The 536,012-nt window shown below is 40.4% G+C and overlaps 1 protein-coding gene and 4 pseudogenes across 4 annotated transcripts; 3 read left to right on the top strand and 2 right to left on the bottom strand.

The window, feature by feature from the left end:
• The first annotated feature begins 52,976 nt into the window (after positions 1-52,976).
• On the top strand, positions 52,977-313,760 carry CHM (CHM Rab escort protein). 4 transcript variants are annotated; one of them, XM_059680346.1, is made up of 15 exons: positions 52,977-53,059; positions 92,857-92,923; positions 139,059-139,131; positions 145,339-145,463; positions 164,666-165,038; positions 177,902-178,018; positions 180,405-180,525; positions 185,297-185,522; positions 239,294-239,371; positions 256,350-256,454; positions 256,859-256,922; positions 262,401-262,497; positions 289,521-289,619; positions 300,059-300,216; positions 309,693-313,760. In XM_059680346.1, exons 1-15 carry the CDS (start codon positions 52,996-52,998, stop codon positions 309,882-309,884), a joined length of 1,959 nt encoding a protein of 652 aa, XP_059536329.1. In that variant the 5' UTR covers positions 52,977-52,995; the 3' UTR covers positions 309,885-313,760. The 4 variants fall into 4 exon arrangements, with proteins under 4 accessions (XP_059536329.1, XP_059536332.1, XP_059536331.1 ...); XM_059680349.1 differs by lacking the exon at positions 139,059-139,131; XM_059680348.1 differs by lacking the exon at positions 145,339-145,463.
• Positions 171,976-173,385, top strand: LOC132224046 (V-type proton ATPase subunit D-like; annotated as a pseudogene).
• On the bottom strand, positions 178,930-179,917 carry LOC132224647 (histidine--tRNA ligase, cytoplasmic-like; annotated as a pseudogene).
• On the bottom strand, positions 306,388-308,226 carry LOC132224018 (KATNB1-like protein 1; annotated as a pseudogene).
• Positions 313,761-524,312: 210,552 nt separating the features above from the next.
• On the top strand, positions 524,313-525,253 carry LOC132224010 (ribose-phosphate pyrophosphokinase 1-like; annotated as a pseudogene).
• Positions 525,254-536,012: the final 10,759 nt, after the last annotated feature.

Raw genomic sequence — 536,012 nt, 5'->3', positions numbered from 1 at the left:
CAAACAGACATGTTGATCAAATGCGGTTATGGATATGATTTGGACCTTAATCCAAAAACACTTTTAAACAATCAAGAACATATGTTTATGAACTAAATATTAAATAATAAAAATATTATTAATATTTGGTGCATAATGGCATGTGGTTATGTAAGAGAGTATCCATGGTTCTTAGATATGCATACAGAAATATATAAAGGTGAAATAGAGCCCTGCTGTTTGGCTCACTGGATGAGCGTTGCCTGCGGACTGAAGGGTCCCAGGTTCAATTCTGGTCAAGGGCATGTACCTTGGTTTCGGGCACATCCCCAGTAGGGGGTGTGTGGGAGGCAGCTGATCAATGCTTCTCTCTCATCAATGTTTCTAACTCTCTATCCCTCTCCCTTCCTCTCTGTAAAAAAGCAATAAAATATATTTAAAAAAAATAAATAAAAAATTAAAAAAGGTGAAATAGAAAAGAATAGAGAAAACAATTTTAATGCAGAAATATTTTTAAAAGTTAACCCTTATTCTATTTTTTTATTTACTTGTTTTTGTTAATCTTCACCCAAGGCTATTTTTCCATTGATTTTTAGAGAGAGTGAAGGAAGGGAAGGAGAAAGAGAGAGAGAGAGAGAGAGAGAGAGAGAGATGCGAAAGAGACACAATGATCGATTGCCTCCCACCCAGGCCCAACCGGACCAGGGATCAAACCTGCAACCTTTCTGTGTGCAGGCCAACGCTCTAATCACTGAGCAACACGGGCCAGGGCAACCTCTTACTTTATATCCAGCTAAAATGTTCTTCATAAATGAAGGGGAAATAAAGACATTTTCAGTAAAATAAAGCTAAGGTAATTCCATCACTAGTATATTTGCATTACAATGTGAACTTTACATTGAAGGGAAATAATACAAGATAGAAAAATGAGACCATTACAGAAAGATAAAGAGCATCAGAAATGACAAGTATCTGGGTAAATGTAAGGTCTACTTTTTTGGCCTTTTTCTTCTCAATTGCTTTATAAACCATGTAATTATTTAATGCAAAAATTATATCATTGTCTTGAGGGTCTCTGAATGTATAGATATAATACATGTACCAACTTGGCAGAAAGGACATTATTAACTGTAAATGAACTGTAGAATTTAAGGATTTAATAATGTAAACACTAAGGAAATCATGAAGAAAACAGTGCAAAGAATTATAGGTAAGCATTTATCAGGAAATAATAATTTAATTCTAAAAATTAAATTAAAGGCCAGAAAGGAGGGGGAAAGAAATGAAAAACAAAGAAGGAAAGTTGAAAATAAAACAAAAAACAATGGTAAAATCAAACACATGTCAATAGTTACATTAAAAATTACTGAATTAAATACTCTAAGTAAAGGTGGAAATGGTAAAAATGGACAAAAAAAATAACAAGACCCAACTATATTTTCTCTAAAAGAGATATACTTTCAATAAATAGACATAGGTTGAAAGTAAATGGATGTAAAAAGATATATTTTACAAATAGTAAACCTAAGAAGATCAGAATGGCCACATTGATCAGATGAAATAGATTTCAGGATGAAATATATTATGAGAGATAAAGAAGGACATTTCATAGTGTTAAAAGGTCAGTTCATCAGAAAGCTGTAACAATTATAAATGCATGTGTCCCATGAGAGAACTTCATGAGGCAATAAGTGACAAAAGTAAATGGCAAAATAGATCATTCCACAACCCTAGTTGGAAATTTAATAGTCTGTATTAGTTATCTATTGCTATGTAACAAATTACCTCAAAACTTATTGGCTTAAAGCAACAAACATCTATTTCACAGTTTCTGTGGGTTAAGAATACCTTCTGTGGGACTCTCACAAGGTTGGAGTCAAGGTGTTAGTTGAGACTGCAGGCATCTCAAAGCTTCACTGGGGTGGACGCACTTCTAAACTCACTCTCATGATGGCTAGCAGGCCTCAGAAGATCTACTTCAAAGTTCACTCATGTGGCTGTTGGCAGGTGTTTGGTCCTCACTGGCTGTTGGTCAGAGACATTGGTTCCTTGCCACATGAGCCCCTCTGTGAGATACTCATAATATGTTAGTCTGCTTACTCAAGAGCAAGGGCAGAGAAGGGCATTGGGAGGGTCTCTGGGCACTTCTCCATATGCTGTACTGTGAACAAATTCTTCCATTTGACTGTATTTAAACTTTCCAAATTTCTGTCTTTCCATATTGTAAATTCCTCAATAGAAACCATGCATTTTCCTTTATGACACCTATCCCCTGTTCTACCCTCCAGTGTTAATGTTTCTATAGTGTCAAACAAATTTATAGTAGAGTCAACATATTAATGTTACTCATGGCCTCAGGAACGGCACACAGGCATGCGTAAAGCTGTCTAAATAGAACAAACAAAGTAAAGTTAAAAACTGTAACCTGCATCTAAACTATCAATTATAGGATCAATTTATGAAATTAGAATTTGGGTGGTGACAGCCTAACTATCTTAGGATATATTTCTCAGTATAACAAAGTAAGTGGTACTTGAAGTAATTGCCCCAGGTATTTTGACTTCTTATTGCTGTATAATTGTGCTATGAATGGGAGCTAATGATACCTAGCAATGAAAAAGGAGATAATGAATTCTCATACAGATCTACTCATTGGAAGTTACAGGATAGCAACACAAGAACCAATTGCTCAGGGAAAATGAAAATACAATCTCTGTAGCAAATGTTCATACCTTAATGGGTTCTCAGTAACAGTTTTCAACCTGTAACTATTTTCAACCAGATAATTTTTATTGGGGAGTGTAGGACCCCTAATCAGAGCATGCCAGATGTTCAAAGCCAATATGAGCAAGGACACAGCAATCTTACTGTATACACTGTGCAGGTATATCTTTCTATAATCCAAATATTGATGTCACTATTTGGCAAGAAGCCTCTTTTGTCTAAGTTGGTGTAAAGATGTGTTGTTTAGCAGCTGATGCACAGCTATTTGGTCGGGCTACTTTGTTAGCAATGGCTGCAATGTTTGCAAGGGCTCCTGTGTCTACTACTGTATTAGCAAGGGCTTCTATGTTAGCAGCTGCCTTTGTAATGCTACTTTGAAGAACTGTTTTGTCTGATGGCTCTTTGTTAGCAATGGCTACTTGGTCTACAACAAAGACTCTCTTATATGCCTGCAACTTCTCCTGTCTTCTCCATCTAATACTCGGCATCCATGAAGGTCCATTTCCTAGCAGAGGAGGATCTGTGCTCCAACAGAGAGGAAGACCAGAGACGTCCCTGTGCTCTGTAGGAGGTTTAACAACATCTGTGGACTCTACCCACTAATGCTTATAGCTACCAGCCCCCCAATTGTGAGAACCAAGTGTTTCCAGACATTGTCAAATGTCCCCTTGGGGAGCCGGGGGAGAGACAAAATCACTGGCCTTTGAGAACCACTTCCCTAAAGAGTACTTTTCAAACTGAGAGGTACATCCTTTACTGAGTATTGAAATCAAATTTTCGAGTACCAAGCAGCATGTTTTTAATGAAATCAAGTTGAATAGAAAATATCAGAGCACTTAGACCATAGTACACATATCACATCATGCATGTATTGTGCCGCTATGTAAAATCTATTTCTTTTTTTCTCAACCTTAATCTCTTTCTACAAAAATACAAATCTGCTTATATGCCTAATTAATATGAAGTGCATAAATTGTTTCATTTTATTATTCAGAAATAAAAGTAGTAATTTGGGTTTGAAAGCTCTGAAAGATTGTAGAAACTCTTAGATGTTAGATAGGACATCAATACCCAGACTGACTCTGACTGGTTTTCTCTCATTATTTCAGAATTAAAGAATTCCTCCAGACCCTGGTCATTATACTATTCTTGCTCCTCTCCTACTGGTCCCTTCTCTTCCTGATGATGCTCCTTAGCTTTTCTATATAGTTTGAGTAGAAACCTACGGTGTATTGCTGCCAAAAAAATGTTTGAAGGCAGCTGTGCCCAAAGAACAGCTGAGAGCATTCAACTTGAATGGCTGTTTTAAGGTCATAGACTTTATCTTAGCTTATCTAATAGTCTATGAACCTTCACCCAAGTTTGACCAGATCTCACTGTGACCTCCATAAATATGCTCACACTTTCCTGTCTTTATGCCTTTTATCCTTCAGTTCTTCTTGAACTCATATATTTATTGATACTATCCATCTTTCAAGATTTCTCCAAGTTCTCTGTAATGTAATACCTCACATTCCAGTACAAATAATTCCTCCCTTCTCTGAACATCTTTTGTGCTTTTTGTTCATACTATAGAAGCCCTCTTAAATGATGTGATTGCCAACTATACTTTGGAGTTTACTACTTAAAAAATTAGTGAACATATCCTAAACATTTGGTTGAAACATAAATAATGCAAATTTACATTAATTTGACAATCTTTTCACATAGACATCATGGCTTTTTCTTTGAGAACATGTCTGTATGCTCAGTTGCTATTTCAATCTGTTTACTTAAAATAAAAAGAAAATAAAGGCTTTTGGAAATAAATCTAAGTGCAGAATTCTTGAGGTTTTTCTCATTCTGTGGCCGTTTTCCCCCAATTCAACCAATGTTTTAAAGCAACTAAACTTTATTCAGTCCGTCTGAAGCATTTGACTTGGTTTTTCATAAACTGACTCTTGCCAAGTGTACAACAAGTAGAGCATCAGTCAGTAGGTAGTGGGAATCATGGCATGAGAATGACAAGCATTTGTAGTGATTACTATTCTCACCTTTTCTAGACTAACCATCCTACTATTGCTCCAAAGGAGAAGTAGCTAGAGAAGAAGCACAGTAAGTGGTTGCTCATGATTGAGATCTGTCTCCCAAAGTAGCATCTTATCAACATTTTAAAGGTAATAACTGCATATTCCCTAAAAATTTCTTAAACCAGTGACTTTCAAAGCAGCTGTTGTGAAGTAACTTAAAAAATTTCAATCAATTGCAGACCAATGACTTGTAAAATACAATTAGAGCGATTACTAGAATAAATAAAAAGAAAAAAGAAAGTATAAACACTACCTATTATTATATTGATTATATAAAAAATTACTCTGTTCATTTACTATGAAAGTTTCTAAATGTTTACTTTCAATTACTGTACTTACCTGAGGCCAGTAACAGTTCAGGGACAGCTACTGATGGGTCAAAGGACCTCCCTTTGAGGTGTCTTAGCATATAATGACAGGACCTTAGACGAGGAACTAATGTGAATCATACAATTGAAAAATTAGTAGTGAGATCCTGAAATGAGTATTTTTTAATGTCCTTACTCACCCACCAACCAACAAGTGTAGGCTCGTACTTATTCCCACACCCTTGTTGGGACCTGGCAAGTTCTAGGGACCTGGCAAGTTCTAGAAGTTCAAAGCATAGAGATAGAGAGGTGCCTTGGGTATAGCCTGGAGGCAACATTGATGTTCAGGTCAGGGCTTCCTTAAAAATCCCATTCCTATCCTCTTCTTCATTACCTACTTCATAAATTGCTCTATTATGCCTGATGTCTTAAATAATTACTTCTTTAAAATTAGCCACTCTATGTACGAGAAACCAGGAGAATTGATAAAACTAAGCCATGTTAAATTTTTTAAAAAACCTTTCTCCTGGAAATTAACATGTATTTACTTTTTGAACAACAATGCATACATTTTAAGCACCTTTAAGCCTTTTTCCTTCAACTCTGTTTTCTCCCAGACGGCACAAGTTTTTTTTTTTTTTCTTTTTAAAAAAATATTCACACACAGAGAGAAGCCAATGAACTCTTTGTCTAGAAATGAGGGGACATTTACCTAAGAAGCAGAAAGTACCCACACAGTTTCTAAATTTGAACATATTTGGTATTAGAGAGAGCCAGATAGACAATTATTATATCTACACTAAATACTTTCAGTAAACATATTAAATAAGTAGAAACATCATCAGATATAAATAATTTCATAATTATAATATTCCACCATGCTCCAGGGCTTGTCAAGATAATTATTAGGAATTTTCTTCATTATTTAGATTTATATCAACAGTTCATGCTCTTTCCTGCTAATATACTTTCAGCAGTTCTTAAAAAAAGAATTAAGTTAAATCACTCATATTACCATTATTTCTTTTTTTAACACATTTTATTGATTTCAGAGAGGAAGGGAGAGAGAGATAGAAGCATCAATGATGAAAGAATCATTGATCGGCTGCCTCCTGCACGCCCCCTACTGGGGATCGAGCCTGCAACCCGGGCATGTGCCCTTGACTGGAATCGAACCTGAGACCCTTCAGTCCACAGGCCGACGCTCTATCCTATCCACTGAGCCAAACCAGCTAGGGCCCATCATTTCTTTTTTTAAAATTTTGTAAGCTCCAGGATAGTAAGAACTGTGTTTTTCTGGTTAATTGCTATAGCCCCAGCATCTGTCACAGTTCTTTACACATAACAAGTGTTCAATAAATGCTTGTTGAATAAATGATACCACACAATTTTAATGGGACAACTATAATTGTTTATTTGTATTGAGAAGATAAGTCCTTAAAAGCACAGTTTGTGGGTTTTAAGGTCTGTAAATTAACCTTATGCACATGGCAACTTTCGGTATAATTTGTAGATAGCGGTATGATTTTAAATACAGCACCCCTGCCCAGGAGATGTCAGTCCCAGCTTATTCTGCCTGGTCAAGCTTTAGGTACTGAGAACTTCAAACTATAGATTTAATATCCTCCCTTCCTAAAACAATCCTCACCAAGCCTGGCATTTTACCAGGAACTCTACTTTCATCAGAAGGTGGGCGTCTATAATTAGTCTTGTTACCATAATCCAGTAGTTTTCAAAATGAAGGCCCAAGGGCGGCAGCATCAGTATTACATGGGAACTTTCTACAAAATTCTTAAGCAAATGATTAGTCCCTACTCCAGATTTATCTATCCAATCAGGAACTCTGGGAATGAGTGAAGGAATAGGTGTTTTAAGGCCTCCAGGTGATTCTGATATTTAACACTAGTAAGACTGAAACTTAGTATATACCTATATTGCCCAAAAGCAGTCAAAATGACTGCATTGGGAAAGAATAATATCGGAGCACTCTTCACTTATGTTCCTTAGTTTTTCCAATAACTCACTTCTATTCGACATTTCTTTCATGAATTTAGGGCGCAAAAGAAATAAAATAAACAACTTATTAGAACAAGTATCACTGCATAAAGATTCGAATAACAAGTACTAGTTTAGCTTATTGAGCAACTGCAACTTATCAAGTATCGACAATTTATCATGTACTTGTATGTTATCATGTGACGGTAATCGAAAAAAAATGAAAACTGTTATTTCAACACAGAGCCGAACTGGTCATATAAGAAATTTACTCAATTCAATAATAAGAGTCATTTGATTATTTAAAATTTCCCCAAGCAGTCAAAATGACTGCTTTTGGGCAATATAGGTATAACACATATATATATACCGGAAATGAAGGAGGGGGAGGTAACTACAATTATTAATAAACGCATTTATATGTTGTACAAAAAGTCACAAAATTCTAAGACATTGTGTCCTTATATACATAATTGTTTTTCTTTTTTTTTATTATTTTTTTTTTTTGCTTAAAGTATTACAAAGGGTATTACATATGTATCCATTTTATCCCCCCGCCCTAGACAGTCCCCTAGCCTCCCCTATCACCCAGTGTCTTATGTCCATTGGTTATGCTTATATGCATGCATACAAGTCCTTTAGTTGATCTCTTACCCCCCTACCTCCTGCCCCCCAACCCTCCCCGGCCTTCCCGCTGCAGCTCGACAATCTGTTTGAGGCAGCTCTGCCTCTGTATCTATTATTGTTCAAAAGTTTATAATGGTCTCTATTGTCCACGAATGAGTGAGATCATGTGGTATTTTTCCTTTATTGACTGGTTTATTTCACTTAGCATAATGCTCTCCAGTTCCATCCATGACGTTGCAAATGGTAAGAGTTCCTTCCTTTTTACAGCAGCATAGTATTCCATCGTGTAGATGTACCACAGTTTTCTAATCCATTCATCTACTGATGGGCACTTAGGCTGTTTCCAGATCTTAGCTATGGTGAATTGTGCTGCTATGAACATAGGGGTGCATATATCCTTTCTGATTGGTGTTTCTGGTTTCTTGGGATATATTCCTAGAAGTGGGATCACAGGGTCAAATGGGAGTTCCATTTTCAGTTTTTTAAGGAAACTCCATACTGTCTTCCATAGTGGCTGCACCAGTCTGCATTCCCACCAGCAGTGCACAAGTGTTCCTTTTTCTCCACATCCTCTCCAGCACTTGTCGTTTGTTGATTTGTTGATGATAGCCAGTCTGACAGGTGTGAGATGGTACCTCATTGCTGTTTTGATTTGCATCTCTCGGATGATTAGTGACTTTGAGCATGTTTTCATATGTCTCTTGGCTTTCTGAATGTCCTCTTTTGAAAGGTGTCTATTTAGGTCCTTTGCCCATTTTTTGATTGGATTGTTTATCTTTCTTTTGTTAAGTTGTATGAGTTCCCTAGAAATTTTGGAGATTAGGCCCTTATCAGATATGTCATTGGCAAATATGTTTTCCCACACAGTGGGTTTTCTCGTTGTTTTGTTGATGGTTTCTTTTGCTGTGCAGAAGCTTTTTATTTTGATGTAGTCCCATTTGTTCATTTTTTCTTTAGTTTCAAGTGCCCTAGGAGCTGTATCAGTGAAGAAATTGCTTCGGCATATGTCTGAGATTTTCTTGCCTTTGGATTCTTCTAGAATTTTTATGGTATCCTGTCGTACATTTAAGTCCTTTATCCATTTTGAGTTTATTTTTGTGTATGGTGTAAGTTGGTGGTCTAGTTTCATTTTCTTGCATATATCTGTCCAATTTTCCCAACACCATTTATTGAAGAGACTATCTTGGCTCCATTGTATGTTCTTGCCTCCTTTGTCAAATATTAATTGAGCATATTGGTTCGGGCCGATTTCTGGGCTCTCTATTCTATTCCATTGATCTATATGCCTATTCTTGTGCCAGTACCAGGCAGTTTTGAGAACAGTGGCTTTGTAATACAACTTGATATCTGGTATTGAGATCCCACCTACTTTGTTCTTTTTCAGGATTGCTGCAGCTATTCGGGGTCTTTTTTTATTCCAGATGAATTTTTGGAAAGTTCGTTCTAGATCTCTGAAGTATGCTGTTGGTACTTTAATGGGAAGTGCGTTGAATTTATAGATTGTTTTGGGTAGTATGGACATTTTGATGATGTTGATTCTACCAATCCATGAACACGGTATGTTCTTCCATCTGTTTATGTCTTCCTCTATGTCTTTTTTCAACGTCCTGTAGTTTTCTGAGTAGAGGTCTTTTACCTCTTTAGTTAAGTTTATTCCTAGGTAGCTTAGTTTTTTCGGTGCAATGGTAAACGGGATTGTTTTTATAATCTCTCTTTCTGAAAGTTCACTATTGGTGTATAGAAATGCCTCAGATTTCTTGGGGTTAATTTTGTATCCTGCTACATTGCCAAATTCATGTATTAAGTCTAGTAGCTTTTTGATGGAATCTCTAGGGTTTTGTATGTATAATATCATGTCGTCTGCAAATAAGGACAGTTTTACTTCCTCTTTTCCAATTTGGATGCCTTTTATTTCTTCTTCTTGCCGAATTGCAATGGCTAACACTTCCAGTACTATGTTGAACGGGAGTGGTGAGAGGGGGCATCCCTGTCTTGTTCCTGTTCTTAGGGGAAATGGTGTTAGTTTTTGTCCGTTGAGTATGATGTTGGCTGTGGGCCTGTCATATATGGCTTTTATTATGTTGAGGTATGATCCTTCTACTCCCACCTTGCTGAGAGTTTTTATCAAAAATGGGTGTTGAATTTTGTCAAATGCTTTTTCTGCATCAATTGATATGACCATGTGGTTTTTTTCTTTCAATTTGTTTATGTGATGTATCACGTTTATTGATTTGCGGATATTGTACCATCCTTGCATCCCTGGGATAAATCCTACTTGGTCATGGTGTATGATCTTTCTGATGTACTGCTGGATCCGATTTGCTAAGATTTTGTTGAGGATTTTGGCATCTATGTTCATGAGGGATATTGGCCTGTAATTCTCTTTCATTGTATTGTCTTTACCTGGTTTTGGTATTAGGGTGATGCTGGCTTCATAGAATGAGCTTGGAAGTGTTCCTTCCTCTTGAATTTTTTGTAGTAGTCTGAGGAGGATAGGTTTTAGTTCTTCCTTGAATGTTTGGTAAAACGCCCCTGTGAAGCCGTCTGGTCCTGGGCTTTTGTTTGATGGAAGCTTTTTGATGACTGCTTCAATTTCTTCCATAGTTATTGGCCTGTTGAGATTTTTAGATTCTTCCTGATTGAGTTTTGGAATCCTGTATTTTTCTAGGAATTTGTCCATTTCCTCCAGGTTGTCTAGTTTGTTGGAGTAAAGCTGTCCATAGTATTTTTTAACAATCATTTGTATTTCTGTGGGGTCTGTTGTTATTTTGCCTCTATCGTTTCTGATTTTATTTATTTGGTTCCTCTCTCTCTGCTTCTTGGTGAGTCTGGCTAGAGGTTTATCAATCTTGTTTATCCTTTCAAAGAACCAGCTCTTGGTTTCATTGATTTTCTGTATTGTTTTTTTGGTCTCTATGTCATTTATTTCTGCTCTAATCTTTATTATCTCCTTCCTTCTGCTCACTCTGGGGTTTTCTTGTTGCTCTCTTTCTAATTCTTTGAGTTGTAGAGTTAGATGATTTACTACCATTTTTTCTTGTTTTTTGAGATAGGCCTGTAGAGCTATAAACTTCCCTCTCAGGACTGCTTTCAATGTGTCCCATAGGTTTTGGATTGTTGTGTTTTCATTGTCATTTGTTTCCAGGATGTTTTTAATTTCTTCTTTGATCTCATTGGTAACCCAATCAATATTTAATAGCATGCTATTCAGCTTCCAGGTGTTTGAGTATTTTGGGTTGTTTTTATTGTAGTTTATTTCTAATATTATGCCATCGTGGTCTGCGAAGACGCTTTTTATGATTTCAATCTTCTTGAATTTGGGGATACTTTGCTTGTGACCCAATATGTGGTCTATTTTTGAATATGTCCCATGAGCACCTGAGAAGAACGTATATTCTCTGGCTTTGGGGTGAAGTGTTCTGAAGATGTCTATTAAGTCCATCTGATCTAGTGAGTCATTTAGGATTGCTGTATCTTTGCTGATTGTTTGTCTATAGGACTTATCCAGTGCTGTCAATGGTGTATTAAAGTCCCCTACTATGATTGTATTGTTGTCGATCTCTCCTTTGATATTTTCCAGGAGTTTTTTTATGAATTTGGGTGCTCCTACATTGGGTGCATATATGTTTACCAGGGTTATATCTTCTTGTTGTATTGATCCCTTTAGTATTATGAAGTGGCCTTCCTTATCTCTTGTTAAGGCCTTCACTTTGAGGTCTATTTTGTCCGATATAAGTATTGCTACCCCAGCTTTCTTTTCCTTCCCATTTGCCTGAAAGATATTTTTCCATCCTTTCACTTTCAGTCTGTGTGAGTCCCTTCTAATGAGGTGGGTTTCTTGTAGACAGCAGATGTATGGGTCATGTTTTTTTATCCATTCAGCCACTCGATGTCTTTTGGTTGGAGCATTTAGTCCGTTTACGTTTAAAGTTATTATTGAAAGGTACTTGTTTGTAGCCATTTCTTTTTGTGTGTGTGTGTGGCTGTTTTCTTTCTGAGCTTTTTATTTCTTCTTTTTATACCAGTCCCTTTAGCATTCCTTGCATTGCTGGCTTGGTGGTGACAAACTCCCTTAGTCTTTTTTTGTCTGTGAAGCTTCTTATTTCCCCTTCAAGTTTGAATGATAGCCTTGCTGGATAGAGTATTCTTGGATTCAGTCCTTTGCTTTGCATCACTTTGTAAATTTCAGTCCATTCTTTTCTGGCCTGATGTGTTTCTGTTGAGAAGTCATTTGACAATCTAATGGGAGATCCCTTGTATGTAACTTTCCGTCTCTCTCTTGCAGCCTGTAAGATTCTCTCTTTGTCCTGAACATTTGCCATGGTGATTATGATGTGTCTTGGTGTGGGTCTTTTTGGGTTCACCTTGTTTGGGACTCTCTGGGCTTGTGTGACTTTTTTCTTCCCCACCTCAGGAAAGTTTTCTGATATTATTTCTTCGAGTAGGTTTTCTAATCCTTGTTCATCTTTCTGTTGTTCTGGTACTCCTATTATTCGTATGTTGTTTCGTTTCATGTTGTCCAAAAGCTCCCTTAGGCTCTCCTCCTGTCTTTTAATTTTTTTCTCCAATTGCAGTACATTTTGGGTGTGTTTTGCTTCCTTGACTTCTAATTCACTTATTCGGTCCTCCGCTTCTCCTAGTCTACTGTTGATACTTTCAATGGAGTTTTTCATTGCAGCTATATCACTCTTCATTTCTTCTTGGGTCTTACTTAGGTTGTTGATTTTTTCATCTGTTTCTTCTAGCTTCTTCCATATGTTATCGATTTTTTCATCTGTTTCTTCTAGCTTCTTCCATATGTTATCGATTTTTTCATCTGTTTCTTCTTGCTTCTTGCAGAGGTTGTCGATTTTTTCCTCCATCCGGTTTATGCACTCTAGGATCCTTATTCTGAATTCTTTATCTGTCATGTTGCATGCCTCTGTATTACTTAGCTGCTTTTCTGGAGAGTCCTCCTTCTCTTTCCTTTGGGGGTTTCTTTGTCTACCCATGTTTGATCTCACTGACATATCTAGACGTTGAGTTGTTCGGTGGTTGCTCCCTTGGTGGCAGTGACTCCTTGGTCTGTGGTTGCTCCTCGGGCGGTTGTGGTAGCAGCTGCTCTTCAGTTGGCAGCAGCTCCTCTGGTGGGTGCTGTTCACAGCTGTGGTGGCTCTTCCGGCTGGTGGGGCGAGGTTTCACGTACAGCTGCTGTTCCTCAGCAGAGGATGAGGTGCTCAGGAGGTTGCTGTTGCTTGGATCTGCTGCGTTGATTTAAAGGCACAAAATACAACACAACAAGGCACCACGTACCAGGCACTATACACAAATGTATTCACGATATTAATAACCCCAATTAAAGGTGACCACCTGAATTAAGAGAATTAGGGGATAAGGAAGAAGGAAGAGAAAAAGATAAAAGAGAAAAAGGAAAAGAAAAGTAGGGACCAAAAAAAGGGAGTGCAAAAATGAAATTGGGAAAAAGGAAGGGGGAAAATAAAAGCGAGAAAAGAAAAGAAAAAAAAAAAGAGCGAAAAGAGAGAATGAAGTGGAAGAGGGAAGAGACTTTTTATATGAGGAGAATACTCCTATAGAACAGCCATTAATCCCAACAAATTCCAGCAACAGCTCCCTGGATATGAATGCAAACTAGAAACAACCAATAATATAACAATGAAAATAGAATGGTGAACACTAATCCCAAAATAAAATAAAGAAAAAATAAAATGGCACTTTAAAAAATGGTAAAATGGTAGCAGTAATAATACTGGTTAAAAATAAGAAGGTAGTAATTAAAAGGGTAAAATCAGGTGATGGAAAAAGAAGAAAAGAAAGAAAGAAAAAAAAAAAGAACAGAAAAAAAAAGAATGAAAAAAAAATTGGTTTCTTAGTTAAAAAGTGAAAAAAGAAAAAAAAATTGCAGTAGTGAAGGTCCTTCGTTTCTTCTATTCTTCAGTGTGGCTCGCCTTAGACCTTCCAGGTATTCAGGAGAGTGTTGAGTTTCCCTGCGATATACTGTTCCTCTGTGTTGTAAACCACAGTCCTTATTTTAAAGCATGCCGCATTTATTTCCCAGACTGCCTTATTTTGTGTTTAGCAAAGAGTCAGTTTGTGGGTCAGCCTCTGGGTGGCAGTGTTCTGGGGTTGGCCTCTGAGGCTACAGGGCCTCTCTGTCCAGTGGAAGTTCACTGCCCAGAGCTGACTGCGTAATAGTTAGTTACCGGCGCTATGTTGTTGCTGGGATTGAAAATCCCCCTATAGGCCAGACCCTGTTAACTCCCAGGGACTGATCAGGTTATCTTAATCCTTGATCTCGTACAGGGTGGAATCTGGGCGTGGCTGTGCTCCTTGCCTGGGGGCTGGGGGGAGGAGACTCCCTCTCAGGAGCGGGTGGCTGCCCCAGTCCCGGGCTCTGGGGTGTCTCAGCACTCAATTCACTACCACCTCTCCCGGCTCCCCCTCTTTCCCCAGTCTCTCCCCAGATTCCACTCCCCAGCACACTCTCCCTCTCTTCAGCACAGGTGAGTGACTGTATCCGAAATGTCCCATGAACAGGATTCAGTGAAAACAAACAAACAAATGCCCGCCGCGGAAACGGGGAAGGCTTGGTTTCTGTAAGCTTCTTCTCTTACCGGGACTGCATGGTCAGGTCAGCTCTTCAGGCTGCCCCGTTTAGGCTCAGTCCTCCGTGATCACAGAACCCAGCTCTCAATTTCCCTGGCGGCGCCAGGAATCCCACGGTTCTCCTTTCCCCCGTCAGGGGCTGTGCCTGTCCCAAGGGACGCGGCTGTCTGCCACGCGGTCTCCCTCCGAATCTCTGGGCTCAGAGGTCTGGCAAACTTTCCTGCCCAAATCCCTGGTTTTTTTTTACCTTACCAGGGGAGTTCTGCTCTTCCCGGCTGTAAACCCTCTCACCAGCTGAGCAATTTCGCCAATTCGGTGTGAGTGTTACTAGCTTCAGCTGCTCGTTCCATTTGCTCCGGGACACGACCTGGGACACGTCTGCCTATATCGCCGCCATCTTGGTTCTCCCCCATAATTGTTTTTCTAATTGAAATTAAAAAGCAGTCAAAATGACTTCCTTGGGCAATCTAGTGTTAAGTTTGAGAATCACTGCCCTAATCCAATATTCAGTAGGCTCAAGGCAATATCCACAGGCATCTGCATTTCCACTCGGCAGCAATCTTTCTCTCTGTAATTTCCAAATGCAAATTTAGTCAGTTTGACTCACTTTCTCCCCTTTTAATGAGTCTTAGTATGTTTCTGAAGGGCCTAAACTACAAATAGAACCCTTGAAAATTTGATACAGATGTGATCTCAAATGGAACCAGTTACCAATACCCAAGAAAACAATGTTAGTCTTCCTAGCCCAGTTGCAACTTTCTCCAGTAGCCTTCTAGTAAGCTTCCATCCTAGACTTCACAGATTTTGGCTCTAGGCTTAAATATCTGGAAAACTTAAGTGACAAACATGATAGTATTTTGTTGTTGTTGTCTACCTTTTCCTACAAACACTCTAAAAAAGATGATTGAAGTATGATTTTAGCTTTGAGAGCCTCTAAAACACAATGTATGCCTAAAAAGTATGCCCTAAGGCAGCTGTAGAAAGATTAAAAGATAATTAAGCCATATTTCCAATGATGACTTATTAGTTGTCATATTATTTAATCACTAATTCCTGGAACTTCTTCCTAGAAAAGGCAGTTCTCAGGGGCTTCTTCCTTTATTCTGTCCATGTCTATCACAGGAGTATAGGATATATACTAACAGGATGTATGAATATAAAGGACTAAGAAAAATAGAAAGTAAATGTTATATTTTAAATCACAAGAAACTACAAACAATAATCTATGTACTAGTATATGAAAGCCTAAACGACCAAATGACCGAATGACTGGTTGACTGGTCACTATGATGTAAACTGACCAGTAGGGGCCAGACGCTCAATGCAGGAGCTGCCCCCTGGTACTCAGTGCGCTCCAACAGCAGAAGTGCAGCTCAGCTGATGGATCTGACCCGGTGGTCCACCAGCCTAGCATCAGCCACTTACTCCCTCAGAAGTCCTGCAGGCCCAATCTCCGGAGAACGGGCCAGGCACCAATGGACAGGCGCTGTCAGCACGATCCTAACAGCACTACCTGCCTCCTGGAAGTTGGCCTCAGGCACTGCAGCCACTTCTTCTCCCTCTCCACAAGGAAGAAATGATATAAAAGCAGCCGTCAGGTGGCTCCCAACAACTGGCACGAATGTCAGCAGGACGGATCCGGATCCTGGGCCAGCAAGGGAATCCTACTGCCCACCCAGAGGGCTGATCACATCTTGGCCACCCTCAGCCCCCTTGGGACCGGTGCCAGACACAGGGTTTATGGCTGGCAAGCACTGCTATGGTGGCATGAACCTCTCCTGATCAGGACTGACTGGACATGAGCCCGCAGCAGGCACAGCAGAGCCAGGATGAGTGAGAGCAGCAGGCAGGAATAGTAGGTGTTGGACTGCCGGTTTCAGCCCAATCCCTGCAGGCCACACCGAGGGACCCCACCCATGCACATATTCGTGCACCGGGCCTCTAGTATAAATGAGTAAAAGCCTTGAATTTTGAGATGTAAGAGACATTATCAGGTCTTAAAAAAACTGAATTGTATATAAGTTTAAAATGTCAATACAAATACATAGAAAATGTAATCCACTATTAAGATGCAGTAGTGGACATCTATTACTTTTGCTTTAGATGAATCATTTACTACTTGGTTAGTGACAAAATGTACCATAATTTTCCTTGGGGAGCTGTCTCTCTTCTACTTTGCTTTTGTGCTTAGGGTGGAGTTGAGTTCATCCCAAGCTCTATGGGAAGCCACTCACGTCACTTAATCCTTGCCATTGAGAACTTCACATTTCCAGTTACTGGTTCAGAGATGGGTACATGGCCTAATTGGAGCTAGTGGGACTTTCACTAGGTTGATTGAAAGAAAAGCAAATGATCTTCCCTATTGCAAATGTTTATTTAAGAGGATCAAGTTGTAGTCATCTTGCCACTGGAAGGGGTGAGTCTAGAGCAGTGGTTCTCAACCTTCCTAATGCCATGACCCTTTAATACAGTTCCTCATGTTGTGGTAACCCCCAACCATAAAATTATTTTCGTTGCTACTTCATAACTGTAATTTTGCTATTGTTATGAATCATAATGTAAATATCTGATATGCAGGATGTATTTTCATTGTTACAAATTGAACATAATTAAAGCATAGTGATTAATCACAAAAACAATAGGTAATTATATATGTGTTTTCCAATGGTCTTAGGCAACCCCTGTGAAAGGGTCATTCGACCCCCAAAGGGGTTGTGACCCACAGGTTGAGAACCGCTGGTCTAGAGTCACTGGAGAACACCATAGTCTGAAAAAGAAGTGGCACACAGCAGAAGATTGACCTAAAAATGGAGTGAAGTGGACCTTTAGTGACATTGTATGAACCATACTCCTTGATATTTAGTTATACAAGTCAATAATTTCTTTAAATTTCAGGCAGTTTGAATTATATTTTGTATCTGATAGATGTATACCATCATGAAGTCAGTGAGGAGTAGTAAACTGTGAGCTTACCTTTCCCCTTTCACATAATGTTCTGCAGGAAGAGTTCAGAAAACTTCAAGGGCACTCAATAAAATATGTAGAGCAACATAAGATGCCTCCACAGAACAAGCTGAACAAATAAAGCTGACAGATTTAGGAGCTGGAAGAAAATGGGAGCAGGTAAAAAACAACTCTTCAGAGGAAAATTGTGGGGGGAGGGATGAGTGCACATTCTGTTCTCTTTCTTGAAGAATTTAGAAAGCTAACAAATTGGGGAAGGAATCAAATGATTAAGAAGTCCCTCTGGTAAATAATGGAAAATAATTTTGCGAATTTTTAAAACCTTACGTAGGAAGCTTATTTTTACTTTTTTGAAAATAAGTTTTATACCTCAAAAATTTTTAAATAATAAATAAAAAAATAGATAAAATGTACATTTCCTGATGGGTCACTTGTTTCATTTTGTTATATAGTAAATGACTCAACATAAATTTAGTGTGTGTGCACACTTGCATGCATATGTGTGTTAAATGAATTAATAAATTTAAGAAAGGATCACAAACTCAAATATCTACAGAGATTCAGCAGATAATATAATGAGTATTTGAGACAAAGGATCAGTGGGAACTGTGGTGAACTGGAAGGAAAACAGGGTATTCAATTCAGTTGCCCTGTGGGAACATGGATCCAGTATTTCCATATCCTCCGAGTTTTCAAGTAAGCCTCAAAATCTGTATTTTCATATGAAATTCTCCAATTTTTATATATTGAAAACTATTATGTTGTTGTTGCCAATGCTGTGAGTGCCAAACAAAATAAAATCCAGATTATTAGCTAGCAAGTTCAATTCCAGCATTCATTCATGCAAGAAATATTTATTGAGTTACTACTGTTATATTCCAGACCATATTCTAATCACCAAGGAAAAAAACAGTGAACAAAACAGACAACATATCTGCCCTCATGGAGCTTACTGTCTTAGAAGCACCCAGAGGGAAACACAATTTATGGTAGTGCTTCTCATGTATTTGTTCATAAAAGTTGACAAAAACAGAGGGTTTCAAAGGGACACCTATAGAAGTATACATATTTCCACATATGCAAGTTTTCTTCCTCTTCTCCAGTAAATGAGTATTAACTCAATTATGTCTCAATATTATTGTTATATTTAACAATAAAGATAAATTAATATATATGTATTATTGTTATGTTATTATGTAACAGGGATAATTATTATTTTTTCAAATTTTCCACTGTTTTCTAGGGAGTGTATACACTAGTAAATTAAGGGACTTTTATTTGTTGAGCTCCTGCAAGTATGTATGTGAAATATTGTGAGCTCATATTTTTTATATATATAATTTTTTTCTTTATTGATTAAGATATTGCATATGTGTCCTTAACCCCCATTGCCCTGCCACTCTTGCCCTTAACCCCCGGGTGTCTGTGTACATTGGTTATGCTTATATGCATGCATACAAGTCCTTTGGTTGATCTCTCCCCCTCACTCCCACCTTCCCCTACATTCCCTCTGAGGTTTGATGGTCTGATCATTGCTTCTCTGTCTCTGGATCTGTTTTTTTTTTAATCAGTTTATGATGTTAATTATATTCCATTAATTAATAAGATCATGTGATATTTATCTTTCTCTGACTGGCTTGTTTTGCTTAGCATAATGCTCTCCAGTTCCATCCATGCTGTTGCAAATGGTAGGTAAGAATTCCTTCTTTTTACCACAGCGTAGTATTCCATTGTGTAGATGTACCACAGTTTTTTAATCCACTCATTTGCTGATGGGCACTTAGGCTGTTTTCAAATCTTACCTATGGTAAATTGTGCTTCTATGAACTTAGGGGTGCATATATCCTTTCTGATTGGTGTTTCTTTTTTCTTGGAATATATTCCTAGAAGTGGGATCACTGGGTCAAATGGGAGTTCCATTTTTAGTTTTTTGAGGAAACTCCATACTGTTCTCCACAGTGGCTGCACCAGTCTGCAATCCCACCAGCAGTGCAGGAGGGTTCCTCTTTCTCCGCATCCTCACCAGCACTTGTTTTTGTTGATTTGTTGCTGATAGCCATTCTGACAGGTGTGAGATGGTACCTCATTGTCGTTTTGATCTGCATCTCTCAGATGATTAGTGACTTTGAGCATGTTTTCATATGTCTCTTGGCCTTCCTTATGTCTTCTTTCAAAAAGTATCTATTTAGGTCCGTTGCCCATTTATTGATTGGGTTGTTTATCTTCCTTTTGTTAAGTTGTATGAGTTCCCTGTAAATGTTGGAGACTAAATCCTTATCAGAGATAACATTGGCAAATATGTTCTGCCATGCAGTGGGCTTTCTTGTTGTTTTGTTGATGGTTTCTTTTGCTGTGTAGAAGCATTTTATTTTGATGTAGTCCCATCTGTTTATTTTCTCTTTAGTTTCCATTGCCCTAGGAGCTGTATTGGTAAAGAAATTGCTTCGGCATATGTCTGAGATTTTGCTGCCTGTGGATTCCTCTAGTATTTTTATGGTTTCCAGTCTTATGTTTAAGTCCTTCATCAATTTTGAGTTTATTTTTGTGTATGGTGTAAGTTGGTCATCTAGTTTCATTTTTTTTTGCATATATCTGTCCAATTTTCCCAACACCATTTATTGAAGAGACTGTCTTGACTCCATTTTATGTTCTTGCCTCCTTTGTCAAATATTAATTGAGCATAGTGGTTTGGGTCAATTTCTGGCTTCTCTATTCTATTCCATTGATCTATATGTCTGTTCTTGTGCCAGTACCAGGCAGTTTTGAGAACAGTGGTTTTGTAATACAGCTTGATAGCTGGTATTGAGATCCCTCCTACTTGTTCTTCTTTCTTAGGATTGCTACAGCTATTCAGGGTCTTTTTTATTTCAGATGAAGTTTTGGAGAGTTTGTTCTATATGCCGTTGGTATTTTAATGGTGAGTGGATTGAATCTATAGATTGCTTTGAGTAGTATGGACATTTTAATGATGTTGGTTCTAACAATCCATGAGCATGTTATGTTCTTCCATCTGTTTATGTCTTCCTCTATCTCTTTTTTCAGTGTCCTGTAGTTTTCTGAGTACAGGTCTTTTACCTCCTTAGTTAAGTTTATTCCTAGGTATCTTAATTTTTTTGCTGTGATGGTAAATGGGATTGTTTTTTTTTAGTCTCTGTTTCTGTAAGTTCACTATTGGTGTATAGAAATTCCATAGAGATTTCTCTTTTTTATTTTATTGATTTTTTACAGAGCGGAAGGGAGAGGGAGGGATAGAGAGTTAAAAACATTGATGAGAAAGAAACATCGATCAGCTGCCTCCTGCACACTCCCTACTGGGTATGTGCCCACAACCAAGGTACATGCCCTTGATCGGAATCGAACCTGGGACCTTTCAGTCTGCAGTCCGATGCTCTATCCACTGAGCCAAACCAGTTAGGGCCATAGAGATTTCTTGACGTTAATTTTGTATCCTGCTTCATTGCCGAATTCATTTATTAATTCTAATAATTTTTTGATGGAGTCTTTAGAGTTTTCTATGTACACTATCATGTCATCTGCAAATAAGGACAGTTTTTCATCTTCTTTTCCAATTTCGATGCCTTTTATTTGTTCTTGTCTAATTGCTATGGCTAGCACTTCCAGACCTATGTCTAACAGGAGTGGTGAAAGTAGGCATCCCTGTCTTGTTCTTGTTCTTAGGTGAAATGGTTTTAGTTTTTTCTCATTGAGTATGATGTTGGCTGTAGGTTTGTCATATAAGGCTTTTATTATGTTGAGATATGATCCCTCTATTCCCATTTTTCTGAGGGTTTTTACCAAGAAACGGTGTTGGGTTTTCTCTAATGCTTTTTGTATATTAATTGATATGACTGTGTGACTTTTATCTCTCAACTTGTTCATGTGATGTATCATGTTTATTGATTTGTGGATATTGTACTATCCTTACATCCCTGGGATAAATCCTACTTGGTCATGGTGTATGATCTTTCTCATGTAATGCTGGATCTGATTTACTAAAATTTTGTTGAAGATTTTGGCATCTATGTTCATGAGGGATATTGGCCTGTAATTCTCTTTCATTATGTTGTCTTTATCTGGTTTTGGTATTAGGGTAATGCTGGCTTCATAGAATGAGCTTGGAAGTGCTTCTTCCTCTTGAATTTTTTGTAATAGTCTGAGGGGGATAACTTTTAGTTCTTCCTTGAATGTTTGGTAAAACTCCCCTGTGAAGCCATCTGGCACCAGGCTTTTGTTTGCTGGAAGCTTTTTGATGACGTCTTCAATTTTTTCAATAGTTATCGGCCTATTGAGGTTTTTAGATTCTTCCTGACTGAGTTTTGGAATGTTGTACTTTTCTAGGAATATGTCTATTTCCTCCAGGTCGTCTAGTTTGTTGGAATAGAGTTGTTTATAGTATTTTTTAACAATACTTTTTATTTCTGTGGGGTCTGTTCTTATTTCACCTCTTTCATTTCTGATTTTATTTATTTGGGCCCTCTCTCTTTGCTTCTTGGTGAGCCTGGCTAGAGGTTCATCAATCTTGTTTATCCTTTCAAAGAACCAGCTCTTGGTTTCATTGATCTTTTGTATTGTTGTTGTTTTGTTTTGTTTTGTTTTGTTTTGTTTTGTCTCTATGTCATTTATTTATCTCCTCTCTTCTGCTCTCTCTGGGCTTTTCTTTTCGCTCTCTTTCTAATTCTTTAAGTTGTAGAGTTAGATGATTTACTACCATTTTTTCTTGTTTTTTGAGGTAGGCCCGTAGACCTATAAATTTCCCTCTCAGGGCTGCTTTCATTGTGTCCCATAGATTTTGGATTGTTGTGTTTTCATTTTTATTCACTTTCAGGATGTTTTTTAATTTCTTCTTTGATCTCTTTGGTAACCCAATCATTGTTTAATAACATGCTATTCAGCTTCCAAGTGTTTGAATTTTGGGGGTTGTTTTTATTGTCATCTATTTCTCATATTATGCCATTGTGTTCTGAGAAGATGCTTAATATGATTTCAATCTTCTTGAATTTGGAGAGACTTTGCCTGTGCTCCAATATGTGGTCTATCTTTGAAAATGTCTCATGTGCACTTGAGAATAATGTATATTCCGTGGCTTTGGGGTGAAATGTTCTGAAGATGTCAATTAAGTCCATCTGATCTAGTGATTTATTTAGGATTGCTGTTTCTTTGCTGATTTTTTGTCTAGAGGATTTATCCAGTGATGTCAGTGGGGTATTAAAGTCCCCTACTATGATGGTATTGTTTTTGATCTCTCCCTTGATATCTTCCAGGAGTTTTTATGTATTTGGGTGCTCCTGCATTGGGTGCATATGTGAGCTCATATTTTGAGATGTTTCATCTCCACTGCTTCTGTTCCTTGTATCTGTTGTCCTTTTTCACTAATCGGCAACAAAGATAGCTTTGTCTTTCCCTTGCTTGAAGGACGGAGCTGTCTTAGAACAACTATAATTGTGTATTTGTACTCAGAAGATAAGTTCTTAAAAAGCAGAGTTTGTGGCTTTTAAGGCCTGTAGATTTACCTTATGCACATGGCAGCTTTCAATATAACTTTACTATAATTCAAATTAGTTCATGAGTCCCATTTCACAACTGGCAGAAAAACAAAATCTGCCAAATCAATGTAACTTAGTCACCTCTAGTTTAAATGTGTAGGATTTGAATTTATCACCTCCTCCTCCTTTTTTCTTCATTTACATACTCAAATAAATGGTACAAATATGTTGTTAAACATTGATCTCAAGGTTTTAAAATAATCTTTGCTTTTTCCTAAATGGAAGAATATTAATTTGAAGCACTGCTATTAGCCCTGAACAATTAGGGAAATCTAAATACAAACTATAATGAGATGCTATTTCACATCCACTAGGATGGCTAGCATAAAAAGTCATATAATAAGTACTGGTGAAGATGTGAAGAAATCAGAACCCTGATACAATGCTAGTAGGAATATTGAATGGTGGAGGCACTTTGGAAAAAAGTATGACAGTTACTCAAACCATTAATTCCATTCTTAGGTATATACCCAAGAGAAAAGAAAACATATATCTATTCAATAACTTATACATGAGTATTTATGGCAGCATTATTTATAATTGCCAAAAGGTGGAAACAATCCAAATGTCCATCAACTGATGTGTGGATAAACAAACTATCATATATATTCAAAATGGAATATTATTCAGATATAAAATGGAATGACATACTGATACATGCTATGACATGGATGAACTTCAAAAACATATTACTAAGTGGAAGAAGCCAGTCACAAAAGACCACATATTATATGATACCATTCATATGAATTGTCCAGAACAGGAAAATCTATAGAGATCGAAAGCGGATTAGTGGAAGCCAGGGGCTGGGGAGTGGGATGGGGTGTGACACCAAAAGGATAAAGGGAATGATAGCTAAAAGATATGGTATTTCTTTTTGGGGTGATGAAAATGTTCTAAAATTGACTGTGTTGATTTTTGTACAGCTCTGTGAATAAACTAAAAACCCATTGAATTGTACACTTTAAAATGGTGGAATTATATGATCTATATATATATGAGGCTAATATGCAAAGTGTCCCCTCAGGAGTTCGACTAGGAGACTGGGGTTTGATTGCTCGCTATGATGTGTGCTGACCACCAGGGTGCAGCACGGAACAAAGGAAGGCCCCAGCCAGCAGCCAGAAGACCCCTATTGACCCTGATCACCAGCCAGGCCTAGGAACCCTACCCATGCATGAATTTCATGCACCGAGCCTCTAGTATAAGAAATATCTATCAATAAAGTTGTTAAAACAAACCCTAAGAACACTAGTCCCAAACAATTGCCTCTTGTACCAAGGCAAATAAAACAGCATAGTAATCTAATACATGCATAACCTTTAAACACACAACCCTAAGTCACTTTGCAGGATTTATTATTCAACTTTACTTGTTTCCTTGCCAGTCCCTACATTTTATGCTTTTGCTTTTTTCTATTATATAGGCTACCTATCATCTTCTAAATCATTGTCATTAAAATTTCTATTGGTCAATAATAGGAAATGGCACTTTCTTAATACATGAAGAAAACAAGCCAGGATTCTTGCTTATAGCTGTGCAGGCTGTCCAAGCTCTGCATATACCCCTCCAGAGGATGCTATGTACATAGAACACAATGTAAATAGTGCCTCCTAGAACTGGACAACGTGTAGCCTTGACAAAGTCCTCTTTTGTTTCATTATCATTCTGTAATTACCTAGGGTCAACTATGACTTCTCACTTCTCATACCCACTCCAAAATATGTTGACTGATCTGTCATTTCTACTGTTAAGTCTCCTAAATTCAGTCTTATTCCATTCTTGCTGCCAATTTTCTAGTTTCACCACTCATTTTCCTATTGTAATAGCCTCCTAACTTATCTTTCTACATCCCATTTTCTTTCTACTATATCTTTCATACCACAAGCAGAATTTTCTTCTAAAGATATAATTATACTGTTCCCTGTTCAAAAGATCTCAGTGCTTCTAGTTAACTATAACACCCATAATTTTAGGATGCCATTCAAAGTCCTTCACAATATCACTGCAACCTACTGTACAAATCTCATTTTTAACCAGTGTTCTATACTATATCCACATAGGCCTATTCTCTATTTCTTAAACCCATAATGCACTTTGCTGCCTCCAAACTTCAGATCATGTTGTGTCTCTTGTTTACAATGTCCTTTTATTCATTTCCAGCTGCTTAAATTCTACACTTTTCCTTAAGGACTTGCTGAAGTGCTACCATCTTCAGGTTGCCTTCACCCATTCTTCTTATCAGAATGAATGGATCTTTATTCTTAAGGTTCATACTATTTTATTTATACTTATTGCTGGTATTATAAAATATCCATGTGCATCTCCATCCTATCCATCATGATCCTTCATCTCTCTTATTCATCATCATTTTTTTAAAATCCTCACCTCAGGATATGTTTATTGATTTTTAGAGAGAAAGGAAGAGAGAGAGAGCAAGAGAAAGAGAGAAGAGAAATGTCAATCAGTTGCCTCCTGCACAAGCCACAACCAGGGATCAAACCCGCAACCTAGGTATGTGCCCTGACTGGGAATCAAAACTGAAACTTATTGGTGTATGGAATTATACTCCAACCATCTGAGCCATCCAGCCAGGGTTCTCTTATTCATCTTTGAATATAATAGGTACTTAAAAAACCTTCAGGCCCTGGCCGGTGTGGCTCAGTTGGCTGGGTGTGGTCCTGTGCATCAATAGGTTGCTGGTTGATTCCTGGTCAGGGCATATGCCTGTGTTTCAGGCTCAGTCCCTGGTGTGGGGCATGAAGGAGGCAGTTAATCAATGTTTCCCTCTCACATCAATGTTTCTCTCTCCCCTTTCTCTCTAAAAAGTCAATAAAAAATCTTCAGCAAATAGAAGAAAAAAGAAATGCACCATATAGGATTTGGGAAAGACAAAATGAGAGGCAGATGAAAAGAAAGAATTATATAGAAACACTATAAAGTAAAATGATATGGAAGAAGAAACTGAAGGCCTAATATAGGTGAGAACCTTTAAATGAGAACTCAAGAAATCTATGAGCTCATATCATAGGATATATACAATTGATGACTGATGATTCATAGTAAAATATTCTTTGTAGAAATTATTTGACAGTTTCTTAAAATAAAATAAAAAGCTTACATCAGAAAATGTAACAGAGGAGTACATGAATATCTGAAATTGAGGATAAATAAGAAAAAATAACTTTGATAGCATTTCTAAATTAAGGCATTTCTTTTTTATTTTTTATTAATAAATCTTTATTGCTCAGATTATTACAGTTGTTTCTCTTTTTCCCCCCATAGCTCCCTTCCACCCTTTTCACACCCCACCCCATGCCCTTAATCCCCCACTGTCCTCATCCATAGGTGTACAATTGTTGTCCAGTCCTTTCCCTCACTCCCACACCCACTTTCCCCCTGAGAATTGTCAGTCCATTCCCTTTCTATGCCCCTGATTCTATTCTATTCACCAGTTTATTCTGTTAATCAGATTTTTTATTCACTTGATTTTTAGATTCACTTGTTGATAGATATGTATTTGTTGTCACTTTGTTGTTCATAATTTTTATCTTTACCTTTTTTCTTCTTCTTCCTATTCTTAAAGAATACCCTTCAGTATTTCATATAATACTTGTTTGGTGGTGATGAACTCCTTTAGCTTTTTCTTATCTTTGAAGCTCTTTATCTGACCTTCAATTCTAAATGATAGTTTTAGTGGGTAATCTTGGGTGTAGGTTCTTGCTATTCATCACTTTGAATATTTCTTGCCACTCTCTTTTGGCCTGCATGGTTTCTGTTGAGAAATCAGCTGACAGTCGTATGGGTACTCCCTTGTAGGTAACTAACTGTTTTTCTCTTGCTGCTTTTAAGATTCTCTCTTTGTCTTTTACCCTTGGCATTTTAATTATGATGTGTCTTGGTGTGGTCCTCTTTGGATTCCTTTTTTTTTGGGGGGGGGGGTTCTCTGCACTTCCTGGACTTATAAGTCTATTTCTTTCAGCAGGTAGGGGAAGTTTTCTGTCATTATTTCTTCAAATAGGTTTTCAACTTCTTGCTCTCTCTCTTCTTCTGGCACCCCCATAATTCGGATGTTGGTACGCTTGAAGTTGTCCCAGAGGCTCCTTACACTATCTTCATATTTTTGGATTTTTTTTTCTTTTTGCTTTTCCATTTGGGTGTCTTTTGTTTCTTCATATTTCAAATATTTGACTTGATTCTTGGGTTCCTCTAGTCTGCTGTTAGATCTCTGTATATTATTCTTTATTTCAGTAAGTGTATGCTTAATTTCTAATTGGTCCTTTTTCATATCCTTGAGGGTCTCACTATATTTCTCTGAGGTTTCTAGAAGATTCTTGAGTAACGTTATGACCGTGGTTTTGAACTCTATATCCAGTAGTTTGCTTTCCTCCATTTCTGTCATTTGTGACCCATTTCTTTGTCTCCACATTTTGGCTGTTTCCCTGTGTTGATAGAGTGGCTTTGTGTGTTAGGTGTGCTATAGGGCCCAGTGGCTCAGCCTGCCTAATTACCTGAGGTGGACACTCTTGGTGCACCCCTTTGTGGACTTTGTGTACAGTTTTGTTGTAGTTAAGTCTTGATTGCTGTTTTTATCACTGGGAGGAATTGACCTCCAAGCCAATTGGCTGTGAGGACCAGCTATGTCTACAATGGGAAAATTGCTGTGCTGGAGACACCCTTATGGAGCAGGACTTGCTTCACTGGGGCCTTGGTGCTCACTGAGTCTGTCCCTTGAGTGTGTCGCTTATGGATGTGAAGAGTTGTACTCTGGTATGGTGTCAGTCTGATCACTGGGTACACTGGCTCTTGGATCTCAAAGGAGGTACAAAGTCAGCCACTACCTGAGGCCACCCAGCAGGAGCTACAGAGAGATCTGCAGATTCCTCCTCTTTGTTTGGGGTTTGGAAGTGCCCAGATGAGGCCCAGCTGTGAAGCAATGCAGGCTGCTATCTAGGCCTCCTTTTGGGAGCTTTGGAACTCTTCGACTCAGCTATAGTTTGTTAGGTTTTAGATTGCAAAAGAACAGGCCATTCATATGCAAAAGCCTCTGCTCACAGCTTGGGTGGGGTTGTAAATTGGGGCGGGGTCTCAGGGAATTATCAGGGTGAAGCAAACTGCAATGGCTGCCAGTCTGCTCTGCCTGGGAGAGGTTCCAGGGTCTCTGTGTCCCACGGCCCCATGCAGGAACAATGATCGCTGCAAGCACCTCTGTGAGAAAGCTGCCCTCAAGTTCTGGCCCGATGCCAGACAATCCAGTTTCTCCCCATATGAGTCTGTCTCCCCAGAGTCTTGCCTGGAACTGGAGTTCAGAGCAATTGGGAGCTTGTATCTCCCTCCCCATTGAAAAAGACAACAGCGTACCCAGTTGCCAGCCCGTTTCCGCACACGCCTCTGTACCTCCACACTTCCGCACCTCTGCACCTCCTACCAGATTCAATGTGCTTTTCTCTTTCCTTCTAGTTGTAGAATTTCCACTCAGCCAGCCTTCCTGTGGTTCTGGATGATATCCGTTTTGTCTTTTAGTTCTGATTTTGATGTTGTTTTGCTAGGCAGCAAGTACAAGTGTGTACCTATGCCACCATCTTGGTTCCTCCTTTTTTTTTTCTTTTAAGAGTATCAAATTCAAAGTTAGGATCATTTAATATCTGTGTTTGTACATCTTCTCACAATTGTAATTCATGTGATTGTGATCACAAACATTTCCCACATTATTCATACCTCAACTGCCATGACACTATTTCTTTTACTAAGAATAGGTCTAATGGAGCATGCGGTTTACAAAAGCAAAGCAAAGACAAAAATCATTTTAATTACAAAGATTGAGGTCCTCTTTTGGTTATTTTAAACTAATGTTTGTTAGGTTATATGCAAAATTCTTCCAATGTTACATTTTGGAAAGTCAAACAATGATACTTCTATGAAATTTGTACAAATCAATATTTTATTAAAATGAAAGTGTGCCTCCAGGATAATTAACACAATTAGTTATTATTCTAGTTGACTAATAAATACTTTTTTTGTACACAAGTGTCTGTAACGTAAACATTTCAGAGTTCTATCAGTAGAAATAACACTGATACATGGAACATTTCTTTTTTAAAATACTTCTATTAAATGTACTGGGGTTATATTGGTTAATAAAATTATATAAGTTTCAGGTGTACGATTCTATAATACATCATCTGTATATTTTTTTGTGTGTTCGCTGCTCAAAGTCTTGTCTCCTCTTGTCACCATCCAGTCCAGAACTTTTGTTAGCTGGGAGTTTTTAATTTTATTAGTTGTAAAGAGTTTATTCAGATTTTATCACCCTTTTACCTTTTTTTACTTTCCGCCATACCGCTTTCCTTCTGGTAATCACTGTAATGATGTCTGTCTATGGGGGTTGTTTTTGTTTTTGTTTTTTACTTAATTCCTTCACCTATTTCACCCAGCCACTAACCCCCACAATACTTGTCAGTATTTCTTTGTATCTATAAGTCTGTTTCTATTTTGTTCTTTTGTTTTGTTCATTAGATTCCACATATAAGTGAAATCATTTACTATTTGTTTTTCTCTGACAGACTTATTCTGTTTAGTATAATACGCTCTAGGTCCATCCATGCTGTTGCAAAAAGTAAGATTTCGTTCTTTTTATGGCCGTGTAGTATTCCATTGTGTAAATGTATCACAGCTGTTTTTCTTTTTAATCCTCACCTGAGGATATGTTTTCATTGATATATATATATATATATATATATATATATATATATATATATATATATACATATATATATATATATATATATATATAGAGAGAGAGAGAGAGAGAGAGAGAGAGAGAGAGAGAGAGAGAGAAATATGAGAGAGAAACATTAATCGGTTACCTGCCATACACACACCATGACCAGGGGTCAAACCTGAAAGCTGGGTATGTGCCCTGACCGGGAATCAAACACACAACCTTTTAGTGTATGGAATGATGCTCCAACCAACAGAGTAAACCTGGCCAGGTCCACTACAGCTTTTTTATCCATTCAACTACTGATGGGCATTTGGGCTGTTTCTAGATCTTGGCTATTGTAAATAATGTTGCAATGAACATAGGGCTGCATATATATTTTGAATTATCATTTTGGATTTCTTGGGATAAATTCCCAGAAGTGGAATCGCTGTCATAAGACAGTACCATTTTTAATTTTTTGAGACAACTCTATAATTAGAATAATGCTGGCCTCATAAAATGATCTTAGGAGTCTTCCCTCCTACTGAATTTTTTTGAATAGTTTGAGAAGGAAAGGTGGTCTTTAAATGTTTCATAAAATTCACCTGTGAAGCCATCCAGTCCAGAACTTTTGTTAGCTGGGAGTTTTTAATTTTATTAGTTGTAAAGAGTTTATTCAGATTTTTTATTCTTCCTGATTTAGTTTTGGGAGATTCTATGATCCAGGAATTTATCCATTTTGCCTAGTTTGTCTAGTCTGTTAGCACATGTTTGTAGCATTTTCTTACAATCATTTGTATTTTTGTGGTGTCAATTGTTACTTCTTGTCTTTATTTCTAATTTTATTTCTTTGGATACTCTCCCTTTTTTTCTTTATGAGTCTGGTTAGAGCCTTGTCAGTCTTGTTTATCTTACAGATTTTGGTTTCATTGACTTATTGTATTGTTTTTTCTAGTCTCACTATCATTTATATTTCTACTCTAATATTTATTATTTACTTCTTTCTACTTTGCATTTTGTTTGATGTTCTTTTTCTAGTTCCTTTAGTTGTGAAGTTAGATTGTTTATTTGATATTATTCTTGCCTCTTGAGGTAGGGCAATATTGATATGAATATCCCTCTTGAGACTTCTTTCACTGTGTCACATATATTTTGGGTTGTTGTGTGTTCATTTTCATTTGTCTCAAGTTAACTTTTGATTTCTTTCTTGATCTCATTGTTGACTCCTTTATTATTTAATGACATGTCATTTAGCCACCATGTGTTTGTGTGTTTTTCAGTTCTTTTCTTGTAATTGATTTCTAGTTTCAAACCACTGTGGTCAGAGAAGATGCTTGATATGATTTCCAACTTTTTGAATTGATTAAGACTTGTTTTCAAGATGTGTCTTAACATATGGCTCCATCCTAGAGAATGTTTCATGTGCACTTGCAAAGAATGTATATTCTGCTGCTTTGGGATGAAATGCTTTGAAAATAACAATTAAATCCATCTGATCTAGTGTGGACTTTAAGACTGCTGTTTCCTTGTTTATTTTCTCTATGGAAGGTCTATTCATTGATATCAATGGGGAGTAAAAAAAACCCTACTACCACTGTATTACTCTCGATCTCTCTCTTTGTAATGATCAAGATTTTAAAAATAAATTTGCGTGTTCAAATGTTGGATGCATATATGTTTACAAGGCTTATATCCTCTTGTTGGATTGATCTATTTAACATTGTGTAATGTCCTTTTTTTTCCCTCTTATTGTGGCCTTTATTTTTAAGTCTATTGTGTCTGTATAGCCCAGCATTTGTTTTTATTAAATTTCGTTTGTTGGAATATCATTTTTTATCCCTTTACTTTCAGTTACGTGTGCCTTTTGTTCTGAGATGTATAACTTGTAGACAGTATATATATATATATATATATATATATAAAATCTTATTTTCTTATCCACTCAAGCTACCTTATGTCTTAATTGGAGCATTTAATCCATTTACATTAAATTATTGATAGTTACTTATTCATTGCCATTTTATCATTTATTCTTTATATATATATATTTTTTTTTATTGATTTTTTACAGAGAGGAAGGGAGAGGGATAGAGAGTTAGAAACATCGATGAGAGAGAAACATTGACCAGCTGCCTCCTGCACACCTCCCACTGGGGATGTGCCCACAACCAAGGTACATGCCCCTGACTGGAATCGAACCCGGGACCCTTCAGTCCGCAGGCCGATGCTCTATCCACTGAGCCAAACTGGCTTTGGCCATTTATTCTTTATACCTATGTATTTCTCTCTCTTTTTTCTTTATTTTTCTTAAAGAAGGCCCTTTAACTATTCTTGTAATAATGGTTTGGTGGTAATTAGCCCCATTAGTTGTTGCTGTTGTTATTTTTGTTGGTCAAGCTCTTATTTTGCCTTCAATTTTAGAGGAGAGTCTTTCTGGGTAGAGGACTCTTGGTTATAGATCCTTGCTTTTCATCACTTTGAATATTTTATGCCAGTACCTTCTGGCCAGAAGTGTTTCTGTTGAGAAATCAACTGATAGCCTTGTGGGAGCTCCCTTTAACTGTCATTCTTTATCTTCAACTATTGCCATTTTAATTATGATGTATTGTTGTGTGGACCTCTTTTGGTTCGTTTTCTTTGTGACTCTGTGCTTCTTAAACATGTGTGGCTATTTCTATCACCACGTTAGGGAAGTTTTCTATCATTATTTTTAAAAATAGGATTTCAATTCCTTACTCTCTGTCTTCTCCTTCTGGCATTCCTTGAAGGTGTTCCAGATGATCCTTATGCTATCTTAATTTTCTAAATTCGTTTTTCTTTTGCTGTTCTGATTGTTTTCTGCTTGTGTATCTTCCTAATCACTGACTTCATTCTCTGCTTTATGGACTCTACTGTTGCTTTGCTGTAGTGTATTCTTCATTTATTTCTGGGTTGCTTCTTGCTGTTGTTGTTATCTATCTACATTTTTACATTTCCTATATCTTTGTTGAAGTTGTCACTAAGTTTATGTACTCTTCCTTTAAATTCGTTGATCATCTTTATAACCATTCTTTTGAACTCTGCATATAGTAGAATTCTTGTCTTCAATTTATTTTGTTCTGTTTCTGGAGTTTTGTTCTATTCTTTCATTTGGGACATGCTTCTTTGTCTCCTCATTTTGGCTGCTTCCCTGTGTTTATTTCTATGTATTAGGTAGAGCTTCTTTGTCTCTCAATCTTGGTAGAGTGGCTGTATGTAGTAGGTATCCTATAGGGCCCAGTGTCACTGCCTCCCCAGTCACCTGTGCTGGACATTCCTGGTGGGCCCCCTATTAAACTGTGTATACCTCCTGTTGTAGTTGAGCCTTGGTTGATATTGGCATATCAATGGGAGGGATTTATGCCCAGGCCAATCAATTGGGAGGACTGGTCATGACCACCTTGGAGGATATGCTGTTCAGGGATCGACTCTATGGAGCAGAACTCACTTCAGAGGGGCTCAGGTACCCATCAAGTCCACCCCTTGAATATGTTTCTTATGGAGGTGTTTGGGTGGTGCTTCAACATGGTCTGAAGCTGTCCACTAGGTTTGCTGGCTCTGTGGCCTTCTGGGAGGTGCAGGTCAAGGTCAGCCATCACCTGTGGCCTGCTGGGGCCACCTGGAATACCCTATAAATTGATATGCAGAAGGGTGCTACTTTTGCTGGGCTTGGAAGTGACTGGGAGTGGCTAACTTGTGAACCAAGCTCAGTTGCTGCTAGTGTCAGGCATGGGGCTACTCAGTAAGGGTTACTGGGTACTCAGAGGCCAGATGCTACTTACTTGAGAGATTTAAGAAAGTCATCAGTGTTAACAGACAAGCATTCAAACCTGTAAAGAATTTTTGTGAGTTTATTTGAGTCAAACTATCAACAAATGCCGGGAAGCAGAACCCCAACCAATTGAAATAATGCTCTGGAGAATGGTGGGTTACATCTATATTTATACATTGCAATCAAAGGAAGGAACATAGGTGGGTTACATGAAGTCAATTGGGATAGACTAGAGAGGCTGGAGAAAGCAAAGCAAGGAAACCCCTGGGATTGGATAAAAAGTAAAATGATAAACACATACTTAGGTGGTTGCAGGAACAATTGACATGATAACAATGAAGGAATTTGTGGTATTTGTCCTGGCACCCAGGAACATTTGGTTGTGCCCCAAGGGGTCCAGAAAAGTAGAAGTTACTAGTTACTCAGACATTTCAAGGGTATGTTATTATAGATGCAAAAAAGACAGATAGGCTCAGTTAAGGTAAAGGTTGACCATGTCAGTGACGATACCAGCCTAGGCTGTAACTACCCACCATAACTGCTTTTAGTTAAAGTTTAATTTCAGACCATCCTTTGTGGTTACTTTAGGTCTCTGAGTTTGCAAGACTGCCATGCAGACCTTCCCTGAGCTTGTTAGTTTAGCATGTGGCCCCTTTCGTCCACAGTAGCATGAGTTAAGGCAGGCTGGCCATTTATATGGAAAAGACACTGGAGAGGTTCAAGTGGGCCTGCAAGTTGGGTGGGTCAGACTCTCAGGTAATCACCAGGACAGGGCTAACAGCCTTAACCAGGTTGATGGAGCTAGTCAGCTGGCTCTGTGGGGGAAGGGCTCAATAAAGGAACAGTGGTCTCTGCCAGCAAAGTAGCCCCCACCTTAAATCCTGATGCCAAACAATTCCGTTCCTCTCAATATGTCCCCAGAGCCTGTTGAGCTGCTATCTGAGTAAGTCCATGAGGACCCTCTAGTCCAGCAACCCTCTATCTCACTCAGCCACAATCCCAGTGGTTTTAAAGCCAGAAGTCATGGGGAATTCTTTTCCTGGCTTTGAAACCCTGGGTTGAGGAACCTGTTATGGGGTTGGGATGACTTTGCTTCTCAAGAGAGATCTCCGTAGCTGAGAAATTTCTCTGTAATTTTGGCTGCCACATGTGGATATGGGATCAGCCTCGTCTTCATCTCACCCCACAGCCCCCCATAAGCAGCAAAATCTCAGACATCTCCTAGCAATATGTTTACATCTTACATGTAGCAATAAGGATGTATCTGCTAGGGCAAAGGAAACTAAGGAGAAAATAAAGAAATGGGACTACATCAAACTAAAAAGTTTCTACACAGCAAACAAAACCATCAACAAAATGAAAAAAGAGCCCACTGTATGGGAGAACATATTTGGTAATGATATATCTAATAAAGAAAGGGTTAATATCCAAAATATATAAGGAATTCGCACAACTTATCCAATTAGAAAATGGGCAAAGGACCTAAATAAACACTTCTCTAAAGTGTATGTACAGATAGCCAAGAGACATATAAAAAAATTCTCAAAGTCAGTGAACATCAGAGAGGTGCAAATTAAAATGACAACAAGATATCACCTTACACCTGTCAGAATGGCTACCATCAGCAAATCAACAAATGACAAGTGTTGGTGAGGATATGGAGAAAATGGAACCCTAGTACACTGCTGGTGGGAATGCAGACTGGGAAAGTGGGGGAGTGAGGGTGGGTGGGAGTTAATCAACAAAGACCTTGTATGTATATATGCATAACCCATGGACATAGACAGTGGGGTGGTGCGGGCCTGGGTTGGGGGCGTGGGGGCGGGCTGGAGGAGGTTGGTTGAGGAAAAAGGGGGATATATGTAATACCTTCAACAATAAAGATTTAAAAATCAATAAATAATAGAAAACAGCATTGCAATTGTAGGATTTCCTAACAGTGAAGAAATGGGCAAAAAATAATAAAATACACTTCTGCAGAGGTATTCAAAATAGAATAGCCTTTTCCAGCTGCCTGGAATAATTTTGGTATGAACTGGGCTACAGGCAAAGGATAGAAAGATCATCTCTTAAGATCTGTTCTTATCCTAAGATTTCTTGATCACTACTTAGATTTGAATTAATATTTCTAGTATTTGAAGAGGGATAATAAAAATCACAGCTGTAATTTTTAGGTGTAAAAATAGTTTGCAGAGACCCATCTGTTATTGTCTCTAATTTTGTAGAATGTGTTTGGGAATTTATTCTTGGCTACATGAATGTTTTAAATTCTTTAATCAAAACTTTTTGGTCCCAGTACTCACACAGGCTACCTGAAGAAAAAGGACATATTATTGTAAGGATACAGGGATTCAGGAATTCCCAGGTTGAGGATAAAAAGCAAAACACAGTAAATCTTATTTGTATAAAGATCACTCTTCTCTCATAAAGCAGGAACTTGCTTCTGCTCTCATGACATCTGTACTTCTCTCTAAAGGTCTCCTCTACTCTCCTTTCTCTCTACCAGTTGACTTATTCAGCTAATTGATTATGGTCATACTAGTGGTCCGGTGCATGGATTCGCACACATTGAAAGGAAATTAATTAGAAGAAATATTTTAATATCGCTATTCACCCGTTCTCTATAACAGAAGTGTCAGAGATTACAGAAAATTGGTAAAATGTATATGAAAATAATATATACATTTATTAATAAATAAAAAATAACATGATTTAACAACAAACACATGATATAAAAATAACAGAAACATGATATAAAAACAACAGAAACATGATATAAAAACAACATTGATAAAAACAATGACTAATAAATTGATTAAAATTATTCTAATATCTCCTTGTATACCATATTAAGAGTAAAAATACTTTCAGAGTGCTTGACTAATTTCCCTTGTGATGAAGTATTTACAACTTTAACTCCACACGCTCTTCAAACTCGAGAGAAAGCAACATAGAACTGAACATGTCTGAAAATGGATTCAGGTAGGAATATGCCTACTCTGTCTAGAGTTTGTCCTTGTGATTTATTAATAGTCATCACAAATGCTGGCATCACAGGAAACTGTCTTTGAATTAATTTAAATGGGAGTCCAGTGTCAGACAGGGACAAATCAGTTCTTGGAATCAGAACAACCTCTCCTTCTGCAGATCCTGTTAATATTTCAGCTTCAATTATGTTAGGTCGCAATGTTTTGATGATAAATCTAGTACCATTACAAAGACCCCATTTACTATTAAGATTTCTCAGTAGCTTGATGATTGCACCTACTTTCAATTTTAATTTATGGCATGACATTCCTGAAGGAGTAATACTATTAAGAAATTCGATGGGAAAATTTTCCTTTTTGGCATATCTGTTGAATCAATGGAATCATCACCCAAATAGGTGTGAAAATTTCCATCTAGTATATCCAAAATGTCTTCATTTAATTTATGAATGTGCTCATTTTTTTGGACAAAGAATCGCACTTTTAGATATATTTTAATATATCTATAGATATACTATTTCCAAAGGTAGCTTCAATAACAGATCCATTACAAATCATTTCACAGGAGATTTCAATAATATCTATTCTTAAATGAAAACTATTATCAAGTTTGCCATCTCCAGGTTTTACTAACCATTCACTATAAGCAGAATCCTTTGATATCATATTTGTTTTAAGAGACAACTGTCTGAAACATCCCCAGACACTACAGTACTTTAAAATCATTTGTACTATGACTGATCACATAGCATGCAGCACAACATGGAGACATTGTTGAAAATCCCCTCTGAGAAGGAGAACTTTCCCACCAAATGAAACATTCAAATTCATAATTTCTCTTAGTAATCTATCTATGGCATTTATAGCATGACTGGATGCCATGGTGCATTCATCAACAATGAGAAGTTGGGCCTTTCTAATGGTTTGAACAACTTCATTCTTTATGTCGAATATAGAAATTGAAGTTTTATTTAATGGAATTGGTAATTTATATTGGGAATGAAAGGTTTTTCCACTGAGAAGTAAATTTGTAGCAATTCCTGTAGACACTGTGGATGAAACAGGACCTTTAATATAATGTATTAAAACTTTATAAAAATATGTTTTTCCTTGTCCTGACTGGTTTGGCTCAGTGGATAGAGTGTTGGCCTGCGGACTCAAGGGTCACAGGTTCAATTCTGGTCAAGGGCATGTACCTTGGTTGTGGGCACATCCCCAGTAGGGAGTGTGCAGGAGGCAGCTGATTGATATTTCTCTTATCGATGTTTATAACTCTCTGTCCCTCTCCCTTTCTCTCTGTAAAAAATCAATAAAATATATTTTAAAAATATGTTTTTCCACCTGGACCATCCAAGAAAAAGCATTTGGGGTGTACAGTTTGATCTTCAATGACTGACGTTATAGTCTGAAAGGCTGCCAACTGTTCATCATTCAGAGAATTGATCAAAACCTCTTCCTGTTGTTGCTCATATGATTCATCACATGTATTTGTATTCGTTAATAAAGGATAGTCCGGAAGTTTGAAATCGGAACATTTCATTCCATGCAATGTGAATACTTCTTGAATTTTGTTAAGGGCATGCATTTCACAGTTCACACAGGCACCTTCTCTGCGGTGTAATTTCCAACAAAAATCTTCAATAAAATGAGATTTATTCTCATCCCATAAGTTGTCTGCATCAGAAAGACATCCAAACACACATATATATGCAAAAAGTTGTCGTAGTTGTTTGGGCATATTCTGTCGACAACGCCGCTTTCTTTCAGCTTCAGAATGTCAACAAAAACAACCAAATTGATGATTGACAATGACAGATTGAAACACACATATGCGATTTGCACCAGCGAGAGCTTCATATGTAGCGCACATGCGTGAGTCAACATTTATTTTTAAATTGCCAGTGCGCATCATATGTACTGGCCAGTTAGTTGGTTGGATGGTCAGATGGACGGACAGCTGATCACTTAGCCTTTTATATATAGATACAAGATTAACGCCTCACTTAATGGCTGCTCCAGTCCACTTTACGTCAAGACAATTTTCAATACTTTCTTTCATCTTCTGTTATAATGTATCTTCTATTTTCTACCATATTCAGAGTTCAAAACAATGGTTATAAGGGTACTTAATCTTCTGTCATTTTTACTTTTCTTTTAATTAAATCTTTATTGTTCAGATCATTACAGTTGTTTCCCTTTTTTCCCCCCATAGCTCCCCTCCACCCGGTTCCCACCCTACCCTCTGCCATTACCACCCCCCCCCACTGTCCTCATCCATAGGTGTACGATTTTTGTCCAGTCTCTTCCTGCACCCCCACACCCCTTTCCCCCCAAGAATTGTCAGTCCACTCCCTTTCTATGCCCCTGATTCTATTCTATTCACCAGTTTATTCTGTTCATCAGATTTTTTATTTACTTGATTTATAGATTCACTTGTTGATAGATATGTACTTGTTGTTCATAATTTTTATCTTTACCTTTTTCTTCTTCTTCCTCCTCTTAAAGGATACCTTTCAGTATTTCATATAATACTGGTTTGGTGGTGATGAACTCCTTTAGCTTTTTCTTATCTGTGAAGCTGTTTATCTGACCTTCAATTCTGAATGATAGCTTTGCTGGGTAAAGCAATCTTGGTTGTAGGTTCTTGCTATTCATCACTTTGAATATTTCTTGCCACTCCCTTCTGGCCTGCATAGTTTCTATTGAGAAATCAGCTGACAATCTTATGGGTACTCCCTTGTAGGTAACTAACTGTTTTTCTTTTGCTGCTTTTAAGATTCTCTCTTTGTCTTTTGCTATTGGCATTTTAATTATGATGTGCCTTGGTGTGGTCCTCTTTGGATTCATTTTGTTTGGGGTTCTCTGCACTTCCTGGACTTGTAAGTCTATTTCTTTCACCAGGTAGAGGAAGTTTTCTGTCATTATTTCTTCAAATAGGTTTTCAATATCTTGCTCTCTCTCTTCTTCTGGGACCCCCATAATTCAGGTGTTGGTATGTTTGAAGTTGTCCCAGAGGCTCCTTACACTATCTTCATATTTTTGGATTCTTTTTTCTTTTTGTTTTTCTGGTTGGGTGTTTTTTGCTTCTTCATATTTCAAATCTTTGACTTGATTCTTGCGATCCTCTAGTCTGCTGTTGGATCTCTGTATAATATTCTTTATTTCAGTCAGTGTATGCTTAATTTCTAGTTGGTCCTTTTTCATTCCCTCGAGGGTCTCACTAGATTTATCGAGGGTCTCACAAAATTTATCAGCAGTTTCTAGAAAATTCTTGAAAAACCTTATAGCCGTGGTTTTGAAGTCTGTATCCAGTAGTTTGCTTTCCTGTATTTTTGTCATTTGTGACCTGTTTCTTTGTCTCCAAATTTTTGCTGCTTCCTTGTGCTGAAAGAGTGGCTTTCTGTGCTAGGTGTCCTATAGGGCCCAGTGGCTCAGCCTCCCTAATTACCTGAGGTGGACACTCTGTGTGCACAGTCTTGTTGCAGTTAAGCCTTGATTGTTGTAGGTATCACTGGGCGGAATTGACCTTTAGGCCAATTGGCTGTGAGAATCAGCTGTGTCTACGGTGGGAGAACTTCTGTGCTGGAGACACCCTTATGGGACAAGGTTTGCTTCAGTGGGGCTTTGGTGCTCACTGAGTCTGCCCCCTGAGTGTGTCCCTTATGGATCTGAGGAGTTGTAATCTGGATGGTCCCACTCTGACCACTGGGTACACTGGCTCTTGGATCTCTAAGGAGGTACTAATTTAGCCTCTCCCTGAGGCCACTCAGCAGGAGCTACAGAGAGATCTGCAGATTCCTCTTCTTTGTTTGGGGTTTGGAGGTGCCCAAATGAGGCCCAGCTGTGAAGCAATGCAAGCTGCTGTGGGGTCTTGGGCCTTCTTTTGGATGTTCTGGGTCTCTCTGACCCAGCTGCAGTTTGTTAGGTAATTTTAGATTGCAAAGGGCCAGGCCATTCATATGCAAAAACCTCTGCGCACAACTTGGTTGGGGCGGGGGTCTCAGAGAATCAACAGGGTGGAGCAAACAGCTATGGCTGATCTTCAGCCCTGCCCTAAGAGGCCCCGGGTCTCAGTGTCCTGCAGTAATTGCTGCAAGCACCTCTGAAAGAAAGCCACTCTCGAGTTCCGCCCAATGCCAGACAGTTTAGTTTCTCCCCATATGAGTCTGGGTCCCCAGAGTCTCGCCTGGAACTGGAGTTCAGAGCAGTCGGGAGCTTCTGTCTCCCTCCTGATTAAAAAAGATAACCGCTTCCTCAGTTGTCAGCTCTTTGGGCGCACGCCTCCGTACCTCTGCACTTTACTTCTGCACCTCCTCTGAGTTTCAGTGTGCTTTTCTCTTTCCTACTTCTAGTTGTAAATTTCCACTCAGCCAGCCTTCCTGTGGTTCTGGATGATGTCCATTTTGTCTTTTTGTTGTATTTTTGAAGTGGTTGTGCGAGGCAGCAATTTCAGGTGTTTACCTATGCCACCATGGTTTCTCCTCTCTTCTGTCATTTTTAAAGAATTTCCCGTAAAGGGAATCTGATTGGCCCAGGTAATCTTTTTAAAACAGGGCTCAAGAAGAAGAACCAAGATGGTGGCATAGGTAAACACAGTAATCGCCGCCTGCCACAACCACATCATAATTGCAACTAAAATACAGAATAACCATCAATCAGAATCACCTGAAATCTTGCTGAATGGAAGTCCTGCAAACAGAGAATTAAAGAGGAAAGCACATTGAGACTGGCAGGAGGGACAGAGATGGAGAAAGGGCTGGTCCAACACCCAAATGTGGCATTTTTTTTTAAATTGGGAGGAATATCTTGGCTGTAGAGGCCTCCCATGAGGAGCAAAGGGTCCCAGCCTCACACCAGACCCCTAGCCTAGGGTTTCTGAGCTGTGAAGAGAAGCCCAGTAACTTTGGGCTATAAAACCAGTGGGGATTGTGGCTGAGTGTCCTGGAGGCTGCTGGAGTCCCAGGCAGTTCCTCTTAAAGGACCGGCACTCAGACTTACTGGGACTTGCTACCACTGAGATCCAGTGCTGGGGCAGTGGCTTGAGGGAATCTTTGGGCATATAGGGAGGAATTGGATTGTCTGTCATCAGAGCAAGAACTCGAGGACAGCATTCTCTCAGACAAGGGTGCTCACAGCAGTCATTGCTTCTATGCTGATGCCCTGGTGTTTCCCTGAGATCCCACTGAGTTTGCAACCCCACCCAAGCTGTTTGCAGCAGCTTTTCCATATGAATGGCCAGTCTTAGCTCAGGCTTCAGACTTTCTTAACATCTCTCAAACAAGCAGTAGCTGGTGTCATTGTGCCCCACACCACTCAATAAGAGGCCCCAGGCCCGCACTAGCAGTAGCCTGCCTTGCTTCATAGCTTAGTCTCTCCTGGGCACTTCCAAGCCCAACACAAGCAGTATCCATCTGCAGATCCCTTTGTACCTCCTGATGGGTGGCCCTAGGCAGGGCACAAGCAGTAGCTGACTTTGATTTCTAGGGGGTGCCTAGAGCCAGTTTACCCAGTGAACAGCTTCAGATCACACTAGATTACAACCCCACACATCCATGAGTGACACACTCAAGGGTCAGACTCAGTGAGCACCAAAGTTCAATTGAAGCAAGTACTGATCCATAAGGGTGTCTCCTGCACAACAGCCCTTCTGCTGTAGTTGCAGCTGGTCCTCACTGTCAATTGGCCTGGAGTTCAAGTGCTCCCAGTGACACCAACAGCACTCAAGGCTCAACTACAACAAGAGTACACACAGATTACATGGGGGCACACTATAGTGCCGAGCTCAGGTGACTGAGGAGGCTGAGCCACTGGGCTATACAGGACAACTACTACACAAGGCCACTCTACCAATTCCAGGAGACATAGCAGCTCTACCTAATACATAGAAACACACACAGGGAAGCAGCCAACATGTGGAGATAAAGAAACATGTTTCAAATGAAAGAACAGAAGAAATCTCCAGAAAAAGGACTAAATGAAATGGAAGCAAGCAAACTATTAGATACAGAGTTCAAAAAAGAGGTTATAAGGATATTTGAGGATCTTAATGAGGGTTTCAAGGGACTTAGTGAGACTTTCAAGGACTTTAATTGAGAATTTCAGAGACATGAAAAAGGACCAGTCAGAAATTAAGCATAAACTAACTGAAATAAAGAATAATTTACAGGATTCAACAATAAAGGATTCTGATAATTAAATCAGCAATTTGGAATATGAGGAAGTAAAAACATCTAAATCAGAATAGATTTACAAGTCCAGAAAGCACAGAGAGGCCCAAACAACAGGAACCTAAAGAGGCACACATCAAGACACTACATAATTAAAATGCCAATGGTTAAAGACAAAGAGAGAATCTTGCAAACAGAAAGAATAAAGTAGTTAGTTACCTAAACAGGAGCACCTATATGGCTATTAGCTGTTTTCTCAACAGAAAATTTGCAGTCCAGGAGTGGCAAGAAATATTCAAAGTGATGAATAGCATGGACCTTCAACCAAGATTACTCTATCCAGCGAGGCTATCACTTAGAATGGAAGGTCAGATAAAGAGCTTCATAGATAAGAAAAAGCTAAAGGAGTTCATCACCACCAAACCAGTATTACATGAAATGTTGAAGGTTATTCTTTTTTTTAAATGTTTTTATTGATTTTAGAGAGAGAGAAAGGGAAGGGAAAAAGAGAGAGATAGAAACATCAATAAGAGAGAAACATGAATCAGCTGCCTCCTCTCCCCACCCCCACTACTGGGGATCAAGCCCAGAACCTAGGCATGTGCCCTGGCTGGGAATTGAACCAGTGACCACTTGGTTCAGGGATCAATGCTCAGCCACTGAGCAACACCAGCCAGGCTTGGAGGGTATTCCAGAAGAAGAAGAAGAAGAAACATATGAACAATAAAATGACAATAAATATATATCTATCAACAATTTAATCTAACAATCAAAATAAACAAACAAAGTATCTAATGAGCAAAATAAATGGATGAATATAATAGAACCACAGGCATGGAAATGTGGAACAGACAGAAGAATTTCAAAGACAAGTGGGGAGGGGTTAGGAAGGGATTAAGCAAAGAACTTATATACATATATGCATTACCTATGGACACAAACAGTAGGGTGTTGAAGACCTGGGGCAGTGCAGGAGCCGGGAGGAGGAGGGCAAAGGGGGTGGGGGTGGGTAAATGGGATATCTGTAATACTCTCAACAATAAAGATTTTAAAAAATATTTGAGCAACTACAAAAAAACATCAACAACAAAAAACAAAACAAAAACGAAGAACAAAAACAGTGATCAAGTCTAGGCATAAATATTTGCAAGCCAAGATTTCTCATTTTTCAAAAAGCTTGTTTTTCATTATAGTTGACATACATTATTATATTAGTTTTAGTTGTACAACCAGGATTGTCTTGGGTCAGCTTTTTTTTTGTCCTCCAATCTACTGTGGTTAGAAACTTGAAGTAATGTGGTATTTAAAACATAACTGATTCCTTTTGGTAGGGGTGCAGGACGGGTAGCTTCCACGTGAAAGTACAGGAGTAATGGTAGGCATTGGTAATATATAAATACAGAGACAATTCCTGCTTTCTAGTAAGCATGTCATGTATTTATCTCCAAACCTTTATTGTATACCTGTATAGAAAATATAATATAGTTCAAATGACCTCCTTATATACAAACTTGTCACAAAGTTAGTCCAAACATGAAATGATTTTCTATTCTTAAAAATTTGAGTCACACATAGACTTAATAAACCATTATTCTTGAGGATTAGAGATGATAGAAAGCTCTAAATTTCAGGTTATTCAATAATTTCCTGATTATAACTAATTAAATATGCTTTTGCATTGAAATAAAACACAAATATACTATAGCAAAAACAAACTGTACTAATAAAACACAAATCCAAGGAGAGACTACCAGTACAAACTATAGAACATTTAAATTTTTTATGAATTTCCCTGTTATAAATTCTGATGTAAGGTTTTGTCAGCAAATTGGAGGGAAATAGTGCACCCTTTGAAATTAAATATTTTATTTTGCTTTAAAAATATTTTTTAATTTTTTAATTACAACTGACATACAATATCATATTAGTTTCAAGTGTACAACACTAGTATTAGACATTTCTATAACTTAAAAATTGATAACTCCATTAAATCTAGTAACCAGCTGACACCATACATAGTTATTACAATATCATTGACTATATTCCCGATGCTATATTTTACATCCCTGTGACTACTCTGCAACCTGCAATCTGTACCTCTTAATACCGTCCCCCTTTCCACCCATTCCCCCAAGTCCTCTTCCCATACAGCTGTCATCAAAATTTTCTCTGTGTCTATAAGTTTGTCTCTTTTTTTGTTTGTTCATTTATTTTGTTTTTTAGATTCCACATATAAGTATAATCATATGGTATTTGTCTTTGGCTTATTTCACTTAGCATAAATATCTCTTTAAGATTTTTTTTCTTATCAAAAATTAAAAATAAAATCCATTAAATGTAAAAACATCCCATATTGCATATTTCCAAGTGTTTGTCTGAACTTTTTATGTTATGCAACCATACAGAAAATTTACTGCATTCAAACTTTGGGAAAATTAAAACAGAAGAAAAAGTATTGAATGATAAAATGCAAATGAATAGTGTTTATACTTATTTTTTTTCAATCTGTGTGCTTGAATATCTTTAGACAATTATAATTAGCTGGATGTTAGTTTGATAAAATATAGGGAAGTTTTGCAATCAGGCCACTGAATATTCAGTTTAATTATGTTGGTATGCACTTCTTTTGCTTCTAATGCCAAGGATCCATTGGTAAAATGAAAGCATATTTTGTGGTCTGTTATGCAGAAAATGTTTAATCCAGTGTCTGATTTACTTTGTTAAATCTTCCTTATTTAATGTGCTTATGCATCCATGCAGAATTGGGTATGCTGCTTTCTGTTACTATGACATTACAATTAAACAGCTGAAACAAGAACAGCAAGACTTTCTATAAAGGTTCATGAAATTCCCACAAAATTGTTCACGGTATATTGTTTTGTTTTGCAAGGATTATGAAAAATACAAATTTGTTCTAAATATTTCTGTATTGAAGAAGCTGACAAATACAATAGCTAGTACAAATAGTCATTTTGTTTCTAAAACTAGCACTTAAAACAGATTTCTCATGTAGTGGAAATGATTGCTGTCATAACACTGATTATCTTTTAGAGATGGAAATGAACATGAATTCAAAGAACCTGAATTTTATACAACAGAAAATGGTATGATAGAGTAATATTTGTACATATTTGAAATGTAAGTCTACATTGACTTCATCTGGGTATATTTTAAAATTCTTAAACATACATTATGCTCATAAATGTACTACTTCAAGTAATTCTAGGTTATTCTTCAACAGACTGGACTTTCTCCATTTTTAACTATGTTTTACTGTCCAGAGTACTTGTGCTTATAATTTTTATTTCCACTATGAGCATAGGCTTAGTGATAGAAAAATATTTTAATTCAAAGCAAGCTCTAACACCAGTTCTACATTTAAAAAATTTCCTTTGTAAGTTTGGAATTTGTAATAAGGTGTTACTAATCTACTCCCTGAACAACTTGCTTTTCATGATGTTAAGATATATACATTCACACAGACATTATTATTTTCTAAGAAGATCTCTTAACCTTAAAGAACTCAGAGTATCCATAGTTTATCTGTCACTCTTTAGTTTATGCTAAAAAGTCAGTGTCTGGTTAGTTTGGTTGTTTACAATATGGTAAGATGAGATCCCAAGGTAGTAGATTCAATTTGTGTGTGTGTGTGTGTGTCTGAGAGAGAGAGAGAGAGAGAGAGAGAGAGAGAGAGAGAGAGAGAGAGAGGTGTAAAATTATGTGACTGCTGGATCATAAACAATAATAATAACACTGGCATCTGGGAAGAGTATATAATAGTTCTGATCCATACGGCCCATTACCACTTCTAGAAAATTTTTGCTGTGTCCTACTGATAAGATAATATAAGAAATATAATTCTGTGTCAGATCAATAGTCCAGCCTACTGTTTCCCAAAGTATGAAATCCTTATAGTTCAGATGTATATTTATTATAAAAGATTTGAATAGTCCTCCAGTAAAGAAACCATCTAACTAATTGCCCCCTGAATGTATTTTATTATGAACCTCTTATTACTATCCTACAGAATTACTCTTTCCCAGAACATACTGGGGAAAAGGGTTGAACATGGCATTGAAATGGGTGTCACAGGTGAATATTACAGATCACACCTCTTCAGCATTCAATAAATATTTTATTAGGTTCCTATTAAATTATAGGAATTTCTCTAGATGCTTGGGATAGTTCAGTGAACAAAGATTTCTATCCTCCCACCACTAACTTTTATGATCCTTGAATTTATATAAGCTTTTCCTAACTATGTTTATATGAGGAAAAGTATTTATATTTTATTTAAGAACAGATTATCTATGCTATGTTACTGCATAGCAGTACCATTAAGTCAAAATAACTATTTATTACCATAAAAAGTTACTTTTTGGTGACATGAATTTAGAACCCAGACATCAGATCCTGGCTGGGTAGCTCAGTTGGTTAGAGTGTCATCCTGATATACCAAGATTGTGGGTTTGATCCCCAGTCAGAGCATATACAGGAGGCAACCAATGAATGCATAAATAAATGGAGCAGCCAATCTCTCTCTCTCTCTCTCTCTCTCTCTCTCTCTCTCTCTCTCTCTCTCTCAACAAATAAAAAATAAAACCCAATAGTCAGAAAAAATATTGAAATTATCATTATGGTGTTATATCATTGCAAATAAGAATTTAAACATTCACCAGTCTGTAAGATAAATTCCAAGTGAGAAAATGCTAAAGCATCAAATATATGCATTTAAATCACTGACATGCCCTAGCTGGTTTGGCTCAGTGGGTAGAGCGTCGGCCTGAGGACTGAAGGGCCCTGGGTTTGATTCTGCTCAAGGGCACATGCCTGGGTTGTGGCCCGATCCCCAGTAGGGGGTGTGCAGGAGGCAGCCGATTAATGATTATCAACATTGACGTTTCCATCTCTCTCTCCCTCTCCCTTCCTCTCTGAAATCAATAAAAATATATTTAAAAAATAAATCACTGACAGATATTGACAAACCACCTTCCAAATGAATTGTATCAATTCCCACTTCCATTAACAATGTACACATATGCCTGCTTCCTCATACATTTACCAATACTGTGTGTTAGCAAATATTTTTATTTTTGCCAATCAGATTGGTGAAAGTTGGTATCTCCCATATCCTCACAATGATTACTACTGTTGCTGCTGCTGCTACTACTACTACTACCAAAAGAATATGTTGACTGCTTACTATCAGTCAAATGTAGTCTAAGTACTTTATTTTCCCCTTATAACCACCTTGGGAGTTAAGTAACATCATTGTTGCCATTTTACAGACGAGGAACCAGAGGTTCTGAAAGGTTAAATAACTTACCTAAGACCATTCATTTGGTAAATGATGGAACTGGGACTCAAACCTAGGAAGTCTGGTCAAGAGTCTGAATTCATAACCATTATCCATTTGTAGTAGCAAAGACTAGGAAAAAACCACAACCAAATATCCATTAATAGAGGAATATTAATTTTTTTAAAATATATTTTTATTGACTTTTTACAGAGAAGAAGGGAGAGGGATAGAGAGTTAGAAACATCGATGAGAGAGATGGATCAGCTGCCTCCTTCACGCCCCCCACTGGGGATGTGCCCGCAACCAAGGTACATGGCCTTGACTGGAATCGAACCCGGGACCCCTCAGTCCGCAGGCCAATGCTCTATCCACTGAGCCAAACTGGTTCGGCAATTAATAGAGGAATATTAAATAAATCATGGCATATCCATAAGATGGAATTATAGGAAACCATTAAATATGAGGCATCCATATATGTACTGAGAACACAGGATCTCCAAAATATATTAAGTGATAAATAAAGATGTAAGGTGAAGAATAATGTTTACAGCATGCTGCCTTTTGTGTCTAAAAAGAGTGGGATTGCCCTAGCCGGTTTGGCTCAGTGGATAGAGCGTCAGCCTGCGGACTCAAGGGTCCCGGGTTCGATTCTGGTCAAGGGCATGTACCTTGCTTGCGGGCACATCCCCAGTAGGGGGTGTGCAGGAGGTAGCTGATCGATGTTTCTCTCTCATCAATGTTTCTAACTCTCTATCCCTCTCCCTTCCTCTCTGTAAAAAATCAATAAAATATAGTTTTTAAAAAGAGTGGGATTACTGCTACATACACATACACACAACACACACAACACACACACACAGTTTCTGCCAGGATTCACAAGAAATGAAAAACAGTGCTTATCTCTGGAGAGGACAGCTGCGGGACAGGGAGAGCATAGAGACTTATTAGTCGTAATAGTCTTTGTATGACCTTTTGGGCTGATTAGAGTTTTTAATTAACCACATGTGCATTACTTGTACAATTGCAAACACAAAACCAGCTGATTAAAGAAGTTTACTGAGTAATCAATTATTTTATTCCCATTTAAAACAGCACTCATGTTGTATCTTAAAGACTTCCTATACTTTATTATTCAATTCAGCAGATTTGAAATTTTATTTATTTTTGACAAATTAACATTTTATAAATTTAAGGTATACAACACAATGTTTTGATATATTTATACAGTGTAAAGTGATTACCACAATCTAATTAATATATCCACCACCTCCCATAGTTACCCTTTTATATGTGTGTGGTTAGAACACTTGATATCTACAATCTTAGTAAATTTCAAGTATGTAATATTATTGACCATAGTCACCATGCTGTCTATTAGGTCCCCAGATCTTATTCATCTTATAATTTAATTTTGTCCTCTTTGATTAATATCTTCCCTTTCCCATACCCCAGCCTCTGGTAAGTGCCATTAAACACTCTGTTATTATGAATTAAATTTAATATTATTTTAGATTCCATGTGAAAGTTACATCATGTGATATTTGTATTTCTGTGCCTGGCTTATTTCACTTAGCATAACGTTCTCCAGATTCATCCATGTTGTTGCAAATCACAGGGTTCACTTATTTTTTAGGCTGAATAATATTCCATTATATGTATATGCTACATTTTCTTTATTCATTCATCTGTCAATGAACACTGTGAATAAGACTGCAATGAATATAGGAGTGCAGCTATCTCTTCAAGATAGTGATTTTATTTGCTTTGGATATAATCCCAGAGTGAGAGTTTAGCAGATATTTTTGAGTGCCTATTATATGCTAGGCAGGCACTGAATTATGTATTGGGAATATAATGATAGATAATATAGGCACAGTCCTTGCCTTTGTGGAACTTACCGTCTATGAAAATAGCAGATATGAAACAATATTTGATATTTCTAATCATGAAAAGTTCAACAAAGGAGGGGGATAGGAGGATAGCAGACCTAAGCTAGACTGTGGACTCAATGAAGACTTGCCAGAGTATGTGAAGTTTTGAATGAACTGCAAAATGAGAAAGGGACAAGGATAAAAATGCACCTCAGGCACATGGAACAGCATGTGTGAAGGCCCTGAAGAAGAAAGGAGCATGGGGTATTAGAGGAAATGAAGGCAAGCCAATGTAACTGGAGCTTAGAGAGAAAAGGATAAAAGGTATGAGACTGGAGAGTTTAGCAAGGCCTTTTATACAATGTTTAAAAGTTGTGAATGTATTTTAAGAGCAATGGGAAATCATGAAAGATTTAGGTAAAGGAAGACATGATCACGTATACATTTTTTAAAGTTTACCTGCAGTGTGGAGAGTGGACTGGAGAGAAGCAAGTGCAAATAAGGGGTCTAGCTGGGATCTATAGTAATTGTCTAGGCAAGAGATTATGGGGGAAGTCCATAATGAGAGGTGTATATATTTACAATATATCTTTGAGATAAACCTGCCAAGAGTTGCTGATGCATTGGTTTAGGGGTAAAAGAGATTTATATCAGGTGTGATTCTTAAGTTTTTCACTTGAGTAATTGATTAGAAAGTGGTTCCATTTCTAAGGGAGGGAACACTGGGCAATTGGATTTTGAAATGTGGTTGAAATGTTCAGGACTTAAGTACTCAACATGTTTAGAAGAGATGTTGAGTAAGGGGTTGGATATATTGATCTGGAGCTCAAAGGAAAGACCAGAAATAGGGACTATTAAATTACTGGTTTGTAAAAAGATGGTACATCACATCTCACAGTTGAAGAAACTTCTGAATAAAGGTAAATGTTCAGATAATCATGGTTTTTCAACTCATAGAAACCTCTCAGTACAAAATCAGTGTTGCAGTGATTTAATAGGGTAATCAATGCATAGGTATCCATCACCTCATTTTATTATCACTTTAGCCACCTAAAATATTTCAGTTCTCAAAAATAGATGTCCTTAAAAAAATAGAAGGGATGGCAATTAAATGGCTTTACTTTATGCTATTTACTGAAATTGTCAGCTCTTATATTCATCTTTACTTTGCAAAAAATTTACATAAATACATTTGAAAGAAAAGGTATTTTGAAATTTTTCTCCATGCAGAAGCTTTACATTTTTCTAATTTTTTCCATGCCCAGAGAGGGTGTGATAGCTTCAGAAAAACAACAGATAAATATATGCTGGCAATTATATATTTCTGAGGATCATGCTTTCTAGTCTCTGTAAAAAAAGGGATTTGAAATTTGAGGCAAAACATATTGGAAAATCAGCACTACAGAGTATTTGTTTATTTTGCTTTATCCCATTAGATATAAATTTCATGATGTCAGGCTTTTTTGTTGTCTGTTTTGTTTATTGCTGTAATTGTAGCATATTAATTAGTGACTTGCACATAATAAGTACTGAATGAATATTTAAGGAAAACTGAAAATTAGTTATATTCATAGTGAAAAGGATATATATGTATATATATATACTAGTATATCCAAAGTAAGATAGAATACTTTTATTTATCATGTTTTTAACCACCCATCTGTAGTTTATCACTGTTAGAAGAGATTTTGGAAAGTTTCCTGTGTTTACCCTGGGAAAACTATTAATTTCCTTTTCCATTGGTGGTATCAAGAGTCTTATAGATCACACAGATAAGGTCTATTTCACTTCTGATAATACTCATGTACAATGCTGCTAATGATTAGGGAAAAATACAAGTTTAGAGATTTTCCATGGAACCTTAGCAAAGTAACAAAGGTATTGAGCATCTTCAAAAAATAAAGCATCATAGTGGTTGCAAATATAAAGGTGAAGACAGTCCCTGTCTCCGTAGTACCTACCATATATTAGGGGAGTCAGAACTAAGCTCAGTTCAGCAAACATTTATTAAATTCCTATGGTGCCAGGCTTATGAAAGATACAGGAACAACAAGATAAATAAAGCATGGTCCTTGTCTTACAGGGGCTTATAATTTTGGCTGTTGCATATGCGGGTGTGTATTTTTGTGAGTATGTATGGGGATATGTGTACTGTATACTGATAAATGCAAATACTTTCAGTGCAATATGAGAGGTTATGACAGAGTGGTAGCACTATACAGGAAAATTTAATCCAATATAGGGAGGAAGTGAAAGGAGGAGATGGTAAAAGCCAAGCTGAATCTTGGGGATCAATGTTAGCTAGAGGATGTGAATATCATTCCATGCTGAAGGAACAACAGGGTGACTGGGGAACCACAAACAACTCCAGGACAGGTGATGTAGGGAACGGTCCACTACTGCACTTTCTCTGAATTATTTTGGAACTCTTGTAATGTAACTACAATTTTATATTTATAAGGCAGATATAAAATGTACCTTTCTTCACTCCCATGAACACCCTCTTCTTTGGTTTGATGGGGCTAGGGTGGGAGGAAGCTGACCTTGAAAATACTTGAGAGCTATATTAGCTGCTTGGCATAGACTACTCAAACCCCACCATCAAATACATTTACTTTAATCACTTTACTGTAAAGGCTATTTTACCTTGATCATTTGTGCAGTAGTTTATGGGGAGAATCTTGTCTATGTATAGAATACCAGATTCTGAATCAATAAACGCTTATCAAGCAACTAACATGCTTTCATCTTTCTTCCCCCCTGTTAAGCAAGGCTAATTTTGCAAATACATATTGTCAGGGTGGTTGTTTGGACTAACTAGAACAAGTAAAGACGCGATAAGGGTTCCATTCTGGCGAAACTAGAGCCAGAGGTTTTTCGTGGGCTTTCATTGAAAAGACATAGAGGCGAAAAAGATACAGCATATAGTTTGAAAGTATTGGTGTAAAAAATCATGCTTCGGGGGTCAAAACGAAAGTACAGACACACACACCAGGCTGGAATGAAAATGTCCTTTGTTCACAAAGCAATCCCTTTTCAATTTCTCTCTGTCCTCGGTGTCTCCTAACAATTCTTGATTCATCATTGTCAAGGAGTACACAGGTCTCCCCACATTCATCCTAGCCATCGTAGTAAAATAGACATCTCTTTTCTGTTCCAAACCTCCCAGGCTAAACACGCTATTGCACTCGGCCTGGAAAATGAATTGAGCTTTTAACATTCGCGCAAACACTTCAAATAGAATGCTTAGCTACTCGGATCCGCCACTCAAGAACTACAATACCCAGAATGCACTGTTTTCTCTTCCTCTTTCTACCAAGGCAATGCCTAACTTGATCTCATTTTCACAAGCAATAGTCACATGACATGTTTCCTGTCAAGATGGCGGATGATCTCCCTTCGGAGTTTGATGTGATCGTAATAGGGACGGGTATGTTGTGGCTCTGGTACTTCCCTGACAAAGTATAGGAAGTCTGTTCCTATCAACTCTCTCAGTGGCGAGGGTTGGTGAGAAATGCCAGGTGTTGAGCATGGGAGGGAGGACGGAAAGGAAGTGAGGTAGTCGGGATACAGCGCGGGACTTGCAGCTCCAGGGAGGGGCTTGGGACCCCTGGTGCTTAACGACATTTGAGTAGGGGTCGATCCGGTCGATGCCGAATGCTGAGGTTGGTTGCTGTGGGTGATTCCTGTAATTTCCTTGGAGGTGGGTTTGCAGTGTCATGAGAATGGAGGGTCGGGATTTTATCAATGGAGACACCTTTGGCATGACTTGATTCCTTGTTGATTTCAAGGTGATATTTCCCATCATTTTGTCTCCCCATTTCATAGGAATTTTTCATAATCCTAGGGTTCAGTGCAGCTTGGATATAGCTGAAACCTCAGTTTTTCGAAAAAGATGCTCAGTTGTTACCCGTGTGCGTTTTAATTTACCAGGGCTAGGAAACGGATTCTTTTCTATTGTGTTGAGAAGTGTAGGTAATTGTGTTTTTTGAGGTAGCCATTATTTCTGCTTTATGATGCAGAAAAAAATAATTTTGTTTTCTCAACCCACCTACCTGCCCACAACTAAATGAGCTGAGAACAAGCTTCTGCGAGTTCCAGTTCAGATGTATGATCATATCTTCCCCTTGTTGTCCCACCATTTTATTTTCCATGTTTTGGGTGGAGCTAGAAACCCCTCTGCAATTTCTAGTTAACAAATTATATGTACAACACATGGCAGAAGACATTTGGCAGCAGTTAGTATTTTGTTTTTCTTAACAGTGTAAAGGATGGGTTTTAGATGGGGTGAAATAGATTGTTGGGTGGGGTTTTCTCCTGTCTGCAGAATGTGTTAGGATGGAGAAGCTCTGGTGGATGAGACCTTGTCCATTGTGTTATTGAATTCAATTTCTTGTCTTCTCAAACAGTAGGAGCAGCCATGTTTCCAGATCAGGAGTAATAATAGCTACCTGTTTTCCAATGCTTATTATTTGCTAATTGAGGTGCTAAGCACTTCACAAGCTGTATGAAATCCTTACAACAGCCTTATTAGAGTATGTATTTTCTACACTTAAAAGAAGAGGGAAGGGGCTTTGGAGAGGTTGCAGTTTTCTCAAGATCACACAGCTGTTAAATTTCCAAAGGCCCATCTTATCCCAGAAGGAGAATCAATGGTTCTGACTCTCAGCGTTAACTCATATTAATAGAAATAATTGGGAAAACTTGGTTCAAGACCTTCCTTAGCTATTAACTGTCTGTGTGAATTGCGAGGGCTAGGTACTTAATTTCTCTGAGCCTCAGTTTCCTTGTTTTTGACTACAGGGAGGGTAAACTAGATAGTCTTTTAGGTGCTGCCTAACCAAAAATTCTCTTATTCTAGTTGCACCTGGGTAATTATTCTCAGCACAGTAAAGATATGTTGACTCCCATCCTGAAAACTGCATGACTGCAAATAACTAGTCTGTAATTGCTATGAATAGATATTGGAAGAAGCCAATAGACTATTCAGTTATTCTCTCCAGTCTATCCTAAAACTGAGAACAACATCCATTTTAGAGTATTTGTTGTACCACACTTGAGTTCTATATAATTGCCTTTCTTTTTTGTTACCTAGGAACTTGAGGTGTTTAAAAAATTTTTAAGAATCATTGATTTTTTTTCCTTATCTGGATTAAAAATTGATTGTTGATTGCTAATTCTCATTATTAAATGCCATTAATTCTTATAATTAACTAGAGGCCTGGTGCATTAAAGTCGTGCACGGGTGCGGTCCCTAGGCCTGGCTGGCTATTGAAGCAGGAGCATCTGGTGTAGAAGGGCAGGTCCCAGCTGACCTCTGGGCCCTGGGCAGCACCTGGACCCCCAGGCCCCCGCATGCCCCACTCCTCCTGAGTAACATCACCTGAGTCCCACATGGAGATGCAGTGAGCACAGCCGGATGTCACGGGCTGAGGTACAGCGTGGACCTCTGGGCTGTCCAGTAGTGCTGCATGGAAGCCACGGCTGGGGGCGAGGGTGGGGGGGCAGCATGCTCTCTCCCGGCCAGCCTCGTGGACCAGCTCCTGCGCTAACCCACGGGGAGCCTGACAGGTCCCTGTGGTCCTGGCAGCAGCGTCCCTGTTCACCCGGAAGAGGCTGCATGGGTGCGGGGTGGGCTCCTTGTGGAGCCCGGCACCTGAGCCCGGGGGCTTCCTCAGCACGCAAGCCCTGGTGTCCCAGGGGAGGGTAGCAGGAGGAGTGAGAGCGAGCTCAGTGGACACCCTGCATTCTCACTGCACCTTTGTCCCCATCACCCCCACCCCCAGGTAGCTGGCGAGAGGTCTCAGTGTGTCGCTGATGCCCACCATGTTCTGCACTTCCCCCTAGTGGTCAGCACACATCATAGTGAGCAAACTCCTAATGGAATGACTGTCCGAGGGGACAATTTGCATATTAGGCTTTTATTATATAGGATATTCTGCCATGTGATTCAGTTTATAATATGGACTATATCCATTGTGTTGGAGTATGTTAAGATATAGGTAGGAAGATACTGTGAGTGATCCAGAAAATTGCATCATGAGGCATCTGGTATCTGGGAAAAGATTCATGTTAGACTTATTTTAGTGAGAGTAATGCTATTACTCTTAGTATGGGAAGAACTTTTTTAAAAATATATTTTATTGATTTTTTTTACAGAGAGGAAGGGAGAGAAATAGAGAGTTAGAAACATCGATGAGAGAGAAACATTGATCAGCTGCCTCCTGCACACCTCCTACTGGGGATGTGCCCACAACCAAGGTACATGCCCTTGACTGGAATTGAACCTGGGACCCTTCAGTCCGCAGGCTGACATTCTATCCACTGAGCCAAACCAGTTAGGGCAGGACGAACTTATTTGAAGTTAATATTAAAAAATTATGTTTTTATGGTCACTTAATGGTGAACATATTCTGAGCTTATCAAGCACATTGCTTGAATTTATGATATGAAGTATTATTTAGATATGTTAAAGTGAAAAAAAATGGATAAAAGTTATTTCCCCAATAAATGATTCTAATAAACTCAATCATTAGTTAATTGGAATTATTTTTAATATATTTGGAATATTTTATTTCTGAAATAGTTTGCTGAAAGTAGCCTTTAAACTCTGTTTGCTTTACTAAATGTACTAGCTTGAGTAAATCAGGAAAAGCAGTGTTTCATAGCTTCAGTTTTACTGACAAAAGCAGAATTAATCATGCATGTATCAGAGACATGAATGCTCTTTGAAATATAATTTTTCTCTTTTTAAATATATTTTTATTTATTTCAGAGAAGTAGGGAGAGGGAGAGAGAGAGACAGAAACATCAATGATGAGAGAGAATCATTGATCAGCTGCCTCCTGCACACCTCCTACTGGGGATCGAGCCCACAACCTGGGCATGTGCCCTGACTTCTGGTTCACAGGTCTACACTCAACCACTGAGCCACTCCAGCTGGGCTGTAATTTTTCTTTTATCAGATTTAGTTCTAGTTAAAAAATCATTAACTGCTAATTGATTCATCAAGTAAAATCTCTGGAAAATATTTTAAGTTAATGACCTTGATTTTTTTTTTTACCCATTTTTCATAGTACAAAAGTTTTTCTTAAGATCATGTTTTGAAGAGATTTTGGGAAAATAAGGTTTTGTATGTATTTTCTTAGTTAAATCCATTTCCTTTTGATTACAAAATGCAGGAAACATCTCCGAAACACCTAAAGACAGAGAAATAAGATAAAGTACTTGAACCATGGAAAATATAGACAAAATGGAATAAGGAAGGAGAACCAACTGAAGTCTTAAGGAAGAGGACAAAAATAGATATGTGATAAGTGTCTAGACTAGAAAGTGGCCTTTACCAGTAGTTTGGGTACACAATTGTCATTTTCAAGACATTTTGCAATTTAAAAAGACATTTGAATGTTAATTTTATGGGTTGTAGAGAAGTATCATTGGTTTCAGGTTAAAAATAGTCCCAGTAACATAACACCTAACTAGAGGTGACTTATCTGGCAACCTCTGTAACCTTCAATCTGCAGCAGAGTCAACGACTCAACGGTAGAGCAGGCAAAATGGAAGTTGCAAGAGCTATGTGGTAATATGACATTCTTCTTATATAGGGGAATCCCTTAGGCTCTCACTTAGGGCATTTTAATTCTTTATTTAGAAATGGTTCTAGTGCCCTGACCGGTTTGGCTCAGTGGATAGAGGTTCGGCCTGCGGATTGAAAGGTCCCGGGTTCAATTCCAGACAAGGGCATGTACCTTGGTTGCAGGCACATCCCCAGTCGGAGGTGTGCAGGAGGCAGCTGATTGATGTTTCTCTCTCATCGATGCTTCTACCTCTCTATCCCTCTCCCTTCCTCTCTGTGAAAAATCAATAAAATATATTTAAAAAAAAGAAATGGTTCTAGCATTCTCAGAGTATATTAGAAGCATCCTATTAGAAGATAGAGGGAGTGTTATCAGCTTTTATAAAAGCTGTGTTTGGGGGTGTGGTGCCATTAGACATAAGCAACAGTTCATATCTTTATGTCAAAGGTAAGTGTCTAATACCTAAAACGCAAACCTACATCAAACAGTACGATGACCTGGGACCATTTAGTGTAGCGACAAACATTCATTTGTCAGTGTTTTCAATCCACATTTTTTAAAAACATAGCCCCTGCCCTTGTGCAGTTTACTTATTCTAAGGAACTATTTGTGGTTCCTGATGGTTACATCCTCAGAGCTCTTCATAAGCCAATGTGAGCTTATCATTGCATACTTCTTGCTTTCTGAAGGCCACATAGTGATTCAATCTGCATCCCTTTCCTTTCTCAAGTACACTACACAAGTAATATTTTGGCCTTCTTCCCATAAGATGGGTTGTGGAATAGGCTAGCTTAATAATGTTTTGTGGAGAATAAACACATACATCCTTTTTAAAAGTCTTATTGCTAAAGATTATAAGGAACGCGATGAGGTAACCAAAATAACACACATGGAAATTACAAGTGGCATTTCTCCTAAATCCTGACTACCTTGCTAGATAGAACTCAGCATCTATCTTCTATCTATCTATCTATATAAAAGGCTAATATGCAAAGTGTCCCCTCTGGAGTTTGACTGGGAGACCGGGAATTTGATCGCTTGCTATGATGTGTGCTGACCACCAGGGAGTGGCACAGAATGAAGGAAGGCCCCGGCTGGCAGCTGGCAGCTGGGCAAGGAAGGCCCTGGCCAGCAGCCGGAAGGCCCCGATCAGCCCTGATCACCAGCCAGGCCTAGGGACCCTACCTGTGCACGAATTTTGTGAACTGGGCCTCTAGTAGTACAATAATAGATATGGCATAATGGGAATCACTTGACCTTCCTACTGAGTGACTTTTGGCAAATTGCAAAATATCTTGGGACATCATTTTGTTCATCTGCAAAGTGAGAGATATGATTAGGTGACCTCTAAGGTAGGCATCTACTAGCTCTAAAATTTACCATTATGTGTACATAATTATGACTCTGGGTCCTTGAGAAAAGGCTAGATTCTGTATAGTCCTTGTAAGAAGTCAAGTCAGTGTTTAATATACTTTACAAAGTTTTCTATCCAAATGGCTCATAAAAAACATTTTCTTGAAAATGATAAGCTGCTTTTATCATGTAGGCAGCACAGCTCCATTCCTTGATGTTAGTGGAAAATCAAAAATATTAAGGTAGTTAGCCTTTGGCTGGCAACCCATTGACTATAATGCTTATGTTGGTTGTAGGTACCTACACTTCTTGAAACATTGGGGGATAGCAATACTGCAGGAGGTATCATAGAAACTGATATTTATCAAATACCTATTTGTGCCAGATTCTGCCAAGTGATTTCCCTTATATGTATCTCGTTTAATCTTCTTCCAGGAAGTCTATATGTGGTTTGTTCTAACATCACAGGATGTCTATACTTCTTCTGCTTGTATTTCCAAACATCCATGGGCCCCAGAGCAGAGTTTTTTTTTTCCTCTTTAAAAAATATTTATTTTTTAATCCTCACCTGAGGATATTTTTCCATTAATTTTTAGAGAGAGTGGAAGAGAGAGGGAAAGTCAGAGAGAAATATCGATGTGAGAGAAACACATTGATTGGTTGCCTCCTGCACAAGCCCAAACCAGGGTCCGGGCTGGGGGAGGAGCCCAGGGAAGAGCCTGCAGCCCAGGTACATGCCCTTGACTGGAATTGAACCCGGAACCCTTCGGTCCCCAGGCCTATGCTCTTATCCACTGAGCCAAGCTGGCTAGGGTGTTTTTTTTTCTTTTTAATTGAAAGATGCCACCTATTTTCGGGTCATGAAATCAATGTCAGTATTTTAAAAAGATGTAGAATAGATCAGAATATATTGCATGTAGTAAGCATGTGTATAGTTTTATGAAACATTTCATATATGTGTAGTAGATCACTGTGTAAAATACACATATTTATACATACAGGGCGGGGCAAAAAGTAGGTTTACAGTTGTGAGTATGTGAAACAGTTCTCCTATTATTATTTATTAATTATATTATTTTCCATAGGAACAACTGTATACCTACTTTTGCCCCACCCTGTATATACATATATTTACATATACCTGTATATATTTAGAATACAGATAAAATAACGAAAGTGGTAACAAGTGTTACCTTGGGAATGTATTGAACAGGGCAAGATAGGGGTCTTTCACTTTTTCTTATTAAGCCTCACCTGAAGATATATTTTCCCCCATTGATTCTTAGAGAGAGTGGAAGGGAGGGGGAACAACAGAGAGAAAAACATGTTAGAGAGACACATGGATTGGTTGCCTCCTGCACATGCCCCAACTAGGGCTGGGGATCCAGCCTGCAACTGAGGTATGTGCCTCTGACTGGAATCGAACACGCATCCCTTCAGTCTCCAGGCTGATGCTCTGACCACTGAGCAAACTGGCTAGGGTAGGGTCTTTCACTTTTTACATAATTTTATTCTGTCCAGCTTGATTTTTTTAAAACAAGCATTTGTTACATTCATTTTTAAAAGCACAGATATTAAAAATGAAAGGAGCCCTTAGAGATCACCCAGTGTATCTAGAGACCATGATCACATAATAAGAGAGTCCATAATAGATTTAGGACTCCTGACTCTCAGTATGTTTTCTATTAGACCCTGCTGCCAGGATAAGTAACTGCCATTAATTAATAAGGCTCTACCTACTGCCCTTGAATATTTATCATTTCTAACCTTCATAACTACCTTACAGGATTATACTGATAAGGTAAAAACTTTCTCTGAACTACCCACCACACCATGCTGCCGGAGTGCAGCACAAACTCATACAAAGGATGGGAGGCAGATTCCCAGCCTTCTGTGGGATGATCTGGGTAGTTTTAAACTTTGGGTAAACCTCCTTGAATTGCAAATGTTTAGATTGCCTTAGTATGGTTTCTAAGAAGGAGAGATTATGGGAAGAGAAAGAAACAGAGCAGAGGAGTGCAAGGCTCCTGCTCCTTAGGCTTTCAACCAGCATTCTGAAAGCTGTGAGTTTGCCTGAGTGATGCACCAGGTCTTAGGAGTTTGGCTGTGAAAAAATGGTGGACAGAACACTGAACCAGGTGTTAGACACAGACTTGAGTTCTGGCTTTGCCACTTTCTATTCTGTAAACTTGGGCACCTTATTATTTCACCTTACCAAGTTTCCTCAAATGTAAAACAGAGATAAGAATAGCAAAGAGAAAAGAGATGAGTCACATGGCTGTGGTTAAGATTTAAAGACACATATGTAATAACTTAATAAAGAAATTAAAAAAAGATTTAATGAGATATCTGAGGATTGGAATCTGCATGTAGGTCATAGGACAGGAATTTTCCTCTGTAGCATACAACCCCTCTTCCTATATGTATGTATATCTATCATCAATTATCTATCTATCTATCTATCTATCTATCTATCTATCTATCTAATCCAGTGATGGCGAACCTATTACACGCGTGTCAGAGGTGACACACAAACTCATTTTTTTGGTTGATTTTTCTTTGTTAAGTGGCATTTAAATATATAAAATAAATATCAAAAATATAAGTCTTTGTTTTACTATGGTTACAAATATCAAAAAATTTCTATATGTGACACGGCACCAGAGTTAAGTTAGGGTTTTTCTTTTTTCTTTTTTTTTTCTTTTTTAAGTATATTTTATTGATTTTTTACAGAGAGGAAGGGAGAGAGATACAGAGTTAGAAACATCGATGAGAGAGAAGCACCGATCAGCTGCCTCCTGCACATCTCCCATCGGGGATGTGCCCGCAACCCAGGTACATGCCCTTGACCGGAATCGAACCCGGGACCCTTCAGTCCGCAGGCCGATGCTCCATCCACTGAGCCAAACCGGTTTTGGCAAGTTAGGGTTTTTCAAAATGCTGACATGCCGAGCTCAAAAGGTTCGCCATCACTGTTAATCTGTCTATCTACACATTTTGGGGGAGGAGGGGTTGCCAGGGGCAAAATGTCTTAAAGTCTGGGAATGAAAATGGTATTTCAAAAGTCCTTTAGTTTTACAAATGCTATACCATCCATATATTTTGTTCATTTTGATATGTATGCATCTCATTTCAGCAATATATGTAGTGATTGATATGGCTCCAACATCGTACAACCTGGGATTGAATGAGCAATGCCTCTTGTGTTCTTTAATGTCCAAGTTTCATTTTTTTTTAAATTTGTAAATAATGATTCAATGAAATAATTCCTGTAAAATGCTTAGTGGGTGCTCAGAAAATGTAGTTGATTTTTATAGCCCATAATACTATATAGAAGTACTTTGCAGAAAGAGCTCATGCTTTCCATGGAGAGCCCTGGGAAGATTCAGGTGTTTGAGTCATCTTCTTCCTCTTCCCTTTGGCCGCTTAGTGGAAAGACTTTTGTGTGTCTATTACCATTATTTCTATTTTTTTTTTTTTGTTTGATGGTTTACAGGTTTTCTATTTTTTCTTTTATTCTGTTTTGTTCACCAGCTTGCGTCATTTGTTTTGCCTGAAGGTTTTGAACAAATTTGTCTTATTTGGAGTATAGCATGAAACTCTTCTTTGTTAATGTGAGAATGCAGAAGGAGCTAATGAAATCCTACAGACTTTGGTGTTATGAAAAAATTCTTTGCAATTCCTCAGGTATTTATTGATGGAGGAATATTTTTTTTTTCTGCTGTCAATACCTAGAAAAATAAAGGGAGTTATCTGACTCTGGACAAGAATCGGTGGGAGAGGCTTTCCCTTCCCTGTAAATCATAAGTTTGAACCAATTCCCCAGATACAGCCGCATCTGTTATCAGAGTTCCCTCTGCAGCATCATTTTCATTTACATGCCTCATGTCATTTTCTCCAGTGTTCTCATGATGTTTTGGATAACTCAGGCTATAGCAATTAAAATATGGCTGCTCACCATCACATTCTCATGTTTAACATAAAATCCCAATGCACAGACACAATTATAATTTCATATGATTGACCTGTTACTCATTCTAAATTATCTCCTATTCAGTTTCAGTGCAGTCTTTTAACTGAAAAGTTAAGCTGTGTTTACTTTGTATGTAAATGTTTTTAGAAGTAAAATAGACTAAAAGTCACCATCAGTTCCCACTTTATATTTATGTATATATTACAAAACTATATATATACTAGAGGCCCGGTGCACAAAAATTTGTGCACTCGGGGGGGGGGGGTCCCTCAGCCTGGCCTGTGCCCTCTCGCAGTCTGGGACCCCTCGGGAGATAATGACCTGCTGGCTTAGGCCTGCTCCCGGGTGGCAGAGGGCAGGCCCAATCCCTAGGTGCAGCCCCTGGTCGGGCTCAGGGTAGGGCTGATTGGGGAGTTGGGGCGCCGCCCCCTGTCACACTCAAGGCAGGGTCGATGGGGAGGTTGTGGAGCAACCCCCTGTCACATACAGAGCAGGGCCAATACGGGGGTTGGGGCGCTGCCCCCTGTCACACACAGAGCAGGGCCCATCAGGGGGGTTGGGGCTCTGTACCCTGTCACGCACAGAGCAGGGCCCATCAGGGGGTTGGGGTGCTGCCCTCTATCACCCACAGAGCAGGGCGGATCAGGGGGTTGGGGCGCCGCCACTCTCACACTCAGGGCAGGGCTGATGGGGAGGTTATGGCTCTACCCCGTCACACACAGAGCAGGGCCTGTGGGGGGGGGGGGAGCTCCCCCCTATCAGGCACAGAGCAGGGTGGATAGGGAGGTTGTGGCCCCGCCCCCTGTCACACACAGAGCCGCAGGGCCATCAGGGGGTTTGGGTGCTGCCCCCTGTCATGCTGATTCCAGTGCCGGGAGGCCTCACGGCTCCGCTGATCCGGGTGCTGGGAGGCATATTACCCTTTTACTATATAGCATAGAGGCCTGGTGCACGGGAGGGGGCCGGCTGGTTTGCCCTGAAGGGTGTCCTGGATCAGGGTGGGGGTCCCCACTGGGGTGCCTGGCCAGTCTGGGTGAGGGGCTGAGGGCTGTTTTCAGGCTGGGGGTGACTGAACTCCCAAACGCTCCTTTTTTCCTTTTTTTTTTTTTTTTATTCTGGGCCAGCTTTAGCTTGAGGCTTGGCTCCAGCTCTTAGGCCTCCGGCTGAAAGTAGGTTTCTGGCCTTTGCTTACAATGTTGCGAATCTGCTGGCTGAAGTTGGGCGTATTTGTTACAGAGTTTCTTAAACTGCCGGCTCAGAGGCAGCAGCAGGTGGGGAAGGTTGGTTTCCTCCGTCACTGAGGCAACCAAGCCTCATGTTAGTTTCAAGCTGCCTGGCTGCCGGCAGCCATCTTGGCTGACAGTTAATTTGCATATCTCGCTGATTAGCCAATGAAAAGGGTATCGGTCGTACGCCAATTACTATGTTTCTCTTTTATTAGATAGGATATTTGATATATATTTATGGCCAAGAAAGTAGAGATACTTTGAAAGATTCATTTATTGTCTTTTTGCTTTTCTAATCTTACTAAAGGGCAATGTAAAAAGAGATAATTTATCACACATATTGATTTCTCAAAGCATCATGATTATGAGAACTCTCATGTTTTCATATTGAGACTATTTAAAAAATAGTTTGAAAATAGACAGGGGAAGGGACCAGGGACAACTTGGCCAGTTTGGTGCTTAGCGTAAGTGTTTCATACTGGATTTTACCAAGAGCTTAAGTGGGTAATGCCATACTACTTGACTGGCTTGTTTTATATCACATTTAGAAAAGTACCAACATCTGCCTTTTTCTTCTGAGTAATGTTCTTACATATCTTTATTTGTCCATCCCAAAGTTCATGTTGTTAGGATGGCCTTAGTTATTAGCATTTTTCATCATTTTATATTGTTTTGGATCATATATTTGTCATTGAAATTTGCACATTTGTTAAAACTACTTTTATATATAGGATTTAAAATAATTATCATGGAGAAGTTTACACAAGCTAAAATATAGAGAAATAAGATCTTATATATAGGTATCAGGCATATCAGGAAGTTGTGAGTTGTGAGTTCTAATCCTCATTTTTCTAGGAATGGTGTTACTTTGGCATGAGCTATCTAAGCCAAATACATGACACTTATTAATTTCAGTACCTATAATTCACTGTTAAACATATGAAAAATATTTCCTAGCGCTTATTATATGCCAAATACTGTGTTAATCTCTTTAAATGCATTATCACATCTGATTGTCAAGATAACCTTGTTTGTGGTAGGTCTGATTATCCCCATTTTACAAATGTGGAATCCAAGGCTTAGTTAAGTTTGACCTAGGTCAAACTATTAAGACTGGAGTTCCTTTGACTAAAGCTGAGGCATTAGATTGAGCTTGTTGGATTCTTCCAAGTTAAAAAAAAATACCGTATACTATCAATATTAGATTAGTGTGCCCTAGCTTAGGAGTTGGCAGTTGCTTTATTTTTGGGAGTTACCTTTGTTGACATCAAAGCCTGATGCCAACGAAGTCTTGTGGTATTAACTCCTTATTGATAACATCATGACATCTGTGTCAGCTTAGAAACCTTTTGATGAAGGTGAACAGAATGACCTGGTTGTGTATCCTTCAAAACTGGAAAACAGCCCTAACCAGTTTGGCTCAGTGAATAGAGCGTCAGCCTGCAGACTCAAGGGTCCCAGGTTTGATTCTGGTCAAGGGCATGTTCCTTGGTTGTGGGCACATCCCCAGTAGGGAGTGTGAAGGAGGCAGCTGATCGATGTTTCTCTCTCATCGATGTTTCTAACTCTCTATCCCTCTCCCTTCCTCTCTGAAAAAAATCAATAAAAAATAAAAAAAAACTGGAAAACAACAACAACAAAATACAGCCACTAAAATATATCAAGTGATAATCTGTTTCCCTAGAAATTATTCATTGATTCCAACATACATAATTTCCCACTGAAATAAAATCATTCTTAAAAATGACCTATAGTCTGTCTGTGTATGGTAGGGTTTGCCAACTTATGTGTTTTTAATTTTCTTGTACATTAAAATTTCAAGATCAAGTATGGAACTCATCCTGTTTATGAAGCTTTTTTTTTTTTTGGTTGACTATTATTTTGGTTCCTACAATTTTCAACAATTGTCAGCACTTACAATGGATGCATCTTAATTGACAGAGTGGGTATGGTAATATCTTTTTCCTTAAAGCGTCCTGTCATTAACAAATAATAACTATAAAACTTTTATGTATATATTTCCAGACCCTTTCTCATTTTATGTGTATAGATGTATGTATACTTTTCTATATTTATAAAAATGTAGCATATTATAGGTGCTGTTTTGAAACTTTCCATTTTTCACTTCATACTATGTCATGAATATTATTCCATGTAAAATGAATATTATTCATCAGTGTTTCTTTTAAAGACTTTTTTATTTGGAGATAACTGTAGACTCACATTCAGTTGTAAGAAATAATATAGGAAGATCCTTTATATGCTTCACCCAGTTTCCCCCATTGTTAAGTAATATCTTGCATAACTATAGCATAACCAGGAAATTTACCTTACCCAATGACCTTATTCAGAATTTCAGTTTTACATTGACTGTGTTGTGTGTAGTTCTGTGCAATTTTATCAGATAATGTAGATTGATGTGAACACCACCACATTCAGATACAGAAAAGTTTCATTATAGGAATCTCTCATGGTACCTTTTCATAGTCACAGACACCTTCCTCCTTCCCTATCTCTAAGCCCTGGCAACCTCTAATCCAGGGGTGGGCCACAATGGGTTCTTAAACTGGACAGGAGGGCCAGAACAAAAGCATGGATGGAGTGTTTGTGTGAACTAATATAAATTCAAAGTAAACATCATTACATAAAAGGGTATGGTCTTTTTTTTTTTTTAGTTTTATTCATTTCAAACGGGCAGGATCCGGCCCGCGGGCCGTAGTTTGCCCATGGCTGCAATCTGTTCTCTATCTCTACGATTATGTAATTTAAAAACATTATTAAGTGCCATTTTAAATAGATGCTTAGAAAGTATTTTCTATAAATGTCCTGACATTTATTTTAACAAACAACTTTTTTTTTTACATTTAAGGTTTTCAGTTTTTCACTTTTATAAGCTAATGCTTTGATGAACATGTTGTATCTAAATCTTTTGTACATATTTAATTATTTCCTCAGGATAAATACTAGAACTGTAATTGTGGCTTTGAATTTTTAGAGGATGGTTCAGTAACACTTCTGATTTTTATAGATGAATTGCCATAAGGAAAGTTTGCCAATCTATATTCTCACCAGCAGAGTATGAAAATGCTTATTTCCCCATAGTCCTTCAACATTGGCTATGAATGTCTTATTCTTAATTACTGTCAACTTGATAGCCAAAAAAAATATTTCCTTGTTTGAACTTGTATTTTCAGATCATAAATGAGATTGACTAGATAACTTTCCCTGTTGAAATCTCAAGCAAAAGGTAATATATAAAAAAGTTATAGCACCTACTGTGAAAAATAGCAAACTGGGGAAAAAAAGGAAAATGGAGTGGGAGTATTTGCAACTCATAACACGACTAATTACATAAAAAGAGTACTTTTAAATTTTATATGAATAATATCAGTATCTCTGTAGATAACTAGGTAGATAATTTAAACAGGCAAGTGAAGATTCAAATAGTCAACAAACTGTTGGGAAAATATATTTTCTTATGAAGAATCACATGCAAAATTAATAATTAAAAATCATTAAATTAAAAGAGCAATAGCTAATTGTTGATGAAATTGTATTCAGTCGATATGTATAAACAACACTTTGGCAACATAATATGACAGTTTGTACAGTACTCAGAATTGTAAATATGTTCATTCCCTTAGACTATAGATCTGAGAATTTATTCTGAGAAAATCTTTCAACACAGGTGAAAAGCTACAAGGGTGACATCTATTTTAAAGTTGCTTGCCATAGTAAAATTTGAAAATAATATAAGTGCTATATATTAAAGAACACCAACATCTCAAAGAAGGCTGGATAACTGGTGAAGTAGGCAGTCTTACAGTGTGGCCCCAGGATCTCGTCCACAGATTGCTTTTTTATTGTACATATCTTACATGCAAATGAAGTATATGTGTGTGTACATATGTGTTTTTATTTATTTCAGTGAACAATAATAAAGTGAATGGCTTGTATGTATGACTCAGCTAAAGAAAAAGAATATTACCAGTACCTTAAGAAGCTCCCCTTCTTTTCCCACAGATGTAACCATTATGGTAAATTGTATTAATTGTTCTCTTGTTGTTGTTTTTTTTAAATACATTTTATTGATTTTTTACAGAGAGGAAAGGAGAGGGATAGAGAGTTAGAAACATCGATGAGAGAGAAACATCGATCAGCTGCCTCCTCCTGCACACTCCCTACTGGGGATGTGCCCACAACCAAGGTACATGCCTTTGACTGGAATCGAACCTGGGACCCTTCAGTCTGCAGGCCGACGCTCTATCCACTGAGCCAAACCAGCCAGGGCTCCCTTGTTGTTTTTTAATATATTTTTATTGATTTCAGGGAGAGGAAGGGAGAGGGAGAGAGAGAGATTTAAACATCAATATTTATAGAATAAAGCTTTCATTAAGACAATTGAATTGATAGTTTTCTCGATCTAGGTAAAAACTAGAATAATAAATCTCTGCTTTCCAAGGGATTTTATTTGGTAGGTCCAATCTTTCATTAGCTATCTAAAATTTGGTATTACATTTCATTTTTTAAACTTTTTGTTATGGGAAATTTCAAACATTTCAAAATGGAGAGATTAATAATAACCCCTCATGTACTGGTATCCCAGTTATCAATTTATGGCTTATCATGTTTTCTTTATACCCTCTACTTTCTCATTTCACATCTAACCCTGTATTTTTTAAGCAAATCCCAGATATATCATTCCTTCCTGTTTTAATCTTAATTTTTTCACATTTCTATGCTACTTCAATTTATTTATTTTTCAGTTTATTTTTATTGAAATATAATTGACATATTCTATCCTCTTCATTTCAGGTTTATATCATAGTGGTTCAATATTTATATTGATAGAGAAATGATCCCCATGATTAGTATCATTACCATGTCACCATACGAAGTTCTTACAATATCATTGACTATATTCCTTATGCTGTACTTTATATCCGCATGACGTACGTCTTTTATACTGGGAGATTGTATGTCTTAATCCCCTTCACCTATTTTACAAGCCTCCCTAACTGCTTTCCTGTCTAGTAACCACCAGTTTGTTTCCTGTATCTATGAGTCAGTTTTGCAATTTTGTTTGTTCTGTATTTTAAACTCCACGTGTAAGTGAAATCACATGGTATTTCTTTTTCTCTGACTTAATTTCACTTAGCATAATATTCTGCATGTCCATCCATGTTGTTGAAAATGGCAAGATTTTATTGTTTTATGGCTACTATTCCATTGTATATACTCTATGCTACATCTTCATTATCGATTCATCTATTGATAGATACTTAGGTTGCTTCTATAGTTTGATTATCTACATATGTAAAAGGCTAATATGCTAAGTGTCCCTCTGCCTATCGGACCGGTTGCTATGATGTGCACTGACTACCAGGGGGCAGATGCTCAGCGCAGGAGCTGCCCAGCTGCAGTGACTTGGCAGTGGCGGTTCTCACATGATGCACCCTAAAACCAGAGAGGACGGAGCTCGATTCCTGGTGGGGCCGCATGATTCCACCTTCGATCGTGGGTTATGTTGTTGCTGGGGCACTATCAGCCATGGATCCAGTTTACTGCACACTTGCGTTTGCATTCCACACCCTGTACGACAGCAACTTTGCAGAGCGCCCTCTTGCACTCTGGGACCCCTTGGGGGATGTCGAAGAGCTGGTTTCGGCTCGATCCCTACAGGCCAAGCCAAGGGACCCCACATGCTGGAGGGACCCCGCTCACTCCACAGATGACGGGGAGGGACCGAGGGTGTGTCTGGCCTATCTCTCCAGTCCCGCCTTGCCGGCCACCTTCTAATTAATTTCCTTTCAATGTGAACGAATCTGTGCACCAGGTCACTAGTTATAAATAATGGTGCAATGTACATAGGGGTGCATATATCTCTTCAGATTAATGTTTTTGTTTTCTTTGTATAAATACCCCAAAGTAGAATTGATAAATCATATAGTAGTTCTATTTTTAATTTTTGAGGAACCTCCATAGTTGCTGCATTAATATACATTTCCACCAACAGTGCATGAGGGTTCCCTTTTCTCTCCATCTTCACCAACACTTTTTTTTTTTTGTCTTTTTGAGGTGATGTCTCAGTATGATGTTGATTTGCATTTCTCTGATGATTAGTGATGTTGAGACTATTTTTTAATTGTTTTTTAATATATATTTTGGATATTAAACTCTTATTGGATGTATGATTTACAAATACCTTTTCCAATTTAGTAGGTTGCCTTTTCATTTTGTTGATAGTTTCCTTCACTGTGCACAAGTTTTTTAGTTTGATGTAGTTCAATTTATTTTTGCTTTTATTGCCCTTGTCTGAGCAGACTTTCAAAAAATATCTAAGACCAATATTAAAGAGCTTACAGCTTATGTTTTCTTGTAAAAGGTTTATGGTTTTAGGTCTTACATTAAAGTCTGTAATCCACTTTGAGTTTAGTTATGTATATGGTATAATACAGTGGTCCAGTTTCATTATTTTGTTTGTAGTTCTCCAGTTTTCTCAACACCATTTATTGAAGAATCTGTTTTTTCCCCACTGTATAATCATGTCTCCTTTGACATACATTACTTTTCTGTGTATCTGTGGGTTTATTGCTGCGCTCTATTTCATTGATATATCTGTCTCTTTTTGTACCAGTACCATACTGTTTTGATTACTATTGCTTTGTAATATAGTTTTAAATCCAGGAGTTTGATACCTCCCGCTTTGTTCTTCCTATATATTTCTTTGGTTATTTGACGTCTTTAGTGGTTCCACACAAATGTAGGATTCTTTGTTCTAGTTCTTTAAAAAATGCCATTGGTATTTTGATGGGAATTGCATTGAATCTGAAGATTGCTTTGGGTAGTGTGGATATATAGCAATATTAATTTTTCCAGTCCCTGAGTTTGGTAGGTATATCTTTCCATTTATTTGTGTTGTCTTCAGTTTTTATCATCAGTGCCTTATTCGGAGTACAGGTCTTCCACCTCCTCGATTAAATTTATTCTTAGGTATTTTATTCTTTCTGATGCAATTGTAAATAGGATTGTTTTCTTAGTTTCACTTTCTGGTAGCTTGTTATTAATGTATAGAAACACACTAATTTCTGTTTGTTAATTTTGTATCTTGTGACTTTACTGAATTCATTTATTCTAATAGTTTTGTGGGGGTTTTCTTGAGTCCTTGGGGTTTTCTAACATCATCTATTATTAGTGACAGTTTTACTTATTCCTTTCTAATTTACATGCCTTTTATTTCTTTTTCTTGCTTCCATGGCTTTAGTGGGCATCGCAAGGAGGTTCCGTGGTGTCATGCTGCGCTGGAGTTGAGACAGGCACAGCCCAGGGTTTCATGTGCAGGTCTCCCTTGGACTGACTTGGCAGGCCAGCTGGAGTTGGTGCAGATGTGGTGGTGGTGGTGGTGGTGGTGGGGTGATATTCAGCATGCACTGAGCAGGAATCATGTTGGTGGGTTTGCTGGGGCAGGAGCAGGCATGTGTTGGGGTATCTCAGAGCTGCCTTGGCCAAAATGCTGGAGCAAGAGCAAACATGGGCCAGGGTGCTCCAGTGTATGCTAAACCAGGCCGCCTTTGTGCAAAGGCTGAATCTGGTGCAGACTGAGGGGTCTGGAGCTAGGGGTCATGTGGTGTGGGGGCTGCCTTAGCAGGATGCCTGGGCCACTTTGGTGGGTGGCTGGTGTTAGAAGTAAGGTGAGCCCCAAAACCAGGGATCCTGGTAAAACACATAGGATACTTGGGAGCCAGACAGCAAGGCAAAGATCTTTACTTCTGCAGAAAGGTTCATACCAATGCAGGGTCTGGCAGCATGTACATTGAGCAGGTGGTCCACTCAGGGTTTTATGCCTTTTGCATGTCATCTGTCCCTCACTCTTGATTGGTCAGAGCTTAGGCTCACAGTCTTGCAGGATTGGCTAATTTAAAGGAAAAAGAGAGGGGTTGACCTTTGCCATTTCAAAATGGCAGCCTGCAGGGGAGCTGCAAGTCATGCTAGCAGAAATGGCTGCTGCCAAGTCATGCTAGCCAAAATGGTGGCTGCCAGGTCACATGGGTAAAAATGGCAGCTGCCTAAATTCCCTTCTTTAATAGAAAAGATTACTTATTTACTCTCACAATTCCCCCCTTTTCTTATTTAACTCTTCAAACTCAGCTAACAATAGTTGACTTTCATGTTCTGCAGTGTCTAGGAGAAGGAGATTACTCCTTTCTTCAAACTCGGTCAGCATTAGCTGACTTTCATATTCTGCAGTGTCTCGGAGAAGATTATTTTGCTGTTTGGTCAATGTGGTTTCAATTAACCTTTGGATAAGACCTTTCATACATGGGATGATATAACATCCCATTACTTAACTCCTAACTCGATTATCAAAGAGGTGAATATAGATACCATCATTCCCTTCCATTTTCTGAACCATTGCTCTAGTAAATCAGAAAAAGGCTCTTCAATTTCAGGATTCTCAGCTAACTCATTAGCTAGAGTTGTTTATCCCTGTAGGGCCTTAGTAATGGTTCCATCTGGAGCTGTGTTGTCAGGGATGAATGTACAACATTGGCCCCCACAACATTACACAAACTCTTACTTTTTCTGCCAGAATCATATCCAAGGCCAACCTCTTCTCCCAGGTCATCCTGCTGCTGGCATCTAGCTGTTCACTATACCTCTAACTGCGTCTCAAGTGTAGTTAACAAGCCTTTGCTGGTTCTAGAAAATGTAATTAATCCACCACATTCTTGTTCACAGTGGGCCATCAGCACAGGACAGACTCAAACCCTGCGGCAATCTGATTTCTAGCTTTAAACTCCTTGGCACCCCTCCTGAAACCCCAATGGGATCTGTGTGTATACGGGGATCAAAGGAACCACCTGGACTCTCTCTCCTCTTCCCAGTCTGTCTATTGAAAAAGGTTTACGATATGCCAAAGAAAAGGGATAGCCAATTGTATCAAAACACAAGTTCCACTCCATTTGCTGGGCAAGTTCACAAGTCAGGGTCCCCCATGACACCACCAGACATCAGCATGGGGTATCGACAGTGCAGCATGATTGGCTTCTGAGGATACTCCCCCATTTACTCATCCGGATAAATTTCTCATAAACTCCAAGCACTGTCCCCCCACCACCCCACCTTGAGAGGCAGGAGGTATAGTTTACGTCGGAGGACTGGGCCGGATCGTTTTGGGGGTCCTTGCAAGAGTCTTACAGGAAGCGTTTCCCCAGGCTGTTTCCTCCTGGTACAAGGCAAGCACATATTCCATCCCGTTACTGTCCGAGGTCCATCTAAATGGGAATGGGACCACTTGGGCCTCTAGCCTTCCTGCCGTGCAAGCATTAACAGTCGCTTTTATTTAGGGCGCATACAGAATATTTAATCCATTACACCCAGGCATCCGTTCCTTTATATCCTACTTCTATTTGCATGGTAGTGGCAGTGGCCTAGGGCCGTGGTTGGCAAACTGGCTCACGAGCCACATGCGGCTCTTTGGCCCCTTGAGTGTGGCTCTTCCTAAGCCTTAGGAGTACCCTAATTAAGTTAATAACAATATACCTACCTATATAGTTTAAGTTTAAAAAATTTGGCTCTCAAAAGAAATTTCAATTGTTGTACTGTTGATATTTGGCTCTGTTGACTAATGAGTTTGCTGACCACTGGAGGGGATCTTGTCCTGTGGCATCGACTCCTAAATCTAGTCCTAGCCAATCTTTTGACCTAAAGGCTGAAATATCCAAGTCATTCAAGTTATCTATAATCAATAACCTATCTGGATAAGCATGATCCACATTTCTCCAGTCCACATTGTAACCCCCTGCAATTTTCCAGATCCCTAAAGCAAATAGAGCCCAGTACATGCTGGTTATTAAGACAGCTCACAGTTTTTAGCATCATTTTCAAGGGGATAGATATGTCCTGGTATGGCTGTTCAAGTTGAGGTGTGTCCGCCCGCCCTTAACCTGTGTGTGATGGGTCCAACCTCACTCTGCAGTCCGAACAGCAGTCTCTGTGGTAAGCAAGACAGGTAAGGTCCTTCCCAGGAAAGTTCCAACTTGCTTCCCTTCCAAGTCTTCATTAGAACAAATGTAGTTGATGGTGATGAACCAGAAACTCAAGAAGGCCTTGGGTCAGGGGGCCTTCTAACCTGAGAGAGTTAAAGTAAAAAGAGATACCCAGTACATAGTTCTTAAGAAATTGGTCCCTAGTTTCCATTGTAGGTAGATCCTGAGGCATCCAGGGCCTATTGCAATCACCTACAGCCAACTCTAGGTAAAAAACAAACAAACAACAAACACAAACTTTTATTAAAATTCAAACCCTAGGAAGGTGTCAAACTTGATTTTACCAAAAGATTATATATAACTAATTGGATTTCTGCTATCAGTCTCCTTGAGTACTTTGACATAAGCTGTTTACCCTCTGTTTAGGAAGGCAAAATACAAATCATTTACTCTTAAGAGTCCTGGTTTAGGGAAGATAGAGTTTTCTAGATGGTTGCAAACTGCTGTTTACATATTTCAGTTTCCCTGTTCTGCTTGTCCTAGCTTACTGGCCTGTATCATTTAATTAATTTCCTTTTAACATTTCTCTTTTCCTTCTTATCACATACACAACCTTCACAAATTTCACACTTCCAAATTAGCTTTCAAACCTTCTTTCTATGTCCTTCAAAAATGTATAACCATGTCTTAGACCTTCCATTAAGTATAATTCTTCACTTTTAGAAACCTTAATTTTTCAAAACAGCATTTCTTAGATTAACATTTATGAACATACTTTAAGTGCACTTTTACTTTCAAGAAAATATACCTTCAACAAAGTACAAGAGACCTTCTGTAATAAAAACTAAGAGCAGGCAAATTAAAACTTGTGTAGCAGTTAATGTTTCAGTTTTTTTTTTTTAATATTTAGGTGTTTACCATTTAACCCAGCAATGCTCCAAGTTAATTAAGAAAATTATTATAGGAGCAGGCTTGGATTTAAACTGCTACATTCTTCCTTAGAGATAACATCTAAGGTTACTGCTGCAGCTTCTGTTTCTGACCCTCCAGGCCAGCCCTAGGTTGCTTGTTCTACAATTGTGAACATCATGTTAGTTTTCTGTTTTTGCCTTCCTTACTTATATGTACATAGATTTTCTGAGCATCTTTTAACAGCTTTTCTGCGCTTCTATTCTTCCAGTTCTCTACCTTTGCAGTTTTCTTGAAATTTCAGGCCAACTAGTGGCAACAAATGTAATTTTGAATATTTCTTGGCCCAACAGGTCCTCAGGGTCTGGTCCAGAGTACTTTCTCATTTGATCTTTTAGTCTTGGTAAAATTCGTAAGGCCCTTCATTGCTTTGCTGAATATTGAAGGCCTTATTTAGGTTCTGAGCCTCACTGGGGCTCCTGGGTTTGGAAATCTTACATCTGCTGGAAGCACACTAGGGCCAGCCAGGTGCTCCCTTTCCCAGATAGCCATAGCTGACTTTCAAATCACTCCCCCTTCTTTGAGTCTAGCTGGTCAGCTGAGTCTTCCAACAGAGGTTTTAACTCTCTCTCTCTTTTTTTTTTTTCACTGCTCCAACTCCTTTCACAGCCTAGAAAAGCTGGTTTCTGATGGCACAATGGCCTCATGGCGGTTGGAGCCTTATCAAGATAGCTCTCCTGAGGGGGAGGCTGGGATTGTAAATCGTCATCTTGGCTGTTCCATCAGATCGTCCCTGGGTTGCATAGGGAGGGGAAGGCAGGACAAGGGTCTCATTCCTGTCTGCCCTTGTTCTCTTTTAGGCTTCTCTGCCTTTATAGGGAGAAAGAGGACTGACCCCTTCCTCCAACAGAGAGCACAGTCAGTCTCCTCTTGAGTGACTGGACATTCATTATTAACATATTTATAATTATTACTGAAAAGGTTTATCTAAATTCTTCATTTTAGTTACATCTATTTATTATATCTTAACAACTTTGAGATTTTTAAAGCCAGTTATTACCTAAAGCATTTTCTTGACTAATTTTGTAACAGGGATAACTCAATGTGAAAGTACCATTTTATTTGAATTATGCTGTTAACTATGATTGCTCTTTCTGTTCAAAGAAAGGACACACTAATCTGGCTGGGAGTTGTATGCCTCCAGGACCAGCCTTGGAATGTGGTCCATCCTCATTCAATAACCCCCTATTCTCTTGCTGCCATGCCCCCAAGGCCAGTCTTAGTTCTGCCTCAGCTGGCCTCCACGGGTTTGTGACGTCACAAGCAGGCACAGGCCTCCCCCTTCCATCCCGATCCTGTTCCGATCCCATTCTGGTCCTGTCCTGGTCCCATTCTGGTCCTGTCCCGGTTAATACCAATGCTGACAACTGGATGTATAATGGACATGATGCCAGGTGGGGTTTTGCAAATTTCTCTACCCTGCCAAGTTTGGCCAATACCCAAGTACTGCTTCCCATTCTGCCGCTTGGAAATCTTGGGCTTTTTTCCTTTTCCCTCCCGCCTTGCCTCAGGTGGCGAAGATAATGGTTTGTTAGGCTTGGAATTAGCTGGCCTTTATTTTAAACTTCCCTGGGTTGTAACCTTTACAAATTTTACACTTTTAAGAAATCTTAGAATCTTAAAATTTTAACCCAGCACAGAAAATCATAAATTAGGGAAGAGCAAATTAAAGTCGCTACTTTACAGACATAAAGACAGAAATCTTACTAGCTAAGCGTTTTTGGAGATCCAATACCCTGCCAGGGAGAGCAGGATGAATCCCCAAGAATAAGGATTCTTGGCAGCTGCTTGGACTTTCTTGCAATCTCTGTCACAGGTTCAGCATCACCACACACAACTGGGCTTCCCCCAAAGTGGGATTTGCCCCATCTTTAAACAAATTAAACAAAAAACAAAGGGACATAAAACATCAACAAATACTCTCATACAGGTGCACACAACACTAAAAGTTTACACCTAGAGCAATGTCTCTGTCCCTGGCTCAGGAACTTGCCTCCCCAGAACCTCAGCACTCTCCCAATGGACTATTTCGGGGCAATGTATTCCCTAGGCCTAGAATTTCTGTTTCCCATTCTCAGGAGGTCCTTTGTGACCATGTACTCAACCCTCCATGTTGGAGATTTCTCGTACTCCCCAAGATCTGCTTCATCCCTCTCTGACTGCTTCCCTTGCAGGAGAATGGAACCGCAGATCAGAACTCTGCACTCGCTTTATGTCCAAGACACATCCCAGTCACATATAACATCTGAGGATACCCAATCACCAATGTAGTACCCAGTCCAATTTCCCACCTTGGCTCATGCATGAGGTTACCTGATTGCCGTGGGTCTTGCTTGGGCCCTTCCTGCATTGCTGACTGACTCTTGATCCCGAGCTCATAGTTGGCCGAGGGGTAATGGCTGTCCCTCCTCACTAAGGCTGCCACAACTTATCAGCAGGGCGCACCTCCTCAGATGAAGAGTCCAATTTCTCTGTGGTGACAAACGGTATCCCAGACGTGCCACCAAATTGTTAGAAACAAGGTGAGCCCCCCAAGTCAGGGGTCCTGGTAGAACGCAAAACATACTTGGGAGCCAGGCAGCAAGGCAGATATCTTTACTACTACATAGAAGGCTGCACACACATGGTCTGGAAGCATGCGCACAACGAACAGGCAGTCTGCTCGACCTTATAATCCCTGATGCATGTGACCTGTCCCTTGCTCTTGATTGGAGCTCAGGTGCACAGTCTTTTGCAATTGGCTAATTCAAAGGAAGGGATTGGCTTTTGCTGTTTTAAGATGGCGTCCCCCAGGAGAACTGCAAGCCATGCAGCCAACATGGCAGCTGCCAAGTCACGTAGTCCAAAATGGAGGCTGTCTAAACTGTTCTTTGACAGAAAAGATGATTTATTTATTCTCATAGTTCTTCCCTTTTCTTTATTTAAATTCTTTTCTTCAGACTCAGCCGACATTCATTGACTTTCATGCTCTACGGTGTCTAGGAGAAGACCAACTTGCTGTTTGGTCAATGCAGTTTCAATTAGCCCTGGAATAAGATGACCCCCCCGTCCCCAGACATGGGATGATGTGACATCCCATTACTGTAGCTCCTAATCAAAGGGGTGAATGTGGACACCATTGCTCTAGTGCATCAGAGAAAGGACCCTTGATCCCAGCTTCCAGCTCACTTATCACTAAAGCTGCCAATGCCTTAGGGCAGTGGTTCTCAACGTTCCTAATGCCGTGACCCTTTAATACATTTCCTCATGTTGTGGTGACCCCCAATTTCATTGTTACAAATTGAACATAATTAAAGCATAGTGATTAATCACAAAAACAATATGTAATTACATATGTGTTTTCTGATGGCCTTAGGCGACCCCTGTGAAAGCATTGTTCGATCCCCAAAGGGGTCGCGACCCACAGGTTGAGAACCTCTGCGTTAGGGCCTCCTTAATGGTCCGTGTGCTGTTTTGTCAGGGATGAATGTACAGCACTGGCCCCCAACATTACACATATTCCTCCTTTTCCTGCCAGAATCATATCCAAGGCCAACCTGTTCTCCCAGGTCATCGTGCTGCTGGCATCTAGCTGTTTAGCTATCCCTTTAACTACATCTTGAGTATAGTTAACAAACCTTTGATGGTTGTAGTAAATATGATTAATCCAGTCTCCTCCTCTCCCACTGCTGTTCACAGTGGGCTACCGGAACAGGACAGATTCAAATCATGCAGCAATCTGATTTCTAGCCTTAAACTCCTTGGCAGCCCTCCTGGAACCCCATTGGGATCTGTGTATATATGGGGATCAAAGGAACCACCTGGACTCTCTCTCCTCTTTCCAGTCTGTCCATTGAAAAAGGTTTACGATATGCCAAAGAAAAAGGGATAGCCAATTGTATCAGAGCACAAGTTGCACTCGATTTGCTGGGCAAGGCCACAAGTCAGGGTCCCCCATGACACCAGACATTAGCATGGGGTATCAACAGTGCAGCATGACGAGCTTCTGAGGATACTCCGCTATTTATGCATCCAGAAAAATTTCTCATAAACTCTGAGTACTATCCCCCCCCCCCCAATTTGAGAGGCAGAAGGTATAGTTTACATCAGAAGACTGGGGCCAGATAGTTTTGGGGGATCCTTGCTCTTTACCTTTGTTGGATGGGAACAATAGGGAGAGAGTCTCACAGGAAGTGTTTCCCTAGGTGGTTTCCTTCTGATACAGGGCAAGCACATATTCCATCCTGTTACTATCTGAGGTCCATACAAATGGAAATGGTAGCACTTGAGCCTCTAGCCTTCTTGCCATGCAAGCATAACAGTCGCTTTTATTTAGGGTGAGTACAGAATATTTAATCCATTCCACCCAGGCATCTGTTTCCTTATATTCTACTTCTATTTGCATGGTGGTGGCAGTGGCAATGTCTTTGGGTGGGGCTGTCAGTCTCAGAGCAAACCTTCCTAGGGGATCTTGTCCTGTGACATCTACTCCTAAACCTAATCCTAGCCAATCTTTTGGCCTAAATGCTGAAATATCCAAGTCATTCAAGTTATCTATAATCAATAACTTAACTGGGTAAGCATGACCTGGATTGTACACATTGTAAGCCTCTGCAATTTGCCAGAGTCCTAAAGCAAATAGAGAGCTTCCAGTTTCTTTAGTGTTAATTTCAAGGGTAAATGTCCTAGTATGGCATTGCAAGTTGAGGTTTCTCTACCTGGAGAAGCTGGTGGTCTACCCTAACACAGGCATGATGGGTCCAACCTCATTCCACAGTCTGAACAGTGGTCTTAGTGGTAACCAAGACAAGGTAGGGCCCTTCCCAAGAGGTTCCAACTTGTTTTTCCTAAAAGTCTTGATTAGAATGTACCTAGTCTCCCGGTCGATGGTGATGGGACAGAAGGTCTTCTAATCTGAAAGACATTAAAGTAGAAGAGATACCCAGTACATACTTTTTAAGAAATTGGTCCCTAGTCGCCGTTATAAGACGATTCCAAGGCCTATTGGAATCACTTAAAGCCAATTTAGTTAAAGAAAAAGTTTAACTCCATTTATCCTTGGGTGTGGTCAATAAATGACACTAATTGGATTTCTGATATCTGTCTCCCTGAGTACTTGCCCTCTGGTTGGGGAGGCAAAATGCAAATCATTTACCCTTAAGTATCCTTGGTTTAGGGAAGATAGGATTTACTAGTTAGCTTCAGATTGCTGTTTAACCATCTCAGTTTCCCTGTTCTACTTATCCAATTAATTAGAATTAACATTCCTCAGTTTAGCAATACATTGACATATTTAAGAGATATCCTATATAATAAAGAGGTAATATGCAAATTGACCATCACTCTAACACACATGATGGCCACCCACTGTGGACACAAGATGGCTGCCACAAGATGGCCGGCAGGGGAGGGCAGTTGGGAAGGACTAGGCCTGAAAGGTAAGGCAGTTGGGGACGATCAGGCCTGCAGGGGAGGGCAGTTGGGGGGACCCAGGCCTGCAGGGGAGGGCAGTTAGGAGGGACAAGGCCTGCAGGGGAGGGCAGTTGGGGGGAACCTGGCCTGCAGGGGAGGGTAGTGGCGAGGGACCAGGCCTACAGGGGAGGGCAGTTGGGAGGGACCAGGCCTGCAGGGGAGGGTTGTTGAGGGGAACCAGGCCTGCAGGAGAAGGCAGTTGGGAGGACCAGGCCAGCAGGGGAGGGCAGTTGGGAGGGACCAGGCCTGAAAGGTAAGGCAGTTGGGGGCAATGAGGCCTGCAGGGGAGGGCAGTTGGGGGGAACCTGGCCTGCAGGGGAGGGTAGTGGCGAGGGACCAGGCCTACAGGGGAGGGCAGTTGGGAGGGACCAGACCTGCAGGGGAGGGTGGTTGGGAGGGACCAGGCCAGCAGGGGAGGGCAGTTGGGAGGGACCAGGCCTACCGGGGAGGGTAGTTGGGGGACCAGGCCTGCAGGGTAGGGCAGTTGGGGGGACCAGGCCTGCAGGGGAGGGCAGTAGGGAGGGACCAGGCCTGCAGGGGAGGGGAGTAGGGAGGGACCAGGCCAGCAGGGGAGGGCAGTTGGGGGGAATCAGGCCTGCAGGAGAAAGCAGTTGGGAGGACCAGGCCTGAAGGGCAGGGCAGTAGGGAGGGACCAGGCCTGCAGGGGAGGGTAGTGGGGAGGGACCAGGCCTGCAGGGGAGGGTAGTGGGGAGGGACCAGGCCTGCAGGGGAGGGTAGTGGTGAGGGACCAGGCCTGCAGGGGAGGGCAGTTGGGAGGGACCAGGCCTGAAAGGTAAGGCAGTTGGGGGCAATGAGGCCTGCAGGGGAGGGCAGTTGGGGGGAACCAGGCCTGCAGGGGAGGGCAGTTGGGGGAAACCAGGCCGGCAGGGGAGGGCAGTTGGGGGGACCAAGCCTGCAGGGTGGGCAGTTAGAGGCAATTGGGCTGGTTAGAGAGAGCAGTTAGGGGTGACCAGGCTGGCAAGGTAGGGAAGTTAGGTGGGACTGGACCAGCAGGGGAGAGGTAAGTTGGGGCAACCAGGCCTACAGGGGAGGACAATTGCGGGCAACTAGGATGGCAAGTGAGGTCAGTTAGGGGCGACCAGCCTGGCAGGGGAGGGCAGTTCGGGGCTATCGGGCCAGCAGTGGAGCAGTTAGGGGTCGATCAGGCTGGCAGGCAGAGTGGTTAGGGGGTGATTAGGCTGGCAGGCAGGCGAGCAGTTGGGAGCCAGCAGTCCTGGATTGTGAGAGGGATTGGGCTTAAATGGGCAGTTGGACATCCCTCGAGGGGTCCCTAATTGAAGAGGGTGCAGGCTGGGTTGAGGGACACCTGCCCCCATGCATGAATTTCGTGCACCAGGCCTCTAGTTTTAAATAAAATACAAGACTTATCCATGAACAGGTTCAAATCCATCCTCTATATTCTCCATAGGAGGCAAACTCAGATTAATATTTAAGTATTCTGTTATTTCAAAATACCAAAATATTTAATAATTTTTACCATTTAACCCAGCAAACTCAAAGTTTTAAGTTATAAAAACTTTGAGATTTTAAAGCTAATCATTATTACCAAAGGAATTTTATTAGTAATTTTGTAACAGAGATAACTCACCTCTCTTAAATGGCTTTAATGTGAATGTACTGTTTTCTTTTTCTTTATAAAAACAAGAGTGGCCTCCCCTCCCCTGCCCCCACAACTGCTATTTCTGCAACTTACTAGAGGGTATGTCTGCAAATCTGCTCCTCCCAGTGCTAGGGGCAAAAATCTGGGAATTGTATGCCCCCAGAACCTGGGAGTCAACCTTGGATTCTAATTTAAGAACTGCCCACAGTCATGGAAACATTAACATTGTTGCCTAAACAATGGAGTCCTACCCCAGCCTGCACTGCCCACTTCCCCATGCCTGTAATTGCTACTTCCCCATATCAAACTAAGGCCCCACAATATAAAAAGCAAGCAAAGTAAATCAGTAACCAAAATTACGTTACAGACACACAGACAAGAAATTTCATTAGCTACGTTTCTGGTGGCTGATGCCTTGAGAGGGAAAGCAGGAAGAGTCCCCAAGATTATGAATTCTCAGCGGCTGCTTTGAAGTTCCTGCAGTCTCTGCCATGTATTTAGCCTTGCCACAAATAGTTATGCTCCCCCAAAGCAGGACGTGCCCCATCAATTAAACCAAACAACAAAGAGATACCAAACATCAGCAGAAACACTCATACATACAATATTTACAGGAGCGCACACCCAAAACACCACAGAATTCCTGGCATAGAAAAAACAACACACTGAAGCAGACTAATGTCTCCTCTCCCTGGTTCAGGGACAGTCTCTCTCCCCACCCCCCCCTCACCCCCACCCAAACCTTAGCATTCTCCCTAATGGACTATCCGGGAGGATGTATTCCTTTGGCCTAGAATTTTTGTTTCCCATCCTTGGAAAGTCCCTTGTGACTATGTGCTCAATCCCTCATATTGGATATTTCTTGCACTCACCAAGATCTGCTTTGTCCCTCTGTGGCCACTTCCCTCACGGGAGAATGGAACTGCAGATCAGAACTCCATACTCGCTTTATGTCCAAGGCACATCCTAGTCACATGTACCTGACCTCCGAGGATACCCAACCACTAAGGTAGTACTTAGTACAATTTCCTAGCTTGGCTCAAGCATGAGGTTACCTGATTTCCACGGTTCTTGCTTGCTTGGGCCTTTCCTGCGTTGTTGGCTGACTCTGGATTCTGAGCTTGTAGTCAGCCAGGGAGGGGAGTAATGGTTGTCCCTTCTCACTGAGGCCACTGTAACTTGGCAGCAGGATGCGCCTACTCAGGAGAGGGTCCAGTGGCCCACTGTAGCAACCAATGGAATATCGGATGAGCCCCCAAAATTGACAGCAATAAGGCATGCCCCCAAACCAGGGATCCTGGTAGAACACAAAGCATACTCGGGAGCCAGACAGCAAGGCAAATAACTTTACTTCTGCAGAAGGTTGCATACCAATGCAGGGTCTGGCAGCACACACACTGAGCTGGCGGTCGGCTCAGGGTTTTATGCCTAATGCATGTCATCTGTCCCTAACAACTGGTCAGACCTTAGGCTCACAGTCATGCACGATTGGCTAATTTAAAGGAAAAAGGGAAGGTTCACCTTTGCCATTTCAAAATGGCAGCCTACAGGGGAGCTGCAAGTCACATGAGCCAAAATGGAGACAGTCAAGTTATGTGGGCCAAAATAGCAGTTGCCTAAACTCCCTTCTTCGACTGAAAAGGTTACTTATTTATTCTCATATTGGATTAGGCAAAAGCCAAAGGGATCCTGGTGTATGCCGCTCTGGGGCCTCTGGCATGATGTCTGATACTGGAGTGGGAGAGGGTCAGTATTCTTTGTTGGGTTGGCTGATGCTGGAGGTGGTGTAGGCCAGGGAGGTCTTGAGGTGTGTTGTGCCAGAGCTGAAGTGGTGGGGTGGCTGTACTGGACTCAGGCTGCTGCTTTCCCAGAGGTCTGTGTTGGGTTTGGCTTGACATTATGGCTGGAGCTGGCAAGAGCAATGGGGGAGAGGCCTTGGATACTCTGCATTAGAGCTACTTTGGGGTGATGGCTAGAGTTGGTGTGGGCCAACGGCCTTGGGACCATGCTCCAGTGTCCTTTGCAGGCCTGCTAAATTGCCTGGACCCTGCTCCCACCTACGCCCTTAAGGTGGAGGGAAAATGTAAAAAAAATTGGCACTTGCAGGCACCTCCAATATCAGAGAGAGATCCGGTAGTCCCCAGCCGTTTGGCAGACCCTTGGGGTTAGTAAATGGATTTCTTTCGCATACTAATATAGTCTAGTTGCCATTTATACTGCTGTTACTTTACTGTGTCTCAGAGTGGAGGAATTTGTGCTTGGGCCCCACAAGGCTATCCCTTCTTACTGCAGGTTGCTGCCTGGAGCGGGCCTAAGCTGGCAGATGGACATCCCACGAGGGGTCCTGGACTGTGAGAGGGCACAGGACAGGCCAGGCTGAGGGACCCCGTCCCCCCCCACCCCCGGCTGAGAGCACGCTTTTTCATGCACCGGGCCTCTAGTATAAACAAGAATCTAGTTTTCCTGACAGTTTAGTACCCTGAATATTAAAACAGTGTTCTTGTTATTAGACACTCCTAAAAGCCAACACTATATATATATATATATATATATATATATATATATATATATATATTTGTGGCTTGGCTTTTTATTTTTTATTTTATTTTTATTATTTTTTTTAAATTTCTTATTACACATGTCTCCTTTTTCCCCCCCCCTTGACATTCCCCTGGCTTCCCCCACCCCCTAGTGTCTTGTGTCCATTAGTTATTCTCATATGCATGCATATAAGTCCTTCGGTTGATCTCCTACCCCCCCCCCTCCCCAGGGTTCCCACTGTAGTTTGACAGTCTGCTCAATGCTGCCCTGCCTCTGTATCCATTTTTGTTCATCAGTCTATAATGGTCCTTATTTTCCATAAATGAGTGAGTTCATGTGGTACTTTTCTCAGCTTCCCAGGGGCCGTCTCAGTCTCAAAGGGGCCATCTCAGCCTCACAGGGGCCGTCCCAGCCTCACAGGGGCCGTCCCAGCCTCACAGGGGCTGCCTCAACCTCACAGGGGCCGTTTCAAGCTCACTGGGGCCGTTTCAAGCTCACCGGGGCCGTCTCAACCTCACTATATAATTTTTTAAAAATTAACATGAATTTTGCAAGTGAATATTTTAATGGTAGTATATTTTTCTAATGTTCTAAAAGTTATATAGATATTAATAACTATTTTCTATGAGGAAGAAATCCATAGATATTAAAGTACTACATTTATTAATATGTTTGGTATTTTTGTTGGTTAAAGTGAATTAAAATAATTGTGAATTAAAAAGCAATATTTTTATCTGTATGTCTTGGTAACCCTAGGCTGCTCCACTGGCAGTCTTTTTTTTCTTTTTAAGGTAATCACTAAAAAGTATATATAAGATCTAAACCAGGGTTCCTCAACTTTTTAAACAGGGGGCCAGTTCACTGTCCCTCAGACTGTTGGAGGGCCGGACTATAGTTTAAAAAAAAACTATGAACAAATTCCTATGCACACTGCACATATCTTATTTTGAAGTAAAAAAACAAAACGGGAACAAATACAATATTTGTTTTTGCATGTGGCCCGTGGGCCGTAGTTTGAGGACCCCTGATCTAAACTTTTGCCTGGCTGGTGAGACAGCCGATGGATGTGTCTCTCTCATCGATTTTTCTTTCTCTCTATTCCTCTCCCTTCCTCTCTCTCTTTAAAATCAATAAAAACATACTTAAAAAAGAGATTTAAACTTTTAATTTAGAGTTTAATAGGAATAAATAAAATACTTGAATCTGGGTTGAAATTAAGTTTCTGCCTAATTTTCTGATTTGATTTTTTTTAATAGCTGTGACGTGAGCTAAATGTGCAGTTTTACCATTGCATTGCTAATTCTAGTCAGTTCTTCACCTAATATTTTTCATCGTTTAGAATAGTGCTGAAGATCTGTACATAGGTTAAGTAGTAAAGGGTGTGGCTCTCTAAGAGCTTGTTGTACTCAGAAGTTTTTCCTTTTCAGTAATTCTATTTTTTTTCCTAAAGAAATAAGTTATTCTTTATAAAATAAACCAGTCACAGTAAATTTTCTGGTTCTCTGTAATTTTCTTTCCATTCTAGTCTTCACTAGTTATAAATAACACATGAAATGACTTTCAAGGTAGAAAGCAGGAATCCATTTTGAAATGTTCTATAAAATAAAGAATGATTTATGGCTTCATATGATTTGGGCTGAAAGCACTCGGGCTTTGCCAGGTCATCAAAGTCCTGTCAGGGGAATCTATTATTTATTGTTCGATATGCTGGGAGTGGTGTAAATACTTTATTTTATGTTTATCTTATGTAAGTATAGTGTTGGAAAAATCAATTCCAGATACTTATACAGTTTTAAGAATATACCATAGAGAACTGTCCTGAAAGGTATAGTTATATATAATGAGGTTTAACATTAAAATTTAGGATTAAAATGGGATTTTGAAAAAAAATGAATGTTTTCATTCTTATAAAATGTTTTAGATAACATTCTTGAAAATGTTAATTTTATACATTTTTGTTCCTCATTTTACATCTCTGTTTTATTTAGACAGATTTTGGAAAATTGCAGAAAGTTGGGACTATATGTGTTTGTTTGTTATATGATCATATAACATTCTGTAAGCTTCTAATATATTTTTTTTAGCTGCCAAGTTTATAGCAGAATCTCATGTGAGAAGGGCAGGATGTAACACCTCAATTTCCACCAGTACAAACTGTTATGAAATGCTAATTTAAAACTGTATTTGATAAAAATGACTTGCCAGTAAAAGTTACTGGTCATGCATTAGAATTCTACATTTTTTCTATAGTCCTTTGGCATTCTTATTTGATACAGCCTCACTTATGAATTTAATAATTGCCGGGGTCCAACCCCAGCAGGTCCAGGGGTCCCCAAAGGTGTGGACGGAGTCGGCGAAGAAAGAATGACACGGAGACAGCATTCAGTTGATCAGCAGCCTAGCCAGGATCTCCAGCCAAGTTCTGGTCTGGATCTCCAGAGAGGTTCTGCTTAGGATCTCCAGCCAGGTTCTGTCCAGGTTCTCCAGGCAGGTCCAGTCACCAGGTTCTAGTCAGGCTCTCCTGCCAATCTCCGCAGTCAGGTTCAGTCCAGGATCCCCTGCCATGCTCTCTCGTCAGGCTCCGCCTCCAGGCTCCGAGGCCAGTCCCTGTCCAGGATCCTCCGGCATGCTCTCGCCAGCGAAGTTCTTCTGTCCCTAGAGAACGTTCTGTGTAGGTTCTGTGCCTAGGCTCTGTCTCCAAGCCCTGTGTCTGAAGTTCTGTCTTATAAGTTCTGTGTTCTGAGTTCTGTGTCTTGCTGTCTTGTTACATCTGTATTTATACCAGTTCATTTTAATCCTGTCAATCTCTATTACAAAGGTTAGGGCGTTTCTTATCTCCATTCCAGGGAGTAAAGATTATGTAGCTTAAGCATGATTGTTCGTAGTTAAAGTGATTAATTACCCGCCTGGCACTTAGTTGAGGGGTTTTATTCCCTCCCTAACTTCAGGGGAAAATCCCTACTTGGGGATTCAACCTTTCTCGGAGAGGTGACCTTGGTTAAAACACAGCGCCAAGAAGGTGAGCAAACATATTAAGAACCGTATGCCATATATGCCAGGTCCCCCGAAACAGCAAGGATGGACCGGCTCCAGGCAAATAATCATTTAATAATGTGAAGTATGTAAATGATACTAAGTTTTTGATGAACTTCTATAGTGTACATATAGAAAAGGCCTCTAGTATACATATAAGAAGGTTATTGGACTTCTTTTAAAACAAAACTTTTATGTTGTTAGATCTTTAAAGATAACTTAATAGTAAACAAATGATCGTTTTTTTTCCCCTTCAAATCACTAATCTTATTGGAGTAGGAAGCGAACCAATATTTATTGAATGTCAGTGACATGCTAGGAGGCACTGTGTAAGGTGTTTTATGTCATTTTGTACCGATTCCTCCCTATACCCTTATGAGATTATTAGCTCCATATTTCAGCTGAAACATTGTACTTGTTTATCTTTACTGACGTATTTTACAGTGTGTTTTCATTATAATACTGTGTAATTTGACCCTGATCTAGGTTATCTGCCTCTAACTCATATATGGCTTTTCCTAGTGGGAGAGGTTGTATAATTCATTATAAGCCTATATATATTTCATATACATACCCTCACAAGAATTGTGTGTGAATTTACATAATGATTTGGAAGTTGTTCACTTATTATGGTGTCAAATGTTAAAAATAGTTTTATTGAAATCAGTCAAATGATATTAAATTATTAAAAACTAATTTGCAATCAGTTTAAATGCTATTATATTGTCTTATCAATACCAATTTAAACAAAACAGTTATTTCACTTATTTTCCTAACTTCTACATAAGAGCACAAATTTTAAAGTTAACTTTATTCATAAACAAAAATTTAAAAATACCCTGATACTTCAAGTTCAAATTTAATACAAGTTCATCCTTCATCCTGTGAATAGAATTGTTTTTGCTGAAATACCAATTTGACCATGCTGTTCTGGCTAAAATCCTTTCAAGACTCATTGTTGCTTACAGGGTCAAAGTCAGACTCCACAGTTGGGCTCCAACCACTCTTTTTGAGCATCACCTTTTGGTTCTCTCTTCCTTCACCCTTTACCAGAACTATTCCCTTCCACTTTCCTTTTTCCCTTCACATTTTTTCTTCTTTTATACTCTTCAGTTGAGCTGTTACAGATCTTGAAACACCCCAGTAGTGTCTACTGCTCTTTGGAGCTTTCCATGACTTCCTTGTACAGACGGAATATTTCTTTCCAATGTGTTCATATAACAGTTTTAATTCCTTTTAATCCATTTAAATTTGTATTCTTTATGCTCTGACTATTTTAGGCTAGGAATTGCCTTAATCTTAGCGCCCCCCTCCTTCCCCCCCCCCCCCCCGCACACACACACTACCTATAACAATCTACTCCATCCCTCTCTCCCTCTCCCCTTTTCCCATTTTCTTCTTTTCTTTTCTTCAAAAAAGTATTTACTGAGAAACTACCATGTTCCTCCTCTGTTCAAGAACTTGGGATTTATTAAATGGATGGGAAGAAAGTTGAAATCCTGGCTATTAAGATAATACTAACTGTATTATTAGACTTATTTTATTCATTCTAAGCATGAAGTTGATAGGCCCATTTAACATAGGAACAGCCTGTCAATCTCACAAACTTGTGGGATGCCTGGATCGAAGTATTAAGGGAAAACACAAATGATAGTAATTTTGGTCTTATGTAATTTGGACTCACATCATGTTCATATTGAAATCCGATCTTGGCTTGGCTTTGTCAGCAGAGACATGACTTCTGACAGTGTTGATCACAGCTGTGGAAATAACCACATGCTAGCCACATGTGTATTTGCCTATACAAAGTAACAGCTAATTTGAGCCAAATAGAGGAGTGTCATTTTATTATTATTTTTCATTGGAGTGGGCATCTGGTACAAATAGGTGTATGTTTGGAGTAGTATCTTGATGAAAATGTAGTATTTTTAAACTATCTTTCTGAAGAATAATAAAAGTAGACAGTGTTTATAGAGCAAGTACCCTCTGCTAATAACTGAGTCATTCTATGAGATAAATGGTAGTATTCCTACTGATGAAGAAACAAAGGCTCAGAGAAGTCAAGTGACTTGTCTGAAATCACACAGCTAGTTAAGCAGCAAAGCTAAGATTCAAGTCCAGGTGTGTCTGACTGAGACCATTCCCATTTCATTGCCTTGCTGTCCTGCACTTACATCCTTATCCTTAAACTCATATCTGAGTTGGAGGGAGTGAATTTACCATGGCAATTTGAATTCGAGATAATGAATTACTTGATCTTTGGCAAGTTATTTAACCTTTCTCATCCCAATTCTCACATGGATAATACTGCTTGCCTCCCAGGATTATAATGAGGAATAAATGAGATGATGTGCAAAAATACATTGTGAACAATAAAAGCCCTATGCTAATGAATATTTAGTAATGTATTATTAATGCTGTCATTATTACATACTTTAACATACTAATTCTGCTTCCTGAATATTTCTTTGCTGGTGTCATTTTTACTAAGCTGCATAGCATCTTTTAAACTACTATAATGACTGTACTTCATTAATAAAAATAGTTATTTCTTTAGGTGTAAAAAGTTGAGATAGTCAAGATAAAAAACATTAGAACCATACAATTTTAACTGTTTGAAGAAGTATGCTTAACTATTTAAAACTCTCCTTCCTTTCTCCCACTTCCTTGTGTACCACAAATTCTCCCTCTTTTTTTTCTTTGAATAACATCTGAAGTTGAAAATTTATGATGACTTATTTCTAATAGTTGATGTTTAATGGCTGTATACAATGCATTTGATCAGAACTTCTTTTTTGAACCAAGTCTTATATAGCCCAAAGTGTTCACCACTGAAAAACTAGTTTTTTGGTGAATGCCGCTGGAGCTTGTCTTTAACGTGGTTTTTATCTAGAGATTAACTATGTCAATTGCTTACATATGCATATTGTTTTTACATAAAGAAGATAACTATTCCAGTTTCTTGAAATTCTTGATGCATAGTGTGTAGGCTAAATACTTGCCAAAAGGATGGTGACAGTCAGGGTGTTCTCACTGTTGTGACAGTCAGTAGTAGCACTATAGAATTGCACTAAACTTTCAGAATATGCTTTGTTGTTCTGGCAGAAATGATTTAATATCCCCTGTTGAAATGGTAGATCTTATGATAAAAAGTTATGGAAGAGTCTTGAACTTCTAACATAGGGTATTAACCAGTCATTGTAGCTGAACATCTGATTTTTTTAATTATAAAATCACTAGTGGCCCAGTGCACAAAATTCGTGCACATTAAAAGGGGATTAATTAGGGGATATATTTTAATATTGCTATTTGCCCTTTCTCTGTAATAGAAGTACCAGGGATGAAAGAAAATTAGTTAAATGTATATGAAAATCTTCCTCTTGTCAGAGTCTGGGGCTCGCTGTGGGACCCAGAGTCAAGTATTTGCCCACCTGTGGTGCCTCAAAATTGTGCAAGACCTAGACCCAGCTGGCCCCACTCCCATTGGGCGAGATCCAGACCCGGCTGGCCCCACCCTTGTCAAGCCCTGTCAGGCAGAGGGCGCAGCCTCAGGTCCCCTGTCAAGCCCCGCCGGGTGAGGGGGCACACAGCATCAGGGCCTCCATCAAGCCCCGCAGGTTGAGGGGCGCAGCCTCAGGTCCTCTGTCAAGCCCCACCAGGCAGGGGGCACAGCCTCAACTCCCCCAGTGCACAATGGGCGGGGGTACAGCCTCAGGCCCCCCAGTACACTCTCATGTACCCTGGCCCAGCGCCGGGGTGAGGGGTGCGACCTGAGGTCACCTAACCCAGTGCCAGGGCAGGGGGCACAACCTGAGGTCTGCTGTCAAGCCCTGCTGGGTGGGGGACGCGTCCTGAGATCTCCCGTCAAGTCCCACTTGGCGGGGGTTGCAGCCTGAGGTCCCCCGTCAATCCCCACCAGGCAGGGGTTGCAGTCTGAGATCCCCCATCAAGCCCTGCTGGGCAGGGGGCACAGCCTCAGGGCCCCTGGCCCAACACCGGGCAGGGGGCGCAGCCTCAGGTCCCCCGTCAAGCCCCTCTGGGTGGGGTGGTGTGCAGCCTCAGGTCCCCCGGCACACAGGTCGAGGGTGTGGCCTGAGGTCCCCCGGCCCAACACCAGGGCCGGGATGCACGTTGAAATCCATCCTCTAGCCCTGCTGGGCGGGGGGCACACCTTGAGGTCCCCTGTCAAGCTCCGCCCGGCGAGGGACATAGCCTGAGATCCCCCATCAAGTCCCACCTGGCAGAGGGTGCAGCCTTAAGTCCCCCGGCCTGGCAGTGGGAGGGGCGTGCAGCCTCATGTCCCCTGTCAAGTCCCACTGGGCAGGGAGCACGGCCTCAGGTCCCCTGGCCTGGTGTTGGGGTGGAGGGTGTGGCCTCAGGTGCCCCGTCAAGCCCTGCTGGGTGGGGTGCGTGGCCTGAGGTTCCCCGGCCCAGCGCCAGGGAGAGGGGCATGGCCTGAGGTCCCCCAGCCTGGCGCTGGGGCGCGGGGCACGGCCTGAGGTCCCCTGTCAAGCCCCACAGGGCGGGGGGGCGGGGCACAGCCTCAGGTTCCCTTCCCCAGCCCAGTGCCGCACAGCCTCAGTCAGGTCCCTGCTGATTGCTCCTTAAGGCTCATTACGGGAACTTGCACTTTGCTGTGTGTGCAGCCATCTTGTTTTATGGAAACCCCACCTATGCTGTGTGTGCAGCCATCTTGTATTATGGAAACCCCGCCTCTGCTGTGGGCGCCACCAGTGACAGCGTGACAGTCAATTTGCATAGTCCCTCTTTATTAGATAGGATTATCTTTGGTAATTTTTTTATTTTTATTTTTGTTTGTATGGAGAATAGTAATATATATTTCCTTTTATGATAACCAATTTTATGGTGTGGCTTAATATGATTCCAAAACGGTAATGTTCTTTTTTAATTGTTGTATTAACTGAAAAGTAAAATACTATATCTTGTAAATGGTCTCTTTTTAAACTAGATAACCTTTTGCTTAGACGAATGTATCTCATTCCCTATCACACGCACTCTGGCTTTGGAGTTAGATTTTGGTTCAAATTTCAACTCTAGAACATTTTTATTTTCTTAAAGCATTGGGCAACAAGTTAACATATTTGCACTCCAGTATGCAGATACTTCGCTCTCAGTCCATTTGGGATAATCAAATAAACTAGAGTGTGAACATAGTTCCTAAATAATAAAGTTCTACATGAATGAACAGTTTATGATAGTTGCTCATTTATGGTAATTTGCTGATAAAAATAATTTAAGTACTTGGTTTTTAAAAATATCTCTTCCACATAATAAAATTTTCGGCATTAGTAGTCTGTTTAAGAAACATCTAATGGTATAATAATATACATGTTATAGTTTAGAATACAAAGCTGAGCTTATTTTGTTAAACTTTTGTACAGCTATGGCATGAATCAAATATTTTGCACTATATATATATATATATATATATATATTTCTACATTCTAAATGATGTAAGTGTGTGTTTTTATAGGTTTGCCTGAATCCATCATTGCGGCTGCCTGTTCAAGAAGTGGCCAGAGGGTTCTGCATGTTGATTCGTAAGTTTATCAATGATAGTATTTAATACTTCCTAAATATCTCTATACAAAATTTAAAAATTAAATATACATGTGTGTACATATATACATATACATCATATATAAACTTTTCAAGTTAGAAATATGATTAGAATTAATTTCCACAAAAAGTATGTGAAATATATAATGAACAAGTTTTACTATTATACTCTGTGAAATAGTGTATTTCCTTTAAGAATAAACCAAATGTACCATGATTTTATTTTTCACTTGAGTGATTTTGGTTTTTAAGTGATGAATAATTCTCCAAGAGGCTTGGATACCTCACATGTACCCTTTTTCTTGTACATGTGTGTGAGCATATGCGACCTGTACATTTGATGGTTGAAAAACACAGCTAATAGATTTAGAGTATGTAGTTTTAATACAAATTTAAAGTATTAGAAAATCTTAACTAATAAAAATATCTACAGTTTTTTTCTTTTTCCCTTAAATGTCATTATAAAAAGGAAGTTAATGACAAATTTAAGTTTAAGATAAAGCATAGTTTAAATCTCTTCTTCTTTCCTGCTTCCTCCTAAAACAAATCCGTAACAGTCCACCTGCCCATTTAGTGCTTTTGAACATTATATCTTGATATTTTGATTGTTCATTAAATGGGAATGAAAAAGAAATAGAAGGTTATGATTTCTGTTAATATTAACTATAATGTTTTTCATAATGCCAGAATACTAAGGATAGCTAGATTTGTTATAATTTATAGTGCTTTCTCATATATTACCCCATTGTAAATATGTAGGAATTTAAAAAAGGGTATTATTTCATTTACATTTAACCCTTTATAAATTTATTTTGAAAGCCTATTAACTCTTCAGTTATTGGATGAAATTTCTAAATGAAATTACGTTCAATTTTCAAATAAGTCTTGCCCTTGGAATTCTCTTTTCACTATTGTACGTGTAACTGCTTGTGTTAATGTTTCAATTTAGTCTTTTTTGAAATCTGCCACCATTAAAGCCCAGGTACTGAGCCAATGTGCTTTACAGGGCTTAATAAAAATCTAAATTCAGTTTTTTTTTCTGTTAATGTTAATTAACCTAAAATTGAAAATAAAAATCTTAAATTTTCTTAAACTGTCATTTACTGTGCTCATACTCTATACTACTCACCATATCAGAGTCTTCACATATGCTATGTAATTAATTCCCATCACAGCCAAGTGAGGTTGGTGGTGTTATCTCAATTTAACAAGTGGGGAAGTGTGAAGCATAGAGAGGTAAGAGGTTATGTAATTTTTCTAACTATCTAGCTAGTGCTTATCTTACTTTACATTCAAATTTAATTAATTAATTATTTTTTAAAATAAATCTATATAGTTCAGATTATTACAGTTGTTGTTCTTTTCCCCCCATAGCTTCCCTCCACCCGGTTCCCACCCCACCCCCTGCCCTTACCTCCCCCCCCCCCACTGTCCTCATCCATAGATGTACGATTTTTGTCCAGTCATCAGGTTTTTTATTCACTTGATTTTTAGATTCACTTGTTGATAGATATGCATTTGTTGTCACTTTGTTGTTCATAATTTTTATCTTTACCTTTTTCTTCTTCTTCCTCTTCTTAAAGAATGCCCTTCAGCATTTCATATAATACTGGTTTGGTGGTGATGAACTCCTTTAGGTATTTCTTGTCTGTGAAGCTCTTTATCTGATCTTCAATTCTAAATGATAGCTTTGTTGGGTAGAGTAATCTTGGTAGTAGGTTCTTTCTATTCATCACTTTGAATATTTCTTGCCACTCCCTTCTGGCCTGCATGGTTTCTGTTGAGAAATCAGCTGACAGTCGTATGGGTACTCCCTTGTAGGTAACTGACTGTTTTTCTCTTGCTGCTTTTAAGATTCTCTCTTTGTCTTTTGCTCTTGGCATTTTAATTATGATGTGTCTTGGTGTGGTCCTCTTTGGATTCCTTTTGTTTGGGGTTCTCTGCACTTCCTGGACTTGTAAGTCTATTTCTTTCACCAGGAAGGGGAAGTTTTTTGTCATTATTTCTTCAAATAGGTTTTCAGTATCTTGCTCTCTCTCTTCTTGTGGCTCCCCTATAATTCGTATGTTGGTATGCTTGAAGTTTTCCCAGATGTTCCTTGCACTAACTTCATATTTTTGTATTCTTTTTTTCTTTTTGCTTTTCTGGTTGGGTGTTTTTTCCTTCTTCATATTTCAAATCTTTGACTTGATTCTTGGGATCCTCTAGTCTGCTGTTGGATCTCTGTATATTATTCTTTATTTCTGACAGTGTATACTTAATTTCTAGTTGGTCCTTTTTCATATCCTTGAGGGTCTCACTATATTTCTCAGAGGTTTCTAGAAGATTCTTGAGTAACCTTATAACTGTGGTTTTGAACTTTATATCCAGTAGTTTGCTTTCCTCCATTTTTTTCATTTGTGACCTGTTTCTTTGTCTCCAAATTTTGGCTGTTTCCCTGTGTTGATAGAGTGGCTTTGTGTGCTAGGTGTCCTATAGGGCTTAGTGGCTCAGCCTCCCTAATTACCTGAGGTGGGCACTCTTGGTGCACCCCTTTGGGGGCTGTGTGCACAGTCTTATTGTATTTAAGCCTTGATTGCTGTTGATATCACTGGGAGGAATTGACCTCCAGGCCAATTGGATGTGAGGACCAGCTGTGTCTACAATGGAAGAGCTACTGTGCCGGAGACACCCTTATGGGGCAGGACTTGCTTCAGTGGGGCTTTGGCGTTCACTGAGTCTGCCCCATAAGTGTGTCTCTTATGGATGGGAAGAGTTGTAATTAGGATGGTTTCACTCTGACCACTGGGTAGACTGGCTCTTAGATCTCCAAGGAGGTGCAAAGTCAGCCACTGCCTGAGGCCACCGAGCAGGAGCTACAGGGAAATCTGCAGATTCCTCCTCTTTGTTCCGGGTTTGGAGATGCCCAGATGAAGTGCAGCTGTGAAGTAATGCATGCTGCTGGTGAGCCTTAGGCCTTCCTTTGGAAGCTCTGGGGTTCTCTGACTCAGCTACATTTTGACAGGCTTTTAAGGCAGAGAAAGGCCAGGCCATTCTTATGTAGGCCATTCTTATGCAAAAGCCTCTGCACACAGCTTGGGTGGGGTTGTAAATTGGCTGGGGCGGGGTCTCAGGGAATTACCAGGGCAGAGAAAACCACAATGGCTGCCAGTCTTCTGTGCCTTGGAGTGGTCCCGGGGTCTGTGTCACATGGCCCCCTGCAGGAACAACAAACACTGCATGCACCTCTGTGGGAAAGCCGCCCTCACGTTCTGGCCCGATGCCAGATAGTCCAGTTTCTCTCTGTATGAGTCTGGGTCCCCAAATTCTCACCTGGAACTGGAGTTCGAAGCAGTGGGGAGCTTTTTTCTCCCACCTGATTGAAAAAGACAACAGCGTACCCAGCTGCCAGTCCCTTTCACGTGCGCCTCTGTACCTCCACACTTCCACACCTCTGCACCTCCTACCGGACTCAATGCGCTTTTCTCTTTCCTTCTAGTTGTAGAATTTCCACTCAGCCAGCCTTCCTGTGGTCCTGGATGATATTCGTTTTGTCTTTTAGTTGTAGTTTTAATGTGGTTGTGCGCAGCAGCAAGTTTAGGTGTTTACCTTATGCCGCCATCTGGGTTATCCCTGAGCTAAATTCAAATTTATTTTATGTTTTTTATTCCAAAACCCGACGGCTTCCCAGAATGATGAATATTTTAGAAATTTCATAGGGTTTAGTGATATTCAGAAATAAAATCTTGCATAGCAATTTAAGAGGCTATATCTTATTTTGTTAAACAGAATGTCATTTGGAAAGGCTTTATAATATGGTTGCCTTAAGAACTTATAGCTTAATAAAAGTAGTATTTCAAAATGAGAAAATTTTTTCCTCCACATTAGATCCTTAGGCTTGGTGGCTTTTGAGAGTTTAGATCCATCTAGGTATTGATTTATAGGGTGTATTTCTGCTGTGGGCCAGGTTTAAATATCTTCTCATTTTTATTCATTTTAGCATTTAAGGCTCTTCATAGTCAGATTGTCTTCCCCAAGTGCCTTTCATTTCTAATGTACATTATACAGTAGCACCATATATCTCTTTCATAGACATACCTTCCTATTTTTTTTTTTAAAAAATATTTAAATCGTGGTAAGAAACATAACATAAAATTTGCCATTTTAACCATTTTAAGTGTACAGCTCAGTAGTGTTAAGTATGTTCATATTGTTGTGCAACAGATCTCCAGAATTCTCTTGATCTTACCAAACTGAAACTATACCCATTAAAAATAACTTCCCATTCTTCCTCCCCTTAGCCCCTAGCAACCACCATTCTACTTTCTGTCTCCATGAATTTGACTATTTCAGATACCTCATATAATGGGAATAATACAATATTTGCCTTTTTGTGCTGCCTTATTTCACTCAGCATAATGCCCTCAAGGTTCATCCATTTTTTATCATGTGTCAGAATCTCTTTCCATTTTAAGATTGAATAATATTACATTGTGTGTATATACCATACCCATTCATAAACATTCGGGTTACTTCCACCCCTTGACTATAGTGAATAATGCTGCTATGAACATAGATGTGCAACTACATCTTTGAGATCCTGCTTTCAGTTCTTTTGTATATATACCCAGAATTGGGATTGCTAGATGAGGTGGTAATTCTATTTTTAATTTTGTGAAGAATTGCCATATATTTTCCATATAGCAACTGTACCATTTTACATTCCCACTAACTTCTCAAGCTTTGGCTCCACTGGGAAGTTGTGTATGAGTTTTTGAGCCAGAGTGCCCTGGTTCAAATCATTTTTTCAGCAACCACAAGGTGTGTAACCTTTGACAATTTATCTAATCTTTTTATATTCCTGTTTCTTGATATAAAGGGCATAATAACAATGCTTACTTTATAAGATTCTTTATAGGATTAAATAATATAATCCATGTAATCCTAATAATAACATCTACAATGACCAAAGGCTCGACAGAGTGGAAGTTAGTGCTGGGTTGCCATGACTGTGGGCGTCCCAACCCAGCACTGACTGCCGAGGGGGCTGTGGATCAGTTCCGAAGAGAGTCCTGGAGAGAAAAGTAGGGTTGGATCTGTAGGCTCCGTGGCAGCTGTTGATCAGCACTTGCCACTTTCTTTCACTCGGGGCCTAAACCGGTGGTTGGACATCCCCCAAGGCGTCCCCAATTAGAGAGGGTGCAGGCAGGGCTGAGGGAACCCTGCTTCCTTTGCACGAATTTCTTGCACCAGACCACTAGTCCTATCTAATAAAAGAGAAAAATGGTAATTGGCGTACGACGATACCCTTTTCATTGGCTAATCAGGGCTATATGCAAATTAACTGCCAACTATGATTGGCAGTTAACTGCCAACTATGATTGGCAGTTAACTGCCAACTATGATTGGCAGTTAACTGCCAACTATGATTGACAGTTAACTGCCAACTAAGATTGGCAGTTAACTGCCAACAAGATGGCGGTTAATTTGCATATGTAGGCACAATGCAGGGAGGCGAAAGGGAAAGCAGGAAGAAGCCCCCTGCCACTGACAGTGATCGGAAACCCAGGGGGGAGCTAAGAGCTGGGGGGCAGGGCAAAGGCGGCCCTGGGGCCGCCTTTGCCCTGCCCCCCAGCCATGATCAGAGAATCAGGTGCCTTTGCCGCCCTGGCCAGTGATAGCAGGAAGTAGGGGTGGAGCCAGCGATGGGAGCTGGGCACTGTCGAAGCTGGCAGTCCCGGGAGCTAGGGGTCCCTTGCCTGGGCCTAAAGCGGAGCCCACGATCGCGGGGCCGCTGCAGCTGCGGGTCCCCGCTGCCCGGGCCGGACACCTAGGCCAGAGGCCTCAGGCCTGGTCAAGGGGCCGATCCGGTGATTGGTGATCGGAGGGTGATGAGGCTCAACTCCTCTGGCCGAGGCATCAGGCCTGGGTGGGGTGCGGAGCCGGGGATTGGGGGGATATGATGGTCCCCTTGCCCAGGCCTGAAGCCTGGGTCAGAGGCGTCAGGCTTGGGCGGGGGGTGGAGCAAGCGATCAGAGGGAGATGGGGGTCCCCTGCCCAGGCATGATTCCTGGGCCAGAGGCCTCAGGCCTGGGCGGGGGCGAGAGCCAGTGATCAGGGGGAGATGGGGGTCCCCTGTCCAAGCCTGACACCTCTGGCGGAGGCATCAGGCCAGGGCAAGGGGCCGATCAGGCGATCGGAGGGTGATGGGGGTCTACGCCTGAGGGCTCCCAGTATGTGAGAGGGGGCAGGCTGGGCTGAGGGACACTCCCCCCCACACACACCCAGTGCACGAATTTTGTGCACCGGGCCCCTAGTTTATATATATAAAAGCCTAAACGACCCTTACGACTGGTCAACCAAAAGACTAGTCTGGTAGCTATGATGCACACTGACCACCAGGGGGCAGATGCTCAACAAGGAGCTGCACCCTGGTGGTCAGTGCACTGCCACAGCCAACCTCCTTTGCCCAGCCAATCTCCTGCCATCCCTCCCCACGGCCAGACTGCCCTGATTGGCCCTGATCAGCTCTGGGTGAGATGGCCCCAATTGCTGGACAGGCTGAGGGACCCCACCATGCACGAATTCATGCATCGGGCCTCTAGTAGTTTTATAACAGCACCTGAATCATAGTAAATCCTAAGTAAATGTTAACATCTGTTACTCTAACATTACTGTCACTGCTGTTGCTGCTAGATATAAACAGTGAAGCTAGAGACAGGAGTGATTAATCATGCCTGGAAGATTAGTGAAAAGTGTCATACAGATAAGTCTTGAAAGATGAGTAAGACTTCAATGAAGAATTAGAGCATTCCAAAAAGAAGCAACAGATTGAAAGGGTATGGCATAGTAGGTGAATGGTGAGAATTTTAGTTTGACTGAAAGATTAGCTAAGCCCTGACAGGTTTGGCTCAGTGAATAGAGCGTCGGCCTGCGGACTGAAAGGTCCCAGGTTCGATTCTGGTCTGAAGGTCCCAGGTTCAATTCTGGCCAATGGCATGTACCTTGGTTGCGGGCACATCCTCAGTAGGAGGTGTGCAGGAGGCAGCTGATCGATGTTTCCTTCTCATCGATGTTTCTAACTCTCTATCCCTCTCCCTTCCTCTCTGTAAAAAATCAATAAAATATATTAAAAAAAAAAAAGATTAGCTAAGTGAGTTGGATTAATGAGAGTTGAAGCTAGAAGTATACTGGAGCCATATTGTTTAGGTCTGTATGCTGAAGTGTAGGGATTTTGTTTATTAGTTTTAACCTTAATAATTATATTTAATACCCGCAGGTCTTTCCCTCAAACCCATAATCAGTCCTTCAGCATCTCCTGTCAGCTCTTCTTCCAAAACATATCCCAAATATAAGGAGTTTTCTGACTCCAATCTTCCTTCCAGTTCATTACACTATTACTTACTATTGAACTTCTCCCCAAACCTTCTAATTAGTCCATTTTCACTACTTCCCCCAGCATTTGGCTCCTTCCTCCTTTCTAGCTGCATTATGTGTGCCTCTTTCCCCTGTTCACTGTGCTTTGCTAGTGCTCTAACTATGCACTTAAAAAATTCTTAATATTACTTGTGCCTTTTTTTTTGGTATCTTTTCACCTTGATCTCTCTCTTGCCAGAGATTTGTCTATATTACTAGTCTTTTCAAAGAACCAGCTTTTGCTTTGTTTTTTCCTTCTGTGGAATCTTTGTTTTCTAATTAATGTCCTTTCCTCTACTTTCTTTGAAATCACTCTTGTTCTTTTTCTAACTTCTTGATTTAAATTCATAATTTTTTATATTTAACTATTCTTTTTTTGTTTAATGTAACTACTTATGATTGTGGTTCCCTTTTAGAATCACGTTAGTTACCTTCCATGAATTTTAAATATTTTTCTAATAGCCATTGTGATTTCATCTTTGATCCATTAGTTATTTAGAGGTATGTTTTTAAATTTCTCCATACATTTTCATTCCAGTATCTTATTGAATTGATAATTTCGAACACTTGTGAAAAAAAACATCTAAATGAGAGCATTAAAAAGTTCTAGTGTATATTTGCTATCTCTGTGCCTGTATCCCACTCTCTCTTTCTACCCGCAGTCCCATTTTCTGGAAGCAGCTACTGTTTTCTTTTATACGTCCTACAATATGCTGTCTAGAGAAAGAAGTTGCAGAAAAATATGTAAGTTTTTGTTATGTGTATATTAGATTCAGTGTAGAAAAAATTATAAGATACTAAGCAGTTCCAACACCAAGAATCCCTAATGCTGCCTTTTTATTCCACATATACCTCCCTCCATGCTTCCACTTTTTCTATTCCCAGCAATCAGTAATTTGTTTTAGTTCTATAATTTTGTAATTTTGAAAATGGAACTGTACAGTAGGTAGCTTTTTGGCATTGAAAGTTTTCACTCACAACAGTTCCCTTTGAGATTTATCAAGGTTGTTCCTTTTTTTTGCAGAAGTAGTCTATGTTATATATCTTTGTTTAACCATTCACCTGTTGAAGGGCATTTGTGCTGATTTCAGTTTCTGGCTATCCTAATATATAAAAACCCATGGTCCATAACATCCGAAATGACCGAAGGCTTGACGGAATGCCAGGCTGTGCGGCGCAGAGGCTCCGATGGGCGGGGACTGGCATGTGGGCTGAACTGCTGATCTCGGGAGAGAGAGAGGCAGGGCTGATTAGACCCTGCTTCTCTCTCTCTCTGAGCCTCTAGCACTCACACCTCTCACTCTGAGAAAACAGTAGTTCAACCCGCCCACCAGCAGCTTGGGGTGGCTGTTGATCAGTCCTGCCTCTCTGATCAGGCCCGAAGATAGGCCTGGAGATGCTGACTGGGATGGGAACTGACCAATCAGGACCAAATCTGGGTGAACTGTGAGGAGCCAATGGCTGCCTAGGAGGTGGAACTTTTGACACTGACTGGCATAGAAACTGACCAATCAGAACCAAATCTGGGTGAACTGAGAGGAGACAATGGCTGTCCAGGAGGCAGAGCTTCTGACTCTGACTGGCATAGAAACCAACCAATCAGAACCTAATCTGGCTGAACTGTGGAGGCGGGATCAAGCCGGCAGGGGAGGGCAGTTGGCGGTATGATCAGGACAACAGAGGAAGGCAGTTAGGGATGATCAGGCAGGCAGAGGCAGTTAGAGGTGATCAGGCAGGCACACAGAGAGTTTAGGGGTGATCAGGCAGGCAGAGGCAGTTAGGGACAATCAGGTAGATAGAGAGGTTAGGGGTTATCAGGCAGGCAGGCAGAGGGATTAGGGGCAATCAGGTAGGCAAGTAGGCAGAGTGGTTAGGGGCAATCAGGCAGGAGCCAGTGGTCCCAGATTGTGAGAGGGATGTCTGACTGCTGGTAAGATCAGGCCTAAATTGGCAGTCGGACATCCCCCAAGGGGTCCCCGATTGGAGAGGGTGCAGGCTGGGCTGACGGAATCCCCCACCCCTGTGCACGAATTTCGTGCACCAGGCCACTAGTTACAAATAAAATTGCTTTGGGAACATTCATCTATAGGTTTATTTGTGGTGAACTTAAATTTTTAGTTTGCTGGGATAAATGCTGGGTCATATGATTATGGCATGTTTAGTTTTTTAAGAAAATACACACTATATTCTAGACTGCCTAAATAATTTTATATCCCCACTAGTAGCCTGGTGCATGAATTTTATTCTGGTCAAGGGCATGTACCTTGGTTGTGGACACATCCCCAGTGGGGAGTGTGCAGGAGGCAGTTGATCGATGTTTCTCTCTCATTGATGTTTTTAATCTCTATCCCTTTCCCTTCCTCTCTGTAAAAAATCAATAAAATATATATTTTTTAAAACAGGGAATTAATTAGCAGAGATATTTTAATATTGCTATTTGCTCTATAATAGAAGTGTGAGAGATGAAAGGAAATTAGTAAAGTGTATATGAAAATAATATATAAATCCTATCTAATAAAGAGGGAGTATGCTAATTGACCCTCACACTGTTACAAAGATGGCGGCACACACAGCCAATAAGGAGGGAATATGCGAATTGACTGCTCCACCCTCAAAGAGGCAGCACCCACAGCCAATAAGGAGGGAATATGCTAATTGACTGCCCCGCCCTCAAAAATGGTGGTGCCCACAGCCACAAGATGGCGGCGCCCAGTCCCCTCAGCCCCACCAGGGCGGCAGGCACAGGGCAAGGCTGGGCCTTCCCCCAGGGGCCCAGCCTTGCCTCACACCTGCCTCTGAGTCCCCCAGTCCCATCATTCCCTCAGCCACCCAGTGCTGGCCCGAAGCGCAGGTAACCAGGGCCGGCTGAGGCTTGCGCTGCTGGCAGTGGCAGCAGCAGAGGTGTGATGGAGGTGTTGCCTTCCCCTGAGCACCAGGTTGCCTCCTGCCCCTGAGGGCTCCCGGACTGTGAGAAGGGGCAGGCCGGGCTGAGGGAACCCCCCCTCCAGTGCATGAATTTTCATGCACTGGGCCTCTAGTTTATTAATAAATAAACAGTAACAAAAGGATATAACAACAACAGAGGCATGATATAAAAACAACAAAAACATGATATAAAAACAACAGTGATGCAAACAATGACTAATAAAGTGATTAAACTTATTCTAATATATCCCTGTACACCACATTAAGAGTGAAAGCACTTTTAGAGTGCTTGACTAATTTCCCTTGTGATGAAGTACTTAGAACTTTAACTGTAACATCACATGCTCTTCAAACTCAAGAGAAAGCAACATATAACTGACCATGTGCAAAAATGGGTTCAGGTACGAATATGCCTACTTTGTCTAGAATGTCTCCTTGTGATTTATCAATAGTCATCACAAATGTTGGCATCACGGGAAACCGTCATCGAATCAATTTAAATGGGAGGCCAGTGTCAGATGGGGACAAATTAATTCTTGGAATCAGAACAGCCTCTCCCTCTGCAGATCCTGTCAATACTTCAGCTTTGATAATGTTAGATCGTAATCTTTTGATAATACATCTGATACCATTACAAAGACCCCATTTACTATTGAGATTTCTCAATAGCATGATGATTACACCCACTTTCAATTTTAATTTATGACATGGCATTTCTGAAGGAGTAATACTATTAAGAAATTCGATGGGAAAATTTTCCTTTTCAGCATCATCTGTGGAATCAATGGAATCATCACTCAAATATGTGTGAAAATCTCCATCAAGTATATCCAAAATTTCTTCATTTAATTTTTGAACATGCTCATTTTTTGGACAAACTATTGCACGTTTAGATATATGTTTAATATTATCTATAGCAGTGGTTCTCAACCTTGGGTGCACATTAGAATCACCTGGGAATCTTTTTAAAATCCTGATTCCTGGGCCTCATCCTCTGGAAATTGTTTCTTTGTTATGGGGTGGGGGCACATTACTAACAAAGAAACAGAATTAAAACTTTATTGTGGGGAGCTGCTATAGTGTTTGGACAGGTTCAAGCCTTGGACTGATGAGAGGGCACAGTCCTCTCATTGCCACGTGCAAGTCCCAGCTTGGAGGGCAGGGCCCTCCCAGCACAATTATAGCCAATGGCTGTAGTTGTAAGCTTGAACCTATGGTCCAAACTCGTGGCCCCATGTGCCTGAGTGATGTAGGCTTGATAGAGTTCAGGTGCATGTAGTTGAGTCGGATTGAAACCCAGGAGAATGTTGTAAACATCTTGGTTACGCCCTTACTTTGTCTCATAGCATCTGCTATAAAATAAAGGCATGGCTGTGGGCATGGTCGCTGTCTCTCAGAGAAGCAGCGTCCCACCGAGACCCGGCTTTCATTCTCTTGTCTGTCTTTTCTAAGCCTTTCAGCCGCCCCCACTCAGGTTCACCCCTGGCCGTGCTGGTGCGCAGCAGACTTTAGAAAGATCTGCCTCAAACCCCACCCCAGCTCAGGGAAACAGCTTGGGGGAGGGCACAGCCGTTGCCAAGACAACCCCTGAAGGACTGACTTCCTTCCGCTTGGTCCTGGCGGTTCTTCTGGACATGATGAACACCCACGTTTTTTATATAAGTGGACTAGCAGTGTACAAGTGATAAGTTTTTCTTCATCTTTTCCAGCATTCAGTTTTGTCACTATTTGGGTGGGTGGGTGGGATTCTGATTGGTGTGTAGGGATGTCTCATTGTGATTTTAATTCATACTTCCCTAATGTCTAATGATGAACATTTTTCATGTGCTTATTTGCTATCTTTATATTCACTTTGCTAAAATGTCATGTCTTTAGTCTATTTTCTAATTGAATTGTTTGTTTTCCTATTGAGTTTTGAAAGTTTATTGTACATTCTAACCAAATATATTTACAAACTTTATCTTTTTTGGTAATTGGTTGCAAATTTAATTACATTATTTTCAAATAATGACCTCTGCATATCATTTGGCATTTTTGAGAATTTTTGGTATTTTATAGTTCATATGACTCCATGTGGATTAAAAATGTGTTCTTTCTAAATTGTTGGATATGGAGTTCCATATATGTCATTAGATCAAACTTGTTAATTTTGTTGTTCAGAATTTCTGTTGTCTGATCTATTAATTATGGAGTTGTATATTAAAATCTCCTTTACTGATTGTGGAATTCTTATTTTTATTTTATAACTAGAGACCTGGTGCACGGATTCATGCACTGGCGGAGTCCCTCGGCCTGGCCTATGGGAATCAGGCCGAAACTAGCTCTCTGTCATCACCCGGGGGGTCCCAGATTGTGAGAGGGCAGTTCTTGGGTGATGCACCTTGGAATTGGGTTCTCTCCTCTCTGATTCCGGGTGCGTCACCCGAGAATCTCAGCTGCTAAGTCACCTCAGCTTGGCAGCTCCTTCATTGAGTTTCTGGCCCCTGTTGGTCAGTGCGCATCATAGCTACCAGTCGGAGCGTCTGCCCCCTCGTGGTCATTGCATGTCATAGCTACTGGTTGGATGGTCGCTTAGGTTTTTATGTGTATAGATTTTTTCAATTTCTGCTTTATTTATTCTGCATGTATATCCATAAGGGCATATAAATTTAGAATTATGATATCTTTATGTAGTTATGTTTTTTCCCTGATGATGCTTGTTACCTCTGTTTTGTATGATACTGTATACTGACATCAGGTTTTTCTGCCCTCTCCCCCAACATATCTCTTTTGCCCTTTTATTTTCCATCTTTCTGTGCCTTTGTGTTTTAGGTATGCCTCTGGCAGATAGCATGTAACTAGATTTCATTGTCTTAATTCAATCTGGCAATCTGTCTTTTACCCATTAACTGGTGTACCGGTTAATAATGCGGATTTTTTTTAATAGATGGAGTTACACATATGTTGATATATATGCTATTTTGTTGTATTGGCAACAAGCTTTAAAACTTCATATATCAAATTTTCTGAAGGTGTTAACATCATAGATATTTTTACAATTAAAAATGTCGAATTTCGTGCCAAAAAAAGAGCATTTGTGGGAAGTTTTAATTCATTATTTTGAAGAAAAGTGCCACTGAATACTTCAGGAAGCTTATGGTGAACATCCTCCATCTCCAGATACTTGTGAAGGCTGATTTAAATGCTTTAAAAGTGATGATTTCAATGTGAAAGACAAAGAACGTCCAGGTCAACCAACAATTACAAGCGTTATTGGGTGAAGATGCGTGTCAAACTCAAAAACAACTTGCAGAAAGATTAAATGTTGCTCAGAAAATAATTTCTGATCATTTACAAGCAATGGGAAAGATTTTAAAGGAAGGAAAATGGGTGCCACATGAACTGAACGAAAGACAAATGGAAAACTGAAAAGTCATGAATAAAATGTTGCTTCAACAGCATGAAAGTCTTTTTTGCATCGAATTGTGACTGGCGATGAAAAGTGGATTTATTTTGAGAATCCCAAATGCACAGAATAATGGGTTGATCCAGGTCAACCATCAACATCGACTGCAAGGCCAAATCACTTTGGAAAGAAGACAATGCTCTGTGTTTGGTGGGATCAGGAAGGTGTGTATTATGATCTTCTAAAACCAGGTGAAACCATTAATACTGATTGTTACTGACAACAAATAATTAATTTGAACCATGCTTTGATCGTGGAACAACCAGAATGTTCCAGAAGACACAGCAAAATAATACTGCTTCATGATGATGCATCATCACACACTTCAAAACAGTTAAAGACATATTCAAAGATCTTGCCTGGTAAATATTAACCCACCAGCTGTATTCACCAGACCTTGCTCCTTCAGATTACCACTTGTTCTGATCGATCGCACATGTACTTCTGAGCAGCACTTCAAAACATATGAAGAAGTGGAAAATTGGGTCTCTGAATGGTTTGCCTCAAAATAAGAAAAGTTCTATTGGGACGGTATCCACAAATTACCTGAAAGATATTGGCAATGTGTAGCTAGCAATGGACATTACTTTGAATAAAGCACTTTTCATGTTTCTCTTGAAATTATTGTGTTTTCTTCTATTACAAAATCCACATTATTAATCAGTACACCTAGTAACTGAGTTTTGTCCATTTACTTTTATTCTGCTTCAGTATTATTTGGACATATTTCTATCATCTTAATCATTTTTTTCCTTTACCTTGCCTTTTCTTTGCCTTTCTTCTCTCATCTTTCTGCTTTTTATTGAATAGAGGTATGTTTATAACATTTTTCCCTCCTTATAACTGGTTTGGATTTATAGATGAAATTTCTATTTATTAGGAATAAAATATCTATAAATTTTTACATATTTATTCAAATGAAGTTCTTTCAAGCAGAGTCTCTTAGTGGTGAAGTCTGCTTTAAGTGGTAAGGTCTGTTTTTATTAATGCTTTTATTTCACTCTCAATCTTAAATTATAGTTTAACTAGAGGCCCAGTGCACAAAAATTTGTGCACTCGGGGGGGAGAGGGGGTCCCTCAGCCCGGCCTGTGCCCTCTTGCAGTCTGGGACCCCTTGGGAGATAACGACCTGCGGGCTTAGGCCTGCTCCCAGGTGGCAGAGGGCAGGCCCAATCCCTAGGTGCAGCCCCTCGTCGGGCTCAGAGCAGGGCCGATTGGGGAGTTGGAGCGCCGTCCCCTGTCATGCACAGAGCAGGGCGGATTGGGAGGTTGCGATGCCACCCTCAGTCACGCTCAGGGTAGGGCTGACTGGGGGGTTGGGGCACCGTCCCCTGTCACACTCAAGGCAGGGTCGATGGGGAGGTTGCGGTGCCACCCCCTGTCACGCACAGAGCAGGGCCAATCAGGGGGGTTGGGGCACTTCCCCCTGTCACTCACAGAGCAGGGCCCATCAGGGGGGTTGGGGCTCTGTACCCTGTCACGCACAGAGCAGCGCGGATCAGGGGCTTGGGGTGCCGCCCTCTATCACCCACAGAGCAGGGCCGATCAGGGGGTTGGGGTGCTGCCACTCTCACACTCAGGGCAGGGCCGATGGGGAGGTTATGGCTCTACCCCGTCACACACAGAGCAGGGCCCATAGGGGTGGGTGGAGGTTGGGGTGCCACACCCTGTCACACAGAGCCGCAGGGCGATCAGGGGCTTGGGGAGCTCCCCCCATCAGGCACAGAGCAGGACTGATCAGGGGGTTGGGGTGCCTTCCCCTGTCACGAACAGAGCAGGGTGGATAGGGAGGTTGTGGCCCCGCCCCCTGTCACACACAGAGCCGCAGGGTGATCAGGGGGTTTGGGCGCTGCCCCCTGTCACTCAGATCCCGGTGCCGGGAGGCCTCGTGGCTCCGCTGATCCCGGTGCTGGGAGGCATATTACCCTTTTACTACATAGGATAGAGGCCTGGTGCACGGGTGGGGGCCAGCTGGTTTGCCCTGAAGGGTGTCCTGGATCAGGGTGGGGATCCCCACTGGGGTGCCTGGCCAGCCTGGGTGAGGGGATGATGGCTGTTTGCAGCTGGTCACACACCCTTCAGGGCGGGGGTCCCCACTGGGGTGCCTGGCCAGTCTGGGTGAGGGGCTGAGGGCTGTTTTTAGGCTGGGAGTGACTGAAGCTCCCAACCTCTCCTTTTTTTCTTTCTTTTTTTTTTTTATTCTGGGCCAGCTTTAGGTTTGAGGCTTGGCTCCAGCTCTTAGGCCTCCACTGCTGAAAGTAGGTTTCTGGCCTTTGCTTACAATGTTGCGACTAAAGCAGGTTTCTGGGGTTTTGTTTAGCTTCTATATTTGTTACATAGTTGCTTAGAGTTGCAGCTCAGAGGCCTGCAGCGGCAGTCAGGGAACGTTGGAGTCCTCCGTCACTGAAGCAAGCAAGCCTCATGTTAGTTTCAAGCTGCCTGGTTGCCGGCCGCCATCTTGGCTGGCAGTTAATTTGCATATTGCCCTGATTAGCCAATGGGAAGGGTAGTGGTCGTATGCCAATTACCATGTTTCTCTTTTATTAGATAGGAGGATTGTTTCTGAAATTACACTTTGGGGGGTGATTTTTTTTCTATGCACTTTGTCCTCTGGCATCTTTTGTTGCTGTTGCTGTTGAGAAATGTCATTATTTTGTAAATGAATATTCTTTTCTTTCTTCTGTTTGTTTTTATGGCTATATATCTTTACTCTTATCTGTCTAGGTGTTGATTTTGATTCTATTTATCCTGTTCAGAACTTGCTTTACTTCTTGAAATCAGATAGTAATTTATGTCTTTTGTTGGTGAGGAAATTCTCAACTGTTTTTTCAAACATGACCTTTCTTATTTTTTCTTCTGGAAATTCTCTTATGTAGTGGACATTCTCTTTTTATTTTTTTATGCTTCTCAATATCTTTTATATTTTTCATCTTTTTTTTACCATTGATACTTCATTCTGGGTAGTTTCCTTATATTTATTTAGTTATGGTGTTACAAACTGTGGCCCCACAGGTTAGCTACATGTTTTTGTAAGTAAAGTCTTATTGGAACACAACCATATTTATGTATTTATATATATACTGTTCACATATTGACTGTGGCTGCTTTCATACTGCAAAGGTAGAGTTTTTGCAACAAAAACTGTATGCCTGCAAAGCTTAAAAATTTACTATTGGCCCTTTGTAGAAAATGTTTTCAGGCCTCTTTTCTAGTTCATTAATTCTGTCTTCAGATGTGTCTAATTTTCTATTTGACCTAGCTATTATTATTTTTTTCAATGACTTGCATTTCTGGAAGTTCAGCTTAGTTATTTTTTTTAAAGCTGTCATGTTCTTTTCTTGTGTTTCAATTCATTCTTGTATTTTTCTGAACATGTGAAGTATTTATCACATTTTCTATTATGTGAAGTAATTGGAGATTTGATACTACTGTTCTTTTCTCTATAGCTTCAGGCTCAGTGTTTTTCCTTTTTTCTCCTTTAAAATATTAAATTTCAAATGTTTTATGGGGATTTACTTATGGGAATTCTGTGTAACCTGGTTAAGGGGGTATGTTCCTTCTAAATGTTTTTATTTTTTTTATTTTTGACTCTATTACAGGTGCTCCCCACCCCTCCTTTGCCTCCTTCTACCCTGCTTCCGCTCCCACCCTGGCCTTCACCACATGTGTCTGTGTCCATGAATTTTGCATTTATGCATATATTTTCTTTGCTTTACCTCTTACTCCCTCTGTTTCCCTCCTTTTGCCTGGTCATCCAGTGCTATTATTGACTGTTACTTTCCCATTGCTGCTGTAACAAATTACTACAAATATAATAATTTTTATAAAAACACAAATTCATTTCTTTACAATTCTGCAGGTCAAAATTACAAAATGAATCTTATGGGACTGAATCATGGTGTAGGCCAGGCAATGCTGCTTTCCTTGAGGAGGTTTCTGGGAAGACTCAATTTCCTTGTCTTTTCTAGCTTCTAGAGGCCACCTGCATTCCTTGGCTCATGGACCTTCATCCATCTTTAAGTGCATGACTTCAACATTTGTCATGCCACCTAATTTTTCTGCCTTGGACCTTCTTGCCTCCCTGTTATAAGGAACCTTGGTTTTATATGGGGGCTCACCTGGAAAATCCACATCTAGGATATTCTTCCTATTGTAGGATCCTTAACTTATTCACATTAGTAAAGTCTCTTTTGCATGGAAGATATCATATTCACAGCTTCTGGGGATTATTTAGGACATGGCATCTTTGGAGAACCGTTATTCTATCTACAGTCCTGGACCAAAGCAATTTTATGTTAATTTCTCAGCTTATTCCTGATTTATGCACATATTATATACATGAGAGCACCATAATCACCTATGGTTCAGCTATGCAATTATAAATTATCAGATAAATTTCCCCTCCTACCTGCCTACTCTTGTTTCAGCCGCATACCACCATAACCCTCTCTGAATATACAACATGCTCATTTCTTTATGCTTTTTTTTCATGCTGGCCTCTATTCTATGTGAACAATTCTTACTCCTCCTTTGGGACATGGCTAAAATATTGCTTTTTAGTGAAATCTTCCTGGATAATTCCAGTACTATTTATTTTTCATTTTGTCTGTACTTTGAAGTATTCTGAACATAACATTTTCACACAGTTTTTTTTATTGTTTATAGATCTATAGGCCCTGTTAGACTCTTATAATCAGGAATCATGTCTTAGTCATCTTTATATCCCTAGTATCTAAGGGTTCCTGGCATACAGCAGTCCCTAAATAAATACTTGATAAATATATAAATGCTAGGAATCTTTATATATGCCAATCCACTGTTTTGGTGATCAAAATGTCGAATTGCCTCACACATACTCAAGGCAGCATTGGTTCTTGCCAATCTGCAGATGGTAAATTCATGGTAGTTTAGAAGGGAGTCGCCTGTTGATGAGAAAATTGAGGTTTGCCCAGGCTCAAACAAGCAGATGACTGGGGCCAAAAGTCAAAAAATTTTATGCATATTCCACAAATTCTTTGAAATATACCTCACTTGTTGTATATGATGATTTGAGCTACTCCACTAATTATAATTTGTAGACACAGTACAAAATCATTACCTTATATTTTTTCTTATTTCTCAATTAAGTTCTATTGTCGATGATGTTAGAACTGTGCTTCTCCAACTGTAGTGGTGTTCTGGCACTTGGTGGGGTGGTGGCGGAATAGGAAGCCAAAGGATAAAGAGTGATATGTAAATTTTATAAACATTATAATGCATTAAATGCACTAAAACATTAAAAATATTTTAACAAATTTTAGACTTACATTAGAGTTATAAAATTAGTACAGAGAATTTCTGTATATAATTTTTTTTATTAAATCTTTATTGCTCAGATTATTACATTTGTTCCTCTTTTTTCCCCCCATAACTCCCCTCCTTCCAGTTCCCACCCCACCCTCCGCCCTCACTCCCCACCCACTGTCCTCATCCATAGGTGCACTATTTTTGTCCAGTCTCTTCACGCATCTCCCACACCCCTTTCCCCACCAAGAATAGTCAGTCCATTCCCTTTTTATGTCCCTGATTCTATTATAATCAACAGTTCATTCTATTCATGAGATTATTTATTCACTTGATTCTTAGATTCACTTGTTGATAGATGCATATTTCTTGTTCATAATTTGTATCTTTACCTTTTTCTTCCTCTTCCTCTTCTTAAAGGATACCTTTCAGCATTTCATATAATACTGGTTTGGTGGTGATGAACTCCTTTAGCTTTTCTTATCTGTGAAGCTCTTTATCTGGCCTTCAGTTCTGAATGATAGCTTTGCTGGATAAAGTAATCTTGGTTGTAGGTTCTTGGTATTCATCACTTTGAATATTTCTTGTCACTCCCTTCTGGCCTGCAAAGTTTCTGTTGAGAAACCAGCTGACAGTCGTACGGGTATTCCCTTGTAGGTAACTGAGTTTCTTTCTCTTGCTGCTTTTAAGATTCTCTCTTTGTCTTTTGCTCTTGGCATTTTAATTCGACCGACCGATGCCAGACAGTCCCGCTTCTCCCATTTGAGTCTGGGTCCCCAGAGACTCGCCCGGAACTGGAGCTCAGGGCCTGAGCCTCCCTCCCGATTGAAAACGACAACCGCGTCCTCAGCCACCAGCCCGCTCTGCGCGCACCTCCGCACCTTTGTATTTTCCGCACTGCGCCTCCTCTGAGTCTCGGTATGCTGTTCTCTTTCCTTCTAGTTGAAGAATTTCCCCTCAGCCAGCCTTCCTGTGGTTCTGGGTGATGTCCACTCCGTCTTTTAGTTGTATTTTTGAAGTGGTTGTTCGAGGCAGCAGACTCCGGTGTTTACCTATGCCGCCATCTTGGTTTCTCCTGAATCCGAGAGTTTCTGTATATAATTTATTGAGCTTTCCCTAATGCTGATATCTTATGTAGACATAGTACAATGATCAAAACTCAGAAATGAGTATTGGTGGAATAATGACCACTACACTACCGACCTTTTTGAATTTTACTAAATGTGTTTTTTTTTATTATTACTTAGCAGAGGACATGCTTAGAGAGAGGAAGGGAAAGAGAGAGAGGGAGGGAGAAAGGGAGAGAGGGAAGGAGAAAGGGAGGGAGGGAGGGAAGGAAGGAGGGAAGGAGGGAGAGAAAGAGAAAGGGGCAGAAAGGGAGAAAGAGAAACATCTATGTGAGAAAGAAACATTGATTGGTTGCCTCCACTACACCCCCGCACCAGGGATCGAACCTGCAATCCATGTATGTGCCCTGACTGGGAATGAAACCGGCAGCCTTTCTGTGCATAAGGCGATATTCAACCAAATAAGCCACTCCAGCCGGGCAATAATGTTCTTTATTTGTTCCAGGATCTGGTTCAGGATCCCACATTGCATTTAGTTCTTAATAGTCTCAAATTATCCCTTGTGAAATACACTGATGTTTGCCTAATGGTGATTTTTTATTTTCCTCTTTCCATCTTCATTTATTTATTGCAAATTTTTGTAAAGAGCTGTTTCTTCTCTCCTATTTATGAACTTATGCAATTATGTATATCAGTATGGGTTCTTGGATATTTATTTTATTTTGTGGGTTGTAATCTAGTACTACCATTTAAAAAAATTCTTTAATTGTTCCAACTTTGGTGATTTTGTGTTCCTTCCATTATGTTCTTACTAGTGGCCTGGTGCACAAATTGGTGCATATTGAAAGAAAATTAATTAGAAGAAATATTTTATTTTTTTATTTTTATTTTTTTTTTTTTGGGCATACAGAAAGAAGAGAAGAAGGAAATACAGATTGGTATAGGAACATCCCAAAAGGAAAGACAGAAAGGAATGTTTAAGTTCAAGGATGAGTTTAATTTCAGATGTTTTAAAAAACTATATTTGAGAATAGTTGCTGCTATAAAACCTAAATGACAGTACCAAAAAATGAAAATAATCCCAAACCAATAGATAACTTGGTTAGAATTTCAGAGACTATTTTGTAGGATGTACAGAGCAAAACACAGTGGAAGTAGATCTTGAGCTGAGTAAACTAGATGGGCTTCCCAATTACACTTTTCTTTTTTTTTTTTTAATTAAATCTTTATTGTTCAGATTATTACATTTGTTCCTCTTTTTTTTTCCCCCCATAACTCCCCTCCTCCCAGTTCCCGCCCCACCCTCCGCCCTCACTCCCCACCCACTGTCCTCATCCATAGGTGCACGATTTTTGTCCAGTCTCTTCCCACATCTCCCACACCCCTTTCCCCCCCAAGAATAGTCAGTCCATTCCCTTTCTATGTCCCTGATTCTATTATAATCAACAGTTCATTCTGTTCATCAGATTATTAATTCACTTGATTCTTAGATTCACTTGTTGATAGATGCATATTTGTTGTTCATAATGTGTATCTTTACCTTTTTCTTCCTCTTCCTCTTCTTAAAGGATACCTTTCAGCATTTCATATAATCCTGGTTTGGTGGTGATGAACTCCTTTAGCTTTTCCTTATCTGTGAAGCTCTTTATCTGACCTTCAATTCTGAATGATAGCTTTGCTCGATAAAGTAATCTTGGTTGTAGGTTCTTGGTATTCATCACTTTGAATATTTCTTGCCACTCCCTTCTGGCCTGCAAAGTTTCTGTTGAGAAATCAGCTGACAGTCGTATGGGTATTCCCTTGTAGGTAACTGAGTTTCTTTCTCTTGCTGTTTTTAAGATTCTCTCTTTATCTTTTGCTCTTGGCATTTTAATTATGATGTGTCTTGGTGTGGTCCTCTTTGGATTCCTTTTGTTTGGGGTTCTCCGCGCTTCTTGGACCTGTAAGTCCATTTCTTTCACCAGGTGGGGGAAGTTTTCTGTCATTATTTCTTCAAATAGGTTTTCAATATCTTGGTCTCTCTCATCTTCTGGCACCCCTATAATTCTGATGTTGGTACGCTTGAAGCTGTCCCAGAGGCTCCTTACACTATCCTCGCATTTTTGGATTCTTTTTTCATTTTGCTTTTCCGGTTGGATGTTTTTTGCTTCCTCGCATTTCAAATCATTGACTTGATTCTTGCGCTCCTCTGGTCTGCTGTCGGGCGTCTGTATAATATTCGTTATTTCAGTCCGTGTATGCTTAATTTCTCGTTGGTTCCCCAATATAAGATCGAGGGTCTTATTAGTTTTCGTGTAGATCTCATTAAGTTTACCGACAGCTTCTAAACAGTTCTTGAGGGACCTTAAAAGTGTGGTTCTGAATTCTATATCTTCCATTGACAATTTTGTCCTGTTTCTTTGTCTCCGCATTTTGTTATGCTTCCTTGGTGTACCCCCTAGTGGTCTTTGTTCGAAGTCTTATAGTTAAATCTTGATTGTTGTAGCTAATTCCAGGGAGGGTTTGACCTCCAGGCCAAGTGGCTATGAGAATCAGCTGTGTCAGCAGTGAGAGAACTTCTGTCCTCTAGGGAGGTGCTAATCTAGCCTTTGCCTGAGGCTATCCGGCAAATGCCTCTGTGCAGGGCTTGGGCGGGGCGGGTCGCACAGGATCAACAGGGTGGGCCAGAGAGAGCAGTTATGGCGGCTCTCAGTCCTGTCCCCAGGGGCTCTGCCTCTCTGAGTCCCAGCACCCGCTGCAAAGCTCGGAGAGAAAGCTGCACTCGCTCTGACCGAAGCCAGACAGTCCCGCTTCTCCCGTTTGAGTCTGGGTCCCTAAAGACTCGCCCGGATCTGGTGCTCGGAGTCTGCGACTCCCTCCCGATTGAAAACAACAACCGCGCCCTCCGCCGCCAGCCCGCTCCGCGCACTCCGCACCTCAGAATTTGACTTCACCACTGCGCCTCCTCTGAGTGTCCGTGTGCGTTTCTCTTTCCTCCTAGTTGTAGGACTTCCACTCAGCCAGCGTTCCTGTGGTTCTGGGTGATGTCCGTTCCGTGTTTTAGTTTCACTTTTGAAGTAGTTGTTCAAAGCAGCAAACTCCGGCGTTAACCTATGCCGCCATCTTGGTTCTCCAATTACACTTTTCTACCACTCAAATCTATACTGAGGCCTCAGAGGAACAGATCCTATAAAATAGGATGATCTCACTAATAAACCTTTTGGCTGCTGTTCTAATTCACAAGTGAGTAGAAGAAATATTTTAATATCGCTGTTAGCCCTTTCTCGAGTGTCAACCAAATTCACAATCGACAATGACAGATTGAAACACACGTGTGCAATTGACACCAGCGATAGCTTTATATGTATCATGCATGCGTCAGTCAACTTTGCCTTTTATAGATATAGAATAAACTTGCTTAATTAGACCTTTTTTCTGATTAAGCTACACTCTTTCCAGCCCAGTGAAGCACCCCAGCTTCTCTTTCAGGTAATTGTCAGCAACACAACAGTAAATATCAATATGAAGCAGATTATTATTGTAGATCACACAGGGAGTACAAAATGTAAAATATTGAACTGCAGCAGTGTTTGACTTTATTCTGCGCAGTGAGAAAACCTGAAGTCATTTTCAAGGTCCACTATTTCTTACTTCTTTTCAATGGGTCAAGCTTCTAAGCTTTCTAATTCTCCGTTTCCCAGCTAATGAAAAGAAAATAGGATTCCACCGTGTCTCCTACCTACCTACTTCAGGACTTATGTGAGGATCAAATGAGATGAGGCATGGGGAAAAAAGCTTCACAGACATTTGGTAAAGGTGTATTATGTTTCCACCTGGCTTTAAAGCAAGTCCTATTCCTGGGCTGAAGAAACTGCAAAGAGGCTAGTCGCTAGGGAGAGGAAGCTGGGCATTGCTATGTGACATTACCCAGGTGGACACTTAGCATATTAGCCTTTTATATATATACTAGAGGCCCGGTGCACAAAAATTTGTGCACTGATGGGGGGGTGTCCCTCAGCCTCACTTGTGCCCTCTCACAGTCTGGGACCCCCTCGGGAGATAACGACCTGCTGGCTTAGGCCTGCTCCCGGGTGGCAGAGGGCAGGCCCAATCCCTAGGTGCAGCCCCTGGTCGGGCTCAGAGCAGGGCCGATTGGGGAGTTGAGGCTCTGCCCCCTGTCATGCACAAAGCAGGGTGGATCGCGAGGTTGCGATGCCACACCAGTCACGCTCAGGGTAGGGCCGATTGGGAGGTTGGGGCACCGCCCCCTGTCACACTCAAGGCAGGGTCGATGGGAAGGTTGCGGCACCACCCCCTGTCACGCACAGAGCAGGGCCCATCCGGGGGGTTGGGACTCTGTACCCTGTCATATTCAGAGCCGGCCGATCAGGGGGTTGGGGCGCTGCCCCCCTGTCACGCTCAGAGCAGGGCTCATCAGGGTGGTTGGGGCTCCGTACCCTGTCACACACAGAGCAGGGCCGATCAGGGGGTTGGGGAGCTCCACCCTGTCACACACAGAGCTTTGCCGATCAGGGATTTGGGGCGCCTTCCCCTGTCACGAACAGAGCAGGGCGGATAGGGAGGTTGTGGCCCCGCGCCCTGTCACACACAGAGCTGCAGGGCGATCAGGGGGCTTGGGCGTTGCCCCCTGTCACGCTGCTCCAGGGGCCAGGAGGCCTCATGGCTCCACTGATCCCAGTGCTGGGAGGCCTCGCGGCTCCGCTTGACACCGGAGCAGTGAGGCCTTGCTGCTCCACTGATCCCGGTGCTGGGAGGCCTCGCTGCTCCTCTGATCCCAATGCCAGGAGGCCTCGCGGTTCCGCTGATCCCGGTGCTGGGAGGCATATTACCCTTTTACTACATAGGATAGAGGCCTGGTGCACGGTTGGGGGCTGGCTGGTTTTCCCTGGAGGCTGTCCCGGATCAAGGTGGGGGTCCCGCTTGGGTGCCTGACCATCCTGGATGAGGGGATGATGGCTGTTTGCAGCTGGTCACACATCCTTCAGGGTGGGGGTCCCCACTGGGGTGCCTGGCCAGTCTGGGTGAGGGGCTGAGAGCCGTTTTCAGGCTGGCAGGTGACTGAAGCTCCCAACCTCTCCTTTTTTTCTTTTTTTTTTTTTTATTCTGGGATTTATTTACCTTCTGTGGCTGTCACTGGAGCTGAGAGCCAGCTTTAGCTCTGAGGCTCAGCTCCAGCTCTGAGACCTCGGCTGCTGAAAGCAGGTATCTGAGCTTTTTTTAGCTTCTATAATTGAAACACTGTTGCAACTCTAGCTCTGAGGCCTGGCTGGCTGAAAGAAGGTTACTGGGTATTGTTTAGTTTCTTTAATTGCAACATTGTTGCTTAGAGTGCAGCTCAGAGGCCGGCAGGGACAGGCAGGGAACCTTGGCTTCCTCCATCACTGGAGCAAGCAAGCCTCCTGTTTGCTTCAGCTGCCTGGCTGCCGGCCGCCATCTTTGTTGGCAGTTAATTTGCATATTGCCCTGATTAGCCAATGGAAGCTTGTCGGAGGTACGGTTAATTACCATGTTTGTCTATTATTAGATAGGATAGATGTCCTTGTAAAATGTCCCATCCTTTTTTGTGTACTTCCTTACTTTATGACACTACAAGAAGTTCCAGACTCTTATTATATTTTCCCCTCTCTAGCCCTAAAATCAACCACTTATATAGGAGACCTCTCTTCATGTATTTGAGAATGGTATTTAGAAACTAAGTTCTAAGCACTATATGTGCTTATTCCTACTGAAGTGTTATTGCTTCTAGGCCTTCTCAGTGTAGAGAAGTAGTTAATATATTCAGTATATTAAGTTACTCATACATACACATCTATAAGGGTGCCCCAAAATTGTGTACAGATTTTAACAGGTGATAACTCACTTAATTTTGAAAATTAACTGTATGTTAATAAACACTGACCTTATTATCATTCAGAGTGTGTGTAAATTTTTGGGGGACAGCCTGTATTTCTTTGATTTCTGTGTGTGTTTGTGTGTGTGTGTGTATCCATGAATACATACTGATACCTCCAATTAAACTGCGAATATTTAAAAATGGATATATAATGGAGTATGATGAAAAATTTGCCACTTTTTAAAAAGATAAAACATGAAATTTTTATAATCTTTTGTGTTAAAGTAAGACTACTGTAAGCTATCTCCTGACATAAGCTTTCTCTTAAGCTATGAAAGCTGCTCTGAAGGAAATACTAAGAAGTATCATGTAGTGATAACTTTGTCTGTTTTGAGATGCTTGGTACATAGGTGCTCAGTAAAAACTTTTTGGATAAATGACTTAGTGTAAGAATCTATGACTATGAAGTGGCCAGCAACTTATGTCATTCTTTGATTATGGTCAGAATTTGCCAAATTGACCATTTAAAGCATTAGAGATAAAGTAAATTAGCTCTTGCAATTCACCACAGCTGGAACAATACAGCACATATCCTAGCATCATCTTGAAACATGAAGAACCTTGTCTTTGTCACCTAGCAGGACACTATCTGTGGGTAGACACTTCATAAATGCTACTTGCTGGTAGTATCGGCTTCAGGAGAGCTTACTTTTCCTTTCTTAAATGAATAGGATAAGAAAGTTTCCATACATATTTGGTTTGTTTTTCAGTTTTTAGATGATCCAGTTTTGAAAAGATTTTTCCAGTCATGGAGAATGAAAACTGCTCACTGTTTTCTTTAATGTTTTAAAACAATCTATGGTACAGTGAGGATTATACTCTAGACAAGGGATTGGCAAACTGGTCCACAGACCAGGTGCCTGTTTTTGTGAATAAAGTATTTGAAACACAACTATGTGCATTCATGTATGTATTGTCTGGTTTTGTTATATAGTGGCAGAGTTGAATAGTTATGACAAAGACCATATAGCCTGCAAAACCTAAAATATTTGTCAGGCCCCTTACAAAAAAAGTTTGCTGACTCCTGCTCTAGAAAATACTTTTAGTCCATATACATATATACTTCTATAATGATTCTGTACAATAGCTGTCTTCTGTATTTATTAAGAGATAATGCCAAACATAGGATCAGAGAAGAAACAATGATTTAAATTCTAAAATTCATTAAAATATTCTTAGGTGATTTTTTTTTTATTGTAACAGTAATATATCTGCACTATGTCATGAGGAGAAAAATAAGAAAGCATACTGCTGTTACTTGTTACTATTTATATATGCAGTGAGCATTAGTTAATGACTTTGTTCTTTGCCATGCTACATTAGTTAGAATGAAAGAATGAAGGGCTGTAATAAAGAGACCCAAAATACAGTGGCTTGAAGAACAGTTACTAAAATAGTCTGTGACTAAAACAAATATAAAGCGTGGACCACTAATAGGAGGACAGTTCTGCTCCATGGGGACTCAGACTTCCTCCCTCTCATTTCCTTACTACCTGGTAAGGTATTTATGTATTGTTTGCATGGTCTAAAGTGGGTCATAGGTTTGCACAGATTCAGCTTTGAGGAAGGAAAGAAGCCTTTTTCTTTTTAAGGCCTAGGCCTGGAAAGGCATATGTCACTTATGCTCATATTCCCTGGACAAAGACTTAGTCATGTATCCACAAACCCTAATATATAAAAACCCTGGGTCTGACACAACTGGAGGCTCAACCAACTGGAAGTCAGTCCTGCAGTCAGTCCTCCAGGCCTCCACCAGGGCTGCTAATCAGCCTCGCCTTTCTGATCAGGCCCCGTTGATAGGCCCACAGATGCTTACTGACATAGAAACCAACCAATCAGAACCAAATCTGGGTGAAGTGTGAGGAGCCAATGGCTGCCTAGGAGGCGGAGCTTTTGACGCTGACTGGCATAGAAACTGACCAATCAGAACCAAATTGGCCAGGGTAGGAGGGCAATTGGGGGTGAGATCAGGCTGGCAGGGGAGGGCAGTTAGGGGTGATCAGGCAGGCAGAGGCAGTTAGGGGTGATCAGACTGGCAGGGCAGGGTAGTTGGGGGCGAGATCAAGCCGGCAGAGAAGGGAAGTTGGGGGCAATCAGGTTGTCAGGGGCGGGGAGTTGGGGGCAAGATCAGGCCGGCAGGGGAGGGCAGTCGGGGGCAACCAGGCCGACAGGGAAGGGCTGTTGGGGGCGAGATCAGGCCAGCAGGCAATGGCAGTTGGGGGAACCAGGCTGGCAGGGGAGGGCAGTTGAGGGCAAGATCAGGCTGGCAGGGGAGGGCAATTGTGGGTGAGATCAGGTCGGCAGGGGAGGGCCATTAGGGGCTAGACCAGGCCAGCAGGGGAGGGCAGTTGAGAGCATCCAGGCTGGCAGGGGAGGGAAGTTGGGGGCGAGATCAGGCCGGCAGGGGAGGGCAGTTGGGGGCAACCAGGCCAGCAGGGGAGGGCAGTCAGATGTGATCATGCAGGCAGAGGCAGTTGGGGGTGAGATCAGGCCAGCAGGGGAGAGCAGTTGGGGGACGAGATCAGGCTTGCAGGGTAGGGTAGTTAGGAGCGATCAGGCAGGCAGGTAGAGGCAGTTAGGGCCGATTAGGTAAGCAGGAAGAGGGGTTAGGGGCAATCAGGCAGGCAGGCAGAGGCAGTTAGGGGTGATCAGGCAGGCAGTTAGGTAAGCGGTTAGGAGCCTGCAGTCCCAGATTGCAAGAGCGATGTCCAACTGCCAGTTTAAGCCCGATACCACAGGCAGTCAGACATCCCCCAAGGGGTCCCCAATTGGAGCGGGTGCAGAGTGGGCTGAGGGAACGTCATCCCTCCGTACACGAATTTCGTGCACCGGGCCACTAATAGTCATATAGTTATACTAGAGGCTCAGTGCACGAAATTTGTGCACTTGGGGGCGGGGGGTCCTTCAGCCCAGCCTGTTCCCTCTTGCTGTCTGAGAGCCCCGCGATTGATTGCCCCACAAAGGGAGGCCCCCCACTGCAGCCAGGTGGATAGCCTTGGCCTCTCTCTTTGGGGCGATCGCAGAGCTCCCTAGCCAATGGCCTGGGCCTCCCTCTGCGGGGCGATGGGGGGGGGGCTCCCGACCAATCGCATCGCGCCCGCCTTGGCAGTGGCAGGCAGTTCTGGGTTGCCGCAGCACCTGCGACCCAGGAGGGACCGAGAGGTCAGCAGTTCAGCCTGCTAGCCACTCCCCACCCACCCAAGCCTGCTGTGTGTGCAGCCTAGTGTTCGGTCATATTGGATGTTACAGACCCTGGCTCTTTATATATTAGGATGGAGGCATGACACCCATTCCTACCTTGATGGCTAGTTGATGGAGAAGGGGAGATTTTGGTAGACAGGTAGTAATTTCTGCTGTAGTTACATAAACTTTCTTACATAAGATCTTTTTTTTTTCTTAAACATTTTAACATGTAAAAATATGATTTTTAAATTGTAATTGTGTTTTTTTTTTATCTGAATACACTACAATTTATGTAACCAGTTATCTACTGCTGTATTTAAAGGTGTTTCCAATTTCCTTTTGTAAACAAAATGTGGACTCCCATATGCATACGGCTTTTATTTACTAATATTTTGGTAAAAAAAAGTTATTGTCTCAAATTTTTACCATTTTTGTATATTTGTAAAATGGTCTTAAGATCTTCTCTCTAATTTAAATTTTCACAAATACAGCTTGACTTATTGAGCTTGTATAACTTATTTGCCTCAATAAACCTAAATGTAATGGTAAGGAACTAGGTAAAATTCATTTCTTTTGTAGGACAATTTATGTCCTTAGCTAGTAGAATAGTGACCTGAACTTAACATTTCATCCTGACAAACTGTTGTGTAGTGTTATTTTTCTTACTTTGATTAAAGTATGTCTTATATTAAAACATTAAATATTAAATGAGACAAAAGCTGTAAGACTAACAGCAGGCAAAAATGCACTTTTAGTATTGTATGTATATGTGTTGCATTCATGACTTTGTGAAAATAACTTAGTACCTTAATTTTCTGCCACTGTTTACATTTCTATACCATTTAAATGTTGATGGTAAATGGTTCTGAAGTGGCCCATTATAAAATACTAAATACAGTCTCTCTTGATTTATAAACACTATCCAAGCACCATCACTACCAACAGCAGCTAATCTTATTTAAAATAGTAACTTCATTGCTTTGATGTCATAAATTTCTTTAGACAGATTTTAAACTAAAGTTAACTTCTGCCATATTGTAATTGAAAGAACTCTATTTTTGTGTGCCAGCATTCTGTCTCAATAGATGTAAAATCTGTGGTTCTTTTCAGAGAACTACATTTACTGTAGATATTAATGAGCTGTTGACATGTGAAATTTCAAGAATAGATGTTGTGATTTAGAAAAGCAATTCGCAATTCAAAATATAGCAATTGACATTTATTTTAAACTTGAGTTGCTAAAGCGGCAAGCACAAGAATAAAAGTTTACAATTGAACAGAATCTCTTTCTATCAATAATTGTTTGTCTACATAGCCTGAGTTAATCTTTTATCTTAGTCATATAAATTATTGCTTTGTTTCATTGTTTTTCCTAACAGTCTTCACTTTCTATAACTGCTTCACATACAAATAGAAATTAAACTAAATAAATTGGAAACAATGCTGTTGCGTCACTGAATTGATTTAAATTCATTTTTTAGAGTCCTTTTAAAACAGAGAGTACTCAATGATTGAGGTTTTTAATTCTAATAAGTATTTTGTGGATTTATGATGGCACAAGTGAATATCATAAAAATAGCTGTTGATCTTTACAATACAATACAATCTTAAAGAATAACCATATCATTATTTCTAAAGTTGGAAACATTTGCCAAACTTTAATAACTTGACCAAAGAAGCATGTTATTCCAAACTAGAGGCCCGGTGCACAAAAATTTGTGCACTGGGGGGGGGGGTTCCCTCAGCCCGGCCTGTGCCCTCTCGCAGTCTGGGACCCCTTGAGGGATGTCCACCTGCCGGCTTAGGCCCGATCCCCGGGGGATCGGGCCTAAGCTGGCAGTCAGACATCCCTCTGGCTGCCCGGGAGCCCTCAGGGGATGTTCACTTGCCAGAGGGGAGCAGGCCTAAGCTGCAGTCGGACATCCTTAGCGCTGCTGAGGAGGCGGGAGAGGCTCCCGCCACCACCTCTGTGCTGGCAACCATCAGTCTGGCTTGTGGCTGAGCAGAGCTCCACCTGTGTTTTTTATAATAACAAAGTCCAAATTCTCAGGTTCACAGAAACTAATATATCTTATGGTCACCTTATTAAGGAAGCATTTTTTTAACTCTACTTTGAAGAAGGTGGTTTTATTTGATTTCACAAAATGAAAATGTTCCCTCCACCTCAAAAATATAAAATGTACTACAATTTTTCTTCTACCAAATTTAACAAACACGAATATTTAACAAATATGAATTTTGAAGCAATAATGTATAGAGCTTCACAAATGATTCTATAAAAACATTAAATGCATTGATAATAGTACAGAAGTGGCATAAAAATGAAATACACTTTTGACCCTATTCCTATATAATAAAAGGCTAATATGCAAATCGACCAAAGGGCAGAATGACTGGTCGCTATGATGCGCACTTATCACCAGGGGGCAGACACTCAATTCAGGAGCTGCCCCCACTGGTCAGTGTGCTCCCACAGGGGGAGCGCCGCTCAGCTAGAAGTCGGGCTCACTGCTGGCGCGCACAGCGGTGGTATGGGAGTCTCTCCCGCCTCTGCGGCAGTGCTAAGGATGTCCAACTGAAGGAGAGCGTGCCTAAGCCGTCAGTTGGACATCCCCCAAGGGCTCCCAGACTGCTGAGGGACACCCCCCAAGTGCATGGATTTTGTGCAATGGGCCTCTAGTTACACTACCATTTTACAGGCAGGTCCAAGATACACTACAAACACAGGGTACATGTTTTTATAAACAAAAGGTCTCAAAAGAACATTTTAAGCAATTCAAATATCTTAGGATATTTAGCCTTAAGGAAAAATTCAAGCTGAGGATGCATACATCTTCATATATGCATTAAACTCTGATGATGCCATTCAAAATAATGGTTTGATGTATTTTTATTAATACCCAATAAATGCACTTCTAATACTCAAGACTAAAAACCTTCACATCTCCATTTAATTAATTAATTAATTTTTAAAATATTTATTGAAACTACTAAAGGCCTGGTGCACAAAAATTTGTGCACATGGGGGGGGGGTCCCTCAGCCCAGCCTATGCCCTCTAGCAGTCTGGGATCCCTTGGGGGATGTCCCCAGGGGAGCGGGCCTAAGCTGGCAGTCAGACACATCCCTCTGGCAGCCTGGGAGCCTCCTGGGGATGTCCACTTGCCAGTGGGGAGCAGGCCTAAGCTGCAGTCGGACATCCTTAGCACTACTGAGGAGGCGGGAGAGGCTCCCACCACCACCGCTGCGCTGGCAGCCGTCAGCCTGGCTCATGGCTGAGCAGAGCTCCCCCTGTGGGAGTGCACTGACCACCAGGGGGCAGCTCCTGCATTGAGCATCTGCCCCCTGGTGGTCAGTGTGTGTCATAGTGACCAGTCATTCCCTATCATTCTGCTGTTAGGTCAATTTTCATATTACCATTTTATTATACAGCATAGAGTCCAGGTGCACGGGTGGGGGCCAGCTGGTTTGCCTTGAAGGGTGTCCCGGATCAGGGTGGGGGTCCTGCTGGGGTGCCTGGCCAGCCTGGGTGAGGGGCTGATGGCCGTTTTCAGGCTGGTCATGCCCACCGGCGAGCCAAGCTCCCAGCCTCTCCTTTTTTTCTTTTTTTCCAGCCCCTCCTTGAGCAGAGGCCATGGCTGGCTGGAAGCAGGTATCTGGGATTTATTTATCTTCTATGATTGAAACTTTGTAGACTTGAGCGGAGCCCACGGCCAGCCAGGGCAGGTGGGACACTTGGCTTCCTCCATCGCCGGGGGCAACCCGAGCCTCCTGCTTGCTCCAGCTCCGTGGCCACAGCCATCTTAGTTGGGTTAATTTGCATACTTGCTCCTTATTGGCTGGTGGGCGTGGCTTGTGGTTGTAGTGGAGTGGCAGAGTGATGGTTAATTTGCCTGTTTCTCTTTTATTAGTGTAGATGGTATTATCTTGTAAGGTTATGAACTGATGTCACTATTACCAGTCTGTAGTTTCTGGGCTAGATTTCTTTTTGGTCTGACAAATAATTTTTTTTTCTAGTTAGGAATTGTGCCTTGTTGATAATTGTCTGCTCAGCTGTGCCTAATTTGTTAATTCCAAGTGGATCTTCTCCAATTTACTTGCATTTCTAGTTTGGCCCCATGACAAGGTGCAGGACACCTTTGCCTATTTGACCACCATTTTCTTCTTGATTTCTTATTAGAGGCAAATGTTTTGTGGCTTAATAAAGCTCTACCTCATTGAGTCATCTCAGAAATTGCATTTGTAGTAGTCTGTCAAATCAATTTTATGATATTTTTCTGCACTGAAAATTAACTCTACATACTAGTATATAGAGTGAAATGAAAATTTAGGTCTAATGCCTTGTTTCTATAATAAAAGGACTAAAATACTCGGTCTTGATGTTCTATGATTATTAGCTTCTGAAAAAAGGAAAGAGTATTGACTCGACAGCTACTCCTACTGTGAAGTTATTTTTAGTAGCTTTTACTTTGTGGAAATTGAGGTCTGTTTACATTTTCTTTAAGGCAAAAATAAAATAGCATGGATCTTTCTCTTTTACTGAAATACTTGAACATATGCAACTAAGAGAACTCAGATAAGTATTCGAAAGATTTTAGATTTAAGCTATTACAAAAAATAGGAAATTAAAAAAAAATCTCACATAGAATAAAATTTTTATTTTTATTTTTTATTTTTTTATAAATTAAATCTTTATTGTTCAGATTATTACATTTGTTCCTCTTTTTCCCCCCCATAACTCCCCTCCTTCCAGTTCCCACCCCACCCTCCGCCCTCACTCCCTATCCACTGTCCTCATCCATAGGTGCACGATTTTTGTCCAGTCTCTTCCCGCATCGCCCTCACCCCTTTCCCCCCCAAGAATAGCCAGTCCATTCCCTTTCTATGCCCCTGATTCTATTATAATCACCAGTTCATTCTGTTCATCAGATTATTCACTTGATTTTCAGATTCACTTGTTGATAGATGTGTATTTGTTGTTCATAATTTGTATCTTTACCTTTTTCTTCTTCCTCTCCTTAAAGGATACCTTTCAGCATTTCTTATAATACTGGTTTGGTGGTGATGAACTCCTTTAGCTTTTTCTTATCTGTGAAGCTCTTTATCTGACCTTCAATTCTGAATGATGGCTTTGCTGGATAAAGTAATCTTGGTTGTAGGTTCTTGGCATTCATCACTTTGAATATTTCTTGCCACTCCCTTCTGGTCTGCAAAGTTTCTGTTGAGAAATCAGCTGACGTTCCTATGGGTATTCCCTTTTTGGTAACTGACTTTCTTTTTCTTGCTGCTTTTAAATTTCTCTCTTTGTCTTTTGCTCTTGGCATTTTAATTATGATGTGTCTTGGTGTGGTCCTCTTTGGATTCCTTTTGTTTGGGTTTCTCTGCGCTTCCTGGACTTGTAAGTCTATTTCTTTCACTAGGAAGGGGAAGTTTTCTGTCATTATTTCTTCAAATAGGTTTTCAATATCTTGCTCTCTCTCATCTTCTGGCACCCCTGTAATTCTGATGTTGGTACGCTTGAAGCTGTCCCAGAGGCTCCTTACGCTATCTTCATATTTTTGGATTCTTTTTTCATTTTGCTTTTCTGGTTGGGTGTTTTTTGCTTCTTCGTATTTCAAATCGTTGACTTGATTCTTGCAATCCTCTAGTCTGCTGTTGGGAGTCTGTATAATATTCTTTATTTCAGTCAGTGTATGCTTAATTTTTAGTTGGTCCTTTATCACAACCTCGAGGGTCTCATTAGATTTCTTGTAGATATCATTAAGTTTATCGGCAGTTTCTAGAAAATTCTTGAAAAACCTTAAAAGTGTGGTTTTGAACTCTATATCCAGTAGTTTGCTTTCCTCCATTTCTGTCATTTGTGTCCTTTTTATTTGTCTCCGCATTTTTTATGCTTCCCTGTGTTGATAAAGTGGTTTTCTGTGCTGAGTGTCCTCTAGGGCCCAGTGTTTCAGCCTCCCCAATTACCTGAGGAGGACACTCTTGGTGCACCCCCCTTGTGGGCTTTGTGCACAGTCTTGTTGTAGTTAAGCCTTGATTGTTGTAGGTATCACTGGGAGGAATTGACCTCCAGGCCAATTGGCTGTGAGAATATGCTGTGTCTTCAGTGGGAGAACTTCTGTGCTGGAGACACCCCTCTGGGGCAAGACTTGCTACAATGGGGCTTTGGTGCTCACTGAGTCTGCCCCCTGAGTGTGTCCTTTATGTTTCCATGGAGGTGCAAACTGGATGTTCCCACTCTGACCTCTGGGTTTCCTGGCTCCTGGGTCTCTAGGGAGGTGCTAATCTAGCCTTTGCCTGAGGCTATCCAGCAAAAGCCTCCCTGCAGGGCTTGGGTGGGGCGGGTCCCAGGGGATCATCAGGGCGGGCGGAGCGAGCAGTTATGGCTGCTCTCAGTCTTGCCCTCAGAGGCTCTGCTTCTCAGTGTCCCGGTAATCGCTGTAAGCCCCTTGGGGAGAATGCTGCCCTCGAGTTCCGACCGATGCCAGACAGTCCTGCTTCTCCCGTATGAGTCTGGGTCCCTAGAGACTCAACCTGAACTGGAGCTCAGAGCCTGAGATTCCCTCCTGATTGAAAAAGGCAACCGCGCCCTCAGCTGCCAGCCCGCTCCACATGCACCTCCGCACCTTTGTATTTTACTTCCGTACTGCTTCCTCTGAGTCTCTGTATGCTTTTCTCTTTCCTTCTAGTTGTAGAATTTCCACTCAGCCAGCCTTCCTGTGGTTCTGGATGATGTCTGTTCCATCTTTTAGTTGTATTTTTGAAGTGGTTGTTCCAGTCAGCAAACTCCGGTGTTTACCTAGGCCGCCATCTTGGTTTCTCTCAACATTTTTATTTTTATCTTTTATTATTTAGATAAAAGAAAACAGTACTGGCCTGTAAGGGTGAGACAAATATATATGAAGTATCAAAGAATCAAGTGTTTCCCCATTTTCTTCTTTCAGTTTCCCCCCATGTTAAAAACATATTTCATGATTTCTGTGGTACTAATTTATGAGTGTAAGTAATTTTCATTTGCTTAACCAGTTAACTACCACACGTCCAAAATGGAAACCCTCTCCACACACCACGATATTTTGAATTTAATTTAAAAAAATCATTTTGCAATGAATATTACAAAAATAAATATATTACAATTTGGGAGTTCTTGAATATTTTTAGCTGAAAATTCTCATGAAAAATGATTTTAAAGTTGGTCAGGGCTGCCACTAAGGGAAAACATTTTTTATTTATAGACGCTTCTGGCATGTGGGGAAGGTCTACCGCTTGCATCTACAGATGCTTATGGTGTATAATGGGTTAACCTATTTTAGTATTTAAGATGCCATATGTTATTACATACATTGTGATATAATAATAATAATAGTTACTGTTTACTGAGTATTTGCTCTGTACTGTATTAGGTACTTTACAAATATTAAGTTACTAGAGGCCCAGTGCATGAAAATTCATGCACTGGAGGAGGGGACCCTCAGCCTGACCTGCCCCCTCTCACAGTCTGGGAGCCCTCATGGGCAAGAGGCGACCCAGTGATCAGGGGAAGGCAATGCCCCCATCACACCTCTGCTGCTGCCACTGCTGGCAGCGCAAGCCTTGGCTGGCCCTGGGCGGCTGGGCAGCCGACATCCGAGGTTTGCCTGTGACTCGGGCCAGCCCTGGGTGGCTGGGAAGCTGACATTCGAGGCTTGCCTGTGCCTCAGGACAGCCCTGGGTGGCTGGGGTCCTGGGTGGCTGGGGGCCTGAGGGCACTTGCCATACATTTATTAAGGGGAAGAACCAGGATTTTAAACTCAGGTCCATCTTACTGCAAAGCCTGTGCTCTTTTAATAAGATAAGCCTGTAGGGTTAGAAAACAAACAAACAAATACTGGGCTTGATAGTCAAAGATACCTAATTCAAGTTGTTACTCTGTCACTGATCAGTTATATGACTTACGTTTTCTTCAAATGTAAAGAGGATATAGTGTACAACCTACCTTGAAGCATCACTGTGAGGGTCCAGTGGGATGCATGTAAAAAGTTGAGGTGCTCCCAGCACATCTGACAAAATGTAGCAGGTTCACTAAAAGGCTTTTACTTTAAAATCATCGGGAATATGGTTAGCCTTTATTTTGGAGGGCATTGTGTGTGTGTGTTGGGGGGAACTACCTGGAAACCATTTGCAAATTTTTATGGTTTTGAAATAGAAATATCATTTTATATTTAGGTCACTGAAATCTGTATGACAGGAGCTTCATTTACAAATGACAGTTCTTGCATAAGGAGGATTTTCCCCCTAGAGCTCAAAGGCTATATTGATTGAGATAGCTCTTTGCAGAAATCATGGTACTTCAGCTTCTCTCTTGATATTACCAACTTTGACTAGCTTTATTCAGTGGGTTTGTGCCGGGGTCGAACCCCAGCAGGTCCAGGGGTCCCCAAAGGTGTGGACGGAGTCGGCGAAGAAGGAATGACATGGAGACAGCGTTCAGTTGATCAGTAGCCTAGCCAGGATCTCTAGCCAGGATCTCCAGCCAAGTTCTGGTCTGGATCTCCAGAGAGGTTCTGCTTCAGATCTCCAGCCAGGTTCAGTCACCAGGTTCTAGTCAGGTTCTCTTGCCATGTTCTATAGTCAGGTTCAGTCCAGGATCTATTGCCATGTTCTCTCCAGCGAAGTTCTTCTGTCTCCAGGCTCCGTGTAGGTTCTGTCTTCTGAATTCTGTCTGTTGTTGTCTTGTTGCATCTGTATTTATACCAGTTGATTCCAATCCTATCAATCTCTATTCCAAAGGTGAGGGAGGGCGTTTCTTATCTCCATTCCAGGGAGTAAAGATTATGTAGCTTAAGCATGATTGTTCGTAGTTAAAGTGATTAATTACCCGCCTGGCACTTAGTTGAGGGGTTTTATTCCCTCCCTAACTTCAGGGGAAAATCCCTACCTGGGGATTCAACCTTTCTCGGAGAGGTGACCTTGGTTAAAACACAGCGCCAAGAAGGTGAGCAAACATATTAAGAACCGTATGCCATATATGCCAGGTCCCTTGAAACAGCAAGGATGGACCCGCTCCCGGCAGGTTTGAAATAGGATAGCATTCCCACAACATAGAAAACTACATTCAAGGTAATTGAATGCATATATGTATTTTTTTCGCCACATCTCCCTCCCTCTATCCCCCTGCCTTGAGCAACTAATTGATCATTCATTGTCTTTTGAAAAGAAAATGAAGGTAAATCTTTTTCCTTTTTATTCTCTTATTTTTCTTTCCTCTTGTTTTGTTTGTTTGTCTTTTTTTGTTTTTTACTTTGAAATGGTAACTGTCTTTACCAGCTCCTTGGGGGTTTGAAGGATATTAATTAGCTTCACAGCTGGAAGCAGAGTGATCTACTGTAGTAAAGCTTAAAGCTTTATCCTGTCAGTGTAATTTTCTTTTTTATTCTATTAATGTAAATGGAGTTTGATTTCTCTTTTCATGACAAAGGAAGGATTAAATTTTAGGAATTGTGACTACTCTGAAGTAGAGGGTAGGGGAAGAGAGGAAATCAACAGTCCTCAATCCTTTGATCTGTCAGTTCTGTCCCTCTCTCAGTAGTTTCCCCATTCTTGTCTCTCACTGTCTCTCTATCTATCTCTAGCTCTCTCTCTCTCTCTCTCTCTCTCTCTCTCTCTCTCTCTCTCTATCTCTATCTCTGTCATCTGTCTTCCTTCTTAGGGTTGTCAGTGAACCTATTTGTGCCTGGCTAGCCCTGGACCTTGGTAATTGCTGGTGAAAGGGAACTGGAGACATTGAGCATGTTCTCCTGTGTCCATAATTTACGAGAATGATTATGATAATAATTTACTATGTGCTGAGCACTACTTTGAATGCTTTTATTCTTATTTTACAGAAAAAGTAACTGAGGCTTTAAAAAGTAACCTCTGTGAGGTTTTTGGCTGAGGTCATGCAGGTAATAAGAGGCACAACTGGGGGATTTGCACCCAGGTCCATTTAATCCTAAAGCCTTAATTAATAGCAATGCATTAATTGTCTTAGTTAATAATTATTACTGTGCATTAAGGGTTCCAAAATGACCAAACTACTTCCTTGCCCTTAAGTTGCTCCTAGTCAAATCAGAGGAAACATTCATGCAGTCTAATTATAAGACAGTATGACAGAGCTCTTACGGAAGTATATGCAGAATTATGGAAGTAGAAATCAATTCTTCTGATTATATATAGGACAGCTGAAGTCCTCACAGAGAAGAAGCTATTGGATTTAAATAGTTATGACTGGTTTGACTAGTTCCATCATTAGTTTTGTGATGGAATAACATTTTGGGTATAGGGAAATCCTATATAATAAAAGCCCAATATGCAAATTGTCCCCTGTACCAGGAGTTCGACCACTCGCTATGACGTGCCCTGACCACCAGGGGGCTGCGCGGAACATGGTGGGTGTCAGCGATGCGCTGTGACCTCTTACCGGCTACCTGGGGCTGGGGTGATGGGGAAAGAGGTGCAGTGAGAATGTGGGGTGTCTACTGAGCTCACTCTCACTCTTCCTGCTACCCTTCCCTGGGAAGCCAGGGCTTGTGCACTGGGGAAGTCCCCATGCTCAGGTGCTGGGTGCCCGCGAGGAGCCTGACCCGGACCTGCGCGACCTCTTCTAGGTGAGCCGATCTGCAGCCACTGGGACCACAGGGGCCTGTTGGGCTCCCTGTGGGTTCGTGCAGGAACCGGTCTGAGAGGCTGGCCAGGAGAGAGTACGCTGCCTGCCTGGCTTCCACACGGCACCGCTGGGTGGCCCAGAGGCCCACACTGCATCCCAACCTGTGGTGTCCAGCCACACTCACTGCATCTCTGTGTGGGGATGCCGTGACTCAGGCAGAGGGGGGTGTGTGGGGACTTGGGGGCCCAGGTGCTGCCTAGGGCTCGGAGGCCAGCTGGGACCTGCCCTTCCACGCCAGATGCTCACGCTTCGATTACTGGCCAGGCCTAGGGACCACACCCGTGCTTACATTTCATTACCGGACCTCTAGTAATGTTAATAAAAGCAGTGAGAATTGCAGGCACTTGGCTCACTCAGGCAACATTGAGTTTGTGGTTTTGGCTGATGCATTTGATGCATTGCAGAGAAGGGTGATGTCCAGAGATAAGACTGGAGAGTTAAGTTGGAACTAATTTTTAAAGGGTCTTATAGTGATGCTAAGGATTTTTGACTGTTCTCTAGAGGCATTAATGAGCCATTAAACATCTTTAAGCCAGGGAATGGTATAATATTGCCTGCGAAGACCTGATCACAGTGGCAGTCATGTGGAAGTTAGGTTGGAAATGGAAGGAACTAGAAACCTTTGAGGAGGCTAATGAATAAACATGATAAGAGATAGGTAGTGGTGGCAGGTTTGGCAAAGATAGAATGGGTTTGAGAAATTAGTGTTGACACGTGAGCAATGAATGATGAGTGAGTTCAAGCATTTCCAGCATCGGAAGCAGTAAGAGTGGTGCTACTATTTATTGAAATAGGGAAACCAAGAGGAAAACCAAGTTGGATCTGGGGGACATATAACAAATTAGCCTTTTGGACATGTAGAGATTAAAGTTAATCTGGGATATTTATTGAAGGTAGGTGTCAAATAAGTTGATGACTCATGATATGTATTTTCAGCCCAGAAATAGCTATGAGTCTGGAGCTCACCAGCGGGGCCAGATTCGAGATACCAAGTTGTGAGTCATCAGCAGGAAGTGATAATTGAGTCAGTAGGAATAGATGAGATCACAGGAAAACAAGAATTGAGGGCAACCATTGCACATTACATGGCTTGGTGTCTTACAATGGATTTGAATGTGTGGACTAGTGTCCAATGACTAATAACTTTTAAACACAGGATAGTTTTTCTCCAGCCCCAATGACTGGGAACACACCATGGTATTTCATTCTGGCACACTGATCTGATTGCCAAAGAAACTTCCTGTAGTTGCTGGGGAGTCTTTTAAAACCAAGTAAGGGCCTGGTCTTCCTCTTAGTATTAGAATTGCATCTGCATACTCCACCATGGAGTCCCACCCTCCTTTCATCTTGGAATAAGGGGATGATGAAAGGAGCTCAGCTTTCTCCTGTATCAGGTATGTGGAGCTTTTACTAAATGGGAATTTGTGAAGAAAGTTAAATCCAATATGTCCCCGAGCCTGTTTTGTTAATTTGTGAACCTGGAGATTGAAACGTGTCATGATTCTTTGTAGTACTGTACTCCAACCAAATTTAAATAAAATGGTGACTCTTTTAATGTGCATACTATATCATACTCAATAATAGCTGGCAAATCAATATTAGTAGACATGCCACTTATTTTTCTACTCCTGCTATATACAGAAAGATATTTGTGCACATTAAATATGAGATATACAATAAAATTGGTTGTAGTTAGGTCCTAGAAATGACTAGTCCCTCCAGCTCTGTCTTTAGAGTAGATGTAGTCATGAAGTTATTATCCCATTTTCATTATCTAGATGAATTGCTGAAGCAAAACGAAAATTCAAAGTTCATTCCATTGCCTAGAATCCAGATGTCAGGATTTGTATTATATACTTATGCCTAAATTTTAAATATTCTAATCTTATAGATTATAGGAGACAGTGTTATGTAATGAAAGAGCATAGGCTTTGGGGTCTGATATACCCTGGGCTTAAATCCGGGCTTTGCCATTTCCTAGCTGAGTGAGTTAAATAAGATACTCAATATCACGGTTGATTTTAGTTTTTTTCTAATTTTAAAATGGGGATAATTATAGCATCAATCTCTCAGGATTCTTGTGAAGATTAAGTGAGATAATGAATGGAAAATGACAAGCTCAATACACGTAGTATTCTGTTTTTCTCCTTCCCTTAACATGAGTTAAGCAAGCATTTCTCAAAATATATTCTGTTGAACTCTATTCCCTCCAAATGCATTTTCAAAAAATGCTTATTGCTCAACTGAATTTGTTCAGTCTTGGAGAGAACAGACATTAACATATTTAATGGTGCTGAGAAGCTCGATCATGAACAATTTTTTGATAGTGGTTTAACTTTTTAAATCTAGCATTTTCCAAATTTATTTTGTCATTGTACCTTTTTTTTTTTTAAATTGAGAACACCTATTAATAGCCCATGCTATTGATGGGATACATTTTGGAAAAGATGAGTTTGGTAATCAGGTCCAGGTGATATTCGATATTTGTTTGGCCTCATTGAGCATTATATCATGTGGACTAAATGATGCTAGCCCACTTAGAAGTTTTGGGTTGTTTATCTCACAATAGGATTAGGGTTCGGGAGAATTGAGTTTCCATTTCAGTTCTGCCATTCTTCCATTGTCATTAAAAAACCCATGTGAAAATAGTAAAATAATTTTGAAAATTTAAAATGCTGTCAGTGGAAAGTGGTATAACAACTCTACTAGGAAATTGTAGGAGCAGTAATACTAGAATGGGGGTGTCTACAGGTTGAGCTGTGTTGCCTCTCTTTTTCACTGAGCATACTTGGACCCCATCCATCAGCTATCTGCCTGAAAGCATTTTCAACTCCTGGGTTTCTTAATAATTAAAAATGATTCCCAGATGCATGTGCCTGAATGTCAGTAGCTCTGTCTTTTGTCAGTGTTTTTGTACTTGCCTACCGAAGCCATTTCCCAGTACATCATGTAGCTATGGCTGTTGCTGAGTATTAAATACTGAATTGTAATTAAGATGCACAATGGAAAAAAAGATTGTTAGGATTTATGTAGCAGATTTACTTAATAGATTTAATGTTTAGCCTTCTGATATTGTATAACTTTATGCCCATCTGTAATGTATTTATTTTCTATTAGTACACATTAAGCAAAGTGAAGTTGCTTTAACATTAATCTCTTGGGCAAAGGATGAGAAATCTCTTATTACTGTTGTAATACTAGTTTTTTCTGTGTTTTTTTTTATTGGTTAGTGTTAATGGAGATGTTATATAATTCATTTCCTTCCTGTGTCTGGAAAAATTTAGGTGGTACTCTGAGTAAGCTTTGTAAAACTTTAGAAAGATTAAAATCATGTTTTCTCTAGTTTTAAGGTCAACATTTCACACAACAGGGAGTTATACCTCAGTATTATGATTATGGGATCTTCTAGCTTTGAAAATAAAAATGTCCATTTGTGATTTTTTATTACTTTAGCTGGAAATTTTAGGTCATTTTCCAATCCTGAAACTTAAAGGGCTTTAGACACTTTTTATGGTTTGCTCTTTAAATACTGTGAATACTCATTTTCTAGTTCCACAAAGAGATTCTAGTTTTACGGGAGACTTTTTTCATCATATAAAATAGCATTCCTGGCAACAGAGATAAACATCATCCTTCATCATAAACTGCTTTTTCTTTTACTTGATGTACAGAGGCAGTTTTGATACAAAATTGGCAGAAAATGTTGCATTTCTCTCTCTCTCTCTCTCTCTCTCTCTCTCTCTCTCTCTCTCTCTCTCGGTCAGAAACTTCTCACTTTATCCTTAAAATGTAACTATGGGATTTTAGAAACAAAATTACTAACCTAGTGTTGTTATTCTCTACAGAAACAGTAAATTGAATTTGAATGTCAGAGTTCTGAAGCTATATCATTAAAGATAAAATGTAAGAAAATATTGGTGGTCTTTAATTTTTACTATTTCTATTGCATAATGTTATAGAGAGCATATTAGAATGTTACATTGATTTTTTTTGTCCTACTGATTCTGATATCCAACATCTTTGGCTTTCTCCTTAAGGGATATTATAAGCCATATTTAGAACCACATAAATACCAGCATGAGTTTAATCAAATCTGTTGATTTTATAGTGAGTTTATTAATAATTATGTTACCATCTTTTGTCATAAAGACCACAGTAATGAAAACCATGTTTCACCTTTTACATACATAATTGGATGAGATCACCAGATGCTGATGTTAAGAGCACATCAACAGGAAAAGTTGAAAATGGGAGCTGCATGGAAAAATACTAGAACCAATTAGCTCTGTCAAAGACCATATGACCAAGTATAGGAGAGAAAAATAGATTTTGACCATGAACAAACCTCAGGTCATTTAATAATGGAAAGGTGCCCTTCTTAGATTATTTTTTAGACTTTTGATATTAGTAGAAAATAACGTGGAAATTGGTACTTCATGGTCAATGTTTGAAAGCTCATTAGATTAATTTTTGTTTTCTTATATTTTATTGTAAATTTCAGACATACAGAAAAGTTGAAAAAAATTGTACTTTGAGCACCTATATATCTACCACCTAGATTCTACCATTAACATTTTGCTGCATTTGCTTTATTACAAAGCTATCCATGTATTCATTTTTCTGTCCATCCATTTTTCTATCTTACTGCTTTATGCATTTCAAAGTAAGTTGTACACATCCCAGTACCTTCAATTTGAAACACTTTATCATGCATATAATTAACTGGAGCTCAGAATTTATTTATGGGTCTTTTTTCAAGATAAAATTACTTGCAGTGAAATGCACAGATCTTAAGTTTTGACAAATGCATACACTTGTGTAACTAAGAACTTTATCAAGATAAAGAACATTGCAATCACTCCAGAACGTTCCCTCATCCCTCTTCAAAGTCAAGTCCTGCTCTTACTCCCAACTCTAAGGGCAGCTACTCTTGGGATATTTTTCATCATATATTAATTAACTTAGCTTGTTTTGGACTTTATATGAATGGAATCTTGCAGAATGTACTCTTTTGGGGTAAAGCTTCTTTCATTTAGGATAATATTTTTGAGATTCATCTATGTTGTTACATGTGTCAGTAGTTTATTCCCTTTCATTGGTGAATAGTGTCCATCCTATGTATATACCACAGCTTAGGGTCTACTATTGATGGATACTTGAATTGTTACCAGTTTGGAGCTATTAATGAATAAAACTGCTATGCTTTTCTTGTGTGCAAAAACCTAGGAATGGAATTACTGGGCCATAGTATAGGTATATGTTTAGTTTTGTAAGAAACTGCCAAACATTTTCCAAAGGTGCACCATTTTACACTCCAACAAAAATGTATGAGCATTCTGGCCATTCATACCAACACCTGCTATTGTCAGTCTTTTTAAATTTAACTATTCTTGTGGATGTGTAGCAGTATCTCATTGTGCTCATTTTTATTTCTTATTTTAATATGTGCTTACCTAATGACTAAAGATGTTGAGCCCCTATTCATGTGCTCATTATTCATTGGGAAGCCTAGTATCTAGTGCAGAATTAGAGACTTCTGGTTGCCAAAAATATCTTGCTTAAGGAAGTTAATCAGAAGTCCAATGTCTATAAGGTTTTGATCCTAGTTAGGAGATCTGTAGATTTGCTAAAACAGACTGATCATCACAGGACTATGGAATGGAGAATAATAGTGTAACCAGTGATAAGTGGGAGTATTATTCTTGTTATACTTGCCACAAGTTTTACTATGAAAAACAGTAGCCAGTTATGAATGTGTGTGTGTGCATGCGCTGTGTGTGTATACATATACACACACTTTTTGCGTGTGTGGGAGAGGGTTTGGTGGTGGTGGTGGTAGTAGATATTTAACTGTTTATGGGAAATGTAGCAGTTTCTCTGGTGAATTTCTTGGAGATCTACCACGTTTCCTTCCCAGCCATTTTTGTTAACCCAGGAGTCAGATGTGTTCATGTTTATCTGCTCGGTGCCCATATCAAGCTGTTACCAGTCACATGAACAATGGAGAAATCTCTAAGAAGGCCAAAGAGATTTTTTAACTTCTTAGAAAATGAAAAGTTACCTTTGGGATCTAAGAGGCCCACTTCTACTTATTTGAGCCCACTGTTTCCTCTAATCTGAATATCCCAATTATGTGTGCTTTTGAGCTTTGAGGTAGCAATATTGAAAATGGAATGAGTTTGTTGATGAAGATGGTGACTAGATTTATATATTTTTTACTTTAATCTTTTTTTATTGTTACAGAAGAAGCTACTATGGAGGAAACTGGGCCAGTTTTAGCTTTTCAGGACTCTTGTCCTGGATAATGGAATACCAGGTAAACTTCTTATGTAAGTTTTTAATTTACTAGGTTTTATATGAGTCACATAATTGAAGAAAACCCTTAGCTTCATTTGTAATATAGGATCAATACCTCATTTTTATTTACTTAACAAAAATTATGCAGTCACAATTTCAGCCAATATTTTTCAAATGCCTTAAAAATACAGATATCAGTTTTTAAATATAAGTAGATATGTTAGCTGAAGAATAAATTATGTAAATGTGTTACCATGTTGTAATTACTTTATATGTCCCAATATAAGGCAAGCATTTTCTTTAAGAGTTTTTCAGAAAAAAATATTTCAATTCTTATAAAATCTCACCTATAGTAGTTCTTTCAGTCATTATATTTGGAAAACAGCAACAACCCTATATGGGGAAAATACATTCATTTGAAATGATCTCGGTCATTCATGGTTTGCATAATTATAGAAGTCACCTGACAGAATTAGTAAAAACAAAAAGCAAGAAAAAATTTAATATAAATTTAGTGTTTTCTTCCCCAAGGGTAGGGTCTCACTACTCTAACTGTTCTATATCATTGTAAGAAATTTTTTTAGAGCTTATTTAAAGTATAGTAATTGGGACAGTTGGGTATGTCATGGAGTTTACCAATTTTTATGAGTTGGATTTATAAAAAAAATTGTCCTAATTTTAGATAAATGGTATATGTGTCTTGAAATGAAATCCCTATTGAGAGCATCATATCATGTAATGATGGAATCAGAAACTGCTATATCTCAAAAGATTTTAGGTTGTTCAGAAAGGAAGATGCTACGTCCTAGAAAATTGTATTTAGTTAGAATAATATAGCTAGGACTTATTAAGCACTTACCATGTGCTAAACACCGCACTAAGCATTGTAGTTGTACTGATTAATTTTATGGTGTGCATGACTCAAAAAGTGCTTCTAGTGATGACAAAGACATTGATGTTGAAGATTCAATTAATCTTCAGTTTGAATAATATTGTTGCATAGAAATGAGAGTGTGGAGAAACAAGCAATGTTTGTAAAGTAGCATTTCATGTAATTCAAACTGTAAAAGTCAAGGAAATAAATGTTATAAGTAGACATTATATTCCTACTTATCTGTATGCATTAAATAGTCATATATTTATGTTTATCAGAAACCCTTTTTTGAAGCTTATTCTTGAGAAGTATATGTGAGGGTCTCCTGATATTGAGGTATATTTAGTACTTCCATAGTTCCATGAAAAATGTAATCTAGCTTCTCAGAACAAAAACAAAGTACTCCACTTGTCTGAATGGAAAACTTTTGGTGAGTAAAGGGGTATAAAAAATAAATTTTGGTAATGGATTATATTTATTAAAATAAAAATATTTTTCTAGACATTTATTTTACACTTGGTTCACTTTAGCATCTTGACTCAGTCACTGTATCCTTTTCCCCTTCACTCTCTGTCACTGGTACACAGTTCTTTTTTCAGGCTGGTAACCACATGTCTGCACATTCAAAGTTCCTGTAACTCCTCTTCGACCAAATAATTACATTTGATTATAAGAGCTCTCTGCCTCTGCTTTTCTTCATTTAAAAATGTTAAATTAAAGATAATGAGGCTTTTTAAAAATTAAATTTGTTGGGATGACATTTATGAATGTCATATAGGTTTCAAGTATACATTTTTGTGATACATGACATATATATTGCATTGTGTGCCTACCACCCAAAGTCAAATCATCTTCCATCACCATATATTTGACCCCCTTTACCCTTTACTACTTCCCCATACCTCCCTCCCTTTGGTAACTACCATACTGTAAGACAATGAAACTTTAAAAAAATAACTATTGCCCTACTTTAGAAAATCTCTTAAGTTTAGAAATTTTCTGAGGTGATTTTACTTGAAACAAAGGATATTGTAGTTATATTTCACTACTAGTTCTCTGGGTATATATAATATATTCTTAAACTTTTTTCTCTGAGAGATTTGTATCAAATAGATTAAAATTTTAAACAGATTAAAAATTGATCTTTGACATTTGGGAAAGGTATGTCTTGACATCTTCAAAAATCCCTTGTATTCAAATATTGCTGTATCATAATTTTTTCCATAAAACATAAGTAGGAATTATTGGAAAATTTAAAGGATCACTTTCAATTTTTAGTGATAGTTTATGTACTTTATTATACTTTCTTATTTTTATTATACTTTTTATTGATATCCTATCTAATAAAAGAGAAACATGGAAATTGGCGTACGACCGCTACCCTTCCCATTGGCTAATCAGCGAGATATGCAAATTAACTGCCAGCCAAGATGGCGGCCGGCAGCCAGGCAGCTTGACACTAACATGAGGCTTGCTTGCTTCAGTGACGGAGGACTCCAACGTTTCCCGCCTGCCTTGCCGGCCTCTGAGCCTGCAGTTTAAGAAACATTGTAACAAATGTAGAAGCTAAACAAAACCCCAGAAACCAGCTTTCAGCCCGCCGGGATCTCAGAGCTGGAGTTATACATTGTTTCGATTATAGAACCCAAACAAACCAGATACCTGCTTTCAGCAGCAGAGGCCTCAGAGCTGGAGCCAGAGCTAAAGCTGGCCCAGAATAAAAAAAAAAGAAAAAAAAGAGCGGTTGGGAGCTTCAGTCCAAGCCTGAAAACAGCCCTCAGCCCCTCACCCAGACTGGCCAGGCACCCCAGTAGGGACCCCCACCCTGAAGGGTGTGTGACCAGCTGCAAACAGCCATCATCCCCAAATCCAGGCTGGCCAGGCACCCCAGTGGGGACCCCCACCGTGAAGGGTGTGTGACCAGCTGCAAACAGCCATCATCCCCTCACCCAGGCTGGCCAGGCATCCCAGTGGGGACCCCCACCCTGATCCAGGACACCCTTCAGGGCAAACCAACGGGCCCCTACCCATGCACCAGGCCTCTGTCCTATATAGTAAAAGGGTAATATGCCTCCCAGCACCGGGATCAGCGTGACAGGGGGCAGCACCCAAACGCCCTGATCGCCCTATGGCTCTGTGTGTGACAGGAGGCGGGGCCACAACCCCCCTATCGGCCCTGCTCTGTTCCTGACAGGGGAAGGCGCCCCAGCCCCCTGATCGGTCCTGCCCTGAGTGTGAGAGTGGCGGCACTCCCCAACCCCCTGATCACCCTGCGGCTCTGTGTGTGACAGGGTGCAGCGCCCCAACCCCCCCACCCCACGGGCCCTGCTCTGTGTGTGACGGGGTAGAGCCATAACCTCCCCATCGGCCCTGCCCTGAGTGTGACAGTGGCGGCGCCCCAACCCCCTGATTGGCCCTGCTCTGTGGGTGATAGAGGGCAGCGTCCCAACCCCCTGATTGGCCCTGCTCTGTGTGTGACAGGGGGCGGTGCCCCAACTCTCCTATCAGCCCTACTCTGTGAGTGACAGGGGGGACCTCCTCAACCACCTGATGTGCCCAGCTCTGTGAGTGACAGGGGGAAGCTCCCCAACCCCCTTATCGACCCTGCTCTGTGCTTGACAGGCGGGAGCTCCCCAACTCCCTGATTGACCCTGCTCTGTGCGTGAAAGGGGGGAGCTCCCCAACCCCCTGATCGGCCCTGCTCTGTGCATGACAGGGGGTGGCGCCCCAACGTCCCCATCAACCCTGCCTTGAGTGTGACAGGGGGCGGTGTCCCAACCCCCTAATCGGCCCTACCCTTAGTGTGACTGAGGGTGGCATCACAACCTCCCCATCCACCCTGCTCTGTGCATGACAGGGGCGGCGCCCCAACTCCCCAATCGGCCCTGCTCTGAGCCCGACCAGGGGCTGCACCTAGGGATTGGGCCTGCCCTCTGCCACCCGGGAGCAGGCGTAAGCCAGCAGGTCATTATCTCCCGAGGGGTCCCAGACTGCAAGAGGGCACAGGCCGGGCTGAGGAACCCCCCCTCCTCCTGAGTGCACAAATTTTTGTGCACCGGGCCTCTAGTCTACACTAATAAAGAGAAACATGGTAATTGGCATCCGACCGCTACCCTTTTCATTGGCTAATCAGCGAGATATGCAAATTAACTGTCAGCCAAGATGGCAGCCGGCAGCCAGGCACCTTGAAACTAACATGAAGCTTGCTTGCCTCAGTGACGGAGGAAACCAACGTTCCCCGCCTGCGGCTGCAGGCCTCTGAGCGGGCAGTTTAAGAAACATTGTAGCAAATACAGCCGGACTTCAGCCAGCAGATTGGCAACATTGTATGCAAAGGCCAGAAACCTACTTTCAGCCGGAGGCCTAAGAGCTGGAGCCAAGCCTCAAGCTAAAGCTGGCCCAGAATAAAAGAAAAAAAAGAAAAAAAGGAGCGTTTGGGAGTTCAGTCACCCCCAGCCTGAAAACAGCCCTCAGCTCCTCACCCAGACTGGCCAGGCACCCCAGTGGGGACCCCCACCCTGATCCAGGACACCCTTCAGGGCAAACGAGCCAGCCCCACCCGTGCACCAGGCCTCTATGCTATATAGTAAAAGGGTAATATGCCTCCCAGCACCGGGATCAGCAGAGCCGTGAGGCCTCCCGGCACCGGGATCATCATGACAGGGGGCAGCTCCCAAACCCCCTGATCGGCCCTGCTCTTTGTGTGACAGGGGACGGCACCCCAACCCCCCCACCCTGGGACCTGCTCTGTGTGTGACGGGGTAGAGCCATAACCTCCCCATCGGCCCTGCCCTGAGTGTGAGAGTGGCGGCGCCCCAACCCCCTGATTGGCCCTGCTCTGTGGGTGATAGAGGGTGGCGCCCCAATCCCCCCATCCCCCCACGGGCCCTGCTCTGTGCGTGACGGGGTAGAGCCATAACCTCCCCATCAGCCCTGCCCTGAGTGTGACAGTGGCGGCACCCCAATCCCCTGATTGGCCCTGCTCTGTGGGTAATATAGGGTGGCTCCCCAACCCCCTGATCCGCCCTGCTTTGTGTGTGACGGGACGGTGCCCCAACTCCCCTATCGGCCCTACTGTGTGAGTGACAGGGGGGAGCTCCCCAACCCCCTGATGGGCCCTGCTCTGTGCATGACAGGGTATGGAGCCCCAACCCCCCTGATGGGCCTTGCTCTGTGTGTGACAGGGGGCAGCGCCCCAACCCCCGGATTGGCCCTGCTCTGTGCGTGACAGGGGGTCGCGCCACAACCTCCCCATCGACCCTGCCTTGAGTGTGACAGGGGGTGGTGCCCCAATCCCCCAATCGGCCCTGCTCTGAGCCTAACCAGGGGCTGCACTTAGGGATTGGGCCTGCCCTCTGCCACCTGGGAGCAGGCCTAAGCCAACAGGTCATTATCTCCCGAGGGGTCCCAGACTGTGAGAGGGCACAGGCCGGGCTGAGGGACCCCCCCCTCCCCCCCGAGTGTACAAATTTTTGTGCATTGGGCCTCTAGTTTTTATATAAAATATCAAGGGGTTGATTATTGTTAACTAGAGGCCCGGTACATGAAATTCATGCATGGGTAGGGTCCATAGGCCTGGCCCATAATCAGGGCTGATCGGGACCTTCCTTCCCCTGGCTGTTGGCTGCCGGTTGCTGGCCAGGGCTTTCCTCCTTCTGGCTACCAGATGGGGCCATCTTTCTCCCAGTTGCCACTGCCGGCCAGGGCCTTCCTTCATTCCGCGCCTCCCCCTGGTGGTTAGCGCACGTCATAGCAAACGGTCGAACTCCTGGTCGGTTGAACTCCCAAGGGGACAATTTGCATATTAGCCTTTTATTATATAGGATTATTTAACTCACTAATTGTGTTGGGCTAAGTACTTTCAGAAATACTTTTATATATATTTGAAATTTCACATGGCTAGTGATCAACCTCAGAGATCTAAGGGTAAATAGAATGAAGTAATGTTGAACCTGCTATTTTGACAAAGTGTAAAAACTTTATTATTAATTAGTAATTAAAACAGATGGTCATGATTCTCAGTGGATGGAGCATTAATTGTCCTAGTTTTTAGCCATGTAAAAGCAGCCATGTCCAGATGGCTCCATCAAAATATCAAATATCCTTATAGAAATCTGTCAACCAGGCCTGGCTTTTGATAGGATATATTTTATACATTGTTTTTCTTTCTTTCCTTTGAAGTTAGCCCACTAGGCTACTGGAGTCGCTTCAATGACTCTGAAGTGATACCCATCTTTGAGTTTTGATGGGATGAAAGAAAAAGCATGAGTTTATGAAGGTACAAATTTTCTCAGAAGAGTAGAGGTTCAGATTGCTCAATTAATTAAAATTTCTCATTTTTATATTGTTTAGGAAAACAGTGACATTGTGAATGAAAGCCCAGCATGGCAAGAACAGATCCTTCTAGATGAAGAAGCCATTGCTCTTAGCAAGTTGGACAAAACCATTCAACATGTGGAAGTGTTTTGTTATGCCAGGTATGAAAATTATTTATTTAGGATAAACCAAAATAATGACTTCTTACTCACACTTCTTCAGAAGAGGCCAACTATAACCATTTATGTAGAATTGATTGCTACATGTCTAATAGATATCCTGGTTTGTCTTTTTAAAAATGTAACTTTCATATCTGGAGAACATATGCTAAATGTAATATGCCAGTCAGAGAAAGACAAGTACCATGTGGTTTCAATCATGTGTTGAATTTAAAGAACAAACTACCAAGCAAAATAGAGACAGACTCCCAGATAAAGCGTAGGCAGACAGCCCTGGTGAAGTGTAGGGGTCTTGAGCAATAAAGAGAACTCATGGACATGGATAACAGTGTGGTGATTGTAGAGAGAATAGGAGGGTGGGTGGAGGTGAGAGTGGACATAGAGCGGATAAATAGTAATGGAAAAATAAAATAAAATGAAATCTATATATATATATATAAACGGCTAATATGCAAAGTGTCCCCTTGGGAGTTCGACCGGGAGATCAGGAGTTTGATCGCTCACTATGATATGCGCTGATCACCAGGGGGCAATGTGGAACATAGGAAGGCCCCTGCCGGCAGCTGGCAGCTGGGTAAGGGTGCCCTGGCTGGCAGCCGGCAGCTGAAAGGAAGGCCCTTGCCGGCAGCTAGAAGGCCCCAATCTGCCCTGATCACCAGCCAGGCCTAGGGACCCTACCCTTGCACAAATTTTGTGCACTGGGCCTCTAGTAAAATATAAAAATGTAACTTTCAGTTTTCTCTGTTTAGAGATTAATAATAATAATAATAATAATAATAATAATAATAATATCTTACATTAATGACTTATAATTCACCAAGCTCTTCTACATTCATTATCTTATTTGATTCTAATAACTATCCTGTGCTAGGATAGGGCAGATAGTATTAGCAGCATTTTTTGTACAGAATCCTCAATAGAACTAAAAAAGATTAATGTGCTGAATGTCACATCGTTTGATAAATGTCAAGGTCACACTCAAGCTAGGTAGCAGTGGAGCTTAAGATTAAAACCCATGATTTTTAATTGTAGTCCAGTGTTCTCTTTTTAGATAATATTCAAAGTAGCAAAATGGAAAATAAACCCCACTCTTCTTAGATAATATTTAGTGTAGCATAATGGGAAATTATAATTTTGAATTTAAAAAATTAAATTGAGTGGTCATAACATTTGGGGACATATTGTAAATCAGGAGAGAACTCATTGTTTTAAAACATTTGAAAAAGTTTGTTTCTTCAAATGACACAGTTGATAGGCTGAAAGATAGCAGTCACATAGTGCAATCATTTAAATAGTTATAGGGTTGAGAGGTTTAAAATATCACACTGTCTGGCACGTATATAGTAATTAAAACTTAAAAATTCAAGATACTACAGATTCTTTAGGATATGTTCTGTCATGTTGAAAACTTTGGGAACTTGGTTATTTCTTAATCCATGTTCATATCTTTCAGATAACTAGCATTTTCTCCCATAAGCACAGGTATTTTTCTATGATTTTCTGCAAAAAAGGACAGCCTTTAAATGCCAAATATAGATTGTAATTTATATAAAGCTAAATGGCATTTTGTATGAAAAGGTATAACTCTCTGATGTTGTTTAGAGCCATGGTAGACAGATTTAAAACCAAATGTGATCTCAACTGAAAAGCCATATGCTTCGATGAAACCAGGAATAAATATTTGATAACTTTTTAATGTATCCATGAAAACTACTTGACTAGAATATAATGACAGTCATACTATGACCCTTTGAGAGATAATTTTTGATATTTTAGGGCCTTTGATTTCTCTCTACTCTATACAGTTGGGGTTTATAATTTCTAATGACTGAACTGACACATTTTGAGTGCAGAGAAGATGATCTCGTTTTCAATTTCTGATTTCTTTAGTTTCATTTTTGTGACTTCCTAAAGTGATAAAGTAAAAGGTTGGTGGTAGAAAGTTTGTTTTAAAACAGAAGTAGAACTCTGCTGTATGTTCCTCTCATTGCCCGTTAGAGCGTGGAACAAGAGGTTAATTGGGATTATGTTCTATATATCTTCATTTACTTGGAAAAGGTAATTGGTTATTAATATCATACTTAGCAGGAAGAGCCCTGAGAGTGTCTAGTGGAGGAATGTACAGAAAATTCACTTCTCTATAGCTAGTGCTACAAACATGGGTAAACAGGAATAACAATACCTCATTTAGCCCCAGCCAGACTGTGGCATCCTTAATCTTTGGATCATGGCCATAAACTTGGAATTATGTGAAAGGGGCTATGGCAGAATAGCTTTCACAAAGATTTACTTTATATGAGGACCAACTGACTTAAATCAAAAACCTTATTTAATACATATTTCTGACAACCTTATTTTCATGTTTTTTTTCCCCCCATCATAGTAGTTTAAAGCAGAAAATAGGAAAGGGAGATCTGCTTAAAGGCAAGCATACTGAGAACCACACCAAGACCCAGGTAATAGTCCTGCCTTTACCATTCAGCCTGCTATGCGATATTGAGCGAAATGTGGCTCCTCTCAGGACCTCTGTTTTATCATTAGAAAACATAAAGGGTTTGAACTAGTTGATCCCAAAGGTCTCTCTAGGCTTTAACATGCTATTATTTTAGGTGCTAGTTGAGAGGCTAACAGAGAAAGAGTAAACCGTAGCAGCAAGTGGAGAGCAGGCTTTGGCCTTTTAGTGTAATGGCAAATGGCTTTTATACTAGAGCAGCAGTTCTCAACCTGTGGGTCGTGACCCCTTTGGAGGTCAAATGACCCTTTCACAGGAATCGCCTAACACCATCGGAACACACATATATAATTACATATTGTTTTTGTGATTAATCACTATGCTTTAATTATGTTCAATTTGTAACAATGAAAATACATCCTGCATATCAGATATTTACATTATGATTCATAGCAGTAGCAAAATTACAGTTATGAAGTAGCAACGAAAATAATTTTGTGGTTGGGGGTCACCACAACATGAGGAACTGTATTAAAGGGTCGTGGCATTAAGAGGATTGAGAACCATTGTACTAGAGGATCCCTCAAGGGCATCATTGTATTATAGCACAGTATAACATTTGATAGTTATAATATTATCACATTTTCTTAGGTAAAAGTTAAATTTTGTTCTTTATCTTTCACTTGCAAATGTAGGGGAATTTAAAACACATTTTAGAAAGATGAGTATTAAAAATGATTAGAATTACATTTTTAACATTTTAAGAGATTAGCTTTGGTTTTCTAGGAAATTCTCTCATTTTCTCTTAAGTAAAGTTATGACTATGTTGTAGATCCTTGACATTCTTATGAACTACATCTCAAAATCTTTGTGAATCCCCTTTTGTAAATAATGAAAAATATAGTACAGGTTTCTGGCTTTTTGTTGTTGTTACAGTTGTTTTTTAACATGTGTTATTGATGTTAATGTTAATTTTGTGGACAGAGGGTGTGTGTATGTGTGTGTTTGTAATTCTATATAATTTTAACACATATGTTGGTCCAGATCTCCACCACATAGTCAACTTACAGAACAGTTCCGTCACCACAAAGATCCCTCCTGTTGCCATTTTATAACACACCTCATCTCCTTCCTACCTTCCCCCCCAGTCCCTAACCCCTAGCAAACCAATCGGTTTTCCAGTTCTATATTTTTTCCCTTTTGAGGATGTAAATGGAACTGTACAGCATGTAGCCTTTTCTCATTGGCATTTTTCACTCAGCATGGTTACTGGGAAATTCATCCATGTTGTTTCATGCGTCAATAATTTGTTCTTTATTATTGCTGGGCAGTATTCCCTGGTATAGATGTACCACAGTTTGTTTAAGCATTTACCCATTGAATAACATCTGGGCTGTTCCCAATTTTGTCTGTTACAAATAAAGATGCCATGCACATTTGTTTACAGGGTTACATGTGAACATAAGTTTTTATTTCTCTGGGATAAGTGGCCAAGTGTATAATTGCTGGGTCATATGGTAATTGCATGTTTAGTATTAAAAGAAACTGCCAAACTGTTTTCCAAAGGATCTGTACCATTTTACATTTCCACCAGAAAAATATGAGTGATTCAGTTTCTTCACATCTTCACCAATATTTGGTGTTGTCACCTTTTTATTTAGCCATTTTGATAGATGTGTAGTGTAACCTCCCATTATAGTTTAACCTCCCATTCGCGCCCTGACTGGGGATAAAATCCGCAACCTAGATATGTGCCCTGACAAGAATTGAACCAGCAGCGGTTTGGTGTACAGGAAAACTCTCAAACCAGTTGAGCCACCTGGCCAGGGCAATGTTTATTATTTTAATGTAAGGATATCCAATTGCTTCAGAACCATTCGTTGAACAGGCTATTTTTCCTCCATTGAATTCCTTTTGCATCTTTGTCAAAAATTAGTTGCTGTACTTTGATGGGGTTTATTTCTGGATTCTCTATTCTGTTCTATTGATATGTACAGGTGCTCTTTGAATTATGATGGGGTTATATTCTGATAAACCTATCATAAATTGAAAGCATTGTAAGTTGAAAATACATTTAACACACCTAATGCACTGAACATCATAAATTTGTCCAGAGCACAATACCCAAAAATTGGTGGCAACACAGTATACTGTAGAGTATTGTTTATTTAGCCATGTGATCACATGACTGACTAGGAGCTGTGGTTTGACACTACTGCCCAGCATCATGAGAGAATATTGTATTGATATTGCTAGCGTGGGAAAAGATAAAAATTCAAAATTTTGAAATATAGTTTCTATTGAATGCATATTGCTTTTGCATCTTCATAGTAAAATATCATCAGTTGAACCTTTTCAACATGAGTACTACACTGTCTTGATTACTACAGCCAAATATTAGGACTGAATACCAGGTAGAATTATTCCTCCAAATGTATTCTTTTTTTTTTTCTATTCTCACCCAAGAATATTTTTTCCATTGATTTTTAGAGAGCATGGAAAGGAGGGAGAGAGAAAGAGAAACATCGACATGAGAGAGACACATCAATTGGCTGCCTCTCGCATGCACATTGACCCGTCCTAGGATTGAACCTGCAAATGAGGTATGTGCCCTTGACCTGGAATCGAACCTGAGACCTTTGGGTCCACAGGCTGACACTCTGACCACTGAGAAAACTGGCCAGGGCCAAATTTATTCTTCTATGTCAAGATTGTTATAGCTATTCTAGAATTCTTGTCTTTCCATATAAGTATTTTAACAAGTTTGTCTATGTCTAAAGAATGTCGCTGGAATTTTGATAGGAATTGCATTAAAACTATAGATCAACTTGGGGAGAATTAACATCTTTTTTATTTTGTCTTCAGTTCCATCAACAAGGTATGTCTCTTCATTTACAGAGGTCATCTTTGATTTCTTTGTACAGAATTGTATAGTTTTCAATATACAATTCCAGGACATGTATTATTAGTTGTATGTCTAAGTATTTAATTTCATTTGGAGCATTGCAGTTGTGAGTAGGTATTGCTTTTTTGATTTTGGATTTCACATGTTTGTAATTGTTATTTATAAATACAACTAGAGGCCAGGTGCACGAAATTCGTGCACTAGAGGAGATGACCCTCAGCCCAGCCTGCACCCTCTCCAATCTGGGACTCCTCAGGGGATGTCCGACTGCCGGTTTAGGCCCGATCCCTCTGGGACATCCAGCAGTCGGATATCCCTCTCACAATCCGGGCCTGCTGTCTCCTAACCACTCACCTGCTTGCCTGCGTGATTTCCCCTAACTGCTTCTGCCTGCCAGCCTGATCACCCCCTAACTGCTCCCCTGCCAGCCTGATTGATACCTAACTGCTCCCCTGCCAGCCAAGTCGCCCCCAACTGCCCTCCCCTGCCGGCCTGATCCCCCCGAACTGCCCTTCCCTGCCAGCTCAGTCCCCCCAACTCCCCTCCCCTGCCAGGCCGGTCACCCCCATCTGCTCTCCCCTGCCGGCCTGGTTGCCCCCAACTGCCCTCCCCTGCCAGCCTGATCGCCTCCAACTGCCCTCCCCTGCTGGCCATCTTGTGGCTGTGGACGCTGCCATCTTTAAGGGTGGGGCAGTCAATTAGCATATTCCCTCCTTACTGGCTGTGGGTGCCGCCATCTTTGTGGGCAGGGCAATCAATTAACATATTCCCTCCTTTTTGGCTGTGGGCGTTGCCATCTTTGCGAAGGCACGAGGGTAAATTAGCATATTCCCTCTTTATTAGATAGGATTGTTTAACAAGTGTTGATCTTATATCCTGAAATCTTGCTGAACTGACTTTTTAATCCTGTGAATTCTGTTGTAGATTCCTTGAGATTTTTACATAGTCATGTCTTCTGCAAAGAGAAAAAGATTTATGTGTTCTTTTCCATTGGATTTATTTATTTATTTATTTATGTTTTTATTGCTTAAAGTATTACAAAGGGTATTACATATGTGTCCATTTTTTCCCCCCGCCCTAGACAGTCCCCTAGCCTCCCCTATCCCCCGGTGTCTTATGTCCATTGGTTATGCTTATATGCATGCATACAAGTCCTTTGGTTGATCTCTTACCCCCCTACCTCCTGCACCCCCACCCTCCCCGGCCTTCCCACTGCAGTTTGACAATCTGTTTGAGGCATTCCATTGGATTTTTATTTTGAGTCTATTTTCTATTGAAGGTCATGTGTTTTCTCTCTATAGTCATACACCACAAGTTAATTGTGTTTTCTACTTAGCCTTTGACTCACTTAATGAGCTTTTTTGTGTGCGTGCGCGTGTGTTTTGTTTTTTGGTTGTTTTTTTTTTCAGAAAAGAAGTTATTATCACTTCCTGAGGACTTTGTAATTATACACTAATGCTAGGCAATCGTTTAGGGTCTCTCACTTGCTAATTATCTTGTTCTTGCACACTACTCTCTCATTATGTGCAAATCAAATCCACAGTCTGACCAAATGGCAAATTACTCTATGTTCTAAACTTTAATGGTCATTCACCTCAAGAGTTTAGTGAATTTAATTACATCGAGAAAATAGAAGTCAAACTTCAATCCTTGGTCATATGTCACTAGGTCATAAAAATATTATAGTAATAACCAGTAGCCTTTTAATTTTTAATCTTTCTTTCTATCTTTATGAATTTATTTTTATTTTGCATCTTTGTAGCTAATAAAAGTAGATTCAGCATTGACTATTTTTACAAAACATTTATAAATAAATAGGCAAATATACATGTAATGCCAAAAATACTAATGGCAAGTTTTTGAAAAAATGCCTTTGGCATTTAAATAATTAAAGATGGTTCACATGCCTAATAATTATTTTTTTTTGCTTTAGAAATGGTTTTATTTATTGTGAATATTATTTAATAAACTCACATAACCATTGAAACTCTCACAGTCAACAAGTATTTCTAAAATATATTAGGTATTTAATCAAGAATATTCAGGAAAATCAATAATAACAGCAAAGTTTAATAGAATTATCCATTCAATATAATTTCTATTATTTATTTTCCTATTTGTTATGTTTATTTGACTTTTACTATTTTATTTTGTTTATAAACACATTTATAGATATTATACCTATATATATGCATACACATATGCATACACAATCCAGTCTATAAATTTTTACAGTAATTATTCTGACTTTTATAATTTGTATAGAATAGTAATTTATTACAAAATTATATAAACATTTATAATATCTTCTCATTTTAAAAATAATTTTTATTTATCAGTTACAGTTGATGTACAATATTATATTAACTTTAGGTTTACAACCCAGTGAGTAGACATTTATATAACTTACAAAGTGACCACCCTGATAAGAGCTTCCCAGATAAGAAAAAGCTACAGTAGCTTATCACCACCAAAACAGTAAATGTTAAAGGGTCTTTTTTAGCAAGAAGAAAAAGAAAAAAAAATTGACACCATACAGTTCTTAAAATATTATCTGATACCATAGAGTTATTACAATATTATTAACAGTATTCTGATACCACACAGTTGTTACAATATTATTAACTACACTAGTGGCCCGGTGCACGAAATTTGTGCATGGGGGAGGGGGTGTTCCTCAGCCCAGCCTGCACCCTCTCCAATCTGGGACCCCTCGAAGGATGTCCTATTGCCGGTTTACAGGGATTGGGCAAAAAACAGCAGTTGGACATCCCTCTCACAATCCGGGACTGCTGGCTCCTAACCGCTCACCTGCCTGCCTGCCTGCCTGATTGCCCCTAACAACTCTGCCTGCGGCCTGCTTGCCTCCAACTGCCCCCGCCGCCGGCCTGCTTGCCCCCAAATGCCCCCCCCAGCCTGGTGACCCCCAACTGCCCCCCCCTGCTGGCCTACTCGCCCCCACCTTCTCTCCCCACTGGCCTGCTTGCCCCCAACTGCCCCCCTGCTGGCTTGCTCACTCCAAACTGCCCCCCCTGCTGTCCCAATCACCACCAACTGACCCCCACTGATGGCCTGCTTTCCCCCAATGGCCCCGCCCCCCACCAGCCTGATCACCCACAACTGCCCTCCCCTCTTGGCCTATAACCACCTCTACCTCGGCCCCGCCACCATGGCTTTGTCCAGAAAAACATTCGGAAGGTCTCTTGGAAGGTCTCCCAGTCTAATTAGCATATTACCCTTTTATTAGTATAGATAGAGGCCTAGTGCACGGGTGAGGGCTGGCTGGTTTGCCCTGAAGGGTGTCCTGGATCAGGGTGGGGGTTCCCTTGGGGCATGGGGTGGCCTGGGCGAGGGGTCTGTGGTGGTTTGCAGGCCAGCCACGCCCTCATGGGGTAAGGGTCCCCACTCGGGGGGCATGGCCAGCCTGGGTGAGGAGCTGAGGGCTGTTTTCAGGCTGGCCACACCCCCTTCAGGGTGAGGGTCCCCACTGGGGTGCCTGGCCAGCCTGGGTGAAGGGCTGAGGGCCGTGTTCAGGCTGGCCACACCCCCTTCAGGATGGGGGGTCCTGCTGGGGTGTCTGGCCAGCCTGGGTGAGGGGCTGATGGCTGTTTGCAGGCTGGCCACGGCCCCGGGCAACCCAGGCTCCCAGACCCTCCTTGAGCAGAGGCCACCTCAGCTGGAAGCAGACATCTGGGATTTATTTATCTTCTATAATTGAAACTTTGTAGCCTTGAGCAGAGCCCATAGCTGGCCAGGGCAGGTGGGATGCTTGGCTTCCTCCCTTGCCAGGGGCAAAACAAGCCTCCTGTTCGCTCCAGCTCCATGGCTGCCGCCATCTTAGTTGGGTTTATTTGCATACTCACTCCTGATCGGCTGGTGGGCATGGCTGGTGCACTTGGCTTGTGAGTGTAGTGGAGGTATGGTCAATTTGCATGTTTCTTTTTTATTACATATGATTCCCTATGCTATACTTTGCATCCCCATCACTATTCTATAACTACCAATTTGAACTTCTTAATCCCTTCACCTTTTTCAACCACCCCTTCAACTCCCCTTCTATCTGACAACCATCAGTCTGTTCTCTGTATCTATTAGTCTCTTTCTGTTCTGCTTGTTTATTTATTTTGTCTTTTAGATCTCACATATCAGTGATATCATATGGTAATTGTCTTTGTCTGACTTATTTCACTTAGCATAATACCCTCTGGGCCCATCCATGTCATTGTAGATGGCAGGATTTCATTCTTTTTTATGGCTGAGTCATATATTTCATTGTATGTATGCACCACTTCTTTTCTATCTATTCATCTGTTGATGGCAACTTATGTTTCTTCCATATGTTAGCTATTATAAATAATACTGCAATGAACATATGGATGCATATGTGTTTTTGACATAGTGTTTTAGGCTTCTTTGGGTAAATACCCAGAAGTGGAATTGCTGGGTCCTTCCTTGGCTCTTGTTATAGTCTTTGTTTTAAAGTCTATTTTGTCTGGTGTAAGTATTGCTACATAGCCTTTTTGTTTGTTCCCATTTTTATGAAATATATTTTTCTATCCCTTTCAGTCTATTTTTGCCTTTAGATCTGAAGTGAGTCTCTTGTAGACAGCATATGTAAGGGTCTTGTTTTGTTATCCATTCAGTTGTTTAATTAGAGCATTTAATCCATATGCATGTAATTATTGATAGATATGTATGTATTGCCACTTTATTATTCATATATTTTTCTTTTTCTTCTTGTTAAAGAAGACTCTTAAACATTTCTTATAATACTGGTTTGGTAGTGATAAACTTCTTTAGCTTTTTCTTGTCTAGGAAGCTCTTTGTCTTTCCTTCATTCTAAATGATAGCCTTCCTGTGTAGAGTAATCTTGGCTGTTAAGTCTTTGCTTTTCATCATTTTGAATATTTCTTACCAATCCCTTCAGGCCTGCAAAAATTGTGTTGAGAAATCAGCTGACAATCTTATGGGAGCTCCCTTGTAGGTAACTAACTGCTTTTCTCTTGCTGTTTTTAAGGTTTTCTGTTTGTCTTTAACCTTTGGCATTTTATTATTTGCCTTGGTGTAGCCCTCTTTGGATTCATCTTGTTTGGGACTGTCTGCATTTCTTGGACTTAAATGTCTGTTTTCTTCACCAGGTTAAGGAATTTTTTCTCATTTTTAAGATAGGATTTCAATTATTTTCTCTCTGTCTTCTCCCGGCACCACTATGATGGGAATGTTGGTACACTTGTAAGTTGTCCCAGAGGCTCTTTATACTAGCCTCATTTTTTTGGATCCTTCTTTCTCTTTTTTCTGCTCTGATTGGGTGTTTTCTGCTTCTTCATCTTCCAAATTGCTGATTTGACCCTCTGCTTCATCTGCTCTACTGTTGATTCTCTGTGATGAATTTTTCATTTTTTATTATGTCTTTCAATTCTAACTGGTTCTTTTTTATGTTTTCTATCTCCATTTTTATGTTTCATGTCTCTTTATTGAAGTTCTCACTAAGTTCGTCTACTCTTCCCCTAAATTTATTGAGCATCCTTATAACCACTGTTTTGAACTCTTCATCTGGTAGATTGTTTTTTCTTCATTTTATTAAGTTCTTTTTCTCGAGTTTTATTCTCTTTTTTTCATTTGGGACATTTTTCTTGTCTCCTTATTTTGGATGCCTCCCTGGGTTTTTTTTCTATGTATTAGGTAGAGCTGCTATGTCTTCCAATCTTGGTAGAGTGACCAGTGGTGCAGCCTCCTCAGCCCTAACTGGGTACTCCAGCTGTGCCCTCTGTGTGGGCTGTAGTTTACCCTCCTGTTGTCCTTGAGGCTTGATTGCTGCTGGCACTTCATTGGGAGAGATTTACTCTCAGGCTGATGGGCTGTGAGGACTCGTTGTGACTACTGCAGAGCAGCTGCTGTGTAGGGGCTGACCCCACAAAGCAGGATTGGCTTCAGCAGGGCTCTGGTGCCTGCCGAGTCCCACCCCTTGAATGTGTTGCTCCTGGAGGTGGTTGGCTGATGCTCTGTCATGGTCTGAAATCGTCTACTGGGTGCTGGCTCTGGAGCCTCCCAGGAGATACAGACCAAGGTCAGCCACCACCTGAGTCCTGCCCAGAGTCAACAGGCATGAGCTACATAGCAATCTGCAAATGGCTGCTGTTTGTGCATTGTGTGGAGGTGCCCAGGAAAGACCAAGCTGTGAACCAAGTCTGGCTGCTGCTAGTGCTGGGCCTGCAGCCCCTTAAGTAGAGGTATGGAACACACTGAGGCCAAATGCTGCTTGTTTGGGGGTTGTGAAGCTTTAAGATATTTTAGGAAAGTCCACAGAATAAGCCAACATAGGCCATTTGTATGCAAAAGCCACTGGAAATGGTTTTGATGGCCTGCAATTTGGATGGGCTGGGTGTCAGGGAATCACAAGGTTAGGGCAAACGTTGTTATAGTCAGGTTGATGGAGACTCACATATGCTGCTGACTTGGGCTTGCAGCAGGAGGGGTCAGCAAAAGAACAATGGCTTTTGCCATCACTTCTATTTGGGAGAAAGCTGCCCCTTCAGCCCTAGTCTTGAAACAATTCAGTTCCTTCCCATATGCTCTTGGTTTCTTTCAAGCTGCTGTCGTAGTGCTGGAGCTCAGAGATAGTGAGTCTGAGTAAGTCTCTTTACAGCCCCTTGAGGAGGAAATCCTGAGACTCCAGCAACCTCAGTCTCAGCCAAACTCCCTGCTGGTTTTCACGGCCAGGAGTTATGTGGTATTTTTTTCCTGCCACTGGAACCCTGAGTTTGGGGGCCTGGTGCGGGGCTTAGAGCCCTTGTTCCTCAGTGGGGACCTACACAGCTGAGTTATCCTTTCCAGTTTTTATCTGCCACACGTGGGTGTTGGACCAGCCTGTACAGCAAGCATGTCAAACTTGTGGCTGGCGGGCTGCATGCCTTGTTTATTTGTCATGTTTATTGTACAGTATCTCCACCCCTACTACCAGTCTTGATGTGGCTTCATCTGTATATCCTTAGTTGCAGGACTTCTACTCAATTAAATTTCAAGATTTCAATGATTTTTGTTCTGTAGTTTATTTGTAATTTTGATGTAGTTGCGAGTGGGTACAAGTGCCACGTTTACCCACTCTGCCAGCTTGAATGGAAGCCCTTTATTTTTAATCTTTTGATTACAAGTACAGGGCAAGGAGGAAAGATCAGTGCAAACCTATCACCACTGCTTGTGTTATTGGAGAATCAAATTCCTCCCTTGCTCATGCGAGTGGGAGTAAGGTTCGTGGGGTATCACTGAAATAAGAATTTTCAGAAGCCCCCACGGGAGACTGAGATGTGGAAAAAGGCTTTATTTGCATAAAGTTATATTCCTCAGGTTCCAAAGTCCCCTGCCCCTTAAGCCAGTCCTGAAAGAGGGACAGCTGGGGTGGCAGCAGATCTAGAAGCTGGGCCAGTGTCCAGAGCTTCCGTTCCATGTTGCAGCTGGGTGAGGTTCAGCATTAAGGCTAATTAAAGTCCATTAGTCCATGTGTGTAGCCCCACATGGCCGTGGGCCACATGGGAGCAAGGGAGCGCAGATCCCTGCAACAGGAGTCCTGGGAACCCCGGGGTACCAGAGAGAGAAGCAAGTGAGCTTCCTTTCTTTGAAAGTTTAAATATTCAGGTTTCTGGTACATGCAGTGGCCATACCCATTCTGGCCATTGACTGGCTCCCAGGTGTGAAAGATTGACAAGTGCCTTCCCATGTCACTCAGACCTTACTGGACATGCGTCTGAGCTGTGTTTGTCTGGTCCTTTCCCCCATCATTTAGCAGGCAACAGACTTAGAAAGTGTTAAATGCAGCTTTTTGGCAAAGCTGTATAAATGGTATGCCTATATTATCTAGTCTTCCCTTTCCTTCTTTCATGTTAAATAATAATTATGTTATTATAAAGGCATTACTTGGAAACTGCATTAAAGTTCATGGCAAGTCAGTAATACCCTACTCTAACATAAACACATATGATAGCGCATTATTTTTTATTGTTGTTGTTGTTGGTGACTTACTTTAAAAAATAATTCTGGTGTTCGAACTAATGGTTTTAGTGATCTTTTGAACCTTAAACTTAATACTTTTGGTTATTGCAAAATTAAGGTAAATAATAATTAGAAATTGTAGTGGTTAGTCTATTATCATAGTTTAGTCCAGGAACCACAAGTTTTCTAAAGAATTATCCAGATTATTTTGTTATATTAAAGCTTTCGTTATCCTGAAGACTGCTTAAAATAAGTGGGGTGATTTCTAGCTTGGGCCAGAAATACTTTTGCTATACATTGATTGTTTTTACTTAAAACAAATATTGTAACTATGCTATGATTTACAGAAGAGAAATGTAAAAGGACTAGAACTTATTGGATATTATGTTTGTGGCAGCTGCTATAACCTGATGCTTTACATATTTTAGTTTATTAAATTTTATTTAATCTGTGCCATGGCAATGCACATGAGTTGTAGCTATATTTTACTTACAATAATCTGAAAGTTAGGGGAGGCAGAAGTAGAGAACCAGGACTTTATTCCACGTCTATCTAACTCTAAAACTTATGCTGTTTCCATTGTATCATGTTATATTTCATGCAGCAGATAAATACATGTGTGCACACCAAGGGAGCCTTGTCACTAAGTGAATTAACTATTTCCTTTAAAGACTAGCACCTAAAATGGATTTACTTTTTTAAGTTACTAGAATACTGTTTAGTATTGTAAAGTAGTCATATGTATGATGAGGAATTAAAGTGCCTAACTCCCAGTGTTAGGAAGATAAGGGATGAATCCAGTGTTCTTTAGTTGTTGTGACTGTATATGCCACAGAAAGTTTTTGTTTTTTATATGAGAGAGCAAAAAGCATCTATTATTTCTACTTTTAAACATTTAACAGGCTATGAAAAGGCATATTGCATAAATTCGCACAAGCCCAAACAATTCTCGAGTAAAAAATTGTTGCCTGTTAATTTCATTATGTCATGTAGTTTATCTTTCTAAAATATTGACAAGAATTTGTGCCTTTTCTGCTCCGTTGTTTGCATAATATTGAAAACTGTTTTTCCTTTTTTGGCATGATAATGACCACTTGCACCTCAGATGTGCAGATTAACCAACTCTTGTGAATCGATACCAAAATAAACATATTATTCTAATAGTAATCTAAAAGTCTATAATTTTTACAATTCAGTCAAAGATATTGTTTAATACTGTGTGCAGATGAGTTTGTTTAGGCTGTAAATGACACAGTGCCCAACTAAAAGTGGTTTAAACAAGTAGATGGATAGTAGGTAGGGGAGTCTGCACATGAGCAGGTGAGTATGTCGGTAGTTTGGTCATTGGAGAGTTTGTTAATTGTGCATCTTAATCTCTTTAGAATTCTGGGGTGCCTGCTCTGCACTTATTCAGTTTTCTCTTCAGAGTTATAGAATGGTTGCCATGATTCCAAAAAGGGTTTTACGCAACAAAAATCTTTAAAAATGAAAAGACATGGGAGAGTTTTTCTTAACATGTGTGTGCTTTTTTTGCTATTATTATACTAGAGAGTTTTTAATAAGAAGCCCCACCAGACTCTCCCTTGTCTTTGTGGCTAAAACTAGATAACTGGCTCACTCCAAAAGCAATTACTAACAAAGGTTAGTAAAATTACTATGCTTGTTTTTGATCAATCATGATCTATCCTGTATTGAAACGAAATTCCAGCTCTGTGGCAGGGAGGTAGAGGGTAATTAATGCTTGTTGACTAGGCAACCAACAGTACCTGCTATATTCCACCCTATGAAATTTTGTTCTTGAAGAAGTTGACAGGAGATTGATATGCTATTTCAGCTATATTCTACAGTATGCGTTAACATTTTAAGTGGTAATAAATAGTGAAATATGTCTACCAATATATTACGTTGCAACAATTCAAAATTGATTACAGTGTTGTTGTTGTTTTAATATTACTACTTTCTGGGATAAAAACTTTTGGATAGTGCGATTTTTGTAACTCTTATGAGTAACCATAAACATTTATTTGCAGGAATAAACAGCTGGTTTAGCAGTATAACATAAATGTGTAAACCAGAAATGAATGGCCTTACCATAAAATGCATACATCAGAGTAAAAGAATACAATCTCTTCAACAAGCTGTACTGGGGAGAAAAGGTGTAAATGACTGAAAAATAAATAGTGAACACCTGTGCTGGATAAATTAACCAGCTGGCTGGTAATTTTTCATTTGACTCATCTAAAAGGGTGACTGTTACAAGGCAATAGAAGACACATACACTTTGAAGTGTTCTTTTGTTCCTACCATTAATTGATAAGCAATACTACATAATGTCAGAATTTGTACTCCCCCAAATTTTCAGGGTTATATATAATTTTTGGCAATTAGTAAAAAATGCATTATACAAAGCAGTATTCAGCAGTTGTAATTTAGTAAAATCATCTCAAAAATATTGTTATACTGTATTGTAAGTGGCCTTTGAAATTCAAATTAGCAGTATAAAAAACATTAAATTTCATTGGCGAAATCTGTTTTATTAAAAAGCTTTATAAGAATTAATGATGTAGATTTTTTCCTTTATATGTTAAAATTGTAGTAGCATTAGAACTCAAATATTCCTTTGAGAACATATAATCCAGTGACATTGATTTTCAACTGGCAAATATGTCTTTATACTTTTCAAATATTTTAAATTAATAAAATTGAGTTGAGTTATTTTATTCTGAAGTTTGCTTCAAAAGGTTAAATTATCTTTTATAAGAGTTATTTTTATTACCATAAATGAAGAACAGAATTTTGCTTACTTAGGAATTGAGTGAAGTTTAAGTTTTTTGAATTTTCTTGTGTTTTTATAACTTCTAGTTAGGTATTAAATTCAGTTTTGGCAGAATTTCAAAAATATTGTGATTTTTTTTAATGGAAAGTAAGGACACTACTGTGTTTTTAATGCATATGTTTTACATAGTGCTAGAGATTTCACCAAATTATAATGTTGAGAACAGTAAAACTTAATAGCTTATGAATGACAAATTTACAAAGAATAATTTCTTTCCTTACACTTACACCTTTATTTAAGTATTTTTGACTTATATGTTCCAGATTGTCCAGCATTGGTTAGTACATCTCATTCACTCTGCAAAGTCCCCTTTCTCAGAATGCAGTGCAGAGCCACTGACTAGATCAGTTGCTGTGCTCGATTTTCACAGTGTCATCATCATGGTCTGTAATGAGAGAAGTTTACATATTCTGTCTTATCTGTAAATTGTAATTAAATTATCCTGTCATTTCTCAGTTTAACCTTTAGGCATGGAACTTTCGCCGAAAGTTATTACTTTAAATTCTTCATGGAACACACATTGGTTTATTGGTTTTCAAAATAATGAAAGTGAATACAGAGCATCAACAATTTTGTAGAAAATATACAAATAGAATTTCCTATTATCGCCCTTCATTTTGACTGTCACTAATGTCAATGGTGCTGTTGTGTGGTTATGTTGGTAAAAGAGCTTTCAACATATGCTCTCAGAAAACCTAGGTACATATGTTTTGAGTTGCTTGTTAACTGTGGGAAGTTTAAAAATATATTTGATTAATATCATCTTAGAATAATCTTTTAGAGTTTATAAAATATTTTTCATATATGTAGCTCATTTGTCTTACAACAGCCGCATGAAAAATAAGGCAGATGGAATGATCTGCATTTTATAGATGGGGAACCTGAGAGATTTTGAGTTGTGTAATATTTGCAAAATAATGCATCTAGGACTAGAGCTTTCCTGATAATAGTTTCCTAGATCTGAAAAGTATCGTGACATTAATTATATCAATTCCTTTTTTTTCATTATATTTAATTAAAATTACTAGATTATAACAGTAAAAATATCATGGAATTTTATTTCCTGACATTTAAAATAAGTTATTTTATTCTTTCATTTTACCCTTTTTATTATATTGTTTATTGTGTTAAAAAGGAACTGATAAATGAATGCAATGTAAACTTCATGGGTGTATTATGGGGACATGGAGTAATAATAGAATGATGAGTGTAGTTGAGTTAGGATCAACAACTTCAAAGTGAAATTTAAATGTTTTCTTAGAGTGGATAGATTGTTGAAATACCTCATTGTTTGGGGATGGGGGAATTATGACATTATGGGGAGTGAAAAGAATAACTCAGAATAAACAAATTATATGGACCAATACATGGAGATTAGAGTTGATAAATTAAGAATTAGAGCTGTCATGTTGGAAAGTAGGAGAGATGAGACCAGAAGATAGTAGATAAAGAAGGTGATTTGGTTTAGAGAAAGGAACAGGAAGATTTTATGTGGTAGGGTTTCGAAGTTTGAAAACATTTTTCCATTAGTATTTTATTTTTTTATTAAGTTTGTTGTGGTGACATTGGTTAATAAGATTATATAAATTTCAAGTGTACATTTCTGTAATACATGATCTGTTTATTGCATTGTGTGCCTATCATCCACAGTCAAATCATCTTCTGTCACCATGTAATTGACTCCCTTTACCCAACTCTACCCCCACCCCCTTTCCTCTGGTAACCACCATACTGTTGTCTATGTCTGTGAGTTTCAGGTTTATATCCCACAAGTGAGTGAAATTATATGGTTGTTAGTTTTTTCTGACTGTCTTATTTCACTTAGCACAGTATTCTCAAGGTCCATCCATGTTGTTGCAAATGGCAATATTTCATCTTTTCTTATGGCTGAGTAGCATTCCATTGTATATATGTATCATATCTTCTTTATACAGTCCTCTATTGAAGGGCACTTCGATTGTTTCCTGTCTTAGTCACTGAATAATGCTGCAATGAACATAGGGGTGTGTATATTTACAAGTAAATGTTTTCCAATTTTTTTCATAGATACCCAGAAGGGGAGTTACTGGGTCATATGGTAACTCTATTTTTTATTTTGTGGGAAAACTCCATACTGTTTTCCATAGTGGCTGTGCCAGTTTACATTCCCACTTCCTGTGAATAAGGGCTCCTTTTTTTTTTTTCCCACAACATCTCCAACACTTCTTATTACTTGTTGATAATAGCCATTTTAACGTGTGATTTGCTATTAGTTCTTGAACACTATTGTGATTTGCTTCAAAAATACAGTTCACCTGTCTGCTTTAAAAGAGAAAAAAACTCATGTACAAGGACAACAGTGTGGTGATTGCCCAAAGGAGGCACATGGAGGAAGGTATCAGGAGGATAAATGGTGATGGACGGGGACTTGACTTGGGTGGTAAATACACAATACAGTGTACAGATGATGCATTATATTGTATACCTGAAACCTGTATAATTGTGTTATCCAGTGTCACCCCAATAAATTTAATAAAAAAGAAATTTTTAAAAAGGCAAAACCTCAAAAATGTACTGTGACACAGTCTGCTAAACCCTGAAATATTTGTGATTTTCAAATGTTTTTTTTAAATATATTGTTATTGACTTCAGAGAGGAAGGGAGAGGGAAAGAGAGGTAGAAACATCAATGATGAGAGACTATCATTGATCAGCTGCCTCCTCTCCACCCCTATTGGGGATTGAGCCAGCAACCCGGGCATGTGCCCTGACCAGGAATTGAACTGTGACCTCCTGGTTCATAGGTCGATGCTCAACCACTGAGTCACAAATCTTAATTATGTTTCACATTGTATTGAAACCTGAGCAGGTGAATGTTTAATGTGTAGGTCACAGAAGGCAAAACATACAGTGAACTTGATAAGATTCAATGGGGTAAAGAAGTAAAAATTGTCATTACAAGTTAAAATATAAAAATGCAACCAAGTACAATATTTGGTATTGATTGTTATTATAATTTCTCATTAGTCAGGATATGCATGAAGGTGTCGAAGAGGCTGGTGCACTGCAGAAAAATCACTCTCCAATGACATCTGCGAACTCCACAGAAGCTGCAAATTCTGCCTGCCTGCCTACAGAAGATGAGTCATTAAGCACTGTGAGTGGTGAAGTGTTCACAGAACAAACTCCAGGGAGTGCCCTAGAAGTAAATGATGTTGAAGTGACCAGGGTGAAAGAAAACGGTCGTGATAAAACTTGTATGCTGTCAACTTCAAAAGAGGGAACAAGTGAAAATGTGCCTATAGAAGAAGACATTGCAAAACAACCAAAGAAAAATAGGATTACTTACTCACAAATTGTTAAAGAAGGCAGGAAATTTAATATTGATTTGGTATCAAAGGTAAGTACCAATTTTGCCCATCTTGTCATAGAACAATACTAATTTTCAGTTGATTGAAAATAGTATTTTGGCCCATGAACACAATTTTTGTGGTTTTTTTGTTTGTTTGTTTGTTTTTCTGTGAAGTATAGAACATTTGTTTTCTAAAGATGTAATAGTCAGAGGATTTTTAATTCCATTAAATATCTTTACATATAGGTTAAAATCATTTAAAATGCTCAGTATTATATTGCAAGAATACTTTTGTACTAGAGCACAAGTCTACCCTAATGTTCTCTTACTGCATGGATTTGAATTATATCGAGAGAAAAAGTCCAATGATCATAATTCAGATTCATGTTATTTATAGTCAGTCTATTAAGTGAACTTTTTTTAGCCCATATATATAGTAATTGTTTTAACATCTATGTGGTAATGAACATTCTTAAAAAACCAATGCATTTTTGAAAATCATTTGTTCAGATGTGAGGGCTTCAGAGGATAATTTAATAGAAGTGGGGTCAGGGAGGCTGGAAAGAATGCTATTGTCTTTGGTTGTTTCCATCCTTAACTCTAACGTTATGTCAGTGTCTTAGTCTTAGGAGGGTACAGGGTTGCATTGTGTTTATAGAAAGCAAGGCTAATTCTGTGCAAAAGAATATAAAACCAATAAGATAAAGGATAATGGCCTTAAAGAGTTAAGATATAGGGCTGAATGAAAATTTAAAGACCAAGTGAAAATTAAAGAGATCAAGTCCCATAAGTTGAGGGCAACCAATAAGAAATCGAGAAGATGTAGATAATACATAGATCTTGTAACATAGAAAACTAAACCTGAAACCTATATGATCATATTAACCAATGTCACCCCAATAAATTTAACAAAAAGAGGAAAAAAAAAATAAAAGAAGTGGAAATAGAAGTAGGGGAGGGTAGTGAATAATATCAATCTACCCGCAAAACTAGACTTTTCAATTTAATGTGCTTTCATCAAGTTCAAAGTTATAGAGTAATGAGAGGGACGAATTGCACACTCCTCACATTTTACTGATACAATCTCATATCCTCATACTGCTGCTCTCTCTGAACTTGATGCTTTAAAATATGAGTATCTTTTTACTATCCATTGTTTCTTTCTATCACATAGCTCTCTGTGTCAGATTCTGTCCTGGTCTGAATTAGCTACTACCTTGCTTCTACTTCATAATTCTGCACTATCTATTTTATTCTCCATGTTATTTATGCTATTGATTTGGGGGTGGAAGTTTGATCATAGCTCACTAATAGACCTCCTGTTCTCATGAGCAGCAACTAGCTTTAAAAAACTAAAAAAACAAAACAAAAAACAACTGGATGTCAAGTAATGAATATGTTTTGTTCTGAAATTTTTCATTTTGAATTAGTTACTTGGAATTTGGAATGCCTTACTTAAGTAAACAATGAAATAAATAATGGTTAAGAATCGAGGCTAGTTCATAAAAGTCTCTATAACCCTTAGGGTAACTGAAATACAGTACAAATCTTGCAAAGGAAAATGGTACAAGACATTGCTTTTTCATTTTTGGAATTAGGAAACTGTTTACTTCTATAAGAAAGTGAAGGATGGTTATAATGGAGAGAGTGATAGTTTATTAGATGCCGAGACATTTCAGGAGACTCTGAAGATTTCTGGGTATTTTTATGAGTTTGAATGGTTCATAATAATGGTTCTCTTTGGAAAAATTAAAAACAAAAATATTGAGAGGGCTCAAGGCAATTGTAGTTTGTTCTGCATAGTTGTCCTGGGTTCATACATTTAAATAGCCAATAATAATTTACTGTATTCATTCTACAAAAAAAAGGACTAGCTAAAGAATGTATAACCATAGCAATACAAGAGACATTATCATTTTTAATGTTAGTCATTTAGAGAACATTTACTGAGTACCCACTGGTTGGGAAGCATTGTATTCCATGATATTGGGGGCATTCAGTTACTTATTGGAAATTTTACCTATTCTAAAGTTGCAGTTATTACATCTAAGATTGGAATGATTGACAAATACTTTCAGAAGCCCTACTTTTTACTAAGTTCAGTTTGATATCTCCAAACTACTTGACATTTGTACATACATTCTATCTCATGTAGTGCTTTACAGTTTACAAAACACATCCATGTATGCAGCCTATTAAAAAGTGATCTTATAGCTCAGGGTAGTTTAGTTAAATAAAATACTCCATAGTATTATACTGCTTAGACTAATAAACAAGATAAACAAAGGTGAAGTTCTTACAATTAAAACTCATTTATAAGAATGTCTGTACCCTATGGAAGCAGCAGTCCATGGGAAGCAAAAATCATTAATTGTTAAATCTAGTGTCCATTATTTTAATCATATTGAAATATACATTAGCCTCTCACCACTGTGACATTGCTGTGGTAGAGCATTAGAGAGTGGTGAAAAAAAGGCTTAAATTTAAATAAGGTAACATTCATTATATCTAAGCTTCAGACAAAAGTTTAGAATAGTTTTATTTTAAATGTATTTTAATTCTTTAGTGATATCTTTATCTTTTTTTAAAATTAAATTTATTGGGGTGACATTGGTCAACATGAACATAGACGTTTCAGGTGTGGTTTTCTATGTTACAAGATCTGTATATTATACCATGTTCTCACACCCAAAGTCAAATCTTCTTCTGTCACCATATATTAGGACTCCTACCCGTCTTTCCCCCCATCCCCTTCCCTCTGGCAACCACCATACTGCTTGTGTTCATGAGTTTAAGTTTTAGATCCCACATATGAGTGAAGTCATATGATTCTTAGCTTTTTATGACTGACTAGGGGCCCAGTGCATGAATTTGTGCAGCTTGTAAGGAACTGTGGGCCGCAAGGCTGCAGTGGGCACAGGGGCGGATCTTGACCCCTCCCACTGTGACCCCTGTCCCCTGTCTGCCGGTAGCCCTGCTCCCGCTGCCGCCGCTCCCACACACTGATGCCGCTGCCCCCGCTTGCATCCACTGACGGTGTGGAGCGATTGGGGCTGGCGCCAGCAGTGGGTGCAAGCGGGGCCAGTGCCATCAGCGGGTGTGAACGGCAGCTGCTGCCCTGATCGCCTCTCAGGAGCAGGGGAGGTGGAGAAACCCTGAGGAGCAGATCAGGGCCAGCACCAGGCAATGGCAGTGGGTGCGAGAGGCGTCTCCCACACTGGCAGCAGGTGCAGGTAGGGCCAGCGCCAGCAGCAGGTGCGAGTGCCAGGCAGGACCGTGGTGCGTGGGAGCAAAGAATTTTCAGTAACCACCAGAGGGTCACTCCAATGACAGCTACCAGCACCCCACCTTGGTCTGGTGCACTGCTCACCTGCTCCACCATCCTGTCATGGCCGACACCTGCTATGTTCTGTGCGAGCCCCCTGGTGGTCAGCACACGTCGTAGTGACCGGTTCGGTTGTTCTGCTGTTCGGTCTATTTGCATATTAGCCTTTTATTATATAGGATTTACTTCAGTTAGCATAATGTTCTCAAGGTGCATAATGTTCTCAAGGGGCAGGTTGTTGCAAATGGTGCTATTTCATCCTTTCTTATGGCTGAGTAGTATTGCATTATGTATATGTACCACATCTTTTTTATCCACTCCTGTTGCAGGACACTTTGGTTGTTTCCATGTCTTGGCCGTAGTGAATAATGCTGCAATGAACATAGGGGTACATATGTCTTTGTAAATACATGATTTCGAGTTTTTTGTGTATATACCCAGGAGAGGAATTGCTGGGTCCTATGGTAACTCTATTGTCAATTTTTTGAGGAATCGCCAGATTGCTTTTCATAGTGGTTGTACCAGTCTACATTCCCACCAGCAGTGAATGATGGTTCCCTTTTTTCCACAATCTGTCCAACACTTGTTATTGCTTGTTTTGTTGATAATGGCCACCCTAACAGGTGTGAGATGGTATCTCATTGTAGTTTTGATTTGCATTTCCCTGCTAGCCAGTGAGGTTGAACATCTTTTCATATATCTATTGACTGCTTGTATGGTATGTCTAGTTGGGAGAGGTGTATTTTCAGGTCCTCTGCCCACTTTTTGATTGGGTTGTTTGCTTGGTGTTGATTTTTATGAGTTCTTTATATATTTTGCAGACTAAACCTTTGTTGGAGCCACTGTTTGCAAGTATCATCTCCCACCTGGTTGGCTGTCTGTTTTGTTGTCAGTTTCTTTTGCTGTGCAGAAGCTTTTTAGTTTGATATCGTCCCATTCATTTACTTTTGCCTTTATTTCCCTTGCCTTTGGGGTCAAGTTCATAAAATGTTGTCTACAACCAAGGTCCATAGTTTGGTACCTATATTTTTCTTCTATGTAACTTACTGTTTTGGGTCTTACATTTAGGTCTTTGATTCATTTTGAATTACTGTTTGTACAGTTTCATTCTTTTGCATATGGATTTCCAGTTTTCCCAGAACCATTTATCGAAGACACTATATTTACTATATTGTGTGTTTTTTGCTCCTTTGTCAAAAATTATCTGCTCATATACATGTGGTTTTATAGCTAGGCTCTCTATGCTGTTCCATTGATCTGTGTGTCTATTTCTCAGCCAATACCTTGCTGTTTTGATTATCATAGCTCTATAGTATAAGTTGAAATCAGGTAGTGTGATACCTCCAGCTTCGTTCTTTTTTCGCAGGATTGCTTTGGCTATTCAGGTTCTATTGTGGCTCCATACAAAACTGATGATTTCTTGTTCTGATTCTTTAAAAAATGACATAGGGATTTTAATGAAGATTGCATTAAGTCTGTATATTGCTTTAGGTACTATGGACATTGTAACTATGTTGATTCTTCCAATCCATGAACATGGAATATTTTTCCATTTTGTTGTGCTTTTTTAATCTCTTTTAATAATGCTTTGTAATTTTCAGTATATAGGTCTTTCATGTTCTTTGTTATGTTTATTTCTAGTTATTTTATTCTTTTGGTTGCAATTGCAAAATGAATTGTTCTTTTCATTTCTTTTTCTGAAGTTTTGTTGTTAGTATACAGGAAGGTGGTGGATTTTTTGCACATTAGTTTTCTATCCTGCAACTTGACTGTATTTGTTTATTGTTCCTAATAGTTTTTTTGGTGGAGTGTTTAGGGTTTTCTGTATACAGAAGCATGTCTTCCACAAAAAGTTACAGTTTGATTTCTTTCTTCCCTATTTGGGTGCCTCTTATTTCTTTCTCTTGCCTTATTGCTCTGATTAGGATTTAAACCACTATGCTTAATAAGAGTGGTGAGAGTGGACATCCTTGTCTTGTTCTAGATTGTAGAGAAAAAGCTTTCAGTTTTTCATCCTTGAGTGTGATATTAGCTGAGGGTTTATCATAGATGGCCTTTATTATGTTGAGGTACTTTTCCTTCTATTCCTATGTTATTGAGTGTTTGAATCATAAATGGATGTTGTATCTTACCAAATGCTTTTTCTGCATCTATTAATAGGATCATACGATTTTTCTTTTGTTAAAATGGTTTATTATGTTGAATGATTTGCTTATGTTGAACCATCCTTGTGCCCCTGGAATGAACCCTACTTGATTGTGATCTATTATTTTTTGGATGTACTGTGGTATTCGATTTGCTAGTATTTTGTTTAGGATTTTTACATCTGTATTCATCAGATATATTTGTCTCTAATTTTCTTTCTTTGTGTTATCTTTCCCAGGTTTTGGTATCAGGGTTATATTGGCCTCATAGAATGTGTTAGGAAATAATTGCCTTTTCTTCAATTTTTTGGAACAGTTTAAGAAGGATAAGTTTTAAATCTTTTTTGAATGTTTGGTAGAATTCACTGGTGAAGCCATCTGTTCCTGGACTTTTCTTTTTTGGGAGATTTTTGGTGCGTGTTTCAATTTCCTCACGACTGATCAGTCTATGTAGATTTTCCAGTTATTCATGTTTTAGACTAGGAAGGTTATATAATCCTAGGAACTTATCCATTTATTCTAGGTTATTTGATTTGGTGGCATAGTCTTTTATAATGTTCTACTATGATCCTTTTTATTTCTGTGATGTCTGTGATGACTTCTCTATCATTTCTGATTTTGTTTATATAGGTCTTTTCCATTTTTTCCTTAGTGAATCTAGCCAGGGGTTTGTCAATTTTAACTTTTTCAAAGAACCAGCTCTTTGTTTTATTAATTTTTTTGTATAGTCTTTTTGTTCTCTATTTCATTCAATTCTGCTTTTATTTTTATTATTTCCTTTCTTCTGCTGACTTTGGATTCTCTAGTTCTTTAAGATGTGATGTTAGGTTGTTTACTTGGGATTTCTCTTATTCCTTGAGGTAGGCCTCTAATGATATAAACTTCCCTCTTATTACTGTTTTCACTGCATCATAGAAGTTTTGATCTGTTGTATTGTCATTCTCATTTGTCTCTCCATATCTTATTATCTCATCTTTTATTTCTTCTTTGACCCAGTCATTTTTTAGTAATATGTTGTTTAATTTCCATGTATTTGTGGGTTTCTTTACTTCCTTTCTGCAGTTGATTTCTAATTTCAAGCAATCATAGTTGGAGACTATGCTTGATATCACGTCAATGTTCTTGAATTTGTTGATGCTAATTTTGTGACCCCACATATGGTCTATCCTTGAGAATGTTCCAGGTGCACTGGGAAAAAATGTATAATCTGATATTGTGAGATAAATAGTTCTCTACATGTCAATTATGTCCATTCGGTGCAATGTTTACTTTAAGGCCGATATTTCTTATTGATTTTCTGTTTGGTTGGTCTGTCTAGAGCTTGGCCTGTCTAGAGCTATCAATGGAGTATTAAGGTCCCCAACTATGATTGTGTTTTCATCTGTTTCTCACTTTGATTCTGTGAGTAGTTGTTTTATATATTTTGGTGCTCTCTAGCTGGGTGCATAAATATTAAGTGTTATGTTGGGAAGAATGAGAATCCCAGAGGCCTCCTAGCAACGCGAGGGGGTCAAGTGACACAACCAGCTGACTCCGATAGAAGAAGACGCTGTGACTGGGTCTGTGGCAACCATGACTGCCCTGCCAGGAACTGAAACTGAACAGTCATCGTCAGAATGTCGGGCAAAGACCAAATTGAAATCTTTCCCTTGCGAATGGCACAGACCATCACGAAGGCTCAATTAAAAGGAGCACAGACAGGTCGAAACCTCCTGAAGAAAAAAATCTGATGCCCTAACTCTTCGATTTCAACAGATCCTAAAGAAAATCATAGAGACTAAAATGTTGACAGCTGAAGTGATGAGAGAAGCTGCCTTTTCACTTGCTGAGGCCAAGTTCACAGCAGGGGACTTCAGCACCACAGTTATCAAAAATGTGAATAAAGCCCAAGTGAAAATTCGAGCAAAGAAAGATAATGTAGCAGGTGTTACCTTGCCAGTATTTGAACATTACCATGAAGGAACTGACAGTTATGAACTGACTGGTTTAGCCAGAGGTGGGGAACAACTGGCTAAATTAAAGAGGAACTATGCCAAAGCACTGGGACTACTGGTGGAACTTGCCTCACTGCAGACTTCCTTTGTTACTTTGGATGAAGCTATTAAGATAACCAACAGGCGGGTAAATGCCATTGAGCATGTCATCATTCCCAGGATTGAATGTACCCTTGCTTATATCATCGCAGAGCTGGATGAGAGAGAGCAAGAAGAGTTCTGTATGTTAAAGAAAATACAGGAGAAGAAAAAGATTCTCAAAGAAAAAAACTAAGAAGGAGGGACTTGGAGAAACAGAGGGTAGCTGGAGAGGTGACCGGAGCCTGCCAATCTTCTGGCTGAAGAGAAGGATGAGGGTCTTCTGTATGAATAATCTTGCCTGCTCTGGTTCTTTCAGAAGTTCTGACATGACACCATTTTAGTTCAGTGTGTAGGTTTGGTTCGTGTGGCTGTTTATTTTTTGGTCTAATTTCACTGGTTGTAAAACTTCCCTGGATGTCCATTTATGGGATTACTTTTGCAGAGTCCTAATTTACCAACCATTGATCACAGATGAGATTTAGAGAACCTGCCTAGGAACTTGTAGAATTTATTCTGCAGAAGTGTCACCCTACCCCAATTATAAATGGTTACAAGTGATCGGCTTACCAAGCATATTAGGAAATTCCCCTTAGGAACCAGCAGTGGTCTCAGGCCAATACAAGAAGGCCAGCTACTGTACAAGCATCCTCCATTCCTACCCACTCACACCCCCTGGCACTGTTATCAGGGGGAGCTGCAGCCATCCTGTGTTTCTGTGGTACTTCTCCAGCTTTAGGAAAGCCTTCCCTTAATTTACCTTGCATGACAGGTCTCTGTTTGTTCTCTCTGTCATGGAACAGTTTTGCCAATTTGCATGAGACTGTGGTATAAACAGTAAAATGATTTTTAAAAAAACTGTTATGTTGATGTAGTATTCTTTTTATCATTATAAAGTATCCATCTTTGTCTCTTCTTATTTTGAAATCTATTTTGTCAGATACAAGTATGGCTGCACTTGCTTTTCTGCGGATGTTATTTGTTTGGAGAATCATTGTCCACCCTTTTACTTTGAATCTTCCTTTGTCTTTGCAGCTCAGATATGTCTTTTGTAGGCAACATATGGTTGGGTTTTGTTTTTTTGAGCCACTCTGCTACTCTCTGCCTCTTTATTGGGGCATTCAGACCATTTACATTTAGGGTAATTATTGATGTATGAGGATTTCCTATAGCCATTTTATTTATTTATTTTTTCTGGTAGCTCTCTGTCTCCATTGGTCCTTTTCCTTTGTGATCTGTTTGTTGTTTTTGTTTGATGGTATTGCATACTTCTTTCCGCTGTTTCCTCTTTTTTTAAAACTATGTGTCCTGTTTTGTCAATATTTGTGTGTGGTTACCTTTAGGTTTATAAAAAATAAACTTGCATATATACCCTAGCTTTTTTTTTCTTTTGAGTACATCTGATCTTCATTCTTTTTTGCTAGTTCACCTTTTATGTTTTTGTTGTCACAAATTATCCCTCTTTATGCTTCAAGTTTTTGGTGATCTTACTCTTACTGCTGTGACCTTATATACTTTGTTTCGGGTAGAATTACTCCCTTAAGTATTTCCTGCAATGGAAGTTTTCTGGTGATAAAATCCATCAGTTTCTGTATGTGTGGGAATATCTTTATTTCTCCTTCATATTTATTTAAAGTATAATTTTGATGGATATATTATTCGTGACTGGTAATTTATCTCAGACATTTGAATATTTGGTTCTACTCTCTTCTGGATTGTAGAATTTCTGCTGAGAAATCAGATGAACTTCTGATGTGTTTTCCTTTGTAGATCCCTTCCTTTTCCCTGGCTGCTTTGAGATTTTTATTTTTATTTTTTGTCATTCATTTTTGACAGCTTTAATACCCAGTGCTTTGGAGAGGGCCTCTTTGGATTGAGGTAACTAGGTGTTCTCTTTGCTTCTTGGATTTGTGGATTTAGTTCTTTCCATAAGTTTGGAAATTTCTCATCAACTATTTGTTTCAATAGACTCTCCATTCCATGCCCCTCTCCTTCTCTTCCGGAATGCCTATAATTTTAATATTGCTTTTTCTGATGGAGTTAGATAGTTGTCATAAAGCTCTTTCAGTTTTCTTTATGCTCAGGTCTCTCTCTTCTTCCACCTGCATCATTTCTAGATTCCTATACTTGACACCACTAATTCTTTCCTTCATCTGGTTGGCTCTATTTTCTCTGCTTAGTAGTTCATTGTTAATCTTCTTAATTGCATGCTTCATTTCTAGGGTTTCTGTTTGGTTCTTTTTTAAAGTTTCAATCTTTTTAATATAGTGCTTACTTTGTTCATTGATTTGTTTTCTGAGTGCATTGAATTTCCTGTCAATAGTTTCTCGTATCTCATCTAGTATTTTCAGAACTGCAATCTTGAAATCTCTGTCATTTATATCACATATTTCTATCTGTTCCAGCTTACTTTCTGGATATTTTTCATTTTCTTTCTGGTCATCTCGTTACTGTGTTTATTCATGGCATTTGCTGTCCTCCTTTGCCTACACATTTATCTCTAAAGAGGTCTTTCTACTTTTTCTAGTAGATGGTGCTGAGTTGCCAGATTTTTTTACCTCTGTGATCTCCCACTCATGAACTTCTGCAGCTTCCCTAAGAAAGTACAGCTGTGCTGCTTGAGGGTTGGTTTTAGCTTGCTCTCACCATAATAGTGACCCCTGACCTCCATGAGTCCTGCCCCAAGCACTCCAACTGGGGGTCAACCACAGCGGAATACAGCAGTTCTACTGCAATAGCTCTTGGTTTACAGATAATATACTCCTAATTCAACTCCAAAGGCAAAGGCTGAGTTTGGGGATTCCATGCGGTGGCAGGGCTCTGTGGCTCCATTTCTTTGTCTGAAACATGACCGCCAGCCTAGTGGTGGAGAGTCACAAAGAAGAACCCTGTGCTCTGTCAGGAGCCTGCTTATTCAGACACTTTTCGCTTCCTCACTGCTTAGTCTCTCAGGGGTCTGCTGGTTCAGACACTGTTCACTTCCTTGCTGCTCACCCTGGTAGGCTACCCATGCCCCCTGCCTCTGTTCCTGCTACTGCCAGCTTCCTCCACTATCCCAGCTGGCCAAGCTACAAGCTCCCACTGCAGGGCTGCACCTGGAGGCCATCTGCACTTTTCTCCCTTCTTGTCTTCCCCTTTACCCACCTTTATATGTTTCAATGTGCAGGTACCTCAGGCATGCATCTGTGTTGAGCAGAGATGTCTTTGTTGAATTATAGTTGGTTAAGTTGTTGAAATTTCAAGGGGAGAAGACAAAGGGCTCTTTCATGCCACCATTCCTCTGACATCACCTTTTGAGTGACATCTTAAAGGCATTATTTTCAAAGCTGGCATTAAATCTTAAGCTTTATTAGATCTCATTAGGTGTACATACATTTTGTTAGATATATTAATGTTTGTGAAATTATTATGACTACTGAAGGATCATTGAATCTGAAGTATTTTTAAACAAATGAGTTATTTGATGCATCCTTTTTACTACAATTATAGAATTAAGACTTGGCAATATAGTATCTAAAACATGGGTTTATATCAGTTGTGTAGTATATTAGGCTAAAAGTAATGAAGTAACATGCCATAATTTAGTCAGTGGAACTGGATTTGTTTCAAAAAAACAAATGCCAGTTTTGTTTGTTCTGCCCAGTGCTTGACTAATATAATGAATAGTTTATAAAAATTCACCTAACTAATGATTGATTAAAAAATTCTTTACTGGCCTCTTGGATACTCAGACTAATGGTTTAGATTGATTTTGAAATTCCCTTTTTCTTTGAAGTAAAGCTAATTTTTAAAATTTTATTTTCCTTATTATAGATGTAACATTTAAATTTTTAATATTTATTTAGTTATACTCACTTAACTGTATCTCAGTATAGAAAATAGCAAAATCTGTTGCATTTAACCATATGGTTAAATTTAAAACATGCTAGTTAAGCCCACCTGGTGTGGTTCAGGGGTTGAGTGTTGACCTATGGACCAGGAGGTCACGGTTCGATTCACAGTCAGGGCATGTGCCCGAGTTACGAGCTAGATTCCCAGTGTGGGGCGTGCAGGAAGGAGGCAGCCAATCAATGATTCTCTCTCATCATTGATGTTTTTATCTCTCCTTCTCCCTTCTTCTCTGAAATCAATAAAAATATATTTTTTAAAAAGCCTACTAGTTAATACGATTGAAATTGTTTTTGGTTCTCTGATATTGATTATGAGAGACATTGAAAGATGAAATCAATCCTTCACATGAATGCTGGCAATAACCATCATCCTTACTTTTTGAAAAAGACATATCTTAGATAAATCTAGACTGTTGGGATTACAGAGGGATCTTAAATTTTTTCTCTTTTGGTGGAAATGCATAATCAGTATTTTTATTTTTTTCATTGATGAGGAAGTCCAGTGATCTAGTTTCTTCTTAATAATTACCTGGCCTTATAGGGCTTCAATTCCTTATCCAAAACCCTTGGGGCCTGTTATCTTCTGTTATTCAGATTTAAAAATATGTACTTTAGATTAAACAGAAACAAAACGAAACCTAATAGACACAAATAACAGTATGGTGATTACCAGAGGGGAAAGGGGGCTGGAGGGAGATAGAAGACGGTAAAGGAAGAATAAATGGTGATAGGAGACTTGACTTTGGGTGGTGAACACACAATACAATATACAGATGATGTATTACAGAATTTTACACTTCAAACCTATATGTTTTCATTAACCAACTAGAGGCCTGATGCACAAAATTCATGCAAGAGTTGGCCTTCCTTCCCCCGGCTGCTGGCACTGGCTTCCCTCTGGCATCCGGGACCTGGGCTTCCCTCTGGCACCCAGGGCCTGGGCTTCCCTCCCATCACTGGCAGGCACCCAGGACCCAGGCTTCCCTAGCAGCCCCGGCTTCATCCAGTCTAATTAGCATATTACACTTCTATTATTATAGATGTCGCCTCAATAAATTCAATAAAAATAAGTATTTTAGAAAGTAATACTGTATAGATGCTGATATGCTATATATGATGTAACATTCTTAGCAGGGTCTGAGGAGGCAGTCTTGAGTTGAACATATTAATATTTCTGCCGTCAGATGTATGAATATTCACATTAAATGAGAGAAAGGTAGAAAGAAGAGCCTTATATCCATTTGGGTCAAGTTTTGTTGCTAAACCAGTTATGAAAAACTTAGGATTCCAGAGTTTTTTGAATTTTGAATTTCACCTAATCAATTGTGAGCCTGTAATATGTTACGTATTAAAACATTAATATGTATAATGCTTTTAACAAGTAATTTAAAATATAATAAAATTATATCTTTATTTGGTGGTTATCAATTTTTCCACTTTTACCTTTCATTTCATCCTCTAAAATATTTTCTTTGTACAGCTGCTATATTCTCGAGGATTGCTTATTGATCTTCTAATCAAATCTAATGTCAGTCACTATGCAGAGTTCAAAAATATTACCAGGATTCTTGCATTTCGAGAAGGAAGAGTGGAACAGGTACTGTGCTGATCAAGTATTATAACTGGATATGAGCTTAATTTATTATGGTTTGCTTTGGAAGGATGAGCAAAGTATGATTATTTTCCTAGTAAAGCAGAAAATCTCAGTCCTGGATGATGATTTACAAATGTAAATATTAACAAATTGCTCAATTAAAATTTGTTTAATTTTTTTCACGAGATCTTCTGTAACTTGATCTTAGTGTTGAGAAAGTGTTAATTTTGGGCAACATTGCCAGATTTGAGATGTCTTTTGTTCCCAATTAGGGGTGACATGCCATTGGCCTCCCCCACCTCCTACCCCCCCTGCAGTGGTTGAAATATTTTATTGCACCTTTGGTGACTGGTTGTGGGAGCAGTCCCTCCACCTAGGATAGCACCCTACAGAGGAGACCATCTCAGTCCTTGTAGCCCAGGAGCCAGACTGGACTGAGCCCCCAGGGCATCCTATGGAAAATGGCACAGCATAATTACCAATAAAAAAATCATAATAAAAATAAAAAGTCTCACCCTACTCGGTTTGGCTCAGTAGATTGAGTGTAAGCCTGTGGACTGAAGGGTCCTGGGTTTGATTCCAGTCAAGGGCACATGCCTGGGTAGTGGGCTCAATCCCCAGTGCGGGGGTGTGCAGGAGGCAACCGATCCATCATTCTCTCTCATCATTGATATTTCCATCTCTCTCTCCCTCTCCCTTCCTCTCTGAAATCAATGAAAATATATTTTTTAAAAAAAGTCTCTGTTTTGACTACTCTTCAGGTTTCCCACTGGAAGTGTGCAAAGCTATTGAAGTACATATTCAGAGTTTTGTGAGTTTTGTCTTAGCCTTAAATAGTGCCTGTACACTTTCCTCTGATAGATTTCTCAATTCAGCACATGCAAAGGGGCTGGATTGTTCACAAGGTCTTCTCTTCAGACATCCATTTTGATCCCTGCATCCCACAGCTCTGAGACAAGCTTCAGTCTCTCCTATAGTAGCTCTTCTGTATAGATGCCACAAGCACCTGTGTCTCTTTGGTCCGTACCTTCTTCTCCAATGCCTATAGCTTCTGCTTCATGGTAGAGAAGATCCATTCCACTCCAATGCTAAGCCCAACACATGGCAACTTGTGCCATTTGAGGTCAGACATGCCCACTAGACCATCATAGCGCCCTCCAGCAGCCACACTGCACATACCGAGGGTCTCTTCCCCTGCCTGGGCTGGGGTCTGTAGCAGCACTGCCTCATGGATCACCCCAGTATAGTAGTCCAGCCCCCAAGCAAGGCTCAGGTCGAAGGAGATCTTGTCAGCAGTGCCAAGCAGGGTCAAGTACACAAACAGCAGCTTCAGGTCCCCCAGGCCTTCCAAGGCCTGCTTGTTTTTGGACAGTTTAGGATCCTGGAGCAGCTGTTCCACCAGAGATACCCCACCATGCTGCTGGATGAAGTCCCCAATGCGGCCAGCCACCTCAGGTGTGAGGCCCTTCTCTCCCACCATCTCATTCTTTACTTGCTCCCAGGACACCTTGTCTAGCCTGTCCACTGATAAGCAGATGGTGTGGAATTTGCTATTAGGAACCCCACAGATTATAAGCATCCCAGCTAGGATGTGCTGATCATTCACCTTGACCAGAAAGTCACCTATCTGAAGTGAATTCAGGATCTCACTCATTCATGATCTTTAGGCACTCTGCATCAGGAATCATGGAGTCAAATTGCTCAGCAATGTCAAAATCCTACAAGGAGAGAGGTAGTTAGAGGTCCTTGGGAGTTTCTTAAGTGGGGATTCCTGGGAACTCTTCTCTCTCTGAAGGCCAGTTTGCACTTATGCATAGACCATTTTCTTCTTTCTCTGATCATCAGGCCAGAGGAAAACCCCAGCATTCTTGGGTCTGTTACTATTTCTGGTTTCCTTTCCATCTATTGGACTAGTCCAGTGGTCAACAAACTGTGGCTCTCGAGCCACATGCGGCTCTTTGGCCCCTTGAGTGTGGCCACGAAGTTTCAATCGCACTGTACGTGCACGCCCACACATGGTATTTTGTGGAAGAGCCACACTCAAGGGGCTGCAGTTTGCCGACCACTGGACTATTCCTTCATCATCGCACTCATCTACTTTTCCTATTTCCTCCTACCACTCGGGGGGGGGGGGTGGAGAGCCAACTATACAACCACCATTGGCCTTTTAATGACATAAGGAGTAACTTAATAAATTAAGTGTGAGAGCTCACAAGTTAATTAGCTCTGGAGTCCACAGAGATGTTATTAGAACTGATGGAAGGTAATGTGACACAGCCTGGCTAGAATGGAAATAATCTTGTTATACTTAAATGAAAAAAAAAGTTTTTTGGAATACTTGTTTATCACTAGGAAGCAGTTTCTTAACTTAAAAAATCATGTGTTTCAGGTTCCTTGTTCGAGAGCAGATGTCTTTAATAGTAAACAACTTACTATGGTAGAAAAGCGAATGCTAATGAAATTTCTTACATTTTGTATGGAGTATGAGAAACATCCTGATGAATATAAAGGTATTGTGTTCATTTAATTGTGTTCTATAATTACTTAAGCTTTCTTATTATTTTAATATGTTTGCTCTAATGTAGTGAGCCAATTATTACTCTTTTAAAACACATTCTTACTGTGCACTATCCATTAGGTTAGCCATTAGCAACATGTAGCTATTAAAATTAATAAAATGTAAAATTCAATTCTTCAGTCACACTAACCATGTTTCAAGTATCCAATTGCCAAATGTAGTTAGTAGCTATTGTGGCTTCAGTGCAGGTATAGAATATTTTTATCATTGAAGAAACGCTGTGCTGTGTGTTAATTTTTATTCTTGTTAATTAAATATTGTTGACAACTGGTTCTTCATAGATGCTACAGTAGTCCCCCCTTATTCACAGGACATATGTTCCAAGACCCCAAGTGGATGCCTGAAACTGCAGATATTACCGAACACTATGTACACTAGGTTTTTCCTATACATACATACACTTTTAGGCTTCACTTTGATTACGAATTGCCAGTGTCACTGCTCTTATTAAATACTAGAGGCCTGGTGCATGAAATTCCTGCACTCAGAGGGGGGGTCCCTCAGCCTGGCCTGTGCCCTCTTGCAGTCTGGGAGCCCTCAGAGGATGTCCGACTGACAGCTTAGGCCTAAGCTGGCATTCAGACATCCTTAGAGCTGCTGTGGAGGCGAGAGAGGCTCCTGCCACCGCCCCTGCACCCACCAGTCGTGAACCTGGCTCAGGGTTTCTGACTGAGGGGTGCTCCCTCTGTGGGAGTGCACTGACCACCAGGAAGCAGCTCCAGCACTGAGCATCTGCTCCCTGGTGGTCAGTGTGCATTATAATGACCGGTCTTTCCGCCGTTCGGTTGATTTGCATATTAACCTTTTATTATCCTATCTAATAATAGACAAACATGGTAATTAACCATACCTCTGACACGCTTCCCATTGGCTAATCAGGGCGATATGCAAATTAACTGCCAACCAAGATGGTGGCCAGCAGTCAGGCAGCTGAAGCGAACAGGAGGCTTGGTTGCCCTGGCAATGGAGGAAGCCAAGGTTCCCCACCTGCCACCGCTGGGCTCTGAGCTCCTGAAGCAACAGCTCCAAAAGATATAATGTTTCAATTATAGAAGCTAAAAGATGACGGTTAATTTGCATACGCAGGCTCCAAGCGGTGGAGCGAAGGCAAACAGCCCCGAAGCCGCAGAGCAGTGAGGCCTCAGGGCCCCGGGATCAGCAGAGCCGCAGACCTCATGTCTCCGGGATCAGCAGAGCCGCGAGGCCTCAGGACCCCGGGATCAGTGGAGCCGAGAGGCGTCCCAGCCCCGGGATCAGCGGAGCCGAGAGGCCTCCGGGCCCTGGGATCAGCAGAGCCAAGAGGCCTCCCAGCCCCGGGAACAGCGGAGCTGCGAGGCCTCCCGGCCCCAGAATCAAGGGAGCCACGAGGCCTCCCGGCCCCGGCATCAGCAGAGAGGAGAGGCCTCCCAGCCACGGGACCAGCGGAGCCGCGAGGCCTTAGGGCCCCAGGATCAGTGGAGCCGTGAGGCCTCCCGGCCCCTGGGTCAGCGGAGTGGAGAGGCCTCCCGTCCCCAGGGTCAGTGGAGCGGAGAGGTCTCCCGGCCCCGGGGTCAGCGGAGCGGAGAGGTCTCCCGGCCCTAGGATTAGCGGAGCCGCGAGGCCTCAGGGCCCTGGGATGAGCGGAGCTGCAAGGTCTCCCGGCCCCGGCATCAGCGGAGCGGAGAGGCCTCCTGGCCCTGGGATCAGCGGAACCACGAGGCCTCCGGGCCCCGGGGTTAGCAGAGTGAAGAGGTCTCCTGGCCCCGGGATCAGCGGAGCCATGAGGCCTCCCAGCCCTGGGATCAGCAGAGCAGAGAGGCCTCCCGGCACCTGGAGCAGCGTCATGGGGTGGTGCCGCAACCCCCAGATAGGCCCTGCTCTGTGGGTGATGGGGCAGTTTCCCAACCCCCTGATCGACCCTGCTCTGTGAGTGTCAGGGGGCGGCGCCCCAGCTCCCGGATCGGCCCTGCTCTGTGCGTGACGGGGGGCAGTGCCCCAACCCTCCAATTGGTCCTGCTCTGTGAGTGACAGGAGGCTGTGCCAAACCCACCCCTCCCCCCATCGGCCCTGCTGTGTGCATGACAGGGTCGGGGCGCCACAACCTCCTGATCGGCCCTGCCCTGAGCATGACAGGGGGCTGCGCCCCAACACCCCCCATCGGCCCTGCCCTATTCCTGACAGGGGGCAGCGCCCCAACCCTCTGATTGGCCGGCTCTGTGCGTGACAGGGGGTGGCACCACAACCTCCCCATTGGCCCTGCCTTGAGTGTGACAGGGGGCAGTGCTCCAACCCCCAATCAGCCCTACCCTGAGCGTGACTGAGGGTGGCATCGCAACCTCCCAATCCTCCTTGCTCTGTACATGACAGGGGGCGGCGCCCCATATCCTCAATCGGCCTTGCTCTTAGCTCGACCAATGGCTGCGGGGTAGGCACCTAGGGATTGGGCCTGCCCTCTGCCACCCGGAAGCGGGCCTAAGCCAGCAGGTCGTTATCTCCCGAGGGGTCCCAGACTGTGAGAAGGCACAAGTGGGGCCGAGGGACATCCCCCCCCGCCAGTGCACAAATGTTTGTGCACCGGGCCTCTATTATAAGATAATAAGAGTTATTTGAACACAGGCACTGTGATACTGAGATATTTGATCTGATAACTGAGATGGATACTGAATAAACAACTCACAGTGTATGCAGTGTGGATATGCTGAACAAAGGGGCTGATTCCTGTCCAGAGTGGAATGGGGTGGGGCGGATCAGGATAGCACAAGCTTTCATCATGCTACTAAAACTTGTGCAATTTAAAATTTATGAATTGTTTATTTCTGGAATTTCACATTTAATATTTTCGGGACTGTGGTTGATTGTGGGTAACTGAAAACATGGAAAATGGATCCATGGATAAGGAAGAGAATACTGTATTCTTTTGCATTGTTCCATTCATGTTTTTCATCAATAATAGAAAAATTATAGTTTTTCATTTTTGCAGGATTACTGTGCTTAGAATATTGAATTATTTATTTTGATTCATTTTTTTTAAAAGCCTAGATGACATGGTGGAAACCACTGGATTAGGAGAATATGTGGTTTCTGGTCTTGACTTTGACCCATCTCACTGTGTGATCTCGGGCCAGTTACTTTACAGTTTATTGAAAATTGAATGTATCACTTTAGTGACAGAGCTTTATACTTAAAGGGCATTGGAATAGAAAATTTTCCAAAGTAGACATACTATTGACAGTTCATCTATAAAGTTATAATGAGAACTACAACAGTATCCTATCTAATAATAGAGAAACATGGTAATTAACCATAACTTCGCTACCCTTCCCATTGGCTAATCATCGAGATATGCAAATTAACTGCCAACCAAGATGACGGCCGGCAGCCAGGCAGCTGAAGCGAACAGGAGGCTTGCTTGCTCCAGTGAAGGAGGAAGCCAAGGTTCCCCGCCTGCCGCTGCCAGCCTCTGAGCTGCAGTCTAAGAAACAATGTTGCAAATATAGAGGCTAAACAAACCCCATGCTTTCAGCCAGTCGGCCAAGCTAGAGTTGCAACAGTGATTCAATTATAGAACCCAAACAAACCAGATACCTGCTTTCAGCAGCCGAGGTCTCAGAGCTGGAGCCGAGCCTCAGAGCTAAAGCCGGCTCTCAGCTCCAGTGACAGCCATAGAAGGTAAATAAATCCCCAAAATAAAAAAAGAAAGAAAAAAAGAAGAGGTTGGGAGCTTCAGTCACCCGCCAGCCTGAAAACGGCCCTCAGTCCCTCACCCAGACTGGCCAGGCACCCCATTGTGGACCCCCACCCTGAAGGGGGTGTGACCAGCTGCAAACAGTCATATCCCCTCACCCATCCTTATACAGTCTGTGAGCTGGACATTCTCTACCCCTGGTTTAAAGAAAGTTTTCAGTGGTTTCTTATCTTTTGTGGTATGATTATAAGGCAGTAAGATCAATTCCACTAGCCATAAGGAAATTAAATTTCATTACTTTTTATTAAGTTCATTGTTTCTAGATTTAATAACAATATGTATATTTCAAAAAAATCAAGTATTGCTCGTAGTATTTTCATCAAAAACTTGCCCTTTGTTATATTTAATATTTCAAAATACAATTATTGGTATTATTCTTCAGTTTTGTCTTCTAATTGAATTTATTGGGGGTAACATTGGTTCACAAAATCATACAGGTTTCAGATGTATATAGCTTAACAACACATCTACAAACTGCATCATGCGTCCATCGCTCCAAGCAAAATCTCTTCTGTTCCCATTCCTGCCCCTCTTTTCCCACTTCCATCTATCCTCTACCCCACTTTCCCTCTCGCTATCTTCACACTGTTGTCTGTGTCTATGTGTTTTTTTTTATATAAATGTGTGTGTTTTTCTGCTGTTATAATGATAAAGTAAAGCTACTACCAACCTCAGAAAGCAATTGTGATGGTTAGTGAGTTATTTAATGCTTTTCTACTTTTTGAATCTGTAAAATACTAAACAAAGGTTCATCATTTAAAGTTTAAAAATTGTGCCATCAATCCAGTTGAGATTTGTAGTGGTCCCCCACACCCCCCCAAAAAAAAATCACTGGTCTTTGTCCAAAATGTAATGTTATTGCCACCCATGTCCTTTGACAAGTGTTTTAGAGAAACTTGATCTCATTTTTTGTGTAATAGTCTTAAATTGAAGTTTAGTTCTGATTTTAACTGATAAATTTTCATATTTGTTTTCATAGCCTATGAGGAGATTACATTTTCTGAATATTTAAAAACTCAAAAATTAACTCCCAACCTCCAACATTTTGTTCTGCATTCAATTGCAATGACATCAAAGACAAGCAGCAGTACCATAGATGGTCTCAAAGCTACTAGAAAGTTTCTTCACTGTCTTGGGCGGTATGGCAACACTCCTTTTTTATTTCCTTTATATGGCCAAGGGGAACTCCCTCAGTGTTTCTGCAGGTAAGACTGCCATTGGTTCTTTTTGTTGTTGTTAAGGTGATACTTGAATAAAGGATGAAAATTAGAAAGACACAAAATGAGATTTACTTAAGACTTAGTATTTTCAAACTTATACTTTGTTGTTCTACTTTCTTATAAACATTCATCCTGCATACCTACTTAATACCTAAATGATATATTCAGTTTGGTCTGTTTTTGAGCTTTAAAGATAGAATCATACAGTACATTTCTTTTTCCACTCAGTATTATGTTTCAAAGTATCATTCTTGTGTATAATTATAGTAAATTTATTTTCATTGCTATGCATTGTGAATTATATATTGTAAATATAGCACAATTTATTTTTCCATGTTTGTATTGAAGGACACCAGATGTTTCAAGTTTTTTGCTTTTATTAACATCCTTGTATGTGTTTCAGGATATACATAGTCAAGAGTTTCTCTTATAAGTACCGCGCGCTAACCGATTGCGCAACTGGAGCTCCAAGAGTTTCTCTAGGATACATGCCTAGGAGTGGAATTCCTGAGGCATGGGATAGATATAGGAATGTTCATTCACGATAATGCCCAGTTATTTCTCCAGAGAGTTGTATCAGTTTACATTCCCCTAACAGTATGTCAGAATTCCCACAGCTCTGCATCTTTGCCAATATTTGGTATTATCAAACTTTCTAATTTTTGTCAATTTACCTCACATAAAATACCATCACATTGTATGTTTTTAAATTTTATTTTTCAATTGCAGTTTACATTCAATATTATTTTATATCAATTTTAGGTATATAGCATAGTGTTTAGGCAATCATATACTTTACAAAGTGATAAATTGGTAATTATATCACATTGTGTTTTTATTTTTTATTATCCAGATTACTTATGAATGTCTTCTCATATGGTCATTGGTTATTTGTATTTTCTTCTGGGAAATGCTTTGTAGTGTCTTTTGCCCTTTTGTCTTTTGGGTTATCTTTTTCTTACTGATTTGTTGAAGTTTAATATATTTTGAACACTAATCTTTTCTCAGTTATATGTGTTATGTATATCTTGCCTTATAGTATTTATGATGCATAGATATCAGTAAGATAAATGTAGTCAGCCCTAGCCAGTTTGGCTCAGTGGATAGAGCATTGGCCTGTGGACTGGAGGGTCCCAGATTTAATTCTGTTCGAGGGTACATTCCCAGGTTGTGGGCTCTATCCCCAGTAGGGGATGTGCAGGAGGCAGCCAATCAGTGATTCTCTCTCATCATTGATGTTTTTATTTCTCCCTCTCCCTTCCTCTCTGAAATCAATAAAAATATATATTTTTTAAAAAGATTAATGTATTCAGGTATTGCAATCTTTTCTTTTGTGTGTAGCATTTTTGTGGTAGTAGAGGACAGTAGTTAAGAATCTGGACTGTGGAAACAGACTGCATAGGTATAAATCCTGGATCCTCCATTTACTAGCCATGCGCTCTTGGGCAAGTTTCACAGTCTCTATTATGTTTTCAAAGAATTAACTTTTGTTTTTTTTTTTTATTCTCTCTGTTATCATTTGTATCCCTGTTCATTAACTTCTGCTCTTTATTAAATCCTTTATTTTCCTTTCTTTGGGTTTTGTTCAGCTCATCCCTCCTATCTCCTGTCCTTGTCAGTTCTGAGGCTGATACCCAATGAGTTCTAGTCATCTTTTTTTTTTTTTACTTTATAATGTAAGCATTTATGATGATAAAGTTCTCACTACTGTTTTGAATCTTACACAGTTATTATGTACTAGAGGCCCGATGCACGAAATTTGTGCACTCGGGGGTGGGGGGTGATGCTGCCCCTCAGCCCAGCCTGTACCCTCTCGCAGTCCGGGAGCCCTCAGGAGATGTCCAACTGACCGCTTAGGCCCGTAAGCCAGCAGTCAGATAACCTAGCGCTGCGGCAGAGGCAGGAGAGGCTCCTGCCACCGCCGCTGCACTCGCCAGCCGTGAGCCTGGCTTCTGGCTGAGCGGCGCTTCCCCTGTGGAGGGCAGCTCCTGCATTGATCGTCTGTCCACTGGTGGTCAGTGCACGTCATAGCGAATGGTCGACAGCTTGACTGTCTGCCCCCTGGTGGTCAGTGCATGTTATAGCAAGTGGTTGAGCGGCCTTAGCATATCATTAGCATATTATGCTTTGATTGGTTGACCAGGCGACCAGACACTTAGCATATTAGACTTTTATTATATAGGATTATTTTTATTATCTTTTACTGGTAGTCCTATGTATCTTAATTCCTCTTACTATTTTTTCATTGACCCATGAGTTGTTATGAAGTGTTTTAAAAGAGCTAATTTGTTTGATTCTTCTGTTTTTACCGAATAATTGTATTGTGTCTAGAAATTGTTTTTATAGTACTAATTCTTTGAACTTTTTTTTATGACTTATTATGTCCTGAATTTGTGTAATTTTTCATGTGTTCTCAAGAGGAATGTGTTTATCTAGTTGTTGGTACATGGTTCTCTAATTATTGGTCTTAGAGTCTATTAAGCCAAGCTTCGAGTTGTAATTTTCAAACTTTGTTTTTATTGAAGACTTTTTTCTTTGACCTATCAATACAAGAGTAAGGTGTTTTGAAATCTCCCATTATGATGTTTGATTTGTCAATTTATCTCTATAATTTTATACGTTTTTACCTAATATTTATTTTGAGGCAATTTATTAGTCATACAAATTTATAATTGTTTAATCTTCCCAATTAATTTAATATTTTACATTATCTGATGACTTTCTTCATCCCTAATAATACATTTTTCTTAAGGTCTACTTTGATATTCAAATAGCTACTTCAACTTTTGAGTATTTGTCTGTTATACCTTTCTCTATCCCTTTATTTTTTAAAACTTTTCTGAATCTGTATCTAGAGCTTTAAATAACATATTACATATTTTTAATTTCATCTGACGATCTTGTTTTGCTACCAGTCAGGATGAGTCCTATTAACAGAAATCTGTTCCGTCCTTCTGAAGTATGGAATTTTAAAAGTTCCTCTACTTTATATTTGTTGGTGGTAAATGCTTCCTGGTTTTTGCATATATGAAAAAAACTTCTGCCTCTTTGTTTTGAGTGAAGATTTGCTACGTAAACATTTCTAGGTTGGCAATTCATTTTTTAATTTTATTGGGGTGACATTGGTCAACATGAACATGTAGGTTTCAGGTATGGGTTTCTATTTTACAAGGTCTGTATATTGCACCATGTGCCCACTACCCAAAGTCAAATCTTCTCCTGTCACCATATATTAGGACCCCCTCCTCCCCCAACCCCCTTCCTTCTGGTAACCACCGGACTGCTATTTGTGTTCACGAGTTTCACTTTTATATTCCACATATGAGTGAAATCATATGGTTCTTAGCTTTTTCTTACTGATTTAGTTCACTTAGTACAATGTTCTCAAGGTGCATTCACGTTGTTGTAAATGGCGTTATTTCATCCTTTCTTATGGCTGAGTAGTATTCTGTTGTGTATATGTACCACTTATTTTTTATCCAGGCCTCTATCGCAGGACACTTTGGTTGTTTCCATTCATTTTTTGTAATTAAATATATTGCGGTGCCATTGGTTATTAGCATTATATAGGTTTCAGGTATACATTTCTATAATACAGCATGTGTATATTGCATTGTGTGCTCACCACTTTAAATATTTCTCTCAGTACTTTAAAAATTTATTCCATTGATATTTGGGTTCCATTTTTGCTTTTGAGAAACTTGATGTCAGCTTAGTTATCATTTCTTTATAAGTGAAATCTCTTCTCTCTCAGGTTGTTTTTAAGATAGTTTGTCTTTGGTGTTCTGCATTTTAATTCCAATGAATTTAGGATTCCTTTATATAGGTTGTCCCCCAATATATATAGACACCTTGAATGATTATAACGTCAGTGTTTATTAACATATAATTCATTTTTAATATTTAAAAGCATCTACAGAAATGTGTAATTTTTTTTGTCAATGCCTGTTTTCAAACTGATAACCTATCTGGTCTAAGCACTGCTGATAACATGAAACAGTGGAATTGCAAACATCAAGAATCATTTCTATTGGTATTTGTGTGCCCTCAATTCAGTGACTGTTGCCAGTTTTGTAACTTTATCTTTTATGTATCCCCATAAGAAAAATTCTAGTGGCACCTTCGGATAACTTTTCTTAGTTCAAAGTTTAGTCTAGCTTCGCCCATTATTTCAAATCAGTTAATTCTGAAAACGAGTGAAAACTAAGTGAGTTATCAGCTGTTATAAGTGTGTATACATTTTTTGGGACACTCTATGTTTATCTAGCTTGATATAAGTTGAACCATATGAAATTAACAATATTAAACCATTTGACCTACAATTTCATATTTTTTTAAAATATATTTTATTGATTTTTTTACAGAGAGGAAGGGAGAGGGATAGAGAGCTAGAAACATCGATGAGAGAGAAGCATCGATCAGCTGCCTCCTGCACACTCCCCACTGGGGATGTGCCTGCAACCAAGGTACATGCCCTTGACCGGAATCGAACCTGGGACCTTTGAGTCCGCAGGCTGACGCTCTATCCACTGAGCCAAACAGGTTAGGGCATGGTTTAAACAACTATATTGCATTTCCTCTATCTGTAAATTGTCATTTATCATTTTGGAAAATTATCAAGCAGTATTTTTGCAATTATTGTTTTCCTCCATTGTCTTTCTTCTCATCATTTTGGAACCCCACTTTTTTATTGTAGGCAAATAAAAAAAAGAAAATCACTTTTCTATTTCTTAATCTCTTTTTCTTATTTTCTCTATCCTTGTCATTCTCGCTGCATTCTGAATACTTTATTAATATCTGTTTTCCAGCTTATTAATTCTCTTCACCCGTGACTAATCTGTAGTTTAACTCTTTTGACTTTTGACTTTAATATTTTTATCTTTCATCTCCTCCCCAAATCTTCTCTGTCATTGTTTGATATTCTCTTCTGTTTGTTCATTTTTCCCCCCAGATCTTGACTTTTATTTTTTTCCATTATTGATTAAGGTATTACAAATGTGTCCTTATTCCCCCATTGTCCCTCCACGCCCCCCCAGTCCTGCCCTCACCCTCACCCTCACCCCCTGTTGTCTGTGCTCATCGCTTATGCTTATATGCATGCATACAATTCCTTTGGTTGATCTCTCCCCCTTACCTCCACCCTCACCTACCTTCCCTCTGAGGTTTGAGCATCTGATCGATGCTTCTCTGTCTCTAGATCTGTTTTTGTTCATCGATTTATGTTGTTCATTATAATCCACAAATGAATGAGATCATGTGATATTTATCTTTCTCTGATTGACATATTTCACTTAGTGTAATGCTCTCCAGTTCCATCCATGCTGTTGCAAATGGTAGGAGTCCCTTCATTTTTGCAGCAGCATAGTATTATTCCTTTGTGTATATGTGCCAAAGTTTTCTAATCCATTCATCTGCTGATGGGCATTTAGGCTGTTTCCAAATCTTAGCTATGTTGAATTGTGCTGCTATGAACATAGGGGTGCATATGTCCTTTCTGACTGGTGTTTTTAGTTTCTTGGGATACATTCCTAGAAGTGGGATGACTGGGTCAAATGGAAGTTCCATTTTTAGTTTTTTGAGGACACTCCATACTGTTCTCCATTTTTTATATATAGAAATTTTACATTCTGCCATCTGTTGTTTCTGTTGATATATGTCAATGGTTTATTTATTTGTGCCGTGTTTATCTTTGATTGAGAGTTTATGTTTCATCAACTTTAATCTGTGAGAATCTAGGAACCCAAATTAAGGATGCTTCTTTTCAAGGATTATTTGTTTGCTTCAGTCAGAAGGCACTAACTCTTGAGCTCACTTCCACTCCTCTTAGAGCATCTTCATTTAATACGGGCAATAAGACTTGATTTTTTTCAATTGCAATATTTGATGCTCAAAGCTTTGAATTCAGCTCAGCATTTGCTTATTCTGTGCATGTGTATGTGTGTGTGTGTGTTTGGGTTTTCGGGGAGGGAGGTTCCTGTGGATAGTCCTCTTATTTCCTTATATCGCCTCAGTGCAACAAAAATTTTGTTTAATATAAGAAATAGGTTTTTTTGGTTGCAACTGGAAGTCTCCTTACACTTTCCAGTCCAATGTATTGCTAGAAGTGGAAGTAGGTATTCTCAATCTACATTTGTTAACTATGTGATTTTATGAATGGAGGTGAGAATTTTATAATTTGAAAGTAACTTAATTCTGAATATGATAGGTCTGTGTATTTCCAGACAAGTTCTTTCTTCTTTAATTGGTTGTCAAAGTAGGGATGGATAGGGAGTGTCGTATCTCCCAGGACCTGAGGACCTCCTACTAGAGATAACTTTCAGGGGAGTTCTATCATTTTCTTAATCATACTTTTCATCTTCCTGTGGCATGGCCTAATTCAAAAGGAGCCACATTCTTCTCATGGTGCCATTTGCTAATCACTCCTACAGAACTTTAGGGTAAGGAATATAGGGACAGAATGAACATATCATTGAGGAATGAGCCAAAGTTCCCTGGCTTCCTTACTAGCACATTATGAAAATGAAATATTTAACATAATTTATTTTTCCATTTTTAAATTGATTTTAGAGAGAGGTAGGGAGAGAGAAACATTGATGTGAGAAAGAAACATCGATGGTTATCTCCCATATGCACTAAATCTCTATATTTTCTTTTCCAATTTATGCACTTTCTAAATATGTATTTGGTTTTTGCTTACTTGTTGTTTTTATGGGAAAAGATGTTTAAAAGTTTTATTTAAACTTTTATTTTCTTTTATTCTTGTGCTGAAATAAAATTTCAGAATGAGACCCTTATGTCTTAATTCCTAGACAAGAAAACATTTTTCCCCAAACAGTATAATAATCTCCTAATGCTGAGGTTTGATCAGCCTTCCATATCTTTTTATCTTCTTCAGAACTTAACTTATCTCAGAATTTTGTGTGTGGTTCAGATTTAATGTTTGTTATAAAACTTATACCTCACCCTTCCCAATTTAAAGCGATACTTTCAGAGAGTGTTGTAATTAAATGTGTGTATACATAGGTAGCTAGATGATGATAGATGATAGATAGATAGATAGATAGATAGATAGATAGATAGATAGATAGATAGATAGATGTTAAAAACATTTTGTCTTAACTTTTGGGTGGTTCTTTGGTAGTTAAAGTTACTCAGAGTTCTTCCTACATATGGTATATATGAGTCTGTGTGAATTATAATAAAACTGCATTTATGTGGCCTAGGCATATTAACTTTTAATTTAATATTTGATTCCCTGTATAATACTTTATAATTTCATATAAATATTGTTGTGTTTATGTCCTAAAGTGCTAACACTATCACCATCTATATATCATAGCATACACTTTTTATCACCAGGTTATCAGAATTAGGTGTCACCTGTTCTGTGATTTCTAACCACCATTCTATATTCTGTTTTAATATAAGCCTCTTAAGCATTTCTCACAGCCAGTTACAGTGTGTTCTCATCAAGGCTACTGTTATAAATGGCATGCATGCATATTTATGTGAAGGATTCAAAGACATTTGTAAGTCGTATCCTTGCATTCTAAGTGAATTCTGCATACACGGTATAACATTTTAACTACTAGAGATAACTTTCATGAATAAATGCCCTTTGAGGTTTTTATAAATTTAAATAGATTTTTAAGCAAAGAAAATGATGCTTATTTATTATACTACCTACTACCCATTAATATGTCATGATACATAAATTGGACCGTATTGGAAGAAAAGTCATTGAAACCAGTATGTTTTTCTAGTCTAGCAAGCCATAGAATTTTCCCTACTATATTTTAGTTGGTTAATATTTTTTCTGGCATGCAGAACAGGATATGTATGTAGTATTTAGGTTTTTAAACTCTCATAATATATCTTCTAAACAGAAGTTCTTTTTAAGCCCTAACTGACTAATTCATTTATGTTATCTGTATGGTTGGTAACATAGTAGCCTTTAGAATTACTTTCTGATTCAGAGTAGGTTTTATATATTGTGTCATGTTTTCATAACCTGTGAAATGGAGCAGTACCAGTGGGCACAAACAAACTTTACATTTTTTTATAGATAGACCCAGACTGCCCAGAGATTGTTACTTGTGTTTTGTAAAGAGAGGGTAGTTAAAATTGGCCACAGATTATATTGAAGGAAACTTTTATTAGTTTACATATTCAATTGCATGTGAAGTCAGAGCAGAATTGAGATGGCTTTTAGTGTCTGCCCTAAATGTTCTTGTCCTTTCACCCAACAAGTATTGGTTAGATTTTAGATCTAATTTGGCAATACATTATTATTTTTCCCTTCAACAACATTCTCCTTTAATTTCTCTTCTTGATAAAAAAAAAAAATCTCCCTACTATTCTGGTAGTAATACAACAACAAAATTTGAGTGGGAAGAATGCTTTTATATTGTTTTGACTGGTTGTCTAATTTTGCAAATGAGGAAACTTAACATAAAAAGATGCTGAGTCTAGAAATCCGACTTCCTGATAGGCATTTTTTATGTCTCACCTCTTATACAATTTTTAAACAATGTTTTCTGTAAACAATAAAAGGAGATAATTAATAAAAAATAGATTTGGGGGATTTTTAAATATTTGTGGTACTTGTCAACTTTTAACAACTTGTAATTTGCTGTGATATTTTTTTTCTTACTGTCAATACATAGTCACTTTCCTAAAGAAAGCTGGAGAGAATAGGGCTGTTCTTACGATATTTTATAAACATGTTCTGATTCTCTGCCCAATAGCAAATATTGGTTTAGATGAATAAAGAAAATCTTTCAACTTCTCCCATTTTAATTGATAAAGGTAAAAGGAAAAACAGACCATGAGCAAATCAATATCCCCTCCACCCTTATAACTGTATGTGTGCATTTAATAAACACTAATGTGGATCTGAGTCCATTAGCAGTTAGGTTTTGGAGATTAGTTAGCATTTCTCTGTTTAATGCTCCCAACACATCATGGTAGAACTGCACAATACACCTAAATGTAAGTGCATAAACTGGCCCTGTGTCTAATTGGTGGATTTGATCAGTTTAAATGTGTGTTTGTGTATAAAGCTTGGTTATTGAATCAGGCCTTAAATATTTGAAATTAAATGTTAAAGCATTGCTAAAGTGAATTCAAAAGAAACATAAATTAATTGAACATTGAGTTCATAAATCGTATGGTTAAGTAAGAAATATTTTCATAGTGGATCACTACACACTATTGTTTTACAACACTGCAGCTGAGTAGAGCTGCATTGAGATATGTCAAAGGTTCTTAATCTAAGGTCCATAGGTCCTTGGAGTTTATATACAAGATGTTATATATGTGTCTTTAGGGAAAAAAAATTCATAGTTTCATCAGATTTTCACGGGCATCCATGACCTAAAAACAAAGATTGAGAACTATTGCTTTGAATTTTCAATGAAAGTAAAAGGTGTTTGGGGTATCTAAAGACCGTAGAGATACAGGAAAACTTAGAAAATGTTGCTATTGGAACTGTAATTTACAGACATCTCTTTGGAAAAATGCAAACAGATATCTATAGTATGGTGGTGTGGAGAAATCATAAATATAGAATAATCAACAAGGGGGTACATTTTAGAGCTGGAACAATGGGGTAAAATCCTGGTCCTATCATTTACTAGCTGTGTATCCTTGGACAAGTTATTTAACTTTTCTATACTCTAGTTTCTTCATTTTTCATGGGGATAATAATAGTATCTACCTCATAGATTGTAAGGATTAAAATAAATTAATATCTGGAGAGTGCCTAAAACAGTGCTTGCCTTAATAAGTACTGCATACATGTTAGCTGTTATTGATATTACTGTTACTATAATTATTATAATTATTGCTGGTGCTGCTGCTGCTGTTGTAGAATGCCACCAGGGCAAGTATGAGGCTGATTTAGGGACTGAGCAAAACTTGGTGTTCTAATCCAGGAGGCCCACAACCTTTTTCTGTAAAGGATCATATAGTAAATAGTTTAGGCTTTACAAGTCATGTGGTCTCTGTTGAAACGATTTGCAGTCATAGACAATATGTAAAAGAATGGACATGACGTGTTTCAAAAATCTCTTATTTACAAAAATAGATGGAAGGTTTTCTACCTCAGTTTAATCAGTTGAATACGCTTTTTGTCTACAAAATATAATACTTTTTGAAAAACCTGATTCATTCATTAAGTATTTGATGGATAAATGAATAGTAAGTATTTATAAATTGCTACAACATTTGCATGTTAAAGAAACTGTAGTATTTTCTTTATCTCAAACTTTCACCTATGTCAGAATTTAACACATGGATTACTGGGTCTCATCCCCAGAGTCTGACTTGTAGATCTGGAGTGGGACCTGAAAATTGCATTTCTAATAAATTTCCAGGTGTTGCTGATGGAACACTATTGAAATGGAATCATCCAGGGGAATGGCTTCCTGGGCCTAATTCTAATTAATAAGAAAAAAGAAAAAGATTCAAAAATAGCAGAAAACTTGAGAAGAACCATCTCTATTATTTGTTATTAATTTATTTTAATTTTTTCCCTTTTAATTCAGTAGCTATATATTTTAGCTTCCCTTCTCTGCCTAGTACTCTCTTAAATGTAGTGGATATATGTAAAAAACAATTTGACAGCAACAGTCTTTGATGTCAGTGTCAAGAGTGTTTACTCTAGTTGAATAAAGAAAACACACACTTAGGGATCAATCCTATCTAATATTAGACAAACATGGTAATTGACCGTACCTTCGCTATACTTCCCATTGGCTAATCTGCACGATATGCAAATTAGCATGCTAATTTGCATACTGCAGGTCAGCGCCATCCTGCCTGTCCCGCCGCCATCTGGGCCTGCTATTTGCCACCCAGGGCGGTGGAGTGGGACAGTGCCATCCCACCTGCCCTGCCGCCATCTGTTCCTGCTATCTGCGACCCGGGGTGGTGGGCGTCCCATGTGCGACCTGACCTGGGGTAGCCTGGCAGGGCAGCAGCGATCAGCCAGCCTGCCCCAGGCGTCCCATGTGCGACCCGACCCAGGGCAGCCGGGTGGGGCAGCAGTGATCCACCGGCCCTCCCAGCCGCTGTCCGGGTGTCCTGTGTGCGACCCTACCCGGGGCGGCCGGGCGGGGCAGCAACGATTGGCCGGCTTGCCCGGGTGTCCTGTGTGCGACCTGACTCAGGCCGGTGAGGTGGGACAGCGTGGCTCCTCTGTTACCCCAGCTTCCTCATCACAGCTCCCTTGGGGGCTTAAGCCTTTAGTTGGACATCCCTCGAGGGCTCCCTGGCTACCAGAATGATGTCTGACTGCAAGCTTAGGCCTGATCCCCCAGGGAGTGGTCCTAAGTCGACAGGTTGACAATCCCCCAAGGGGTCCTGGACTGAAAATGGGCGCAGGCCGGGCTGAGGGACCCCCCTCCCCCAAGTGCACAAATTTTTGTGCACTGGGCCTCTAGTTAGAGAATAAGAAAATATATTTCCTCAGGTTTCAGAATGTGCAATTTAGGTATAAATGGCATCAGTACTCAAAAATGATTGGAAGGAGCCTAAACAAATATGACATTAAATTAATTCAATCAAGGCACATAGAGGACACTTTGATGAAGTTATAGGAATCTCAGACTGCTCTGTTAACTAATACATATCCTGAAAAGAGTAAGATGATTGGGCTTACTCTGAGCCAAACTACTAGTCGTCTGACACCATCTATCATTGAACATGGGCAGATACACAGTTGTTCTAGAGCAGTGGTTCTCAGCCTTCCTAATGCCACGACCCTTTAATACAGTTCCTCATGTTGTGGTGACCCCCAACCATAAAATTATTTTCGTTGCTATTTCATAACTATAATTTTGATACTGTTATGAATTGTAATGTAATTATATATGTGTTTTCCGATGGTCTTAGGCGACCCCTGTGAAAGGGTCGTATGACCCCCAAAGGGGTCACGACCCACAGATTGAGAACCGCTGTTCTAGAGGCTCTTGGTTTAGGTCAGAGTTTCTCAATCTCAACTCTGTTGACATTTTTGGAAGGATAATTGTTTGCTGTGTTTGGGGAAGGGCTCTCCTGTGCATCAAAGGATGATTAGCAGCATCCCTGGACCCTATCCACTGGGTGCCACTACCTTTACCCATTTACTTGTGCTACGCAAAAATGTTTTCAGTTATTGCCAGATGTCCCATAGGGGCAACATAACTCCTATTTCAGAACTACTGGTTTACTGCAAATCAGTATATATATTGAATTGGTGTACCCTACTCAGTTAAATATTTAAAGGCAGAGAGAATAAAATGTTCTTGTAGTCTTTTCTTATAATCTTATTAGAGGCCAGGTGCATGAAATTCATGCACCAGGGGTGTGTGTGTCCCTCAGCCCAGCCTTCACCCTCTCCAATCTGGGACATCCCTCTCACAATCCAGGACCTCTGGCTCCCAACCGCTCGCCTGCCTGATTGCCCCTAAGCACTTCTGCCTGCCAGCCTGATCACCCCCTAACCACTCCCCTGCCAGCCTGATCGATGCCTAACTGCTCCCCTGCTGGCCCGATTGCCTCCAACTGCCCTCCCCTGCCAGCCTGGTCACCCCTAACTGCCCTCCTCTGCAGGCCTGGTCACCCCCAGCTGCCCTCCCCTGCAGGCCTGGTCCCCTCCAACTGCCCTGGCCTGGGTCCCCCCCAGCTGCCCCCCCCCCCGGCCATCATTGACCACATGGGGCAGCCATCTTGTGTGTTGGAGTGATGGTCAATTTGCGTATTACTCTTTTGTTAGATATGAGTAGAGGCCTGGTACAGGAATTTGTGCATGGGTAGGGTCCCTCTGGGTGGCCTGCAGGGATCTGGCCAAAATCTGCAGTCCAACACTGCCTGCAGCTCCTACCTGCTGCTTCTGCTCTTCCTGACCCCACTATGCCTGCCACGGGCTTGCACCCAATCAATCCCGATCAAGAGGCTCACCCTGCCACAGCAGTGCTTGCCAGCCATGAGGCCTGTGGATAGCGCCCTCCCAAGAGGAGTGGCCTGCAGGATCAGACTGAAACCAGCTCTCCGACATCCCCTGAGGAGTCCCAGATTGTGAGAGGGCACAGGCCAGGCTGAGAAGGGACCATGGGAGGGCTGGGGAGGGACCATGGGAGGGCTCCAAGGTGTGTCCTGCCCATCTGGCTCAGTCCCAATCAGCCGGACCCCAGCAGCAAGCTAACCTGTTGGAGCATCTGCCCTCTGGTGGTCAGTGCACATCATAGCAACTGGTTGAGCAGTTGACTGTCTGTCCCCTGGTGGTCTGTACATGTCATAGTGAGCGGTTGAGCAGCCTTAGCATATCATTAGCATATTATGCTTTGATTGGTTGTTCAGTTGTTCTGACTTTTGGTCTATTTGCATATTACCCTTTTATTATATAGGATTACTCAATTTTGGTTCAATAATCTGGAGCTATGTAAAAATTCTTTAAAGAGAACAGCTTAAAATATTTTGGCATTTGATTTCATGGAATAATTCATGCAGTTCATTTAGCAAATTACCTGACATATAGGAGAAAATTCTTGGATAACGTGTTATCTTAGTCATTAGAAAAAAATGAAAATACTGAAAAAAGAAAACACATATACTCACTCTTATGAAGAAATACACGCCCTATTGCCCACCCTTGAATTCCACCCCTAGAGCTAGCCATTGCGAAGTTAGTTGCATATCTTCCTGTCTTTTCCATGCCTGTACAAACATCTTTGTATAATTGGGTACATGTGTGCATACTTATAAAAATTTAAATGATTGAGTAGTTCTTTGATATACAGATGTATGTACCATAATTTAACCATTTCCTATTGTTGATATTATTGTGCTAAAATGTCTTTTTTATATAAGAAATATAATTTCAAATGCAGAAAATTTGGAAAACAGGAACACAACTATTAATATTATTATAATAATTAAGTTAAATCCCATAACCTGTTAACAATAATGATACAACATTTTGGTATATTTTCTTCTACTTTTATTCATCCATACATTTAAAAAGCTATGTAATTATAACGCTCTTAATTTTTTTATTTGGCTATCTTAAATTATAGCATAAATAAACTTATAGCCATCATTTTCAAAACACATATCTCAGCTTAAAATAGATAGCAGTAGGTTATTATAAGAGGAATTCTTTAAGTTGAGGGGTTCCTAATCTCACATCCAATGCCTGGAATCAATCACCTGGGTTTCAGGAATTTGGGGGTAAATATCCTGAAATTGCATGCCAGATTTTGGGCATAGCTGTATTTTTCTAGGAAGGAGATTCATAGCAGCGTGAAATAGATGAACTGAAAGCTTGTCTCCCAAAAGTTTGAGGACTGTTGTTTGAATAGCATTTTTACAAACTCTAGGATCCTGGAGGATAAAGTAAGCACAGCAACATAACTCATTTTCTGAATCTTTTGTATATAATTTTACAGATGGTTTTCCCTCTCGTTAATAGGTGATATTGGCATAGAGATTATACATAAAGTGTAGAGGGTAAGCATGATGATGTGTGTATGATCATTTGTTTGTTTTTCCCTTGAGGAGAGAATGTTGCATGGGATGAACAGCAGGGTGGTGAGATAATTCATCATTTTGAAACCTGTTCTCTGGTGATAGATGGATAGATTGCTAAAGTAACTCAATAATCTTCATTTTTTCCAGGTTATTCACGGATCAGTGAGCATTATCGTTAATAAAGCAATGGAATGCTTTTGTGTCCTTGCCTGCATTATTCCTCAGGTTTTGACAGGAAAAGACTTTTAATTTGAGAAGAACCTCTAATTTAAAATTACATTATATTTAAGAGTGTGTTGCTGGAGCATTTACTGTGACTCTCATGAATATATTAGAATTATATTGCCTACACAAATTATACAGTTTGAGTGTCTATTTTAGTAATAGCCCCCTTCAATGCTAACTAACTCAAATGCTATATTATTTTCAGGTAGGTATAAAAACTTTCCCAGCCATTTTCCCCTAGTTTACATATGTATACTACTCCAGATCTTAAAATAATTCTAATAACTTGTATTAGAGTGAAAGGTAGCTGGCTTTGTATAGGGCAAGGGTGATATTTGTATCCAGTCCAATATTTGGAACTGAGATTTTAGTTTGATTAAATTAAAAGGTAACAATATGCTATTGCATAGATTAACTTCTTAAGGATCATTCAAAACAATTTGTGACCCCTCCCTTTGGAATCGATCTATATTGTGCAAGTGTATTAAAAATAACATGTGATGTGTTTTTACTTTCATTTTTTAAAATCTTTATTGTTGAAAGTATTACAGATGTTCCCTTTCTTCCCCCCCCCCCCCGCCTCATTGACCCCTTCTAGCCCACACCCAAGCCTCCCAGGCCTTCACCACAATATTGTCTGTGTCCATGGCTTATGCATATATGTATGCAAGTTCTTTGGTTAATCTCTTCCCACCCACACACCCCCAACTTTCCTCTGAGATTTGACAGTCATATATTAAGAAAACATAGCATTCTCCTTACTCTTTTGCTATTTTCTCTCCTAACTTGCTACTATACATTTTCTGGCTAAACCTTGCAACAAGTAGAACCTTTACTTTCTCTAGAAAGGAAATATTTGTTTTCTTTTTCTGCTTATCAAAGTAATTCATGCTTATGATAAGAAATTTTCACAATACCAAAGGTATGAAGAATGTCAAAATTAAATTGATGAGATGATTATTTTTAAATGTTTTTATTTATTTTAGAGAGAAAGGAAGGGAGAGGGATAGAGAGGTAGAAACATCTATCAGATGCCTCCTGCACATCCCCCAGTGGGGACTGAGCATAGAACCCAGGCGTGTGCCCTGACCAGGAATCAAATCGTGATCCTCTTGGTTCATGGATCGATGCTCAACCACTGAGCCACACCGGCTGTGCTCAGTTTGGTTATAAAGTGGCTTTCCTCTTATTATTTACTAAGTATTTCAGCCTTATTTTATTTATAGTGTCAAAACTACTTTAATGTTTGAAAATTAAAACAATTCCTCCAGATTGTTCAATATGTTATCATTTTGTAAACAAATTCATTGTTGTTGTCTAAGTTTAAAAATCCTAAAGCTTTTTTTCCTTACCATGGCTTCTAGTGTCCTAACCATGTTTATCTCTTTTCAATATTTATATAGTTTATTGACAAAGGAAGAAACAGATCCTTCTACAAATAACTTGGTAAAAATCTGAATTTCCCATGAGAGGAACCAATGTCACCCCAATAAATTCAATAAAAAATAAATAAAAATAAAGAGATAGTAAACTTGAGTTCATATACTGAATAAATTAACTTATCACCCCCCTCTTTTTTTTATAATGTTATCACAAGGTTTCAGTGGGAAGGAGAGAGCATATTTTAGAGGTCAAGCCATTAAAATTAAAGCATTTCCCGCCCAAAATGTATAGTATAGAAAATATTTCATTATTTATATGTTTATATGCTCATTTTTACAAGAGTAAAGACCGCTAGTTATTATGATTATTAAATTAGAAACTTGAAATTTTACTGAAATAATTTTTTCTACATTGCAGGGATTTTTGTTTTGTTCGTAGCCAGGCATTTCATTTATTACTCTCTGCTTCACTAAGAGGAAGGAGTTGTTTTCTTCTTTTTTAAAATTTGTTTTTACTCACTTCAAAGACCTAAAACTAATACTTTTTATTTGAAAAGTTAGAGGAGCATTGACTATAAACTTGGTCTCTCTTTTTTTATCATATATAAAGTTAGAATAAAAATTAGAATTCGCCCTGCCGATTTGGCTCAGTGGTTGAGCACCGACTTCTGAACCAGGAGGTCACAGTTAGATTCCCAGTCAGGGCACATGCCAGGGTTGCAGGCTCGATCCCCAGTAGAGGTGTTCAGGAGGCAGTCAATCAATGATTCCCTCTCATCATTGATGTTTCTATCTCTCAGTCTCCTTTCCTTTCCGAAATCAATAAAAATATATTTTAAAAAATTAGAATTCATTAAATAATATATAGAATGCTCAGCCAGCGTGGCTCAGTGCTGAGCATCGACCCATGAATCAGGAGGTCACGGTTTGATTCCTGGTCAGGGCATATGCCTGGGTTGCGGGCTCGGTCCCCAGTGTGTGTGTGGTGGGGGGAAGGGGAGGTGATTCTCTCTCATCATTGATGTTTCCATCTCTCCCACTCCCTTCCTCTCTGAAATCAATAAAAATATATTTTTAAAAATAGCATATAGAATGCTTTGTACTAACTTCTGTGTGTCTTAGACATACATTGTTGAAAACAAAGTCCCTGGTTGGGAGGGGATGTTAAAGAGTGTTGGACAGAGAGACTGGGCAACTAATTTAAGAGAGTGATATGTACTGTGAAGAAAAGATAGGGTGATATGACAGGGAGTGACTATTGGTAGTGATAGGGAGGTGCCCCCTCAGATGCTCTGATGGTCAGGGAAGGCCACTCAGGAGGCTGGCATTTGCGTGTAGTAACACCAAAATATGATAAAGCATACACTTTTGAAGATCTGAGGGAAGAGCTTTCTAAGCAGCTGGCACTGTGTCAGAGGTCTGAGGTGGGGTCTTTTGGGATATAGAAAGGTTACTATGACAGGGACACAATGAACAAGTAAATCAGGAGTGGTATTTGTTACAGTACCCCAAACGAGGCCATTGGTAAGCATACAAATAATTTCTACCTGTTTCTTTGCAGCAACGCTGTGCCCCAATAATTTCTCATATGCAAACTTTTCTAGCTTTTGAAATATGATTTCCTGTTTGAGGATTGCTGTACTTCTGTGGGAAAATATACATAATGTTTAATTTGCTTTATTAGTTTGATGTAGTTGTATGATTCAATAGCTTTGATGATAGGACCTCAGCTGAAGGTCTAGAGAACTTCAAAAAAAATAATAAAACGAAGCATTAAATCCAGGACACAGAATGTTCTGTGTGTAAAAATAGATTAAATGCGAATAATATATTAATGTGAGCCCTTGCCATTTTTCCTCTGATCTCTCGCCAAAGCTGTCAGGGCCTTATGCCCAGTATTTTTCTTCAGAGGCAGAGAAGGTCTCTTGCCACCTTTAGAAAAAACTCTGGTTTAAGGCAGTGACCTACTGTTCATTTTCCATATAAAGAATCCCACACACATAATTTTAGAAATGAAAACATTGCCTTACATTTTACATTTATGAATTTGGGGAATGTTTTCAAAGATTATTTTCTATATGTTTTCAAATTCTCACTCATTAATACGGTTCAGTTTTCTTATAATTTCAAAAATTGTACAAATGAATATGTATAAAATAGTTCTATTTTGAAAATATGAAGATACTTTCTGTCTTGTTGGATTTCTCTTAGGCACATTACATGCACACAGTATATTTCTCTTGTAACAACATATGTAGTAACCCTAAAGTTTATTTTCTTTCTTGTTACATTAGTTTTTAATTAAAGAAAACAGCTAGTTGGAAGCAGTTACTTTCTGTGAAATGTAATGAAGATTTATTTTGGAAGCGACCTTCACTTTATTAGCTGAAGCAGTAATCAGCAGAATTAATAGAATAATCAAATTATATACAAACTCATAAATCATCATGAATAGTGCTGTCAAAAGTTCAGCTATTAATGGGTCCTATTGTTTTGCAGCTGTATTAAAAATCACAACTGCTGATTTCTACCTTGATAGGCACTGAAATTACTTTTTTAAAGGCTCTATAGGATAGGGATACTAGCAAAAAAAATGTTCACTACTGTTAATTTATCTGTAATACAATTTGATGTCATCAGGGCAAAGTTGAATTTGAGTACAGTGTTGGTATGCTCTCTTAGTAAAATTTGACCCATTGTTGGAAGCAGTACTCCATTGGAGTTCTATTGATTTTAATGTCTGTTGTTTGGGATTAATTGAAGTGGCAGTTTAATATTTGAAACTTACAGAAAAAAAACCTCTCATTAGATCAATCTTTATATTTCTCAGACACTGTTTATTCTTTTTAACTTTAATTACAATGGGACAAATGAGCAATTCCTTGCTGCTGAGCTTTGTGATTTTTATATTTGCATGTATAGGAATGGTAGATCTCCACTACTCATGTCGTATAGTTGCTGATACATAAAAACCAGCTCTGCCCTAGCTGGTTTGGCTCAGTGGATAGAGCATCGGCCTGTGGACTGAAGGGTCCCAGGTTTGATTCCTGTCAAGGGCACATGCCTGGGTTGAGGGCTCGATCCCCAGTAGCGGGCATGCAGGAGGCAACCGATCAATGATTCTCTGTCATCATTTATGTTTCTATCTCTCTCTTCCTCTCCCTTCTTCTCTGAAATAATTAAAGATCCTATATAATAAAAGCCCAGCAACCGAATGGCGGAACAACCAGTCAACCAGTCACTATGACACGCACTGACCACCAGGGGGCAGACGCTCAACCCAGGAGCCGCCCCCTGGTGGTCAGTGCACTCCCACAGTGGGAGTTCCACTTGGCGGACCAGAATGAGCAGCTGCTCCCACTCGGCTGACTGGGATGAACGGCGCTCCCACAGCAGGAGCAGCTGCTCAGAGGGTGGGTCCACAGCCACTCGGCTGACCAGCTGACCGGCTGACCAGGATGAGCAGCTATTCCCACACAGGGCTGATCCCCACAGGCCACCCCCCCCACTGGTGCGCGAATCCCGGGTACCGGGCCTCAGGTATATATATATATATAAACAAGCTCTAAGCACAGCTTGTCAGAGCCTTTTAAAATAAAGTGAATTTATTTTTGAAAATAATCTAAGACTTTTTGCAATTAGAAAACAAGTTGTCTTTTTTAAGTATATGATTTCATTTTGTATCTTTGAAAGTGACATTTTATCTTTTTCATCTAATTTTGACAAACACATATTCACAAGCCAAGAATTGTCTTTACTCTCAGTCATTAGACACACCCAGATATTTATTTCACATGACCATTGCTAATTTTTCAAATTTATATTTTTATTTAATTAAATTTTTAGCTTTCAAATGTAAGAAAGGTATAAAGAATATCTCTGTATTGAGTGGTATATAACTGAGGTTTAAAATGTGTCATTCTAAGTAAGAGGAATTCAAAATAATATATAAACTTTGATTTATCACTGGCTCTCCTCTCATAGATAGATTTTTAAAAATCTAAATACAGAAGCTGAGATAAATCTAAATTCTCAGGCTTTCCCACAATAACTCTATTACCTTTGCAGTCAATTTGAAATGGAAACACCCTAAACTTTTTCAGAAAAATAAATTGTGACCACCTCAAAGTATCAAATACTTGTACTTATTCTATATTTTCTATAGCTGATAAAATGAATGCATGCTCTTATAATTCTACCAATTCTGTTAACATTTGCATTTTGCTCTCTTTGATTGATTTCTTTTTATTTTAGAATATCTATATTTTAAATTTTAGTGTGCAATATCTTGAATAATAGTCATTTAACATAGAACATACATGGCAAGGTAAATAAAAATATTTTAAAAACTTAGTGACCATCTGAGTCATAGAGATTGCAATGACCAGTATCTACAGGGGCCAGTGAGATCATAGAAAGTAAGTGAAGTGGGTGGATGGAGAGAACAGGAGTAGTAGAGATCATGGTGAATTGTTGAGCACAGGATGCATCTAAAGGGAGCAGCTGCTATACAACCATTGCTCTCAGTTTGCAGGCTCAGTGTTGCCAGATTTTCTCCTTTCCAAGGAACCAGAAATCCAGATTATTAATGTGATGGTAGCTTTTCTTTTTCTTTTTTTTTTTAAATTGTCATACAAAACTTATCTACCAGCGACTTTATCCCATGGGCTTCCACTTGGCAACTCCTTGTGATAGATAACTCTACATTTAAGAGGATGATATCTTTCACCAAATTGAGATTTTAAAAAATACTTTATAGTCATTTTATAATGCTTCTTCATTGCATCACACTCATGGTTAGCAACTATGTTAGGTAGTAAATTTATGCCATGCATATACCACCTCGGAAGACTAGATTTGGATTTTGAGTTACTGTATAAATTGAGCATCCCTTAAGGAAAACACAAGCATTCCAGTGGTATTTTTGTTCTCATAAATCGGCAGTCTAGAAATTCTGGGATTAACCTTTGACTCTGTTCTAATTACTGTGTTGTTCTCAGTTTTTTGAAGCCATACTTTCTTCATTTTCCACTCTTCTGCCATGGTCCAGGACTTATCACTTCCTGGATTCCTGCTATAATCCCTGTAGCTGGCCTCCTGTATCCAGTGTCTGCCTTCTTCATTGAACTGACTTGTCACTTCCAGTGGCATTCTGTTGTCTGTCACATCAGATTCAGATGCTTCTACCTACCTTTTACCCCAATTCCATAATCATTTTATCCTTCAACACCTTCCTGTTATTCCCCAATTTGAGTATCCATTCAGGTATCTGTGCACGTTTTACCTTTCTGCATTTTCTCTCACTTACCACCTTTTAGAATCTGCCCCCCACCTTGAACATTCTAACCTGTTCCTCTTCAAGGTTTGACTCAGGCCTAGCCATCAGTTCTTCCATTACCTCTGGTTGCTAGAAACTATGTGGTTTTAGGCAAGTAGTTTAACTTCTCTGATTTTCTGCAGCAGGGAATTTGTCTAGCTGTTTTAAAAGTTTCCTCCTGTTCTGACATTCTGTAACTCCTTTTCCTCGAACACATGTTGACCTCTCTCTTCTTTGAACTCCCTTGCAATAATACTTCTAGACTTTACCACAAGTCTTTACCGCATAGTATAGTTTTTAACTTTTCTCTAGTTGTTACACTTAATAAAGTCATTTGTCTCATATGCTTAATAGAAGGCTAATTCCGTGACATATTTAGCATTTATTGTGAAAGTGCAATGCAGTAGCTAGTTGGTTGCTTTGAACAAATTCAATCTTATTCACAGGCCTAGATGAATCATGGCTGACAGCCCTAACTTCAATCCCAGGCTAGTAACATTAACCTTTGGACTGAGAAGGCTGCAGCCCTTACCTAGGAGTTGGCTAACACAAGTGACTATCCTTTCTTTTATTTCACTATTGAATAGATATGTGCCAACAAAGGTAAAAAGTGAAAATATCTGGGATCGCAGAAGCCTGGGTCACTTTTGTGTGGGAACCATATCCATTTAAAATGACATAGTCAGTCTTGAGTTGGGGTTTAGTTAGGAAGAGCAGTTAAAGGAAATCAATTGAATTGGGTGGTATGGAGAAGGTATAGACGGGTGCCTAGTTTAAAGGAATCCAGGAACCACACAAAAATAAGGCTATTTGACCTGATAGTCAGTTTTGTAATAAATAGTTGAAAGGTGAAATTATTGAACATATAACTCACAGGAGGAAAGAACATAATTTGTGTGAAGTAGTTATACCTCAGCCATCTTAACAGGGTTTTTGAGAGGAATAAATCAGGTGTGAACAAAGGGGAGCCAGTGAACACTTAGATTTTGAAAAAGCCTTTGATAACATTTTATACCAAAGACTGCTTTAAAAAAATGTCTGCTCTCCACAGGGTTGGGGAGAAAGTTTAGTTATGCATAAAGATCTAGTTTAAACACAGGAAGGAAGGAACGGGTGTTTTAAATGAATTCTTTAGTTGCATGGGGGAGATTTTTGCAGTAGGCTCTCCCAAGAATCAGTGTTTAGTGTTTTAGTTTCTGTAACATTTTTATAAATTATTGGAGATTCTGCAGAGTAACTCTCCCAGCTGCATCCCAATTTATAGTTGATACTGAAAGCTTGTAGGTAGTAAAATACTAAGCTGAAAGAGTGTTAGCTGAAGGACTATTTTACAAGACAGTGTGAGAAAGCAGGAAAATAGCATAAATGACTATTTCTAGGAAGATGGTTCTGCACATATTTTCAACCCATGAAAGTGATCTAGAAGTTTTTATTGTGTCTGCATTCAGAAAGACCCACATAATACTGAACATAGTCATGAAGGGCATTAGAAATAGAAGAGAGATTATTATTGCCCTGATTCAACACGGATGCCTATTTTCTGTGCTATTTGTACAATTTGAGTTTTGTAGACTCCGCAGCAAAATGGATCAAAGATTTAAATAAGGATTATTCAAGTAAGAAATGAATCTATCAGATACAGAACATCAAAGCAGAGAAAGAAGCTGAGATGGAAATTGCTCAAAAGAAATTTCATGGCAAGCCCAAGTAGGTTTACTGTTGACTTGTTTACTACACCCCAAAAGTTTGAACTAAGACCTTCCTGTTGAATTTGAAAGATCCATTTTTAAATGCATTTGCTTAAGTAGATATGTGACAGATAAGAAACATGAGGCTGTTAGCCTGAGTGTTCAGACTGAGTGTTCAGTTTTATTAAGAGCTCAGTTTTTATTTTTTTTTATTTTTTTTTTAATTAAATCTTTATTGTTCAGATTATTACATTTGTTCCTCTTTTTCCCCCCCCCCATAACTCCCCTCCTCCCAGTTCCCGCCCCACCCTCCACCCTCACTCCCCACCCACTGTCCTCATCCATAGGTGCACGATTTTTGTCCAGTCTCTTCCCACATCTCCCACACCCCTTTCCCCCCCAAGAATAGTCAGTCCATTCCCTTTCTATGTCCCTGATTCTATTATAATCAACAGTTCATTCTGTTCATCAGATTATTTATTCACTTGATTCTTAGATTCACTTGTTGATAGATGCATATTTGTTGTTCATAATTTGTATCTTTACCTTTTTCTTCCTCTTCCTCTTCTTAAAGGATACCTTTCAGCATTTCATATAATCCTGGTTTGGTGGTGATGAACTCCTTTAGCTTTTCCTTATCTGTGAAGCTCTTTATCTGACCTTCCGTTCTGAATGATAGCTTTGCTGGATAAAGTAATCTTGGTTGTAGGTTCTTGGTATTCATCACTTTGAATATTTCTTGCCACTCCCTTCTGGCCTGCATAGTTTCTGTTGAGAAATAAGCTGACAGTCGTATGGGTATTCCCTTGTAGGTAACTGAGTTTCTTTCTCTTGCTGTTTTTAAGATTCTCTCTTTATCTTTTGCTCTTGGCATTTTAATGATGATGTGTCTTGGTGTGGTCCTCTTTGGATTCCTTTTGTTTGGGGTTCTCTGCGCTTCTTGGACCTGTAAGTCCATTTCTTTCACCAGGTGGGGGAAGTTTTCTGTCATTATTTCTTCAAATAGGTTTTCAATATCTTGCTCTCTCTCATCTTCTGGCACCCCTATAATTCTGATGTTGGTACGCTTGAAGCTGTCCCAGAGGCTCCTTACACTGTCCTCGCATTTTTGGATTCTTTTTTCATTTTGCTTTTCCGGTTGGATGTTTGTTGCTTCCTCGCATTTAAAATCATTGACTTGATTCTTGCGCTCCTCTGGTCTGCTGTCGGGCGTCTGTATAATATTCGTTATTTCAGTCCGTGTATGCTTAATTTCTAGTTGGTTCCCCAATATAAGATCGAGGGTCTTATTAGTTTTCGTGTAGATCTCATTAAGTTTATCGGCAGCTTCTAAACAGTTCTTGAGAGACCTTAAAAGTGTGGTTCTGAACTCTATATCTTCCTTTGACAATTTTGTCCTGTTTCTTTGTCTTCGCATTTTGTTATGCTTCCTTGGTGCACCCCCTAGTGGTCTTTGTTCGCAGTCTTATAGTTAAATCTTGATTGTTGTAGCTAATTCCAGGGAGGGTTTGACCTCCAAGCCAAGTGGCTATGAGAATCAGCTGTGTCAGCAGTGAGAGAACTTCTGTCCTCTAGGGAGGTGCTAATCTAGCCTTTGCCTGAGGCTATCCGGCAAATGCCTCTGTGCAGGGCTTGGGCGGGGCGGGTCGCACAGGATCAACAGGGTGGGCTGGAGAGAGCAGTTATGGCGGCTCTCAGTCCTGTCCCAAGGGGCTCTGCCTCTCTGAGTCCCAGCACCCGCTGCAAAGCTGGGAGAGAAAGCTGCACTCGCTCTGACCGAAGCCAGACAGTCCCGCTTCTCCTGTTTGAGTCTGGGTCCCTAAAGACTTGCCCGGATCTGGTGCTCAGAGTCTGCGACTCCCTCCCGATTGAAAACAACAACCGCGCCCTCCGCCGCCAGCCCGCTCCGCGCACTCCGCACCTCAGAATTTGACTTCACCACTGTGCCTCCTCTGAGTGTCCGTGTGCATTTCTCTTTCCTCCTAGTTGTAGGACTTCCACTCAGCCAGCGTTCCTGTGGTTCTGGGTGATGTCCCTTCCGTTTTTTGGTTTCACTTTTGAAGTAGTTGTTCAAAGCAGCAAACTCCGGTGTTAACCTATGCCGCCATCTTGGTTTCCGCGAGCTGGTTTTTTCAAGAGCTCAGTTTTTATAATAGATACAGAAAACATTTTGATAGTTGCCAGATGAGAGGGGGTGGGGATCGGTGAAAGAGGGGAAGGAATTAGAATGTAATCTTTGTCAGTTATAAAAATAGTCAGGACAGCATAGGGAATATAGTCAATATTCTAATAACTATGGTGTCTCTGGGAGATCACTTCGTAAGTTAAATAAATGTCTAATCATTATGTTATACACCTGAAACTCATGTCAACTGTAATTGAAAATTTTTAAAAATTAAAAAAAAGCTTAGTTTAAATTATATGTTTAAAAAGTAGTCAGGAAACATCAAATCTTTCCCATGAAAAGTTATATTGATGTCATTTTGATAGGCTATATGTAAGAATAATTGAGTTGGCCTGGTGGTTTGGCCTTGATACAAATCAGGGAGCCATTGTACACATGAACTGTAGTTACAGAACCTAGGTTGTGACCCAAGCATAGAGATTGGCCCTCAATATTTTTATAAGGATTTATTTTAAAGATTGAATGATGGCTTGTGTTCTGTAATTTATGCTAATTTATTCTGGGGCCCTGGTGCAGTTATTAATACAGATCTGTTTCTGTCATCCAATACATAGTTTTATTGTGATTTTTTCCTATAGAAGGTTAAATTTAAGGACAGCTGGAAAAGCTGAAAAGAAATGAATGTATCATCTACAGAATGTCACCAAGAACAGAAGAAGCTAGATATATGGCTAAGATCTATAAAATAGAGGCAGATTCTGGGAGTGAATTTTCTGAAGGCTATGTATTGTTTTTTGATAGCTTTTTTTTAAGTTAAGCATGATGATTATGCCTTCTAAGAGTGACAGCAGTGCCTAAAGCAGCGGTTCTCAACCTGTGGGTCGCGACCCCTTTGGCAGGCGAACAACCCTTTCACAGGGGTCGCCTAAGACCGTCCTGCATATCAGATATTTACATTACGATTCATAACAGTAGCGACATTACAGTTATGAAGTAGCAACGAAAATAATTTTATGGTTGGGTCACAACATGAGGAACTGTATTTAAAGGGCCAGAAGGTTGAGAACCACTGGCCTAAAGGGTCATCTATCTGCCCACAACTTTTTCAATGAGGGTAAAATTTGCATCAAAATCCCCAACTGGACTCAAATACTTGTACAATATAATTTCTTGAATTATCAATAATGCTGTGCCCTTCCAGGTCCATGGCAACTCATTTAAGGCACAGAAATGAATCTGTTCCTTATGCCCTTCTATATGCTTAGTACCCAGAGTATTCAGTAGCAATCTTGATGAAGGGCCAGGAGATAGCGGTTGTTCAGATTGTTAACAGTCAGCTGTCTCTAATTATTACACCCAGGTAGAGGAAGAGCATTTCAGCAGAATCTCAACACACTACCCTTACAGGAAGACTATCAGGCTTCAGCAGTCACATTTGATTGTTATGCATTTCAAAGGGGAGACTGCTCTCATGAATATGTGAACTATATTAACACTAGAAAGACTGAAATTTAATATATACCTATATTGCCCAAAAGCAGTCAAAATGACTGCATTGTGAAAGAATAATATCGGAGCACTCTTCACTTATGTTCCTTAACTTTTCCAATAACTCACTTCTATTCGACATTTCTTTCATGAATTTAGGGCGCAAAAGAAATAAAATAAACAACTTATTAGAACAAGTATCACTGCATAAAGATTCGAATAACAAGTACTAGTTTAGCTTATTGAGCAACTGCAACTTATCAAGTATCGACAATTTATCATGTACTTGTATGTTATCATGTGATGGTAATCGAAAAAAAATGAAAACTGTTATTTCAATACAGAGCCGAACTGTTATTACTCAATTCAATAATAAGAGTCATTTGATTATTTAAAATTTTCCAAGCAGCCAAAATGACTGCTTTTGGGCAATATAGGTATAATATATATATATATATATATATATATATATATATATATATATATACCGGAAATGAAGGAGGGGGAGGTAACTACAATTATTAATAAACGCATTTATATGTTGTACAAAAAGTCACAAAATTCTAAGGCATTGTGTCCTTATATACATAATTGTTTTTCTAATTGAAATTAAAAAGCAGTCAAAATGACTTCCTTGGGCAATCTAGTGTTAAACTTGTCTTCCGGAGGACATCTTCCTGCTACAGGTAGCCCATCAGCAATTCTTGTCAGCTTTATGTCTGAAATATGTCCCCAATCTTTCTGCTTCGTCTCCATTGCCACTACCCTGCTTCAGGTCACCATCATCTCTCACTTGGTCTCCTGCAGACATAACTGATCTCTTCTGTTCCACTCTTTTACCCTTGACACTTCACAAAGCAGCCAGCCAGGCTCATCTTTTAAATACACAAATCTGATCATGTCACTGCTCTGCTTAAAACCATCTGGCGGCTTCTCATTGTACTTAGAATAAAATTTAAAGTCCTCAGTCTGGCCTTTAAAGACTTGCATGATCAGGCCCGTATCTCTGTGATCCCAATTCATACTATAAATCTAATTCTTGACTGTGTTCCAGCCCCACTGGCTGTCTCGCTCTTTCTCAAATACACTGAGCTGGTTTATATTTCCAAGTTTTCAATTTATTTTTTCTTTTGCTTATAATATTTTTTTTCTCCAGATCTTAACATGGTTGACTTCTTCTGGTCACTCAGGTCTCAGCTCAAATGTCAATTCCTCAAAGAGACTCTCCCTGATTACTCAACATACAGACCCCTTTATCACCCTCACATTATCCTATTTTATTATTTCAGAACACATCACTATTTATTATTTTTTTAAAATTATTTTCTCTCTCAGGCACTAGATAAGTTATACATCAGTCAGGACAGCATTTTTCTTCTTTACTTTTGTATCCCTGGTGCCCACAACTACATCTGATGCATTAGTGGGACTAGTTTCATAAATATGTGGAAAGAAGAAGTTAACATCAGTGCTCATCCTTATCACCACCCACAGTTCTCTTAGAAATATCACAGTTCCCTTTAGGGAAGGTGGTTGAATTGACCAGGTACATAAGTTGATTAAATTATGTTAGAAGAGATAAGGCCTTGAACACCTAGAGGTAGATTCTCATAGTAAAGCAGTGTTTCCTACAAGCCCCACATAGTTGGTACAGTCTGTAATCGTCATCCCCTTTGCTATAGAAGGTGATTGGTAACAAAAGCTATAATTTATTAAACATTTATGATGTACCAGGCACAGAATAAGTACTTTGCATGCATTAACTTATAAAATTCATGCAACAGCCCTATGAGATGTGTATTATTCTTCCTCCCGTATATAGTCTCTGAGACTAAAAATAGACTGTCCACTGTGATTTCACAACCACTTCTAAGAGCTAATCTCTGTGTGATTCTCAGTACTTCATGACTGAGATTACTCACCTGATTTTTAGTGACCTTTTAGTTTTAGTGATCACTGCTTGCCACAGGTTCCCTTGGGTTCTAACACCATGACCAATATCAGGTAGGACTTCCATTTCGGCCCTACTGGATCATGGTGAATGAGGCCATGTTGTAAAGGAGCACTCATTTGAGAGAGTTTTTTTATAGTCTTGCTAATTAGTCTAAAACTTGAGAAGTAATGAATCCCAAGAATATATAGCAAGCCCTGGCTTGGGATTGTTATGAATATAACTTTCCTAGGACTGCAAGAGTCGTTACCTATTGTTTAGCTCTTGCTCTTAAGAAAGCATTTGGTTTGGGGCAGATAGGAAATTTATGCTGAGTTGTATGACAATAGTTTGAGTTGTAGAGGGGATCTTGGCATAGGGCAGTGATGGCGAACCTTTTGAGTTCGGCGTGTCATCATTTTTGAAAAACCCTAACTTAACTCTGGTGCCGTGTCACATATAGAAATTTTTTGATATTTGCAACCATAGTAAAACAAAGACATATTTTTGATATTTATTTTATATATTTAAATGCCATTTAACAAAGAAAAATCAACCAAAAAAATGAGTTCGCATGTCACCTCTGACACACGTGTCATAGGTTTGCCATCACTGGCATAGGGGGTAATAGAGATGATGCTGTGACATATGCTGTCCAATTTTGCATTCCCTGGAGACAGGCCAACTATAGAAAATGCTTCTTTCACTTCTGACATCCACCATACAATCACTCCCCTCCCCCTACTTCTAGTTAGAAAAATGATACCAGATACTAAGAAAGATTTAAAAAAAAGGAATGTTAGTCTAAGTAAATACTGCTGAGTAAAAATATGTAGGCAATAAATATGATGTAGTGATATAAATATCTATATATATAAATGCCTAAGCGACCAAATGACCAGTTGCTATAATGCACACTGACCACCAGGGGGCAGACACTCAATGCAGGAGCTGCCCCCCAGTGGTCAGTGTGCTCCCACAGCAAGAGTGCTGCTCAGCTGACTGACCTGCCCCAGTAGTCCACCAGCCCTGCGGCAGCCACTCCCTCCCTCAGTAGTCCTGCAGGTCCAGTCTCTGGAGAACAGGCCAGGCACTGATGGACCAGCGCCGCTGGTATGATCCTGACAGTGCCGCCTGACTCCTGGAAGTTGACCTTGGGCACTGAAGCCGCTTTCCCTCCCTAGATGCTCTGCAAAGAAGAAACAATATAAAAGCGGCTACCAGGTGGCTCCCGACAACTGGCGCAAATATCAGTGGAACGGATCTGGATCCTGGGCCAGCAAGGGCGTCCCACTGCCCACCAGAGGGCTGATTGCATCCCGGCCCACCCCTAGAGACCCCACCCATGCATGAATTTGAGCACCAGACCTCTAGTATAACATAAGGAGGTAATCCATAAAATGCTATGTTTTCTATAATATATATTAAAACTGGTGTGTGTGTGTGTGTTTGTGTGTGTATGTATATATGTTTGTGTGTCAATAACAGTAAGACTTTTGGGACTTCTTGTGAATGTGTGTTTATTTAAGTACTAGAGTCCCAGTGCACAAAAATTCATGTATTCGGGCGGCGGCGGGGGGGGGGGGGGGTCCATCAGCCTGGCCTGCGCCCTCTCACAGTCTGGCCTTCCGCTGCAGGAGGTGACTGGTGGGCAGCAAGCAGCCGGCCCCACCCCCCATTGTGCCACTGCCTCTAGTGGCCTCCCTCTGCAGGAGGCTACCTGGTGGGCTGATCTGAGGACAGCCAGCAGCCGGCCATGCCCCAAATCGCCCTGCCACAGTCGCCAGTGGCCTCCCTATATGGAAGGCGACCCTGGTGGGCCTATCTGGGGACTGCAAGTGGCTGGCCCCGCACCGAATTGCCTCGCTGCTGCTGCCGCCCATGGCCTCTCTCTGTGGGAGGTGACGAGGCGGGTGATCGGGATGGTGCTGGCCCCCATCTCCCTACTGCTGGTCTCAGCCACATCCCCCTCCACCCCATCACTGTCCCCTCCCTCTGCCCACTGGCATGTGCCTTGGCTGGCCTGGTGCCACCTGCTCCCAGCCCTGCCCTCCCCTCTCCCCCCCCACCCCCCGCCTAATGGTTGCTCCGCCGTTCTGTCAATTTGCATATTATGCTTTTATCATATAGGATTATAAAAATAAACACATATACATACCTCTCCACACACATTTTTTCAGATCACTTGGCACTGGGTAAACATAATAGAAAACTCACTGTTATTTTAAATATAATGCTCTGAAAAAGTATATGTTGGAATACAGTTAACAAGTAAGTAACACAGTTGAACTTTGTGTAGAGAGATGTAATCACTGAAGCTTTATTGTCTCTCAAAAACTTAGATGTGCCTAATTATTGTTGAATGGCACTTCTGTTTTATTAGTACATTTTAAGCTGGGGTGTCGCTAAAGCACAGTGATGATGATCAGTCCTCACTCCAAAGTCTCTTGTAACACCTCTTTTTTTTTTTAATGGCATTTGATAAAGTGTTTCAAATGCATTTTTGTAGTGACTTTTGGTAGTACAACCTATGGTATTTAGTGCATTTGTAGATTTTTTTAGTTAAGTCCCATAAAATATATACTTGTTTGCCTCTAGGCACCCTAATACTCTATAGAAGGTAGGTGTACAGAGCTGCCTTGCTAGGCATCTTAGGATCCAGGATGGTTGGTAGGAACTATGCCAAAGCTGGGATCTGACTGGCATCTCAGTGATATTCACTGTATTTCATTGTTCAAATGCCCATTATTAAAGGCATGTTTTGGAGCACTAGGCTGACATTTAATGTACTGGAAGAAAACACGTGTCTTGTGGAACCTTATTACCTGCAAAAGTTCATGGTAAAGTGTTTGCCTTTTACTAACAACACTTTCTTTATTTAACAATCTTTAGCTTACCAATGTACTTTGCAAATCACTTTTTAAAATGTGGACTGCAAAGCATTTATAATTTGATAGATACTTTGAAGATGAGTATTTCCATGGCTATTTTTACTTTGAGTTTATGTTCTATATAAAATGAAGTTATACGTAATCCATTTAATACAGCAGTTCTTAACGTGTGGGTCATGACCCTTTTGGCGGTTGAACAACCCTTTCACAGGGGTCGCCTAAGACCATCCTGCATATCAGATATTTACATTATGATTCATAACAGTAGCAACATTACAGTTATGAAGTAGCAATGAAAATAATTTTATGGTTGGGTCACAGCATGAGGAACTGTATTTAAAGGGCCAGAAGGTTGAGAACCACTGATTTAATATGTAAAGATTGAGAATAAACATGTGCTTTTTGGTAGACAAGAATGTGTAGGAATTGAGGAATTATTATACTCTTTGTAATAATATTTGGAACTTATCAGGAATTAGAACAGCTTTAAGAGTAACTTTGACCATCTGGCTCCATGTTCTTTTATAACTAGAGACTTTGTGCATGAAATTTGTGCATGGGGGCTGGGGGAAGTCCCTCAGCACGGCCTGCACCCTCTTCAATCTGGGACTCCTTGGGGATGTCTGACTGCCTCTTGCAATCCGGGACCGCTGGCTCCTAACCACTCACCTGCCTGCCTTCCTCATCACCCCTGATCTCTCTGCCTGCCTGATCACCCCTAACTGCTCCCCTACCGACCTGATCGCCTCTAACTGCTTCCCTGCTGGCCTGATCGTCCCTAACTGCTTCTGCCTCACCCCACATTCAGGACCCAGGATTCCCTCCTCCGGCCGGTTGCAGGCATCCGGGACCCAGGCTTCCCTCCTTCTGGCTGGCTGTCAGGCACCCAGGACCTGGTCTGGCTTCGCCTAGGCCAGCCACAACCACAGGAGACTATGGGCGGGTGGCTTCGCCCAGGCCGCAGCTGCAGTGCTGGTGCCCAGGACCGCAGGGCAGGCGGCTTGTCCTTCTCTTGGGCCACAGCCCCAGCTGCTGGTGCCCGGGACCGTGGGGAGGGCAGCTTGTCCCTCTCCTGGGCCGCAGCCTGGCTGGTCCCCATTCCATCTCTTGTAAGCTCATTTGTGCCTGGCTGGTCCCCATGCCTCTCTCCCCAGTGTTGAGTGTCTGAGCCGTGACACGTGATGGTGATGACCATTTGCATAGTAGCTCTTTATTATATAGGATGCCAAAAAAAGACAGTACTGATAGTGAAGCAGTTTGTATGATGGTTAACAGAGGAGGCTCTGGGACTAGGTTGCCTGAGTTTTTATTCAGCAATACCATTTACTAAGTCACCTTGGGCAAGTCACTTGTCTTTTCTTTATCTCATTTTCTAAATCTGTAAAACTCGGCCTCATATAGTTGTAGGATGCAATGTGTAGTAAGCATTCACTGCTAGCCTTGATGATTATTTGTATTGTTGTTATCATTATTGACTGTGTGCCCCAAAGGCCAGTGTGTAGCCAACAGTTATTTCCTCACTTCTTATGTAATTCCCTACTTTTCATATAAATGTCTGCTCTTTGAGTTTTTGCATGCAGCTCTCCAGAAGTACTTGCTATCATGCTTCTTACCCTCTTATAAAAGGTTTCCTGTATGGCTCCATTGCTACCAAGTAGCCTCCCCCAACCAATTAAAAAAAAAAGACTATGAAAATGACTGATAAGAATAGTACACAGAGAAGTCTTTATTAATCCCATCATTTTGCCTGGAACTTTTTACAAACCACTGCTTTTTTGCAACTTGGGCTTAAGGTGCTTATGAAAAATGCAAAGGTGAATAAGAATAAATGCCACCATTGTGAAAAACACATATGTCTCCAAATAGGCAAGACTGGTATGTGGGGAAAAGCCAGTAAGAGACAATATGTAAAACATATATGCACATGCAACTGTATGATTTTGCAATTGCAGAAATTTATAGAAGATATCAAGTCATCTTTCCAAGATCACACAATGCTTCCTATTTTCTCATTTAAAATAAAGACAGCATTTGTTGGATTATGACAATGTTGAAAAACAGGCAAATTTTTTTGTGTTTTTTTTAATTGTTTTATTCAGATATAACTGACCTACATAAAATCTCTCATATTTAAAATGTACAATTTTCTAAGTTTTGCCTTATATGTATACACCTATGAAGCCACAATCAAGATAATGAACATAATAGTCAACTCCCAAAAATTTCTTCCTGCATGACCCCCTATTTATTGAGGTATAATTGACACATATTAGTGTCAGGTGTACAACATAATGATACAAAATTTTATATATTACAAAATGAACAACACAGTAAGTTTAGTTAACATTTGTCACCATACAGTGTTTACATTTTTTTTCTTTTTTTCTAATACTCACACAAGGATATGTTCATCAACCAGTTGCCTTCCATGCACACCCTGACCAGGGATCAAACCTGCAACCTAGGTATGTGCCCTGACTGGGAATCAAACTCCTGACCTTTCAGTGTATGAGACAATTCTCTAACCAACTGAACTACACTGGCCAGGGCCAAAATTTTCTTTCTTGTGAGAACTTTTGAGATTTACTGTTCTACTAACTTTCATATATGCAGTAACTTTCACATTTACTCTTCTGTAACTTCCACATAGTCTTCATGCTGTATAGTACATCTCCATAACTTATTTTATAACTGGAAATTTATACCTTTTGATCTTATTCACCCATTTCCCCCTCCCCCTCAACTACCAATCTGTTCTTTTCTATGAGTTTGTTTTATGAGGGAGGAAGTGTTTGGTGTTTTTTGGTTTTTCTTTAGATTCCAGACATAGGTGAGGTCATATGGTATTTGTCTTTCTCTGTTTGACTTACTTGACTTAGAATAATGTTCTCAAGGTCCATCTATGTTGTCACAAATGGTAAGGTTTTATCTATTTTTTATGGATGAATTACTGCCCCTTTTAAATTCTAGCCCATCCCTCAATGCCAGGTCATTTTTGAGAACTTACTAAAATAAGATGCCTCTATTGCAATTTATAATTAAATATATTTCTTAGATCTCCCATTTACCCTAAAAACTTAAGAGAAAAACATATTTTATACAAAAGTAGCAGTGTGTTTTATAAACAGTAATATTTAATGAAAGGAGGTCTTTGTAAAAAATTACATTTAATTTTAGTTAAGTGGACTTCTCATGCATTTGATAACACTGTAATTGTGTATGACATAGCATTTTATAAATTTTTAACCTTATATACAACTTATAACTGATTGTGAACTTGATCCCCTTGCTTTTCTTGGAATCTGGGAAAATATTTAAAAATTGTTTCACTGTGTCACTGTGTCTGTAGGTATGTGTGTGCAAACTTGAACCAGTATGAATGAAATGACAAACTGTGTAGGTCATTTGGTAATAGTTTATCTATAGCTGCTTATGAGGAGGTTGTAAACACTAGTGCTATAATCATGTGATATAAAGATATCGCGAGGCAAATGAAATTGCTTATTTTGGGGTCCACATATTTAAATTGCTTGTCTATTTGGGTACGTTAACCTATTCAGCCTATTTATATTTAGTGGGGCAGTAACATTTCATGTGCATATGGTCTCTTTCAGTATCAAAAGGAAATTGATGGTGAAGATTGGGCTTGATTGTCAGTATTCCCCTACTACTAATAGGCAGAATACGACTTGGGAAATAATAGCTGAACAGTCCATCAGAAAGATGACTTCTACTAACCCTCTTTTTGTATATTTTTATATTCCTTTTTGTTTTCCTCATTGACTCCCTCTACCTAACATCCAACTCCCACAGGCCTTCAACACATTATTTGTGCCCATGGGTTATGCATAGATTCATATAAATTCTCTGGTTAATCTCTTCCCCACCAACCGCAACCCCCACCATTCCTCTGACATTTCTCAATCTGTTTCATGCTTTTATGTCTCCGGATCTATTTTGTTCATCAGTTTATTTTGCTCATTAGATTCCACACATGATTGAGATCATGTGATACTTGTCTTTCTCTGATTGGCTTATTTTGCTTAGCATAATACCCTCCAGGTCCCTCCATGCTGTCTCAAAGGATAAGAGATCCTTCTTTTTTACAGCTGCATAGTATTCCATAGTGTAAATGTACCACAGCTTTTCATTCACTCATCTACTTATGGGCACTTGTGTGGTTTTCAGATCTTAGCTATTGCAAATAATGCTGCCATGAACACAGGGGTGCAAATATTCTTTCTGATTGGTGTTTCGGGTTTCTAAGGATATATTCTTAGAAGTGGGATCGCTGGGTCAAATGGGAGTTCCACTTTTAAATTTTTGAGGAAACTGAATACTGTTTTCCACAGTGCTTTTACCAGTCTGCATTCCCATCAGCACTGTACTAGGTTCCCTTTTCACCACAGACTCACCAGCACTTGTAATTTTTTGATCTTTTAAAAATCTTTATTGTTGGAAGTATTACATAGGTCCTTCCTTTCCCCCCATTCACCTCGTCCAGCCTGCTCCCATCCTCCCCCCCTTAGGCCCTTACCACCCCCATTATCTGTGCCCAAGGGTTATGCATATATGCATACAAGTTCATTGATTGGTCTCTTCCCACCTACCCTCCCCTGCCTTCCCTCTGAGGTTCAACAGTCTGTTCATGCTTCTATGTCTTTGGGTCTCTTTTTGCTCATCAGTTTATTTGGTTCATTAGATTCCACATATGAGTGAGATCATGTGATACTTATCTTTCTCTGACTGGCTTAATTCGCTTAGCAGAATACCCTGATTTGTTGATGGTAGTCATTCTGACAGGTGTGAGGTAATACCTCATTGTTGTTTTAATTTGCATCTCATGGATGATTAGTGACTTTGAACATTTTTTCATATATCTCTTGGTCATCTGTATGTCCACTGGGGATAAGTATCTGTTTAGGTACTTTGCCCATTTTTTAACTGGATTGTTTGACTTCCTTTTGATAAGTTGTATGAGTTCATTATATATTTTGTATATTCACCCTTTATCAGATGTATCATTGCAGATATGTTCTCCCATAAAGTGGGCTCCCTTTTCATTTTGTTGACAGTTTCTTTTGCTATGCATTTTGATGTAGTTTCATTTGATTTTTTGGTTTTTTGTTTGTTTCTCTTATCCTAGGTGATGTATCTGTGAAAATTCTGCTACGTGAGATGTCTTATATTTTGCTACTTATGCTTTCTTCTAGTATTTTTATGTTTTCACAACTGACATTTAAATATTTAATCTATTTTGAGTTTATTCTTCTGTAGGATGTAAGTTGGTGGTGTAGTTTAATTTTTTTTTGCATGTACCTGTCCAGTTTTCCCAACACCATTTATTAAAGAGACTGTCTTAACTCCATTGTATGTTCTTGCCTCCTTTGCCAAATATTAATTGAGCGTAATGGCTTGGGTAGATTTTCTGGGTTCTCTGTTCTATTCCATTGATCTATATTCCTGTTCTTCTGCCAATATCAGACTCTTTTGATTATATTGACTTTGTAGTAGGATTTGGTATCTGGTATTGTGATTCCTCCAACTTTGTATTTTTTCTAAAGATTGCTGTGGCTATTTGGGGTCTTTTTTGGTTCCATATACATTTTCGGAGTGTTCTAGATCTGTGAAGTATACCATTGGTATTTTAATAGGAATTGCATTGAATCTATAGATTGCTTTAGGTAGTATGGACATTTTAATAATGTTAATTCTACCAGTCCATGAACATGGTATATTCCTCCACTTGTTTATATCTTCCTCTATCTCTTTTTTCCCCCATATCCATTAGTTTTCCAAGTATAAGTCTTTTACCTCCTTGGTTAAGTTTATTCCTAAGTATTTTAATTTTTTTTCCAGTGGTAAATGGGATTTTTTTTTGTTTGTTTCTCTTTCTGGGAGTTCATTATTGATGTATAAAAATGCCATCGATTTCTGGGTGTTAATTTTATATCCTGCTACATTACCAAATTCATTTATTAAATCTAGTAGGTTTTTGGTGGAGTCTTTGTTTTTCTATTTCCAGTATCATGACATCTGCGAATAATGACAATCTACTTCCTCCTTTCCAATTTGGAAAGAAAAGGGAGAAGAGAAGAAAAAAAAAGTTGATGTGGCATTTGTTTCAGCAGAGTTTAGTGCCCCATTGGAGCTCCTTTTGGATACTGTTCTTCTGATGACTGAGGCTGACTGTTCTGTCTGCCAATTCTGGGCTTTCCATGAGGTACTTAGGTGCTAGCCAGCTGCAATCAAAAGTGTGTTTCTCCGGTTTGGCTCAGTGGATAGAGCATCGGCCTGCGGACTGAAGGGTCCCAGGTTCGATTCCGGTCAAGGGCATATACCTGGGTTGCGGGCACATCCCCAGTAGGAGATGTGCAGGAGGCAGCTGATCGGTGTTTCTCTCTCAATGATGTTTCTGACTCTCTGTCTCTCTCCCTTCTTCTCTGTAAAAAAAAAAAAAATCAATAATATATATATTTTTTTAAAAAAAGTGTGTTTCTGAAAGGGTTTTAGGGAAGGGAGGTGCTGTTCAGATTTCAGGGAATGTAGTTGGTGTGTTTCCCTGTCCCAGATCTATGCCTCTGCGAGTTGCCTTAAATATTACTCCGCCGTCCATGGGCAGAGGTCCTTGTATACAGTCCAGAGGATCAGATGAAAACCTGGAGTTTCTATCAGCTCTCTGGTGTGGGGCAAATGCCAGTCGTATAATTTGATGATCTAATTCCCAGCTTCCTGTATTCTGCTATTTATTCATTCCAATGTGTTTTTTATTTCTGCTATGTCACTTGTCATTTCTGACTAGTCATTTCTCATAGTTTCTATATCTTTTCTCGTGCTGTTAAGCATCCTTTTAATCATTATTCTGAACTCTATATCTGATAATTTGCTTATCTCCATTTCATTTAACTCTTTTTCTGGAGAATTTTCTTGTTCTTTCTTTTGTGGCTTGTTTTTTTTGTTTTGTTTTGTTTTATTTTAGGGGTTTTTTTTTGATTGCCTATTTGGGTTTACTCATATTTCTGTGTATTAGGTAGATGTGCTAGGATTTCCAGTGTGTTTGGAGGATCTCTGGTGCAGGTCAGTGTCAGATGCTGTTTGTGACTAGCCCTTAGTACCCTGTTGGGAGCTATCAGTGAACCGCAGCTTGTGGCTCTCGCTGCTGGGCTGGGAGCATTAGAAAAAGACCAAGATGCACATCTAGGTATGGTTTTCTTAGCCCTAGGTCCAGAAGCAAATCAGGTGAAGACTCAAAGCACCCAGAGATCTCTTTCTGCAAGCTGATTGTTATTTTCAGTCTCGTAATGCGCCTTAGACCACAGTAAGGCATAAACTCCACAGGGTGGGGCGAGAGGTTTTCTAATCGGTAGGGCAATTGCACCCCCCAACCCCCAGGCAAAAGCTGTCTTGTTAAACTTCTACCTGAGAAAGATGTTCTCTGCAATATGGGGGAATGACAGCATAGGAAACAAGGCAGTTGCCCTCCAGACTCTATCCATAGAGCCACCAAACCTGGATTCTCCTCACACAGCTCTCGTCCACTCTGCCCTCCCTCTGCTGGAGCCCAAGGTGAGTAGCTGCCCACGAAATTTTGTGCATTGGCCCTTTAAGCGGGTGCCTGCATTTCCAGCTGTCTCTCCCTGGCAGTCAGATACCCCACTGCCTTTCAGAGCCAGGTGTTATGTGGGTACCTTTCTCAGTTCTGGTGCTCTGGGCTGGGGAGCCCAGCTTGGGGTTTAGACCCCAGAGTTCTCAGGGGGAACCCTCCACAGCTGAGATATCCATCTGGAACTTCAGCTGCTGTCTGTGGGAGCCCAGATAGACCTTTAGCAGCACCTCTGCACTTCCTACCAGTCTCTATGCGGTCTCCATTTTCCGTCCTTGATCATAAGGGTTCTCTCCAGCTAGTCTTCAGTTGGTTATTCAGGGTAGTTTTTCTGTATTTTAGTTGTAATTTCAGTTTAGGCCTGGCAGAGTGTCAGTGTAGCTTCCACTTAATCTGCCACCATCTTGAGGTCCGACAAGAGCATTTTTAAAGCTCTCTTTTTTCTCTTTTTTGGGTCTCTCTGTTCTCTCTTGTCACACTGCCTGTCAAACTTGTATTGACATAGATGGACTGGAGAAGCTGCTTCTTGAAAGTAATTGTTGACTTCAGAAACGTTCAAAGATGTAGAGAATTTTTTAAGAGTTTGAGCCAAATTGACAACATGTGCCTGGGAGCATGATCTCAAATTCCCCTCTAACCCTTTTTAGTGTGTATCAAGTACGATGTCTCAAATAATAGTTAATACATATTGTTCCATAATTTGATAGGTGACTGGTGAACAAGATTAGCAGAAAGGTAGAATATCTTGTAGCTGGTGTCCTGGGTAAAATTTGCAGTTTTCAAGCACATGAAATTTACCTTTCATGTTCTAATGTGCCATTTCTTGTATTATTTAAATTTCAAAATGGAAAAACTCTTAATTTCCTTTTTGTTCTATACTAGAAGAAATTATTACCTAACCTCATCTACCCTAACTTAACCATTCCACTAAAATGATAGAATTTAGACAGACCATAGGAATATTGTGCCATGATTAAAGAATGCCAGTTTTTCTACTATAAATTTATATTTTTATTTAATCTGATTATGAAATATTTTGATGATATATGAGAAACTACAGAGAGTAACATAAAGACTACCATGTAGCCAATCACAGTTTTGTCAGACCTTAACATTTCATTTTTCCATATTTGCGCTCTCTCTCTCCCTATATATATTTAAGCTTAACTTCATTGATGAAAGTATTACAGATGTCCCCTTTTTCCCCCATTGAAACCCTACACCCTGTACCCGCCACCCCCAGGCCTTCACAGCACTATTATCTGTGTCCATAGGTTATGTATATATGCATATGTGCATATATGTTCGTTTGTTAATCTCTTCCCGCCCCATTCCCTCTGTAATTCGTAAGTCTGTTCCAAGAAACTGAGCAGTTAAAACCTTCAGTGTAACTTCACTCTCTCCCTGTCCAATGATAACTACTATACTAAATGTAGTGTTTACAATTCCCCCAGTGTTTGTGTACTTTTACTACATATATATGTATATATAAATGATATATAACATTTTGCATATACAATTTTGAAACTTTTTAATAAATTATATTACTCTAGAACAGTGATTTTTCAACATCTGTGCTGCACACATTTTATTTTATTTTTCTTTTTATTATTATTATTTTTTTAAATTAAATCTTTATTGTTCAGATTATTACATTTGTTCCTCTTTTTTCCCCCCCATAACTCTCCCCCTCCCAGTTCCCTCCCCACCCTCCGCCCTCACTCCCCACCCACTGTCCTCATCCATAGGTGCACGATTTTTGTCCAGTCTCTTCCCACATCTCCCACACCCCTTTCCCCCCCAAGAATAGTCAGTCCATTCCCTTTCTATGACCCTGATTCTATTATAATCACCAGTTCATTCTGTTCATCAGATTATTTATTCACTTGATTCTTAGATTCACTTGTTGATAGATGCATATTTGTTGTTCATAATTTGTATCTTTACCTTTTTCTTCCTCTTCCTCTTCTTAAAGGATACCTTTCAGCATTTCATATAATCCTGGTTTGGTGGTGATGAACTCCTTTAGCTTTTCCTTATCTGTGAAGCTCTTTATCTGACCTTCAATTCTGAATGATAGCTTTGCTGGATAAAGTAATCTTGGTTGTAGGTTCTTGGTATTCATCACTTTGAATATTTCTTGCCACTCCCTTCTGGCCTGCAAAGTTTCTGTTGAGAAATCAGCTGACAGTCGTATGGGTATTCCCTTGTAGGTAACTGAGTTACTTTCTCTTGCTGTTTTTAAGATTCTCTCTTTGTTTTTTGCTCTTGGCATTTTAATGATGATGTGTCTTGGTGTGGTCCTCTTTGGATTCCTTTTGTTTGGGGTTCTCCGCGCTTCTTGGACCTGTAAGTCCATTTCTTTCACCAGGTGGGGGAAGTTTTCTGTCATTATTTCTTCAAATAGGTTTTCAATATCTTGGTCTCTCTCATCTTCTGGCACCCCTATAATTCTGATGTTGTTACGCTTGAAGCTGTCCCAGAGGCTTCTTACACTATCCTCGCATTTTTGGATTCTTTTTTCATTTTGCTTTTCCGGTTGGGTGTTTTTTGCTTCCTCGCATTTCAAATCATTGACTTGATTCTTGCGCTCCTCTGGTCTGCTGTCGGGAGTCTGTATAATATTCGTTATTTCAGTCCGTGTATGCTTAATTTCTAGTTGGTTCCCCAATATAACATCGAGGGTCTCATTAGTTTTCTTGTAGATCTCATTAAGTTTATCGGCGGCTTCTAAACAGTTCTTGAGAGACCTTAAAAGTGTGGTTCTGAACTCCATATCTTCCATTGACAATTTTGTCCTGTTTCTTTGTCTTCGCATTTTGTTATGCTTCCTTGGTGCACCCCCTTGTGGTCTTTGTTCCTTATTTTATTTTTCTTAATCTTATAGGTTTTTTAAAAATTTTTCTTTCAGAAAGTTATTTATTTTTAAATTTATTGGACTGACATTGGTAAACATGATCATATAGGTTTCAGGTGTGTGTTTCTATGTTACAATATCTGTATATTGCACCCTGTGCCCACCACCCAAAGTCAAATCCTCTCCTGTCACAATATATTAGGACCCCCTTCCCTCCCCCACCCCCTTCCCTCTGGCAACCATCACAATGCTGTTTGTATTCATGAGTTTCAGTTTTATATCCCACATATGAGTGAAATCATATGGTTCTTAGCTTTTTCTGACTGAATTATTGCATTTAGCATAATAGTTCTCAAGGTGCATCCATGTTACTGCAAATGGCGCTATTTTATCCTTTCTTATGGCTGAGTAGTATTCCAGTGTGTATATGTACCACATCTTCTTTATCTAGTTCTTTATTGCAGGACACTTTGGTTGCTTCCATGTCTTGGCCACCATGAATAATTGTCTTGGTTGCAGTGAACATAGTGTTGCATATATCTTTACAAATACATGATTTTGAATTCTTCATGTATATACCAAAGTGAGGGATTGCTGGATCCTGTGGTAGCTCTATTCTCAATCTTTTGAGGCTTCACCAGATTGCTTTCCATAGTGGTTGTACCAGTCTACATTCCCACCAACAGTGAATGAGAGTTCCCTTTTTTGAACAACCTCTCCAACACTTGTTATTGCTTATCTTGTAGATAATGGCCATTCTAACAGGTGTTAGGTGTTATCTCATTGTAGTTTTGATTTGCATTTCCCTAATAGCCAGTGAGGTTGAATGTCTTTTCATATATCTATTGGCTGTTTGTGTGTCTTGTTGGGTGAGGTGTATTTTCAGATGCTGCCCACTTTTTGATTGTTTGGTGGTGTTTGTTTAGTGTTGATATTTATATCTTTGGAAATTAAACCTTTGTAGGAGCTACTGTTTACAAATATCATCTCCCATCTGGTTGTCTGCCTCTGTTTTGTTGTGCAGAAGCTCTTTTGCAATGCAGAAGCTTTTTAGTTTGATATAGTCCCATTCATTTACTTTTGCCTTTACTTCCCCTGCCTTTGCGGTCAAGTTCATAAAATGTTATCTTTTACCAAGATCCATAAGTTTGGTACCTATATTTTCTTCTATGTAACTTATTATTTTGGGTCTTATATTTAGGTCTTTGATCCATTTTGAATTAATTTTTGCACATGGGGACAAACTGTAATCCAGTTTCATTCATTTGCATGTGACTTTCAACTTTTCTCAGCACCATTTACTGAAGAGACTATCTTTACTCCATGGTGTGTTTCTGGCTCCTTTGTTGAAATTATCTGTCCATATACATGTGGTTTTATAGCTGGGCTTTTTATTTTGTTCCATGGATCTGTGTGTCTTGTTTCTCTGCCAGTACCATGCTGTTTGATTACCGTAGTTCTATAGTATAATTTGAAGTCAGGTAGTGTGATTCCTTCCAGCTTTGTTATTTTTTTCTTAGGATTGTTTTGCTATACAGATTCTTTTTTGGTTCCATTCAAATCTGATGATTTCTTGTTCTATTTATTTTAAAAATGAGATTGGGATTTTTATAGGGATTACGTTAAATCTATATATTGCTTTGGGTAATATGGCCACTTTAACTATGTTGATTCTTCCAATCCATGAACACAGAATATTTTTCCATTTTGTTGTGTCTTTTTCAATCTCTTTTAATGTTTTGTAATTTTCAGTTTATAGGTCTTTTGTGTTCTTTATTAAGTTTATTCCTAGGTATTTTATTCTTTTGGTTGCAATTGCAAAAGGAATTTTGGTTTATCTGTCTAGAGCTGTCATTGGAATATTAAGGTCCCCAACAATGATTATGTTTTGCTCTGTTTCTTCCTTTAATTTCTGATTAGTGGTTTTATATATTTCAGTGCTCCCTGGTTAGGTGCATATATATTAAGAATTGTTATGTTTTCTTGATGTAGTGCCCCCTGTGTCATTATAAAGTATCCATCTTTGTCTCATGTTATCATTGTTATCTTGAAATCTGTTTTGTGGATTCTATTTGCTTGGAGAATCATTTTCTACCCTTTTACTTTGAATGTACCTTTGTCTTTGCAGCTTAGATGTGTTTCTTGTAGGCAGCATATGGTTGGGTTAGTTTTGTTGATCCACTCTTTCTACTCTGTGCCTCTTTATTGGTGAATTCAGACCATTTACATTTAGGGTAATTATGGATGTATGAGAATTTCCTAAAGCTGTTGTATCTTTGTTTACTGGTAGCTCTGTATCTGCATTGGTTATTTTCCTTTGTGTATCTGTATGTTGTTCTTATTTATTGGTATTGTATACTTCTATCCTCTGTTTCCTCTTTTTCTAAGCTATGTTTCCTGGTTTGTCAGTTTTTGTGTATGGTTACCATTAGGTTTATAAAAAATAAACTTGCATATATTCCGTAGTTTGTTTTTCTTTTGAGTGCATCTGATTTTCATTCTCCTTGGCCAGTTCAGAACTTTACCCCCTCACCTTTTATGTTTTTGTTGTCACAGATTATGGCTGTTCAGGCTGTAAGTTTTCTGGTGATCTTACTCTTAGTGTTGTGACCTTATGTTCTCTGTTTTGGGTTGAATAACTCCCTTGAGTATTTCTTGCAATGGGGGTTTTCTGTTGATAAAATACCTCACAGCTTTTGCATGTCTGGGGAAATGTTTATTTTTCCTTCATATTTGAAGGATGATTTTGGTGATTATATTATTCATGGCTGGTAATTTCTCTCTTTCAGATGTTTGAATATTTGTTTCCACTCTCTTCTGGCTTGTAGAATTTCTGGTGAGAAGTCAGACGAAATTCTGATGGGTTTTTCTTTGTAGGTCATTTCCTTCTTTGCCCAGGCTGCTTTGAAAATTTTTTCTTTGCCATTAAATTTTGACAATTTTTATACAAAGTGCCTTTTAGAGGGCCTCTTTGGATAGAGGTAACTAGGTGTTCTGTTTGCTTCTTGGATTTGAGGATCTAGTTCTTTACATAGGTTTGGGAAATTCTTAACCCTTATTTGTTTGAGTAGACTCTCTGTTCCTTGCTCTCTCTCTTCCTCCTCCAGAATGCCTGTTATTCCATGATTGCTTTTTCTGATGGGGTCAGATAGTTCTTGTAGAGTTCTTTCATTTTTCTTTATGTTCAGGTCTCTTTTTCCCTCTGCATCATTTCTAGATTCCTATCTTTGATATCACTAATTATTTCCTCCATCTGGTTGTCTCTGTTTTCTATGCTCAGTAGTTCACTCATAATCTTCTTAATTGCATGCTTCATTTCCAGGATTTCCGTTTGGTTCTTTTTAAAAGTTTCAATCTCTTTGGTATAGTACTCATTTTGTTCGTTGATTTATTTTCTGAGTGCAATGAATTGCCTGTCTACATTTTCTCACATCACATTGAGTATTTTCAGAACTGAAACCTTGAATCTCTGTTATTTATATCATTTATTTCCATGTGTCCCAGACTGCTTTCAGGATATTTTTCATTTTCTTTCTGATCATCCTTGTTATCATGGTTATTCATGATAGTTGATGTTCTTTTCCTATGTATTTATATCCATCCATATTAATGACAGCAGCTTCCTCTGAAGATGTCTTTCTACTATTTTCCAGTAGATGGTGCTAAATAACAATTTTTTTTTTTTTTTTTTTTTTTTTTTTTTTTACATCTGGGGCTATCCCAGTCTTGACCTCCATGGCTTTTGTAAGACAGTACAACTGAACTCCTTGGGGTTTATCTTGCCCTCATTGTAATGGTGATCCCTGACCTCCATGGGGTCCCCTTCCAAGCACTCCAACTGAGGATCAGTCACAGAAGGAAACAGCAGTTCTACTGCAATAACTCTTGGTTTACAGGTAATATATTCCTCAACCCGACTCCAGGGGCAATGGAAGGAGAGATTTGGGAATCCACGTGCCAGCAGGGCTCTTTGGTTCCATTTCTTTGTCTGAAACACCACCACCAGGCCTAACAGCAGAATACTGCAAGGCAGAACCTCATGCTGTGTCAGGTGTCTGCTGGCTCAGTCACCATTCACTCTGCTCGCCCTGCTGGACTGTCCCCTGCAGCTCTCTGTTCCTCCCAGTGGAATGAAGCACCTGCTGCCACTGGCTTCCTCCCCTCTCCAGGCTTAGCCTTGAGCTCCGGGCCGCAAGGCTGTGTCTTTGCTGTCTGCACTTTCCTTCCTTCGCATCTCCCCCTATATTCTCAGTTGCCCGCCTTTAGATGTTTTCAGTGTGTGGGTTTCTTAGGCATGCTTCTGTATTGAGCAGGGAATTCTTTGTTCAATTCTAGTTGGTTACTAGTTGATATTTCATGGGGAGAGGCCAAGGGGCTCTCTCATGCTGCCATTCCTCTGACGGCACTCAAGAATTTTTCAAACATGCCATAACCTGAATATTTAATCAAGGGCACTGTCCTCTTTTGCCTTAGATTGTCAAAGAAAAAAATGACAACAGCCAATACAACAATAGTCATCCAATGTGAATGAATCAAAATTATACCTATTTTGGTCAGATTGGCAAAAAAATATATTTCTTGGTGTGTCACGAAATTTCAGTAATTAGTTTATATGTGCCATGAAATGAAAAAGGTTGAAAATTGCTACCCTGGACATATTCTTCTCTAGCTTGCTTTATCATTCAATTTTTTGTGATTTTGCCAATTATTCATGTTGATAGATTGGGCTGTAATTCATTCATTTAAATTGCTTACAGTATCCCATTGTACAATGTGAGAGGTTAAATCAATTGTACAGTTATGGGGTGCAGTTGCAAGAAATCTGCCCTCACTTCTGACACCAACTGCAAGTGTGGGGAATTCCCCAAAACCCTCTCAGGTTCAGTAGCTCATTAGAAGAACAAGGACTCAGTAAAGGCTGTTACACTTACAGTTATGCTTTATTACAGGGAATGGGTATTGATTGAAAACAGTCAAGGGAACAAGTGCATTGGATGGAGTATAGGGGTGTTCTAGAAGTGGAGATTCCACTTTTTCTCTCCCCTTGTATTCAGGACAGTGTTACCCTTCTGGTATTGATGTGTAATAGTATGCACAGAGCATGGCCAACCAGGGACGTTCGCCTGAACTTCAGTGTTCAGAGTTTTTATTTGAATTCCATCACTCAGGCATGACTGATGGCCCATGGGCACTGATCTCAGTCTCCATCTTCACTGGAAATTGACTGATGATACCACATGACCCAAAGCCTCCAATCTAAATCACACTGTTAGTTTTTCTGGAATGGCTAGACCCCATCCTAAAACTGTCTAGTGTGGTCATTTTATTAGACTGTCTGATGACCCAAGGCACTCCTTTCAGACTTGGCATTTCTAGGAGTTAGAGTTGACTTTCCAGAAGCTGAGGACCAATGCAAGACCTCTTTTTGGACCAGGTTAAATTCTTCATTACACATATAAACATAGCACACTTTATTTTGTCCACTTTCCTATTGATGGATATTTGTTAACAGATGCTTATGTAATTCTTATTTTGTGCCAGGCACTGTTTATCTTCTTTATAAATATTAACTCATTTAATCCCCAGAAGAATCTTCTATGAGATAAATTCTATCATTCTCATCTTACAGATGAGAAAATGGGCTACAGAGAGCTAAGTACCTTGTTAAAGGTGGAACACCTAGGACATGAACTCAAGCAGCCAGAATCTTTCCTCATAAAAATTATGCTATGCTGTCTAAAAGAAATGTAGCAACAAATATTTTTATACCAATTTCTGGTATCCTATATAATAAAAGCCTAATATGCTAAGTGTCCAGTCGACTGGTCAACCATTCAACCAATCAAAGCATAATATGCTAATGATATGCTAAGGCTACTCAACTGCTCACTATGACATGCACTGACCACCAGGGGGCAGACAGTCGACCAGTTGCTATGATGTGCACTGACCACCAGGGGGCAGGCGCTCCAACTGGTAGGTTAGCTTGCTGCTGGGATCCGGCAGATCAGTACTGAGCAAGACGGGCTGGACATGCCCTGGAGCCCTCCTGCGGTCCCTCCCTGGTTGGCCAACCTCCCACATCTCTCCCCAGCCTTGATCATGCACCGATGGGGTCCCTCATTCTGGCCTGCACCTTCTTGCAATCTTGGATCCCTCAGGGGATGTCACAGAACCAGTTTTGGCCTGATTCCACAGGGGTAGCACTGCTCAGCCAGAAGCTGGGCTCATGGCTGGTGAGTGCAGCGGCAGTGGCGGGAGCCTCTCCTGCCTCAGTGGCAGCACTAAGGATGTCCAACTGCTGCTGTCAGTTGGACATCCCCCTAGGGCTCCCAGACTGTGAGAGGGCACAGGCTGGACTTAGAGACGCCCGAGTGCACGGATTTCATGCACCGAGCCTCTAGTATATGTATAATAGGTTTTGTAATAGTTATCCCTATCAGTAGAATTGCTGCACTGTAGATGTGTACATCTTCAACTTTACTTGATACTTCCAAATTGCTATTCAAACTGATATTTTAAAAAACTATTTTTAAGATATTTGTATATATCATTCCTAGCCTGTGGCTTTTCTTTTCACTTTCTTTGTTGTCCAGATATTTATAAATTCACAGTATTCCATTTTCTCAAAAATTTTCCCTAAAAAGTACCCTTTTATTTATTTATTTATTTATTCATTCATTCATTTATTACCTTTTGATATTTTATTTTACTATTTTCCTTTTTATAATCTTTATTGTTGATAATATTACATGTCCCCCTCTTTCCCCCATTAATCCCTTGTAGCCTTCACCCACTCCCCACCCCAGTTCTTCACTACACTATTGCCTGTGTCCATGGGTTATGCATATATGCATACGAGTTCTTTGGTTGATCTCTTCCCACTCATCCACCCACCCCTGCCTTCCCTCTGAGATTCGACAGTCTGTTCTATGCTTCTATGTCTTTGTATCTCTTTTGTTCATCAGTTTATTTTGTTCATTAGATTCCACATATGAGTGAGATCATGTGATACTTGTCTTTCTCTCACTGGCTTATTACACTTAGCATAACACTCTACAGGTCCCTCCATGCTGTCACAAAGGGTAAGAGATCCTTCTTTTTTACTGCTGCATAGCATTCCATGGTGTAAATGAGTGTTTTTATTATAGTCAATTTTTAATTTCATTCCATTGTAATCTGAGAAGATACTTCATATCATTTTAATCTTCTTGAACATGTAGAGACTTGTTTTGTGTTCTAGCATGTGGTCTATCTTTGAGAATGACCTATGTGAACTTGAGAAGAAAGTATATTTTGCAGTTTTGAGGTGAAATGTTCTATAAATGTCAATTAAATACATCTGATCCAGTGTGTCATTTAGAGTCACTGTTTCCTTGTTGATTTTTTATTTGGAAGGTCTATCCAATGAAGTCACTGGGTTGTTGAAGTCCCATACTATGACTGTACTGCTGTCGATTTCTCCCTTAAAGTCCTCCAGAAGTTTTGTTTTGTTTTGTTTGTTTTGTTGTTGTTGTTTTTTATGTATTTAGGTGCTCCTAAATTTGGTGCATATATGTTTACCAGGGTTATATCCTCTTGTTGGATAGATCCCTTTAGTATGTTGTAGTGACCTTTATTGTCTCCTGTATTGGCCTTCATTTTGAGTCTATTTTGTCAGATATGAGTATTGCTATGCCAGGTTTTTGTTTGTTTCCATTTGCATGGAATTTTTTTTTCCATCCCTTCACTCTCATCCTGTGTGAGTCTTTTGTTTTGAGGTGGGTCTCTTTAGCATATATTTGGGTCATGTTTTCATATTCATTCATCCACTCCATGTCTTTGATTGAAGCATTTAATCTGTTTACATTTAATATTGTTATTGACAGGTATTTATTGCCATTTTAATTCTTTATGCCTATATTTCTATCTATTTCTTATTATTATTACAGCAGTTCCTTTAGCATTGCTTACAGTGCTGGTTTGGTGGCAATAAACTTATTTAACCTTTTTTTTTGTCTGGCAAGCTTTTTATTTCACCATCTATTTTGAATGATGGCTTTCTTGGATAAAGTAATCTTGGTTTCAGATCCTTGCTTTTCATTACCTTGAATATTTCATGCCAGTCCCTTCTGGCCTGTTGAGTTCCTGGTGAGAAATCAGCTGACAGCCTTATGGGAGCGCCTTTCTAGGTAACAGGTTGCTTTTCTCTTGTTTCCTTTAAGATTCTCTCTTTGTCTTTAATTTTTGGCATTTTAATTATGATGTGTTTGGGCGTGGGCCTGTTTGGGTTCTTCTTGCTTGGGACTCTGTGCCTCCTGAACTTGTGTGACTTTTTCCTTTACCATGTCAGGGAAGTTTTCTGGCATTATTTTTTTCAAACACATTCTCTATCACTTGCTCATTTTCTTACCCTTCTGGCACCTATTCTGAGGATATTGTTACATTTCATGTTATCCCACAGCTCCCTTAAGCTGTCCTCCTGTTTTTTAATTGTTTTTCTTTTTGGTTCTCTGACTGAGTGATTTTTTTCTACCCTGTCTTCTAATTCACTGATCTGATCCTCAGTTTCCCCTAATCTGCGGTGTATTACTTCCACTGTGTTCTTCATTAGTGCTATATAATTATTCATAGTTACTATATCTTTTTTCATGCTGTTGGGCATCCTTGCCATCATTATTCTGAACCCTATGTTTGATAAATTTCTTATCTTTATTTCATTTATCTCTTCTGGAGAATTCTCTTGTTCTTTCATTTGGAGCTTGTTTTTTTGTCTCCCTATTTTGGCTGCCTGTTTGGGTTTTTGCGTTATGTATTAGGTAAATCTACTACGACTCCCAATTTCTAGTCTAGGACAACATCAGATGCTGTTTATAACTGGCTCTGAGTACCCTGTTTGAAGGTATCAACAATCCACATCTTGTAGCTCCTTCTGCTGGGGCTGAGTGCCTTTGGAAAGAACCAAGTTGTTCACCAAGGTCTTCTCTTTGTAGCCCCAGCCAGAGACTCATAGCCTCCAGAGATCCATCTGTACCTGCAGTCTGATTGTTATTCAGTCTTGAATAGCCTCGGCTATGGACCATAGGCTAGAAGGAGAGGTTTTTCCAACAGGATGGAGCTGTAGCTTCTCCCTGCAGGATGATTGTTATCCTCAGTCTTTTAAGGGGCCTTTGAAATGCCACAGAGTGGGGAAAGGGTTTTTCCAATAGGGTTGGGAAATTGTGCCCCCCTCCCCGCCCCCAGGCAAAAGCCACCTGGATAGTTAAAGGTCCACTGGAGAAATATTTTTTTTCTAATGTATGAGGGAATGACTCAGCACAGGAAACCAGGGTATCTGCCTTCCAAGTTTAACCCTAGCAGCCCCAACCCTGGCTTCTGCTCACACTGCTCCAGTCTACTCTGCCCTTCCTTTGCCCTCCTTCTGCCAAAGCCCAAGGTGAGTGGCTGCATTTCGAGTCATCTCTCCCTGGCACACAGCACCCCTGCTGCTTTTCACAGCCAGATGTTCTGTAGGCAACTTTCTCAGTTCTGATGCTCTGGGCTTGGAGCCCACCTTGGGGTTTAGACCCAAGAATTCTTAGTAGAAACCCCCACAGCTGAGATATCCCTCTGGAACTTAAGCTGCTGCCTGTGAGAGCTCGGCCAGCCTTCTGCACCTCCACACTTCCTACCAGTCTCTATGTGGTCTCCACTTTCTGTCCTTGGTTATAGTGGTTCTCTCCAGCTAGTAATCAGTTGATCATTCAGGATGGTTTTTCTGTATTTTAGTTGTAATTCTAGTTTGGGCCTAGGAGCATGTCACTGTAGCTGTCACTTACTCTGCCACCATTGTGGAATCTGGGCCATTTTTTTTTCTATTTTTTTAATGATTTTTATTTTTGTGTCTTTTTAAAGAAATATTTTTGTTGAGCCCCAAAATATATCTGCATATTTTTTTCTAGAAGTTTCCCCTTTTATACTTATGCCTGTCATCTACCTGGATTTGATTCTGAATATGGTGTAAAAAGGGATATAATTATTTTCTCTATATTGTCTCAAAACCAGTTTTCCAGTAGTCCATTCTTTTCTCCACTGGTCTGCAATTCCACTGCTGTCATGATCATTCATGTCCGTATACTTATGCATCTTTTATTAGTGTGCTATTGCTCACGTAACAAATTTCCACAAACTTAGTAGCTTAAAACAAAATGAATTTGTTATAGTTCTAGGGTCAGAGGTCTAAATTGGGTAGGTAGGGCTGCATTCCTCTTGGGGCTTTAAGGGAGAATCTGGTTCTTGCCTTTTCTAGCTCTTAAAGGCTGCCTGCATTCCTTGCCTTGTTACCCCCTTCCAGCAATGGTATCAGATTAATCTCTGCTTCCATCTTTAGAGCTTCTCTGACTTTGAGCACCCTGTTTCCTTTTTAAGTATCTTTCTAATGACATTGCTTCCACTGGGATAATCGAGTTAATTTCCCTTTCTCTAGAAAGTTAATTTTCTACATTGCATCTGCTGGGATAATCAGGTTAATTTCCTTCTCAAGATACTTAATTTGGTTTCTCTTGCTTTGTAAAGGAACATATCCACAGGTTTCAGAGATTAGAATGTGAACATCATTGGTGATGGCATTATTCAGCCTACCACAACCTTCTTTCCATTATTCTTAGGTTTTTAACTCATCCCTTTTAAGGATACTCATAGTCTCTGTCTGATAGTTCTATGATCTGAATACAGTTGTCGAGGGTCTAATCCTCCTGTTTGTCATGTCTGTTAATTCTCACTCAGGATAAGATATGTTTCTTCATCTGTTGTATAATTTTAGATTATAAACTCATTGTAAGGGGACTCAATTTGTGGCAATCTCACTTGGCCTGGGTTGAGATAATATTGCTTCCACCAAGACTCCGGGGGTACTACTGACCCAGAGCCACTTTTCATGCTATTTTATTTGTCAAGGTTTCTTGGGTAACGTAGTAATGTAATTTCACACCCTCAAACTGTGTGAGGGCAGACTACTGATTATAAATATAGAGGTAATCTTCCTCCACACATGGCTTTAGAGGAAACATTTTTTGTTTGTTTTCTCCCTCTTGTAGTAAGTAATTTTTCCCTAGATCACTCTTTTACTGAGGTGTAGTCCTTTAAGGATCCAGACATTATGAGAGAATATTTACTTTCCTATTACCTGCCTTGTTTGAAACCCAAGACCTCTCCTTTCCCTTGGTTGGCATTAAAACACAAACCCTTACATTCGTGAGATAGGCTAACTCCTTAGAGCTTCTCCAGCATTAACTCATGTGCTTACTGCTCTAATTTCAGTTCTCTGTTTAGTTTTTGCTTACTTTTATGGTAAGCAAAATCACCAGGAGTCCCCCAGAGTCTTCCCTGCTTGTTTTCTCCTTAAGACTTCTCTGTCATCACTTCTCTTGCAGGGGGGAATCTCATACATCACCTCTTGAGACTATTTGTAGCCTGTGTTTCTTAGGTAGTTGGTAGCTGGTTTGGGTAGTGCGGGGAGGGTAATAGTTGAGCTTTCTTAGGGATACTTTTGGTTTGGTCACAATTCTAGGTTTCCACAATGTATTATTAGCAGTAGGACTTATGTTGTGTCAAACTATCACTAATCTTATTTCTGAAATATTCTTAATACCATGATAGAGAAAATAACAAATTATCAAGGTGCTTTTTCTATAAGACCAGTTATTAAATGTAAGATACTTAAAAAATAATGTTACTTTAATTTTCAAGTCAATAATCCTAATTCTCATTTTCCTATTCTAGGATGTGTGCTGTATTTGGTGGAATATATTGTCTTCGCCATTCAGTGCAGTGCCTTGTTGTGGACAAAGAATCCAGAAAGTAAGGATGATATAAGTTACCTTCCTATAGTTACACCCCAAGCACAGGTGAAAAATGCTAAAGTCAATTTTTAAAAAATGATTCTTCAAAGATCCTCCTTGGTGTTAATAACATATCAACCTTGATTAAAAGTAATTTGTGTTTAGATCCTCCAGAACAAGGAAAGTGAGTTCAGAATATAGAAACTAAATTAATTTCCCTGCAATATGACTATAGCTCCTGATCATCCAAGCTTGGAAGACAAATCATTTCAGCTGCCGGGGGTGGGTGATGAGTGATTTTAGTTTTCCTTGTGGCCTTACCTCCTCTAATTGATTTTCATCAGATGACAACAAAGCCCTCTGTTATTGCATTTTTAAAAATGGAGCTCACCTAAAGACTCATCAGATTAATCTCTGCTGATAATGCATGTCACTCCAAAAGAAAAAAAACTTTAATGAGTTTTTAGGTAGATTGTTGTCATAAACTATGCTGCCCTGTTATCTGAGGATAAAATCTTTTACAACCACATCAGGCCTGCAGGCTGGTTTAGGATTGAAATAAGAATATACCTGCTTTTTTTTATAAAGCGGAGGATCATTTATCTGTGCATTTTTATATTTAAATAACATTTTTTCTGGGATTTATTATTTAGATACTAAGATATGCTCTTTTCTGAATTACACTCAGTAAAATAGTCTTCGATTATTATGTTTTACCTTAAAACTTACGTAAGTCAATTGGATCAAATTTTAGGATCTGTTTAAATTTTCCTTTTTGTTATGTGTTCTTAAGAATCTACTGACATGTATCTTTTATATAACTTTTTATGGGTATATAAAGAAATTGTTCTTCATTCCCATTTTGGATGCCTTTTATTTTTTTCTCTTGCCTGATTACTCTGGCTAGGACATCCAGTGCTACGTTGAATAACAATGGTGAGAGAAGACATCCCTGTCTTGTTCCTGATCTTAGAGGAAAAGCTTTCAGTTTTTCCCCATTGAGTATGATATTAGCTGAGGATTTGTCATATACTGCCTTTATTTTGTTGAGGCACTTTCCTTCTGTACCCATTTTATTGAGTGTTTTAATCATAAATGGATGTTCTATCTTATCAAATTCTTTTTCTGCATCTATTGATACAGTTGTATGATTTTTTTATCCTTTGTTGTGTTAATGTGGTGTATTACATTGATGGATTTGCATATACCATTCTTGTGCCTCTGCAGTGAACCTTACTTGATCATGATATATTATTTTTAAAGTGTTGTTGTATTCAATTTGATAATATTTTGTTTAGGGTTTTTGCATCTGTATTCATCAGAGATATTGGTCTGCAGTTTTTGTGTGTATGTGTGTTATCCTTGCTGGGTTTTGGTATCAGGATTATGTTGGTCTTATAAAATGTGTTAGGAAGTACTGCCTCTTCTTCAATATTTTGGAAAAGTTTGAACAAAAAATAGGTATCAAATCTTTGACTGTTTGGTAGAATTCACTAGTGAAGCCATCTGGTCCTTAACTTTTATTTGTTGGGAGCTTTTTGATGATTGTTTCAATTTCCTCACTATTGATAGGTCTTACACTCTCCTCTTGTTGAGCCTTGATTGCTGTTGGCACATCAATGAGAGGGATTTACCCCAAGCTGATCAGCTGCAAGGACTGACTGCAACTACCAAACTCCTACCATTGTGGAGGATTAGCTTTGCAGGGACCCAACCCACAGAGCAGGACTGCTTTAGCAGGGTTCTGGTACCCGCCGAGTCCATCCCTTGAGTGTATCACTTGTGGAGGTAGTTGGATGGTGCTTCTATGTGGTCTGAAACTGTCCACTGGGTGTACTGTCTCTGGGGACTCCTGGAAGGTACACGCCAAGGTCAGCCACTGCCTGTGTTCTGCCCAGGGCTCCCCAGCATGAGCTACAAAGTGATATATAGATGGTTGCTACTTGTGCTTGGCTTGAAAGTGCCCAGGAGTGGCCACTTAACAAGAGGCATGGGTTGTGCTGAAGCCAAATGCTGCTCGTTTGAGAGATTTTAGGAAAATATGAAACATGAGCCATGACAGGCCATTCCTATGGAAAAGCCACTGGAGACACCTTGGGTGGGCCTAAATATTGGCTGGAGCAGGCCTCGGGGGTTACCAGGGCAGGACAAAAAGCGTGAGCCAAGTTGATGGAGTCTCAGATATGGCTCCTGCCTGTGGGCTCTGTGGTGGAAGGACTTATCAAAGGAACAGTGGCCTCTGCAGTACTTTGGTCTTATTAACCATTGTTACCTCAATACATTTTATAAACAGAAATAAAGAAAGTAATTGTTCATCCAGAAAATACCTTAATATCTTGAACAAACATGTTAAGTTTAAAACTGGTGTTGTTGTTTTTTTTTTCATGTTACAACAATTGTCTGTAGTCTAAGCAGCATAAAAAGTTTATCTTCATATAGACTAGAGTGAACTAACTAGTATTTTAAGATATGGTGGAGAAAAAAGTCAACTCTAGAACATGTAATTTTTAGATAGTGAATTTGCTTTAGAAAAATAAGTGTAACATAAAATAGACACATGATCTAAAGGGTTTTAAAATACTTTTAGCACATTAACAAAAAGGTACTACATAAATTAAACATGAAAAAGTCTGTCCCTGAAAGCCTAGGATATTCATATATTGGCTCAGGAAGAGCTCTGTGGAAATTCATGAAGGAATAGTTGTCTTTATAGCTTTTAGAGGTCATTTTTCTTTATGTTTTCATTTTGAAGCATGAGTATGTGCCCCATGATGGAAAGCCAGATAATGAATTGCTTGTTTAGTGTTTATTTACTTAGATCCTTGTACCTTTTTTTGGGCACCATTCCAGTCCCACATGTTACTCTTAGTGACATGAATTTGCATGAATCTTGTTTGTCTTAAAAAAAAAAAAATGGATGCGTTAGTACAGTAATAGCATTTGTTGAACAAAGGCTACATTTACCTCAATTTTTACTTCATTTTTATTATAAGCTGTGAACATTATAACTCTACTTTGTGCTCTGCTACAGATTTCAGTTGCAACAGATGGATGAGAGCTGAGGGTTTAAAAAACAAAGTTGGGTAGTTTTCAAATTTTAATGTGCTGTAGGATCACCAGATAAACTTGTAAAAAACACCATGTGGATTTTTGAACCTCACCCTTGGGGAGTGAAATTGGATAATGTGCTTAGAGTACAGCCAGGGCATTTGCAGTTTTAAGGTACAGGCCAAGTTAATCTAATGTAGTTGCTCTTTAGACGACACTGAGAAACACTGATCTGTAAAGTAGAGTTCGGGATCAAGCCTATGGTACTGTGTTTCATGATGGACTGGGGTCTCTGTGTCTTAATTCATTCTAAGACCACATCAAGGTGAACCTTCCAGATCTACTGGCATTAAGTCTGATTTTTAAATAGCAGACAGAATGCTAGTGATTTAACATTTCTTTTATAACTTCATAGAAAGACCTCGAACATAACAACTATCTAACATCTCTTAAGGCATGTATGGTCAGGTAGCCCTTGAATGAGAGAAGACCTGAAACTTCATTACTGCCATGAATGACAGTGGACAAGTCACTCTAAGCCAGTATTTTATCTGTAAGATGGGTTAGGTGGATTCCCCAAGTCTCCTCCCAGATATGCCATGCTTTCATTGAACTAACTGAAAGTACCTAGAAAGTACTTAGTTTTTTCTCAACATTTAGAAATAAATTATCTTCAAGTGTTTTATATGCCCAAATGTAGGCCTTACTTGCATACTGGGTAATATTCAGTCCCAGTTAGAAAATTTTTAAAAATTAACAACTGTATGTGTCTACTTTTATGGGTATAAATGGAATAACAAAATGTCTATGTATGCTATTTATTAAATCATTTTATTAGAACTCCAGTTTTCTAATGAATATATTTTTCTTATTCATATTGATTGTTTAAGATACAGACATTTTGGATTCTAGATATGATTTTCTTATTGGAAATTTATTCCAAGCCATGACAATTATTTCTTTAATAGTAGGTCAGTTTTAAAAATTTTACCTGCATTTGTAATGTTCATGATATCTACAATATTCTCACTATACTGAATTGTTTAAGTGATCTTCATAAGTTTTATTTGAGAGACAATACTTGAAAATTATAAATTCATACCATCCTAATATATAAAAACCCTGGGTCATATCGGCCAGTAACAACCTAGGCTCAACCAACCGGAAGTCAGTCCTGTAGTCAGCACTTCTGCTGCAGGCACGGTGCCCCCAGCACTGACTGCTGAGCGGTCTGCGAATCAGAGCCAGAGAGAGGCGTGAAGAGAGAGGCAGGGTTTGATCCGTTGCCTCTGTGGGAGCTTTTGATCAGCAGTTGCCTCTCTCTCCCAGTCTGGCCAGCAGCCGCACCTCCTTTCTCTCCAGGCCTCCACCAGGGCTGCTGAACAGCCCAGCCTTTCTGATCAGGCCCCGTTGATAGGCCCAGAGACGCTGACTGGCATAGGAACTGACCAATCAGAACCAAATGTGGGTGCTGTGAAGAACCAATGACTGCCAAGGAGGCGGAGCTTTTGACGTTGCTTGGCATAGGAACTGACCAATAGGAACCAAATGTGGGTGCTGTGAAGAACCCATGGTTGCCTAGGAGGCAGAGCTTCTGGTGCTGACTGGCATAGACCCAGACCAATCAGAACCAAATCTGGGTGCTGTGGGAGCCAATGGCTACCTAGGAGGTGGAGCTTTTGACACTGATTGGCATAGAAACTGACCAATCAGAACCAAATTGGCCAGCAGAGGAGGGCAGTTGGGGGTGAGATCAGGCCTGCAGGGGAGGGCCATTGGGGGCGAGATCAGGCCAGCAGGGGAGGACCATTAGGGGCGAGATCAGGCAAGCAGGGAGGGCAGTTGGGGGCAAACAGGCTGGCAGGGGAGGGCAGTTAGTAGCAATCAGGCAGCAGGCAGAGGCATTTAAGGGCAATCAGACAGGCAGGCAGGCAGAGGCAGTTAAGGGCGATCAGACAGGCAGGCAGGTGAGCTGTTAGAAGCCAACAGTCCCAGACTGTGAGAGGGCTGTCAGACTGCCTGTAGGATCAGGCCTAAACCGGCAGTCAGACATCCCCCAAGGGGTCCCCAATTAGTGAGGATGCAGGCAGGACTGAGGGAACATCCCCCCCTCCATGCACAAATTTTGTGCACTGGGCCTCTAGTCACTAATAATTACCAAATTTATCTTAAGCTAGCATGGATTGAAGTTAACTCAGGCTAATGTATCTTTCCCAAACACCCAAACACTACTTTGTTATTCCTAATCAAATATTTGAGAGAGCTACCGGTAATAGGTATTTTGTAAGGACTTAATGTAAAATGAGGGATAATTTCTTGAGGGAAAAACCTTGAAAACATATTTGGGCATACCTAGCATATATTTCTTTTTAAGGAATCAGGTTACCTAAAACCATTGCTTATTCTAGGTGTAATTAGGTTATTAGTCAAGGAATCTGTGAAGATTTACATTTATTGCCTTGTGGCCTTAGATTGTTTTTCTTTCCCTATTTTTCTATGTGGAGCACTTGACATTTCTCCCCTTTGGTGTAGTTAAGGGCTACTCATGCCTCAGGTCTAAGATCTAAGTTTATTTCCTGCTCCCATGGATTAAATCAGTACCCTCTATCAGCCCCTAAGTCAGGTCCCTTTGTATGATTGTTTTTAAGTTTCCTGTAAAAAAAGGCAGGATCTCACAACTATATCTCCAGAACCAGAGCAGGTTTCTATCACCCACTATACTCACTATTATGTGTGAAATGAATGAGTGAATGAATGAATGCTAAAGACTGATACTGTTTTTGTGCTTCTCTTTTAACCTCCATTGAGGAAAGCAAATGGAAACATAAATGATCATAGCATTGTGATTAATTTGGTGATTATACATTAAAGTATTGTATAAACTTTGAGAGAAGAAATATGAACTATGTAACCAAATGAATACTTATTTTCAGCTAAAACTTATTTTTCATTTTTGCTTAATTTGGTTTTCTTGAGATCTACGTTGACTGTGCACTCTTTGCTATATTGTGCATTGGCTCTGCTTTCTTAATTTTCAGAGGTATCAGACATAGGTATCAGTAGTTCTTTCCTATACCCTCTCACTAAATTCTAATACTGAACCCCTCTGTTGACTATTTTTGGAAACACTGAATGTTCTTATTGAACAGCTTTCTTTTCCTTTGCAGCTGTGCTGACCATGTAAAACTCCTGTAAATTAGATTTGGTCATTTAGCAATACAGTATTTGATATTAGGGTAAGGTGTGGATAACCTTGGACCAGATATATCTGTAATCAATAGCCTGAATCTAATTACTTCAGCTAGTGTTCCTTGGGTACTTCAGCTCTCTCAATTACTTGATTTCCTCCTATGACTATTTCTTGGAGATATCTTTTTTTGATGTCAGGAATGACTATACCTTTCCTGTATATTTCTAAGTTAGTAGTGAATAGTAAGTTAGTAATTCTGGCAGTGGTTTGGAAGAAACACTGATAGAAAGAGGTTCTTTACCTCCTAACTGAGAAATTCTGTATATTTATTTCTGCCTCTACACTGTTCACATAAATGGAATACTTCCATCATTATCTATCCACCCATTTAGCCATCCATGCAACAATTATTAGTTACTAGAGGCCCAGTGCACAAAAATTTGTGCACTGGTGTGGGGGGTGGCCCTCAGCCCCACTTGTGCCCTCTCACAGTCTGGGACCCCTCGGAAGATAACGACCTGCTGGCTTAGGCCCACTCCCTGGTGGCTGAGGGCAGGCCCAGTCCCTAGGTGCAGCCCCTGGTAGGGCTAAGAGCCAGGCCGATTGGGGAGTTGGGGCACCACCCCCTGTCATGCACAGAGCAAGGCGGATCGGGAGGTTGTGATGCCACCCCCAGTCACGCTCAGGGTAGGACCAATTGGGGAGTTGGGGCACCGCCCCCTGTCACACTCAAAGCAGGGTCGATGGGGAGGTTGCTGCGCCACCCCCTGTCACGCACAGAGCAGGGCCAATCGGGGTTGGGGCACTGCCCCCTGTCACTCACAGAGCAGGGCCGATCAGGGGTTGGAGCTCCATACCCTGTCACGCACAGAGCAGGGCCGATCAGGGGGTAGGGATGCCGGACCCTGTCACACACAGAGCAGGGCCGATCAGGGTGTTGGGGAGCTCCCCCCTATCAGGCACAGAGCCGGGCTGATCAGGGGGTTGGGGCGCCTTCCCCTGTCACGAACAAAGCAGGGCGGATAGGGAGGTTGTGGCCCTGCCCCATGTCACACACAGAGCCGCAGGGTGATCAGGGGGTTTGGTCGCTGCTCCCTGTCATGCTGCTTCAGGGGCCAGGAGGCCTCGCAGCTCCGCTGATCCTGGTGTCAGGAGGCCTCGCGGCTCCACTGATCCCGGATTCAGGAGGCCTCGCAGCTCTGCTGATCCCGGGTTTGGGAGGCCTCGCAGCTCCGCTGATCCTGGTGCTGGGAGGCTCCACTGATCCCAGGCCGGGAGGTCTCGCGGCTCCGCTGATCCTGGTGCCAGGAGGCCTCGTGGCTCCATTGATCCCAGCTTCAGGAGGCCTCGCGGCTCTGCTGATCCCAGTGCTGGGAGGCATATTACCCTTTTACTATATAGGATAGAGGCCTGGTGCACAGGTGGGGGCCAGCTGGTTTGCCCTGAAGGGTGTCCCGGATCAGAGTGGGGGTCCCGCTTGGGTGCCTGGCCAGCCTGGGTGAGGGGATGATGGCTGTTTGCAGCTGGCCACACCCCCTTCAGGGTGGGGGTCCCCACTGGGGTGCCTGGCCAGTCTGGGTGAGGGGATGATGGTTGTTTGCAGCTGGTTGCACCCTCTTCAGGGTGGGGGTCCCCACTGATGTGCCTGGCCAGTCTGGGTGAGGGGCTGAGGGCCGTTTTCAGGCTGGCGCGTGACTGAAGCTCCCAACCTCTCCTTTTTTTCTTTTTTTTTTATTCTGGGATTTATTTACCTTCTATGGCTGTCACTGGAACTGAGTGCCGGCTTTAGCTCTGAGGCTCGGCTCCAACTCTGAGACCTCGGCTGCTGTTCAGGGTTTGTTTGGCTTCTATAATGGAAACACTGTTTCAACTCCAGCTCCGAAAGCAGGTTTCTGGGGTTTTGTTTAGCTTCTATAATTGCAACATTGTTTCTTAGACTGCAGCCCAGAGCCCAGCAGCGGCAGGTGGGGAACCTTGGCTTCCTCCTTCACTGGAGAAGCAAGCCTCCTGTTCGCTTCAGCTGCCTGGCTGCCGGCCACCATCTTGTTTGGTAGTTAATTTGCATATCACAGTGATTAGCCAATGGGAAGGGTAGCGAAGTTATGGTTAATTACCATGTTTCTCTATTATTAGATAGGATTTTCTGTGTGCCAGGCACTGGGGACACAGCAGAGAACAAGTCATGGACTTTAGAGTCTATCGGGGGTCATCAAAGAGCAAACAAATTATGGAGATAATTACACAATGAGATCTGTTCAATATGCAGATCTGACTCTGTCCCTCCCTGTGTAAAAAGTTTCAGTATCTTTATAGCACTTCAGAATTAAGACCATTTTATATGACACGTGAAGCTTAGGGAACTGGTCTTTGCCTGCCTCTCTAAGCTCATCTCTCTTCTCCCTCCAGCATCCACTTCCATTTTATTGTCAATCAATACTGAAATGCTTGTGGTTTCTTGTACTTCTCTTTCTTGCCTCTGTACCCCTGCACATACTGCCTTTCTACCTGCAGTGTTCTCCTTATTTGCTTGCTTAACTGTTTTTCATACTTCAAAAACAGCTACCCTCAGTTGGGTACTCCCCTGCATCCTCATCTCTTATCAATGGATTTGGGCATCCTATCTAATAAAGAGGGAATATGCTAATTAAAACTCATGCTGTCACAAAGATGGTGGAGCCCACAGCCAATAAGGAGGGAATATGCTAATTGACTGCCACACCCTCAAAGATGGCGGTGCCCACAGCCACAAGATGGTGGCGCCCAGTCCCCTCAGCCTCACTGGGGTGGCAGGTGCATGGCAAGGCTGGGCCCGCCCCCAGGCAGGCCCGGCTGCTCTGCGAACCTGCCTCCGGAGTCCCCCAGTCCCCTCAGCCCCCCAGGCTCTCAGGGCCGGCCCGAGGTGCAGGCAAGCCTCAGATGGAAGCTGCCCAGCCAATGCATGAGGTGCAGGCAAGCCTCGGATGGCATCTTCCAAGCCACCCAGGGCCGGCCCGAGGTGCAGGCAAGCCTTGGATGGCGGCTGCCCAGCTGCCCAGGGCTGCCCGAGGCTCAGGTAACCAGGGCCAGCCGAGGCTTGCACTGCCAGTAGTGGCAGCAGCAGAGGTGTGATGGGGGCATCACCTTCCCCTGATCGCCAGGTTGCCTCCCGCCCCTGAGGGTTTCCAGACTGTGAGAGTGGGCCAGCCATACTGAGGGACCTCCCCCGTCAAGTGCATGAATTTTCATGCACCAGGCCTCTAGTTTTCTTAAAATTGCCTTAGAACAGTGGTTGGCACATGATTGTTTTGCCATACATTTATATCAAGCAGATGAGCTACCAACTTGCTAGTAGTCCATTGTCTTACTAGACTAAACAAGAGTCTAAGGCAGTCTCAGTGAAAATGGAGAGAAAAGGTGAGTTTGAAGAAATCTTTATAAGGTAGGATGAAAATTGAATAGCAGATTAGATGTAGAAACAGAGATTCTGAGCTAGGGAAACTATTAAGTGCTGGTCATGTCATTACCTAAGATAGGGAATTCCAAGAGGGTAAGCAGATGAGGAGCCATGATGAACTCTGTTTGGGGCATGCTAGGTTTAAAAAGAATTTGGAATCTCTCCAGAAAGAAATGGATAATAAATGTTTTAAAATATGGATACAGAGCTTTGGATTGATCAGAGTAGGTTAATGGTGTTTGAAACTATTGGAATGGATTTTTACCCAAAAGAATGAATGATAAGTGTTTTTGGAAAGGTATCATTGAAGAGGTGGCATGTGAACTAATGTGTTTGAGAAATCGTGGAAGGACATAGTGAGTAGGGAGAATTATTTTGTTTACTTCAGTGATTGGGAATCTTCTGATTTCCTTAATTAATGTTTTTAAAAATTATTTAATATGCGATTTCTGCACTCCTTACCATACAATTAGTTGGGATATTAATTCTGAAGATCATAGTGATGCCTGTTTTAATGTTATTTTTTCTCCTCTGGGCCAAATTCCAGATAAAGAATTTTTGTCTTGTTGAATGTTTTCTTCCTTATCGCCATTTTGATATTTATACCCTTGTGTCATTGCACTAAGAATTGAGTAAGTATTGTGATTTAGAAAGGTCAGCTCTAGAAATGTTTCGCCTGGCTTCAGTGATTCTTATGGTCAGCTTTGTCATTGTGTCCCTGTACTTAGGAACTCCTATTTTGCTCCACCTCAATTTACTATTTATGAAGCTCAGTAAGAACCTCAACTAAATCCAAAATGTTGTTAATCTTTAATGGCTTCCTCAGGTTCATGTGAAAGGGGTTGGCGGGAGGGTATTTTAATGTCTCTGGCAGCACTGTTTCATTTGGCTCTTTTCCATTACCTGAATGTCATCTAATTTCTTATATTAATCTTGTAATACAAACTCTAAGTCTAGGTCCCAAGTCAATATTCCTTCCTACATTGTTCTCCCAATTAGGGCAAATATATGACAGTAAGTCAAGTGTCTGAGGGGTAAACAAATCTTATCACTTATTTAAATGTGTCTTGCTTTGAATTGTTCAGGCCTAGAGCGTTAGTGCGTCAGAAGGAGGCTACCAGGTGAGTGGTGTTATTATTATCTACCAGACTGACAGAGCATATGTGACCATAACCTCAATTACTGCAGATATCAATATATTTCTTTCTGTAGCAATAGCGCTTGACTTTTCTCCATGTAGCACAGAATAGAGATACAATAGTAGCAGTGGCACACTTGACGGTGATTCTTCCCTGGGATTTGGGAGCTTATCAGAATCTCCAGGGGTACTTATAATTTGAAAAAGTCCCCCAGGTGTGATTCTGATTTGCTTCCTTCTCCTCCTCCTCTGAGAATCACTGTTTCATCCAGAAGCCTCAGCATACATAGGAACATTTGTTAGTATATTGCCCTTGCACTGTTGAACTCCCTAAACCTCATGTCCCCATACTTCTATTTTGAGTGGTCCCCAGTTTCTTCTAATACCATAACTTCTGAAACCAATGTCTACCTGTCACTAAAGGTATAACTACCATTGAAGCAGTCCTACTAGAGTTTGGATTCCTACAAAGCAAAGGTACTCCGTAGCTTATGGCCAGGTTTAATTGTGTGGTTTATTTAAAAGGGAGCTTTTTGCAAAGACTTAGACTAGAGTCCATGATTTATATTAACACCCCTCCCTGCGAATGTTAGTCCAATATTTTATGATGAAAAATTTCAAATCTATGCCACAGTTGAAAGAATTTCAGGGTGAACACTTCTATATCCACCACCTAGATTCCACAATTAACATTTTAATATACTTACTTAATCATATATCTACTCAAAAGTTTATCCCTCTGTCCATCATTTCACCTTCTTAAAGCATTTTACAGTAAAGTTCAGATATATGTACGGTTCCCCCTAAACACTTCGGCATGCAGATAATTAACTAGAGTTTAATATTTATTTACAGTTTTTTCTTTTTATGAAAATTTTCATGCAGTGCAGGTGCCCAAATCTAAGTGCTCATTAGCTGACTTTTGACAAATAATATATCTACTAGTGGCCCAGTGCTCAAAATTCATGCATGGAGGGGGGTGTCCCTCAGCCTGGCCTGCACCCTCTCAATCTGGTACCTCTCGAGGAATGTCCGACTGCCGGTTTAGGTCCGATCCCTGGCAGTCCAGGACTGCTGGCTCCTAACTGCTTACGTGCCTGCCTGCCTGATTGCCCCTAACCACTCTGCCTTCCAGCCTGCTCACCCCCAACTGCCCCCCTGCCAGCCTGATCACCCCCAACTGGCCCCCTCTGCCAGCCTGCTCACTCCCAACTGCTCCCCCCCACCAGCCTGATCACCCACAACTGCCCTCCCCTCTTGGCTCCTAATCACCTCTACCTTGGCCCTGCCACCATGGATTTGTCCAGAAGAACATCTGGAAAGTCTCCTAGAAGGTCTCTCAGTCTAATTTGCATATTACCCTTTTATTAGTATAGACTAGAGGCCCGGTGCACAAAAATTTGTGCACTCAGGGGAAAGCGGGGGTCCCTCAGCCCGGCCTGTGCCCTCTCACAGTCTGGGACCCCTCGGGAGATAACGATCTGCTGGCTTAGGCCTGCTCCCGGGTGGCAGAGGGCAGGCCCAATCCCTAGGTGCAGTCCCTGGTCGGGATCAGAGCAGGGCTGATTGGGGAGTTGGGGCGCCACCCCTGTCATGCACAGAGCAGGGCGGATTGGGAGGTTGCGATGCCACCCTCAGTCACGCTCAGGGTAGGGCTGATTGGTGGGTCGGGGCACCGTCCCCTGTCACACTCAAGGCACGGTCGATGGGGAGGATGCAGCGCCACCCCCATCACGCACAGAGCAGGGCCAATCGAGTTGGGGCACTTCCCCCTGTCACTCACAGAGCAGGGCCCATCAGGGGTTGGGGCTCCATACCCTGTCACGCACAGAGCAGGGCCAATCAGGGGTTGGGGCTCCATACCCTGTCACGCACAGAGCTGGGCCCATCAGGGTGTTGGGGAGCACCCCCCTGTCACACACAGAGCAGTGCCCATCAGGAGGGTTGGGGCTCCGTACCGTCACGCACAGAGCAGGGCCCATCAGGGGGTTGGGGAGCTCCCCCCTGTCACACACAGAGCAGGGCCTATCAGGTGGTTGGGGAGCTCCCCCTGTCACGCACAGAGCAGGGCCGACAGGGGGTGGGGGAGCTCCCCCCTGTCACTCACAGAGTAGGGCCGATAGGGGAATTGGGGCACCGCCCCCTGTCACACACAGAGCAGGGTGGATCAGGGGGTTGGGGTGCCGCACCCTGTCACACTCAGGGCAGGGACGATGGGGAGGTTATGGCTCCTACCCCGTCACACACAGAGCAGGGCCCGTGAGGGGTGGTTAGGGCGTCGCCCTCTATCACCCACAGAGCAGGGCCGATCAGGGGGTTGGGGCGCCGCCACTCTCACACTCAGGGCAGGGCCGATGGGGAGGTTATGGCTCTACCCCGTCACACACAGAGCAGGGCCCGTGGGGGGGATGGGGGGGTTTGGGGCACCACACCCTGTCACACACAGAACCGCAGGGCCATCAGGGGGTTGGGTAGCTCCCCCCTATCAGGTACAGAGCAGGGCTGATCAGGGGGTTGGGGCGCCTTCCCCTGTCACGAACAGAGCAGGGCCTATAGGGAGGTTGTGGCCCCACCCCCTTTCACACACAGAGCTGCAGGGCTATCAGGGGGTTTGGGCGCTGCCCCCTGTCACGCTGATCCCGGTGCTGGGAGGCCTCGCGGCTCCGCTGATCCCAGTGCTGGGAGGCCTCGCGGCTCCGCTGATCCCGGTGCTGGGAGGCTTATTACCCTTTTACTATATAGGATAGAGGCCTGGTGCACGTGTGGGTGCCAGTTGGTTTGCCCTGAAGTGTGTCCTGGATCAGGGTGGGGGTCCCCACTGGGGTGTCTGGCCAGCCTGGGTGAGGGGATGATGGCTGTTTGCAGCTGGTCACACACCCTTCAGGGTGGGGGTCCCCACTGGGGTGCCTGGCCAGTCTGGGTGAGTGGCTGAGGGCTGTTTTCAGGCTGGCGGGTGACGGAAGCTCCCAACCACTCCCTTTTTTCTTTTTTTTTTTTTTATTCTGGGCCAGCTTTAGCTCTGAGGCTCCAGCTCTTAGGCCTCCACTGCTGAAAGCAGGTATCTGGTTTGTTTGGGTTCTGTAATCGAAACAATGTATAACTCCAGCTCTGCTTCCCAGCTCGCTGAAAGCAGGTTTCTGGGGTTTTGTTTAGCTTCTATATTTGTTACAATGTTTCAAACTGCAAGCTCAGAGGCCGGCAAGGCAGGCGGCAAACGTTGGTTTCCTCCGTCACTGAAGCCAGCAAGCCTCATGTTAGTTTCAAGCTGCCTGGCTGCCGGCCGCCATCTTGGCTGGCAGTTAATTTGCATATCGCCCTGATCAGCCAATGGGAAGGGTAGTGGTCATACGCTAATTACCATGTTTCTCTTTTATTAGATAGGATAGAAGCCTGGTGCACAGTTGGGAGCCAGCTGGTTTGTCTGAAAGGTGTCCTGGATCAGGGTGGGGGTTCCTTTGGGAGGCAGAGCAGCCTGGGCAAGGGCCTGTGGTGGTTTTTAGGCTGGCCATGTCCCCATTGGGGAGGGGTGGCCATCCTGGGTGAGGGGCTGAGGGCTGTTTTCAGGCTGGCCACACCCCCCAGTGAGAACCCTCACCCCATGGGGGAGTGGCCAGCCTGGGTAAGGGGCTGAGGGCCATTTGCAGGCCCCTCCCTTGGCGGCTGGCCCAGGCAACCCAAGCCTCCCACGCTCATGCCAGCTCTGTGGCGGCTGCCCACAGGCCCCTCTTTCTGTGGCCGACCAGGGCATGCGGGAAGCTTGGCTTCCTCTGTCACCAGGGGCGACCCAAGCCTCCCGCCCACTCCAGCTGGCTCCGTGGTCGCCGCCATCTTTGTCCCGCTGATTTGTGTACTCACTCCTGATTGGCTGGTGGGCATTGCAAAGTGATGGTCAATTTACATATTTCTCTTTTATTCATGTAGATACTAGATGCTCTGTGTACAAAATTCATGCACTGGTAGGGTCCCTTGGCCTGACCAGAAATCAGGGTCTATCAGGTTCCCCACCTCTTCGCCTCCTCCTTCCGTCACTCCCTCAGCACCCCACCACCACTGCTGGTTGCCTGCCATATTCCGCGCCGCTCCTTGTTGATCAGTGCACATCATAGCGAGCAATCAATCTCCGTCTCCCAAACTCCCAAGGGGACAATTTGCATATTAGCCTTTTATTATATAGGATAGTCTAAATCCCTATCAAAAGATAGAAGATTTTAACACCCTCTTATTTTCTGCCCTGATTATTCTCTTTTGACACTATATAATCTCTGAATTTAAGGTAAGGAAAAAGCTTGTCAGAGCTCTCAGGACAGATAGAGATCAATTGTTAATGATGGATCAGCAGATTTCTCTTCGCCATTGCCTAAAGTACCCTGTGTTTTAAATTGTGTATGAATGGCCATAGCCAGTTTGGCTCAGTGGATAGAGTGTCAGCCTGCAGATTGAAGGGTCCCGGGTTCAATTCCAATTAAGGACACATGCCCTGGTTGTGAACTCGATCCCCAGTAGGGGGGTGCAGGAGGCAGCCAATCAATGATTCTCTCTCATCATTGATGTTTCTATCTCTCTCTCCCTCTCCCTTCCTCTCTGAAATCAATAAAAATATATTAAAAAATAAAATGGCTAAAGCCATAATTTTTTTTAAATGTGTATGAATGGTTTAAAACAGTCTGAATGTTTTACTTTTCTACTTTTTAACTAATTATTTTACAAAACACAGTATTGAGGTATAAATACCTCATATCTATTTAGTTAAGTATTTTATAAGGCAAGAGCTCTAGTTCAATAACATGTGAGGAGGGATACATCGGAATATAAGTTGGGAAGAGAAAGGAAGTAGATGTGAGATGGCAAAAATCAAAAATACTAATGTAACATAGCATGTATTAATATGTGGTTAATTGATTAATATATATATTATGTATATCTAACATCATGAGATATCATAGTCTATCCCAACAGTGGCACACCATTTATTCAAGAATACCAGCATATCATAATATGCCTTTAAGAAATACACCTTAATTTCGTCTCAGTATGGGTTTTGGATGTTTGTCGTTTTATAATGCCTTTATACCTGGTAAATATCTCTTGTTTGGCTCCATTTTAGAGTGATACAGCATATTTTAGTTTATACTATATTTAGTTAAAATGTGGTATAGATTTGAAATTATCTGCTTGCATTTTATTAGGATATACGTGTAAGTGTATTTCTAATAAAATAAATTCTGGTCCCAAAAGGAGAAGCTGTGACAAAAGTTAAATTGTGATATTTCTATAATGAAAAGATACAGCAAACATGCAGACATTTGTATATAGTTTCTGAAATATTGCATACTGGCTTTGTCGGTGCTGGTAAGTCCATTTCAAGGATGTTGCCCTTAGTCCATTAGTTTGGATAATGAGCCCTATAAAGTACATTTATAACTTGTGGCACTGCAAGGAGATGGATTCTAATTTTCATCCTTTTATCTAGACACATTGAAAGAAGGTCAATGGAGGGTTCTGTATGATTCATTGTCCCAACACATATCAGATGACAGAGACCTGATAATGTCCATGCATAATTGTTTTCCTTATTTGGAAACAGCACTTGAAAGAAATCTTTCTATGATCATCCTTTGAAGTAAAGTGGAAACAGATATTAAAAGAAGCTCCAGGCCTTTTTTGGGGTGGGGTGTCTAACATATTATCACACATGTGACCAGAGAGCTATTCTTGAACAAAAGAGAAAGCAACATGTAACAGAAAAATAGAAAGTCTTTAGTGGCTTTTACAGGCTGTGAATGATATAGCAAGATATTTAATCAACTTTTATCTTCCCCTTCCCTTAAGTCTGTTAAGAACAAAAAGAGCCTGTTTTCTAAATTAAGGAAAAAGCTTCTATGTTCCTAACCATTAGAAAAACTCATACTGTATACTTGTCCTAACTTTGTCTTACTTATTAATGACATTCAAAATAAATATTTGAGTTTTATCTCATATTTATTTTATAGTTTAAAAGACTCCAGATAGCAATAAAAGTATATATTCTATATATAATGTCTGTGTTTTTGTAAAAAATGTGAAATTATAGGCAATTTTAAAATCTTCTAAGAAATTGGTTTTAGATTCAAAATTGGTAGTTGATTATGTTTATTTGCTCAATTATGTAATCAATGAGGACATTTTTGCTCTGCTTGTCTTCTTTGTAGATGCAAAGCAATCATAGATCAATTTGGTCAGAGAATAATCTCTAAGCATTTCCTTGTGGAGGACAGTTACTTTTCTGAGAACACATGCTCGCACGTGCAATACAGGTAAGGCACCACATCACCCACTGTCCAAGAGAAGGTGAAACAGAAAAGTTTAGCTTTGTGATTACATTGAAACTTCTGTATAACCATTGTTCAAGTAAGATGCAAATATATACCAAACAAAAGATAGTATTGAGTATGTTACCATTGTTCTCTTATAGGGTCTGGTTTGGGGGGAACTTAGCCTAATTTTGACTCCTTTGCATCAGCTGGGGTTTGTCTGCAGGTCACATATCCTTCCTTTCATGAGCCAAGAAAAGATTAAAGCAGAACTTGACTCTGTTTGGGGAGGTGACACTTTTATCGTGACTTAAATCTTTGAAATATGCCTTCTGGTGGTTATATAACTGTAAATGAAACTTATCCATAGAATCTGAATCACTGAATAACTGTTTTGTGCATTATAGGCAAATTTCCAGGGCAGTCCTAATTACAGATAGATCTGTACTACAAGCAGATTCAGATCAACAGGTAATTTTAGTCTTGTACTTTTTAATAACATGTTGCTAATTTAATCTACATGGTAAAATGTATAAATTAATATTGGTGAAATAAAATATAGTAAGTTATATGTGCTAATTTAAGATATTTTAAAATATTTAATGGCAATTATGTAATAATCTTGGTTTCTTAAAGATTTCCTTCTAACAATAAATAATTGTGTATAACAGATTTATGCTAGGAAAATTGGATTAAATCCTAGTGTTCCAACAACTATTTCTTTGGAACTGAAAATACATAGTTATGAGAAGAAAAAGATAATCCCCAGAGAACACATTTTAGAATCTTGGAGGAAAAGACTTCATGATAACTAATGCTATGGTACCGGTGTTAAGCCCACCACTGGGCCTGGTGTGAATGAGTATCAACACACATTTTCATTTCTGGTACTTCCTTATTGCCACTGTTTATTTCAGTACCCTCTTCAGCCTCCTCACCTCCAATTCTTTTGGAATCTCTCTATACCTGTGGTGTACCCTCAGTCTGTTCACCTAAATTCCAGAGGTGTGCTCCCTTCTCCTGACCATATTTTACAGTGACTGATAAAATCAGCTTACTCAGCCCTAACCGGTTTGGCTCAGTGGATAGAGCATCAGCCTGCGGACCTAAAGGTCCCAGGTTCAATCCTGGTCAAGGGCATGTACCTTGGTTGTGGGCACATCCCCAGTAGGAGGTGTGCAGGAGGCAGCTGATCGATGTTTCTCTCTCATCAATGTTTCTAGCTCTCTATCCCTCTCCCTTCCTCTCTGTAGAAAATCAATAAAATATATATATTTTTAAATCAGCTTACTCAGTAAGTATGACTGTCAGACCTATTCTATATATTCACTACTAAAAATAGGTTCCTACAGTTCTTTAAGTTGGAAGCTTTCTGTTATATGAAACAAATATCTTTGTTATTGCATGAACCTCAGTTCTTTCATTTAATCATTTAGCAAATAGTAGGTGCTTTTTACGTGCCAGCCAGTGTGCTGGGTTCTGAGGAAACAGTGCTAACCATGATAGCACCTCTGCCCTCATAGCTTGCCCCTCCGCCACCACTGGTCGCCGCCACCCCTCCCCCCCAATCGCAGTCCCCTCCCTCTGCCTGCTGGCACGCACCTTGGCTGGCCTGGCGCTACCTGCTCACTGGCCCTGCCCCCCGCCAACCAGTCATTCCACCATTTGGTCAATTTGCATATTATGCTTTTATTATATAGGATTAGTGTATATTTCAGCTGATGATTTTGAGCCAGTGGAAAGAGTGGGGTTGAAGATACCCAGGACAAAAGAAGGATTACTGATGCAGCAAGGTCCAGGTAAAAGGCCAGGGAAGATAGGATTCAGAGAACAGGTAAAAGTGTTGCTGTTAGATGGGATGTGAGATAAGAGGGTGAATGCAGGATCATTTGGGAGTTCCCATCTGATGCATTACATTTACTCTTTAAATTACAAAGTGAGGTAATCTCCAGAGAATGGGGGTATGAGAATGGGAATGGATCAAAGCTCAAGGAAATATGTCAGATAATCACTGTGGGGAGTTAGAAAATGATCTATCTCATGGCCAAATGGCTGGGCAGTATTAATGGCCCAGTTGAGTCTGGAGGTCATGGGTTTACAATGGCATTAATCTGCTCCTATCGTTCCAGCTTTCATTCTCTTACCCCCCCCCCCCGCCATTTAACCTGGTCAATGACCTGTTAAGAGACTGGCAATTCCTAGTCCCCTCTGTTTCCTCCCAGATTACTAGCTCCCTCTGCCCTCTTCTTTTTCCATGGTCTAGATCCCATGGTAGATCTGAACTGCCCTTCCATCAACACCTTCAAATCCCATGTAATCATGTTCTTCCACTGCACACACAGAGGAAAATCCCATTAATTGGATAATCTGCATCTGGATCACTGAGGGCTTCTTGAGTAAACCACACAATCAGACAGACTGGCACTGCCACAGTGTCAGGGACAACAGTCTCATTCAGCTGGATCTTAGTACCTATCATCAGTTAGCTCTTCCACTGGCTTGAGACAGCTCTCTCTCCCTTTCCCCTCAGTGGCTAATTCAGGTCCTCACTATTTTACCCACCCTTTTTCCCTTAAACTTCTCAAAACCTCCTCCCCACTTCACAGAAAAGTGAGGCCACCTACTAAACACAATGGCACTTGACATTCTGTTCCACCACCTATAATTTATGTATACCAGGACAGACATTAAGAGGGCTCCTACCCTTGTCCAAGGTTATACTCTTTCACAAGTGCCAATGACACACACACAGCACCCTGCATACCTGCTTTCTCTCCTGTATCTCCAGCCTTTCCCAACTACTGGCATTTTCCTCTCAACCTGTATATATGTAGTAGCATTTTCTATCCCAAAAGTAAATAATAAAATGTTCCCTTGACTATGTCCCCATCTCTAGCTGGTATCCAATCTCCCCTTCTCTTATCAAAATGTTCAAGATATTATCTGTACTTGCTGCCTCTAGCTCCTTACCTCTCATTCACTTCTGGACTAACATGGCTTCTACTCCCATATTTCTGGCTAATTTATCTTGGTAAGTTCTTTAATTGCTTCATAATAGTCAGGGCCACGGGGCATTTTTTGTTTTTTGTCACTAGGTATTTTTTGGTACATTTGATTGGCAATGTTGATGATTTCTTTTCTCTTGAAACTCTATACTCCTTTGGCTTCCATGGCACTGTGCTCTCCTATTTTTCCTCATAACTCTGGCTATTCCCTCTCCACTTCCTTTGTGGGCTCTGTCCTCCTTGTAAATATTTAGGCTCCTGAGAGTTCAGAATATGGAAAATTCTGTGATTGGAGGTCACTGATTATATCTCAATTTTTAAAAAGTATAAATGATAGTTATAGGAAACAAAAGAAGCACTTTAAGCCCTGGCCGGTAACTCAGTGGTTAGAACACCTGCCTGCGAACCAAAGGGTCTTAGGTTTGATTTTTTGGTCAAGAGCATGTATTTGAGTTGCAGGCTCAATCCCTGGCCCAGGTTAGGGTGCATGCCGGAAGCAAAAGATTAGCGTGTGTCTCTTACGTCAATGTTTCTCTCTCTCTCCCTTCTTCCTGCCCTCCTTTCCACTTTCTCTAAAAATCAATAGAAAAAACTATCCTCAGGTGAGGATTAATAAAAAGAATAACAATAGTAAATGAAGTACTTATATGTTTTTATAGTCCTTAAGAGACCTTTCCGGTTATACTCATGTTTTTAGTCATAATCATTTGATAATTATAACATAGCACTAGAGGCCTGTTGCACGAAGAGATTCGTGCAATAGGCCTTCCCTTCCCCTGGCTGCCGGCACCGGTTTTCCTCCAGGACCCAGGACTTCACTATGGACGGAGCCTTCAGTCTTTGTTCCACTGCTTCATGCCTACATATGTAAATTAACCGCCATCTATTAGGTTAATTTGCATACTCTCCTGATTGGCTGGTGAGCGTAGTGGAGGGACAGTCAATTTACATATTTGTCTATTATTAGGTAAGATTATATATTTTAGTGGATCCTCTCTCTTTAATCCTAAAGTACATTTTCTATCATGGACAGCAGCAAAGGGAGTTAGGAGTATGGGGAACATAGTTTTTGAGACACTGTAAGCCCAAAAATGCATGTACAAGTAGTAAGATAGTCATGGTTATTGAAATAATTTCTGTTTTGGGAACTTGTTGTAAGCATTTCCTCTGGGGGCTATCAACCTGATATTACCGTCAAAATCTAAGCATGATAGTCACAGGTAAAAGTCCAAATGGGGCTTTACCTTTTGGCAAGTATTTCCTAAATGAGAGAGTATAGTTTCATCAGAGTAAAGATTAGATTGAGGTTTAATATTGAAACTTTGGTTTTATAGAGAAACATTGACCTAATGGTCATTTAAAATCTTTTAAATATAAAGCCATATAGCATATCAGTAGTGCCTAGGACAGCATACCATATATCAGTAAACATCCTATATAATAAAAGCGTAATATGCAAATAGACCAGACGGCAGAACAACCAGTTGGCAGGGGGCAGGGCCGGCGAGGTGGTGGTTCCAGGCTGGCCAAGGCGTGTGCCAGCGGGCAGAGGGAGGGAACGGCAATGGGGGGGAATGGCAACCAGCAGTGGTGGAGGGGTGATGGGGGGGGCACCACCATCTCCTGATCAGCCAGCCCGGTCACCTCCCTCAGTAGGACATCCCCTGAGGACAGACTGTGAGAGTGCGCAGGCCGGGCTGAGGGACTCTCCCCCTCCAGTGCACAAATTTCCATGCACTGGGCCTATAGTCTATAATAATCCATAATAATAAAAGTGCAATATGCAAATTGACGGAACAATAGAACGACCTTCTGGACCACCATGCTTTGACATGCACTGGCACCAGGCCAGCCAAGGTGGGTGTGATGTGATTGGTCAGGGGGGCCCCGCCATCGCCCCACGATTGCCCTGAAGAGGGAGACCTAGGCCACCCTCTGCGGGGCGATCGATGGGGGGGCTCTGCGATCAATTGCCCTGCAGAGGGAGGCCCAGGCCACTGGCCAGCAACGCTGTGGCAGCTGTGCGGGGCCAGCCAGCGATTGCCCTGCCAAGGGAGGCCCAAGCCATCCAAGTGATCACACCCCATGCCTATCGCCTACAGAGGGAGGCGAACAGTGGCGGGGGAGTGGGGAGCAGCACCACACAGATGGCAAGCAGTGGCAGCAGCGGGGGCAAGGCCAGCTGACGGCAGCCGGGGGAAGGAAAGCCCAGATAGGCCCTGATCACCGGCCAGGCCTAGGGACCCTACCTGAGGGGTCCCGGATTGGGAGAGGGTGCAGGCCGGGCTGAGGGACACCCCCCACCCCGTGCATGAATTTCGTGCACCGGGCCTCTAGTTATTTAATAATAATTTTCCATTTCACTTTTAATTATAAATTTCTGCTTTTATTAATGGAGTCCTTAAATTAATTTGAAGCCATTCATTTTGAAACATTTTGGTATATGTTTGCCTATACTTTGGTGTATATGTTGACATATACTTTGTTTTAATATCTTTGGAATTTGAAACATATAAAAATATTTTAGTATTCCATAACTGCTATTTTTAGTCATTATGAATAATCAAAATGGAAAAAATAGATTTAATATGATCTGATTTCAAACACTGAAGTGCAAATAATTCAGAAGTAATATGTCATAATTGCATCCTTTGAAAATAAGTGAAGGATTTAATAAATATTAATGATATTTGAAATATTCATTATCTATTAATTATATGAATGCACTATAGATGATATAAAATAATGCAGAAATCGGATTTAGGACACATATGTGTGTTACGGATATCAAATTCTTTTCTAAAACCCTTACAAGCTAAATTTTTTCAAACATCAGTGAGTGGTTGAAAAAGACATTCAGTTTTTATGTTAACTATACTCTAATGATAGAACAAATGAAAATGAGATCTAACAGCTGTGTCTGATTTTTATTTCTGCTTTTTAGATTTCCATTTTGACAGTGCCAGCAGAGGAACCAGGAACTTCTGCTGTTCGGGTCATTGAATTATGTTCTTCAACAATGACATGCATGAAAGGCACATGTAAGCATAGTTATTTGTCTTTTGTGTTTGTTTAGAAAGTAAAAGAGGGCAGTTATTGTTAAAGTTGCCAGGGTTGTGTTTATAGAGTGTTTTTTATTCACAGTCTTTGTTCATACAGTGTGTATTCATACAATAAGTCATTTCATACCTACCCCTCGCTTTTAAAATTTTCTGTGGCTAAATCTTCACAGGCACTATTGTTAAGTTTTTCAGTGAAAGAAGTTCTGTGACTTTCCAATTTTTTTTTTTTTGTAATTTTTCTTAAGCTTATTGGAAACATACTTTCAAAAAATTTATTTTCTGCCTAGCTGGTGTGGCTCAGTTGGTTGACATCGTCCCATGCACCAGAAGGTTGCCAGTCAGGGCACATGCCCAGGTTACTGGCTTGATCCCCGTAGCAGGCATGCAGGAGGCAATCAATGGATGTTTCTCTCTCATCGATGTTTCTCTTTCTCACACTCTTCCTCTCTCTTCAATCAATAAAAAACATTTAAAAATTATTTTCTTTGCTGCTAGTTTTCTTGTTTACTTTTCTTAGAATTCTTCTCTTTAATATTTTTATTGATTTCAGAGAGGGAGAGAGAGATAGAAACATCAATAATGAGAGAGATCAGCTGAAGGACTTGTATTCATGCATATAAGCATAACCAATGGACACAAGACACTGGGGGAGGTGGGGGAGGGAATGTGCCGGGGGATAGGGGAGGCCGGGGGAAGGTCAATGGAGAAAAAAAGGAGACATATGTACTACTATTTGTAATACTTTAAATAATAAAATAAAATTTTAAAAAAATAATAATAAGAGAGAATCATTAATCGGCTGCCTCCTGCACTCCCCACTAGGGATCGAGCCCTCAACCCCGGCATATTCCCTGACCTGGAATTGAACCATGGCCTCCTGGTTCATAGGTCGACACTCAACCACTGAGTCACACCAGTGGGACTTTCCTTATAATTCTTAATCCCATTATGGAACTGCTACCATGTATATAAATTCTCAATTTATTTCTGTTTAATGAGACTAAAGTTAGAGACTACTTTATCTGTTCTTTTTTTTTATATGTATCAAAATTTATTTCTCCAGCACTGTCAGATATTATGCCTTCTGTAACATATTTCTTAAAAATGCTTCAATAAATAGAAATTAACAAGTATACCTCAGACATCACTGTGCCTAGACCTAAACTGTGTACTTGTAAAGATTATGAAGAAGCAGAGGTTGACATGCCTGATTTGAAGTGTTCATAATCTTATTGCACACCTCGTGGAACAAGACAGTATTAACTGAGTGAAATGTACATTTCAGGATAAGTAAAGATGAATGTGGACTAGGTCTTGACCTTAGAGGACTCACAATCTAATGGGACAGATAAGACAAACACAAAAATAGCTCTAAAAGGCAGAATATGAAAGTACCACAGGAGAGGTACCAACAAACAGTGGACTCTAGAGATTCATAGGAGGGAAACATAGCAATATCATTAGCTATTATTTAATTCTATAAATTTGTACTAAGTTTTACTCAAACTTATAAGAATTATGAGAAGCAGAAGACTAATCTGGTTTGGGGTAGTCAAGGAAAACTTGACTCTGTTTTTAAGTATAGAGTTACTATTTACTAAAAGATGGCAAAACTGTGGTAAAACATAAGTGGGAGTTTGATGCCAACAGGGAGAGTAAGGAAACTTGTCCAATATTACTGTAATATCAAATTTCCACTTGAAAAGTTGCTCAGAAAAGGGTTTTTTTCCTTTTACAGTGATTTGCAATATATGCAAATCTTTACCGTGACAGTTATTATTTTCCTCTATTATTTTAATTAGTTTTTCATATCCTTTTATCTGTGCTAGTGTCTTAGTTATAAAATAAAACTTCATCCTTGGTTTTCTAAATTACATTTATTTTATACTTGTGATTATTTTTGTAAATATATTTTTATAAATTATTTTCCCATGTGAAATACTTTTGTAGCCCCAGTCTAATAGATATTGATAATTTGGAAAATATTAACAAGAAATGCACAATTAATATAATCCCTCTACCTAGAGATGTAAAACCAAATTATAATAAAACTAGAGGCCCAATGCACAAAATTCATTCAAGGGGCTCGGCCCTCACAGCCGCCATGGCTGCCCTTGGCCCTCGCAGCCCCTGCTTCGTCCGGAAGGTCTTTCAGCTGTCCAGTTTAATTAGCATATTACGCTTTTATTATTACAGATAGTAAAACCAGGAATTTGACTTTGGTATAATGTGTGTATGCCGTTTTATCACATGTGTAAATTCTTGTGATCATGACAATAAGGATCCCTAGTGATATCCTTTTTTAGCCATAGCCATCTTCTTACCTACCCAGACCCACTACCTAACCCCAGGTAAATACTAATATGTTTACTATCAATAATTTTTTACTTTCAGAGTGTAATATGAAAAGAATTATACAGTACAGTAAAACCTGGATATAATGGACTAATTTGGACAAGGGGGTGGCCATTAAAGCCAAAAGTCCATTATATAATTAAGTAGATTTTCTGAATGCATGTTAAAAATTTAACAAATTAGTTTCCCTGTTTTTACTTGTATAGACACATTTGGGTAATTAAAATGAAGTATGTATGAAAAGTTTAATTTCATAGAAAAGTTATCTATATGTATTACTGTGATTTTAAATTTATACTGAATAGGTAATAGTAAATGCATGCATTCACCAGTTACCACAAGTTAATAAATGCACACAGCTGGGATGTTGCTTAGCACACCTGGAACATCAGCTGGCACATGTTAAAACTACTGCAGAAAGTCACGCCAAACAACAACAGAACCAGTTACCACCAGATGCGGTATAATCATATGCTAATCATTCGCTGAACACTGTTTATGAGCGATGACTCTTGGCTTTAAATATGTACTAGGTGTACCAGTTAATAATGCGGATTTTATAATCAAAGAAAACACGATAATTTCAAGAGAAACATCAGAAACGCTTCATTCAAAGTAATGTCCATCGCTAGCTACACATTTCCTCCATCTTTAGGTAATTTGTGGATACTCTCCCAATAGAACTTTTCTTGTTTTGAGGCAAACCATTCAGAGACCCAATTTTCCACTTCTTTGTACGTTTTGAAGTGCTGCTCAGAAAGTGTATGTGCCATCGATCAGAACAAGTGGTAATCTGAAGGAGCAAGGTCTGGTGAATACAGCGGGTGGGTTAATACTTCCCAGGCAAGATCTTTGAATATGTCTTTAACTGGTTTTGAAGTGTGTGATGGTGCATCATCATGAAGCAAAATTACTTTGCTGTGTCTTCCGGCCCATTCTGGTCATTTCACGATCAAAGCGTGGTTCAAATTGATTATTTGTTGTCGGTAGCGATCAGTATTAATGGTTTCACCTGGATTTAGAAGCTCATAATATACCACACCTTCCTGATCCCACCAAACGCAGAGCATTGTCTTCTTTCCGAAGCAGTTTGGCCTTGCAGTCGATGTTGATGGTTGACCTGGATCAAGCCATGATTTTGTGCATTTGGGATTCTCAAAATAAATCCACTTCATCATTAGTCACAATTCGATGCAAAAAAGACTTTCTTTCCTGTTGTTGAAGCAACATTTTACTGATGACTTTTCAGTTTTCCGTTTGTCTTTCATTAGGTTGATGTGGCACCCATTTTCCTTCCTTTAAAATCTATCCCATTGCTTGTAAATGATCGGAAATTGTTTGCTGAGCAACGTTTAATCTTTCTGCAAGTTATTTTTGAGTTTGACATGCATCTTCATCCAATAATGCTTGTAATTCTTGGTCTTCAATTTTTTTCAGTTGACCTGGACTTTCTTTGTCTTTCACATTGAAATCATCACTTTTAAAGTATTTAAACCAGCCTTCACAAGTATCTGGAGATGGAGCATGTTCACCATAAGCTTCCTGAAGTATATGATAACTTTCAGCAGCACTTTTCTTCAAAATAAAGTAATGAATTAAAACTTTCAGCAAATGCTCTTTTTTTGCACAAAATTCGACCTTTTTAAACGTAAAAAATATCTATGATGTTAACACCATCAGCAAATTTGATATACGAAGTTTTGAAACTTGATGTCAATACAACAAAAAGGCATATATATCAAATCACATATATATCAACATATGTGTAACTCCATCTATTGAAAAAAAATCCGCATTAACTGGTATACCTAGTAGACTATAGTTGTAGAAGTGTAGTATTTACTTATTTTTAATTAAGTTTTTATTGTTGAAAGTATTATATATGCACCCTTCCTCCCTCTTGACCCTTTCTAGCCTGCCCATCCCTTGTCCCAGGCCTTCACCACCCTATTTCGCTTAGCATAATACTCTCTAGTTCCATCTATGCTGTTGCAAATAGTAAAAGTTCCTTCTTTTTTATAGCAGCATAGTATTCCATTCAGTAGATATACCACAGTTTTCTAATCCACTCATCTGCTGATGGGCATTTACCATAGGCTGTTTCCAGATCTTAGCTATGGTGAATTGTGCTGCTATGAACATAAGGGTGCATATATCCTTTCTGATTGGTGTTTCTGGTTTCTTGGGATATATTCCTAGAAGTGGGATCACTGGGTCAAATGAAAGTTCCATTTTCAGATTTTTGAGGAAACTCCATACTGTTCTCCACAGTGGCTGCACCAGTCTGCAATCCCACCAGCAGTGCAGGAGGGTTCCTTTTTCTCCACATCCTCGCCAGCACTTGTCATTAGTTGATTTCTTGATGATAGCCATTCTGACAGATGTGAGGTGGTACCTCATTGTTGTTTTGATTTGCATCTCTCAGATGATTATTGACTTTGAGCATGTTTTCATATGTCTCCTGGTCTTCTGTATGTCCTCTTTCGAAAATTATCTATTTAGGTCCTTTGCCCATTTTTTTGATTGGGTTGTTTATCTTCCTTTTGTTAAATTGTATGAGTTCCCTATAAATTTTGGAGATTAAACCCTTATTGGAGATACCATTGGCAAATATGCTCTGCCATGCAGTGGGCTTTCTTGTTGTTTTGTTGATGGTTTCTTAGGATGTGCAGCTTTTTATTTTGATGTAGTCCCATTTGTTTATTTTCTCCTCAGATTCCATTGCCCTAGGACAGGGGTGGGCAAACTTTTTGACTCGAGGGCCACAATGGGTTCTTAAACTGGATTGGAGGGCCGGAACAAAAGCATGGATGGAGTGTTTGTGTGAACTAATATAAATTCAAAGTAAACATCATTACATAAAAGGGTACGGTCTTTTTTTTCAATAGTTTTATTCATTTCAAATGGGCCGGATTGCCGGGAGCCGGTTCATGCTTGCTGTTTTAAGGGACCTGGCATATATGGCATACTGTTCTTAATATGTTTGCTCACCTTCTTGGCACTATGTGGTCTCTGAGAAAGGTTGTTTCCCCAGGTAGGGATTTTCCCCTGAAGTTAGGGAGGGAATAAAACCTCTCAACTAAGTGCCAGGCGGGTAATTAATTACTTTAACTATGAACAATCATGCTTAAGCTACATAATCTTTACTCCCTGGAATGGAGATAAGAAACGCCCTAACCTTTGGAATAGAGATTGATAGGATTGAATCAACTGGTATAAATACAGATGTAACAAGACAGCAAGAGACAGAATTCAGAACACAGAACTTAGAACACAGAACTAAGAAGAGAGAACCTACAGACAGAACCTACACAGAACCTACAGACAGAAGAACTTCGCTGGAGAGAACATGGCAAAAGTTCCTGGACTGAATCTGACTACAGAAATTGGCAAGAGAACCTGACTAGAACCTGGTGACTGAACCTGGCTGGAGAACCTGCAGAACCTGGCTGGAGATCCTAACCAGAACTTGGCTGGAGATCCTGGCTAGAGATCCTGGCCAGGCTGCTGATCAACTGAACATTGTCTCCGTGTCCTTCCTTCTTCGCCGACTCCGTCCAGACCTTTGGGGACCCCTGGACCTGCTGGGGTTGGACCCCGGCATCTGGCGCCCGAACAGGGACCCCTAGGTAAGCGCCCCGCACTCGGGACGGATAGGACTCCACCATAGGAAAAGGGTGGATAGTCTTCGCCGACTCCGTCCACACCTTTGGGAACCCCTGGAACAGGATTCCCATAGGTAAGCCCCCCCCATTGAGAACCCCCACATTCGGGACGGATAGGACTCCACCAGGGTGCTGCAAACCCCCCTACAGAGGATAAGTAGGGTAAGAAGGTGGATAGTACAGAACTTAGATTGACAAGATGTGCCATACTGAGTCCAAAGAAAGAAGACTCTGTATTGATCCTTAGATTGAGAAGATGTGCCATACTGAGTCCAAAGAAAGAAGACTCTGTATTGATCTTTAGATTAAGAAGATGTGCCATACTGAGTCTAAAGAAAAAAGACTCTGTATTGATCTTTTAACACATATGCTTGCTAGCAGAGGAATTAAGGTTACTCCCAGTCAGACAGAACGTTTTATATAAGAAGTATGTCCGTGCTTTTCTGAGGAAGGAAAGGTAAATGTAATGGCATGGGAGAAGGTAGGCCCAAGGAGCCTTATCCTTAACCCCACTGCAGCCTTTCCACCCCGGGAAAGTGCAGGATTGGCAAGCTCTCCCTGGGGTGATAGATCAGGACTCAGGTAATAGCGGAAAGCGCCAATCCTACTCTTAAAATGGACACAAGAGAGCATTTCAGGTTTTTCTTTTTAATGCCTGCTTTTAAAAAATAAAAAAGGGGGAATTTGCCGGGAGCCGGTCCATGCTTGCTGTTTTAAGGGACCTGGCATATATGGCATACTGTTCTTAATATATTTGCTCACCTTCTTGGCACTATGTGGTCTCTGAGAAAGGTTGTTTCCCCAGGTAGGGATTTTCCCCTGAAGTTAGGGAGGGAATAAAACCTCTCAACTAAGTGCCAGGCGGGTAATTAATTACTTTAACTATGAACAATCATGCTTAAGCTACATAATCTTTACTCCCTGGAATGGAGATAAGAAACGCCCTAACCTTTGGAATAGAGATTGATAGGATTGAATCAACTGGTATAAATACAGATGTAACAAGACAGCAAGAGACAGAATTCAGAACACAGAACTTAGAACACAGAACTAAGAAGAGAGAACCTACAGACAGAACCTACACAGAACCTACAGACAGAAGAACTTCGCTGGAGAGAACATGGCAAAAGTTCCTGGACTGAATCTGACTACAGAAATTGGCAAGAGAACCTGACTAGAACCTGGTGACTGAACCTGGCTGGAGAACCTGCAGAACCTGGCTGGAGATCCTAACCAGAACTTGGCTGGAGATCCTGGCTAGAGATCCTGGCCAGGCTGCTGATCAACTGAACATTGTCTCCGTGTCCTTCCTTCTTCGCCGACTCCGTCCAGACCTTTGGGGACCCCTGGACCTGCTGGGGTTGGACCCCGGCATCTGGCGCCCGAACAGGGACCCCTAGGTAAGCGCCCCGCACTCGGGACGGATAGGACTCCACCATAGGAAAAGGGTGGATAGTCTTCGCCGACTCCGTCCACACCTTTGGGAACCCCTGGAACAGGATTCCCATAGGTAAGCCCCCCCCATTGAGAACCCCCACATTCGGGACGGATAGGACTCCACCAGGGTGCTGCAAACCCCCCTACAGAGGATAAGTAGGGTAAGAAGGTGGATAGTACAGAACTTAGATTGACAAGATGTGCCATACTGAGTCCAAAGAAAGAAGACTCTGTATTGATCCTTAGATTGAGAAGATGTGCCATACTGAGTCCAAAGAAAGAAGACTCTGTATTGATCTTTAGATTAAGAAGATGTGCCATACTGAGTCTAAAGAAAAAAGACTCTGTATTGATCTTTTAACACATATGCTTGCTAGCAGAGGAATTAAGGTTACTCCCAGTCAGACAGAACGTTTTATATAAGAAGTATGTCCGTGCTTTTCTGAGGAAGGAAAGGTAAATGTAATGGCATGGGAGAAGGTAGGCCCAAGGAGCCTTATCCTTAACCCCACTGCAGCCTTTCCACCCCGGGAAAGTGCAGGATTGGCAAGCTCTCCCTGGGGTGATAGATCAGGACTCAGGTAATAGCGGAAAGCGCCAATCCTACTCTTAAAATGGACACAAGAGAGCATTTCAGGTTTTTCTTTTTAATGCCTGCTTTTAAAAAATAAAAAAGGGGGAATTTGCCGGGAGCCGGTCCATGCTTGCTGTTTTAAGGGACCTGGCATATATGGCATACTGTTCTTAATATATTTGCTCACCTTCTTGGCACTATGTGGTCTCTGAGAAAGGTTGTTTCCCCAGGTAGGGATTTTCCCCTGAAGTTAGGGAGGGAATAAAACCTCTCAACTAAGTGCCAGGCGGGTAATTAATTACTTTAACTATGAACAATCATGCTTAAGCTACATAATCTTTACTCCCTGGAATGGAGATAAGAAACGCCCTAACCTTTGGAATAGAGATTGATAGGATTGAATCAACTGGTATAAATACAGATGTAACAAGACAGCAAGAGACAGAATTCAGAACACAGAACTTAGAACACAGAACTAAGAAGAGAGAACCTACAGACAGAACCTACAGACAGAAGAACTTTGCTGGAGAGAACATGGCAAAAGTTCCTGGACTGAACCTGACTACAGAAATTGGCAAGAGAACCTGACTAGAACCTGGTGACTGAACCTGGCTGGAGAACCTGCAGAACCTGGCTGGAGATCCTAACCAGAACTTGGCTGGAGATCCTGGCTAGAGATCCTGGCCAGGCTGCTGATCAACTGAACATTGTCTCCGTGTCCTTCCTTCTTCGCCGACTCCGTCCAGACCTTTGGGGACCCCTGGACCTGCTGGGGTTGGACCCCGGCACCGGATCCGGCCCGCGGGCCATAGTTTGCCCACGGCTGCCCTAGGAGTTGTGTTGGTAAAGATATTGCTATGACATATGTCTGCCATTTTGCTGCCTAAGGCTTCTTCTAAGATTTTTATGGCCCTAACCGGTTTGGCTTAGTGGATAGAGCGTCGGCCTGCGAACTGAAGGGTCCTGGGTTCGATTCCACTCAAGGGCGTGTACCTTGGTTGCGGGCACATCCCCAGTAGGGAGTGCGCAGGAGGCAGTTGATCGATGTTTCTAACTCTCTATCCCTCTCCCTTCCTCTCTGTAAAAAATCAATAAAATATATTTTAAAAAAAAGATTTTTATGGTATCTCATCTTACGTTTAAGTCCTTTATCCATTTTGAGTTTATTTTTGTGTATGGTGTAAGTTGCTGGTCTATTTTCATTTTTTTTGCATGTATCTAACCAACTTACCCAACACCATTTATTGAAGAAACTGTGTTGGCTTCATTGTATGCTCTTGTCTCCTTTGTCAAATATTAACTGAGCACAATGGCTTGGGTTGATTTCTCGGTTCTCTGTTTTGTTCCACTGGTCTATGTGTCTGTTCTTGTGCCAGTACCAGGAATTTTAATGACAGTGGCTTTGTAGTATAGCTTAATATCTGGGATTGTGATCCCTCCAACTTTGTTCTTCTTTCTCAAAATTGCTGCGGCTATTGAGGGTCTTTTTTTATTCCAGATGAATTTTTGAAGAATTTGCTCTAGGTCTTTGAAGTATGCCATTGGTATTTTAATGAGGAGTGCATTGAATCTATAGATTGCTTTGGGTAGTATGGACATTTTAATGATGTTGATTCTACTGATCCATGAACACGGTATATTCTTCCATTTGTTTATGTATTCCTCTGTCTCTTTTTTCAGCGTCCTGTAATTTTCCGAGTACAGGTCCTTCTCCTCCTTGGTTAACTTTATTCCTAGGTATCTTAATTTTTTCGTTGCAATGGTAAGTGGGATTTTTTTTCTTAGTTTCTCTTTCTGTGAGTTCATTATTGGTATACAAAAAAATGCCATGGATATCTACGTGTTAATTTTGTATCCTGCTACATGCCAAATTCATTTATTAATTATAGTAGTTTTTTTATGTAGTTTAGGGTTTTCTATGTGCAATATCATGTCATCTGCAAATAGTGACAATTTTATTTTTTCTTTTCCAATTTGGATGCCTTTTATTTCTTCTTCTTGTCTGATCACTATGGCTAGCACTTCCAGCACTATGTTGAACAAGGGTGGTGAAAGTGAGCATCCCTGCCTCTTTCCTGTTCTTAGAGGAAATGAGTTTTAGTTTTTGCCCATTGCGTTGATGTTGGCTGTAGGTTTGTCATATAAGGCTTTTATTATGTTGAAGTATTTATGATCCCTCAATTCCCACTTTGCTGAGAGTTTTTAATCAGTAAAAGGTGTTGGATTTTGTCAAATGCCCTTTCTGCATCAATTGATATGATTATGTGATTTTTGTCTCTCAATTTGTTTATGTGATGTATCACATTTATTGATTTGTGAATATTGTACCAGCCTTGCATTCCTGGAATAAATCCCACTTGGTCATGGGTGTATTATCTTTCTAATGTAATGCTGCATCCAATTCACTAGAATTTTGCTGACGATTTAACATCTATGTTCATCAGGGATATTGGCCTGTAGTTCTCTTTCTTTGTGGTGTCTTTATCTGGTTTTAGAATTAGGGTAATGCTGACTTCATAGAAAGAGCTTGTAAGTGTGTCTTCCTCTTGAATTTTTTGGAATGGTCTGAGAAGGATAAGTTTTAGTTCTTCTTTGAATGTTTGGTAAAACTCCCCTGTGAAGCCATCTGGCCCCAGGCTTTTGTATGCTGGAAGTTTTTTGATGACTTACTCAATTTCTTCCTTAGTTGTTGGCCTGTTTAGATTTTTTTATTCTTCTTGATTGAGTTTTGGAAGGTCGTATTTTTCTAGGAATATGTCCATTTCCTCTAGGTTGTTTAGTATTGGAATGGAGTTGTTCATAGTATTTTTTTACAATCATTTGTATTTCTGTGGGGTCTGTTGTTATTTCGCCTCTTTCATTTCTGATTTTGTTTATTTGGGTCCTCTCTCTTTGCTTCTTGGTGAGCCTGGCTACAGGTTCGTCAATCCTGTTCGTCCTTTCAAGGAACCAGCTCTTGTTTTCATTGATTTTTTATGTTTGTTTGTTGCTGTGTGTGTGTGTGTGTGTGTGTGTGTGTGTGTGTGTGTTGTTTTTTGGTTTTGGGGTGTTTTTTTTGTTTTTTTTTTGGTCTCTATGTAATTTATTTCTGCTCTGATCTTTATTATCTCCTTCCTTCTTCTCACTCTGGGCTTTTCTAATTGCTCTATTTATAATTCTTTAAGTTTTAGAGTTAGATAATTTCATACCATTTTCTCTTTCTTTTTTTAGATAGGCCTCCAGAGCTATGAACTTCCCTCTCAGAACTGCTTTCATAGTGTCCCATAGGTTTTGGATTGTTGTGTTTTCAGTGTCATTTGTTTCCAGGATGTTTTGAATTTCTTCTTTGATTTCTTTGGTAACCCAGTCATTGTTTAATAGTATGCTATTAAGCCTCCAAGTGTTTGAATTTTTTTTATTGTTTTTATTGTAAGTGGTTTCTAATATTATGTTATTGTGGTCTGAAAAGATGCTGGGTATGATTTCAATCTTTTTGAATTTGGAGAGACTTTGCCTGTTCCCCAATATATGATCTATCTTTGAAAATGTCCCATGTGCACTTGAGAAGAATGTATGTTCTGTAGCTTTGGGATGAAATGTTCTGAAGATGTCAATTAGGTCCATGTGATCTACTGAGTCATTTAGGATTGCTGTTTCTTTGCTGATTTTTTACCTAGAGGATTTATCCAGTAATTTCAGTTGGGTATTAAAGTCCCCTACTATGATTGTATTGCTGTTGATCTCTCCCTTGATTTCTTCCAGTTTTTTTATGTATTTGGGAGCTCCTGCATTGGGTGCACATATGTTTATCAGGGTTATATCCTCTTGTTGTATCGATCCCTTTAGTATTATGAAGTGTCCTTCCTTATCTCTTGTTGTGACCTTCACTTTGAGGTCTATTTTGTCAGATATAAGTTTTGCTACCCCAGCTTTTTTTTCATTTCCATTTGCCTGAAAGATATTTTTCAATCCCTTCACTTTCAGTCTGTGTGAGTCTCTTTTTCTGAGGTGGCTCTCTTATAGACAGCATACATATGGGCCATATTTTCTTCTCCTTTCAGCCACTCAGTGTCTTTTGATTGGACCATTTAGTCCATTCATGTTTAAAGTTATTATTGATTAGAGGCCCGGTGCACAAAAATTTGTGCACTTGGGGGGGGGGACCTCAGCCCGGCCTCTGCCCTCTCGCAATCTGGGACCCCTCAGGGGATGACCACCTGCTGGCTTAGGCCCGCTCCCTGGGGGATTGGGCATAAGATGTCAATCAGACATCCCTCTGGCAGCCCGGCAGCTCTCGGGGGATGTCCACTTGCCAGCGGGGAGCAGGCCTAAACTGCAGTCGAACATCCTTAGCACTGCTGAGGAGGCAGGAGAGGCTCCCACCACCACCGCTGTACTGGCAGCCATCAGCCTGGCTTGTGGCTGAGCAGAGCTCCTCCCATGTGAGAGTGCCCTGACCACCAGAGGGCAGCTCCTGCATTGAGCGTCTGTACCCTGGTGGTCAGTGTGTGTCATAGTGACCAGTCATTCCCAGTCCTTCTGCTGTTCGGGTCAGTTTGCAGATTACCCTTTTACTATATAGGATAGAGGCCTGGTGCACGGGTGGGGGCCGGCTGGTTTGCCCTGAAGGGTGTCCCGGATCAGGGCGGTGGTCCTGCTTGGGTGCCTGGCCAGCCTGGATGAGGGGATGATGGCTGTTTGCAGCTGGTCACAGCCCCTTCAGGGTGGGGGGCCCCATTGGGGTGCCTGGCCAGTCTGGGTGAGGGGCTGAGGGCCGTTTTCAGACTGGCGGATGACTGAAGCTCCCAACTTCTCCTTTTTTTCTTTTTTTTTTCATTCTGGGATTTATTTACCTTCTACGGCTGTCACTGGAACTGAGAGCCGGCTTTAGCTCTGAGGCTCAGCTCCAGCTCTGAGACCTTGGCTGCTGAAAGCAGGTATCTGGGTTTGTTTGGCTTCTATAATTGAAACACTGTTGCAACTCCAGCTCTGAGGCTCAGCTGGCTGAAAACAGGTTTCTGGGGTTTGTTTCGCTTCTATAATTGCAACATTGTTTCTTAGAGTGCAGCTCAGAGGCCGGCAGCGGCAGACAGGGAACCTTGGCTTCCTTCATCACTGGAGCAGGCAAGCCTCCTGTTCGCTTCAGCTGCCTGGCTGCCGGCCGCCATCTTGGTTGGCAGTTAATTTGCATATCGCCCTGATTAGCCAATGGGAAGTGTGTCGGAGGTATGGTTAATTACCATGTTTGTCTATTATTAGCTAGGATAGGTATTTGTTGATAGCTATTTTTATTTTTTGTGCCTGTGTTCCTTCTTCCTCCTTTTGTTTTTCTTCTTTTTATAACAGTCCCTTTAGCATTTCTTGCATTGCTGGCTTGGTATTGATTAATTCCCTTAGCTTTTTGTTGTCTGTGAAGCTCCTGATTTCCCCTTCAATTTTGAATGATAACCTTGCTGTGTAGAGCAACAGTTGCCAACCGGTGGTCCACTGGTGGTCCATGATGTCCAAAAGGTTGGCGACTGCTGGGATAGAGTATTCTTGAATTCAGTCCCTTCCTTTGCATTACTTTGTATACTTCATTCTATTCCCTTCTGGCCTGAAGTGTTTCTGTTGAGAAATCATTTGATAATCTAATGGGAGATCTTTTGTAAGTAACTCTTGTCTCTCTCTCACAGCCCTTAAGATTCTCCCTTTGTTGTTAATGTTTGCCATTGTAATTACGTGTCTTGGGGTGGGTCTTTTGGGATTCAACTTATGTGGAACTTTCTGCCAACACAATTTATTGAAGAGACTATCTTGACTCTAGTGTATGTTCTTGCCTCCTTTGTCTAATATTAATTGATTGTGATGGCTTGGGTCGATTTCTGGTATCTCTATTCTGTTTCATTGATCTATATTCCTGTTTTGGGGCCAGTGCCAGGCTTTTTTATTATAGTGGCTTTGTAGTACAACTTGATATTTGGTATTATGATCCCTCCAACTTTGTTCTTCTTTCTCAAGTTTGCTGTATTCGGTGGCCTTTTTGGTTCCATATAAATATTTGGAGTATTTTTTTTCTAGATCTGTGAAATATGCCATTGGTATTTTATGTGTCTGCAACAAGCAGAATCCGAAGTAACCGCTTGAGCTAAAGCTGACCCTGCCATTGGTATTTTAATAGGGATTACATTGAATCTGTAGATTGCTTTGGGTAGTTTGAACATTTTTGTGATGTTAATTCTACCAATTCATGAACACAGTGTATTCCTCCTTGTTTATATATCTCTCTATCTTTTTTTTTAATGTCTGGTAATTTTCAAGTCCAGATTTTTTACCTCCTTGGTTAAATTTATTCCTAAGTATCTTAATTTTTTTTTGTTGTAGTACTAAATAGGGTTGTTTGTTTAGTTTCTCATTCTGAGACTACATTATTGGTATATAAAAATGCTATAGATTTCTGAGTGTTAATTTTGTATCCTGCTACATTGTCAAATTCATTTATTAAATCTAGTAGTTTTTTGTAGAGTCTTTAGGGTTTTTTTATGTATGATATCATATCATCTGCAAATAATGAGAGTTTTACTTCCTCCTTTTCTATTTTGATGCCTTTGATTTCTTCTTGTCTTCCAGTATAACGTTGAATAAGAGTGGTGAAAGAGGACATCCCTATCTTGTTCCTGTTCTTAGGGGAAATGGTTTTAGTGTTTGCACATTGAATATGATGTTGGCTGTAGGTTTTTCATTAGGGACTTTATTATCTTGAGCTATAATCCCGCTATTCCCACTTTGCTGAGAAGTTTTATCAAAAAAGGGTGCTGGATTTTGTCAAATGCTTTTTTGGGGTCTACTGATATGAACATGTGATTTTTGTCTTCCAGTTTGTTTATGTGATGTATGACGTTTATAGATTTGCGGATATTGGACCAGCCTTGCATCCTCAGAATAAACCCCAGTTGGTCATGGTGTATGATCTTGTTGATATATTGTTGGATCCGATTTTCTAATATTTTGTTGAGGATTTAGCATCTATGTTCATCAAGGATATTGGCCTGTAGTTGTCTTTCTTTGTAGTGTCTTTGTCTGGTTTTGGAATTAGAATAATGCTGGCATCATAAAAAGACCTTGGAAGTATTCCTTCCTCTTGGATTGTTTAGAATAGTTTGAGGAGGAAAGCTGTTAGTTTGGTAAAAGTAGGTGATAGTTTGGTAAAACTCCCCTGTGAAGCCATCCAGGCCAGGGCTTTTATTTGCTGGGAGTTTTCAGAATACTGCTCCTGTTTTATCATTTGTTAATTGGCCTATCCAGGTTTTATGATTCTTCCTGATTCAGTTTTGGAAGATTGTATTATTTTAGGAATTTGTCCATTTCATCCACATTGGCCAGTTTGTTGGCATATAGTTGTTCATAGTATTTTCTTACAATCCTTTTTATTTCTGTGGTGTCAGTGGTTACCTCTCTGCTTTTGTTTTTGATTTTATTTACTTGGGTCCTCTCTCTTTTTTTCTTGATCAGTGTGGCTAATGGTTCATCAATCTTGTTTATCTTTTCAAAGAACCAGGCTTGGTTTCATTGTTTGTTTGTTTTTAGCCTCTGTGTCATTATTTCTGCTGTAATCTTTATTATTTTTTATATACTCTGGCCTTTTCTTATTCTTTTTCTAATTCTATAAGTTTTAGGGTTAAACAGTTTATTACACATTTTTTTTATGTTCTAACATGTGGTCAGTCTTTGAGAATGACCTGTCTGCATTTAAGAATGTATATTTTGCTACTTTGGGGTGAAATGTTCTATAAAATGTCAGTAAAATCCATCTGATCCAGTGTGTCATTTAGAGTCACTGTTTCCTTGTTGATTTTGTAAAATATTTTTTTTATTGATTTCAGAGAATAAAGGAGAGGGAGAGAGAGATAAAAACATCAATGATGAGAGAGAATTGTTGTTTGGCTGCTCCCTGTGTGCCCCCCAGTGGGGATCGATCTCTCAGCCCAGGCATGTGCCCTGACCAGAAATCAAACCATGACCTCCTGGTTCATAGGTTAATGGCCAACCACTGAGCCATGCCAGCCAGGCTCCTTATTGATATTCTATGTGAAAGATCTATCCAGTGAAATCAGTGGAGTGTTAAAATCCATACTATGACTATATTGCCGTTGATCTCTCCCTTAAAGTCCTCCAGAAGTTTTTTTTTTTTTTTTGGTTTATTTTTAGTTTGTTTTGTTTTGTTTTGTTTTGTTTTTGTTGGTGTGTTTTTTTAATGTACTTAGGTGTGCTTATATTGGGTGCATATGTTTACCAGGGTTATAACCTCTTGTTGGATTGATCCCCTTAGTATTATGTAGTGACCTTTATTGTCGCTTGTGATGGCCTTCATTTTGAAGTCTATTTTGTCAGTATGAGTATTGGTATGTCAGCTTTTTGATTGTTTCTATTTGCATGGAAAACTTTTCCATTCCTTCACTTTCATCCTCTGTGTGTTTTGTTCTGAGGTAGGTCTCTTGTGGAGAGCATATATTTGGGTCATGTTTTCATATCCATTTGGCTACCCAATGTCTTTTGATTGAAGCATTTAATCTATTTACATTTAAGGTTATTATTGATAGTTACTTGTTTATTTCCATTTTAATTCTTTATGCCTATGTTACTCTCTCTCTAATTCTTATTACAGCATTTCCTTTAGCATTTCTTGCAGTGCTGATTTGGTGGTAATAAACTTCTTTAACTATTTTTGTCTGGCAAACTCTTTATTTCACTATCTATTTTGAATGATGGCTTTCTTGGATATAATTATCTTAGTTTCACTTCCTTGCTTTTCCTTACCTTTAATACTTCATGCCATTCCCTTCTGGCCTATAGAGTTTCAGATGAGAAATCAGCTGATAGACTTATGGGAGCTCCTTTGTAGGTAACAGATTGGTTTTCTTTTGCTGCCTTTAAGATTCTCTGTCTTTAGTTTTTGGCATTTTAATTATGATGTGTCTGGGCATGGGCCTGTTTGGGTTCTTCTTGCTTGGAACTCTCTGTGCCTCCTGAACTTGTGTGACATTTTTCCACCAGGTCAGGTAAGTTTTCTGGCATTAGTTTTTCAAACATGTTTCTATCCCTTGCTCACTTTCTTCCCCTTCTACCACACCTATTATGAGAATATTATTACATTTCTTATTGCCCTACAGCTCCCTTAGGCTTTCCTCCTGTGTTTTTTTGTTTTGTTTTGTTTTTTTGTGGGGTTTTTTTTTTTGGTTCTCTGATTGGGTGATTTCTTCTACCCTGTCTACTAATTCACTGATCCAATCCTCGGCTTTCCCTAATTTTCTGTGTATTCCTTCCACTGGGTTCTTTATTGGTGCTATGTCAATCTTCATAGTTACTACTAGAGGCCTGGTGCACAAAAATTAATGCAAGGGGGGCGGTGGGGGCAGGAATTCCCTCAGCCCAGCCTACCCCCTCTCACAGTCTGGGAGCCCTCAGGGGGTGGCCTACTGATGGCTTAGGCTCACTCCCCTGGCCTCACTCTGCAGGAGGTGACCAGACCAATCAGGGAAAGGCGCTGCCCCCATCAACCCACTGCTGCTGCCAAAGCTGGCCACCGCAGCTGCAGACCCTCAGCCCTAGCTTCTTAGTGCTGGCCCCACCCTCTGCCCACCTGTGTGGGGGGACGATCTGGGCCATGCCAGCTGGGGGAGGGGCTGTGGGAGGTTGAGGCACTGTGGTCGCACCCTGTCCAGCCTCTTTGGAGGCTCCAGGACCACAGCGCTGTTGCCTTGCCCAGCGCCACCTCTGTGGGTGGGACCATCCCAGGCCCACCTGCGCCACTGCCTCTCCCAGCATCGCCTCTGTGATAGGAGGGGCGGCACAGCACGTGTGAGACCAGCCCGGGCCCACCAGCACTGCCACCACTCCCAGTGCTGCCTCTGTTGAAGGAGGGGTCTCCACCTCTCCCAGCGCCGCCTCTGCGGAAGGTGGGCCCACAGCACGGGTGGGACCTGACCAGGCCCGCAGCGCTGCTACCTCTCCTGCACCAGCAGCCCTTGGCCCTTGCAGCCACTGTGGCTTTGTCCTAAAAGACATCTGGAAGACATCTGGTCTAATTAGCATATTATCCTTTTATTAGTATAGATATCTTTTCTCATGCCATTGAGCGTATTTGCCATCATTATGCTGGATTCTATGTCTGATAAATTTCTCATCTCCATTTCATTTAGCTCATCTTCTGGAGAATTCTCTTGTTCTTTCATTTGGGACTTGTTTTGTTGTTGTTTGTTTGTTTATCTCCCCATTTTGGCTCCCTGTTTGGGTTTGTATCTGTGTATTAGGCTGATCTGCTAGTGATAGCCAGAACGGTAAGCCAAGTTTTTTTCCTCCAGGGTCATATCTCGTAACACCAAAAAATGAGCCTCTCAGACCAGAAGACTTAAGCAAAAGTGTGGAAAATTTATTACAAGCAGATTCAGACTCCCCTCATGGGGAGAGGGGACCCCATAATGGATTTCCCCTTAAAGCCTTGTAGTCTAGGGATATATATTTGCTATAAACCTGCTTCTATATCTATCCATGTTGTCACCTGATTGATTCCCTCAATTGTTCTTGCTCAGCAGCAGACCTGAACTTTCCCTGTTTCTATATGTTCTTTCTCTGTTCCTGTGCTGAACTTTCTCTGTTTCTATGTGTCAGCACACCTTATTGTTCCAGCCCTCCCTTGTTTCCCCATGCCTCCCGCTTTGAGCCCAGAAACATTTTATTATTTCTGCATGGTTGGTTCCTGTGATTAGGCTGCTCAAACTACTGTGTCTGCCTCTGTCTATGTCCCACCTGTCTTTGTTTCCCACTGGACCCCTCCTCTGCCTGCATTTCAAGCTAACGTCTTTCTCACTAGAAGTCCCAATCTCTAGTGTAGGACAATGTCCGATGCTATTTGTGACTGGGTCTGAGTACCCTTTTTGGAGGTATCAGCAATCCACAGCTTGTGGCTCCCTCTGTTGAGGTTGGTTGCCTTCGGAAAGGACCAAGATGTGCATCAGGGCCTCCTTTTCCTAGTCCAGGGCCTGGGATTAGATCAAAGACTCAAAGCCTCCAGGGACCCACCTCTGCCTGCAGTTCCATTGACACTGAGACTTGTTTAGCTTCTGGCTATCAACCACAGGGTTGGGCTGTAGGTCTTCCAACACTGTGGGGCAACTGCCTTCCCCCCAGGCTAAAACCACCTTGATAGCAAAAGTCCTCAGGATAAAGGTTTCCTCTACAGAATGAGGGAATGACTCAGCACAGGAAATCAGGTTGGCTGCCCTTCAGGCTCCTACACCAGAGCCCCTAGACCAGCCGTGGGCAAACTACGGCCCGCGGGCCGGATCCGGCCCGTTTGAAATGAATAAAACTATTGAAATAAAAGACCGTACCCTTTTATGTAATGATGTTTACTTTGAATTTATATTAGTTCACACACACACTCCATCCATGCTTTTGTTCCGGCCCTCCGGTCCAGTTTAAGAACCCATTGTGGCCCTCGAGTCAAAAAGTTTGCCCACCCCTGCCCTAGTCCTTGCTTCTGCTCACACAGCTCCAGTCCACTCGGCCCTCCCTCTGTCAGAGCCCAACGTGTGTCTGCACGCAAAATTTCGTGCTTGGCCTTTTAAGTAGGTGCCAGCATTTCCAGCCATTTCTCACTGGCAAACAGCAACCCTGCTGCTTTTCACAGCCAGATGTTATGTGGGCACCTTTCTCAGTTCTGGTGCTCTGGGCTGGGGTGCCCATATTGGTGTTTAGACCCCAGAGTTCTCAGTGAGAAGCCCCCACAGCTTAGATATTCCTCTGGATCTTCAGCTGGTACCTATGTGAGCCCAGTCAGCTCTTTCATGCGTCCACACTTCCTACTAGTCACTGTGGTCTCCACTTTCCATCTTTGGTTATCAGTGTTCTCTCCAGTTAGTCTGTACTTTATTTTTCAGGGTGTTTTTACCTTTTTTTATTTGTATTTCCAGTTTGGTCCTGAGAGAGTGTCAGTATGGCTTCAATTTATGCCACTGGCATTTTAGAATCTCTGTAATATTTATGCCAGTGAAATTATTACATTTTTTTTCCAACATATCACCTATTCATTAAAATTTGTTAAAAATATCAGTAAATTAATAACAAAAAATTATCCTTGTTCTAGATAAAAGAGAAGTTCATGTTTATTTCTTAGTCCTTTATGCTTTCTTCCTATGATAACATGCACTATTTAAAAAGTTCTAGATAATAGTTATAATAGAGCTAATTTTTTATATATAACAAGATTTAAGAAATACACTGAGCTAGAAACTGACATTTTTTCATTCACTTGCTTTTATTACTTAATTGAAGTTTGGCTTCTTTTTTCCTCCTCTTCCTTTTCTTATGCTTTGTGCCTGTTCATAGACTATAAGGAGTAATTTGTAATTCAGACATTAAAAATCCTTAATGGTGTATTTTCCTGCTGCTGCCCTAATTGAGAGTCATTGAGGTCACAACCAGTCGTATTTGTTCTACTCTTGGTGATTAACTTGCCTCTCTTCTGAAACAGAACTAGTCAGATAATATCACAGAAAGCTTTAAATAATTTTTCCTGTTCTTTCGATTTTTTTGTTTCAAGTTAGAAAAATTTTTTAAAAAGAGGATATGCCATGCGTTTATGTATCCCAACCTGTTCTCTGCTCATTGAGGTTAAACAAGAAAGTTTTGAAAGCCAGTTAGAAATACCCCAGCATGTAAACACTGATCAATGATGTATCATTTATTTAGCACTCCATAATGTCCTGTAGACGCTCCAAATCTAGTCTTTAGGTAGCTGAAATGTATTCTTTCAGGGTTGAAATTTTTATTTTTTAAATAGTTATCTTTCTAGCTTGTCCCATTTCTTTGACATTCTATACTGAATATATGAAACATTTTAACCTTTTTCTTATAACTTAGGAATAGCATAAACATTATTTATTATATACCATTGTAATCCAGTAATGCCCTTGAGGCCTATTGAGGTGTTTTGGCCTATTTGTTCTTTTGCTAAAAGACCCTATACTGTCATGCTTTTATCATTTCTTGCATCTACATTTTATATGTCTTCCTCCAGCTGTGTTCATGCAGCTGTCAAGATGTTTTTTCTGGCAGCACTTTTCACGGAACTCCCTTCCCCCTTGTTTGCTGCTTATTATCTGCACAAGGCCAGAAAACAAAACAGCCAAAATTGTTGAAATTGCGTGTAATATAATCAAGTTCTGAGCTTGTGGTTGTTATTCTGTGGGCATGATACCACCTACTTTTAAGTGCTGAAAAGCCTTTTTAGGGAGAGTGGGGATTATACTTCCTGGTTTTTGCTTGTTTGTAAAAGACGTCTAAGTAAGATGTTACTGTAATAGTAATATAAACACAGGTCAATATTAGTTAAGTTGGTATTTTGATACAGTGATAGCAAATCATTGTTACCCATTAGGGTTGCTTCTCTAAGCAAACCTAAGTTAGTCTAGTTATTTTTTAAAAAATAGTAATGATGCGTGGCCCGTGTGGTTCAGTGATTGAGCGTCAGCCTTTGAACCAGGAGGTCATGATTTGATTCCCAATCAGGGCACATGCTGAGGTTGCGGGCTCAATCCCCAGTAGCGGGCAAACAGGAGGCAGCTGATCGATGTTTCTCTCTCATCATTGATGTTTCTGCCTCTCTCTCTCCCTCTCCCTTCCCCTCTATAAATCAATTTTTAAGTTTCCCTCTCCTAAGCTTATGTGATTTAAGTTATTGAGATTTTTAAATATTTTAAATTTATTTCTTGTGTTTTCCAAAGCTGAACAAGTCGTATTTTTCCCACACATAGTTCATCTTTCAGAACATACCTGACATCTGTATTTTGTACTATTCTTTTCTTAATCCTAAATGAATCTAATACATTTATTTTCTTTTAAAATCATTTGTAAATGAGTAAAATGTTATCTCTGCAACCCTTCTGTTTCATATTTAGGTTCAGACACTTTACAGTACTTAAATCATATTCTAGGCAGTTTGAAATCTGTTTGCTTTTTTCAAAATAATAATCCATCAGTAACAGCTGGTTTATTCTGGGATTTGGTGTTACAGGATGTTATTTGTTTGTGATATGATTATATATTTGTGAATATATATAGTCATATGTATAAAATAATAAATAATCAAGAATACTATGTAGGTACTGATTTATATAATCTTTACTGCTTTTATGACCCTATAAAGAAAATGTTAAATGCCTTTCATAGAAATGAGTTTACATAATGATTTGAAGCAATCATTGGTTTCTGTTTTGTTTTTGAAAATGTGTCTATATAAATTATTTTTATTAGTAGTGTCCCAATGCACAGATTTGATTTTACAAGTAAAGTTATTTTTTCTTCCTGATTTCAAGTTGACATTCAAAGGTGTTTTTCATTAAATTCTATTGAGAAAGTACAAGCTGACTCTAGAGTTATTCTGGAATTTTTCATGGGTGGATTCAAAAACCAAATTGTGTATTCATATGTCATCAAACTCAGTTCCTTACTTGGTGTCATAAAGGAAATGTGTTTCTGAACTTTTCTATCTTATTAACATAGTCATATATTCTTACTAAACTATATTACATGAGTTACATTTGGCCTTTATGCCTATATGAAAAACAAGCTATGAGCCACATTGATCCCTACTTGCACAAATTATGTATTCCTAGTTAGGTTGCACTAAGAAATGCATTTGCTGACTAGCCCACACATAGTTTCTTTAGGTGCATTTGGAACAATTTATGCCTACTTACACAGAGTAAAATGACTACTCTATGTGATAATCTCAGAAGCTTGAGAAATAGATTTCCTACGTTTTTCAGCAAGCATTTACTTAGATTTTACACTCACACTTCTAATGCCATCAGCTTTTGGTTTAAAATCTGTCATCATTGAAAGAAGCATGGCCGATGAAAAGGGAGTTAGAGTTATAAAACTTTAGAACTAGAAAGAAGTCTTATAGGTAAACTAATTACACCCCTTTCACTTAATAATGAGGATGCTTAGGCCAGAGAGGTAAACTGACTTGGCCAAGTAGATACAGAGAGCAATATCACACTAGATCTGCATAACCATTCTCTAGTCTATCACCCTGCTACTGTACATTAGACTTGTCACTTTTATTTATTTTTTTAAAATATATTTTATTGATTTTTTACAGAGAGGAAGGGAGAGAGATAGAGGGTCAGAAACATCGATGAGAGAGAAACATCGATCAGCTGCCTCCTGCACATCCCCCACTGGGGAAGTGCCTGCAACCCAGGTACTTTCCCTTGACCGGAATCGAACCTGGGACCTTTCAGTCCGCAGGCCTACGCTCTATCCACTGACCCAAACCGGCTTTGGCAACTTGTCACTTTTAAATGTGCTCATTGTTATACAAATTCTGAGTAGAAATCCTTCTACTCTTGTGTTTAATTAAAAAAAAAAAAGTGTAAGAGAGCAGTAGCTTATTATATGACAGATCACTCTTCTAAACCCAGTTTTAGAGAACTAAAAGTGTGTTCTTATTTCTAGCTTGGTGTTGATGATGTATACTTCTGAACATCAGATGCTCTTTGTTTCAGTGATGCTGTTTGTGACTGGCACTTCACCCAAGTTTTTCAAGTATTACCCTTACGTTCTATGAATTAAATCTTATTTTGCACCAAGGTTTCTTTAATGCCAACAAAAATCTAAGTATATTGCCGACAGAGGAATTGTGACAGAGAACACATTTTGTTATCTTTTAGCCCATTAAGCCTTCAAGCAGTTGCTAAACGAGTTAAAAGGAACATAGTTTATAAATGGTAGTCAGGGTTTAAATATTTTCTTGAGTCAGTTATAATTTCACATGATGCTAGTAAGTAACGTTTCCACTTCTAGTACATCTTCAAAATCTTAGTAATAGGTGTTAATTGGTACTAATGAATGTAATATTTTTAGGAAAGTGCTTGCCCCATCTGATCTAATTTGTGGTTATTTTTAGCATTTATTGAGCAAGTTAATCCTGTGGAAAATAATTAAAGTTACAGGATGCAAAGAAGCATTTTTATACAAAGTTAAATTTTAGTAGAAATGTGGCAATATATGTTTCATTTTGTGATTACCTTAATGCCTTAGGCCTTTAAACATTTTTATCGTGTACCCCTTGAACACCTATAAGTTGAAATACACAATTTTTCATCATAATCAATTAATTGCCAAGAATGTAGTTTCTAAGTTTATAAGTATTAATAATGTAATAGTAAAACTATAATATCACTTTTTAAAATGTATTCAGTTGAATTAAATACCAGAGATATTTGATGCCCATTATCACCCATTTAAAAAAACAAAACATGGAAATGTAATTTTTAAAAAATTTTCTTGGACAATAAGCCTCTGGATTAAACAATACAATTATTATTTGTATAAAATTGATCAAACGATAATTATAATTTTGATTAAGGGTCATTAAACAAAAATAAATATATGGAAATGCATTGCTTAATAAAGTGGAAGGAGGCTAAGGTTGAGCATCTGGACAGTGACATCCTTATAATTTTTATACCTGGTGAAAAGTCCTCTTGTATCTTTGTACACATCTTAGTTTTATGATCCCTGCCTTATGTGGCAGGCGGCACCGTGGACAGGAGATTATTATAATTACTCAACATCATTTCGTGACTAACACCAGACACTCTAGAACAGGGGTGGGCAAACTTTTTGACTCGAGGACCACAATGGGTTCTTAAACTGGACTCAGAAGAAGGAGCTGCAGCCGTGTTTCCCGACGTTGCCATGTTAACACTGCTGCTGGTGAAGGAGCGGAGGGGAGAGCAAGAGAACCCTCTGCTCTTTCGGCTCCGCGGGCCGGATAGAACAGCCGAACGGGCCGGATCCGGCCCGCGGGCCATAGTTTGCCCACGGCTGCTCTAGAGGCAGCCCAGGTTGGCTTGAATTCCAGGTCTGAGTTCCAGTTCTTCCTTTTATTAATTGCTTGGCTTTGGAAAATCTGCTTAACTCCAGTGTTCCTCTGTTTCCCCCCAGTAAAGTGAGTATCACAGTTGGTTTTTGCATAGGTGAAATAAAATAATACTTCTAACATGCTTAGAATAGTGTCTGACAAATGTAGGTTAGCTGTACGCTCAATTCTACATAATCTTTTAAATTCTCTTGAGAACTTTATAGGCACATCTTAAAATGTCTGTGAACATTTTTCAGACAGATTTAAATAATTTCAGGATTATCCATTTATTCTTTTCTTACCTCTACCCTGGTCAATTAGATAATTTTCTACATTTCATATAAGAAAGTAGGAAAATTTTCCCTGTTCATGTGTATGCATACATATATTTGTGGGCATACATGTGTCTGTTTAAGCCTATGAGTACTTAATGTCTGCCTATGAAAGGGAATATTTATTGAATGCACACTGTGACAATTATATCTGACAAAGAAGCGAAAAATTGACTCTAAAATTTGACCTTACAAAAGAATTACAAGAGGCAAGAAGATTGATAAACCGATTTTGAAAAAAATCTGAATTTTTTAAAAAATAACATAATCTGTAACTTTCTGATTTGAACACAAGTAGTGAATTCAGAGTAATCTATACAAGGAAGTAACATAGGCAACAGGAAAAGTAAGATGAGTAGGGGGAAAAATGGCCAATTATATCTTAAATTTGTACATAAATTAATAAGGTAGCATCAATGTGAAATCAAGGTATAGATATTAAAATTCAGGTTATGAATTTCTTTAATTTTTCTTTCTAAGAATTATTATAAAAATTATTTAAGTACAAATGGTTATCTGATTCCATTACTAGAAATTTTTGCTAGCACTCCCTGAACTTTGTTATATTGTTAGGAAACAAAGGATATAATTGCGCCAGTGTATTTCTTTTATGTATCCTGTTTTACAGAACCAGAGTTTATCATTAAGATTTTTTTAAAATATATTTTTTTATAAATTTATATTTATGTTTATCTCCTTTTTTCCTAGTATACATTAGTTGAATAGGAAAGAACTGGAAAAATGAGAACTTTGACATGAACGTAGTTATTTTATGAGACTGTGGGATGAGATGATAGGACAGTTTCTCTTGAGTGTTATATCAGGTATTTCTGCCATTGTAGTTCTATACTCTGTTTAATTCAGCAATTATCTAAAGAGCTTAAACTCCCTCCCACCAAATTGATATAGCATTTGAAAAATATAACTTAATTAGGAAAAATTTCGTTGTGAAGGTTATTATACCTTTTGAAATAATTAGTACCACACATCCTACAATATCCCAGAACCAATGGGAATCTTTGTTAAATTTATGCAAAAACATTCCTTAAATAAGGTAGATCTTTTATTAGGTCATACATAAGACAAGAACCCTCTTAAAATATCAATTATTTTGGTAGATCTGAAAAAAATAAATACTACAAAATTTGATTTTAGCACACATGGTTAAGAGTCCCTCAATTTATGCTTAGATATATAGAGACAGAATAGTTGAATGTGGAGTGAATTTTAATAAAAAGATTCCTATTCTGATGTTGGCGCTCATGGATAAACTTTCAACTATCTTCTTATGTTTTTATTTTTTAAAGTCTAGCAGTCTGAAATAAACTTTTAGAAAAGAAGTGGGTGTATTTTTCTACTGGTGTTTTGGGGGAAGGGATTTCTCAGTATGTACTGTTCTCTAATATATTCTCTCTGCCGTTATCCTATCCCTCCCAAGCCCTTTCCAGGACTATAAGAATTTCTCACATTTAGGTGTCCCCTTAGCCCTTTCTTTCAGTACATAGACATTTTCATCCTTCCTTAACCTCTGTGTGTAAGCCTTTAGGAATTCTAAGTGCATTAGGCTACAGTATTTCATATCTGTGAAGGGCTGTTTTTGGTACATGATATTCTCTAACCCTAACATTCTCTGAGGTCCATGGCTTGCTCAACTCTCTGTTTCCCATGGAAACAGCTTAATGCCTTGAATATGAGTACTCAGTGAAATTCATGGTAAGAAGCAACTAAAAATATTTCTTTTTAAACAGATTTGGTTCATCTGACTTGCACATCTTCAAAAACAGCAAGAGAAGATTTAGAACCAGTTGTGCAGAAATTGTTCATTCCATATACCGAAATGGAGATGGGTAAGCACAATAATCATCTATAATAATAAAAGCGTAATATGCAAATTAGACCAGCCATCCTTCCAGACAACCTTCCAGATGAAGCTGGGGCTGCAAGGGAAGCCCGGGTCCCAGATGTCTGCGGGCAGCTGGAGGGAAGCCTGAGTATCGGGTCCCTGCCAGAGGCCAAAGGGAAGTCTGGGTCCTGGGTGCCAGAAGGAAGCCAGTGCCAGCAGCCAAGGGAAGGAAGTCCTACTCTTGCATGAATTTTGTGCATTAGGCCTCTAGTAAACAATATTCATGATGGAAAGGTAATGTAACCACTTTACTCCTCTTAAATTTCTCATGAAGGTTTCTACAATCTGAACTGAAATGTGAAGTAATCAGCAACAATGCTTACATATTTTATTAGGATGATTGAGCACATTCTTTTCCTAAAAATGGGAAAATATTCACTCCATAATGGTAAAGGAAAAATATACATCACTCACACAATATATATAATTAAGTGAAAAAAATGTACATTTATATGTATACATACTCACATACATAGAAAAAAGACTGCCAGAAATCTCAATTTTAGTGGAGTTGGGGACAATTTTTTTTGTTTTTACATTTTCTTTATTTTACAGGTGTACAAAGAGTATATATTCCTTTATCAGAAAAAAGTGTCTTCATCTATGAAAAAAATGGTTCATCTGAGAGAAGAAAATATCGATTGACAAATGTAGTAATACTTCCTAATTATTGTCTTTCAAATGCATAGCATGTTAGTGATCTGATAAATATTTAGTTCTCAAAATAGATATGCCACCATGCTACTTATTCATGGTGGAAAAATACTTTTCAACCACGGATTTTTTTTTTATTGTTTGAAGTATTAGATATGAATCCTTTTTCCCCCATTGACCCCTCCCCGGCCACTCCCACCCCCCAGGACAAGCCCCCAACACCCCAGTGTCTGTGTCCATTGGTTATGCTAATATGCATTCATTCAAGTCCTTTGGTTCATCTCTTAACCCCCCCCCTTCCCTGCCTTCCCTCTGAGGTTGGATGGTCTGTTCAGTGTTTCTCTGTCTCGGGATCTATTTTTGTTCATCAGTTTATGTTGTTCATTATATTCCACAAATGAGTGAGATCATGTGATATTTATCTTTCTCCGACTGGCTTATTTTGCTTAGCATAATGCTTTCTAGCTTCATCCATGCTGTTGCAAATGGTAAAAGTTCCTTCTTTTTTATAGCAGCATAGTATTCCCTTGGGTATACATACCACAGTTTTTTAATCCACTCATCTGCTGATGGGCACTTAGGCTGTTTCCAAATCTTAGCTATTATAAATTGTGCTGCTATGAACATAGGGGTGCATATCCTTTCTGATTGGTGTTTCTGATTTCTTGGGATATATTCCTAGAAGTGGGATTACTGGGTCAAATAGGAGTTCCATTTTTACCTTTTTGAGGAAATGCCATACTGTTTTCCACAGTGGTTGCACCAGTCTGCATTCCCACCAGCAGTGCATGAGGGTTCCTTTTTCTCCACATCCTCTCCAGCACTTGTCATTTGTCAATTTGTTGATGATAGCCATTCTGACAGGTGTGAGATGGTACCTCATTATTGTTTAGATTTGCATCTCTGGGATGATTAGTGACTTTGAGCAAGCCATTATGTTCAATTAATATTTGACAAAGGAGGCAAGAGCATACCATGGAGTCAACACAGTCTCTTCAATAAATGGTGTTGGGAAAATTGGTCAGATACATGAAAAAAAATGAAACTAGACCACCAACTTACACCATACACAAAAATAAACTCAAAATGGATATGGGACTTAAACGTAAGATGGGAAACCATAAAAACCTTTGAATTATCCATAGGCAACAAAATATCAGACATATGTCATAGCAGTACCTTTACCATGACAGTTCCTAGGGCAATGGAAACTAAGGAGAAAATAAACAAATGGGACTACATCAAAATAAAAAGCTTCTGTACAGCAAAAGAAACCATCAACAAAACAACAAGAAAGCCCGCTGCATGAGAGAACATATTTGCCAATGTTATCTCCGATAAGGGTTTAATGTCCAAAATTTACAGGGGACACCTACAACTTAACAAAAGGAAGATAAATAAGCTAATCAAAAAATGGGCAAAGGACCTAAATAGACACTTTTCAAAACAGACATACAGAAGGCCAAGAGACATATCAACCATGGATTTTTAATCTTATCTCCTTATATCATTGGATAGCTCTTGTAGTTGTGAATGGAGCGAATTAGAGTATGTTTTCTGTATAAGTGATTTTAAAAAGCCTGGTGGATCTTCATTTATATGAAACTAGAGGCCCGGTGCACAAAAATTTGTGCACTGGCAGGGGGTGGGGTGCCCCTCAGCCCCACTTGTGCCCTCTCACAGTCTGGGACCCCTCAGGAGATAACGACCTGCTGGCTTGGGCCTGCTCCTGGGTGGCAGAGGGCAGGCCCAATCCCTAGGTGCAGCCCCTGGTCTGGCTCAGAGCAGGGCCGATTGGGGGAGTTGGGGCGCCGCCCCCTGTCATGCACAGAGCAGGGCGGATCGGGAGGTTGTGATGCCACGTCCAGTCACGCTAAGGGTAGGGCTGGGGGGGTTGAGGCGCTGCCCCCTGTCACACTCAAGGCAGGGTCAATGGGGAGATTGGGGCACCACCCCCTGTCACGCACAGAGCAGGGCTGATCAGAGGGTTGGGGTGCTGCCCCCTGTCACGCACAGAGCAGGGCCCATCAGGGGGATTGGGGCTCCGTACCCTGTCACACACAGAGCAGGGCCGATCAGGGGGTTGGGGAGCTCCCCCGTGTCATGCACAGAGCACAGTCGATAGGGGAGTTGGGGCACTGCCCCCTGTCACACACAGAGCAGGGCGGATCAGGCGGTTGGGGCACTGCCCCCTGTCACCCACAGAGCAGGACCCATCAGGGGGTTGGGGAACTCCCCCCTGTCACAGTCAGGGCAGGGCCCATGGGGTGGTTGCGGCTCCACCCTGTCACACACAGAGCAGGGCCCATGGGGGTGTTGGGGCGCTGCACCCTGTCACACACAGAGCAGGGCAGATAGGGATGTTGTGGCCCCACCCCCTGTCATACACAGAGCCGCAGGGCGATCAGGGGGTTTGGACACTGCCCCCTGTCACTCTGCTCCAGGGGCCAGGAGGCCACGCGGCTCCACTGATCCCAGTGCTGGGAGGCCTCGCGGCTCCACTGATCCCAGTGCTGGGAGGCCTAGCGGCTCCGCTTGACACCGGGGCACTGAGGCCTTGCTGCTCAGCTGATCCCGGTGCTGGGAGGCCTCGCTGCTCCGCTGAATCTGGTGCTGGGAGGCCTCATGGCTCCGCTTGACACAGGGCAGTGAGGCCTCGCTGCTCCGCTGATCCCGGTGCTGGGAGGCTCCGCTGATCCCGGTGCCGGGAGGCCTCGTGGCTCTGCTGATCCTGGGGTGTGAGGCCTCGCAGCTCTGCTGATCCCGGGTTTGGGAGGCCTCAGGGCTCCGCTGATCCCGGTACTGGGAGGCATATTACCCTTTTACAATATAGGAAAGAGGCCTGGTGCATGGGTGGGGGCCGGCTGGTTTGCCCTGAAGGGTGTCCCGGATCAGGGTGGGGGTCCCCTTGGGTGCCTGGCCAGCCTGGATGAGGGGATGATGGCTGTTTGCAGCTGGTCACAGCCCCTTCAGGGTGGGGGTCCCCACTGGGGTGCCTGGCCAGTCTGGGTGAGGGGCTGAGGGCCATTTTCATGCTGGCGGGTGACTGATGAAGCTCCCAACCTCTCTTTTTTTTTTTTTTTTAATATATTTTTATTGATTTTTTTACAGAGAGGAAGGGAGAGAGATAGAGAGTCAGAAACATCAATGAGAGAGAAACATCTATCAGCCGCCTCCTGCACATCCCCCATCGGGGATGTGCCCACAACCCAGGTACATGCCCTTGACCGGAATCGAACCTGGGACCTTTCAGTCCGCAGGCTGACGCTCTATCCACTGAGCCAAACCGGTTTCGGCCTTTTCTTTTTTATTCTGGGATTTATTTACCTTCTATGGCTGTCACTGGAGCTGAGAGCTGGCTTTAACTCTGAGGCTCAGCTCCGGCTCTGAGACCTCAGCTGCTGAAAGCAGGTATCTGGGTTTGTTTGGCTTCTATAATTGAAACTCTGTTGCAACTCCAGCTCGGCCGGCTGGCTGAAAGCATGAGGGCTTGTTTAGCTTCTATACTTTCAACATTGTTTCTTAGAGTGCAAGCTCAGAGCTCAGCAGCGGCAGGCGGGGAACCTTGGCTTCCTCCATCACTGGAGCAAGCAAGCCTCCTGTTCGCTTCAGCTGCCTGGCTGCTGGCCAACATCTTGGTTGGCAGTTAATTTGCATATCACCGTGATTAGCCAATGGGAAGTGTGTCGGAAGTATGGTTAATTACCATGTTTGTCTATTATTAGATAGGATAATGGTAATTTTTATTATAAGATTTGCATATCCTTTTGAATCTTGGCCAGTTTCCTCATTGATTCAAATATATTCATTTTCATTGGATGTGACATTTGTTCAGAAAACTATTTACTCCTACATAGTATTTCCTTTTAGTTCATCTCCTGTGTATCTTACTTGTTTTCTTAATATAGAGATCGTGTGTAGATAGTCATTTATCCTATCTAATAAAGAGGGAATATGCTAATTGACCCTCACACCATCACAAGGATGGTGGTGCCCACAGCCAATAAGGAGGGAATATGCTAATTGACTGCCCTGCCCTCAAAGATGGTGGCACCCACAGCCAATAAGGATAAAATATGCTAATTTACTGCCCGCCCTCAAAATAGCAGCACCCACAGCCGATGATGGAATATGCTAATTGACTGCCCCACCCTCAAATTTGGCGGTGCCCACATCCACAAGATGGCCGGCAGGGGAGGGCAGTTGTGGGCAATCAGGCCAGCAGAGGAGGGCAGTTAGGGGTGACCAGGCCAGCAGGGGAGGGCAGTTTGGGGCAATCAGGCTGGCAGGGAAGGGCAGTTTGGTGTGACCGGGGCAGCAGGGGAGGGCAGTTGGGGGCAACCAGGCCGGCAGGGGAGGGCAGTTGGGGGCATCCGGGCCAGCAAGGGAGGGCAGTTGGGGATGACTGGGCCAGCAGGGGAGTACAGTTGGGAGCAACTGGGTCAGCAGGAGAGCAGTTAGGCATCGATCAGGCTGGCAGGGGAATGGTTAGGAGGTGATCAGGCTGGCAGGCAGAGTGGTTAGGGGCAATCAGGCAGGCAGGCAGGAGAGCGGTTGGGAGCCAGTAGTCCCAAATTGTGAGAGGGATGTCTGACTGCCGGTTTCAGGCCTAAACCGGCAGTCGGACATCCCCCAAGGGGTCCCAGATTGGAGAGGATTCAGGCTGGGCTGAGTGACACCCCCGTCAAATGCATGAATTTCATGCACCAGGCCTCTAGTATTTACATAAAAACACAAACTGCTCTGTTCTCTGGAGCTAATAACAATATAAATTAATTATTTTTGAGCTGCCAGAATAAATCCCTACAATCTAAAAATTTACTTCACTTTAGTTTGTAATTTAATTTGTTTCATAATTGCATTTTCTTCATTGGACAATCTCATATAAATGTTTAGAATATTATTAAACATTTTATTACAACATTATGGTACATGATAATATTCCTAAACCTGATTTGGAATCATAGTTTTATCTTTGACTTTAATTTCTTCATTTATAAAAGCTCTGAACCCCTTCTTTATTTCTGAAATTTTTAAATATTTTTTGTTTAATTTATGGTATGATAGTCTCAAATAATATACTAAATTTTAATCTTGTGTCATTGTTCTTCAGTTTTTAAATGCATTTAATTGCTCTTACTTAAAAAATCAAGTGAGGAAATTACATGTTCATTACTTAGCTTCCTCTAGCCATTTTAGATTTTTAAACATTAATCTTAATGTTGAAAGTGATCCCATTTTGAAATGATGTATTGTTTAGGACCTGAGTAAAATTCTTTAGTAAGAACTCTGTGCTCTGAGGGGTCCTCAGGTGCACTGAGGCACTGAGAGGCTACTTTTCACTAACATATAGGCCTTTTTATCATCAGGATGAGGTAGTGGTCATATTTTAATTAAAATGTCAGAACAAATACTGTTGGAGTTATTGAAAATGAATCACCAGATAAAGTGAGCACTGGGCCATGGCAGGTCAAAGAGGCAAAGTCACCTGGAGAAGAGAACTCAATTCATTTTCCTGCCTAAATGAGGAAGAAGGAACTTTATGAGCAATATGAACTTTTAATACATGAAAGCACATTCCTCTCTGTAGCAAAACCCACTGTTTTTACAGATTGATGGCTTTTCTCATTATGTTTTTATTATTTGACAATGATATGAAACCTTATTCTTTAGAGCATTGTAAATATTTTGTTTTAAAATGTGTGCCAAAGAGCCCTAGCCTGTTTGGCTCAGTAGATAGAGTGTTGGCCTGCGGACCAAAGGGTCCTGGGTTCGATTCTGGTCAAGGGCACGTACCTAGGTTGCTGGCTCCTCCTTGGCCTGGACCCTGGTCAGGGCTCGTGTAGGAGGCAACCAATTGATGAGTTTCTCTCACATCAATATTTCTCTCTGTCTTTCCCTCTCTCTTCCACTCTCTCTAAAAATCAATGGGAAAATATCCTCAGGTAAAGATTAAAAAATAAAATAAAATGTGTGCCAAAGGAATAAATTTATTTGAGATTTTTTTCTTTTTATTTGAATTCTATATTCTGTGTGGTGCTTTACTTTATAAGCCTTTGTAAAAGTCAGCCTATTCACTGGACAAGGAAGTTTATTTATTGTAAAAGATAATGTTCTTTTCTCAAATGCAGTACTTCTTTTCCATTGTATCTGAGAAATTTAGTTAGGTTGTGAAGATTTCCGCCTATTCCCTCTCTTTCTTACTTTATCCCATTTGAGGTATCAGCCAGAGATCTTGATATAATGCTCTGTCTTAAGAAGCAGTTATACTAATACTTCCAAGAGCCCTACCTCCCAGGCTTCTTTAAGAACATCAAAGATCTCTAAACCCTTCCTTACACTAATCCAAAGACATGTCAAATGTTTTATGCTTAATGAACCTGATTCTGCAGGTGAGAACAGGTGAGAAAATTAAGTGATTGTTCACAATTCACATATGTATTTATTTATTTATTCTTCTAGACTTCAGAATATCCTTCAAAGCACGAAGTGAGCAGTCTTACTGGTAGAACTGTCCTAAGTGGGGGGTTTTATTTTACCTAGGAAATTGAGATTTTTAAAAAAATATGAATTGAAGCTAGAATTTCATTAGCACAATATCTTGAAATGTCTACAATGTAGTATCATCACTGCATCATCTTCTTTCTCTTTTTCGCTCCATTGTGCATGGCATGTTGGGTTACCTCATTCCATCTCATTCATTTCCTATCTCAAAAAAACAGCAATTCCTAAAAACAGATGTTCCCTTATAAGTGTTAAATTTTTTATTCAATATATTGGGATGACATTGGTTAAAAGATTATATAGGTTTCAAGTGTACAGTTCTATGATGCATGGTCTTCCTTTTGCATTCTGTGTCTATCATCCAAAGTCAAATCATCTTCCGTCACCATATATTTGGCTCCCTTTGCCCTTTACTACCCTCACCCCCCGTCCTTCTGGTAACTACCATACTATTGTCTGTGTCTATGAGTTTTCAGTTTTATATCCCACATATCAGTGAAATCAAATGGTTCTTAGCTTTTTCTGATTGACTTATTTTGCTTAACATAATATACCCAAGGTCAATCCATGTTGTCGCAAATGGAAGTATTTTATCTTTTATTAATGGATGAGTAGTATTCCATTGTATATGTGTACCACATCTTTATCTAGTAATCTATCGAAGGGATGTTATTTTGAAATTGGTGGCTGGTGAGGGTGTTAATTGTTAGACTGAGAAGTCAAATGCCTTATCTTAATTCCTGTTTGTATTTGTTGTGTCCAGACTAGATTGAGGCTGTGACAGTCTCCTACTCTTGGTCTCATGCTACTCTGATATGTTACTAAAATAGTTTGCTCTCCCTAAACACAGCATGCATCTATAGACCATTTATTACTTTTATTTGGTATGCCATTGTTGATTTTCATCTGCCTACCTTGTTCTGTACTTACCCCAGTTAATTTGCCCAAGGTCCTATTCTAAATTATCTATTACCGTTTAGGCCTTCACACTATCTAATTGAATAAAAGGAGCTATTACAGATAACCAGTTTTACTTTTGGCCAATTGATATATTCCTAGCCAAACCTCCGCAACTTTAATATTTTTTGACAATTGTGTACTTCACAGCTACATGTTCTTTTTCCAGCAATCTTGCTTCCTTCCAGTTGACCTCAAAGAAAGATGAAGCAAGATGAAGAAAGACGTATGTCTCTTTGAGAATTTTAAGGTCAAAGCCTGATAACTCCCTTGTATCTGGAGCATTTACCTTCATCCTATGTCAACGTCTCATCTTCCTCATGCTCTTTTTTTCAAAGCTTTGACCTCTATGAAATTTCTTTCCTATAACTTATTAGATTATTCATTTTCCCTAACTTTTATTTAGAGAAGGCCCTCCTCTGACCTAGACCTTTCATGAAATGCAAGCTCTTTGTATATGCTCAGTAACAGACTAGGCGATATTAAAGGACTTCTAGACTTTAGCCCACTATTCTGCAGTGCTCCTGGAATCTGGTGTTAGAACTCATAGTATATTTAATTATCTTCCTGTAAGATGTAATGAAACTAAACTCACCAATAAATGTACTAAGAGCCATGTGGTTTTAGTTGTAAAATGAGTTCCTTTTGTCTCTTTATTTTGTCAATAAATAAGTTTTGCCATCTATCATGTACTTACCTTAAGTTAGTGATACCTTAGACTCATACATCTTAGTATTATTAGAAGGGGGTATCTCAAAGAGCCACTTTTTACATTCAGAGTTTCTTCATCCTATCATAGTGATAATTTTGGATTTTCCAGGGTGAATTAGAAAAATAACATATTTGGTATTGTAATAGAGATATTTTATATTAAATACTATAAGGTCCTATTCATCCTGAATTGGGGAATGGGGCATTCTTGTTAATTGAATACTACAATTAGCTTAAAATTTCCAATTGATTACCAATGTAACCAAGTAGATAATTATACCTTTAGCATTTTCTTTATGATTCATGGCTTTGGGTAATCTTCATACATATCCATTGTTATCATTATATAGAATTTGAATTTTTGTTCAGATTCAGACTAAAGAAAATGATGTAGTAAGTAAATATTTTAACAGCAATATTTTTGTTTTCAACCAAAGACAATTTAATCATAGCATTTCTAAGGAACAGAGATAGAAAAATAATTATTAAGATAGCAAGGAATAGGCTTTAGGTATTAAGGCAAATGAAGTTGGGCCTTTTAATAAGCACATCATACTTTCATTATACCTGAAAACAGGATTAAAATAAATTCATAAATTATGCATTGAGCATGTGTTGTGTGCTAGGCCCTGTGTGAGGGAACATAAAAAGAGCAAAAGATTAAGGACTAAGTCTATCTGTGTATCCCCTGCTACTAGCCCAATCTCTAGTACATAATATAGATGCTTGCTGTTAAATGAGAGTTTGTGTGCTGAAACAATGTGCAGTATCCAGCTTTATTTCTGTTTATTTGTTTGTTGGTTCCCATTAATTTTGTAATCCAGTAGGACAAAGTGTTAGTAAGCTAGAATGTCGAAGTTTTAATCCTGTATATGCTATTTTTAATGATAGCTTCATTGAAATATAATTCACATACCATATAATTCACCCATTTAAAGTGTAAAATTTAGTGTCTTTTAATATTTGTTCAAACATCACCACAGTCAATTTTACTATATTTTCATCACCTCACAAAGAAACCCAAACCCATTAGCAGCATTCCCCACCTACCCCCATTTCCCCACAGCCCTAGGTAACCACTAATCTATTTTTTGTGTCTGTACATTTGTCTATTCTGGGCATCTCATAATACCGTTATACTATCAAATTACTATATAATTTTTAAGTTGCTTGTCTATGTGATACATAAGAAAGCCAATGTATGCTATTGTCTTTAGAGGCATAATTTAAGGATGAATGTAATCATAAGCTCTTTGATACTGGTGGGGAGAAATAATACAAATCCGAGAGAACACAATTGGAGGTAAATCTAAGTAACTTACTAATAATCAAATTAATTTTAAAAAATCTAACTTGTCTTAGGTTGAAAAGCCATTGCTTGAAATATGCATATGTATTAGAGTAGGTTATGAATGCAGATTTAGTATTGTATACATACAAAGCTCTAATTCATTAAAATATATACTCATGACTTTTGTTAGTAACTGACTACATATTGTAGGTATCAACAAGGCAAATTGTGGTTTACATGTAAGTAAAATTTATGTCTTCCTTTAGAAAATGAAGTTGAAAAGCCAAGACTTCTATGGGCTCTTTACTTCAATATGAGAGATTCTTCAGACATCAACAGGAACTCTTATAATGATTTACCATCCAACGTTTATGTCTGCTCTGGCCCAGACTGTGGTTTAGGAAATGATAATGCAGTCAAACAGGTAAGGCTGTTGGTGTTTTTCAGTCTTGTGTTAAGAAGTTGGTGTGGTAAGGAAAGTGAAATGTTTTTTCCTCTGTGGGTTGGGAAAAGAGACTAGAAAATTAGCTCTCTCATTAATACCATCTCTATAATTTGCCCTTAAAGTTTTTTTTCTACAAACAATAAAACTACTTTAAAGTATCAAATACTTTCACGTTATTGAATATAATGGTGAACTACAAGAGTTCATTTATGAATTCCACTGTTGGAATAAGAATAGAAAATGCTACAAATACACATTCAGAAAAATGAATTTATAATGCCAGTACTCTAAAGAAACATTGTTTCTAATTTAAACTGTTGGTCTATCAGTGTATTATTTTGAAATTCACAGACGTTTTTCTCCGTCAACCTGAGTCATTTAAAAAGGAGAGTACCGCCCTGGCCAGTTTGGCTCAGTGGATAGAGCGTTGGCCTGCAGACTCAAGGGTCCCGGGTTCGATTCCGGTCAAGGGCATGTGCCTTGGTTGCGGGCACATCCCCAGTGGGGAGTGTGCAGGAGGCGGTTGATCGATGTTTCTCTCTCGTCGATGTTTCTAGCTCTCTGTCCCTCTCCCTTCCTCTCTGTAGAAAATCAATAAAATATATTTTAAAAATAAAATAAAATAAAAAGGAGAGTACCTAGTAAGACAAACAAAATTTAATTTTAAAATGGTCTTAAGGCATTATCTTATCTAGGAAAAGAACGCGTAACATAGTTTTTCACAATTAATATGATTCCTTTAATGTTTTCACATAAGCCAGTGTCCCAAAGGCTGCTATTATAGTTGCTGAGGAGTATGTTAAATGAAAGTGGAATTTTGTGACAGTACTTCTGGGCAGGGCTATGAAGAGGTGTGGGGCAGGCTGACACAAACTGCTGAAAGTGAACTATGATTCCATTAAGCTGAAGGTTCATATGCATATATAAATACACTTTTCTGCACTTGACAGAAAGTGAAGAATAGAAAATATCATTTTTGAAGCACAAGTCTAAACTTGCGAAAGACATAGTTGGCATATATGTCAATTGAATCAATAAATGGGTAATTTAACATTGTTCTAAGACAGTGATGGCGAACCTTTTGAGCTCGACGTATCAGCATTTTGAAAAACCCTAACTTAACTCTGGTGCCATGTCACATATAGAAATTTTTTGATATTTGCAACTATAGCAAAGCAAAGACTTATATTTTTGATATTTATTTTATATATTTAAATGCCATTTAACAAAGAAAAATCAACCAAAAAAATGAGTTCGCATGTCACCTCTGACATGCGTGTCATAGGTTCGCCATCACTGTTCTAAGACCATAGAAGGAAGTTTCAGTCCAACTGGGAACAAGGATCTTATAGGAGCAAATAGCCTCATTGAACCTTTAATTTTTAGTAATAGTGGCAAGGCCATAACCCATACATTTACAGTTTTTGCCGGAGTCTTTGTTTCTCATCTTCAGGGTCTAATGGTGATCCTGGATAATCATATTCAGCCAGTGATTACAAAAGCAGGAAGTCACAACTCTCATCCATCATTCTTTCTATTAGTTTAATAGGAATCCAAGATGGTTCAAGATCTACATTTAAGGCTTAAAATTACCAAGTCATTTTTGCTTTGATGTTCCAATTTTTTCCAAGCAGAAATTGCCAACAAGTTTTCAGCCAGGTAGCTTAGGTCATTTTTATTCCTGAGTGAACTTTAATGTTTTTTTAACCAAAATGGAAAGCCTTTTAAATAACAGCTTATTATACGAGTGCTAATGTGATCTGAACTGCAAGCTACAAGATTATAATTAAATTATAATTTTATTATGAAGTAATTTGCTTCTCAAGAATATAGTTTTCAGGAGTGTAATATTGTCACAGTAGATTATAATAATAATGCTGGTTTGGGTACTAATTATTACATGCTATTAAATATAAGTAATCTTAAGTTTGTTACATAGCTTTTAACTTCACATTAGGGAGAAAATATTATAATTCCTACTTTAAAGGACATCAGTAATAATGTATAAATAGCCAGTTTATTCAGATAAACTGTGTTTTAATTTCAGTATATCATCCTGCGTTCATCCCATTCACTAATTGATGACTTCTCTTTGCTAAATTGTCTATAAAAGCTCTCAGACTATCACCTAGGCTTTTCCTATGTAGAAAACATAGGCACCTTCTTTTCTTTTTTATAAACAAAACTAGTGGCCTGTTGCATGAAGATTCGCGCAATAGGCCTTCCTTCCCCTGGCGGCCGGCACCAGTTTTCCTCTGGCACCCGGGACCCAGGCCTTTGGTCCAGCCACAGCAGCGAGGCTTGGCTTCACCCCCAGCAACCCAGGCCCCCAGCCCTCCTTGAGCGGAGTCCAGGGCCAGCGGGAAGCTTGGCTTCCTCCATCGCTGGGGGTAACCCAAGCCTCCTGCTCGCTCCAGCTCTATGACTGCTGCCATCTTCAGTCATCTTCAGTCTTTGCTCTACGCCTGTGTATGCAAATTAACCGCCATCTTTGTTGGGTTGATTTGCATAGTTGCTCTGATTGGCTGGTGGGTGTGGCGGAGTGACAGAGTGATGCTTAATTTGCATGTTTCTCTTTTATTATATAGGATGCTTCATTTTACCAGCTAGCAAGTTTGCATCTGCTTTAAATATATATATTGATATCAGAGAGGGGGAGAGAGAGAAACATCAATGATGAGTGAGAATCATTGCATTGATCGGCTGCCTCCTGCACACCCCACACTGAGTATTGAGCCCACAACCCAGGCATATGCCCTGACCTGGAATCAAACCATTACCTCTTGGTTCATAGGTTGACACTCAACCACTGAGCCATGCCAGCCAGGCTGCATCTGCTTTTCTTATTTGCAAATGTATAGATGTTGAAAAACATAGACCTCTCTTCCTTGTGTTCATATGGAACTATTTATGATTTGAAGACATGCTAAAAATATCAAATGATCTCTGTTTGATACTCACAAATTAAAGTTGTGTGCCAGAGCACACTGACATTCCCTATTATCACCACAATGATAGCTGTGATTCTTTCTGTGACTTGCTAGTTTTTGTAGTTTATATTACTTTTTTTTTCTGAGATAGATTAGCAACTCACTTAGGATTTTTGGCACATTTTTAAGTTGAAGATCAGCTTTATATGTCGTATGAACTATCAGTATCATTAACTTCTGACATTGCGGGAAAGGGCAATTTTAGGTATCATATTTTCTGAAGTTGCCATTCATTGAGCATTTTCTGTGTGCTAAACACTATCCTAAGCATCTCATATATAGTATCTTATTTGGTCCACATAACAACCCTATGAGGTAAATATCCATGGTCCCCATTTTACAAATAAGGAAGCTAAGGCCCAAAAGGGCTAAATAACTCGCCCAAAGATAACTTAGCTGATAAGTTTTTGAGCCAAGATTTAACCTCAAATCTGTTGGACCCTAGTGCTTATGCATTCATCTAGTGTGCCATGCTACCTTTGTCTTGTTAATGTGGATATATCCTAAATGCATTTAGCTGCTGAATTTCCAAAATATTTATTTTATTTTGTGTGAATGTATGTTAAATAAACATAGACATATCTTAAATAACTCAGGTTGTCCTCTTTGTACTTTTCAATGTAAGGAAACCAAGTCACAATATAATTAGCCATTTTTAATTTTTTTTAACCACATGAAACTCTTTACCCTTTAGGCTAACTTCTGGTTTATAAGGGGCATGGAGAATTAAAAGTTGACAACTAACTACTCTGAATTGACCCCTTTATGAGAACTCTCAGAACTGGGGCTTAATTGGCAAATGCAACACAGCCAATAACGTAACATTAGATAGACTTTCCAGAACATGACAGTTGACCAAAAAAGGTTCCAGCAGTTAGAAAGATACTTCAGAAATGCTAGAGTCTGGCTGAAGAAAATGGGCATCAGTAAAGGCCAGTGGCAAATGGGCTGAAGGTGGGAGTTCCATAGGCTGGTAGAGCACAAATCAGGGTAGTGCAATTGCTTGGCAGTCTTAGGAAAGAGATTATTTATGACAGAGATATATGAAAACAGATCTAGTGGGATTCAGCCATGAGGACTGGGGTTCAGGAGAAAGTCTATCTTATAGGGAGGTGAAGAAAGGGAGACAAGGTGTGAGATACAGAACTGGAGTAAAAGTAAAATTATTATATTTATATTCAACATTTGTACAACATACAGATTTTAAAGGTCTGCCAATCATTAAAATATACTGTATATTGAGCTTCTCCTCCATGCCTTGAACTAAGGATTCAGATTTGACTAAAACGCAGTCCTTGTCATCCCTGAATAAATCACTGTTTAGTAAAGGAGAAAAATGTGTCAACAAATGGCAGTATAGTGTGGTATATGTAATAATAGATAATATCCAAACTACAGATGTAATACAGAGAGGCCATGAAATCTATCTAGGAGTTAGAGAAAGTCACAGAGAGGGATATAAAAGATGAATAGCAATTCCCCATCTAAATGGAAGACAATCAAATTTCAGCATTTCAAGTGTTATAGCCTCTGCACCTAGCCCAGGCTAACATAATGGCCTGTTTAAGGAAATACAAATAAACAAGTGTTAGTGAAGCAAGAAGTCTGAGAGGTAGAGATAGATTGAAGTAGATGATGATAAGACTAGAGAACGTAGGCCAAAAGGATTTTTGTAAGCCATAGTAGGGATCTTGGATTTTTATCCTATTTGAAATGTGGAGTCACTGAAGAATTTTAAGCTCCAAAGTGGCATACACAGAATTTCATTTTTCATATACCTCTCTGAGGGCAGCATGGAGATGGATTACATGGGAGAATCCTAGAGGCCAGGTTATGAAATGTTGCTGTTGTCTAGGGCAGGGGTCCTCAAACTACGGCCCGCGGGCCACATGTGACCCGCCGAAAACATTTGTTTTTTTACTTCAAAATAAGATATGTGCAGTGTGCATAGGAATTTGTTCATAGTTTTTTTTTTTAAACTATAGTCCGGCCCTCCAACGGTCTGAGGGACAGTGAACTGGCCCCCTGTTTAAAAAGTTTGAGGACCCCTGGTAGGGGAAAGGTGGTGCATGCCTGGGCTATGTCTGTAAGAAAGGAACAGGTAGAGTCAAGAACTAGAAGATAAAATCAACAGCATTTGATGATTGATTGCATGCAGAGGGTGCAGGGGAGGGAGAGCTTTTATATACAGACAAGGTAGAGATAAAAGACAAAAAATCTATTAGAGAAACTCAAGTGTTAGGTGGAGGCTCTGTCTGACTTCCATCCTCCTGCTTCCAAGGACTAAGTGTCCCCAGCAATGAAGTATGGTGAGTTTATAGGGTGGAGAGCAAAGCAGATGCCTCAAATATTCTATTTTAAAATATCCATAGTAAAATGACATGTACTAGAAATATGCCCTTAAACCAGGGGTGGGCAAACTTTTTGACTCGAGGGCCACAATGGGTTCTTAAACTGGACTCAGAAGAAGGAGCTGCGGCCGTGTTTCCCGACGTTGCCATGTTAACACTGCTGCTGGTGAAGGAGCAGAGGGGAGACCAAGAGAACCCTCTGCTCTTTCAGCTCCGCGGGCCGGATAGAACAACCGAACGGGCCGGCCCACGGGCCATAGTTTGCCCACGGCTGCCTTAATCTGTGTTCAAGAAAGAGAGAAGCTGTTTTTCTCTCCCTGTGCAACCTTTCAACTCCACATCAAAGCTCAGAAGTTTCTGTTTACTACCCCTCCATCCATTCCCAAAGAATTCCAGTTTTAATAACCTGGTGTAGGAATCTAACTGTACATAGCAGCATGGGAAATAGATTAAATTTTGCAGCCATGGTGCTCTCTATTGCAACTACTAAACTCTGCCATTACAATGCAAAAGCAGCCATAGACAATAGATAAAGGAATGAGAATGGCTGTGTTCTAATAAAACTTTATTTGCAAAATCAGCAGGCTGGATTTGCCCTGGAGGCCATGGCTGTCAACTCACGACCTAATTGATAGCCTTCTGTGTACCTTGGGAAGGAGAGTTGAAGTGGTACAGAAAGACATATGGCCTTTAAAAGAAGCATATATCTTAAAACCCTGAGTGGCTTTCCTTTACCTATAGGATAGAGTGCAAGCTCTCTAGATTGTCAGGGATTCTTTTTTTTTTTTTTTTTTTTTTTTTACCATATTCACCTCTTTCTTTTATATAAGAATAACACATATATACATGACATGACGATTCTGGCAAAACAATTTCAGAGATATTAAAAATATTCTCAAGTTTTAAAGATGGTATGGAATAAGTTTTAACAATATTCCACATGAATGGAAACCCCTGATTTAATTCCATAACTTTCATGCCAGAAGCATGGTTGGTTTTACTTTTTTTAAACAGATCTTGGTATCATATACATTGGCTTATTAATAATTAAGGCATTTTGTTTACACAGTATCTCAGTGTGGACAAAAAAACTTTTTGTATTGATTATTTGCTATGATGTTTAAAACTTTTAAAGTCTTTCTAAGTAAGAAAATAGCTGCACAGATTTGAGTGTTTTCTCATAAAACACAATCTTTAAAATAATGATGATTGGTCTTTGCTTTTCCTAGTAATAAGTTTTGTCTTATTTTTCACATAGTATAAAGTATATTCTTATGAAGGGTTGCATTAAGATCCAGTAGTTCTTCAACAATGTTGCCAAGTAACCATATGAATCCCAAATTCAGCAAAGGTGAACAATCTTCATAGCGCACTTTCACCTTATTAAAGTTGAAGCTGCTCCTTTCGGATATTTTTCCACTTCAGTGTGAAGTAGATTGTTAGGGTTTCGTTAGTGGTTTCATATGTGGCTTTAGAAGAAAACGGTTTTGATTTCTTCCACAGTTCACAGTTCTCCAATGAGACTTGTTTGGAAATCATATAGTCCAGGGATGTTTTGAATAACCAAATGCTCTTTAGTAGATGAAGTCTTTCAATGCAACTGTAATAAATAAGCATCTACATCCTTAGCTATATTACCAGTATATCCTAGAACCAAAGTAAGATAGTTTTCTTGTTCCCACAATCTGCTTAATTGTTGTTTTAATTAAAATCTGAGTATTTCCATCATTTATAATTTCTGTTTTGGACGACAGTTCTGACCACCACCTTTTTATGACTGCTTGAAGCCAGTTTAAACCAACTATTATATATTCTTCAAATTTGCTTTTAAGTAGTGACTTTACAAGGGGCAACAAGTGTACACAGCAGCCTAGTGAGATGTATTGTTTTTCTCCCTATAAACTATTGGCAAGCTCAGGAAGGCAATCCACCACCACTCCAAGGTCTTCTGTCTTCACCAAATAAGCTACAAGTTCACTTATACTTCTCTTTTTCCAGAAAGTTAAAGCTACATTCAATCTCAAATTCATGCTGAACAAAACTTGTGCCATTGTTTCATGATCCTGAGAAACCTCAGAAAAAAACCCACTATATTTTGATGATGCTCTTTCTGTCTGTGAAGAACCAGAATCACTGGAGTTAAGCAAATATGTTCGACTACCATGGTGTAATTTTTCAGGCGGGTGGCCTGCACAAGCCAGTTCATTTTCTTTATTTGCCATGTCACAGCCCCCACTTCTAGGGGACTGTTTCTTTTTGAAACAAGAATTTGTAAAAAGGATAATGAACTTTCTTTCTGTGGTAGATCACCTTACGTAGTTTATCTGGACTTTTAACAGCGTGTCCAACTGTTCTATTTATGTAAGCAGCCAACTGTTTTGGAGATTTCTTAACCTCCTTCATGTTCTTATTAGTGAAATTAGAGATCCTTTTTCTAGGACGATCAATGGAATGATCCTCAATATTATTATAAAAGTTCTGTTTTTTAACATTGTGGGTTTCAGATGCCATTTCTCTTAAATACCGGCGCCTCATTGTACCGCGGCGCCTCAGTCGAGCCCTGGCGCTGACCAACTGCACCCGGAAGCCTAGAGAGTCCCCTGGCTCCTTGGCCGAGCCCCACTCAGGGCCATTCAAAAGTGGTCGCGCCAGGGATTCTTATCTAACAATTAGCTTTATTCATTTAAATAAAAGTAGGGATATGTTTAGAATAGAGTAGCAATGCTACTTGCCACATTTACTTTCTTATGTGTATTTGTTGTTAATTATGATCACATTTAATTTCTTCTTGTCCTATCCTGCCAGACTAAACTCTGCTTAAATGTTAGCATTTTAAATTATATTATGATGAATAACAATGATAATAGCTACCATATATAGAGGCTTAGTCTTCGCTATTTTATAGACAAAGAAATTAAGGCTCAGAAGTTGTGTAAGCGTTCCCAAATCACATCGCTGCTAAGCGGCAGAGCCAGTAATCATGTACAGATATCTATTCATAGCATATGATCTTAAACATGGTGCTATACTCCTTAAAGCCCAGGGGAAGAAAAATTATACCAGAAAATGAAATAATTGAGCAAACAATGAAATATTTTCTTGATTTGAACAGTGACTTGTTAAAATTATTATATGCTCAATTAGACAATATGGATATCACAAATAGATTCTATTCAAAAATTATGTAAAGGATATTAAGGGAAATTGTATTTGACTGACATGTAGACTGAATGTTCTTAAATTCTCAACTATCAGAACACTTTATAAAGAATCTGATCAGGTACTTATATACTTGAAGGATGGATCTGAATGCATGCATAGAATTAGAGGGAGAGAAGTCATGGAATTCTGAAAGCAGATTTTAGAAGGTCATATATACTGGGTAAAGTTCTATAACTTAGAGATTGTGTAATATTTTTTAACTAGGCCCGGTGCATGAAATTCATGCAAGTGGGGAGGTGTCCCTCAGCCCAGCCTGCACCCTCTCTAATCTGAGACCCCTCGAGGGATGTCCCTCTCACAATCCAGGACTGCTGGCTCCCAACCACTCTCCTGCCTGACCTGCCTGATTGCCTCTAACCGCTTCTGCCTGCCATCCTGATCACCCCCTAACGACTCCCTTGCCAGCCTGATCAATGCCTAACTGCTCCCCTGCAGGCCTGGTCACCCCCAACTACCCTACCCTGCTGGCCTGGTTGTCCCTAACTGCCCTCCCTTGCTGGCCTGGTCACCCCAAACTGACCTTCCCTGCTGGCCTGGTCCCCCCTCTACTGCCCTCCCCTGCAGGCCTGGTCTCCCCCAACTGCCCTCCCCTGCAGGCCTTGGTCCCCACCCAACCGCCCTCCCCTACTGGCCTGGTCACCCCCAACTTCCCTCCTCTGCCAGCTCAGTCACCCCTAACTGCCCTCCCTTGCTGACCTGATTGCCCACAACTTCCCTCCCTGCCGGCCATCTTGTGGCAGCCATCTTGTATCCACGTGGGGGAGGCCATCTTGTGTGTTGGAGTGGTGGTCAGTTTGCATATTACCTCTTTATTAGATAGGATAATGCCAGAAAGGCATATACATTTTAAACTGATGTCCAAAAAGTATTGTGTCCTTTCTTCCCTGGCCAGGCTGAGACCCTCTTCCAGCAAATCTGCCCCAATGAAGACTTCTGTCCACCACCTCCAAATCCTGAAGACATTGTTCTGGATGGAGATAGTTTACAATCAGGGACTTCAGAATCCAGTGTCGTACCAGAGGCTAATTCAGAGACTCCCAAGGAAAGTGCAAACCTGTGGAAACCAGAGGAGCACTCTGAATAACAGATATACACCAAACTATTTGTCCCACTTTGGAAGTTCCTCCAGGCCTCAGAGTCTTCTTGATTGAGCAGCAGCCAATTGTCATGCAGAATTACCAAGAGAAACCAGGTCATAGAAATGCAAAAGGGATTTTCCTTAAAGAGGACATTCTCAGAACACAAAATATTTCTAAAGCACATTGACTCACCTGCTTTAATACACTAAACCTTTAGAGTTGGCAGATTAAAATTATAAATGGATTGGTTCCCAGGAATATAACTTTGGAGATGAAAATTATCATATGCATTGTTAGTAATTCTGTACTTTTGGTACAGATTTTGCTTTGTCACTTGAATCTTTGTTTGGAAGCCACATCTTCAGAATCATCTCACTTATTTCCTTTGATTATTTTAATTATATTTTCTTTAAGGGTGTGAGCATCATGACACAAATGATAAAAGTGTTATAAATTTAATTGAGAAAAACTGAAGTATGAACTGGGAGGAGTCTATGCAATAGAGGTTTGTTTTGTTTTACTGAGAAGTATTAAAATGCTACTGTTAAGGTGTATCTTTTTTAGAGTTTTTCAAATCCTCATATAAGGATATGTTTTTATTGACTTCAGAGAGAGAGAAAGAAACATTGATGCAAGAAACATTGTTAGGTTGCTTCCCGGCTTCCCAAAGGCACCCCGCCTGGAGGTCAAACCTTCAACCTAGGCATGTACCAGGAATCAAAACAGCAACCTTTTTGGCATATGGGATGAAGCTCAACCAACTGAGCAACCCAGCCAGGGCAGTAGAAGTTTTTAACAAAGAAATCATGAGCCCATTACTTGGTGTTTTTAAATGTTAGTAGTGATTTTTTTTAAGAGCATTTTTTAAAATATTTTTTTATTGATTTTTTACAGAGAAGAGGGAGAGGGAATAGAGAGTTAGAAACATTGATGAGAGAGAAACATCGATCAGCTGCCTCCTGCAAACCCCCTACTGGGGATGTGCCCGCAACCAAGGTACATGCCCTTGACCGGAATCGAACCTGGGACCCTTCAGTCCACAAGCCGACGCTCTATCCACTGAGCCAAACCAGTTAGGGAAAGTTAGTAGTAATTTTATATGTGAATCATTTATATACTAGGAAAGCTCAATACTGAAGAAATGGAAAGAGGATTTAGATAGGTTCATTGGTCTTTGGAAATTCTGTAAGTAACTGGAGCACTACCCTAATTGTCTATGGACCTAATTTAGTCCTAGCTACACTACTGATAATATCAGGCAAATTTTTTTAACTTCTAGGCCTCAGTGTCTCCATATCTAAGGTAGAAATAGTAATACCCTGCCTATTCTATGAGAATGATTTTGAAGATAAATGTAGTGCCATCTTTAGAATGGCTTTTCTGGAAGAAAAGTTTCAGAATTTTCCCATTGACTTGGAGATGATTATCAAAAACCTCATGCAGCAAACAGTTATTGACAACAAATAATTGTTTGCTGTCAACTTCCCCAACACAATAGATCTCAATGTTTTTATTGCATTAAGCTTTTAAAATAAACTCTATTTCCTATATTAGTATTTTATAGTCTTACTAGAGGCCCAGTGCATGACATTCGTGCACAGGTAGGGTCCCTAGGCCTGGCCAGCGATCAAGGATGATTGGGGCCTTCTGGCCACTGGCCTGGGCCTGCCTTCCCGTCTGCCAGCTGCTGGCTGCCAGTCGGGGCCTTCCTTTGTTCCATGCCGCCCCCTGGTGGTCAGTGCATGCCATAGCAAGTGATCGAACTCCTGGTCTCCCAATCGAACTCCCAAGGGGACACTTTGCATATTAGCCTTTTATATAGAGAGATTATATATAGATAGATATGTCAGTAAACATAGTAACGTGGAATTTGGGGTTTGACTCTTAATAAGGAAAATACTTAAGGAGGAAAATTCTTCATATTTCTTTTTTGGTAGATAAACCCGAAACCGGCAAGGACTCTGAATAGAGTATAACAATTGATAAATGCTAGTATGCACTTAACATAAAGTGTTAGGGCTGTACCTAGGTAGCAAATCTTAGTTACAGTGACAGTGACTATATTAATTTTTTATACAAATATCAAGCTCTGATTTACTTTTTTGAGCAGTAGTTTGGATTTAACAACTTATTTCAATATATAAATACATGAAATGTTTATTGTTGTTTAGTCCACCCTATACTGCTGACCAGAGGGCCATGATCATAGTAAAGAGCACATAATTCTTAGAGGCTTCGGCTACAGGAGCTCTGACCTCCCCAGATTTCAGGAAAGTGAACTCTGTCAGGTCACAGACTCATGAGAAATGGAAAGAACCAAGGAATGTATCCCTTGCCTTACCTTTCCAACCTCCTAGGTGAATCCAGATGTAAAGAAAACTTCTCCAGCCGCTCAGGCTACTCCTAACTCCTCTACCCATTGTACAACCCTCTCCTATCTCTTTAGTTCCTTCTTTCTCTTCCCTTTTGTAATGCTACACAAATCAGGGACACTGGAATCACATTATAATTTATTTTATTATACAGATTCAGATCTTAAGTCAAATCATGTTTTCTGAATCCCAACTATAGCATGTGCTAAATGCACAATACATATCTATAAGCCTCAAGTATTGGACCTGCTCCTCAATACCAGCAATATAAAAGGTTCCACTATATGAGAGTATGGAGTCTGAATACAATTGCAGTAAGTTGCACTAATTAAGATATTTTACTTTATTATAGTCTTAGAGTTAAGGCCTCTTGAATAGACCATGCAAATTTATGTAAATAGCTAATCAGGGTAGACCAATAATAACTAAAAAAAAAGTTGGTAGCTTTACTATAGCAATCTACTAGTATATGTAGAGCAAGAAGAAGATAGTCTGTGGTTTCCTGGCTAAACCCTTATTTTACCCTACTTCATCCATTAGCCAGCATCAGAATCTTTCTTCCAGTTTATTAATGCTGTTGAAACATTTAAAAGCTCCTGAATATGATTAGTGGTGGTTAAGATATTAAACAACTGTTAAAAACCTTGTGTTAGAGAAACTTAGATATTTTTCTGTTGTCTCAAAATGTAATAGAAATTATTTTCAGTTTTCTTTTCCACTATCTTAATTACTGCAAATAGATATTTGTTCATAGTTTTAAGTTTAAAAAAAAAGAAAATTCTTTTAGTTTTGTTGTAAAACCATAAGCCTGAAGTCAAATGAATAAAATTAATGTGTTGTACATGATGCAGAAATTTCAGTACATAATGTAAAATTTTAAAAATTACTATTATCAATGAATTTTGACTTGTGTGTTTAAAGTATTTAGTTATGCATGCTTCTCATTAACCAAAAAATGATAATACTATTGTTTAGTGATCAATATGAAGTTGGTTACCAACCCTGTGTACTACTATATTTTTGTTGCTATGCCTGTCCAGAAAACATATTTTTCTATAGGAAAGCTAAGTTTCGATTTTCCCTATTTCCTGTGATATTTAGTTATCTCCTGTGATATTTAGTTCCCATAGTAAAATTGCCACATTAATGATTAACCTTACAATGGTAGTTTCTGAGATGGGCAGCCCTTTGTCTAAAATAATTGCTGTGCTAATGATTAACTTCTATCACAGCTATAGTTCCTGAGAAGGCAGCCCTTTGTCTAAAGAATTAAAGACCTCAAAATATTTTGTTGACATTGGATTGCTAAATAGTAGTGATCCTTTAAAGCAGGAATTAAATAAATTTCTTACAAACAAATTACTTGCTACTATTGGTATTGAATAATTTATGTCTCTACTTTCAGTTGTCCTGTTTGCATTTCAAAATGCATGAATACATGATTATTCATAATCTGCACACTGTAACAGTAAGTTTTCAAAGGAAATAAAGAAAAGTGCTTTCAATGCCTTTCAGGTGTGGTATCCTATTTTTTAATATGAAAGTTCTGTATATATGCCAAGACATTAAAGCTTGTCTTGGAAATTATTTATTTGTTATCAGTTTATTAATTATCAAGCTATATACTTGATTTTGTTTCCAGGCATTTGTCAACTATGTCAGGTTTGTGAGAAAGGTAATCAAATGATATATGGGTGTGGTTTATTTAGTGAACTGTTCTAGATGCCAGTATCAGACCTCGTGCTGTTTAAAATCAGTGCTATGAGGCGTGGGCTATCTATGGCTTTACAGTACATTGGTTGCCTACAGACTGTTTTTACTTTTCACTTGGTGTACAAAAATCTGAGATGTTTTTCATACTTACTTGGTGAATGAGAACGTGAAATGTTTTTCTCTATTGTAGTTGAGTCCCTAACAGCTTATTTGCAACAGACAAGAAACTGATGATTTTCTTTTTAATGCAGAAGTCATTCATTGAACTCTGATTTGTTCTTGAATCAAATAATTAGAGTGACATCTGTCAATTCCAAGTAGTCGCTAAAGCTTCTCAGACAGGACATATTCAAAAGATAACAGGACCCTTTCAAAATTTATCTGAGAGATTATTAATAAATCAAGTTTAAGAAAGATAAGGTTAATTGAATTTTCAAACAAGTAGCTGTATTGTCCTTCAAGCACCTTGGAGCTCATACAGTATTCACACTTTTTTAAAACAAGTGCTTTGATATGATTGAATTCTCCTCTTTAATGATGGCTTCTTAAAAAGGCCAGTAAACTGGTTTAACACTTAGCATCCCAGGTCCCTTTTTGAAAGCTACTTCTATTTCCGTTAATACAGTTTAGCTGTAGGGCTGCAATGAGATGCCATTCCCATACAGGTTGCCACATCTGCTCTTTCTGGTGATAATGACTCTCAGGACCATTTGATAGGTAGTCCTTAGAACTTGAACCTTAGTATAGTGTCTTTTAGCTTATCACTGCATGGGGATTTATGCTGGTAACTCCTACTAATGTTAATAGGACTTGCATGTGTAAATCCTATCAGTGAGATAGTTGACCCCTAAAAGAAATGTTCTTTAGAGATGGGCACTTGCTGATCTAGAAGCATTAATGAATTGTTCTATTCATAAATTTCTTGTATGAAAAAGGAAAGCAAAACTGTACCAATTCAGTAGAGGATTTGTTAGCGGAGCTTGAAAAGATGAAATACTAGCTCTTAGTTTTCTATTCCCATTTCTAATATACTAGTATATTAGATATTATCAATCCTTTTCACCTTATTAAAATAGCATTTTCTCTTATTTTTAAAAGCGTAAAACAGTTTTGTCCAGAATTTAATACAAATCATCTTTTAATGTGTAGTACTACCCTAAACACTCTGGAAATATCAAACATTTCAAAGCTATGTAATAATATCCACTCTCCTAACAAACAAGAAAATGCAGGCCAAACCAGAAGACATATTTTTGCTCATCAAGTTGGAAGAATCCAAAGGATCTATAATATCCAGAGTGGTAAAGGTGTAGAGGAAAAGCACTCTCATACATTATGGATGCAGTAAAAGTTTGTTATAGCCATTTTGAAGGGTAATTTGCCAATACCTATCTAAATTTTAAATACAGATGCCCTTTGGTCAAGTAGTTGTAAAAATCTAGGTTATGCACAGTTTTGTACATGTACAAAAAATAAATGATTGCTCACTATAGCATTGAGTTTTATTTTGTTTTTAATTTTGGAAATAACCTAAATGTTTATTAAAAGGAGACTGGCTTAAATATATGCATTTTATAATATAGAATACTCTTCATCTGATAAAATGAGTGAGGTACATCTATGTGTAGTATATGTCCATCACATTTAAAAATCAAGTCACAGAATGATAAGTATATTAACTTATGTAAAAATCAAGATGAAGCTGTGTATTGCATACTTATACTAGTGGCCTGGTGCACAAATTTGTGCACATTGAAAGGAAATTAATTAGAAGAAATATTTTAATATCACTATTCACTCTTTCTCTATAATACAGGTGTCAACCAAATTCACGATCGACAATGACAGATCAAAACACACGCATGTGATTGGCACCAGCAAGAGTTTTATATGCGTGAGTCAACTTAGCCTTTTATCAATATAGAATAAACTTGCTTAATTATACCTGCTTTCTGATATAGCTAAACTTTTTCCAGCCCAGTGAAGCACCCCAACTTCTCTTTCAGGTAATTGTCAGCAACACAGCAGTAAATATAAACATGAAGCAGATTATTATTGTAGATCACACAGGGAGAACAAATGGTAAAATATTGAACTGCAGCAGTGTTTGACTATATTCTGCGCAGTGAGAAAACCTGAAGTCATTTTCAAGGTCTGCCATTTCTTACTTCTTTTTAATTGGGTCAAGTTTCTAAGCTTTCTAAATCTCCGTTTTCCAGCTAATGAAAAGAAAATAGGATTCCACCGAGTCTCCTATCTACCTACTCCAGGAATTCTGTGAGGATCAAATAAAATGAGGTATGGGAAAATGCTTCACAGACATTTGGTTAAAGTGTGAAATGTTTGCAACTGACTATAAAGCAAGTCATGTTCCTGGGCTAAAGAAACTGCAAAGAAGCTAGTTGTTGCTAGGGAGAGGAAGCCAGGCATTGCTATGTGACATCATTACACGGCACCCACAGCAACTGTTTCAGGGCTGGGCTGTGGGCTGCATTTTGCACCTTGGGGGTCTCAGCAGCATTGGCTGCAATTTGATGGGCTGTAGCTCTGGGGTGATGGCGGGGCCTGTGTCCCACGAGTGTTGCTTAGTGGGCGCCAGGTCCAAGGTGCCATTTCTCTGTGCACATCACAGCAGTTCCTGCATTGAGCATCTGCCCCCTGGTGGTCAGTGCGTGTCATAGCGACTGGTTGGATGGTTGGACACTTGGCATATTAGCCTTTTATATATATAGGTATATATATACATACATATCATAGGAAAAGTTTGGGAAGTTTATTTACTGAACTGGTAACTGGTTATATTGGGAACAGAGATTGGGATTGGTGGGGTATAGAGTAAAAGTATAAATTCTACATCATATTTTTAGAATTTTTGTAAGTAGTAAGTATTTAGGTATTATGGAAAAAAAATATCTTTAGTAATCCAAAAGCAAATTCCTATGTGATATGTGAGACAAACAAAAATAATGACTTTGCAAATTGGATTACATTAATGTTTTTATAAAGTTCAATTAAAGTTTTGACAGATATAATGAGTAGTTGGGTAAACTATGATACATTCATTACAATAGAATACTATGCAAATGTTAAATTGAATTAGGAAAATATATACTGCTCTAGTATGATATCCATAACAAGTGAACCAATCATCCTATACACATAAGTATTTGTATAATAATTGCAATATGTATTAAAAAATATTGAACATGGCAGTTGGCAGGACCAGAGTGAAGGTGAGAGTGTGAGTGAGAGGATGAGTGTGTGTACGTGTGTGTGTGTGTGTGTGTGTGTGTGTGTGTGTGTGTGTGTGAGTCTAATCAAGTGGGAGGCTCTGGAGCATCCTGGGCAGGGAGCCCTTGCTACTGCCACAGCCATCCGGCACCCTGTGTCCAAGCTGGAGCCTACACCATCTTCAAGGGTTTACAAGGTCCTCTTTGGGAGCTGCGGCAGTAGCAGGCATCCAGCCTTGCCACCCCCTGGACTCACTGCAGCCCAGCCCAAATTCACACACATCCCACCTGGACCCTGTGGCCCACTGTGGTCACAGACTGGATCTGGCACACATGCAGCAGACACCAGCAAGACCCCCATATGTCTGGCATGACGCGTCCCATGGGGACCAAGCCTAGACCCCATGTGAAAGCTAGTGACCCAGCAGGATTCTCACCTCTGCTATGGTCTTACCCACAGCCAAAGTCACTGTGTTGCCACTGCCACCCTAGAGCCCAGCTGCTCGGCTCCACCACCAGGACTTGAGGATAGGAACTGTGCTGAAGGCCAGGGAGGTGGATGTAGCTTCCCCTGCCCTGGACCTATTAGAACTGAGGATCTGAGGAGACTGAGGAGGCTGCAAATCCGTAGGTGAGATCAGCATACCTGGGACTGAGAGAGGAGGCCCAAAAGGCACTTGCTGTGGAGACTGGGGAGTGGGTGCAGCAGTGGAAGCCTGGGGCTGAAATACCTGGATAGAGTAGTGCTAGCACCTCATCATCATGCAGCCTACACTGGAGGGATCTGAAGGACACAACATTGAACTTAGAGATACTCCTGCTGGTGAGGAGAAAGAGGATTGGACAGTAGATGCAGGAAGGAGGATCAGCCCTGCCCACCTGGAATGCAGAAGAGGTCTCCTCTTTCCCACTGGCAAAACAGCTGCTTCTGAACTGACTTGTAGTAACCTGAAACAAGAAGGAACAGCCCGGGGCAGGAAATATGTGCCCCTGCAGGTGGCAGTGAGGAGGTGCCAGCAAACCAGGCACAGTTGAGTCACTGGAAGGAGAAGGGCCTGCCCCCACCTCCTACAAGCTACTGGCACAACCCCCACCACAGTCTGACCCAACCATCTCAGCCAAGGTCAGGATACCTCTGCAGAGCCCAGCTCTATGGGGGGAGGGAGAACAGCTCAGAACAGGGACACCCAAGATGTGAAACTCAAGACAGACACAGCCTCTGGGTTAAGGAGTCCCCACCTGCTGGACTACTGGGGGCTTCAGCCTATCAGGACTCAATCAGGTAGGTTGCCCAGGGCAAGAAAGGGATAGTGACTCACATAGACCTGTACCAGAAAAGCTCTGAAGAGGCCCAGGATAGACATACTAAGGGATCAGATTCAACATCAGAACAAAATCCAGTGAGCTCCAGAAAGAGCAGATTCAAAGGTTTTTGTGTGAGTGTATGTGGTTTTGTTGTTGTTATTGTTGTGTGTGTGGCTTTGTTTTTGTTGTTTATTTCCCCCCCATTTTCTTCTCTTTTTTCTTGTGTATCTAATGTCTCTTTCCTTTGATTCTTTTATCTTTTTGTCTTTTATTGTTATTAATTTTTATCATCTTTTCTCCTTTTTTCCCATTTTACTTTTCCTATCTCTATCTTAATATATCTATTATTACTGTTTTAAATTCATTATATTTTTTAATTTTCTGTTTATTTTTTTTTATTTTTATACTCATTATTTTAGCTTCCTTCTTGCTTCCATATTACCTTTTCTCCTCTCCTCCTCCTCCTCCTCCTCCTCCTCCTCCTCCTCCTCCTCCTCCTTCTTCTTCTCCTTCTCCTTCTCCTTCTCCTTCTCCTTCTTCTTCTTCTTCTTCTTCTTCTTCTTCTTCTTCTTCTTCTTCTTCTTCTTCTTCTTCCTCTTCTTCTTCTTCTTCTTCTTTTCTTCTTCTTTTTCCCTTTTTCTTTATATCCCCTCTAAGTATTTGGTATTGTGTCTTTTAGTATTCTTTTTATTTTTTCTTTGCTTTGCTTTTACTTCTTTTTCCTTCTTAGTCTTTCCTGTAATTGTTGCTTTGCATGGCTTGATTTTCATGGTGTTTTTGGTATGGTCCTGTTGTGTCTTGCTCTGTTCTGTCACCACCTGTATAGCAGCTGGCACAGCCGTGGGCAAACTACGGCCCGCGGGCCGGATCGGCCCTTTTGAAATGAATAAAACTATTGAAAAAAAAGACCGTACCCTTTTATGTAATGATGTTTACTTTGAATTTATATTAGTTCACACAAACACTCCATCCATGCTTTTGTTCCGGCCCTCCGGTCCAGTTTAAGAACCCATTGTGGCCCTCGAGTCAAAAAGTTTGCCCACCCCTGACTGCTGCTGGCACAATGAGGTTGAAGTTAAGCTTCACTGACAGCAAGTCTAAGGGGAGATCCTTCCCACAAATGGGACATCAACATTCAAGTCCCAATTACAACAAGAGAGTCCAAATAATGCATTAGAGGAACTAATGTCAAGGGGCATTCCTAGAGAATCCAGTTCAGGTGAACAAAAAGACTTCATCACTGGACTCCTCAAGACACTTTCTACAAAAGGCCATCCCACAAAGATTGGGAGGCATAACAGTTCTATCTAATACATAGAAGCAAAAAGAGACAGATAAAATGGGGAGACAAAGAAACAACCCCTTAATGAAAGAAAAGGAGGAATCTCCAGAAAAAAAAATCCTAAATAAAATGGAGGCCATCAACCTATCAGACAGAACTTAAAACTTCTCTCTATTAATCTTTATTATGACTGGAAAAAGTTGTCTACAGGAAGTTTCATTTGTTTTCTAAATCTGGACTTGAAAACGTTGGACACAGATAAGCTGAATCTTGAACAGCATTTATCTTTCAAATCCTTTGAAAATAATTTTTGACTGCTATATTTGAGATGCTAATCCATTTTCAGGCACATCCTGTTTTAAGAGAACATTCTATAAGAAGATCGAGATTTATGAACCTCAACATTTTGGAGGATGACTGTGCCCATTACAGAGTGCTTCTTTGCTTTTACAAACAATTCAGATTTCTTTTAAGTTGGAGTTTCTAAGAGTTTCCAGGTGGTACATATCACTACACACAATATTAACATCTACACAGAGAGAGATTGGTAAGGTACAGTAGAACCACGGCCAAATGAAGATAAAATTGAAAATAAAGCAATTCTAAAATGATTGTGGAAGTAAAGGAGAAGATACAGATTTAAAGAAGTCCTTTTTTTTAGTACAACTTAGAAGGAATACATCTGTAGCATAAAGTGCATTGCACTTAAAGTGAAGTTTATTTGGGGAGTACAGTGAACTCCTAATAATAGAACCCATCTATCTAACAAATTACCCCCAAAAAAGATTATGTCAATTTGCCATTCAAAAAATGCCCTTTTATACTTGATTCATATTTTTCATTAGTACTACATGGCCACAATCATTTAAAAAAAACCACTTTTTTTAAATTGAGGTAATATTGATTTATAACATTATATAATTTTCAGGTGTACAACATTATATACATTACAGAATGCTCACCACCAAAGGTCTAGTTTCCCCACAATCTTGTCGAAAGAGTACATCATGGTTAGTTTGTGTTTTGTTTTGTTTTGTTTTGTTTTTCCTTTTTCTTACATGTCTAAGGGTAAGTTGCAAAACTATTGCATTCACAATGTGAATGGGGCCTTATAAGTAAGCAAACGTTGATCTTTTTTAGTAACACCTGGAAAGCCTGGCTGTGTAACCCTATCTCAGAAATGGAAAAAGGAATGATATCCTCTGAAAATGTGAAATATCATAGGTGTTCAATATATATTTATAATTAGGACTGAGGGGGCTCAGTAGAGCCTGGAGTGGTATACCAAAGCTATGGCTCAAGCCATAGAATCCTAAATAGCCTCTTTTAATTTTATTTTTTAAATTAAATTTATTAGGGTAACATTGGTTAATAAAGTTGTATGGGCTTTAAGGGGTACAATTCTATAATACATCATTTGTATATTATATTGTGGGTTCACCACTCCAAGTCAAGTCTCCTCCTATCATCATTTATACCCCCTTTCCCCTCTTATATCTCCTCCCCAACCCCCTCTTCCCTCTAGTAATCACTATACTGTTGTCTGTGTCTATGACAACATTATAGTGATTATTCTTTGTTTAATCCCTTTGATGGGGCTTTGAAGTGCTTCTGCTGCCCCACCACATCCATTCCTTTTTCTCCTTCACTTTCTGGGTGGTCGGTAGTAGGTATATGTAGCCACAGGAGCATCTTGGCAGAATGTAACAGAGCTTAGATGGACAGCCACCCAGTCCACCCCCAACATCATTTCAGTTCTATACACCTAAGGGAAATTACCTTCTTTTAAAATGAAATATGTATGTGAAAAGAAAACTATTGCAAATTATTTATTCAGGGAAAAAAGTCTGAACATCTCTAATATATAAGGCCAACGGCATGGGATGAAGTCTGATTATGTTATAGTAGAATGAAGAAATAATGACTAAAATGTGAGTTAGAGGAACGTTTGAGACCATTTACTTCTAGTCCAATCTCCTAATTTTGTATATGGGGAAACTGAAGCCAAGAGAGAGGAAGTAACTTATCCAAAAGCCTTAAAGCTAGTTTAGTACAGACATGAGATGCTTAACAATGGGGTTATGTTCTGAGAAATGCATCCTTAGGCAATTTCATCCTTGTGCGAACATCATAGAGTGCACTTACACAAACCTAGATGGTAGAGCCTACTACATAGCTAGGCTATATGGTTTATCCTATTGCTTCTAGGCTACAAATCTGCACAGCACGTTACACTGAATACTTTAAGCAACTATAACACAATGTTATCTGTGCATCTAAATGTATTTAAATATAGAAAACCTACAGTAAAAATATGGTATATAAGATTAAAAATGGTACATTTCTACAGGGTATTTACCATGAGTGGAACTTGCAGGACTGGAAGTTGCTCTGGGTGAGTAAGCAAGTGAGTGTTGAATGAATATGAAGGCCTAGGACATTACTGTACACTGCAGACCTTATAAATACTGTGCATCTAGGCTGCACTAAATATATAAAACAACAGGAGATTAAATAAAACATGATAAAATGATGCAAACAATAGACACAGTGAACATGAGATGTATGAGGTTGCTGCTGGCTTAACATGGCATATGGTTTTATAGCACTTTTTTCTTAGTAAAAAGAGTACACTATAAAATAACAATAAAAGGCATCTACACTAATAAAAGAGAAAAATGGTAATTGGCGTACGACAATACCCTTTTCATTGGCTAATCAGGGCTATATGCAAATTAACTGCCAACTAAGATTGGCAGTTAACTGCCAACAAGATCGCAGTTAATTTGCATATGTAGGCACAATGCAGGGAGGCGAAAGGGAAAGCAGGAAGAAGCCCCCTGCCACTGACAGTGATCGGAAACCCAGGGGGGAGCTAAGAGCTGGGGGGCAAGGCAAAGGCGGCCCTGGGGCCGCCTTTGCCCTGCCCCCCAGCCATGATCAGAGAATCAGGTGCCTTTGCTGCCCTGGCCAGTGATAGCAGGAAGTAGGGGTGGAGCCAGTGATGGGAGCTGGGCACGGTCGAAGTTGGCAGTCCCAGGAGCTAGGGGTCCCTTGCCTGGGCCTAAAGCAAAGCCCACGATCGCGGGGCCGTTGCAGCTGTGGGTCCCCGCTGCCCGGGCCGGACACCTAGGCCAGAGGCGTTAGGCCTGGGCAGGGGCGGAGCCTGCAACCGTGGGGAGCTAGGGGTCCTCTGCCCAGGCCTGACACCTCTGCTGGAGGCCTCAGGCCTGGTCAAGGGGCCGATCCGGTGATTGGTGATCGGAGGGTGATGAGGGTCAACTTCTCTGGCCGAGGCATCAGGCCTGGGTGGGGGGCAGAGCCGGGGTTTGGGGGGATATGATGGTCCCCTTGCCCAGGCCTGACGCCTGGGTCAGAGGCGTCAGGATTGGGCGGGGGGTGGAGCAAGTGATCAGAGGGAGATGGGGGTCCCCTGCCCAGGCATGATTCCTGGGCCAGAGGCCTCAGGCCTGGGCGGAGGCCAGAGCCAGTGATCGGGGGAGATGGGGGTCCCCTGTCCAAGCCTGACACCTCTGGCGGAGGCGTCAGGCCTGGGCAAGGGGCCAATCAGGCGATCAGAGGGTGATGGGGGTCTACGCCTCTGGCCGAGGCATCAGGCCTGGGCAAGGGGCAGAGCCAGGAATCGGAGGGGTCTAGGGGTCCCCTGCCCAGGCCTGATGCCTGGACCAGAGACATCAGGCCTGGGCTGGGGGCAGAACCAGTGATGGGGGGAAATGAGGGTCCCCTGCCCAGGCCTGACGCCTGGGCAAGGGGCCAATCCTGCGATTGGAGGGTGATGGGGGTCAATGCCTGAGGGCTCCCAGTATGTGAGAGGGGGCAGGCTGGGCTGAGGGACACTCCCCCCACACACACCCAGTGCATGAATTTCGTGCACCGGGCCCCTAGTAGTATAATAAATACATAAACCAGTAACATATTCATTTACTAGCATTACCAAGTACAAAATAGTATTGCTATGATTTTTTATGACTGACAGTGCAGTAAGTTTGTTTACACCAGCATTACCACGAACATGTGAGTAATGCATTGTGCTATGACATTACCATGGCTATGGAGTCACTAGGCTATAGGAATTTTTCACCTCCATTATAAACTCATGGGACCTCTATCATATACATGGTCTGTTATTTACCGAAATGTCATTAGGTGGTGCATGACTATATTTATGAGTGTGGGTTTGAATCCTGGTTCCTTCACTTGTTATCTGTTACTCTTGGCAAGTTATTTCAGCCTCTCTAGTTATCCATTCCTTTGTTTATTAAATGGGAATGATAATAGAACCTAGTCTACAGAATTTTTGTCAGAATGACTATGAGGAAATCCATATGAAACACTCAACAAAGTGTGTGACACTCAATAAAAGACAGCATTACTATTGCATAATTAAGAACAGAGCCAGGATTAGGACCCAGGTTTCTTAATGCCAGGTCCCTGCTCCCTTCACCATGACTACAACAGCAGATGTGCTACAAAATCTTTAGTAAACTTGAACATATATTTTCTAATTTTACCCCATCAATCACACCACAGTCCCTGTCTCATTCTAGGTGTTAGTGGTTTTAGATATTTTAACACACAAGTTGAGAAGTGATTTAGTTGTAATTATTCAATTATATTAAAAGAGATATTCAGATTCAGTTTAAGTTTTATATCCAACATATGAGTGAAATTATATGGTGCTTGACTTTTCCTGTCTGACTTATTTCATTTAGCATGATATTCTCAAGATCCAAAAAGACAAACAAAAACTCATGGACACAGACAACAGTATGCTGATTATCAGAGGGAAGGGCGTTTAGGAGCAGTAAAGGATAATGGTGGTCAAATATATGGTATCAGAAGGAGATTTGACTTTGGGTGGTGAACACACATTACAATATGAAGATCATGTATCATTGAAATGTACACTTGAAACATATATAATCTTTAGAAAACCACTTGAATATTAGACATAGACAAAATAAAAGCAGACTGTTCTTCAGGTCCATGTCAACAGTTGACTGAAGGAAATTATATCAGAGATTTGAGAGAATATCTATTAGCATTACGGTTGAGTAATTTTGGATATCATATTAAAGGTTTTAGTTATATTTAATTTTAAAATAACTTTTATAGATTTTTATTTCATTAGAGAAAGAGACAGAGAACCAAAAACAAAAAAGGAAAACAAAACCAAGATTCTTACCCAGCCCATATCCAGAGTGGATCCTGTTATAGGTGTGATTGAGTGTACTTTGGGGCTCATTATACAAAGAATCAATAAACATGAAGAATTTTGCAAGAAATTGTACACTTGAAACATATATAATCTTATTAACTAATTTCACTCTAATAAATTTAATACGAAGAACTATCCATCTTCAGTCCCAAGAGAAACAACACAGCATACTTTCCAAGTTACACTTTATCAAGTAAACTGTTTTTAAATTCCTGAAATTTAGTCATGAGGCACAGGAAATTTAGGAGACATGAAATTTAAGCTTTTGTTGTTGAAAAAGCATTTGTTATGGATTCCATCACTATCTTTATTTACAGGCTCTGGCCCATATTCTAATAGTGATCAGTGCATCACAAGCTGAAAGAGAAACTTCATGGAAATACTCTAAATCTCTAAGGTAATTGGGTATTAGGACTTGACAAGGAAGATCCAATCAGATGCAGTGGCTCTTGCACAGGAGGTCTGATCAAAGGGAACTTGAATAGTACTGCTTGTGCCATAACTTGAATAGACAATAAATATTTGACCAACAATTCTATTTGTGGTAAGAGAATCTACATGGATGCATATCAAGATTGTACTAAATATTTAAATAAAATTTTGTAAAAAAAAGTCCTTGACTAGTTTTTCTTTTTATGTTGCAGTACAAGCTAAAAGAACATTTAACAGATATTTTCTATAAAAACCTCAACCTCTGGATAGAAACCTCCTTAAAAAATATCGCAATTTAATCACAGTGATGGGAACTCTTTCCCTATTGACCGTTCATATATCAAAATGCCTGTCTCAATGAGCGATATATAAAAGATAATGAATGCTCCTACAGCAATAAAAATAATTTTTTAGAAAGAACATTAAAATAATGCAGATGTATACATATGCAAAGTATTTGGGAAAGTGCCTAGAATGTAGTAAGCACTATAAATGTTTATTAAATAAATAAATGAAGTAGGCATTTAATGTCATTGGAAAAATCCAAAACAAACAAACAAACAAAGTATGTAAATAGCATGTATAACATCATCCCATTTGTGTATAGAGAGAAGTCTAGGTATATGTGTATATGTATCTGCAACCTCTAGAAGAGTGCACACAAAATGGAAGCAATCATTATCTTTGAATGATATGATTTTATAAATAATTTTTTCCTTTATGCATTAAATATTTTTCTACATTTTTTGAGATATTCATTCACCACCACTCTAATATTACCCTTCTATGCATGTGAAACTGTTGTTTGCTGTGTTCTTTCAAATATTTTTCTATGCAAATACACACATAGACTGACTTGCTTTAGGGGTATAGAAACTTTCCGATTTTTTTTTATTTGTTTACCTTTATTGATTAAGGTATTACAAATGTGTCCTTATCCCCCCATTGTCCCCCCACCCCACAATTCTGCCCTCACCTCACCCCCTGTTATCTTCGTCCATTGCTTATGCTTACATGCATGCATACAAATCCTTTGGTTGATCTCTCCCCCTCACCCCCACCCTCCAATACCTTCCCTCTGAGGTTTGAGCATCTGATCGATGCTTCTCTGTCTCTGGATCTGTTTTCATTCATCAGTTTATGTTGTTCATTATAATACACAAATGAGTGAGATCATGTGATATTTATCTTTCTCTGACTTACTTATTTCACTTAGCATAATGATCTCCAGCTCCATCCATGCTATTGCAAATGGTAAGAATTCCTTCTTTTGTACCCCAGCGTAGTATTCCATTGTGTAGATGTACCACCGTTTTCTAATCCATTCATCTGCTGATGGGCACTTAGGCTGTTTCCAAATCTTAGCTATGGTAAATTGCACTGTTATGAACATAGGGGTGCATATATCCTTTCTGATTGGTGTTTCTGGCTTCTTGGGATATATTCCTAGAAGTGGGCTCACTGGGTCTAATGGGAGTTCCATTTTTAGTTTTTTGAGGAAACTCCATACTGTTCTCCACAGTGGCTGCACCAGTCTGCATTCCCACTAGCAGTGCAAGAGGGTTCCTTTTTCTCCACATCCTCTCCAGCACTTGTCATTTGTTGTTTTGTTGATGATAGCCATTCTGACAGGTGTGAGATGGTACCTCATTGTCGTTTTGATTTGCATCTATCAGACGATTAGTGACTTTGAGCATGCTTTCATATGTCTCTTGGTCTTCATTATATTTTTTTTCGAAGGTATCTATTTAGGTCCGTTGCCCATTTTTTGATTGGATTGTTTGTCTTCCTTTTGTTAAGTTGTATGAGTTCCCTGTAAATGTTGGCGATTAAACCCTTATCAGAGATATCATTGGCAAATATGTTCTCCCATGCAGTGGGCTTTCTTGTTGTTTTTTGATGGTTTCTTTTCCTGTGCAGAAGCTTTTTATTTTGATGTAGTCCCATTTGTTTATTTTCTCTTTAGTTTCCATTGGCCTAGGAGCTGTATAAGATATAGCTTTGGCATATATCTGAGATTTTGTTGCCTATGGAATCCTCTAATATTTTTATGGTTTCCCATCTTACGTTTAAGTCCTTTATCCATTTTGAGTTTATTTTTGTGTATGGTGTAAGTTGGTGGTCTAGTTTCTTATTTTTTTTTATTTTTTTTTTTTGCCCGACCAAATTTTCCAACACCATTTATTAAAGAGACTGTCTTGACTCCATTGTATATTCTTGTCTCCTTTGTCAAATATTAATTGAGCATATTGGTTCGGATTGATTTCTGGGTTTTCTATTCTATTCCATTGGTCTATATGTCTGTTCTTGTGCTAGTACCAGGCAGTGTTGAGAACAGTGGCTTTGTAATACATCTTGATATCTGGTATTGAGATCTCTCCTACTTTGTTCTTCTTTCTCAGGATCACTGCATATATTCAGGGTCTTTTTTAATTCCAGATGAATTTTTGGAGAGTTCTTTCTAGATCTGTGAAATATGCTGTTGGTGTTTTAACGTGCATTGAATCTATAGATTGCTTTGGGTAGTATGAACATGTTAATGATATTGATTCTACCAATCCATGAACACCGTATGTTCATCCATTTGTTTATATCTTCCTCTATCTCCTTTTTTAACGTCCTATAGTTTTCTGAGTAGAGGTCTTTTACCTCTTTAGTTAAGTTTATTCCTAGGTAGCTTAATTTTTTGGTGCAATGGTAAATGGGATAGTTTTTTAATCTCTCTGTAAGTTCACTATTGGTGTATAAAAATGCCATAGATTTCTTGGTGTTAATTTTGTATCCTGCTACATTGCCAAATTCATTTATTAAGCCAAATAATTTTGTGATGGAGTCTTTAGGGTTTTCTATGTACAGTATCATGTCATCTGTGAATAATGACAATTTTACTTCTTCTTTTCCAATTTGGATGCCTTTTATTTCTTCTTCTTGTCTGATCACTTTAGCTAGCACTTCCAGTACAATGTTGAATAGGAGTGGTGAACGTGGACATCCTTGTCTTGTCCCTGTTCTTAAGGGAAATAGTTTTAGTTTTTGCCCATTGAGTATGATGTTGGCTGTAGGTTTGTCATATAAGGCTTTTATTAAGTTGAGGTATGATCCTTCTATTCCCTCTTTGCTGAGCATTTTTATCAGAAAAGGGTGTTAGACTTTATCAAATGCCTTTTCTGCATCAATTGATATGATTATGTGATTTTTGTCTCTCACTTTGTTTATGTGATGTATCACGTTTATTGATTTGCAGATATTGTACCAGACTTGAATCCCTGGAATAAATCCCACTTGGTCATGGTGTATGATCTTTCTAATGTAATGCTGGATCCGGTTTGCAAAAATTTTGTTGAGGATTTTAGCATCTACGTTCATCAGGGATATTGGCCTGTAATTCTCTTTCTTTGTGGTGTCTTTATTTGGTTTTGGGATTAGGGTAATGCTAGCTTCATAGAAAGAGCTTGAAAGTGCTCCTTCCTCTTGAATTTTTTGGAATAGTCTGAAAAAGATTGGTTTTAGTTCTTCTTTGAATGTTCCCAAAAACTCCCCAGTGAAGCCATCTGATCTAGGGCTTTTGTTTGCTGGAAGCTTTTTAATTACTGTTTCAATTTCATCAGTAGTTATTGGCCTATTCAGGTTTTTTGATTCCTCCTGATTGAGTTTTGGAAGCTTGTATTTTCCTAGGAATATGTCCCTTTCATCAAGGTTGTCCAGTTTGTTGGAGTAGAGTAGTTCGTAGTATTTTTTTACAATCCTTTGTATATCTGTGGGGTCAGTTGTTACTTCACCTCTTTCATTTCTGATTTTGTTTATTTGGGTCCTCTCTCTTTGCTGCTTGGTGAGCCTAGCTAGAGGTTCATCAATCTTATTTATCCTCTCAAAGAACCAGATCTTGGTTTCATTGATATTTTGTATTGTTTGTTTTTTTGGTCTCTATGTTGTTTATTTCTGCTCTTATCTTTATTATCTCCTTCCTTATGCTCACTCTGGGCTTTTCTTGTTGCTCTCTTTCTAATTCTTTGAGTTGTAGAGTTAGATGATTTATCATCATTTTTTCTTGTTTTTTTGAGGTAGGCCTGTAGAGCTATAAACTTCCCTCTCAGGACTGCTTTCATTGTGTTCTATAGATATTAGATTGTTGTGCTTTTATTGTCATTAGTTTCCAGGGTGTTTTTAATTTCTTCTTTGGTCTCATTATTATTTAGTAGTATGCTATTCAGCTTCCAAGTGTTTGAGTTTTTTGGATTGTTTTTATGGTAGTTTATTTCTAATGTTATGCCATTGTGGTCTGTGAAGATGGTTGGTATGATTTCAATCTTCTTGAATTCGGGGAGACTTTGCTTGTGACCCAATATGTGGTCTATTTTTGAAAATGTCCCATGTGCACTTTAGAAGAACGTATATTCTGTGGCTTTGGGGTGAAATGTTCTGAAGATGTCAATTAAGTCCATCTGATCTAGTGAGTCATTTAGGATTGCTGTTTCTTTGCTGATTTTTTTTAAAGGATTTATCCAATGGTGTCAGTGGAGTATTAAAGTCCCCTACTATGACTGTATTGCTTTTGATGTCTCCCTTGATATCTTCCAGAAGTTTTTTGTTTTTGTTTTTGTTTTTAATGTATTTGGGTTCTCCTGTATTGCGTTCATATGTTTACCAGAGTTATTCCTTCTTGTTAAGTTTCTCCCTTTAGTATTGTGTAGTGGCCTTCCTTATCTCTTGTTATTGCCTTTACTTTGAGGTCTATTTTCTCAGATATAAGTATTGCAACCCCAGCTTTTTTCTCATTTCCATTTGCCAAAAAATTTTTTTCTATCCCTTCACTATCAGTCTGTGTGAATCCTTTGTTTTAAAGTGTGTCTCTTGCAGACAGCAAATATATGGGTCATCCAGTTAGGTTTAATGTTACTATTGATAAGTACTTGTTTGTCCTCATTTTTATTCTTTTCTTTTTGGATTATTCCAAATATTTTTTATCTTTAATTTCTTTATTGATTAAGGTATTACATATGTGTTCTCATCCCCCCATTAACCCCCGACCTCCTCTCCCCACTCATGCTCTCAACCCCTGTTGTCCATGTCCATTGGTTTGGCTTATATGCATGCATACAAGTCCTTTAGTTGATCTCTTCCCCTTACCCCCACCCTCCCCTACTTTCCCTCTGGAGATTGATAGTCTGATCACCGTTTCTTTGTCTTTGGATCTGTCCCTGTTCATCTGTCTATGTTGTTCTCTACATTCCACAAATGAGTGAGATCATGTGATATTTATCGTTCTCTGACTTACTTATTTCACTTAGCATAATGCTCTCCAGTTCCATCCATGCTGTTGCAAATGGCAAGAATTCCTTCTTTTTTACCGCAGCATAGTATTCCATTGTGTAGATGTACCACCGTTTTCTAATCCATTCATCTGCTGATGGGCATTTAGGCTGTTTCCAAAACTTAGCTATTGCAAATTGTGCTGCTATGAACATAGGGGTGCATATATCCTTTCTGATTGGTGTTTCTGACTTCTTGGGATATATTCCTAGAAGTGGGCTCACTGGGTCTAATGGGAGTTCCATTTTTAGTTTTTTGAGGAAACTCCATACTGTTCTCCACAGTGGCTGCACCAGTCTGCATTCCCACCAGCAGTGCATGAGGGTCCCTTTTTCTCCAAATCCTCTCCAACACTTGTTTGTTGATTTGTTGATTTGTTGATAATAGCCATTCTGACAGGTGTGAGACGATACCGCATTGTCATTTTGATTTGCATCTCTCATATAATTAGTGACTTTGAGCATGTTTTCATATGTCTTTTGGCCTTCTGTATGTCCTCTTTTGAAAAGTGTCTATTTAGATCCGTTGTCCATTTTTTCATTGGATTGTTTATCTTCCTTTTCTTAAGTAGCATGAGTTCCCTGTAAATGTTGGAGATTAAACCCTTATCGGTGATATCGTTGGCAAATATGTTCTTGCATGCAGTGGGCTTTCTTGTTGTTTTGTTGATGGTTTTCTTTGCTGTGCAAAAGCTTTTTATTTTAATGTAGTCCCATTTGTTTATTTTCTGTTTAGTTTCCATTGCCCTAGGAGCTGTATCATAGAAGAAGTTCCTTTGGCATATGTTTGCAATTTCGCTGCTTGTGGATTCCTCTAGTATTTTTATGGTTTCCAATCTTACGTTTAAGTCCTTTATCCATTTTGAGTTTATTTTTGTGTATGGTGTGAGTTGGTGGTCTGGTTTGACCTTTTTGCATGTATCTGTCCAATTTTCCCAACACCATTTATTGAAGAGACTGTCTTGACTCCATTGTATGCTCTTGCCTCCTTTGTCGAATATTAATTGTGCATAGTGGTTTGGATCGATTTCTGGGTTCTCTGTTCTATTCCATTGATCTATATGTCTGTTCTTGTGCCAGTACCAAGATTTTTTAAGAACAGTGGATTTGTAATACAGCTTGATATCTGGTATTGATATCCCTACTTTGTTCTTTTTTCTCAGGATTGCTGCAGCTATTCGAGGTCTTTTTTATTCCAGATGAATTTTTGGAACATTTGTTCTAGATCTGTGAATTATGCCATTGGTAATTTAATGGGGATTGCATTGAATTTATAGATTGCTTTGGGTAGTATGGACATTTTGATGATGTTGATTCTACCAATCCATGAACACGGTATGTTCTTCCATCTGTTTATGTCTTCCTCTAGCTCTTTTTTCAGTGTCCTGTAGTTTTTTGCATATAAGTCTTTTACCTCCTTAGTTAAGTTTATTCCTAGGTATCTTAATTTTTTTGGTGCGATGGTAAATGAGATTTCTTTTTTAGTCTCACTTTCTGTAAGTTCACTATTGGTGTTAAGAAATGCCATAGATTTCTTGGCATTAATTTTGTATCCTGCTACATTGCCGAATTCATTTATTACATCTAATAAATTTTTGATGGAGTCTTTAGGGTTTTCTATGTACAGTATCATGTCATCTGCAAATAAGGACAGTTTTACTTCTTCTTTTCCAATTTGGATGCCTTTTATTTCTTCTTCTTGTCTGATCACAATGGCTAGTCCTTCCAGTACTATGTTGAACAGGACTATTGAGAGGGAGCATCCCTGTCTTATTCCTGTTCTTAGGGAAAATGGTTTTAGTTTTTGCCCATTGATTATGATGTTGGCTGTGGGTTTGTCATATATAACTTTTATTATGTTGAGGTATGGTCCTTCTATTCCTACCTTTCTGAGAGTTTTTATCAAGAAAGGGTGTTGGTTATTGTCAAATGCTTTTTCTGCGTCAATTGATATGACTATGTGATTTTTCTCTCTCAATTTGTTTATGTGATGTATTATGTTTATTGATTTGCGGATATCGTACCATCCTTGCATCCCCGGGATAAATCCTACTTGATCAGGTTGTATGATATTTCTGATGTACTGCTGGATCCGATTTGCTGGAATTTTGTTGAGGATTATGGCATCTCTGTTCATGAGGGATATTGGCCTATAATTCTCTTTCATTGTGTTGTCTTTATCTGGTTTTGTTATTAGGGTGATGCTGGCTTCATAGAATGAGCTTGGAAGTGTTGCTTCCTCTTGAATTTTTTGGAATAGTCTGAGGAGGATAAGTTTTAATTCTTCCTTGAATGTTCAGTAAAACTCCCCTGTGAAGCCATCTGGCCTCGGGCTTTTGTTTGCTGGGAGCTTTTTGATGACTGCTTCAGTTTCTTCCATAGTTATTGGCCTATTGATATTTTTAGAATCTCCCAGATTGAGTTTTGGAAGTTTGTATTTTTCTAGGAATATGTCCATTTCCTCCAGGTTGTCTAGTTGGTTAGAGTAGATTTGTTCATAGTATTTTTTAACAATTCTATGAATTTCTGTGGGGTCTGTTGTTATTTCACCTCTTTTATTTCTGATTTTGCTATTTGAGTCCTCTCTCTTTGCTTCTTGGTGAGCCTGGCTAGAGGCTCATTAATCTTGTTTATCCTTTCAAAGAACCAGGTCTTGGTTTCATTGATATTTTGTATTGTTTTTTTGGTCTCTATGTCGTTTATTTCTGCTCTGATCTTTATTATCTCCTTCCTTATGCTCACTCTGGGCTTTTCTTGTTGCTCTCTTTCTAATTCTTTGAGTTGTAGAATTAGATGATTTACTATCATTTTTTCTTGTTTTTTGAGGTAGGCCTGTAGAGCTATAGACTTCCCTCTCAGGACTGCTTTCATTGTGTCCCATAGATTTTGGATTGTTGTGCTTTTATTGTCATTAGTTTCCAGGGTGTTTTTAATTTCTTCTTTGGTCTCATTATTATTTAGTAGTATGCTATTCAGCTTCCAAGTGTTTGAGTTTTTTGGATTGTTTTTATGGTAGTTTATTTCTAATATTATGCCATTGTGGTCTGTGAAGATGCTTGGTATGATTTCAATCTTCTTGAATTTGGGGTTACTTTGCTTGTGACCCAATATGTGGTCTATTTTTGAAAATGTCCCATGTGCACTTTAGAAGAACATATATTCTGTGGCTTTGGGGTGAAATGTTCTGAAGATGTCAATTAAGTCCATCTGATCTAGTGAGTCATTTAGGATTGCTGTTTCTTTGCTAATTTTTTAAAGGATTTATCCAGTGATGTCAGTGGTGTGTTTAAGTCCCCTACTATGATTGTGTTGTTGTTGATCTTTCCCTTGATATCTTCTAGGAGTTTTTTTTTTATGTATTTGGGTGCTCCTTCATTGGGTGCCTATATGTTTATCAGGGTTATATCCTCTTGTTGTATCGATCCTTTAGTATTATGAAGTGGCCTTCCTTATGTCCTGTTATGGCCTTCACTTTGAGGTCTATTTTGTCTGATATAAGTATTGCTACCCCAGCTTTTTTTCATTTCCATTTTCCTGAAAGATATTTTTCCATCCCTTCACTTTCAGTCTGTGTGAGTCCCTTATCCCGAGGTGGGTTAATTGTAGACAGCATATATATGGGTCATGTCTTTTTATCCATTCAGCCACTCGATGTCTTTTTATTGGAGCATTTAGTCCGTTTACATTTAAAGTTATTATTGAAAGGTACTTGCTTGTAGTCATTTCTATATTTGTGCCTGTGTTCTTTATTCCCTTTTTATTTCTTCTTTTTACAGCATTCCCTTTAGCATTTCTTGCATTGCTGGCTTGGTAGTGATAACCTCCCTTAGCCTTTTCTTTTTTTTTTTTTAACTGCAAAGCTCCTGAGATCCCCTTCAATTTTGATTGATAGTCTACCTGGATAGAGTATTCTTGGATTCTGTCTTTTGCTTTGCAACACTTTGTATACCTCCTTCCATCCCTTATAGCATGATGTGTTTCTGTTGAGAAATCATTTGATAATCTGATGGGGTTCCTTTGTAGGTAACTCTGTCTCTCTCTTGCAGCCTGTACGATTCTCTCTTTGTTTTGAATATTCACCATTGTTATTATGACATGTCTTGGTGTGGGTCTTTTGGTATTCCTCTTGCTTGGGATTCTCTGTACTTGTGTAACTTCTTTCTTCCCCAAATCTGGGCAGTTTTCTGTGCTTAATACTTCAAATTGATGTTCTAATCCTTGCTGCTCTACTTGTCCTTCTGGCAGCCCTATTATGCGTATGTTACTTCGTTTCATGTTGTCCCAAAGCTCCCTTAGGCTCTCCTCCTGCTTTTTAATTTTTTTCTCCAGTTGCTGTTCAGATTGAGCTTGTTTCTCTACCTTATCTTCTAACTCACTAATTCAGTCTCTGTTTCTTCTAGTCTACTGTTGAAAACTTCCATGGTGTCTTTGATTGTAGCTATATCACTTTTCATTTCTTCCTGATTCTTGCATAGGTTGTTGATTTTCTCATCCATCTGGTTAATGAATTGTACAACAATTACTCTGAATTCTTTTCCTGTCATGTTGCATGCTTCAATTTCATTAATTTCCTTTCTTGGCGGCGACTCATTTTCTTTCATCTCCCCATTCTGACTATCTCCAGATGGTTCAATCATCGAGTTTCATGGGCCTAGGCCGTGTGCAGTGGGAGCTTCGCACCACCCTAGTGTCACTGAAGAGCTCTGACACTAAGATGTGTGGTTGTGGTGTGTTGGTGTGCTGGGGTCCAACCCCAGCAGGTCCAGGGGTCCCCAAAGGTGTGGATGGAGTTGGCGAAGACTATCCACCCCCTTCCTACGGTGGAGTCCTATCAGTCCCGAGTGTGGGGCACTTACCTAGGGGTCCCTGTTTGGGCGCCAGATGCTGGGGTCCAACCCCAGCAGGTCCAGGGGTTCCCAAAGGCATAGACGGAGTCGGCGAAGAAGGAATGACAGGGAGACAGTGTTCAATTGATCAGCAGCCTAGCCAGGATCTCTAGCCAGGATCTCCAGCCAAGTTCGTAGCCATGTCCCCTCGCTAGGTTCTCCAGGTTCTGTGTCCATGTTCTCTTGCTAGGTTCTCCAGGTTCTCCAGCCAGGTTCTGTAGCCATGTTCCCTTGCTAGGTTCTCCAGCCAGGTTCAGTCACCAGGTTCTAGTCAGGTTCTCTTGCCAATTTCTGTAGTCAGGTTCAGTCCAGGATCTTTTGCCATGTTCTGTCTCTAGGTTCTGTGCCTCTTGGTTCTGTCTTCTAAGTTCTGTGTCTTTCTGTCTTGTTACATCTGTATTTATACCAGTTGATTCCAATCCTATCAATCTCTATTCCAAAGGTTAGGGCATTTCTTATCTCCATTCCAGGGAGTAAAGATTATGTAGCTTAAGCATGATTGTTCATAGTTAAAGTGATTAATTACCCGCCTGGCACTTAGATAAGGAGTTTCATCCCCTCCCTAACTTCAGGGAAAAATCTCTACCTGGGGAAACAACCTTTCTCAGAGAGGTGACCTTGGTTAAAACACACAGCGCTAAGGGGAGCAAACATATTAAGAACAGTATGCTATATACGCCAGGTCCCTTGAAACATATGCTGTGCAGATGTTTCTATCCTGCAGCGACTGTGTCAAGCAGCAAGGATGGACCAGCTTCCGGCATTGGTGTGTACCAGGCTTGCTCAGAGTCAGAGTTACCCGTGCTCAATGTGGCCTCATGTGCGCACTTAGAATCAGGGACCCCGCCTGCACTGTGCTGAAACAGAGACCCCCCCTGCAGTGTGTTGAAGATCAGAGCCCCCTAGCGTGCGCCAGGAGTCAGAGTTCCCCAAGAATCCAGTATCAGAATCTCTGTTGCTTCGCGCGGCCTCACATTGAGAATCAGTGTCCCTGTGTGCACATGCACCAAGAATTGGAGTCACTGGCTCTTAGTGTGAATGCACAGAGAATCAGGGATCCCAGGCGCAGGTGATAAGAAACACAATCAAGTCACTGGATCTTGGTGCTGCCTCCCGCCTGGAGAATTGGGGTTGCGGGGCCTGTGCTGAGGGGAACAAGTTCCCAGTGTTTGCGCATTAGCTCCCAAGCTAAGGTTCCTTTAGCCCGTGCTGCTGGGGACAAGTTCCCAGTGTTCGCGCGCTTCCAGGAGAAGGTTCCAGTAACAGCACTGAGGCCTGGGTGAGGGGTGGGTCTATCAGTTACTATGGCACTGCCCAGGAGCCTGCGTGGAGGGGGATGGTCTCTGTTACTCACAGAGATCTGCTGTGGAGATGTCTGGATTCTTGGTGTCCCTGGGTCTGTAGCTGTGGTTGCAGGTCTCTGTCCCCAGTGGCTGCATGGTTCTGGTTTGCTTCTGAGACCAGACTGGGTGGTGCTGAGTCCAGGATCTTAATCTCAAGAGGCTCTGTTTCTCGAGATGGTGTGGTCTCTGTGCCCACGCTGACTACCCAGCAGTGTCCATGCTGGGAGCGGGGCTCCACTGTCTAAGACAGCCCGGTTTAGCAGCCCCTTAGAAGACCTGAAGAATCTAACTGTCCCTAGCTCATACACACACACACCACACAGTCCACACACTCCTCTATCACTCCCTCACGCTCTCACACTCTCTCCCTCCCTACCTTCCTGCTGGTCGCCGTCCATCATTTTTATTCTTAATGTTTGTGTTTCTTCTTGCATTTCTGTTTTTTCTTTTTACAGAAGTCCCTTTAGCATTTCTTGCATTGCTGGCTTGGTGGTAATAAACTCTTAGCCCTTTATGTCTGTGAAGCTCCTGATTCCACCTTCAATTTTGAATGATAGCCTTGCTGGGTATAGGATTCTTGGACTCATTCCCTTGCTTTGCATCACTTTGTATATTTCATTCCATTCCATTCTGTCCTGGTGTGTTTTTGTTGAGAAATCAGTTAATATTCTAATAGGAGATCCCTTGTAAGTAATTTACTGTCTCTCTTTGGCAGCCTTTAAGATTCTTACTTTGTCATTGATGTTTGCCAGTTTAATTATGATGTCTCTTGGTGTCAGTCTTCTGGGTTTCATCTTGTTTGAGACTCTATGTGCTTCTTGGACTTGCATAGTTTTTTTCTTGCCAATGTCAGAAAAGTTTTCTGTCATTATTTCTTCAAACAGGTTTTCTATTCCTTGCTTTGCTTACTGTCCTTCTGATACACTTATTATGCAGATGTTGGTTCATTTAGTGTTGCCCGAAAGCTCCCTTAGGCTCTCCTCTTGTGTTTTAAATTTTCTTTCCAGTTTCTGCTGTGTGTGTGTGTTTTTTTCTACTTTGTCTTCTAAATCGCTGAAGTGGTCCTCAGCCTCTTCTAGTCTACTGTTTAAGCCTTCCATTGTGTTCTTTATTGCATCTATGTCGTTCTTCATTTCTTCTTGGTTCCTTTTCATGTTGGTGGTATTTTCATTCAGCTCATTATAATTTTCGTTGAGTTGTGTGTATTTGTCATCCAGCTGTTTGAGCATCCTTATAACCATTATTCTGAATTCTTTCTCTGACATGTTACTTGCCTCCATTTCATTTAATGCCCTTCCTGGTGATTCCTCTATTTCTTTTTTGGGAGGATTGCTTTTTTTTGTCCCGTGTTTTGCTGTAATGTTTCTGTGTACTAGATGCCATTGCTTTGCTACCCAGATTCTTTTGGGGATGGTGCTACTGGTGTGATCTCTCAGGTCTCCTGGGCTTGGTAATCTAGCATAGCTCCCTAATTGAGCTATTTGGGTTCTCTTGATGTTGGCCTGTGAGCTGGAAAGATGCAACCTTGGTGTCTAGAAGTCAGCAGCGGAGGAGGGGGGTGCCCCAATTTTTGCTGCCTTGCACCCTTGGTTGAAAGCACGCATGCCCAGCGGGAACTCACAGTAGCACCCAGGAGATGTCTGTCAGGGTGGTGGGTCTCAGGAAGCCTGTGCTCCTGAAAAGCACAACTGTGGTGTCCAGATTTCTGTAGCTGTGGGGTGGGCAGACTCAGCTTTCCCTGCTGCATCCATGGTTTGATACACACACACCCAATGGCAGCCCACAGGGGCACCTGCGGTGCATTTTCCCAGCACGGTGTACTGATGCACTCTGAAGCACCCTGGCACTGAAGCCACATGGTTGAGGTGTCTGGGGGCAGGTATCCAGGAAGAGGGACTTCAGAATTTCTACTTCCCAGCAGTGTGTCTCTGTTTGTATAAGTGTTTGCCCAGTGGGGGCTCACAGTGGCACCCAAGAGCAGCCTGTGGAGCGGTGGGATTAGGAGGCTTGCATGCTGGAAAAGCTCAACTGTACTGTCCAGAGTTCTGCAGCTGTGGGGAGGGAATACTCAGTTTTTGCCGCTGCATCCATGGTTGAATATGCATGCTCCCAGTGGCAGCTCACAGGGGCACCTGTGGTTTGTTTGCCAGCCCAGTGCACTGATGCACTCTGAAGGGCCCTGGTACTGAAGCCATGTGATTGAGGTGTCTTTGGGCAGGTATCCACCTTCCCTTCTCCTCCTGTTTTTTAAGTTTTTTTTTTTTTTAGATGCTCCTCTGCTTGGGTATTTTTTCCTACCTTGTCTTCTAGCTCACTGATGTGGTCCTCTGCTTCTTCTAGTCTACTGTTGATGCTTTCTATTGAGTTCTTTATTGCAGCAATGCCATTTTTCATTTCTTCTTGGTTCTTCTTCATTTCCTCTTGGTTCTTACACATATTGTTGAATTTGTCTTCCAACCTTTTCCGTGACCTTATGACCATTTCTCTGAATTCTTTCTCTGACATATCGCTTGCCTCCATTTCATTTACTTCCTTTTCTGGCGATGCCTCTTTTTCTTTCGTATGTGGGCTGTTTCTTTGTCTCCCCATGATCTCTCCTCTCCTGGTGCCTGGTTATGTAGCTCTCTCTCTCCCGAATTGACTTTCTCTGAGCAAAATCTGACCTTTCCGTGAGAAGGTGTAGAGCTCTTCTGCGTCCACGTATTTATGCTGCTTGAGACCCGGTGTTAGTGTCTTCATATACATTTTAAAATCAACTCCTCAAGTTCCATATACGAACACACATACAAATCTTTCTTGTGATTCTGATTGGAATTGCATCCAATTCTATTCCTCTTTCCCACCCATGAACATCATAAATCACTTCATTTATTTACAGTTTACACATGCTTTTCACCAATCTTATGCTTTGGGGTAGAGACTGATAATGATCACGGAATATCTACGTTCATCTCTACAGTTAAGAGCCAGTTTCCCTATTCCATCCATTTCTCCTCTTTCCACGACTAATAAGATAAATATTCTAGATGGCATTGCTACAATTCAGAATCTTCCAAAGATTCTGAGTCATCTAATGAAGGAAAATGGTATGAGAGGGCCACCTGACTCACATTAACTGTAATTGGAGCAAGAAATAAATGTGTTTTGTCACAACCACAGTATACCCTAGCATTACCCTAATTCAAAAGTCTTTCCAATCTTTAATTTATTCCAGGATATCTTATAGTGATTTTTAATTTTATTTTATAATGCCGGTATATAAGATACAAATTAATTTTATATTTTGATCATATTCTAACATCCTTGCTAAACTTTCTTATTAATAATTTATCCATAGATTATTTTTTTCTATGTATGTAATTAAATAATATGTGACTAATGACAGTCCTAGTTCTTTCTTTTAATCCTTATAATGTTTTTTTCTTGTCTTACTGCACTGCCTAGGGCCTCCAATACAATGCTGAAAAGAAGTGGTGATAGCAAACATACTTCTATTTTTCCCAGCTGTAAGAAAGGAATGATTAAAATTATACACTCCCCAGCTAGCATGGCTCAGTGCTTGAACATCGACCTATGAAATAGGAGGTCACAGTTTGATTCCCAGTCAGGGCACATGCCTGGCTTACGGGCTCGGTATCCTGTGTGGGGAGTGCAGGAGGCAGAGGATCCATGATTCTCATCATTGATCTTTATCTCTCTCTTTCTCTCCTTTCCTCTCTGAAATCAATAAAAATATTTTTAAAAAGATATACATTAAGTTCAATGTTTATTGTATTAAGCAATTATGCTTAACCAACCCTGAACCATATAACTTTCCACTTAACAGCTAAGAAAATTATTAGTAAAATAATATCAATATCCCATGTGGTTGTTCTTTGCCTCCTTACACCATTTTAAGTGAGAACTTAGATACCATTAATATAAGCTCAAGGTGAGCAATATACAGTGGGAAAAGTAAAGATTTTAGTCAGACAGAATTAGAATACACTGCTGTCTCTCTAACCTCTAAGGTGGTGTGACTTTGGGCAAATTAATGTTTCTGAGTTTAATTTTCTTATCTTGTAAAACAGTAATAATAATACTTGCTTAATAATGTCGCTATGATTACATTAAATAATGAGATGTAATTAATATAAATGTCTGGTCTGTGTAGATCCCAAATAAGTGTTAGTTCAAAAAACACATATGATTCAATGAATATTCATTTCTTCCTCAGAAAAATTTAAAATGTCAAGAATTCTATAAATAGGAAATCTCTGAATGAAGGGCTCCCAGCTTTACACAGCTCTGAAGAAATTTGGTTTCTTTGCTGATGATTGTCATTAGTGGATGATGGGTTGTTCACTTTTAGAAATATAATTTAATGTCACCCAAAGCAGCACTTTGTTAAATTTATGTTATATGCAGTATATGTTCTCACTTTGAGAGCTATTGTTAATCTCAGGTGCCTCCTCTCTATCTGCAAATATTTATAAAACTAAGCTATCAATAGATATTGTTCAATGTTTAATTACATTACCCTGCAGTTACTTTAATCCACTGTGTATTCAGGTGTATTCTAATTCAATTCATTCTCTCTCTCTCTCTCTCTCTCTCTCTCTCTCTCTCTCTCTCTCTCTTATCTCTCTCTCTCTCCATATAGTGTTTACCTTTGAATGAACAGAATTATCTATTTTGTGGGAAGACTTGATGATCTCACATTTTTTTCAAATGATAAAAGTTCCAATAAATCAATTTGAGCTTCCCAAGCTTTCTATGAGAATAAAGCAATAGAAATAAGGCCCCTATAAAAAAAGGCAAAGCATAAAGAAGCGCATGTTGAAGAGAAATAGAAAAGAAGGGGTAAGGAGAAAATCAAGGTTTCAATGAAATCATCTAAATCTAATGTTTACTCCTCTCAGTTTTCTGTCTCCTGCTGAGTTCTGTCATTGAGTTTAGAGAGATTTGCTAAACGTCAGTGGTTTACACCTGAAAAACTTTATTGTTGGGCCATTTTCTTTTTCTTTTAATTTAATTCATTGGTGTGATATTAGTTAATAAAACCATACAGTTTTCAAGTGTACAATTCAATAAAATACCATCTACACACTGCACTGTGCATTCATCACTCAAAGCCAAGTCTTATTCTATCCTCATTTATTCCCCTTTACCTTCATCTACCTCCACCAATCCCCTTTCCCTCTGGCTATCACCACACTGTTGTCCTCCTCTCTCTCTCTCTCTCTCTCTCTCTCTCTCTCTCTCTCTCTATATATATATATATATATATATATATATATATCCTATCTAATAATAAACAAACATGGTAATTGACTGTACCTTCACTACGCTTCCCATTGGCTAATCAGGGTGATATGCAAATTAACTTCCAACAAAGATGGTGGTTAATTTGCATATGTAGGCGCAATGCTGGGAGGCAAAAGGGGAAGGAAGGAAGAAGCAGCCTGCCACTGATGGTGATCAGAAACCCAGGCGGCAGGCAAGAGCCGGGTGGCAGGGCTCTGCCCCCTGGCCCGATCTGAGAACTGGAGCTGCCTTTGCCCACCCTCCAGCTGTGATCGGAGAACCAGGGTCGCCTTTGCCCCGCCCCCAGCCATGATCGGAGAACCAGAGCGCCTTTGCCCAGCCCCCCGTCGGTGATCGGAGAAGCCGTGCGGGGCAGGGAAGAGGCAGCGCTGGTGGCCGCCTCTTCGCTGCCCCCCCCACCAGTGATCAGTGATCGGAGAAGCTGGGTGGGGCAGGGAAGAGGAGGCCCTGACCCCTACATAGATCACGAGCACCTTTCAAACTGCATGGGTAAAACCCCATGAGACCAGGTCCTGGCAGCCATGTAGATCGCGAGCACCTTTCAAACTGCAAATCCCATGAGACCGGGTCCTGACCACCACGTAGATCACAAGCACCTTTCAAATTGAAAACCCAATAAGACTGGGTCCTGGCCGCCACATAGATCATGAGCACTTTTCAAATTGCAAGGGTAAAACCCCCCTGAGACCAGGTCCTGGCCACCACATAGATTGCGAGCACCTTTCAAACTGCAAACCCCATGAGACTGGGTCCTGACCTCCACATAGATCAGAAGCACCTTTCAAACTGCATTGGTAAAACCTCCTGAGACTGGGTCCTGATGGCTACATGCCACGAGCACCTTTCAAACTGCATGGGTAAAACCAGTGAGACCAGGTCCTGGCCGCTACATGCCGCCACATAGATTGCAAGCACCTTTCAAACTGCGCGGGTAAAACCCCCTGAGACTGGGTCCTGGCCACCACGTATATCGCAAGCACCTTTCAAACTACAAACCCCATGAGACCGGGTCCTGGCAGCCACATAGATTGCCAGCAACTTTCAAACTGCAAACCCCATGAGACCGGGTCTTGACCACCACATAGATCGCAAGCACCTTTCAAACTGCATGGGTAAAACCCGTGAGACCGGGTCCTGGCCTCTACGTGCTGCCACGTAGATCTCAGGTGGCCAGCAGCCGCCTCTTCCCTGCCCACCCCCCCACCTCCCGCCGGTGATTGGAGAAATATCTGTTGTTGTTTTTTTCAAAGTACCTGTTTGGTTTTTTTAAATAATTTCTTGACATGGTAAAAGAATTTTACATTACGATCCAAGGATGGTGGGGTGAGGAGAAGGAGCAGCAGAAAAATCCAACAAACAAAAAGAGAAACAGAAATGCATGGTGGAAGGGATTTGAAGGGTGGGTAGGGGCATTGCCCAACTAAAATGCAATTGGTTTGTTACTGAGTACTATTCATGGGACGACAGTATCCTGACTCCTTCTCTATACAGCATATTGGGAGTAAAAATGATGCATCCAGGTGGAAATATGATTAGGGGTTGGAAGACAGACAGGGAAAGAAGAAGTCAGAAATAGATACTGAGAGAGTTACTGGCTGGCTGGCTGCAAATACTGAGTCTCCAATAGTGATAGAATAAAAAAGTGGGGATATCTCTGGAAGATTCAAGAGATAGGGGGCAACTCTTTTATGGTTTTGACTTGCCCAGCAGATTTCCACATACACACGTATACACACCTATGTTTGTATGCACACACATATACACATAACTGACTGCCCTCCCTGGAAGCACAGAAGAAGAAGAAGCCGCCAGAAGAAGAAGCCACCCACCTTTGGTCCAGGTGCCAGTGCCTGCGGCTGGCTGCAGCCCAGGAGACGGACAAGCCACCTGCCTGAGGTCCCAGGCTGCAGCCACCTGGAGAAGCTGCCAGCCCTGTGGTACAGAGCACCAGCGCCTGTGGCCAGGGAAATAGGTTCCCTCTTCTCCTACTGCAGTCATTACTTCAATATTCCCCTTCTGAATTTCTCTCCTGTGCTGCAACCCAACTCCACTTTTCATCGGAAGGATACAGAACAGAGAGAGCTGTGGGGGGCTGTTTCTCTCTTCTCCATGTCCCGCATGGAAAAGGAAACAGTCCATTTGCTGAGTGGAGGAGCTGGGGATTAAGAAATTAAAGAAAGACCAAGACGCAGAAATAGATTTTAAGCTGGGGCCAGGTGGGCGCCATCCTCTCTGATGGAGAGGAGGCAAAAAGCGGGCTGAGCCACACAGCAGGTTTATTTTAAAGGCCTAGATTTACATATCTAGTTCCGCCCCTGCCTGATTAACATGTCCACCCTTATTGGGGAAGCATGTTCCCAGGGCGTGGCTCTGCCTGTGCTCTGAGTTCAATTGACAATAATTATAAGAAAATGCCTAGATGCCTCCCAGGCAGCCCTCTACAGAGAGCAGTGTTAAAAGCTTATATTTTTAAGCCAGTAAGGTTGGTACTTAAACACATAAATGGAAAACTAGAGTCCTTAAGGTAACAAAGGCTACAAAGGACAGGGACAGCGCATGACCTATTATATCCAGCAATCCATATGGGGACTGAAAACTTTGCAATGATGACAATTAGTGAAGATATGAATCAACTAAAATAGTTGACAGGGACAATTCTTCCATCTTTGAAAATATCTACATCAAATCTGTTTAAATAGATTTTTATCTGCATAATATAACACATTCTGACAAGACCACCACCACCACCAATGTGGTCAGTGTTGTGCCAATAAATGTTTAATAACTGAGGGACCCTCCCCGACCCCATTGCACAAATTTTTGTGTACCGGGCTACTAATATAATATATATATATCTTAATCTCTTCACTTTTTTCATGCATTCCCTTCCCTTTCAAAGTTGTAAGTCTATTCTGTGTATCTATGCTTCTGTTTCTATTTTGTTTGTTAAATAATTTTGATTGGATTCTACATATAAGTGAGATCATATGGTATTTGTCTTTCTCTGACTGGCTTATTTCACTCAGCACAAAAATTTCCAGGTCCATCTATGCTGTTGCAAACGATAAGATTTCTTATTTTCTTATGGCAGAGTAGTATTCCATTGTGTAAATGCACAACAGCTTTTTAATCCACTTATCTACTGATGGGCACTTGGGCAATTTCCAGATTTTGGCTATTGTAAATAATACTGTAATGAAGATAGCAGTGAATATATTATTTTGAATTAGTGTTTTGGATTTCTTCAGATATATTCCCAGAAATGAGATTACTGGGTAAAAAAGTAGTTCAATTTTAAGTTTTTGAGGAAACATCATACTATTTTCCACAGTGGCTGCACCAGTCTGCATTCCCACCAACAGTGCACCAGGATCCCCTTTTCTCCAAATCCTCATCAATACTTGTTGTTTGTTGATTTATTGATGATAGCCATTCTGGCAGGTGTGAGGAGATAGCTTATTGTGGTTTTTATTTGCATTTTTCTGATGGTTAGTTCCTTTGAGCTTCTTTTCATATATCTATTGGCCATCAGTATGTCCTCTTTGGAGAAATGTCTATTCAAATCCTTTGTCCGTTTTTAAATTAAGCTGTTTGTCTTCTTGGTGTTGAGTTGTATAAGTTCTTTATATATTTTGTAAATTAACCCCTTATCAGATCTATCATTGATGAATATGTTCTTCCATGCATTGGGTTACTTTTTCAGTTTGTTGATAGTTTCTTTTGCTGTACAGAAGCTTTTTAGTTTCATGTAGTCCTATTTGTTTATTTTTTTTTCCTTTCTTTCCCTTGCCTAAGGAGATATATAGACAAACATATTGCTATGAGAGATGTCTAAGATTTTACTGCCTATGTTTTCTTCTAAAATTTTTACAGTTTCATGAATTACATATAAGTTTTTAATCCACTTTGAGTTTATTCTTATGTCTGATGTAAGTTGTTGGTCTAGTTTCATTTTTGCATGTGTCTGTTCAATTTTCCCAAAACCACTTATTGAAGAGTCTATTTTTACTCCATTGTATGTTCTTGCCTCCTTTGTCAAATATTAATTGACCGTAAAGGCCTAGATTTATTGCTGGTCTCTCTGTTCTTCTCCATTAATCCAAGTGCCTGTTCTTATGCCAGTACCAGGCTGATTTTAATTACAAGGCCTTGTAGTATAGTTTTATATCAGTTAATGTGATACTTCCAACTTTTTCTTCTTTCTCAATATTTGAAGCTATTCGGGGTCTTTTGTGGTTCCACATAAATTTTTGGAATAGTTTGTCCAAGATCTGTGAACTATGCCATTGGTATTTTAATAGGAATTGCATTGAATATATAGATTACTTTGGGTAGCATGGATATTTTAATTATCTTAATTCTTCCAATCCATGAACACGGTATATGCTTTCACTTATTTGTATCTTCCTCAATTTCTTTCTTCGGTATTCTTTAATTTTCCAAGTACAGGTCTTTTATCATCTTGGTTAATTTTTTTCAATGTAACTTATTTTTCATTTTTGCTGTAATACTAAGTGGGATTTTCTTAATTCTCTTTCTTATATACTTTATTATTGGTGAATAAAAATACCACTGATTTCTGAATATTAATTTTGTATCCTGCTGCATTACTAAATTCGTTTATCAGTTGTAGCAGTTTTTTGGTGGAGTCTTCAGGGATTTCTTATGTACAGTAGCATATTACCTGCAAAAGATGACAGCCTTACTACTTCCTTTTTCAATTTGGATGCCTTTTATTTCTTCTTCCTGTCTGATCACTGTAGGATTCCAGTACTAGCCTATCTAATAAAAGAGTAATATGCAAATTAACCATCACTCCATCACTCAGACACAAAGATGGCGGCACCCATAGCCACAAGATGGCGGTGCCCAGTCCTCTCAGCCCTGCCACTGAAGTGTCCAGGCCTGTCACTGCTCAGGCGGGCTGACGCAGCCTTGCCGCTCGGCCACTGTCATCGCCACCGCAGTGTCTGGGCCTGTGGACCCAGCTGGGGGCCGCAGAGGCGAGCAGCAAAACACGACCCACCCACTGCAGCAGGCCTATGCAGCCTCGACGTTCTGCCGCCGCCGCTGTCACCTCCACCACAGTGTCTAGGCCTGGCAACCCTCCATGAGACTGAATGCTGTGTCCAGGGGGCACACACAAGTGGGTGGGGACTTGACTCTGGGTCTTCTGGCTCAGGGGAACTTGATGCTATGTCCCCGTTTGGGCTGGCCAGCAGGTGGACATCCCCTGAGGGGTCCCAGACTGCGCAAGGGCACAGGCCGGGCTGAAGGACCCCCCCCACCGAGTGCACAAATTTTTGTGCACCAGGCCACTAGTTTATATAATAAAAGCCTAAGCGGCCCTTACAGTGGAACAACCAGAACAACCGGTCACTATGATGCACACTGACCACAAGGGGGCATATGTTCAATGCAGGAGCTGCCCCCTGGTGGTCAGTGTGCTCCCACAGGGGGAGCAATGCTCAGCCAGAGGCCAGGCTCACAGCTGGTGAGCACAGCAGTGGTGGTGGGAGTCTCTCCTGCCTCTGCAGCAGCGCTGAGGAGCAGCGAGCTGAGGCAGTAAGGAGCAGCGAGCAGGTGTGGTAAGGAGCAAGGGGTCCCGGACTGTCAGAGGGTGCAGGCTGGGCTGAGGGACCCCTCCAGTGCACAAATTTTGTGCACTGGACCTCTAATGTTGAATAAGAGTGGTGAAAGTGGAAATCCTGATCTTGTTCCTCATCTTAGAAGAAACACTTTTAATTTTTGCCCATTGAGTACAATATTGTCTATGGATTTGTCATATATGGCCTTTATTATGTTGATGTATGATCCCTCTATTCTCATCTTGCTGAGAGTTTTTATCATAAATGAGTGCTGGGTTTTATCAAATGCTTTTTCTGCATTTATTGATATGATCTTGTGGTTTCTATCATTTCTTTTATTTATGTAATGTATTGCATTTATTGATTTGCAAATGTTGTACCAATCTTGCATTCCTAGAATAAACCCCACTTGATCATGTTGTATAATCTTTTTAATGTATTTCTGGATCCAGTTTGCTAATAGTTGTTGAGGATTTTAGCATCCATTATCATCAGGAATATTAGCCTATTATTTTCTTTCTTTGTAGTGTCCCTATTTGATTTTGAATTAGCATAATGCTGACCCCATAAAATAAGCTTGGGAGACTTTTGTTCTCTTAAATTTTTTTTGAATAGTTTGAGAATAGTTTCTTTGAATGTTTGATAAAACTCACCTGTGAAGCCATCCTATCTAGGACTTTTGTTGGCTGGGAGTGAGTTATTATTATTATTATTATTATTATTATTATTATTACTGCTTCTATTTCATAAGTTAAAATTGGTCTGTTCAGATTTTTTTTTTATTCTTCCTGATTCAGTTTTGGAAGATTGTATGTTCATAGGAATTTATCCATCTCACCCAAGCAGTCCAATTTGTTGGCATGTAGTTGTCCCTAGTATTTTTATGGTCCGTTTTATTTCTGTGGAGTCAGTTTTTACTTTTTCTCATTTATTTCTGATTTTATTTATTTGGGTCCTCTCTCTTCTTTTCTTGATGAGTCTGGTTAAAAGTTTGCCAATCTTGTTTATCTTTTCAAAAAACCAACTCTTGATCTCATTGATATTTTGTATTTTTTTAGACTCTAGTTTGTTTATTTTTGCTCTGATCTTTATTATTTTCTTCCTTCTACTCACTTTGGGCTTTTTGTATTCTTCTTTTTTTTTTAGTTCCTTTAAGTGAAAGGTTATATTGTTTATATGAGATATTTCTTGTTTGTCGAGGTAGGCCTCTAATGTCATACATTTTCCTCTCAGGGTTGCTTTGGCTCTGTCTCATAGATTGTTGTTGTGTTTTCATTTTCATTTGTCTCAAGGTATCTTTTTTTTCCTTCCTTGATCTCATTGCTAATGTATTTGTTGTTTACTAACATGTTATTTAGCCTCCATGTATTTTTCTTTTTCTTTTTTGTAATTGATTTCAAGTTTCATACCATTGTGGTCAGAGAAGATATTTGATATTATTTCAATATTCTTAAATTTATTGAGGCGTTTTTTCTGTCCTAACATATGGTCTATCCTAGAAACTGTTCTGTGTGCACTTGAAAAAAAATGTATATTCTATTGCTTTGGAATGCAATTCTCTGACAACATCAATGAAGCCATCTGATCTAGTGTTTTCATTTAAGGCCGCTGTTTCCTTGTTGATTTTCTGTCTGGAAGATCTATCCACTGATCTCAGTGGGGTTGTAAAGTCCCACTGTTATGACTGTATTTCTGTTGATTTCTCTCTTTATGTACATGAAAATTTGCTTTATATATTTAAGTATTCCTATGTTTGGTGCATAAATGATTATAGAGTTATATCCTCTTGTTGAATTGATCTCTTTATCATTATAAAATGTCCTTCTTAATCTCTTATTATAACTTTGTTTAAAGTCTATTTTGTCTGATACAAATTTTGCTACCATAACTTCTTTTTTATTTCTATTTGCATAAAATATCTTTTTTACCACTTTACTCTTAGTCTCTGTTTGTTTGTTATTCTGAGGTGGGTCTCTTGTAGACAATATATATATTATCCATTCAACTATCCTATGTCTTGATTGGGACATTTAAGCCTTTTACATTTAGAGTGATTAATGTTAAGTTCTTATTTATTGTCATTTTATTCTTTACTAGAGGCCCAATGCATGAAATTTATGCAAGGGGCTCGGCCCTCACAGCCCGGGCTACCCCGGCTAGCCCTTGCAGCCTTGGCTGGCCCTCGTAACCCCTTATAGCATCAGCCAGCCCTCACAGCCCTTCGCAGCCTCGGCCAGCTCTCACAGCCCCGGCTTTGTCTGGAAGGTCGTCCAGATGGTCATCTGGATGGTTGTTCTACTGTTCAGTCTAATTAGCATATTAGCTCTTTATTATATAGGATAACAACAGTTCCCCCTTTTTTTCTCCTTTCCTCTCCTTAAAAAAAAACCCTTAACATTTTTTGTAATACTGGTTTGGTGGTAATGAACTTCTTTAGCTTTTTCTTGTCTGGAAGCTCTTATTTCCTTCAAATTTAGATCATATCCTTGCTGGGTAGAGTAGTCTTGCTTTTATATCCTTGCTTTTCTTTATTTTTACAAATATTTTATTTATTGATTGATTTTAGAGAGTGAGGAAGAGAGGAGAGAGAGAGAGAGAGAGAGAGAGAGAGAGAGAGAAACATTGATTTGTTTTTCCACTTATTTATGCATTCAATGGTTATTTTTTGTGTGCCCTGACCAGGGATCAAACTTGAAATATTAACATATTGGGATGATGCTCTAACCAAATGAGCTATCTTGCTAAGTCTGGTCCTTGCTTTTCATTACTTTGAATATTTCATGCCAATCTCTTCTGGCCCGGATATTTCTGTTGAGAAATCAGCTGACAGTCTCATGGGAGCTCCCTTGTAGGTCCTTCTCTTGGTACTTTTAGGATTTTATTCTATTTTTTATTTTTTTGGTAATTTTAGGATTTTATCTTTGTCTTTAACCTTGCCATTTTAATTATGTTGTTTCTTGATGTGGACTTCTTTGGGTTCATCTTGTTTGGGACTCTCTGTGTCCATGGGACTTCCTTGATCTGGGTGTCTTTTTTCATTACTAGTCATCATTTCTTCAAATAAGTTCTCAATCCTTTGCTCTCTCTTCTTTTTCTGGTACCTCTATGATGCATATGTTGTTATGCTTCATGTTATCCAAAAGGTCTCTTATCTACCCTCATTTTTTTAAGTTATTCTTTTTGCTACTCTGGTTAGGTTTTGTTTTTTTTATTGCATTGTCTTCCAAATCACAGATTTGATCCTCTGCTTCATCTAACCTACTGTTTATTCCTTCTAGTGTATATTCTTCATTTCAGGTAATGGATTCTTCATTTCTGACTGGTGCTTTTTAATGGTCTATAAGTACTCTTTTATGCTTACTATCTCTTTGTTAAGGTCTTAATGCATTCATTTCTTCTTTTTCTACATTTCTTAAACATCCTTATAACCATTGTTTTGAACCCTGTATCTGGTATATTGCTTACCTTTAAGACATTTAGTTGTTGTTTTTCGCTGTTGGCTTGTGCATGTGTGGGGTCAATCATCAGGCTGGCTGACTGTAAAGATGGACCCTGATCACAGTGTATGAGCTGCTGTGCAGGTGCTGATCACACAGAGTGGAATTCACCTCAGTAGGTTTTGGTGCCTGCAGAGATCTCCCTTTGGATGTGCTGCTTGTAGAACTAATTGGATCCTGCTATGATGTTGTCTAAAGCTCACTACTGAGGTGTTGGTTCTGGGGGATCTTTGGAGAGACTCTGGTGCAAGTCAGTGTCAGAAGCTGCCTGTGACTTGCCATGAACAACCTATTTGGAGCTACACAATGATCCACAATTTGTGGATACATCTGCTAGGCCTGTGTGTGCCTGGAAAGGCCAAACTGTGCACCAAGGCTGGTTTCTACCAGCACTGAACCTGAGGGCAAGTCAGCAAATAGTCAGTCCCAAGGCACACTGAGATCTGCCTTCACCTATCTCCCCCTGGTGACTCCCTTGGACATTTACTGTTAGCTGCCTATTAGGCTCAGTCACTGAAAGGGCCTCTGGTGGTATTCAAGTTGCATGAGGAAGGTTCTCAGTGAGTCACCCAGTAGAGACAAGTGGTGTCCACTAAATTGATACACATTCAAACTTAGTGCCAGTGCTGCATCTGAGACCACTTGGCAAAAGTTCCAGGGTATATGCTGCCCCCACAAGGTGACCACTTGGCAAAAGTTCCAGGGTATATGCTGCCCCCACAAGGTGCCCATAGCCTTATGTGTTGGAGTGGGTTCTCAGGGTAAGGCCAGTGGAGTTTATCAGGCCCAAACCTATGAAAATTTGGCCACGTGAAGAGGGGTGCTCTGCACTGGTTGGGTTTGCAAGGGAAAAATGGCTCCTGTCCTAGAGCCACACAACTCAGTCTTTCCCAGATTATAACAAAAGCCTGAGTTCAGCAGGACAGAAATGTGGGAAATTGGGAGGGTGGGGCTGGATCTCCAATGATGGGGAGCACCAGTTAGGCTTGGGGGAAGGAGGAAGAAGTGGCCCCCACACCATAGCCACACAACTCAATCACTGACACACCCTGAGTCTGCCTGGATCTCTACAGCCCTGTCCAGGAAGCTGACTCCTCATCATGGCTCAAACTCTGCAGGCAGATGTACAGGGATTCCAGAGGGTGGGGCTATTGCATTACCCCAGGATGACACTATAAGGAGGTGAGTACTTCACCAAGAAATATGTCATCTGCAGCATGGGAGAAGGACTCAGCACAGGGATCCTAACAGCTGTACCTTCAGCTCTTTTCCCAGAGTCAAACTCCAGTCTCTCCTCAATGTGACTCTAGTCTGCTCTGTCCTCCCTCTGTTGGAGCCCAAGGTAAGTGATGGAAAATTAGTTTTTGTGCATTAGCCCTTTAAGAGTATGCTTGTATCTCTAGCAGACTGCTGCCTTTCTCTGGCAGGCAGAATCCTCACTGATTTTCACATGCAGATGTTATATGGGCACCTCTTCTCAACTCTGGTGCTCTGGGTTTGGGAGCCTGGCATGGTGTTGAGATCCCACACTTTTCAGGGGGAACCTCCCACAGCTGAGATATTCCTCAGGATTCTCAGCTGCCACTTGTGGGTGTGGGGCCAGCTCTTTTTTCATCTTCACCATACCTACCAGTCTCATGGCTTCTTCTGTAAATCCTTGGTATAAGATTTATCTTCAGCTAGTCTTTGGTTGGTTACTCATGTTGACTATTCTATATTTTAGTTGTAATTCCAATTTGGTCTTGGGAGGAGGTGAGTGTAGCTTTCATTTACTTCTCCGCCATCTTGGATCTCAAACTCTGATTATACTTCTTAAATTTCTCTTTACTATGTATCATCTTTTCTTCTCAACTGTCACTGCTCTTGTCCAAAACATCATCATTACTCAGCTGAATCTATGCATTAGCCTGCTAAGTGGATTTGTCTGCTTGCCTCCATTTTAGGTCTCCTGCAATTTTTCAGTAGAGTGCTAGCAGGACAACTCTTCTAAAATGAAAAATGATCACATCATTTCTCTGCTTGAAATCTTTAAATATCTTTATAATAACCACTGCTACTCCTGTGCAGTCTATGCCCCAACCATTCAAAATTATTTGCAGTTCTTTGAAGATGCCATGTTCTCTCTTGCCTGTGTATTTGCACATGCCATTCCTAATTTCTTGATTGCTTTCCTCTGTCTGGATGTATCTCACATTAAGACTCTTCTTAAGCATTACCTCTTCCATAAGCCTTCTTTGTCATGCCCAGTCCAGATTAAGTGCCAGGTTAAAATATATTATCTATAGCAGTATTAAATTGGCTAGTATTGTCATCACCTATTTTTACAGGTCTGTCCATACAATAGACTGGTGAGCTTTTTGAGGGCAGAGACTGTGTCTTAGTAATCTTAGAACTTCTGAATTATAATTTCTTAACTCTTTTGTGTGTTTTTTTGTGTTTTAGAATAATATATCTGCTGTTCTCAGCAAAGCTTCAGTTCTAGATTTTCTGTGAATCTGGCATTCTACAATTCTTCTATTGCAACCTAAAGTCACTTAATTGCCATCCTCTGAAACAAGTTGCCCAGAACTCAGAATACACAGTGTTTCTCCTTTCTTTATTTTTAATTGAACTTATTGGAGTGACAATGGTTAAGAAAATTATACAGGTTTCAGTGCACAATTCCATAACACATCATCTGTACACTGTATTGTGTGTTCACCACACCAAGTCAAGTCTCCTTTCATCACCATTCATCCCTCCTATAACCTTCCCTCCTTTCTTGAAGTGAGGAAGAGAAAATACCTTCAAACTGTGAGAAGAAATCCAAATTAGTATCTCAATGAATGATCCTATAACAGAGTAAAGATGCTATTTTAAGGACAATAAAGTTCCACTACTAGAAAAAAGTCTTGAGAGTGTCTATTTTTTTCTGTCTTCTTTGCCTAAAGCAACTCAAATTTTTCCATTGCTTTTTCTAAATTACAAAACACACTTGGTAATAATTTAAATAAATTGTACATTCTGAATTCAGTTCAAAATTGAGTGAATAATTATAATGAAATAAAGACTTTTCTAAATTAAAATAATAGTAATAGAAATAAAGTTTGTTTATACCATGTGGGGGGCTGATTCTAACATAATTTTTGATTAGCAAATCATAGAATTTTAAAGCTAAAAAGATCATCCCCTTTTCAAATAAGGAAACATCTCAGCATTGGCATGATGTCAAGAAAATTACTGTGTACACTTGTAATTTGTAAAAATACAGGATTCTAACTCCTACTCATTCTGCCATATAATTTAGATTATTTGGCCTTCAGGAGAAGATAGCCTCTAAAAATTGATCATCAACAAAATACTTCCAAATTCCAATAGAAGCTTTCAGCATGCACCCACATTAAGTTGAGTCAATGAGCTGAGGGCAGTACACATGGTCCCTAACTTACAATGGTTCAACTTAATGATTGTTTGACTTTATGATGGTACAAAATTGATACACATTCAGTGGAATCTGTATTTTGAATTCTGATCTTTTCCTGGGTTACCACTAAATGGTAGATACTCTCTCATGATGCCAGGCAGCAGCAGAGAGCAGCAACTCCAAGTCAGCCATGCAATCATGAGGGTAATCAACTTATATTCTGTACTGTTACCAGGATTTTTTGGATATTATGTTTTGTGGTTTTGCATCCCATCATGTCTTCAAAATGCCCATGTGTGTCTTCTGCTTATGGTGAGAAGATAAGGAAGGCAATCACTCTTGAGATTATGTTCCAGATAATTGCCCAACTATAGTGTAATTTAAAGGTTCTGAGCATGTTTAATGTAGGCTAAGCTAAGCTATAAGTTTGGCAGGTTAAGTGTATTAAATGCATTTTGACTTAAATATATTTTCAATTTATGATGGATTTATCAGGATGTAAGCCCATCATAAATTGAAGAGCATCAGAATATTACAAATAGTGTTTTCACTCTACTTGAACATACTGAGAAGTAGTTATGTTATACCTACTGAAATGGGAGTTTTGATTTCTGGACAATCTCAATCTGAGAGCATGTGAGAGGTCAGAGGAAATATCTAACAATTAAATAAATGAGGTCAATAAGAAAAACACAAGTAAAGCAATCTTCTCTTCAGAATGTGAAGTTCTGAAAGGCAGGTTTAATTTTTATTAATTCAATTTTATTATTTATTAAAATTAGTAATTACCTAGTAGCTAACACTTCCATAGCACATACTCTGTGGCAGGCATTTTTAGGTGCTTCATATACATTCATTCAAATCAGTAAAGTAGGCACTATTATAATTCCCATTATTACAGATGAGGAGGAGGAGACTGAGGCACAGAGAGGTTAAATAACTTTCCACATATCACACAGCTAAGTGCTAAAACCAAGGTTTAAACCTAAGCAATCTGGGGGAAGGTTGGTTATTGAATTTTACAATAGCAATAAATAAATCTAAATGCTTAGTACACACTGACTGCTCCTTTTCCCTTAGCACACTTACATTGTCTCCTTAATTTGGTGGTAGTTCATGGGGATAAAACAAAAAGAGAGAGAAGTTAAATGGTTGATTTTGATGCAAATATCTCTCACTTATTTAAAGCACAACACACCACACAATTTTAGTAGCTTCATTTCTATAGATTTTTTTACCCAACAACTTTAGAATAGAAATGCCATGATAAGCGATCTATAACCTGTGTAGCAGAGTTTTCTTATGTGACCTCCATTAAGTGAAAATAACACATTTTATATTTAGAATCTTCTAGTCTAATAATGTAGGTTGCTGAGAAAGAGTTTTATAGGTTTAGTTTTCACTAGCACAGAGTAATACAGAGTATACTAACACCATCAGATAAATGAATGCCTACTCTAATATTTCAACAAAATTAAATGAATCCCATTTGAAGTGTGCCATCTTGCCCAGGAAAACTGGGCTCTAACAGGAAAACTGGACCAATCAGGCACAGGTTGCTTGCTCAGGAGGCTGGATTATATTCAGGAAGGAGACAGATCACATCTTTCTTCACCTCATGCAAGAGATATGGCCCTGTTCAACTCTTAAAAGATTCTGGGGAATGAGCAAAAGAATAAAATTTGAGCTAAGTAGCACAACTTGAGCTTAATTGGTGGTGTCAAAAGAAGAGTATGAAGATCATGTTTTTTAAAGGCTCTAAACTCTAATCTGAAATAATTTGGCTATAGTATGCAACCAGTGGTGCCAATTTATCATTTAAAGGTATAATCTCAGTATGCAACTCAAACTACTTATTCTGCCTGATATAATGATGTAGCCTGGTTGCAACATTCAGGACAAACAGTCCATTCTAATGCCGTCTGAAGGGAATACCTGAGTCCAGGTACCTAAATGCTGCCAGCACAGTGATAAATGGCTAAATAACTTTCTTCTGACATGAATAGCAGCAGTGACTTAACAGTGTGAAGTGTTGTTTAGCAGAGGAAATAGTGAATGTTAATGATATACTGTAAACATGTGCTGGAAAAAATGCTGAGGACAGGTGCTAACAATTTTCTGTGTGGAAAAATCAAATATAGCTATAATGATATGTGATAGAACAGCAGATGTTTCCCAGAGCAAGTACCACTTCCATCACTAAAGCTTTCCTTATTTTTTTAGACCACTTTCATTGACCCATAGAAATATTGCTTTGTTTGGGGTTTAATAAAAACGGAGGTAATTAAAGAGTAACACAAAGTGAGATTTCATTGAAATATGTTTTACTTCTGTACTTGATTTGCTAGCAGAAGGAAAACTGTTCATTCTTTAATTAGGTTCAAATGTGAATGTCATTATATTATTGCTTTATAAGGCTTTGAGATTTCCTATTTATGACCAAGTGATGAAAACGGTCATATTATTTTTATATTAAAATAGTTCTGCCTATGAGATACATATTTTCTTTTCCAAAAATATTCATTTTATGAATATTTAAAATTAACTGACATTCTTATGAGAATGAATGCCATTGAGTCTCATATAGTCTTCCATTATATAAGAAGTACATGCAAAAGATCTAAGCTAATGACATAAGGGTCCTTATTTACAGACCTCTGTGCCTATAAGAAAGAAGGGAGAACTAAGTGAAATACAGGGAAATATGTATCTGCAAAGGTATAGGATTGGTAGAATAGAAACACTGGGATTGTATAAGTAAGTTTCCATCAAGAGTGGCTTTTATGAATGCTTGGGGTAAGCCTTCCCACTTCACTGGGACTAGGGAAGTATCATGTTCTGTCAAAAGGAAGTAATCCAAGAAGAAAGAAAATATAGCACGGTTGATTTTTTCCTCTAATAGTGTTAGAGTACTGTGAGTAGGATACTACAGAGTTATCTAAGGAACTCAGAATATAGATAAAAATGTGCTAGAAGTAACATGGTGGCTGATAGGAGAGCAGGGAGGGAGTGTAAGTGAGTAAAGGAGTGAGAGAGGAGTATGTGGATGTGTGTGGTGTGTGTGGGTGAGTGAGAGACTGTTAGATATTGCAAAACACTCAGGGATTGGCAGATAAGGCTCTTCTAGATGGGGAGCCCCTGCTACCACTATAGACACTCCCAGGCCAGGAGTGGCTTTGGCGAGGAGCCCACACCATCTTGTAGAGGGGAGCAGTGGAGGCATGGAGAGCTACCACACCAACACGCAGACTGGCCTTGGACATGACCCCAGACCCGTGCAGGGAGCCACTTGCCAGCCATAACCTGAGTGGGATCATCACCATGCCCTGACAGTGAGTAGTGTAGTACCTTGCTGTGGGATCCCAGATGTCTGCAGTGAGTACTCACCAGAGAGATCTCCTATACCTGCCCACCAGGACCCAGTGTCCAAGGATCCTACACTCCAGGACCCCCACAGTGAGTCCAAACCAGGGGGACCACAGCCCCACCCCAGATCCCAGAGCCATTCTTTCAGTCTGACTTAGAGCCACCCAGAATCCACTCCACCCTGGGCCTGGGACAGTGCTTCTGGGGCAACCCAGAGCAGCCTGGCACACATCACACTCTGGGCCACAGGAGAGCACTGACTTTGTGATCCAGAGCAACCTGGTGCCCGCTCCACCCCAGGCCCGGTACAGTGCTGCCGGGATGACCTGGAGCAACCTGGTGCACATGAAACTCAAGACCACAGGAGATCACTGAATTTATGACCCAGAGCAACCTGGTGCTATTCCACCCCAGGGCCAGGGACAGTGCTGCTAGGGCAACCTGGATCAACCCAGCATGCCCCCACTCAGGGCTGCAGGAGAGTGCTGCCTTTGCAACCCAGAGCAATCCAGCACCCACTCCACCCTGGCCCTAGGACAGTGGTGCTGGGGTGACCTGGACCAACCCAGTGCACCCAGCCACAGGACACAGGACCACACTACAAATGCACTGATAGAGGGATCTAGGGCACCACCTTACCATGGTTGCTGGACCACACAGAGAATTGCATCCCAGAGGGCTCCGGGTCCTCACAGGGAGTCAAACACCAGAGGAACTGTGCATGCACCCCTGCCACCTGAGCATCCGAAGCAGACAACTGAGGGACCAGATAAGTGAGAGAAGGGGTTACAACTCATAGCAGAAACAATAAAGGCATGAAACTCAAGGCAGACTCAGCCTCTGGGCTCATGATTTCCAAACCATTGGACCTATGAGCCTTCAACCTCTCAGACCCTAAACAAGGTGCCTAGGGCCAGAAAGAGAGAGCGAAAAAAGGAAGACAAAGAAACAATCCACAAAGGAAAGAAAAGGAGGAATTGACAGAAAATGAACTAAATGATATGGAGGCAAGCAATATGTCAGAGAAAGTATTCTGAGTAATGGTTATAAAGATACCATCTGGATGAGAAATTCATCACCATGTGTAAGAATCAAGAGGAAATGAAGAATGACATAGCTTAAAGAAAGAACACAATGTAAGATTTCAACAGTAGACTAGAAGAAGAGAAGGCCTGAATCAGCGAGTTAAAGACAGGGTAGTAAAACACAAACATTCTGCACAGCAATTGGAAAAATTATTAAAAAGCAGGATGAAACTTTAAGGGAATTTTGGGACAACATGAAATGAAGCAACATCCACATAATAGGGGTGCCAGAAGGTCAAGAAAGGAGCAAGGAACAGAAAACCTATTTGGCCCTGGCTGGATTGACTCAGTGGATAGAGTGTCAGCCTGTGGACTGAAGGGTCCCAGGTTCGATTCCATTCAAGGGTACATGCCCAGGTTGCAGGTTCGATCCCCAGTGGGGGAGGCATGCAAGAGCCAGCCAATCAATGATTCTCTCTCATCATTGATGCTTCTATCTCTCCCTCTCCCTTCCTCTCTAAAATCAATAAAAAATATATATTTTTAAAAAGAAATATTTTTGAAGAAAATATTTGAAGAAATAATGACAGAAAACTTCCCTGACTTGGGGAAGAAAAAAGTCACACGAGCACAGAGTCCCAAACAAGATGAACCCAAAAAGAACCACATGAAGACTCTTCGTAATTACAATGGAAAACAGTGACAACAAAGAAAGCATCTTAAGGGCTATAAGAGAGAGACAGAAAGTTACCTACAAGGGATCTACCATTAGACTATAAAATGGTTTCTCAACAGAAATGCATCAGGACAGAAGGGAATAGAATGAAGTATACAAAGTGAGGCAAAACAAGGGAATGAACTCAAGAGTACTCTATCCAGCAAGGCTATCAATTAAAATTGAAGGTGAAATCAGGAGCTTTGTAGATAAAAAAGACTAAGGGAGTTTATTACCACAAACCCACTAATGCAAGAAATTATAAAGGGAGTGTTGTAAAAAGAAAAAAAGAGAAAGGGAAGAAGGAATAGAGGCATAAAGAATAAAATGGCAATAAACAAGTACCTATCTACACTAATAAAAGAGAAAAATGGTAATTGGCGTACAACGATACCCTTCTCATTGGCTAATCAGGGCTATATGCAAATTAACTGCCAACTAAGATTGGCAGTTAACTGCCAACAAGATGGAGGTTAATTTGCATATGTAGGCACAATGCAGGGAGGCGAAAGGGAAAGCAGGAAGAAGCCCCCTGCCACTGACAGTGATCGGAAACCCAGGGGGGAGCTAAGAGCTGGGGGGCAGGGCAAAGGTGGCCCTGGGGCCGCCTTTGCCCTGCCCCCCAGCCATGATCGGAGAATCAGGCGCCTTTGCCGCCCTGGCCAGTGATAGCAGGAAGTAGGGGTGGAGCCAGCGATGGGAGCTGGGCATGGTCGAAGCTGGCAGTCCCGGGAGCTAGGGGTCCCTTGCCTGGGCCTAAAGCGGAGCCCACGATCGCGGGGCCGCTGCAGCTGCGGGTCCCCGCTGCCTGGGGCCGGATGCCTCAGCCAGAGGCGTTAGGCCTGGGCAGGGGTGGAGCCTGCAACCGCGGGGAGCTGGGGGTCCCCTGCCCAGGCTTGACACCTCTGCCGGAGGCCTCAGGCCTGGTCAAGGGGCCGATCCGGTGATTGGTGATTGGAGGGTGATGAGGGTTAACCTCTCTGGCCGAGGCATCAGGCCTGGGCGGGGGGCTGAGCCGGGGATTGGGGGGATATGATGGTCCCCTTGCCCAGGACTGAAGCCTGGGTCAGAGGCATCAGGCTTGGGCAGGGGGTGGAGCAAGCGATCAGAGGGAGATGGGGGTCCCCTGCCCAGGCATGATTCCTGGGCCAGAGGCCTCAGGCCTGGGCGGGGGCCAGAGCCAGTGATCGGGGGGAGATGGGGGTCCCCTGTCCAAGCCTGACACCTCTGGCAGAGGCGTCAGGCCTGGGCAAGGGGCCAATCAGGTGATCAGAGTGTGAAGGGGGTCTACGCCTCTGGCTGAGGCATCATGCCTGGGCAAGGGGCAGAGCCAGCAATCAGAGGGGTCTGGGGGTCCCCTGCCCAGGCCTGATGCCTGGGCCAGAGGCACCATGCCTTGGCTGGGGGCAGAACCAGTGATGGGGGGAAATGAGGGTCCCCTGCCCAGGCCTGACACCTCTGTTAGAGGTGTCAGGCCTGGGCAAGGGGCCGATCCTGCGATTGGAGGGTGATGGGGGTCAACGCCTGAGGGCTCCCAGTATGTGAGAGGGGGCAGGCTGGGCTGAGGGACACTCCCCCTGCCACACCCAGTGCACGAATTTCATGCACCGGGCTCCTAGTAAATAAAAACCTTAAATGTAAATGAATTAATGACCCAATCAAAAGACATAGGGTAGCTGAATGGATAAGAAATCATGATGCAAATATATGCTGTCTACAAGAGACCCACCTTGGAACAAGGGACTCAAATGAAAATGAAAAAAAGCTGGTGTAGCAGTACTGATATCTGACAAAATAGACCTCAAAATGAAGGCCATAATAAGACATAAAGAGGGCTACTTCATAATACTAAAGGGTTCAATTCACCAAGAGGATATAACTCTAGTAAACATATATGCACCCAATACAGGAGCACCAAATATAGTAAAAAAAACTTCTGGAAGATATCAAGGGAGAGATCAACAGCAATATAATCATAATATGGGACTTTAATAACCCAATGACATCACTGGATAAATCTTCTATACAAAAAATCAACAAAGAAACAACAATCATAAATGACTCACTAGATCAGAAGGAACTAATTGACATCTTAAGAACATTTCACCCAAAAGCAATGAAATATAATATATATTCTTCTTGAGTTCACCTGGGACATTTTCAAAATAGACCACAGGCTAAGTCTTTGCAAATTCAAGAAGATAGAAATCATATAAAGCATCTTATCAGATCACAATAGCATAAAATTAGAAATCAATTACAATAAAAACAATAAAAATCAAACACTTGTAGGCTAAATAGAATGGTATTAAACAATGATAGGGTTGCCAAAGAAATCAAAGAAGAAATAAAATACATCCTGGAAACAAATGGCAGTGAAAACACAACTATCCAAAATCTATGGGACACAGTGAAATCAGTCCTGAGAGAAAAGGTCATAGCACTACAGGCCTACCTAAACAAAAACAAAAACAAAAATAAACAAACAAACAAAAAACACAAGAAAATATGGTAATAAATTACCTAACCCTACAACTTAAAGAATTAGGAAGAGAGCAACAAGGAAAGCCCAGAGTAAGTAGAAAAAAGAAAATAATAAAGATCATTGTGGAAATAAATGACATAGAGACCAAAAAACAAACAAAAAACACAAAAACATTACAAAAGATCAATAGAACCAATAGCTGGTTCTTTGAAAGGATAAGCAAGATTGATGACTCTCTAGCCAGGCTCACCAAGAAGCCAAGAGAGAGAACCCAAATAAACAAAATCAGAAATGAAAGAGGTGAAATAACAATTGACTTCACAAAAATACAAAGGATTATTAAAAAAAATACTATGAAAAACTCTATTCCAAAAACTGGACAACATAGATGAAATAGACATATTTCTAGAATAATACTATAACTACTGAGAAAATTGAAGCAGTAATCAAAAAACTTCCAGAAAACAAAAGCTCTGTTCTGGATGGCTTCACAGGGGAATTCCCCAACTCCCCCGCCCCCCCCCCCCGTGGTTTTTCTTTTTATTGTTTAAGGTATTACAAATAGTCATATGTATGTCTCCTTTTTTTCCCCCATTGATCTACCCCCAGCCTCCCCTACACCCCGGCACTTGCCCTCACCCCCTACCCAGTGTCTTGCGTCTGTTGGCTGTGCTTATGTGCATGCATACAAGTCCTTTGATTGATCTCTTATCACCCCAACCCTCCCCTACCTTCCCATTGTAGTTTGAAAGTCTGTTCAATGCTTCTTTGCCTCTGTTTTTGTTCAACAGTTTATAATGTTCTTTATTATCCATAAATGAGTGAGATCATGTGGTATTTATCTTTCACTGACTGGCTTATTTCACTTAGCATAATGCTCTCCAGTTCCATCCATGCTGTTGCAAATGGTAAGAATTTCTTCTTTTTTACAGCAGCATAGTATTCCATTGTGTAGATGTACCACCGTTTTCTAATCCATTCATCTGCTGATGGGAATTTAGGCTGTTTCCAAAACTTAGCTATTGTAAACTGTGCTGCTATGAACATAGGGGTGCATATATCTTTTCTGATTGGTGTTTCTGCTTTCCTGGGATATATTCCTAGAAGTGGTATTACTGGGTCAAATGGGAGTTCCATTTTTAATATTTTGAGGAAATGCCATACTCTTTTCCACAGTGGCTGCACCAGTCTACAATGCCACCAGCAGTGAAGGAGGGTTCCTTTTTCTCTGCATCCTCTCCAGCACTTGTTTATTGACTTGTTGATGATAGCCATTCTGACAGGTGTGAGATGGTACCACATTGTTGTTTTCATTTGCTTCTCTTGGATGATTAGTGACTTGAAGCATGCTTGCCTTCTGAAGAGGCTTGCCTTCTCTGCTGCAGTCGGAGTGAAGGCCTGGGTCCTGGGTGCCAGAGGAAAACCAGTGCCGGCAGCCAGGGGAAGGAAGGCCTATTGCACGAATCTCTTTGTGCAAGGGGCCTCTAGTGTTTTCATATGTCTCTTGGCTTTCTGAATGTCCTCTTTCAAAAAGTGTCGATTTAGGGCCTTTGCCTATTTTTTGATTGGATTGTTTATCTTCCTTTTGTTAAGTTGTATGAGTTCCCTGTAAATATTGGAGATTAAAACCTCATCTGAGATAACATTGGCAAATATGTTCTCCCATGCAGTGGGCTTTCTTGTTATTTTGCTGATGGTTTCTTTTGCTGTGCAGAAGCTTTTTATTTTGATGTAGTCCCATTTGTTTTTCTCTTTAGTTTCCATTGCCCTAGGAGCTATATCGGTAAAGATATTGCTACGACAAATGTCTGCTATTTTGCTGCCTATGGCTTCTTCTAAGATTTTTATGGTTTCACATCTTACGTTTAAATCCCTTATCCATTTTGAGTTTATTTTTGTGTATGGTGTAAGTTGGTGGTCTAGTTTCATTTTGTTGCAAGTATCTGTCCACTTTTCCCAACACCATTTATTGAAGAGACTGTCTTAACTCCATTGTATGCTCTTGCCTCCTTTGTCAAATATTAATTACGTATAATGGCTTGGGTCAATTTCTGGGTTCTCTGTTCTGTTCCACTGGTCTATATGTCTGTTCTTGTGCCAGTACCAGGCAGTTTTGAGAACATTGGCTTTGTAGTATAACTTGATATCTGGGATTGGGATCCCTCCAACATTGTTCTTCTTTCTCAAGATTGCTGAAGTTATTTGGGGTCTATTTTTATTCCAGATGAATTTTTGAAGAATTTGTTCTTGGTTTTTGAAGTATGATGTTGGTATTTTAATGGGGATTGCATTGAATTTATAGATTGCTTTGGGTAGTATGGATATTTTAATGATGTTGATTCTACTAAACCATGAACATGGTATATTCTTTCATTTGTTCATGTCTTCCTCTATCTCTTTTTTTAGTGTCCTGAAATTTTCTGAGTACAGGTCCTTTGTCTTTTTGGCTAAGTTTATTCCTAGGTATCTTAACTATTTTGCTGCAATGATAAATAGGATTGCTTTCTTAATTTCTCTTTCTGTGAGTTCATTACTGGTATATAGAAAAGCTATAGACTTCTGGGTGTTAATTTTGTATCCTGCTACATTGCTGAATTCATTTATTAAGTCTAGTAGTTTTTTGATGGAGTCTTTGGGGTTTTATACGTATAATACGTCATCTGCAAATACAGACAATTTTACTTCTTTTCCAGTTTAGATTCCTTTTTGTTTTTCCTTTTTCTTGTCTGATCGCAATGGCCAGTACTTCCAGTACTATGTCGAACAGGAGTGGTGAGAGTGGGCATCCCTTTCTTGTTCCTGTTCTTAGGGGAAATGGTTTAAGTTTTTGCCCATTAAGTATGATGTTGGCTGTGGGTTTGTCATATATGGCTTTTATTATGTTGAGATATAACCTTTCTATTCCCACCTTGCTGAGAGTTTTTATCAAGAAAGGGCGTTAGATTTTGTCAATTGTTTTTTTTCTGCATCAATAGATAGGATTACCAGTATATGGTTTTTATCTCTCAGTTTGTTTATGTGGTGTATCATATTTATTTTTTGCAGATATTGTACCATCCTTGCATCCCTGGAATAAATCCCACTTGGCCATGGTGTATGATCTTTCTAATATAATGCTGGATTTGATTTGCTAGAATTTTGTTGAGGATTTTGGCATCTATGTTCATGAGGGATATTGGCCTGTAATTCTCTTTCTTTGTATTGCCTTTATCTGGTTTTGGGATTAGGGTAATGCTGGCTTCATAGAAAGAGCTTGGAGGTGCTCCTTCCTCTTGAATTTTTTGGAACAGTCTGAGGAAGATAGGTTTTATTTCTTCTTTGAATGTTTGATAAAACTCCCCTGTGAAGCTGTCTGGTCCAGGGCTTGTTTGTTGGAAGTTTTTTTTATTATTATTACTGCTTCAAATTCCTCCATAGTTACTGGCCTATTCAGATTTTTTTCTCTTGGTTGAGTTTTGGAAGGTCGTATTTTTTTAGGAATATGTCCATTTCTTCTAGGTTAACCAGTTTATTGGAGTAGAGTTGCTCATAGTATTTTTTTATGATTCTTTGTATTTCTGTGGGGTATGTTGTTATTTCACCTCTTTCATTTCTGATTTTATTTGGGTCCTTTCTCTTTGTGTCTTGGTGAATCTGGCTAGAGGTTCATCAATCATGTTTATCCTTTCAAAGAACCAGCTCTTGGTTTCAATGATCTTTTGTATTGTTTTTTTTTGTTGTTGTTTTGTCTCTATGTCATTTATTTCTGCTGTGATCTCTATTATTTCCTTCCTTCTGCTCACTCTGGGCTTTTCTTGTTGCCCTCTTTCTAATTCTTCAGGTTTCAGAGTTAGATGGTTTATTAGCAGTTTTTCTTGTTTACTGAGGTAGGCCTGTAATGTTATACACTTCCCGCTCAGGACTGCTTTCACTGTGTCCCAAAGATTTTGGATTATTGTGTTTTCATTGTTGTTTGTTTCCAGGAAGTTTTTAATTTCTTCTTTGATCTCTTTGGTAAACCAATCATGTTTTAATAGTATGCTTTTCAGCCTGCAAGTGTTTGAATTTTTGTGATTGTTTTTACTGTAGTTGATTAATTTTATGCCATTGTGATCTAAGAAAATGCTTGATATGATTTCAATCCTCTTGAATTTGGAGAGACTTTGCCTGTGTCCCAATATGTGGTCTATCTTTGAAAATGTCCTATGTGCACTTGAGAAGAATGTATATTCTGTAGTTTTGGCATGGAATGTTCTAAAGATGTCAATTAAGTCCATCTGATCTAGTGAGTCATTTAGAATGGATGTTTCTTTGCTAATGTTTTGTCTAGAGGATGTATGCAGTGATGTTAATGAAATATCAAAGTCCCCTACTATGATTGTATTGCTGTAAATCTCTTCCCTTATATCTTACAGAAGTTTTTTTATGTATTTGGGTGCTCCTGCATTGGGTGCATAAATATTTACCAAAGTTATATCCTTTAGTTGTATTGATCTTTTTAGAATTATGAAGTGACCTTTCTTGTATTTTGTTATGGTCTTCACTTTGAGGTCAATTTGGTCAAATATAAGTATTGCTACCTCCACTTTTTAAAAAAATATATCTTTATTTATTTCAGAGAGGAAGGGAGAGGGAAAGAGATAGAAACATCAATGATAAGAATCGTTGATTGGCTGCTTCCTGCATGTCCCCATACTGGGGATCAAGCCCGCAACCTAGGTATGTTCCCTTGACAAAGAATCAAACCTGGGACTCTTCAGTCTGCAGGCTGATGCTCTATCCACTGAGCCAAACCATCCAGCCCCCTCCCGCCCCCCCCCACACTTTTTTTCATTTCCACTTGCCTAAAAGATGTTTTTTTTCCATTCCTTCACTTTCAGTCTGTGTGAGTCCCTTGTTCTGAGGTGGGTCTCCTGTATACAACATATATATGGGTCATGTTTTCTTTTCCATTCAGTCACTTGATGTCTTTTGATTGGAGCATTTAATCCATTTACGTTTAATGTTATTATTGCTAGGTACTTGTTTGTAGCCATTTCTGTACTTTATGCCTGTGTTCCTTACTCCCTTTATATTTCTTCTTTTTACAGCATTCCCTTTAGCATTTCTTGCAGTGCTGGCTTGGTAGTGATAAACTCCCTTAGCCTTTTTTGTCTGCAAAGCTCCTGATTTCCCCTTCAATTTTGATTGATAGTCTTGCTGGATAGAGTATTCTTGGATTCAATCATTTGCTTTGCAAAACTAGTAACACCCACCCCGAATTTGCGAAATTGCTCAGCTGGTGAGACGGTTTGCAGCCAGGAAGGGCAGAACTCCCCTGGAAACGTAAAAAAACCAGGGATTTGGGCAGGAAAGTTTGCCAGACCTCTGAGCCCAGAGGGTCGGAGGGAGACCGCATGGCAGACAGCCGCATCCCCTGGGACAGGCACAGCCCCTGACGGGGGAAAGGAGATCTGCGGGATTCCTGGTGCTGCCAGGGGATTTGAGAACTGGGTTCTGTGACCACGGAGGACTGAGCCTAAAGGGGGCAGCCCGAAGAGCTGACCTGACCATGCAGTGCCAGTAAGAGAGGAGCTTACAGAACCTAAGCCTTCCCCGTTTCCGCGGCCGGCGTTTGTTTGTTTGTTCTCACCGAATCCTGTTCATGGGACATTTCGGATACAGACACTCACCTGTGCTGAAGAGAGGGAGAGGGTGCGGAGGAGTGGAATCTGGGGAGAGACTGAGGAGAGAAGTGGGGCAAGGAGAGGTGGCAGCGAATTGAGTGTTGAGTGCTGAGACACCCCTTAGCCCAGGACTGGGGCAGCCATTCTCTCTGGAGAGTGAGACTCCTCCCCCCAGCCCCTAGGCAAGGAGCACAGCCACACCCAGATTCCACCCTGAACAAGATCAAGGATTAAAATAATCTGATCAGTCCCTGGGAGTTAACAGGGTCTGGCCTATAGAAGGATTTTCAATGTCCTATAGCCTCAGAGGCCAACCCCAGAACACTGCCACCCAGAGGCTGAGCCACAAACTGACTCTTTGCTAAACACAAAATAAGGCAGTCTGAGAAACAAACAAGGCCTGCTTTGAAATAAGGACTGTGGTTTACAACACAGAGGAACAGTGTATCACAGGGAAACTCAACACTCTCCTGAATACCTGGCAGGACTAAAGGCGAGCCAGACTGAAGAATAGAAGAACCGAAGGACCTTCACTACTGCAATTTTTTTTTCTTTTTTCACCTTTTAACTAAGAAACCAATTTTTTTCTTTTTTCTTTTTTTTTCTCCTTTTTTTTTTCTTCTTCTTTTTTTTCTTCTTTTTCCTGATTTTACCCTTTTAATTACTACCTTCTTATTTTTAACCAGCATTATTACTGCTACCATTTTACCATCTTTTAAAGTGCCATTTTATTTTCTCTTTATTTTATTCTGGGATTAGTGTTCTCCATTCTATTTTCATCGTTATATTATTGGTTGTTTCTAGTTTACATCCATCTACAGGGAGCTGTTGCTGGAATTTGCTGGGATTCGTGGCGGTTCTATACGAGTATTCTCCTCATATAAAAAGTCTCTTCCCCTCTTCCACTTCATTCTCTTTTTTTGCTCTTTTCTTTTCTCGCTTTTATTTTTCCCCCTTCTTTTTTCCCAATTTCATTTTTGCACTCCCTTTTTTGATCCCTACTTTTCTTTTCTTTTTTCTCTTTTCTCTTTATCTCTTCCTTCTTCCTTATCCCCTAATTCTCTTTATTCAGGTGGTCACCTTTATTTGGGGTTATTAATATTGTGAATATATTTGTGTTTAGTGCCTGGTACGTGGTGCCTTGTTGTGTTGTATTTTGTGCCCTTAAATCAACGCAGCAGATCCGAGCAATAGCAGCCTACTGAGCACCACACCCTCTGCTAAGGAACAGCAGCTGTACGTGAAACCGCCCCCCACCAGCCAGAAGAGCCACCACAGCTGTGAACAGCACCCACCAGAGGAGCTGCTGCCAACTGAAGAGCAGCTGCTACCGCAACCGCCTGAAGAGCAACCACAGACCAAGGAGTCACTGCCACCCAGGGAGCAGCCACTGAACGACTCAATGTCTAGATATGTCAGTGAGATCAAACATGGGTAGACAAAGAAACCCCCAAAGGAAAGAGAAGGAGGACTCTCCAGAAAAGCAGCTAAGTAATACAGAGGCATGAAACATGACAGAAAAAGAATTCAGAATAAGGGTCCTAGAGTGCGTAAACTGGATGGAGGGAAAAATCGACAACCTCTCCAAGAAGCAAGAAGAAACAGATGAAAAAATCAACAACTTAAGTAAGACCCAAGAAGAAATGAAGAGTGATATAGCTGCAATAAAAAACACCATTGAAAGTATCAACAGTAGGCTAGGAGAAGCGGAGGACCGAATTAGTGAATTAGAAGACAAGGAAGCAAAACACACCCAAAATGTACTGCAATTGGAGAAAAAATTAAAAGACAGGAGGAGAGCCTAAGGGAGCATTGGGACAACATGAAACGAAACAACATACGAATAATAGGGGTGCCAGAACAACAGAAAGATGAACAAGGATTAGAAAACCTATTCGAAGAAATAATATCATAAAACTTCCCTGAGGTGGGCAAGAAAAAAGTCACACAAGCCCAGAGAGTCCCATACAAGGTGAACCCAAAAAGACCCACACCAAGACACATCATAATTACCATGGCAAATGTTCAGGACAAAGAGAAAATCTTACAGGCCGCAAGAGAGAGACGGAAAGTCATATACAAGGGATCTCCCATTAGATTATCAAATGATTTCTCAACAGAAACACATCAGGCCAGAAAAGAATGGACAGAAATTTACAAAGTGATGCAAAGCAAAGGACTGAATCCAAGAATACTCTATCCAGCCAGGCTATCATTCAAACTTGAAGGGGAAATAAGAAGCTTCACAGACAAAAAAAGACTAAGGGAGTTTATCACCACCAAGCCAGCAATGCAAGGAATGCTAAAGGGACTGGTATAAAAAGAAGAAATAAAAAGCTCAGAAAGAAAACAGCCACACACACAAAAAAGAAATGGCTACAAACAAGTACCTTTCAATAATAACTTTAAATGTAAACGGACTAAATGCTCCAACCAAAAGACATCGAGTGGCTGAATGGATAAAAAACATGACCCATATATCTGCTGTCTACAAGAAACCCACCTCATTAGAAGGGACTCACACAGACTGAAAGTGAAGGGATGGAAAAATATCTTTCAGGCAAATGGAAAGGAAAAGAAAGCTGGGGTAGCAATACTTATATCAGACAAAATAGACCTCAAAGTGAAGGCCTTAACAAGAGATAAGGAAGGCCACTTCATAATATTAAAGGGATCAATACAACAAGAAGATATAACCCTGGTAAACATATATGCACCCAATGTAGGAGCACCCAAATTCAGAAAAAAACTCCTGGAAGATATCAAAGGAGAGATCGACAACAATACAATCATAGTAGGGGACTTGAGTACACCATTGACAGCACTGGATAAGTCCTATAGACAAACAATCAGCAAAGATACAGCAATCCTAAATGACTCACTAGATCAGATGGACCTAATAGACATCTTCAGAACACTTCACCCCAAAGCCAGGGAATGTACGTTCTTCTCAGGTGCTCATGGGACATCTTAAAAAATGGACCACATATTGGGTCAAAAGCAAAGTATCCCCAAATTCAAGAAGATTGAAATCATAAAAAGCATCTTTGCAGACCACGATGGCATAATACTAGAAATAAACTACAATAAAAACAACCCAAAATACTCAAACACCTGGAAGCTGAATAGCATGCTATTAAATATTGACTGGGTTACCTATGAGATCAAAGAAGAAATTAAAAACATCCTGGAAACTAATGACAATGAAAACACAACAATCCAAAACCTATGGGACACAATGAAAGCAGTCCTGAGAGGGAAGTTTATAGCGCTACAGGCCTATCTCAACAAACAAGAAAAAATGGTAGTAAATCATCTAACTCTACAACTCAAAGAATTAGAAAGAGAGCAACAAGAAAACCCCAGAGTGAGCAGAAGGAAGGAGATAATAAAGATCACAGCAGAAATAAATGACTTAGAGGCCAAAAAAACAATACAGAAAATCAATGAAACCAAGAGCTGGTTCTTTGAAAGGATAAACAAGATTGACAAACCTCTAGCCAGACTCACCAAGAAGCAAAGAGAGAGGACCCAAATAAACAAAATCAGAAATGATAGAGGCGAAATAACAACAGACCCCACAGAAATACAAATGATTGTTAAAAAATACTATGGACAGCTCTACTCCAACAAACTAGACAACCTGGAGGAAATGGAAAAATTCCTAGAAAAATCCAACATTCCAAAACTCAATCAGGAAGAATCTAAAAATCTCAACAGGCCAATAACTATGGAAGAAATTGAAGCAGTCATCAAAAAGCTTCCAGCAAACAAAAGCCCGGGACCAGACGGCTTCACAGGGGAGTTTTACCAAACATTCAAGGAAGAACTAAAACCTATCCTCCTCAGACTACTACAAAAAATCCAAGAGGAAGGAACACTTCCAAGCTCATTCTATGAAGCCAGCATCACCCTAATACCAAAACCAGGTAAAGACAACACAATGAAAGAGAATTACAGGCCAATATCCCTCATGAACATAGATGCCAAAATCCTCAACAAAATCTTAGCAAATCAGATCCAGCAGTACATCAGAAAGATCCATGACCAAGTTGGATTTATCCCAGGGATGCAAGGATGGTACAATATCCGCAAATCAATAAACATGATACATCACATAAACAAATTGAAAGAAAAAAAACACATGGTCATATCAATTGATGCAGAGAAAGCATTTGACAAAATTCAACACCCATTTTTGATAAAAAAAAAAAAAACTCTCAGCAAGGCAGGTGTAGAAGGATCATACCTCAACATAATAAAAGCCATATATGACAGGCCCACAGCCAGCATCATACTCAACGGACAAAAACTAACACCATTTCCCCTAAGAACAGGAACAAGACAGGGATGCCCCCTCTCACCACTCCTGTTCAACATAGTACTGGAAGTGTTAGCCATTGCAATTAGGCAAGAAGAAGAAATAAACGGCATCCAAATTGGAAAAGAGGAAGTAAAACTGTCCTTATTTGCAGACGACGTGATATTATACATACAAAACCCTAGAGACTCCATCAAAAAGCTACTAGACTTAATACATGAATTTGGAAATGTAGCAGGATACAAAATTAACCCCAAGAAATCTGAGGCATTTCTATACACCAATAGTGAACTTTCAGAAAGAGAGATTATAAAAACAATCCCGTTTACCGTCCCACCAAAAAAACTAAGCTACCTAGGAATAAACTTAACTAAAGAGGTAAAAGACCTCTACTCAGAAAACTACAGGACATTGAAAAAAGATATAGAGGAAGACATAAACAGATGGAAGAACATACCGTGTTCATGGATTGGTAGAATCAACATCATTAAAATGTCCATACTACCCAAAGCAATCTATAAATTCAATGCACTTCCCATTAAAATACCAACAGCATACTTCATAGATCTAGAACGAACTCTCCAAAAATTCATCTGGAATAAAAAAAGACCCTGAATAGCTGCAGCAATCCTGAAAAAGAACAAAGTAGGTGGGATCTCAATACCAGATATCAAGATGTATTACAAAGCCACTGTTCTCAAAACTGCCTGGTAGTGGCACAAGAACAGGCATATAGATCAATGGAATAGAATAGAGAGCCCAGAAATTGGCCCGAACCAATATGCTCAATTAATATTTGACAAAGGAGGCAAGAACATACAATGGAGCCAAGATAGTCTCTTCAATAAATGGTGTTGGGAAAATTGGACAGATATATGCAAGAAAATGAAACTAGACCACCAACTTACACCATACACAAAAATAAACTCAAAATGGATAAAGGACTTAAATGTATGACAGGAAACCATAAAAATTCTAGAAGAATCCAAAGGCAACAAAATCTCAGACATATGCCGAAGCAATTTCTTCACTGATACAACTCCTAGGACACTTGAAACGAAAGAGAAAATAAACAAATGGGACTACATCAAAATAAAAAGCTTCTGCACAACAAAAGAAACCATCAATAAAACAACGAGAAAACCCACTGTGTGGGAAAACATATTTGCCAATGACATATCTGATACGGGCCTAATCTCCAAAATTTATAGGGAACTCATACAACTTAACAAAAGGAAGATAAACAATCCAATCAAAAAATGGGCAAAGGACCTAAATAGACACCTTTCAAAAGAGGACATTCAGAAAGCCAAGAGACATATGAAAACATGCTCAAAGTCACTAATCATCCGAGAGATGGAAATCAAAACAGCAATGAGGTACCATCTCACACCTGTCAGACTGGCTATCATCAACAAATCAACACACGACAAGTGCTGGAGAGGATGTGGAGAAAAAGGAACACTTGTGCACTGCTGGTGGGAATGCAGACTGGTGCAGCCACTATGGAAGACAGTATGGAGTTTCCTCAAAAAACTGAAAATGGAACTCCCATTTGACCCTGTGATCCCACTCCTAGGAATATATCCCAAGAAACCAGAAACACCAATCAGAAAGGATATATGCACCCCTATGTTCATAGCAGCACAATTCACCATAGCTAAGATCTGGAAACAGCCTAAGTGCCCATCAGTAGATGAATGGATTAGAAAACTGTGGTACATCTACACGATGGAATACTATGCTGCTCTAAAAAGGAAGGAACTCTTACCATTTGCAACGGCATGGATGGAATTGGAGAGCATTATGCTAAGTGAAATAAGCCAGTCAATGAAGGAAAAATACCACATGATCTCACTCATTCATGGATAATAGAGACCATTATAAACTTTTGAACAATAATAGATACAGAGGCAGAGCTGCCTCAAACAGATTGTCAAACTGCAGCGGGAAGGCCGGGGAGGGTGGGGGTTCAGGAGGTAGGGGGGTAAGAGATCAACCAAAGGACTTGTATTCATGCATATAAGCATAACCAATGGACATAAGACACCGGGGGATAGGGGAGGCTAGGGGACTGTCTAGGGCGGGGGAAAAAATGGACACATATGTAATACCCTTTGTAATAGTTTAAGCAATAAAAAAAAGAAAAAAAATAAATCATTTGCTTTGAATCACTTTGTATACTTCATTCCATTCCCTTCTAGCTTCATGTGTTTCTGTTGAGAAATCATTTGATAATCTGATGGGGGAACTTTGGAAGGTAACTGTCTCTCTCTTGCAGCCTTTGATTCTCTCTTTGTCGTTAACATTTGCCATTTTAATTATTGCATGTCTTGATGTGGGTCTTTTGGGATGAATCTTGCTTGGGACTCTCCTTACTTGTGTAACTTTTTTCTTGCCCATAACAGGGAAGTTTTCTGTCATTATTTCTCCAAATAGATTTTCTAATCTTTGCTGCTTTTCTTGTCCATCTGGAAGCCATTTGTTACTTTGTTTAGTGTTGTCCCAAAGCTCCCTTAGGCTCTCCTACTGCTTTTTATTTTTTTTTCTCCAGTTGTTGTTCAGATTGGGTTTGTTTCTCTACCTTATCTTCTAACGCATTAATTCATTCCTCTGCTTCTTCTAGTCTACTGTTGAAACCTTCCATGGTGTTTTTGATTGTAGCTATATCACTTTTGATTTCTTCCTGATTTTTGCATAGGTTTTTGATTTTCTTGTCCATCCAGTGTATGAACTGTATGACCACTACTCTGAATTCTTTTTCTGTCATGTGGCATGCCTCCATTTCACTTTTTTTTTTTTTTTAATGATTTCTCTTTTTCTTTCCTCTGGGGATTTTTCGTTGTCTCCCCATTCTAACTATCAGCAGAAGCTTCAAATGCTGAGTTGCAGCGTCCTGGGCAGTGTGCAGTGGGAGCTTCACACCACCCAAGTGTCACTGAAGAGCTCCGATACCAAGATGTTTGGCTGCCATGGGTTGGTGGGAGCCATGCTTGCCCAGGATCAGCCAACGGCACTTAGTGCGACCTCATGCACACACCTAGAATCAGGGACCCTGCCTGTGCCACGCTGACAAAGAGACCCCACTGGCATGTGCTGAAAATCAGCATTCCCTAGTGCATGCCAGGAGTCAGAGTCCTCCTGAGCCCATGTCACGAATCGAGTGTCCGAGTCTCTGTTGCTTGGTGCAGCCTCACGCCGAGAATCAGGATCTCTGTGTGTGCATGAGCCAAGAATTTGAGTCACTGGCTCTTAGTGTGCCTGCACTGGGAATCAGGGGTCCCAGGCATGCGTGATGAGAAGCAGAGGCAAGTCACTGGTGCTCACTGCTGCCTCTCTCACTGAGAATCAGGGTCCCTGCTCTGCTTGGGGGACCAGGTTGCACAGCCGCCCTGTTTCATCAGGAGGTCCATTCCTGAACTGCAGAAAACAGACTTGTGTGTGCGCTTTCCCATGCTCAAATTCAGGTAGCGCAGCCACCCTGTGTGGGGCCGTGGGGTCTGGTCACACAAGTGCGCTCTGTGAGAAACAGCTTCCCAGTGTCTGCATGCCCAGGCTCAAATTCAGGTAGCGGAGTTTCCCTCTGTGGGTGAGGGGTCTGATCATGCGATTTCATGCTACAGGAAACAGATTCCCAGTTTCCATGCACCCAGGCTCGAATTCAGGTAGCAGAGCTGCCTTGTGTGGGCATGGGGACTGGTCACGGGAGTGCACGCTGCGGGAAACAGCCTCCTAGTGTCTGTGCACCTAGGCTCAAATTCAAGTAGCAGAGCCACCCTGTGTGGGCAGGATGCCTGCTTGTGTGGGGTGGGTCTAGCAGTTCCTATGGTGCTGCAGCAAGCCTGCAGGGAGGGGGTTGGGCTCTGTGACTCACGGAAATCTATGGCTGGGATGTCTGGATTCTTGGTGTCTGTGGGTCTGCAGCTGTGGTCACAGGTCTCTGTTCCTAGTGGCTGTAGTGTCCTGGTTTGTGCCTGAGACCAGATTGGGTGGTGATGAGGCTAGGATCCTAGTCTCAAGCAGTTCTGTTTTTCAAGGTGACATGGTCTCTGTGCCCATGCTGGCCACTCCCAGAGTGTTCGCTGTGGCAGTGGGGTTTCGCCATCTAAGACTGCCCGGTTTAGCAGCCCCTGGAAGACCTATAGGATCTAACTGTTCCTAACTCGGACACACACACACACACACACACACACACACACACACCATACATGTCCACACACTCCTCTATCACTCCTTCACTCTCTCACACTCTCTCCCTCCCTACCTTCTTGCAGGTCACTATCCTTTTTTCCCCCACAGGGGAGTTTTACCAAACATTCAAAGAAGAAATAAAACTGATCTTCCTTAGACTATTCAAAAAAAAAAAATTAAAGAGGACAAAACACTTCCAAGCTCTTTCTAAGAAGCCAGCATTACAATAATCCCAAAACCAGATAAAGACACTAAAAAGAAAGAAAATTATAGGCCAATATCCCTAATGAACATCGATGCTAAAGTCCTCAACAAAATATTAGCAAATTGCATCCAACAGTAGATTACAAAGATCACACACCAAGACCAAGTGGGATTTATTCCATGGATGCAAGGCTGGTACAATATCCACAAAACAATAAATATGTTACATCACATAAACAAATTGAAGGACAAAAATCACATGATGATATCAATAGATGCAGAAAAAGCATTTAACAAAATCCAACACCATTTCTTGATAAAAACTCTCAGCAAAGTAGGAATTGAGGGATCATAACTCAACATAACAAAAGCCTTATATGACAAACCTACAGCCAACATCATACTCAATGGGAAAAGCTAAAACCAGTTCCCCTAAGAACAGAAAAAAGACAGGGATGCCCACTTTCACCACTCCTGTTCGACACAGTACTGGAAGTTCTAGCCATAAAGATCAGACAAGAATAAGAAATAAAAGGCATCCAAACTGGAAAAGAAGAACTAAAACTGTCATTACTCGCAGATATCATGGTATTGTACATAGAAAACCCTGAAGATTCTATGAAAAAATACTATTTAATAAATGAATTTGGCAACATAGCAGGATACAAAATTAACACCCCAAAAATCTATTGCTTTTTTTATACACCAATAATGAACTCACAGAAAGATAAACTAAAAAATCCCATTTACTATTGCAACAAAAAAATTAAGATACCTAGAAATAAACTTAACGAAGGAAGTAAAATACCTATACTCGGAAGTGAATTGTCTGGCATCAGGGGAAAAGCTGGTACAGGGGGTCGGGGGGCAGCAGCTTTCTGCCAAACAAATGTGTTGGCAGAGGCCATTTTTTCCTTTTTTTTCTTTTTTATGTTGTTAATCCTTACTGGAGAATATTTTTTCCATTGATTTTTATTTTTTTCCATTGATTTTTAGAGAGTGGAGGGAGGGAGAGAGACAGAGAAACATCAATGTGAGAGAGACACATTGATTGGTTGCCTCTTGCATGTGGGGTCAAACCTGCAACGCAGGTACATTGACCAGGAGTTGATTCCATGACCCTTCAGTGCGAGGACCAACACTCTACCCACTGAGCAACATTGGCCAGGGCCCATTGTTCCTTTTCTGAACTCTCCCTCAACAATGCCTGCAGGTTGGCCCCATATCTGAGTCTCCATCAACCTGGCTCACACTGTTCACCTCACCCTGGTGATTCCCTGAGACCCTAGTGCATCCAACTTTCAGACCCACCCAAGCTGTTTCCAGTGGCTAAAACTATGATCCATAAAAGGGAAGATTGATAAATTAGGTATCATTAAAATGAAAAACATTTGCTCCATTAATGATCCTGTTAAGAGGGTGGAAAGACAAGATATCCAACAAGGAGTTAGTATTTAGAATATGTAAACAACTTTCAAAAATCAACAGTAAAAACAATTGATCCAGTCAGAAAATGGGCACAAGATGTGAAGTGACATTTCACTGTAGAGGACAAATGGATAGCAAGTAATCACATAAAAACATGTTCAACCTCATTAGCCATTAGGCGAATGCAAATTAAAGGTATAATGAGATATCACTACATGACTATCATAATAGATAAAATAAAAAAATAATGAAAATGTCAAATGCTATTCATGATGTGAAGAAACTAGATCACCCATCCATTGCTGGTGAGGATGTAAAATTGTACAGCCATTCTGGAAAATGTTTTGACAATATCTTAGAAAACTAAGCACACAATTACTGTACCATTCAGCAATTGCACTCTTGAAAATATTATCCCAGATAAATGAAAACTTATGTTTACACAAAACCTGTGCACTAATTGACTGTGCATAGCAGCTTTAGTTGTAATAACCAAAAACTAGAAACAATGCAGATGTCCCTCAATGAGTGAATATGGCTAAACAAACGGTAGCACATCCATATCATGGAATACTATTCAGGAATAGAAAATAATAAAATACTTATGCACAAACTACTGGATGGTGTCCAGGGAATTGTGCTGATTGACAAAAGCAAGTTCCCAAAAGATTACAAACTGTATTATTCATTCTATTTTTATAACATACTTTAAATGACAAGATTATAAAAATGGACATGAGACCAGTGGTTCCATGGTACAGGGACAGGGGGGTGATAGATACACTATGCTATACAAGGGATCCTTGTGCTGATGGAATTAGTCTGTACTTTGTATTAATTTCAATATTCTGTTTAATCTACACTAATAAAAGAGAAAAATGGTAATTGGCGTACGACGATACGCTTTTCATTGGCTAATCAGGGCTATATGCAAATTAACTGCCAACTATGATTGGCAGTTAACTGCCAACTAAGATTGGCAGTTAACTGCCAACTAAGATTGGCAGTTAACTGCCAACAAGATGGTGGTTAATTTGCATATGTAGGCACAATGCAGGGAGGCAAAAGGGAAAGCAGGAAGAAGCCCCCTGCCACTGACAGTGATCGGAAACCCAGGGGGGAGCTAAGAGCTGGGGGGCAGGGCAAAGGCGGCCCTGGGGCCGCCTTTGCCCTGCCCCCCAGCCATAATCGGAGAATCAGGCGTCTTTGCCGCCCTGGCCAGTGATAGCAGGAAGTAGGGGTGGAGCCAGCGATGGGAGCTGGGCACGGTCGAAGCTGGCAGTCCCGGGAGCTAGGGGTCCCTTGCCTGGGCCTAAAGCGGAGCCCACGATCGTGGGGCCACTGCAGTTGCAGGTCCCCGCTGCCCGAGCCGGACACCTCAGCCAGAGGCGTTAGGCCTGGGCAGGGGCGGAGCCTGCAACCGCGGGGAGCTGGGGGTCCCCTGCCCAGGCCTGACACCTCTGCCCGAGGCCTCAGGCCTGGTCAAGGGGCCGATCCGGTGATTGGTGATCGGAGGGTGATGAGGGTCAACTCCTCTGACCGAGGCGTCAGGCCTGGGCGAGGGGCGGAGCCGGGGATTGGGGGGATATGATGGTCCCCTTGCCCAGGCCTGAAGCCTGGGTCAGAGGCGTCAGGCTTGGGCGGGGGGTGGAGCAAGTGATCAGAGGGAGATGGGGGTCCCCTGCCCAGGCATGATTCCTGGGCCAGAGGCCTCAGGCCTGGGCGGGGGCCAGAGCCAGTGATCGGGGGGAGATGGGGGTCCCCTGTCCAAGCCTGACACCTCTGGCGGAGGCGTCAGGCCTGGGCAAGGGGCTGATCAGGCAATCGGAGTGTGATGTGGGTCGACGCCTCTGGCCGAGGCATCAGGCCTGGGCAAGGGGCAGAGCCAGCAATCGGAGGGGTCTGGGGGTCAACGCCTGAGGGCTCCCAGTATGTGAGAGGGGGCAGGCTGGGCTGAGGGACACTCCACACACACACACACACACACACACACACACACACACACACACACCCAGTGCACGAATTTCGTGCACCGGGCCCCTAGTATATAATAGTAAAGTTTTACAAATATTGTCATTGTGGGAAACTGGGTAAAGAGTACATAGGATATTTCTGTATTGTTTCTTATAGCTTCATATGAACCCATAATTATCTAAAAATAAACATTTTATTTTTTAGGAAAATAGTGTAATCAATGGTTAAAATTACAGGCTGTAGAGCAGACTATCTGGGTTTAAATTATATATATATATATATATATATAGTTAATCCTCACCAGAGGATATTTTTTCATTGCTTTTTCAGAGAGAGTGGAAGGCAGGGAAGTAGGGAGGGAAGAGAGAGAGAGAGAAAAACATCCATGCTAGAGACATATTGATTGTTTGCCGGTGAGCAAACCCACAACTAAGGTATGTGCCCTTGATCGGAATCAAACCAGTAACCCTTCAGTGCACAGGCTGACGCTCTAACCACCGGCCAGGGCTGGGTTCAAATCTTGAATCTATGTCCTGTCATCTGATATAACTTTATTTATACTCCCTGTACCTTAATTTCATCTTTAAAATAGGAATAATAATAGAATTTACCTTATAAGGAGTTACTTACACAGTTTAAATAAATTAATTCCTGTAAAGTACATAAAACAGTGCTTTCCACAAATTTATGCTCAATAAATGTCAGCCTTATTTACTATGATGATTATGGTTGTATGTATGCTCATGCTTATGAAAAATGTACACTTTGCATGGGATGGAAATATATCAACTGCAATATAAGGACTATTTTAGGAGCTAGAAATGGGAATGAGATGAAAGGTAAAACTTCATCTGCACATATTTTAAATCTTTAAGAAATAGCAGTGAAGCAAAGATTGCAAGTATTCAGTAGAAAAAGTTGGTTTTCAATTATTCTTTATCTTGTTATATGGTTATATGATTTACAAATTTATATTTTATTATTAAAAGCAGGTAAATATATTTTATCTTTGTCTTATATATTTTATATTATGTATTTATTGTAAATTATTTTATTATTGTTGTAGGAGGAATTTGTAGTTCTCTTATATTTGTTTTACAAGGACATTTCATATAATTTAGAAATAACACATTCTCTAATGAACTCATTGCATAAGAATGTCTTCAACATTTTTCAGAAATAAACTCTTTTCAGTGCATTCTCTTGATTTTCAATTACTTTATAACACAGAGTACCCTAACAAAATTTTACTTTTTATTAATGACTAAAGAAAATATTATGAAATTATTTTATTTTTGTGCTAGAAATCATTAATAATTCCTGGCATAATTAAATTTTTCTAAAGAATATAAATTACTCTCTGAATTCCCTCAATTGTGATATTTTTTGACACAGTTGTTGACCTCTCCAGTTTCTCCAATCTTGTCAACTGTCACTCTCAGTTGGAGGCATCTCTCATTTCTCTTTCATCCACACCTATAATGTTCTCCTTTGTATAGCAAGATATTAAGGTTGATAAAAAAAAAAAACTAAACAGAGCAGCAATCCTATTTAATATCTTAGACATCATTCAAAGTTAATGGCCTCACTGTCCCAGCATATATCTCCTCACCCCCCACCCCATATGCCAGAAAAGTGTTTTATAGGATTCTCTCACCTCTGGGACATTGCTGGCACTAACCACCATGTTTTCGATCCTGATCAATATTATTTAAAATTTGTTGCAATCTACCTAAGTTACAGTATACCATTCATTAAAATATATTTTAGTTTCTTAATGTTTGTTTTTTTCATTTAATTGGATCCTTAAATGAATGATTATCTACTTATATTTTTATATTGAAAATTCAGTGAGCTAAACAGAAAACGCTGTGATCAAAGAGCCGAATTTGGAATCTTTATTTCAAAACCTGGTGGCTGCGGGAGGACTTGGGTCTCTCAAATTCTTGTGGCCCCGAATGAACTTAGGGGTTAGCTTATAAAGGCAAAACAAAACAAAACAAAACACAACAACAACAACCCATGTGCAGTGTGCTTAGCAGACATCTTGCAGAAAGCTTGTAGCCTTGAGCACATCTCAGATAGCCAGAAGACACCTGGCATAGGAGGAACCAAGGATGGACCAGACCCACACGCCTGCAGAGTGGCATGGTGGCATGCAGGACCAGATAATTAGAAGGGGGCAGTGATTAGACTATAGGCTAACAAGAATATGCATTAGGTTACTGGCAGATTTAAATTGCTAGCCCCTCTCCCAAAATGTCTTATTTTCCCCATTATTTGATCAAGCGTGTTTAAAGAAGCTAGAAATAGCAGAGTTACTTCTATCAGGGAGGCTATCTGGTTTAGTTACTTCCTGGAATTAACAGAACAAAGAACCATCTGTGTTTAGTTGAAAATTTTAAACTGCAGTTCTTACAAAATGGAAGTTACAGGAACAAGATGGAGTGCCTATGGTTCAGATGGAGGGGGAGGGACAGGATGGAGTCAGTCCTTTCAAGGCCCATTGTTCAATATTAGGCCAAATATAATACATTCATATATCAATGATATAATTGCACTTATTGATCCAATTCACTCTTGTTCAATTCATATTCATGGAGTGTCTACTAAAGGCGAGGCATTTTTTAAGGTACTGAATGTACAGAAATAATTGACATAATCCCTGCAATACAGATGTTTACCATTTTGGACATTAAGTATTATAAAATTTGATCATTTTAAATTGATAATTTAAAAATAGGAAATTGCAATTATATTTATTGTTTGACTTAAAGTGCTGAAATTGTTACTACATATCTCATTAAAAATAAGTAAATAAAGTTTAGATAATATATTTTGATTAACTCAGAATACTGTAAAGAAAGTACTATGTAAAGAAAATCTATTTAAAATTGAACTACACAAAATCTATTGCCTTAGTTACAGGACTCTCTTATGCTTAATAAGTAGTGCAAAGAAGTAAGAGTGATAAATCTGTTTATCCATGCAATCTTGTAATTCATGTATGTTACAGGAAATATTATTTGTTTATTTACTTTTAGAAGTGTTAATGGATCACTTAGCATATAAAATGAGCCACTGACCTTGTAGTAATTTGATCCACCACTATTTCTATCTAAATCTGTCTTCTCTCTCTCTCTCATAACTTTTTTTGCAGTGCAGAAAACCTCACTCATGAGTCTATTTGCTCCATTAGCAGACTTGCAAATTATAAATAAAGCATACAACTGTAGATTTCTATTCAAAACCAATGAGAAGATTTGTTCTTATATACTGCCTTAGTCAGTTTTGGCTGTTGTAACAAAAATAAACATAAACAGTTTCTTAAACAATAAACAGTTATTTCTCACAGCTTGGAGGATGGAAGTCTGTGCCTGGGGAGCCAGCATAGTCAGGTTCTGGTGAGGTCCCTCTTCCAGGTTGAAGACTGCTGTTTCCTTAGAATTTTAACATCATAACAAAGACTTTTGTATTAATATATAAGAATCATTGGACTATTTTAAGTATAAAAGTGGAATGGTTAATTTGAATTCTACATAACTTTCTTAGAAAGTAGAGTGGGGAATGAATTTAAAAAGCACCACATGAGAAGAAAAGATAATTTTGAGGGCTAAATCCAGGACAGAGTTAATGAGGACCTGACTAGAACAACAGTACTTGACTATGAAAGGGTGGATGCCAGAAGTATTTGGGCAATGATATTAACACAACTTGGTGATTAGTAAGGAGTATAAGAGACAAAGTAGTTGTTTAGGTTATCCATTAGCACATAGCAAATTGGCCCAAAACTTAGCAGCTAGAAACAACAGCAAACATTCATTATCTCGTATAGTGTCTGTGAGTCAGGATTCTGGATCAGCTTACCTAGGTGGTTCAGGCTCTGGTATTCACTTCTGCAGTTGCAGTCACGATGTCAGCTAGTGCTGCATGTCAACTGGCTTGACTGTGGTTAAAGTATCTGCTTCCAAGATAGCTCACTCACCTGGTTACTGGCAGGAGATCTGTTTCTAGATGGTTCTGGCAGGAGGACTCACCTCCTTGCCAATGAACATCTCCGTAGGGTCACTTGAGTGTCCTCAGGAAACAGCAGCTGCCTTGCCCTACAACCAGCTATCCAGGGAAAAGGAAAAGATTTAAGCTGAAAATCTAGCTTTGAAGTCAAATACAGTCTTTATGCAATATCATATTGGTTACATAGGTGGGAAATGACTACGCACAGTCACCTATAGCATGAGGCAAGACTAATAGCAGATACAGTGGTAAATAATAGAGCCCACATTCTTGTCTTTAGTGTTTAGTTAGACTATGGTGTCATCTATATAATAACAAAAAGGAGCAAGTTATTGGGGTTTGTTTGGGGTCTGTGTCTATGTGTGTCTGTGTTTAGAAAGTAGAAGGTAATGAGTTCAGTTTTGGAAATTATCCAGAAAGTGCTAGGTCATATGCTTTGGAAGTGCAATAATATGTTTAGTGATGAAGAAATAGATTTAAGAACCACTAGCATTTAAATGGCATTTTAAATCTTAAGATCAAGAAAGTTCATCCCAGTAGAGCATAAAAATGAGGTGAACAAAAACAACATTGTTTAAGAAAAACTGAGCAAAGTAGTAGGTCATGAAAATATTAAGCAAGGTGATCAGAGTGGTAGACATAATAAAGATTGGCACTATAAAAATAAAGGAAATAAATAGTTTAAGGAAGTGAGTAGGCATCAGTCAAACACAAGTATCCAGAGAACTAGAATATACTCATTGGAGCCCTAGCCAGTTTGGCTCAGATGATAGTGTTGGCCTGTGGAATGAGGGGTCTCGGGTTTGAATCCTTTAAAGGGCACATGCCCAGGTTGCAGGCTCAATCCCCACTAGGGGGCGTGCAGGAAGCAGCAATCAATGATTCTCTTTCATCATTGATGTTTCTATATCTCCCTCTCCCTTCCTCTCTGAAATCAAGAAAAATATATTTAAAATAAATAAAATAAAACATACTCCTGGATTTAGCAATATTTATGCCACTAATGATGTTGCCACTGCAATTTCAAGTGTGGGAGCAGAGAAGCAGAAAACATATAACAAAAGGTTAAGTACATATAATTAAATGAAACTGTGTTTAATTCTATACCAGTTATGCTTCATTTTGGAAACAGAAACCCTTCAGATTACTTAAGACAGAGTAAATTTAATATTGGGAATGATTACACAGGTGATGGGATTGCTGAAAAAACAGGTAGGAGATGACGAGGTAAATCCCAGATTAACAATCTCTAAAGTTGCTTTGGCTGAAGGGATGAAGGAAAGGGAGGCGGGGGGGGGGGGGGAGGCGGTTACTGACATGCAGAAACCAGGGTCTCCTGGAGGAAATTGAAATCAATTCTTATAAGAACTGAGGAGAAGCAACTGCTGCTGAAAATGCCCCATTGGCAGACAGAGTGAGTGAGAAATACCCTTTCACCTCCTCCCACTGATAGTGCCTAACCATTGGCAGAATACAGTAGACGCGAGCTGACCCAGGAATGTGGGAGAAATATTTTTTCCTGGGGTCAATGTGATACAAAATGGAAAAAGAAGAGGAAAGTATTTGAGAGCAAATAGAGGAAAGACTGACACAGATTTTTAACAACTTGTCAACCTTGTAAAAACAAACCAAATTAGAAGCTCCTTGTGAGAACGTTCGTAGAACTATATTAATAATGCAAAATGAACTTCGCTTAAAATATTTCAAAGACCGAGGCCTATGTTCAAGGTGACATATCCATAAATTGAAGAACTTTTATCTCAGCATTTTTAATGTAGAAAGATTTAGCTTGACTTGAAATAATTGGGCTTCTCATTATCTCTCATAATACATGAAGTCATCAAGAATTCCCTGTGCAGAGTACACTTTTATTTATTTATTTTTTTCCATTTTTTTTATTACTTACAGTATTACAAACGGTATTACATATGTGTTCTATTTTTTCCCACGCCCTTGACAATTCGCTGGCCTCCCCTACCCCCCAGTGTCTTATGTCCATTGGTTATGCTTATATGTATGCATGCAAGTCCTTTGGTTGATCTCTTACCCCCCTCCCTCCTGCCCCCCAACCCTCCCCGGCCTTCCCGCTGCAGTTTGACAATCTGTTTGAGGCAGCTCTGCCTCTGTATCTATTATTGTTCAAAAGTTTATAATGGTCTCTATTATCCATGAATGAGTGAGATCATGTGGTATTTTTCCTTCATTGACTGGCTTATTTCACTTAGCATGATGGTCTCCAGTTCCATCCATGACGTTGCAAATGATAAGAGTTCCTTCCTTTTTAGAGCAGCATAGTATTCCATCGTGTAGATGTACCACAGTTTTCTAATCCATTCATCTACTGATGGGCACTTAGGCTCTTTCCAGATCTTAGCTATGGTGAATTGTGCTGCTATGAACATAGGGGTGCATATATCCTTTCTGATTGGTGTTTCTGGTTTCTTGGGATATATTCCTAGAAGTGGAATCACAGGGTCAAATGGGAGTTCCATTTTCAGTTTTTTGAGGAAACTCCATACTGTCTTCCATAGTGGCTGCACCAGTCTGCATTCCCACCAGCAGTGCACAAGTGTTCCTTTTTCTCCACATCCTCTCCAGCACTTGTCTTTTGTTGATTTGTTGATGATAGCCAGTCTGACCGGTGTGAGATGGTACCTCATTGTTGTTTTGATTTGCATCTCTTGGATGATTAGTGACTTTGAGCATGTTTTCATATGTCTCTTGGCTTTCTGAATGTCCTCTTTTGAAAGGTGTCTATTTAGGTCCTTTGCCCATTTTTTGATTGGATTGTTTATCTTCCTTTTGTCAAGTTGTATGAGTTCCCTAGAAATTTTGGAGATTAGGCCTTTATCAGATATGACATTGGCAAATATGTTTTCCCACATAGTGGGTTTCCTCGTTGTATTGTTGATGGTTTCTTTTGCTGTGCAGAAGCTTTTTATTCTTTTTTATTTTATTTTTTATATTTTTTGATCCCTAATTCTTTTTTTTAATTTATTGCTTAAAGTATTACAAAGGGTATTACATATGTGTCCATTTTTCCCCCCGCCCTAGACAGTCCCCTAGCCTCCCCTATCCCCCAGTGTCTTATGTCCATTGGTTATGCTTATATGCATGCATACAAGTCCTTTAGTTGATCTCTTACGCCCCTACCTCCTGCCCCCCAACCCTCCCCGGCCTTCCCGCTGCAGTTTGACAATCTGTTTGAGGCAGCTCTGCCTCTGTATCTATATTTGTTCAAAAGTTTATAATGGTCTCTATTATCCATGAATGAGTGAGATCATGTGGTATTTTTCCTTCATTGACTGGCTTATTTCACTTAGCATAATGCTCTCCAGTTCCATCCATGACGTTGCAAATGGTAAGAGTTCCTTCCTTTTTAGAGCAGCATAGTATTCCATCGTGTAGATGTACAACAGTTTTCTAATCCATTCATCTATAGATGGGCACTTAGGCTGTTTCCAGATCTTAGCTATGGTGAATTGTGCTGCTATGAACATAGGGGTGCATATATCCTTTCTGATTGGTGTTTCTGGTTTCTTGGGATATATTCCTAGAAGTGGGATCACAGGGTCAAATGGGAGTTCCATTTTCAGTTTTTTAAGGAAACTCCATACTGTCTTCCATAGTGGCTGCACCAGTCTGCATTCCCACCAGCAGTGCACAAGTGTTCCTTTTTCTCCACATCCTCTCCAGCACTTGTCGTTTGTTGATTTGTTGATGATAGCCAGTCTGACAGGTGTGAGATGGTACCTCATTGTTGTTTTGATTTGCATCTCTCGGATGATTAGTGACTTTGAGCATGTTTTCATATGTCTCTTGGCTTTCTGAATGTCCTCTTTTGAAAGGTGTCTATTTAGGTCCTTTGCCCATTTTTTGATTGGATTGTTTATCTTCCTTTTGTTAAGTTGTATGAGTTCCCTATAAATTTTGGAGATTAGGCCCTTATCAGATATGACATTGGCAAATATGTTTTCCCACACAGTGAGTTTTCTCATTGTTTTGTTGATGGTTTCTTTTGCTGTGCAGAAGCTTTTTATTTTGATGTAGTCCCATTTGTTCATTTTCTCTTTAGTTTCAAGTGCCCTAGGAGCTGTATCCGTGAAGAAATTGCTTCGGCATATGTCTGAGATTTTGTTGCCTTTGGATTCTTCTAGAATTTTTATGGTTTACTGTCATACATTTAAGTCCTTTATCCATTTTGACTTTATTTTTGTGTATGGTGTAAGTTGGTGATCTAGTTTCATTTTCTTGCATGTATCTGTCCAATTTTCCCAACACCATTTATTGAAGAGACTATCTTGGCTCCATTGTATGTTCTTGCCTCCTTTGTCAAATATTAATTGAGCATATTGGTTCGGGCCGATTTCTGAGCTCTCTATTCTATTCCATTGATCTATATGCCTGTTCTTGTGCCACTACCAGGCAGTTTTGAGAACAGTGGCTTTGTAATACATCTTGATATCTGCTATTGAGATCCCACCGACTTTGTTCTTTCTCAGGATTGCTGCAGCTATTCGGGGACTTTTTTTATTCCAGATGAATTTTTGGAGAGTTCATTCTAGATCTGTGAAGTATGCCGTTGGTATTTTAATGGGAAGTGCGTTGAATTTATAGATTGCTTTGGGTAGTATGGACATTTTAATGATGTTGATTCTACCAATCCATGAACACGGTATGTTCTTCCATCTGTTTATGTCTTCCTCTATATCTTTTTTTCAACGTCCTGTAGTTTTCTGAGTAGAGGTCTTTTATCTCTTTAGTTAAGTTTATTCCTAGGTATCTTAATTTTTTTGGTGCGATGGTGAATGGGATTGTTTTTATAATCTCTCTTTCTGAAAGTTCACTATTGGTGTATAGAAATGCCTCAGATTTCTTGGGGTTAATTTTGTATCCTGCTACATTGCCAAATTCATGTATTAAGTCTAGTAGCTTTTTGATGGAGTCTCTAGGGTTTTGTATGTATAATATCATGTCGTCTGCAAATAAAGACAGTTTTACTTCCTCTGTTCCAATTTGGATGCCTTTTATTTCTTCTTCTTGCCTAATTGCCATGGCTAATACTTCCAGTACTATGTTGAGCAGGATTGGTGTGAGTGGGCATCCCTGTCTTGTTCCTATTCTTAGGGGAAATGGTGTTAGTTTTTGTCCATTGAGTATGATGTTGGCTGTGGGCCTGTCATATATGGCATTTATTATGTTGAGGTATGATCCTTCTACTCCCGCCTTGCTGAGAGTATTTATCAAAAATGGGTGTTGGATTTTTTCAAATGCTTTTTCTGCATCAATTGATATGACCATGTGGTTTTTTTCTTTCAATTTGTTTATGTGATGTATCACGTTTAATGATTTGCGGATATTGTACCATCTTTGCATCCTTGGGATAAATCCTACTTGGTCATGGTGTATGATCTTTCTGATGTGCCGGGGTCCAACCCCAGCTGGTCCAGGGGTCCCCAAAGGCGTGGACGGAGTAGGCGAAGAAGGAAGGACACAGAGGCAGCGTTCAGTTGATCAGCAGCCTAGCCAGGATCTCCAGCCAGGATCTCCAGCCAAGTTCTGGTCTCGATCTCCAGAGAGGTTCTGCTTTGGATCTCCAGGGAAGTTCTGTAGCCATGTTCCCTCGATAGGTTCTCCAGCCAGGTTCTGTCCAGGTTCTCCAGTCAGGTTCAGTGTCCAGGTTCCAGTCAGGTTCTCCTGCCAATCTCTGTAGTCAGGTTCAGTCCAGGATCCCTTGCCATGTTCTCCCGCTAGGCTCTGTCTCTAGGCTCTGAGGCCAGTCCTTCTCCAGGATCCTCCGGCATGTCTCTCCAGCAAAGTTCTTCTGTCTCTAGGCTCCGTGTAGGTTCTGTCTTCTTGATTCTGTTCTAAGTTCTGAGTGTTTCTGTCTTGTTACAACTGTATTTATACCAGTTGATTCAATCCTATCAATCTCTATTACAAAGGTTAGGGCGTTTCTTATCTCCATTCCAGGGAGAAAAGATTATGTAGTTTAAGCATGATTGTTCGTAGTTAAAGGGATTAATTACTCGCCTGGCACTTAGTTGAGGGGTTTTATTCCCTCCCTAACTTCAGGGGAAAATCCCTACCTGGGGATTCAACCTTTCTCGGAAAGGTGACTTTGGTTAAAACACAGCGCCAAGAAGGTGAGCAAACATATTAAGAACCGTATGCCATATATGCCAGGTCCCTTGAAACAGCAAGGATGGACCGGCTCCCGGCACTGATGTACTGCTGGATCCGATTTGCTAAGATTTTGTTGAGGATTTTGGCATCTAGTTCATGAGGGATATTGGCCTGTAATTCTCTTTCATTTTGTTGTCTTTACCTGGTTTTGGTATTAGGGTGATGCTGGCTTCATAGAATGAGCTTGGAAGTGTTCCTTCCTCTTGGATTTTTTCTACTAGTCTGAGGAGGATAGGTTTTAGTTCTTCCTTGAATGTTTGGTAAAACTCCCCTGTGAAGCCGTCTGGTCCCGGGCTTTTGTTTGCTGGAAGCTTTTTGATGACTGCTTCAATTTCTTCCATAGGTATTGGCCTATTGAGATTTTTGGATTCTTCATGATTGAGTTTTGGAATGTTGTATTTTTCTAGGAATTTGTCCATTTCCTCCAGGTTGTCTAGTTTGTTGGAGTAGAGCTGTCCATAGTATTTTTTAACAATCATTTGTATTTCTGTGGGGTCTGTTGTTATTTCGCCTCTATCATTTCTGATTTTGTTTATTTGGGTCCTCTCTCTTTGCTTCTTGGTGAGTCTGGCTAGAGGTTTGTCAATCTTGTTTATCCTTTCAAAGAACCAGATCTTGGTTTCATTGATTTTCTGTATTGTTTTTTTGGCCTCTAAGTCATTTATTTCTGCTGTGATCTTTATTATCTCCTTCCTTCTGCTCACTCTGGGGTTTTCTTGTTGCTCTCTTTCTAATTCTTTGAGTTGTAGAGTTAGATGATTTACTACCATTTTTTCTTGTTTGTTGAGATAGGCCTGTAGAGCTATAAACTTCCCTCTCAGGACTGCTTTCATTGTGTCCCATAGGTTTTGGATTGTTGTGTTTTCATTGTCATTAGTTTCCAGGACGTTTTTGATTTCTTCTTTGATCTCATTGTTAACCCAATCAATATTTAATAATATGCTATTCAGCTTCCAAGTGTTTGAGTATTTGGGGTTGTTTTTATTGTAGTTTATTTCTAATATTATGCCATTGTGGTCTGAGAAGATGCTTTTTATGATTCCAATCTTCATGAATTTGGGGATACTTTGCTTGTGACCCAATATATGGTCTATTTTTGAATATGTCCCATGAGCAACAGAGTGGAATGTATATTCCGTGGCTTTGGGGTGAAGTGTTCTGAAGATGTCTATTAAATCCATCTGATCTAGTGAGTCATTTAGGATTGCTGTTTCTTTGCTGATTGTTTTTCTAGAGGACTTACCCAGTGATGTCAGTGGTGTATTAAAGTCTGCTACTATGATTGTATTGTTGTCGATCTCTCCTTTGATATCTTCCAGGAGTTTTTTTTTTTTTATGATTTTGGGTGCTCCTGCATTGGGTGCATATATGTTTACCAGAGTTATATCTTCTTGTTGTATTGATCCCTTTAGTATTATGAAGTGGCCTTCCTTCTCTCTTATTATGGCCTTCACTTTGAGGTCTATTTTGTCCGATATAAGTATTGCTACCCCAGCTTTCTTTTCCTTTCCATTTGCCTAAAAGATATTTTTCCATCCCTTCACTTTCAGTCTGTGTGAGTCCCTTCTAATGAGGTGGGTCTCTTGTAGACAGCAGATGTATGTGTCATGTTTCTTATCCATTCAGCCACTCGATGTCTTTTGGTTGGAGCATTTAGTCCGTTTACATTTAAAGTTATTATTGAAAGGTACTTGTTCGTAGCCATTTCTTTTTTTGTGTGGCTTTTTTCTTTCTGAGCTTTTTATTACTTCTTTTTACACCAGTCCCTTTAGCATTTCTTGCATTGCTGGTTTGGTGGTGATAAACTCCCTTAGCCTTTTTTTGTCTGTGAAGCTTCTTATTTCCCCTTCAATTTTGAATGATAGCCTTGCTGGATAGAGTATTCTTGGATTCAGTCCTTTGCTTTGCATCACTTTGTAAATTTCTGTCCATTCTTTTCTGGCCTGATGTGTTTCTGTTGAGAAATCATTTGATAATCTAATGGGAGATCCCTTGTATGTAACTTTCCATCTCTCTCTTGCAGCCTGTAAGATTCTCTCTTTGTCCTGAACATTTGGCATGGTAATTATGATGTGTCTTGGTGTGAGTCTTTTCGGGTTCACCTTGTTTGGGACTCGCTGGGCTTGTGTGACTTCTTTCTTCCCCACTTCAGGGAAGTTTTATGATATTATTTCTTCGAATAGGTTTTCTAATCCTTGTTCATCTTTCTGTTGTTCTGGCACCCCTATTATTCGTATGTTGTTTCGTTTCATGTTGTCCCAAAGCTCCCTTAGGTTCTCCTCCTGTCTTTTAATTTTTTTCTCCAATTGCAGTACATTTTGGGTGTGTTTTGCTTCCTTGTCTTCTAATTCACTAATTCGGTCCTCTGCTTCTCCTAGTCTACTGTTGATACTTTCAATGGTGTTTTTTATTGCAGCTATATCGCTCTTCATTTCTTCTTGGGTCTTACTTAAGTTGTTCATCTTTTCATCTGTTTCTTCTAGCTTCTTGCATATGTTATTGATTTTTTTCTCCGTCCGGTTTATGCACTCTAGGACCCTTATTCTGAATTCTTTTTCTGGCATGTTGCATGCCTCTGTATCACTTAGCTGCTTTTCTGGCAAGTCCTCTTTTTCTTTCCTTTGGGGGTTTCTTTGTCTACCCATGTTTGATCTCACTGACATATCTAGACGTTGAGTCATTCAGTGGCTGCTCCCTAGGTGGCAGTGACTCCTTGGTCTGTGGTTGCTCTTCGGGCTGTTGCGGTAGCAGCTGCTCCTCAGTTGGCAGCAGCTCCTCTGGTGGGTGCTGTTCACAGCTGTGGTGGCTCTTCTGGCTGGTGGGGGGAAGTTTCACGTACAGCTGCTGTTCCTCAGACAGAGGGTGTGGTGCTCAGGAGGCTGCTGTTGCTTGGATCTGCTGCGTTGATTTAAAGGCACAAAATACAACACAACAAGGCACCACGTACCAGGCACTAAACACAAATATATTCACGATATTAATAACCCCAAATAAAGGTGACCACCCGAATTAAGAGAATTAGGGTATAAGGAAGAATGAAGAGAAAAAGATAAAAGAGAAAAAAGAGAAGAAAAGAAAAGTAGGGACCAAAAAAAGGAGTGCAAAAATGAAATTGGGAAAAAGGAGGGGGGGGGAATAAAAGAGAGAAAAGAAAAGAAAAGAAAAGAGAGAATGAATTGGAAGAGGGGAAGAGACTATTTATGTGAGGAGAAAACTCCTATAGAACCACCACTAATCCCAACAAATTCCAGCAACAGCTCCCTGGAGATGAATGCAAACTAGAAACAACCAATAATATCAAGAGAGGCAAGGGAAAACAGAAGCACAAAAATAACCGGGGGGGGATGGGTGGAGGGAGGGGAAAAACCAGCACAAAAAAATAAAAATAAAAAGCAAAACAGCCTCACAACCAGTCCTAAAACACACACACACACAGACACATACACAAAAAACAAGCAACAACACCAAAAAACCAATATACTCAACAATCAAGCAAACAGCAACAAAACAATAGAAATATAAAAGAAGAAAAAAATAAAAATAAATAAAAAAAATTTTGGATAGTGAAGAAAGATAAGGGGTATGTGTATAAAGATTTAGAGCAGTGGATTGGAAATAGGATATATAAGTAGGGTGAAATTTTGACAGGAGGTAAACAGAAGGAATAGGGAAAATCTAAAGCAGGAATAGGGTAAGAGAAACAGGACAACAAAAGGGGAAAAGTGAGGGAGAGGGTTTTAGCATAGAGGTAAAATTGAGGTAGGGAAAATTGTTGCTAAAGGAACAATGAAAATAGAATGGAGAACACTAATCCCAAAATAAAATGAAGAGAAAATAAAATGGCACTTTAAAAAATGGTAAAATGGTAGCAGTAATAATACTGGTTAAAAATAAGAAGGTAGTAATTAAAAGGGTAAAATCAGGTGATGGAAAAAGAAGAAAAAAAATTGGTTTCTTAGTTAAAAGGTGAAAAAAGAAAAAAAAATTTGCAGTAGTGAAGGTCCTTCGGTTCTTCTATTCTTCAGTCTGGCTCGCCTTAGTCCTGCCAGGTATTCAGGAGAGTGTTGAATTTCCCTGCGATACACTGTTCCTCTGTGTTGTAAACCACAGTCCTTATTTTAAAGCAGGCCGTATTTGTTTCCCAGACTGCCTTATTTTGTGTTTAGCAAAGAGTCAGTTTGTGGCTCAGCCTCTGGGTGGCAGTGTTCTGGGGTTGGCCTCTGAGGCTATATGGCTTCTCTATCGCACTTAAAACTGGTTTGGGGAGGTCAACTATCCAGAGCTGTTTCTTTAATCGTTACCCTGCTCTGTGTTGTTTGCTGGGATTGAAAATCCCTCTATAGGCCAGACCCTGTTAACTCCCAGGGATTGATCAGATTACTGTAATCCTTTATCTCGTTCAGGGTGGAATCTGGGTGTGGCTGTGCTCCTTGCCTGGGGGCTAGGTAGGGGAGTCCCACCCTCCAGAGAGAATGGCTGCCCCGATCCTGGGCCCAGGGGTGTCTCAGCACTCAATTCGCTGCCACCTCTCCCAGCCCCCCCTCTCTCCTCAGTCTCTCCCCAGATTCCACTCCTCCGCACCTTCTCCCTCTCTTCAGCACAGGTGAGTGTCTGTATCCGAAATGTCTTATAAACAGGATTCAGTGAAAAGAAACAAGCAAACGCTGGCAGCAGAAACGGGGAAGGCTAACTTTCTTACAAGCTCTTCTATTACCGGCACTGCATGCTCTGGTCAGCTCTTCAGGCTGCCCCCTTTAGGCTCAGTCCTCCGTGATCACAGAACCCAGCTCTCAAATCCCCCAGTGGCGAAAGGAATCCCGCGGCTCTCCTTTCCCCAGTCAGGGGCTGTGCCTGTCCCAAGGGTCTCGGATGTCTGCCACGCGGTCTCCCTCTAACCCTCTGGGCTCAGAGGTCTGGCAAACTTTCCTGCCCAGATCCCTGGTTTTTTACCTTTCCAGGGGAGCTCCGCCCTTCCTGTCTGCAAACTGTCTCACCAGCTGAGTAGTTTCGCCAATTTGGGGTGGGTGTTATTAGTTTCAGCTGCTTACTCCATTTGCTCGGGGAGAGGACCTGGGATGTGTCTGCCTATATCGCTGCCATCTTCAGAATCAGAGTACACTTATGAAAGGTTTAGAATTTGTTTTATTTCTGGTTAAATAATTCCTCTTTTGATTCAGTGAATTTTCATTTTTGAAGATATGGAATAGTAATAAAATGAGGTACATTCAGAAATTCACCATAGTCATAAGACAGAACAGCATGTAAAATATAATTTTATCATTTAAGTCAGGGGTCCTCAAACTACGGCCCGTGGGCCACATGCAAATACAAATATTGTATTTGTTCCCATTTTGTTTTTTTTTACTTCAAAATAAGATATGTGCAGTGTGCATAGGAATTTGTTCATAGTTTTTTTAAAACTATAGTCCGGCCCTCCAACGGTCTGAGGGACAGTGAACTGGCCCCCTGTTTAAAAAGTTTGAGGACCCCTGATTTAAGTTATTATAGGTACTTGCTCATCAAAATGTTAAATATTATTGATCTTGTAAAATAGATAGCAGTATAAAATTAGAGTGTGTATTGTAGAAGTTCTCACAGTATCCATTCCCCTCTCCCTGAACCCTAACAGACTTTTTATTTTTTTAAATATATTTTTATTGATTTCAGAAAGGAAGAGAGGGAGGGCGGGAGGGAGGGAGTGAGAGAGAGAGAGATAGAGATCAATGATGAGAGAGAACCATTGATTGGCTGCCTCCTGCATGCCCCATACTGGGGATGGAGCCTGCAACCCAGGCATATGCCCTGATGGGAATCAAACCGTGACCTCCTGAGTCATAGGTCAACATTCAACCACTGAGCCACGCTGGCTGGGCCTACAAGAATCTTGATTTAGATCAGACATTCAATAATCTCATTCCATGTGCCTCAGAGAAATCTGACCCCACAAATCTTATTGGTGTGAGAGCCTGAATGGCTTAAGCCAATGAATTCATACTACATCTTGGAAACTGGACAGAAGTGGGCAAGTGATTTAAGTGGGTAATCTGTGTGTGGGGGTGGATTAAAAGTTTATTGGAGTGCTGCAGCACAAGAGCTATTTCATACCTTCTGCAAATTGTTATATGCTGTTGTGGAGCCCAAAACTGCTGCAGTTATCTTGCTGCCAGACCAAAGAGAGAACAAGGGGTTGGTTAATGTCAAGATTACTTCAAGAAGATGAAGCAAAAGTTATTGGCATAAGCCAAATCTGAAGCCTGACTTACAATTTTATCACCAGTTATATGGGCAACTAGAATTCTTTTTAAAAATATATTTTTATTGATTTCAGAGAGGAAGGGAAAGGGAGAAAGATATAGAAACATCAATGATGAGAGGGAATCATTGATCAGCTGCCTCCTGCATGGCCCCTACTGGGAATCAAACCTGCAACCCAGGCATGTGTCCTTGACTGGAATAGAACCCAGGACCCTTCAGACCGTAGGCCAATGCTCTATCCACTAAGCAAAACCAGCTAGGGCTAAAATTATTTATTATTCAGGTAAGTTTAAGTGGTATTTTCTTTCACTAGCTGCCAAAAGCAGTTAACATCAATGTACAAAGTATGTGTGAATATATAAATATGCATATATATGTATTAGTTATTATTTACATACTATTCATATGTACTCATATATATAATTTTAAACATTTCAAATATGAATAAATATTTTAAAATTCCTATAAAACAATCTATATGCTATATCTATCCATCACCTCATGTAACAATATACCTGATGTATTAATTTTTTTGGAAATGAATAATTTTAACTCAGTAAAATTATTTGCACTCTTTCACTTTATATTTTACTTTTTTGCATCAAAATTATAGTTTTATGTAACCTGTGACCCCACACTTAAACAACCTCCCCTACCATCAAAATCTCATAAGAGAGTGAGGGATACACATGTTAAAAATCAGTGAACCTACACTGACATTGTTATTACACAAAGTTCATAGTTTACAATAGGGTTCACTCTTGGTACTGTACTTTCTTTGGATTTTGACAAATGTATGATGATATGCACCAACCATTTTAGTATTATATAGAATAATTTTAATGCCCTTTAAATCCTCTGTGCTATGTCTATTCAACCAGCCCTCCCCCTAACCCTGGACACTGCTAATCTTTTTACTGTCTCCACAGTTTTCCCAGAATGTAGTTGATATTATACAGTATGTAGGCTTTCCAGATTGGCTTCTTTCACTTCATAATATTAATTTAAGTTTTCTCCATGTCTTTTCATAGCTTGGTAGCTCATTTCTTTTTAAGTACTGAATAATTTCCATTCTCTGGATGTTCCACAATATTTTTTAAATGGAATTTATTGGGGTGAATTGGTTAATAAAATTATGTAGGTTTCAAGTGTACAGTTCTATAATTCATCATCTGTATATTGCATTGTGTGTTCACCAGCCAAGTTAAGTCTCCTTCCATCACCATTTATCCCCCCTTTATCCTCTTTTATGTCCCCCCACACCCATTTCCCTCTGATAATCACCATACTGTTGTGTGTGTCTATGAGGTTTTTTGTTGTTGTTTCTTAATCGCTTCAGCTTTTTTTCACCCAGCCCCCAAACCGCCTCCCATCTGACAGCTGTCAGTCTGTTCTGTGTCTATGTGTCTGTTTCTCTTTTGTTTGTTAGTTTATTTTGTTCATTAGATTCTACATAGACTTGAAGTCATATGGTATTTGTCTTTCTCTGACTGATCATTTCACTTGGTATAATACTTTCCAGATCCATCCATGCTGTAGCTAAAGGTAAGATTCCCTTCTTTTTTATAGCCAGGTAGTATTCCATTGTGTAAATGTACCACTGATTTTTTACCCAGACATCTATGGATGGGCACTTGGGCTGCTTCCAAATCTTGGCTATTGTAAATAACGCTGCAATGAACATAGGAATACATGTATTCTTTTGAATTAGTGTTTCGGTTTTCTTCAGATATATCCCCCAAAGTGGAATCGAATCACTGGGTTATATGGCAGTTTCATTTTTAATTTTTTAAGTAACTCCATACTCCTTTCCATAGTGTTTGCACCAATCTGCATTCCCACAACAGTGTATGAAAGCTCTTTTTTCCCCTCGACATTCTCACCAACACTTGTTTGTTGATTTATTGATGATAGTTATTTTGACAGGTATGAGGTGATATCTCATTGTGGATTAGTGTTGTTGAGCATCTTTTCATTTGTCTATTGGCCATCTGTATGTCTTTAGAGATGTCTATTTAGGTCCTTTTCCCATTTTTAAATTGGATTGTGTGTGTGTGTGTGTGTGTGTGTGTGTGTGTGTGTGTGTGTGCTGGGGGGGGGGTGAGCTGTATAAGTTCTTTATAAATTTTGCATATTAACCCCTTATTAGATGTATCATTGACAAATATATTCTCCTATTCAGTGGGTTGTCTTTTCGTTTTCTTAGTGGTTTCCTTTGCTGTGCAAAAACTTTTTAGTTTCATGTAGTCCCATTTGCTTATTTTTTCTTGTGTTTCCTTTGCCTGAAGAGATACATAAGAAAAAGTATTACTAAGAGAGATGTCTGAGATATTACTGCCTATGTTTTCTTCTAGGATTTTTATGGTTTCAAGTTTTACATTTAAGTGTTTAATACATTTTGAATTTTGTGTGTGTGTGTATGTATGGTTTAAGAAGGTTGTCTAGTTTCATTTTTTTTGCATACACCCTTCCAATTTTCCCAAGATCATTTCTTGAAGAGACTGTCTTTACTGCATTGTATGCTCTTGCATACTTTGTCAAATATTAATTGACCATAAAATCATGGATTGATTTCTGGGGTCTCTGTTCTGTTCCATTGATCTATATGCTTATTCTTGTGCCAGTCCCAGGATGTTTTGATTATTGTGTCTTTGCCATATAATTTGATATACAGTATCGTGATACTTCCAACTTTGTTCTTTCTCAAAATTGCTGAGGCTATTCAGGGTCTGTTTTGGTTCCACATACATTTTGGAATGTTTGTTCTAGATCTGTGAAATATGCCATTGGTATTTTATAGGAATTGTGCTGAATCTATAGAACCAAGATGGCAGCATAGGTAAATGCCGGAACTCACCACCTCCCACAACCACATCAAAATTACAACTAAAATACAGAACAACCATCATTCAGAACTGCCTAAAATCTGGCTGAATGGAAGTCCTATAACTAGAGAAGTAAAGAAAGTATATCGAGACTGGTAAGAGGGGCAGAGGTACTGAACAGGCTGGACCGACCTGTGGTGTGTTTTTAATTGGGAGGGATATCCCAGCTGCAGAGGCCTCCCATAAGGAGCAAAGGGTCCCAGCCCCACAACAGACCCCCCCCCCCAGCCCAGGGTTCCAGTGCTGAGAAGAGAAGTCCCTGTAAATTCAGGCTGTAAAAACCATTGGGAATTGTGGCTGAGTGGCATGGAGGCTGCTGGAGACCCAGGCATTCCTCTTAAAGGGCCAGCACATGGACTTACTCACACTTGATCACTCTGAGCTCTAGCGCTGTGGCAGTGGCTTAAAAGGAACCTGGGACATTGAGGGAGGAACTGGATTGTCTAGCATCAGGACAGGAACTCAGGTCAGCTTTCTCCTTTGCAGGGTTGCTCTCAGGGGTCACTGTGCCTATGCTGGGGCCTCCCCTGTTGCAGAGCTGACTGGCAGCTATAGCTGAGTTTCCATCAGCTTGGATCATACTGGTTGCTCTACCCTGGTGATTCCCTGAGACCCTGGCCCATCCAATTTGCAGTCCCACCCAAACTGTTTGCAGTAGCTTTTCCATATGAATGGCTTGTCCTGGATCAGGCTTCAGACTTTGCTAAAATCTCTCAAACAAGCAGAAGCTGCCTCAGCATTCCCCATTCCTATCAATAAGAGGCCCAAGAACAGTCACTAGCACTAGCCTGCCTTGATCCACAGCTTGGTCTCCCCTAGGTACTTTCAAGCTCAATACAAATAGCAACCATTTGCAGATCTCTCTATAGCTCCTGCTGGGTGGCCCCAGAGTCAGTGCACCCAGTAGACAGCTTCAGACCATACCAGATTAAAAGTCTACACATCCACTAACAACACACTCAAGGGGCAGACTCAGTGAACACCAAAGCCACACTGAAGCAAGTCCTGCACCATAGGGGTATCTCCTGCACAGCAGCTCTTCTACTGCAGTCACAGCTTATCCTCACAGCCAATTGGCCTGGAAATCAATTCCTTCCAGTGACAGCAATCAAGTCTCAACTATAATAAGACCGTGCACACAGCCCACAAGGGCACACCTAGAGTGCTCAGTCCAGGTGCCTGGAGAGGCTGAGCCACTGGGACTTATAGTACACATACTATACAAGGCCACTCTACCAATTCCAGGAGACATAGCAGTCTGTCTAATACAGAGAAATAAACACAAGGAAGCAGCCAAAATGCAAATATAAAGAAACGTGTCACAAATGAAAGAACAGAAGTAATCTAAAAGAAAACCCAAAACAAAGCAAAAACAAAACTAAATGAAATGGAAGTAAGCAACCTGCTAGATACAGAGTTCTAAACAATGGTTATAAGGTTGCTCAAGGATCTTAATGAGAGCTTCAAGAGACTTAGTGACAGTTTCAAGGATCTTAGTGAGAATTTCAAAGACAAGGAAAATTACCAGTCAGAAATTAAGCATAAACTAATGAAATAAAGGATAATTTACAGGGTTTCAACAGTAGAGTAGAGGATTCTGAGAATCAAATCAGTGATTTGGAATATGAGGAAGCAAAAACACCCAATCCAAAGAGCAAAAAATATCCAAAAATACTTAGACAGTGTAAGGAGCCTCTGAGACAAATTCAAGTGTATCAATGTTCACATTATGGGGGTGGGGGAGGGGAGTGCCAGAGGAGAAGAGAGATAGTAGGATATTGAAAACCTATTTGAATAAATAATGACAGAAAACTTACCCAACATGATGAAAGAAATGGACTTACAAGTCCAGGAAGCACAAAGTCCAAAACAAGAGGAACCCAAAGAGGCCCACACCAAGACACATCATAATTAAAATGCCAATGGTTAAAGACAAAGATAATTTTAAAGGCAGCAAGAGAAAGCAATTAGTTACTTACAAGGGACAACCCATACAATTGTCAGCTGATTTCTCAACATAAACTTTGCAGGCCAGAAGGGAGTGACAAGAAATAGTCCAAGTGATAAAAATCAAGAATCTACAACCAAGATTACTCTACCCAGCAAAGCTCTCATTTAGAATTGAAGGTCAGATAAAGAGCTTCACAGATAAGAGAAAGCTAAAGGAGTTCATCACCACCAAACCAGTATTTCATAAAATGTTGAAGGGTATACTTTAAAAAAATATTTTATTGACTTCAGAGGGAAAGGGAGAGGGAGAGAGATATAGAAACATCAATGATGAGAGAGAATCACTGATTGGCTGCTGCCTGTACGCCCCCTACTGGATATCGAGCCCGCAACTTGGGCATGTGCCTTTGATCAGAATCGAACCTGGGACCCTTCAGTCCACAGGTCAATGCTCTATCCCCTGATTCAAACTGGCTAGGGCTAAAGGGTTGTTTTTTTTTAAGAAGAAAAAAAATATGAGTAATAAAATTGCAATAAATACATATCTGTCAGCAATTGAATCTAAAAATCAAAATAAATGAAGAAGGAATCTAATGAACAAAATAAACTGGTGAATAGAAGAGAACCAGAGGCATGAAAAACAGGTGTTTTTTTTTTAATAAGATGGCAACCAGCAAGAAGGTAGGGAGGGAGAGTGTGTGAGAGAGTGAGGGAGAGATAGAGAAGTGTGTGGGCATGGTGTGTGTGTGTGTGTGTGTGTGTGTGTGTGTGTGTGTGTGTGTGAGCTAGGGACAATGAGATCCTGCAGGACTTTTGGGGGTTGCCAGACTGGGCAGTCTTAGACTGTGAAACCCCGATGCCACCAAAAACACCCTGGGTCAGGGGTCCTCAAACTTTTTAAACAGGGGGCCAGTTCACTGTCCCTCAGACTGTTGGAGGGCCGGACTATAGTTTTAAAAAAACTATGAACAAATTCCTATGCACACTGCACATATCTTATTTTGAAGTAAAAAACAAAATGAGAACAAATACAATATTTGTATTTGCATGTGGCCCACGGGCCGTAGTTTGAGGACCCCTGCTCTGGGGCATGCAGCGCTGGCACAGAAATCATGCCATCTTGAAAAGCAGAACTTCTCGTGACTAGATTCCTAGCCTCATCACCACCCAATCTGGTCTTAGATGCAAACCTGGACCCTACAGCCACTTGGGCCAAAGATCTGCTACCACAGCTGCAGACCCATGGACACCAAGACTCCAGACTTCCCGTCTGCAGACTTATGTGACTCAGAGCCCATCCCCCTCCCCACCGACTTGCTGCAGTGGCTTAGGATCTGCTAGATCTGCTCCGCATGAGCAGGCCTCCTGTAGACACAGGTCAGCTGTGCAACTAAACTTTGACTCTGGACACGTGCACACAGGAAGTCCATTTCTCACAGCATGTGACCAGGCCCTCACCGAAACAGGGTGGCTGTGCTACCTGACATTGACTCTGGGTGCGTGGACCCGGGAAGTCTGTTTCCTACAGCGTGTGCTGACCAGGCCTCCCACCGACACAAGGTGACTGTGCAACCTGGCCCCCCAAGCAGACCAGGGACCCTGATTCTCCACACAAGAGGCTGCACTGAGCACCAGTGACTTCACTCTTGGTGTGCACACATGGGGACTCTGTTTCTCATTGTGTATGCATGGGAACCCTGATTCTCAGTGCTTGCACATTGAGCACCAATGATTATAATTCTTGGTGCACAGGCACACAGGGACCCTGATTCTTGGCGCAAGACCGCACTGAGCGACAGAGACTCTGATACTGGATTCTCAGCATGCGCACACAGGAACTCTGACTACTGGTGCACACAATGAAGCTCTGATTTTCTGTGCAAGCCCGTGGGGACTCTTTCTCAGCACTGCACATGTGGGCCCCCTGATTCTAGGTGTGTGCATGAGGCCACACTGAATGCCAGTGACTCTGATTCTTGGCGCATGTGGCTCCCACTGACACACGGCAACCACATGACTTGGTGTTGTAGCCCTTCAGTGACACTTGGGTGGTGTGACACTCCCACGGCACACAGCTCTGGCCTCTGAAAGAAGGTTCAGTGTTTGGACCTTCTGGTGGTAACTAGAATGGGGAGACAACGAAACAATCCCCAGAGGAAAGAAAAATAGGAATTGCCAAGAAAAGAAAAATAAGCGAAACAGAGGCATGCAATATGACAGAAAAAGAATTCAGAGTAATGGTCATACAGTTCATACACTGGATGGGCGAGAAAATCAAAAACCTATGCAAAAATCAGGAAGAAACCAAAAGTGATATAGGTACAATCAAAACGCTATGGAAAGTTTCAACAGTAGACTAGAAGAAGTGGAGAACTGAATTAGAGAGTGAGAAGATAAGGTAGAGAAACAAGCCCAATCTGAACAGCACCCAGAGAAAAAAAATTAAAAAGCAGGAGGAATACCTAAGGGAGCTTTAGAACAACAGGAAACTAAGTAACATATGTACAATAGGGGTGCCAGAAAGACAAGAAGAGCAGCAAGAATTAGAGAAACTATTTTAAGAAATAATGACAGAAAACTTGGGGAAGAAAAAAGGCACACAAGTACAGAGAGTCCCAAGCAAGATGAACCCCAAAAGACCCACACCAAGACATTTCATAATTACAGTGACAAATGTTATAGGCTACAAGAAAGAGACAGTTACCTACAAAGGATCCCCCATCAGATTATCAAATGATTTCTCAATAGAAACACATCAAGCTAGAAGGGAATGGAAGGAAGTATACAAAATGATGCAAAGCAAAGGGCTGAGTCCAAGAATACTCTATCCAGCAAGACTATTAATAAAAATTGAAGGGGAAATCAGGAGCTTTGCAGACACAAAAAGTTAAGGGAATTTATCACTACCAAGCCAGCACTGCAAGAAATGCTAAAGGGAATGCTGTAAAAAGAAGAAATATAAAGGGAAGAAGGAACACAGACATAAAGTACAGAAATGGCTACAAACAAGTACCTATCAATAATAACATTAAATGTAAATGTATTAAATGCTCCAATCAAAATACATAAAGTGACTGAATGGATAAGAAAACATGATCCATATGTATGCTGTCTACAGGAGACCCACCTCAGAACAAGGGACTCACACAGACTGAAAGTGAAGGGATGGAAAAACATCTTTTAGGCAAATGGAAATGAAAAAAAAGTTGGGGTAGCAATACTTATATCTGACAAAATAGACCGCAAAGTGAAGACCATAACAAGAGACAAGGAAGGCCACTTCATAATTCTAAAGGGAACAATACAACAAGAGGATATAACTCTGGTAAACATATATGCACCCAATGCAGGAGCACCCAAATACATAAAAAAAACTTCTGGAAGATATCAGAGGAGAGATTGACAGCAATAAAATCATAGTAGGAGACTTTAGTACCCTATTAACATCACTGCATAAATCCTCTAGACAAAAAATTAGCAAAGAAACAGTAATCCTAAATGACTCACTAGATCAGATGGACTTAATTGACATCTTTAGAACACTCTACTCCAAAACCACAGATATACATTCTTCTCAAGTGCACATGGGATATTTTCAAAGACAGACTGCATATTGGGACACAGGCAAAGTCTCTTCTAATTCAAGAAGATTTAAATCATATCAAGCATCTCCTCTGATCACAATGGCATAAAATTAGAAATCAACTACAATAAAAACAGTCACAAAAATTCAAACACTTGGAGGTGGAATAGCATATTATTAAAAATGAGTGGGTCACCCTGACCGGTTTGGCTCAGTGGATAGAGCGTCAGCCTGTGGACTGAAAGGTCCCAGGTTCGATTCCGTTCAAGGGCATGTACCTTGGTTGCGGGCACATCTCCAGTGGGGGGTGTGCAGGAGGCAGCTGATCGATGTTTCTCTCTCATTGATGTTTCTAGCTCTATATCCCTCTCCCTTTCTCTCTGTAAAAGAATCAATAAAATATATTTTAAAAAATAAAAATTAAAAAATAAATAAAAATGAGTGGGTTACCAAAGAGATAAAAGAAGAAATAGAAAACATCCTGGAAATAAACAACAATGAAAACAAAACAATATAAAATCTTTGGGACACCGTGAAAGCAGTCCTGAGAGGGAAGTTCATAGCATTACAGGCCTACCTCAAAAAAACAAGAAAAAAATGGTAAGTAAACAATCTAATTCTGCAACTTGAATAATTAGAAAGAGAGCAACAAGAAAAGCCAAGAGTAAGCAGAAGGAAGGAAATAATAAAGATCAGAGTGGAAATAAATGACATAGAGACAAACAAACAAACAAACAAACAACAACAATAACAAAAAAAAACAGTCTAAAAGATTAATGAAACCAAGAGCTGGTTCTTTGAAAGGATAAACAAGATTGATGAACCTCTAGCCAGGCTCACCAAGAAGTAAAGAGAGAGTACCTAAATAAACAAAGTCAGAAATGAAAGAGGTGAAATAACAACAGACCCCACAGAAATATAAAGAATCATAAAAAATACTATGAGCAACTCTATTTCAACAAACTAGTCAACCTAGAAGAAATGGACATATTCCAACAAACTAGTCAACCTAGAAGAAATGGAAGGAAGAAAAATACGATCTTCCAAAAACTCAACCAGGAGGAATAAAAAAAAAACATCTGAATAGGCCAGTAATTATGGAGTACATTGAACCAGTAATCAAAAGACTTCCAATAAACAAAAGCCCTGAACCAGATGGCTTCACAGGGGAGTTTTATCAAACATTCAAAGAAGAAATAAAATCTATCTTCCTCAGACTATTCCAAAAAATTAAAGGGGAAGGAACACTTCTAAGCTCTTTCTATGAAGCCAGCATTACCCTAATTTCAAAACCAGATAAGACAATATAAAGAAAGAGAATTATAGGCCAATATCCCTCATGAACATACATGCCAAAATTTTCAACAAAATTCTAGCAAATTGAATCTAGGATTATATTAGAAAGATCATGCATTGTGTCCAAGTGGGATTTATTCCAAGGATGCAAGGATGGTACAATATATGCAAATCAATAAAGTGATACACCACATAAACAAATTGAAAGACAAAATTCACATGATCATATCCATAGGTGCTAAAAAAACATATGGAAAAATCTAACTCCCATTTTTGATAAAAACTATAAGCAAAGTGGGAAAAGAGAGATTATATCTCAACATGATAAAGGCCATATATGACAAACTTATAGCCAACATCATACTCAATGGGCAAAAACTAAAACCATTTCCTCCAAGAACAGGAAAAAGACAAGGATGTCTGCTTGTATCACTCTTATTCAACATAGTACTGGAAGTGCTAGCCACAGCGATCAGACAATAATAAAACATAAAAGGCATCCAAATTGTAAAGAGGATTAAAACTCTCATCATTGCAAAAGATAGGATATTGTACATAGAAAACCCAAAAGACTCCACCAAAAAATTACTAGATTTAATAAATGTAGCAGGATACAAAACTAATACACAGAAATGGATGACATTTTTATATAACAATAATGAAATTCTCAGAAAGAGAAACTAATCAAACAATCCCATGTAATATTGCAACAAAAAATTTAAGATACTTAGGAATAAACTTATCCAAGGAGGTGAAAGTCTCGAACTCAATAAACTATAGGACGTTGAAAAAAGAGATACAGGGAGATATAAACAAGTAGAAGAATATACTGTGTTCATGGATTGGTGAAATTAACATTATTAAAATATCCATGCTACCCAAAGCAATCTACAGATTCAATGCAATCCCTATTAAAATTCCAATGGCATTTTTCACAGAACTAGAATAAATACTCCAAAAATGTATATGCAACCAAAAAAGACCCTGAATAGCTGCAGCAATCTTGAGAAAGAAGAACAAAGTTGGAGGGATCACAATACCAGATATTAATTTATACTACAATGCCACTGTAATCCAAACACCCTGGAACTGGCAAAAGAAGAGTCATATAGATCAGTGGAATGGAAGAGATCCCAGAAATTGACCCAAGCCATTATGCTCAAATACTCAACAAGGGTACAAAATCATACAATGGAGTCAACACAGTCTCTTCAGGAAATGGTTTTGGGAAAATTGGACAGATACATGCAAAAAAAATGAAACTAGACCACCAACTTACACAATACACAAGAATAAACTCAAAATGGATAAAATACTTAAATGTAAGTCGTGAAACCATAAAAATCCAAGAAGAAACCGTAGACATCAAAATCTCAGACATGTCTCTTAGCATTTTGTATACATCTCCTAGGACAATGGAAACTAAGGAGAAAATAAACAACTTGGACCACATCAAAATAAAAAGCTTATCCACAACCAAAGAACTGCCAACAAAATGAAAAGCGATCCCACTCCATGGGCGAACATACATATGATAAAAGTTTAATATCCAAAATATATAAGGAATTCATACAACTTAATAAAAGAAGACAAACAATCCAATTAAAAATGGGCAAAGAGCCGAAACCGGTTTGGCTCAGTGGATAGAGCTTCGGCTTGCGGACTGAAAGGTCCCAGGTTCGATTCCGGTCAAGGGCATGTACCTGGGTTGCGGGCATATCCCCAGTGGGAGATGTGCAGGAGGCAGCTGATCGATGTTTCTCTCTCATCGATGTTTCTAACTATCTCTCTCTCCCTTCCTCTCTGTAAAAAATCAATAAAATATATTTAAAAAAATGGGCAAAGGACCTAAATAGTAGACACTTCTGGCCAAGAGACATATGAAAAAATGCTCAAAGTCACTAATCATCAGAGAGATGCAAATTAAAATGACAATGAGGTGTCACCTCACACCTATCAGAATAGCTATCATCAAAAATTCAACAAATGACAAGTGCTGGTGAGGAGGTCGAGAAAAGGGAACCCTAGTATACTGTTTGTGGGAATGCAGACTGATGCAGCTATTATGGAAAACAGAATAGAGTTTCCTCAAAAAATTAAATATGGAATTGGCATTTACCCCAGTGATCCCACTTCTAGGAATATATCCTAAGAAACCTGAAACACCAATCAGAAAGAATGTATGCACACCTATGCTCATAATGACACAATTTACAACAGCTAAGATATGGAAACAACCCAAGTGCCCATCAGCAGATAGTGGATAAAAGAAACCTGGGTACATTTACTAGTATACCATGGAATATTATGCAGCAGTGAAAAAGACGGATCTCTTACCCACTGATACTGCATGGAGGGACCTGAAGAGTGTTGTGCTAAGCAAAATAAGCCAGTTAGAGAATGACAAGTATCACTCACATGTGGAATCTAATAAATAAAATAGATCCAATGCCAGGAATTCCCACAAGAGGTCACAGAATGCATGGAATTCACAACAATCACACCTTTGAAAAGCTGACACTATAAACCCAAAGCTAACACATTTGAAAGGATAAAGTTGGTGGTACACAGGCAGGCTAAACAGCCATCTCAGATGGTGATTAAAGAAAATTTAATTTACTTAAGGGAAGGTGTTGGGGGGTTGGGATATCCAAAAGGAAGGGCTACACAACACCAAAGCCAAAGGGTATTGGGTTCATGATGGCAGCAAAAATATACTTAGGACAGTAAAACAAAGAAGCGCATAGAAGAAGCATCAGGAAAGCTTAGGCTGGGCTGCTTTGGCTCACTGAGAAGTCAGAGAAAAGGGGCCTTGGAGACAGGTTCAGGGGGTTAGCCCTGGACAAGCTGCCACTGCCCATTGCTCCTCTGGTTTCAAGTCTCATGGGATCCCTTAGAGCAGCGGTTCTCAACCTGTGGGTCGCGATCCCTTTGGCGGTCGAATGACCCTTTCACAGGGGTTGCCTAAGACCATCCTGCATATCAGATATTTACATTATGATTCATAACAGTAGCAACATTACAGTTTTGAAGTAGCAACGAAAATAATTTTATGGTTGGGTCACAACATGAGGAACTGTATTTAAAGGGCCAGAAGGTTGAGAACCACTGCCTTAGAGGTTAGGGGATGCATGCCTGTGGGGGAATGACACAGGCACACACTGAGTCCTCTGTTGTCTCAGGGGAGGGTCTCAATAGAATATTCATCAGCTTTCCAGGTGTGCTCTTTCAGGGTCGTGGTCTCCACTGATTGGTTGGTGCCAGGGCAGGGGGTCATTAGTTAATGTAGCTGTTCCTGAGGCAACCAAGGTGCCACTTGTCTGGTTTTGCTGATTTTCTGGGCCTGGAGCTGAAATACAACTGAGCCCTAGATGTTATCTTTAGAGAGAAAAAGGTCAGGGGGTCTAAACTGCCTGACCAGTGATATGCCAGGGGTGGACAGGTTACCCTGGGGGTGACATTCTTGTTTTCCCAGTTTTGCCCCTTTCTAAGCATCTGGGGCTTTCTGCCCTGATAAATTTCTGTGCCTGGCCCATCGTCCTTGCTCTGGGGGTCTAACAATTTTCCTAGTTCATCTTTTGTTCTCTCTGATGCAAAAAAATATCAGCTGAGTTCACAGTATCCAAAGAAGAAGAAATAATCTCATATTTCTCCAAGTAAAGTGTTTGAGATTCCATGGTAAGAGCTCAAGGGGACATCCTTTATAAGGATCCTCTTTAGAACAGACCAAACTATACAAGGAGGAGACAAAGCGAGCAAGGGTGTTAAGGCTGGCAAGGGAGAAAGGACAACAAGGGCATTCATACCCAATCAAAAGACCTGATTAAGCTCAAGGAAGGAAACAGCTCATTTTATAAACAGAGGAACCAGAATTATGAGAATAAAAGGCTTCTGTGGGAAGGAAATATCTAGTGAAGCATAAATACAATTATTTTATGACAAGTTTTATCATCTGAACTATTCCATGGTGCCGGGAGCCGGTCCATCCTTGCTGTTTCAAGGGACCTGGCATATATGGCATACGGTTCTTAATATGTTTGCTCACCTTCTTGGCGCTGTGTTTTAACCAAGGTCACCTCTCCAAGAAAGGTTGAATCCCCAGGTAGGGATTTTCCCCTGAAGTTAGGGAGGGAATAAAACCCCTCAACTAAGTGCCAGGCGGGTAATTAATCACTTTAACTACGAACAATCATGCTTAAGCTACATAATCTTTACTCCCTGGAATGGAGATAAGAAACGCCCTAACCTTTGTAATAGAGATTGATAGGATTGAATCAACTGGTATAAATACAGTTGTAACAAGACAGAAAGAGACAGAATTCAGAACACAGAACCTACACAGAACGTTCTCTAGAGACAGAAGAACTTCGCTGGAGAGAACATGGCAAAAGATCCTGGACAGAAACTGGCCTCGGAACCTAGAGACAGAACCTAGCGAGAGAACATGGCAAAAGATCCTGGACTGAACCTGACTACAGAAATTGGCAAGAGAACCTGACTAGAACCTGGTGACTGAACATGGCTGGAGAACCTAGCAAGAGAACATGGACACAGAACCTGGCTGGAGATCCTAAGCAGAACCTCTCTGGAGATCCAGACCAGAACTTGGCTGGAGATCCTGGCTAGGCTGCTGATCAACTGAACACTGTCTCCGTGTCATTCCTTCTTCGCCGACTCTGTCCACACCTTTGGGGACCCCTGGACCTGCTGGGGTTGGACCCCAGCATCTGGCGCCCGAACAGGGACCCCTAGGTAAGCGCCCCACACTCGGGACAGATAGGACTCCACCGTAGGAAGAGGGTGGATAGTCTTCGCCGACTCCATCCACACCTTTGGGAACCCCTGGAACAGGATTCCCCTAGGTAAGCCCCCCGCCCCCATTGAGAACCCCACACTCGGGACGGATAGGACTCCACCAGGGTACTGCAGACCCCCCTACAGAGGATAAGTAGGGTAAGAAGGTGGATAGTACAGAACTTAGATTGAGAAGATGTGCCATACTGAGTCCAAAGAAAGAAGACTCTGTATTGATCTTTAGATTAAGAAGATGTGCCATACTGAGTCTAAAGAAAAAAGACTCCGCATTGATCTTTAAACACATATGCTTGCTAGCAGAGGAGTTAAGGTTACTCCCAATCAGATGGAACATTTTATACAAGAAATACGTCCATGCTTTTCTGAGGAAGGAAAGGTGCCGGAAAGGTAAATGTAGAGGCATGGGAGAAGGTAGGCCCAAGGAGCCTTATCCTTAACCCCACTGCAGCCTTTCTACCCTGGGAAAGTGCAGGATTGGCAAGCTCTCCCTGGGATGATAGATCAGGACTCAGGTAATAGCGGAAAGCGCCAATCCTACTCTTAAAATGGATATAAGAGAGCATTTGAGGTTTTTCTTTTTAATGCCTGCTTTTAAAAAATAAAAAAGGGGGAATTTGCCGGGAGCCGGTCTATCCTTGCTGTTTCAAGGGACCTGGCATATATGGCATATGGTTCTTAATATGTTTGCTCACCTTCTTGGTGCTGTGTTTTAAGCAAGGTCACCTCTCCAAGAAAGGTTGAATCCCCAGGTAGGGATTTTCCCCTGAAGTTAGGGAGGGAATAAAACCCCTCAACTAAGTGCCAGGCGGGTAATTAATCACTTTAACTACGAACAATCATGCTTAAGCTACATAATCTTTACTCCCTGGAATGGAGATAAGAAACGCCCTAACCTTTGTAATAGAGATTGATAGGATTGAATCAACTGGTATAAATACAGATGTAACTAGACAGCAAGACACAGAACTCAGGAGACAGAACTTAGAAGAGAGCCAAGAAGACAGAACCTACACAGAACCTACAGACAGAAGAACTTCGCTGGAGAGAACATGGCAAAAGATCCTGGACTGAACCTGACTACAGAAATTGGCAAGAGAACCTGACTAGAACCTGGACAGAACCTGGCTGGAGAACCTAGCGAGGGAACATGGCCTCAGAACCTGGCTGGAGATCTGAAGCAGAACCTCTCTGGAGATCCAGACCAGAACTTGGCTGGATATCCGGGCTAGAGATCCTGGCTAGGCTGCTGATCAACTGAACACTGTCTCTGTGTCATTCCTTCTTCGCCGACTCCGTCCACACCTTTGGGGACCCCTGGACCTGCTGGGGTTGGACCCCGGCACCATGGCAAAGAAATTTTATGAAAATGGATTCATACATTTCTAGCAGTCATATTATTAACAATGTAAAAGCTAATACCCATTTTTTTTGGACAGTGAATAAGTGAAGTTACAATAAGAAATGTCCAAACTCAGCAAGACTAAATGGTATTGTACTTGCTCAGTCCCTTACTTCCCTCTATTTCTATTTCCTCAAAACTTTCTTTGGATCTGGTGCATTTTGAGGATACTTGTTCAGGTGTTTTAGGGGGTTGTTTTGTTTTGTATTAGTGCAGGACAATGAGCAAGGGAGTAAATGTTACTTCAAAGCAAGATCAAAGAAATTCTGTGAAGTGAGTTCTTGTAAGGCAAATACCAATGTTGCCAGTGAAAAGGAGTTCTTTTGCAGTGTTGTGAGAAAAGAGTTTCAAAGGCACAGGTGTGGAGAAGTAAAGGTGATGGCAATATATTTTTGTGAGTTAAGAACCTAGAGTCTTGTTGATCCTCCATATATCTTCTTTGTCCAGGTAAAGAATAAAGCATCATTTAAACTATCCAAACCAAATTTCTAACATTTCTCATGTCTGGATGGGGTCCTCTTCCCAGCCAATTATATTAAGGTTTCATGCCCTCTATCCAATCTCATTAGCTTTCCAGTTGTTCCCAGGCCAGGTCCTGCCCCTCCATTTTGTCACCCTGACTTTCATTGTGCATGTCCCAAAGTTCCATCACATTATGTAGTTTCTATTGCTCATGTACTCAGCAGAGGACTTTCTTCCTCTACCTCTGCACAGGGCCTTTAGCACCCTTGGGGAGATTTTCCTGTCTGTTCCAAGTTTTCTGGAATGTGTGAATGAGTCTGTTTACCAGTAAACTTAGATGGAATGCTTTCCTACTATTTGCTTTGGCTTCCCATTTTATTAGGATTATTTAGTTCCCTTTTGCTTTGTTCCTTATATTAACAACTAACTATCTTCCTTATATTAGTAGTAACTAGCTACCTATTCTGGCACTAATCATTTAATTCTTAGGCATGTATGCAATAATTTTTATTTCAAGCAGATCAGAGTCCTGCAGCAGCCAGAATGCTGTGTACTTTCCATTCAGACTCCTGTTCCTGATGGCATGCCCCATGGCAGCCTTTGGCCCTGGGAACAAGAGAGCCAGAAGCCAGAAACAAACTACTCTCCCAGCTTCTCACTTTGTTCTTAGCAGGTGAGTTGGCTTGGACCAATGGAGGATTAAGTTCTGAGGTGGTAAAGACCACCTGCTTTAATTGATTATCACCCTTTGAGGATTTCAGAAGGCTTCTGGGGCATTGCCCATTAGCCAGGTCCTTCCAATAACACCCTCTCACTCTCTAATGCAAATGTGACAAGGTAATCCAACTCAACAAAGTTAGCCTGCTTTCCAATCCAAGTCTTAACCCTAAACTACCACATTACCCTGTGTAGGCACTGCTATGCATAAAATATAGTTAACTAATATTTATTTTTTGTGTGCAAGGTGTTAGTTTGCCTTTGGATATAACTTTCTTTTAAAATACCTTAAACTACTTCCAAAGGGCATGAAGGCAACTTTCTGAGTGCTGTTAATGTTCTATTTCTTAATCTGGCTACTGGTTACAAAAGCATGTTCATTTTGTGACTACTAATAAAACTTCATACTTATGTTTTCTGAGTGTACATATTTCAATTAAAAGTTTTAAATACTTAAAAAAACAGAAAGGCTGCTTAGCAGTGGTTAATAGCTGTAGTTAGGAAGGCTCAGGTTAGAATTTTAGCTCTGCCACTTACCAATTATGAAACCTTGGGCAAGACTTTTAACTTCTCTTAGCCTCATTTGGCCCAACTATAAGTGGGAATAACAACCACAACAAAAACAAAAATGTCACTTCTTTTGAAGAGATTCATTGTGAGAATTAAATGAGAAAATAGAAATAATTACTAGTAGGGCGCCTGGTATAAACACTAAATAAATGGTAGTTAATTTTGTGGCAGTATCAAATTCTGAGATAGCTAACTTTTCTGCTTCTGTGAGAACTTCCACCTACTGAATGGTTGCTTTTCAAAATATATGGAGACATATTTTGCCTAAAGGAATGAGGCCACAAAAGTACCCCAAAGGAACAAAGTTATTTGAGTTTCTAAATAATTTTTTAAAAACTCTTAGAACAGATAATAGCTTTGAAAGTCAAGGAATTTTTTAAAAATGAAAGTATAGCTCTCATACAATAGTATATTAGTTTTAGGTGTACAACAGTGATGATTCTACATTTACATACCATATGATGTGATCATGATGATAAGTCTAATAACCATCTCTCACTGCACAAAGTTATTACAATATTTTACTATATTCCTTATGCTTTGCATTATATCTCTGTGTTTTACTTATTTTACACCTGGAGTTTGTACCTCTTATTTCCCTACACCTTTTCCCACTACTGCTAGGTCTGATCAAATAATTGAGTTGATACTCCCTCCCCTGGAATTGATCTTTAAGCGACTTCTCAATGGACATTCCCTTTTGCTTAGACCATATTCCACTTGCTAGGACCATATTCTGCTTCCTAAGACCATTTTCTCTCCACTCTGGACTTTCCCAGAATCTAGACCTGCACATAGAATTCTCTGCCCAGAAAAAGCCCACCTAGAGTCCTTTAAAAACTTCTGACTCCCTGTCTTTGGGTGCTGGTACCATTTTGGGGCTCAGCCCATCAGGTATCAAGATGACCTAATCCTATCTAATAAAAGAGAAACATGGTAATTGGCATACGACCGCTACCCTTCCCATTGGCTAATCAGCAAGATATGCAAATTAACTGCCAGCCAAGATGGAGGCTGGCAGCCAGGCAGCTTAAAGCGAACATGAATGAGGCTTGCTTGCTTCAGTGACGGAGGACTCCAACGTTCCCCGCCTGCCTTGCCGCCTCTGAGCTGGCAGTTTGAAACATTGTAACAAATATAGAAGCTAAACAAAACCCCAGAAACCTGCTTTCAGCGAGCTGGGATCTCAGAGCTGGAGTTGATACAGAGTTTCGATTATAGAACCCAAACAAACCAGATACCTGCTTTCAGCAGCAGAGGTCTCAGAGTTGGAGCCAGAGCTAAAGCAGGCCCAGAATAAAAAAGAAAAAAAAGAAAAAAAGGAGTGGTTGGGAGCTTCAGTCACCTGCCAGCCTGAAAATAGCCCTCAGCCCCTTACCCAGACTGGCCAGGCACCCCAGTGGGGACCCCCACCCTGAAGGGTGTGTGACCAGCTGCAAACAGCCATCATTCCCTCACCCAGGCTGGCCAGGCACCCCAGTGGGGAACCCCACCCTGATCCAGGACACCCTCCAGGGCAAACCATCTAGCCCCACCCATGCACCAGGCCTCTATCCTACATAGTAAAAGGGTAATATGCCTCCCGGCACTGGGATCAGCATGACAGGGGGCAGTGTCCAAACCCCCTGATCGGCCCTGCTCTGTGTGTGACAGGGTGTGGTGCCCCAACCCCCCACCCCCCACGGGCCCTGCTCTGTGTGTGATGGGGTAGAGCCATAACCTCCCCATCGACCCTGCCCTGAGTGTGACAGTGGCGGCACCCCAACCCCTTGATCGGCCCTGCTCTGTGGGTGATAGAGGGCGGTGCCCCAACCCCCCCACACACACACACGGGCCCTGCTCTGTGTGTGACAGGGTGCGGCGCCCCAACCCCCCAACCCCCATGGGCCCTGCTCTGTGTGTGATGGGGTAGAGCCATAACCTCCCCATCGGCCCTGCCCTGAGTGTGAGAGTGGTGGCGCCCCAACCCCCTGATTAGCCCTGCTCTGTGGGTGATAGAGGGCTGCGCCCCAACCCTCTGATCCGCCCTGCTCTGTGGGTGACAGGGGGTGGTGCCCCAACTCCCCTATCGGCCCTACTCTGTGAGTGACAGGGGGGAGCTCCTCAACCCCCTGATGGGCTCTGCTCTGTGTATAACAGGGGGGAGCACCCCAACCCCCTGATTGGCCCTGCTCTGTGTGTGACAGGGGGTGGCGCCGCAACCTCCCCATCGACCCTGCCTTGAGTGTGACAGGGGGCGGTGCCCCAACCCCCCAATCGGCCCTACCCTGAGCATGACTGAGGGTGGCATCGCAACCTCCTGATCCACCCTGCTCTGTGCATGACAGGGGGCGGTGCCCCAACTCCCCAATCGGCCCTGCTCTGAGCCCGACCAGGGGCTGCACCTAGGGATTGGGCCTGCCTCTGCCACCCGGGAGCAGGCCTAAGCCAGCAGGTCGCTATCTCCCGAGGGGTCCCAGACTGCGAGAGGGCACAGGCCGGGCTGAGGGACCCCCTCCTTCCCCACCCTGAGTGCACAAATTTTTGTGCACCGGGCCTCTAGTCCTATCTAATAAAAGAGTAATATGCAAATTAACCATCACTCCAATACACAAGATGGCTGCCCCCATGTGATCAAAGATGGCTGCCCCCATGTGGACACAAGATGGCTGCCACAAGGTGGCCAGCAGGGGAGGGGAGTTGGGAGGAACCAAGCCTGAAAGGGGGGGGCAGTTGGGGGTGATCAGGCCTGCAGGGGAGGACAGCTAGGGGGGACCCAGGCCTGCAAGGGAGGGCAGTTGGGGGGACCAGGCCTGCAAGGGAGGACAATTAGGGGCAACCAGGCTGGCAGGGGAGGGTAGTTAGGGGCTATCGGGCCAGCAGGGGAGCAGCTAGGCATTGATCAGGCTGTCAGGGGAGTGGTTAGGGGGTGATCAGGCTGGCAGGCAAAAGCAGTTAGGGGCAATCAGGCAGGCAGGCAGGTGAGCGGTTGGAAGCCAGCAGTCCTGGATTGTGAGAGGGATGTCCAACTGCCTGTTTTGGCCCAATCCTGTACATTCTTCGAGGGGTTTTAGATTGGAGAGGGTGCAGGCTGGGCTGAGGGACACACACCCTCATGCATGAATTTTGTGCACTGGGCCTCTAGTAAACTTATAATCCCTTACCACTTTGGCCTCATGCATTTCTCTTTCAGCGACCCTAATAACTACCCCCTCTACTATTCTCTGTATTTGTGAGGGGTTTTTTTTTGGTTTGGTTTGGTTCATTCATTTGTTTTGTTTTAGATTCCACATATAAAATAACTCCTGTAATATTTGTCTTTCTCTGCATGACTTATTTCATTTGGCATAATACCCTCTAGGTTCATCTACGTTATTGCAAATGACAAGATTTCATTCTTTTTATTGCTGAAAAAATAGTCCATTGTATATATATCTATCTATATCTATATCTATATCTTTATCTATATCTATATCTATATCTATATCTATATCTATCTATATCTATATCTATATCTATATCTATATCTATATCTATATCTATATCTATATCATCTTCTTTATCCATTTATCTATCAATGGACTCCTAGGTTGCTTTAATATCTTGACTATTATAAATAATGCTGCAATAAACATAGGGATATATATATATATATGTATATATATATATATATATATTCATTTTCTTCAGATAAAACCCAGAAGTGGAATTACTGGAGTGTATGATAGTTCTAGTTTTAATTTTTAAAAGAATCTCCATACTGTTTTCAATAGTGGCTGCAACAATCAACAAAACAAAAAGACAACCTACTGAATGGGAGAATATTTTTGCAAATGACATATCTGTTAAGGGGTTAATGTTCCAAACATATAAAGAACACATACAACTCAACATAAAGAAAAACCAAACTCAACATAAAGAAAAACCAATCTCTTTAAAACTTAACAAAAACAGAATAGAGAACCTGAGTAGATATTTCTCCAAAAAAGATATACAGATGGCCAACAGACATATGAAAAGATGATACCATATGATTTCACTTACATGTGGAATATAATGAACAAAATAAACAAACTAAAGAAAATAAAAACAGACTCATAGATACAAAGAACACACTGACAGCTGTGTTTTAATAAGCCCTCCAAGTAATTCTAATGCAGGCTCAAGTTTGAGATATACTGGCATATAGTATTAGTATAGATTTGGGAAGCCTACATAATGAAGTTAGAACTAGATTTTCCACCCAAAATGACCCAAAGCCAATTGGTGAGGAGCAAAGAGAAAATTTGGCCGCCATAATAAAATACCACAGACTGTGTGGTTTAAGCACACGGTATTTATTTTGTCACAGTTCTAGAGGCTGGAAAGTGTAAGATCAAAGTTCCAGCATGGTCTAATTTCTAGTGAGGGCTCTCTTACTGGTTTGTAGACAGTGGCTTTGTTCTCCCATGGCCTCAAATTGCAAGGGTAGGGGAGAGTGTGAGCTCTCTGGTATCTCTTTTTATAAGGACACTTATTCTATTGGATCAGGGCACCAACCTTATGACCTCATTTAACCTTAATTATCTCCATCAAGGCCCTATCATCAAATAAAATCACATTCAGAGTTGGGGCTTCAACATATGAACTTGGGGGGAACACAAACATTTAGTCTATATCAGGAGTTTAACAAATTAATCATTGGTCTAGGACAGTGGTCGGCAAACCGTGGCTTGCAAGCCACATGCGGCTCTTTGGCCACTTGAGTGTGGCTCTTCCACAAAATACCACATGCGGGCGCGCACGTACAGTGCGATTGAAACTGTGGCCCGTGCGCAGAAGTCGGTTTTCTGCTTGGGCGAGTCTATTTTGAAGAAGTGGTTTGGAAGTGGGGGGTGTCGTTCGGGCAACGGGGGGCAACGGGAGACGCGGCTCAGGCAGGCCGTGGGACATGCAGCGTGGGGGAGGCGCACGCGATTCATGCAGGAGTTGAGTGAGCCAGTCAGTCAGCAGTCTCATTGTGCAGTGGTTAGTGCTAGTCGCGTCCCCAAATCAGGCATGGGTGACAAAAGTTCCTACTCAAAGCATAAAGTTACCTGTATTTTTCCAACCAGCTGCAAATCCTACAGGTATTTTTTGTCATCAATTTAAGAATTGTAATTATTTTGTGTTGGTGGCTTTATTATTATAAAATGAAACATTATTTTAGGTGCCCTGTTTGACATGGCTACAAAGAAGAAGCAAAGAAAAACAAAAGACGAAAACCGTGAATTTAAATTTGAATGGACCGAGACTTTCGCGTTTATTCAAAACTTAAATGGCCTTCCACCCTGTCTTATTTGTCAGGAAACATTGGCGCATAACAAGAAATCAAATTTGGAGAGACACTCTGCAACTAAACACGTGTCATTTAGTACTAAATATCCTGTCGGTGGTGCAAGGAAGAAAGCAGTTGAGGAACTTCAGAAGAGTCAAGAAAAATCAAGTTCTGTATTTAATTACTGGATGCAATCTTCCAACAATGTTAATATTGTAAGTTTTGTGGTTTTTCAAGAGATTGCTAAGAGAGGAAAACCATACACAGACGGTGAATACATAAAAAGTTGTTTTATAAATGCATCCGAAGAGCTATTTCAAGATTTTAAGAGCAAAGCAGATATTCTAAAAAAAATTAAAGAGTTACCATTGTCTGCTAAAACAGTGAAAGATAGAACAGTCAAAATGTCTTCGAATATAACTAACCAGCAAGTCGAAGATCTTAAATTGGTTTCAGCTTTATCAATAGCAGTTGACAAGTCTTGTGATATAAATGATACAGCACAAGTTTCACTTTTTGTATGATTGATTTCATCTACAGGTCCTAAAGAAGAACATTTAGGATTATTGCCACTCAAAGGTCAAACACGTGGAGAGGATATAGCAAATGCTGTAATTGAGTGCATTGAAAAACATCATATTCCACTCGGTAAAATTGTCTCAATTTCAACAGACGGGTCGAAAAGTATGACTGACGTAAGAAACGGGTTTGTTGTTATTTTGAAAGAAAAAAAATTAATCACAAGATACTTACTTACCATTGCATCATTCATCAAGAAGCGCTTTGTGTGCAGACATTTCCAGAAGAAATTTGCAAAGTTATGGAATTGGTGATTAAGATTATCAACTCCATTATAGCTAAAGCTCTTAATCATTGCCAATTTAAAGAATTTTTAGTTGAAATGGAGAGTGAGTACACAGATCTTCTGCTGCATAAAAAGGTACGTTGGCTATCAAGAGGAAACGTTTTGAAACGTTTCGCTTCCTTATTAACAGAAATTAAAGCATTTCTCCTTGAGAAGGCTGTTCACTATCCAGAACTAATGAACGATCAGTGGATCCAAAAATTTTATTTCATGGTAGAGGTTATGTCTCATCTAAATCAGCTTAATCGTAAACTACAGGGGAAAGAAAACACAGTTTTTTCGATGTTAGAAGAAGTTATTTCATTTGAAAACAAATTATTTCTTTTTGCTCAAGATTTTGAAAGAGAAACTTTGATTCACTTTCCAAGCCTGTTGAAACATTGTCAAGAAAATCATTCTGATATTGACATTTGCTATTTCAAAACAACACTTTTAAATATGAGGGAAGCTTTTCTCAACAGGTTTCAGGAATTCAGAAACAGCAAAGCTACGTTAGCCTTTGTTAAAAAACCTCTCAATGCTACTGTAACAGAATTAAATTTTTCTCTCTTTAATATTGACATTGGCAACTTTGAAATGCAATTGCTGGATTTAAAAAACAAAGAACTGTGGAGCTCTAAATTTGAACGTCTTTGTGCTGATATAGAAATATTGGAGAAAAAAATGTGAATTTAGTTCACAGCACAAGTGGTCTGCTTTGAAAGACCTGGAGAAGGAAGATATGTTGATTTTTAACATCTGGAATAGTATTCCTGACTCATATAATCAACTGATAAAACTAGCGTTTGCTGTTCTTTCCTTATTCAGGTCTACATATTTATGCAAACAGTCATTCTCAAGCATGAACCTTATCAAGAGTAAATTGAGAAGTTGTCTTATTGATGAGAACCTGGAATCGTGCCTAAAATTAAAACAACATACAAACCTGACTTACCCAAACTTTCCAAGGAGATGCAAGGCCATTGTTCACATTAGTGTTTGTCAGCCATTGTCATGATTTAATTTTATGGATATTGTAAGGTAAATTGTAAGGAATTTAATTTTATCAATAAATAATATCGCTATTAAGTATGATATCAAGTTTTATTCAACTTACCTATAGTTTAACTAAGACTTAAAACTTTAAAGTTTATTAAGTTAATTTTAGGGAACTTTTTAAAGTGAAAGAAGTTGTATTGTTGAGGATTGAGAAAGGTATGTTGAGATGGTTTGGACATATAGAGAGGATGAATGAAAGGAGATAGACGAAACAAGTATACAAGACGAGTGTGGATGGGAGAATTGGAAGGGGTTGACCTCAGCGAAAGTACCTCAATCAGATTGAGGACGTTTTTAGCAAAGGCCAGCTTAGGAGTACCCTAATTAAGTTAATAACAATGTACCTACCTATATAGTTTAAGTTTAAAAAATTTGGCTCTCAAAAGAAATTTCAATCGTTGTACTGTTGATATTTGGCTCTGTTGACTAATGAGTTTGCCGACCACTGGTCTAGGACAAGAGGTTGTCTGCCCTATCTCCCCCTTCTTTGTTAAAACCTGGCTGAGGGTGTTGGTGGAGGGAGTGGAGTAAGATAGAAAAAATGTATTTGGGAGAGTGGAGGAATCAGATCATGGCTTTCCAAGATGTAGCCCAGCAGGATTGCAAGTCTTGTAGAGAGGCCTCAGGTACAGTATGGCACAGGATCATTAGAGTAATAATGACTGTGAAATATCTTAGCAGATTGGCCAAAGACTGTCAAATGACAAAACTAAAACAATTTAGTAATAAGTTTGATGTCTTTTATTTAAGGGAAAATAATCTAAAAATTAGGGGAATTCAGTGCCTCACAAGCAGTGGAACACAGTTCTTGTGGGATTTGGGGCAAGAACATGTTTATATAGCACTAGAAGAGGCAGCATAAAAACAGGGCATAATTGGCAAGGAGGTTGGGGATTTCCTTGTAAGGCTAACAGCGGTTCTCAACCTGTGGGTCGTGACCCCTTTGGTGGTCAAACGACCCTTTCACAGGAGTTGCCTAAGACCATCCTGCATATCAGATATTTACATTATGATTCATCACAGTAGCAACATTGCAGTTATGAAGTAGCAATGAAAATAATTTTATGGTTGGGTCACAACATGAGGAACTGTATTTAAAGGGCCAGAAGGTTGAGAACCACTGGGCTAGCAGGTCCTGTTTTCCAGGGCAAGGTAAGACAGCTAAGTTGGAGGATTGTGATTTATGTATGTTAAAGTTCCTTTAACAGACGTTTCCTAGAAGTGCAGGCTGACTTAGGTTTAGATTTGTGACTTGGTCCTAATAACTGAGGTGGCCTCTATTTGGTGGGTCCCAATATATAAATTAACTTTATCAGGACACAGCGTTTTTGCTCCTGGAGGTAGAGAGAAAGAGATTGAGAGTTCATATGTTTTACTCATCCAACACATATATACAGGGGACACATAAGGCCTAAGAGGAAGCCATTGAACATGATGGGGCCCCACAGTTGAGAAGAGAAGGATACACTGTGAAGGGGCCTGACAGCAAAATAAAGTGGCACCGCCAGCATTCAGATCACAATAGTGAGAAGGGATGTGTGAGCGAATATACCTGAGGACTAGTCCCTCAAACTTCTCAGTGGAAGCCTGCATTACAGAGACATACACAGAGAACCAGTTACCCTCCCACAGCATGATAATGTAAGTTCTACCACACCTAGACCTTATAACATTTCAAGAAAAAGTGAAGAAGGAAGTGGGATGAATACTTAATTTACTATGCTCAAATCCTAAATCAAAAGAGTTTGGTAAAAACCAGATTACTTTTTATGCTAGTAGGCAAAAGAACTCAGAGGCATAAAAATGAGTCATAGCAAAAAAAAAAAATTGCACACTTGAATTTATGGCTGGAAATGATCAAATGTTAAAATATTATTACTATTAGTAGTAGCAGCAGCAGTAGCAGCAACAGAACTCCCCTATACATAAAGGCAAAGAAATGCTGGGCTTCACATGCAATTGAAATGGATGCCAACAAATACATAGAACAAATCACCTGTGGTTTTTGTCAAAAGAATAATAGAATTTGAACAGGAAATTGCAACAGTTTCCTCTCAGTTTTGCTTCTCACCTGGGATGTGATCAGCAATGTCAATTTTTTGCTTCATTATTTTTTAGATTACCAGCCACTATCAGATGCATATACCTGATACAACAAACACATTTGTTATTTTCTAGTCATATATATATTTTTTCTAGTCATAAATTATATATATAATTTATGTAACTTAATGAAAGAGCATCATATAGTGTAATGATTTCTAAGACATTAGGTTTGAGTTCTCAACCATATCATAAAATCCATCAGCATTCTTTAGTCTTGTTCAATCTCCTTTGAAGGCCTTTCAAGGCTTACCAAGCCTTTACAATTTTGGGTGTGAAGTCATTTTTGGACTTAATCTCAGCCCATAGTCCAAGCTACTGAAGACTTGATTGGCTTCTACACATTTATACTTTATTATTGGCAAAACAACCATCAAAATGGAATAGGAAATTATATTTGGATTTTCTTATTATGAACCAGTTTTTTGAAAAATTTATTTGGAAATAAATTCATACTTAAAGATAAACAAAATAATAAAATAAAAATAATACAAAGGCTACCTGGATACCCTTTACTCAGATTTATCTATTGTTAATATTTTACCCCTTTTGTTTTATGTTTGTATGCTCTCTCTCAATAGATAAATTGGTAGATATACATATAGATAGTTTTTTTAAAAAATATATTTTATTGATTTTCTTACAGAGAGGAAGGGAGAGAGATAGAGAGTTAGAAACATCGATCAGCTGCCTCCTGCACATCTCCCACTGGGGATGTGCCTGCAACCCAGGTACATGCCCTCGACCGGAATCGAACCTGGGACCTTTCAGTCCGCAGGCCGACGCTCTATCCACTGAGCCAAACCAGTTTTGGCATACATATAGATAGTTTAATATTTTGATCCATTCAAGGGTAAGTCATATGCACCATGGTAATAAAAATATGTACTATACTTTTATCTAATGTATATTTCAAATTCCAATTTTGCCAATTGACCCCAAAGTGTCCTTTATAACATTGCTTTTCTCTAATTGAAGATTCAGTCTTATGTGTAATATCATATACAGTTGTGATATTTTATTATGCTCCTTTAATCTAAAAGTTGCACAGCCTTTTTTTTTTTTTTTTTTTTTTTTTACTTTTGATCATGTAGTCAAGGTGTTGCCTGATTTCTCCCTGATATAATTACTATTTTTCTCCGGTCACTATTAAGCAGTCTGAGGGGAATCACTTTAAGACCATGCACATATCCTACATCCTACTCTTTATCATAATTTCTCTCAAGATCTAGCTTCCATTGATGATTTTTTTACAGTGAAACATTTTTATATTTAGAATTAGCCAATGAACTCAGTGTAGATGATCCCAATTTTGTTGGTAACATCCAAAGCATCATAGTTGGGCGCCAGTCAAATATATGCCCTTTTCTCTCCATCAGGCCTGAGTAGGGTGTTGACCTTGGTTATGTCAATGTCACAGAGCTTCTTCACAGCTGTTTGACCTGGTACTTGTTGGCCATGGCGTCCGCACTGAAAATGTGTATTGCTATCTTCTATCTTCTTCATTGCTGACTCAGTAGTCGGCGGGAACTTGATGATGTCTTAGCGGTCAGCTCCTTTCTCCTGGGAGGGGGGCACTCTTCTCAGGATATTTGGGCTGCTTTTGAAGCCACAGTGTCTTGGGCCTTCAAAGGGCGGGTAATGTGAAGACCTTTTTTTGTGGCTATGAATGCCTTTCAGCATTGATTTCTTTGCCTTCAAAGCCTTGGCTTTGGCTTTGGGTGGGGCAGGAGCTTCCTTCTTCACTTTCAGTGCTATCTTTGTGAAAAGGATCCATCGATGATTCTTGCATAATCCAAACTTTACTATGACTGTTGTAAAATTATTTTCCAGCTACAATACTCTCTCTACATTAACCAGTTAATCCTCAACATTCTACTTTAAGAAAGAGTCCTGCCCTAGCCAATTTGGCTCAGTGGATAGAGTGTCAACCTGTGGACTGAAGGGTCCCGGGTTTGATTCCAGTCAAGGGCACATGAATAGGTTGCAGGCTCAATACCCAGTAGGGGGTGTGCAGGAGGCAGCCAATCGGTGATTCTCTCTCATCATTGATATTTCTATTTCTGTGTCCCTCTCCCTTCCTCTCTGAAATCAATAAAAATATATTGTAAAAAAAAGAAAGTCCTTATCCAATTTTTATTTATATACTTATTATTTTCAGTTGAACTCATGACTCAGTAGTCAGAGGGAACTTGATGATGGCTTAGTGGTCAGCTCCTTTCTCCTGGGAGGGGGGCACTCTTCTCAGGATATTTGGGCTGCTTATTTTCAGTTGAACTCATGAAATCTTATTTTTATCAATGTTTTACTTAATTACATAATTGTCTCAGATTTGGCCAGTGGGAGCCTTTTCAAACATCCTAGTGACACACTCACAATAAAATAAAAATATCCTATATAATAAAGAGCTAATATGCAAATGATAGTCACACCCTCACGTCGTCATGCCATAACAGCTCAGACAGTCAACAATGGGGAGAGAGGAATGGGGACCAGCCAGGCACAAATGAGCTCATGAGAGAGGAATGGGGACCAACCAGGCTTCAGCCTGGGAGAGGGACAAACCACCCGCCCTGTGGTCCCAGGTGCCAGCAACTGTACCTGCACCTGTATCCCTCTAGAGGGACAAGCTGCACATCTTGTGGTCCCGGGCCCCAGTACCTGTTGCTGTGGCCCGGATGAAGCTGTCTGCCCATGATCCCCTGTGGCTGCGGTCGGACCGGGCGAAGCCGGCCCAGGTCCTGGGTGCCTGTGGCCAGCCAGAGGGAGGGAATCCTGAGTCCCAGGTGCTGGGTGAGGCAGAGGCAGTTAGGGGTGATCAGGCAGGCAGAGGTGGTTAGGGGTGATCAGGCAAGCAGGCAGAGGGGTTAGGGGCAATGAGGCAGGCAGGCAGGCAGGCAAGCAGTTAGGAGCCAGCAGTTCCAGATTGCAAGAGGTAGTCAGACATGCCCTGAGGGGCCCCAGATTGGAGAGGGTGCAGGCTGAGCTGAGGGACGCCCCCCCCTCGTGCACAAATTTCTTGCACTGGGCCTCTAGGTGTTATTATAATTTTGGTATAACACGATGTTCCATGTTTATTTTGTTTCTACCCCACCATAGCCCTAAAATCAGCCATTTTCCCAAATATCTCTGAGAAACCGTGTTTTGTTGCTGTAATTGTTGTTACATGTTTTGAAAGAGTCTTAAGGTCTCAGGATTTAGTCATTGTATTGTCAAAACATTTTCTTCCACCTTGTCACATTTTAATAACATTTCAGTAAGAATAAGTCTCTCCTGCTAAGAGGGAAGAGACATTAACTTTGAAATTTCTCACTAAAAACTTTTCTTTTCACTACATTACATAGACTGAGTTAGTACCATATCTAATTTGTAGTTGCAAGATTGTTTGTGTCAAAACAGACCAACAAGAGTTAGCCTGGCTGGGTTGCTCAGTTGGTTGGAGTGTCATCCATACACCAAAAGGTTGTGGGTATGATTCCCAGTTAGGGCACATACCTAGGTTGTGGGTTTGATCTCTGGTCAAGGTGCACATGGGAGGCACCCAACTGATCTTTCTCTCTCACATCGATGCTTCTCTCTCTCTCTCTCTGAAAATCAATAAAAAAACATACTTTTGGGTGAGGATTAAAAAATAAAAAATAGACAAAATATTTATTCTACTTTCAGTTTGACTACCTGCATAGTTTTTTTTTCATGCCTTTGAATATAATTAAACATATATATTCAGCAATGTACAAAATGCAAGAACACAGGAGCTGAATTAAACTATTTCCTGTTTTCTCCAAAGTATATAGGATAAGTTTTAAAATCTTGGAAGGAAAGAAGACAAAAGCAAATGAGAGACTTTACTTTCTAATGTTTACATATCTTTTTCAATTCAACCTTTACACAAATAAATAAATGAGTAACCTGAATATTTTGTGGTACTGCCTGAAGCTCCAGGTGTATTGTACATAATGTTACTGGAAGAGAAAGACTTGTTACAAGCCAAAGCCCTAGTCAAGTAAAGATTCTGTATAAAACCACTTGGTTATAGCAAACCCTTTTTCCTGGAGCAATCTAATAGGAGGTGAGGATGGTAGCACATCACTTATAGGAAGGCAGAACAAATGTGATTTGGTTGATGAAGTGCCCTAACCATAGCATTTCTGGCTCTAAGAATAGTACAGCTAACAATAACTATCACTTCTGAAGCTATGAGAAGCTGAGAAAATGAATATGAGTTCTTTGCCACATAGAGATGAGGAAGTTCCACTTCTAGGGAAACATTTTTCTCTGTCTGGGAAGAGAATTGCTAGGCTATTCAGAAAGCAATGAAAAAGGAAAGGTTTGAAAGTTGCATGCACACTGATGTGTGCTCTGGCAACGTCCAGCCTTTTTTAATCTTAGAGTTGAGTGCAGTGTCATTCACATGAAATTAAAATTTCAAAGAATTAATTAGCTATGTGGTAGAGAGTGTGTTTTAATCAAAAAAGATTATTGCCATCTGGTTGAGAACATTTTCTTTATAAATTTCTATTTTTTGGTTCAGGACTTTTTGTGTAAAACAATGCAAGATGGAATTCATAAGGGAAAAAAAGCCCTGCAACATTTGAAGGTGTTGTTTCTCATGATACCAACATCTTTTTACCTATGAGAGACAGCAATATGTCTCAAAGCAACTTCAAACCTAAGAAGTTATACCTTATGCAAACCAAATCTAAGAAATAACATCAGCATTAACTAGAATATTCAATTGTGACATTACATCTACTATAGAGGCCCTGAATGATTATGGAAGTCTAGTAGCTGGTTCTCTGCAGCTCTGCATGAGACGTGTTTTGCATTAATTTCCAGAATAAATTATATTTGTTCAGGATGAAAAAATTTAACCTTCATCATTTTCTTCCTTGGAGCATTGTTTAAACAACTATGTCTTAGTTAGGGTCTGACAAGAACTGGCATAGTAGAAAACAAATCCTTCATGGCAAGATTCATGGACACCTATCATATGAATTGACATTTCATAACTACAGGCTGCTTTGGGGCCCTACAGCATTTCCAACTACCTGCTGAGTGTCTCCATGTAAATACTCCACAGATACCTCACCTTACCTTAGTAAGTCCAAAAATGAGTTTTTCTTCCCACTGAAGCTTACTTATCCTTCTGACATCCTCCTGGCCTAGTAGTAACTTTCAATATCTCAGTTCATCTTATATTTTGCTTTTAATCTCACATTTAGTCAGAATACACATTTTAAGTATTCTTCCTTTGTAGTGTCTCTAGCATTTAACTCATGCTTTCAGTCTCCATTGCCATTAACTTGGCTTAGATATTACTTCATCTGTAAATAAATGCCACTCCCAAATACAGATTTCATATCCACTCCTGTGCCCCAGGAGGAAAGCTCTTGGATTGATACCCCCTTTTATCCTCCACCAAACTCACAGGAAGCTAAAATATTATGAAAATCCCCAAGGAAATATAGATAATGCTTTCATGCTTCCTATAGTACACGGTGATATTAGGTTATTGCCTCTGGGAAGAAAGGCCAGAAGACTGTCTCCCAAGAGGTCCACAGGATGGTGTTCTTGGTGTGTCAGATGAGGATTCTCTGTTTCCTCCATTCATTTAACTATTTTCGATTCTCTTCCCTAAGTAACGAATGAGTCTATTCAAATTATACAAAAAGTTAAGCTTGCTACATGATCAATATTAAAGAAAGATTATATTGTCGTAAGGATGGTCCACTCTGAAGAATCCAAAAGATTGCCGAAACCGGTTTGGCTCAGTGGATAGAGCGTCAGCCTGCGGACTGAAAGGTCCCAGGTTCGATTCCGGTCAAGGGCATGTACCTGGGTTGCGGGCATATCCCCAGTAGGAGATGTGCAGGAGGCAGCTGATCGATGTTCCTCTCTCATTGATGTTTCTAACTCTCTATCTCTCTCCCTTCCTCTCTGTAAAAAATCAATAAAATATATTTTAAAAAAAAGAATCCAAAAGATGTAAGACTACTCTCTCAGTTAACTAATAAGGAGCCCTATTAACGCACAGGAAGTCTGATTCAGTCAGTTATATTTGGGTGCCTAGCAATCACTGATAGACTCTGGACAGCCGCTCATCCCAAAACTACGTGTCAGGAAAAATGATTTATAAACACTTATGGGTATGAAATAAAGTTATTACTCATATAATAATTAGAAAAAAGATTCCCCCAAAAGATGGACTCAGGTTCAAAGCTCAGTGAAACAAGAATGAGTGGCTTTGGGTTAGAGGGTGGGGTTGAGGTGGAGGGACCAAGTTTTAAATTTTTGGGAGTGTCAAGGGCCATAGGGAATGTGGCCATTCTTATCAGATTGCTCAGATGTGGGACAAAGTGAAAGGAGTGGGACAGGGACCTAAATTTGTCATTAGTCAACATCAAAACTATGGTTTTATAATTGATCACAACTTACCCTTGATGGTTATCTGATGAGTAAAATGTTCCAAATTTTATTTAATAAAATTTACTTAAGAGCTCAATAACTAAGTACCATATTATAATTAGTATGAATATATTTTGAAATCAATTTCTAATCAAGTCACCTCAGGCTGAAGGGTACAACCAAAAAAAATAGGTCACTGGGAGCCCATGAAATTTGTTTAAATATTCTACTAATATTGTTGACCACTTTAATTTTTATCTCATTTCTAGAATGATTTTAATAGAGACCAAATATCTGGGCAACTTGTGGCTTAGTCAAGTTGACACATAAAATTAATCATCACATTACACAAATAAATGTATGCAATACCAATGACATTTTATGCAGAAATAGAAAAAATTCCTAAAATTCATATGGAATTTCAAAGAAACCAACATAGTAGAAACAATTTTGAAAAAGAAGTAAGTTGGAGGTCTCACATTTCTTGATTTCAAAACTCACTACAAAGCTACAGTAATCAAAATAATCTTGTATTGTCACAAACACAGACATATACCAATAGAGAACCCCAAAATAAACTACCATGTATATGGCCAAATGGTCTTTGACAATGGTGCCAAGGCAGAATGGAGAAAGTAGTCTCTTCAACACATGCTGTTAGGAAAACTGTATAGCTACATGCAAATGAATGAACTTGAACACTTCCCTTACATGATAGACAAAAATTAACTCAAAATGGTATAAAAACCTAAACATAAGAGCTAAACATTTAAAACATAAGGAAAAAATTTATGACATTGGAGTTGGGAATTATTTCTTGAATATGACATCAAAAGCACGGGCAATAAAAGAAAAAAATAAACTAATGGTACTACATCAAAAACTTAAAAACTGCTTATCAAAAGAAACAACGGAGTGAAAAGGCAACCTATGGAAGGGGAGAAACTATTTGCAAATCATATATCTGATAAGGGGTGTGGACAAAAAGGGACCACATGCTAACCTGATTAGCTCAAGGAAGGCCTGGGTGGCCGCCTTGAAAATTCAGAGACCTAAAGTGGCCACAAAGGTTGGTCTGACAATAGGGTGGTGAAGGCCTGGGGTGGAGGGGAGGGGCCAGGGGCGGGCTATAAGGTGTCAGTGGGGTAAAAAAAGGAGGCATATATAATACTTTCAACAATAATGAAAAAAAGGATGGTCTGAAATTAAAACTTTTTAAACTAAAAAGCTGTTTATGATGGGTAGTCACGTCCTCGACCAGTGTCTTCCCTGGCAGAGGTCAATCTTTACCTTAACTGAGCCTGTCTATTGTCTTTCTGCATCTACAATAACATATTGTTGGAATGTCAAAGTAATTTTCTTTTCTCCAGACTCCTCAAAGCACAGGCACAGCTCTGCCAAGACCACAAATCCCCTCATTGTTATTGAGTTAATTGTTGACTGTTAACTATCCTGTACCCACCTAGGTAAAAGAAGTATGTGTCTATCATTTTACTTTTTAACCAATCCCAGAGGTTTCCCCACTTTGCTTTCTCCCACCTCCTTAATCTATCACCAATGGAGTTCATGTAACCCACTTACATCTCCTCCCTTGATTGTAATGTATAAAACAAGGTGCAAAACTGCCATTCTCCAGAGTATTATCTCAATCCATTGAGATTCTGCTTCTCAGCATTTGTCGACAGTTTGACTCAAACAAACTCACAAAAATCCTTCACAGGTTTGAATGTTTCTTATGTTGACAGGGCTTAATATCTAGAATATATAAAGAACTCATGTAGCAACCAAAGGACTTGTATGCATGCATATAAGCATAACCAATGGACCACAGACACCAGGGGGGTGAGGGCATGAGTGGGGTGAATGATGGGGAGGCAATGGGGAGATAAGGACACATATGTAATACCTTAATTAATAAAGAAAAAAACCAAATAATTAAATAATGGCATTAAAATATGGGGGAAAGAGCTAAATACACATTTCTCCAAAGAAGACATAAATAGCCAATAAAATTTGAAAGAATGTCCAAAATCACTAATCATTAGAAAAATGCAAACCAAAGCCACAATGATATATCACCTTGTTAGAATGGCCACTATCAAAAATAAACAAACAGTAAATAGCCAAGTGTTGCCAAGAATGTGGAGAAATTGGCACCCTTGTGAACTGTTGATGGTAATGTAAAATGGTGCAGCTGCTATGAAAATAGAATTGAGATTAAAAAATAATAATAAAAATAGAACTACTTTATAATTCAGCAATCCTATGTATGGGTATTTACTTATTTAAATAATTAAAAACAATATCTCAAAGATATATTTGCACACCCATTGAAGCATTATTTATAATAGTCAAGAGATGAAAGCAACCCAAATTCTCATGGACATATGAATGTATAAATAAAGTGTAATATATTATTCAGCCATAAAAAAAGACTGAAATCTCATCACATGTACAGCATGGATGAACCTTGATTACATTATGCTAAGTAAATAATCCAGTCACAAAGAGACCAATTGGTATGACTCCATATATATGAGATATCTAAAGTAGTCAAATTCATATAAATAGAAAATTAGTAGAAAGCCACTGGTGGGCTGGGGAAAAGGGGAAATGAAAAATTATTATTTATGGGTACAAAGTTTCAGTTTTTCAAGATGAAAAAGTTGTGAAGATTTGTTTTATAACAACATGACTATACTTAAGACAACTGAACTGTACACTTAAAAATGGTTAAGATGGAAAAATTTTTATGTTCTATTTTTCAAAGTAATTTAGGTAAAAATTTTAAAGGAGCTTATATTATTTTATGATGAGTTACTATGTAGGTGCAGGGTGTCTTGGCAACCCCTCAGGAGCCCAGATATTATTGGTAGATTGTATAAGTTATACTGGGAAGAGGTACCCTTTGGAGAAGAGAGGGACAGTAAAGTTATAATCCTGTTGGAGCTTTAAGTTTAATTTTGTGATTCATGGATAATATTAGAATTAATGGATTTACAAAATGTTTATGTGGTTATAATCTGAGACCATATTTTATTGGGGTTATAGTATTTTAAAGAAGAGTTGGCATATAACTTGGTGATAATTGATCATTATAAGGTAATTGAGTGAACAAAAATATCTTTAATAAAAGTTTCTATAAAGGTTGACAGGATAGTCAGTAATTAAAGAAGGGATGGACAATGTGGGGGGGGGGTTCAATGGAAATTTCAACAACTTGGAGTGCAAGAGGAAATGGAGGAGGAAAGGGGGTGATATGGACTGAATATATGTGCACTCCCCGCAAATTCATATGATGAAACAATGTGGTAGGAGTTGGGCCTGTGAGAGGTGGTTATGTCATGAGGGAGGAGCCCACAAGAATAAGATTATGTCCCTGCGAGATCCTTCACCCCTTTATTCATGAGAAGATGTCTGTAAATGTAAAAGAAGGCTCTCACCAGACACTGAGTCTGCAGGCACCGTGATCGTGGACTTCCCAGCCTCCTGCACTATAATAAATAAATCAATATTTTTATTTATATGCCACCCAATTCATGGTATTTTGTTATAGCAGCCTTAATGGTCTAATACAAAAGAAAACTTTAAGATCTACTTTTGGAGAGGTTTAAGGAATGGCAAAATTATTAGAGGTAAGCAGGTGAAGGGAGAGAGGGGTAATACCTGTGGGGGACCAATTCAGGGGATGGTGACATGGGAGTTGCCCTTGCAATTAAATCCAGTTATTGAGATGGATCTGCAAGTTGCATTGCAGTCATAATCAGGGATGAATCTGGAAGCTGGGCTGAGGTCATGAGGGACGTGAGAGTAATCTTGCTCAAATTTGGAATATAATAATTTTGAGCTAAATTTATAAATTTTAGATATAAAACCTTATTAGTCAGAATGTCACAAGTAGAAATGACTGCCATGTGATAATGGTGTGGATGCACAATGGGCCATCATTTTGACAGTGGCAGGTATAGCACATTGTAGATATAAAACCTATGGTCATTCTTAGTATTTTAAAACAACTTTGTTAATAATATTAATACCTAAAAATAAACTTAGAGAATTTATATAGGAAAAGTCTGTCAACTTTTGGGTTTTTTTTGTTTTAAAGTGCAACATCATTTGAAATTTAAAAAATTGTTAATTGAAGAATTTAAACAGCATTTACATTGTTAAAAATTATTTTAGATTCTAGGAAGTTATAACCCTCCCCCCCCCCGCAAAATATTCAGTAAAACAAATAATGTTAAATAGCAATAGTCCCAAAGATGTCCAACTGAATACTGCAGAATTTGGTGGGATTTCCTCCCCCTCCTCCACCATGGGTGTAGTGTCTGAGGTCCAATCGATAACTCAAAGTAAGCAGAGTCAAACAGAAAATAGTTAGTCAAATGGTACAATGGCATAGGTTTGAAGACCTGAGGACACAGAAGGCCACAAATAGGCATAGATATTATTTGGGGATTACATTTAATATCTACACAATCAGGAGCATTTTGGAAAATATTCGATTGGAAAGCACTGTGTGATGTGCCCATTTTAATTCTTAACTTTTGTTAGAAATGACCATTAATATTGGTTACTATGCTTTTTTTAAAGTTTTGAAAAATATGTTTTTATTGATTTTTAGGGAGAGAGGAAGGGGGAGGGATAGTGATAGAAATATCTATGAGACAGAAATATCATGAATCAGCTGCTTTCTGCACGCCCCCTACTGGGTATGCAACCTGCAATGTGGGCATGTGCCCTGACTAGGAATTGAGCCAGTGACCTCTTGGTTACTGGGTCGATGCCGATCCACTGAGCCACACTGGCTAGGCTAATTATGCATTTTATATTGCAGATGAATCTTGCAGTAGTCAAGTCAACATTATTGGAATATCAATAATAAAGGTCAAGCCTCTTTGGTATTTGTAATTAGAAGATCTTGTTTAATGGTATTCACCTTTGCTCTAGATTTGGTCTCTGTTTCCAACGTGGAAATGTTATTGAGTCTTTTGTTCAAGATCCTAGAATTTTGTATTTTGTCAGAATGTGAGTTGAAATATGCATCATTTTTTTTACTGTGTATAAGATGTTATAAGGCTATATATTTGTAATGCTCTTTTTATAGGTGACCAACCCATTAGCACAGCTCAGGAGTCAATAAAAGTCAGTATGTCCCATTCCTGCAAGAGGCTGATGGCTTCAGAGAGGAATAACCACCTCTAACACCATAGTTTTGGTAAGACACCAGACAAGAACAAACCATTTCCTCCTACAAAGAAAAATGTCAGATGGTCCAGGTGTGGCTTTATCATAAAAGTGGCATTTTAATTTTAGCCAGGAAGCTCCTGTGGCTGTGTCAAGTTGGTAGGGCACTGCCCTCATGACTCAAGACATAATGGTCAACTAGGTCCAAAGGGTGACTGTTTTAAGACCATAAATCATCATCAGTGTGCAATAAGGCTTAATATGTGACCAGCAACTATATAACTATATTTTTTAAATCTGCACCCAAGAGAGAGGAAGGGGTTTGGGGAGGGGAGAGAGAGAGAGAGAGAATATCAATGTGAGAGAGAAACATCACCTATTTACCAGGCTTCAGGTTTAACTCTCACAGTGAAGAGAGAGTATGTGGGTACTGTCCATAACTTAAATGAGTATAAACCTCCTTTATATCTTACAACATCTGGAGGATAGTCCTGTTCATGAGCAGATGATGAATAGACTCAAAGTTCAGAGAAAGGTACAAAACAATGTTTGTGTTGCCTTCAATTCATTTAGATTCACCTCATATGGGCACCTGGAATTCCCTTTCCCTTTGGTTTCTCTCCCTCCTCATTTTTTAACCCTCTTCCTCCCCCACACTTCCAACTCCAATCTCATGGTCATGGGAACAGTCATTCTTGTCTCCATTTTGGGAGGATTTTGGTAGATGGTCATAAGCCTATCTATGGAGAAGTTTAGGGTTTTCAAATTCTCTTAGAAACGAGCTACAGCAAATAAGCTAACAGGTTTACTGTACAAAATGAGGATTTTCAGATCTTTTACCTTAACAGTTTGCTAGTATGAAAGTTTTCTGGATTATATTACACAAAACAGCCACTGCTAACATTTGACATTTTGATTAATTTCCATTTATTCAATAGTCTTTGCATGTGTGTGTGTGTGTGTGTGCGCGTGTGTGTGTGTACAAACATACATATCTAAACAGAGTTCAAAATAATTTTTCCTTGTTTCAAGTATAAATGCTTTCCAAATATAACCCAATCTTTTCTTATATTCAGTAGGGAGGGAGTGATTTGATGTTTATTTATCTCTTGTTTCTTATTTCTCATCTAAAAATAAATTTTATAGCCAATTTCTATATATATATTTTTTAAAAGAGCACAGTTCTTCAAGAACATTACCACTAGAGCAGTGATGGCAAACCTTTTGAGCTCAGCGTGTCAGCATTTTCAAAACCCTAACTTAACTCTGGTGCCATGTCACATATAGAAATTTTTTGATACTTGCAACCATAGTAAAACAAAGACATATTTTTGATATTTATTTTATATATTTCAATGCCATTTAACAAAGAAAAATCAACCATAAAAATGAGTTCACATGTCACCTCTGACACACGTGTCATAGGTTCACCATCACTGCACTAGAGAGTGGCATCATGGTCTCAAGGGGTTGCCAATGGAATACAGTGCATTTGCTTCTACAATTACTGCTTCTCACCCAGCTAAACATTCGAAACATTTGAGGATAAACATGTAAAGCTCTGTAGGTAATTGCCAACATCACTATCTAACTAACACTAGTGAATAATTTTATTGGCCATTCCAAGGACTACTTTCTTTTTTTAAAATATATTTTATTGATTTTTTACAGAGTGGAAGGAAGAGGGATAGAGAGTTAGAAACATCGATGAGAGAGAAACATCGATCAGCTGCCTCCTGCACACTCCCTACTGTGTATATGCCCTTGACCAGAATCGAACATGGGACCCTTGAGTCCGCAGGCCGATGCTCTATCCATTGAGCCAAACCAGTTAGGGCCCAATGACTACTTTCAATACCAGAGAAGACTGAGACCTCTGCATTAACTGATCCAATTCCCTTCCCTCAGATCTCCTTGTTTTAAGTAACTGCTAGAAACATCTACAAATCAGAAGTGCTAAATAAATAACCCATTGTTTACTATAAACACTAACAATTGCTAAACGGGGTGTTTAATACTTTCTGAGATAATGCCTTAATTTAGACATAAAATTTTCAGAAATATTGAAATAATGAAAAAATGCTTTTTAGAAGAGTGGAAGAATCAGAAACATGAACATATACACAAAATGGTATATTTTATATAGCCTTTTAAAATTTTATCTTTATTGTTGAAAGCATTACAGATATCCCTCCCCCCCCCCCCCATTGATCCCCTTCTCCTCTAAGAAACCTAAATCCCTCTCACAATCCTGGACTGCTGGCTTCTAATCACTCACCTGCCTGCCTACCTGGTTGTCTCTAACTGCCTCCCTGCAGGCCTGATCGCCCCTCCCTGCCTCTGTGTGCTGGCCTGGTCGATCCCCAACTGTCCCCTCCCTGCCATCCTGGTCACTCCTAACTGCTTCCCCCTGCCGGCCTTCTGTTCAGTGGTTTGGTCATCCCTCACTAACCCCCCTGCTGGCCTGGTTGAAGGCAGCCATCTTGTGAGGGTGTGAGGTTAATTTGCATATCACCTCTTTATTATATCCATACTTATGATAGGGTAACATGCAAATTGGTTGGGACGCTGTCACATAACAACCGATCAGCGGGAGGGTGGGGCAGCGAGCTACAAGCGGTGGAGAGCTACAGGAGGGTGGGGCAGTGAGCTACTTGCAGTGAAGAGCTAAGAGTGGTGGTGGGCATGGAGGCCAGCTGAGGCAAGCGGCAGTGAGCTACTTACACACAGATTTGAGCGCAGGGCCACTAGTAGGATAATAAAAGCCTAATGTGTTAAGTGTCTGACCATTCATTCAACCATTTGACCAGTCGCTATAATGTACACTGACCACCAGGGGGAAGTTGCTCCCACTGTTAGGTTAGCTTGCTGCTGAGGTCCAGCCAATAGGGACTGGGCAAGATGGCTTGGACATGCCCTGGAGCCTTCCCATGGTCCCTCCCCAGCTCGATTGTACACCAGTGGGGTCCCTCAGCCTTGCCTGCTCCCTCTCAGAATCTGGGACTCCTCAGGGGATGTTGGAGAGATGGTTTTGGACCAATCCCTGCAGGCCAGGCCGAGAGACCCCACCGGTGCAGAGTTGTGTACCGGGCCTCTAGTCCTTAAATATGATCTCTCCTATCTAAAGGACTTCCTTTTCAAATCTTTTGTATAGCAAAGGCTGGAGGAATATATGAAAGAGGTTGTCTAGAAATTCAATGTACAAATAATGTGTTGTAGATTGTGCACCTGAAACCTTTATATTTTGTTAACCAGTGTCACCCCAATAAATTCAATAAAAAGAAAAAACTCAATTTACTTAACAGTTAATTGATATGGATATGTGTTTATATACTAAACATAAATACCCATATCAATTAAAAATAATAACTCACTGTGAGTCTGGTAAAGGTAACCTTAATTTTACTTATTTTTTCTTATATCTTAATTGATGGCTGTGATTACAGTTGGTCTATGGTAGCTGCTTTCTTGTTTGCTTGCATGAATGTATGTAGTTCCTTCTATTCCAACACCTCAATTCCTTGTCTTCTTCAATATAGTTAATGATTTTAATGCCTTGCAAAATGTATAATGACTTGAATACCTGTATTTCTAATCTACATAAAATAAATTTTGTTATAGATCTCAAAAAATAAATTCTATACCTAGTCAAGTAGACAAAAGAGATTAAAACTTTAAAAATGTTTTAATCCTTACCTGAGGATATATTTTTATTGATATTCAGAAAGAGAAAAAAAGAAACATCAATATCAGAAAGAAACATTGATTGGTTGCCTCCCATAGGCGCCCTGATCAGGGATCGAACCCACAACCTTTTTCTGTACAGGGCAATGCGCCAACCAGCTGAGACACCTGTCCATGGCAAGAAAGATTAAAACTTTAAAAATACATGTTTTATTATCTTTTTTCAAATATGATGCTTTAGAGCATTGTTTTATTTCTAGCTGCTAGAATTCAATTAATTTATAGTCTTTTTTAATATGCTTTGATGATAAAAATAAAAATATACATTTCGGTTGCTTGTCTTTATGGCTGGTGAAGAATTCTACCAGTGGCCTGCATGGTGTGAGGAGGAAGGTCTCTCGGCAAGGCTAATAATTGTCTCAGAAGAGGCCTTGGGTTTTGTTGTTCCCTTTTTTTTGAAATGATGGGTGGGTTATAGAGTTATTAGTTATTACAGCATAATGTAATAATTATGAGTGTAAGGTCATATAGTCATGATGATATTAGCACAGAAAGGGATCATAAAATATCATGTTGTTTGTTTTAAGATGAGAGCACTGAGGTTCCTAATATTTGAAAAAAATATGAGCAGACATTTTTGGCATTTCTTCAGGATCTTGGGTTACTTAAGGGCTTTTTTAGAATAGGTCTCCAAGTTCTCAAATTGTTCAGAGCCCTAATGATCTTGGGTAGCTTTAGAGTCTTATAGATCATTCTGGAATCTAGCAGTGTGAACTAACAAGACATTGCCATGTGTACCACAAGGTTTTCAAAGCTATCCATTAGCTTCATGTTATTTGATGGTAAGGATTTACAAACTCTAATGTTGACACACCCCAAGGGCATCAGAAGTAATTCACCTTTTTAGCATTATGTCATTGTATCATGAAATAATAAGATCCTATGCCAATCAAAAAAACTTTGGCCCTTACATCTCCAACTCTGGAAATTGGAGTAATTCTAAAAAGTGTAACTTGCTGGACTCCTCAATGAATCCTTGGACAGCACACAAATACTACACTAGTTAAATTTTAGTTTCTCAGAATGAATTATCTCTATTTTCAGTATTAAGAATCCCTATTTCTGATCTCCCAGCTAGGATCATGGGACTCAACTCAAAAATGGTGAGTTTAGGATTTCACTTTCTTTCACTTTTGTCTAACCACTATCCTGTATCCTTCCAAAAGGCAGGGCACTACTTTAATTAGCTTGAGAATGGCAGGGACATGTGTTGAAAGACACGAAACTACACTCTATATGCCTATTTAAATCCATACCAAAATGCATAAAATAGTTCATTCTTTATTTGACAGCTTTAGAAAAGCTGTCTCCTTAGGAACCATCACTGTAATTGATATTCAGGTGTAGGTATCAGTTTGAACAAATCAGGAGATAACTCTCATATTTTACAGGATACCTGTTAAGTAAGACTGCGCAGAATAACTTCCAATGTAAATATATGAAAGTTTAGGTATTTTTGGTAGATTTGAACTTTTTTTGATGTCAAAGTAGAAACTTTAATTATGTCATGGTATGCATTAAAAAATTTATGTATTTGATTACTTTTGAAGTAAAAGTTATTCAAGAATGTTTTATTTTATACTAGAGGCCTGGTGAACAAAATTTGTGCACTCAGGGGAAGGGGGGATCCCTCAGACCGGCCTGTGCCCTCTCGCAGTCTGGGACCCCTTGGGAGATAAGGACCTGCTGGCTTAGGCCTGCTCCTGGGTGGCAGAGGGCAGGCCCAATCCCTAGGTGCAGCCCCTGGTCGGGCTCAGAGCAGGGCCGATTGGGGGGTTGGGGCACCGCCCCCTGTCACACTCAAGGTAGGGTCGATGGGGAGGTTGTGGCGCCACCCCCTGTCACGCACAGAGCAGGGCCAATTAGGGGGGTTGGGGCTCCGTACCCTGTCATGCACAGAGCAGGGTCAATCAGGGGGTTGGGGAGCTCCCCCCTGTCACTCACAGAGTAGGGCCGATATGGGAGTTGGGGCACCACCCCCTGTCACACTCAGGGCAGGGCGGATCAGGGGGTTGGGGCGCCGCCACTGTCACACTCAGGGCAGGGCAGATGGGGAGGTTATGGCTCTACCCCATCACACACAGAGCAGGGCCCGTGGGGGGGAGGGGGTTGGGGCACTGCCCTCTAACACCCACAGAGCAGGGCCGATCAGGTGGTTGGGGAGCCGCCACTCTCATACTCAGGGCAGGGCCAATGGGGAGGTTATGGCTCTACCCCGTCACCCACAGAGCAGGGCCTGTGGGGGCGGGGGGGTTGGGGCACCTTCCCCTGTCACAAACAGAGCAGGGCGGATAGGGAGGTTGTGGCCCCGCCCCCTGTCACACACAGAGCTGCAGGGCGATCAGGGGGTTTGGACGCTGCCCCCTGTCACACTTATCCCGGTGCCAGGAGGCCTCGCGGCTCTGCTGATCCCGGTGCTGGGAAGCATATTACCCTTTTACTATATAGAATAGAGGCCTGGTGCATGGGTGGGGCTGGCTGGTTTGCCCTGAAGGGTGTCCTGGATCAGGGTGGGGGTCCCCACTGGGGTGCCTGGCCAGCCTGGGTGAGGGGATGATGGCTGTTTGCAGCTGGTCACACACCCTTCAGGGTGGGGGTCCCCACTGGGGTGCTTGGCCAGTCTGGGTGAGGGGATGATGGCTGTTTGCAGCTGGTCACACACCCTTCAGGGTGGGGGTCCCCACTGGGGTGCCTGGCCAGTCTGGCTGAGGGGCTGAGGGCTGTTTTCAGGCTGGGACTGAAGCTCCCAACCGCTCCTTATTTTCTTCTTCTTCTTTTTTTTTTTCTGGCCAGCTTTAGCTCTGAGGCCTCGGCTGCTGAAAACAGGTTTCTGGCCTTTGTTTACCATCTGTATTTGATACAATGTTTTGGTCCAGCTGGCTGAAGCCCCGCTGAGTAAAGCAGGTTTTGGGGGTTTTTTTAGCTTCTATATTCGCAACATAGTTGCTTAGAGTTGCAGCTGAGAGGCCGGCAAGTCAGGCGGGGAACGTTGGAGTCCTCCGTCACTGAAGCAAGCAAGCCTCCCTGTTCGCATCAGCTGCCTGGCTGCCTGCAGCCATCTTGGCTGCCAGTTAATTTGCATATCTCGGCCCTACTCTGTGAGTGACAGGGGGATTAGCCAATGGGAAGAGTAGCGGTCGTACGCCAATTACCATGTTTCTCTTTTATTAGTGTAGATTGTATATGCTTTCTGTAGAAACATATCAATTGCAGATATTTTAGAAACATTTTTAGCATAAAAATACATGATTTCAATGGAAACTGGAATGAACATACCATTTCAAGATTATTGTAAAGTGAAAAATTTTCAGGGTTTGAATTAATTCAGATATATGGAGAAATTTTTAAGGACACTATTAAACCAAAAAAGTTGGTCATGTAGTGATAATATGTCAACAAATTTAAAATAAAAACATTTAAAATAAATAAATAAGTTATGCGTTATGTAGACATCTCAATTTGCCATTTGACTAAATTTGTTATTCCAGATTAATACAATTCAACAGCAATTTATTGAATATATATGTAGAATGTTTTCTGTATCTCTCAATTCTAAATAACTTGATCCTATTTTTTTTTCTTGCTTCCAGGGCCCTATCATCTTTTTAGGTTAAAATATTTTATAAAATCATATTTTCATACTAGTATCACTGTCCTAAAATAGCTCTACTTTAGACCAGCATGGATCAGGATATACAGACAAAGCAGGCAAAGACCCAAGATGAGGTAAGAAATAAAATAAATTTGCTGAAAGCTCTTAGGAAGAAGTGGCTATTTCATATACTTTATTATGGTCAGAAAGAAAGCCATCAGTAAATGATACTGCATTATTATAATACTAGAGGTCTGGTGCATGAGATTCATGCACTGGGGGGGGGGGGTCCCTCAGCCCAGCCTGTTTTCTCTCATAGTCCAAGACCCCTCAGGGGATGTCTGCCTGCCAGCTTAGGCCTGGTACCCTGGGGATTGGGCCTAAGCTAGCAGTCAGACATACCTCTCACAGTCTGGGGCTCTTGCAGTCTGGGACCCCTCACTCTTTACCTGCCTGCCTGCAGTGGAGGTGGAGAGGCTCCCGTCACCAACGCTGCGCTCACCAGCCATGAGTATGGCTTCTGGCTGAGCGATGCTACCCCTGTGGGAGCGTACTGACCACTAGGGGGCAGATCCTGCATTGAGTGTCTGCCCCCTGGTGGTCAGTGCACATCATAGTGACCAGTAATTCTGCTGTTTGGTCAATTTGCATATTAGACTTTTATTACATAGGACTAGGGGCCCAGTGTACCTTGAAAGGAACTGTGGGCCGCAAGGCTGTGGTGGGCACAGGGGTGGGTCTCGGCCAATCCTCCATACCCTGCCCAGCCCCTCCCATGATGGCCCCTGGTCCCCTGTCTGGCAGCAGCCTTGTTCCCCACCACCGTGGCCCTGCTCACACCCACAGATGATGCAGAGTGATTGGGGCTGGTGCCAGCAGTGGGTGCGAGCAGGGCCGGGGCCATCAGTGGGTGTGAGTGGCGGCTGCTGCCCCTATCACCCCTCAGGAGCAGGGAGAGGTGGAGAAGCCCTCAGGGGCAATCGGTGCCAGCAGCCACTGCTCACACCCACTGACGGTGCCAAACAATTTGGACAGGTGCAAGCAGTGGCTCTGGTGCTGGCTGTGGGTGTGATTGGGGCTGGCTCTGGCAGCGAGTGAGTGGGGCCATCACCAGCAGCGGGTGCAAGCAGCAGCTGCTGGTCCCAAGCACCTCTCAGGAGTAGGGGGAGGTGGAGAAGCCCTGAGGGGAGATTGGGGCCAGCAGCTGTCACTTGCATCCACTGATGGCGCCGAGCAATCAGGACCAGTTCTGGGCACCGGCTGCGGGTGTAAGCGGGACCAGCGTTGGCAGCAGGTGCAAGTGGGGCCATCGCTGGCAGTGGGTGTGAGCGGCGGCTGCTGGCCCCAATCACCCCTCAGGAGCAGGGAAGGTGGAGAAGCCCTGAGGGGCGATTGGGGATGGCACCGGGCACCAGCAGTGGGTGCAAGTGGCAGCTCCAGCTCCAGCAGCAGGTGTGAGCACCCGGTGGGACCGTGGCTCATGGGAGCAAAGAATTTTCAGTAACCACCAGAGGCTCACCCCATGTCAGTGACCAGCACGTGACCCCGCTCACCTGCTCCACCATCCTGCTGCAGCCAATGCTGGCCATGTTCCCCACTCTGCTGCCTGCTGCCAATGCCTGCCATGTTCCGGGTGCGCCCCCTGGTGTGCACGTCATAGCAACCAATTGTTTGGTTATTCAGTTGTTCTGCTGTTCAGTCTATTTGCATATTAGGATGTTATTAGATAGGACTAAGGGCCCAGGCTATTTTCCCAATAGCCTGATGAGATCAGAATATCATTTCTCCTTATTACCCTCAGTTTACAGATAAGGAAACTGTGTTTTTTTTCCAGACACTTTTCTATGTGAATTTTAAAACTCACTTAATTCACTCCCAAGAAAAACCACATTCAGATTATGATTGGAACTCAGCTAACTTGAAAATTACTGACTTGCTATTCCTAGTATAGAGAAAGAGTACCACTATATATATATATATATATATATATATATATATATATATATATATATATATATATATATATATATATCTCAAGCCTGATTTTTAATAGTACAAAAATTGGAAGTGATCTGAATAAACCATCAATAGAGGGATATATTTTGGTATGTCCAAACCACAGATATTGTAATTTTAGTAAACATAATGCATTGTATCTCTATATCTTGACCCAGAAACATGTCCAAGATACTTTATTAAGTGCAAATACAATTTAAAGTGTAATGTGTGTAGCATTAACCCATGTTTCTAAGTGAAGGGTGTGGAAAAGCACATACTGGACTGAGTACATTGGTTATCTCAGGGGAGTGCACATAAAGAGGAGTTGGGAGATGATTATTATTTATTGCTTATATATTTCATTTTATACATATTATAATGATCATATGTTATATTTGTTATAAAAAGGAATAAATTATAATGGACTTTTAGAAACTAAAAGAAACATCAGAATATTATAGTAATTTTCTCTAAGTGGTAAATCATGGTTGTTTGTATTTTGCACATCTTTTTAATTTTGTAGCGTGAATAAAAGTTATTTTACTGAGGAAATAATACCTACCTCACAGGGTTGTTGTAAAGGTTAAATGAATAATAAATGTAAAGCCTGTGATAGATAGCAGACACTTAATGATGATAGCTGCTTTGGTCATAAGGGTAATAGCTCAGAAGAGAAATAATTTGTATTTAGTTGCAGAGATAAGCAAGGTGACATTTGAGATGGGCTTTGAAGAATGGGTAAAATTTCCACAAGTGAATGTGTGGTAATGGGCAAGGGGATGATAAACATAGGATATGTTTAGGGAAATTGATTGCAAGAAATGTGTTTTCAAAAATTGATATTAAAGAAAAAAAAGGAGATGATCGATGGTAACTTGAAAAAAATTACTGGGTCCAGGAAATGTGTTTTAAGATAGGGTGAGATCTAAGAATGTTTGCAAGAAGAAGAGAAACAGAGATCAAAGATAAAATTTGAGAATCAATAACTCATTGTTGCAATCGGGGCATGATTAGAGGTATAGCTTTGGCAAAAATGGGTAGACTTTATTAAAGACAGAATTAAAAGAAAGCAGGATGCAAAGTAGTTTTAAGAATGAGAGCTATTTCATATTAGAAATCTTTTTCTTTTTTTTTTTTTCAAAAATGAAGAGGCAAGAAAAGAATAAGAAGGCCAGGGTAGGGTTGGATACTTGGAAGGAAATCAAGTAATCTTGGAACAATTACAATGGAGAAGACCATAGAGAGTTATTAGGGACTAGAGGCCCAGTGCACTAAATTCGTGCGTGGGTAGGGTCCCTAGGCCTGGCTGGTGATCAGGGACAATCAGGGCCTTCCAGCTGCTGGCCAGGGCTTTCCTTCTGGCTGACAGCGGGGGCCTCCCATCCCGGCTACCGGCTGCTGGCTGGGGCCTTCCTTCATTCTGCGCCGCCCCCTGGTGGTCAGTGTACATCATAGTGAGCGATCGAACTCCAGGACTTCTGGTCAAACTCCTGAGGGGACACTTTGCATATTAGCCTTTTATATGTAGAGATGCTTAAAGGAGTTGTTTATCAGCAGCAAAAACCTAGCTGAGATCAAAGCACATAATCAGCATGGTAAAAAGTAAGAGTGAATGACAAGCATCATCCACAGCTGGGAATTAGTGTGGCAGAGACTGCTGCTGGTGATCCTGCAATATCTACTCTCCCCTTTCTCTATAGTAATAGAACCCATGATTTTTAGCTGGACACGTGGATACCCAGAATAAAGCTACCTTTCATAGTTTTCTTTAAATTAGGGATGGCCGTATGACTCTTAGCTGACTAATGAGATGGGAGCAGGAGTGATGTACACAAATTTCAGGTTGTGTCTTTTAAAAAATGGTATCTCTTCCCTTTCCTTTAAAGCAGGTACTAACTGGAGTGAAGATATAAGGTGAGCCATTTTGGACTATGTGGATGAGAAGAGCATTATAAAAATGATACACCATAAAGATATAAATAATTTTGACACTGCAGAACTTCACAGAGCAAGGCATATTTATTTATTTATTTATTTATTTATTTATTTATTTATTTATTTATTTATTTTTATTGCTTAAAGTATTACAAAGGGTATTACATATGTATCCATTTTATCCCCCCGCCCTAGACAGTCCCCTAGCCTCCCCTATCACGAGCAAGGCATATTTAAATTAAGGGGATTGATGTCACCAAATGCCCATGTATGTCTTTCCTGACTTTGTTCTCCCTTCTTCAGAAGGATAACTAGCAACTATTCACGAATGAAGAACCACTGAAAGAATCATCAAACATGAAAGTTAGGCTGAAGCACCCCCTGCATCACAGAAAACAAAACAGACTGCATTAGAAGGGTAAGAGAAACTGCTACAAGTTGACCACATTGCTTCTCCTCCAGGCCAGTGCAGCATCATGTGGTTTTTTCTCCCATGAGCCACTGGTTTCTTCAGTGGAAAAAGAGAACCCAGAGATGACAACAGAACTCCCTAGCATTGTGGAAGGCCCTATTCTGACCTCACCACACTGGGAATTGCAGGGGACTCTGTAGGGTTCAATCACTAGGAATCTTACTGTGCCATAGAAGGATAGAGGGACTTGCAACAACCAGTAAACAGATCTTGACCAACCAAGTTCATACCTGCAGACCCCAAGTAGTAATCCCAACCAACAGCTTGAATCATCTGCTGAACCAAGTCAGTACCACACTCTGACCAGGGAACATGATGAGATGCAGTTCTACCTGATTCTGATCCTCAAATGAGGAGTTTTGCCAGCCCTAGAGCCACACCCAAGCAATGACCTGAGTCATAGCCCCACTCACTGAGGAGAATGTCTCCCAGCTATATATGACCAGAGGGGCTGGCAGGAACACCTGGAAACTGTGTGGCCCAGCAGGACTCCAGCTGAAAGGTGGGTAGGCAGAACTGTTTACCCTCAGAGTAAAGCCACTATGAGGAGAGGAAAGTTTCCCCAATATGCACAGACAGGGGGAATGATTCATAGGGAATGCTGAGGCTAGCTCCTAACCCCGTCCAACTGCAGAGCTTGTTAGGGAAATTGAGAGTTGCTTGGCGCTACCCCTCCTTTTCCCACCCATGCAAGGGAGCTGAGACACAGGCTCACACATGTGGCTCCTGGCCCCATCTAATCAGAAGGGTTAACAAGCAGTGCAGCTCTGTGGCACTCAAGCCAAGGGAAGGGCAGACAGAGCTGATAGTTTGCAGCACAAAATCAATAGTCCTGTTTGTCTAGGGAACATCAAGTGCATGTTGGCTTGAATTAAACGAATAAACAAAGAGTTTTACTGGCTTTAGAGCTACTTCTGTAGTTGTGCCCAGGCTGGGAATCTAATTCATAACCCTGCTCATCACTGAATACAGCATTCTGTCTGACCAGGGAACCTAACAAGGGCATATGGGAATCTGCATCCAATAGCTGTACTTGCAGTGAAATTTGAACAGAGAGCACAGCATGTGGTTTTCCCCATTTGCAGAGCAAAACTGGTGGCCTGACCTGACTATGGAATTCAGTGCAAACTCTTGCTGGCTTTGGATCCCCAAACAATAAACTCATATGAGCCCTGGGTACCATCTTGCTGCCATGACAGAGCAGGGAAGCTAATTCATAGTACCATGTACAGTTAAATATAGTACTCAATCCTGACCATCTAGTAAGACTGACCAGAGAATGCAAGCAACTGATAAGTCATCCTACAGCCTCACTTGGGTAGGGAGCCAAGCCATCAATCCTATCCAACTGTTCTCAGCCAGTAGAATAAACCCCAATCCCAAACCTCAGAGCTCAGTTGACATGCCCCAAAATAGACCATAATAGCAGGCTCCACCTGCCCAAGGACATTTCCAACAGACATGCTTAGGAACACAAACTCAGATGACTGGTGAAATCTATCTCTGCCATAGCAAACCTGTAAAGTCTGGAAGAGGTTCCCTATTACTCAAATGCTCAGATACCAATATAAAGAATCAAGGATCAAGAAAGAACAGGTAAATATGACATCACCAGAAACAACTAATAAAGCTTTAATAACTGGTCTTAAAATAGAAATCTATGAACTGTCAGGCAAAGAAGTTTAGTGAACTACAAAGAACATACAACTAAATGAAATTAAGAAAACAAGACATGAACACAATGACAAGTTTGGCAAAGCAATCCTATCTAATAAAAGAGAAACATGGTAATTAGCGTACATCCGCTACCCTTCCCATTGGTTAATCAGGGAAATATGCAAATCAACTGCCATCCAAGATGGCAGCCGGCAGCCAGCCAGCTTGAAACTAACATGAGGCTTGCTTGCTTCAGTGACGGAGGACTCCAACGTTCCCCGCCTGCCTTGCCGGCCTCTGAGCCTGCAGTTTGAAACATAGTTACAAATATAGAAGCTAAACAAAACCCCAGAAACCTGCTTTCAGCGAGCCGGGATCTCAGAGCTGGAGTTGATACAGTGTTTTGATTATAGAACACAAACAAACCAGATACCTGCTTTCAGCCACAGAGGCCTCAGAGCTGGAGTCAGAGCTAAAGCTGGCCCAGAATTAAAAAGAAAAAAAGAAAAAAAGGAGCAGTTGGGAGCTTCAGTCACCCGCCAGCCTGAAAACTGCCCTCAGCCCCTCACCCAGACTGGCCAGGCACCCCAGTGGGGACCCCTGCCCTGAAGGGTGTGTGACCAGCTGCAAACAGCCATCATCCCCTCATCCAGGATGGCCAGGCACCCCAGTGGGGACCCCCACCCTGATCCAGGACACCCTTCAGGGCAAGCCAGCCGGCCCCCACCCATGCACCAGGTCTCTATCCTATATAGTAAAAGGGCAATATGCCTCCCAGCACCAGGATCAGTGGAGCCACGAGGCCTCCTGGCACCGGGATCAGCATGACAGGGGGCAGTGCCCAAACCCCCTGACCGCCCTGCGGCTCTGTGTGTGACAGGGCGCGGGGCCACAACCTCCCTATCTGCCCTGCTCTGTTCATGACAGGGGAAGGCGCCCCAACCCCCTGACTGGCCCTGCTCTGTGCGTGACAGGGGGTGGTGCCGCAACCTGCCCATCCACCCTGCCTTGAGTGTGACGGGGGCGGTGCCCCAACCCCCCAATCGGCCCTACCCTGAGCATGACTGAGGGTGACATCACAACCTCCCGATCGGCCCTGCTCTGTGCATGACAGGGGCGGTGCCCCAACTCCCCAATCAGCCCTGCTCTGAGCCCGACAAGGGGCTGCACCTAGGGATTGGGCCTGCCCTCTGCCACCCGGGAGCAGGCCTCAGCCAGCAGATCATTATCTCCCGAGGGGTCCCAGACTGAGAGAGGGCACAGGCCTGGCTGAGGGACCCCCTCTTCCCCTCAAGTGAACAAATTTTTGTGCACCGGGCCTCTAGTATATATATAAAAGCCTAAGTGACCTTTATGACCAAATGACTGGAAGGACCAGTTGACCAATCACTATGACATTCACTGACCACCAGGGGGCAGATTCTCAATGCAGGAGCTACCCCCTGGTGGTTAGGGTGCTCCCACATGGGATCCTGCTCAGCCAGAAGCTGGGCTCACAGCTGGCGAGCACCACTGTGGCAACACAAACCTCTCCCACCTCTGTAGCAGTGCTACCACACAGAAGCAGGCACAGCAGGGCCAAGATGAGTGGGAATGGCGCAGCGCCTGGCCACCTGCCCCTTACCACACTGCTACATCCCTCGTACCCCATAAGTCTGCAGTTAGAATCTCCAGAGAATGGTTGAAATGCAGACACTCAGAGTAACTAGGATGAGCATGATATTGCCCCTGGGCTCTTGGAACTCTGCCTTGGGCATCAAGATCAAATCTCATCCCTTACCACCGATTGCCCCGGAGCTACAGAGGAAGGCAGCAATATAACAGTGGCCACAAGGTGGCAACTGACAACCAGGATAAAAGTCAAAGAGAGATGGATCTGAAGGGTGGGGGCATGGGCGAGAGAGCACCCCTACCCCCCAAGATCCCCAACTTTGTATTGTTCAACTCAGAGCATCTCTTATCCGGCTCTGAGTGGTGGAAAGCATCCACCAAGGCCCAAGGCATCCACTGGGGTCCTCCTGGCTGGCAAGGCACGACCCTGGCTGCAGAAGGGACATTTGGAAATATTTTTTTCAGGAAGCTGTGGGGAGGAGGACAGACTCCCCACGCGACTTCCCGGCGGCTCACAGGGACGTGGAAACTCCCCGGGCAAGTGGTACAGGCTCCTGATTTCCTTTCAATGTGCACGAATCCATGCACCAGGCCACTAGTAGAAACCATAAAAAACAAACAAAAACAAACAGTAACCTAGAGTTTAAAAATACAGTCATGTGTCACTCTATGATGGGAATACATTCTGTATTATACTTTCAAAAAGAAGAGGCAGTGTTGCTTTTGCCCCAGTTGTCTTACAGGATGTTTAGTGAAATAGTCTTTTCAGTTTTATTTAAATCCCTCCTGCTCCCTATAGTCCTCAAACATGAGTATTTTAGGGTCCAACCTAAGAAACAAATAAAAATTGGAACCATGATATTAGACTCAGAATTGTTCTTTCCTGTCAAGGATTAAGGATTCATTCTCAATCAAATGTTGCCCAGTTCTCTTTTCCTGTATACAACAGAATTACCCAAGAGATAATTGGGTTCCTTTGCAAATATACATCTGTCAGCCAGTCTCACCATTTCACTAAATATGCTCAGAAAAATCTGAATTTCAGCTTAATTTTAAAATCTGGTCTATCTCTTCTCACCTTTGCATATAGTCTGGAGTGGAAGCAGTAATTGGAGTTGAAAGCAGCTCTGAAATGGAAGGACATAACCAAAACAGATGATGCCAGGGTCAGAAGGGCAAGCTAAGCCTAAAACCATGCAGGATATCTGACACCCAAATTGCCAGGAAGATAATAAAGAAGTGTACTATTGCCAGGAAGGGCCAAAGACATGTTTTGAAGACAGAGTAAAGACAGTGCCAAGAAGTCTGACATAAGAGACATGAGCACAAGTACAGGCGAGTCCAACTCAAACAGGGAGGATCCAAAACAATTGTCTAACATCAGTTAATGTTTGCTGCTTCCTTTTGAGATACAGTGAGGGAAAGACCAGTTTTATTAAGATATATTTGACATGACATTGTATAAGTTTAAGGTGTACCACATTTTGAACTGCTGTGCTTATATATTGCAAAATGATTACCACCACAGTGTTAGCCAAGAACACTGTGTCCCTTTTAATTTATTTAAATTTTATTTTATATGTTAATATGGTTTTAAGGTTTTCTCATATGGTTCCTTCACATTACTTGTTTAGATACCACTTAAGTATTTTATCTTTTTGGTTGCTTCATAAATTAAAGTTTTCATTATATTTTCTAATTGAGTTGATGAGCTATCAGACAGCAGTTTGTGACTATCATTCCTGTAAACAATAAACTATGGAATGGCTCTTTATGGTTTATTTCTTTATTTTATAGAATAAATCCAAAGGTAGACCCTCTAGTGCTGGTGTGATTGCTGAATAGTCATAGGAAATCTAGGCAACTTCTGCTCTGCATGCTACAATATGCTACATGGATTGTTCCAAATAACTGCACCAACTCCATTCTTCCCAACATGGTAGTTCCGTTGCTCATCTTCAGATGGCAGGCATCCTATATCTTCATTATACACAACAAGGGGGGGGGGGGGAAACAAGAGGCTTTCTGTAAAACCTGGCCATTGTTCTTTGTCTCATTGGCCAGAATTTAGTTACATAACTGCTCAGAGCTTTAAAGACGCTGCAAGATGGATGTCTTCTCTTCAGAGAGGTGGTTTACTTTTGTCCACTTCAATCTACAGCCACAGATTTTTCTGAAACACAGATCTTATACCCGCTCATTTACGTACACCCCTCAGTGCCTTCTGCACCATGCATTCAAAACCCTGCATTGCTTTGGTCCTGTCTCCTTTCCAGACTCTTGTGCTTCTATTTTCACCTTTTTTTTGCACTCAAAACACTGTCTTTAAGTTATTCAATCACTCCATGGGTTCTCTTGCCTCACAACCTTTGTCCACACTGCTCTCTCTGCTTTGGATGATCTTCGCTCCAGCTACCTCCCCAAGCCAACCCTCACTTACGTTTCATATCTCAGCTTAGAGTGACTTTCTCAGAAAGTCTTCACTATCCTCCCAGAAGAGACCAAATTTCTTCTGTTGTATGGCTTCATAGTACTTGTATTTTTTATGTTATAACACTTATTTCAGTTTGCAATTTTATATTTGTGTGATTATCTTAGGTAATAGGTCTCCCCCAGTAGATTATAATTCCATGAGACCAGAAATACTGTGTATTTAGCTTATTGATGTATCCATAGTGCCACGCACAGTGCCTAGAACAGTGATGGCGAACCTATGACATGCGTGTCAGAGGTGACACGCGAACTCATTTTTTTGGTTGATTTTTCTTTGTTAAATGGCATTGAAATATATAAAATAAATATCAAAAATATAAGTCTGTTTTACTATGGTTGCAAATATCAAAAAATTTCTATATGTGACACTGCACCAGAGTTAAATTAGGGTTTTTGAAAATGGTGACACGCGGAGCTCAAAAGGTTCTCCATCACTAGCCTAGAACATAGTAGGTGATTAATAAACATTTTTTGAAAGAATTAATGAAATCTATCACAATATTATACCTTGTATATTTGGTGATCAGGAGCTGAAATAGTGATCCCTATAGTTTTTCAGGTCTAGAATTTTAAGAGGTCACTATGATCAAAGAGTAGGATTTAGGAATTTAAGAGTAAGATAAACATAGTTCTGGGAAATAAATTTTAGGGTGTGGCCAAGGTAATGTGTTATCAAAGTTAAGTGAAGAGGAGAAACCAAGATGGCGGCATAGGTAAACACCGGAAATTGTTGCCTCGCACAACCACTTCAAAACTACAACTAAAAGACAAAACAGACATCATCCAGAACCACAGGAAGGTTGGCTGAGTGGAAATTCTACAACTAGAAGGAAAGAGAAAAGCACACTGAGACTCAGATGAGGTGCAGAAGTAGTAAAGTGCAGAGGTACGGAGGCGGAGGCGCGCATGCAGAAAGGGCTGGCAATGGAGGACGCCAGTGTCTTTATTAATCAGAAGGAAGTCGCAAGCTCCCGACGGCTCTGAACTCCAGTTCCGGGTGAGTCTCTGGGGACCCAGGACTCATACAGGGAGAAACTGGACTGTCTGGCAGTGGGCAGAACTCAAGGGGGGCTTTCTCTCAGAGGTGCTTGAAGTGATTACTTCGGGACACAGACAGGACAGTGAGACCCGGGGCCTCTTAGGGAAGGACTGAGGATCAGCCATAGCTGTTTGCTCTGCCCTGTTGATTCCCTGAGACCCTGCCACATCCAAGCTGCTAGCAGTGGCTTTTGCATATGAATGGGCTGGCCCTTTGAGATCTAAAATTACCTAACTGCAGCTGGGTCAGAGATGCCAGGAAAAGATCCTGGCTACAGAACCTGGCTGGAGAACCTAGTGAGGGAACATGGCTACGGAACCTGGCTGGAGAACCTGGAGAACCTAGCAAGACAACATGGACACAGAACCTGGCTGGAGATCCTAACCAGAACTTCACTGGAGATCGAGACCAGAGCTTGGCTGAAGAACCTAGAGACAGAACCTGGCTACAGAACCTGGATAGAACATGGCAAGAGAACCTGACTAGAACCTGGTGACTGAACCTGGCTGGAGAACCTGGACAGAACCTAGAGACGGAACCTAGCAAGAGAACATGGACACAGAACCTGGCTGGAGATCCTAACCAGAACTTTGCCGGAGATCCTGGCCAGAACTTGGCTAGAGATCCTGGCTAGGCTGCTGATCAACTGAGCGCTGTCTCTGAGTCTTTCCTTCTTCTCCGACTCCATCCACACCTTTGGGGACCCCTGGACCCGCTGGGGTTGGACCCCAGCATCTGGCGCCCGAACAGGGACCCCTAGGTAAGCCCCACTCTCGGGATGGATAGGACTCCACTGTAGGAAGAGGGTAGATAGTCTTCGCCGACTCCATCTACACCTTTGGGAACCCCTGGAACAGGATTCCCCTAGGTAAACATCCCCCCCCCCCGCCATTGAGAACCCCACACTCGGGACGGATAGGACTCCACCAGGGTACTGCAGACCCCCCTATAGAGGATAAGTAGGGTAAGAAGGTGGATAGTACAGAACTTAGATTGAGAAGATGTGCCATACTGAGTCCAAAGAAAGAAGACTCTGTATTGATCTTTAGATTAAGAAGATGTGCCATACTGAGTCTAAAGAAATAAGACTCTGTATTGATGTTTTAACACATATGCTTGCTAGCAGAGGAATTAAGGTTACTCCCAATCAGACAGAACGTTTTATACAAGAAGTATGTCCATGCTTTTCTGAGGAAGGAAAGGTAAATGTAAAGGCATGGAAGGAGGTAGGCCCAAGGAGCCTTATCCTTAACCCCACTGCAGCCTTTCCACCCCAGGAAAGTGCAGGATTGGCAAGCTCTCCCTGGGGTGATAGATCAGGACTCAGGTAATAGTGGAAAGCGCCAATCCTACTCTTAAAATGGATACAAGAGAGCATTTCAGGTTTTTCTTTTTAATGCCTGCTTTTAAAAAATAAAAAAGGGGGAATTTGCTGGGAACCAGTCCATGCTTGCTGTTTCAAGGGACCTGGCATATATGGCATACTGTTCTTAATATGTTTGCTCACCTTCTTGGCACTATGTGTTTTAACCAAGGTCACCTCTCTGAGAAAGGTTGTTTCCCCAGGTAGGGATTTTCCCCTGAAGTTAGGGAGGGAATGAAACCTCTTAACTAAGTGCCAGGTGGGTAATTAATCACTGTAACTACGAACAATCATGCTAAAGCTACATAATCTTTACTCCCTGGAATGGAGATAAGAAACGCCCTAACCTTTGGAATAGAGATTGATAGGATTGGAATCAACTGGTATAAATACAGATGTAACAAGACAGAATGAAGAAGACAGAACCTACACAGAACCTAGAGACAGAAGAACTTCGCTGGAGAGAACATGGCAAAAGATCCTGGACAGAAACTGGTAACAGAACCTAGAGACAGAACCTAGCGAGAGAACATGGCAAAAGATCCTGGACTGAACCTGACTGTAGAACATGGCAAGAGAACCTGACTAGAACCTGGTGACTGAACCTGGCTGGAGATCCTAACCAGAACTTCGCTGGAGATCCAGACCAGAACTTCACTGGAGATCCAGACCAGAACTTGGCTGGAGATCCTGGCTAGAGATCCTGGCTAGGCTGCTGATCAACTGAACGCTGTCTCCGTGTCATTCCTTCTTCGCTGACTCCATCCACACCTTTGGGGACCCCTGGACCCGCTGGGGTTGGACCCCAGCACAGAGAGACCCAGAACATCCAAAAGAAGGCACAAGGGCCCATAGCAGCTTGCACTGATACACAGCTGGGCCTCCTCTGGGCACCTCCAAACCCCAAACAAGGAAGAGGAATCTGCAGATTTCTCCGTAGCTCCTGCTGGGTAGCCTCAGGAAGAGGCTATATTAGCACCTCCTTAGAGATCCAAGAGCCCTTGTACCCAGTGGTCTGATTGGGACCATCCAGACTACAACTCCTCAGATCCATAAGGGACACACTCAGGGGACAGACTCAGTAAGCACCACAGCCCCACTGAAGCAAGTATTGCCCCAGAAGGGTGTCGTTAGCACAGAAGTTCACCCACTGTAGACACAGCTGATTCTCACAGCCAATTTGCCTGGAGGTCAATTCCTCCCAGTGATACCAACAACAATCAAGGCTTAACTATAACAAGACTGTGCACACAGTCCACAAAGGGGTGCACCAAGCGTGTCCACCTAAGGTAATTGGGGAGGCTGAGCCACTGGGCCCTATAGGACACCTAGCACACAAAGCCACTCTATCAACACAGGGAAGCAGCCAAAATGCGGAGACAAAAAAACAGATCACAAATGACAGAAATAGAGGAAAGCAAACTACTGGATATAGAGTTCAAAACCATGGTTATAAGGTTTTTCAAGAATTTTCTAGAAACTGCTGATAAATTTAGTGAGATCCTCGAGGATATGAAAAAGGACCAACTAGAAATTAAGCATACATTGACTAAAATAAAGAATAATATACAGAGATCCAACAGCAGAGAAGAGGATCCCAAGAATCAAGTCAAAGATTTGAAATACAAAGAAGCAAAAAATACCCAACCTGAAAAGAAAAAAAAAAAAATCCTAAAATATCAAGATAGTGTAAGGAGCCTCTGGGACAACTTCAAGCATACCAACATCTGAATTATAGGAGTGCCAGAAGATGAGAGAGAACAAGATATTGAAAACCTATTTGAAGAAATAATGACAGAAAACTTCCCCTACCTGGTGAAAGAAATAGACCTACAAGTCCAGGAAGTGCAGAGAACCCCAAACAAAAGGAATCCAAAGAGGACCACACCAAGACACATCATAATTAAAATGCCAAGGGCAAAAGACAAAGAGATAATCTTAAAAGCAGCAAGAGAAAAAAAGTCAGTTACCTGCAAGGGAGTACCCATACGATTGTCAGCTGATTTCTCAACAGAAACTATGCAGGCCAGAAGGGAGTGGCAAGAAATATTCAAAGTGATGACTAGCAAGAACCTACAACCAAGATTACTTTACCCAGCAAAGCTATCATTCAGAATTGAAGGTCAGATAAAGAGCTTCACTGATAAGAAAAAGCTAAAGGAGTTCATCACCACCAAACCAGTATTATATGAAATGCTGACAGGTATTCTTTAAGAAGAGGAAGAAGAAGAAAAAGGTAAAGATACAAATTATGAACAACAAATACATGTCTATCAACAATTGAATCTAATACTCAAGTGAATAGAAAATCTGATGAACAGAGTAAACTGGTGAATATAATAGAATCAGGGGCATAGAAAGGGAGTGGACTGACTATTTTCAGGGGGGAAAGTAGTTTGGGGGGGTGGGAAGAGACTGGAAAAAATCATACACCTATGATGAGGACAGTGGGAGGGTAAGGGCAGAGGGTGGGGTGGGAACTGGGTGGAGGGGAGCTATGGAGGGAAAAAAGAGGAACAACTGTAATAATCTGAACAATAAAGATTTATTTAAAAAAATTAAGTGAAGATGCAGATGTTTGGAGTCGCACAGCTAAAAAAGAAGCAGCCCAAGTGTCCATCAATAGAGGAATGGATTAAAAAAGCTGTGTTCCATTTACACAGTGGAATACTACTCTGCTATAAAAAAAAGAAGCAAATCTTATCCTTTGTGACAGCATGGATGGACCTGGAGAACATTATGCTAAGTGAATTAAATCATTCAGAGAAAGACAAGTACTATATGATTTCACTCATATATGGAATCTAATGAACAAAAGAAACTAATAAACAAAATAGAGACAGGCTCATAGATAGAGATCAGGATGACAGCTCTCAGGGGATGAGGGATGCTGGTTGAAGGTGGTGAAGGAGGGGTTGAGCAAACAAGAAAACAAAGAGAAAGAACTCATGGACACAAACAGCAATGTGGTGATTGTGGGGGTCAGGGAGGATGTACAGATTTTGTGCACCAGGCCTCTAGTAGGAGAATAAACAGATCTAGCACAAGAGGGTTGAAATGAAAGTGATGTCTTCTTGGAATATCCAAGTTTTGGTCAAGACCAGGAGGCAGAGAATGAGTTTGGAGAAGAGGAAAAGAAGACAGGAGAGTTTGGTTATGATAAAAAGAGGATTTCAGAGCACAGTATAATCATGGGAGGAAGGGTAACAGTAGGAGGATGAGTTGGTAGAAGAACAAGAAAAGAGATAGGTAGAAGAGTAATGCCTCTAGGGCAGTGGTTCTCAACCTTGGCTGCACATTAGGATCACCTGGGAACCTTTTTAAAATCCTGATTTTTGAGCCTCATCCTCTGGAAATTCTGTTTCTTTGTTACTAATGTTGTGGCCCCATCCCATAACAATGAAATAGAATTTCCAGAGGAAATTCAGCCAAGGTTGAGAACCACTGCTCTAGGGACTTGTATGTGGATAGACGGTCAAGTAGGATTGTGAAGAGGTATTTTGCATTAAACTAAGTTCAAGATTCCTGACAAGAAACTTGAGAATCATTTGGTATCAGAGAAATACTCAGTCCATTTGGCAGTGACTCTGGCATCAGTCTATAACTTTTCCTCAGAAGCCAAACCAAAAGTTTGAGAGGGATTGTTTTGATATCCTCCAAAAGTTTAAGTGATTCAAGCTCAGGTGGTTAGGAATGAATACTTACCACCTCAGAGGAAGATTGCCACAAAGAGAACCTTGTTATCCAATAAACATTTTTGCTGCTGACCTCACATTTATAATGCTGAAATATCCTATATAATAAAAGCCTAACATGCTAAGTATCTGGTCATCTGTTCAACCAATCAAAGCATAATATGCTAATGATATGTTAAAGCCATTCAACCACTTGCTATGATGTGCACTGACCACCAGAGGCAGACGCTCCAACTGGTAGGTTAGCTTGCTGCTGGGGTCCAGCTGATTGGGACTAAGCAAGACAGGCCGAACATGCCCTGGAGCCCTCCTGTGGTCACTCCCCAGCTGGACAACCTCCCGTGTCCCTCCCTGGCCCCGATCTTACACCAGTGGGGTCCCTCAGCCTGGCCTGCACCCTCTTGCAGTCCGGGACCCCTTGGGGGATGTTGGAGAGCTGGTTTCAGTCCGACAGCAGAACATCTGGTCACTATGATGCGCACTGGCCACCAGGGGGCAGACGCTCAATGCAGGAGCTGCCCCCTGGTGGTCAGCTTGCTCCCACAGTGGGAGCACCACTCAGCCAGAAGCCAGGCTCATGGCTGGTGAGTGCAGCGGTGGTGGCAGGAGCCTCTCCTGCCTCTGCGGCAGCACTAAGGATGTCCAATTGCCAGTTTAGGCCCGCTCCCCAAGCTGTCAGTCATACATCCCCCGAGGGCCCCCTGACTGCAAGAGGGCACCGGCCGGGCTGAGGGACCCCTCCCAAGTGCACAAATTTTGTGCACTGGGCCTCTAGTTTCATAATCATCTTCATAGAAATGAGTCAATTTTGTCTGTTTTCCTCATAAATTTTCTTTTTTGTTCTGAAATTTCCTTGATAATAGTCTTCTCTACTGTCCATGTAGCAGTTTCCAGCTTATGCCTAAGGTCTCTCTTCCCACATATAATTTGGCAAGTCTATAATAATGATGGGGCTTTCTTCAGGTATATACCATATTTCATTAGTGTAATACGGTACTAACTGTAAGGTACACCATTATTTTAGGTATACTAAGAAAAAAATGTTATCAATTAGCCTATGATACAATGTTTCTTGATCACTTAGAAGTTTTATTTTACACTTATTTTAAGAACTCTTAGAGTCATTCATACAGATTTCAATTATAGATCAGTCTTATGCATCCATAGGAATAAAAATATAAGAAAAACACATGTGAGGAATCCCTAAAACTTCCTCATATTCACAGTCTAGCTCTTTTTTCAGTCATATTTTGACTGTACATGTAATTTTAACACAGAATCATTCTCTATGTCATCAAGAGTACTGACACTCATTCTGCAAGTCTTGATGCTGGCAGTTACTCCTCCAGTGATACATATTTGGTTTATAAATATCAAATTTACACCCTGCTGTTTTATTTTCATACCTTTCTGTGTACAAAATAACATTTGTTTTGATGCTTAGTAGCAGTGTAATCTTTTTAAAGATGTTTTAAATAACAATTATCTCAACACATGTACTAACAACAATGCATATAACTCAAGTGTTGATATTATGAACAGTTATGACCCTATTTCCACATATACATGCAATGACAACTATATCACAATAGCTACTTGGCCAACATTGGTTGTAAGACACATTTGTTAAAGGTAAAGCCTAATGTCAGAGATTTGTCACAGCAGAAGTGTGACAAATAGTGTGTCTAGGAACTAATAGAATATGGTATTTACATGAAAATTGATCCTAAGAGGAGCGAATTGATCCTAAAAAGAGAGACCATGAACACTTACTAAGTTGATCCAAGGTAATGAACTAAAATCATAGGGAAGCAATGGCTTGGAATGCCATGCTTACTGTCACTCCAAATGTCCTCTGGATCACTAACCTTGAATTTCTCCTGAATCCCAGGGTGATGGGAACTACTCTCAATGCAAACATTGGTGAACAACAATCTATTTGATGAGACTAATAGCACTGCCAAGAGGCATTACCACAGCAGACCTAAGAAGGAGAAATGTCTTATTAATTAGCTAACCCCAATCCAATTTCAATGCCTTTCTCCCTTGAAACTTCCCATTATAGAATCTAGAAAGCCAAAAACTCAGTTTCCCATATTCCATTACAGATTAGTGGACAATGTGACTCAGTTACGGTAGTGAGACATTAAGCAAATATCTACTGCCACTGACCCTTTCCCTTCTTTCTCTCTGCCTTAAATGTAAATATAATGTCTGGAGCTTCAGAACGCATCTTATGACAATGAGACAATGTACATGAAGATTGTAGTAACAATAGCAGGTCAGAAAAAATTAGAACTTCCTTGGGTCAGATGGCATAAACACTAAATCAACACCAGCAACAAACTACCTGTAGACTTGTTTTTACTAGTATGTGGGGGAAAAAAGCTATTATTTGCTTAAACCTCCATTGGTTGTTTTGTTACTTTCATCTGAACATATGCGTCATTAATATAAATGCTAAGGGCAGCTGCCACTGAGTGGCCTAAGGTTCTAGTTTGTGGATCATGTGCTATAACATCCACTTCCCCTACCCTTCGTTCTCTACAGGGAATTCAGAGTATCTAAGAGAAAATCGTGGTCAGAAGTTCCTGCAAAATGCCCATGGATATTAATTGTGGATTCTCTAAGGAAATATAGAAAGCTATTATGTTAGTTTGTGTCATTTGAAAACACAAACAAGTCTATATAATGAAATGAAGTGAGTATGGACTATGTTTGCAAACAATAAAAGTGTTTGAAATTAAATGGTATATTTTCTGAAATGAAGTGCTCAAAATACATTCCAAATGCTTTCAAAAATAGAAATACCTATGACTCACCTAATGTTTCCATCTTGAACTCTCAGATATAATTTATTGTTCCAAGAATATGTTAATTACATGGTGTACAGATTTGCATTTACAATTCAACAAATGTGCCAAATCTTATTACCCAGACAGCTTTGAAAATGGAGCTTGTCACATACCTCAGAAACTAAGGAGCTTTGCTGAGCTGGGACCGTTTCTCCCAACTATTGCCTACAGGGCAGGAGAATGAACTTATTTGCATTCTGCCACATGACCCTACCAACGAGAAAAAAATATCCTGCTTCTCTACATAAAATTCTAGCTTGATGTAGCCTAAAATTAACAGATTAATATTCCATTGTACACCACAATTCAGATTTATTTTCAAAGTATCCTTCATATAAATTACATTTTAGCAATATTAGATTTCAAAAATATAAAAGGCTGGGGGAGAGAAGATGGTAGCCGAATAGGCAGACCTTTCTTGCACCTCCTTCCGGGTCCAGATTGGAAAAAAAACTAAATTGGGAAACATTCACCTGGAATTACCAACTGATATCCAACAGTGAAGGGGACTAATAGCAAGGAAGGACAGAAGATACCTGAAAACTAGTAGGAAGGGCAAGGTCGTTGGAGCTGATCCAGCTTCCACGGGCAGCAGGCTGAGAGTGAGGGAGGATCTCTTAACTATGGGAAGGTTATTTCCCTGAGAAGATCATGGCCCAGAACCCAGGCTGGACTCCACAGTCCGGAGCGCCAGAGCCAAGACCAGTGGCCCACATAATATCCAGCTGCAAAAGGCAGCAGGACTTCTAGCTGCCTGGGAGAGGGGAGCTACTCCTGGAGCCAATTAGAGAAAATGCTTCCTATTTTTTGTTTTGTTTTGTTTTTAATCCAGAGCACAGGAGTTTCATTTGCAGCTTCTCACCAGAGGCTTTGGTGTAGGAAGGACGGTGTGAACTTGAGGTGCTTAAGGAGAGGCTGGTGTGGGAAGTATTGGGGGAAGACGTGGGAAAGCAGCAGCTAGTAGTCCTGCATTCGGTAGTTCCCCCCCCCCCCCCGCCCCCTCCCCCAAACTAAAAGAGCCATTTTTCCTGAGAGGTGCTAGCAGTTCAGGAAAAGGAAAAAACAAAACAAAAACACCATAGGTTATACAGCCTGCCACACCCTCAGGAGCCCTGCCTGCCACACCCTGCATCTTAACCTTTTTAGAGGAAATAGCAGCAAAGGTAAAGCCTAGGGGTTTGAATAGTCTCAGGAAGCATCAGTGACTGGATTGGGGGTGGGGTCATCCGCTCCACTATCCCAGGAGCCTGACTGGTGCTTCCCCCTCACAGGAGAGCTGATAGAAACTCATGGTGTCCAACTGATCCCACTGGACTGCATACAAAGATCTCTGCCTAGAGAAGGACAGAGTAATATTCTGGGACAGTCTCAGAGGAGTAGCTCTGTGATGGGGAAACACATCTACCAATTTCCCTGAAATCTGGACAACACTTCCTCCTCACGGGAGATCTAGAAGTCTAGGCTCCTAATTCCACCTACAGTCCTGTCAGAAACAGACTTTTGAGTAATTAAGATTGACAGCAGGTTGACAGGCAAAGGTGGGTGGAGGTGAAGCCCACGGAACCTGGGGGAAATTTGCTGACTCATACTTGAGCCCTGTGCAGCTAACAAACTGGTGTTAGAGTGCAGTTTGGCAGCTCCCATGAGCAGCCAAGTCCTGTGGAGACACGCTCACACAGTGGATCTCTTGGAGCTTCAAACAGATTGCTGAAAGCCAAAAGAGAACAGTTTCTGACAGTGGCTAGCACCTAAGTACTTGCAAGGAACCCAGATATGGAAGACAGAACAGTCAGCCACAGTCATCAGAAGAGCAGCATCCAAAGGGAGCTCCAAAGAGGCACTGAACTCTGCTGAGACAAACATCACTTCTTTATCTTCTTTATCAATCTGCTTTATTGATTTGTTATTATTTTAGTCTCTATTGTTTCTTTCATATATCTATTTGTTTCTCTTTCATTACCCTGCTCAATTCTTTTTCCTTTTTTTTTTCTCCTCCTTTCTCATCTTTTCTTTTTTTATTATTTTGAGTATACTGGCTATCTTCTCTATCTTACTTTTCAAATTTTTTTCTTCCTCTTTTTTTATACAATTTTTCTTCCCTATATTTTTTTCCTAATCCTCACCTGAGATTAATTTTTCCATTGATTTTTAGACAGAGTGGAAGGGAGGAAAGAGAGGCGAGAGAGAGAGAAACATCAACCTGAGAGACACATCAATTGTTTGCCCTCACCCTCACTCTGACCAGGGCAAGGGATTGAACTTGCAACTGAGGTATGTGCCCTTGATTGGGAACGGAACCTGTGACCCTTTGGTCTGCTGACCAAAGCTCTAACCACTGAGTCAAACTAGTCAGGGCTCCTACCCCTATTCTTTATTATTATTTTTCTTTATTTCATCTCTGCCCCTTCATATCCCTTATTCTTCCCCCACCCTGTTTTTTCTCCTAGTATTGTTTCTTTCTTTTCTTCTATCCTTCATGTTCTATTTTCGCTTTCCTAATTCTCTTTTCTTTTGTGGTTGCTTTTGTAGGGGTATTATGTATGTTTTGTTTTGTTTCTATTGTTTCTTATGTTATTTTGTTGTACTTTGTTCTGTTCTGTCAACACCTTTACAACAGTTCACATAACATGGTCAGGAGTGAGCCTCACTGTAAGCCAGTCAAAGAGGAGATTCCATCTAAGAATGGGACAACAATATTCAAGATCCAATTATCACAGAAGAACAGAAATAACTCAAAGAAGGTGCATTCCTAGAGCATCCAGCTCAGGAGATCTGAGATACTCTACCACTGGATCCCACAAAGCACCTACTACATAAAACCAACCCACAAAGACTGGGAGGCATAGCAGTGTAATCTAATACATAGAAAACTTACAAAGGGACAAGAAATGGGGAGAAAAACAGCCCCCAAATGACAGAGAGGAGGAATTGCCAGAAAATGAATTAATTGAAATGGAGGCAAGCAGTTTGTCAGATATATAATCCTATCTAATAAAAGAGAAACATGCAAATTAACCATAACCCTGACACCCTTCCCATTGGCTAATCATCAGGATATACAAATTAACTGCCAACCAAGATGGCGGCTGGCAGCCACGCAGCTGAAGCGAACAGGAGGCTTGCTTGCTCCAGTGACGGAGGAAGCCAATGTTCCCAGCCTGCCGCTGCCAGCTTCTGAGCTGCACTCTAGGTAACTATGTTGCAATTATAGAAGCTAAACAAGCTCCAGATACCTGCTTTCAGCCAGCTTCAGCCTCAGAGCTTAGAGCTGCAGTGATGGCAACAGGGTTTCAATTATAGAAGCCAAACAAACCTAGAAACCTGCTTTCAGCCAGCTTTGGCCTCAGAGCTTAGAGCTGCTGTGATGGCAACAGAGTTTCAATTATAGAAGCCAAACAGACCCAGAAACCTGCTTTCAGCCCTCAGAGCTGGAGCCAGCTCTCAGCTCCAGTGACAGCTATAGAAGGTAAATAAATCCCAGAATAAAAAAGAAAAGAAAAAAAAAGGAGAGTCTGGGAGATTAAGTTGCCCTCCAGCCTGAAAATGGCTCTCAGGCCCTCACCCAGACTGGCCAGGCACCCCAGTGGGGACCCCCAGCCTGAAGAGGGTGTGACTAACTGCAAACAGCCTTCAGCCCATCATCCAGGCTGGCCAGGCACCCCAGCAGGACCCCCACCCTGATCCGGGACACTTTCAGGGCAAACCAGCCAGCTCCCACCCATGCACCAGGCCTCTATCCTATACTACAGGCAGGGCAGGACAGCGTGAGCTGCCATCCGGGCCCCATGTGTAGCCCTGGGCAATGGGGCATAAGCCCCGCCCACAGCCAGGACCCCTGTGTGCCACCTGAGCCCCCAGCTGGGACCCCCGTGCTGCCTAAGCCCTGCACTGCTAAGCCCCACCCCCAGCTGGGACCCTATGACTATTGAAGAGCAGGAAAGTGCTGGTGGGCCCTGGGTCGTTGTGGTGATCCGGCCATTGGTAAGTAGAAAAGTGCAGCCTGTAGGCAGCCCACAGCTGCGCCTGATCCGGGAGCAGGAAAGCAAGCCTGGCCTGCGGGCAACCCCCAGCTGCGCCTTCTCCCCTGTCACCATGAGGATCCGGGAGCAGGAGATCAAGCCCGGCCTGTGGGCAGCCCTAAACTTTGCCTGCTCCCCAGTTACCATAGTGATCCAAGAGCAGGAAAGCAAGCCCGGCCTGTGGGCAGTCCCCAGCTGCGCCTTCTCCCCGGTCACCATGAGTATCCGGGAGCAGGAAAGCAAGCCTGGCCTGTGGGCAGCCCCAAGCTGGGCCTGATTCGAGAGCAGGAAAGCCTGGCCTGCGGTCAGCCTCCAGCTGGGCCTGCTCCCCGGTTGCCATGGAGACATGGGAGCAGGAAAGCCTGGCCTGTAGGCAGCCCCCAGCTGGGCCTGCTCCCCAGTCACCATGGCGATCCGGGAGCAGGAAAGCCCTGCTTGCAATCAGAACCCCCATCCTGGCCATAGCTCAAGAGAGAGTACAACATGCAGTGGAGGCCAGGAGCCTGAGAAATCAACACAGAGGGCCTCTTGCTCCAAGCCTCCATGGTGTGGCTGGGGGCAGGCCCCCAGCAGACACACACACACACACACACACACACACACACACAGTGCCTGCTCTGAGCCTCCAGTGTGGCTGGGGGCAGACCCCCAGTGGGGACACACACACACACACACTCACACACGGCAACTGCTTCGAGCCTACATGGCGCAGCTTGGGGCAAGACCTAGCAGACAGACAGACAGACAGACACACACACACACACACACACACACACACACACACACACACACGGGATGCCTGCTCCGAGCCTCTGCTGCCAGACTGTGGCCATCAGTAGGACATCCACTGAGGGCTCCCGGACTGTGAGAGGGGCAGGCTGGGCTGAGGGAACCCCACCCCCCAGTGCACGAATTTCGTGCACCAGGCCTCTAGTTTAAAATAATGGTAATAAGCGTGCTCAAACAACTTAGTGTGAACTACAAGCAACTTAATGTGAACTTTATAGAACTTGATCAGAACTACACCAGCATTAGTAAAAATATATTAAAAAATAAAGAAAGATTTAGGAACCATGAATAAGGATCAAGTGGAAATAAAGAATGACATAATTTAAATAAAAAATAACCTGGAAGGAATGAACAGTAGACTACAAGAATCAGAGGACCAAATCAGTGAATTAGAATACAAGGTAAAAAAAAAATACCTGTTCAGAACAACAATTTGGAAAAAAAATTAAAAAGCAAGAAAAGAGTTTAAGGGAGCTTTGGAACAACATGAAACTTAACAAGCTCTGCATAATAGGAGTACCAGAAAGAAAGAATTTGAGCAAAGAATAGAGAGCCTGTTCAAAGAAATAATGACAGGAAATTTATCTAACCCAGTGAAGGAAAAGTCACTCAAGTTCAGAAAACAGAGTATCCCAATCAAAATGAACCCCAAAATACCCACACCTAAACACATAATAATTAAAGTAGCAAATGTTAAAGGAAAAGAAAGAATCTTAAAGGCAGCAAGGCAGAGACAGAAAGTAAACTACAAGAGAGCTCCCATTAGACTGTCATATGATTTCTCAATAAAAACACTTCAGGCCAGAAGGGTGTGGCATGAAGTATACAAAGTAATAAAAGCCAAGGGATTGAACCCAAGAATACTCTATCCAGCAAGGCTATCATTCAAATTTGAAGGTGAAATAAAGAACTTCACAGAATAAAAAGGCTAAAAAAGTTTATTCCCACTAAACCAGCACTGCAAGAAATGCTAAAGGAACTGTTGTACAAAGAAGAAATGAAGAGAACACAGGCATAAAGGATAATAATGAAAAAAATAAGTGCCTATGAGTAACAATCATATGTTGCAGATAAGCTGCCAGGCAGTGCAGGAGAATAATCAGCCGGGCACTCAGAGGATTCAGAAGAGGAGCCTTTAATGCAGAATTGCAGATACACTAGTGCAGTGACTCAGGGGAATCAACCTCCAAAGCCTGAGTGATGAATATGGAGGAAGCCTTCCTTTTTATCCCCTTTAGTTTCTTTGTACCCCAAATATGGATCAGGCTTCTGGAATTTTTGTGGGCTTTGCAGTCCCCCCGTGAGTTGGGATGGGGGAAGTGAGATTACATCCAAGGCCTGCCTGGCTGGCGCCAGCACTGCCAACTCCCTATGGGGGTTCTGCATGGTTCATGGTTTATGGCCTCTCTAAAATGGGAGTATTCCAGGAAACAGGTTCTGTAAGACAGGACAAGCTTCATAGATAAGAATGGAGCTAATTATCTACTAGCAAGAATGTGCATCAGAATACTGGTTACCAGCACAGATTCAGATTGCTAGTCCCCCAGATGTCTTATATTCCCCTTCACATAAATGTAAATGGCTAAAATGCTCTAATAAAAAGACATAGGGTAGCTGAATGGATAAGAAAACAGAACCCATATATATATACTATCGATAAGAGACCCAACTCAGAAAAGAAGACTCACATAGGGTGAAAATGTAAGGATTAAAAAAAAATTTCATGCAAATGCAAAGGAAAAAAGCTGTTTTGGCAATACTCATATCTGCCAAAATATACTTCAAAATAAGTCCATAACAAGAGACAATGAAGGTCACTTCATAATACTAAAAGGAACAACACAACAAGAAGCTATAATGCTTGTAAACATATATGCACCCAATACAGGAGCATCCAAATATATTTTAAAAAATTCTGCAGGATTTTAAAGGCGAGATTGAAAGCAATACAATCATAGTAGGGGACTTCAATAAATTATTTAACCTTATAAACCTGCACTGACCTCACTGGATTGATCGTCTAGACATAAAAGCAATAAGGAAATGGTCACCCTAATCAATACACTAGATCAAATGGATTTAATTGAAATTCACAGAACATTTTACACCAAAGCTGCAGAATATACATTCTTCTAAAGTGCACATGGGACATTTTAAGATATATGCAACATGTTAGGACACAAAATAATCTATAAAAATTCAAGAAGATTGAAATCATATTAAACATCTTCTCAGATGACAATGGCATGAAACTAGAAATCAACTACAATCAAAACATCACAAAACATTCAAACATATGGAAACTAAATAGCATGTTATTAACACTAGATTGCCCAAGGAAGTCATTTTGACTGCTTTTTAATTTCAATTAGAAAAACAATTATGTATATAAGGACACAATGTCTTAGAATTTTGTGACTTTTTGTACAACATATAAATGCGTTTATTAATAATTGTAGTTACCTCCCCCTCCTTCATTTCCGGTATATATATATATATATATATATATATATATATATATATATAATACCTATATTGCCCAAAAGCAGTCATTTTGATTGCTTGGGAAATTTTAGACTTTTATTATTGAATTGAGTAAATTTCTTATATGACCAGTTCGGCTCTGTATTGAAATAACAGTTTTCATTTTTTTTCGATTACCGTCACATGATAACATACAAGTACATGATAAATTGTCGATACTTGATAAGTTGCAGTTGCTCAATAAGCTAAACTAGTACTTGTTATTCGAATCTTTATGCAGTGATACTTGTTCTAATAAGTTGTTTATTTTATTTCTTTTGCGCCCTAAATTCATGAAAGAAATGTCGAATAGAAGTGAGTTATTGGAAAAGCTAAGGAACATAAGTGAAGAGTGCTCTGATATTATTCTTTCACAATGCAGTCATTTTGACTGCTTTTGGGCAATATAGGTATATACTAAATTTCAGTCTTTCTAGTGTTAAACAACTAAAGGCCCGGTGCATGAAATTTGTGCACTTGGGGAGGTGTCCCTCAGCCCAGCCTGCACCCTCTCCAATCTGGAACCCCTCAGGAGATGTCTGGGACCCCTGTGGGATCTGGCCTATACCGGCAGTCGGACATCCCTCTCACAATCTGGGACTTCTGCCTGCCAGCCTGATCACCCCTTAACTGCTCCACTGCTGGCCTGATTAACACCTAACTGCTCCCCTGCCCTTCAGATCACCCCCACCTGACCTCCCCTGCCAACCTAGTCACCCCCAACTGCCCTCCCCTGTCAGCCTGATCTCACTCCCAATTGCCCTCCCCTGCTGGCCTGGTCCTCCACAACTGTCCTCCCCTGCCAGCCAGTTTGGTTCTGATTGGTCAGTTTCTATGCCAGTCAGCATCAAAAGCTCCACCTCTACGCAGCCATTGGCTCCTTACAGTTGACCCAGATTTGGTTCTGATTGGTCAGTTTGTGAATATTTCTCCCTTCTCCATATCCAGTGCAGCTAGCTAGAGAGTGGTCCAGTTCCTGAGTAGGGGCTGCTGGGGATTGAGAAAATGAAAGAAAGAGACAGACACAGAAAAGGCTGGGGCCGGGTGGGACCACTGTCCTCTGATGGAGAGACAGGGACCCAGAGCCAATACAGTGTGTTTATTTTATACAGAAAAAACCAGGAAGTTTTACTAAAAGTCAAGAAAAAGGAGATTATGCACATTCTTAGGTGGGCCCGAGTCATATTCATTCCTGGTGCTTGGCTGGATTTAAATAACAAAACCCACCCCCTGGCACCTGGACTGAAGGTCAAGCTGACAGCACTCCTGCCTTTTAGCAAAGCATGTTTCCAGGATATGGCTTTACCAACGCCACTGGATTCAGCTGACAATAATTAAAGAAATGCCCATGTGCCTTCCCAGGGCTCTCTACACAGTTTCTATGCCAGTCAGCATCAAAAGCTCCACCTCCTAGGCAGCCATTGGCTCCTCACAGTTGACCCAGATCTGGTTCTGATTGGTCAGTTTCTATGCCAGTCAGCATCTCTGGGCCTATCAACGGGGCCTGATCAGAAAGGTGGGGCTGATCGGCAGCCCGGGTGGAGGCATGGAGAGAAATGGAGGTGTGGCTGCTGACCAGGCCCAGAGCTAAAGAGAGAGGCAAGTGCTGATCAACAGCTGCCTCAAAGGTTGCAGATCAGACCCTGCTTCTCTTTTCAGGCCTCTCTCTGGGCCTGATTTGCAGCCCCCTCAGCAGTCAGTGCTGGGTCACTGTGCCTGCAGCCATAGCAGTCAGCGCTGGGTCGCCACAGCAACCCAGGGCTGACTGGAGGACTGACTTCCGGTTGGTCCAGTGTCTGGTGTTGCCGGGGTCCAACCCCAGCGGGTCCAGGGGTTCCCAAAGGTGTAGACGGAGTCGGCAAAGAAGGAAGGACACGGAGACAGTGTTCAGTTGATCAGCAGCCTAGCCAGGATCTCCAGCCAGGATCTCCAGCCAAATTCTGATCTGGATCTCCAGAGAGGTTATTCTTAGTATCTCCAGCTAGGTTCTGTGTCCATGTTCTCTTGCTAGGTTCTCCAGGTTCTCCAGCCAGGTTCTGTAGCCATGTTCCCTCGCTAGGTTCTCCAGCCAGGTTCTGTCCAGGTTCTCCAGCCAGGTTCAGTCACCAGGTTCTAGTCAGGTTCTCTTGCCAATTTCTGTAGTCAGGTTCAGTCCAGGCTCTTTTGCCATGTTCTCTCCAGCGAAGTTCTTCTGTCTCTAGGTTCTGTGTAGGTTCTGTCTTCTTCGTTCTGTCTTGTTACATCTGTATTTATACCAGTTGATTCCAATCCTATCAATCTCTATTCCAAAGGTTAGGGCGTTTCTTATCTCCATTCCAGGGAGTAAAGATTATGTAGCTTAAGCATGATTGTTCGTAGTTAAAGTGATTAATTACCCGCCTGGCACTTAGTTAAGAGGTTTTATTCCCTCCCTAACTTCAGGGGAAAATCCCTACCTGGGGAAACCACCTTTCTCAGAGACCTTGGTTAAAACACATAGTGCCAAGAAGGTGAGCAAACATATTAAGAACAGTATGCCATATATGCCAGGTCCCTTGAAACAGCAAGCATGGACCGGCTCCTGGCAGGTCGTGACAGACCCAGGGTTTTTATATATTCGGATGAATGGGTTACCAATGAGATCAAGTAGGAAATAAAAGTTTCCTGGAAACAAATGAAAATGAACACACAACAACCCAAAATCTATGGGACACAGAGAGAACAGCAATGATAGGGAAGTTCATGGCATGACAAGCCTACCTCAAAATACAACAAAAATTAACAATAAACTATTTAACCCTACAACTTAAAGAATTAGAAAGGCAACAAGAATAGCCCAGGTAAATGGAATGAAGGAAATAATAAAGATCAGAGCCAAAATAAATGCCACAGAGCATAAAAAAACAAGCTCAACCAGGAGGTCATGGCTCAATTCCCATTTATGGTTTAGGCCTAGGTAGTGGGCTTGATTCCAAGTAAGGTGTAGGCAAGAGGCAGTCAATTGATAATTCACTCTCATCATTGATGTTTCTATCTCTTCTTGCCCCCCACATCCTCTCTGAAATCAAGAAAAAAAAACACATTTTAGAAAAGAGACTAAAAAAAATACAAAAGATAATGAAACCAAGACTTGGTTCTTTGAAAAGATAGGTAAACATTTTCCCAGACTTACTAAGAAACAAATAGAGGAGACCCAAATAAATATAATTAGAAACAAAAGAGGTGAAGTAACAACCAACACCACAGAAATAAAAAGGATTGTAAGAAAATACTATTAACATCTATATAGCAACAAGCTGGAAAATGTGGACAAAATGGAAAAATTCCTAGAAAAATCAAATCTCCCCAAGCGGAATAGGAAAGAAGCATAACACCTGAATAGGCCTGTAATAGCCAATGAAATTGAAATAGCAATAAAAAAAACTCCCAGAAAAAAAACAAAAAGAGTAGGTACAGATGGATTCATAAGGGAGCTTTACCAAATAGTCAAATAAGAGTAAATACTACCATTTTCAAACTATTCCCAAAAAATCCAAGAGGAAGGAAAAATTCCAAGCTTTTTTACAAGGCCAGCATTATCTTAATTCCAAAATCAGATAAAGACACTACAAAGAAAGAAAATGACATGCCAATATCCTATATAATAAAAGGGTAATATGCAAATTGACCCTAACAGCAGAACAACTGGGAATGACTGGTCACTATGACATACACTGACCACCAGGGGGCAGACGTTCAATGCAGGAGCTGCACCCTGGTGGTCAGTGCCCTCCCACAGGGGGAGCTCTGCCCAGCCACAAGACAGGCTGATGGGTGCCAGCACAGCTGTGGTAGCAGGAGCCTCTCCCGCCTCCTCAGCAGTGCTAAGGGTGTCTGACTGCAGCTTAAGCCTGTTCCCCGCTGGCAAGTGGACATCCTCCAAGGGCTCCTGGGCTGCCAGAGGGATGTCTGACTGCCAGCTTAGGCCCGATCCCTCTGGGGAAGGGGCCTAAGCCAGCAGGTGGTCATCCCCTGAGGGGTCCCAGACTGCAAGAGGGCACAGGCAGGGCTGAAGGACCCCCCCCCCCCAAAAGTGCATAAATTTTTGTGCACTGGGCCTGTAGTCCTTGATAAACATAAATGTTAAAATCCTCAACAAAATATTAGCAAATAGGATCCAGCAATATATTAAACAGATCATATACCACAACCAAGTGGGATTTATTCTGGGAATGCAAGGCTGGTTGAATATTTGCAAATCAATAAATGTGATACATCACTTAAACAAATTGAAAGACAAAAATCACATGCTCATGTCAGAAAAAATAGATGCAGAAAAAGCATTCCACAAAATCTAACAACCATCCTATCTAATAAAAGAGAAACATGGTAATTAGCGTGCGACTGCTACCCTTCGCATTGGCTAATCAGAGCGATATGCAAATTAACTGCCAGCCAAGATGGCAGCCAGTAGCCAGGCAGCTTGAAACTAACATGAGGCTTGCTTGCTTCAGTGATGGAGGAAACCAACATTCCCCGCCTGCCTTGCCAGCCTCTGAACCTGCAGTTTGAAACATTGTAACAAATATAGAAGCTAAACAAAACCCCAGAAACCTGCTTTCAGCTAGCCGGGATCTCAGAGCTGGAGTTGATACATTGTTTTGATTATAGAACCCAAACAAACCAGATACCTGCTTTCAGCAGCAGAGGACTCAGAGCTGGAGCCAGAGCTAAAGCGGGCCCAGAATAAAAAAAAAAAGAAAAAAAAGGAGCAGTTGGGAGCTTCAGCCCTCAGCCTCTCACCCAGACTGGCCAGGCACCCCAGTGGGGACCCCCACCCTGAAGGGTGTGTGACCAGCTGCAAACAGCCATAATCCCCTCATCCAGGCTGGCCAGGCACCCCAGTGGGGACCCCGACCCTGATCCAGGACACCCTTCAGGGCAAACCAGCCAGCCCCACCCATGCACCAGGCCTCTATCCTATATAGTAAAAGGGTAATACACCTCCCAGCACCAGGATCAGCAGAGCCGCAAGGCCTCCCAACACCGGGATCAGCAGAGCCGAGAGGCCTCCCGGCACTGGGATCAGCATGACAGGGGACAGTGCCCAAACCCCCTGATTGCCCTGTGGCTCTGTGTGCGACAGGGTCGGGGCCACAACCTCCCTATCAGCCCTGCTCTGTTCCTGACAGGGGAAGGTGCCCCAACCCCCTGATCGGCCCTGCTCTGTGCCTGATAGGGGGGAGCTCCCCAACCCCCTGATCACGATGCGGCTCTGTGTGTGACAGGGTGCGGTGCCCCACCCCCCCCCCCACCCCACGGGCCCTGCTCTGTGTGTGATGCGGTAAAGCCATAACCTCCCCATCGGCCCTGCCCTGAGTGTGACAGTGGCGGCGCCCCAACCCCCTGATCGGCCCTGCTCTGTGGGTGATAGAGGGCAGCGCCTCAACCCCCTGATCTGCCCTGCTCTGTGTGTGACAGGGGGCGGTGCCCCAACTCCCCTATCGACCCTGCTCTGTGAGTGACAGGGTAAGGAGCCCCAACCCCCCTGATGGGCCCTGCTCTGTGTGTGACAGGGGGGAGCTCCCCCACCCCCTGATGGGCCCTGCTCTGTGCATGACAGGAAGCAGCGCCCCAACCCCCAGATTGGCCCTGCTCTGTGCTTGACAGGGGTTGGCGCCACAACCTCCCCATCGACCCTGCCTTGAGTGACAGGGGGCGGTGCCCCAACCCCCCAATTGGCCCTATCCTGAGCGTGACTGAGGGTGGCCTCTCAACGTCCCAATCCGCCCTACTCTGTGCATGACAGGGGGCGGCGCCCCAACTCCCCAATCAGCCCTGCTCTGAGCCCGACCAGGGGCTGCACCTAGGGATTGGGCCTGCCCTCTGCCACCCAGGAGCAGGCCTAAGCCAGCAGGGCATTATCTCCCGAGGGGTCCCAGACTGCAAGAGGGCACAGGCTGGGCTGAGGGACCCCCCCCCTTCCTCCGTAGTACACAAATTTTTGTGCACCGGGCCTCTAGTCTATATATATATGCTAAGTATCCGACCATCCTACTGGTTGCTATGATGCACACTGACCACCAGGGCATAGACACTCAATGCAAGAGCTACCGTGAAGTGCATAGAGAAACAGCACCACGGACCTGGCACCCAAAAAGCAACACTAAGCTTTCCCCAAGTGGTACACAGTTCCCACCACCACCCTGGAGCAACAGCCCACCAAATCACAGCCGATGTTGCTGAGACCCCATGGCACAAAATGAGGTCCACAACCCAGCCCAGCCAGAAAATGGTGGCTGTGGGTGCTAGGTAATGACATCATGTAGCAACACTCGGCTTCCTCTCCCTAGTGACAGGCCATTTAACAATAAACTGCAGTATGGACCTGGCACCCATCAAACAAAACTCGACTTCCCCCAAGTGGGACACAGTCCCCGCCACCACCCTGGAGTGACACCCCACCAAATCGCAGCCAATGCTGCCAATACCCCACGACACAAAATGCAGCCAACAGCCCAGCCCAGCCTTGAAATGGTCACTGTGGTTGCTGGGTAATGACATCATGTAGCAATGCCTGGCTTCCTCTGCCTAGTGATAACTAGTCTCCCTGCAGTTTCTTCATCCCAGGAACATGACTTGCTTTATAGCCAGGTGGAAACATTTCACACTTTAACCAAATATGTGTGAAGCATTTTCCTGTGCCTAATCTCATGTGATCCTCACAGAAGTCCTGGAGTAAGTAGATAGGAGGCTCAGTGGAATCCTATTTTTTTTTTTTCATTAGCTGGAAAATGGAGAGTTAGCTTAGAAACTTGACCCGACTGAAAAGAAGTAAGAAATGGTGGACCTTGAAAATGACTTCAGGTTTTCTTACTGCACAAAATATAGTCAAACACTGTTGCAGTTAAATATCTTACCTTTTGTTCTCCCTGCATGATCTACAATAATAATCTGCTTCATGTTGATATTTATTGCTGTGTTGCTGAAAATTACCTGAAAGAGAAGTTGGGGTGTTTCACTGGGCTGGAAAAAGTTTAGCTAAATCAGAAAGCAGGTCTAATTAAGCAAGTTTATTCTATATCTATAAAAGGCTAAGTTGACTCGCACATGTGCAATACATATAAAGCTCTCACTGGCACTAATCACACGAGTGTGTTTTGATCTGTCATAATCAATTGTGAATTTGGTTGACACTTCTATTATAGAGAAAAAGCGAGTAGCAATATTGAAATATTTCTTCTAATTAATTTCCTTTCAATGTGCATGAATTTGTGCACCAGGCCACTAGTATTTGATAAAAACTCTCATCAAAGTGGAAAGAAAAGGATCATACCTCAACATAATAAAGGCCATATATGACAAAAATATGGCCTACATCATACTCAATGGGCAAAAACAAAAATTGTTTCCCGTAAGAACAGGAACAAGACAAGGTTGTCCACTTTCATCTCTTTTATTCAACATGGTACTAGAAATTTTAGCCATAGTGATCAGACAAGAAGAAAAAATAATGGTATCCAAATTGGAAAGGAGGATGTAAAACTGTCATTATTGACAGATGAGATGATATTGTACATAGAAACTCCTAAAGACTCTACCAGAAAGCTACTAGATTTAATATATACATTTAATGTATAATTTTGGCAGTGTAGCAGGATAAAAACATCAATACCCAGAAACTGATGGCATTTTTATACACAAATAATGAACTCTCAGGAAAAGAAATAAAAAAGAACCAATCCCATTTACCATTCTAATGAAAAAAATGGGATACTTAGGAATAAAATTAACCAAGGAGGTAAAAGAACTATACTCACAAAACTAAAGGGTGTTGAAAAAAGAAATTGAGGAAGATATAAATTAGTTGAAGAATATACCATGTTTATGGATTGGTAGACTTAACATCATTGAAATTTCCATAGTACCCAAAGCAATCTATAGATTCAATGCAATCCCTATCAATATACTAATGGCATAATTCACAGATATAGAACAAATACTCTAAAATTTTATGTGAAACCAAAAAAAGTATCTTGAGAAAGAAGAACAAAGTTAATAGGATCACAATACAATATATCAAGGTATACTACAAAGCAACTGTAATAAAAAGAGCCAGTCATTGGCACAAAAAGAGGCATATAGAACAATGTAACAAAACAAAGAAGCCAGAAATAGACCCAAGCTATTACACTCAATATTTGACAAAGGAGGCAAGAACATACAATGGAGTAAAGACAGTCTTCTTCAACAATGGTTCTGGGAAAACAGGACATAGACATGCAAAAAGATTAAACTAGACCACCAACTTACATCATACACAAGAATAAGCTCAAGGTACATAAAATACTTAAATGTAAGACATGAAAACATAACAATCTTAGAGACGAAAATAGCAGTAAAATCTCAGACATCTCATGTAGCAATATGTTTACAGATACATCTCTAAGGCAAAGAAAACTAAGGAGAAAATAAACAAATGGGACTACATCAAAATAAAAAGCTTCTGCACAGCAAAATAAACCATCAACAAAACAACAAGAAAGCCCACTGCATGGGCGAACATATTTGCCAATGATACATATGATAAGGGGTTAATTTCCAAAATTTATATGGAATTCATACAACTTAACAAAAGGAACACAAACAATCCAATTTAAAAAATGGGCAAAGGACATAAATAGACACTGCTCCAAAGTGGACATACAGAAAGCCAAGAGACATATGAAAAAATGCTCAAAGTCATTAATCATCCAATAGATGCAAATCAAAACGACAATGAGATATCACCACATACCTGTCAGCATGGCTATTATCAACAAATCAACAAACAATAAGTGCTGGTGAGGATTTGGAGAAAAGAAATACTAGTTCATTGCTGGTGGGAATGCAGATTGGTGCAGCCACTTTGAAAAACAGTATAAAGTTTCTTCAAAAATTAAAAAAATGGAACTTCCATTTGATTCAGTGATCCCACTTCTGGGAATATATCCTAAAAAACCCAAAACACCAACCAGAAAGAATATATGCACTCCTATGTTCATAGCAGCATTATTTACAATAGCTAAGATTTGGAAACAGCACAAGTGCCAATCCAAAAGATCAATAAATCAGTAGATGAATGGATAAAAAAGCTGTGATACATTTATACTATGGAATATAATGCAGCTGTAAAAATGAGGGATCTATTAGCCTTTGGGACAGCATGGATGGTCCTGGAAAATATGCTAAATGAAATAAGCCAATATGAGAAAGACAAATATCACATGATCTCATTTTTTTGTGGAATCTAATGAACAAAATGAATTGAGCAACAAATAAGACTCAAAGCATGGAGTAATGGCACAAACTGACTTACCTCGATGTGGGTTTGGGGGTTCGAGAAGAGATAAACCATAGACTGTATATACTTACATGCATAGCCCATGGACACGGGCAATAGGGTAGTGAAGACCTGGGGGGTGGGGGCTTGGTAGGGGGTAGGAGGAGGTGGGCACTAGGGGGAGGATGGGTGATATCTGTAATACTATCAACAATAAAAATATACTAAGAAAAAGAAATAAATACCCAATTAGACCAGCAAGTAGAAAAAAATAATTCAAAAGCAAGAAGATAGCTTAAGCAAGCTCTTGAACAACATGAAATGAAACAACACTCACATTATAGGAATACCGGAAAGGGAAGAAAGTGAGCAAGGAACAGAGAACTTGTTTGAAAAAATAGTTTCAGAAACTTCCCCAACTTGGAGAAGGAAAGGTCACACAACTTCATGATGAACCATGATGAACCCAATCATGAAGAACCCAAAGAGACCCACACCTAGACACATCATAAATAAAATAGAAAACATTAAAGAAAAATAATTTTAAAAGCAGCAAGAGAGAGTCAGAAAATTACCAACAAAGAAGTTCCTATTAGAATGTCATCTGACATCTCCATAGAAACACTTCAGGCCAGAAGCAAGTGGCATGAGCATTAAAAGTAACAAAAAGCAAGGGTCTAAATCCAAGACTATTGTATCTAGTAAGGATATCATTTAAAATTGAAGGTGAAATAAAAGACTTTCCAGAAAAAAAATGTTATAGGAGTAGATTAAGACCAAACAAACAAGGCATGAAATTGTAAAGGGACTGCTTAAAAAGAAGAAAAGGATATAGAAAGGATCATAGGCATAAACAAAATAAAATGGCAATAAAGAAATACCTATCAGTAGTAACATTAAATGTAAATGGATTGAATGCTACAGACATAGGGTGACTGAATTAATAAGAACACATGACTCATATATATGCTGTTTACAAGAGACCCACATCAAAACAAAAGATTACACACAGACTGAGAGTGATAAGATGGAAAAACATATTCCATGCAATTGGAAAGGAAAATAAAGGTGGGGGTAGTAATACTCACATCTGACAAAAAAGACTTCAAAACAAAGACCATAACAAGATACAAACAAGGCCACAACATAACACTAAAGGGGGATGATTCAACAAGAAAATGTAGCCATTGTAAACATATATGCACCCAATATGGGAGCATACAAATATTAAAAAAAAACAACCTCTTGATGGACTATAGGGAAGAGACTGAAAGCAGTACAGTAATAGTAGGGGGCTTTAATACCCCATTTACATCACTGGATATGTCTTCCAGATGAGAAATCAACAAGGAAACAGAGGCCTTAAATGACACACTAGATCAGATTAATCTAACTGATATTTACAGAACATTTCACCCCCAAAAAACAGAATATACATACTTCTCAACTGCACATGCAACAGTCTTAAAGGCAGAACACTTGCTCAGACACAAAACAAGTCTATACAAATTCAAGAAGAAGGTATCATACAAAGCATCTTCTCGGATCACAATGGCATGAAGTTAGAAATTCACTATAATAAAGAAATGCAAAAACATTCCAAAACATGGAAGCTAAATAGCATGTTATTAAACAATGAATGTGTTACATATAAGATCAAGCAAGAAATTAAAAACTTCCTGGAAACAAATGAAAATGAACACACAACCACCCAAAACCCATGGAACATTGCAAAAGCAGCCTTGATAGGGAAGTTCATAGCATTACAGGCCTACCTAAAGAAACAAGAAAAAGCACTAATAAACTATGTAACCCTACGACTAAATGAATTGGAAAGAGAACAGCGAGAAAAGCCCAGAAGTAGAAGGAAGGAAATAATAAAGATCAGAGTTGAAATAAATGACTTAGAGAATTAAAAAAAAAACAGTACGAAAGATCAATAAATCTAAGAGCTGGTTCTTTGAAAATATAAACGAGATTGATATCCTTTAACCAGACTCATCAAGAAACAAAGAGAGAGGACCCGAATAAATAAGATCAGAAATGAAAGCTGAAAAGTAACCACTGACACCACAGAAATACAAAGGATGGTAAGCAAGTACTATGAATAACTATATGCCAACAACTGAACAACTTGGGCAAAGGGACAAATTCCTAGAAACATAAAATCTTCCAAAACTCAATCAGGAAGAAGCAGAAAACCTAAATAGGCCAATACAACTGATAAAATGTAAGCAGTAATTTAAAAAAACTACCAGCAAACAAAAGTCCTGGACTGATGGATTTACAGGAGAATTTTACCAAACATTCATAGAAGAACTAATACCTATCCTCCTCCAATTATTCCAAAAAATTTAATTGGAATGAACACTTCCAAGTATTTTAAAAAATAATTCTTTATTGGGGAAAGTGTTATATATGTCCTCCCGCCCCATTGACCCTGTCCAGCCACTTCTGCCCCCAGCCCCAGGTCTTCACCACCCTATTGTCTGTGTCTATGGGTTATGTATATATACATACAAGGTATTTGGTTGATTACCTCCCACCCACCTACCATCCACCACCTTCCCTCTGAGATTCTGCACTCTGTTCCATGCTTCTACGTCTCTGAGTCTACTTTGTTCATCAGTTTATTTTGTTATTACATTCCACATATGAGTGAGATCATGTGATACTTGTCTTTCTCGGACTGACTTATTTCACTTAGCATGATGCTCTCTAGGTCCCTCCGCGCTGTTTCAAAGGGTATGGATTCTTCTTTTTTACTGCTGCATATTATTCCATGGTAGAAATGTACCACATCCTATATAATAAAGAGGTAATATGCAAATTGACCCTCACTCAATCACGTAATCACAAGATGGCTGTGCCCACAGCGGAGGCAGGGTTCTCGTAACACAAGATGGCTGCGCCCACAGTGGAGGCGGGGTTCCTATAACGAGCTGTAATGAGCAACAAACAGGGACCTGAGGCTGTGTGGCAATGGGCTGCGCCCCCTGCCCAGTGGATCTTGAAAGAGGAACTTAGGCAGCGCCCCCTGACCCAGGGCCAGGGCACCTGAGGGCACACCAGGGGTCTGAGGCTGCACCCTTCACCTGGCGGGGCTTGATGGGGTTGGGCCGGCCATATCTGGATCTTGCCCAATGGGGGTGGGGTCAGCCGGGTCTGGGTCTCATGCAATTTCAAGGTGCACGCGGGTGGGCGGGGTTTGACTCTGAGTCCCGTGGCGTGCCCCAGACTCTGACAGGAGGAAAATTTTCATATACATTTTACTAATTTTCTTTCATTTCTGACACTTCTATTATAGAGAAAGGGCAAATAGCAATATTAAAATATTTCCTCTAATTAATTCCCTTTTAATGTGCATGAATTTTGTGCATCGGGTCATTAGTCTTTTTTATATACTTATCTATTGACTAGAGGCCTGGTGCATGACATTTGTGCACTGGGGGAAGGGGGTCCTTCAGCCTGGCCTGTACCCTCTTGCAGTCTGGGACCCCTCAGGGATGTCCGACTGCCAGCTTAGGCCTGCTCCCTGTGACATCGCCTGAGGGGTCCTTAGCACTGCTGCGGAAGTGGGAGAGGTTCCCGCCACTGCTGCTGGGCTCACCAGCCATGAGCTTGGCTTCTGGCTGAGTCGCACTCGCCCTATGGGAGTGCACTGACCACCAGGGGGCAACTCCTGCATTGAGCATCTGCTCCCTGGTGGTCAGTGTGTGTCATAGCGACCAGTCGTTCTACTGTTTAGTTGATTTGCATATTAGGGTTTTATTATATAGGAGGATGGGCACTTGGACTGTTTCCAGATCTTAGCTATTGTAAATTGTGCTGCTACAAACATAAGGGTGCATACATTCTTTCTAATTGGTGTTTTGGGTTTCTTAGGATATATTTCTAGAATTGAGATCACTAGATCTAATGGCAGTTCCATATTTAACTTTTTGAGGAAACTCCATATTGTTTTCCATGATGGCTACACCAGTCAGCATTCCCACCAGCAGTATACTCGGGTTCCTTTTTTTCCACATCCTTGCCAACACTTATCACTTGTTGATTTGTTTATGGTAGCCACTCTGACAGGTGTGAGGTGATACCTCATTGTCATTTTAATTTGCATCTTTCTGATGATCAGTGACTTTTAACATTTTTTAAAATGTCTCTTGGCCATCTGTATGTCCTCTTTGGAGAACTCTCTATTTAGGTACTTTGTCCATTTTTAATTGGATTATTTATATTCTATTTCTTAAGTTGTATGAGTTCCTTATATATTTTGGATATTAACTCCTTATCAGATATATCATTGCTAAATATGTTCTCCCATATCGTGGGCTTCCTTTTCATTTTGTTGATGGTTTCTTTTGCAGTGCAGAAGCTTTTTATTTTGATGTCGTCCCATTTGTTTATTTTCTCCTCATTTTCCTTTTCCCTAGGCAATGTATCCATAAACATATTGCTATGAGAGATGTCTGAGATTTTGCTGCCTATATTTTCTGCTAGGGTTTTTATGGTTTCTGGAATTACATTTAAGTCTTTTATGAATTTTGAGTTTATTCTTGTGTGTGGTGTAAGTTGATGAGCTAGTTTAATTTTTTTTGCATGTATCTGCCCAATTTTCCCAACACCATTTATTGAAGAGACTCTCTTGACTCCATTGCATGCTCTTGTCTCCTTTGTCAAATATTAATTGAACATAATGGCTTGGGTCCATTTATGGATTCTCTGTTCTGTTCCATTGATCGATATGTCTGTTCTTGTGGGGGTATCAGGCTGTTTTGATTATGGTGGCTTTGTAATATAACTTGAAATTTGGTATTGTGACTCCTCCAATTTTGTTTTTCTTTCTCCAGATTGTTGCAGCTCTTTGGGGTCTTTTTTATTCCATATACATTTTTGGAGTATTTGTTCTATATCTGTGAAATATGCTGTTGGTATTTAATGGTGATTGCATTGAATCTGTGGATTGCCTTCGGTAGTATGGACATTTTAGTGATGTTGATTCTACCAATCCATCAACACGGTATATTCTTTCACTTGTTTATGTCTTCCTCTATCTCTTTTCTCAACATCTTGTACTTTTCTGAGTACAGGTCTTTTGCCTCCTTGGTTAATTTTATTCTTAAGTATTTTAATTTTGTTGTTGCAATGGTAAATGGGATTGCTTGTCTAGTTTCCCTTCCTGAGAATTTATGATTGGTATATAAAAATGCCATAGATTTTTTGGTGTTGATTTTGTATCCTGCTACATTTCCAAACTTATGTATTTAATCTGGTAGTTTCTTTTGTGGAATATTGGGGGTTTTCTGTGTACCTTATCATGTCATCTGCGAATAGTGAGAGTTTTACTTTCTCCTTTCCAATTTGTATGCCTTTTATTTCTTCTTCTTGTCAGGTCACTGTGACTTGGACTTCCAGTACTATGCTGAATACTAGTACTGAAAGTGGACATCCCTGTCATGTTCCTGTTCTTAGGGCAAATGGTTTTAGTTTTTGCCCATTGAGTATGATTTTGGCCATAGATTTGTCATATATGGCCTTTATCATGTTGAGATATGCTCCCTCTATTCCCACTTTGCTGAGAGTTTTAACAAAAATGGGTGTTGGATTTTGTCAAATGCTTTTTCTACATCTATTGATATGATCATGTGATTTTTGCCTTTCAATTTGTTTATGTGATGTACCACATTTATTAATCTGCAAATATTGTACCAACCTTGCATCCCTTGAATAAATCCCACTTGGTCATTGTGTATGATTTTTTAAATTTCTTGCTGTATAAAATTTGATAATATTTTGTTGAGAATTTTAGCATCTATGTTTATCAGGGATATTGGTCTGTAATTCTCTTTCTTTGTAGTGTCCTTACCTTGTTTTGGAATTACGATAATGCTGGCATCATAAAAAGTGTTTGAAAGTGGTCCTAACTGGTTTGGCTCAGTGGATAGAGCGTTAGCCTGCAGACTCAAGGGTCCCAGGTTCGATTCCGGTCAAGGACATGTACCTTAGTTGTGGGCACATCCCCAGTGGGGGGCGTGCAGGAGGCAGCTGATAGATGTTTCTCTCTAGTTGATGTTTCTAACTCTCTATCCCTCTTCCTTCCTCTCTGTAAAAAATCAATAAAATATATTTGAAAAAAAATATGTTTAAAAGTGTTCCTTCCTCTTCTATTTTTTTTTTTGGAATATTTTGAGAAGTATAGGTATTAGTTTTTCTTTGAATGTTTGGTAAATTCCTCTGTGAAGTCATCTGGACCAGGGCTTTTGTTTGCTGGGAGTTTTGGAATACTGTTTCTATTTCATCAATTGTTATTGGCCTATTCATGTTTTCTGATTCTTCCTAAATCAGTTTTGGAAGATTGTATTATTTTAGGAGTTTGCTCATTTCATCCACATTGTCCAGCTTTTTGGCATATAATTTTTCATAGTATTTTCTTACAATCCTTTGTACTTCTGTGGTGTCAGTGGTCACTTTTCTGCTTTCATTTCTGATTTTATTTATTTGGCTCCTCTCTATTTCTTTGATGAGTCAGGCTAATGGTTCATCAATCTTGTTTATCCTTACAAAGAACCAGCTCTTGGTTTCATTGATTTTCTTTGTATTGCTTTTTTTATTTTCAATGTCATTTATTTCTGCCATAATCTTTATTATGTACTTCCTTTTGCTGACTCTGGTCTTTTTTGTTGTTCTCTTTCTAGATTTTTAAGTTGTAGGGTTAAATAGTTTATGACTTTTTCTTTCTTTCTTTTCTTTCTTCCTTCTTCTTCTTCTTCTTCTTCTTCTTCTTCTTCTTCTTCTTCTTCTTCTTCTTCTTCTTCTTCTTCTTCTTCTTTTTTTTTTTTTTGAGGTAGGCCTGTAGTGCTATGAACTTCCCTCTCAGGACTGCTTTTTCTGTGTCCCAGAGATTTTGGGTAATTGTGTGTTCATTCTCAATTTTTTCCAGGAATTTTTTAATGTTTTTTTTTTTTTTTAATCTTGATGGTAACCCATTCATTGTTTAATAACATGCTATTTTGTCTCTATGTGTTTGAAAGTTTTTGGGTGTTTTTATTGTAGTTGATTTACAATTTCATTCCAAGATGGTCTGAGAAGATGCTTGATGTGATTTAAATCTTCTTGAACTTGTAGAGACTTGTTTTGTGTCTTAACATGTGGTGTATCCATGTGAATGATCCATGTACACATGAGAAGAATTTATATTCTGCTACTTTGGGGTGAAATGTTCTATAAATGTCAATTAAATCCATCCAATCCAGTGTGTCCTTTAGAGTCACTGTTTCCTTGTTAAGTTTTTGTCTGTCCAGTGAAGTCAGCGGGCTATTAAAATCCTCTAATATGACTTTATTATTGTCGATCTCTCCTTTAATGTCCTCTAGAAGTTATATATATATATATATATATATATATATATATATATTCCTATATTGGGTGCATATATGTTTACCAGAGTTATATCCTCTTGCTAGATTGATCCCTTTGTTGTCTCTTGTGATGGCCTTCATTTTAAAGTCTGTTTTGTAGGATATGAGTATAGCTACTCCAGCTTTTTTTTCTTTTCCATTTGCATGGAAAAATTTTCCCCTTCCCTTCACTCTCATCCTGTGTGTGTTTTTTGTTTTGTGGTGGGTCTCTTGTAGACAGCATATAGTTGGATCATGTTTTTGTATCCATTCAGCTACCCGATGCCTTTTGATTGGGGCATTTAGTCCATTTACATTTAAGGTTATTATTGATAGGTACTTATTTGTTGCCATTTTAATTCTGTATGCCTAGGTTTCTCTCTATATATCTTCTCATTACAGCATTCCCTTAATTATTTCTTGTAATGCTTCCTTGGTGGTGATGTACTCCTGTAGCCATCTTTTGTGGGTGAAGCTCTTTATTGACTGTTGATTTTAAATAATAGCCTTGCTGTATATAGTAATCTTGATTTCAGATCATTGCTTTTCATTACCTTGAGTACTTCATGCCATCCCATTCTGGCCTGTAGAGTTTCTGATAAGTAATCAGGTGTCAGGTTTATGGGGGCTCTTTTGTAGGTAACAGTTTGCTTTTTGTTGCCTTTAAGATTCTTTCTTTGTCTTTACTTTTTGCCATTTTAATTATGATGTGTCTGGGTATGGGCCTGTTTGGATTCTTCTTACTTGGAGTTCTATGTACCTCCTGAAGTTGTGTGACCTTTTCCTTTATCAGATTAGGGACGTTTTCTGCCATTATTTCTTCCAAAATGTTCTCTATTCCTTTCTCCCTTTTTGCCTCTTCTGGCACACCTGCTATTCAAATATTGTTACATTTGATGTTGTCTCACAACTCCATTAAGCTGTCCTCCTGCTTTTTCTTTTTGGTTCTCTGATTAAGGGAATTTTTCAACCCTGTCTTCTAATTCACTGATTTGATTCTTAGCTTCCCCTAATCTGCTCTATATTCCTTCCAAAGTGTTCTTTTTGTGCTATGTCATTCTTTATTTCTGTTTTCATAGTTGCTATATTTTTTTCTCATGCTGTTGAGCATCTTTACCATCATTATTCTGAACTCTACATCAGATGAATTTCTTGTCTCCATTTCATTTATCTCTTCTTCTGGATAATTTTCTTGTTCTTTCATTTGGGATTGATTCTTTGTCTCCTCATTTTGGCTGCTTGTTTGGGTTTGTGACTATTTATTAGGTAGATCTGCTATGCCTCTCAATCTCTAGAGCAGGACAGTGTCAAATGCTATTTCTGTCTAATTAGATCAGGCAAAGTCTCAAAGCCTCCAGAGACTGCCTCTGCCTACAAGACTGATAGGATTTCATCTTGAATTGCCCTCAGGCAGTTGTCCACAGTTATGGCCCGAGTTTTTTTCAACAAGGTGGGGCAATTGCTCCTGTCTGGAGGCTAATTGTTATTCTTAGTCTCTTATTGGGCCTCAGAAACTCTACACCATAGGGCAAGGTGTTTTCCATTAGGGTGGGCCAACTGTCTTCCCCCCAGGCAAAACCACATGTATAGAAAATGTCTGCATGAGAAATATGACCTCCACAATGTAAGGGAATGACTCAGCACAAAAAACTGGGGTGTCTGCTTTCTGAGCTCTATTCCCAGAGCCCCAGATCCTGGCTTCTACTCACACAGCTCCTTTCCACTCTGCCCTCCCTCTGCTGGAGCACAAGGTGAGTGGCTTCACAGGGAATTTTGTGCTTTGGCCCTTTATGGGAGTGCCTGAATTTCCAGCCATCTCTCCCTGGCCAACAGAAACCCAGTTGCTTTTCACAGCCAGATGTTATGTGGGTACCCATCTCAGTCCTGGTGCTCTCTCCTAGGGGGCCTATCTTGGAGATTAGACCCCAGAGTTCTCAGTGAAATCCCCTTCAGCTGAGATATCTCTATAGAATTTCAGATGTAGTCTGTGGGAGCTTAGCCAGCCCTTTCACCTCTGCCACTCATACCAGTTTCTATGCAGTCTCTACTTTCTGTCCTCAATTAACAGGGTTCTCTTCAGTGAGTCTTCCATTGATTATTCAGGAAGTTTTTCTGTATCTTAGATGAAATTCTAATTACATCTTGGGAGCATGTCTGTGCAGCATTCACTTACTCCACCACCATATTTGATCTCTCTCCAAGCTCTTTTTAAAAATTTAATTAATTTAATCTTTATTGTTGAGATTATTAAAGATGTCCCTCTTTCACCCCCTCCCCCAGCGCCCCTCCACCTGGTTCCCGCCCTGCACAAAGCCCCTGCTACCCTATTGTCTGTGTCCATAGGTAATGCATAAGTGCATATAAGATCTTTGTCTAGTCTCTTCAAATCCTCCCACACCGCCTTCCCTCTGAGAATCGTCAGTCTGTTCCATTTTCATGCCCCTGATTCTATTCCATTCACCAGTTTATTCTGTTCCTCAGATTTTTTTGATTTTTAGATTCAATTGCTGATAGATATAGATATGTATTTGTTGCTACTTTGTTGTACATGTTTTTATCTTTATCTTTTTTGTTCTTCCTCTTCTTAAAGAATACCCTTCATGATTTCATATAATACTGATTTGGTGGTGATGAACTCCTTTAGCTTTTTCTTTATCTGACCTTCAATTCTAAATGAGACTTTGCTAGGTAGAGTAATCTTGGTTGTAGGTTCTCGCTATTCATTACTTTGAATATTTCTTGCCACTCCCTTCTGGCCTGCATAGTTTCTGTTGAGAAATCAGCTGACAGTCCTATGGGCACTCCCTTGTAGGTAACAGACTGCTTTTCTCTTGCTGCTTTTAAGATTCTCTCTTTGTCTTTAGCCCTTGGCATTTTAATTATGACGTGTCTTGGTGTGGTCCTCTTTGGGTAACTCTTGTTTGGGGTTCTCTGTGCTTCCTGGACTTGTAAGTCTATTTCTTTCACCAAGTAGGGGGAGTTGTCTGTAATTGTTTCTTCAAATAGGTTTTTAATCTTGCTCTGTCTCTTTTTCTGCCACCCCTATAATTTGTATGTTGGTACACTTGAAGTTATCCTAGAGGATCCTTACTCTATCTTCATATTTTTTAATTCTTTTTTCTTTTTGCTCTTCTGATTGGGTGTTTTTGACTTCCTCGTATTTCAAATCATTGGATTCTCAGAACCCACTACTCTCCTGTTGAATCTCTCTATATTATTCTTTATTTCAGTCAGTGTATTCTTAATTTATGACTGGTCCTTTACCATGTTTTTGGCATTCTCACTAAGATCCTTGAAAGTCTCACTAAGCCCCTTGGAGGTTTCTAGAAGATTCTTGAGTAAGCTTATAACTGTGGTTTTAAACTCTATATCCAGTAGTTTGCTTTCTTCCATTTCTTTCATTTGTGACATGTTTCTTTGTCTCAGTATTTTGGCTGCTTCCTTGTGTTTTTTTTCTCTGTATTGGGTAGAGATATTAAGTCTCCTTGAGGTGATAGAGTGGCCTTGTGTAGAAGGTGTCTTATAGGGCCCAGTAGCTCAATCTTCCCAGTCACCTGAGCTGGGCACTCTAGGTGTACCCCTTTGTAGACCATGTGCACAGTCTTATAATTGAGTCTTGATTGCTGTTGGTGTCACTTGGAGGAATCGACCTCCAGGCCAATTGGTTGTGGCAACCAGCTGCAACTACAGTGGGAGAGCTGCTGTGCAGGAGACACCCTTATGGAGCAGGACTTGCTTCAGAGGGGCTTTGGTGTTCACTGATTCTGCCCCTTGAGTGTGTTACTTATGGATGTGTAGAGTTGTAATCTGGTATGGTCTCACACTGACCACTGGGTACACTGGCTCTTGGATCTCCAGGAGGTGCAAAGTCAGCCATTGCCTTGGGTCACCCAGCAAGAGCTACAGAGGGATCTTCAGATTCAACTTCTTTATATCGTGTTTGGAAGTACTCAGACTAGACTCAGCTGTGAAAGAAGGCAGGTTGGTGCTGGTGTCAGGTCTTGGGCCTTTTATTGATAGGTTTGGGGCTCCCTGACCCAGCTGCAGCTTGTTTGATAGATTTTAGTCAGCAAGGACAGGCCATTCATATGCAAAAGCCACTGTGCACAGCTTGGGTGGGGTTGTAAGTTGGATGAGGCAGTATCTCAGAGAATCATTAGGGTGGAGCAAACAGAAATGGCTGCCAGTCATACCTGTGACTGGGGAGGTCCCAGCATGGGAACAATGAACGCTGTGAACACATCTATCTGGAAGAAAGCCGCCCCTGAGTTCCTGTCCTGATGTCAGACAGTTCAGTTTCTTCTTGTATATATCTGAGTCTCCCAGAGCCTTGCCCAGCACTGGAGCTCAGATGAAGCAGGAGCTTGTAAGTTCAGTTTGTGTGCCAGCCTTTTAAGAGGAGCACCTGTGTCTCCAGCAGTCTCTGTGTCATTGAGCTCGATTCCCCACTGGTTTTTACAACCTGTAATTCTTGTTCTCCATAGGGACTTCTTTTCTCAGTTCTGGGACCCTGGTCTGGGGGTCTGGTGTGGTGCTTGGACCCCTTGCTCCTCCAGAAAGCCTCCACAGAGGTGATCTCCCTCCAGATTTTAAAAGTGGCACACATAGGTGCTGGACTAGCCCATTCCATGCTTCTGCACCTCCTACCAGTCTCAGTGTGCTTTCTTCGTTACTCCTCTAGTTGTAGGACTTCCATTTATCCAGCATTCCGTTGGTTCTGGGTGATGGTTGTTCTGTATTTTAGTTGTAATTTTTATGTGGTTGTAGGAGGCAGCGAGTATAGGCATTTGCCTATGCTGCCATCTTGGTTCTCCTAAGCTTTTTTTATGAAGCCAGAATTATCCTAATCTCCAAACCAGATAACAATATTATAACAAGAAAATCACAAGCCTATATCTCTGATAAATACAGACGCTAAAATCCTCAACAAAATACTAGCAAATCAGATCCAGCAATATATTGAAAAGATCATACCCCATGATCAAGTGGGATTTATTCTGGGGATGCAAGGCTGGAACAGTATTTGCAAATCAATGTGGTACATCACATAACAAAGTGAAAGATAAATATCTCTTGATCATATCAATGGATGTAGAAATAGCATTAGACAATATCCATCACCTTTTTTGATAAGAATTCTCAGCAAAATGGGATTAGAGGGATCATAACTCCTAATAAAGGCCATACATGATAAATCTGTAGCCAACAAAAATTTCAATGGGCATAAACTGTTTCCTTTAAGAACAGGAACAATACAAGAATGTCTGCATTCTCTACTCTTATTCAAGATAGTACTGGAAGTCCTAGCCACCACAATCACACAAGAAGAAGAGATAAAAGCTATCCAAATTGGAAAGAAGTAAAACTGTCATTATTTGCAGATGACATGATATTGTATATAGAAAATAAACCCTAAAGAATCCACCAGAAAACTAGTAGACTTAATAAATTAATTTGCAATGTATCAGGATACACAATCAACATCCAAAAATTGATGGCATTTTTATATATCAATAATGAACTCTCAGAAAGAAAAATTTGAAAAAATCTCATTTACCATTGCAACAATAAAAAATGATACCTAGGAATAAACTTAATCAAGGTATTAATATACCTATACTTAGAAAGCTATAGGACATTGAAAAAATATGTAGAGGAAGAGACAAACAAATGGAAGCTTATACCATGTTCATGGATTGGAAGAATTAATATCATTAAAATATCCATGCTACCCAAAGCAAACTATCCTATCTAATAAAAGAAAAACATGCAAATTGACCATAGCCCCGACACCCTTCCCATTGGCTGATCAGCAGGATATGCAAATTAACTGCCAACCAAGATGGCAGCCGGCAGCCAGGCAGCTGAAGTGAATAGGAGGCTTGCTTGCTCCAGTGATGGAGGAAGCCAAGGTTCCCCACCTGCCGCTGCCGGCCTCTGAGCTGCAACTCCAAGCAACTATGTTGCAATTACAGAACCTAAACAAACTCCAGAAACCTGCTTTCAGCCAGCTGGGCTTCAGCCAGCAGGAGCTGGAGCTGAGCCTCAGAGCTAAAGCTGGCTCTCAGCTCCAGTGACAGCCATAGAAGGTAAATAAATCCCAGAATTAAAAAAAAAAAAAGAATAAAAGGAGAGGTTGGGAGCTTCAGTTGCCCGCCAGCCTTAAAACGGCCCTCAGCCCCTCACCCAGACTGGCCAGGCACCCCAGTGGGGAACCCCACCATGAAACAACAAGATGGTGGCAAATTTGCATACTGAAGGTGGGCGGCAGCGGGCAAGGCTGTCCGCGGTCCAGGACCATATCTGTGACCCTGCCGGGCGGCACAGTGCTTGAGGCTGTCCCCGGTCCCGGGACCTGGATCCGTGCCCCTTCCTGGCAGGGCGGCAGCTCACACAGGGGCAGATTGGCCGGGATTGGGCAGGGCAGGAAGCCTGGCTTCCCCCCAGCCCCAGTCACTCTGGGCAGGTGAGCAGCGCAGAGAGCCTCTGGACAGGGGAGGCAGGCCCGAAAGGCAGCCTGTACTCCCCACATGGCGGTGGTGACAGCTGTGAGTGCGCCAAGCAGAGCCTGCAGGCTGAACTGAAGTAGCGCCTACAGGCCATCAGTGCCCAGGAGTGGCTACGCAAGATCCGCCTCCTGGACCAGAAGGTGCAAGATCGCAGGGACAGCCACCGTTGGCGGGCCAGACTGACATCCTCCTGGCTGCACCACGGGGGTTTGCGGATCTGCAAAGCCAGAGGCCTCCGGTGTGCACATCCCCCCTGGCTTGGGAACATCCCCCAGCACACTGTTACCCTCCCACACCTGCAACAGTTGCAAACCAAGGCGTGCACAATTCCCCCCGCCTCTCCACTGCACTTCTATCAACCCAGCATGCCTAACACCCCCACAGGATGTGCACACATCCCCTCTGATGCGCTCACATCCTTTGGAGAGTGTCTGGGTGTTCTGGGTGCTGAGGGTGGGCGCCTGTGAGATGACAGTGAGAGGGCGGAGTGGTGATACCCTGTTCCCACAGAGGCCAGTACAGCTATGAGATCATCTCTGGGGGGTTAATGAAGGTGCTGAGGCAGGAGCAGGTGCAGACAGACACACCTGGTGGGTGCGGGCGGCCCTCACAGAGGTGCCTTCGGTCAGCGTTCAAGATCAAGAACCCAGAGGCGGAGAAGAATTCCGTCCTCTCAGTGAAACAGTGGGATAGTCAGGGCGACTGTAGAGGAGGAATGTGTACTTTGGGTGCCAGCACCCATGAGTGAAGGTTGCCCTGACTGAGCCTCGCTTGCTTGGGGCCTAGCGCACTCCTGCCAGGCAGCGGGTGACAGGACGTGCTTTTCCGAATTAATGAGAGAAAACGTTGATTTTCCTGCTGCCCACGACGGTGGAAAGTGAAGTGGGGAGACATGTGGGGAGTGAGCGAGGTTCCCTGTCTGGGGGTTCCAAATCTGCTGTTGGTTTCTTTCACCGCTGACTAGAGATATACAGGGTGTCCCCCCAAAATGTATACACACTTTGAATACCTACTAATTCCAATGGTTTTAAGCATAAGGAAGAAACAACAATGGAGCTGTTATCTGTTAAATGTGTGGGCACAAACAGGTAGTTGGACATTCCCTGAGGGGTCTCAGATTGGAGAGGGTGAAGGCCAGACTGAGGGGCCCCTTTCCCCCCCCCCACCCCAGTGCACGAATTTCGTGCACTGGGCTACTAGTAGATTCAATAAAATCCCTATTAAAATACAAATGCCTTTCTTCACAGAACTATAACAAATACTCCAAAAATTTATATGGAACCATAAAAAACCCTGAATAGTTGCAGCAATCTTGAGAAAGAATACAATTGTAGGGATCACATTATTGGATATTAAACTATACTACAAAGCCATTATAATCAAAACAGCCTGGTTCTGGTACATCCAATGGAGTAAAGACAGTCTATTCAACAAATGGTGTTGGGAAAACTGGACAAATACATGCGGAAAGATACAACTAGACCACCAATTTACATTATACACAAGAATAAACTCAAAATGAATTAAAGACTTAAATGTAATCATGAAACCATAAAAATCCTAGAAGAAAATAGAGGTAGTAAAATCTCAGATATTTCACATAACAGAATATTTATAGATACATCTCCCAGTGCAAGAGAAACAATGGAAATAGTAAACAAATGGAACTACATAAAAATAAAATAGTTCTTTACAGCAAAATAAACCACCATCAAAATGAAAAGGGAGCCCACTGTAGGGGAGAATATATTTGCCAATGATATATCTGATAAGAGGTTAATATCTAAAACATATAAAGTATGGATACAACTCAACAAAGGGAAGATAAACTATCAAATTACAAAATGGGCAGAGGAACTGAAGAGTCACTTCTCCCAAGAGTACATACAAATGGCCAAGAGACATAAAAAATGTTCAAAGTCACTAACCATCAGAGAAATACAAATTAAAATGACAATGAGGTACCATCTCACACCTGCCAGAATAGCTATCATCAATAAATCAACAAACAGCAAGTTCTGGCGAGGATGTGGAGAAAAGGGAACACTAGTTCACTTCTGATGGGAATGCAGATTGGTGCAGCCACTATGGAAAACAGTATGGTGTTTCCCCCCCAAAATTAAAAATGGAACTTCCGTTTCACCCAGTGATTCCACTTCCAGGGATATATCCTAATAACACTGAAACACCAATAATGAAGAATATATACACCCCTATGTTCATAGCTACATTATTTACAACTAGGGGCCCGGTGCACGAAATTCGTGCACTGGGTGTGTGTGTGGGGGGGGAGTGTCCCTCAGCCCAGCCTGCCCCCTCTCACATACTTGGAGCCCTCAGGCATTGACCCCCATCACCCTCCAATCGCAGGATCGGCCCCTTGCCCAGGCCTGACGCCTCTGACAGAGGTGTCAGGCCTGGGCAGGGGACCCTCATTTCCCCCCATCACTGGTTCTGCCCCCAGCCCAGGCCTGATGCCTCTAGCCCAGGCATCAGGCCTGGGCAGGGGACCCCCAGACCCCTCCGATTGCTGGCTCTGCCCCTTGCCCAGGCCTGATGCCTCAGCCAGAGGCGTAGACCCCCATCACCCTCTGATCACCTGATCGGCCCCTTGCCCAGGCCTGACGCCTCTGCCAGAGGTGTCACCTTGGACAGGGGACCCCCATCTCCCCCCGATCACTGGCTCTGGCCCCCGCCCAGGCCTGAGGCCTCTGGCACAGGATTCATGCCTGGGCAGGGGACCACCATCTCCCTCTGATCGCTTGCTCCACCCCCCGCCCAAGCCTGACGCCTCTGACCCAGGCTTCAGGCCTGGGCAAGGGGACCATCATATCCCCCCAATCCCCGGCTCAGCCCCCCAGCCAGACCTGATGCCTCGGCCAGAGGAGTTGACCCTCATCACCCTCTGATCACCAATCACTGGATCGGCCCCTTGACCAGGCCTGAGGCCTCCGGCAGAGGTGTCAGGCCTAGGCAGGGGACCCCCAGCTCCCTGCGGTTGCAGGCTCCGCCCCTGCCCAGGCCTAACGCCTCTGGCTGAGGCGTCTGGCCCGGGCAGCGGGGACCCGCAGCTGCAGCGGCCCCGCGATCGTGGGCTTCGCTTTAGGCCCAGTCAAGGGACCCCTAGCTCCTGGGACTGCCAGCTTCGACCGTGCCCAGCTCCCATCGCTGGCTCCACCCCTACTTCCTGCTATCACTGGCCAGGGCGGCAAAGGCGCCTGATTCTCCGATCATGGCTGGGCGGCAGGGCAAAGGCGGCCCCAGGGCCGCCTTTGCCCTGCCCCCCAGCTCTTAGCTCCCCCCTGGGTTTCCGATCACTGTCAGTGGCAGGGGGCTTCTTCCTGCTTTCCCTTTCACCTCCCTGCATTGTGCCTACATATGCAAATTAACCGCCATCTTGTTGGCAGTTAACTGCCAATCTTAGCTGGCAGTTAACTGCCAATCTTAGTTGGCAGTTAACTGCCAATCATAGTTGGCAGTTAATTTGCATATAGCCCTGATTAGCCAATGAAAAGGGTATCGTCGTACGCCAATTACCATTTTTCTCTTTTATTAGTGTAGATAGCTAAGTTTTGGAAACAATCAAAGTACCCATTAGTAGATGAATGGATAAAAGGATGTGGCACATTTACACATGGGATACTATGCAGCTGTAAAAAGAGGGATCTCTTACCCTTTGGGACAGCATGATTGGACCTGAAGACTATTATGCCATGAAATAAGCCAGTCAAAGAAAAACAAATATTACATGATTTCACTTATTTGTGGAATCTGATGAACAAAATAAATTGACCAACAAAATAAGACCCTAAGCATGGAGGTATGGAACAGAGTGACATACCTTGATGTGGCGGTGGGGGGATGAGGAAAGAGAAATCAAAGAACTTATATACTTACTAAAGGCCCAGTGCACAAAATTCGTGCATGGATGGGGTCCCTAGGCCTGGCTGGCAATCAGGGCCTATCGGGGCCACTCACCCAAGCCTGATTGGGGCTGGGCTGACTGGGGCCTGCTCGATGGGGGGAGTGATGAGGGGAGGGACCACAGGAGGTTGGCTGGCCATGAGAGGTTGGCTGTGGGAGCGCACTGACCACCAGGGGGCAGATCCTGCATTGAACATCTGCTCCCTGGTGGACAGTGTGTGTCATAGCAACTGGTTGACTGGTTGTTCTTGTTGTTCAGTCAAAATGGTCTCTTAGACTTTTATATATATAGAATATGCATAGCCCATGGACATTGACAATAGGGTGGTGCAGACCTGGGGTGGACAGGTAGTGGCCGGGCAGAGGGGGAGAAAATGAGAGATATCTGTAATGCTGTCAACAATTATATATATATATATATATATATATATATATATATATATATATGAATTAACGTTTAAAAAATTAAGTCAGACAAAGAAAGACAAATACCATATGATCTCACTTATATGCAGAATCTAAAGAACACAATCAATGAACAAACAAAACAGATACAGACAACCTTTTGATAGTTTCCAGAGGGCATGGGGTTTAGGGACTGCATATAAGAGATAAAGGGATTAAGAAGCACTAATTTGTAGTTATAGAATAATCATGGGGAAGTAAGTATAGCATAGGAATATAGTCAATAATATTGTGATAACTATGTCTGGTGCCAAATGGGTCCTAGAATTATCAGGGTAATCATTTCAGAACTTATACAAATGTGTAATCACTGGGCTATACAGCTAAAACTAATATATTGTATGACAACTATCATTGAAAAATAAAAATATATATTGAAAAATGAAAAAGGAACCCACTGTATGGGAGAACATATTTGCCAATGATACAGCTAATAAGGAGTTAATCTCCAAAATATATAAAGAACTCATACAACTCAACAAATAGAGGACAAATAACCCAATTAAAAAAAATGGACAGAGGACCTGAATAGACATTTCTCCAAAGAGGACATACAAGTGGCCAAGAGATATGAAAAAATGCTCAACATCACTAATTATCAGAGAGATGCAAATTAAAATCACAATGAGATACCACTTCACACCTGCTAGAATGGCTATCATCAATAAATCAACAAACAAGTGCTGGCAGAGGATGTGCAGAAAAAGGAACCCTAGAACACTGCTAGAGGGAATGCAGACTGGTGCTGCCACTATGGAAAACAGTATGGACTTTCCTCAAAATATAAAAAATGGAAGTGCCATTTGACCCAGTGATCCCATTTCTAAGACTATATCCCAAGAAACTAGAAACACCACTCAGAAAGAATATATGCACCCCTATGTTCATAGCAGCATTATGTACGATATCTAAGATCTAGAAACAACCCAAATGCCCATCAGTGTATGAGTTGGGGGAAAAGCTGTGGTACATTTATACAATGGAATATTATGCAGCTGTAAAAATGAAGGCTCTCTTGTCTTTTGAGACAGCATAGTGGGACTTGGAAAGTATTATGCTAAGAGAAATAAGCCAGTCAGAGAAAGACAAGTATCACATGATCTCACTTATATGTGGAACCTAATGAACAAAAGATCCAGAGATATTGAAGCAACAGACTGACATATTTCAGAGGGAGCGGGGTGGAAAGAGATTATTCAATGAACTTATATGCATATATGCATAGCCCATCATAGATAATAGTGCAGGAAGATCTGGGGAGGATGTGGGAGCAGGGTAGAGTAAGTCAATAGGGGGAATAAAAGGGTTATCTATAATACTTTCAACAATGAAGATAAATTTAAAACTAATAACAAAAAAATATAAAAGACTAAGGATCCTATGTTTTTAATTCATGCTGTAGCACCAAAACATCAAGCTTCTAAAAGATGAGATAAAACAGAAATATAGGAAAGAAAATTAAAATTACACAAAAACTGACAACTCTATATTTTCTATCATATAAACATTAACACAAACATCATTCTTCATTTATTTATGAAGCTTAGACAAATCCAGTCTTAACAGTTTAGCAGGTGGCAAAATCCTATATAATAAAGAGGTAATATGCACATTGACCCACATGCCCTCGCATCATAAGATGGCCGCCCACATCATCACAAGATGGTCACCCCATGTCATCACAAGATGGCCACCCCTCATCATCACAAGATGGCTTCCCCCATGTCATCACAAGATGGCCACCCCCATGTTGTCACAAGATGGCTGCCCCCATGTTGTCACAAGATGGCTGGCAGGGGAGGGCATTTGGGGGCCGCCAGGCCTGCAGGGAGGGCATTGGGGGGCGGCCAGGCCTGCAGGGGAGGACTGTTGAGGGGGACCAGACCTGCAGGGGAGGGCAGTTGAGGGGGACCAGGCCTGCAAGGGAGGGCAGTTGGGGGTGATTGGGTCGTCAGGGGAGCAGTTAGGTGTCAATCAGGCCAGAATGAGAGAGATTAGGTGGTGATCAGGCTGTCAGGCAGAAGCGGTTAGGGGCAATCAGGCTGGCAGACAGGCAAGTGGTTAGAAGCCAGCAGTGCAGATTGTGAGAGGGATGTCCGGCAATCGGACATCACCCAAGGGTTCCCAGCTTGAAGAGGGTGAAGGCTGGGCTGAAGGACACCCCCCCACCACCATGCACAAATTTCGTGCACCAGGCCTCTAGTACATTAAATAATCTATTGTTTATATAGAAATCTCCTTACAGTTTCACATGTGTATGGAAGTATCTCTCTCTGAAATGTATTCAAGTAAGATAGATTGTCAATAGAAGATATCTAGTGTATGAGAAATGAGCCCATTCACTGATAGAACTAGTTTTAATCTGACAGTCTTAAATTTCTAGGTTTACTTTTATCCTCTGCCATTGTCTGATATGTCTTTATTTAAATACTAGAGGCCCAATGCACAAAATTTGTGCAAGAGTAGGCCTTCCTTCCCCTGGATGCCAGCACCGGCTTCCCTCTGGCACCCGGGACCCAGGCTGGCTTCCCTCTGGACACCAGAAGGTACCCGGGACCCACAGCCACCTGCAGGCACCCAGGATCTAGGCTTTCCTCTGGCCTGGCTTTGTCTGGAAGGATGTCCAGTCTAATTAGCATATTACCCTTTTATTATTATAGATTTCTTTTAGTTGTTTGTGATATTTCTATTTTCTTTCTCTTTCTACTCAGACCATCAAGTAAGTGCCTTTGATTTTTAAAAAATCATTATAAAATATAAAGGGCATGATATTTGTGGACTACATAAAGTATCTCCAAATAATTCAGGGCTTTCTCTCCAAGAGACACAGTATGAAATAAATACATAATGGATCAGAGAGATGCAACAATGTTTTAAAGTTAGTCCTGATTGTAAGTGATTGATGATATTACTGTATCTAAGGAAATTATTCATCAGTCAAAGAGGGGCTTGGTCTACAATGGAAACCTAAAATAAACAGGAGTCAGTTGCATGTTTAAAAAATTTATCGAACACTTAGAAGTTGATTTATATATAGAATCTATTCTTGAGGAGCTTATATTTTAGAGACTGCAAAAGGAAAAGAATGTCAATGGAATGGGTTAACTGTTATGACCAATATATAAGTTCACACCATTGTGGGAGCACTTAACCCAGCCTGTGATGTGGCAGGGAGGATTCTTGAAGGATGTGACAGATGAGACATGTGCACTGGATCTTAAAAGAAATAGAATTATCCAGGTGATTGAATGCAAGGGATTGTGACAGAGGTAGATGGAGGGGTTTTTTGCTGAATTCAGAAAAGGCATGGTAGAGGCATAAAAGTACACTTTGGTGAGTGTCACTGGATCAAAAAAAGAGAGGTTAGAAATATAAGCAGAGACCATATTTTGAAGGCCTTCAACGCCAGGTTATGAATCTTAGACTTTATCCTTTGGCAGTTTCTCACACTGGGGTTTTTCAAGATGTGTTAACAAGTATGACAAGGCACAGGATGAACATGGTGAATTTTTATGAGACATCAATTTTAACTTTGTGATATATATTTTGAAACATTATTTCTATATTAAAATACCATAGTATCATTGAGAGTTCCAAATTACCAGTGAAATTTTAAGATAAAACACAAGATTTCAAGTAATTCTCAAAGTTGTAGTGCTTATCACTATCCTCCACCCTTACTCCCTTTCAGGGCTTTGTAAGGGGTTTTATTTCTTGCATGACACTTTAGAAGAAAAGTTTTAGAACCACAGTTCTAAACTGTGGTCATCCAATAAAAGATTTTAATCAGAAATATGAAGAGGTAAAATTTGTGTTTTAGATTTAGGTGGTTTGTGAAGGATGGATTTGGGGGTGCAATGGAGCAGAACAGAACAATAGCTTGGGAAGCTATTACAATAGTGATCATCAGATGCTAAACTCGAGTCATAGTGAATGGGGAGAAGGACACAGAGATCAGATTTGATAGGTAAAACTGGCAGAAGTTAATGACTAAATAAGGGAAGTTAAGAAGAGGGAGAAATCTGGAAAACGCTCCAGTTCTGGGAGATAGTGTATATAGATGGAGGATCTGGCTTTAAGAAAGATATAACTGTCCTAACCAGTTTGGCTTAGTGGATAGAGCATTGGCTTATGGACTGAAGGGTCTCAGCTTTGATTCCAGGTCAAGGGCACGTACTTCGATTGCAGGCTCGATCCTTGGCCCTGGTTGATGTTTTGCTCTCTGTCTCTCCCCTTCCCTTCCACTCTCTCTAAAAATCAATGGAAAATGTCCTTGGGTGAGGGTAAACAAAGAGATAATTACTTTACTTTATGTTGAACATGTTGAGTGTGAAATGCCTAGTGAAACATCTAGGTTGGAGCTTTGTCTAACCCAAATGTGTTACAAGACATGGAGAAATTGATCCCCTTGGTCCTCAGCATGGCGGGACTTTTACTAAGGCAGCTAGAATCCTCAGTTGGTCAGACTGAACACCTCAGGCTGTGTACTACTTTGTTCATTAACTTCAATGTGTGGAAAAATTATTTCCATTTTCTGTGTGTGTCATTCCATAAAAGAGTTTGGGAAACACCAGTCTAATTGATGATGCTCAGTTGGCTTCTGATTATATGTGTGAAACTCAGAAGAGCTATCAGGAATATAGAGATAAAGAATTGGACATTATCCACATACAGATACTAATTAAAAACAGTGAAGTTGATAAGGTAAAGAGATCCACAAGAAAGTCTATATATGCCTGGTCAGAGAGGTCCAATGGAGTGAATTCAGGATGCAAATGAAGTGGTACATTAAATGATAAAAATAATAATAGCATTTTGAGCATTTAACATGTGCCAAACATTATTCTGAGCACTTTGTATTTATTAATTAAGTCAATCATAACAGCAATTCCACAAAGTAGTAAGCATTATTACTATCTCCATTTCAATAGAGTAGGCAACTGAGGTACTGTGAATTTAAGTAGGTCACCCAAATTCCATAACTAGGAAGCAGAAAAGCCAGAGGTTTATGTTATTAACCAGTCAAATCTTGGAACTCATTCCCACTTGTTTTATACTTGTGCACAACAAGCTAACTCCTGATATAATTTGACTTCCCATATAAGCTAGAGGGAGAGAATGGCTAATCAGAGGGTAAGTAATTATGATCCCTTTGACAATTATAACTATCATTATGAAACAATGAGCCAATGTTCTGGTGTAGATGCCAATCTTTGCTGAAGTTAGTAAGTGTTATGTCAGCTCTTTGGAGACTAATCAGCTTTAGGATAGACAGAATTGAAATTTGGCCTTGAAAGGCTGGTTGCCAGACCCTAAACTGTCATAACCATTACTACAAATGCTATCCACTGAGGTCTCTAGGCAGCCAAAAGACTTCTGATAACACCTGACATGTATTTCTTTTGCATTTCAAACTATAGAAGCAGGGGAAAAAAGGGGGCAAACTAAATGAAGGCGATATGGGTCCAGCTTTCTATATAATCCATTGAATTTAGTGATCCTGCTCACCAGGATCTACACAGAGTGAAGAGGAACCCAAGGCTTCAGTAAATAGAGCAAATTGCTTGGCGCAGGTTAATACTAGAAATACTGCGTTTAGAGCCAACCACGAGTGTTAACAAAGAGCAAACACAGTCTGTTTATAGAGTAGTTTGCATTTGCTTTTTTACATCTGTCAATCAGACCCCCAATCAGAGTGGAAGGCTAGGAGCCCAGGTCAGAGAAAGGTAAACCACAAATGGATTGAAATAATAAAAAAAAATCCATTGTTAATTGGTGAGTTGGGTAGCTCAGAATTGTTTTTTATTTCATCTGAGAATGAAGAGGATATCTTTTTCTTGGAAATGCAGCAAAACTCTATGCTGTCTCTATTACACTTTCTTAAGTAAACATACTTTCAAGTTGTCAAGATTCAAGGACAAAAGTACAAAGGGAGAAGGTCAGAAATAAATAATATAGAAAGAAATGTTGGGTGGGATTTTATATATTGTATGCAAAAATTGTGTTTGCTGGGCAAATTGCTTAAATTCTCTAAACTTCAATTTCCTCATCTATAAAATTTGGATAATGGTAGTTACATCACAGGATAGAGATTAAATGAAATGATTTATGTATATAAGTATCCAGGACACAGTGCCTGACAAATGTCAGACAATCAATAAAAGGTGAATATCATAAATTCTGTGAGTTTTCTCACATATTATTAGAACCTTCCTTTGAAAATGCTTATCATCTCATTGTTGATCACAGGACAGTGTTGACTTAGAAATATTTAAAACGAAGTTTTCAGGGTGTATTTAATCTCAGTATTTCCTTTAACACGCTCTATGACCATTGCCTGGTAATTCTCACTCTAGTGACTTATGCGACCTTGTCACATCAGTTGCTTGGTTAATACAATTATATAAGTTTCAAGTGTACAATTCTATGATGAGTCATCTGTATATTGCATACAGGTTTTAGTTGGTGGCATGATTCCATCTTAAACATACTATACAATGTAAAGTTTCTTTTTTCAATGTTCAGTTCTCTTTGAATCCAGACCTGCCTTATGCTGCCATCTCCTGGAAGTGTCTGGGATCGAACAACTTTTCAATTTCTTTAGAGATATTTTGATCAGTCTACATGTTGATTTTGATCTCCCCAGTGTCTCTTCTTTCAGATTACACTCTCGGTAATCACTGGACAATAATAATGCAGACTTTATAGAGTACTGAATGACCATCCTTGGGCAGTGGGATCAATAGAGGCATTTTGAATGAGAATAGTCAATAAAGATTGAGATTTTTTGTCTATAGTAATTTCAGCTTGCTATAAGGCTGGCTGAGATAAATGTAATTTTATATGTTATCAAAATTCATGCAGCTAAAATCTGCTAAATAATTTCCATAGAGGATAATTAGGGGGGACATTTCAATGAAAATAGGAAACTATTCATCCCATTGGGACTTGTTTTTAGATGAAGACTGCTAGCAGTGTGGCAATAGAGAAGAATATCAAGACTCGGAGTCAAGAGACTGAAATACTAGGTCTTAACTTAATATCTGTGCATCCTGTTGAAGCCAATTCCTATTTCTTAGCATCATGTTTCACATATTTTAAAGTAAAGGAGTGAACTAACCTGTACACCTGAAACTAATACAAACTAATATTGAATGTAAACTGTAATTGAAAAAAAGTAAAAACAAACAAACAAACAAACAAAAAACAGGAATGATATCCACAAGAAAAAAATAAAATACAGGAGTGGAATTAGGTGATCTATAGGTTTATTACAGGATCTCACATTCTGTGGTTTTATGAAAGGTTAAGATGACAATGTGATTAATCATATCCAGTGAAAGTAGACTGGTTTATCAAAATGGTGTTGCTGAGTCTTACTGTGATGGGGGAAGTGGTACATATAGATTCACCCATAACTGCCATTGAAAGAAAATATATTGATAATAATAAGTGTAGGTATATAATTTGACTGTCATATGAAATACAAGTTTTCTGGTTCTCTTTAGATATTATTCCATTTTAGTTGCATTCTAGTATCAGGAGTCCCAATTAAGTCATCTGAACACAGCTCAGCTTATACATTAAAAGCAACTAGGAGGCAAGATTCAAAGGTCACAGATCTAAGAGACCTGTGGGATGAAACACAGTTGGGCCCCGATAAAACATGCTTGCTAACATGGACAAGAAGCCTTCCTTTATGGGCAACTAAAGCCTTAATTTGAGATCATTTATCATTTCCCTAACAGACCAGTGTTCTAATGAAATTGCAACATTGGATTATGAGGTGCCAGAGCCAGCAGAAGGACAAGAGTGGTTCCAGGTACACTGCCAAGGGAACAACGACAACAACAACAAAAAGACTCACAATCAGCTAGTTACAGAAGTTAGAGGAATCAAGATTGTGAGTATAAACAATTATCATTTCATGAAGCTTAAGTGTGAAGGGAAAGTGAGAAGCCTGAGTACCAGGAACAATGGAGAAGGCACTATTTATAAAAGTCATCAGGCCCTAAGACTTTTACACCATTTAACCCCAGGATGTAATATGGGCAGAAGACCAATAAATCTGTGTAATATCTTCTAGCTGAGATCCAGAGCCACCAGAGAGCAGCACTGAGAAGATGAGTGCTCCATGTTAATGGGTTGCTCAGTTTCCAAGCCAGCTTTGCAGCTGAGTGCATCCCTAGTGTATAGTCTCTGCAGTTTACATTCCACTTCGCTCAAAGAATTGAACCCACATCACAGGGACTTTTAATGGTCTGATGTACCAGCTTACTAGAACTTCCATAACAACTTGCTGCAAACTGTGTGGCTTAAAACAATAGAAATTACTTTAATTACAGCTCTAGAACCTAGAAGTCCAAAATTAAGATGTTAGCAGAACCATGTTTAATTCTGAGACTCTTGGTATAATCCTTTCTCACCTCTTTCTAGCTTCTGATGGTGGCAGCAATCTTTTACATTTCTTGCCTTGCAGCTTCATTACTGCAATCTCTACCATTGTTATTCAATGACATTCTCCCTATGTTTCTCTCTCTTTTTATAAGGATGCCAGACATATTAGATTAATGGCCAGCCATATTCTAGTATGACCTCATCTTAACTAATTACATCTGCAATGAACTTAAGGTCACAGAAGTATTGAGGGTTAAGATATCATCATATCTTTTAGGGGGATAAAATTGAACCCACAACACTCTACATCAAATAAAATACCCACCAATAGAAGAACATTTGCAACAGAATACTGGCTTTTTTCCAGCTTTATTGAGGTATAATTGACAATTAAAAATTGTATATATTTAAAATATACAACCTGATTTGGTAAACCAGAAAGTTTACTTTTTCATCTCTCTGCCCCTTAGTGTTGTTAGGAACATATTCTATGTCTACATTTCATATCTGACTTGCCCACTACCTTTCATCATCACTCCCCCCCCCAACACACACATGCATACCCCCTCTTAAACTCTCCCCTAAGGTAGTATATTCCTTTATCCAAATGGCATAATTTATCCCCTACACTGACTTTTAGTCTACATTAGCCACCACCATCCTACCTGTCAATACAACTGCCAACTACCTAATATCCACCTCCAATTTTTGCTGTAGTTCTGGAGAGCCCTATTCAAATTTCTAAAGTCCAAGTCCACATAAAATCCACTCACTCACCACACACCTATGCCCAAATACAGTGTAACGAGCTGATACTTGATAAATATTTCCTATATCTCATCTCCTAATAAAAACTACAGGACAATGCATTGTAAAGAATTGCTTATATTTCTCCACCCAGAGCAGCCCCTATTACAACAACTACAGCTACCACTCACTTTTGCTTCCTCCATATTCCTGATAGCATTTATGACTGAGCAGCTAGTCAATATGTAGCAAAGTCTGCTGAATACCTGTCCAGCAGCTTAGGTAAAATTCTTGAATACGACTGGAGAGTTGTTGTAAGGATTTCCTGAGATAACAGATGCAAAATACCTATTACCTTATCTGGAACATATGGTAGAATTTTAACAAATTGTAATTTTAAGCTATTAGTATTTCTCTACCTTCATATAAAGACTTTCTCTGATGACCGTTAACTAATTATACCATGTTTTAGCAAATGGCACAATTTCCTTCTTTAATAGCTGATGGCTCAATTTTGAAAATAAAATTGTTTTAATAAACACTGCCTTTATAATTATTTAAATTATTTCTCTATCTTGGCTTTGTATATATATTGCTGCAATGAACATGGAAGTTCTTGTTACTGCCATCCTAGGACTTCCAGGTCAATCCCAACATTCATTGAGGCCATCAACTTCTCCACATCTTTTCTTGACATCATGCTTGGTAACTTCAATGTCTATGTATATTATTCCGATTAATCCAGGTCTTATCTCTAGCCTTGATCACTTCAACACCAAATGCCTTTATTACCAGTTTTCATCATTTGCCCGTTTCCATGATTATAACATAAATTTTGTAACCTAGTATTGCTTCATTTCTGCAAATTTAAACTCCTGTACTACATGTCCTGATCACATTTTTTATTCTTCCAGTCATCTTAGTCCTTTATTATTACCTCATCTAAACTTCTACTTGGACCTGAGTCCCCACAGCTCACATCCAGATTCGCTTCTGTCTCTATCCAGTCTAAATACCATACTATATAATTTATTCATTCATTAAAACTATTTTAAAAAGCGCCTACTGTATGGTAAGCTCTATTCTAAGAACTTTGGATATAGCAGTAAAAGTAAAAATCCACAGTCTCATAGAATTTGCATTGCAATGAGAGGAATGGAATGGTTAAAAAGTAAACAAATGACAATATATCAGGAATTAAGTGCTACGGGGAAAATCAAGCAGAGATGGGTACATATGGAATGTGGTAAGGTGACATTTGAGGGTGACTTAAAGGAAGTAAGAAAGTAGTGATAGATATTAATCATTATATTCCAGGCTCAAAATATGTGACACTCAGGAAATTCTCAGAAATTTCTAAAATCATAATATACTCAACATTTTTCTTAACACTTACTTGCATGTTTCTAATTAATTATGAGTTTCTATTATAAACAGTGAATCATTTTCCTCTGATACTGGAAGTTTCTGTAAAAAAAAATCCAATATAAAATGCATGCATGGTTTATTATGAATGAATATATTATGAAAAGATTATATATTTCAAATGGATGTTAAAATGATCTCTACCTGATAAAGACAACCGATAATAGAAAACATTTAAAAAGTAACAAAAAAACCCCACACAAAAATGCCAAATAAAAATCATATGAAAACTTTAGTGTTCTGGCCAGTGTGACTCAGTTGCTTGGACATCGTCCCATGCACCAAAAGTTTACTAGTTTGATCCCTGGTCAGACCACATGCCCAGGTTGCAGGCTCAATCCCCAGGAGGGGATGTTTTGCTCTCACATCGATATTTCTCTCCCTCTCCCTTCCTATCTCTCTAAAAATCAATTTAAAAATCTTTAAAAATATAAAATTTTAAAGATAATGTCACAAATATTAGTATTTCAAATACAGCCTTCTTAAAATAAAATTGAATTATTTTTCCAGATTTATTGATACATGATTGCCAGAAAATTGCATATATTTAAGTTGTACAGCATGATTTTTAAAGGTGTACAATCTGATATTTAATATATGTATGCAATTGTGAAATTATTAGCATGATCAAGTTAATTAATACATTTATCAGTTACTTTTTTGGTATGTGTGGTAAGAATACTTAAGATCTACTCTCTTAGAAAATTTCAAGTATACAGCATAGTATTATTAACTAGAGTCATCATGTTGTAAAATCCTCAGAACTTATTCATCTTATAACTGTAAGTTTGTGCCCTTTGAACAACATGTCCCCATTTTCCTCACTCCCTAGTTCCTGGCAACCACCATTCTACTACTCTCTGGTCCTATAAGTATGTCTTTTTAGATTCCAGAGAGAGTGAATATGAACTTGGGGTGTGAGAGGAAGTAGTCAAAACCTATACTGCGGTTTCTGTCTGCAGTAGAAAGAATAGAATTGCCATGAACTGATATAAGAAAGACTACTGAAGCAGCAGGAATTTGAGGAAAGGTGAAAATATTGTGGGGATCTGGGAATGTTTTAGGACATGTTAAAGATATCTATAATAATTCATGAGCTGATTTTGTCACCTTCCTCTTCCTTATTCCCTGTGACTTTTGATATCTTAGTGATTTCATTCATAGAAGCTTACTTCCTATTTTGAAGCAGATTCTCCATGCAAGTCCTTAAAGTATTGTCTGCATGTTCCTCACGATTGAGAACTGTAGATCCTTAAGATATGAAGGGAACAGTTGTAGCACCAGGTACAAAGGAAAAGCAGAGCAGCTGGAAAGTGAGAGAATGTGTTTTGTACATAACTTCAAACAAGTAATTGTGAACATGCCTTACACATGAGAGTGTCAAAATAAAGAGCATTCTCAAATAAGATATCTATAATGTACCCAAGTAAATGGAGATGTTTAGAAGTAAGCTGGATACTTAAGTCTGGAGTTCAAGGAAGAAGTCTAGGCTACAGATATAAATTTGAGAATCAGAAGGATTTAGATGATATTTAAAGCCATGCAATTGGATCAGCTCTCCAAGAGAATAGATATAGATGGAAAAGAGAAGACATCCAAGAATTTATTCCTGGTATCATGCAACATTTAAATGGGTCATGGCTAGAAACGTCAGAAGAAAACCAGAAGAATGTACTATGCTGGAATCCAAGGAGGGAACAAACAAATGTATCAAATACTGTTAATTTTCAGGTAAAATGAGGAGGGAAAATTGATCATTGGGTTTAAGTACCTGGTGACTTTGACAGTAATAGTTACAATGGATAGGTAGTGATAAAGCCTTATTGAAGAGGGTTTAAAAGAGAATTTAAAGAAGAGGAAATGATAGTGAGTATAGAAATTTTACTCAATAATTTTTGCTGTAAAAGGCAGCAGAGAAACGGGACTAATTTCTTTTTTCCTAAATATATTTTTATTGATTTCAGAAAGGAAGAGGGAGAAAGATAGAAATGGAAATGATGAGAGAGAATCATTGATTAGCTGCCCCCTGCACACCCCCACAGGGGATTAAGCCCGCAACCTGGGCATGTGCCCTGACTGGGAATTGAACAATGATCTCCTGGTTCATAGATCTACACTCAATCACTGAGCCATGATGGCCGGGCAGAGACTAATTTCTTTTTATCACAATTCTTTTCCATTGATACTCATCCACAAACTAATATAATAATCCAACTTTTCAAACATTGATCCTATATTTGTGCTGCTAGATCCTTTTAGAAAAACCCACAAAGTCATGCTGATTGATACTACCAGATATCATGGTCTTAAACTTTAGCTGTACCCCAAATACTTCAATGCATTCTTTCTACACATCCTTAACAGCTTTTATTCATGTTATAAAATTTTACCTTCTTCCAGTTTAAACCTTATATCTGATTTTAATTATAAAAAAGCCAAGAGATGTATCAATAATAGAAATTAACCACATGCTACATTTTTCTAGTAAAGCCATTTCTTATATGACTTCTTATTTTTAATTAGGTCAAAAACCTTTGGTCATCTTTATTATGGTGATCAAGTGCTTTCTAGTGACTTCAGAACACATACTTTGCTTCTCTATCTTAACTTATCCCTGTTTCTGTGAAATACAATTTTATCTATTAGGCTCTTAAATAATTATATCAAAGGTCTCTAACTGTTAATTTTTTTTACCTTTTTCCTTAAACTCACCCAGTTTATACTCCTCAATCTCTACTTAATATCCACAAGTAATCAGTTGCCAAATATTGTTGGTTCTATTAGTGCAGCCCTGCTTTCACTTTCTTAATGATTTAGTTCACTCTAATTTATTATCTAGATCATAATAGCAGCCCACCTGCCTTCAGAGTAGCTCCTCTATAATGCATTTGTCTCACTGCTGCCAGAGTGGACTTTCTAAAACACACATATGAATGTATCACTCCATGTTTAACAAACTTAGTGGCCCCTCCCCATCCCAATAAGACAAAATTCAAACTCTCAAGTTTAGCATCTAGGGCCATTCTTAAGGGCATCTAAGATATAACTCATGCTGTTCATTAACTTATCCATTCAAAAAATACTTCTTGGGGTCTTATTCTGCTTCAGGCTCTATATTAATTTTGGTAATATCAAAGTGGATATATCCTGATCTCAATTTCCATGAGCTCACAGTGCAATTTCATTTCTGTTTCACTCTTCAATGCCCACCATTACTTATATACTGTATAGTGAGACCTTACTACATAGGTTTCCTGAAATATGTCTTACTGCTTCAAAGCCTTTTGCTTTTCTCCACCTAAAATATCATCCTTCTTTCTTCATTACTGGTTAATTCCTTTAAAATTCTTCTCAAACATCATATCCTCATTAATAACTTTTTCATTTAAATGTCCTTTCTCTTCTTCCTATAGCACGTTATGTTTCTATCATAGTACTTATCACACTGTACTGATAAAATTGATTTATCTGCCCCCACAGTGAGACTGTGAGTCTTTGAGTAACTGTTGTTTATCTTTGTATCACCACCACCTATCCTAGTGCCTAATACTAGTATATAGTAGGTGTTCAATAAATGAAAGCATGCATGAACTAATTCTTTGCTTAATCTCATTAAACTCTTATTCTGTAGAGAGTTTTATGAATCTTGAGTATTTCCTTCTACATTTTAACTTTATTTCTAAGTCTTCTATAATCTGCAAACATGATCTGCATGATTTTTAGTTATGTGACTCTACTAGAAACCTCCCTCTAAGTTTAGCATCGCTCCATTAATCACCACTCTTTGGTAAAGATGTTCCAGTTACCAACCTCCTGGACAATGCTGTTACCCAGTTCAAGTGATCCCATGACCTAATCAGATATTTCTGGCCCTAGTTGGTTTGACTCAATGGATAGAGAGTTGGCCCTCAAACTGAAGGGTCACATGTTAGATTCCGGTCAAGGGCAAGTACCTAGGTTGCAGGCTCCATCCCCAGGCCCGGTTGGTGGGGGCATGTGCAGGAGGCAACCAATTGATGTGACACTCTCACATAGATGTTTCTCTCTCTCTCTGTCTCTCCTCCTTCTTTCCATTATCTCTAAAAATCAATGGAAAAATACCCCCAGTGAGGATTAACAACAACAAAAAAACCTCAAATCTTTCTAAAACACACATTATTTTTACCTATAGCATTCTTATCATTTGTCTGTCTAGTGACCTCTATGAAAAAGGAAATAAGGCTTAATTAACCTCTCAATTGGTAACCCCAACTAGAGCCTACATTCTCCTCCACACTTCATCCCCAATCCATCCTTCTCTTTTATTTCTAAATACAGGGAAGATTATGTTTTCTCAGCAGTTTCTCACAAGTATGTCTTTTCTCACACTACTCCCTCGGTCTGAAATGATCTTCCTCCTTCTCCTCTTGTAAACATTATTATTCAAGATTCAAATCAAATTCAACTTCCTCCAAGACCCTTCAAAGAATCCCATCCCTGATTTCACCTTTTATGATGAGATGAGATGGGTTTGTCTGTGCCATTTTTCTGTACTCTGGGAAGAAAATGAAATATTTAAGGGGAGCGATTTGATCCTGATGTCCTTCAGTCAATTAATTAGCTGGGAGTAGGAGAAAGGTCTCTTAGTATAATAAAGTCAGAATTAATAGTCATGTAAAGTATGTTTAAAATAGTCAAATATGTCATATAAGTCATATGGGGTTTGGGGGGAGGAGATTAATTTTAAGATGTCAGATATGATCTATGTTAAATATATTAGGAAATAACATATTTGTAACCCTACCTATACTCCTACCCCTACCCACAGAAGGTATTTATAGATGAGTGCTGTGGGACAGAAAGAAATGATGGAAACATATTGCATGAATTACATTATATCATATATCTTATAAGCTCCTTTGCATTGTAGTAAGTTATCCTTATGTTAAGTTCACACTCTACCCTCTGCATATACTAGAATATGTGCTACTTAAGTACCAAGACTTTCATAACCACTGTTGTAGAATTAAATTATTTTACTCTTGAAAATATTTCAGTGAGAACCCAATTTCTAAGTTATTCTTAAAGCTTATATGAACAAAAATCTGATGCAAGTTTTCAGTTTGGAATATTCACTACTATTATGATATCTGTATTAGTGAAAATGTCTACAATCATTTAATCAAACCACTAAATAGAGGACCAGATTTTTTTAAGCTTTAGAAAGTTTCTACTTCAGTTTCTACTTGATAGTACCACCTTCATTTTTTCTTACACATTGATTTAATACCTTGAATTTACTTCTCCTAAGTTTAAGTCCTGGTGCTGTCACTTGTTAGTTGTATGCCATCTGACAAATTACTTAAGCTCTTCAAGTCTCAGTTTCTTTATCAATAAGATCAGGATCATAATTCTTACCTCAAAAGAAATTTGTAAAAATTAGATGAAATAATGTTTGTGTATCAGGGTGAAAAACTATTTAATCCCTACCTGATATATAACTTAGCTTGCCTCCTAAAGTATGTGTGGTGGGGGAAAGGAATTGGTGGTGACATAAATTTCCATCAATAAGAAAATTTGTCTTTATTTTCTTCTCATCTGTATTAGTTTCTTGTGGCTGCTGTAACAAATTACTACAAACTTGATGGCTTAAAACAATACACATTAATTCCCTTATGGTTTTGGAGATCAGAAGTCCAAAATCAGTATCACTGGGCTGAAATCAAGGTGTCAGCAGGGCCTCACTCCCTCTGGAAGCTGTAGAGGAGAATCCATTTTTTGCCTTTGTTTCTTAGAGCTGCTGATATTACTGCCTTGTGTCCATATCCTCCTAATTTTCAAATCTCTCTGCTTATTCTTTTATTAATAAATATTGATTTTTAAATTTTTTTTTTAGAGAGAGAAGAAGAGAAAGAGAGAAACATCAATGTAAAAATAAAACATCGATCTGCTGCCTCTCACACGACCCCTACTGGGGATCAAACCCACAATCTGGGCATGTGCCCTGACCTGATATGGAACCAGCAACCTTTTGGTGCACAGGATATCGCTCAACCAACTGAGCCACACTAGCCAGGGCTCTCTGCTTATTCTTCATATAATCTTTTTCTTTATGTGTGTCAGATTACACCCTGCCTCCCTCTTATAAGAATACATGTGAATTTTCAATTACAGTTGACATACAATATTATGTTAAATGCAAGTATACACCTCAGTGATTAGACATTATATAACTAAGTGATAAATCTCATAAATGATTTAAATTTTAAAAAAGAAACACATGTGACTGCATTTAAGGCCCACATGGATAATCCAGGATAATTTCCCCATCTAAAACTAATAAACTTAATCACATTTGCAAAGTACATTTTTCTCAGTAAGGCAAGTTCCAGGGATTAGGACCTGGTATTTTGTGGTGCCCATTATTCAGTCTATGGATTATTCATTTCTAGGAGAGGAAGGGAGAGGAAATGAGATCACAAAACATCTGTTAATCTGTAGGAGCATCTAAAGGTGAGATAAACCCTCAGCATGTGTGGAACTATGTTTGATAGAGTATGTTAATGTGCCTTTAGATACAAATGGTAGGCATTTAGATGAGTGTTATGGACTGAACTGTGTTCCCCTAAAATTCATATATTGAAACCTGATTCCTAATGTGACTGTATTTGGAGATAGGACCTTTAAGGAGATGATTTATAAAATGAGGTCATAAGGGCAGTGTTCTAATACAATAGGACTAGTGTCCATATAAGAGGAAGAGATACCAAGAGTAAATGAGCACAGAGAAAAGGCCGTGTGAGAACAAAAAAAAAGAAGGCAGCCATTTGCAAGTATAGGAGAGACCAACCCTGCTGGCACCTTGATCTTGGACTTTGAGCTTCCAGAACTGTAAGGGAAGTTCTTGTTTCAGCCACCCAGGTTGTGATACTTGTTATGGCAGCAGAAGCAGGAATACAGGGATGGAGAAATAAATTGCTTAATGTAATAAAAATGAGAAGAATTAACATAGGAGAGAGTGACTCTGGAGGAGCCTGGCAAACAGAGTAGCATGGCCCTAACCCTAGCCTAACCCTAACCCTTGAGGGAGAGGGCTAAGCAACATGAAATTATGCTGGAGCCTGTGGAAAAAGATGACCAGTGAGAAATTCCTCAGAACTGTATGGTCAAAAAACTTGCAAGAAGAGGGATATCTAAAATTCATTTCAAAGTTACTCATTTTGTATTAGTGTAAAATCTCTGTTTACTTCAAAACTGCAAGTAGTGTGTGATCTTTGCTAAACATTGAGTATATGAGCAGCTTAGGAGAAAATAAAGGGAAAGTAACACAGTTTCCCAACTGGCTTGGTGTCAGACAAACAAAAGTCTGTGTGAGTTAGAGAGATTAATACAGTAGTAACTCAAAACCAGATGTGATTATAAGACCATCATTCCTTGAGGATTCACATAAATCACAAGGAGAGCATTTGACTTCTCCACAATGTGTGCTAGAAGACTTGTGCCAAAATTACGGACATCTCAAAGCACAGGGTAATATGAGTTGACATCTAGGTAGCACACACAAATTTCCCAGTTTAGTGTCTGATATTTAATAACCACCCAGAAAATGATGATTCATTTTTGCCCTATCTCTTCTTACTGCTGATGAGGCTAGGTGGGTGTGTCTAAGAGCTGAAATAAACTTTTCAGTAAGTTATTTATGGGTGGATTAATATTCACCTTAATCCTTTGTAGAGTCTTTAATACTCTGGCATGTACAAAGTAAAAAAAAAAAATACTATATGTAAAAATGTTGAGTTGCAGAGGCCACAAAGAGCAATGTAAAGATTTTGTGGATTTTAGGTAAAAACTAGCAGAAAAAAATAATACTCTTCTTTTTGGCATGGTAATTAGGAGCTTAAAATTTATAAATCACCCAAAACCATAAAATGAAAGCCTGCCAGTGGAACGTTCTTTAGGCTTTCTTTGTTTTCAATAGCACAGCTCCATAACCACAGGGAAGAAGTAGGAATGTGTTTTTTCCTAATTTGGCTGAATATGAAGCATCTTTAAAAATGATATAGGTTACCAGAGGGAAGGGGGTGGGGGTAGTAAAGGGTAAAGGAGGCCAAATATATGGTGACAGAAGATGATTTGACTTTCGGTAGTGGGAACACAATGCAATATACAGATCATGTATCATAGAATTGTACACTCGAAACCTATATGATCTTATTAACCAATGTCTCCCCAATAAATCTAATTTAAAAAGAGGAGGTTGAAGTAGAACAGAAATGTGAGAGTTCCAGAGGAGACAGTTTATGAGTTATTGTGCTTAGGGAAATCATTGTGGGTTTCAGGATGAAGGAGGGAAGACATAGGATGTCATCTGTCATCTATTAAAAAGTTGCACAGTGAATATTTATGTATATACTAGAGGCCCAGTGCACAAAAATTTGTGCACTCAGGGAGGAGAGGGGGGTCCCTCAGCCCGGCCTGTGCCTTCTCTCAGTCTGGGAACCCTCGGGAGATAATGACCTGCTGGCTTAGGCCTGCTCCCGGGTGGCAGAGGGCAGGCCCAATCCCTAGGTGCAGCCCCTGGTCGGGCTCAGAGCAGGGCCGATTGGGGAGTTGGGGCACCGTCCCCTATCATGCACAGAGCAGGGAGGATCAGGAGGTTGCGATGCCACCCTCAGTCACGCTCAGGGTAGGGCCGATTGGGGGGTTGGGGCACAGCCCCCTGTCACACTCAAGGCGGGGTCCGTGGGGAGATTGCGGCGCCACCCCCTGTCACGCACAGAGCAGGGCCAATCAGGGGGTTGGGGCGCTGCCCCCTGTCACGCACAGAGCAGGGCCCAGCAGGGGGTTGGGGAGCTCCCCCCTGTCACTCACAGAGCAGGGCCCAGCAGGGGGTTGAGGAGCTCCCCCCTGTCACTCACAGAGTAGGGCCGATAGGGGAGTTGGGGCACCGCCCCCTGTCACACACAGAGCAGGGCCAATCAGGGGGTTGGGGCACCGCCCTCTATCACCCACAGAGCAGGGCCAATCAGATCAGGGGGTTGGGGCGCCACCACTCTCACACTCAGGGCAGGGCCGATGGGGAGGTTATGGCTCTACCCCATCACACACAGAACAGGGCCTGTGGGGTGGGGGGGGGGGTTGGGGCGCCGCACCCTGTCACACACAGAGCTGCAGGGTGATCAGGGGGTTGGGGAGCTCCCCCCTATCAGGCACAGAGCAGGGCCGATCAGGGGGTTGGGGCACCTTCCCCTGTCAGGAACAGAGCAGGGCCGATAGGGAGGTTGTGGCCCCGCCCCCTGTCACACACAGAGCCGCAGGGCGATCAGGGGGTTTGGGCGCTGCCCCCTGTCACGCTGATCCCGGTGCCGGGAAGCCTCGCGGCTCCGCTGATCCCAGTGCTGGGAGGCATATTACCCTTTTACTATATAGAATAGAGGCCTGGTGCATGGGTGGGGGCTGGCTGGCTTGCCCTGAAGGGTGTCTTGGATCAGGGTGGGGGTCCCCACTGGGGTGCCTGGCCAGCCTGGATGAGGGGATGATGGCTGTTTGCAGCTGGTCACACACCCCTCAGGGTGGGGGTCCCCACTGGTGTGCCTGGCCAGCCTGGATGAGGGGATGATGGCTCTTTGCAGCTGGTCACACACCCTTCAGGGTGGGGGTCCCCACTGGGGTGCCTGACCAGTCTGGGTGAGGAGCTGAGGGCTGTTTTCAGGCTGGGACTGAAGCTCCCAACTGCTCCTTTTTTTCTTTTTTATTCTGGGCCAGCTTTAGCTTGGCTCCAGCTCTGAGTCCTCTGCTGCTGAAAGCAGGTATCTGGTTTGTTTAGGTTCTATAATAGAAACTCTGTATCAACTCTAGCTCTGAGATCCCAGCTCGCTGAAAGCTGGTTTCTGGGGTTTTGTTTAGCTTCTATATTTGTAACAATGTTTCAAACTGCAGGCTCAGAGGCTGGCAAGGCAGGTGGGGAACGTTGGTTTCCTCCATCACTGAAGCAAGCAAGCCTCATGTTCGGTTTAAGCTGCCTGGCTGCCAGCTGCCATCTTGGCTGGCAGTTAATTTGCATATCGCCCTGATTAGCCAATGGGAAGGGTAGCGGTCGTAAGCTAATTACCATGTTTCTCTTTTATTAGATAGGATAATTAGTGAGAAAGGACTATGCAGGAACAAAATTTTTGTTGAAACCCCAGTATGGCCTCCAATTATTGAGGACCCTTGGTTTCATGGCTGAGTTCATACTGCTGATGACTTTTTGGTTCCCAACTATTGAGGTAGAAGATGAGCTGATAGAGTGACCCAGATATAGTTTTAAACTTAACTGAAAAATCCAAAGAGAATTCTAAGTGCTCCCTTCTAGAAAAGCTCAGGAGTTAATCCATTCCAAGGCCTTTTCCCTCTGTCTTGCCTCTGCTCACCATCACAAATAAAAGAATATCTTTTTCTGAAAAAAAAAAGATATAAATCAATCATTCACTTAGAGTCTTTTAAGTTTAGTAGCCATGAAGCAATAGAAACTTATAGGTTGTGGAAGCTAATAACAGATTCCATAAGCCTCAGGTCTTTCTGGAATTCTTTTGAATTGGAAAACATATGTAATAGCTCACACAAAGAATGACGGTCCAAGATTTGGGGGGTGTTTCTCTAGCAAAGCCTTGGGGAATTACAGCCAGCATGTTCCAAACCCCAAGAAATGTCAGTTCAGGTGATTAAGTCTTCCGTAAGAGCTTACATCCTCTTTGTGGAGTTACATGGATGTCACTCAATACTTCTACTACCACAAAGGTTCACCTTCTTCCCCTCGCCATCCCCACAGAAGTGGAAATACTTCCAGCTATTCCTAAGTGAGCTATTATTACAGAGCAGGAAATTATGATGAGCACCTCCAACATAACTATTAATGAGAGAGATGTTTCTTAACTGAGTCATTTTCCCCTGAAGGGGTGAAGCAAATTCTATTTCTTTATGCTTACTTCTGAAAATTATTTCAGGACTGCTGAGGGAAGCAAAAAGAAGACCACTGAACTTGGGAAGTTCATACCTCCTCAATACTTAGATTTTTCATTTTACCAAAATCAGTTCTGTAGTGGCCCCTAGTTAAGTAGCATAATTGGTTGATCACAGATTTTGCAACGGACACAAGAATGAAGTTTCTAGTAGGCGTTATGAAAGGACTCTACCAGACTGAAATATCACATTAAAAAAGTTACATTGGAAAGTAACTTTATAAAAATAAGCCTTAAAGATACTTATAACTTTTATCATGGAAAGATATTAAAGATAAGTGTACAAAACGTAGAACCACGAATAATATAAGCCATTTTTTCTTAAAAATATATTTATTTATTCAGCATGCACACACAATGTCTGGAAGTACATATACCAAATTATTGACAAAGTAACCTCTTGGTTAAGTAATTATTATAATTTTTTAGATCAATTATATTTTCTATATTTTCAACAATGAAAAAAAGTGATTAATATAATAATACAGTGGTAATAATATTTTTAAAGGAAGTTCAGCTATTCAAATCCACTTCCTATTTTAGGTTCCAGGTTTTACTAAAAAATTTATAAATGTCTTTCTGTAGGATTTGCATAACTTTTTTCCACAAAGGACAGCATTCGTCAAACCCTTGACTCCTTTCCCCACTTGAAAAAATAAATTTTGTTGGCCAATTGAAAAAATAACCTACTCTACCATCTTGCCCAAGAAGTATACCTACTCTCATTTCCTTAAACATGTGATTTTTTTTAAAATGAAGGTTTCCTTTGCTCAGTAGGATGGGTCTGTGCACCAATTACTTTGAGAGCTATTGTCCCAGTCTCTATGAGAAAGGTTTTGACTAGAGTTTTGGAGTAAAGGAGAGGCATTGATCACAAGGAAAGAAAGGGGCTTTTTAGGATGGAGTAGTGTCTTTGAATAATAATTAGCATTGATTAAGCATGTGCCAGTCAGTTTACATGCTTTATGTCATATAATCCTCAAAATAAGGCTTTTGAATTAAATAAAATTGTTCCCATGTTTCACGTTAGGAATTGAGCTCTTATTCTATGCCTTTATCTTGCTATGCTAAGTGAGCACCAGATGGGAAGCAAAAAGCACTGGACTTCATTTCCAAAAACTGTGCGGACAAATTTTGGGTGCCTATCTCATTGCCCCTTCTGAGGTAGTCTAATTAAATTATTCCCAGTTTCCAGCTGAGTAAACATATACAGAGAAAATTGTTATGTAATTAGAAATGTGAATAAAAGAAAATAATTGATGTAAACATATTTGAAGAACTGTATAACAAGAACAAATACCAGTTTTCAAAGTGTATAGTAAGGTCTCTGAACATATCCAAATATAAATAAGAAAAATTTGAAAATCTGTAATATGGTTTTACTTTACATGCTTTATCCTCAAAATAATGCTTTCGAACTAAGTACAATTGTTCCTGTTTCTAAGGTTAGGAATTGTGGCTTAGAGATGTTAAGTGACTCAATAAATAAAATAAAATTAGAAATAATGAAATAAGATACAATATAAAAATATAACATTTCTTTTAATATACAGAGATGATGTCAGCAAAATGGAGACCTAGGAGGTCCCAATGCTCATCTCCTCCTCAAAAACTACAAAAACAACAAATAAGCTAAAAACTGATAAAAATAGATCTAGAAAGCTCTGGACTACAGCAAAGCAGCAGCAGAAACTCTGCAGAGCTCCAAAACGAAAAATGGCCACAAAGAAAAACATAGGAAGCATTTTACCTGTGTCACCTCAGCCACTAGTCCAGAGAAATTTGGAACTTGGAGAGATCCCCTTGGAAGGATTTCTTCCCATGGGGAAAAGGAGAGCAGGAGAACCCCAACAAACCTTACCACCATGGATGTTTTCATCCTTTGCTACTAAGGAGTTTCAACAGCTTCACAAAGACTGAACCCAGCTGATGGAGCTGCCTGGAGTCTAGGCTCCTGAGTCTTCTCCCTGGGGCTGAGACTAGAGATGTCACTGTGGTCAGACCTGCTTCTGGGGGCCCCAGTTGCTTTCGTGCTCAGATCTCATAATACTACAAATTAAAGCACAAGACCAGATAGGTTTATTGGTGGATTCTACATTTAAATTTAAATAAGAATTAATCCCAATGCTTCTCAAATTTTTTAAAAAATATTGAAGATGAAAGAAACCCTCCAATCTCATTTAATGAGGCCAGCATCACTCTGATACTGAAGCTAGACAAGGACACTAAAAGAAAAGAAAATTACAGGACAATATCCCTACTGAATGTAGGTGAAAAATCTTTAAAATACTAGTAAATTGAATTCAAAAGCACATTTCAAAGATCATGTATCATGATCAAGTGGGATTTATCCATGGGATGGAGGGCGGGGGCAGGCAGGAGGGTGTTATTGGGGGTTCAGGGGGACATATGTAGTACTTTCAACAACAATTATTTAAAAAATAAACTTTTAAAAAAATATTTTATTGCCTTTATTTAAAATGCTTAATTTTTAAGTCCAATTCACCCATTTTATTTAATTTTTGAAATGAAAATAACATTGTGAAAGTTATATTTGCTTGTTTAGGAAAAAAACATTTTATAATGATGTATCAAGGTGGGTTCATCAGTTGTAACAATGTCCCGCTCTGGGCGGTGGGGGATGTCGATGATGGGGAGGCGGTGCCTGGGGGCAGGGGTATATGGAAAACCTCTGTGCCTTCTGCCCAATATTACCATGAACCTAAAACTGCTCTAAAAAGACAAGCTTATTTTATTCTTTTTTTTTTTTAGTTTCTCTCTTTCTTTTTCTCTTTTTTATTGTCTAAAGTTCTACATATATCTTCTTTTTCCCCCAATTGACCTCCCCCAGCCATTCCCACCCAGGGGCAAGCCCCCAACGCCCCAGTGTCTATGGCCATTGGTTATGCTAATATGCATGCATACAAGTTCTTTGGTTGCTCTCTAACCCCTCCCCTCCATTTGTCTCTGGATCTATTCTTGTTCATCAGTTTATGTTGTTCATTATATCCCACATATGAGTGAGATCATGTGATATTTATCTTTCTCCAGCTGACTTATTTCACTTAGCATGATGCTCTCCAGTTCCATCCATGCTGTTGCAAATGGTAAAAGTTCCTCCTTTTTTATAGTGGCATGGTATTCCATTGTGTAGATGTATCACGGTTTTTTAATCCACTCATCTGTTGATGGGCACTTAGGCTGTTTCCAAATCTTAGCTATTGTAAATTGTGCTGCTGTGAACATAGAGGCACATATATCCTTTCTGATTGGTGTTTCTGGCTTCTTGGAATATAGTCCTAGAAGTGGGATTACTGGGTCAAGGGGGAGCTCCATTTTTAACTTTTTGAGGAAACTCCAAACTGTTCTCCACATTGGCTGCACTAGTCTGCATTCCCACCAGCAGTGTATGAGGGCTTCTTTTTCTCCCCATCCTCGCCAGCACTTGTCATTTTTTGATTTGTTGATGATAGCCATTCTGACAGGTGTGAGATGGTATCTCATTGTTGTTTTGATTTGCATCTCTCGGGTGATTAGTGACTTTGAGCATGTTTTCATATGTCTCTTGGCTTTCTGTCTGTCCTCTTTCAAAAAATGTCTATTTAGGTCCATTGCCCATTTTTTGATTGGGTTGTTTATCTTCCTTTTGTTAAGGTGTATGAGTTCCCTGTAAATGTTGGAGATTAAACCCTTATCAGTGATAACATTGGCAAAGGGGATTTCTTATTGTTTTATTGATGGTTTCTTTTGCTGTGCAGAAGCTTTTTATTTTGATGTAGTCCCATTTGTTTATTTTCTCCTTAGTCTCCATTGCTCTAGGAGCTGTGTCTGTAAAGATATTGCTACAAAAAATGTCTGCCTTTTTGCTTCCTATGGAGTCTTGTGGGATTTTATGGTTTCCTGTGTTACATTTAAGTCCTTTATCCATTTAGAGTTTGTTTTTTGTATGGTGTAAGTAGATGATCTAGTTTCATTTTTTTTTGCATGTATCTGTCCAATTTTCCCAACACCATTTATTGAAGAGACTGTCTTGACTCCATTGTATGCTCTTGCCTCCTTTGTCAAATATTAATTGAGCATAATGGCTTGGGTCGATTTCTAGGTTCTCTGTTCTGTTCCGTTGTTCTATATGTCTGTTCTTGTGCCAGTACCATGCAGTTTTGAGAGCTGTGGCTTGGTAATATAGCTTGATATCTGGTATTGTGATCCCTCCAAATTTCTTCTTCTTCCTCAGGATTACTGTGGCTATTCGGGGTCTTTTTTTTATTATTATTCCAGATGAATTTTTGGAAAGTTTGTTGTAGATCTTTGAAATATGCCATGGGTATTTTACTGGGGATTTCATGGAATCTGTAGATTGCTTTGGGTAGTATGGACATTTTAATGATGTTGAGTCTACCAATCCTTGAAGATGGTATGTTCTTCCATTTGTTTATGTCTTCCTCTATCTCTTTTTTCAATGTCCTGTAGTTTCCTGATTACAGGTCTTTTACATCCTTAGCTAAGTTTATTCCTAGGTATCTTAATTTCTTTTGGTACAATGGTAAATGGGAATTTTTTTTTCTTCTCTCTCTGTGAGTTCATTATCGGTATATAAAAAGGCCATAGATTTCTGGGTGTAAATTTTATATCCTGCTACATTGCCAAATTCATTTATTAGGTCTAGGAGTTTTTTGATGGATTCTTTGGGTTTTTCTATGTACAATATCATGTCATCTGTGAATAAGGACAGTTTTACTTCTTCTTTTCCAATTTGGATGCCTTTTATTTCTTCTTCTTGTCTAATCACTATGGCTAGCACTTCCAGTACTAAGTCGAACAGGAGTGGTGAAAGTGGGCATCTCTATCTTGTTCCTGTTCTTAGGGGAAATGAGTTTAGGCTTTGCCCATTGAGTATGATGTTGGCTGTTGGTTTTCATATAAGGCTTTTATTATGTTGAGGTATGATGCCTCTATTCCCACTTTGCTGAGAGATTTTATCAAGAAAGTGTGTTGGATGTTGTCAAATGCTTTTTCTGCATCAATTGATATGATTATGTGATTTTTGTTTCTCAGTTTGTTTATGTGATATATCACATTTATTGATTTGCAGATATTGTACCATCCTTGCATCCCTGAATAAATCCCACTTGGTCATGGTGTATGATCTTTCTAATGTATTGCTGGATCTGATTTTCTAGAATTTTGTTGAGGATTTTAGCATCTATGTTCATCAAGGATATTGGCCTGTAGTTCTTTTTTTTTGTAGTGTCTTTATCTGGTTTTGGGATTAGGGTAATGCTGGCTTCATGGAAAGAGCTTGGAAATGTGCCTTCCTCTTGAATGTTTTGGAATAGTCTGAGGAGGACAGGTTTTAGTTCTTTTTAATGCTTAGTAGAACTCCCCTTTAAAGCCATCCAGACCAGGGCTTTTGTTTGATGGAAGGTTTTTTATCGCTGCTTCAATTTCTTTGGTAGTTATTAACCTGTTCAGGCTTTTTATTCTTCTTTGAGTTTTGGGAGCTTGTATTTTTCTAAGAATATGTCCATTTCATCTAAGTTGTCCATTTTGTTGGAATAGAGTTTTTCATAGTATTTTTTCATAATCATTTGTATTTCTGTGGGATCGGTTGTTACTTCACCTCTTTCATTTTTGATTTTGTTTATTTGGGTCCTCTTTCTCTTTGCTTCTTGGTGTGCCTGGCTAGAGGTTCATCAATCTTATTTATCCTTTCAAAGAACCAGCTCTTGGTTTTGTTGATCTTTTGTATTGTTTTTTATTTGTTGTTGTTGTTGTTTTTGTGTGTGGTTTTTTTTGTTGTTGTTTGTTTGTTTGTTTTTTGGTCTCTATGTTGTTTATCTCCTCTCTGATCTTTATTATTTCCTTCCTTCTGTTTATGCTGGGCTTTTCTTGTTGCTCTCTTTCGAACTCTTTGAGTTATAGGGTTAGATAATTTATTACCATTTTTTCTTGTTTTTTGAGATAGGCCTGTAGAGCTATGAACTTCCCTCTCAAGACTACTTTCACTGTGTCCCATAGATTTTGGATTGTTGTGTTTTCATTGTCATTTGTTGCCATGATGCTTTTTATTTCTTCTTTGATCTCTTTGGTAATCCAGTCATTGTTTAATAACATGCTATTTAGCCTCCAGGTAAAAATAAAGTTTTGAAGATGGTGGAGTAGTAACACAAAGCTTTTAGTACTGAGTCTCTGGGCTGACTTTGGTTCAGGACTGGCAAAAGGCAGTGATCACTGAGCAAAGTGTGCCTAGGGTAGCTGACCAAAATGCCAAATATCAAAATCTTCAGTGGCAGCTCACACTTGTCCTAGAAAATTGCTGACCATCTGGGCCTAGATCTAGGCAAGGTGTTGACTAAGAAATTCAGCAACCAGGAGACCTGTGTTGAAATTGGTGAAAGTGTCCATGGAGAGGATGTCTGCATCGTTCAGAGTGGCTCTGGTGAAATTAATGACAACCTAATGGAGCTTTTGATCATGATTAATGCCTGCAGGATTGCTTTAGCCAGTCGGGTTACTGCAGTCATCCATGCTTCCCTTATGCCCAGCAGGATAAGAAGGATAAGAGCCATGCTCTGATCTCAGCCAACCTTGTTGCAAATATGCCCTCATAGCAGATCATATTATTACCATGGGCCTTCATGCTTCACAAATTCAGGGCTTTTTTGATATTCCTGTGGACAATTTGTATGCAGGACCAGCTGTCCTGAGGTGAATAAGGGAGAATATATCTGAGTGGAGGAGCTGCACTATTGTCTCACTGATGCGGGGGGAGCTAAGAGAGTACCTCCACTGCAGACCAGTTGAATGTTGACTTTGTCTTGATTCATAAAGAATGGAAGAAGGCCAATGAAGTGGACCACATGGTGCTGGTAGGAGACATGAAGGATCGGGTGGCTATTCTAGTGGATGACATGGCTGACACTTGTGGCACAATCTGCCATGCAGCTGACAAACTGCTTTCAGCTGGAGCCACCAGACTTTATGCTATCTTGACTCACAAAATCTTTACTGGCCCCACCATTTCTCACATTAACAATACATGCTTTGAAACAGTAGTGGTTATCAATACCATACCTCAGGAGAATAAAATGAAACATTGCTCCAAAATACAGGTGATGGACATCTCCATGATCCTTGTAGAAGCCACCAGGAGATTTCACAATGGGGAATCTGTTTCCTACCTGTTCAGCCATGTCCCTTTATAATAGAACTAGAGGCCCAGTGCATGAAATTTGTGCACCGGTAGGGTCCCTAGCAGCTGCCGGCTGCTGGCCGGGGCCTCCTTTCCCTGTCTGCCGGCCAGGGCCTTCCTTCGTTCCATGCCGCCCCCTAATGGTCATGGCACATCACAGCGAGTGATTGAACTCCCTGTCTGTCGAACTCCCAAGGGAACACTTTGCATAATATATATCTTCTGAGGCTTTTAAAAAATAAAGTGAACCCCTTTCTTTGTTTTCCCTGGATGTTCGATGAAAAATTCAGCAGAAGCCTCAGCTTGCTTCAGTAGCTTTCCACATCCCATTCCAGGTATATTAACTCTTCTCCAAAATTAGGGAAAAACAGATTGAGACTACTCAGATTTCCTATCTGCATTGTCTCATTCTGACTTCTTCAATTTTGTGGGTCTTGCAGCTTTAACTATAACTCAGCTTCTGCATGATTTCAGACTTTGAAGTGTGTTGTGTGGGGGTGTTTGAATGTGTTTAGGGAAGCTCAGACTTCTTTTCATGTGAATGCTTCTGGGATTCCTAGATTCAGAACTACTAGCAACAGAGCCAACCCCAAAATAAACAAAATAAAAAGAACAAAGCAAAACTAACTCCCAACCCCTGTAACATGTGACAAGTTCTCTAAGGTCTATACTAAATTACATCAAGAGCCCTAGGCAGCCCAGAATCCAGCTGTGGTTGCTGATTCCCTATAAGGCAGGCAGCTCTCAGGTAGGAGCCTGAGGGAAGGCAGCACACAATGTAGCAGATGCTTCTTGGGAGGAAAAAAGACTGATCCCTCACCCTCTGCTAGTAAATTGTCACTTTGTTTCTTTTGTACCTGTTCCTTTTCCATTTCGTTTGACCTTCAACCATCTTGATCTTTTCCTGGATAAATGATCATTGTACCATAGTCTTCTGGAAAGGAAACCTCACTTTTTGCTGTGTATTCTTTAACATTTACATGATATTATTTTGCTGTAGCTTAATCTTAGCCCACTATCACTGTGGTAGAAGGTTCTAGGTGGTTTTGTACTCCCTTTTGATTAATTTAAGTATTGAATTTTCATCTTATTTCCTTGGATCTGTTTGGCCCCTCAAATGACCTGAGGTTTCTGTTAAAAGATTGATGTTACTAGCTCTTATAGAGGAAAACTAACAAAGTATCTGTGTGTAATTGTGAACATAAATAAATAAATAAAGTTTTCTCACCAAAATAAAAAAAAAATGTTAGCTATGTGAATTGATGAATGTGTAAATTACTTTGATCTTGGTAATAATTTCACAATCTCTCTCTCTCTCTCTCTCTCTCTCTCTCTCTCTCTCTCTCTCTATATATATATATATATATATATATATATATATAATCATCTTGTTGTACACTTTATATATGTATATTTCTCAATTATTACTCAATAAAGTTGGAAAAAATTTAAATTCTGGTAACATAAAAAATATGAAGATCTATATTTGAATGATAACATTGCCTTCCTTCAAGACTTCTTGAATTCACAAACAAAATGCTCTAACATAAAAATAAGGTAATGAAAACACAATAATGCTTCATTCTTATGAAGCACTTCTAAGATTCCAAACTGCTTATAAATCCATTGTCTTCCTCCACACACTGAAGTGCAAGCAAGTTAGCAAGTTTATATTTTTAGGAAATTGTAAAAAAATAACATATTAAAAAATAGAAAGTGAATGAGTACAGTAGTTAAATTTCAACACTAGGTGTTCCTGCTTTCCTGACTGGGATCCCCATCAGGAGTTAAGTAGCATTGTATGTAGTTTCATTTCAAATGTAAGAAACATATTTTGAATTTCTGCCAGACATTTTACCAAAGAAAAATGGTTAGTTCAAAATAAACCCCTGCCATTACATCTTTCAAAATTATTTTTTTATTTGTCAATTCCAATTCACATTCAATATTATATTAGTTTCAGGTGGTTAGACATTTATATAACTTGCCAGTGATCCCCCCAATAAGTCTAGTACAACCCGGCCCTGGCCTGGTGCCACGCAACCTCAGGTCCCTCCTGTTCAATTGTTTGGTCATCCCTCACTAACCCCCCTGCTAGCCTGGTTGCTCCACGCAGCCTGCTGTTCAATTGTTTGGTCGTCCCTCACTAACCGCCCTGCCAGCCTGGTTGCCCCACGCACCCTGCTGTTTGGTCATTACTATTACTGTTACTGTGATGGCATCCTGGACAATTTTCATATTCCTCTATTATTAGTATAAATTTGTCTTTCTCTGAGTCATTTCACTTAGCATAATACCCTCTAGGTTCATCCATGTCATTGCAAATGGCAATATTTAATTCTTTTTATGACTGAGTGATATTATCTACACTAATAAAAGAGAAAAATGGTAATTGACGTACGACGATACGCTTTTCATTGGCTAATCAGGGCTATATGCAAATTAACTGCCAACTATGATTGGCAGTTAACTGCCAACAAGATGGCGGTTAATTTGCATATGTAGGCACAATGCAGGGAGGCGAAAGGGAAAGCAGGAAGAAGCCCCCTGCCACTGACAGTGATCGGAAACACAGCAGGGAGCTAGGAGCTGGGGGGCAGGGCAAAGGCGGCCCTGGGGCCGCCTTTGCCCTGCCCCCCAGCCATGATCGGAGAATCAGGCGCCTTTGCCACCCTGGCCAGTGATAGCAGGAAGTAGGGGTGGAGCCAGCGATGGGAGCTGGGCACGGTCGAAGCTGGCAGTCCCGGGAGCTAGGGGTCCCTTGCCTGGGCCTAAAGCAGAGCCCACGATCGCGGGGCCGCTGCAGCTGTGGGTCCCCGCTGCCCGAGCCAGTCGCCTCAGCCAGAGGCGTTAGGCCGGGCAGGGGCAGAGCCTGCAACCACGGGGAGCTGGGGGTCCGTGCCCAGGCCTGACACCTCTGCCGGAGGCCTCAGGCTTGGTCAAGGGGCCGATCCAGTGATTGGTGATCGGAGGGTGATGAGGGTCAACTCCTCTGGCCGAGGCATCAGGCCTGGGCAGGGGGCTGAGCTGGGGATTGGGGGGATATGATAGTCCCCTTGCCCAGGCCTGAAGCCAGGGTCAGAGGCGTCAGGCTTGGGTGGGGGGTGGAGCAAGCGATCAGAGGGAGATGGGGGTCCCCTGCCCAGGCATGATTCCTGGGCCAGAGGCCTCAGGCCTGGGCGGGGGCCAGAGCCAGTGATCGGGGGGAGATGGGGGTCCCCTGTCCAAGCCTGACACCTCTGGCGGAGGCGTCCGGCCTGGGCAAGGGGCCGATCAGGTGATCAGAGGGTGATGGGGGTCTATGCCTCTGGCTGAGGCATCAGGCCTGGGCAAGGGGCAGAGCCAGCAATCGGAGGGGTCTGTTGGTCCCCTGCCCAGGCCTGATTCCTGGGCCAGAGGCATCAGGCCTGGGCTGGGGGCAGAACCAGTGATGGGGGGAAATGAGGGTCCCCTGCCCAGGCCTGACACCTCTGTCAGAGGCGTCAGGCCTGGGCAAGGGGCCGATCCTGCGATTGGAGGGTGATGGGGGTCAACGCCTGAGGGCTCCCAGTATGTGAGAGGGGGCAGGCTGGGCTGAGGGACACTCCCCCACACACACACCCAGTGCACGAATTTCGTGCACCAGGTCCCTAGTCCTATATAATAAAAGCCTAATATGCAAATTGTTGACCGGGAGTTTGAACACTCACTATGATGTGCAATGACCACCAGGGGGTGGCATGAAACATGGTGGGCATTGGCAACACAGCACTGGCATTGGGCAGCAGTGGATGTGCTGCTGCCCCAATGGACCCCAACAGAGCAGGACTCTGGCGAAATGGTGGAGCAGGTGAGTGGGCAGCACCAGGCCAAGGTGGGTATGAGCAGGGGCCCGATCACCCAGCCTATTGACCCGTAAATGGCAATCAGCGGCAGCGGAGGGGGTTGGGGCCACTGTCCAGCTGCCAGGTGCTGAGGGAACCGGGCAGGAGACCCAGCCCTGATTGATCACAGACTGCAATCAGCGGCCCTGGTCGCCCAATTGGGGTTGAGCCCCGGGCTGGGATGAGGAACTGGGGGTGAGTGGTCATGACCAACCTCTCAGGGTGCCCGGGTGGGGGGCTGTGACCTCTCACTGGTTACCTGGGGGTTGGGCTGACAGGGATGGAGATGTGGTGAGAATGCAGGGTGTCCACCAAGCTCGCTCTCACTCTCCCTGCTACCCTCCCCCGGAATGCCAGGGCTCGCATGCTGGAGAAGCCCCCATGCTCAGTTGCCAGGTGCCTGCAAGGAGCCCGCCCCACACCTTTGCAGCCTCTTCTGGGTGAGCCCGGCCACAGCCCCTGCCAGGACTGCAGGGGCCAGTCAGGCTACCCATGGATTCACTTAGGAGCTGGTCTGCGAGGCTAGCCGGGAGAGAGTGCACTGCCTGCCCAGCTTCTGTACAGCATGGCTGGGCGGCCCAGAGGCCACACTGTGCCCCAGCCCGCAGAGTCAGGCTGTGCTGACCACATATCCACATGGGGACTTGGGTGCCGTGACTCAGGAGGAGGGGGGCACGTGGGGACCCAGGGGCCCATGTGCTACCCAGGGCTCAGAAGTCAGCTGGGACCTGCTCTTCCATGCCAGGTTCGTGCTTCAATCACCAGCCAGGCCTAGGGACTGCACCCATGCACAAATTTCGTGCACCAGGCCTCTAGTACTGTATATAATACCACATCTTCTTTATTTGGTTATCTATCAATGAATACTTAGGTTGCTTTCATATCTTGGCTACTGTAAATAATGCTACAATGAATATAAGGATGAATATATCCTTTCAAATTAGTGTTTTGGATTTCTTTGGAATCAGAAGTGTGATTGCTGGCTCATATGGTAGTCCTAGTTTTAATTTTTGAGGAATATTTATTTTATTTTATTTTATTTATTTTAAAAATATTTTTATTGATTTCAGAGAGTAAGAAAGAGGGAGAGAGAGAGAGAAATATCAATAATGATATAGAATCAATGATTGACTACCTCCTGCACGCCCCCTATTGGGGATCGAGCCCACAACCTGGGCATGTGCCCTTGACTGGAATCAAACCTGGGACCCTTCAGTCCACAGCTCTATCCACTGAGCCAAACTGGCCAGGGCTTTGAAGGATATTTATACTGTTTTTCATAGCCATTGTGCCAATTTGCAAACCCACCAACAGTGCCTGAGGGTTCCCCTTTCTCCACATCCACGTCAGCACTTGTCATTTGTTGATTTGTTGGTGATAGCCATTCTGACAGCTGTGAGATGATGCCTCATTGCTGTTTTAATTGGCATCTCTCTGACTTTGAGCATTTTTTCATATGTCTCTTGGCCATCTGTATGTCCATGTTGGAGAAGTGTTTATTTGGGTCCTTTGCCCATTTTAAAAATTTTATTATTTTTCTTCCTTTTGTTAAATTGTATGAGTTCCTTATATATGTTGGATATTAGCTCATTATCTGATATATCATTGGCAAATATGCTCTCCCATGCAGTGTGTTCCCTTTTCATTTTGATGCTGGCTTCTTTTCCTGTGCAAAAGCTTTTTAGTTTGTTGTAGTCCCATTGGTTTATTTTTCCTTTGTTTTTCTTGCCATGTGTTGTATCATGAAAATGTTGCTGTGTGAGATGTCTGATGTTTATTTTTCTGTGTATGTTTTCTTCAAGGATTTCATGACTTAAATTTAGATATTTTATCCATTTTGAGTTTATTCTTGTGTATGGAGTAATTCTTCGTATGTATTAGATATTAACCCCCTTATAGGATGTATCATTGGTGAATAATTTCTCCAATTTGGTAGGTTGTGCTTTCATTTTGTTGATTGTTTCCTTTGTTGTGCAAAACCTTTTTAGTTTGATGTTGTCCTATTTGTTTATTTTTTTCTTTTGTTTCCTTTGCCTGAGGAGACATATTAAAAAAAAAATTGCCAGTGGCTTCACTGGGGTGCCACCTGAATAGTCCCACAGAGCCCCCACTTAGAAAGACTACATTTAGTTTAATGCCCTGCTGTTACTTTATTGAAATTCTTTTTAAAAATATATTTTATTGATTTTTTACAGAGAGGAAGGGAGATGTATAGAGAGTTAGAAACATCGATGAGAGAGAAACATTGACCAGCTTCCTCCTGAACACCCCGCTACTGGGGATGTGCCTGCAACCAAAGCACATGCCCTTGACTGGAATCAAACTTGGGACCCTTCAGTTCGCAGTCGGATGCTCTATCCACTGAGCCAAACCTGTCAGGGCCTTTATTGAAATTCTTAATGATTTTTTTAAAAATATAAGTTTTTATTGATTTTATAGAAAGAGGAGGGGAGGAGAGAGAGATAGAAACATGGATGAGAGAGAGTCAGCTATCGGCTGCCTCCTACACACCCTGACTGGGAATAGAACCGGTGACCTCTTGGTGCATGGAACGATGCTCAGCCAAGTGAGCCACACTGGCTGAGCTTTTAGTGATTTTTTTAAACAAGGATTTTACGTTTATATTTGCACAAGGCCCTGCAAATTGAACAGCTGGTCCTGCCCACATGGGGAAGGTGAATCTGTCTTTTGGGACCATTCTTCAAAAGGCTTACTTGCTTGTCCTGCCCCAGCATATTAACTGCAATTGTCACTTCCATTTATCAGTTTAGATACTTTTTAGAATAAAATCTGAAGTAATTTGAAGATTTAATCATGTAATATTGAAAATTCAGAATTTGTTGTTCATTATATTCCACAAATGAGTGAGATCATGTGACTGGCTTATTTCATTTAGCATAATGCTCTCCAGTTCCATCCATGCTGTTTCAAATGGTAAGAATTCCTTCTTTTTCACAGAAGCATAGTATTCCATTGTGTAGATGTATCACAGTTTTTTAATCCACTCATCTTCTGACGGGCATTTAGGCTGTTTCCAAATCTTAGCTATTGTAAATTGTGCTGCTATGAACATAGGGGTGCATATATCCTTCCTGATTGGTGTTTCTAGTTTCTTGGGATATATTCCTAGAAGTGGGATCACTGGGTCAAATGGGAGTTTTATTTTTAGTTTTTTGAGGAAACTCCATACTGTTCTCCACAGTGGTTGCACCAGTCTGCATTCCCAGTGTAAGAGGGTTCCTTTTTCTCCAAATCCTTGACAGCATTTGTCATTTGTTGATTTGTTGATGATAGCCATTCTGAGAGGTGTGAGATGGTACCGCATTGTCATTTTGATTTGCATCTCTTGGATGATTAGTGACTTTGAGCATGTTTTCATATGTCACTTGGCCTTCCTTATGTCCTCTTTTGAAAAGTAAACTGATGAACAAAAACAGATACAGAGACAGAGAAGCATTGATCAGATCGTCAAACCTCAGAGGGAAGTAGGGGAGGGTGGGGGTAAGGGGGAGAGATCAATCAAAGGATTTGTATGCATGCATATAAGCCTAACCAATGGACACAGACACCAGGGGGGTGGAAGCATGAGTAGGGGTGTGGGGGGCAATGGGGGATAAGGACACATATGTAATACCTTAATCAACAAAGAAAAAATTGAAAAAAAAGAAATTACAGAATTTGGAGTCAGAGAAAAGTGGATTCAAAGAAAAGATACACATGTACTAATGTTTAGATCTGAGCATGTTAACCTGTTTCTTTGGGCTGTAGCTTTGGGACCGGTGTAGGCAGCTGTGCACCTCCTGTTCTGCATAAAAGCTTATAGACATAGCCCAAGGGACAACGTGGAGCTGAACTAAACCCTTTGTTGCTTTGCTAAGCCATCTGTCTTGGCACATGCATTTGTAATTTGCAGAAAGTGGCTATATAGGCTTGTGATGGCCCTGCCCAGCTTTCTCATTTTTGAAAATGAGAACAGTGCTTGTTGGCTACAAAGATTTTGATAACACATGAAGTGTTTAATTTAGGAATCACTCAAGATCCATGAAACCCTTTTCCTAAAATTAAGTATTTACACTCAGAACTTTGAAGAGACAGCCAAAATGTTAGCTAATATTTAAATTCTAATGTTAATAAACTAGTGGAACATAAAAAATATATATTGCTAGGAATGATGTCTGAGACTTTACTGCTTGTTTTCTTCTAGGCTTTTTATAGTTTCATAACTTACATTAAGTCTTTGTTGTGGGCAAGTTCCTCAGCCAGGGACTGAACCCCTCTGGGTGCAGGAAATTGGAAAAACACGGGAAACAGCAGGTAGGTGGAACATGCTTTATTATGAACAAAGCAGCCCACAGCTGGTTGGTTAGTGGTAACTTATATACACACTCAAACAAAAGAGGTCTTTTGTCAATTAGTGACACTCATGCTACATTAACATAAGCAGGTTATATAAGTAGCCCAAGGAGGAATGGGATTGGAGGAGTATGTATAGTGCTACTGCTGAGTCAGTGCCCTCACGCATGCGTAGGGCAAAGGGGCCTTTAACTTAGTCATACTTCTGTGTCCTTGCCTACATGCATGTGTATGGGGAGTAGGCCTTGAACCTCTGGTGTACTCTGGTCAGGGCCCCCACAGTCTTTTACCCATTTTTAGTTTATTCTTGTATATGTTGTAAGTTGGTAGTCTAGTTTCACTTTTTTAAACGTATCTCTCCAATTTTCCCATCATCATTTATTGAAGAGACTATCTTTACCCCATTGCATGTTCTTTCCCCCTTTGTCAAATATTAATTGACCATAAAGAACCTGGGTTTATTTTGGGGCTCTCTATTCTTTTCCATTGATCTACTTTTTTGTTTTTAGGCAAGTAGCATGCTGTTTTGATTACTATAGCCATGTAGTAGTGCAATTACATTTTATCATCTCAAGTATTTGTAAAGTAACAGCTCTTGGCTGTTCCTGTTGTTTTGTATAAGAAAAACAAGTGAAGTCGGGAGACCTGTATTTAATAATGTTGTATATTGGTAAGAAGGCATCATCATAAGTGTCAAGAACCATTTGAAACTTCTCATTCATTCATCTAAGCAAGCCATACCTACCCTGTGCATATACTATGGTACCATGCTCTCTCCCAATCCCATTCTTCCTTAGGCTCCTTCGTTATCTTACAGTGATATAACATGTTTCTAACCTACCAGTCTTTGCTCTATTAAAGTACTGTTTGTCCAAAGCCTGTTTCTCCTCTGCTAAGCCTACGCTTTTCTTGTAACTGTTAACTAAACCAACACAAATACCTAATAATCATCTAACATAGGGGTGGGACGAGGTGAAGTGGAAGATGGGGTTGGAAAGGTTTCAGTCATTATAGTATACTAGTAGCCCAGTGCACAAATTTCGTGCACATTAAAAGGGAATTAATTGCCCTAAGCAGTTTTGCTCAGTGGATAGAGCATTGGCCTGTGGACTCAAGGGTCCTGGGTTCGATTCCAGTCAAGGGCATGTACCTTGGTTGCAGGCACATCCCCAGTGAGGAGTGTGCAGGAGGCAGCTGATTGATGTTTCTCTCTCATCGATGTCTCTAACTCTACCCTTCTCCCTTCCTCTCTGTAAAAAATCAATAAAATATATATTTTTTAAAAAGGAATTAATTATAGAGATATTTTAATATTGCTATTTGCCCTTTCTCTATAATAGAAGTGTGAGAGATGAAAGGAAATTAGTAAAATGTATATGAATATAATGTATAAATTTATTAATAAATAAACAGTATCAAAAGGATATAACAGCAGAGGCATGATATAAAAATGACAAAAACATGATATGAAAACAACAAAAACATGATATGAAAAACATGATATAAAAACAGCAGTGATGCAAACAATGACTGATAAAGTGATTAAACTTATTCTAATATCTCCCTGTACACCACATTAAGAGTGAAAACACTTTCAGAGTGCTTGACTAATTTCCCTTGTGATGAAGTACTTAGAACTTAACTGTAACATCACATGCTCTTCAAACTCGAGAGAAAGCAACATATAACTGACCATGTGCAAAAATGGGTTCAGGTAGGAATATGCCTACTTTGTCGAGTTTGTCCTTGTGATTTATTAATAGTCATCACAAATGCTGGCATCATGGGAAACTGTCATGGAATCAATTTAAATGGGAGGCCAGTGTCAGATGGGGTCAAGTTAATTCTTGGAATCAGAACAGCCTCTCTCTCTGCAGATCCTGTTAATACTTCAGCTTCGATAATATTAGGCTGTAATCTTTTGGTAATAAATCTGGTACCATTACAAAGACCCCATTTACTATTGAGATTTCTCAATAGCATGATGATTGCACCCACTTTCAACTTTAATTTATGACACAGCATTCCCAAAGGAGTAATACTATTAAGAAATTCGATGGGAAAATTTTCCTTTTCAGCATCGTCTGTGGAATCAATGGAATCATCACTCAATTATGTGTGAAAATCTCCATCAAGTATATCCAAATTTTCTTCATTTAATTTTTGAACATGCTCATTTTTTTGGACAAAGAATTGCACATTTAGATATATTTTTAATATTATCTATAGCAGTGGTTCTCAACCTTGGGTGTACATTAGAATCACCTGGGACTCTTTTTAAAATCCTGATTCCTGGGCCTCATCATCTGGAAATTGTTTTCTTGTTATGGGGTGGGGCCATAACATTAGTAACAAAGAAACAGAATTAAAAATTTATTGTGGGGAGCCGCTACAGTGTTTTGGACATGTTCAAGCCTTGGACTGATGAGAGGGCACAGTCCTCTCATTGCCATGTCCAAGTCCCAGCTTGGAGGGAAGGGCCCTCCCAGCACAATTATAGCCAACAGCTGTAGTTGTAAGCTTGAACCTATGGTCCAAACACGTGGCCCCATGTGC

This window comes from Myotis daubentonii, chromosome X, assembly GCF_963259705.1.
Source record: "Myotis daubentonii chromosome X, mMyoDau2.1, whole genome shotgun sequence".
Classification (NCBI taxonomy): Eukaryota; Metazoa; Chordata; class Mammalia; order Chiroptera; family Vespertilionidae; genus Myotis; species Myotis daubentonii.
The sequence above is the reverse complement of the archived record's forward strand: the minus strand, read 5'-3'. Positions and strand labels throughout refer to the sequence as shown.

Excerpts from the sequence above, each read along its gene's own strand:
- CHM (XM_059680346.1), top strand. The coding sequence starts at position 52,996 with ATGTTTCCTGTCAAGATGGCGGATGATCTCCCTTCGGAGTTTGATGTG. Across the intron at positions 139,132-145,338 it reads CCTGGATAATGGAATACCAG|GAAAACAGTGACATTGTGAA; the intron begins GTAAACTTCTTA and ends TATATTGTTTAG. Across the intron at positions 262,498-289,520 it reads GACATGCATGAAAGGCACAT|ATTTGGTTCATCTGACTTGC; the intron begins GTAAGCATAGTT and ends CTTTTTAAACAG.